The sequence below is a fragment of the Jaculus jaculus genome, chromosome 8, assembly GCF_020740685.1.
Source record: "Jaculus jaculus isolate mJacJac1 chromosome 8, mJacJac1.mat.Y.cur, whole genome shotgun sequence".
Classification (NCBI taxonomy): domain Eukaryota; kingdom Metazoa; phylum Chordata; class Mammalia; order Rodentia; family Dipodidae; genus Jaculus; species Jaculus jaculus.
The window spans coordinates 81,866,321-82,429,884 of NC_059109.1; the positions used below are offsets into that span (position 1 = coordinate 81,866,321).

Sequence of the window (563,564 nt, forward strand, 5' to 3'; positions counted from 1 at the left end):
CTGAACGTTCCCTACCCAAAGTCAAGGACTCTGGCAAGCACTACTTTTAGTATCTCCTGTCTGTTGCTTCTTGTGCACGTTACGAAAATGTGTGTTTTCGCTGTCAGAAAGCTGGAAGAAGCCATTCTACATGTAGTTCAATGGGAGAAAGAGATACCACCAGTGAAGATACTCAGCAGTGGACACTGCAAGCCTTATAACTGGCCAGCCAGCCCAAATGAGCCAACGGGTGCAATAGTGGCACGTCTGTCATGGTGGAAACCAACTGCCCTCCAATTGGACTGGAGGCCCGCTCCATGGGGGGAAACACATTCCTGATGCTGAAAACTTAAAACAGGGGTAGTTATGAGCCCTAGGGGTGTAACATCTGCTGATGTCTGGAAAAATGTATATACTATGCTTATCAAACTGCCCAGTAAGCACTTCTCTTAATATTTATACCCTTATATTAATGCTACTCTCACTTTGGATAGAGAATCTTTTATAGTGCTGGAAAGAAGTGACTGGAGTACTGAGTAACATCTCCATCACACCTTCCAAGGCTCAGGGTCTAATGCAGAAGAGGTGGCGGAAAGAACGTAAGAGCCAAAGGAAGGGTAGGACTCCTCACAACGTGCTTCCTGCAGACATAAAATGGCCTGGATATCCATGACCTCATAGTGCCTGACACTACCTACACAAGACCATCATAAGAGAAGGAAAAGACCATGACATCAAAATAAAAAAGAGACTGATTGAGATGGGGAGGGGATATGATAGAGAATGGAATGTCAAAGGGGAAAGTGGGGGGAGGGAGGGTATTACCATGGGATATTTTTCATAATCATGGAAAATGTTAATAAAAATTGAGGAAAAAAAAAAAAGAGGGATGGAGAGATGGCTTAGCAGTCAAGGCACTTGCCTGTGAAGCCTAAGGACCCAGGTTTGACACCTCAGTACCCATGTAAAGCCAAATGCACAAGGTGGCACATGTGTTTAGAGTTCATTTGCAGTGGCACACCCATTCTCTCCTCTCTGCTTCTCTCTTTCTCTCTCAAATAAATAAATATTTTTAAAAAGTTTTTTTTTAAAAAAAGAAAGAAAGAAAATGTATGTTTTCAGCAATTGAGGGGTTTTAGCCATGGTCTCTTCACTCCAATTTAGTATAGATCTGGAAATCCTAACTAGTGCAATAAGGCAAGCAAAAATAGTAGGAAAAATTAAAATATATCCACTCCCATAAATTATAATAATATATACAGAAATCCTAATTTTTTTGTTCTGTTTTCTGAGGTAAGGTCTCATTCTAGCCCAGGCTGACCTGGAATTCACTATGTAGTCTCAGGGTGGCCTCAAACTCACAGTGATCTTCCTACCTCTGTCTCCCTAGTGCTGGGATTAAAGGCATGCACCACCACGACCAGCTTCTAATTAAAAGAAAAAAATAGTTTTAAGGGGCTGGGGATGGGGAGATCGCTTAGCAGGTAAAAGTGCTTGCTTGCAAAGCCTGCCGGCCCATGGCTCAATTACCCAGCTGCTCACATAAGCCAAATGGGCTTTCATTTGCAACAGCAAGAGATTGGTGTGCCCAGACACACATACATGCACACACATAGGTGCAATTAAATAATAAATTTTTTAAATATTCTTGTTTATTTATTTGCAAGCAAAGACAGAGAGAAAGGGCACACCAGGTCCTCTTGCCACTATAAATGAATTCCAGATACATATACCACTTTGTGCACCTTACTTTATGTGGGTACTGGGGACTCAATCTCAGGCCATCATGCTTTGTAAGCAAGTGCCTTTAACCCCTGAGCAATCTCTTCAGTCCCAATAGTACATTTTTTAAATTTTTTTGTTTTATTTATTTGAGAGCGACAGACAGAGAATGAGGCCGGTAGAGAGAGACCAATAGACAGAGAGAATGGGCGTGCCAGGGCCTCCAGCCACTGCAAACAAACTCCAGATGTGTGTGACCCCTTGTGCATCTGGCTAACATGAGTCCTGGGGAACTGAGCCTTGAACCGGGGTCCTTAGGCTTCACAGGCAAGCGCTTAACTGCTAAGCCATCTCTCCAGCCCCGCAATAGTAAAGCTTTTAAATTAGAAGTTTAGAAGCTGGGTATGGTGGTGCATGCCTTTAATCTCAGCACTTGGGAGGCAGAGGCAGGAGGACTGCCATGAGCTTGAGGCTACCCTGAAACTACATAGTTAATTCCATGTCAGCCTGGGCCAGAGTGAGACCCTACCTCAAAAAACAAACAAAAAAAAGTTTCGAATATCACCAGATTTAAGGTTATTATTTAAAAAATCATATTTCAATATCCAGCAATATGCAACTAAAAAAATGAAATTTAAAAAATATCTAAGGGGTTTGAAGAGATGACTTAGTGGTTAACACACTTGCCTGTGAAGCCTAAGGACCAAGGTTCAATTCTCCAGTATCCATGTAAGCCAGATGCCTAAGGTGGTGCATGTGTCTGGATTTCATTTGCAGTAACTAGAGGCTCTGGTGGCCCATCCCCCTTTTCTCTATCAAATATATAAATAAATAAATAAAATATTTTTTAAAATAATACTAGAATTGGGCATGATGGCTCACGCCCTTAATCCTAGCACTCAGGAGGCAGAGGTAGGAGGATTGCTATGAGTTCAAGGCCAGCCTGAAACTACATAGTGAATTTCAGTTCAAACACACACACACACACACACACACACACAAACCTGGGACTGGAGAGATGGCTTAGCTGTTAAGGCACTTGCCTGCAAAGCCAAAGGAACCAGGTTAGGTTCCCCAGGACCCACATAAGCCAGATGCACAAGTTGGCACATGCGTCTGGAGTTCGTTTGCAGGGGCTGAAAGCCCTGGCACCATTCTGTCTTTCTCTATTGGCCTTTCTCCCTCTCTCTAAAACAAATTTTAAAAAGTTTTTTTAAAAAAACTGCATTTGTTAGGTCTGCATAAAAATAATGCAGATTAGATGACTAACATTAAAATTTTTATTTTCAGTTATTTATTTATTAGAGAGAGAGAAAAAATATATACAGAGACAGAATGGGCATGCCAGGGCCTCCAGCCACTGCAAACAAACTCCAGAGCACGTGCCACCTTGTGTATCTGGCTTACATGGGTCCTAAGGAATCAAATGTAGATTCTTTGGCTTTGCAGGCAAGCACCTTAACTGCTAAGCCATCTCTCCAGTCCTAACTTTTGTGGGGGTTTTTTCTCTCACAGTTTTTATTTTTTTATTTTATTTATTTATTTTGGCAGTGCTGCAGATCAAACCTAGGGTCTTAGGCAGGCTAGTCAAGCACTCTACCACTGAGTTACATCTTCAGTGTTCTCACAGTTACAGGGGCTGAAAGTCAAAAGATCAGTGGCAACAGAAAGATGGGGGTTTAGTTCAGTGATTGAGCACATGCTTAGCATGAGTGAGCCCCTGAGTTCCAGCCCAGCACTAACAATAACAATAAAAATTGTAATAACATTGTCACTGCCAGATGTGGTGGCTCACGCCTTTAATCCCAGCACTCAGGAGGCAGAGGTAGGAGAATTGCTGTGAGTTCAAGGCCATTCTGAGACTACAGAGTGAATTCCAGGTCAGCCTGGGCTACAGCGAGACCCTACCTCAAAAAAATTTGGTTTCTCCTGGGACTTCTCTCCTTGGCTTACAAGTGACCACCTTCCCATGTACTTAACATAGCAGAGAAAGATCTGGTCTCACTCTCACTTTCTCTTTTCTTCTAAGGACACCTGTTGTAGTAGATCAAGGCCAGTAAGACATCATTTAGTCTTTATTACCTTAGCTGAATCTCCAAAGTCACATTCTGGAGTACTGGAAGTCAGGGCTTTAACATGTAAATCTGTGGGGGTGGGGACACAATTCAGCCTGCAACAGTGTCACTTACCTACACTCAAAATGAAAAAAGAAAAAAAAGATTGAAATACAAGTCCAACAAAACATACTCAAGATCTGTAGTTAAAAACTTCAAAATGCTAATGGGATTGAAGAAGACCAAATAGTGCTGGAGAGGTGTCTCCATGGTTTGAGACTCTTTAAAAGTTTTTAAAATATTTTTTATTTATTTGAGAGAAAGAGACAGAGAGAGAATGGGCGCACCAGGGCCTCCAGACACTGCAAACAAATTCCAGATGGATGTGCCCCCTTCTGCATCTGGCTTATGTGGGTCCTGGGATCCTCTGGCTTTGCAGGCAAATGCCTTAACCGCTAAGCCATCTCTCCAGCCCATCTCTCCAACCCAATGGTTTAAGACTCTTGCTTGCAAAACCTGACAGCCCAGCTTTGATTCCCCAGTACCCACATAAAGCCAGATGCATAAAGTAGTGTGTGCATCCAGAGTTTGTTTGCAGCAGCTAGAGGTCCTTGCATGCCAATCAGAAGACACGGTATAGTTAAAACTTAAAGTTCCTAATTTACTTAATGCAATTCCAATCAAAATCCTAGCAAGATTTTTTTGTAGATAGATCAAGTTAATCTAAAACACATATAGTGGTATAAAGAGATGGCTCAGCAGTTAAGCTTGTTGCAAAATCTGATGGCCAGGGTTCAATTCCTCAGTACCCACATAAAAGCCAGTTGCACAAAATAGTGCATGCCTCTGGAGTATGTTTGCATCAGCTAGAGGTCCAGGCATACCTATCACCAAATTCCCACTCCTTGCAAATAAATAAATACAGTATTAAAATGTATATGGAAAGGAGAGAGACGAGAAGCCAAAACAATTGTTTTAATTATATATATTTTTTTATTTATTTGAGAGCGACAGACAGAGAGAGGAAGAGGCAGAGAAACAGAGAGAAGGGGCGTGCCAGGGCCTCCAGCCACTGCAAATGAACTCCAGACGCGTGCGCCCCCTTGTGCATCTTGTGCTAATGTGGGACCTGGGGAACCGAGCCTCGAACTGGGGTCCTTAGGCTTCACAGGCAAGCGCTTAACCGCTAAGCCATCTCTCCAGCCCGCCAAAACAATTTTTAAGAACAAAGGCAGTGAATTGACACTACTAAGTTTTTGTGGTTTTCTTGAGTTTTGTAGCATTAGCAGATGCACAAAGTGTTGTGTGTGTCTGGAGTTCATTTACAGTGGCAAGTGGTCCTGCTGTGCCTATGGTCAGTTTATTTGTCTGTCTCTCTCATGTCTGCACATAAACAATTAAACAACAACAAAAAAAAGGGTTTGGGGCAGAAGAAATGGCTTAGCAGTTAAGGTGCCTGCCTGCAAAGCCTAAGAACCCTTGTTCAAATTTTCAGGTCCCACATAGTCAGACACAAAAGTGACACAAGAGTGCAATGTCGCACATGTGCACAAGGGTTCACACACATCTGGAGTTCAGTCGCAGCTGCTGAAAGGCTCTGGTGTGCCCATTCTCTCTCTTTCTCTCTGCCTCTTTTGTCTCTCTCTCAAAAATTGAGTTTAAAAAAAAAAGAAGAAGAGGCCGGGCGTGGTGGCGCACGCCTTTAATCCCAGCACTCGAGAGGCAGAGGTAGGGGAATTGCCATGAGCTCAAGGTCACCCTGAGACTCCATAGTGAATTCCAGGTCAGCCTGGGCTAGAGTGAGAACCTACTTAAAAAAAAAAAAAAAGACAAAAAAACAAGTTTAGCAGTTAAAGGCACTTGCTTACAAAGCCTGATGACCTAGGTTTGATTCCTCAGTACCCACGTAGCCAGATGCACAAAGTGACACATGTGTCTGGAGTTCAGTTGCAGTGGTGTAATGGTGTGTCCATTCTCTCTCTCCTTTCAAACAAGTAATCAATTAAAAATAAAAATAAAGAGAGGCTGGAGAGATGGCTTAGCAGTTAAGGCACTTGCCTACAAAGCCTAAGGATTCATCTTTTAACTCTCCAGATCCCACATAAGCCAAATGCACCAGGTGACACAAGCATGCAAGGTCGCACACGTGCACAAGATGCGTCTGGAATTTGATTTCAGTGGATGGAGGCCCTTCCATGCCAATTCTCTCTCTCACTCTTTCTTTCTAACATAATTTTTTTTTAAGTTTTATAATGTGGTAAAGTATGTATAAGATTTACCACGTAGGGCTGGAGAGATGGCTTAGTGGTTAAGGTGCTTGCATGCAATGCCTAAGAACCCAGGTTCAACTCTCCAGGTCCCACTTAAGCCAGATGCATGAGGTGACGCAAGTGGGGCAAGGTTGCCCATGTGCACAAAATGGCACATGCATCTGGAGTTCTATTACAATGGCTAGAGGCCCTGGCACATCAATTCTCATTCTCTCCCTCTGATAAAAAGTAAAATTAAGCCGGGTGTGGTGGCACACGCCTTTACTCCCAGCACTCAGGAAGCAGAGATAAGAGGATCACCATGAGTTCAAGGCCACCCTGAGACTACAGAGTGAATTCCAGGTCAGCCTGGACTAGAGTGAAACTCTACCTTGAAAAACAAAGCAAAACAAAATGAAATTAAATTAGAATTTAAAAAAAAAAAAAGCCGAGCATGTTGGCACGCTCCTTTAATCCCAGCAGTCGGGAGGCAGAGGTAGAAGGATCATTGTGAGTTCAAGGTGACCCAGGTCAGCCTGGGATAGTGAGGCCATAGCTTGACAAAAAAAAGATTTACCATTTAGCCATTTAGACATAGAATTCAAAGGTACATTTACAATATTTTGTATCCTATCAGTATTATCTTTTACCATCCCAAATAGAAACTCTGAATCCATTAAATGCTAGCTCCTAACTTTCCTTCCTTTCCTCCTGGAAAGAAAAAAAATTGTTTGTTTCTATGAATTTGCCTATTCTAGGTACCTCAAACAAGTAGAATTCTATTGTACTTTCTTTCTTTCTTTTTTTTTTTTCCTGAGGCAAGGTCTCACTCTAGCTCAGGCTGACCTGGAATTCACTATGTAGTCTCAGGGTGGCCTCGAACTCACAGTGATCCTCTTACTTCTGCCTCTCAAATGCTGGAGTTAAAGGCATGTGCCACCATGCCCATCTCTATTGTACTTTCTGTCTCTATTCTAGGTGCCTCAAACAAGTAGAATAATATAAATCTCCTTTTGTATATGTCTTTTTTCACTTACCTTAATGTTTTCAGTTCATCTTTATTGTATCTTGTGTCAGAATTTCATGCCTTTTTGTGGCTCAGAAGTATTCTGTTGTTTGTATATATCCATATTTTATTTATTTATTCACTTGTTGATGGACTTGAGGATTCTTCACATTTTTACTATTGAGAATAATGCCTCTGTGGACATTGTATGCAAGTAGCTGAGTCTCTATTCTTAGTTCTTTGGGTCTATTCTGAGAAGTGGAATTAGTGGGTCATATAGAGAAAATCTATATTTACTATTTTAAGGAATCACTGTTTTCCATAGCTGCTGCAACATTTTACACTTCTTCCAGTAATGAACAAGGGTCAGAGTTCTCCATATCAACACTACATTTTGCATTCAGTTTTTGCTCTATGGTTTCTTAATCTCATTGTAGCCCAGGCTGGTCTTACACTTGCTATGTAGAAGGTAATCTTTAATTTCTAATTCTCCTCTCCCTTCCTCCCAAGTGCTAGGATTACAGGTGTGCCTCACACTGGCTTCATGCAGTGCTGGGGATTGAACCAGGGCTTTTGACATGCTAGGTAAGCACTATACCAACTGAGCTCCATCCCCAGCCCTCTGTTCAGTGTTATCAACAGCCATCCTAGTGGGTGTGAAGTGGTATCTCATTGTGGTTTTAATTTGAATTTCCCTAATCACTACAATCTTTATATACTTATTGGCCATTTGTATATTTACTTTGCAGGAATAGCTTCCCAAGTCTTTTGCCTAGGCTATTTGGCTTTTTTGCTATTGCTGAGTCATGGGGATTTTTAATATATTCTGAATATTTAAATTTGTGTAAACATTTTCTAAAAACATTTCTGTAGGTTTTCCTTTCACTCTCTTAGTAGTAATCTTTGAGGGGCTGGAGGGATAGATCAGTCAATAAAGTACTTGCCTCACAAGCATGAAGACCTGGGCTCAATACTCAGTGCCCATGTAAAATGCTAAGCATGTTGGCACATGCACACCTGTAATCCCAGAACTGGGGATTTAGCATAATCACAATAGTAAGTCGTCCATCTCCCCCATCCCTGCCTCCGCCCCCCCGCTCCCCCCCCCCCCCGGCCCTAAGTCCCTAGCCATAGGCTTTTGGCCAGATTTACAGTACCAGACATGAAATCTTTTCTGCATAGTGGACCTCAAATCCAATCAGAGTGTAAGCCTGGCAGATTGGTTATAGAATACAGTGTCCACAGCTGGGTAGGTCTGTCAGTGCCTTTTCTCCCTCAGCATAGCATTTTCTGGTATGAAGAAAAGTACCTAGCAGGGAAGAAGTTTCCAGCTCAGTTTAGCTTAGTTTCTCTATGTCCTGCCACTGAAATGTATGCTGTCTTCAGCAATAGGGACTTACCATCTAGTTTTGATGGGCAACCAACAGTAGTGGCAACAGCTCATGTTGTTTTAGGAACCCCTGTAGCCTCCCTCACTGTAACAGTTAACTTCTTCTTGATGGGAAAAATCAACTGACCAGAAGCAGTCCATAGGAAGGGTTTATTTCAAGCTTGATTTTTTTTTTTTTTTTGGTTTTTTTTGAGGTAGGGTCTCACTCTGATCCAGGCTGACCTGGAATTAACTCTGTAGTCTCAGGGTGGCCTTTAACTCATGGCGATCCTCCTACCTCTGCCTCCCGAGTGCTGGGATTAAAGGCGTGCGCCACCACGCCCGGCATTCAAGCTTGATATTTTGAAGGGAAGCTTCTTCGTCAACTGGTTCACACCTTCACACATCAACAGCCAAGAGAGAATAGCAAGAGCAAGCTAGCTCTCATCATCCAGTGGGCCACACTAACCAATGGAGGCTTACCCCCAGCAACACACCTCCTCCAGCAAGGCTCCACAGGTTCTGCTAGCAGAGGACTAATTAGAAAGTTTAGTCGCAAACAACTGAGGCTATGAGGATATTTTACATTCAAACCACCACAATGACCAACAACCCATTGGGAGGATTTTCATCCCTGGCACTAGAATTTACAACAAGCTATGGCTTCTGGGAGCAGCTTTATCCACCTGCATAAAGAACCTTCATCCAAACACTTCTGGAGGCCCTGATGTGCCCATTCTATCTGCCTGCATCTCTCTCTCTCTCTCTCAATAAGTAAATAAATAAAATATTTTTTAAATTTATATTTCAGCCAGGCATGGTGGCACACGCCTTTAATCCCAGCACTTGGGAGGCAGAGGTAGGAGGATCACCATGTGTTAGAGGCTAGCCTGAGACTACATAGTGAATTCCAGGTCAGCCTAAGCTAGAGTGAGAGTCTACCTCAAAAACCCTACCCCAAAGAATTATATTTTAACTGGCTTACTAAATGGATTTCCATTGGCTTATTCATATATCCTTAGTTTTGATTCATCCTCCCATATCCCCTTTTCTCCTTCACCCCCTTCATTCCTACTTAAACCTTTCCTTCCCATTATTAACCCCCTCTTGGGGGGGGGGGCGGCCTCAAACTCATGGTGATCCACCTACCTCTGCCTCCAAGTGCTGGAATTAAAGGCATGTGCCACCATGCCAGGCAACCTTACTTTTTGAGACAGTCTTTCACTGAATCTGGATCTCACCAATTCAGCTAGACTAGCAATCCAGCAAACCTCAGGAACCCTATTGTCTCTGCTTCCCAACACTGAAATTAAGTGTTCACTGCTTTGCCTGGCTTTTTTAGATGGGTGCTGAGATTCAAACTCAGGTCCTAATGCATGTATAAGCATTTTATCGACTGAGCCATTTCCCCAGTCTCTAATGCACCCCTTCTTACTTTAGAGTTAGTTTTACATCTAGAGTTAATTCTTTCAGCTGAAACTAAGATCTGTTATAAGACTGGGGAGATGGCTCAGCAGTTAAAGACACTTGCAAAGCCTGATGGCCTGGGTTTGATTCTCCAGTCGAGCCAGATGCACAGAGTGATGCATGCATCTGGAGTTCACTTGCAGTAACAAGATCCTTGGCATGCCCATGCTCATTCTCTCTTTTTCTCTCTCAAATAAATACATTTAAAAAAAAAAAAAAAACTTGGGCTGGAAAGATGGCTTAGCGGTTAAGCGCTTGCCTGTGAAGCCTAAGGAACCCGGTTGGAGGCTCAATTCCCCAGGACCCACGTTAGCCAGATGCACAAGGGGGCGCACGCATCTGGAGTTCGTTTGCTGTGGCTGGAGGCCCTGGCACGCCCATTCTCTCTCTCTCTTTCTCTCTCTGCCTATATCTCTCAAATGAATAAATAAAAATAAAAAATAAACAAAAAAAAGAAAAAAAGAAAAAATAAAAAAATAAAAAACTTATATCCAGGCAAGTCAAAATGGAATCAAAAGTGCCATGTGTGGTAGCGCACCCATTAATCTCAGCACTTGGGAGGCAGAGGTAGGTGAATTGCCATGAGTTTGAGGCCATTCTGAAACTACATAGTGAGTTCCACGTTAACCTGGGCTAGAGCAAGACCCTACCTTGAAGAAAAAAAACAACAACAAAAAACAGAACCTGAAATCATAGCACACAGACTAGGGGCTGGAGAGATGACTCAGAAGTTGAGGCGCTTGCCTACAAAGCTTAATGATCCAAGGTTTGATTCCCCAGTACCCAGTAAAGTAAGATGCACAAAGTGGCACAGGCAACTGGAGTTTGTTTGCAGTGGCTACAGGCCCTGACATGCCCATTCTTTCTCTCTCTTTCTCTCTCTCACACAGACTAAATTCAAGAACATAATGGAGAAACAAACAACTTTAAAGTATGATATTAGTAGTCAGGATAATAGTCACCTTTGGGTAATCATGGAAGAGTGCACAATGGTGGGCTCTGGGCTACTGGTACTATTATTTTTTTTTAACCTGGGTTGTGGTTACCTGACAGTTTATAGAGATGTGCACTTACATGCAATTTTCCTGATGTACACTAAACTTAGATGAATACTTTTTAAAAAATGACACTATAAGGAGTTATAAATGGGGAGAAAGGGTACAGGACAATGTCACTAAATTTCTCATGATGACTTAGTATTGAGATACAGACACCGCAACAAACAGCTCACTAGCCAAGCACTAGCGGACCTTACATGATAGATGGCTACAGGATGTCTTCATGCCATATTTTGCCTATTAGCATTTATCTGATTCCTGCCCTTGCAAACTCTACTGTGAATTTTAGGAGGGCCAGAAGCATCTACATTTTATATATTCCGCTGACAGCTAAGTTAGATTTTGCCAGCAGACTTCATAGGCTAGAAATTAGAAAATGGAAGAAATTGTTGTTTCTGGTCTATCCATAGCAGGTAATTATAGTGGTCACCAGGCAGTTACAACCACAGGTGGTTGTGGTCTTCAACAATGACATAAGCAAAGACAGGCTGGAGACAGGCATGGTGGCTTTTAATCCCAGCACTCGAGAAGCAGAGGTAGGAGGATTGCTGAGTTTAAGGCCACTCTGCTGGAATTCCAGGTCAGCCTGGGCTACAGTGAAACACTACCTCGAAAAAAAAGAAAAAAAAAATAAAACAGGCTTATGAACACCAAAGCCAAGGGTGTTATCAGCTTGCTGCTTTCTAGGTATAATTCACTTCTCCCTTTTTCTCATTCTGCTCTTCTAACACCTTCATATCCAACTTCTAAGCCCCAAATTTCTGCTGTTTGAAATACCTTGGCAAGGTATTTTGATTTTTGGCAAGACACAAACTAACACAATGCCTCCTTCAGTAGGAAAGAAATTGATCAAAGTCTGTCATGTCATGTGATGGAGTAAATGTAAATGCTCTCAAGTACCTTCAGTCCCCCGACATACTCCACCTAGCCTGCCATCATCTGAACTCCTAGAAACATTACATCCTGCAGACCTGCAGTTCCTACCTGTGTGACCACCTGTTCCCAGATCAACTGCCCTCTACCTTAAAATGCCTCACAGTGTATTAAATTATGCCAGCACAACTGGGAGCCCCAGGAGTCTGGGTGTGGGTACTACTGACCTCGGCCTCCCTGCATGCTTGGTACTGAGCAGATGCTTACAGAATGGATTGGTACCTGTAGCATAAGTTCATAAATAGAAATGAGGTGCTCTGCCGAGCCCTGGCTTCAAGGGTTCAGGTGAGATCATCTGCACACCATGTCCAGAGGCCAACAGTGTGTGCAAGTATTGTAGAATAGGAACTCAGAGGCAGTCTAGGACACAGAAACAACCAGAATCTCAGGTGCAGGGTAGCTTTAATAAGCCAGAGCACCTCTTCTTCCACCTTTCCCCTTCCTCCCCACTTAGTTCTAGACAGGTCCAGCCTGCCCAAGGATCTGGCTTTCTTCGGCTGGAGGTGTTAACTCTTCTGTCCCCGCAGCCGCTCCAGCTTCCTCCAAAGGTCCAGGGGCACCTTGGCCCCCACTGCCAATAACTCTCTCAGTCTCTGTTTAGGAGTCTTGGTGAGCAGGAAATTGCAGGGGAAAGGGCCTTCTTCAAAGGTGACCCGGCAGTTTCGTGTAGCTGTATGGTAGCCCTCAGCACTGGCCGTCACCACATAGTCCCCTGGAGTCAGCAGCCGCCAATAATCCCCACCCCATGCTGAGAGGAGTGAAGGGCCAGGTCAGGACCCAATGCTTCTGTCAGACAATCTAAAGCCCCCAGCCCCTCTTTTAGCACCCCCAAGCCAGTCTCTGCCAGATACCTGTTGTAACATCATGGTTGATCCCGTCCACGGCAATGACAGCATCAGCAATCCCAAGCTCTGTGTCTTTGTCCTGTACAACTCCTGCAATGCCCATACGCACCTGTGTGGGAAGATTTGGGGGTTTTGTTGTTGTTTGCTTATTTGCTTGCTTACTTTGAGGCAAGATCTCAATACACAGCCCAGGCTGGTCTTGAGTTTGTGATCCACCCACTTCCACTTCCCAAGTGTTGGGATTACAAGGGTGGGCCATCTCATTCTGTGGGCAAGTGTTACCAAAATCCTGAGGTGAAGGTAGAAGTTTAATTTTGAGACCAGCCTGACCTCAACTGCAAGACCTTGCCTCAAAAATAAAAAAGAGTAAGGGAGAGGGATCAGCAGTTAAAGGCGCTTGCTTACAAAGTCTGCCAACCCAGGTTGGACTCTCCAGTACCCACAGAAAGCCAGATGAACAAAGTGGCACTTGCATCTGGAGTCTGCAGTGCCAAGAGGCCCTGTCATACCCAAATAAAACAAAAATACCAAATAATAATAATAAGACCTCTTCTATGCGTGACCTTTACTTTCTAGCTCTATTCCCTTGCAAACCTGGTTAAATGTCAACTGTGTTCCTAGGTGACAGATTTTCTGGTAAAATTATCTCCTGATTATTAACTTATTTATATCTGGTCTGGTAGGAAGGCATAGCTTTGGGCTTCCCCAAGGGTGGTGTAGTGTTATTGGGTTTGCCTTTCATAGAATCCATGATTGCTACCTGCCATTCCTAGGGATTCAAGTCCCTGTGTGATATGAAATTTCTGAGCCAAGGCAGTTCTCACACCTGCCTAATGTCTTTGATGAGAAGAGCATTCCCGATGACGGTCTGGAGCAGTTAGTTCTGCAGGCCGCCTTCAGCTGTTCTGGGACCTGGTTCCACTGACAGAATTTGACATCACCCTACCAGCAAACTGCACCTCCTGTACTAGATCTTCAAGTCTGATGCCAAGCATGGCCTCATGGAAATCTAGTGCCAGTTGAACCTTAAAAGACCTGAGGGGGGCTGGAGAGATGGCTTAGCGATTAAGCACTTGCCTGTGAAGCCTAAGGACCCCGGTTCGAGGCTCGGTTCCCCAGGTCCCACGTTAGCCAGATGCACAAAGGGGCGCACACATCTGGAGTTTGTTTGTAGAGGCTGGAAGCCCTGGCGCGCCCATTCTCTCTCTCTCCCTCTATCTGCCTTTCTCTCTGTGTCTGTCTCTCTCAAATAAATAAATAAATAAAAATTAAAAAAAAAAAAAAGACCTGAGGGTACCAGCAGCCTAAGTGCAGAGCACACTGGCCAGAAGTAACTGAAGTAGGCTGGGGACTGGGAGTTCAGATCCCACCTGCTCCAAGTAGGTGAGGAGGGCATCTTTATTGTTCTCCCACTCCTGGGGCAGCTCACTCTCGTGAGGGAACTTGTCGCAGGATAGCTCCACAGTGACCTCAAAGCAGTTGGTGTGCAGATAGCTGAAGTCATTCATGCCTGGGGGTATCATAGACACTGGAGTCTAGGTGACCAGGATGGGGGTCCCCACCCTCCTGGTCCTCTTCCCTGAGAGACGCTCAGGATAGAAATTAATGAGTACTGTTTATGAAAACTGTTCTACTACAGGGCAGGAGGTTAAGGGACAAGACTAATTCCACCCTTAGGACATACTCCCAGGGACTGTGTGCCAGTCAGCCCCGTTGATGATGTTGCCATGCAAGGAGAAGTCCTGGCTATGGCAAGGTCGGCGATCTGTGTCTTGCATAACCCGATTACTGCCAGCATAGACAGTGCTGAGCCAGCGAAATACAGCATCATCTGGTGTAGGAGTGAGTTCATGGGCAGCCCATGGAGTCCGAGTCATGTCAAATGGGTAGGATACCACCAGTTCACCCCCATGGAGGTTGGCACTCAGTACAAAGGGAATACGCTTCATCCATTCAATCACTGCCCGTGTTTCAGGAGCCACCTGGCCAGAGATAGGTAAGGATAGATGGGACACAGGCAAGAGGCCCCTGGGTGGCCCTCTACAACTGCCTTCAATACTCACAGTGGCATTGGGCAGAGTATAGTAAGTAGGGAGTGGCAGGTGATGGTTGGGGACAGTGTGGGGCACAAGCCCATCATCCTCTGCATCCCACAGTGGTGTGTTGAGGTCAGCAAAATTGTGGTTAAGGTCAATGCCCTGCTGGTTCCAGCGACCCTCTGCCCAGCCCACCAGCTCTGAACCCTAGAAAAGAGCTTTGTTCAAGCCAAGCAGGTTTGAGTACCATGGCAGAAGGAGCAGGGTAGCACTCATACCATGGCCTACCCGCTCATAAGCAGTCTCATAGCCATCAGGATTCATGGAGGGCAACAGATGAAGGCGCATCTCAGTAAGCAGCCGGGTCACCCGTGGGTTCCCTCGCAGGAACTCGTGACATAAGAACTGCATCAGGAACAGAAGTAGCTCCCGCCCTAGGGCCTCATTCCCATGCATGCCGGCCACATAGCGGACCTCAGGCTCCCCTGGAAATACATGGGGGCTTATGACAGGTTCACCCCTGACCGCCTTGTGCACCCCTGTCCCCATGCCACGGGCCAGTACCTAGCTCATGCTCCCCAGGCTGGTCTGACATTTCCATCACATACAGTTTCAGGCCCTGGTGGCTCTTCCCGATGCTGTAGACGCGGGTGATGTTGGGACACTGCTCATTCACCTGCTTCATCAGCTGGGGAGCAGAGAGGAACATGGGACTTACGAGCTCAGTCAGACCACATATGGCCATGGAAGGCTTAGAAAGTCAGTGGTGGCTCACATGGGTGGGGGCCAACATGGCATGGTATAGGAAAAAAGCATCAGAACCAGAAGCAGGAAGGGACATAACAGGGAGACGCCATGATAAGGGGACTGAAGCAGAGCTTAGGGACTCAATGGGAGAGAGGTAGGACATGGGGGCAGGGGACACGTGCAGTCATAGCAGGTTTTATCCTGGTGGAAGGGGATAGGAAGGTCTGCCTTCCTGATTCACAAGTGTTATACTGACCTTCCTCATAGCCTTATAATTGTGATGCCGGAAGTCCAGAGGGTCAGAGGATCCCACTATGTGAGCCTTCGGGAGCAGGTCATTAGGATCTGCTGGAAGGTATTCTAGGTAAAAGGCGGGCTCAAAGTGGAAGACGCCCCTGCAGCCAGATCCTACCCTTCCAGTTTTTGCCCAATTGCCCACCTGAGACTGGGCAGGCCAGGATCTCTGCCCGGAGGCAAGAGGCACCTTTCTCGAGCCAGGTCTGAGGCAGCAGACGAATGAAGCGAGCCACCTGAGGCTCCGGCAGGAGGTTCAACACTGGGGTCTCTGGGTCTGAATTGGCAGGAAATACCTGGGGATGTGGAGTCCCTTGCTGGGGCCGTTCAAACCCAAGAGTGGCCGACAATCCAGAAAAGGAGCTTAAGCTCCTATACTCCTGAGCTAAAACTCCCTGGTGGGCTCAGCTGAGACATGTACTCTGCATCAAACACAGACTTCCTACCCACAGCCCCTGCCAATGGGCAGCCCTAGGCAGCTGTGTTTCCTGGCATTGGTCATAGCTCATTCAACCAACATATGTCCATATGACCCAGGAATAGCCAAGATCCTATTCTGTAGCCCAGTATGAAAGTATGAGATGGGAAAGCCCGAAGCCATGAAAAGGTAAGAAGTGATGCAAACCAGAGGCCCATGGCCAAAAGGAGTGTCCCAGAGAGAAGCTGCAGCATAAGGCGGACCCCACCCTGTGGTGAGGTTACTTAGCATATCCCAAAGCCAGCCTGCGCTGAGGATGTGGCTTGGTGATAAAGCACTTGGCCTGGGAATGTGTAAAGCCCAGGTTGGATCCTTAGCATGCAAAACACAACTTTCACCCGGGAACCTAATGGGCATCTGTTCGTTATTCTAAAGTAAGCGCCAGCCTGGCCAAGCACCCCACAGTGGGCTCAGTGCCCCACTCCCAGCATAGAGGGTCCCAGCTACTATGTGACCACTCACCGCATCCATTCCATTGCTTTGATTCCTACTCCTCCACCAGGTCCAACTGTCATTGCTGAACTGGACCTTGTATGAGGTGACCCAGTCATACCTGGCCAGAGAGACAAAGAGAAATAATGTATGCCCCCAAGTCCCACCACAGTCCTCTGGTCCTCTGGTGTCCATCTACCCTTGGCTTCCTGGCTAGGTGCTAGCTTGCCTCACCTCCAGACAGAGTTCCGGCCTTGTGTGACAATGCCTGAGAAACGGACAGGGATCTTAGCGTCCACCTCAAGCCACGGCTCAGTATCCTGCTGCTCAGCACACCAGGCCCCATCATACAAATCACCATCTTCCAAGCCTGACTGTGGGCACAGGGCGTGGTGAGTGGGGTCATGATGAGGGGAAGGCTGGGTCTTGGGAAGTGGGGGGGGGGGGGAAGAAGGTGCCAATGATGCCCTACCCTACCACTTAGACCTGGGCTGTGAGCCAGGGATGCTGACCTGGATGTTGAGCCGCCCTCGGTGTGGTCCAAGGCCGAAGGACTGGCTGCTGGATGCCTTGAGCTGACTATCTGAAACGCGTAGGGATTCCAGGCCCAAAGGGGGACAGCCTGGATCAGGGAGAGAGCAGTGAGACAGGACTAGAGAGTGGGTAGTCAGGGCAGGTCAGCAGCAGAGCTTAAGCTGGCTCATATACTGTGCAGGCAGGGCCATGGCTAAGCCCATGGGGCCAGGAGCAATGTTGGTAACTGCCTTAGGAGCTGCAAGCCCAGGCAGGACACCTGGAAAGGTAATACCTAATTCTTGTTTCTCAGCAAGATTGAGGGTCCCTGCTGAGCTGGTGCTGGTCATCATAGGCCCGGCAGTCACCAGGGGACCAGGGCGCACTAGCTTCTTTCGCTTCTTCACAATGACCTTTTTCTTCTTGATGACTCGAATCCGGACATGCTGTTCAGAAGTTCCTAGGGCCCAGGGAGGCACAGCACCAGGGAAGGAAGAATGTCATGGAACCTCACATGAAAAGATTAGCCAGCCCAGGAAGGCATACAAGCCCATGGCCTCAGCAGGGCATTCATGGCCTATAGTCTGACCCCACGTGCCCACCTGGCCACCCTTGGTACTTCCTTCTTCCTGACAAAGGACCTCACCTCTGACCCAATGAAGAGCTATACTCACACACTAGAAACTAGTTGCTTCAAAGAGCTGAGTTTTTGTTGTTGTTGTTTGTTTTAATTTTGATTTTAGTTTTTTTACCTCCAGACCTCACACAAGCTCTTTCCTTCTCCAGACGTCTGCCATCTTGTATTCTGCACCTTTATCCCCCACCACCATCCACACCACCCCTCCAAAACCATCCTTAGTTCCAAAGTCCCTGTGCTGCCCCCATTGTTGGATCTGCCCTCTCACCTGTCTATAACCTATGCTTGCCTGTCTGTGGCACTTTCCTGGACCTAGCCAGCCTGCGGGCGCTTGAAGCTCAAGGCCTCCCGCAGGGTAAACTGGGAAGCCAGGCAGCCTGCCTGTACCCCTCCAAGAGATAGTGTCTTCTCCCTCCACAACTTCTGCTCTCTTTTTTGCCTTTAAACTCCCCTACACATCCGTACGCTGCACCTTTTAGTGACTTTGCACTTCTTTCTCCCCTCCTCCAAGCTCTGGCCTCAGTTTCTTCATCTGTGAGGCTAGAGGCACTAAGATTTCACTGGCGCCTGTCCCAGGACTGCTGACTAGGTCTAACTAGAATGGGGCTGCTGACTCAGCAGCCATGGCACAGGACAGTGTGTGTGTGTGTGTGTGTGTGTGTGTTTTGCAGAGAGGCATGTGTGTGCTGAGGAGGGGGTGCATTCTGAGGGGTTCATGTGAGCTGGGAAGGCGGAGTGTGAGTGTTGAGGAAGGGCCCTCATAGACAGAATAGTGGGTAGTGTGCGTGGTTTCGGGGGCAGAAATGGGCAGTGGGGCCACCGACTTGCCCAACAGCGGGCTGAGGGTCCCGGAGCTCACCGTTCGCCTTCGCGGGCATCTGGACAAGGCTGCTACGTGGGGCCTGAGTCGAGCCAGGGGCCTCAGTGGTCGCTGGTGGCATGGAGCCCAGTACTGAAGTGCTGGGCGCCCCCAGACCCAGGATGAAGGCAGGCACGAAGGCGGCCAGGGCGAGCAGGAGACCCCACATGGCAGACGGAGAGGCAGGGGCCAAGCAGCCGGAGCGGCGGGTGGGTTCGCCTCTTCCTGCTGGTGGCTGCCGAGCCCCCCGCCCCTTCCTGCCCGTTCGGCCGTCGCCCCACGCCCCTCGGCAGCCTCTGGCCCGCCCACAGCCCGCTGCCTGGCCCGAACCCTCCAAAGAGAGGGGCGTCCAGCGCAGCGCGAGCGGCGCGGACCCCAAATGCTGCGGGCGGGGCCTGGCGCACCGACTCGGCCCTGGGGCTTCGACCTTCTGGGCGGTCCAGCGCCGCCCTTTACGGTCGGCAAAGCCAGCCCAGGTGCCTTTTAGCCGTGAGTGCCGGTCCCGCTGCGGGCACCTACCGTGCTCCAAGCAGGATGCCAGGTGCTTTGCACATGGTCAGCATTTCAATGAAACCTCGTTTTACAAACTGGTAAACTGAGGCTCGGAGAGGCTCATTGACGTGGCCAAGGTAGCAGAACTTTTGAGGCGAAAACTACATCCTGAGAGAGAAATCCATCCAGGGCCACAGGCGCCCGAGCAGGCGAGCGGGACCGAAGGGGAGAGAGGAAACCGAGTGGGGGGCCGGGAGCGGGAGGAAGGGCTGGTGCCGCAGTAATCCTGAAAGGACGACCCAAGAGGCCCCAACAGAGGCGGTGCTTCCTCTCCATCAGCACCACTACCCTGTTCCCGCCTCTCTTTTCCTCCCCTTCCCTATTCCTTCGCTCCCAGGGCTGCCACGTTCCGGCGTTACATAACGGGAGCAGCCCGAGCCGATACCCGGGAGGTGGGGCCAGATGCGGCAGGACGCGTGCGGGCCCCGCCGCTGCAGCTCCCCGGGTCCCCCGCCCCCGGCCCCCGGGAATTCGCCCTGCGTTTCTGTGGAACTGCCTCCCACCACAGATTCCTGAGGGCAGAAGCCTTTCCAACTTCCCCAGTCCTCCTTTGAATCTCCTACATCTTAACAGGCATCCCAAAAGGAGGAAAACCACTCAGTGTGCACCTTTGCTTGGTGCTTTGCCTTCGCAGCCATCCCCACAGGTGGCCCTGGAGTCTTTTGGAGTGCTTCAGGACCTGAGCGCACGCGCGCGCGTGCGTGTGTTTGTGCTTGTATGTGTGTGTGTCACAGTCTATATAAACAATTCGAATCACCTCAAGTCACCATTCTGTCTGGAGAATACCCCCACCCAGGGCTCCTGGAACTGAGGCTCGCCCCTGGCAGAGAGCACCCCATGGGCATAGCTGCTCCAAGCATCTTTTGACCTCCAGGTGTGATTCGGATAGAGGGCTGGAGAGTTCTGAGGGGGAAGAACCCACACCCCACACCGTACCCATTCACGACTAGGTCCCTTCTTGGAGGCTCCACCTAGATAGCACTGCCTGGTCGAGGACAGAAACAGAGAGAGAGAAAAATCATGGGAGCCTGCTGGCGGGTTGGCGTGCTCCCTAGATCATGGCCAAGGGCTGCAGACATGCTTGGGTGGTGAAAAGCCACCATCTGAACAGGTAGCAAGGGCTGCTGGGCCTCCACCAAAGCCGAATCTGGTCCTCATTTCCCCATCCAAGTTTTCCAGAGAGATGTAAAAGGAAAGAAGGAAGACAGAACACAAAGATAGTTTGGCCTCCTTCCAAAGCCTTCCCCATTACACAGCCAAGGCGGTCAAGTTTCTCCTGCTTGCGTCCTCAACAGACTGACTTACATGTGCCTACCATGACCAAGTACTTTCCCACCCCATGTACCTCTGCAGTTCTCCTGGCTCCTCTCCCTCATCACACTAGAATTCTTTTTTGTTGTTGTTGTTTTCTCAATTTTTATTAACACTTTCTATGATTATAAAAAAATATCCCATGGTAATACCCTTCCTCCCCCTCCCCTACTTTCCCCTTTGAAATTCCATTCTCTATCATATCCCCTCCCCATCTCAATCAGTCTTTCTTTTATTTTGATGTCATGATCTTTTCCTCCTCTTATGATGGTCTTGTATAGGTAGTGTCAGGCACTATGAGGTCATGGATATCTAGACCATTTTATGTCCGGAGGGAGCACGTTGTAAGGAGTCCTAACCTTCCTTTGGCTCTTACATTCTTCCTGCCACCTCTTCCACATTAGACCCTGAGCCTTGGAAGTGTGATCCAGATGTTACTCAGTACTCCAGTCACTTCTTTCCAGCACTATGATACCTTCTGAGTCATCCCAAAGTCACTGCCATCTGAAAAGATAAGATTCTCTACCCAAAGTGAACAGTAGCATTAATACAAAGGTATAAATATTAAGAGAAGTGATTACTGGGCAGTTTGATAAGCACATTATATACATTTTTCCAGACATCAGCAGATGTTACACCCCTAGGGCTCAGGGATGTATTCCCCCCCATGGAGCGGGCCTCCAGTGCAATTAGTAAGCAACTGGTTTCCACCATGACAGATGTGCCACTATTGCACCCATTGGCTCATTTGGCCTGGCTGGCCAATTATAAAGCTTGCAGTGTCCATTGTTGAGTATCTTTACTGGTGGTATCTCTTTCTCCCATTGAACTTCATGTAGAATGGTTTCTTCCAGCTTTCTGTCAGCTGGTCTTCATGGAGGAGGTTATCAGCTCAGTTCCAGCAGGATTTCTCCGTGGCCTTGCAGCCCAAGTATATGGAGTCTTCAGCAATAGGGTCTTACCATCTATTCCTGGTGGGAAATCAAGGGCCTCGGCAATGGCCTATAATGTTTTGAGGGCATCAGGGACCTCTCTGGCCAAAACTCACTGGAGGTATCCCATCCCTGGCACTGAAAAATTTTCTAACAATGATCTATGGCTCCTGATGTTCCATTGTCTGAAACCAGAGGATTCCATATGATTTATTTGCATCTTCTTAAATTTTGAATAGCCCTCCCTCCACATTTCCTTTACTCAATCTCTTCCCCTGACCTCACTTTGGGCATTTTCACCCCCCGTTAATCTATTCTTCTACTTACATATATACAATACCAACCTATTAAGTACCTTCCTCCCTTCCTTTCTCTTCCCTTTATATCTCCTTTTTGACTTACTGGCCTCTGCTACTGAGTTTTTCCTTCTCAAACAGAAGCCCAATCATCTGCAGCTAGGATCCACATATAAGGGAGAACATGTGGCACTTGGCTTTCTGGGCCTGGGTTACCTCACTTTGTATAATCCTTTCCAGATCCATCCATTTTTCTGCAAATTTCATAACTTCATTTATCTTTACCGCTGAGTAGAACTCCATTGTATAAATGTGCCACATCTTCCTTATCCAGTCATCAGTTGAGGGACATCTAGGCTGGTTCTATTTCCCAGCTATTATGCATTGAGCGGCAATAAACATGGTTGAGCACGTACTTCTAAGGAAATTGGATGAGTCCTTAAGATATATGCCTAGGACTGCTATAGCTGGGTCATATGGTAGATCAATTTTTAGCTGTCTTAGGAACCTCCACACTAACTTCCACAATGGCTGGACCAAATTGCATTCCCACCAACAGTGTAGAAAGGTTCCTCTTTTTACATATCCCCATCAGCATTTATGATCATTTGCTAGAAATCAAAGATGATCTGACTTCTTATCTCTTGCCTAGTCCCCTAAACCTGTTTTTCCACAAACAGCCAGGACCCCTCCAGGGGGTGGGGTTCTTTCTAGGATTTATTTTGTTGTTGTTGTTTTTCAAGGTAGGGTCTTGCATTAGCCCAGGCTGACCTGGAATTCACTATGCAGTCTCAGGGTGGCCTCAAACTTGTGGCAATTCTCCTACCTCTGCCTCCTGAGTGCTGGGACTAAAGGCATGCTCCACCATGCCAGGCTTCTCTTCTTTTTAAAATTTTCCTTTACTTGAGAGACAAATAGGTGTGTGTGGGGTGATAGGCACACCAGGACCTCTAGCCACTGCAAACAAACTCCAGATGCATGCACCCCCTGTGCAGCTGTCTTATGTGGGCCCTGGGGAGTCGAATCTGTGTCCCTTGGCTTTATAGGCAAGCATTTCTCCAGCCCTTTCTTTCTTTTTAAATGAGAGAGAGTTGGTGTGCCAGGGCCTTCAGCCACTGCAATCTAACTCCAGATGCGTGCGCTACCTTCTGTGCATGTGTGTCACCTTGTGTGTCTGGCTTAGGTGGGCTCTGGAGAGTCGAACATGGGTCCTCAGGCTTCATAGGCAAGCACCTTAACTGCTAAGCCATCTCTCTAGCCCTTCTTACTTTTTTTTCCATGTTTTCTGTAGGCCTTCCACGTGAGATCTCTAGCCACATGAGTGCCTTTCCTCGGCTCTGTACTTCCATCAATAAATATAATAATTTAATAATTATACTTCTCAGTCTGTTTTATTCAATTCTTTGATTAAAATTAGAAACGAACCTAGGGTTTAGGGTTCAAGGACTTCCCTGGACCCTGAGCACCCTGTTACAATATGTTAATGTTTACCACCTGTGGTGGTTTGATTGAGGTGTCCCCACAAACTTAGATGTTCTGAATGCTAGGTTCCCAGCTGATGGAGATTTGGGAATTAATGTCTCCTGGAGGCAGTGTATTACTGGGGTGGGCTTATGGGTATTATAGTCAGTGTCCCTTTGCCAGTGTTTGGCACACTCTCCTGTTCCTGTTGTCCACCTGATGTTGGCCAGGAAGTGATGTCCACCCTCTGTTCATGCCATCGTTAACCCCTGCCATCATGGAGCTTCCCCTTGATTTTCAGAAATTGTTAGGAGATATTAACTGGATTAGGCCTTATTTAAAACTTACTACTCATGAATTAAAACTTTTATATAATATACTACAGGGGGATTCTAATCCTTCTTCTTTTTGTTCTCTTACACCTGAAGCTTCTAAAGCATTAATTACAGTACAAAAGGCGATAGAAAAACAATTTATCGCTTATATTGACTATAGTAAAGAGTTGTGGTTACTTGTATTTCCTACCCCGTATACTCCCAATAGGATTGTTGCAGCAAGGAGCTCCTATATTATGGGTGCATCTTGCATCTTCTCCTCCAAGAACTGTCACTCCTTATTATGACAAGGTTGCTAAAGTAGTGATGGAAGGAAGGGCTGAGTCTATTAAATCTTTTGGAATAGAACCACAGGTTATCTGTCAGCCTGATAATTCAAAACAGGTTTCTTGGCTTTTTGCTTTTTCAGATACTTGGGCATTATCCATGGCAGGTTTTGCAGGAAGTATTGATGATCATTTCCCTAAACATAAATTAATTCAGTTCTTCATGCAACATCAAGTCATTTTTAATTGCAATACACAATTTTCTCCTATCAAGGATGCTATGTTGGCTTTTACAGATGGATCTTCTTCTGGCCTAGCTGCTTATTCTTTAAATGGACAAACATATACTTTTAATACTCCTTATAAGTCTGTACAGTTTGTAAAACTGGCAGCCTTTAAAGCTTTATTGCAACATACTGCTACTATATCTGTTAATATTTACACTGATAGCCAATATATTGTTCACTCAGTTCCTTATTTAGAAACCTGTAGTAGAATAAGTCCTTCTACTGTTTACAATTTGTTTGCACAGGTTCAACTTTTGATTCTCCAGTGCTCAGCACCTTTCTATGTAGGACACCTTTGTGCTCATTCTGGCCTCCTCAGACCCTTAACTCTGGGAAATGCTATTACAGACGAGGCTACTAGAATTTTTTTCTGTGGAAGAAGTTATTAATGCTCATAAGCTTCATCATCTTAATGCTAATACTCTACATCTTAAATATAAAATTACATGTGAACAAGCACAACAGATTGTTAAAAACTGTCAACAGTGTCTCACATTTTTACCTGTGCCACATCATGGTGTCAATCCACGAGGTTTGGCTCCTGGCCATTTATGGCAAATGGATATAACTCATGTTCCTGAGTTTGGAAAAATGAAATTTGTACATGTTTCTATTGACACTTATTCTGGTTTCATTTGTGCTTCTGCTCAAATGGGAGAAGCTGCTAAACATGTTATTGTTCATTGTCTTCACTCTTAATATTTTAGGAGTACCTAAACAACTGAAAACAGATAATGGCCCAGGATATACAAGTGCAAGATTTAAGCATTTTTGTTCTTTTAATATTGAGCATGTTACTGGAATTCCTTATAACCCCCAAGGGCAAGGTATCATTGAATGAGCAAATGGAACATTAAAAATCTGGTTACAAAAAACTAAAAAGGGGGAAATGACACAGGGATCAGTAAAAAAAAAATGGTTAAATCATACTTTATTTATTTAAAATTTTTTACTTTTGGATGCAAAAGGGTTTTCTGCCACTGACCGCTTTTGGCATGCACAAACCAAGACTAATTATGCTAAAGTAATGTGGAAAGATCCATTGACTAACAAATGGAGTGGACCCGACCCTGTAGTAATATGGGGATGAGGATCTGTTTGTATTTTTTCACAGAAAGAAAATGGAGACAGATGGTTGCCAGAACACTTGGTCCGGTATGCAGGCCACGAGCTCAAACAAGAGGACACTGCTGATCCTGATAATATTGAGTCATTTACATCTCGCTTACAGTGACCTCTACTGGACCTATTTTCCTGACCCTCCTATATTACACCTGGTGACCTGGGAGAAAAAAGAAATCATAGTTCTAGTCAATAACACTTGGTTGCTAGGCACGCCATCTAGTAAAAATATAAAATTACATCAAGTAATTATGAGTTCATATTCAGGGCATGGTCTAGGCATTCCACTATGCTTTTCTAAGACCAGCATAGTGGGATGTTTTGAAATAAAGGAAAGAAACATTACTGTAAAGCATGTACAAGAGCACGTACAAGGTACGAAGAAGATAAAGCAGGTTCAAACGAATAGAATTTCTATTTGGCTTCCCTATGGAAATCAAGTTACAGGGGATAGTCCACCAGAGGACTTTATTCCCTGTGAAGGAAATACACCTTGGTTCAATAACTCTATACATTGCAGCAAATGTGTAGGGAAAAATATGTATCAGGTATAATGTTTCTGGATCTACCAGATATGTTAAGGATTGGTCAGGATCATCAGGTTCTATAGGGAGTAAAACTGAATGGGTTAATGACTGGGTTACTGGATTGTCCTCAGGATTGTGGTGGTCAGACAATGGACATCAGCAAACTTACGTGTGGAAAATTGCTGCTGCTATGGGAGGTATCAAGGTTACATCTGCCAGCAATAATTCAAATAGTCTTCCGAAGGGAACTGTTATGGCCTGTGTTACACCACCTTATGCCCTGATGTTAGGAAATGTAAAAATTACTTGGTATCATGGGTCTGAAGGAATGTTTAATGTTACCTGTGATAATTGTAGTCTATCCAATTGTGTTTCTCATAATTCTGAAACTGTAATGATTGTCAAATAACCTGCATTTGTTATGATTCCTGTTAATCTTTCAAAGCCTTGGTATTCTGACAAGGGTATTCAAATTCTAGAGGAGGTTAAAAATAGTAGACAAAAGAGAGTTGTAGGTTTAATTATTGCTGGGATTGTTGTATTTATTACATTATTAGTTTCTATTACTACTTTGCTGTTACTCTTACACAAGAAGTTCATACTGCACACTTTGTTAATAATCTAGCTAAAAACGTTTCTGTTGCTTTAGGAACTCAAGTAGCCATAGATAAGAAGTAGAAGAAAAAATAGATGCTTTGTTTGATGTAGTGACTTATTTAGGAGAGCAAATTCAAGGTATGAAGATTAGAGCTCGATTGGAATGCCATGCAGATTACCAATGGATCTGCATCACCTCTAAAACTTACAACGCTAGTTATGAAGATTAGGTAAAAGTCAAAATGCATTTAGAAGGAATTTGGCACCATGATAACATTTCGTTAGATTTGGTTAATTTACATTCAGAAACTCTAGCTATATAGAACAGTCATCTTGATTTTGACGCCACTAAGGCTGCTGATGATTTACTTGCTATAATTAAGTCTGTGTTGCCTGGTTGGGACTTTCTAAGTTCCTGGATAGGCAGCTTTGAAGCTGTGGGAGTTTGCCTTCTGCTTCTCTTATGCCTATTGCCTATTTTCTTCAAGTGTCTAATGAAGTCTATTGTGAATGTTCGCGCAGAGGTCTGAGGTATGCATTATAGAACACGTCCTTGACTCCCCTCATTTAGGAGCTGCATAGGATTCAGATCTATGCATATCAACTCACAATAAAGTGATTATGATATGGGCACCAACATGGGTGCGAGGCAAAGCACCACAAGGGAAGGTCACTTTCTGACCACTTCTGGATTCCCTGAGAGTAAAACCTGACTTGCATGGAGGTTGGTACCACACCTATTATGACCATATAGGCCCTGCCTCCCCTCCCCAAAAGGTACCAAGGGCCAAGATTGTGGGACGAAAAAATGACAGCCCACGGGAGGAGTCAGGTCACTACTCCCCCAGTTGGTTAAAAGCCCACCACTGAATAGTGGGTCTCTCCCTCTTTAGTATAAAAAGAAGGGAGGAGATGTTGGGAGCCGCAGCTGCTCTTTTGACCTTGAGAGCTAAGGGTGTTCTCTTATTGCTTACAAAGGAGATCTTGTGATCTGCAGCTGCTCTTTGACCTTGGGAGCTAAGGGTGATCTCTAATCTCCTAATCCTAACCATTGTTTAGTATACAGCCTAGATAGAGTAAGCACCTGATCCTAAGCATTGTTTAGCATGCAGCCTAGGCGGAGTGGGCACCTGATAGAGGGATTAACCTGGATTAACCCTGGTGAAACTGACCTTAGGCATGTATGCATTGTCAAAAAAGTTCTATCTTCTACATATAAGTGATGTTTGCCTGAATAAAGCCGAGCCTTGATCAGAACTTGTCTTGGCTCCATTCCTTGTGTTCTTGTCTCAGGTTCATTCCTACTCCCTCCTTCGAGGCCCATTTCGATCTTTGTGCTGCATGCCAACACAGAGTTTGATGTTTGCCCTGTTTTAAATCTTGTATTGGGGGGCTGGAAAGATGGCTTAGCGATTGAGGCATTTGCCTGCAAAGTCAAAGGATTTCGATTCTCCAGGACTCATGTAAGCCAGATGCTCAAGGGGATGCATGCATCTGGAGTTTGTTTTTAGTGGCTGGAGGCCCTGGCATGCCCATTCTCTCCCTTTCTCCCTCTTTCTTTCAAATAAATAAATAAGATATATATTTTTTTAAATCTTGTATTGGCTGGGTGTGGTGGTGCACGCCTTTAACCATAGCACTTGGGTATTATAGACAGTGTCCCCTTCCCAGTGTTTGACATACTCTTCTGTTTCTATTGTCCCCCTGATGTTGGCCAAGGGTGATGTCCATCCTCTGCTCATGCCATTGTTTTCCCCTGCCATCATGGAGCTTTCCCTCGACTCTGTAAGCCAAAATAAACCTTTTTTCTCCACAAACTGCTCTTGGTCAAGTGATTTCTGCCAGCAATGCTAACCTGACTCCAACACTACCTGTGATGGTAAATCTTTGTCATTTTGATAGGATTTATAATCACCATGGAGACAAATTTCTAAGCATGTCCAGGAGGCATTTCTAGAGTAGGTAGGAGGACCCATCATAACTATGGATAGTGTTAGGTCAGGATGGGCTCCTAAGATGGAGTCACTAAGGACAGCAGAAGAGTGACAGAGTCATAATGAAGTGGATTTTAAACAGTCCTCAAGCAACTGCCCAGCCATTATCCCTTCCTTGCCACACCTGGTCACTGTTCTTGTCTCACACCCTGGCTACCTTAGATACCCTAAAGGAACCTTTTTTTTTTTCCCGAGGCAGGGTCTCACTCTAGCTAAGCCTGACCTGGAATTCACTATGTCTCAGGGTGGCTATATGGTGATCCTCCTCCTCCCAAGTGCTGGGATTAAAGGTGTGTGTCACTATGCCCCAGAAAAAGGAACCTTTTTAAATTCAATTTAACAAAGGAGTTCTTTTCCCTTCCACACCTTCCCCCAACTGAAAAAGCCCTGTAAGCCCACAACCTAAAAACTCAGGTTGGCAGTGCTCCCTCTTGAGAGTCAGCCCTGGCAGCTCATGCTTTTCCTGAATAAAAGTTTTCATGTTTGCCTCAGAGTGGTTTGCATGGTCTTGGTCACTCCCAAACCTTACAGGGATAGGGTCTTGGACTGAATAAAATGGAGAAAGAAGAGTTGGGTAGATGGTTTAGCGGTTACAGGGTTTGACTACAAATCCTAATGACCTGGGTTTAATTCCCTAGTATCCACATAAAGTCAGATGCACAAAGCAGCACATATGTATCTGGAGTTTGTTGCAGTGGCTAGAGGCCCTGGCATACCATCTCTCTCTCCCTCTCTCTCCTCTTTCTCTCTCGTTCTGCTTGCAAATAGTTTTTAAAAAAAATTAAGAAAGGAGAAAGAAAGCTAAGCAGCTTTCATTATTCTCTTCTTCCTGGCTGTAGACACAATGTGACCAATGAAGGACTCAGGAACTAGATGGATGCCAAGACAGGCTTCAGAGTCCTCAGTAGGCCTAACTTTCTGTTTCCTGGCAAGATCTAAGTTTTTTTTTATTTTCTGGTAAGAGTGGGTTTAACACTGGAAACTGATTATGCCATAGATTCCTATAGTCATAGATAAGTTCAATCCCCCTAGCCCCAGACCAACTTTGCCTGCTAAAATCCTAAGCCAACCAGAGGAGTACATTGTTTAAATCAACCAATCATGTACCCATCCCCTTCTTCTATGTTCAAATCCCTATAAAAACCCTATCCTCTCACTACTCAGGGCTCTTGTATGGATCCACTGCATTGGTGAAGTCAAGAGACCAAGCTTAAGCCAGAAATAAAACTCCTTGCCCTTGCATACGTGTTTGGTTCTCCTTGGTGGTCACTGGGGGTGCCGAGAACTGGGTATAACATTTGGGGGCTCATCCGGGATCTCCTCAGAGACTGTTGAGGGGCACCAACATATGGAGCTCAGGTTGCCGGCTGGTAAATGTGCTTCTGTGTTGTGCTTCTGTGCTTCTGTTTTGTTTTTCCTGAAAACCTGTCCTTTGTTCTTTTGTTCATTAGAAAACTGTGGTTGGGGCGGACATGCCCCAGGAGGCCACTTTTGTTCAACTGGTGGGTCCTGGGTGCCTCAGGCCTGCCCAGAGGGGATTTTATCCCCCATCTGTAGAGACAATGCGGATCGCTACTGTGGAATGGTGAGATGCCGAGGTCTCACATTCAGTTTTGTAGTAGCTGGCCACTCTGTTGTATAGCAGGACCTGGGTGACCCAGGCCCACCTGGAGGGGATTTCATTCCCCTATCTGTAGAGACAATGTGAGAAGACATTGTCTCAGTTTCGGTTTTGTAGTTGCTGGCCAGCTGAACTTTTTTGCTGTCTCTTTCCTTTTCTTTGTTGGAATTACTTTTTGTGCGCTTGGACAGATGGGACAGACACAGACTACCCCGCTTTCTTTACTGACAGACCACTTTCAGGATGTTAAAATTAGGGCCCCTCAGAGTCACAGTATTCCCTCTTCGGGTTACGGGGCCCCCAGACCAAGATGGTAATCAACTTGGGATGATTGTCAACAATTGCTACAGATTCTCTTTACTACAGAGGAAAGAGAAAAGCCAGACTGAAGCCCAGAAATTGGTTCCGGGCACTGATGGGAATCCCACCAATAATCAGACTATCACTGATATGTTCTCCCCTTTGACTAGAGCAGACTGGGATCTCAACACAGCAGCAGGTAAGGAGAGAGCTGCTCAACTTTCTCCTGGGAGTGTCTTTCTCTCTTCACACGCTCACTCATCCCTTGTTGCCTGGATGCCTTTGGGGTGAACTGCGGCAGCCCCCTGAGCAAAAAAACAAAACCCACAGCTGGTGCCTGAACATGGACCTTATGAGATGGAGAGGGTGGGTGAGTGCTCTCCCAGAGGGACTGGGAGACATTGGCCCATGCGGCCTTGCCTCCATGTTTTGAGGGCTGGCAGGTTTCTCTTTCTTCTCCTATATTTTCGGTTCATGCCATCATGCAGGACCAGACGTGACGAACTGGCAACTGATGTCTCTTAGCTGAGGTCACTCTTAAGTACTGACTGAAGGCCAGCCATCCTCTGCTTGGACCCTGACAGCCCATTGGGTGTTGGCAAAAGCCCTCTATTTATTTCTCTCTGACACACACAAAAAACAGGTAACACATCAACCTCTTAAAAGCCTGTAGGGCAGGTTGCCGGCCTCTTAAACTTGTGGACAGGCTCATGCCCAGAGCTTTGGGAAATTTCCGGGGTGCTTTGCAGCCCTTGGGAATGTTGCCTTCTGGTCTTGGTGTCCTTATCTTTCTCTGTCATGGGTAACATTGCCTCCCGCCAAAATATAGATAGATAGATAGATAGATAGATAGATAGATAGATAGATAGATAGATAGATATCTCAGATCCATGGACTAAGAGCTCTTCTGAAAGTTAAGGGAATTAGCTCTCCCAGAGGGAGGCAGGCTCCTTTTGGGAAAAAGCCCCCCAGGTCATTTCTGGATCTCTGGGCATCTTCGTGGATGCACATAGTTTATCTGTCTAGGAAATGAAAAGCTCAGGAAGGAAATTTCCCCTCACTCCCTTTAAGCACTAAAATTACAAACCAGCTTTGCAAGTGCTCCAAAGCGGCTTGGGTCAGAGTCAGGTGGCAGACAAACAATGGTGCCTCTGCCCATGCAGGTGCCATGTCTCTGCCTCCTCTCCCAGTGGCCCCCGAGCGGGCCCATTCCTTCTTCAGTGGCCTCCCAGTGGGCCACCTTCTTCAGAGGCCTCCTGGCAGTTCTGGAGGCCCACCCCTCCCCCCTCTTCCCCCTCAGGTAGTCAGAATCCTTGGCCTCCCAGCAGTCTTCTTGGCCATTACCTCCATGTGTACTAGACTGGACCCCTGGAGAGTGCCAGGAATAAGGCAGGGCTGATGTAAGGTGTATACAAGCCCCGCACAACTGCATCAGCACACCAAAAAGCAGCAAGCAAGAAAAAAAAAAGTGTCAACTTTGTTACTTTTGTTATCATAAATATAATTACTGAGTTTATGTTCTAGGTCAACTTCAAATTTCATAGAGGATTATTAAAAACAACAGAATTCTCTCTAAAGTGGTAACTTATAATTTGTCAGGTATTTAAAAAAATTGTAATGGGGCTGGAGAGATGGCTTAGCAGTTAAGTGCTTGCCTGTGAAGCCTAAGAACCCCAGTTCAAGGCTCCATTCCCCAGGACCCACATTAGCCAGATGCATAAGGGGGCACACACAACTGGAGTTCATTTGCAGTGGCTGGAAGCCCTGGTGCACCCATTCTCTCTATCTGCCTCATAAATTAAAAAAAATTGTAATGTACTTAAAGGAGGAGGCAACTGACCTGACTTCTAGGCCAGCCTGCTTCAAGGTAGCAACAATATTTGCCTTAGTTTAGTGTCTTATTGGTATTAATGACATAAAATTGTCTTTAGACTACTCACTTGTTAGTGAGTAATAGGATTAATTAATTAATTTGGTGTAGGTTTTCATAATAGCCTTATAAGAAAGGTGGTTAATAATGAGATGAGATGAATTGATTGAAGGAACTGGGAAGGAATTTTTCAATGTTGGGACATAGAATGCTCATTAAAAATGCTTTTTGAGAGCCGGGCATGGTGGCGCACGCCTTTAATCCCAGCACTCGGGAGGCAGAGGTAGGAGGATCACCGTGAGTTCGAGGCCACCCTGAGACTCCATAGTGAATTCCAGGTCAGCCTGGGCTAGAGTGAGACCCTACCTCGAAAAACCAAAAAAAAAAAAAAAAAAAAGCTTTTTGAGTGGTACTTAGATGAGAATATTAAAGTATGTGGATAAAGATTTGCATAAGTAGGAAAGAATTTTCAGGCTAAACCTAAATGCCATGCCTAAAATTAGAGATTTTTCAACTATTTACAGACTCTTAAGGATATTCTAAAAGCTTTATATAGGGACACAGTCTTAATCTAAATTCATCTTATATTAGATACAGGTGATGCCTATGCTAGGTGGGTCACAAAGTCATAAGTACAGATGTAATTGGAGTTTTAACCAGGTTAAACATAGACAAGAGTCTATCACCTTGTGTTTTCCAAATGGATAAATTTGCCATGTAAAAACAAACAACTTCAGAATAGGATAAGGAATGTCAGGATGCTTATCTCTCTGCTCTGTAATTTCATTTTTGTACTTGCTTTCCAACCTATGCTACTTAAATTCATGGAAAGCTGGACTCTGAAAAAAATGGATGGAACCCCTTTATCTCAGACTCCATACAAGTTTAAACCATGTGTCCCCCAGACACTGACTAGAGACAAAATGGCCAATTGTCTCTGACAAGAAAAAAGGAGTACAGCATATAATTGTGGTTCTCTTTAGTTCTTCTCTTTTGAACACCTAAAATCACATCTGTTAGATAAATTTCTCACTAGACAAAATGTTAAATAGGTAAACTGAGTCAAGGTATTTGATCAGGTTACAACTCCTTACATAAGACAAGCATCAGACTTACCTACTAATGTGTATATCAGGGGAAGGGCCCCATCATTGAAACACTTAATTGGATTAAATCTAATGTTTACCTGATGCCAAGTTTTAATCAGTGTAAAAACTGAGTCTTATGATAAGGTCTCACTCATTAACAGGTCACTGATATTAATTTGTTATGATTTAAGGGTTATAAAACTGGCTTTAAGACTCTCTCAGTAAAGTAAATTAGGCTCCTCTTTTCATCAAGGTTTTAACTATTCTTAACATAAAGGCTCACATAGAAATGGTTAATTTCCAAAGGTGAAGTACTCATACCTAAAGACATTGTGACTTTATAGATAGCTTCTGTCTTATTTATGCTAATTCTATTGAATGGTCATAACTAGGTTTAATCACTTAGGTTTAAAAGTGATTTAATTTCAATAATGATAACTTTCATTTTCCTGGGATATGTTGGGATAGCTTGCTTAAGCTCTATCAAATTTAAGTCATGGATAAAACATAAAATTGTTTTATGTTAATGAAAATTTCTGTGGTACATAAAATCAATAGCTATTAAGTTTAAGCCAAAATCATTGGTTGCCAAACAATGTTTTTTTCTTTCAAAAAGATTTATCAAGGGTTATATTAGCATTTAGCTAGCTGTTGTTTTTTTTTTAAAGACCAGATTCTGCTATATTGTATGTAAGTCCAGTGCTTATAACAAAATTAACTCTTTTAAGACATATTTCCTACTTTAGGGCATAACCTCATGCTCAAACAATGGTCCTCATCTGAGAGAGAGAGATAAAAAAATTTCAAGCTCTGTGGTTCTGTTTCCAATGTTCTCTGGGTAATTTGTACCAACACAGGTATCTGAATTAATCAAAGATGTTTTCAAACACAGGTGCTAAGACTTTATACTGAGTTAGTCTGTAAATCAATTGGTACTGTTTTCAAGACTGGTATCAGGTTCTGCCTATATTTATAAATATTAGATATTTAAAATATGAGATGGGCCTACTTTCTATACCTAGAGGTATAAGGCTTATGCTGCCATAGTACAACTCAAATTTTAAAGATAGGACAAACTGATTTTTAGAAGCCCTTGTGCCATTCTTTAACTAAATCTATTTCAGTTATCAAATGCGCTCTATGTGTACATACATCCAGGCTGGTGTAACTTCCTTTATGTTAATTACCTGTGTAGAAGCCAAAGCCAATTGGAATCATCAGAGCAAGAGGCACCAATATTTTGGCCTGTGCTCCCAGGTCATGAGACCACTGGAGATGATGGGACACTTCTACACTGGCCCCCTAGTAAGTCACCTGTCTTCCTGAGCAGGGAGGATATGGAGACCCAAACAAAATTGGTGTATAGTCTGAAACAGGAGAGTCACAATTGAGGAGCAATGAGTCCTTCTGACTTCCCAAAGAAGGGAAAACTACTTGGCCAGCATGGCCCTGACTCATCATAACAGACAAAGGACACCAGTAAGCTATGGGGCTACTCCTGTGTCCCTAAAGTCTCTTTGGGGAGCCATTAGTGACCTCCAAAATTAATCCTTAGTTAAATGTGGCTATCTGCATGGTCTTAAATACTCAGAGAGAAATGTATAACCTAAGATACAAAATACCTTACATATATGAATGGCCTATTAAGTAACACAAGAGCTTTCCAAGACGGGAAACAAAAATTAAGACATTTTTTCACCATAGTTTTAATTCTATAATAAAGAAAAACAAATAGAGATGTTCAAAGGGTTATTTTCAAATCTAAAATATGTAAATATGTAAAGTATGTAAAATATGTAAATAATCCGGGAGACCCTGGAACCCTACTGGAAGGGACCTTACCATCTTCATCCTGACCACACCTACCACTGTGAAAACGGATGTAATTGCCACTTGGATTCATCACACCCACCCACATCCAACTGGCAGATCCACTGGCTGAACCTGAGGACTCTCTGCCACAATAGAAATTACTCACTTAGAGAAAAATGTAGATTCCTTAGCTGAGGTTGTATTACAGAATAGATGGGGATTGGATTTATTATTCCTCCAGCAAGGGGGACTATATGTGGCCTTAAGGATAGATTGTTGTTTTTATATCAACCATTCAGGTATAATTAGAGACTCAATAGGACTTTGCATTATTAATTAGATTGGTTGCTTTTGTTAGGAAACGCATTAATACAGTACAGCTTGTGGTTTTAAGATCACAGTATATACCATTAGACTCCACTTACTAATTCAACTGGGATCCAAGATTGGCTCCTCATGGTACAAAGAGAGGGGGGAACGAAGGACTCAGGAACCAGATGGATGCCATGACAGGCTTCAGAGTCCTCAGAAGGCCTAAGTTTCTGTTTCCAAGCAAGAACCAAGTTTTTTTATTTTCTGGTAAGGGTGGGTTTAATACTGGAAACTGATTATGCCATACATTCCTGTAGTCATAGAAAAGTTCAATTCCCCTAGCCTCAGCCCACCAACTTTGCCCGCCAAAATCCTAAGCCAACCACAGGAGTACACTGTTTAAATCAACCAATCATGTACTCATCCCCTTCTTCTATGTTCAAATCCCCATAAAAACCCTACCCTCCCAATATTCAGGGCTCTTGTATGGGTCTACTGAGTTGGTGAAGTCAAGAGACCGAGTTTAAGCCTGAAATAAAGCTCCTTGCTCTTGCATACATGTTTGGTTCTCCTTGGTGGGCACTGGGGGTGCTGAGAACTGGGCATAACAACCAGCTGCTTCATGCTCCTACTGCCACACCCTACCTGCCTCGATAACTGTAACCTCAAACTGTGAGACAAAACCCTATCTTCCTTAACTTGCTTCTAGTCAGGTCACAGCAGTGAGAAAGTAACTAATACACTACCACCAGTAGCAGGTAGTCAGTACCCCTCCAGAAGAGCCCTGTACCTAACTGTTCATAACTGCACCTTAGGGTCAACTTGATCAGATCAGGACTCAAGTAAGAGTTACACCCCTGGGTGGGTCTGTGAAGGATTAATTAGAGAGGAAGATGTCCCAAGGGGCAGTCCTTCGAGTAGCAGCCTACATATAGGAGGTTCTAGGAAAAGGCAGTGCCTTTTGCCTGGCTGTTCTTGCTACTTGCTTGTGTGTGTATCTACCTTATAACTACTATTTTTCATACTCATCAAAGCTCAGACTCTAGCCTGCCTCATGGACTGAACAACTACTGGGTTCTTCAGCCTGCAGACAGCCATTGTCATATGAGCCCGTTTAAGTAAAACTAAGTCCATCTAGTAAGCTCTTTATATGTTCCTTCCATCCGTTCTGTTCCTTAAAGAACCTGACAAAAGATTTTGAGTACTCTATCTAAAATCTGTAATATTTACACAATGTTCTGAGTTGGATTGATGCTGTAGCAGACAGTCTCAGGTTGCTGAGATGACCCTCCAGACCAGACACAGTTATGGAGGAAGGGAATTGATTTGCTTACAGACCCAAGGGAAGTTCCATAATGGGGAAAGAAGTTGGTCCCATCATACAGGACTAAGCAGAGAGAGAGACCAACAAGACACCACAAGCAAGCAAGCACATTTAGGAACTCCAGGCATACCTCCTTCACTTTGCATATGTTTAGACTGAAATTCCAATCCACCCCCACACTTTAGGGCTAGACCCTAGGATCCACCCACAGTGACAGCTCCTTCAGCCAGGTGGCTGCAGATGTAAATTACAATCTTTAATAAACTCCTGAGTATATTGGGGGGGGGGTCATCCATTCAAACTACCACAGATGCTATCACTGGAGATTATGCTTTCAGCCACATAACACTCTGTATTCACAAAACATAAAAAAATCGATAATCATCCTGTGAGGAATTCTGATCTCCTGATCTCTGCAGAACGAACCAGTACTAATTTATTTTGTGATTAAGTCATCTTTTCCAAATACCACACAATATAATTTTCAAGGCAAATTACATTCAAATTTGCAATAGAAAACTCTTCTCTATGCCTCTCCATTCCCAAATCAACACTTTTAATTTCCCTTTGCATTTAATTCTATGCCTTTATTGCTATTTCTTGATTTTTATTATTTTCTTCCAAATGTTCATTAACAACCTCCATATTATAAAAAATACCCCATGTAATACCCTCCCTTCCCCCACTTTCCCCTTTGAAACTCCATTCTCCATCACACCCCCTCCCCATCTCAGTCTCTCTTAATTTTGATATCATCATCTTTTCCTCCTCTTATGATGGTCTTGAACAGGTAGTGTCAGACACTGTGAGGCCATAGATATCCAGGCCATTTTGTGTCTGGAGGGAACATGTTGTATGGGGTCCTACCCTTCCTTTGGCTCTTACATTCTTTTCGCCACCTCTTCAGCATTAGACCCTGAGCCTTGGAAGGTGTGATAGAGATATTGCAGTACTGAGACTGTGGTCATTTCTTTCCATCACCATGACTGAGTTGTCCAAGGTCACTGTCATCTGAAAAGAGAAAATTCTCTACCAAAAGTGGGAGTAGCATTAATATAAGGGTATGAACATTAAGAGAAGTACTTACTGGGCAGTTTGATAAGCATAGTATATACAATTAGCCAGATAGCAGCAGACGTTACACCCCTAGGGCTCATTACTACACCTGTTTTAAGTTTTCAGTATCAGGGATGTATTCCCTCCCATAGAGCGGGCCTCCAGTGCAATTAGAGGACAGTTAGTTTCCCCCATAACAGATGTGCCACTATTGTACCCATTGGCTCATTTGGCCTGGCTGGCCAAATATAAGGCTTGTAGTGTCCACTGTTGAGTATCTTCACTGGTGTTATCCCTTTCTCCCATTGAACTGCATGCAAAATGGCTTCTTCCAGCTTTCTGTCAACTGGTCTACATGGAGGAGGTTATCAACTCAGTTCCAGCAGGATTTCTCAGTGGCCTTGCAGCCCAAGTATATGGAGTCTTCAGCAATAGGGTCTTACCATCTATTCCTGGTGGGAAACCAAGGGCCTCAGCAATGGCCTATGATGTTTTGGGGGCATCAGGGACGTCCCTGGCCAACAACTCACTGGAAGGTATCCCATTGCTGCCATTGAAAATTTTCTAGCAACAATCTATGGCTCCTGAGTGTTCCATTGTCCAAAAAAGTAGGATTCCATATGATTTTTTTATATCCTCTTAGATTTTATTAGCCCTCCCTCCACCTTTCCTTTATTCAATCTCTTCCCCTCACCTCACTTTGGGCCTTTTCACCTCCATTATTCTATTTTTCTACTTACATACATACAATACCATCCTATTAAGAACCCCCCTCCCTTCCTTTATCTTCCCTTTATATCTCTTTTTTAGCTTACTGGCCTCTGCTGCTGAGTTTTTTCCTTCTCACACAGAAGCTCAGTCATTTGTAGCTAGGATCCACATATGACAGAGAACATGTGATGCTTGACTTTCTGGGCCTGGGTTACCTCACTTAGTATAATCCTTTCCAGATCCATCCATTTTCCTGTGAATTTCATAACTTCATTTTTCTTTACTGCTGAGTAGAACCCCATTGTATAAATGTGCCACATCTTCATTATCCATTCATTAATTGAGGGACATCTAGGCTGGTTCCATTTCCCAGCTATTATGAATTGAGTGGCAATAAACATGGTAGAGCATGTTCTTCTAAGGAAATGAGATGAGTCCTTAGGATATATGCCTAGGAGTGCTATAGCTGGGTCATATGGTAGATCAATTTTTAGCTGTCTTAGGAACCTCCACACTGATTTCCACAATGGTTGAACCAGATTGCATTCCTACCAACAGTGCAGAAGGGTTCCTCTTTTCCACATCCTTGCCAGCATTTATGGTCATTTGTTTTCCTGATGGTAGCCAATCTGATAGCAGTGAGATGGAATCTCAATATAGTTTTCATCTGCATTTCCCTGATGACTAGGGATGTAGAACAATTTTTTAGATGTTTATACGCCATCGTATTTCTTCTTTTGAGAACTCTCTATTTAGTTCCATAGCCCATTTTTTAATTGGCGTGTTTGATTTCTTATTATTTAATTTTTTGAGTTCTTTGTATATCCTACATATTAATCCTCTATCAGATGTATAGCTGGCAAAGATTTTTTCCCATTCTGTAGGTTACCTCTTTGCTTTATTCACAGTGTTCTTTGCCATACAAAATCTTTGTAATTTCATGAAAACCAAAAAGCCAAAACAAAACAAAACAAAACAAAAAACCCTAAAGTACCAGGTATGACTTCCCTTCTATGCAGCAAGCCTCAAATCCAGTCAGAAAACTGTTGGTTATTCCCACAATACTCATGCCACTATTGTACCAGTCGGTACACTTTGCTTGGCAGGTTGGTTGTGGAGCATACATGGTCCTCAGCAGGGTAACTGTTCATGACTTCTTCTCAGTAGCCTGCATAACACCTTCTGGCACTGTGAAAGGTACCCAACAAAGAGGAAGCTTCAGTTACAGCTTGATTTCTCTGTGTCCTCAATAGAAGCATGAAGGTATCTCACCACAGGGACTTACCATCTAGTTTGGGTAGGTAACCAAGAGCAATAGAAATAGTCCATATTGTTTCTAGTAGTCTCTGTAGCCTCCCTGACCAACAACTCATAGGGAGATAATTCACCACTGGCACTAAGATTTTTAATTAACAGCCTATGGCTTCTGGGATCAGTTTAAGCTACTCATATAGGATACTTTCATTTAAACTCTTCCCCCCCCCCCAATATAGTGTCTCAGTCTAGCCCAGGCTAATCTAGAATACACTATGTAGTCTCAGGGTGGCCTTGAACTCATGGCGATTTTCCTACCTCTGCCTCCCAAGTGCTAGGATTAAACTCATATGGCACCATGCCCCACTTTAAAATTTTATTTATTTATTAGAGAGGGGTAGGAAGAGAATGGGCACACCAGGGCCTCAAGTCATTGCAAACGAACTCTAGACACATGTGCCATCTTGTGCAGCTTGCTTACATGGGTATTGGAGAATCGAACCTGCATCCCTAGGCTTCTCAGGAAAATGCTTTAGCCACTAAGCAATCTCTCCAGTCCCTGTTTTATTTTATTTCTGTTTTAGTTATCTCACTCTAGCCCAAGGCTGATATAGAACTCTGCAGTCCCAGAGTACTGGCTGGCCTTAAATTCATTGTGATCCTCCTACTTCTGCCTCCTGAGTGATGGGATTAAAGGCATGTGCTCCAGCTTTGATGTTTAGGTTTTGAGTTCTTTGTTCTAGATATTAATCATCTGCCAGATGTACAAATAGCAAAGATTTTCTCCCATTCTCTAGGCTTCTCTTCATTTAAATGGCAGTTTCCTTTGCTGTATGAAAGCTTTTAATTTCACAAGGACTCATTTATCGATTGTTAGCCTTATTTCCTGAGTGATCAGAATCTTATTCAGAAACTTTATTTTATTTTATTTTTTTGGTTTTGCGAGGTAGGGTCTCACTGTACTTCAGACTGACCTGGAATTTACTATGTAGTCTCATAGTGGCCTGAAACTCAAGGCAATCCTCCTACCTCTGTCTCCCAAGTACTGGGATTAAAGGCATATGCCTGGCTATTCAGAAATTCTTTACCTATGTCTATACGTCTTTAAAAATTTTATATATTTATTTGAGGGGGGAGAAAGAGATACAGAGAGAGAATGAGTATGAGTGCACCAAGGAGTCCTACCACTGCAAATGAACTCCAGATGCATACACCCCTTTGTGCATCTGGCTTTATGTAGGAAATGGGGAGTTGAACCTGGGCAATCAGGCTTTGCAAGCAAGTGCCTTTAACTGCTGAGCTATCTCTCCAGCCCTTGGTCAGCTTTTCTATTCCATTGGTCCACATGACTATTTTTGCACTAGTACCATTTTTGTGGGGTTTTTAAATTTTATTTTTATTTATTTGAGAGAGAAAGAGAGGGAGGCAGATATAAATATAGAGAATGGTGCACCAGGGCCTCTAGTTATTGCAAACAAACTCTAGACGCATGTGCCATCTTGCTTATGTGGATACTGGGGATTTGAACCTGGGTCTTTAGGCTTCGCAGGCAAGTGACTTAACTGCTAAGCTATCTCACCAGCCCTTTTAGTTTGTTTCTGTTTTTGCTTTTCACAGTAGGGTCTCAGTGTAGCCCAGGCTGACCTGGAATTTACTATGTAGTCTCAGGGTGGCCTTGAACTCATAGCGATTCTCCTACCTCTGCTTCCTGAGTGCTGGGATTAAAGGTGTGTGCCATCACAGCTGGCTTAGACCACTTTCTTTAATTGACTATTTTTGTACATCTATATAATGTATTTTGAGTGCCAGAATTTTTTTCCAGACTGACCTGGAATTCACTATGTAGTCTCAGAGTGGCCTTGAACTCATGATGCTGCTACCTCACTCAAAAAAGAGGGCAGTTGATTTCTCCCATAACAGACATGCACTATTGCACCTGTTGGCTCATTTGGCCTGGCTGGCCAAATATAAGGCTTGCAGTGTCCACTGTTGAGTATTTTCACTGGTGATTTCTGTCTTTCCCATTGAACTGCATGCAGCGTGGCTTTCCCCAGCTTTCTGTCAGCTGGTCTACATGGAGGAGTTTTTCAGCTCTGCTCCAGCAGGATTTCTCTGTGACCTTGCAGCCCAGGTATGTGGAGTCTTCACTGCTGAGTTAATTCTTTACCACACAAAACCTACTGCCATCGCTGTAGCTCTCTACTGAGGTCCCCTTTACCAACAGTGCTCCTACCTCCACTGCTGTGTTTGCTGCTCATAGGTCATAGCAGTCTATTCTGTTCTCCAGATAAATGTCCTCAGCTGATAGGTGATGCCTTACCCTGAAGGCTACAATTCTCCAGCTGCCACTTCTTTCTTCCCTTTCCTCCATAAAAAAATTACTGCCAATGGCTGACTGATGCAGGGGTACCAGATATGATCAACGCTTTACCACAATTCATCTTCCAGAGCTATGTGCAGGGCTACACTGAGGCTAGATTCCAGTCAAGACCACAATCCTTGTTTAGCTCTTTGCCCTTCTCTGTCCTACTTCCTCTCCCTCACCTCTGTGGAGTTTCCTTCTGAAAGCAATACCCCCTCCCCAAGGAAGCCATGTATACAAGGACTCATACTCTGCTTTTAGGAATCATTACACATCATTAGGCACAAAGCTGGGACATAGGAATCACTTAACAAATCACTACTAAATGAAAAACAAATAAACCAATGAAGTCACAAATAGAAGAACAGAACTAAATATAAGAATAGAACTCCTCTACAAGTACATGCAGGCTGGAAGTGGTGCATGCCTTTGAATCCAGCACTTAGGAGGCAGAGGTAAGAAGATCACCGTGAGTTTAAGGCCAGCCTGGAAAGATAGAGTGAGTTCAGGTCAACTTGGGCTAGAGTGACACCCTATCTCAAAACAAAACAAAACAAAACAAAACAAAACAAAACAAAACAAAACAAAACAAAACAAAACAAAACAAGAAGCAGCAGCAGCAGCAGGGCGTGGTGGCGCACACCTTTAATCCCAACACTTGGGAGGCAGAGGTAAGAGGATTGCCATGAGTTCGAGGCCACCCTGAGACTACATAGTAAATCCCACGTCAGTCTGAATTAGAGTGAGACCTTACTTCAGTGAAGGTGCTTGCCTGCCAAGCCAAAGGACCCAACCCAGGTTCAATTCCCCAGGATCCACATAAGCCAGATGCACAAGGTGGTACATGCATCTGGAGTTTGTTTTCAGTGGCTAGAGGGCCTGGCATGGCCATTCTCTCTCTCTTTCTGCTTCTTTCTCTCTCTCAAATAAATAAATAAAGTTTAAAAAATACAAGCAGAACACCTTAATGAATCTTAAGGAATATTAGTCATCTCCCAAACTCTTGTAATATGTAGTTGTATCATCTTGGTAGAACCATCAAGACATAACCAGTTCTGTATATTCAGGAATGTAATCTTATGGCTGCTTCCAGAAGTGATCTGGCTCATGGAACTGGTAATCTTAAACCTTAATGCTAATTTACTCAGTTACAAAGACAAGTGGGCAAGGCATGGTGGCTCAGGCCTTTAATCCTAGCACTCTGGAGGTTGAAGTAGGAGGATTGCTGTGAGTTCAAGGCCAGCCTATGGTTATAAAGTGAGCTCCAGGTGAGCCTGGGATAGCTGAGACCCTACCTAGAAAAAAAAAAAAAATAAATAAATAAAGACAACTGGGACTTTAAAAAAGTTAAGATCCTCTACTATAAGCTATCCCCTTATAGACATATCTATAACAAAAACCCAGTTGTTGAGTCAACAAAAGCCAGAGGCAAGAACAATCAGTGAGTAAATCCAAGGGCCAGTGGCCTTGACTCTGTGGTTTTGCAAGCCCATAAATATTAAAGATGCCAAAGCCACTGGGCCTGAATCTGTGGTCATAGCCTGACAAAGGTAGGGTTTCACTCTAGCCCAGGCTGACCTGGAATTCACTATGGAGTCTCAGAGTGGCCTTGAACTCATGGTGATTCTCCTACCTCTGCCTCTGTTGGGATTAAAGATGTGCACCACCGCCGGGTGTGGTGGCGCACGCCTTTAATCCCAGCACTTGGGAGGCAGAGGTAGGAGGATCGCTGTGAGTTCGAGGCCACCCTGAGACTCCATAGTGAATTCCAGGTCAGCCTGGGCTAGAGTGAAACCCTACCTTGAAAAACCAAAAAAAAAAAAAAAAAAAAAAAAAAAAAAGATGTGCACCACCATGCCTGGCTTGTCTCAAAGTCACCAAGTTCCTGGAAGTTCCTGGCAGAGCCTATTTCTATATCCCATAACTGCAGTTCTTATCCCTAACACCCTCCTTGAAAGGTCCCACAGGCATTACCCCCACTCTCAGGGGAATAAATTGGATACAGGGATTGAATGACGGGAATTTGCAGGAAGAAGAAAGCAGAACTTCCTCTCTTAGACGGCTGCCCAGGTGGTGATGGCAGCACAGAACCTCATGGGAGGACCCTTGGGTGGAGAATTACAAGTTTTAGTTCTCAGAAAACAACAATATACTAGCTAAGCCTTATGTAAGCCACTAACAAACCAGGTAGAGACCCCTCCCCTTAATCCAAGGCCCTACCTTGCAATAGCTATGCCTCAGATGTCCAAATCCAGAATGGATGACCAAAGTGGGAGGAAGTGATGAGGGTATGTGGAGCAAGGGGGAGACCCATAATGAGCCAAGTTCCCTTTCTCTGAGCTCACCCCTGAATGTATTCCAGGCTCCTCCTCTTCTTCAGTCCTGTTTCTTAGCACTAGCTCTTGTCCACCCCTACCTCCTCCCATGATCCAGCTCTGCCCATCCAGACCAAAAGTGCTTAGAGATCCAACCTTATGCCCTCCCAGGGGCCTGGATTCAGTGGAGAGATCAAGTAGGTGCACTACTCATGTGCATCCATCCCTTTGGGACCCCAGCCAGGCCCAACTCCTGGACATTGTCCTAGGGTTGGGAGCACTAGGGCTGATAATTCAAGCAGTCTTTTCTTTCTTTCTTTTTTTGGTTTGTTTTTCAAGTTAGTATCTTACTCTAGCCCAGGCTGATCTGGAATTCACTCTGAAGTCTCAGGGTGGCCTCAAACTCATGATGATCTTCCTACCTCTGCCTCCTGAGTGCTGGGATTATAGACCAGTGCTCAAGCAGTCTTTTCTATGGCTATCCCAGCCCTACTGCTTCTCCTGCTGGTTAGCTTCTTCACCTTTGACCTGCTCCACAGGTAAATGGCAGTGTCCTGTCAAGGAGGGTATTGTAAGTAGAAGGGCAAGTGACCAATTTCCTTGAGCTGTCACCCTCTCTTCCCACAGGCCATAGGTCCCACCATACCACTTCTCTCAGTGAGCCAGATTCAGGGGCTGGTGAAGGCCCAGGACAGCAAGAAGCTTCACTTTTCCCACTAGGGTGGTCCCAGGACTACTCTACTTCCAAAAGACACGGCTCCTGCTACTTCTGGGCCTGGGGCTGCTCCTGGGAACCTAGGCATGCTTTCTGCCTCCATCCTTGGGCCTAAGGACCTTCCTGAAATACTGAGTGCCTTCCAACAGCACACTGGCCATCCTGCTTCCCTGGGTCTCTTCTCCATCCTGAGCTGGAGGGGTGGGAGTAGAATACCCATTTATTCTCAGCTTGAACCTCAGAGACATCTGGTTCCATAATGCAGACACTGTAATTGAGCTGGGTCTGAAGCTTGAGGCAACAAGAGAAGACAAGTAGAATGGTGGATGCAGCAACCAACTCCAGAGCCTGCAGGTTGAAGGCAGTCATTCAAATCTCCTATGTGGATCTAGAGAATTAGAGAAAACCTGTGGGCTGGGGCTGTAGCTAAATGGTACAGCACTTGCCTGGCATACTTGAGACCCTAGATTCAATTCTCGTCACACACACACCAAAAAAGCTTAATGGAGAATAGAGAAAGACAAGGCTGGAATCAGCCATCAGGGAGGGACAAGGAAGCTGATGGCTTCCTACAAGCATGCATCTGCAGAGCTTGCTAAGCGCCCCCCCCCCAGGAGGAGCCATGGAAAGGGACTCTGGTGAGCCTTACACTTGACAGTGGCTCCCTCTCTTGGCTAGACCCCACCCCGGGCCGGGTCATAATGGGGCTGCTTTGGGGATAGTGGGGTGAGTGAGAGTGGAGGCTCGGATCTGGCTGCCAGGCCAGCCTGGGTGCAGCAGGAAGCATCATGACTTAGGTGTCTCTGCCCAAAGGTAAGTCTTAGGCCCCAGATCAAAGCCCCACCCTGTCCATGTTCATGTCCTCCCACTCCTGCACCCCCACCCGCCCAGAGGAACTGGGCATCTCTGAGGCAGCTCTTGCAGCTAGCCTGGCCCTGTCCACAGGTGCACCAGCCGTGATGCAGCAGCCACGAGTGGAGACAGATAGCATCGGGGCCGGCGAGGGGCCCCAGCGGGCAGTGCCCTGGTCAGCCTGGGTCACCAGGCAGGACTTGGTGCACTGGTGGACATACCACATTCCCCGGAGCTGGACCCAGTGGTGGATCACGTCAGGCTGGCGGCAGCCACTACAGCGTATGCTGTGGGGTCTGGAGGGGATACTCTACCTGCTACTGGCACTAATGCTGTGTCACGCACTCTTCACCACCGGCTCTCACCTGCTGAGCTCCTTGTGGCCTGTGGTGACTGTGGTGTGGAGCCACCTGCTGCCAGCTATCCTGCTGTTAGTGGTCAGTGCCCTGCCTGCTCTGCTCTTCATCGCCTCCTTCCTGCTGCTCTTCTCCATGGTACTGAGCCTCGTGGGCCTCCTCACCTCCATGGCTCATCCAGGCCATCCTCAGAATGTGGACCAATAGAAGGGCAACCCCATCCCACTGCTTGTGTCTGTTGAGTCCTAGCCAAGGACCCCAACCCTTTGGAGAGGGAAGCCAGTGGAACCCTCAACAGGTCCCAGACCCTTAGTCACAAACACAAATTGGGAACTCTAGGCACCTACCTTAAACCTATGCTGGTGTAAGGGGCCAGAGGCTTTGAAAAAAGGAACAGATGGCTTAGCCAGGAGCAGAACTTAACCAAACCACTGAATCTATATGGATGTGGTAACACCATTGGGGCTCCCTTGGCAACTGTCAGCATCTTTTTGCCACAGCTTCTCAGTATTCTTACCTTTAGCCTTGCTGAGAACTTACACCCTCATTCCATTTCCAGGAGGATCACCAGCTCTAGAACGGGTCCCCACTGACAGAAAGCTAGGCTGGACAATCCTGGAGACTTCATCTCACTCACCACCCCAAAATGGGACAATCAGGGTAGTGAGTTTCACTTCTCTCTCTTTTTCTCTCCCTCCTTTCCCCTCCTCCGTGTTGCAGATTAAACCCAAGGCTTCATACATGCTAAGCATACACTTCAGCCTATGCTACCCTCCCCCTCAGTCCCTAGTTATTCTTTTTTTCTTAATTAAATTTTTTGTTTATTTATTTGAGAGCGACAGACACACAGAGAGAAAGAGAGAGAGAATGGGCATGCCAGGGCCTCCAGCCACTGCAAACAAACTCCAGATGCTGCGCCCCTTTGTGCATCTGGCTAATGTAGGTCCTGGGGAATTGAGCCTTGAACCGGGGTCCTTAGGCTTCACAGGCACACGCTTAACCACTAAGCCATCTCTCCAGCCCTTCCTACTTATTCTTTAACGGATTTCAAGTATATTGTGGAAAAGCAAGTTCCCTTTCAGCCACTCAAGGTGTGGCTTTGGTCAATTCATTCTTTTGAGTGTCAGTGTTAAGTGGGTCTCAACTCTTTCACAAGGTTGCTATAAAGGCAATATGATCTGTATTTACAAAGTACTTGGTAAAGCCAAAGACCAGTTAAGATGCTTTGAGCTCCAACAATATTCTATATTCTCAAAATGTCTTCTGATCAGAAGCCAGACAAAAAGAGCAAGAAGGCTAGACACCTTTAATCCCAGTACTCAGGAGGCCGAGGTAGGAGGATTGCTTTGAGTCCAAGGCCACCCTGAGACTACATAGTGAATTCCAGGTAAGCCTGAGCTAGAGAGAGACCCTACCTTGAAAAAAAGGTGTTTTTTGTTTTTTTGTTTTTGTTTTTTTTTAAGGCAAACAGAGGATGGATGGTGTGGACAAGATGTAAAAGGTCATGTTTCACGAAACCTGAAACTGAGAAGATGAGGAACTATACTAGTTGTGACATGTTTAGGGCTGGGACTTGGTGTGTAGGGAAAACATAGCTCAGGATTGCCCAAATTGATCAAACTTCTTACATCCCAGGTTGCTCTGGAAGGTGGCATCCCTGATGCTTGAGTCTGGCCATTCACACAACAGCTGACTCCACACGAAATATTGGGTATTGGTTACAAGTGAAGGGATAGATATGATGAGTAATTTTCCAGGCCAGTATCAGCCCACTGGTCCCCCATCCACTCGCTGATGTTTCCCAGTCCCTCACTCCAACTTTATACCTACAATCCTTGCTTCTGATGGTCTAGACCACAGACTCTTCTTCTCCCACTTGGATCATCCAACCCTGGGGGGCCAGGCCCTAGAATCATAGTTCATTTTGGCTAAACTTTTTGCTTTAATTTTGTGATCTTGTCACCCTACATGTCATTGATTAGATACATTCAGCTTCACTGTTTAAAGCCCAGTTCTTCCTGCCTGTTTCTTTGTAGTTCTCTCTGAATTGTGTCCTAGTATAGAGAACAAGGAAGGACATGGAGGTGGTTACCATGATATACTTAGTGGGATTGAGTTTGAATCCCTAGGTTTACTTCCACAGTCTTGGAAGAGATTGCTAAATCTGTTCTTTTGTTGTTTTGTCAAGGTAGGGTCTTTAGCCCATGCTGGCCTTGAACTCACAGCAATTCTCCTATCTCAGCCTCCCAAGTGCTGGGATTAAAGGCGTGTGTCACCACACCCAGTCCTTTCCTTTTTTTTTCTTTGTGTATGTGGTGTGCATGTATGTGTGGGTGCTTGTGTATGTGTGAATGCATATAGAAGCCAGAGGCTGATAGCAAGCGTCTTCCTTGATTCTTCTCCACCTGACCCAGGGCTTGCCAGCTTGCCCTGGGATCTCCCATTACCACATCCTAAGTACTGAGATAACATGCCAACCTGGCATTTAATTGGGTGTTGGGGATCTGAATTTAAGTCCTTATGCTTGTATGGAAAGTGTTTTATCCACTGAGTATCTCCCAGACTCCTGCCATGTTTTAAGATAGGGTCTCATTTATTCTGGGCTGACCTCGAATATGTACAGGATGCCCTTGAACTTTAGATCCTCCTATTTCCACCTCCCAAGCTCTGGGATTACAGGTGTGTATCACTACATGTGGTTTGTTTGGTTCTGGAGATCAAACCCAGGGCTTCATGCATGCTAGGCAAGCACTGTACCAGCTGAGCTTCATCACCAGTCCTGCTAAGCTAACCCTTTCTGAACTTCATTTTCCTATGGGGTTAGACAAAGAGAAAGATGCATGCCATGGGACCCTGGTGTGCAGACCAAGTGCCTGGACTATCTCTTTGTGCCCCACTTATACCTAGGCTGTGACTATATTGTCAGCCTCAGTATAGCACTTGCCAGTGGCAAGGCCAGGCTGTTGGAGTCCCAGTTCATCCTAACAAGCTACTAAAAGGAAAGCTCTATGGGATTGAGGAAATAAACAACCTAACTGAAGATCCTATGGTGCCTGTCAGAGATAAGCCTAGGTCTAGGGAGGTAATGAGTCAAGCCAATTAAGATGTGCCATGGGCTGGGTGAGGTGGCACACACCTTTAATCCCAGCATTCAGGAGGCAGAGGTAGGAGGATTGCCATGAGTTTGAGGTCACCCTGAGATTACCCAGTGAATTCCAGGTCAGCTGGGGCTAAAGTGAGACCCTACATTGGAAAATAACAAAAGACAAAACAAAATAAAACAAAACAAAATGTGCCATGGGCTGACACCGCAAGGGTGTCTGCAGTAGGAAGAGACCGGAACACCCTGCCCGGATACTTCACTGACTTGGTCACACATTTCTGGACAGGGACACCACTCTGGAGACCTGGGCCCATTTAGTTAAGGAACAGGAGGTTTGGGCATTTTGGCTAAGATCTTATGCACAGGATGACAGGGGACAGGTACAGACAGTAACAAAAGAGAAGGCTTTTCTCCCCACATAAATATATGCTTTTCACCCTCTAACCCTGCTGGTATGAGGTAGGGTGGTACCGCCCACCTGGGAAGCAGATGGGCAGCACCCACCAAGTGAGAGATACACATATCCTATGACCCAGCAACTCAAAATGAGTTCTCAGTGGTCCACGGAGACGTCTTCTTCAAGATAGGGTTCCAGAACCAGCAGTATAGGCAGGCATAGCCCAGGAAGCAGTTAGAAATAGAGACTCTTGAGGGCTGGGGAGTGTAGCTTAGTTAGCAGAATGAGTGCTTAGCATGCATGAAGCCCCGGGTTTGATTCCTAGCATCACATAAACCAGGCACTGTGGTAAATGCCTAAAATCCCAATACTTAAGTTCAAAAACATTCTCAACTACATAGTGAGTTCCAGACCAGCCTGGCTAGATGAGACCCTGCCTCAACCTTTTTCCATCCTCAAAAAACAAAACCAACCAACCAACCAACCAGGTTCTCAGGCCTTACCCTGGATCTGTTGAGTCAGGGCCTGCATTTTAACAAAATTTCCAGGTGGTAATTGTGCATAATCATGTTTGAGAAATACTGTATAGGGAATATGTTTTAAGATATCACTGCACTGTTGCTTATCAGAGTGTGGAGATGAGAAGTGCACAGCATGGGGGGAGCACTTAGGGAGAGGAGGCAGCAGTTAGAAGGGACAAAAGCTACTTGGATCAGTCTTAAAATCTTAGAATGCGAAAGAGAAAGAATACAATTCCTTTTGTACAAACTTAAAATGTATGTCAACCAAACAATTGTTTCTCAAGATAACAAAAGATAAACAGAATGGCATGGACAACTAGGGGCAGGCCAATGGGAATGACAGATCTTGAAGAAAAGAAAGACGATACCAGCGTAACTTCTGAAATTCCTTTTAACATCCATGTAAACTTAAAAGGCTTAAAGATTGTAACCCTATGAAGAATGGACACACACGAGTTCTAAGATTTTCCAGATGTGGGGCAAGAAGAGACAGCTGTCCCATTCCTCCGGTGACCTGGGCTGCTGCATGGGTGTGCCTGCCTTCCCTACCTCACCTTAGTGCCTTACCTAATGGGACTGGAGTGAAACGCTAAGAAACCAGCAGTCTTTTGTCCTAGTCAGAAAAACAGGACAGGCAGGGAGGGCTTAAAAAACAGAGGAGGTGCCTGCTGCGAGTAGCCTTGATTCTAAGAGCGGATCCACATCAAACCCACTTATCCTGGCACTTTGGAGTAGGGTGTTGGTGTGTGTGGGGGTGCGCCCAATAGGACTTGCTTTCGCCCCAAGGGACAAAGAGCAGGCAGTTTGGATGTGGAAGGGCTCCGAAGGCCACTGTATGGGGAGCATTACTTTGCGAGGTGGCACTTGTGGAGATGGGGCATCCCTCTGGCTGAGGGGAACGAGTAGGAAAGGTATCTACCTCTAGGAGGAAGCGGGTCAGCACAGGGTAATTTACAGGGCCAGCGGGGAGAGGGCTCTCCCGAGACTCCGCCACCCGGAAGGAGGGAGGGCTTCCGGGAGAGGGAGGCGGCCTGCGGGAGGAAGCCCTGGAATGGGGCGGGGGAGCGGAACCTCCGCGCAGCCGTGGATGTGCGTGGGGGGGGGGGGGGAATTACAAGGTTGGTTGAAATTTGGAGGCACTAGAAGTACCTTGTATGGTTGAGGCTGGGGGTTAGAGCATGGCGGGCCAGAGAAACCCAAGGTAGGAGAGCACAGCTCATGAGAATGCTGGAAAGGTCAAAATAACCTACTGGAGGTCTTTGACTCCTGGCCCACCTCTGGTCTGGTATTACCCCATTCCTCCTGAAGGAAAGAACTATGTAGTGAGGGTCTTTCAGGATCTGGACACCACCTTTTTGTTTTTCGAGGTAGTGTATCGCTCTAGCCCAGGCTGACCTGGAATTCACTCACTGAGACCCTCCTACCTCTGTCTCCCAAGTGCTGGTATTAAAGGCGTGTGCCACCACGCACAGCCACAACCAACTTTTTAACCTTATTTTTTATTTATGGGGGAATGGGCACACCAGGGCCTCTTGACACTGAAAATGAACTCCAGATGCATGCACCACCACGCCAGTACCTTGTGGGGCTTGCTGGTCAGCCAGTCTGAACACAAAACCAGCAGCTCTGGGTTAAGTGAGACTCCATCCGACAGAAACAAGTGGAGGAACATTCCCCTCTGATCACTGAATCTGCACACCCCCCCCCCCACACACACACATACACAAAGATGTTTTTTTCTGTTGAGCTTATTTCTGTTTAATTTTGGAATACAACCTTTTGCTTCCTTACCTTTCAAGTATTTTCCAGTTTTAAAATAAAAAAAAAAAAACTTGAGGCTGGTGATGTAGCCCAGTAGTAGAGTTCCTGCCTAGCTAGCATGTGTGAAGTCAGGGGTTTGGCCTCCAGCACTGAAATAATAATAAATTTGGGGCTGAGGAGATGACTCAGTGGTTGAACATGCTTGCTTGCAAAACCCTGGCCTCGGTTAAATTCCTCAGTACCCACTTAAAGCTGGATGCAATGTGGCACATGCATCTTTGATTCCCAATGCTTAATGGAAGTCAAGAGAATCTGAAGCCCACGGACCAGCTAGCCTGATGTTCCTTTGCAGTCTGGCAATTCATTGCAGAGGCCGGAGATCCTGTATCACAGAAGGTGGAGCACAGACACCTCAAAGTTGTCTTCTGACCTCCACACAGAGTGCCATAGCACACACACAAATAAAACAATATAGTTTAAAATTACCAATTTGTGAAAGTTATGCTGTTTTCACCATATTTCCTGACCTGTCTTCTTATGACTAACCTCAAAACAATGGGAAATTCACCCATGTTAGCGTGTGTGTCTCAACAATTCCCTGTGGCACTGTGGGATTGTAGTGGGTTCAGGGCCAGTATGTGGCTACAGAGTAAAGTTCCAGGTCAGTCTGGATTAGAGTGAGACCCTACACTGAAAAAAACAAAATTAAGTCATTCCCATAGGCAGATGATACTCTCATTATATTTTTAAATTTGCATTTCTCTAATGGCCCCAAATGTTGAATGGCTGTAATATCTCTTTTAATAGTTTCATTTGATATGTCATTACTTTGGCTATTATTTGACTATCCTAGGCTAACCTGGAATTCACTATGTAGTCTCAGAATGGACTTGAACTCATGGTGATCCTCCTACCTCTGTCTCCCCAGTGCTGGGATTAAAGGTGTGCACCACCGTGCCCGGCTCTTGTATTTTACTTAAAAATATTTATTTATTGGAGAGAGGCAGATAGGATGGGTGCATGAGGGCCTCCAGCCACTGCAAACAAACTCCAAACTCCAGATGCATGCACCACCTTGTGCCACTGGCTTATGTGGGTCTTGGGGGACCAAATTGGGGTCCTCAGGCTTTGCAGGCAAGCATCTTGACCACCAAGTCATCTCTCTAGGTCTTATTTTTATTTATTCATTTGCTTTTTTTTTTTTTTTTTTTTGGCTTTGGTTTCTCAAGGTAGGGTCTCACTGTAACCCAGGCTGATCTGGAAGTCACTATGGAGTCTCCAGAGAGGCCTTGAACTCACAGCGCTCTCCCTACCTCTGCCTTCTAAGTGCTGGGATTAAAGGCTTGCACAACCATGCCTGATCTTGTTTTTTATTATTTTAAGAAATATTTTATATTTTTGAGACTGAAGACAGAGAGAGAGAAAGAGGCATAGAGAATGGGCATGCCAAGGCTTCCAGCCACTGCAAACAAACTTCAGACACATGCACCACTTTGTGCAACTGGTTTACATGGGGCCTGGGGAATCAAACCTGTGTCCTCTGGCTTCACAGTCCCATTTTTAAAAAATATTTTCTTTTTATTTATTTATTTACAATCAGAGAGAGAGAAGAGAGACAGAGAGAATGGGCACGCCAGGGCCTCCAGCCGCAGCAAACCAACTCCAGACACATGTGCCCCTTGTGCATCTGGCTTATGTGGGTCCTGGAGAATCTAACCTGGGTCCTTTAACTTCACAGGCAAACACCTTAACTGCTAAGCCATTTCTCAAGCCCTCACAGCCCCATTTTTTTTTTTAAAAAAATATTTAGTTGCAAGAGACAGAGAAAGAAAGGGTGTGCCAGGGAACCCAGTACATCTGGCTTTACATGGGTACTGGGGAACTGAACTCAGATTGTTAGATTTTGTAGGCAAGCACTTTAACCACTGAGTCATTTCTTGAGCCCCCTTATTTTTATTTTTAAAAAACATGTGGATGAGAGAGATGGCTCAGTGATTAAGGCACTTGCCTGTGAAGCCTAAGGATTCATGTTTGACTCTTCAGATCCTATGAAAGCCAAATGTACAAGGCAACACAAACATGCAAGGTCTCATATGCATATAAGGAGGCACACATATCTGGAATTCAATTGCAGTGGCTGGAGGCCCTGGCATGTTAATTCTCTCTCTCTTACACACAAAGAAAGAAGCCAAACTTTTGGGCTTGTCTGAAAAAACAAATAAACAAACAAACCTTTTTTTTATTTGCCAACAGAGAGATAAAGAGAGTGGGCACAACAGGTGAGAGTATGGGCCAACAGGCTTTGCAAGCAAATGATTTAGGATGTTTTTTTAAAGCAGCATTTTTAAAAAATTATTTATTTATTTATTTATTTGAGAGTGACAGACACAGAGAGAAGGACAGATAGAGGGAGAGAGAGAGAATGGGCGCGCCAGGGCTTCCAGCCTCTGCAAACAAACTCCAGACGCGTGCGCCCCCTTGTGCATCTGGCTAACGTGGGACCTGGGGAACCGAGCCTCTAACCAGGGTCCTTAGGCTTCACAGGCAAGCGTTTAACTGCTAAGCCATCTCTCCAGCCCTAGGCTGTTTTTTAAATGTTAAAAATTGCTTTACTGGTTTTCAAAAGGAAATAAGTTGTTCAGTTTGAAGGGGATAAAGATGGTATTTCCTTTTCCTAGAAACTGCATAAGCAAAAGTGAAAATGAGAAACAAATACAAAATACCATGTCTTATGAAATCAGGAAGGATGAAACACCAAACAAATTGAGTGGACTGGCTGGGAAAAAAAAAAAGCTCTATAAATTGAGATTACTAGACAATGTGAAATGTGTGTATCTGTCTACCAAGAGTAGAATAAAAATATTTGTCCATGATAGCCAAACTCTAGAAACAACTCAAATGTCAATAAACTGTTTTCTTTACATCTAATGGGTTATAATATACTAGTAAAACATAACAAACTACTAACAGATACAACAGCATGCAAACGCCTTAACTTCAAAGGCCATCTCTAGCCCTGGGGTTCTTTTTTTCTCAGGAATACAAAAGTGGCATATACAGAAACATGAAAGTGGTTTAATGAAAGAAACAAAAATGTTAACTCATTGTATAAACACAATTAGTCCTTATAATAGATGCAGAAAAGCAGTTTTGTCATTTGACATCATGGTCAAAACTTAATAAACTAAGTATGGAAAGGAATGTTTTTAATAGGATGGTAAATCATCAAAAATCTACAGTTGGGCTGGAGAGATGGTTTAGTGGGTAAGTTGCTTGCCTGCAAAGCCCAAGGACCCAGGTTCTATTCCCCAGGACTCACGTAAGCCAAATGCACAAGGTGGCGCATGTGTCTGAAGTTGGTTTACAGTGGCTAGAGGCCATGGTGTACCCATTCTTTCTTTCTCTATCTGCCTCTCTCTCTTCCCCTCTCTTAATTAGTTTAATTAAATATTTTTAAAAAATCTATAGTAGGCTGGGTGTCGTGATGCACACCTTTATTCCAGCACTATGGAGGAAGAGGCTGTAAGTGCGAGGCCAGACTGGGACTACAGAACTAGTTCCAAGTCAGCCTGGGCTAGTGTGAGGTTCTACCTCAAAAAACACAAAATTCTACAGTAGCTGGGCATAGTAGTACATGGCTGAGGTAGGAGGATCACTGTGAGTTGAAGACTACCCTAGACCTACAGAGTAGATGCTGGTCAGCCTGGGCTAGAGAGATCCTACCTCAAAAAAAAAAAAAAAAAAAAGTCTACAGTAATTTAAAAAAATGCTCAATTTCAGAAATTAGAAGTATTTCCTTTTAGTAAAGGTGACTAAAACCAGAAATTCCCATGTCCATTGTCCTGGAATCCTAGCTTACATGAGAATTATATAGGAAAAATCTGATTTCTGTGGCCACTTATAACAAAATATTTTATTTTTATTTACTTATTTGACAGAGAAAGAGTGGGGGGAGGGAGAGAGAGAGAGAGGAGAGAGAGAGAATGGGCACACTAGGGCCTCTAGCCACTGCAGATGAACTCCAGCCACGTGTGCCCCCTTGTGCATCTGGCTAACAAGGGTGCTGGGGAATTGAACCTGGGTCCTTTGGCTTTGTAGGCAAATGCCTTAATCACTAAGCCATCCCTCCAGCCCTGTGGCCACTTTTGATTTAGAGCTCCTTAACTTTTAAGTGTTATAAATATTTTACAAGGACACAGTATCACACATAAACTTTAAAACTGGAATGATTTTTATATCCTATTCATCAGGCTGAATGAGAAAGCCAGATTAAAGGCACCTACTGAATTTTAGAAAGTTTAATTGATTTGTAGTAACAGAAATTAGATCAGTATCAATGGTTTCTTGAGGACTATAGCAGGAAGATACCAGGAAGCTGTGGTGAGGGACACAAGGGAGAAATTATAAAGGAGAAGTTTGGCTATTTTGATTGTGATGATGGTTTCACAGATATATAAACATACTGTGTATTTTATTTTTAGTTATTTGAAAGAGAGGGGGGAGGGAAGGAGAGAATGGGCACACCAGGGCTTCTAGCCACTGCAGACAAACTCCAGACATATGCACTACCACATGCATCTCTGGAGAATTGAACCTGAAGTCACAGGCTTTTCAGGCAAGTGCCTTAACCCTTAAGCCATCTCTCCAGCCCTAAGTCTTCATTTTAAATATGTCATGTAGCTGGGCATGGAGGCACACACCTAATTTAATCCCAACACTTTGGAGGCAGAGGTAGGAGGATCATCTTGAGTTCTAGGCCACCTTGAGACTACATAGTAAATTCCAGGTCAGCCCAGGCTAGCATGAAACCCTATCTCAAAAAACCAAAAAAAGAAGTATGTCAACCACATCTTAGCAAAAATTCCCACCCCCTTTGTGATCAGAAAGAGTTCTACTGGGCTGGAGGGATGGCATAGTGGTTAAGGCATTTGCCTGCAAAGCCAAAGAACCCAGGTTGCATTCTCAGAACCCACGTTAGCCAGATGCACAAGGGGGCATACGAGTTTGGAGTTCGGAGTTCATTTGCAGTGGCTGGAAACCTTGGTGCACCCATTCTCTCTCTCTCCCTCTTTCTCTGTCAAATAAATAAAAATAAAATATTTAAAAATGAAACAGAACTATTATATTTTCACTATTTCATGTCTAGATGTACTCCAATATCAAACTGAATACAGTCTATATAAGGAATTGGATAAAGTAATAGATGGCAAGTTATTTACTCTTTTTTTTCATTTTCTTCTAACCTTCTTTTGCATAGGTGAGGTTTCTATCTTGGCATACGGGAGAATGTCAGTTTTTTTAGTCCTCAGACTAACCCAGAGGCACATGTTAACATTTCTGTACATTTCTTTTCTTTTAATATTTTTATTTATTTACATGTGTAGGTCTGTGAGGGGGAGGCATGTCAGGATCTCTTGCCACTACAAATGAATTCTGGCTGCATGTGCCACTTTTTGTTCCTAGCCTTACATGGGTACTGGGAATTCAAACTCAGCCCATCAGGCTTTGTAAGCACATGCCTTTACCTGCTGAGTCATCTCTGCAACCCCCTGTACATTTCATTTTTTAAAAAAATATTTTAGTCGAGCGTGGTGGCGCACGCCTTTAATCCCAGCACTCAGGAGGCAGAGGGTAGGAGGATCATGGTGAGTTCTAAGCCACCCTGAGACTACATAGTTAATTCCAGGTCAGCCTGGACCTGAGTGAGACCCTACCTCAAAATGCCAAAAAAAATTATTTATATACACACACACACATATACATATTGATATACATACATACACACACACACAAGCATTATTTTAAAGGGAACAGTAAGGGAGGGAGGGGGTACTTAATAGGATGGTATTGTATATATGTAAGTAGAGGAACAGACTAATGGAGGTGAAAAGACCTAAGTGAGGTCAGGGGAAAAGATAGAGTAAAGGAAAGGTACAGGGAGGGCTAATCAAAATCTAAGAGGATATAAATAAGTCATATGGAAACCTACTTTTTTGGACAGTGGAACACTCAGAAGCCATTGACTATTACTAGAAAATTTTCATTGCCAGAGATGGGATACCTTCCAGTGAATTGTTGGCCAGGGAGGTTCCTGATAACCCCAAAACATTACAGGTGATTGCCAAGGCCCTTGGTTTCCCACCAGGAATAGATGGTAAGACCCTATTGCTAAAGAGTCCACATACTTAGGCTGCAAAGTCACTGATAAATCCTGCCAGAGCTGAGCTGAAAACTTCCTCCATGTAGAGCAGCTGACAGCTGGAAAAAGCTATCTGCATATGCAGTTCAATGGGAGAGAAATCACCAGTGAAGATACTCAAGAGTGGACACTGCAAGCTTTATATTTGGCCAGCTAGGCCAAATGAGCCAACAGGTGCAATAGTGACCTGTCTGTTATGGGGGAAACCAATTGCTCTCTAATTGGACTAGAGGCCCACTCCATGGGAGAGAATACATCCCTGATACTGAAAACCTACAACAGGAGTAGTCATGAGCCCTAGGAGTGTAACTTCTGCTGGTGTCTGGCTAAATGTATATACTATGCTCACCAAACTTCCTAGTAAGCACTTTTTTTTTGTTTATGAGGTTAGGTCTCACTGTACCCCAGGCTGACCTGGAATTCACTCTGTATTCTCAGGGTGGCCTCAAACTAACAGAGATCCTCCTACCTCTGCCTCCCAAGTGCTGGGATTAAAGGCATGTGCCACCACACCCAACTTCAGTAAGCACTTCTCTTAATGTTCATACCCATATGTTAATGCTACTCTTACTTTTGGTTAGAGAAGCTTCTCTTTTCAGATGGCAGTGGCCTCGGGATGACTCAGAAGGCACCATGGTGCTGGGAAGAAGTGACAGAGGAGTGCTCAGCACTGAAATATCTCTATCACATCTTCCAAAGCTCAGGGTCCATTGTGGAAGAGGTGAAAGAAAGAATATAAGAGCCAAAGGAAGGGTAGAACTCCTTACAACGTGCTCCTTCAGACACAAAATGGCCTGGATATCCATGTCCTCACACTGCCTGACACTACCTACACAAGACCATCATAATAGGAAGAAAAGATCATAATATCAAAATAAGACAGAGACTGATTGAGAGGGGGAGGGGATATGATGGAGAGTGGAGTTTCAAAGGGGAAAGTGGGGAGAGGGAGGGAATTACCATGGGATATTGTTTCCAACTATAAAAGTTGTCAATAAAAAATTAAATTAATTAAAAAATTTACTTAGTTGCAAGCAGAGAGGGAAACAAAGAATAAGCACTGGCCAAACATTGCACTTATGATTCTCTTGCCTCTCTCTATATTGCTGGACTTACAAGAATACACTACCACAGTTTTATTCAGTGCTGGGTATCAAACTCAGGGTTCATGCATGCTAGGTAAACACTCTTTCAAATGAGCTATATCCCCAGTCCTAAGTTACCCAGATTTGCTGGGAAACTTCCAGTTCACATTAAATGTTTTGTTTTGGGGAGGATGGGATGAAAAATTAATACTAATTTTTCTTAAAACAAATTCTCATCCTGGAAAATAGAGGCTGGTATCCCAATTGAAGTACACATACACTTTCTATTCTTTTAGGAACACCTTTATATGGCAAAGGAATAGACACTGAATGTATTCTTTTCAAGTCTGAGTTCTGTTCTGCTTTACTAGATAGTCGTGGGTTTTACACTTGGCAACATAAGACTTTCACCATTGCTGCACCCCAAAGTCCAGGAGATAATTAAAATGCAATTGATGGCTTGTGTTTAAGTCTCCTGTTTTCCAGGTAGGACAATAAAATCTGTAACTTGGGAGTCCAAATTTGAAGCTATTTTGTATTGCATGACAACCAAAAGTAAAATAATTTATCTCTTTGTTTTAGGATAACTTTTAAAAGTAAAAAAAAAAAAAAACAAAAAACAACAAACCCTAATAACCTGTTTTATGAAATTTTAAAGGGATATAAGAAAATTAAGGACCAAAGGGTTGATATTACAGATTTTGAAACCTCAATGGAAACCACCAGAGGAACAGTGCTTGGATATTGAGCTCATTCATTAAACCATCTCAAGGTTGTCTATAGAATGCATCACAAATGGGGATTCTCACTTTCAGAATTCAAGAAACAAGCAGAAAACCCTGGAAAGGTTCTGAAGGGAAGGTAAAAGAATACTTGGAGAGAATGCCCAGTGAAGTGGGTAACTCATACTGCTTTTTCCTGCAAATCAGTTTAGGTACAATTTTATCCAGTGTCACTGCGAAGTCCCAGAATCACAGATATAAAAATATCTGGATACAGCTGGAGAGATGGCTTAGTGGTTAAGCGCTTGCCTGTGAAGCCTAAGGACCCTGGTTCAGTTCGAAGCTTGATTCTCCAGGACCCACGTTAGCCAGATGCACAAGGGGCGCACGCGTCTGGGGTTCGTTTGCAGTGGCTGGAAGCCCTGGTGCGCCCATTCTCAATCTCTCTCTCTCTGTCACTCTCAAATAAATAAATAAAAATGAACAAAAAATATCTGGATACACCTGCCAAAGCTCAGGGACTATTGTGGAAGAGAGGGGTGGGAAGAGCCACAAGGCAGGCCCCCCCCCCCCCCCCCCCCCGCAAGAGACAGAGGCCCTACTGAGGAGGGCAATCAGGGAAATGGGAACTCAGGGAAGGAACATACTATAGCCTATGTTAAAAATTAATTCATTAGTTAAAAATTGTCTGGCTAGAGCAAAGGGGTGTGAGAAGGAAAACACATAAAGAAGTGATAAGAGATTGAGCAAATTGGATGCAACTGAACAGGGCTGCTAGATGGGGGGTGATAATGGAAAAAATCTTTGCAAAGGAAATGTGGTGGCACACACCTTTAATCCCAGCACTTGGGAGGCAGAGGTAGGAGGATCACTGTGAGTTCAAGGACAGCCTGAGACAACATAGTGAATTCCAAGTCAGCCTGGACTAGAGTGAGAGACTACCTCGAGAAACCAAAATAATAATAGTAATAATAAACTCTCTCATCTCTGTAAAAACAAGAGAGCTTTTTCATCTTTGTTTCCTTCCACTTTTGTTTATACCAAAGGAAGTCAAGCATGTTTGTCTCAGGTACTGTGCCTTCAGTGTCTTGGTTCCTCTGAACCTTCCTTTCATTTGCATTGAGAATAACACCTTGTTAGCCATGGTGAATACTTTTTAGTCTGCTCATTTCCTTTTGAATGCAAAATTGTCCTTTTCCAAGGTTTCATTGACAAGAATTGAAAATTAATGCAACAACCCTATCATGCTTTCCATCTACTCTACATTACCTTTTCTGCTCCCGTTTCACAATGCTCCATCCTCCCCTGCCACATTTCACAGCAGAGATCCTGTACCTGCTTTTCTTTACTTCACATCCTGTTTGTCAGTCTCTGCCACCGCCCCTGCCCTGCACCCACCTTGGATTTCTTCATCATCTCCTTCGCTTCCCACCATTAGAGGTGATAGCATTGCTTTGTTCCCACTGCACATTATATCAAGTCAATAAGAGGACTGTAACTGTTTTCCACTTCCATTTGGGAGCTTCTTACTTGGTTCCACCAACTTATTGTCTTCTGTGTGCCAAGAATTATACATAACAAGGTGTGTGTGTACCTCAAGGAATAGATGAATACTGAACATACATACAACTATACAATTGGGAGGGATAATTGGTCAGTTCCAAAATTCCATATAAAATACAATTTCAAAGCCAGGTGTGGTTGCGCACACCTTTAATCCCAGCACTCAGGAGGCAGAGGTAGGAAGATTGCTGTGAGTTCAAGGCCACTCTGAGACTCCATAGTGAATTCCAGGTCAGCTTGGGCTAGAGTGAGACCCTACCTTGAAAAACCAAAAAATAAAAATAAAAAAAAATTAAAAAAAATACAATTTCAACTCAGCCATTGATTTTTCCTGTCTCAAAGGGCTGCTAACAATAGGTGACCCCTTAGGGATCTTTATAAAGTAGATGTGTTCTCATAAAGGTAGAAATGAGTCTTAGCAGAGTGCATTCAATGATTAGTAAGTAGTGCTGGCCAATGGCCCAAGATTGGAGACAGCTCAGAGACAACTTCTCCAACTCTTAAGACTGTCATTTGGGAGACTCATTCTCTTAAACAGGAACATGTCACTCTGTCCTTCCATGCCTTTATTAATGACAGCATTGGACAAGAACACCCTAGTCCAGTACCCTAGGGTGCCAAACAGGCCTTGCAGGGCTATTGGCACCTCAAGCTCCAGCCCAAGATCCAGTCTACCCAGGCCATGTCCCTGAATGGGCATGTCCCCGTCTAGCCAGTTTGTATGTGTGGATCAGTCTGTCTGAGTGTCTGAGCCGCTGCCTACTGGGTTTTCCCATCCTTGGTACATGGTAGGGGCTGCTGGAAACACAGCGTGGCATGCCCCGGTGGATCACTGAGCCCTGGTGCTGACCACTGGAGGCAGGGCCAAGGACTGAAGGTGGCAGAGGGCCAGGCACAAAGTTCACTCCAAGGTCATATCCTACAAAAGAACCAGTCATTATCAGAGTGGGTTTCTGACCAGGATCTTGCTCCTCCAGTGTGAGTTCCTCAGGGCTTTTGTTTCCCCATCTGCAATATGAGGACTCCACTTCCCCTACCACCAGACTAGGACACTGTGACAATTAGCAAGTGGATTAATGAATTTATAGATGCTATTCTAAGATGGACTATTACGACTAAACCCAAAACAGAGTACCCAACAGAGTACTCAGCTCACTTAAGCACAAGAGACTGAATGGGGAGATGTGCAAGGCGAGGCTGGAGAGGTATGTGTGAGGCTACAGAGGTACCTACCTAAGTTGGGTGGCATTGAGAAGTCCTCCATTGCTTTACAATTGAAGAATTCATGGGGTAGGAAGGAATGAACTGGGAAAAAAGGGGCATCCTGGGGCAGGGGTGGGAACAAAGGAGGTGGTTGGGGTTGAGGAAGTGGGTAGGGAAGAGACATAGGAAGAGGCCAAGGGGAGGGTGGAGGCAAGGTCAGCTGCTCCCTGAAGTCTGGGGGCTGCCTACAGCTTCCCTGGAATGGATGCTCCAGCTCTGGCCAGTCCTTAATCCACGGGTCTAGGAATGGGATGATTGTTTAGGTAAGTGGGGGACATTAAGCTGCTCTAAACTCTGGCTATCTACACTTCTGGAACTCTACTCCATACTCCCAGAAAATAAGGCTAACAAGCTGGAGGTGTACCTTGTGCCCAGCTTCCCTCATTGCCTTTCATTTCAGGTGAGGACAAGGTATATACTTTTTTCTTGCCTCTCACATCTGCCTGTGTTCTGGTCTCATGCTCTCCCCTCCTGAGCCTATTTCCTCTGTTTGCTCAGTTCCTTCCTCTCTCCAATTCCTCCTCCGAGATCAACAGATAAGTCCTTCCTCCCATTATCCCTTTTCCTTCTAAACTATCACAAAGAACATTTTGCCCTGTTTTCATCCTCACAACTGCTGCTCATTGCCTCTTTTTTTTTTTTTTTAATTTATTCATTTATGAGAGAGAGAAAGGGGAGGAAGAGAATGTGCACGTTAGGGCCTCTAGCAACTGCAAACAAACTCCAGATGCATGTGCCACCATGTGCATCTGGAGAATCAAACCAGGGTCCTTTGGCTCTGCAGGCATGCGCCTTAACCACTAAACCATCTCTCCAGCCCCCCGTTGCCTCTTTTGACCACACATCATGCCTTCAACACTTTCCCTACTAAATATAACTGCTCACTGATGAATTTTAACAAGGTCCTTTCTTTCAAACAGTCATATGATATTACTGACTGAACCTTGTTTTCCCTGAAAGTACCTCTCTATCCTCATTTCCTTGCTTCCCCACCATCCTCTTTGCTGTCAATCCAAAGAATGTGTTGTTCTGCTGTCTCCTGCATGGTTCACACACATGCTGTTCACTTCCACCTCTGATGGGTAATGCTGACTCCAAATCTCCGTTTCCACAGTACCTCAAACAGATTTGCCTTAGTCAAACTCACTAGCTCATCCTTCTACCTGAAATCAAATGTTCCTTTTGAAGACTTTAATTTTCAGTCTGTTTTTTTTCAGGGGAGGCATTTGAGTTAAATTCTTGCCCAGGCTGACCTGGAATGAATTCACCATGTAGTCTCATGGTGGACTCAAACTCATGGCAATCCTGCTACCTCTGCCTCCTGAGAGCTGGGATTAAAGACATGAGCCACCACATTGGGCAATTTTCATACTCTTTAATTGCTTTTAGTAACTACAAACTAGCCTCACAACCTTTACTATGTCCTTTTCTTTATTGGGGACTCATTCTATCATCACAAAACCCCCAAGAAAATGAAGTGAACACAAAACTCAAATCCTAACCTATCACCTTGATGTTCCAACTCCTAGGTAACAGATCCTAGCAGTCTGGCTCTATGACATTCCTGGCCTCTCTGTGCCCCCACCTCCAATGCAGCAACAAATAGCTTCTAGCATGACTCATGCTTACAATTCAACAAACACTATCTATCCTCTTGGTACTATGTACAGAGCACCTGTGATAGACATTGGGCTGAGGAGAAGATGAGCTGTCACAAGCAAGGCAGGACACTGGTCTTTGGGCCAAGATGCAGGAGAGAAGCAGATGTGAAAATTGCCATGATGCCCTTTTGTGAGCAAGGACTGGGAGACTAGCAAGGAAATGATCTGTAGCACAGACCATCTCAGCTGAGATGTGATGACAGCCTGTCTACACCAGTAACCAGAATGGGGCCAGAAGAGAGCTATACTAACTGTGACCAGTGAAACTGAGACCTTGAAGCTGAGCTGAGAAAGCTATGGGACACTGTCTATAAGACCTATCACCATGAGACTGACCTTCAGAGACCCTACAATTTACATTATGTCTCTCTTAACCAACCTGCCAGCTGACTTTGAATCCTTCTTATCCCCCAGCAGGTAAGCTTTCTTGCCTTTGCCAGGCTGCCTATAACACTCTTCCTCCATTTCTGTCTTCCCAATTCCCAACCAAGTATTCCCATTTCTTTCCTTTTCCTCTGTTGGACATACACCCCTGCTTGTGAGCTCATTCAAGTACCTGAGGGGACTACATAGCTAGACTGTAAAGAGCTAGTACTTGGACTAAAATGTTGTTCCTGTGATCTAACCATCCCGGGGAAGTGAGGAAGGAACACTCACAACCCACAATTCTTCAAGGGATTCTCACTCTGCATTCCTGCACTTTGAGGACACTATGGCATCACTATCCACCCTCCCCCCCAACCCCCCCGTGGCAAAGCTTACCAGGGAGATAATCATGCTTGGGCAGCTCTACACCCCAGGCATCAGCCACATGGGCCAGGAGCAGCTGTGAGAGGTGGCGATGTGCATGCTGGTCCCAATGGACACCATCTCGATGACGGTGATGTACTGCATGCCGGAAATGGAAGTGGAGATCTAGGACATCAAAGTAGTGGTCCCCAGCCAGTGTAGCACTGTAGAAGTTCCCTTCAACCACGTCCTGCTGCAGAGAGCCTGCCAGGGGCTGCAGCTAATTGACAAAGTGGAACCTCTAAGAGGGTCCCCTATCTACTAGCCATCCATCCATCCCTTATCTAGAGGGGTTCCAGTCACTTACCTCTGGCAGGAGAAAACCCCCAGTGACACGTTTTCCCAGGGGCATTGCCATGTTCCACACCAGTAGGCAAGAGTCTGGTAACACCTGGTCCATGCGCACAAATACTCGTTCTAGGTTCTCTCGGTAGGTCTCCATCGAGTAGCGGCCATACCTGTCAGGTAACACATAGGTAGGCAAGGAACAGGAGTGGAGCCATATCTCCACCTCCAACCAGCATTTCCCTTTACCCCTGCTGAACCTGGAAAGATCCCAGAGGCAGGAGTTGACGATCACTAGGTCTGGGGCAGGTCCATACGTCAGCTCTTCCAGGATGTCCTCAAGATACTCCGAGTAGACACGAGTGAGGAAATAGAAGCGCACAAGGTGGTGGCCAGAACTGGAGCAGAACTGGCGGACCTCTCGGTACTGTGTCCCGTTGTGCAGCTCACCCAGCTGGCCCCCAGCCACCAGTCGGTCCTGTTCAAAGCTCAGCTCCCCCTGCCCACCCACCCCAACCCCGCTGGTCAGACCCATGCCAGTGAGGGTCCTTTCCAGGCCAGGATCTGTACCCACCCATGACTGCTGGTATTCTCTCACCTTGGTTTTCAACTGGGCAGCTGTAAGCAGCGAGTTTTTCTGGAGGAGAAGCACCAGATCTTTATACACAGCTCTCTGGACTGCAGGGAAACAGAGATCCCAAGGTTGAGGCAGTCCTTGCCCTTTTCAGCTCTTCCCAAGTCCAGACCTCAAGCTACCCAGGGCTGGACTGCCCAACACCAGTCCTATGGAATGCTGACTTAGAAGCAGAAAGAAAGACAAAAGCCCTGGCACCACCTTTTGTTCTTTGTAGGTGTGTTCCTCTCCTCCAACTTAGTACCCAGCACCACCAGGCATAATTAACTTGGCCAAGTCACGCTGGGGACATCCAACAAAACCCACTGCTTCCTTTAAGGAAATTAAGCAGGGTTGTGAGGGATACAGAAGATGCTAGGCAAGCATGGGCCAAAAAGCACACGTGACATCTGCCAGGACTTTCATTTGTGGAAAGTGTGTGTAGAATAAAAAGGGTAAAATGAAAAGGTAAGTCCAATGGACTAAGGAGTAGATATAAAAAGGATGGTACGAACTATAAGTGTCTGAGAAGCAAAAACAAACAGACAAACAAAAAAGCAGGGTCACATTTGGGTTTGCTACGAACTATAAGTGTCTGAGAAGCAAAAACAAACAGACAAATAAAAAGGATGAGATGGAGATACAGGATGTAGACAGGAAAGACTGCAGTGTGGGGATGGACAGCTTCAATCTAGAGGGGGCACTTACTGGAGTCCCCCAAGATGACCACAAACTTGTTATGCAGCAGTTGCTGAACTTCTGAGGCCTGGAAGTAGGCCATGGCGTTTCGCGGTGGGCGGTGTGGCACCTCGTTTTTCAGGCAGAAGACCATGATGCCACTAAAAACGGCAGGCTGCAGGGAGAGGCCACTAAACTGCTAGAGGACTGGAAATAGCGTAAGTCAAACCCAGGGCCGCTCTAGGGCGCGACCAGCACAGGCCCCTCTCAGGCTGTTCACAGTTAGAGGGAGGAAGCAGGGACCGCATAGCAGAACCCATGGCGACACAGTTCTCAGTCACACTTGCATGGGAAGTACAAGGTTACCTGGCCCACAAGCCTCTGGACACGATGGCGCTTAGCCCGTGGCATCGCCTTTGAGCTCCGCCACGTGCCAGCCGCTTCCCTGCGCATGCGCGCGCGCCCATTCGCGCCAATTACCAAGTTCGGTGCTCCAGGGATCCGCCCGTGTGCAGGGCAGGCCGGCTCACCGCGCGCCTAGCCCGCAGCAGGCTGCTGGTCAGGCGTCATACTCCCGCGCCGCCGGAGAGCAGGAGGTTGAGCAATTTCCCGCCCGGCAGAGCCTCTGGGCCCGGGCTAGCTGTTGCTGGGCAGCTTGACGCCGGGCATTCTCCATGCGTGCCTCGCATTGGCCTCCAGCGCGCCTCGGCCCTCGGCGCCAGAGGCGGCTACACTCTTAGCTCCCACTTCCGGTTACTCATGGCCCGCCCAGGGCGATCCCCAACGCCGGCGGGGACAAGCCAGCGTCAAGGTGGGCCCCCAAGGGAGTAGGGGACGAGTCTACCCGGGCTGACTCAGAGCCCGGGTGCAGGCGGAGGCGGGCGGGAACGACGACGACCAAGTGCCGTTGCCCACAGTGAAGATGGCCGCCGAGGCGGTCTCTCACGTGATCTAGACGGGCGGAAGCGGAAGTGCCGGCCTGGAGCCAGCGCTGGGCGGGTGACGGCTCAGCTTTGCCTAGCCACTGCTTGCCCCAGACATGGACTGCTACACTGCAAATTGGAACCCGCTCGGGGACTCTGCCTTTTACCGGTGAGCCATCCCGCCACTGCCCAGCTTACCTTTCTCCCTTCAGCAAGTTTCCCGACGGCCCCAGCGTCGCTCTACCTCGTCCCTAGGGGTGCTGGCGCCCGCCAGGCGCGGCTTTCCTCGAGCGGCGAGCCAGCCTTTGCCCTGCTCCAGGAGAGGAAACTGAGGCGAGCGCAGGAGCCACCCCCAAATCGAGGTCTGTCGGCCTCCGGAAGGATGCGCAAATCACGTTGAGGGAGGCCGCTCGCAGCGACAGCGAGTGCCCAGTTTCCTGCCGGAAAGTGTTGCCTGAAATCAAACGTTAGGGGCTCCCCGAGGGGGCGGGATCGCCATAGCAGGCGGGGTAATAGTACTGATCAAAGCTGGGAGAAGGGGGCGAATCGCCAGGCAGTCTTGGGCAGAATGAGTCAGAACCCTGGAGTAGGGGCAACCTTCTCCTGGGAGTTGAACCATGGATCTTTCTGAAGTCTGAACCAATCCCATAGTTATCCTGATTAGCATTTCCCAATAGCGTTCCTTCTTTCTAAGGTGAGCTCAAGTACAAACTGCATGCGAAACATTCCTCTATAGGTTAGCTCTTACCGTCTCTTCCCCAGTGGGCTCTACTTGAACCTCAGCCACTCTCCTACCCAAGTCATGTGTTCCAGCTGCACAGAATTATACCCTTATGGTGTGAAATTTCGTTACTTTTTATGTTTGTACTAGCCTGCAGTTCATTCTGTGGGAACCTCACTTATTGATTTAGAGCAAAGCCTCATGTAGCCAGGTTTGCCTCGAACTCCTAATTCTCCTGCCTCTACCTTCTAAGTGCTGAGATTGCAGGTATGGGCCCAGTTTATGCTGGGGTTTGAGCCTAGGGGCTTCATGCATAATGGGAAGGACTCTACTACTAAAATTATGCTTAGAAGGAAAGAGATTATTTTAGTACTGTAGTTGTGTTTTGATTTGCTTTTTAAATAAACATTTTAAAAATTGTGGTTAAATATACATAAAATTTGTTATCTTAGCCATTTTTGAAGTACCATTTAATAACTTTAAGTGTGTTTATGGTGTTGTGCAACCGCTTTTCAAAATTGTTCATGTGGCCTAGAGAGATGGCTTAGTGCTTAAGGCATTTGACTGCAAAGCTTAAAGACCCAGGTTCAATTCCCCCAGTATCCATGTAAGCCAGATGTACAAAGTGGCACATGCATCTGGAGTTCATTTGCAGTAGTTAAAGGCCCTAGTGCACCCATTCTTTCTCTCTCCCTCTCTCTCAAATAAATAAATAAAAATAAAAATGTATTGTTGGGCTGGAGTAATGGCCTAGCAGTTAAGGCGCTTGCCTGTCAAGGTGAAGGACCCAGGTTCAGGCCCCAAGACCCATGTGAACCCAGATGCACAAGGTTGTGCATACATCTGGAGTTTGTTTGCAGAGGCTAGAGGCCCTGGTGTGCCTTCTCTCTCTTTCTCATAATTAATTAATTAAAAAGTAAATTGTTCTTGTAACAAAACTGAAATCTTGTATCCATTAGATAAACATCTCCACATTTCTGTGTTTGGGTAATGTAGGAACCTCTTAAATGAAACTGTAACATTTGTGTGTGTGTGTGTGGGGGGGGGGTTGTATTTAACTTAGTGTCCTCAAAATTCATTCCTGTTATATCATTGTCATAATTTTCTTCTTTTTTAAGTTGAATGATATTCCTTTGGGTGTGCATATGCTACATTTTGCATAGCCATTCTTCTACCAGTGGAACTTGTGTTGCTGTTTGCCCCTGGCCATAGAAAATAATGCTGCCATAAATGCAAATGTAAAAGTGTCTTTTCACTTAGTGATAGAGTGCATGCTTAGTATGTGGTGAGAGGCTCTGATCCCTCACACACACACCAAACAAACAAAAACTCTCCTTCAGATTCTACTTCCCTTTTCAATTCTTTTGGGTATATCCCCAGTAATAGAATTACTGAGTTATATTGCAGTTATTTACATTTCTCCTATACCATGTTCCTACCAACACCATCCAAGAATCCTTGAGTAGTATTAAGTTTTGAGACAGATTGGAGGCCAGGAGTTTCTGGAATAACAAATTAGGGCCTGGGTATTTAGGGATTATTCCTTAAGGTTATACCTGACGTATTTCTCCCATACCCCATCCTGTTGCACACCGAGGCTCCTCACAGCATGATGGACAGTTCTCCAGCAGTTCACCTGCATAGCCATGGGGATTTCATTATTGATTCTTGCAGGTTCTGGAATTGAGACAATCGAAACTACTAGGTTTAGTAGTTTCCTGGCATTAGAATTCAAGTTCTTTTTATTGCTGCTGCTTCTGAGATGTTCATTTCTGAGACCTGGGAATGAAGGAGAAAGATAAATAGCTAGCCTTCTCCACTGAGGATATGGCCTGTCTTCATGAAGTCTTAAGAGGTTGCCTTTTGTTCTACCCATGAGGCACAGCTTGAGTCCCTGTGGCGGAGAGCTTCTTTACCTCAAAAGCTTTTGGGATGTGATCTTACTCCCTGAGGCTTACTCCTGTAAGCCCTACAATGTTCTTTTATGCTTGGCTCTTCTTCCTTGTCTGTGTCATTGCTCACTTCTCAGACTACATTGCTCACTGATTGGAAGTTTTGGCCCAGTGGTCTCCTATGTATCATAGTTCTTGCAGCTGTCTAGGGTGACTTAAGTGCTACTTGGCTTCACAGTTCTATGACTTCTACTCAAGTGATTTTGTTTGCCTCAGCCATACCTTTCCTGGGTTTCACTCCATCCAGAACTGTTCTACCAATGAAGAGTTACATTCAGACAGCTATGAACCCGTCTCAGCCCATGTAGAGCCCCCTTTTGTAGACATTTCTTTCCCTGTTCATCTACAAGAGACAGCTCATGTCATTTCAGTTTTGTATTGCAGTTATTTATTTATTTTTTTTGTTATAGTGAAAAAGGTGTATTTAGAATTAACTAGCTGGATCCGTTTAGATGATCCCATTAAAAAAAATTTTTTTTGTTATTTTTATTTGTTTATTTGAGAGCGACAGATAGAGAAAGAGGCAGAGAGGGAGAGAATGGGCGCGCCAGGGCTTCCAGCCACTGCAAATGAACTCCAGACGCATGCACCCCCATGTGCATCTGACTAACGTGGGTCCTGGGGAATTGAGCCTCAAACCGGGGTCCTTAGGTGTCACAGGCAAGCACTTAACCGCTAAGCCATCTCTCCAGCCCAGATGATCCCAATTTTGTTGGCAACATCCAAAGTATTATAATTGTGAGCCAGCTGAACGTAGGACTTCTTCTTTCCATCAAGCCTGATCAGGGTCGTGATCTCGGCCACATCAATGTCATAGAGTTTCCTCACAGCCTGTTTGATCTGGTGCTTGTTAGCCTTAACGTCCACAGTGAACACTAGTGTGTTGTCTTCTGTCTTCTTCATGGCCAACTTGGTGGTTGGGGGAACTTGATGATGGCATAGTGGTCAAGCTTGTTTCTCATGGGGTGCTCTTCTGAGGGTATTTAGGCTGCCTCTGGAGGCACAGTGTCTTGGGTCGCTGCAAGGTGGGTGATGTGCGTATCTTCTTTTTTGTGGCTGTGGACCTCTTTCAGCATGGCCTTCTTGGCTTTCAGAGCCTTTGCTTTGGCTTCAGCTTTGGGAGGGGCAGGAGTTTCCTTCTTCACTATTGGCGCCATCTTGGCGAAAAAGGTATATTGCAGTTATTATATTATTATACTTGTCTCTTCTCTATGACCTTATTCCTTTGTTCTGTGGTTGCACCTGGCTGATTTAGAACCAGCCCCCTGTAGATCTTTCACAATCTCTGTATCTCTACCAAGACTACAAAGTGCTGCCATGAGGATCATATAGTGAACAGGTTGAGGATAACCTCAGTTCTATGCTCACAATGTTAGCTGGGCTCCCATGATCCTGTTTTATGGAATAACTCATCATAAGAGGTCAACTTATGAAAGGTCACATAATGAAGCAATTGTGAATAACTGCTGTGGAAATACTGAAAATTGAAGTCTTTTTGTCCTTTGTTCCCAACAGCTAATTTTACTTTGTGCTTCTTAGAAAACTGAAGGTCATTATATGGAAAGACCTACGTTTCCACTGACCAAACCTGCTTTTTCCTGACTCATTGAGAAGTTGTACCTCTGTGCAGCCATGTCCTTGTCACCCTTCCTCCTCAGACACCATATGCCACTCTCCCCCGTCCCCCTGCCTCCACACACAAAAAAGTCTGTTTCTTCAGGACCCCTGGAGATGCTGGCCGAATTTAAGCTCTTAGGCCAAGTCTACTCCATAATACCAGGGGTGGAGCTTGGAATTCAATCTGGAGAACACTGGTCTACATTACCTTTTGCCTTCCCCGTCCCAAAGTGCTGTCAGATTTCAAGCATGCTCAGATCCCACACCTGTAATCCTAACACCTTTAATCCTTGCTAGGCTGAGAACATGTTTGAGAGTTCAAAGCCAGCCTGGGCTACACAATGAGACCCTTTTTCAAAAATTAATCAATCAGTAGTAAATAACCTGTTCAGTAGGTCCTTGTCTGATCTTCTCCCCTGCCCTGATCTGTGCTTGCTACTCTTTCTTCTCATTGATTCCTTACTTTGGTCTGATCGGTGATATCCTTCATTGGAGTGAACACACCTCAGCCCTTATCTGAGCTTGACTCCGTGGTGTATTGGTCAGAGTTGATCCTTAGCCTCTGAGAAGCAGGAAGTTACTCTCTTGAACATAGATGGCTTTTATATGAGCCATAGTTCATGGACTTGCCACCAGGTGGGAGTAGCTGTGTGAGCAGGAGAACTGCAGCATACAGTAGAGGAGTTACAGGAAGGTGGGTACCAATCAGGCCAAGCCTTTCTTGTAGGCTCATGACTACTGTAGAACACTAGTAGGAGTCCTTAAACCCTCTCTGCCTATAGACTGCAGTTGCTGGAAAGTAGCCCTAGAGCATCCATCTACTAGAGCATGCTTTGAAGGGCAAATTTGGAGCAGAGGCAATAAATTGGGAACTGACAGTCTGTGCTTTTGCTCAGATTTCACATTGTAGCCTTCTATACACTTTTGAACTACTTTATTTTTATTTTTTGTTAGTGTTTTTTAGAAGATTCTTACTTTATTCCACGCTAACCTAGAACTCACTCTGTAATTCACGCTGACGTAAAACTCATAGTGATCCTCTTCCCTCAGCCTCCCAAGTGATGGCATTATAGTGTGAGCCACCATGCCCAGCTTAAAGTCCTTTACAACAGTAAAACACGTGCATATTTCTTCTTAACAAAATACTTCTGTTCTTATAAAGGAGCAGGGCTCTTTCCCAAAATGAGAAGACATACAATGTTAAGTCATTATATCCACCACTGTATTAATTACAATTCAAATTGAGTCACTGTCATATTGAATATTTTATTATCTAAAAAGTTGTACAGTTAGCTGGGCATGGTGGCACATGCCTTATTTAATCCCAGCACTCAGGAGGCAGAAGTAGGATGATTGCTGTGAGTTGAAGGACACCCTGAGACTACATAGTGAATTCCAGGTCAGCCTGGGCTAGAGCGAGACTCTACCTTGAAAACAAACAAACAAGTTGTAAAGTTGCTATCTCCAGTAATTTGTGCATTTAATTAAAAAGAAGCAAAGAAGATAAAGGCTACATACATGTGTAGAGAAGATATGGACAGTGACCTCAGTCATTTCTATAATTGATTGTGCTGTCATAGCTGATACTTGCAGCTTCCATCTGGAACTGCATATCCCATATTTCCTTGCCTTTAATCAGAACTTCCTGTGCTGTGGTTCTTTACCTAGTGCAGTGACCCAAGCCTTCATTCCTCAACCATTCTGCTTTTCGTGAATACTGGAGTTTTTCACTGAACTGTACTGTTGGGGCTAAACATACTAAGAGGTACCCAGAGGATTCCCTGGATTTCAGCCAAGTCTGTCTTGCTTCCATATGTAGCAGCAACTCAGTTTCCTTTGAAAGCAGAATAACTTCAGCCAGTGGACTAACCCATTTCTTTTTTATTCCTTTGGACTCAGTAGCATAAGAGCCCAAGTTAGCTGACCCCCCCCCCCCCCCCCCCTTCTTACCATTCAGTTCAGTAAATCCATTGTTGTTTCTCCTGGTAGAAGTATCCACTCCTTGGAGACTCAGCTTTTCAAGCCAATAGTTCACAAAGTTCCTGGGATTAGAAGCAACATCCTAAGTGTAACAATGAGGGAACCATTCCCACATCAACCCTTTGATTCCAAGTCCATGCAGTCTGACTATGGAGGAGACAACACCATGTAATCATCACTGATTCAAAGTATAAGACAATGCTATCCTCAGGAGGGTGTGGGCTCACTTGGGAGGCAGAGGTAGGAGGATCACTGAGTTCAAGGCCATCTTGAGAATACATAGTGAATTCCAGGTCAGCCTGGACTAGAGTGAAACCCTACCTTGAGTAAAGAAAAAAAAAGGGGGGGGGGTTGTTGGTTCCTAGTTAGTGCTGTTACTGAGATGTCAGTCACTTAGATATTATGGTTTAGATGTGGAATATTACCCCAACAAACTATATATTGGGGGTTTGATTGCCAGTTGGGCTTTTGGGAAGCAGTTAGAGCATGAGGACTCTGACCTAATCAAGAGTTGTTTTTTTTTGGTTTATTTTTATTTACTTATTTGAGAGCGACAGACAAAGAGGCAGAGAGAGAGAGAGAGAGAGAGAGAGAGAGAGAGAGAGAGAGCGAGCGAGCACGCGCCAGGGCCTCCAGCCACTGCTGACGAATTCCAGATGCGTGCGTCCCCTTGTGCATCTGGCTAACGTGGGTCCTGGGGAATCAAGCTTCAAACCTGGGTCCTTAGACTTCACAGGCAAGCGCTTAACTGCTAAGCCATCTCTCCAGCCCAAGAGTTTTGTTTTGTGAAATCTTTTCTGAGGAGAAACTTATGAGCACTACTGTCCCAGTCAGGGCACCTGACAGACCAAAATTTGATTCAACCAGAGTTCACTCTGGTGAACTAATAAACTTATTGGGCTTCACTACAGAGCATGGGCTAGTGCTTGCTTACAGGAATGTGAAGAACATCCCTTCCTCCCAGCAACCCTAACGTCAAAAAGTCTTATCCTTGGGCTGGAGACATTGCTTAGTGGTTAAGTGCTTGCCTGTGAAGCTTAAGGACCCCGGTTCAAGGCTTGATTCCCCAGGACCCATGTAAGCCAGATGCACAAGGTGGCGCATGCATCTGGAGTTTGTTTGCAATGGCTGGAGGCCCTGGCATGCCCATTCTCTATCTTATCTGTCTCTTCATCTCTCTGTCACTCAAAAATAAATAAGTAAAAATTAAAAAAATTATTTTAAAGTCTTATCCTAGGACTGGAGAGATGGCTTAGCTGTTAAGGCATTTGCCTGTAAAACCCAAGGACCCAGGTTCAATTCCCCAGAACCCATGTAAGCCAGATGCACATGTTGTTGCATGTGTCTGGAGTTTTGTTTTCAGTGGGTAGAGGCCCTGGCATACCCATTCTGTCTCTCTCCTTCCTCTCTCCAATAAATAAAAATTTAAAGAGATTTAACAACTTTGAGTCCTAGGCTTGGTGACTATTCAGGCTTGAGTTTCATAGCATTTCAATTTTGCCATTTATATAGGAGAACTATTGGATGTGAAACAGCCCAGAATCGCAAATGTTACATGTGGATGATATATTAACTTTAAAAATAAATCTGTATTGTATTTGAAGACTGCTTGCCATAAATTTTAAATTTAAACCTATGTATTTCAGTTTGGTATTTCCAACAATAATTAATGTAAAATCTTTTTTTATATAATAGTGTAATCTCAGTTCAAAATTTTTAAAAAGTTTTTTTGTTCATTTTTTATTTGAGAGTGACAGAGAGAGAGAGGCAGATAGAGAGAGAGAGAGAATGGGCGCGCCAGGGCTTCCAGCCACTGCAAATGAACTCCAGACACGTGTGCCCCCTTGTGCATCTGGCTAACATGGGTCCTGGGGAATTGAGCCTTGAACCGGGGTCCTTAGGTTTCATAGGCAAGCGCTTAACTGCTAAGCCATCTCTCCAGCCCTCAGTTCAAAATTTTAAGTGAAGGCTTAAAACCCAAATGATTTCTATATATAGTAAATTGAACTGTAAAGGTTAAGAAAAATTTTAAAAGGTCTTAATCTAGCCTAGATCACTTCCCTACCACTGCTTAGATGGAGCTCTCTGACTGTCCTTTGATGGACCTTATATATACCGTCTTCCCTTGAGGCCCCAAAACCTCATGCATCATGGCATCATAGCACAGGGGTTACCTGCAATCTCAGGGGAGGGTCTGATGACCCTCCCTGTGCCTTTTCTTTTATGGGAAATGTCAAGAGACCTAATCTTGATTCTCTCATGGGTGCTCCCAGCTGCTCTGATAAAGATGACAACAGTTGTTTTTCTGGGAGAACAGCTCATGCAACAACCCATCCCTTCTTGTTCTTAAATTCTTCTCCCTAATGTACCGTGAGCCCTCAAGAGCTATTGGTTTAATTATAGGGGAGACTCCCCTTTTTTGAAAAAGCACTTTGGGGGCTGAAGAGATGTCTTAGTGGTTAAGGCACTTGCCTGCGAAGCCTAAGGACCCAGGTTCAACTCCCCAGAACCTATGTAAGCCAGATGCATATGGTGGCACATGCTTCTGGAGTTCATTTGCAGTGGCTAGGAGCCCTGGTGTGCCCATCTCTCTCTCTCTCTCTCTCTCTCTCTCTCTCTCTCTCTCCCCCTCCCTCTCTCTCTCTCTAAATAAAAAAATAAGTATATATTTTTTTGTTTTGTTTTTCGAGGCAGGGTCTCACTCTAGCTCGGGCTGACCTGGAATTCACTGTGTGGTCTCAGGTGGCCTTGAAGTCATGGCAATCCTCCTACCTCTGCCTCCCAAGTGCGGGGATTAAAGGCATGTGCCACTATGCCCAGCTAAAATATATATATATATATATATATTTTTTTTTTTTTTTTCCCTGAACTTTCCAAACTTTATTAAAGAAGAAAGCAATGGTGGTAAATCTCTAGAACATAGTCAATTTTCTGGGATTCCTCCCTTGAAAATGTGACATTTGATTTCCAAACACATGCCAGCAGTGTACATGGTTCTTAACAGTGCTTAGTAGGTAAGAAGTTGAAATTCTGACATGTTCATCTTCCAACTTTGCCCAGTCTGTGATCTGTCTTTGGATCAGCAATAATTGCCTGAACAGCTACTATGGCTTCATTAATTTTTGTCTGCAGCTCTCTGAGCTTATGCAGCAATCGCAGAATCTGAGCAGCTTCGTTAAGAACTGCATCTCCTGTGTCAAAACCAAGAATATGTTTGCCTAAAGCAACAGGTAAACCCTCTTTTGTTTGATTTGCTTTAGCAACTGCATCCTGTGTCAGACGCTCTTGAACCAAAATGCGAATTGCCTTAAGCATCACCAGATAATCATCGTGGCGCTGGATCTGAAGGAGGTTAGCCAAAGCCATTACACCAGCCTTAAAATCAGGATTATTTACATCCAAGTTGATCAATGGCTCTGCATTTTTAGCTGCATTGTCAGTATTTTTTGTATTATCAGGTACTAAGTCCTTGTATTTTTCAGCATTATCTCCATATTCAAGTCTAACAGCTAAACCAAGAAGCCAGTCAATTGCTTCTTGTCAATCCTGAATCTTGAAAGGACAGTTAACATCTTTGAGATACTTTTCAAAAAACTTGGGCCAGTCACTGCTGTGGATGTTTCTTAAATTACCTCTGTCTTCAATCTTGTAGTGTCTGATTTTCCGGTCTTCCAGCCAAACAATAAAGTTTCTAAATTCTGTTTCATCTTTGCAGTTGAAGCCGGTCGGGTTGTGGTAGAGCAGTCAGCTTGCGTCGGAACATGGTCCCCGCTTCTCGCTTGGGGACCCCAGGGCCTCCGTGGGGAGAGGAGAAGCGAGGTGGAGCGGGCAGCACGGGTACCGGCGACGCGGCGAGAGGGAGGGCTCTAAAATATTTTTTAAAAAGAAAGAACAAGCACTTGTCCCAGCACAAGCTGCATGGCATTGATGATGAGACCTGCAGATTGTTACTGTTTTTGAGGTGGAGCCAGTAATGGATTTTATTTTTATTTATTTATTTATTTTATCCTAGATTTTTTTAATTTAATTTTTATTAACATTTTCCATGATTATAAACAGTAATGGATTTTATGTCAGTTTATTTAGATTGTTTCTGCCACGGCTCCCAGCTATAGCCCTCTGGGATTCTTAGCCAACAGGACATTGGGGTATCAAGGCATACAGCTATTTAGCCTGTTCTGTAAGTATCCTAGCCTGCCAAAAAGCTTCTTGAGCCATTGTCTCCCAATGCCAAGTGGCACCTCTCCTTACCAAACTATATAGTTTTTTTTTTCAGTAACCTGGTATAGTATACCTACTACCCCAACTACAGTTCCCCCATACTTTTACTGCTGTGCCCAGCCCTCTCACCTGTGGGCATTGATCTGTCTTCATTCCTTCAGGTGCACTTGTATGTCTCTCAAGTATTTTTTCCAAATCTATAAAATATCACCACTATACCATTTATGTCATAAAACCTTTATTTAAAAATATTTTTATTTATTTGCAAGGAGAGAAAGAGGGAGAGAGAGAGAATGGGTGCACCAGGGCCTCTTGCCGCTGCAAACAAACTTCAGATGGTCATGCCATTTTGTGTATTTGACTTTATGTGGGTACTGGGGAATCATACTTGGACCATCAGGCTTTGTAAGGAAGTGCCTAACCTCTGTGCAATCTCTCCAGCCCCATAAAACCTTTTTTAGTTAGGATCTCTGAAGGCCCAAACATTGTTCATTCTAAGCAGGTGCCAATTAATGTCTGGAGTAGCAGCTAAGGGAATACTGAATAAAAATATTGAGCACGGTCAATACAGCATGCAAAGATTGCATTGCTTATATTAATTCTTTCCTCAAAAGAACAGTGTTAGGGACAACTGAATGTACAGGAGGCATTACTTTACCTAGCTCTCTATAATCCACAATCATTTTCCATGAGTCATATCTCTTCCTTATCCTGGGTCACTTCTCAGGGGCTGCCTTGCATCTCCCCACACCAAGGTGCTCAGTGTGGCCTTTTCAAGCTATTCTGCCCAACCCAGGACTAAGGTTGCACCCTTGCCTGCTGCTCAGTCTGGTTCTCCCCCAGGTCTGATAGATTTAGGACTGCCACTGCTATTGCCCCTCCACTGGCCACACCTGGCTGCTGTGAAGACCCCCACCAGGGTGAAAAATCTCCATCCCCAGTATACTTTTTTTTTTTTTTTTTTTTTTGAGGTAGGGTCTCACTCTAGCTCAGGCTGACCTGGAATTCACTATATAGTTTCAGGGTGGCCTCAAACTCATGGTGATCCTCCAGGCTCTGCCTTGCAAGTGCTGGGATTAAAAGTGTGCACCACCATGTTTGGCCCAGTGTACTTTTTTTTAATAGGAGAGAAATGTATTCAGCTCACTCGGGAGATACTTGACACTTTTTTTTTCTTTTTTTCTTTTTTAATTTTTATTAGTATTTTCCATGATTATAGAAAAAAATCCCATGTTAATTCCCTCCCTCCCCCCCCCCACTTTCTCCTTTGAAATTCCATTCTCCATCATATTACCTCCCCATCACAATCATTGTACTTAAATAAATATATACAATATCAACCTATTAAGTACCCTCCTCCCTTCCTTTCTCTTCCCTTTATGTCTCCTTTTTAACTTACTGGCCTCTGCTACTAAGTATTTTCATTCTCATGCAGAAGCCCAGTCATCTGTAGCTAGGATCCACATATGAGAGAGAACATGTGGCGCTTGGCTTTCTGGGCCTGTGTTACCTCACTTAATATAATCCTTTCCAGGTCCATCCATTTTTTGCAAATTTCATAACTTCATTTTTTGTTACCACTGAGTAGAACTCCATTGTATAAATGTGCCACATCTTCATTACCCACTCATCAGTTGAGGGATATCTAGGCTGGTTCCATTTCCCAGCTATTATAAATTGAGCAGTAATAAACATGGTTGAGCACATACTTCTAAGGAAATGAGATGAGTCCTTCGGATATATGCCTAGGAGTGCTATAGCTGGGTCGTATGGTAGGTCAATCTTTAGCTGTTTTAGGAACCTCAACACTGTTTTCCACAATGGCTGGACCAGATTGCATTCCCACTAGCAGTGTAGAAGGATTCCTTTTTTTCCACATCCCCGCCAACATTTATGATCATTTGTTTTCATGATGGTGGCCAATCTGACAGGAGTGAGATGGAATCTCAATGTAGTTTTAATCTGCATTTCCCTGATGACTAGTGACATAGAACATTTTTTTAGGTGCTTATATGCCATTCGTATTTCTTCCTTTGAGAATGCTCTATTTAGCTCCATAGCCCATTTTTTGATTGGCTTGTTTGATTCCTTATTATTTAACTTTTTCAGTTTTTTGTATATCCTAGATATTAATCCTCTATCAGATATATAGCTGGCAAAGATTTTTTCCCATTCTGTAGGTTGCCTCTTTGCTTTTTTCACTGTGTCCATTGCAGTGCAAAGTCTTTGTAATTTCATGAGGTCCCAGTGATTAATCTGTGGTTTTATTGCCTGAGCAATTGGGGTTGTATTCAGAAAGTCTTTGCCAAGACCAATATGTTGGAGGGTTTCCCCTACTTTGTCCTCTAGCAGTTTCAGAGTTTCAGGTCTGATGTTAAGGTCTTTAATCCATTTGGACTTAATTTTGTGCATGGCGAGAGAGAAGAATCTATTTTCATCCTTCTGCAGATATATATCCAGTTTTCAAAACACCATTTGCTGAAGAGACTGTCTTTTCTCCAATGAGTATTTTTGGCATTTTTATCGAATATCAGGTGGCTATAGCTACTTGGGCTTACATCTGGGTCCTCTATTCTGTTCCATTGATCTACATGTCTGTTTTTGTGCCAGTACCACGCTGTTTTTGTTACTATGGCTCTGTAGTATAGGTTAAAATCAGGTATGGTGATACTACCAGCCTTATTTTTGTTGCTCAGTATTATTTTAGATATTCGAGGTTTTTTATGATTCCCAATGAATTTTTGGATTGTTTTTTCTATTTCCATGAATAATGCTTTTGGAATTTTGATAGGAATTGCATTAAATGTGTAGATTGCTTTTGGTAAGATTGCCATTTTCACAATACTGATTCTTCCAATCCAGGAACAGGGGATGTTTCTCCACTTTCTAGTGTCTTCTGCAATTTCTCTCTCGAGTGCTTTAAAGTTCTCATTGTAGAGATTCTTTACTTCCTTGGTTAGGTTTATTCCAAGGTACTTTATTTTTTTTGATGCAATTGTGAATGGGAGCGATTCTCTGATTTCATCCTCTGTGTGTTTGTTGTTAGCATATATGAAGGCTACTGATTTCTGTGTATTTATTTTGTATCCTGCTACATTACTGTAGGTTTTGATCAGCTCTAACAGTTTGCTAGTAGAGTTTTTAGGATCCTTTATGTATACAATCATGTCATCTGCAAATAATGATAACTTGATTTCTTCCTTTCCAATTTGTATCCCTTTTATGTGTGTCTCTTACCTTATTGCTATGGCTAAGACTTCCAAAACTATATTAAATAAAAGTGGGGACAGTGGACACCCTTGTCTTGTTCCTGATTTTAGTGGAAAAGCTTCCAGTTTTTCCCCATTTAGTAATATGTTGGCTGTAGGCTTGTCATAAGTAGCTTTTATTATATTGAGATATGTTCTTTCTATTCCCAGTCTCTGTAGGACTTTTATCATGAAGAGATGTTGGATTTTGTCAAATGCTTTCTCTGCGTCCAATGAGATGATCATGTGATTTTTGACCTTCAACCCGTTTATATAATGTATTACATTTATAGATTTGTGTATATTGAACCATCCCTGCATCTCTGGGATAAAACCTACTTGGTCAGGGTGAATGATCTTTTTGATATACTCTTGTATTCTGTTTGCCAATATTTTGTTGAGAATTTTTGCATCAAGTTCATGAGGGAGATTGGTCTGTAATTTTCTTTTTTTGTTCTATCTTTGCCTGGTTTTGGTATCAGGGTGATGCTGGCCTCATAGGAGGAATTCTGTAGAATTCCTTGTCTATTCCCTGGAAAAGCTTAAGAAGCAATGGTATTAGCTCTTCCTTAAAGGTCTGGTAAAATTCAGCAGTGAATCCATCTGGACCTGGGCTTTTTTTAGTTGGGAGATTATTGATAACTGTTCGGATCTCCATGTTTGTTATAGGTCTATTTAAGTGATTAATCTCATTTTGATTTAATTTAGGTAGGTCATATAAATCAAGGAACGCATCCATTTCTTTCAGATTTTCATACTTTGTGGAATATATGCTTTTATAGTATGTCCCTATGATTTTTTGAATTTCTCTGGAATCTGTTGTGATGTTACCTTGTTCATCTCTGATTTTATTAATTTGTGTCTCTTCTCTCTTTCTTTTGGTCAGATTTGCTAAGGGTTTATCAATCTTGTTTATCCTTTCAAAGAACCAACTCTTTGTTTCATTAATTCTTTGGATTGTTTTTTTTGTTGTTGTTGTTGTTTCTATTTCATTAATATCTGCCCTAATCTTTATTATTTCTTCCCGCCTACTGATTTTTGGTTTGCCTTGTTTTTCTTTTTCCAAGGCTTTAAGGTGAAGCATTAGGTCATTTATTTGTGACCTTTCTAATTTCTTAATATAGGCACTTAAGGCTATAAATTTACCTCTTAGAACTGCCTTCATTGTGTCCCAAAGATTTTGATATGTTGTATTCCCATTATCGTTTGACTCTATGATTTTTTTGATTTCCTTCTTGATTTCTTCATTGACCCATTCATCATTTAGTAGTGTATTGTTTAGTTTCCATGATTTTGTGTATGCTCTATAGCCTTTCTTGCTACTGATTTGTAGTTTAATTCCATGTGGACAGATAGAGTTTAATTCCATGTGGTCAGATAGAATGCAAGGAATTATTTCAATTTTTCTGAATTTGTTAAGATTTGCTTTGTGTCCTAATATGTGGTGTATTTTAGAGAATGTTCCATGTGCTGCTGAAAAGAATGTATATTCTGCAGCCTTTGGATGAAATGTCCTGTATATATTTGTTAGGTCCATTCCTTCTATGACCTCATTTAGTCCAGATGCCTCTCTGTTTATTTTTTCCCGGGATGACCTGTCAATTGATGAGAGTGGGGCGTTAAAGTCACCCACCACTACTGGGTTTGATGTTATCTGTGACCTTAGTTCTAATAGTGTTTGTTTGATGAATTTGGGAGCCCCCATATTAGGTGCATATATGTTTAAGATTGTAATGTCCTCCTGTTGGAGTGTGCCCTTAATCAATATAAAGTGACCTTTATCTTGACTAACGTTGGACTGATGTCTACCTTGTCAGATACTAGTATAGCAACCCCTGCTTGTTTTCTAGGGCCATTTGGTTGAAACACCATCTTCCAACCTTTCACCCTAAGATAATGTCTATCCTTTGTAGAAAGGTGAGTTTCTTGGAGACAACAAATTGTAGGATCCTGCTTTTTAACCCAGTCTGAAAACCTATGTCTTTTGGTTGGGGCATTGAGGCCGTTGATATTAATTGATATTATTGAACGGTGTGTATTTATGTTTGCCTTTTTTTTTTTTTTTTTTTTTGTGTGTTTCCGGTTCTACCTGTGCTCTCTTGTGTTAACTAGTATTTGAGTATTGCTTGTTTTTTCTAGGTTCCTTATATGTGTGCTTTTCCTTTTCTTCAGCATGGAGGATTCTATCAGGTATTTTCTGTAGAGCTGGTTTTGTCTTCAAATACTCCTTTAACCTGCTTTTGTCATGGAATGTCCTTACTTCTCCATCTATTTGAATGGATAGCTTTGCAGGATAAAGTAACCTTGGTTGACAGTTGTTATCTTTCAGAACTTGGAATATATCACTCCAAGCCCTTCTGGCTTTAAAAGTTTGTGTTGAATAATCTACTGTAATCCTGATGGGCTTTCTTTTGTAGGTAACTTGATTTTTTCTCTCTAACTGCTTTCAATATTTTTTCTTTGGTGTGTGTGTTTGGAAGTTTGATTATAATATGGCGAGGAGAGTTTCTTTCCAGGTTTTGTCTGGCTGGGATTCTAAAGGCCTCCTGTATCTGCATTGGCACCTCTTTCCCAATTTGGGGGAAATTTTCTTCTATGATTTTGTTGAAGATGCCTACTATGCCTTTGGAGTGGAATTCTTCTCATTCTACTATGCCCTGAATTCTTATATTTGATCTTTTCATAGTGTCCCGAATATCTTGAAATTCCCACTCATACTTTTCTATAAGTTTGTCTTTCTCTTTGTTGGACTGTATTAGATCTGCCACCTGGTCTTCTATCTTAGATATTCTGTCCTCTCCTTCATCCATTCTACTGGTGAGATTTTCTACAGAGTTTTTTATTTCATTAACTGTGTTCTTCATTGCTAGTAATTCTGACTGGTTTTTCTTTATTATTTCTATTTCCTTTTATATGTCTTATATTGACCTCTTTATTTCATTAAACTGGTTTCTTGTGTCTTCTTTGATTCCTTTGATTTCCTCTTTGATTCCTTTGATTTCCTCTTTGACTTCTTTGAGCATATTTGTAATCATTCTTTTGAAATCTTTCTCAGGCATCTCACTGGAGGTCAATTCTGATGCATTAATACTTTTGGTGGATTTATATTGTCTTGACTTTTGGTATTTCTTGTGTTATGATGTACATATTTCCTTATTTATGTCTTGTATTGCCTTCTTTATTTCATTAGATTGGTGTCCTGCATCTTCTTGGATTCCTTTGATTTCGTCTTCAAGTTCCTCTTTGACTCCTTTGATTTGTTCTCTGACTTCTTTGAACATATTTACAATCATTCTTTTGATGAAATCTTTCTCAGACATTTCCTCTAACTCATTCTCACTGGAGGTCATTTTTGATGCATTAGTACTTTTAGGTGGATTTATATCGTCTTGCTTTTTAGTGTTTCTTGTGTTATAATGTATATATTTTTGCATCTTGGATTAAGTTAATGCTTGGATTTTCTAGCTAGCTGGGTGTTGTTAGCTGTATCAATTTATTTGATGTTATATATTTTCAGGGTAGGCTTAAGGTGTTAGATGTGGCTCTTAAGACTCTCAGAGTATCTACAAAGGTGCTCCTAGGGGTTGAGTTTCCCTGCTATGGGAGTATTCAAGTAGGTTGAGTGGAATAAAATACAGGTAGATTCTAAAAGTTAACTAAACACTGTACCCATTCAATCAAAAACAGCCCCAGGTATGTATGCCAGAGTAGTTATTATAACAACCAGATCCTCTATCAACATAGAGGTTAAGATTTCTGGTCTGTGAGGGATCCAAGTCAGCTTGTGACCAAGTGTGACCCTTCCCAGGTGCAATCCCAGTTACCTTGGATGATTTTGGTCTCAGTCAAGTTGCTGCCTGGTCGGCGGGCTGCTGGTCTGATTTCTGGAGTTGGGCACTGGCTTTTCCTGTGGGGCAAACCGAGCCTGGCAACTGTGGCCCTGCAGATCAGCACCCCCGCTGCTGGAACTGCTGCTGCTGAAACTGCTGCTGCTGGGCCCACTGCTGCTGCCACCTCTCCTTCTGCAGCTGCCACTTTTGGAGCCACTGCTGCTGCTGGGCCCACTGCTGCTGCCACCTCTCCTTCTGCAGCTGCCACTTTTGGAGCCACTGCTGCTGCTGAAGGTGCTGCTGCTGGGTCTGCCGCTGCTGCTGCTCCTGGGTCTGCTGCTGTTGGGGCCGCTGTTACCAGTGCGGGAGCGCTGATGTTGCTGCCGAACTCTGCTGCTTGTGTCCCGCTGATGGTCCAAGTTTGCGTGGCCAGTCCGGGACCGCTGCTCTGTTCGCTGGAGCTGGGCTCAGGTGGTGGGGGAGGGGAGGGAGCCGCAGCTGCTCTGGTTCTCTCGCTGTTCCACATGTTCTTCTACCTCGTGGTCTACTACTCCGTTGCTCACTGCCACTCTCCCTTCATGTTTCCTGAGTTGGGGAGAGCACTGGTGTGAGGGGAAGCTCCCGCACCTGGCTTTTCCTGCGGCTGAAGCCAAGCCTGGCTGCTTTCTGGTGCGCCGCCGCTGGTGCGGTTGGCAGAGCTGCCTGGGCTGCTTTTGCCTGCCTGAGCGGGCTCTGGATGCTCTGCGTCTCTTCTACTTCTCCGCTGCTTCTTCAATTTCCTATACACTTCACTTTTTAGTAAAAGTGTGTATTTTACTGGTTTTTTGTGGTCTCCCTCCCCCGCTGCTTTGGTGTGGTACCTACGCCGCCATCTTAACCGGAAGTCCTACGTGCCACTCTTTGAACAAGCTTAGTTAGTCCTTTTCACCATTTTATCATTTATCCATTCTAAGAACTGTTCTTAAGAGCTTTAAAGCCTCTAGAGGCTTACCATCACAGCATTTGGCTTCCTACCTCAGGAACCCTAGCCCAACACACATCTTGCCACATTTACTTTGAGTGACCCAGACAGTTCCACTTTTCCGTTTTCTGTGTCTTGATTTACCACTTTATGAACCAGGTTCACATACTAGTCTAAGTCACTGAGATCCTCTAGAGCCTTTCCTGCCTCATGGAAATTGTGTTCCACCACAAAGCTCAGCAAAACCACTGACACCCCAAATCAGTCCTGAGTTACATTCCTCTTTAACTCTTGGGTGGGGGGGCACAGTCCTATCTTGCTTGGTGAACTGTATATTGTTTCTACTTCATTTTCTCCCTCCTTGTTGTTAGATTTATTTTTCCATGAGCTCTAAGTTTTGGGATCCCAGGAGGAGCTACTTAGCACTGATCTAAGTTGTGTTGTTTCCCTTTTGGTTGTATTGTTTTCCTTCCTGGGGGCGGGGCATGGGGGGTACAAACAGAGTCTGCCTTTAATCTCAGCACTCAGGAGGCAGAGGTAGGATCACTGTGAACTCAAGGCTACCCTGAGACTACATAGTGAATTCCAAGTCAGCCTGGGCTAGAGTGAAACCCTACCTTGAAAAACAAAACAAACAAAAAGCAGCAAGCCAATATCTCTCTGTGGTGGTTTGAGTCAGGTATCCCCCATAAATTTAGGTGTTTTGAATGTTAGGTCTCCAGTTGATAGCAGTTTGGGAATTAAATCCTTCTGGAGGCAGTGTATTGTTGGGGGCAGCCTTATGGGTGTTATAACCAGCTTTCTCTTGCCAATGTTTGGCATACTCTTCTGTTGCTGTTGTCCATCTGATGTTCAGGAAGTGATATCTACTCTCTGTTCATGCTGTTGTTTTCCCTTGCCACCATGGACCTTTCCCTCCAGTCTGTAAGCCACAATAAACCCTTTTTTTTTCCTACCAGCTGCTCTTGGTTGGGTGTTTTCTGCCAGCAATGCGAACCTGACTGAAACACTATCTCATCCTACATTTTTTTTTCTCTTCCTGATAATTGAGAGGCTACTTAGAGGACAGCATCTACATGTCTTGTTCTCTTTGTACACATAATAGCTGCCAATACTCCGGTACCTTATGTGTTACCATCCTCAGGGACTGCAGTGTGTGCTCTGGACCTTCAACTATTTTCAGGACATCTCTGATGTGGACCCCACTTGTCAAGCAGGTATACCGTCCTATTCCAACTAGGGAAGATTGCCACCCTAGGATTCCTCCTATGAACAGTTCACCTCCAAACAACCTAATCTTAGTTACATGTATCACTCCCCACAGCAGGGCCCAATAAGCAAGTGGCACTTCACCACTCTTCATGTGGGCAGGAATGGCCATACCAGGCGCTCTCTCCTGGATCAGTTCAGTTTTAATTGCACATTCAGCCAACCAAAGTAAGTGACATGCAATTGCTCCTCCCAAACTTATCTTAGGTTTGTTTTTTTCAGTTATTTGTCAGGTATTTGGGTTCCTGTTCAGGTGCCAAGTATTGTGTAAACTCTTTTTCTAGAGAAAAGCTGATAAACTCTTGTCCTCTGGACAAGACACCTGTGACAGACTGAAGTCTGATTCTACAAGAGTTCACCCTGGTGAACCATTGAATTTATTGGACTTCCTTACAGGGTGTGGTCAAGGGGTTACTTATAGGAGCGTGGAGACCCAAGGCAGCTGTAACATCGAGAAGTCTCATCCTTGCATGGATGCTGACCTTCCCATTGCTGCTTAGATGGAGCTCTCTGTTCCTTGATTACCTTCTATATACTCTGCCTCCCCTGGAGGCCCCAAAATCTCATGTATCATGGCATACAGCTGGCACAGGGGGTGTCTGAAAGCTCAGGTGAGGGTCTACGACCCTCCCCATACTCTTTCTTCTATGGAGAAATGTCAACAGGCTCAATCTTGAAAGTCTCTCATGAGTGGTCCCAGCTGCTTCTGATAAAGATGTTAATAGTTGTTTTTTTCTCAGGGGACCATGTCACACAACAGTTTCATCCATTGATGAATTCAGAATGTGAATAGGTTATTGGAAGATGGTGGAAATGTAGAAGATGTAGTCTAGTTTACGAAACAGGTAACTGGAAGCATGCTCTAGAAAGATATACTTTATTCCCTTTGTTACTATTTCTTCCAGTTTCTTGGTTGCCATAAGGTGAGCAGCCACTGCCACCATGATGTTAAACTTGGCTTCAGGGCCAAAGCAACAGATCTAGCTGGCTTTGCCCTGATGCCTCTGATCCTGAAAACCAAAATAAATCTGCTCTTTTAAGCTGTTTCTTTCAGGTATTTGTCACAGTAATGAAAAATCTGATTAACACATTAGGCCAGCTACTTGTGGGTCATGGTGTATATGGTTAGACCATTTGTTCTGTGGCCCTATTGTACTGCTTCACTTTCTTTGCTGTGAAATGAAGATTAAATGTAGTACTTTTAGAATTATGTGAATTCATATATTGTGAGTACTAACAAATGTACTATGGGAAAGGTAAATTCACCCAGAATATTTATCTTTTCCAGTAAGGATAAACTTTGCTATTGGGGACCTATATTAAATATTCAGTATGATTAGCTAGGTCATCCTTGGTTATTACAGGGGCTGTTTTTTCACTTTTTTTTTTTTTTTTCAAGGTAGGGTCTCACTCTAGCCCAGGCTGACCTGGAATTCACTATGGAGTCTCAGGGCGGCCTCAAACTCACGGCGATCCTCCTACCTCTGCCTCCCGAGTGCGAGTGCTAGGGAGTAAAGGTGTGCGCCACCACGCCTGGCTTTTTTTTTTTTTTTTTTTTTTTAAGTAGGGTCTCTCTAGCCCAAGCTGACCTGGAACTCACACTCTAGTCCAGACTGGCCTCAAACACAGGGAGATCCTCCTACCTCAGCCTTCCTTTGGTGATGGGATTAAAGGTATGAGCCACCACACCAGCTATATCACAGACTTTTTTAAGCTGAGGTAAGATAAGAAGGCTTAAGAGATGAGAAGGTTGGCTACTTTCACCAGTAAGAAAGAGTTAGAGTGACTTAGAATTCTAAAGTTGTCAGTTTCATCTGGATCTAACCACATACCCCTATTTGGGTTTCAGAATTCCATTGTTTTCTGATCATATCTTAACTTTCACGTGAGAAATGGCATGCTGGTAAATTCAACTGTTGTAATTCAGCAACCCATCCAGCTAAAATTTATTTTCAGCAATAGCAATTGTACAGCTACAAGAATGAATAGATTATTTTAGAGCTATTATAGAAGCTTCCTGCTTCTCAGGTCATAATTTAGTTGGCAATCCAGGGTGTGTATATTTAGTGGTGGAGGTGGAGAGCCAGGTGTGGTGGCTCATGTCTGTAAGTCCAGCATTCAGAGACTAAGGTAGGAGAATTACCATGAGTTTGAGGCCATCTTAGGCTACAGAGTGAGTTCCAGTCTCAGCCTGGGCTAGAGAGAAACTCTGTCTCACGAGAGTCAAGGTGCAGGTAGGAGACCTACACTGTCCATAAGGCTGACCTGGAGCTCATTCTGTAGTTCCAGGCTGGCCTTGCACTCACAGCGATCCGCCTACCTCTGCCTTCCGAGTGTCGGGAGTAAAGGCATGTGCCACCATGCCTAGCAAGTATTTTTTGTTTGTATGTTTTTGGTGATACTAGAGATTGAACCAAGGGCCTTGTGCATGCCAAGCAAGCACTGTGCCACTGAGTTACATCCTCAAGTCTTTTTATATGTAGCTATTAAATATTTTTCACATAAAATACTACAATAGAGCTCTAGACTGTTTTCTTTTAAAAATTAAAACCTTTTGCCGGGTGTGGTGGTGCACCCCTTTAATTAATCCCAGCACTCGGGAGGCAGAGGTAGGCGGATTGCCGTGAGTTCGAGGCCACCCTGAGACTCCATAGTGAATTCCAGGTCAGCCTGGGCTAGAGTGAGACCCTACCTCAAAAAAACAAAAAAAAACAAAAACAAAAAAAAGTTAAAACCTTGTAGTCTTTTAAAGCAAACTATCCCATTTTCCGTGTATCATATGTATTTTTCTGTTTTCTTTTTTTGTGTGTGCGTTTAGTATGTGTAGTGAGTAGTGTTTGTATGTGTGTGTACACCCCTTGCATATGTATGTGCAGTAGGTCAGAGAACTCTGGATGTCCTCTACTATCTCTCGTCCATGTGTTTCTTTGAGATGAAGTCTCACTGAACCAGACCTGCTGTTTTCGGTTGGACTGGCTCACCAGCAAGCCCTAGTGAACCTGCTCCCACAAGGACTGAGGTTACAGGTGTGCCTGGCTACACTTAGCTGGGTTCTGGGAAATTGAACTCAGAGTAAATCAGGCCCTCATGCTTGCATGGCAAGCTCTTACTGGCTGAGCCATCTTCCCTAGCCCCCCCCCCTTTTCCTGTTTGATAGTTTACTACTTTTATTTTTGGTGATGTGTGTGTACACAGTCAATGTATGTAAATATTTATGCAGATACACATACCCATAGAGGCCAGGGGAAGATGTTGGCTATTCTATTTTTTAAAAATTTATTTATTTATTTATTTATTTGTTTTGTTTTTTCGAGGTAGGGTCTCACAATAGCCCAGGCTGACCTGGAATTCACTATGGAGTCTCAGGGTAGCCTCAAACTCACGGCGATCCTCCTACCTCTGCCTCCTAAGTGCTGGGATTAAAGGCATGCACCACCATGCCCGGCTATTTTTTAAAAAATTTATTTAATAGAGACAGAAAGAGGGAGAGAGAGAATGAATGGGCACACCAGGGTCTCTAGCCACTGCAAACAAACCCCAGACACATGTGCCACTATGGGCATCTGGCTTATGTGGGACCTTGAGAATAGAATCTGGGTCCTTAGGCTTCACAGGCAAGCGCCTTAACCACCAAGCCATTTCTCCAGTCCTCTTCTACTTTTTGATATCCCTAAGATAGTCTTTCACTGAATTGGAGCTATTCTTTCTAGGTTAGACTGGCTGGCCAGGGAGCCTGTGTGATTTTCCTGTTTCTACCAGACCTCAGCACTGGGATAACAGGCATGAATAGCCATGCCTGGCTTTTTATATGGATGATAGGGATCAAATTCTGATCTTTTTACTTATGTAGCAAGAGCTCTTACCCATTGAACATTCTCCCTAACCTCCCTCCATTTTTTTAGTGGTGGTGGTGTGCGTGTGTGTGTATGTTTGTGTGTGTGTGTGTGGATACTTGTGTAAGTCAGAGGACAACTTTTCTTTTTTTAAAATATTTTATTTATTTGCAAGGAGAGAGAGAGGGAGAGAGAATGAGAATGGGTGTGACAGGGCCTCTGGTTGCTGTAAACAAACTCCAGATGCTTGCACCACCTTGTGCATCTGGCTTTATGTGGGCGCTGGAGATTTGAACTTGTGTCCTTAGGCTTTGCAGGCAAGCATCTTAACCATTGAGCCATCTCTCCAGCTCCAGAGGGTGACTTTTCTACTCCATCATTTGACCCACTCAGCTATGACTACTGCTCAGAGGACAACTTTTTATTTATTTATTTATTTATTTATTTATTTATTTATTTATTTGAGAGCGACAGACACAGAGAGAAAGACAGATAGAGGGGGAGAGAGAGAATGGGCGCGCCAGGGCTTCCAGCCTCTGCAAACAAACTCCAGACGCTTGCGCCCCCTTGTGCATCTGGCTAACATGGGACCTAAGGAATCGAGCCTCGAACCAGGGTCCTTAGGCTTCACAGGCAAGCGCTTAACTGCTAAGCCATCTGTCCAGCCCTCAGAGGACAACTTTTAAAAAAATATTTTATTGACTTGTTTTTCAAGAAGGAAGGGAGGTAAGGTGGGGGGGATATGAATGGATGCATCAGGGCCTCCAGCCTCTGCAAATGAACTCCAAATGCATGCGCCACTCTGCATCTGGCTTTACGTGGGTACTGGGGAATTCAACTGGGTCCTTAGGCTTTGCAGGCAAGCACCTTAACCACTGAAGGACAACTTTTTGAGTACTGCCCCTATAGGGGCTGAAGAGATGGCTTAGCACTTAAAGGCACTTGCTTGCTTCAGTATTGGTCCTTTGCTTTCCATTAAATTTTGGACAAGGTTTCTTTCTTTTTTTTTTTTTTTTTTGTCGTTTTTCAAGGTAGAGTCTCACTCTAGCTCAGGCTGACCTGGAATTAACTATGTAGTCTCAGGGTGACCTCGAACTCACGGCAATCCTCCTACCTCTGCCTCTCGAGTGCTGGGATTAAAGGCGTGTGCCACCACACCCGGCTTTGGACAAGGTTTCTTGTTCACAATGCTGTGTTCAGGCAAGCTGGTCTGCTTTGGAAGATTGTCCTGACTCTGCCTCCCATTTCTCAGCCTACCACCTCCTCTGACTGTTATGTGGAGGTCTGGGGATTCCAACTCAGATGTAGCAAAGCAAGTCCTTTATCCACTGAGCCACCTCCCCACCTTTTTGGTGTTTTTTTTTGTTTATTTTGTTTTTTTTAATGTATACAAGTAATGCTGGGTATGGTGTTATGTCCCCATAATCCTAGTGCTCAGGAAGCAGAGAATGCTAGCCAGATTAGTTCCGGATTCAAAGAGAAGGTCTTTCTCAGTAAATACAGTGGAGTGCGATTGAGGAAGACATATGAAGTAGATCTTTGGCCTCCACATGCACACGCACCACACACATATACACATAGAAAAAATGAATGTTTCCTGTTTGGGGCAGAGGTTGGGGTAGAGACATTCTCACTATGTAGTTTGGCCTAGAACTCACTATATAGACCAAGCTGACCTCAAACATGCAGCAACCCTCTTGCCTCTGCCTCCAAAGTGTTGGAACTATAGGCATGTGTCACCACACACAAGTAAAAGTTTCTTAATGTTAATTGTTTCAGTAAATAACCAGCAGCCTGGCATGGTGGGTCACACTTATAATCCTAGCACTCAAGAGGCTGAGGTAGGATGATCACAGAATTTGAGGCCAGCCTATATAGAGTAAGTTATAGGTCGGTCTGGGCCAGAGTGAGACCTTAACCTCAAAAACAAAAATAAACAAGGAGTGCTGGGGAGATGTGTCAGTGGTTAAAGGTACTTGCTTGCAAGGCCTCCCAGTCTGGTCTCAATTCCCCAGTACCCATGTAAAGCTAGATGTACAAAGTGGCATATCATCTTAAGTTCATTTGCAGGGTCAAGAGGCTCTTCTTCCTTCCCTTCTCCTCCTTCCCCTTCCCTCTCTGTCTCTCTAGTTCTCTGTCCCTCCCCCTCCTTGGATCATATCTAGGGCCTGATACATGGTAGACACGTGTTCTACCACTGAACCTCATTCCCAACCCCCAAAGCTATATTTAGATGAGTTTTGCTATAGATTGACTTTTCTGACCCTTCTATTGAATGATTTATAGATTACACTGCCTGTTTTGGTTTTTTTTTTTTTTTTTTTTAAAGGTAGGTTCTCACTCTAGCCAAGGCTGACCTGGAATTCACTATGTAGTCTCAAGCTGGCCTCAAGCTCAAAGTGATCCTCCTACCTCTGCCTCCTGAATGCTGCGATTAAAGGCGTGTGCCACCATACTTGGCTCACCCTTTTTTTTTAAAAAAAAACAATCAAATAAAGGAGAAATACTAGAAAATGCTAAAATTCCTATAAAAAATTAAAGATGCAGCAAAAATACTCAACAATTTAAAAAAATTACAGTTGTGTAGGTTTTTAATTAATTGAACTAGGTCTATATTCTCAAAATCCAAAGTTTAAATTTATTCACTACATTAAATTCTTTGCTAATAGATAATCACAGCTTGCTTCCTTTTTATTTATTTATTTATTTTTACACAGGTTATAGTCTTACATGCCCTCTCCCCTGTTTCCATTTCCATTAGGACCCTCTTCAGTGGGAAATTAGAATTTTAGTCAGTCTTTGGAGGAGGGTTGTGCCTCAGGGTATTTTTTAATATATGTGTTTATTGGCAAATAGAAAGACTATACAGAAAAGAGAAACAGACAGACAGAATGGGCATACCAGGACCTCTAGCCACTGCAAGCAAATTCCAGAAGTGTGTGCCGCTTTGTGCATCTGGCTTACATGGGTACTGGGGCATTGAACCTGAGTCCTTAGGTGTCACAGGCAAGCAGTTTAACTGCTAAGCCATCTCTCCATCCCCGTCAGGATGTTTCTATCCACCCCGTAGCTCTTGTAAAATTCTCGCCCCCCTATAGTGGCAGTTTTGTTCTTTCTCCAAAGCTTCTGTGTTTTCCTTCCTTTCCCCTTCTCTCCCTCCCTCTTCCCTCCCTCCATTCCTTTTGCCCTCTCCCTCCTTCCTTCTTTCCTTCTGGTTTTGAGACAGGGTATCACTATAGAGTTCAGGCTGATGCAGAACTGATTATGTAGACCAGGCTACTTTTGAACTTGCAACAATCCTCCTGCCACAGCCTCCCAAGATGTGGGATTAGAGGTCTGAGGCACTATGCCCAACCTTTTTGGTGCGCATATATTTGTGTGTTCATAGGTGTCCAGGTGTGCCTGTGTGCATGTGGAGGCCAGAGGACAATCTTGGGTGTCTTTCCTTAGGAATGCCGTCCACCTTTTACTGAGATAGGGTATTGCTGGCCTAGAGCTCACCAAGTAGGCCAGACAGGGTGGCTACTGAGCCATAGGAATCTTCCTGTCTCTGCCTCCCTAGTACTAGGAAGATGCTTCTATGTCCAGCTTTTTTATTTTTATTTATTAATTTATTTTTATTATTTTTTTATTTATTACATGGGTTCCAGAGCTGAAACTCAGGTCCTTATGCTTGCAAGGCATATGCTTTACCAAGTGAACCTCAGCCTTTATTTTAGCTGGAACACTAAGAATGAAAGATGAAAGGTGGTAGTGGGCATCTTCTTGGTAATTGGGAAGCCACTGAGGTAATGACTAAGCCAAAATGCTGTCCTTCTTAGATACTGTCTTTTTTTAGTGGTGGAAGGGGGCCGGGTAGGGGTCTTGCTTTGACCCAGGTTGGCCTGGAATTCACTCTGTAGTCTCAGGCTAGCCTTGAACTCACGGCAATCCTCCTACCTTTGCCTCCCAAGTGTTGGAATTAAAGTCGTGCATCACCATGCCCAGAAGATACTGTATTTATTTATTTGAGAAAGGCGGGGGGGGCGGGGGGGAGGAAGAGAGAAAGAGAGAATGGGTGCACCAGGGCCTCTAGCCACTGCAAATGAACTCCAGACTCATGCACCACCTTGTGCATCTGGCTTACATGGATCCTTTGACTTTACACTTTAACTTTAACTGCTTAGCCATCTCTCCAGCCCAGACACTGTCTTTTGATACCCTGAAATAGTGCCTACTCTTTCTGTGTTCCTTCTCTTGCCTCCTTTCCCCCAAGTACCTCCAAGCATCTAATGATGGCATGCTTCAAGCTCCAACTCCACCTTTTTTTTTTCCCCCTTTTTGGTGAGGGTAGGTAGGGTCTCACTTTAGCTCAGGCTGACCTAGAATTCACTATGTAGTCTCAGGGTGGCCTAGAACTCACAGCGATCCTCCTACCTCTGCTTCTCGAGTGTGCGCCACCACGTGGCCAACTCCACCCTTTGATGCAGCACACACTTTAGTGTTCTACACATGCCTTGGATTGTAGTCATCTCATGCCTGTTTGTGATTTTATTAGCTCCTAAAAGCCAAGCATTAACAAATTGACATCCCAGGACCTTCTCTCTAATCCTGTCTCAATGGAGGACAGCTCTTGTATATTTTTCAGGCACTACTAACTCAGAACCTCTAAAACTGGTTTCATCACTAAGCATAGTTTGACCTCTAAGTGTAAAGCTTGCAACGTGATTCATTGTTAAAACCAAAAGCAGGGCTGGAGAGATGGCTCAATGGTTAAGGCACTTGCCTGCAAAGCCTAACAACCCAGGTTTGATTGCCCCAGTACCCAAGTACAGTCATTACACCAAGTGGCCCATGCATCTATAGTTCATTTGCAGCAGTTAGAGGCCCTGGTGAGCCCATTCTCACTCTGTCTCTCCTTCCCCCAGTCCCCGCCGGGCATGGTGGCACACACCTTTAATTCTAGCACTCGGTAGGCAAAGGTAGATAGATCACTGTGAGTTTAAGGCCAGCCTGAATTCCAGGTCAGCATGAGCTAGAGTGAGACCCTACCTTCGAAAACCAAAAAAAAAAAAAAAAAAAAAAAAAAAAACCACAGAAGTAGAAGAAAGGCTTCCTACAGGGTCTTGTTTCCTGCTATCACCTGTTGAGCCAGCATGTTTGTTTTAGTTTTTTGAGGTAGGGCTCACTCTGGCCAGACTGACCTGGGATTCACTATGTAGTCTCAGGGTGGCCTTAAACTCACGGCGATCCTCCTACCTCTGCCTCCTGAGTGCTGGGATTAAAGGTGTTCACCCCACACCCGGCTTGAGCCAGCATCTTACCCTAGCACTATCTCAGTTTGTATATTGGATATTGGCCACACAGCCTGCCTATCTCAGGACCTATGCCAAAACTGCATTCTTCTTTGCTAACACCCTTTGCCTCTCCACCTGTAGTCCCCAGACCTTTGTGTGGTCAGTTTCTAGTTGTCATATCCCTCTTTACCTCAAGTGTGTATGGTAGGACTGGACTGCTGTACAGAGGATGAAGGGAGGCTGCAGGTATTCCTCTGGGGATTACTCTGCCTGGATGCTGAGTCATAGGATGCTAATTCTGCTCATCTCTGTGAACAGGAAATATGAACTGTACAGCATGGACTGGGATCTGAAGGATGAACTCAGGGATTGCCTAGTGGCTGCTGCACCCTATGGTGGTCCCATTGGTATGTTGCCCTTCTAGTACTACATGCTGTGGGAGCCTGCGATGAAATCAGGGTTCTTGAGTATTGGGGAATTGCCATCCAATTGTTCTCTTCCAGCTCATTTTTCTGAGATACTTTTTAAGTTTGGTTTTTATGGGGTCTGCTTCTCATGGTGTGGGCCTGAGAGCCTAGGACAGAAATCTGTTCTCAAACTGCAGCTCTGTTGAGGAATCCCTGGAGAAAAGAGAAAGCTGCCAGCATGCGGCCTGTGCTTGAGATCTACTCTGCTTCAGGCATACCTCTGGCCAGCCTACTGGTGAGCACTGCGACTGTGTTTTGGGCAGGGTTTCCTGACTCCAAAGATAGTTGCAGGAACCTTTCCTCTGCAGTGGAAGAGTGGGCCTGTGGTGTCCCTAGGATGGTCAGCCGAGGAAGAGCTGCTGTGCGTGCAGGAAGATGGTGCAGTACTGGTTTATGGACTTCATGGTGACTTCCGGAGACACTTCAGCATGGGCAATGTAGGGACCACCACAGTGGGTGGGGAGGAAGGATGAAACCTGTTAACCTGAATATTACTTAACCCACAGTTCCTTTTGCCAGGAGGTGCTCCAGAATCGGGTTCTAGATGCCCAGATTTTCCATACAGAATTTGGTTCTGGAGTGGCTATCCTCACAGGGGCCCATCGCTTTACCCTGAGTGCCAATGTGGGTGACCTCAAACTCCGCCGGATGCCAGAGGTGCCAGGTGAGTCCTGACACCCTTTAGAGAGCCATTCAGTACCACAGCTGTGCCTCCAGACTGGGACCAGCAGAGGCAGAAGCTGTGGGCTCTGGTCCTCTTGAGATTATCTTCTCTGTCACAGGTCTGCAGAGTGCACCCTCATGTTGGACCACATTGTGCCATGACCGAGTAACACACATTCTTCTGGCTGTGGGTCCTGAGCTTTACCTCCTGGACCATGCAACCTGCTCCACAGTGGTGAGCTCCTGACTGGGAATGAAGTTAGGGGCAAGCAGTGGGAAGACACTGAGAAAAGTCAGTCTCTCTGGTTTCCTCCCTGGCCTATCCCAGACGCCCCCTGGTCTAGCCCCAGGAGTGAGCAGCTTCCTACAGATGGCTGTTTCCTTCACCTACCGACACCTGGCACTCTTCACAGACACAGGTTACATCTGGATGGGGCCAGCCTCACTCAAGGTGTGATACTGGGACAGCAGAAGATATTAGGGGAAGATGTGTTGGGGTAGGGTCAGAGCTCTTCAACCAGTTGGATGACTGCTAGAGCAGGGCCATGACATTTGTACCCTTTCAGGAGAAGCTGTGTGAGTTCAACTGCAACATCCGGGCACCCCCAAAGCAAATGGTCTGGTGAGGATAGGGGAGTTCTTCAGGGATGGGGGTAGTATATAGACTTGCTTCCTGGGACACCTTGATTCTTCCTGTCTAATGACACACTTTGTAAGCCATTTGACTGCCCTCAGGAACTGGCAGTGCAGGGGTGAGAGGGAAGCAGCTGGGTCAGCATATGGCCAGAGGGACATAAGTGTGTGCAGGACTATCCCAAGGCAGAGGGATGGAAGCAGTGAGACATGGTTGTGTGCTTGCTTTCCTGTAAGTATCCCAGGTATGTGTTTGGTGTTGCCTAAAGGTGCAGCCGTCCTCGCAGCAAGGAGAGAGCTGTAGTGGTGGCCTGGGAGAAGCGGCTGATGGTGGTGGGTGATGCACCTGAGAGCATTCAGTATCCTTGAAGGGTTGTCCATATGGAGTTAGAGAAGAAAGGGAATGGGGTGGAGCACCTTCCCTGCCTCATCTTTCTGTGCTCTTAGAATCCTTGACTAAGTACAGGTTTGTGCTGGATGAGGACTCATACCTGGTGCCTGAGCTTGACGGGGTCCGCATCTTTTCTCGCAGCACCCACGAATTTCTGCATGAGGTCCCAGGTGAGAGCCCCACAAAGGTACCTTGTTACCAGGGCAAGTGCTTTTTGTTCCATACTACCACACTGTCTTGGGCCAATGGCCCGAAGCAGGATCTGGGTGTTGAGGTAAGGCTGAGGGTTTTCTTGTCACCTCCACCTCTGCCATCAACTCTCTCCCCCAGTGGCCAGTGAGGAGATCTTCAAAATTGCCTCAATGGCTCCAGGAGCACTGCTTTTGGAGGCCCAGAAAGAGTATGAGGTAAATCCTTCTGAGGCCCCTAGATGCTGTCCTTCCCCATCTCTTGACTGGGTAAGCCCCCTGCCCTTTCTTGAGCACCTATGGAGACAGCCAAGTGCTTCTGTTAGGATAGAGCTTGGGCTGGGGAGGACTGGCTCATGTGAACTGATGGGAAAAGGCAAGATATCTACGCTACCCCAGGCTCCAGTCAATGCTACTGTTAGGAGGTATCAAGCCTCCCCCACCCAAGCAATGTGGGCAACTCAAGTGAATGAAGTAGACTGGGAGCCTGTACAACTCTTTCAAAGCAGCCTATTTGAACAATAGTCCAGAGGGATTAGGGGTCAGAGTGGGCTTGATGCTCCATCTTTGGGCCCCTCCCCACAGAAAGAAAGCCAAAAAGCGGATGAGTACCTGCGCGAGATCCAGGAGCTGGGACAGTTGACCCAGGCTGTGCAACAATGCATTGAGGCTGCAGGACACGAGCATCGGCCAGACATGCAAAAGAGTCTGCTCAGGGTTGTTGGCCTATTGAGGGTTCTTGGGGCAGGTGTACTGGGAATGGAGTGGGCAGTATAGCAAGGAGAGTTCTGTTGCCTTCTGCCTTTCTTTTCAGGCGGCCTCCTTCGGAAAGTGTTTCCTTGATAGATTTCCACCTGACAGCTTCGTACACATGTGTCAGGACCTCCGTGTGCTCAATGCTGTTCGGGACTATCACATCGGGATCCCTCTCACCTACAGCCAGTATCCTCATGCATGCTGGGAGGATGTACAGATAGACATGGTGGGGAAAGGGCTGGATATAAGGGCTAAAGGTCTTTGGCAAGCAGGGCTTACACCCACTGGATCCTTAACCAGAAAAATACAGGTATAAGCAGCTTACCATCCAGGTGCTGCTAGACAGGTACAGAAGCCCTGGGGTGTTATAGGAGGACTGGGGTGGGCAACCATTGCAACGTTGTATGAGGCCTCACAGGCTTTACTCCTAGCATACCTGTTTAAGATTTGGGAGGCCTAAGACACAAGCTGGGGCCTTCTGCCTCAACTCACCCCTTGTCCCCCTAAATCCTTTGTCTGCCAGGCTTGTTTTGCGGAGGCTTTACCCCTTGGCCATCCAGATATGCGAGTACCTGCGTCTTCCTGAAGTGCGGGGTGTCAGCAGGATCCTAGCCCACTGGGCCTGCTATAAGGCAAGGGTTTGTGGTGAGGTCTGGGGCATGGAAGTAACTTCAGACCATGAAGTGTAGGAAATACAGAACATAGAAATGAAGGGTGGGTTCTCATGGAAGTCCTGTAGGGAAAAGGAAGGGTGGATTCCCATTGAGGTCCTATGGGGGTTGGAGCAGTGAGGTATGACATTCAGGCTTGTATGACACACTAATACATACACCTTGTAGGTGCAGCAGAAAGATGTGTCAGATGAGGATGTAGCACGAGCCATTAATCAGAAGCTGGGGGACACACCTGGGGTCTCATATTCTGACATTGCTGCGCGGGCCTATGGCTGTGGCCGCACAGAATTGGCCATCAAGGTATGAGCACACAGCCCTTACCAGGTACTCTATTGTATCAAAGGCCCCATGCCATTTCTTCTCTTTCCTTCCTTTCCTCTTCATAGCTGCTGGAATATGAGCCACGATCAGGGGAACAGGTGCCGCTTCTCCTAAAGATGAAGAGGAGCAAACTAGCACTGAGCAAGGCCATTGAGAGTGGGGACACAGATTTGGGTAAGCAGGTTTGGGTGAAGGTTAGGTGGCACTGTGGGATGATAAGGTAAGTACAGCCCTAGGCTGAGAAGAGCCAAGCTAGAGGTCCTACCTCCCTTACCATTTCACAGTGTTCACAGTATTGCTACACCTCAAGAACGAACTGAACCGGGGGGACTTTTTCATGACCCTCCGGAACCAGCCCATGGCCCTGAGTTTGTACCGACAGGTGTGTGTGAGGGAAAAGGAGGGTGGGAACCTCCTGAGCCTTTGAGTTGTCCTTGCTGATTGATTCTCTGCCCATGACCCAGTTCTGTAAGCATCAAGAGCTAGAGACGCTGAAGGACCTTTACAATCAGGATGACAATCACCAGGAGTTGGGCAGTTTCCACATCCGAGCCAGCTATGCTGCAGAAGAGGTCTGAAGTCCACAGGGAGGGTGAAGCCTGGGGGTGGGAGCTATCTGCATCCTTCTCCAGGAACCTCTGCATTTGTCTTCACTATTGAGGGAGAGTCAGAACATGTGAGGCCTGGATGGGGGCTGGTCTCAGAGAAGTTAGTTGTTGTTCTAGGACACCAGAGCACTGTCCTTCGTAGATAAGGTTGATCCTGGGCACAGAGATGGGGAGAAAATTCACCTTGGGGGGAGGGTGGTGTGTTGTGAGCTTCCTTGATAGATTTCCACCTGACAGAAGTTGTGTGCACTCCCTTACCTTTGTAGCGTATTGAGGGGCGTGTAGCAGCTCTACAGACAGCAGCTGATGCTTTCTACAAGGCCAAGAATGAATTTGCAGCGAAGGTTTGACTGTCCTTTTCTTTCTCCCTTCTCTTTTGGCCTGTGCATGCGTGCATGTGTGTGTGCTTGTTCATATGTGTATGGACATATGATTCAGTACTTGCTTGCAAAGCCTGCCAGCCTGGATTCAAATCTTGCTACCCATGTAAAGCTGGATGGGCATTCTTTTGAAGTAGCAAGGGACACTGGTACCCATATGCATGTGTGCACACACACACACGTGTGCAAATAAATAATTTTTTTAAAAATTGGGCTGGAAAGATGGCTTAGCAGGACCGCACTTGCCTGCAAAGCCTAAGGACCAAGGTTTGATTCCCCAGTACCTACATAAGCCAGATGCACAAGATGGTGCACATGTCTAGTTTGCAGTCACTAGAGACCCTGGCACACCCATTCTCTCTCTGTCTATCTCTCTCAAATAAATTTTTTTGTTTTGTTTTGATTTGGTTTTTTGAGGTAGGGTTTCACTATAGGCCAGGCTGACCTGGAATTCACTATGGAGTCTCAGGGTGGCCTCGAACTCATATGGCAATCCTTCTACTTATGCTTCCCGAGTGCTGGGATTAAAGGCATGCGCCACCATGCCCGGCAAATAAAAAAAAAAAATTAAGATTGCTTGCTTATGTGTGTGGACATATGTTTGTGCAGCTGTCTGTATAATGTAGAGGCCAGAGGTTGATTTTTGGAGTCTTCCTCAATTGCTTTCCACTTTATTTATTGAAGCAAGATCTTGCACTTGAACCCAGAGCTCTCCATTTCAGGTAGTCTAGCTAGCCAACTTGCCCTGGGGATCCCTTCTCTCTGCCTCCTAAGAGATGGTATTACAGGCAGGTTGCCATGCCCACACATTGTTTATGTGGGTGCTTGGGATCTGAATGCCAGTCATCACACTTATGTGGCAATCATTTTATACATTGAGCCATCTCCCCAGCCCTTGGCCACTCTTTTCTGAGAGTATCCTGTCTTTTCCTGGTGGTCATCCCTCCTTGTCTGCCATCCCACCCTTGCCTTTTCCTGGTCCTCAGGCTACAGAGGATCAAATGAGGCTCCTACGACTGCAGCGGCGCCTAGAAGATGAGCTGGGGGGCCAGTTCCTAGATCTGTCTCTGCATGACACTGTTACCACCCTCATCCTTGGAGGCCACAACAAGCGTGCAGAGCAGTTGGCACGTGACTTTCGCATCCCTGACAAGAGGTAGGTGAAAGTGTGGGCTGTGTGGTCCTAGGACCACTTGCCTATAAGGCTGTAGCACCTCTGAGCCAGCTTCCCTGCAGGCTCTGGTGGCTGAAGCTGACATCCCTGGCAAATTTGGAAGATTGGGAAGAGCTGGAGAAGTTTTCCAAGAGCAAGAAATCACCTATTGGCTATCTGGTGAGACAAGGATTCTCCCTCAGCCCCCTGCTAATGAGGCTAGTCCTGGGCAGGGGTCTGGGGAGACTGGCCCATCCATACACTTGTTCTACTGTCCATGTTCTTAGTCCGTGCTTTCGGTACCCCTGTGAATATGGCAGAGACCCTGCATGTGTTAGGTACCCTGGAGGATGGGCTTAAGTCTGCCTGTAGATTCTAGGTGGTAGGAGAATGAGTTGCTTTCTCGAGGGAGGGCCACGGGGCCACTGTGTGCCTGAGGGAAAGTTCTGCTGAGTGCGGGGCAGAGAGGGTGCATCTGTGAGGCAGTGGAGCATATTGAGGGTGCGTGTTAACTGTGGCAGGTGCTCCAGAGGTTTGGAGGGCAGTTTTCATAATGGCAGCCATGAGTGAAAACACAGGACCTGAGAGGGCAGGGGTCAACAATACTGCTTTGGTGGTGGTGAAGCATAAAAATTGGTTTCAAGGCTGTAACAGATCTTTGGTTTGGGTTGCTTCTGCTCTAAGAACATTGAGATCACAACTATGTGCACAGGTGGGGAGGGGTCTGTACATATTGACTAGGTTATGAAATACATATGGACAAGGTACTCATTGGACTTCTACTACTGAGAGCATTCTATGTCTTCTCTCTCTTCTCCTTTTGTTCTCCTGTGAAGCCTTTTGTGGAGATCTGTGTGAAACAACACAACAAATATGAGGCCAAGAAGTATACTTCCCGTGTGGCTCCTGAGCAAAAAGTCAAGGCATTGCTGCTTGTTGGGTACGTCAAGTGAGATCCCTGTGTATGTGAGGCAACTGAGCCAGTGCACTGATAAGAGGTGGGGTTGGCTGGGCGTGGTGGCGCACTCCTTTAATCACAGCACTCGGGAGGTAGAGGTAGGAGGATCACTGTGAGTTCGAGGCCACCCTGAGACTCCGTAGTAAATTCAAGGCCAGACTGGGCTAGAGTGAAACCTACCTTGAAAAACAAAAAAAGGAGGTGGGGTTGGTGTCCTTGGGCATCTCAGACACTATCTTCCCTCCTGGTCAAATCACAGGGATGTGGCTCAGGCTGCAGACGTGGCTATTGAGCACCGGAATGAAGCTGAGCTGAGTCTTGTATTGTCCCACTGTACCGGAGCCACAGATGGGGCCACAGCTGATAAGATTCAAAGAGCCAGAGCACAAGCCCAGAAGAAGTGAAGAATCCTCATGTTAAGAGTGTTCTTCTAGAACCAGGACTTGGCAGAAAGCCTAGCTCCTACCACTGAGCAAAGCTGAGAAACTGTGGGGTTAGGGAAGCAGGGGTATCTGGTTGTAAATAAAATTAGAACACCTTAGAATGCTTGTTATATGCAGTCCAACCCCAGAGAAGTAAGCTCAAGGTGGAAACAGCTTGACACTGCAGCAGAGCACTATGGATTTGTGTTGGGCTGGAGGTAGAAGATTATCAAGGGGGCCTGTCTGCCTTCACATCACCATGGTTACTTCCTCAGGAGGTCTCTCACAGCCTCTAGAAAGTTACAGGGAGAGACAGCACAAAGCTTAAGCACTGATCCAACAAAAACCAGCATTACATACACATACACACCTGCATGCAGGCCTGACCATGCTTTAAAATGGGAGAGAAACTAGGCATTGTGGCACACACTTGTAATCCCAACACTTGGGAGGCATAGTTTAAGAGCAGCCTGGGCTGCATAGTGAGTTCTAGGCCAGCTAGGGCTACATAGCAATACCCTGCCTCAAGAAGAAAAGGCATGTTATTTATTTTTATCTGAGAGAGACAGACAAATGGACACTCTAGGTTGGATCAGGTGCATTTTTTTCTTTATTCCCATCTGATTTATTAATATAACTCATATGGTAAAACAATACTACTCTGCTTTCTTATCATGCAGGCCTAGAATGTAGACAGGCTACAACAGGGATGCTTTGTGTCTGGTCTTGATAGCTGGGGGCTGAAGTCATCTAGAGACTTGCTCATGCATGTGTCTGATTGGAACTGGTTGTTGACCAGGATCTTAGGGTTATGGACCACCACATGAACACCACAACATGGTACATGGTGTCCAAGGACGAACATCCCCAATGGTAGCCAGGTAGATCTTTGCTGCTTTTCTTAACCTAGCATTGCAAGTCCTGTGGGGTCACACCAGCCACATTCTGCTGTTAAGACAGTCTCAACAAAACTACCTCAGGGCTGGATAGAAGGCTCAGCAGTTAAGGCACTTACCTGCGAAGCCAGAGGATCCAGGTTCATTTACCCAGGATCCACATAAGCCAGATGCTTATGTGGTGGTGCATGCATCTAGAGTTCGTTTGCAGTGGCAACTCTCGCTGTCTCGCTCGTTTGCTCTGCCTCTTTCTCTCAAATAAAATGAATTTAAAAATTAAAAAAAAAAAAGAATTAAAAAAATTTTTTTTTTTTTTTCTGATTAAGGCTCAGGTTTATTCAGGCAGACACAAGCTTATATACAGAAGATAATGCCCTCGTGCCCAGGGCCATGTGGTAACTCCCCTCTATTAGGTGCTTATGCCTTATGTTAAATGATGCCTGGTGTTATTTCATCTGGGCTGCCTTCTCACCTAAGCTGTAGGATAAGAGATTAAAGACCACCTGCAGCTCCCCTGTGGCTCCCGACATCTCCCCCTTCTTTATTTATTAAAAGAAGTGACTGTGCCTGTCTTAGGTTGTCAGGGGCAGAAGGACATCCTTAGCTCCCAAGGTCAAAGAGCAGCTGCGGCTCCCAACATTTCCTTCCTTCTTTTGTACAAAAGAGGGGTGTTCAAAGGAGAAAGTGGGGGGGAGGGAGGGAATTAACATGGGATTTTTTATAATCATGGAAAATGCTAATAAAAATTAAAAAAAAAAAAAAAGAGGGGGAGACCCGCTATTCAGCGGTGGGCTTTTACCAACTGAGGGAGTATTGACCTGACTTCTTCCGTGGGCTGTCATTTTTTCATCCCACAGTCTTGGCCTTGGTACCTTTTGGGGAGGGGAGGCAGGGCCTAAAAAACCTGCCTTACCAATTTCAAGATGAAATAGTCTCACTAGTTGATACAACTATACAGGTTCTAGAAAGATTATGGCCAGTTTTTAAGAATCACAACTGACTCAGCCTATCAGCATGACACCTCCAAAGAAAGGAAAGACCCTCCAATACTGGGCATTTCCATCCCCACCCCCCCATCTTGACCCCACACTTCTTCAGCCCTGGTATCTCTCATGTCCTTTGCAAAGGTTTCCTTGTGTTTCTTCCGCTGCTCGCTGCCGCTCTCCCCTCACGTTTCCTGAGTTGCGGAGAGCGCGGTGTGAGGGGAAAATCCCGCACCTGGCTTTTCCTGCGGCTGGAGCCGAGTCTGGTGGCTTTCTGGTGCGCCGCGGCCGCGGCGGTTGGTGGAGCTGCTGGAGCCGCTTTTCCCGCCTGTGCGGGCTCTGGATGCTCTGGAACTCTTCTACTTCTCCGCTGCCACTTCAATTTCCTATACACCTCACTTTTTAGTAAAAGTGTGTATTTTGCTGAGTTTTTTTGGTCTTTTTTCCCCCCTAGGCTGCTTTGGCGTGGTACCTACGCCGCCATCTTAACCGGAAGTCTTCCTTGTGTTTCTTATTCTCAGTGAGAATAGGAGAGGAAATTGACCCAGTGGGTTTTATTATTTGTTTTGTTGTTTTTGTTTTTTTCAAGGTAGGATCTCACTGTAGCCCAGGCTGACCTGGAATTCACTAGGAATTCACTATGTAGTCTCAGGGTGGTCTCAAACTCATGGAGATCCTCCTACCTCTGTCTCCTGAGTGCTGGGATTAAAGGCTTGAGACCAGTGCTTTTAAAATGTACATAGGTTTACATACTCAAATTAACACACCACTTAACTCCTCATGTAGAATAAAATGGTAAATACTGTACACATGAAATTGTAGAAAATTTTGGTGGCACATGCCTTTGATCCCAGCATTTGGGAGGTAGAGGTAGGAGGACTGCCATGAGTTTGACGCCACCCTGATGGCTACATAGTGAATTCCAGGTCAGCCTGGGCTAGAGTGAGACCCTACCTTGAAAAACACAAAACTACCTCAAAAAAAAAGAAAGAAAGAAAAAAAGAAAGAAATTAATTTTAGAAGTGTGAGAAATAACAATGGTAGCTAAACCCAGAGATTACAATTTAATGAAAAATATATGCATGTGGACAAGCACATCGTTCATGGAAATAGTTATTTGAAAAATAAAGGTGGGTTGGTGATGTAGCTCTGTGGTTAGAGCACTTGCATAGTTTTCCTGAAGCCCAGGTTGGAGGTTCCAGTGCTGCAAAAAACAAAACAGTTATTCACTTTTTTAAAGCGAATCACTAGTCCCTCCCAATATCTTATTTTGAACATTTGTGGGTTTTTTTGTTTGTTTTTGTTTTTCTGAGGTAGGGTCTCACTCTAGCTCAAGCTGACCTGGAGTTCAGTCTTAGAGTGGTCTTGAGCTCATGGAGATCCTCCTCCTGCCACTGCCTCCTGAGTGCTGGGATTAAAGGCATACACCCCACACCCATCTTGAAAACTTGTGTTTTGTTGTTTTGAGGCAGAGTCTTACTTAAGCCCATGCTGACCTGGAACTCACTTGGTAGCCCATGCTGGTCTTGAACTCATAATGATCCTCTGACCTCAGCCTCCTGAATAATTAATACAAAAACTTTTAAACATGCACCCAAATTGAAAGAATTTTTACAGGGAACGTCTGTATACTACTTGGATTGTGTCACTGATATTTTTCTGTTTCTTACACACATATTCATTAATAAATTCACCTAGTTTTAGTGCATCTCAAAGTAAGTCACATGCTGGATGTGGTGATGCACACCTGTAATCTCAGCACTGAAGGCTCAAAAAAAAAAAAAGTTTCTGACATCAATATACCTGCCCCTAAATCAATATTCCTGCTCCTAAATACTTCAGAACACATTTAGTTAACTATATAGAGCTATTTGCAGTGCTTTTCCTCTTTTTCAGACAAAATCTATGTACAATGAAATGTAAAGACCTTAATGTGCATTTGCTTACTTTTGATCAATGTATATACATTTATAAATAAGAAAACAGGTTTAGCTGTAGTAGTAGAGTACTTGCCCAGTTTATGTGAGGCCTCAGGTTTGACTCTAGCACTAACTAAAAAATAAGTAAAGATCACAAGTAGGACTTTTATTTTCTTCCAAATTACTAGGCTGAAATTAGTGTAAAATGTCCTCTACCTTGAGCAATTGTATAAGCAGACCTATGCCTGTGATGTTTCATAGGGCCAAGTGTTACATAATGGCAAGGGTTAGGATTCAGGCTAGGATCAATCTGGAAAATTTTCTCCTAGTTTAAGATGTTAGTGGTAGCTGTAAAGTGAGTTGTGGCAGATTGCTACAAAGCTCAGAGCAAAGAGGCTGCCAGGCTTGCCTTAGATCCAGACTTCCAGCAAATGACTCTTTAGAGATAACAGTGGTCTTGACAGGGTATTAGCTCTCATTTATTTCATCTTAGTGCCTTACTTTATTCCATCATTGTTCATCTCCCTTTCCGTCGAAAGCTCCTGGGAGCAGAGGCTGCCTCTGTCTTATTCCTTCCAGTGCCCAGCGCATGATCCACACTCAGTAAGAATTGCTGAGAACAACTTGTTTCATTTACCAAACCGTGGAAAGAAGGGAACAGGACTCCTTTAATCCCACCCTCCAGTCCTGCTAGTCCAGTCCTTTGCTCATGAACCCTGACTGCACCTGTGGGATAACAGACAAGTTCTTACCTATAGGTGTGCTGCATGGGCTAGGACTAATGTAGGATGTGGCAGGAGGCTCTCATTTCAGTTCTCTTTCTTCCACGGTGATGGCAATGGTTTCTGGACACGCTGGGAGTCAAGTAGGATGGGAAGCTAAACAAGTTTCCCCATGGAAGCAGCTAAGGATAGAACTCCAGGAAGAGTCCTGTAGAAAGTGCATGCAGTTGCTTCCTGGAGTCTCTAGCATGGGTCACCCAACACCCTACCTCTCCTTGGTGTGAAGTTTTGTGTCACTCCTGTACACGCTGCATGTGCTCAGATCTCATGGGAAAAAAAGGAATTTGTATTTTCTGCATATGGTTACTTGTCAAGTTGTATGTGTCTGTCATTCTCAGCACAGCCCTGGGAGGTTCTGGGAAGGGTAAGAAGGTGCTCAGATTACCTAGCACATGGCAAGTCTGGAAATCCAGAGCTATCTAATTACTATACCCAACTGTTTTTTCAAAGTGTGATCAGATCTGGTATAGTTCCTTCACAAGGCCTCAGAGGCAACCACTTACTTTAACATTTAATTTTGTTACCAAATATTAAGTAGTATACTGCTCAGCGTGGTGGTGCACGCCTTTAATCCCAGCACTCGGAAGACAGGTAGGAGGATTGTTGTGAGTTCAAGGCTACCCTGGACTACATAGTGATTTCCAGGTCAGCCTGGGCTAGAGTGAGACCCTACCTCAACCCCCCCCCTCAAAATATATAATGTATGTGGTATAATAAACCCTTTTCATTAATGTAAATTTAAACCAAAAGTAATAACAGAAACGGGGCATAGTGGTACACGTCTTTAATCTCAGCACTTGGGAGGCAGATGTAGGAGGATTGCCATGAGTTTGAGGCCACACTGAGACGACATAGTGAGTTTCAGGTTAGCCTGGTCTAGAATGAAACCCTACCTCGAAGAAAGAAAAAACAAAACAAAATAACAGGGTAGGTTAACTGTAGATGGTGTAAAATTCAGCTGGTGGGGTTTACTCCAAGGCCTTGGGGCAACTCTCTTAGCTAATCAAGGATCTCCCTCACTCATGGTATTTTTGGAGAGGAGGGAGTGGTACCAGGGATTCATCCTACAGCCTTGCATATGCTAGGCAGACACCATTGAGCTATATCCCAAGCCCTTAACAGTATTTTTAAAAAGGGCTTTTTAATACAGTGAGTTCCAGTGCAAGGCCAGAATTTTCATTTGGTTCCTTTTCCTCTTAGTTTGCGGTTTCAGTTTGGAGTTTGCACTTCCCAGAAAACCTGCCCCCATTGGCTGGAGCCTGCACTTAAGAGCTGAGGAGGAATCTTTTGTGGTGTCTTAGGTTGGCCATTTCATTGGCCCCTCTGGGTTGGGCCTGCTAAGTGGGACCCAGAGTCGACTCAAGGAGGGATTCTCTACCGGGGAGGTCTTGAGGGAGGCGCACTGCCACCCGCATTTGCAGACCGTGGCGCTGGCTCGTATGCTCCTAACCTCACAGGTACTGGAGCAGTTATGTGCATTGGATTCGAACTCGGCGCCCCAGGTCTAGCAGCACCCAGGGTGCTCCACCTGGGAAGGTGCTGCCACCAGGCGCGCGGACAGATGGCTTTTGGGCGCCGCGAGGGACGCAGTGGCCACACATCTGGGAACCGAGCCTCCGCCACCCGGACTGTAGCAGAGCACCTGGCTCTGTGCTTCCAGCGGGCTCGGGCGAGGCAGAGCCAGCGTGCGCATCTGAAGAGCCGGGCTACTTCCCTGGGGCTCGCGGGTGCTCCCTGGATAAAAATGGCACCCTCGGAGCCAGAACCGCTGTCGGGCACGTTCTTCTTTCTCCCTGCAACTAGATGTGTTGTCCTTTAAATACTTCACAGCAGTGTGTGGAGGGGCGGGGATTAGCAAAGGGATCCACTTTGTGGTGAAAAGACGGCATCAGTGCCTCAAGGCCTCCTACTCGGTAGATAACGCTGTGCCTTGTGCCTCGTCTCAGTCTCCCCATCTGTAAACTGGGAAGAAGGCCCACGTCCAGGGGCTGGTACTGTCCAGAAGATGCCAGTGACCACTGCTCTGAGCTCAGGCTTCCGAGAGGACTGGGAGCGTCCCCAGCCGAAACAGATCGATGCTCGGAACTGCAGTCCCCGCGGCCCGCTAGCCAGGCCGAGCTGCCGGGCGCGCAAGGGCGGGGCCCCAGCGGCCGGAGACGCCCGTTCGGCGTCAGCGAACCAGTGCGGGGCTCTGAACCGCCAATGAGGACGCGCCTTACAGCCGAGGCAGCGCGAGAGCCAGCGAGCGAGAGCGAGGCTGCGGCGAGGAGGCGCTGACAGGGACGCGCGCGCGCTCCAGCCCCGACCCCGGCCCAAGCCGCCATCGCCGCCGCCCGCCCACTCGTCCCTCGGCAGCATCCCCTCGCCATGGAGGCGAGGCCACCGCCGTCGCCGCGGAGCTTCGAGCCGCGGACCGGACGGCGGCCCTGAGGGCGAGTGGCTGGCCGAGACGCCGCCACGGAGTGAGGTGGAGCTACCGCCCGCGTCCCCAGCGGTGCCGCCCAGCGCCGGACTCGGTGAGTGTCCGCCGCCGCCGGGCGGGGGGTGGGCTCCGGAAGGCGGGGCTGCCCCGCCGCGTAAGGAGGGGTCCTCGGATCCGGCTTTTCCGGGGGGGGTGTCTCCCCAGGGTTTACACATCCTGGTGCGGTGGACCTGGGGGAGGGGGTCCCCGGAAACCTGCGGGACCGGGACGCGCTGGAGCCTTGCGGGCGTGCCCTCCCGGGGCTCAGACCCAGAGCTGCCTTCGTTCATTCTGAAAGAAGAAACTTGAACCGCGAGCGTGGCGTCTGCTCCAGCCCATTTAGTGCGAGGAAAGAAAACTCCACGCAAACGAAAATTTGCTCTTGCAGTGAACAATTGCCCCCCCCACCCCCCCGTTTAAAGCCCCTCCCGTCCCTACTTTCAGGCTGTCCATTCTCAACTGTTGAGGATGCTTTAGAAGGGAAATAGATTAGAGATGCCCATAATTAACGAGACACTTGGGAACGCACATCCTTATCCCTTTTGCTTTCAGTAAATTAAAATACTTTTTTTTTGTGGGAAAGAATATTAATTCCTAACTGTATTTCTTAAAAATAAAAACAGCGCAAGAGCCTAGTGAGTTGAGGTTTGTGTTGTTGCTGCTGTCAGTCTTGATTTTTGGTGGTGGTTTTGAAGCAAGGTCTCCCTGTAGCCCAGGCTGGCCTCCTCCTACCTCATCTTTCTGAGTGTAGAAATTAAACGTGCATCACCATGTTGGGCTAGTGATTTTTGTATGACAGGAAAAAAGGAATGTTCCAAACCTTCCTAGATAGGATAGTACCAGCAGAAACCTTTGGTCAGGATAGTGATCCCTGTTAGCAACGAGTCACATTTCCCTGGAGATGGCATCACTTGCCACCTGCTAGCTATTGAGGCAGCTGGATTCCCAGAAGATGGTGGGTGAGCAGAGAGGAATGATGGGAAAGGAGGAGCATTTTTGTGCCTGGACCCTCTTTTCAAATTAGATCCCATACTGTTACTTGCTTACTTAAAAACAAACTTGCTTAGGCTGGGGTTGTGGCTCTCTGCTTCCCTGGCCCTGGTTTGATCCCCAGCACTACATAAACCAGGCATGGAGGTGCAAAATTCAGGGTCACCCATGGCTACATAATGAGTTTTAGGCCACCTACACCAGACCCTGTCTCAAAAACCAACAAAATCCTTTGCTTACTTTCCTTCTGTCATGGGATGAATGAAGCACCAAATGCCCTATCAGATCACACAAGGCATCTGACAACCTAAAAAAAAAATACTACTTATTGATAACTTCCATAAATACAGACAATATACCATGATCATAATCCTCTCTCACCACTCCCACTCCCAATCCCTTCTTTCCAACTAGTCTTGCTTTTGACAGCGTTTCAGCCACTTTTTATGGGTAGTCCAAGCCACTGCAAACGAACTCCAGAATGCATGCGCCACCTTGTGTATCTGGCTTACATGGGTCCTGGGGAATCGAGTGTCAAACCAGGGCCTTAGGCTTCACAGGCAAGCGCTTAACTGCTGAGCCATCTCTCCAGCCTATATATATTATTACTGTGTTCTCTTTTGTCCTTTACTTGCCTTGAGGACAGGGGCTATGTCTTGTGTAATTTTTCCCTGGTAGGAGAATTATTCCTACTTATCCTGTTCTCAAGAAAAAAAGTTAATATTATTTATTTATTTGTGAGCAGAGACAGGAGAGAGAGAGAGAAAATGAGAATGTGTGTGTCAGGGCCTGTAGCCTCTGCAAACGAACTCCAGATGCTTACACCACCTTGTGTATCTAGCTTATGTGAGTACTGGGGAATCAAACCTGGGTCCATAGACTTTGCAGGCAAGTACCTTAACTACAGAGCCATCTCTCTAGCCTCTCAAGAAAAATCTTCACAGATGTTTCCTAAAGGCCTCCTTGGAGTGCATGCTCAATACTTTGAGTACTCTGCTACCCCTCCTCTCCATGTACATCACATTCCACTCTCATAAATAGTCAGCAAGCCGAAATGGACAGGTTGTGTCCCACTGACTTCTGGTCTGTTTGTCCGTGAAATGCAAAAGTCCTTTAGTCATTTTCCACCACTGTCTACTCTTAGTGGCTTGACAGATAGTCAGTGTAAGCCATTGCAGAATCCAAGAGGCTGTTTACTGGGTGCCTTTTAGTCATAGATTTAGTTTGTGGGTGAAATACAGAACCAGAAAGGCTCTCACTCTAGCCCAGCTCATCTGGAGTTCACTATATGTAGTCTCAGGATGGCCTCCAACTCACGGCAATCCTCCTACCTCTGCTTCCCAAGTTCTGGGATTAAAGGCGTGCACCACCACACCTGGATCCTGTGCCATCTATTTGCCAAACAAAGCTCTTGTGGTACAAAATGAAAGTGAGAAAGTCACAGACCAATGCAGGACTGGTGGGTCTAAACAACGACAGCTACAGTAATGATTGATGTCTTTTATTTGCCTGTGACAAGCCATGTAATACATGCCTGATATGAATTCTCTTACTTAATCTTTTCAGCAGTCATATTCAGGCTTATTGCTACTCTGTAGGTTGGAAATTGAGGCTGCACACAGAACACGGATAAGGGAATAGTCAGTATTTGAGCCCTAGTAGTCTGTCTGGATCCTTGGCATGAATGGTCTGGGAAAGCTTTCCTGATAGGGAAGCCTTTGAGTTCTGAAGGTGGCAAAGGCTTTTGTGGGCAATGGGCTGTATGTGTAAGATAGAGGGTTGTAATGCAAGCAGTTGGAGGAAAGACTGGCTGTCTTAAGGAAATGAGAGGTTAAACATGTTGGATTGGGTAGACTTCTGTCTACCAAAGAGTGGGAGATGAGGTTACGGTCATCTTGAAAGGCTGTATGTGCTTATGTTAGTGTGTGAGTTTGAGCAGTGCAGACCCCTGAAGAAGGTCAGGGTCTTGCACTGATGGTATTGGAAAGGTCCTTTGGAGCCATTATGAGGCCATAGGCTGTGCAGTTGAGTAGGCAGTGGCTCAAACCCACCCTCTTAGAAGCAGAGGAAGGTTCATTGTTGTCTTCTTTATTATTATTATTTTAAAAATATTTTTAATTTATTATTTACTCATTCTCATTCTCCCCTCCCCTCCCTTCCCTTCCCCTCCCTTCCCTTCCCTTCCCCTCCCCTCCCCTCCCTCCCTCCCTCTCTCTCTCTCTCTTCTCTCCCTGCAGATAAAAATATAAAAATGGTAGCTGGAGGGAAGACTTAGCGGTTAAGGTGTTTGCCTGCAAAGCCAAAGGACCCTGGTTCAATTCCCCAGGACCCATGTTAGCCAGATGCACAGGGGGCCACACACGTCTGGAGTTCATTTGCAGTGGCTGGAGGCCCTGGCACACCTATTCTTTCTCACTCTCGCCCTTCCTCTGTCAAATAAATAAAAACAAAATATTTTTAAAAATCATTTAAAAAATATGTAAATAGCTGAGCATGGTGATGCACACCTTTAATCCCAGCACTTGGGTGGCTGAGGTACAAGGATTGTTGAGTTCAAGGACAACCTTAGATAAATTCCAGGTCGGCCTGGCTTAGAGCAAGACCCTATCTCAAAAAAAAAACAAAACCCAACTAACTAACTAAATAAATAAAATGAGCACTTTTGGGAAACCATTTCCCATTAATACAGAGTTGTTTACTCTTTGTATTAATATTTCTTCTGCATGGTGAAATAAGTTGTTTTACTTGTGTGTAGGACTATTATGTATTTATAGATAGTCTTCATGTTAAACATTTTGTTTCTAGATTTTTCTCTTATACAATACAGTGAATATCCTCTGATATACATTGTTATATGCTCATGTATACAATTATCTGACTAGTTTAAGAAATAGAAATGCTGGGTGAAAGGACTTTTACATATTTTTAATTTTTAGATAGATGTCCAAATTGCCACTTCTTTGAGGTAGTTGTACCAGTTTATCCTCTCTTTCAAAGTGTGTCACTCAGTAGATGTAAATCAGAATATCCAGCTGGATCACCTGGGATGCTTTCTCAGTTGTCATATGCCTGCTTTTCTCTCACCCTCCTCCAACCTGTTGTGTTTTACAGAGGATTAGAATGACTTGTGCAAGAAAATTAGTGTGGGATGATGATGGTTTATTTTTTGCAGTTCTGATATTTTTATTTGTATTTGGCCAGTACCTTTCATGAAAGCACTTAGCATCAGTTTATTAACAGTGTTGCATTATTTTTTCCTCATCTTCATATAGAAAGTCATAAATACAAAGTTGGCTAAATATAGAATTTTGTCACTTAGCCTTTTTATTTTTTTTTAAATTTTATTTATTTATTTATTTATTTATTTGAGAGCGACAGACACAGAGAGAAAGACAGATAGAGGGAGAGAGAGAGAATGGGCGCACCAGGGCTTCCAGCCTCTGCAAACAAACTCCAGACGCATGGTGCCCCCTTGTGCATCTGGATAACGTGGGACCTGGGGAACCGAGCCTTGAACCGGGGTCCTTAGGCTTCACAGGCAAGCACTTAACCGCTAAGCCATCTCTCCAGCCCCACTTAGCCTTTTTAAATTTGTATGTGCATGTGTATGTACTTGTGGAGGCCAGAGGACAACCACAGGTGTTCATTAGAAGTGCTGTCACCATTGAGATAGGGTCTGTTTTTTTTTCCCCCAGGGGTAGGGAGGGGTCTTTTTGAAGCAGGGTCTCCCTCTAGCCCAGGCTAACCTGAAACTCATTCTCATACTTACATAGGTGGATCCTCCAGTGCACGTCACCACACCCAGTATTGAGATAGGGTTAGGGTCTCTAATCAGCTAAAGCTTGCCATTAGATTAGACTGGCTGGCCAGGGTGCCTCAGGGATTATAAATGTATGCCACTGGAATTATAAGTGTATGCCACCATGTCCAGCATTTTTCCATAGGTTTTGGGGATTAAATTCAGGTCCTCATGCTTGTGAGACAAGCACTGACTGAGCTGTCTCTCTAACCCTTGTCTTTTTACTCTTAGCGTAATAGCTCATAAGAGTTTTAAATTTCAAAGATGAAGAAAAATAATTTTAGTCTGAGTGCAACTAAAAGCTAATAGAATAACGCTAGTAATAAAACTCAGTAGCAAACTGACAACCCAATTTTAAAGTCTTATCTATTAAACAGAGAAGCCACTAAATGTAAAAGTCTATTTATTATTATTAAATTTTTTTCGAGGTAGGATATTGGTCTAGTCCAGGCTGACCTTGATTTCACTACGCAGTCTCAGGCTGGCTTTGAACTTGCAGCAATCCTCTTATTTCAGTCTTCTGAGATTAAAGGTGTGCCCTACAACACCTGGCATAAAAGTATATTTAAGTCTTTTGAATTTATATCTAATACATGTGATTGTACTGTCAGTGATTTTTATGATTGTAATTAGCATATACAAAATATAGTTTTTGAATGTCATAAAAATACTTTCTATTTACTATTTGTCTTTGTTTAAAAATCACAGCACAGGCTGGGCGTGATGGTGCATGCCTTTAATCCCAGCACTCAGTAGGCAGAGGTAAAGAGGATCACTGTGAGTTTGAGGCCCCCTGAAACTATATAGTGAATTCTAGGTCAGCTTGGGCTAGAGCCAGACCCTACCTCAGCAAAAAAAAAAAAAAAAAAAAAAATCACAACACATTGGTTGGAGAAATGGCTCAGTGGTTAAGCTGTTTGCTTGCAGAGCCTACCAACCCGAGTTTGATTCCCCAGTACCTACATAAAGCCAGATGCACAAAGTGGCTTCATGCATCTGAAGTCTGTTTGCAGTGGCTGGAGGCCCTGGCATGCCCATTCTCTCTGTCTTCCATATCTCTCTCTGCTTGCAAATAAATATTTTAAAAACAGGCTGGAGAAATGGCTTATTGATGAAGGCATTTGACTGCAAAGCCAAAAGACCTCAGTTCGATTCCTTAGGACCCATGTAAGCCAGATGCACAAGGTGGTGCATGCATCTGGAGTTCCCTTTGCAGTGGCTGGAGGCCCTGTTGCACCCATTTTCTCTTTCTCCCTAGCTCCCTCAAATAAATAAAATTTTAAAAAGATTTAGAAAACAAAAAATAAAATCACAGCACAATATTCCATTCATCAACAGCTACAGTATGTGCAGTTTGTATTCTTTCTTCTTTTTCCCTTTATATAATTACAAATAGTACTTTTATATAATATTTTATTGAATCTTTATTTCTCAAGTCAGTTCATCCTAATAATGTAATTACTAATTTAAATGAAATTTAATGATACCTTGAGCTACTAGGTTTAATTAATTTATATTTTGTTTGTTTTTGAGGTTAAGGTCTCACTGTAGCCCAGGTTGGCTCATTCTGTAGTCCCAGGCTAGCCTTGAACTCACAGTGCTCTGCTTACTTTTGCCTCCGAGTGCTGGGACATTGTGCAAGTTTGAAATAGGATTTTGGTATGAAATCTAAGACTAGATCCTATTCTGTTGAATATAGCAGGCATTGTGCCAGGAGCAAGGGGATACCCTAGAGTAATATGGATTGATGTCTATCCTCATGGTATTTGTGGGTTAGTAGACATTAATTACCTCTTGGTAATTACAGATGTAAATGATGTCATCAAAGTAGAAAATTTGAGTGTCTTGAGAGTGCCAGAGTAGTTTAGCAATTAAACAACATTTGCAAAGGCCCTGAGCTGGGAAGGGCTTTGGTAGCTCAGGGCAGCATTTCTGTAACTTGAATGTGCACATGAACCATCTGGGAATCTTTTAAAAATGCCAGGTCCTGATTCAGTAGATCTGTAGTGGGACTTGGGATTCTGCATTACTCACTACCTCCTTGGTGAGGTGATGCTGCTGGTTGGTGGATCACACTTATGACAAGGCCTACTTGAGAACTTGGTGAGGAACTGAAGCTGGCCCACCATGATGAACAGGAAATGGCAGGTGGATTGCTGTGGCATCAGAGCCATAGTTCTCTGCCCTGTTGCACTCTAGATTCACCTCTAAAAAAATATGGCATGCAGATGCCCTGCACCAAGCATGTTTCTTTAGCTTGGAGAGGACCCGAATTTGTATTTTAATTCCCCAGGTGATTCTAATGCGAAGTCAGGGTTGAGACACACTGGGCTGGAGAGTTGCAGAGGCCAGGGTTGAGGGTGCATGAATGGATTCTAGATGTTTTTGTTTGTTTTATATTTTGAGGTAGGTCTTGCTGTAGCCCAGGTTGACCTGGAATTCAAAGCAATCTTCCTACGTGCTGGGATTAAAGGTGTGAGCCACCACACCCAGCTGGATTTTCATTCTTTTTAAATATTTTATTTACTTGAGAGAGAGAGAATGGACCATAAAAATATTTTTTTCAAAAATAATAACTTTATCTGGATGTGGTGGCATACACCTTTAATCCTAGCACTTGGGAGGCAGAGGTGGGAGGATCACCGTGAGTTCAAGGCCACACTGAAACTACATAGTTAATTCCAGGTCATCCTGGGCCAGAGTGAGACCCTATCTCAAGAAACTAAAAAAAAAAAAAAAAACACTTCGGGTATGTAGTGTTAATGTGTTAGGTACAAAATGGTGGATGTCCTGAAGGAAGAGAGTTCTGAAGTGAGTAGAAACATACTCATCTACTCAGTGGATTGTAACATATTATTGGTAGCTTATACTAACATCCAGTTTCATTAAGCTAACTTTACAAAATGAACCTGTAGGGAAACCAGTGATTGATAATAGAGGTACAGGCAAACAAAGTAGCAGTGCTGACACTTGTCTTATGAACTTTTCTTTTTTAAAAAAATTATATTTATTCATTAGAGAGAGAAAGAGAAAGGCAGGTAGAATGGGCACACCAGGGCCTCTAGCCTCTGCAAATGAACTCCAGATCCATGTGCCTCCATGTGCATATGCTTTGTGTGGGTACTGGGGAATTGAACTTGGGTCATTAGGCTTTGCAGGCAAGCACCTTAACCGCTAAGACATTTCTCTAGCCCTGTCTTATGAACTCTTAATGAGTTACTAGATATTGTAAATCAGCTGTCATTTAAATGGAAAGTAACCAGGCATGGTAACACATGCCTTTAATTCCAGCACTCAAAAAGCAGAGGTAAGAGGTTCACTTTGTGTTCAAGGCCAGTCTGAGACTATGTAGTTAATTCCAGGTCAGCCTGGGCTAGAGCAAGACCCTACCTCAAAAAACTAAAAAAAGAAAAAAAAAATACTAAAATAGGCTGTTGCTAGTAATAAAAAATTTGAAAAGTACACATGTGGAATGTGATGAGAACTCCCTATTTTACCTGTTGTCCAGTCTTGAGACTTGAACCCAGGACTTTGTAAATCCTAGGCAACCACTATTATTAAGCCATACTCCAAACCCCTCGTGCCTTTTTTCAGTGGTGTTCAAAGTTACAGGTTGCTCAATCAAATGTAGTAGTTTTACTTACCTTAATTATTAAAATTTATATTTGTGGTTTCTGGTTTTTATTAAAGTCAGATAGCATTTGGCAGATTCTTTTCAGTCTCCAGACCTATTTTATAATAATAATAATTATTATTATATTATAATTATTGTTATTACTGGCTTTTCAAGGTAGGGTCTTACTGTAGCCCATACCGACTTGGAATTCACTATGCAGTCTCAGGGTGGCCTTGAACTCATGTTGATCCTCCTACCTCTGCCTCCCTAGTGCTGGGATTGAAGGTGAGCACCACCATGCCTGGCTTGTTCATTCTGTCTCAAATAAATAAGTTTAAAAATTATTCAGGGTGTTTGGAGGATTATAGATAAGACAAGAATTGCCATATATTGATAAAACTATGTAAAATTTGGGGATTTGTTTAGAAGTTTGTATTGTGTTCTTACTGTTGTGTGCATTTCAGAATTGCTGTAGTACAAATTAAAAAAGAAAATACTGGGCTGGAGAGATGGCTCAGTGGTTAAGGCACTTGCTTGCAAAGTCTGATGGCCCAGGTTCAATTCCCCAGTACCCACGTAAAGCCAAATGTACCTTCATTTTTTGGTTTATTGAGGTCGTGTCTTGCTCTAACCCAGGCTCACCTAGAATTCACTATGTAGTCTCAGGTTGGCCTTGAACTCATTGTGATCCTCCTACTTCTGGAGTGATGGAATTAAAGGCATTGAGTACCATGCCCAGCTCTACGTTCCATTTCACAGTATTAGGGCTGAGAACATAGGAGCTTGCTACTGCCACCAGCTTGCTAAATTTCTATATTAAATTTTTCTGTGGTACTGGGAGTCATTTGGGGGGGGGGTGTGGGGGTAAGGTCTCACTGTGTAGCCCAAGTTGGCCTTGAACTCAGTGTCCTCTTGTAATAGCCTTTTGAGTTCTGGGAACATAGATGTGAACCACCATATCCAGCTATCTTTTTATTTTTTTAGTTTTTGCTAGCCAGATTTAAAGCAAATGTTTGTATTATTGAGTGGCGAAAAATAGCACAGCTAAAAAACAAAAATAGCACAGTTAATAAGCCTAGCCATTGTGCTCTTACCATCTGGACCCATGTGTATTTTTTTCTATTAAAACAAAATATTGCTGGGTACACTTTAATCCCAGCAGTGGTAAGAGGATCACAGTGAGTTTGAAGCCACCCTGAGACTACAAACAAACAAAAAAAGTAATTGCCCCCCCCCACACACATAACCTTCCCTATAAAACAAGGCACAGGTTTATACATGTATGTGTACACATACATTATTTTATTATGTTTTTTTTTCCTTTTTTTGGTTTTTCAAGGTAAGGTAAGGTAGCCCAGGCTGACCTAGAATTCACTATGTAGTCTCAGGGTGGCCTCAAACTCATGGAGATCTTTCTATTTCTGCCTCCCGAGTGCTGGGATTAAAGGCATGCGCCACCATGCCCAGCTTACTAGTTTATTATGTATACCAAAGATATATAAAGTCATTTCACTACTATTACTGAAATAAAATTAGAACAAAACTCATTTTTAAAATATTTTGGTATTTGGGTTTGGGGGAGATGGCTAAGCAGTTAAATGTGCTTTTTTGCAAAGACTGTCAGCCTGTGTTCGATTTTCTAATGTCCACATGAAGCCAGATGCACAAAGTGGTACATGTGTCTGGAATTCATTTGCAATAGCAAAAGGTCCTGGCACACCCTCTTCTCTTTCTCTCATAAATAAATAAAAATACTTAAAAAATATTTTGTTATGGGGCTGGAGAGATGGCTTAGTGGTTAAGCACTTGCCTGAGAAGCCTGTGGACCCCGGTTCAAGGCTCAATTCCCCAGGACCCACGTTAGCCAGATGCACAAGGGGGTGCACACATCTGGAGTTTGTTTGCAGTGGCTGGAGGCCCTGGCATGCCCATTCTCTCTCTCTATCTGCCTTTCTCTCTTTGTCTGTTGCACTCAAATAAATAAAAATAAACAAAAATTTAAAAAATATTTTGTTAGCCGGGCATGGTAGCGCATGCCTTTAATCCCAGTACTTGGGAGGCAGAGGTGGGAGGATTGCCATGAGTTCGAGGCCACCCTGAGACTCCATAGTGAATTCCAGGTCAGCCTGGGCTAGAGTGAGACCCTACCTCGAAAAACCCAAAAAAAAAAAAAAAATTGTTATGATTTACAAGATAAAACATTTCTCATTATAGTTGAAAATCTTTTCTTTCCTATTGTGTGTGTTCAGGGAAGTTCGGATTGAATCCAGGGCTTTGTATATACTAGGCAAGCATTCTACCATTGAGAGCATTTACATTCCTATCATCCCAAAATTTTTATTTTTAATTTTTTTGTTTATTTTTATTTATTTGTTTGAGAGCGACAGAGAGAGAAAGAGGCAGAGAGAGACAGAGAGAGAATGGGCACGCCAGGGCCTCCAGCCACTGCAAACAAACTCCAGACGTGTGCACACCCCCTTGTGCATCTGGCTAATGTGGGTCCTGGGGAATAGAGCCTTGAACTGGGGTCCTCAGGCTTCTCAGGCAAGCGTTTAACCACTAAGCCATCTCTCCAGCCCATCCCAAAACTTTTAAATTTATTATTATTGTAGATACACAATCCAAAAGATTATTTCTGTAGAGAATGAACTAAGTGGAACATAGAATTACATGATTGCTAGAATGAATCTGGCTGATGGTGATGGTATTCTGGATTGGTTTAGGGTGGGGAAGTACATAGACATGATTTAAGCAGAATAAATATAATATTAGTGAAATTCTAGATTTTTATCTTTTTGGAAGAGATGATTATTGGTAAATAGAGCTTTGGTGTATAGGAAGAAATTAAAATCTGTCTGTTGTGAATTATGTAGTTTTCAGACTGAAGAGCAGCTTCATATAACATCATAAATGCATCAGTACTACCCATTCATTAAGAGAATGCCTTTCACTAACGTACGTACATGTTTTAACACTTATTAGAGTGGCAGTGTGAGGTAGTTCCAAGGCTTGTGGTATCCTTTTAAAAGGAGTTGATCTTAGCCAGGTGTGATCTTCATAGCTTTAATCCTAGCACTCTGGGAGGCTGAAGTAGGAGGATCAGTGGCCAGCCTGACAAGTGAAACCCTGCTTCAAATAAGAAAAGGAACTTACTTTTACCTAAATACTTCTGTCTTCTAGTTCTTTTTGTGTTTCAGTGATGTAAATACTTCTCCCATTTTTCAGGGAGTGAGACCTGTCCTTAATTCATTGCTTCTGCCCATGCTTATATTTGCCTTCCCCTGTTCTCTTTTCCTGCCTGGACCTGCTTATTGTTGATAGGGCCTGAGTTCACATTGGTGAAGTGGTGCTTCTCTTTTTCCACAAATCTGGGTGTTAGGCTTCCCAAGTTCTGGTAGCAATTATGTTCTCTTTACTAGGACAAAACACACAACTAGAAGGAAAGGGTTTATTTTCACCTTATAGTTTTGTGGGGAAGTTTCATCATGCCAAGAAAGTGATGGCAGGAGCAGCCAGCCAGGTGTGTCACATTTCTATAGCAGCATAGAGGAAGTAGCGGGAGCCGAATGTGGCAAGAAGCACCCCAGTGCCTGTCCCAGTGACACACCTCTTCCAGAAGGCTTTAATCTCTCAAAGCCAGGGATTAAGTATAAGGTTTAACCACAAAGCACATGAGGCTATGGGGACATCTTACATAGAAACTGCCTCCATCTTCAAGTCTTAAAAACCTTTAAAGATGAGAAGCAGAAGCAGCCCAGGGAGATTAGATGTGGCCCAGTATCTTGCTTCTAAGTTTGTGGGGGTCATGAAAGGCCATTTTTGTCCCCACAATTCATGCTCAGTGCTACAGTGCTGATGGCAAAGGGTCTGAACCTCTCGACAGAAATTGTTAGTAGTGAGTTGACAAGAGTAGAGGAATATTCAAAACAAAACAAAACAAGCCAGGCGTGATGGCGCACACCTTTTATCCCAGCACTAGGGAGCAGAGGTAGGAGGATTGCCATGAGTTCGAGGCCACCCTGACACTACATAGTGAATCCCAGGTTAGCCTGGGCTAGAGTAAGACCCTATCTCAAAAAAAAAAAAAAAAACCACCAAAAATAACACATGGTTTTGACATGGCTTTTAGTTAGTGCTTATACTTTATGTGCAGATTTATGTGTCTATTTAAATTATTAATATTTGTGTGTTTATATACAGTAAAAGATAATTTCCTCCCAGCCTCCAGCTTTCCTTTTCAATAGAATCCATAGGTACTGTGAATAATAGTTGTAAAAATTTCCAGAAATATTGTATACTAATACCATATAAGAATTACTTACATTCAGGAAACAGCAAAGGTTTGAGAGTTTTATTTAAAAAAATTGAAGGCTGGAGAGGTGGCTCAGTTAAGGTGCTTTCCTGCAAAGCTGAAGGACCCAGGTTCAATTCCCCAGTACCCATGTAAAGTCAGATGCACAGATGGTGCATGTATCTAGAGTTCATTTGCCATGGCTAGAGGCCCTAGTGCACCTATATTCTCTTCTCAGATAAATAAATAAGTAAATATATATAATATATTTAAAAAGAGTTAAGCATTGGAACAAATTACTCGGCTTTATTTTATTTTCCTGGCCTTTTTACTTTCTCTCTCAAAAAATTAGCCGGGCGTGGTGGCGCACGCCTTTAATCCCAGCACTCGGGAGGCAGAGGTAGGAGGATCGCTGAGAGTTCAAGCCCACCCTGAGACTACAGAGTGAATTTCAGGTCAGCCTGAGCCACAGTGAGACCCTACCTTGAAAAACCAAAAAAAAAAAATAAAAAATAAAAAAATAAATAAATAATTTTGTTTTAAAGACATCCAAAGCTGGGCATGGTGTGTCATGTCTATAATTGCAGCACTCTGGAGGCTAAGGCCAGGAGAATTGCCATGGGTTCAAGGCTTGATTGGGCTACAAAGTGAAACCTTGTCTTGTAAAACCCAGCTGGACATAGTGGTTTATGATTTTAATCTTAGTAGTCAGGAGTCTAAGATAGGAGATTGCCATGGGCTCTAAGCCAGCCTGGGCTACTGATTAAGTTCCAGGTCAGCCTGGGCTGGTGTGAGATGCTGCTTGCAAGTACAAAAAAAAAAAAAAGACAACCATTAACTTTTTTTTTTAATTAAAAATTTTTATTAACATTTTCCATGATTATAAAATATATCCCATGGTAATTCCCTCCCTCCCCACCATTAACTGTTTTGAATCATGATTTGAAGCCAAGTCTAGTGATAGGGGTCTGCAGTCCTAGCTACTCAGGAGGCTAAGGCAGGATGATTCAAAGATCAAGGACTGCCTGGAGTAGAGTGAGTTCAAAGCCAACCTTGGTTAAATCTCAATGAGACCTCATTTGAAAATAAAAAGTAAAAAGAGGGCTGAAATAGCTGATCATGATGGCTCATGCCTTTAATTCCAGCAGAGGTAGGAGGATCACTGTGAGTTTGAGGTCACCCTGAGACTCCATAGTGAATTCCAGGTCAGCCTGGGCTGGAGAGTGAGACCCTACTTCGAAAAACCAACCAACCAAACAAACAAACAAAAACAAAAAACAAACCAAGAGTTAGAATCTTTGAAATTATGAATATAATTGGTAATTAAATTCAAAAATTCAAGTCTAACTTCTTTTGGAAATGAAAGGAGTCTAAAGACAACACTCTCATAGGTGCCTGCTTTATCTCGGTCTACCTGGAGCACCTGCAGACAACATCAGAGGATTATCAAAAAAGTTTAGGCATGAGACCCTGTCTTACTACCCTCCCCACCTACACACATACACACTGTTTGACTGCTTTAACTCACAAATTAATGAATAGACCAGGTCTTATCCTTCCCTTCAATTGGTAGATCATGTTTTAAGTGAGTTTGATCTGATAAGAATAAAAAAGTTTAGGAATTTACTTACTTAGCATGGAGACACACATTTGTAATCCCAGTACTTGGGAGACTGAGGCAGGAAGAGAATTGTGTCACAAGTTCAAGGCCAACCTAGACTACATAGCAAGAACTAAGCCATCCAGGGTTGCTTAGCAATATCCTACAACAACAAGCCTATCTAATTTTGTTGTGGTGTTATTGCTGTTTTGATTTTTGAGACAAGATCTCACTGTAGCTTCTGGCTTCTACATGGGTTTTGGGGATCTGAACTTGGGTATCCAGAGCTACAGGCAAGTGCTTTATCCAATCTCTCAGTCCCTCTCTCTAGTTTCTTAAGGGAGTTTGATTTCAGACCTCTTTTTTTTTTAATCTGATTAAGGAAGTTCTTCATTCTTGTATTTGAATTTTAAAATGAATATATTTTTACTCATATCCCATGCATTCTCTATGTCTATTAATATTCCTATTATTTTTCTTTAAATTGCCATTACTGATCTGGGGAGATGACTCAATGGGTAAAGTGCTTTATGTGCATGTATGAAGATCTGAGTTCAGACACCCTCTGCCCACATAAGATATTGGGTGTGGTGATCCACACCTGTATCCTAAGTGTTAGGGAGGCAGAGGCAGGGAATTCCTGACACTTACTGGGTAGCTAGTTTAGCAATTGATGAGCTCTTTGTTCAGTGAGAGAACATCTCCAAAAGAAGAAGGTAGCAAGCAGTTGAGGAAGCTACCCAGCAGCAACCTGGTCTCCATACATGTGCACACACATATACATTCAACTTCATACACTCACACACAAGTCAGCATACAAGTGAACATACATATACATAAAATCCTACTTTATTATTATTTTTCTTTACTGCAGTGGTGGGAAGTTTGTTATGTATGACATCTTTTAAGAAGAAAGCAAAACAGATAGTGGGGTTCTGTGGGTAGAGATTATAATTTGATTATTTATTTTTGCATGTCCTCAAAAACATAAGGATGTTGTCCTGCCTGTCTGCACCATCGTGTCTTCCTGAGTCAGCAACCTCATACCAGACTCAGCAGTCACCCCCACCTGCTCTGCCCATCCGGACCTATCATTAGGTCAGCACTGAAGCTGGCAGCCTCCCATCTGCCGGCTTTTGATACACTGTCACCTAGCCAAGTGAGGATCACCTCAGTTATCCCACCTATCAGTCAGCGCTGATTTTCTCCACCACTGAATTTTACATGACACCTAGCTGAGCAGCTAAGCTGAGGCAGCATGAAGCACCAGTCTAAACAATAACTTCTTACAGGTACACCAGAAACTTCATCAAAGATAGGAGCCCACTTGCAGAGCCACTTATAGGTATCAAGCCAGGGCCAGAATGAGAGTCAAGGTCAGATCTAGAGTAGGAGACAGACATAGACTCTTGTTCAGAATAGTCTTTAGACATAGAGAAGAGAAAAAGGAGACAACCTGCCATAAAGGAACTCCCAGTGGTAAAACAACTTTCTTGGAAAATAACACAGGAGACACAAACACAATCAAGTAATCAGTAGCCATATCCCTGGATAGTGACTGTTGTTACAGATGATATCCTACTCTCAAGTGGAGTAGGAACCATTTGTAAAGTTTGGTATGCTGAGCAATATCTAACAGGAAAACGCCTCAAACCTGCTGTGACCAAGTGTCTCTTAAATGCTCACTGAAAGAAGAAATGTGACATTTAAAATAATTTTTAAAAAATGGCTGGAGAGATGGCTTAGTAGTTAAGGCACTTTCCTGTGAAAGCCAAAGACCCAGGTTTGATTCCCTAGTACTCATGTAAGCCAGATGCACAAGGTGGCACATGCATCTGGAGTTTGTTTGCGGTGGCTAGAGGCCCTGACACACCTTTTCTCTCCTTCTCCCCCCTTTTCTCAAATAAGTAAATAAATATTTTAAAAATCAACCAGTGATTTAACTTCTGATGCACACATTCTAGTACAAAAACACAAGTAACATGAGAAACTAGCAAATCAAGTAAAAAGTTCTGTAGAAACCTCACTAATAGAAGCAACTATAGGGAAGACAAAATACCAGGTGTTGAAGACAAAGTAGAAATTGGTATACACAGTTAAGGACAATGATAATTTTTTTAAAATGTATAAGCAAGACATGTGAGATCTTTGAAATACTATAAAAAGACCAAGTCTATTAATTGTGGGTATAGGAGAAGAAATCCATACTAAATAGAAAAGAATTTCAATAAAGTTGAGGAAAATTTCCCAAATACAGAGAAAGAGATACCTATTCAGGTACAACAGGTATGCAGTTCACCAAATGAATAGAATCAGAAAGGAAACACCCTATGTCATATCATTCTTAAAAGACTGAATATACAAACTAAAGGAAGTTTATTGAATGCTGCAAGAGAGAAACAAGTCACATATAAAGGCAGGCCCATCAGAATAATAGCTGACTTCTTTAAAATTTTTTTAAATTGCTATTTTAGAGAGAGAGAGAGAGAATAGGTGCACCAGGGCCTCAGCCATTGTAATCGAACTTCAGATGCTTGCATCATCTAGTGGGCATGTGTGACCTTGTGTTTGTCTCACCTTTATACATCTGACTTACGTGGGATCTGTGGAGTTAAACATGGGTCCTTGGGCTTCACAGGCAAGCGCTTTAACTGCTAAACCATCTCTCCAGCTCAATAGCTGACTTCTTAACAAACTTTAAAAATCTACAAGGGTGTTCAGTGATGTATTTTTAAGTTCTGAAAAAACCAAAGCCTCCAAATAGATTACAGTACCCAACAAAACTATCTTGTCATGATTGATGGAGAAAGAAAAACATTCTATGATAAAATTAGGCTAAAGGGATTGAATAGAGAATACTGAAAGGAATTTTTTAGACTGAAGAGAATGATAAACATACCTAAAGGCTACAAGAAGAAAAAAGTGATGCAATAACAGGATCTAAGCAAATGAGATAAAGACCAGACAATACAAAATCAACAGAATGATAGGAGTTTATACACACTTCAATAATAACACTAGCCCGGCATGGTGGAACATGCCTTTAATCCCAGTATTTAAAAAGCTGAGGTACACTGTAAGTTTGAGGACAGCCTGGAGCTTACAGAGTGAGTTCCAGGTCACCCTGGGCTAGAATAAGACCCTATCTTGAAAAAATGATGGTGCTGATCCTTCAAAGGACACAGACTAACAGTTTAAAGAACAAAATCTGTTGGGCAGGATAGATGGCTTAGCAGTTAAGACACTTGCTTGTGAAGACTAAGGACCCAGATTTAATTCCCCTAGGACCCACTTAAGCCAGATGCACAAGGCCGAATATGTGTCTGGAGTTCATTTTCAATGGCTGACACCTTTGGCACACCCATTCTCTCCCTCTCCCTCTCTCTGCCTCTTGTCTCTCCCTCTCACTCGGCATAAAATAATTATTTTTAAAAGTCTCCATCGGGGATTTAGCCCAGTGGCAGAGTGCTTGCCTAGCAAGTTCAAGGTCCTAGGTTCAGTCTATTAAACCAGATTTAAATGACAACAACAACAACAACAACAAAAATAGATCATCTATTTGCTGCCACCAGGAACACACTAAGGTAGTACCTTAGGGTGAAAGAATAGAGAAAGGTATTCCAAGCCAATAAAATTAGGAAACAGGTAAGCATCACTATCATATCTGACAAAGTAGATCAATACACAAAGATTCAAAAAAGGGTATTTCATTCTGATTAAAGGGTCAATCCACCAAAAGACATTACAATTCTAAACATGTATGCATCAGAAGCAGGTACAATCAGTTTCATAAAATAAGTTCTACTAGATGTTAAGTCACATATTAACCTCAACACAGTAATAGTGGGGCAGTCTACTACACCACTGTCACTAATAGGTACGTCATCCTGACCAAAGAAAAAAAGAAAAGAAAGCAAAGAACAGAAACATCACAGTTAAATGATATCACAAGTCAAATGAATCTAGCAGATACCTATAGAACATTCTTTCCAAAACCTGTAGAGGATGCATTCTTCTCAGGAAACTTTTTCTACAAAAGATGATATATTAGGATACAAAGCAAGTTCAACACATGCAGAAAAGTTGAAATATCTTCTTATATTTTATCTGACCACAATGTAGTAAAGCTAGAAATAAATACCAAGGGAAACCATAGGAAATATGCAAAATCATGGAGATTAAGCAAGAGATTATTGCACACTGAATGGGTCACTAAAGAAAGAAAGAAGAGGGCTGTAGAGATGGCTTAGCGGTTAAGCGCTTGCCGTGAAGCCTAAGGACCCTGGTTCAAGGCTCGATTCCCCACGACCCACGTTAGCCAGATGCACAAGGGGGTGCACGCGTCTGGAGTTGGTTTGCAGTGGCTTCTAAGCCCTGGTGTGCCCATTCTCTCCCTTCCCCTCTCTCCCCCCCCCCCCCTGTCGCTCTCAAATAAATAAACAAAAAAAAATTAAAAAAAAGAAAGAAAGAAAGAAGAAAAGAAGAAATTCTGACCAGGAGAGATGGCTTAGCAGTTCAGGCACTTGCATGCAAAGCCTAACAACTCAGGTTTGATTCCCCAGTACCCATGCATGGCCAGATGCACAAAGTGGTGCATGCATCTGGAGTTCATTTGCAGTGGCTAGAAGCCCTGACATGCCCACACACACACACACACATTTTCTCTGTGTGTGTGTCTGTCTCTCTGCTTACAAATTAATTAATAAAATATTTTTAAATAAGAAATTTCCAGAATTGAATGAAAATAAAAATACAACATACCAAAAACATGGGAATACAATGAAACCGTTTTAGGAGGGAAGTTCATAGCTATAATTGCTTACATTAAAAATTAAATCTCAGGCTGTGCGTGGTGGCACACATCTTTAATTCTATCACTCTGGGAAGCAGAGGTAGGAGGGATTGCCCTGAGTTCAAGGCCGTCCTGAGACTACATAGTGAATCCAGGTCAGACTGAGCTAGAGTGAGACCCTATCTCAAAAAACCAAAAACAATTTAAAAAAATTAAACATCCCTGGGCATGGTGGTACACACCTTTAATCCCAGCACCTGGGAGGCAGAGGTAGGAGGATCTCTGTGAGTTTGAGGCCACCCTGACACTACATAGTGAATTCCAGGTCAACCCAGGCTAGAGTGAGACCCGACCCCCCCAAAAAATATTAAAAATTTAATCTTGGGCTAGGGAGATAGCTTAGCAGTTAAGGTGCTTGCCTGCGAAACCTAAGGACTCATGTTCTACTCTCCAGGTCTCATGTAAGCCAGGTACATAAAATGACACAAGCAAACAAGGTAGAGTTTAGTTACAATAGCTGGAGGCGCTGCTGTGCCAATTCATTCCTTCCCTCCCTCTCTCTCTCTCTCTCCCCCTCCCTTTCTCTCTCTCTCTCAAAAAGGCCAGTTTGTTGGGCTTGCCTCAAAAAAAAAAAAAAAAAAAAATCTCGATGGGCTGGTGACACACACCTTTAATCCCAGCTCTCGGGAGGCAGAGGTAGGAGAATTGCCATTAGTTCTAGGTCAGCCTGAGACTATTTAGTGAATTTCAGGATAGCCTGGGCTAGTGCAAGACCCTACCTCAAAAAAAATTTAAATCTCATACTAGAGAGATAGTTCTGTGGTTAAAGTGCTTGCAAAGCCTAATGACCTGTGTTCAGTTCCCCAGTACCCATGTGAAGCCAGATGTATGAGGTAGCACATACAGCTGGAGTACAAGTGCAGTAGCTAGAGGCCCTGGTGTGCCCATTCTCATTCTCTTACTCTCTGTCTATCTTTCTCTCTGTTTGTAAGATAAATGAATTAAATATTTTTAAAAAGAATTAAATCTCAAATAAAAGCTTAGTGATGTACCATAGAGCCTTGGATAAACAAGAATAAGTGAAACCCAGAAGCAGTAAATGTAAAGAAATAGTTAAGGGCTAGAGAGATGGCTTAGTGGTTAAGGTGTTTGCCTGAGAAGTCAAAGGACCCAGGTTCATTCCCCCAGGACCCATGTAAGCCAGATGCACAAAGGCACATGCATCTGGAGTTCGTTTGCAGTCTGCCTGTCTCTCTTCTCTCTCTTTCTCTGTTTGCAAATAAATACTTTTTTTTTCAAAGTAGGGTCTTGCTGTAGCCCAGGCTGACCTAGAATTCACTCTGTAGTCTCAAGGTGGCCTCAAACTCACGGCGTTCTTCCTACCTCTACCTCCCGAGTGCTGGGGTTAAAGTTGTGTGCCACCACGCCCGGCTACAAATAAATTTTAAAAAATAGTTAAGATTAGGGAAGAAATTAATGAAATAGAAACAAACCAAAAAACAACCAAACCTACAAAGACTCAATGAAATGAAAAGTTGGTTCTTTGAAAAGGACAAAAACTAAGCCGGGTGTGGTGGCGCACACCTTTAATTCCAGCACTCGGGAGGCAGAGGATAGGAGGATTGTCATGGGTTCAAGGCCACCCTGAGACTACACAGTGAATTCCAGGTCGGCCTGAGCTAGAGTGAGATCCTACCTCGAAAAAAAACTCAAAAAAAAAAAAAAAAAAAAAAAAACAACAACAAAAAAGAAAAGGACAAAACTAACCACAAGAAAAAAGAAAAACTAACCATAAGAAACACCCAGTTTAATAAAATTAGAGTTAAAAAGTGAGATATTACCAAAGATACAAATGAAATTCAGAAAATCATAAGAGCATACCTTAAAAACTAATTCCAGGGCTGGAGAGATGGCTTAGCAGTTAAGCGCTTGCCTGTGAAGCCTAAGGACCCTGGTTCAAGGCTTAACTCCCCAGGACCCACGTTAGCCAGATGCACAAAGGGGTGCATGCGTCTGGAGTTCGTTTGCAGTGGCTGGAGGCCCTGGCGCGCCCATTCTCTCTCTCTCTCTCTGCCTCTTTCTCTCTATGCCTGTTGCTCTCAAATAAATAAATAAATAAAAATAAAAAGAATTAAAAAGAAACCTAATTCCATTAAATTGAAAACCATAAAAGATGAATTTTGTGATGTATATGTTGCATCAAAGTTAAAAGAGGTGGAAAACTTAAACAGAGCTTTAACAGATCAATAATGATAAAATAAATTCCAGTTAAAAAAGGAGCTAATACCAGTCTTCTAATTCTTCCACAGAATAGTAAAAGAAAGGTCACTTCCAAACTTTTTGTCAAGTTAATATTACTCTGATACCCAAACCAGAAAAGGAGTACCTAATCTTTCCGATGAACAGATATAAAAATTCTCAACAAAATCTTTGCAAACTGAACTCAAGAACACATCAGGCCAGGCATGGTGGCACACACCTTTAATCCCAGCACTTGGAATGCTGAGTTAGGATAATCACCATAAGTTTGACACCACTCTGAGACTGCATAGTGAAGTCCAGATCAGCCTGGGCTAAAGTGAGACCCTACCTCAAAAAGAAACAAAACAACAAAAAAAACCATATCAAAGATATCATTCACCACAGTCAAGTTGGCTTCATTCCAGAGATGCAGGGTGGTTCAACACACAGAAGTCAGTAAATATAATTCATCACATAAATGGATTCAAGGACAGAGATCACAGGATCTTTTGTTTTTTGTTTTTTATGGTAGCAATCCTCCTACCTCTGCCTCCTGAGTGCTGGGATTAAAGGCATGTGCCACCACGCCTGGCTCACAGGATCATTCATTTCAATAGATGCAAAAAAAAAAAAAAAAGCCTTTTGACAAAATCCAACCTACCTTCAAAATTATAGTCCTTGAGAAACTTGCAGTGAAATGAATGTAGCTTAATATAATAAAGGCTATGTATGGAAAACCTATAGCAGACATCATGCTAAGTGGACAAAAACTCAAAGCAATTCCTCTAAGATCAGAAAAAAAACAAAGGTGTCCACTCTGTACACTTTAGTATGGTACTTGAAGTTTTAGCTATGGCAACAAGAAAAAGGAAGCTGATAAAAGGAATACAAGTAGAAAAGGAAATCAAGTTATCCTTATTTGCAGATGGTAAAATTCTATATATAACAGTCCCTAAAGATTCCACCAAAAAAAAAAAAAAATCGTAGAACTGATGAGCACAGCAAGGTGGCTATATACAAAATTAGCATACAAAAATTAGAATCCTTCCCATATACCAATGACAAATGTTCTGAGAAAGAAATCAAGGAAACAGTCGCATTCCTAATAACTTCAAAATAATTATTTGGAATAAACCTAGTCAAGAAGGTGAAAGTATTCTACAGTGAAAACTTTAAAACACTAAAGAAAGAAATCAAGAAAGACACTAAGAAATGAAAAGACCTCCCATGCGCATGGCTTAGAAAAATTAATGTTGTGAGGGCTGGAGAAATGGCTCAGCGGTTAAGGTGCTTGCAAAGCCTAACAACCCTCATTCCATTCCTCAGTACCCACATAAAGCCAGATGCACCAAGTGGTGCCTATATCTGAAGTTCATTGGCAGCAGCTGGAGGCCCTGGCCATGTCCACTCTCTCTCTCTTAAATAAATAAAAATATTTTAAAAATTCACATTGTGGAAATGGATGCCCTTCCAAAAGCAACGTACAGATTCAATGCAGTTGCCATCAGATTCCAATGTCATTTTTCACAGAAATAGCAAAACAGTCTTAAATTCATATTGGAGCACAAAAGGCCCCAGAGAGCCAAAGCAATCTTGAGCAAAAAGAGCAACGTTAGACAGGTACCACCATCCTGGATTTCATGTTATGCTGTAGAGCCATAGCAAAACTAGACATGTAATTCAATAGAATTGAGGACCTAGATAAAATACCATGCAGCTATAGCCACCTGATTTTTTTATAAAGATGTCAAAATGCACATTGCAGAAAATACTGTCTCTTCAAGAAATGCCGATGGAAAAGTTAGATATATAAGTAGAAGAGTAAAACTCAGCTGGGCATGGTGGCACGTGCCTTTAATCCCAGAACTTGGAGGCAGAGGTAGGAGGATCACCATGAGTTCAAGGCCAACCTGAAGAATGCAGAGTGAATTCCAGGTCAGCTTGGGCTAGAGTGAGACCCTACTCAAAAATAAAAATAAAAATAATTTAAAAAAAAAGAGGAGTAAAACTCCACCCATATCGCCCACCCTGTAAAAACATCAACTCCAAGTGAATTAAAGACCTTAATGTAAGACCTGAAACTGCTAGAAAAAATATATGTGAAACATTGTAAGATAATCGACAGATTATAGGTCTCATGAAGTTGCAGTGCTTATGTATTGCAAAGTAAATAAGTGAAGAGACAGCTCATAGGATGGGAGAGAATCTTTGCCAGCTGTACCTAATGTAGACAAGTCTAAAAGCTAAACAACAAGGAAACCACCCAATCAAAAAAATGAGCTAAGTGGTCTGGCAAGGTGGCTCAGCAGTTAAGGCAAAGCCTAAAAACCTAAGTTTGATTCCCCAATATCCATAAAAAGCCAGATGCACAATGTGGCACATGCACCTGGAGTTCATCTGCAGTTGCTAGAGTCCCTGGCGCACCCATTCTCTGTTTCTCTCTTTCTCTTTCTGCTTGCAAATAAATAAGAATAAATATAGTTTAATAAAAAATGAGCTAAGTGCTGGGCGTGGTGGTGTACACCTTTAATCCCAGCACTTGAGAGGCAGAGGTAGGAGGATTGCCATGAGTTCGAGCCCACTCTGAGACTCCATAGTGAATTCCAGGTCAGCCTGGGCTAGAGTGAGACCCTACCTCAAAAAACCGAAAAGCAAAAACAAAAACAAAAACAAAACAAAAAAAAAGAGCTAAGGATCTGAACAGACTTCTCAGAAAAGGAAATATAAATTATTGTTCGTCAACATGACTAAAAATGAGTCAGTGTCAAATAAATTAAAGTATTTGTCATGGGCTAGAGAAGTGGCTTAGCAGTTATGGTTGCTTGCCTGTGAAGCCTAAGGACCCATGTTCTACTCCCCAGATCCCACGTAAGCCAGACGCACAAAATGACACAAGCCCGCAAAGTCGTGCATGAACATAAGATAGCACACACTTCTGGAGTTTGATTGGAGTGGCTGGAGGCCCTGGTGTGCCAATTCTCTATCTCTCCCTCCCCTCCCCATAAAAAAGTATTCATCATCCTTAGCCATTGAGAAAATGCAGCTTAAATTTACACTGAGATTCCATCTCACCCCAGTTAGAATGGCCATCCAAGAAAAGAAAACAACAAATGCTAGTGAGGATGTGGAGTAAAATGGATCCTTGCCAGGCATGCAGAGGTAGGATGATCACCATGAGTTTGAGGCCACCCTGAGACTCCATACCAGGTCAGTCTGGGCTAGAGTGAGACCCTACCTCAGAAAAAAAATAACAACAAAAGAAAAAAGGAATCCTTTATTCACTGCTTGTGGAAGTGTAAACTGGTGCAATCACTATGGAAATCAGTTTGGAGGCTTCTTTAAAAAAATATATATGTGTGTGTGTGTGTGTGTGTGTGTATATATGTGTGTGTATATATATATATATATATATATATACACACACACACACATACATATATATATATATATATACACACATACATACATACATATATATATATATCTGGGAACCTAGCATTCAGAACACATCAGTTTGTGGGTGACACCTGAATCAAACCACCACATTCCACCCTTGGCCCTCATAAACTGTTATATGACCATACGTGATGTAAAATGCAATATATATGTATATGTATATGTATATGTGTATGTATGTATGTATACACACACACATACATATACAACTATCGTATAACATATACAACTATCGTATAACCCAGCCACACCACATCTGGGTTTATACCCAAGTGAATTCATGTCTCCCAGAGATACTTGTATGCTCATATGCATTGCCATTCTATTCACAATAACAAGGAGATAAGGTCAGCTTAGATATCCATCAATGGGTGAATGGATAATTAAAATGTAGTACATGTATGTTCTAATCAGGTTTGCATTGCTATTAGAAAACTCCCAACCAAGAGCAGCTTGTAGTAGGAAAAGGTTTATTTTAGCTTGCAGCCTCCAGGAGAAGCTCCATGATGGCATAAGCAGAGGGTGGACATCACCTCCTGGCCAAGATCAGATGGATAACAGTAACAAGAGTGTGCCAGACACTGGTAAGAAGAAGCTGGCTGTAACACCCATAAGCCTGCCCCCAACAATACACCACCTCCAGGAAGCTCAAATTGCCATCAGCTGGGAACCTAGCATTCAGAACACATCAGTTTATAGGTGACACCTGAATCAAACCACCACATTCCACCCTTGGCCTTCATAAATTGGTATATAACCATACATGATGTAAAATGCAATGCATTCAGAACACATCAGTTTATGGGTGACACCTGAATCAAACCACCACATTCCACCGTTGGCCCTCATAAACTGGTATATAACCATATATGATGTAAAATGCAATGTATTCATCCAACTTTAAAAGTCCCCATATTTTTTTTTGCAAGGTAGGGTCTCACTTTAGCCCAGGCTGACCTGAAATTCCCTATGTAGTCTCAAGGTGGCCTTGAAATCATGGCAATCCTCTTGCCTCTGCCTCCCAAATGCTGGGATTAAAGGCATGTACCACCATGCCCGGCTAGTCTCCATAATTTTTTTAAAAAGATTTTTAAAATTTTCATTTATTTATTTGCAAGCAGAGAGAAAGAAGAGAGAGAGAATGGGCATGCCAGGGCCTCTAGCCACTGCAGACGAACTCCAGATGCATGAGCCCCTTGTGCATCTGGTTTATATGGCTCCTGGAGAATCAAACCTGGGTCCTTTGGCTTTGCAGGAAAATGCCTTAACCATTAAGCCATTTCTCTAGCCCCTCCCCATAATTTTTTTTACCAATCCCAGTGATGTTCTAATATCCCCAAAGTCCCATGTCTTTTAACTGAGCCATAATACCAAAAAACTAAAAGAACAATAAAAATCCCAAACCCATAATGGCATAGAATAAACATTTACATTGCAAAAGATGGCATTAAGCATAGCAAAGAAATAATATTCAGGGTTGGAGATATGGCTTAGCAGTTAAGCGATTGCCTATGAAGCCTAAGGACCCGGTTTGAGGCTTGATTCCCCAGTGTCCACATAAGCCAGGCGCACAGGGTGGTGCCTGTATCTGGAGTTTGTTTGCAGTGGCTGGAGGCCCTGGTGCACCCATTCTCTCTCTTTTTTTCTCTCTCCCTCTTTCTCTGTCACACTCAAATAAATAAATACTATTCAACCAATACAACATTTAAACAGAGCAAACATCAAACTCTGTAGCTCCAAGTCCAACAACTCTAGTCTCCAAGTCTGATAATTCTAGTCAGTGAAAAGTCTTTGTAGTTCCAGTTCTACCCTTCCAGCTAGGCTATTCACAGTTCCAGAAAACTTCATCTGGTGCCAGCAGCTATCCTTGGCAGCCATCCCATATTCTTGGCATCTCCATTGGGTCTCTACTGTAAACCATGGTTCATCCTCATGTTGCCATTGGGCTCCATGCAAGTAATTCAACAAGCCTACTTCACGTTGTTCATGGTCATTTCCAAAATGCAAAATCATATTGCAAATTCAGTGACCCTCTCTTCCTGCTTTTGTTATATTCCATAATACCAGGAAGCCAACTTGTTAATCCACAGGGGAATACAGAAGACTTTGAAGAACAGGACACTCCTTCAGCATTCAGGCCCCTTCAAAAGAGTCTGCATTCTTCCTGTTGTCCCAATGTAGATCAGCTGGCCCAATCTCAAAGGTGGTAATTTCTCATACAATTACAGCCAAATGGGCAGAAGTTTTGGCCCAAAGATTTTATTTATGTGTCATATCCTTCTGCCCACACCGGTCTATTTCTATGTAATGCAACTCTGCACAAGTTCTCAGAATATGGCCTAGCATCAAGCTTCTCACACAAACTGCTTCTAGCCCAATTCAGGCAAAGCTGTTTCTCACCCTTATAAGCCAAACCTCACAGACTGTAGTTCACCAACTGTACAATGCAAGGTAAAGATATCAAATCTAAATTCCTCTCAAAATACCAGCTTCAAAAGGCCAAAAGCCACACAGTCAGGTATCTAGTAGCAGTGATCCTACTTATCAGTACCAATTTTCCTGCTGTAGTCATGTTCACATTGCTGGCAGAAAACATCCAACCAAGAGAAAGAGGCAGATAGAAAGTGAGTGAGTCAATTTGGGCACTCCAGGGCTTCCTGCTACTGTAAATGAACTCCAGACACATTGGCTTCTTTGTACTTCATGCTTTATGTGGGTAATGGGTAATCAAACCTGGGCCATCAGGCTTTATAAGTAAGCCTCTTTAACTGTTGAGCCATCTTTCCAGCATTTGTTACATGTTTTTGATGTCATAGGAACTCTCTTAGCAGAACAGGCTCTTTACTTAACACTTTTGGATAGTGATGGGACTGTTAAAGACTTTTGAATTTGGACTGAATTCAGTTTACATTATGAGGCGGTCATGAACCTATAGGAACAAGGAGTGGAGGTTTATGACTTAAAAGTGATGTTTGGGTGTCAAGTTGACAAGAGGTGGGCTTGTGATGGCTTATATTGATTGCCAACTTGACAGAACTTTGAATCAGTCATCCAGGAAATGACTATCCAAGGGATATCCTTGACTGGGTTAAGTGAAGTGAAAACTCACCTGTCTGTGGGCATCGTATTCTATGGGCCTGATGAAAAAGAAAGCTAGCTGAGCTCTAGCATTCGTCACCCTTACTTCCTCTTGGGAGATTCAATGTGACCAGCTGCTGCAAGCTCCTCTCATACCTTCCCTGCCATGATGGATTGTAACGTCACACAGAAGCCATGATAAACTCTTCTGTTTTTCAATTGATTTTTGTCAGATATCTTGTCTCAGCAACAAGAAAGATAACTAGGGCTGGAGAGATGGCTTAGCGGTTAAGCGCTTGCCTGTGAAGCCTAAGGACCCCGGTTCGAGGCTCGGTTCCCCAGGTCCCACGTTAGCCAGATGCACAAGGGGGCACACGCGTCTGGAGTTCGTTTGCAGAGGCTGGAAGCCCTAGTGTGCCCATTCTCTCTCTCTTCCTCTATCTGTCTTTCTCTCTGTGTCTGTCTCTCTTAAATAAATAAAATAAAAAAAACGATAACTAATATAGAGAGTCAACTAAAATAAACAACATGTGAAAAAGCCTCATTGAAAATATTTTTATAATTTTTTTATATGCGAGAGAGAGAATCAGGCCTCCAGCCACTATAATCAAACTCCAGATGCGTATGCCACTTAGTGTGCATGTGCAACCTTATGTGCTTACGTCACCTTGTGCATCAGGCTTATATGGGGCCTGAAGAATTGAACCATGGGTCTTTAGGCTTTGCCCTGGAAATCTTTTATTTCTTTTTTTTTAATTAAAGAGAGAGAGAGAGAGAGAGAAGGAAAGAATACACAGGCAAATGAACTCCAAATATATGTTCCATTTGCTTTGGAATTTGAACTAGGGCCAACAGGTTTGCAAGCAAGTATATTTAACCACTGAAGCATCTCTTTAGGTCTCTTAAGGAAGTCTTTTACATAGTCAACTAATTTTGAACAGCGGTAAATACCCTCTGTAGGTAGATAAAACTGCTTCTAGAGGCCATGGGTTATGAAATGAATATCTTCAGTGTCCAGAGTGGCCCAACTTCCCTATGAATTGTCAGCCAGGAGGCTTCTGGGCCCCCCCACACCCCCCAGAAAAAAATATAAGGAAAAGCTGGGCATGATGGCACATGCCTTTGATCCTAGCATTTGGGAGGCAGAGGTAGGAGGATCATTATGAGTTTGAGGGCACCCTGAGACTACATAGTGAATTCTAGATCAGCTTGGGCTAGAGTGAAACCCTACTTTGAAAAACCAAATAATAATAATATATGGAATTGCCACTGTTGTTTGCCCACTGGAAGTAGGTAATAAGACCCTATTAGTGAAGATACTATATGCTCTGGTCCATCAGGGCATAGAGAAAGCAAGCTAGAAACAAGGTGCATGCTACCTCCCTGCTGGCTAGCCAGCATAATGCCAAACGTTTTTTTTCTTTTCAAATTTTTTTTAAATTTCATTTAAAAAATTTTTTTTAATTTAATTTAATCGTTTTCTTTTCAGCAAATACAGGCAGTTTGGTACCATTGTTTAGGCTTAAATCCATAATCTACTGCCTCCCAATGGACCCTCCTTGTTGACGTAAATGGGTTGTGCATTGTGGAGTTAGCCCACAGTTATTGGTACGATGATTGTGCATATCATGATCCAACATGTGACTCCGACATTCTTTCCGCCCTCTCTTCTGCAAAATTTCCCTGAGCCATGTTGGGTTCAGTTTTGGTCTGCTTCAGTGCTGAGGTGTTGGGGGCCTCTGAGGCTCTGGCTCTCTGATTTGGTAGGAGTTGATTTTTCTCTGTGTTGGTCGCCTTCCCCTTTGTGCTGGTATCCGGTTCATCAGGAAAACATCACCCTTGCTTGTTTCACCAATTTTCCTTAGTTTCAGTCGGGCCCCTTTTGAGGTATGTTGGGGCAGCTCTCTCCTTAGGATCTGCATCTATCTGAAAAAGAGAAGCAGATTCTCCAATGGAGAGTAAGTTAGCACCCGGAAAATTGAGATAACACTTACTTTTTTGATAGAGAGTTTAATAGGTGTAGGCCCTCTTGTAGCCCATGATTGATGGTAGCTTGATATTGGAGAGTGGGCTTATGTTTGGATATGGTTCTGACTTGTTTCCCAGCTCCAGCTATGGGTCTCGTACCACTGAGGGGATCAGTTAGCCAAATCAAGAGCAGTTGGTTCCCCACCATGGTTGTGTGCCACTATTGCGCTTGTGTGGGCATCACACCAGGTTATTTGTTGCTAATTAGGTTAGACCATGAGTTGCTTGGACAGATATTGGTCATTTCCCCCAGTTGCCCATGTAGCACCTTCTGGCACTAGACTGTCTGGGGACTGACTCTCTCCTGGCTTCCAGTCATGCCTTTCCATTTTACGTATCAGCTGCGTATGGAGTCTTTAGCAATAGAGTCTTACCACTGGCCTTTGGTGGGTCATCAAGTACTCTGACAGAAGTCTGTCATTGTTTTAGGAAACCTTGTAGGTTTCTCTGATCAAAAGCTCATTGTGGATAATAGCCCCATGCTGGTAGTGGGGGTTACAGGTCAGTGCCCACTAAGAAAATGAGGAAAAACAAGAGTTAGAGAGGAGGGAGGGAGGGGGAAAGGGAGGGAGGGAAGATGTAGCAGATTTAGGTTAGTCTTGATCCTACCCCTTCCACTGTCTTGTGGTTCAGGTGTTTCCTGTATCAAATTTTTTTTTTATTAACAACTTCCATGATTATAAAAAATATCCCATGGTAATATCCTCCCTCCCCCACTTTCCCCTTTGAAACTTCGTTCTCTATCATATCCCCTCCCATCTCAATCAGTCTCTCTTTTATTTTGATGTCATCATCTTTTCCTCCTCTTATGATGGTCTTGTGTAAGTAGTGTCCGGCACTGTGAGGTCATGGATATCCAGGCCATTTTGTGTCTGGGCACATTGTAAGGAGTCCTACCCTTCTTTTGGCTCTTACATTCTTTCTGCCACCTCTTCTGCAATAAACCCTGAGCCACCAAGTGCTTTTTGAGGTTGCTGGCAGACAATTATTATCAACAGTCTTTCCAAACGGTGGGCCCTATGTGCAACAAGACCAAGTCAGGCAAGATGTGCCCACGGATTGTAACTGGTAAATCTGTTATGAGGTTAGCCACAGGAGGGAATCTTCATCTGTTACTGTAAACCCAGTCTACAGCCCATGGCTAGGGATGTGGTAGGCCCTAATGGGGAAGCTACTGCTTACATTTTGCTAAGTGAACATGAAGTGCCCATTAATTTGCCTTCTAAATAGTTATGTTTATACACATAGATTATTGCTCCTTACAACTTTGGTTGGAGAAGCTTATTTTTGCAGTAGACAGCAATATCTGCAGAGACTCATAACTGGTTAAAGTGAACAAGAGATAGTAAAAAAAAATATTTTAGGGCTGGAGAGATGGTTTAGCTGCTAAGGTGCTTGTATACAAAGTTAAAGCACTCAGGTTTGAGTCCCTAGGAGCCACATAAACCAGATGCACAAGGTGGCACATGTATCTGAAGTTCGTTTGCAGCAGCTGGAAGCCCTGGTGCACCCATTCTTTTTATCTATGTATCATCTGCCTATCTATCTATCTATCTATCTATCTATCTATCTATCTATCTATCTCCCTCTCTTCCTCTCTCCCTCCCTCCCTCCCTCCCCCTTTTCCTCTCCGTCTCTCTCATATATTGAAAAAAAAGACAATAGACTGTTCAGCCATAAATCAGACATGTATATCATTCTGTATTTCCCTTGCCCCACCACCACAGTCTTAGGAAATATTTTGAAAAACAGGGTAAAAATAATGTAAGAACCAGAAAAGGTGAAAGAGTGTGGAATCCAGACTTCCGGGAATACTTGACTGTTGCACTTCTCAAATTACAGTATTTGTGATTGCCTTGACAACATCTGTACAAGATTGAGCCTATCAGCATCGAGAGGGAGGGACTCATGGGGGTCCCACCCCTCCCCAAGGATTTATACTTGACTAATTGTCTCTAGGGAGCAGGAGAAACATTTTGTTCAGTGGTATAACCACTGGTCAGATGCTCATGCTCTTGTATACAACCCTTCACCAATGCTTCTGCAAAGAAACCTAGTGTAACTTGCTGGGCCATCCTAAAGAAAAAATAGAGAGAGAGAGCTAGAGATATGGTTAGCTGTTAAGGTGCTTGCCTGCAAAGCCAAAGGACCCAGGTTCAATTTCCCAGAACCCACATAAGCCAGATGCATAAGGTGTTGCATGCATCTGGAGTTTGCAGTGTCTAGAGCCCCTGACACACCCATTCTCTCTTTCTGTGTCTGAACCCCCTCTTTCTTTGTCAAATAAATAAATGAAATGAAAATATTAATTTTTTTAATCTAGAGGCATTAGGAGAACTAATTAGGAAGAGGAAATAATAGATCAACAGGAATACAAGGATATTATGAGAAGATAATAGGAAGTGATTATGATTAAAATATACTATATACGTGAGTCAAAAGATTTAAATGAAACCTGCAATGTATAAGTAAGTTCTTTTTTTGAAACATTGAAATCTCTGTCTAGATATTTTTTATTTATTTGTGTATATGTATGTGAATGTGTGTGCCAAGGCCTCTTCTGCAAATGAATTTCAGATTGCCTGTGCCACTTTCTGCATCTGGCTTTAACTGGGTACTAGGGACTTGAACCTGTGCCAGCAGGCTTTGCAGGCAAGTGCCCTTAACCACTGGGCCATCTCTGCAGTCTAAAAAATAAAATTGAAAAGACATAGAGATAGACTATAGCATGTAAAGCCAGATAAACAAAGTAGCATGTGCGCCCATTCTGTTTCTCATTCATAAATAAATAAATTATTAAATAAATAAAATGTTTAATAAAACAAGTATATGTGAGCTTATGATTATTGACAGATATTATTTCATATTGATACTCCTTATTTCATTCTATCACAATTAGTTTCTTTGTCTCCCCTCTTTCTTTTTGTATCTCTTTTTTTCTGATACCAATAAATACACCTTTCATCATTTTTTTTTACTCTATCCCCCTGTGGTAGATTGAATGGATGTCCCCCAATAGATTCAGAAGTTTTATTTAAGCTTGTAAGTTGGTGTCACTGTGGATGAATCCTATGGTCCAGACCTAAGATGTGAGGGTGGATCTGGGTGGGTTTCATGGAGTGTGCTTGCTTATGGTGTTGGTAGAGTCTTCTGCCTATGAGGACCATCTCCTTGGTGCCACCCCATTAACTACCCCTGATGCCCCTTCAGATTCCATAAGCTACCCTTACATAGTCTTCACTTTGCATGATTAAAATCAAACACTTCCATTGCTGTTACTTGATTAAATAACATGCTTTTCCAGTGCTAATGAAATGCAAAATGTAATTCATTGATGCGAAATGTAGCTCATTTGGTCAAGTGCATGCCTAGCATGTGTGTAGCCTTAGGTTCCATTCCTAGCTCTGCATTAATCTATGCCTGTAATTCCAGCATTGGGTAGATAGATAGAGGCAGAAGTTCATGGTCATCCTTAACTACATAGCAAGTTTGAGACTCACCTGGGCTACATGAGACTTTGTCTAAAAGTCTCTCTCTCTCTCTCTCTCTCTCTCTCTCTCTCTCTCTCTCTCTCTGTGTGTGTGTGTGTGTGTGTGTGTGTGTGTGTGTGTGTAAGAGAAAGAGATGGAGATTGGTTGATTTGTGGTCAGGAACAGCTCCAAAGTTTTGGAAATTTATTCTCATCATATAATAGTTGATTAATGTCTCCTTAAACATCATTTAATTGGAACTAATCTAATTGTTTTAAAAGTTAGGAAAATATTGTCTGCACTGCTCTCAGTTAAACTTTACATACCTCTGCATTTCCCTCAGATTCCTTTTGAAATCACTGGTAGGTTGCAAAGGGAGGCTATGTCCAATGATGTATTTTTAGTTCTTTTGAACAGACGGGTTGCTATAGCCATTGTTACTGATGGCAGGAAATATATATATAGTTCCAGGAAAAGAGGTGGTATGAATCCTAGGTTAAGAAAACCTAGGAAATTTTATTCAAACTATTTGTATTGCCAGTTCTTAATTTAGGAATGTAAGTGAAGCCATGTGTGATTGCCCATGACTATTGTAATCCCAGCACTTGGGAGACAGAGGCGGGAGGATCATGAGTTCAAGACCATCCTTGGTTATATGGAAAGTTCAAGGCCTGCCTGGACTGTATCGGACTTTGTGAGGGAGGAAGGGAAGATGAAAGTGAGATATAATGTAGCTTATGTATTTCCATAAGTATATTACCTTTGCTTCCTAATTTGAGAGAATTCTTCATTTTGAAATTTCACAAAAAGTCTTTCCAGATCATATAAGGATGTGTATGGAGAAATCTGGTGTAGTATGCTATTGAATAACAAAGGTATTGAGGAGTATTAAACAATTTTCCAATTTAGATATTAATAAAATTCTTCTTTGTACCTCTTGTTATTCTTTTAGTATTATTTTCTTTTGAAGTTAATGGGATTCAACCTTGAACCTCATATGTGCTAGGCAAGTGCTGTACCATGGAACTAGATCCCCAGCCCCTATTGCTATTGTTACTCCTTTAAAGATTAAAGCCAGAATCTTAAATTACTCCCTATAAAACTAATTTGAGGTTTTTCACTAAGCACCACACAACTTTCCCCCCAACTTTGATTGGGATAGGACTTTTGCTGTGATTACCATGTACAGGGAACACATTGGACCAGCACTTACATTATTCTGAAGTTTTATCTTTTTTGCCTGTGCCCCTGCCCCCCTCTCTCTTGTTTCAAGGTAGGGTCTTACTCTAGCCCAAGAGAGGGGGAGAGAGAGAATGTGGGCACTCCAGGGCCTCTAGCCACTACAAACAAACTCCAGATGCATGTGGCACCTTGTGCTTTACATAGGTATTGGGGAATCAAACCTGGATCCTTAGGCTTTGCAGACAAGCCCCTTAACTGCTGAGCCATCTCTCTCTCTCTCTCTCTCTGAATATATTTATCTATTTATTTGTTTGTTTATTTATTTATTTGAGAGAGAGAGTGAGCAAGAGAATGGGTGCACCAGGGTTTCCAGCCACTGCAAACCAATTCCAGACGCATGCACCCCCTTGTGCATCTGGCTTATGTGGGTCCAGGAGAGTCAAACTGGGATCCTTTGGCTTTGCAGGCAAACGCCTTAACCACTGAGCCATCTCTCCAGCCCTTTTTTGTTTGTTTGTTTGTTTTCTTGAGGTAGGGTTTCACTGTAACCCAGGCTGACCTGAAATTCACTATGTAGTCTCAGGGTGGCCTCAAACTCATGACAATCCTTCTACCTCTGCCTCCCAAGTACTGGGATTAGAGGCGTATGCCACCATGCCCAGCTCATCTATCTCTTTATTAATTGAGGGAAGCCAAGGAATTGATTGCTAAGAATACTTCTTTCTTATGCTTTATTTTTGAGGCAAGCCCAACAGACTGCCCCCCCCCTTTTTAATGGGGGGAGGAGAATTGGCGCACCAGGGCTTTCAGCCACTGTAATTGAACTCCAGACATGTGTGCCACCTAGTGCACATATGTGACTTTGCATGCTTGCATCACCTTGCGTGTTTGGCTTATGTGGGACCTGGAGTGTCAAACATGGGTCCTCAGGCTTCACAGGCAAGCACCTTAACACTAAGCCATCTCTCTAGCCCTCTTATGCTTGTTTGGTGGTTTGGTGCAGTTATAGAAACCAGGCTAATAAGCTCATTCTTGGCAGCTTCCAGTCCTTTAAAGAGCATAAAATTTTAAAATAATAACTTTTGGGAAGGTTAATGTAAAATGATCACAGCTCTAGAGGGTGGTTGGAAATGTTGAATTCATTTAAACAAGTCAGTTAAATATTAACCAGTAACAAAACTAGTGATAAACTTCTATGCCTCAGTTTCCTCTTGTGCACAGTGGGGGATCATCAGCTTTATTTGGTTGTGGTGTGCTGTTATATAAAGCACCTAATTTATAGAGACCACTTAGCAAGTGTTGGCTGTCCCATTTATACATAGGAAATAGAATTATCAACAAGATTGCAAAAGCTGGAAAATATAGTCAAAGGTTTCTATTGGTATTTAAAGGCAGGAAGGTATGGTTGACATCTGTACTTTTTTTTTAATCAGGTTAACAAAGGTGGTAAGTTTAGGAAACTCATCCCTACCTTATTCATCATCCCTTATGAATAAGCCATCAGTTTTCCTGTCCCTTTTAAAGATTGTTAATGTTGGAACTGGGTACGGTAGCTCACATCTATATAATCCCAGCACATGGGAGGCTTTGAGTTTGAGTTTGAGACTAGGCTGGGCTCTAACAATCTCTACATCAGTCTCGTGAGATTTTAGGGACACTGCCTCAAGAAAGAAAGCTTTGAGGATACCCTGAGACTACATAGTAAATTCCAGGTCAGCCTGGGCTAGAGTGATACCCTACTTCAAAAAACCAAAAAATAAAAAAAAGGAGGGAGGGAGGGCAAGAATGAGGAAAAGCAAGAGAGGAGGGAAGGAAAGGGAGAGAAGGAGGCAGGGAAAAGCTTCAGTATTGGGGGGATTCTATAAGTTAGCCAAGGTGTTTGTCAGTTTAGTAAGTATTGATTGATTATTGCTTGCCTAGGTATTTAGATCACAAAGGAAAATAAAAAACATCTTCTGACCAGGTATTGTGTGGCATGTACCTGTTACCATCATCTGTAGACAGAGGCAGAAGAATCATGAGTTTGAGGCCAGCTAGGGTCATATAGTAAGACCCTTTATCAAAATAAACCAGTCTTGATGGCACATGCTTTTAATCCCAGTTCTCGGGAGGCAGAGGTAGGAGGAATAGGGGCAGATGAGTAATAGAGGAAGACATGATGTTTTGTTCTGACCTCTGCACATGTGCACATGGAGCACATCTATACACATACACCAAAATTTTTAAAAAATAAAAAACCAGAATACACCACCATATCTTTCTCCTTCAATACCTTCTTGTTATGGAGAGTGGGGAAGAGGTAAAGGTGACATGTTCTTAAAAACCTTAATTCTCTTTTTATTTATTGCTAAAACAGTATTGCTTGTAGCCTGTGTTGGCTTTGAACACAACATTCTCCTGTCTCCTGAGTGCTAGGATTACAGGCATATGTTACCATGTTTAGCATAAAGAAATATCTTTGTGAGATCACCCCAGTAATCTCTGCCCTTTTGTCACTAATCTGCTGATGGGGTCCTTTTGTTTTCCCAGCTGGAAATCGTGAAGTGGTGCAGTCAGTGTTTCTGATCACTTAGCATCAGCCAGCTTTATAGCATTACAAAATATTTGACAAACCTATGTTACAGAGCCATAGTAACAAAAACAGCATGGTACTGGCACAAAAACAGACATGTAGATCGATGGAACAGAATAGAGGACCCAGATGCAAGTCCGGGTAGCTATAGCCACCTGATATTCGATAAAAATGTCAAAAATACTCATTGGAGAAAAGACAGCCTCTTCAGCAAATGGTGCTGGGAAAACTGGATATGTATCTGTAGAAGGATGAAAATAGATCCTTCATCTCTCCATGCACAAGAATTAAGTCCAAATGGATTAAAGACCTTAACATCAGACCTGAAACTCTGAAACTGCTCGAGGAAAAAGTAGGGGAAACCCTTCAACATATTGGTCTTGTCAAAGACTTTCCACATATAACCCCAGTTGCTCAGGCAATAAAACCACAGATTAACCACTGGGACCTCATGAAATTACAGATTTTGTACAACAAAGGACACTGTGAATAAAGTAAAGAGGCAATCTGTAGAATGGGAAAAAATCTTTGCCAGCTATACATCTAATAGAGGATTAATATCTAGGATATACAAAGAACTCAAAAAATTAACAAGAAATCAAACAAGCCAATTAAAAATGGGCTATGGAACTAAATAAAGAATTCTCAAAAGAAGAAATATAGATGGCATATAAGCATCTAAAAAATGTTCTACTCCCTAGTCATCAGGGAAATGCAGATTAAAACTATGTTGAGATTCTATCTCCTTTCAGATTGGCTACCATCATGAAAACCAATGACCATAAATGCTGGCAAGGATGTGGAAAAAGAGGAACCCTTCTATACTGTCGGTGGGAATGCAATCTGGTCCACCCATTATGGAAGTCAGTGTGGAGGTTCCTAAGATAACTAAAAATAGATCTACCATAAACAACAAAAAAATTATTTTTAAAAAAAGAATAGCTGGGCGTGGTGGCACGTGCCTTTAATCCCAGCACTAGTGAGGCAGAGGTAGGAGGATCGCTGTGAGTTCAAGGCCACCCTGAGAATACAGAGTGGATTCCAAGTCAGCCTGAGCTATTGTGAGATCCTGCCTTGAAAAACCAAAAAAAAAAAAGAATAAAGAATCTTGGCTAAAAAATAGATAGCAAGTTGAGGAACATAAAGCTGTACTTTGCAGATACTTAAGGCAAGGTTAAGAGAGGAAGCAGAAAGAAAGTGCTCTACTGAGTAGAAAAAGGGTCAGGTGGCCAGGATAAGGCTGAGGAAGAATGAATTTGGAATAACAAAGCCCTCTCTACAGAGTGAATTTCACATTTATTGTTGGGATTTTTTTTTTTTTTTTTTTTTGAGGTAGGGTCTTGCTGTAGTCCTAGCTAACCTAGAATTCACTATGTAGTCTCAGGCTGGTCTTGAACTCACAATGATCCTCCTTCCAGGTCCTGGGATTAAAGGCATATGCCATCAAGCCCAGCTGTTGTTGGGATTCTTACCAGTAGCCCAGGGCTGTCATCTTTGGGTCACCATTTTAAATGCCAGTGCCTAGCAAAATGCCAGGAACTGAGGGAAGAAGACATGTTAAGTAAAATGATTTCAATGGATGAGTGACATGCTACTTTGTTTTGAGACTGGTATCTAGTCCATATAGTTTCAAACTCATGATCCCGCCTCAGCCTCCCAAGTGTGTACTACCATGCCCAGATGACACCTCTTTTTCTCAGACAGGCAGGATTCATTGAAGTTGGTGTTCTTGAAAGTAGGGGATGGAGACAAAGCAGTTTAGCTGACAGTAAGTAGGCTGATAGAGAGTTTAGGCAGAGCACAAAGGAAGTGGTAGCCTAATTGTGACCACATTCCCCAGAATTCATTGCAGAGCTATACATAACAAGCTTCACTCTTAAAGCCAGGAGGGGCAACAGTCATTTCCTCTAGAAATACACATTATAAGTCATATGACTGAGGATTTCAAAGTTCAGTGATTAGTGATAGAGCACTTCCTTTATAATTTTCTCTTCTGTTGGGAGCTAACACCCAAGGTGACAAGAAGTCACCAGTTCTTTTCTAGCATTCCTCTGGTGAGCAGAAGCTGAGATAACTATGTTGAGAGATGCACTACTTTTTCAAAGAAAATGTGATCAGGTTGTGCAGTGGGGAGTGTTCCTTCCCCTGTTGTCTTTATTTTGCATGGACTAAAACATCTTAATGACTTCTCCTTTTCTGCAAGCCTATGAGAAAACAAACTTCCATAGCTGTTTCCTAGAGGAGGGAGGGAAGAAACACTTGACAACTCTCTTAAGCGCTTCTGGTTTCCAAGGGCTGCATTTTCTCTTCTGTGGCTCTTATAGCCTTTTTCCTTCTTTGGTCTCAACCCTGTTCTCTCTGCCCTCTCTCTGTGTTACTCAGCCTTCCTGTCATGGCCAGTCTTGATTCGTTTAGGTTACTTTCTTTTCTTCTTCTGAGGTAGAGTCTTATTCTAGCGCAGGCTGATCTGGAACTCACTCTGTAGTTCCAGGCTGATCATGAACTCACAGTGATTCTCCTACCTTTGCCTCCTGAGTACTGGAATTAAAGGTATGCACCACCATACTTGACTCAGGTTGCTTTGTTTACCTGTCAAGTGGACCACTGCCTTGCCACTTTCACCACTTGTCTTGCCAATTTCACTGCTTCTTGGCCTTCTGGCTAAGACCTTCTTCAGGAATTCTGACTTCTTAGGTCTGTCTACCCTAGAGCTGTAACACTGGCTGCTATTAAGGGCTGAGTAATTACAACTTCTTAGACCTACATGTAGGGCTTAGGGTCCTGATACTCAAGGCCTGCATACATGTAAATTGTAACAAGAGAGGACACCATCTGTTGCTGTTACCATCTCCCTAATTCCATGGCTAGCTGTTACCAAACACCTAGAGAAACAAAAGCCACCAAAGACTTGAAAGCTTCCCCTTGTCTAGGTGGTAGTGATCGTAAAGTTGTCACCAAGGCTTATGACAGCAAAAATGTCTGGTACAAACTGTTTGGCACAGTGCTGGTTGCACCGTTTGAAGTCATGTAGGTTTGTATAGGTGTCCATGAAGTGCTGGTGTGAGGGTATTCCTGCTTTACTCATGTCTTAATAGCTCCAATTAGGAAGTGAGAGTGCCTCATTCCTACTCATGTTTGCTTATTGATGGGAAAAGGAACATTAGGAGTGTTCACAGTAAGAACTCAGAACTTCACTGGGCATGGTGGTGCACTCCTTTAATCCCAGCACTCGGGAGGCAGAGGTAGGAGGATCACAGTGAGTTCAAGGCCACCCTGAGACTACAGAGTGGATTCCAGGTCAGCCTGAGCTAGAGTGAGACCCTATCTCAAAAAACAAGAAACAAAACAAAACAAACAAAAAAAAAGAACTCAACTTACTAACTCAACAGTAAATTTAACAGTGTTTAAACCGTCTAGTACCCTAGGTGGAGACGAGTTCCCCTTATCATTCTCACCCATTTACATATGTAAAGACATATGTATTGCTGAGAACTATGAATATGATGGAATTTTACGACTGCTATATTACCTAGCAAGAGGAATTTTTTAATTAATCAAGCTATTTTTACTTTGAGATTATCAAAAGGAAGATCATGCAGACAGATCAGAGCAAATCGTATGAACCCTTTAAATATGGGTCCAGAGGTCTGAATCAGAAGTCAAGTAATTTGAAACGTGAGGAGGATTTGCCAAAAGGGAGATTTTTCCATTGCTGACGTTGAAGAAAGAGAAGGCTGCATAATAAGGATTATACCCTTCTAGGAACAGCAAATGACCTCAAGCCTAGAAGTAGCACAGAAACCTATAGCTACAAGGAAGTGATGTTTGCTGCAACCTTATGGTCTTAGAAGAGTATACCAAGACAGCGATGCCAACAGTCTGGAGAAACTCTGGGGTCTCTAGCCCAAGCTGACCTGGAATTTACCATGTAGTCTCAGGATGGCCTCAAACTCATGGTAATCCTTCTACCTCTGCCTCCCAAGTGCTGGGACTAAAGACACTTTAGTATATATTGTTATACCTGTAGTATTTACATTTAGATTTGATGTCCTCAAACTAATGTTTGTTTCCTGCATGAGGTTAAGAATAAAAGTTTGGGGCTGGGGAGATGTCTTAGTGGTTAAGGGCACTTGCTTACAAACTCTGCTGGCCCAGGGTTCACTTCCTCAGTGCCCATGTAAAGCCAGATGCACAAAGTGGTGCATGCATATCAAATTCATTTGCAGGGGTAAGAGGTTCCTGGCTCTCTCTCTCTCTAAATAAATAAATAAGTAAGAGAGAGAGAGAAAAAAAAAATGGGGGAGCCAGGGCCTCTTGCCACTGCAAATAAAGGAACTCCACATGAATGCACCACCTGTGCATCTGGCTTTACATGAGTACTGGGAAATCAAACCTGAGTTCTTAGGCTTTTCAAGCAAGCACCTTAACTGCTGAGCCATCTCTCCAGCCCAATTAAAACCTGGGTGTGGTGGCTCATGCTGTTAATCTAAGCACTTGGGAGGCAAAGGTATGAGGATCTCCATGAATTTGTGGCCATAGTGAATTACAGGTTAGTTTGGGCTACAGCAAGACCCTACCTCAAAAAACGAACAAACAAAAAACTAAAAAAAAAAAGAAAAGAAAAGGCACTGGAGAGATGGCTTAGTGGTTAGGGTATTTGCCTACAAAGCCAAAGGACCCAGGTTTTATTCCCCAGGACCCACGTAGGCCAGATGCACAAGGTGGTACATGCATCTGGAGTATGTTTGCAATGGCTGGAGGCCCTGGTGTACCCATTTTCTCTCTCTTTCTCAAATAAATAAACAAAAAAAATTTAAAGAATAAAAGTCAGGCATGTTGCACACACATTTAATCCCAGCACTCAGGAGTCATAGGTAGGAAGGGTGGCTGTAAGTTCAAGGCCACCATGAGAGTACATAGTGAATTTCAGGTCAGCTTGGGCTAGAGTGAAACCCTACCTTGAAAAAAATAAAAATAAAAGTTTGGCTGGGTATGGGAATGCACACCTTTAATCCTAGTACTTAAAAGGCAGGAGGATTGCTGTGACTTGAAGGCTAGCCTGGGCCACAGTTTGAGTTCTAGGTCAGCCTCAGCTAGAGTGAGACCCTACCTTGAAAAATCCTTACTCCTCTCCCCCTGCCCACTCTACTTGTCTGGCACTTTGTGGAGGAGAAGACTGTTCGGCCCTATTGCCTTTAAGCCTTTATAGAAAATCAGTTGAGGGGCTGGAGAGATGGCTTAGCGGTTAAGGTGTTTGCCTGCAAAGCTAAAGGACCCAGGTTCGATTCCCCAGAATCCACGTAAGCCAGATGCACAAGAGGCACGTGTGTCTAGAGTTCGTTTGCAGTGGCTAGAGGCCCTGGTGTGCCTATTCTCTCTCCTATCTGTTTGCAAATAAATAAATAAAATTTAATAAAAAAGAAAATCAGTTGATCATATGTGTATGGGCCCATTTATATATTCTAGTGTATCTCTCTCTCTCTCCCTCCCTCCCTCCCTCCCTCTCTCTCTCTCTCTCTCTCTCTCTCTCTCTCTCTCTGTGTGTGTGTGTGTGTGTGTGTGTGTGTGTGTGTGTGTGTGTCAGTGCCTCTTACCTCTGCATGCAAATGCCAGGCACTTGGGCCACTTTTTTTTTTTCTTTTGTTTTTTGAGGTAGGGTTGCATTCTAGCTCAGGCTGATATGGAATTTACTATGTAGTCTCAGGGTGGCCTTGAACTCTTGGCGATCCTCCTACCACTGCCTCCTGGGCACTGGGATTAAAGGCATCCACCATGCTCGGCATTTTTTTTTACATCTGGCTTATGTGGATAGCTTGGGAATTGATCCTAGGCCAGCAGGCTTTGCAAGCAAGTACCTTAACTACTGAGTCATCTTCCCAGCTCTTGGCTGCCGTTATATTCAAAGCATATTGTCTTATTTACTGTTAAGTAACCTCCAGCTTTCCTTTCTCAGAATGAATTGGCTAATCTAAGTTCTTTGCATTCACGTGAACATTTCATTTCATTTGTCAAGGTAGGGTCTTACTCTAGTCCAGGCTGACCTGGAACTCACTCTGTAGTTCCAGGCTGGCCTCAAACACACAACAATACTCCTACCTCTGCCTCCCACGTGTTGGGATTAAAAGTGTGTGCTACCACGCCTGGCCACATGAACATTTTAGAAACAGCTTATCAAGGCTAGGGAGATGGCTCAGATGGCTGTGCAAGCATGTGGACACCAAGTTGGTCCTTAATGGCCATGAGAAAATTCAGGTGTGGCTGGCTATACTGCTGTAGTTCCAGCACTGGGGACAAAAACAGGAAGATTACTGAGGTCTTCTGTCCAGCCATTCTAGCTGAAAGGCAGGAAGCTTTTGTTCAGTAAGAGACCTTATTTCAGAAAAATAAAGTGGATGACTGTTTTCTGCATGACTGTGTGATGGCTAAGTACTGTTGTCAACTTGATTAGAGTAGGAATCAAGAGACACTCTTCTTGGGCAGGTATGTGAGGTTGTTAATAGGAAAGGTTAACTAAGGGAGGAAGTCCTTCCTCCAAAATGATTGGCCTTTCCAATGATGGACTATATGTAAAGAGACTCTGAGAGAACACAGTCCCATTTTGCCTGGCTCTCCTCTCTTCTCACTTGTATGTAGCATCACTTCAACTGTCTTTCATGGGCATTAGAACTGTTTCATCAGCCTTCCAATGTTGACTGAAGCCCAGCAGCTCTCCTAGGAATCCTCCAGACCTTCAGTGCTTCTTCACGTCTTTTTCTTGCCTGGTTGCTAGGCCCTTAGAAGGCACTATTGAGTGGTAAAATATTGAATGGTAAAAACAGGTATCCTTATACTGTGTCTGATTTTTGAGGAGGAAAAGATAGGGCTGAGGAAATGGCTCATTTATAAATGCTTGCTACACAAACATGAGGACCTGGGTTTAGATCTCTAGCACACATGATGATGATGATGTCATGTGCCTGTAATCCCAGGAGCTAGAGAGGTGCACACAGGCAGACCTTCTGGCTAACTGGTCTAGCCAAATTGGTGAACTTTAGGTTCAGTGGGAGATTGTGACAAAGAAAGCCTGAAGTGGTAGCACATACCTTCAATCCCAGCACTCAGGAGGCAGAGGTAGGATGACCGTGAGTTCGAAGCCAGCCTGAGACTACCTGGAAAAACAAAATAAGAATTAAGTGGAAAGCAATTGAGGGAAAAAACTGATGTCAATCTCTGATCTTCACATGCATGCTCACACATGTGCACATATACATATGCACACACACTTGCACACACAAAAGAAAAAAAGGAGGGAAAGTTAATATTGCCATTAACTAGAATGTTAACTTTAAGCTTTTTATAGATATTTTCATGCTGACAAACTGTCTTGTCCTACAGTTGCTAATTTCTCAAAGGAACTTTTTTAGGTTATTTGGATACAGGGAATGAGGAGGAGTCAAAGTGACCTTGCCTTTGGATCTAGCTATTTATAAGTTTTATTGCTGTTTTGTGGATCAAGGCATCATTCTGTATTTCTCCATGTAACATTTTCAGTAGTTCTTCAGATATATTTCTTAGTTCAGTTGAGTCTTCTCTAGTATATCTAGAGAGAAAGGTTTATATTTCAGTGACGTATGTTTTATTTCTGGAGTTCTATTTGATCTACTTTCATTCATTCATTCATTTATAATTTTAGTTTTTTCTGGGGCTTCTACAAAAGTTAGCCCATCGATAGCTCTGGATTTTTCAAAATATTTTTTATTTACTTACTTGAGAGAAACAGAGAAAGAGAGTGAAACAGATAGAGAGGGAAAATGGGCATACCAAGGCATCCAGCCACTAAAAATGAACTCCAAACACTTGCACCACCTTGTACATCTGGTTTACATGGGTCTTGGGAATTGAACCTTAGTCCTTTGGCTTTGCAGGCAAGCACCATAACCACTAAGCCATCTCCAGCCCCGCTCTGTTTTTTTGTTGTTTGTTTTGTTTTGTTTTTTGCTTTTTCAAGGTAGGGTATCACTGTAGCCCGGAATTCACTTTGTATTCTCAAGATGGCCCCAAACACAGCAATCCTCCTACCTCTGCCTCCTGAGTACTGGGATTAAAGGAATATGCTACCCTACTCTGCTAGGTTTTGATGTACTTTCTGTTTGATGCTACTGGTAATTTCCCCTATCTTCATGAAAACTTAGCTAAGCTGTTCAGAGTATGTTAGCACTTACCCAGCATTTCTAGATGTTAATAGTCAAGCAGTTTTAATTCATTATCTAGTGCAGAGAAAAAGACATACAACATGTAAAAAAAAAATGTATAAGCTATGGCTTATTGCATGGGCTTAAATGTGGTATGTTTGTTTTTGTTAATGATGTTTCTGTTTGATCATGTTTGTTTGAGACAGTATTACTATATAGCCCAGGTTGACCTCAAACTTGTGATCTTCCTGCCTCAGAATTCCAAGTGTTGGGATTATAAATGGGTACCACCACACATGGCTAAGTATTATTAGATATTTGGTTATTTTAGTAGCTCATAAATTAGGAGAGAACATGTAATTCAAACTTTTTATAAGAAAAAAAAAGTATTGAAACTTCATGGAGATTCATAGATTGGTCTGGGACACTTAGCTACTAGATTGCACAGCTCAGACATGAAAGTAGGTTTTTGCCTGGTATAGGACTGAAAACCCTTGACACCTTAGTAGATATTTTATGGCTGGAACTTTTTTTTTCTATTGGGCTGTCCTGTGATTAGTAAGATGTTTAGTGCATCCAAGGCCTGTACTGCCTACAACTACCTTGCCTTCATTTGTGGCTATCAAAACTAATTTCAGACATTGGCAAGTATCACAGGATGGAGTAGCTAATGTTGCATGATATAGGTGGTATAGTACCACTTGTTTTTTCTGTGTTTTGAGTCAGTCTCTCTCTAGGCTAGGCTGGCTAAGAACCCACTGTGATCCTCCAATTCAACTTCCCAAGTACTGGTATTTAATGCATGAGCCATTACACCCTGCTAGTCCAGGATTTATTATTTTATTTCATTTTATATATTTTTAAAAATTTTTAAACATTTTTATTTATTTATTATTTACTTGAGTGAGAAAGAGGCAAATAGAAAGAAAATGGGTGTGCCAGGGCCTCCACCCTCTGGAAACAACCCACATACGTGTGCACCTTGTGCATCTGGCTTACATGAGTCCTTTGGCTTTGCAAGCAAGTGCCTTAAACACTAAGCCATCTCTCCAGCCCTTATTTTATATTTTTATTTATTTACAAGCCTGGGGGGATGATGGGTGCAACAGGGCCTCTTGCCACTGTAATCAAACTCCAGATGCATATACCACTTTGGGTACTGGGGAATTGAGCCTAGGCCACCAGGCTTTGCAAGCAAGTGTCTTTAACACTGAGTTATCTCTCCAGCCCTGATCCAGTCTTGCTGCCCACCCCCCGGGAAAGGCTTAATATCTCAGTGAATTTGGTTCCCATGAGTTCTTCAGTGGTTCAAGTGATTTAACCAGAGAAAGGGGTTTGTTTTATAGCTTCTGGAATTTTAAGCATATCTTTAATAAATGCCTCATAAAGCTACATGTCTCTCCCCAGGACAGTCCCTATTGTTTAAATTTTGTGTTTCTAACCAAGTAAAGGAGTTAATGAGTTCAAGGTCAGCCTGAGCCAAGGTGAGATTTTGCCTCACAAAAAAATCATACTTCTGAAGTTGTTCTCTCTGGTTACAGGTGACACAACTAACAATAAAAAATATTTATGGAATACCAGTGAGTGGTGATGGATGATGCAATTTTAATAACTAAGGTAAGAGAAATAAAACCAAAACTTTTAAGTTTGCCAGCCAATTAGTTTCTCGAAAATAAACCTAAAACTAGTTTCTTTCCCATTCCATTTTTTTTTTCTTTTTTTCGAGATAGGGTCTCACTTAGCTCAGGGTGACCTGGAATTCACTATGTAGCTTCAGGGTGGCCTCGAACTCGTAACAGTCTTCCTGCCTCTGCCTCCCAAGTGCTGAGATTAAAGGTGTGTGCCACCATACCCAAGTTACTCTTGTTTTAAGCTTAAGAAAACTGGCAGCACCTAATGATTCTATTCTTTTTTTTTTTTTTAAGGTTTATTTATTTATGTATTAGAGAGACAGAGAGAGAATGGGCATGCTAGGGCTTCCAGACACTGCAAACGAACTCCAGATACATGTGCCACCATGTGCATCTGGCTTGCATGGGACCTGAAGAATTGAACCTGGGTCCCTAGGATTCACAGGCCTTAACTGCTACGCCATCTCTCCAGCCCTAATTCTATTTTTATGTTTCCCTAGAGAAATGAAAACATATGTCTTCACAAAGGCGCACATATACATGTGCTTAATATTAATAGCTTAAAAAGAAAGTAGAATTGGGCTGGAGAGATGGCTTAGCGGTTAAAGCGTTTGCCTGCAATGCCAAAGGACCTCTGTTCAATTCCCAAGGACCCATGTAAGCCAGATACACAAGGTGGTGCATGGTCTGGAGTTCATTTGTAGTGGCTAGAGGCCCAGGTGCGCCCATTCTCTCCTTTTCTCTGTGTCTCTCTATCTGCCTGTCCCTCTCTCTCTCTCAAATAAATTTAAAAAGTAAATAATTTTTTTGTTTTGTTTTTTTCAAGGTAGGGTCTCACTCTAGCTCAGACTGACCTGGAATTCAGTATGTATATACACCACCTTCTGTCAGGACTGTCCCCCCTCCTCCACTATTGGTGGTTATATCTTATAGAATACTAGATAGAATAAGGGTTTCTATGGAGCTGGTACATGTTTTCTTAACTTATATGTACATTCCCCCACTTTCGACATTCTGTTCCTCCCCTAACCTGTCAGATAACTCCTCCTCTCCTCTTTCCTTATTTTTTCTCTCTCCTGGTTTTATGCCCATATTCCTATTGCTTACCACTTTTGCACTCATTTGCTCTCATCTCCAATTGATACCAGTTAGGAACCACAGATGAGTTTTAAATTTATTTTAATTAAAAAGCATAGCCGCGGCCTGGAGGGATGGCTTACCAGTTAAGGCATTCACCTGCAAAGTCAAAGGACCCAGGTTCAATTCCCCAGGACCCACATTAGCCAGATGCACAAGGTGGTGAATGCATCTGGAGTTCTTTTGCAGTGGCTGGAGGCCCTGATGCACTCTCTCTCTCTGTCTCTTTCCCCCCTCTTTCTCTCTGTCAAATAAATAAATAAACATAAAATATTTAAAATTAAGAAAAAAAAAAGAATAGCCGGGTGCGGTGGTGCATGCCTTTAATCCCAGCACTTGGGAGGCACAGGTAGGATTACCATGAGTTCAAGGCTACCCTGAGACTACATAGTGAATTCCAAGTCAGCCTGGGCTGGGCTAGAAGACCTTACCTTGAAAAACTAAAAATAAATAAATAAATAAAATTTAAAAAGCAGTGTAGTAGGGACTGGGAAGATTGCTCAATGGTTAAAGATACTTGCTTGCGAGCCTGCCTGACCAAGTTTGGTTCCCTAGCACCCAAGTAAAGCCAACAGCCTTTTTTTTTTTTTTTTTTTTTTTTTTGTGGGTTTTGGGAGGTTGTTTCCAGGTACAGTCTCACTCTAGCCCAGGCTGACCTAGAATTCACCATGTCGTCTTAGGGTAGCTTCGCATGCACAGCAATCTTCCTACCTCTGCCTCCCAAAGTGCTGGGATTAAAGGCGTGTAGCACCATAAGCGGCCTGAAACTTTTTTAAATGCCCAGGCCCATTTGCACGGTCACATCTTCTGATGACAGGGTTGGCATGAAAGGGCCAGTCACCCCTGTCCCTGGTATGCCCTCTGAGCCATGGTTGCAGTCCTTTAGTTGGGACTCTCAACTGGGTTTTTTTTTTGTTTTGTTTTTTGTTTTGCTTTGTTGTTTTTTTTTTTTTTGGCACTGGCACAGCTCCAAGTAAGTTGCTTTTTTTTTTTTTTTTTTTTAAAGTAAGGACTCCAGTCCAGGACTGAAGCCTGGTTTATTTCTCAGCAGTCCTTTATTTTATTTATTTATTTATTTTATTTGAGAGCGACAGACACAGAGAGAAAGACAGATAGAGGGAGAGAGAAAGAATGGGTGCGCCAGGGCTTCTAGCCTCTGCAAACGAACTCCAGACGCGTGCACCCCCTTGTGCATCTGGCTAATGTGGGACCTGGGGAGCTGAGCCTCGAACCGGGGTCCTTAGGCTTCACAGGCAAGTGCTTAACCGCTAAGCCATCTCTCCAGCCCTGCTTTTTTTTTTTTTAAATCTATAATTAAATTATTTACTTATGACCACATAGGAGCTGTGCCTAGCTTCCTAACCCTCTTGTTCTTTTTTTTTTTTATTTTTCGAGGTAAGGTCTCACTCTAGCCCAGGCTGACCTGGAATCTTGTTCTTTTTAAATATTCCTGATTTGGTAATCTGCTGAGAATAGTTGTGGAAATTGGTGAATAGTTCATTAGTTAGTTCATTTCAGAAATCTGGAATAAGACAAGGGTGTTCTGTCTCCATGCTGATACAACATAGTTCTTGAAGAAGTAAGATGAGGGCTGGAGAGATGGCTCAGCAAAGCAATTTAACACTTTCAGCAAAGTTACAAAATAATTTATGGATTCTAGCTCTTTTTTTTTTTTCCTGGAAAGTAGCTGCGCATGGTGGCACATGCCTTTAATCCCAACACTAGGGAGACAGAGGTAGAAGGATCATTGTGCATTCTAGGTCAGCATGGGCTAAAGTGAGACCCTACCTCAAACCCTCCCCCCCAAAAATAAATAAATTTAAAAAGTAAATAACATACCTTCAATCAAACATCATAGTTTAGTGTAGACTTCAACTGAACTGCTTAAACTGTGTATCACAAGCCCACATGCATTCATATTATTGAATATAGGATCATGAAAAATTAGCAACAATAAAAGCTTTTAAATGCTCAGAGTCCAAAAATTAATTCAAAATCAGACACATTATGACTCTGAGGTGTTTTTGCCAGTGTTCACCTGTGCTTTGTGTGACTTCATTGTACTGTTGGTTTGGAACAATGCCCTCATGCCACCTAATGCCAACAAATGCTACCTAGACCTCAGCTTAGATCATATACTGAGCATTGCAATATTTTTATTGTACATACAACATATTCTACTGCTATAGAGTCATAACGGTTTAATCATAGAAAACGAAGAGTTATATTTTCTTACCATCATTCCTTGTAAATATCAAATCAGTATATCTTTGGATTGTATTAACTTAGAATGCTTGTTTTTAAAATTGTTGTTTGGGCTGCAGAAGTGGCTCAGGGGTTAAGGCACTTGCCTGCAAAGCCTTGTGACCCAGGTTCACTTTCCCAGTACCCATGTAAAGCCACATACACAAAGTAGAGAATGCATCTGGAGTTTGTTTATGAAGGCTAGAGGCCCTGGTGTGCCCCTACCCCCTGTGTGTGTGTGTGTGTGTGTGTGTGTGTGTTGGCTTGAAAATTAAAAACAAACAAACAAACAAACAAGAAAAAGATAAATTTGCTCTCTGAGTTACAGATTTGTTTTACAATTTATTTATTTATTTATTTGAGAGAGAGACAGGCAGAAAGAAAGAAGGAATAGGCATGCCAGGGCCTCAGGCCACTGCAGATGAACTCCAGATGCATGCACCATCTTGTGCATGTGGCTTATGTGAGTCCTAGGGAACCGAACCTGGGTCATTTAGCTTTGCAGGCAAGCGCCTTAATTGCTAAGCGATCTCTCCAGCTCCAGATTTATTTTTGTTGTACTGCTTTTTTTGTTTTTGTTGAGCCAGGGTCTCACATGAGCCCAGGCTGCCCTAAAACTCTAGTCTTATAATATAGGCTGCCCTTGAACTCTCAGCACTGGGATTAAAGGAAAAAACAATCACACCCAGGTTGATTGGGGTTCTATTTTTTAACCATCTTTTTTCAAATATTTATTTATTTGAGATATTTGAGAAAAAGAGAATGAATGGGTGTGCCAGGGCCTCCAGATGCGAGCACCATCTTGTGCATCTGGCTTACACGGGTCCTGGGGAATCAAATCCGGATCCTTTGGCTTTGCTGGCAGATACCTTAACTGCTAAGCCATCTTTGGTTTTTCAAGGTAGGGTTTCACTCTGGTGCAAGCTGACCTGAAATTCACTATGTAGTCTCAGGGTGGCCTTGAACTCTTAGTGATCCTCCTTCTTCTGCCTCCCAAGTTTGGGGATTAAAGGGCCTGGCTCTAAAATATTTTTAAAATTTTATTTGCAAGGTAAGATAGAGAGAATGGGCATATCAAGCCACTGCAAACAAACTCTAGATACATGTGCCACTTTGTGCATCTGACTTTACATGGATACTGGGGAATTGGACCTGAGTCATTAGGCTTTGCAGACAAGCGCCTTAACCACTGAGCCATCGCTCCATCCCTTAAGTTTTATTTATTTCTTTGTTTTTAAAACTTATTATGGGGTGGGAATATGGCTCAGCAAGTAAGAACACTTTCCACAGCATGAGGGCCTGAGACCATAAGAGTTTAATTCCTCAGGGTCCATGTAAGCAGTTGTGCATAGCTACACATGTCTGTGACCCTAATCCTGTGGGAAGCAGAGACCAGAGAATCACTGAGGCTCACAAAAACCACAGCTGTGTTCAGAAATTCACTCTGTCTTGATGAAACATGGATGAGCAAAAGAAGGTGATCACTGGATGTTCTCTGGCCTCCGTGCACCTGTGCGCCCATCTTGACGTGCATATGTACATCTGTATACACACACGCACACACACACACAGAGAGAGAGAGAGAGAGAGAGGGAGGGAGGGAGGGAGAGAAATTAAGTTCATCTTAGTATTGGGACATAATTTTCACCAATTCCTATAATGACCCTAAACATATTTCTGTCATTTTCTACTATGTATTTGTACAAAGTGGCATTCTCAGTGTAGTGGTTTGAATCAGATATCCCCCTTAAACTCATGCATGTAGAATGCTTGATTCCCAGCTGTTGGCAATTTGGGAAGTGGAACTTTGCTGGAAGAGGTGTACTGCTGGTGGGTGGGCCTTGCTGATGGTAGTTCAGCACACTCTTGCGCTGCCATTTTCCACCTAATGTTGGCCAGGAGGTGATGTCCAGCTTCTGTTCATGCCACATTTCCCTTGCCATCATGAAGTCTTACCTAGGGTCTGTAAGCCAAAATAAACAATTTTCTTCCCATCAGTGGCTTTTGGTCAGTGCTTTGTGCCAGCAATGTGAAGGTAACTAACACTCAGCATTGACAACTATAAAAATCAAAATATCAGTCAACTCTGATAGGGTGCTGTGATTAAAGGCATGTACCAACACACCAGGTTTAAGTTAGTATTTTAATGAAAAACAGAGTGGTTGTATAAGAATAAAAATCTAAGCATGGCATGGTGGTGTGCATCTTTAATCCCAGCACTTGGGAGGCAGAGGCAGGAGGATCACTTGGGAGGCTAGCCTGAGTAGTGAATTCCAGGTCAGCCTGGGCTAGAGCAAGACCTTACCTCAACAAAACAAAAAAAAAAAAAAAAAAAAAAACTAGGGTAAAAGTCAGGGTCAGGTGTGGTAGTGCACACCTTTAATCCCAGCACTTGGGAATCAGGGGTAGGAAGATTGCTGTTAGTTCAAGGCCAGCTGAGACTACATAGTGAATTTAAGGACACCCTTGGCTAGAGTTATTAAACTCTACCTCTAAAAAACAAACAAGCAATCAAAAAACCCTTAAAATTCTAAATCAAGCTATTTATGAATTGGAGGCTACCTAAAAATATTTATATAGAGATGTATTTTAAGGAATTGGCTTGTGGTGGGAGATGACTGCAGGTTGAATAATCAGGAAAGAGTTGTAGTTGAATTCTCAAAGCAGTCTTCTTAAGAAGGACTTCTTTTAGCTGGGCGTAGTAGCGCGCACCTTTAATCCCAGCACTGGGGAAGCAGAAATAAGAAGATCACCATGAATTTGAGGCTACCCTGAGACTACACAGTGAATTTCAGATCAGCTTGAGCTAGCATGAGCCCCTACCTCAGGAAAAAAAAAAAAAAAAGCCTTCTTTTGTTCTGTTCAGTTGACTGGAGGAAAGTCATCTGCTTTACTTAAATACAATGTAAATCTCATCCAAGGCACCCTGACAGACTCATCCAGGATAGTGTTTAACCAAGTATCCAGACACTGTGGCCCTGTCAAGTTGGCACATAAAATTAACCATACCACTTTGCATACATCCAGAACACATTCTCTTTCTGCGAAAGAGGATGCAAAGTCCTTGGATGGTGTTTATCTTAGCACTATGTATTACAAGTTATCTAGCCAGTAGTTGCTCAACCTGGATAGGAATCATGGGTAGGTGAGGCGAAGCTCTTCCATTGCTAGCATTCTCAAGCCCTGGTACCCAAAGCTACGGACTAGACTAGCAGACCCAGAGGCTTACAGCTCCAGGTCTTGAGAGCTAGGGGCTTACTGGTCCAGACTTTAGAAAGCACACTCTTAAAGGCCCTGGCATGCCCATTCTCCCTCTCTCTCTCTCATTCTCTCTATATATCTAATAAATAAATATCTTAAAAAAAGAAAATGGGGGCTGGAGAGATGGCTTAGTGGTTAAGCGCCTGCCTGTGAAGCCTAAGGACCTGGGTTTGAGGCTCGATTCCCCAGGTCCCACGTTAGCCAGATGCACAAGGGGGCGCATGCGTCTGAAGTTTGTTTGCAGTGGCTGGAGGCCCTGGCGCGCCCATTCTCTCTCTCTCTCTCTCTCTCTCTCTCTCACTCACTCTTTTTTTCTCTCTCTCATTCTCAAATAAAAATAAAAATAAATGAATAAATATTTCCTTCAAGAAAAAAGCAATTAGAACAACAACTCATCATAATACTTAAGTAACACTATGTTTACATTATAATGTTTAAGATGAACAAGTAAGACAAGATTAGAAGAACCTATCTGTCCTGGGGCCCCGGGACGGGAGTTAAACATTATTAGAACTCTGTTAAGTTAACGATAGGCTTTTGTTTTAAGCATCTCTTTTAGTGCCTTTTTTCCCCTCAAATAAGATATTAGGGGTCAAAAAAAGATATTAGGGGTCAGAGTATTTTTAAAATATTTTTATTATTTATTTGAGAAAGAGGAAGGGAGACCGAGAAAGGGGCAGAGAGAGAATGGGCGCATCAAGGCCTCCAGCTGCTGCAAACGAACTCCAGATGCATGCACCATCTTGTGCATCTGGCTTACATGGGTCCTGGAGAGTTGAACCTGGATCCTTTGGCTTTGCAGCAAGTGCCTTAACCGCTAAGCCATCTCTCTAGTCTGGGGTCAGAGTATTTTGACTCCAAATTGACAGCTGTTAAAACCTTTCCTAGTTCCTCTGACTTTCTTGAGTGATAAAAGACCACCTAGCTAAGCACCTATCTAAACTCATACTAGCTTTGGCTCTTTTAAACACTCCACTGATGATTTGAGGAAGCTACACATCAACAACAGCTACTTGCTATTGCTGCTGCAGCCCAGCTCTGACTCTTGTAAACAGCCTCAACTGCTTGGCCAGACTTTTGTCATCACAAGTCTTGCTGATGACCCTGTACCCTTTTTCTCAGGACAGAGGGGGAGTATGACCCATGATGGCCCAATAGGCTGCCTATGATTGGTGCACACAGACTACTGGTACATTTGCATGAGAGACTGTGCTAATAACTGATTACTGCAAATGAAGGAATACTGTGATTGGTGCAGGTACCTTTGCCATGTCCTCTTTCTTTGCTATATATACAGGCTGTTCAGCTTATCTTAAGAGACAGCTAGGAAACACCCTACTGTGCTGATACTTGGTATTATAACACTAGGCCTAAAGACTTAATTTTCGAGGTCTTTTCTTGGGTATTTTTAAACATTGTCATCAGAAGAGACCAAAAAAAAAAAAAAAAATGGTGAAGGTAAGTGGCAGCAGCTTGAAAGTAAACACAGCTACTGTCCTAGTGGCTGTAGTGATAATGAAGCAGGGGCGATGAGAGCAACTGAGGAGCAGTAGAGAGCAGCTTAAGCAGAAACAAATGAGAACAGAACTAGCAGGGACAATCAAGTATCACAGACACCCTTGGCTTGAGTTTTATGCTAGTCACTGTCAAGGGCTGGTGATCCTAACACCTGAGACCTATATAAGAGCTCTAACAGTAGAAGGTGCCACCTACTGCTACTTCCTACTGCAGCCAGAAGCCAGCAATTACAAAAGATGTCAAGTGCCAGGGCCACTAGTGGTTAAAGTCTAAAGCAACAGCCTCCAATGTGAGTGCTTAAGAGCCCTCTAGCCACTGCAAACACAAAAGTGAAATAGGAAATAAAGGAAACACATGAGAACAAACTGTCAAATTTCTTTCTGTTTTGTAAGTTTTTACAGTTTCTCACCTGTAGTACTAATGAAGCACCTGTTGATTTAACAGGTGACAATAGATCAGATGGAAATGAGGTAAGATTTTTCCATGTTGTTCTTTTGTTTAAATAATAGCTGGGTCTGGTAGTTCACACCTGTAACCTCAGCAGACAGGAGGTTTGATGTAAGTTTTGAGGATAGCCTGGGCTGTATATAATGGGAGAACCTCTCTCAAAGAAAACCTAATTATAAAAACATAAAAACTGGGCATGGTAGCATATTGCCTTTAATCCCAGCACTCAGGAGGATCACTATGACTTTGAGGCCAGCCTGAGACTGCATAGTGAATTTCAGGTCAGCCTGGGCTAGAATGAGACCCTACCTTGAAAAAGAGAAGGAAGAAAAAAAAAAAATTAAAAAGGTCAGTGAATCAAAATGAATAAAAACCACATTGATTTTCATCTCCTGGATGACAAGAATTTTATTGACTAATCTGAAGTGTTTGGGGCAACATGTGAAACATCTGAGATGTGAGCTCCTCAAGCTGCTTTTTCCTTTGGCTCCAAAGCTTGCCACAAAATAATATTGGAACTTAATTGATCAAATAAATAAATGACTGTTTTCTTGTTTTCAAAGTAACTCAGGTTGTGAAATTTACCATTAATTTCTTTTTTTTTTTAAGATTTATTTACTTATTAGTGAGAGAGGGGGGGGGGAGGGAGGTTGGGAATGCCAGGGCCTCCAGTCACTGCAGATGAACTCCAGACATATGCAGCACCGCCACCATGTGCATCTGGTTCACCTGGGACCTGGAGAGTCGAACCTGGGTCCTTAGGTTTCGCAGGCATGTGCCTTAACTGCTAAGCCATCTCTCCAGCCCCCATTAATTTTCTTTTAATTTTTTATTTATATTTATTTATTTGACAGAGAAAGGAGAGGGGGGTCATGCCAGGGCCTTCAGCCACTGCAAACGAACTCCAGATGCATGTGCCCCCTTGTGCATCTGGCAAAAACGTGAGTCCTGAGGACTCGAACCTGGCCCTTTGGCTTTGCAGACAAATGCCTTAACCACTAAGCCATGCCTCCAGCCCCCCATTAATTTTCTTTATATCCATCCCAGAAAGATTTAGAAAGTATTTTCCCTCTTGATAATACTAGCAAAACTTACAGTATGACCGATTATAGAATGTAAATTTCTTCAGAGCTTCAACTATTTTCTGTCTTTGGCCAAAGACCCTATCCTTGAGCTCATTTCTGAGGGGGGAAAATTGAAACTTAATACTGTGTTATATTTCCTGTTTCTTAAATTTCTAATTATTGTGTAAGGTTTTATTTTTCTCAAAAGAGACTAATCTGGAATGAGAATGAATTCTCATCAGTTAAAGCAAAGCTTTAAGTAGGTCATCTGACTTTGCTTTTGTGCTCCACATTCACCCTGGTTATAAAAGGGCTTTTCATGAGTGTACTAGGCTCTCAGCACTGCTAGACTCTGCACAGGCATTGTGAAAGAATTAAACTGCCCACCCTCCCCCATGCTGGTCTCATAGACTCTTTCAGGAAATATTCACAGGCTATGTTTAGCTCAGCAGGAACTCTGCTAATGCTGAATCCATGGACTGCCCTTCTTCCAGAGATTCAGTATTGATTAGTGTCATAGCCACCAAATATAATATAATGTCTGCCAGTATATGATAGAGTGACCTGCAACCTAATTTTCTCCTAATTATTAAGCCAAAGTTTAAGATGTGTTTATAATAAAATTACTTATATGTAGAACTTACCTATTGATAATTTCTGTCAATTTGTTTGGATAGAAAGGATGAATGTGTCAAATGACCTAGATACATACTCAAAACTTTTTAAAAGAAGCTAGTCTACTCAAAGCATGGTGTTGCATATTTATAATCTCAGCACTCGAGAGGTAGAGGTAGGAAGATCAGGAGTACAGAGGCCAGACTGAGCCATACAGTAAAGACAGAAAAAGAGGCATTAGTGACAGAAGCATATAACTAGTACTGATAAGAGTTTCTGTTTCAATTGCAGGAGTAGAGGAACTAAGAAAGCATGGAATTGTAGAGGGATATTTGGAAGGCCACTTGTGGCACAGTTGAGGAGGAGTGAAGGGTTTATACCTATTGGCATTTGTGTTCTGCTGAGAATCCACACTGTAACAACTATAGAGTTAGCCGTGTTCATTTTTGAAGGGCATCATCAGTTACAACAGGTTTTAAGCAAGCTTGATGAAATTAGTTTCTAGGGGTCTGCTAGTTTATGTACTGCATTGTTTGCAGTGTTAAATATTTTCACATCTTCTGTGAAATCCCTTTGTATTCTCAATCATTTCTACCATCTACTTTCCTTTCCTATCAATACTAGACAGACTCTGATTCAACAGTTCAGCCATTCTTTTGCCAAAATTCAACCTCTACTTCTTTATAGTTTTGTTACATTAAGAAAAAAATCTGTTTTCTAAACTGCTAATGCTTAGGATTCTTTAGAATTTTAGAAAAAAATTGGTTCTCAAAGGCCAGGCGTGGTGGTGCACACCTTTAAACCCAGCATGTGGGAGGCAGAGGTAGGACGATTATCTTGAGTTCGAGGCCACCCTGAGACTACATAGTGAGTTCTAGGTCAGCATGGGCTAGAAACCCTACCTTGAAAAACCAAAAAATAAATATATAATATGTATTATATACACATTATATAAATATATATATTTCCTTCTCATCTGGTTCCTTCTTCTTAACATCTTCACATAGTTACATTTCTCTTTACCTAACCAGTTACCTTTCTTTTATTTTATTTTTTTTAATTTATTTGAGAGCGACAGACAAAGAGAGAAAGACAGAGGGAGAGAGAGAGAATGGGCACGCCAGGGCTTCCAGCCTCTGCAAACAAACTCCAGACGCGTGTGCCCCCTTGTGCATCTGGCTAACGTGGGACCTGGGGAAGCGAGCCTTGAACCGGGGTCCTTAGGCTTCACAGGCAAGTGCTTAACCGCTAAGCCATTTCTCCAGCCCCAGTTACCTTTCTTGAATGCAATTTAGTGGCTTTTTTTTTACTAGGGGATGAAGATTCGGTATTTAAGGAGTTGAGGTTTACAGGACAGTTGTAACACAATTGCCTGGAAGAAAACTAGGCTACAGTGAGACCTCATCTCAAGAGAAGCAAAACAAAACAAACAAAAAAACCTACACCTGTCCTAGTACTGGGGGGGGGGGGCAGAGGTAGGAAGATCATTGTGCATTCGAGCCCAGCCTGAGAGTACATAGTGACATGTCATGCCATGCAGAGACCAAAGGAGGAAGCACTGCAGTCAGTGAAGAAACAGGGAACAAGGTAAAGACAAGAGCCTTTATGGCAGTTTCAGTGGAAGGAATGGGCAAGGCAGAGTATAGTAAGGGAGCACAGAATTAGTTTAGATCATTTCAGTGGGGCATGTAAGAACTGTCCCCTGGTTGCCTGGTTCTTGGTCCTGAGGTGAACAAGGTGAGTGGATAGTGGCCCAATGAGGGATAATAAGAACTTGTTAATAGAGGTGGTCCCAAGAAGGGTTATAGACTACCTCTGGTAATTAGCTACTTTAGTCAAAGTACTATACAATACTTTTTTTTTGAGATAGCATCTTACTCTAGCCCAGGCTGACTTGGAATTCACTGTGTATTCTCAGGGTGGCTTCAAACTCACAGCAAGCCTCCTGAGTGCTGGAATTAAAGGCGTGTGCCACCGTGCCTGGCTCCCATACAACACCTTTTTAAACTTTACTTGTACAAAACTCCAGAAAACACAGTAACCTAAGGTGACAGAAAAAAAAAAAAAGGTTGCTTGGGGATGGTTGAGTGGACAGTAGTAATAAGAGAGATTACAAAGCAGCACGAGGAAACTTTGGGAAATAAGTATATTTACACTTTGTTGATTTGGGTGGTTTCACAGCTGTACATACAAGTCAGTGGTAAGATTTTATATATAGCTTCAAATGTGTACAGTTTATTGCATGTGCCTTCCTTCACCAATGACAGTATACATAATAAAAATATTAGCCAGGCATGGTGGTACACACCTTTAATCTGAGCACTTGGAAGGCAGAGGTAGGAGGATTACCATGAATTTGAGGCCACCCTGAGACTACATAGTGAATTCCAGGTCAACCTGGGCTAGAGCGAGACCCTGCCTCGAAAAATTGAAAACCAAAAACCAAAAAACATGATGGAAACATTTCTTCCACTGAAACTTCCATGTACCTTCCTTCTGGGAGTTGTGACTATCATCTCTTGACCAGTTGTTCTCACTACATCCAAATAATAATGATAATGAAACTTATGTTTAAAAACAATTCTTGGGCTGGAGAGATGGCATAACAATTAAGGCACTTGCCTGCAAAGCCTAAGGACCCAGATTCAATTCCCCAGTATCCTTGTAATCCAGATTCACAAAATGGCACATGCATCTGGAATTCGTTTGCTGGAGGCCCTTGTGTGCCTATTCTTTTTCTTTTCCTATTTGCCTCTCTCTCTTTCAAATAACTAAATTAATCAAAATAAAATATCTTTAAAAATCTTATAAAAACAATTCTTTGTCTTTTGTTTATCTGTTTAATTGTTGTTATACATTTAAGTTGTTTCCAGTTTTGAGCTATTACAGACAAAACTTCTGGGTTGGGGGATGCAGAGATGATTTAACATTTAAGGCACTGCAAAGCCAAAGGACCCAGATTCTATTCCCTAGGACCCACATAAGCCAGATGCATAAGATGATGCATTGGTCTGGAGTTCATTTGCAGTGGCTAGGGGCCCTGGCATGCCCATTTTTTTCTGCTCCCCCCCCCCCAAATAAATAAATTAAAAAAAAACTTATGGGTTGGGGGGATGGCCCAGTGGTTAAAGGCACTTGTGAGGCCTGCCAGCCTGAGTTCAGTTTCCCAGTACCCACATAAAGACAGATGCACAAAGTAGCATATGCATCTGGAGTTAACAGCAAGAGGCTCTGGTGTGCCCGTTTTCTGCACCCCCCCCCCATGATCACAAGTGAATCAATAAAATTGTTTTTAAGTCACAAAACTTCAGTGAACTTTAATGTACATATTTTTAAAAAAATGTATTTGTGAGCCAGGCATGGTGGTGCATACCTTTAATCCCAGCACTCAGGAGGCAGAGGGAGGAGGATCGCCACAACTTCAAGGCCACCTGGAGACCACATAGTGAATTCCAGGTCAACCTGGGCTAGAACAAGACCCAACCTCAAAAAAAAAAAAAAACTTTGTGCAGCTTTTGAGATGGCTCAACACTTAGACGCTTGCCTGCAAAGCCTAAGGACCTGAGTTCAATGCCCTAGTACCCACATAAAGCCAGATGCACAAACCGATGCATGTGTCTGGAGTTCACTTGTAGTGGCTAGAGGCCCTGACACACCCATTCTTTATCTGCTTCTTTGTCTCACTTGCAAATAAATAAATAAAATATTAAAAGAAAAAATTATGTCTGTATGTATGCATGCACATGCCACGCAAGAGCTGTTGCATATGAACTCCAGACACATATACCACTTTGCACCCAGCTTTGCATAAATGCTGAGGAATTGATTGGGTCTGGTAGGCTTTGCACACAAATACCCTAATCACAGGGCCATCTCCCCAGCCCCTAATGTGCAAAGTTTTTTTTTGTGTTGTTGTTGTTTGTTTGTTTTATTGTGCAAACTTTTTATTGAGCATATATTTCCTCTTATGGATATCCAACAAAGAATGAAATAACTGGATCATATGATAGGCATGTTTAGCTTTTGTATTTTATGTATATATGTATTTCCTTGGGAGGAAGGATTCTTGCTGTTGCAAATGAATGCCAGATAGATGTGCAACTTTTTATGTCTGGCTTTACATGGGTATTAGGGAATTGAACCCAGGCTGACAGGCTTTATGATTAAGTGCCTTTATTTTTTAATTAATTAATTGAATTGCAAGTATAGATACAAATAAGAGAGAAAAAGAGAATAGATCCACCAGGGCTTCTAGCCACTGCAAGCAAACTCCAAATACATGCCTCACTTTGTGCATCTGGCTTTATGTGGGTACTGGGAACCCCGTTGTTAGGCTTTGTAGGCAAGTACCTTTACCACTTAATCATCTCTTCTGCCCTTAGTTTCTGGGTTTTTAGTCTACTGTTACCTTAAATGTAACATTTTGACTTCTTGTTTTTCTCCTAGTCTATAAAATGATGACACTTTGTGGCTTTTATGGACTTTTTAGCACTCTGGTGTAAAGTTCCTACCACCTGCAATGATATATGTGTGTATGTATGTACACACACACACACATATCATACATATGTACATACAGTCTTAGCTAGACTGAATACTTGGTTACCATAGAGTGGGGAGACACAAATTTTCTGTGGAAAGGTTAAGTTTTGCCTTAAGTGATGATGGTAAGGTTGCCAACAGAGAGTGAAAGGGAGATTAGAAAGGAGATACAGAGCCATGTGTGGTGGCACATGCCTTTAATCCCAGCACTTGGGAGGCAGAGATAGGAGGATTTCTGTGAGTTCGAGGCCACCCTGAGACTCCATAGTAAGTTCCAGGTCAGCCTGGGCTAGAGTGAGACCCTACTGTGAAAAACCAAAAAAATCAAACAAAAAAGAAAGAAAGAGAAAGAGAGAGGGAGGGAGGGAGGGAGGGAGGGAGATACAGAGATATGTTATCCAACATTCTAAGCAGGAATCATTACATTTGAGCTTAGAAATGTTCCTCTGTGAAGTTTTCAGATACTGTCTCATATCCCATACTGTATAAAAGTCAGGGACCTTGGGGCCAGGCTTTGTGCTGCACACCTTTAATCCCAGAACTTGGAGGCAGAGGTAGGATGACTGACTTTGAAGCCAGCCTGAGACTACATACATACAGCTTGAGTCACTTTCAGGTCAATCTCAGCTGATGTGAAACCCTACCTCCAAAAAAAAAAAAGAAAAAGAAAAAGAAAGCCCCCATGTTCTTTACCAGTCCCAGTACTGTTCAGAAGTCCACAGCCTCATCTGGCCAGACATGGTGGCATATATTGTCTTTAATCCCAACATTCTGGGGACAGAAGTAGAAAGATTGCTATGAGTTTGAGGCTAGCTAGCCTGAGACTACTGAGTGAGTACCTGGTCAGTCTCAGCTAGAGTGAGACACTACTTCAAAATAAAACAAAAATACAGGGCTGGACAGATGGCTTAGTGATTAAGATGCTTGCCCGCAAAGTCTAAGGATCTGAGTTTGAGTCACCAGTGCCTACGCAAAGCCAGATGCATGAAGTGGCACATGCATCTGGAGTTCATTTGCAGTGGTTGGAGACCCTGGCATGCTGATTCTCTGTCTTCTTTCTATCTCTCTGCTTGGAAGTAAATAAATAAAAATACATTTTTTAAAAAAATGGATACAGGAATTTTGGGTTCCTTATGTGCCAATACACCAATAATTTATTATGTTCCCGGATCCTTGCCCTATGAATTCAAACAATGAAATCCATGGACCAGAGGATAAAGTTCAGAAAGACTTTATTATAGCTTAAAGCTTTAGGAGAACAAAGAGAAGGGGGTTTAATCCTAGAACATAAGAAAAAGAAGCAAGATGGAATTCTTGTCCAGGGAAGCAAGAGGGGCTTTGAGAACCCCCTCTTGAGATTCAGATCTGGGATTTTTGTTTGGACTGGCTGTGTTACTATAAACAAAGACCAGATTTTACAGCTTTGCCAGTAATCTTAGGTAAGATTCAGAGTTTTTGTCCTCTGGGAAGGGTGCAAGCTTAATCTAGAAATCTTTCTTTCCTGGAGGGTGTAACTTCCAGGTTTGTGCAAGCTTAGTGACATTTCCTGCTTTTAGTGAAGTAATAAGAAACCGCTCACTTTTCTGTTATTCTAACTGCCTAGCCAATTTCTGTCTCCTATCAGAACCAACCAACAAAAAACAAAGTCTCATCTGATACTCAAGAGAGTCAGTCAAGTGTGAGACCTACATCAGTGTGCAAGTTACATATTTCCAACATATAATGACACAGAATAAACAAGTGATAGAATGATTATATATTATAAAAGTTTGAGAGGCTGTATGCTTTAACAATCTGGCATTGAAGGCCTGGAGGAATCCTGAAGAGCCCTTGGTCTTTAGTATATGTTGGAAAACTGTTGAAACTGGGCTCTAGTGTGTCCATGAGGATGGCCAAAACAGGGTAGATGCATGCACCAGCAAGTAGCACAAGCAGCCAAGTAAAAGGCCCTGTGCTCTCTTGGTGCTTCTTCATATATATAGTATACCACTGGAAGAGCTGCTCATTGTGGAGGAAAGACTTCCCTCACAGACCTACTCAGGGGGTATGTCTCTCATTAGATTATGAATCTGATCAAGTCAGTATCAGAATTTAATCATCACATCTGTTCTCCTCTATTGTTCTTCTGTCTTACTTTCTTGAGACAGTGTCTCTCACTGAACCTGGATCTCATGCCATTTTTTTGGTTAGACTGGCTGACTAGTGAGTGCCCAGTGATACTCCTGTATCTGCCACACACGCACACACCTGCACGCCCCCTCCCTCCCTCCCTCCCTCCCTCCCTCCCTCCCTCCCTCCCTCCCTCCCTCCCTCCCTTCCTTCCTTCCTTCCTTCCTTCAGCACTGGGGTTTCAGGTGTGCATAGCCACGCCAGGCTTTTTGCAAGGGTGCTAAAAGCCAAAATCAGGGACTCATGCTTGCACAGCAAGTGTTCTTACCCATGGAGCCAGCTCCCCAACTCTCCTGTCCCCAGTTTTATTTTTATTTCTATATTTTATTGGTTTTTCGAGATAGGATCTTGCTCTAGCCCAGGCCTATCCCCCATTTTTATTTATTTATTTTTATTTTTTGGTTTTCGAGGTAGAATCTCACTCTAGTTCAGGCTGGCCTGGAATTCACTATGTAGTCTCAGGGTGGCCTCACACTCACAATGGTCCTCCTACCTCTGCCTCCCGAGGGCTGGGATTAAAGGGTGCGCCACCACGTCCGGCTATCCCCCATTTTTAAAATCAGATTGTATTTTGTTGTTGAGTTCTAAGTGCTCTTTCTATGGCCTAGATTTCAATACTTTATCAGATGATTAGCAAAGGGTGCTTTACATACATTTTCCTCCCATCCTTGGGTTGCCTATTCATTTACTTACAGTGTCATTTGATTTCCAAAAGTTACTAATTTTGATGAAACTCAACTTACCTGTATTTTTTTGCCTGTGCTTAAAAGTGTCATATCTAAAAGAAAATTTATTTATTTGACAGAAAGAGAGAGAGAGAGAGAGAGAATGGACATGCCAGGGCCTCCAGCTACTGCAGACGAGCTCCAGATGCATGCGCCCCCTTGTGCATCTGGCTAACATGGGTCCTGGGGAAAAGAACCTGGGTCCTTTGGCTTTACAGGCAAATCCCTTAACTGCTAAGCCAAAAAAATTTTAAAGTTCTGTGTCTGAGCTGGAGAGATAGCTCAACCATTAGGGTGATTGCCTGCAAAGCCTAAGGACTCAGGTTCATTCCCCAATACCCATGTAGAACCATATGCACAAGATGGCACGTGTGTCTGGAGTTCATTTGTAGTGGCTAAAGGCCCTGGCACGCCCATTCTCTCGCCCCCCCTTGCTTCTGTCTCTCATAAATAAAAAATTATTAATCCACAAAAATAATTTTTAAAGTGCCATATCCAAAATTCATTATCAAATCTAGTGTTATACAACTTTTGCCTTATGGTTTCTTAAAAGAGTTTTATAGTTTTAGACCTCACATTTACATCTGACTCATTTGAATTAATTTCCCAGCTTCATTCTGTTTCATGTGATTATCTAGTTTTCCAGCTACCTTTTTTTTGTGTGTATGTAAGGAGGGATGTGTTTATATGCCTGTTCATGTGTGGAGGTTAGAGAACAACTTTTGTGGTATCAGTCCATGCCTTCCACCTCATTTGAGATGGGCTCTCTTGTTCTTGTTGTTCACCAGTATTCCGGTTGACAAGCTTCTGAGAAATTCTCTTGTTTTCATCTACCATCTGCCCCCCAGTGTGCTAGGATTACAGAAGTTTACACAATATGGCTTTTACATGGGGCCTAGAGATATGAAGTCAGGTACTCAAGCTTGCTTGGCAAGCACTTTATCTACTGAGCTCTCTCTCCAACCTCTAGGTACCATTTCCTGGAAAAAAAAAATGACATTTTGAATACAATTGAGCTTTTGTCAAAAATTATTTGGAGCCAGGCATGGTGGCACATGCCTTTAATCCCAGCACTCGAGAGGCAGAAGTAGGTGGATTACTGTGGGTTCAAGGCTACTCTGAGACTACATAGTGAATTCCAAGTTAGCCTGGGCTAGAGTGAGACCCTTGAAAAACCAAAAATATACATATATATTTGGGCATATTTGTATAGGTTTATGTCTTGTTCTACATTTTTAAAGTACATTTTTAAGTAAGTTTGTTATAATTTTATTTAACAACCTAGGAAATTTACAGCCATCAACAGTTCCAGTACAAGTTTTTGTTTCTGTTTGGAGGTAGGGTCTCATTGTAGCCCTGGATGACCTGACACTCATTCTTTAGTCCCAGTTTAGCCTTAAGCTCATAGTGATCCTCCTACATCTGCCTCCCTAGCACTGGGATTAGCACCATCACGCCTAGTTTATACATATATACTTTTTGAATAGCACATGTGAAGGTATCGCTCTAAAATTAACCTCATTGGTTTCATTCTCAGCAAACTGACCTGACCCACTATAGTTGCTGGTGTCAGTGCATGTTCTATTTCTACAATGTATTTGTTCGTGACAATCGAAGATGTTAATTTCACATGCAGGGCATAAGGTCTATCACTGCCACCATAGGATTTCTTCTCTGTATCCAGTGTGTTCTTTAAAACAAACAAACAAAAGGGCTGGAGAGATGGCTTAGCAGTTAAGCGCTCACCTGTGAAGCCTATGGACCCCGGTTCGAGGCTCGGTTCCCCAGGTCCCACGTTAGCCAGATGCACAAGGGGGCGCATGCGTCTGGAGTTCGTTTGCAGAGGCTGGAAGCCCTGGCACACCCATTCTCTCTCTCTCCCTCTGTGTCTTTCTCTCTGTGTCTGTCGCTCTCAAGTAAATAAATAAAAAATAAATAAAAATGAAAATTAAAAAAAAAAACAAAACAAAAAACAAACCTTACAAGCAGAGAGAGAGAGAGAGAGAATAAGAATATAGGTACACCAGGGCCTTCTGTCACTGCAAACAAAACTCCAGATACATATGCCGATTTGTGCATCTGGCTTTATGTGTGGGTACTGGGGAATTGAACCCAGACCATCAGGTTTTGAAAGCAAGTGCCTTTAACCACTGAGAAATCTCCTCATCCATTATGGGTGTTTTACTTGTTTGTTTATTTTTTGTTTTTTGTTTTGTTTTTTCAAGGTAGGGTCTCACTATGTAGTCTCAGGGTGGCCTCAAACTCACAGCCATCCTACCTCTGCTTCCGGAGGACTGGGAAGCTCATCCATTATGTTTTTATAAAACTGTTCTTGATTTCACAGGAACTTGAGTAGGTTCTAGTCAGTCCCACATCTGTGTCCCCATACACCACCACACCCCCTATTCATGACTTTTCTTCCTAGCTGCCTACCCCTGTGAATTCTAGAGTGCTGGAAGGAATTATTTCTGCTGAGTCACCTAGTTCTACATTTTATTCCATTTTTGTCAGTCCTTTTGCTAATACCACACTGTCTTAATTATGATTGTTACAGGTAGACTTTAATATTGAGTAGGTAGATCCCTCTCACTTTTCTGTTTTATTCTAGTTTTTGGATTATCAAGGTAGGGTCTCGCTCTAGCCCAGGCTGACCTGGAATTCACTCGATAGTCTCAGGGTGGCTTTGAACTCACGGTGATCCTCCTACCTCTGCCTCCCAAGTGCTGGGATTAAAGACATGCACCACCACACCCAGCTTTATTTTTTATTTTGTATCAGTAACCTACATTATGTTTTGGGTTCCTATCTACTATTATACTAAAAGCAGTACAAATACTTTTTCATTGTTCTTTTGTCTTAATTAATCTGAAGTATAAATTTATTCCAAATTGTTATATGTTTGTTCATTGTAGTGATGTTGTCAGCACTGACAGGGAGATTCAGCCCAGCACTGATGCCTGAGGAGTCTGCTTAGGAACCTCCATTCAGGTAAAGCCTGATCCTTAACTACACCACCTAAAAAGAAGAAGAGAAGAGAGAAAGAAAGAAAGATTACCAAGTCAGAATGAAGCAGTCATTAAGCTTATTAAGTCTTGAGACAAAAAGACATATAGGAAAGCAATATAGTATACACCGTCAAGACATGGGTTTTGTAAAGTTTTTCAAGAGGGAGGGTATGTGTGTGTGCATGTGTGTGTGTATGTCATATATATATATGATTTTGTGTCTTTCTAAGTTATATTGTTCAAAGGATGTCACACCAGACTTAAAGATTGAAGGTTTTAAAATTAGGTAAAAAAAATAGAAAAGCTAGTTTACTTATTTTTCTTAAAGAATTTCCTTTTGTAAATGAAATTTTTTTAAATTTTTTTTTATTTATTTGAGAGTGACAGATACAGAGAGAAAGACAGATAGAGGGGGAGAGAGAGAATGGGCGCGCCAGGGCTTCCAGCCTCTGCAAACGAACTCCAGACGCGTGCGCCCTCTTGTGCATCTGGCTAACGTGGGACCTGGGGAACCGAGCCTCGAACCGGGGTCCTTAGGCTTCACAGGCAAGCGCTTAACCACTAAGCCATCTCTCCAGCCCTGTAAATGAAATTTTAAAGTGGTTTTCTGAAGTGCATTGTTTGGATTTCAGGATGAGAAAGAAGTGTTAAGAGCATTAATGTAAAAAAAAAAAAAAAAAAAAAAAAAAATTTTGGTGGGCTGGAGAGATGGCTTAGCGGTTAAGGCGCTTGCCTGCAAAGCCAAAGGACCCAGGTTCAATTCTCCACAACCCACATTAGCCAGATGCACAAGGGGGCGCACGCATCTGGAGTTCATTTGCAGTGTCTGGAGGCCCTGGCATGCCCATTCTCTCTCTCTCTCTCTGTCAAATAAATAAATAATAAAAATATTTTTTTTTAAAAGAAAGAACATTAAAAAAAGCCATTTTGGCCCTAAGTAAGCATAGTAAGCATAAGTTTGTTGTTATCCTCACTTGAGATGTATCTTGGAAAAGAGAATGTTGACTGTAGGCAATCTTGGCTTTATCAATTGTGTTGATGTTTCAGAATCTCAGCCAAATCTGGAGTAAGGGGCAAACTTTCCTAATGTCCTCTTGATTTTTTTCTCTCTCCTGTCTCAGTGTGACTAGCTTTCCTGCCTCTAGGCTCATCTCTGTTAAGGCCCCAAACTGAATTTTGGTAGATGTAACTGAACAGTGATAGAATTTTATCTTTGTTAGTGAGCTGCTGTCCATGACCTCTGCATTAATATTAATATTAATATTAGAGGGTCCTTCTCCCTCTGTGGTAGACTTACCTATAAAGAAAGTTGATTTCTGGTATTGGAGACCTTCCTCAGAAGCTCATCAGCAGTTGTTTAAGCCATTTTTTTGTTGTACTGTGTTTTACTCCACCCTCCCTTGGTTAAATGTATCAATTTCCTACTCATTAGCATCTACCTATTGGCTTTTGCTTGTAAGATATCTCCTGTCTGACTTGCTTTTTGTTGCATTTGTCACATATACAGCTGTCCTTGTCCCTTCCTTGGCTTTTTTTGCCTGACTTCCATGGCAACTACTCTGTTATTTCCTGTCTCCCATTCGGCTCCTTCTCTTGCCTCTCCCAGCAGGTACAGTATGTACTAGAATATTGCCCATTCTTTCCATTCAGAACTAAACTCATCACCTTCCCCACTGCATGTTTTCAATCTAGTTATCCTCTTACCTATAGCATTTTGATACACTTAGGTTGGACACATGGACCTTACCTATCCCCTCAAACTCTTCCCAGCCCTGCCTTCCTATGAATTTCTCTAGCTTTATTGGTTAGGTTATTTCCAAAGGCTTTAGTCAGTGATATTCCTTATCTCAAACCCCATCAGCTGAGCCTTAGTCTTACTATTAATTTTTCTAAAATCCAAATTGTGTGGGGACAACTTCCTTATAATAAAACCATTAGTGGACCAGGCGTGGTGGTGCACACCTTTAATCCCAGCACTCCAGAGGCAGAGGTAAGAGGATCACCGTGAGTTCAAGGCCACCCTGAGACTACATAGTGGAAGTCAGCCTGGGTTGGAGCGAGACCCTACCTTGGGGGAAAAAAAAATAGCATTGATGCCTACCAGTTGTGCTCACTGGTAAGTTAGAACTTTTTATTATGGGGGAAAAATACTAAAATAAACAAACAACAAACAAAAATATCACCTTGTTAGTGTGGCTCGTAGGACCTTTCCCCGAAAGCTGTGACGTGTAATGTTACACAAAGTGATGGGTATTTGCTTCTGCCTGGTTATGTGCATTATACTTTCCATCCATCCTCTCAGGTACCAGTCTGTTTCTGTCATTTTTCACATTCATTTACCAAATACTTCTCGAAGTCCTCTTTGATGCCTATAATAGAATTGTGCCCTCTGAGGATGAAATCTGAGCAGCTTAAAACCTTCACCTGCACAGGTCCTGTGGGCTGGATTGGCTGGAGTTGGAACGCCAGTGATTGAGCTTTCCTGAGTCATCACCAGTGCAGAGGTGACACTTTTGAGTAATGCATCTAAACAGATCACCCCTGCCTAATAATTCCTTTGGTATAAAAGTGCCCTGTCTTTGTTGCTAGTGGGACCAGACAGACAGGCCGTTTCCAAGTCTCTGTGCTTAAAAAACTGTCTGATCCAGGACTTTACCCCCTCCCTTCTAATGGGCAGGAGCTCTCTGTACTTTCCCCTCTGTCCTTCTTTCTCTCTTGTGTGTGTGTGTGTGTGTGTTGTTTTGTTTTTGAGGTAGGGTTTCACTCTAGCCCAGGCTGACCTGGAATGCACTAGGTAGTCTCAGGCTGGTGCCTGGAACTCACTCAAACTCTGGGATTAAAGGCATGTGCCACCATGCCCAGCCTCCTCTTTACTTCTCTTAATCTAACAAAGTCTCTCTAAACCTTACCCTCTGGTCTGGGCTACAGAGAGAGAAATTTTTAATTTTTTATTTTTTGAGGTAGGGTTTCATTCTAGCTCAGGCTGACCTGGAATTCATGTAGTCTCAGGGTGGCCTCAAACTCATGGTGGTCCTCCTACCTCTGCCTCCCAAGTGCCGGGATTAAAGGCACACACCACCATACCTGGCTTAAGAGAGATACTTTCTTAAAAATAAAAATGAGGGCTGGAGGGATGGCTTGTTGTAAAGGGATTTGGCTGCAAAGCCTAAGGACTCAGGTTCAATTCCCGAGTAACCACATAAGCCAGATGTACATGGTGGTACATGCATGTGTTCGTTTACAGTAGCTGGCTGCCGTGATACACCCATTCTTTCTATATATCTGCCTCTTTCTTCCTTCCTTTCTTTTTTTCAAAAATTTCTCTCTTTCTCCCTCTCTTAAATAAATAAAATATTTAAAAATAAAAATAATGAGCCAGGGACTAGAGAGATGGCTTAGTGGTTAAGGTATTGTCTGCAAAGCCTAAGGACCTATGTTCAACTCTTCAGGTCCTATGTAAGCCAGGCACACAAGGCATTGCCCATGTTTGGAGTTCATTTGCAGTGGCTGGAGGCCCTGACATGCCAATTTTCTGTCTCTCTTTCTCACTCTCACCCTCTCACATAAAAATATCCCCCCCCCCAAAAAAAAATGAGCCGGAATATGGCACATGCCTTTATTTCCAGCACTTGGGAGACTGAGGTAGGAGAATTGCTGTGAGTTCAAGGCCAACCTGACACGGATTCCAAATTAGCCTGGGCTAGAGCAAGATCCTACCTCAAAACCCAAAAATAAATAAATATATATAAAAATGAGCCTGCTGTGGTAATACACAACTTTATTTCAAGCACTTGGGTGGCAGAGGTAGGAGGATCTCTGAGTTCAAGCCCAGCCTGGGACTGTAGAGAGAGTTCCAGGTCATTCTGGGCTAGAGTGAAACCCTACCTCAAAAAACAAACAAGCAAAAAGCCGGGCATGGTGGCGTGCGCCTTTAATCCCAGCACTCGGGAGGCAGAGGTAGGAGGATCACCATGAGTTCGAGGCCACCCTGAGACTCCATAGTGAATTCCAGGTCAGCATGAGCTAGAGTGAGACCCTACCTCGAAAATCCAAAAAAAAAAAAGACAAGCAGACAAACTACCTAATGGGCGTGTGCAACCTTGCGCTTGACTCACCTTTGTGCATCTGGCTAACTTTTATAATTCAGGATCTCAGTGGTTTACTTGCTCCTCAGTGCAAGTTAGTAAAGTACCTATGTCTGATATGTCAATATCTGGGGAATCAGAAGGAAAGAACATGAGCTTTGGATTTTGAAAAGCTGTGAGTTTAAATACCAGTAATCATTTATTAGATATGTGACCTTGAAGAAATTCCTTAACTTCTGGAATAATAGTACCTAACTTTTGTGAGGATTAAATGGACTTCAGTACATAAAATGCCTATTACAGGTACCTGGAAAATAGCAGGTTTGAGGATTGTAGTTTTGCAAATTACATGAGGGGAAAAAGGAAAAGAGGAGAAATGGGAAAAAAAAAAAAGTAGAAGATGAAGAGGGAGGGGAAAGGAAGAAAAATGATAAAGTATAGTACCAAAATGCTTATGGAAGTTCCATTCACCTTACTTTCATGAGTATACATTTTTTCCACACATACAGGTTTTTGAGTCCATGTGGTTATCTAGTTTTGTATGTTACTTTTTCCTCTAAGCTTAAAAAATTCAGGGACTGGTGAGATGGCTTAGTGGTTAAGGTGCTTGCCTGCAAAGCCAAAGGACCCAGGTTTGATTCCTCAGTGCCCATGTAAAGCCAGATGCACAAGGTGGCCCACGCGTGTGGAGTTCATCTGCAGTGGCTAGAGGCCCTGACACCCATTCTCTCTCCCTCTCTCTCTCTCTCTCTCTCTCTCTCTCTCTCTCTCTCTCTCTCTGCCTCTTTCTCTCAGTTGCAAATAAATAAATAGAAATCAAATATTTTTAAAAATCAGGCTTGTTCTAGTTTCTTGTTTCTTTTCACTTTGTATTTTTTTACTCCCTCTCTCCAAGCATCTCTGGGATAAAGTCTATTTGGTCAGGATGAATGAGTTTTCTGAAATAGTCTTATATTCTGTTTCCCAATATCTTGTTGGGAATTTTTGCATCCATGTTCATGAGGGAGATTGAACTGTAATTTTGTTGTTGGTGGTGGTGGTGATGATCTATCTTTCTTTGGTTTTGGTATCAGGGTGATGCTGCCTTCATAGAAGGAATTTGTTTAATTCCTTCTTTTCTATTTTATGGAAAAGTTTGAGAAATATTGGTGTTAGTTCTTCCATGAAGGTCTGGTAAAATTCACCAGTGAATCCATCTGGGCTTGGACTTTTTTTAGTTGGGAGGTTTTTTTGTTTGTTTGTTTTGTTTTGTTTCTTTTGTAACTGCTTGGATCTCCATACTTGTCATAGGTCTATTTAAGTGGTTAATCTCAACTTGATTTAATTTTGGTAGGTCATATAAATCAAGGGAATCATCCAGTTCTTTCAGATTTTCAAACATAGTGGGGTATATGTTCTTATAATATATCCCTATGATTTTTAAATTTCTTTGGTATCTGTTATGATGCTGCCTTTTTCATCTCTTATTTTATTAATTTGTGTCTCTTCTCTCTTTTGATCAGATTTGCTAAGGGTTTATCAATCTTGCTTATCCTTTCAAAGAACAAACCTTTTTTTTTTTCATTGATTCTTTGCTGTTTGTTTGTTTCTATTCATTAGTTTCTGCCCTAGTCTTTACTAGTTCTTCCTGTCTACTGATTTTTGGTTTGCCTTGGTCCTTTTCCAAGGCCTTAAGGTGAAACATTAAGTTGTTTACTTGTGATCTTTCTAATTTCTTTTTTTTTTTTTTTAATTTTTATTAACATTTTCCATGATTATAAAATATATCCCATGGTAATTCCCTCCCTCCCCACCCCCACACTTTCCCGTTTGAAATTCCATTCTCAATCATATTACCTCCCCATTACAATCATTGTAATTACATATATACAATATCAACCTATTAAGTATCCTCTTCCCTTCCTTTCTCCACCCTTTATGTCTCCTTTTCAACTTACTGGCCTCTGCTACTAAGTATTTTCATTCTCACACAGAAGCCCAGTCATCTGTAGCTAGGATCCCCATATGAGGGAGAACATGTGGCGCTTGGCTTTCTGGGCCTGGGTTACCTGACTTAGTATAATACTTTCCAGGTCCATCCATTTTTCTGCAAATTTCATAACTTCATTTTTCTTTACCGCTGAGTAGAACTCCATTGTATAAATGTACCACATCTTCATTATCCACTCATCTGTTGAGGGACATCTAGGCTGGTTCCATTTCCCAGCTATTATAAATTGAGCAGCAATAAACATGGTTGAGCATGTACTTCTAAGGAAATGAGATGAGTCCTTTGGATATATGCCTAGGAGTGCTATAGCTGGGTCATATGGTAGATCAATCTCTAGCTGCTTTAGGAACCTCCACACTGTTTTCCACAATGGCTGGACCAGATTGCATTCCCACCAGCAGTGCAGAAGGGTTCCTTTTTTTCCACATCCCCGCCAACATTTATGATCATTTGTTTTCATGATGGTGGCCAATCTGACAGGAGTGAGATGGAATCTCAATGTAGTTTTAATCTGCATTTCCCTGATGACTAGTGACGTAGAACATTTTTTTAGGTGCTTATATGCCATTCGTATTTCTTCCTTTGAGAACTCTCTATTTAGCTCCTTAGCCCATTTTTTGATTGGCCTGTTTGATTCCTTATTAGTTAACTTTTTGAGTTCTTTGTATATCCTAGGTATTAATCCTTTATCAGATATATAGCTGGCGAAGATTTTTTCCCATTCTGTAGGTTGCCTCTTTGCTTTTTTCACTGTGTCCTTTGCGGTGCAAAATCTTTGTAATTTCATTAGGTCCCAGTGGTTAATCTGTGGTTTTATTGCCTGAGCAATTGGGGTTGTATTTAGAAAGTCTTTGCCAAGACCAATATGTTGGAGGGTTTCCCCTACTTTTTCCTCTAGCAGTTTCAAAGTTTCCGGTCTGATGTTAAGGTCTTTAATCCATTTGGACTTAATTCTTGTGCATGGCGAGAGAGAAGAATCTATTTTCATCCTTCTGCAGATATTTATCCAGTTTTCAAAACACCATTTGCTGAAGAGGCTGTCTCTTCTCCAATGAGTATTTTTGGCATTTTTATCGAATATCAGGTGGCTATAGCTACTTGGGCTTACATCTGGGTCCTCTATTCTGTTCCACTGATCTACATGTCTGTTTTTGTGCCAGTACCATGCTGTTTTTGTTACTATGGCTCTGTAGTATAGGTTAAAATCAGGTATGGTGATACCACCAGCCTCTTTTTTGTTGCTCAGTATTATTTTAGATATTCGAGGTTTTTTGTGATTCCAAATGAATTTTTGGATTGTTTTTTCTATTTCCATGAAGAAAGCCTTTGGAATTTTGATAGGGATTGCATTAAATGTGTAGATTGCTTTAGGTAAGATTGCCATTTTCACGATATTGATTCTTCCAAGCCAGGAACAAGGGATGTTTCTCCACTTTCTAGTGTCTTCTGCAATTTCTCGCTTGAGTGTCTTAAAGTTCTCATTGTATAGATTCTTTACTTCCTTAGTTAGGTTTATTCCAAGGTATTTTATTTTTTTTGATGCAATTGTGAATGGGAGTGATTCTCTGATTTCATCCTCTGTGTGTTTGTTGTTAGCATATATGAAGGCTACTGATTTCTGTGTATTTATTTTGTATCCTGCTACATTGCTGTAGGTTTTGATTAGCTCTAACAGCTTGCTAGTAGAGTCTTTAGGGTCCTTTATGTATAGAATCATGTCATCTGCAAATAGTGATAACTTGATTTCTTCCTTTCCAATTTGTATCCCTTTTATGTGTGTCTCTTGCCTTATTGCTATGGCTAAGACTTCCAAAACTATATTAAATAGAAGTGGAGACAGTGGACACCCTTGTCTTGTTCCTGATTTTAGTGGAAAAGCTTCCAGTTTTTCCCCATTTAGTAATATGTTGGCTGTAGGCTTGTCATAAATAGCCTTTATTATATTGAGATATGTTCCTTCTATTCCCAGTCTCTGTAGGACTTTTATCATGAAGGGATGTTGGATTTTGTCAAATGCTTTCTCTGCATCTAATGAGATGATCATGTGGTTTTTGTCCTTCAACCCATTTATGTAATGTATTACATTTATAGATTTGCGTATGTTGAACCATCCCTGCATCTCTGGGATAAAGCCTACTTGGTTAGGGTGAATGATCTTTTTGATATACTCTTGTATTCTGTTTGCCAATATTTTGTTGAGAATTTTTGCATCTATGTTCATGAGGGAGATTGGTCTGTAATTTTCTTTTTTTGTTCTATCTTTGCCTGGTTTTGGTATCAGGGTGATGCTGGCCTCATAGAAGGAGTTTGGTAGGATTCCTTCTTTTTCTATTTCCTGGAAAAGCTTAAGAAGCAATGGTGTTAGCTCTTCCTTAAAAGTCTGGTAAAATTCAGCAGTGAATCCATCCGGGCCTGGGCTTTTTTTAGTTGGGAGATTATTGATAACTGCTCGGATCTCCATGTTTGTTATAGGTCTATTTAAGTGATTAATCTCATTTTGATTTAATTTAGGTAGGTCATATAGATCAAGGAAATCATCCATTTCTTTCAGATTTTCATACTTTGTGGAGTATATGCTTTTATAGTATGTCCCTATAATTTTTTGAATTTCTCTGGAATCTGTTGTGATGTTACCTTGTTCATCTCTGATTTTATTAATTTGTGTCTCTTCTCTCTTTCTTTTGGTCAGATTTGCTAAGGGTTTATCAATCTTGTTTATCCTTTCAAAGAACCAACTCTTTGTTTCATTAATTCTTTGGATTGTTCTTTTTGTTTCTATTTCATTAATTTCTGCCCTAATCTTTATTATTTCTTCCCGTCTACTACTTTTTGGTTTGCCTTGTTCTTCTTTTTCCAAGGCTTTAAGGCGAAGCATTAGGTCGTTTACTTGCGACCTTTCTAATTTCTTAATATAGGCACTTAAGGCTATAAATTTACCTCTTAGAACTGCCTTCATTGTGTCCCAGAGATTTTGGTATGTTGTGTTCTCATTATCATTTGACTCTATAAATTTTTTGATTTCCTTTTTGATTTCTTCATTGACCCACTCATCATTTAGTAGTGTATTGTTTAGTTTCCATGATTTTGTGTATGCTCTGTAGCCTTTCTTGCTACTGATTTGTAGTTTAATTCCATTGTGGTCAGATAGAATGCAAGGAATTATTTCAATTTTCCTGAATTTGTTAAGATTTGCTTTGTGTCCTAATATATGGTCTATTTTAGAGAATGTTCCATGTGCTGCTGAAAAGAATGTATATTCTGCAGCCTTTGGATGAAATGTCCTGTATATATCTGTTAGGTCCATATCTTCTATGACCTCATTTAGTCCAGATGCCTCTCTGTTTATTCTTTCCCTGGATGACCTGTCAATTGATGAGAGTGGGGTGTTAAAGTCACCCACCACCACCGTGTTTGGTGTTATCTGTGACCTTAGTTCTAATAGTGTTTGTTTGACGAATTTGGGAGCCCCCATGTTAGGTGCATATATGTTTAGGATTGTAATGTCCTCCTGTTGGAGTGTGCCCTTAATCAATATAAAGTGACCTTCCTTATCTTTTTTGACTAACTTCGGACTAAAGTCCACCCTGTCTGATATTAGGATAGCAACCCCTGCTTGTTTTCTAGGCCCATTTGCTTGAAACACCGTCTTCCAACCTTTCACCCTAAGATAATGTCTATCCTTTGTAGAAAGGTGAGTTTCTTGAAGACAACAAATTGTAGGATCCTGCTTTTTAACCCAGTCTGCAAATCTATGTCTTTTCGTTGGGGCATTGAGACCGTTGATATTAAGAGATATTATTGAAAGGTGTGTATTTTTGTTTGCCATTTGTGTGTGTGTGTGTGTGTTACTTGTTCTACCTGTGCTCTCTTCTGTTAACTGGTATTTGAGTATGGCTGGTTTTTTCTAGGTTCCTTATATGTGTGCTTTTCCTTTTGTTCAGCATGGAGGATTCTATCAAGTATTTTCTGTAGAGCTGGTTTTGTCTTCAGATATTCCTTTAACCTGCTTTTGTCATGGAATGTCTTTATTTCTCCATCTATTTGGATGGATAACTTTGCAGGATAAAGTAACCTTGGTTGACAGTTGTTATCTTTCAGAACTTGGAATATATCACTCCAGGCCCTTCTGGCTTTAAAAGTTTGTGTTGAATAATCTGCTGTAATCCTGATGGGCTTGCTTTTGTAGGTAACTTGATTTTTCTCTCTAACTGCTTTCAATATTTTTTCTTTGGGTTGTGTGTTTGGAAGTTTGAGTATAATGTGGCGAGGAGAGTTTCTTTCTGGGTTTTGTCTGGCTGGGGTTCTAAAGGCTTCCTGTATCTGTATTGGCACCTCTTTCCCAATTTGGGGAAAATTTTCCTCTATGATTTTGTTGAAGATGCCTACTATGCCTCTGGAGTGGAATTCTTCTCCTTCTACTATGCCCTGAATTCTTATATTGGATCTTTTCATAGTGTCCCGAATATCTTGAAATTCCCACTCATACTTTTCTATAAGTTTGTCTTTCTCTTTGTTGGACTGCATTAGGTCTGCCACCTGATCTTCTAGCTTAGATATTCTGTCTTCTCCCTCATCCATCCTACTGGTGAGATTTTCTACAGAGTTTTTTATTTCATTAACTGTGTTCTTCATTGCTAGTAATTCTGACTGGTTTTTCTTTATTATTTCTATTTCTCTATTTATGTCTTGTATTGCCTTCTTTATTTCATTAAATTGGTGTCCTGCCTCTTCTTTGATTCCTTTGATTTCCTCTTTGATTTCTTCTTTGATTGTTTTCATGTGTTCTTTGACCTCTTTGAACATATTTATAATTATTCTTTTGAACTCTTTCTCAGGCATTTCCTCTAACTCTTTCTCACTGGAGGACATTTCTGATGCATTAATACTTTTAGGTGGATTTATATCGTCTTGCTTTTTAGTGTTTCTTGTGTTATAATGTATATATTTTTGCATCTTGGATTAAGTTAATGCTTGGATTTTCTAGCTAGCTGTGTATTCTTAGCTGTATCAATTGATTTGGTGTAATATATTTTCAGGGTAGGACCTTAAGGTATTAGGTGTGGCTCTGAAGACTTTCAGAGTATCTACAAAGATGTTCTTAGGGGTTGAGTTTCCCTGCTATAGGAGTATTCAAGCAGGCTGAGTGGAATAATATACTGGTAGATTCTAAAATTTAGCTAAACACTGTACCCATTCCATCAAAAACAGCCCCGAGTATGTATGCAAGAGTAGTTATTATAATGACCAGATCCTCTATCAACAAAGAGGTTTAGATTTCTGGTCTGTTGAGGTATCCAAGTCAGCTTGTGACCAAGTGAGACCCTTCCCTGGTGCAATCCCAGTTACCTTGGGTGATTGTGGTCTCAGTCAAGTTGCTGCCTGGGTCGTCGGGCTGCTGTTCTGATTTCTGGAGCTGGGCACTTGCTTTTCCTACGGGGCAAACTGAGCCGCTGCCGCCGCCTCTGCAGCTGTTGTAGGCGCCACCCCCGGAGTCCCCACCGCTGCTGAAGCTGCCGTTGCCGTGTCCACCGCTGCTGCTCACCCCGAAGCCGCTGCTGCGGGATCTGTCACCGCTGCCGCTCCTGGGTCCGCTGCTGCTGGGGCCACTGGTACCGGTGCTGGAGCCGCTGAAGTTGCTGCCAAATTCTGCTCCTGCTTGGGTCCCGCCGTCAGCCCAAGTTGGCGTGGCCGGGTCCCGGGCCGCTGCTGTGTTCGCTGGAGCTGGGTTCAGGCGGCAGGGGAGGGGAGGGAGCCGCGCTGTTCTGGTTGTATCGTTTCTCCACGTGTGCTTTTACTTCGCGGTCTGCTCCTCCCTCCGTTGCTCGCTGCCACTCTCCCCTCACGTTTCCCGAGTTGCGGAGAGCGCGGTGTGAGGGGAAAATCCCGCACCTGGCTTGTCCTGCGGCTGGAGCCGAGAGTCCGGCGGTTTTCTGCCGCTCCGCGGTTGCGGCGGGTAGCCGAGCGGCCCGGAGCCGCTGTTCCCGCCTGTGCAGGCTCTGGATGCTCTGCAACTCTTCTACTTCTCCGCTGCCGCCTCAACTTCCTATACACCTCACTTTTTAGTAAAAGTGTGTATTTTGCTGAGTTTTTTTTGGTCTTCCCCCCCCAGGCTGTTTTGGCGTGGTACCTACGCCGCCATCTTAACCGGAAGTTCCTTTCTAATTTCTTAATGTAGGCACTTTATTTTTTAGCTTTATGCTAAAATTTCTCTCTTAGGACTGCCTTCATGTGTCCCAAAGGCTTTGGTTTGTTTTGTTCTCATTATCATTTGATTCTTTTAATTTTTTCATTTCCTTCTTGATTTCTTTATTGACCTGTTCATCATTTAGTAGTGTATTGTTTAGTTTCTGTGATTTTGTGTATGCTCTATAGCTTTTCTTGTTGTTGATTTATACTTTAATCCTATTGTGATCAGAAACAGTGCAAGGAATTATTTCAGTTTTCCTGTATTTGTTAAGATTTGCTTTCTGTCCTAATGTATTTGAGAGAATGCTCTATGTGCTGCTGAAAAGAATGTGTATTCCACAGCATTTGGATGTAATGTTATATAGATACCTGTTAGATCTATTTGTTCTATAATCTCATTTAATCCAGATGCTTCTCTCTCTCTTTTTTGCTGTGATGACCTTTTAACTGATGAGAGTGGGGTGTTGAAGTCACCCACTACAATTGTGTTTGGTGTTATCTGTGACCTTAATTCTAATAGTGTTTGATGAAATTGGGAGCCCTCATGTTAGGTACATATATGTTTAGGATTGTAATGTTCTCCTGTTGGAGTGTGCCTTTAATCAATATAAAGTGACCTTCCTTATCTTCCTAACTAATGTTGGACTGAAGTCTACCTTGTCAGATATTAGGATAGTGACACCTGCTTGTTATCTAGGCCTATTTGTTTGAAACACTGTTTTCTATCCTTTCACCCTTACATAGTGTCCATCTTTTGTGGAAAGGTGAGTTTCTTGGAGGCAACAAATCAAAGGATCCTGCTTTTTAACACACACTACAAACCTGTGTCTTTTTGTTGGGGTATTGAGGCTTTTTGTATTAAGAATTATTATTGAAAGGTGTGTGTTTTTCTTGTTTTGTAGTTCTTCTGGTTTTACTTTGACTCTTTTGTTTTAATTAATATTTGAATATTAATTTTTTTCCAGGTTCCTTATGTGTGTGTTTTTCTTTTTCTTTAGCCTGGAGGATCCTTTCAAGTATTTTCTGTAGAGCTGGTTTATGTTCATATATTTCTTTAGTCTGTTTTTGTTGTGGAATGTCCTTATTCTTTATTTGGATGGATAGCTTTGCAGGCAAAAGTAATTTTGGTTGACAGTTGTTACCTTTCAGAACTTGGAATATATCATTCCAAGCCCTTCTGGCTTTTAAAATTTGTTAAGTAATCTGCTGTGGCTTTGGATAGCCCTTGTGATGGTTTGATTTAGGTATCCCCATAAACTTAGCTGTTCTGAATGCTAGGTTACCAGCTGATGGAGATTTGGGAACAAATGCCTCCAGGAGGCAGTGTATTGTTGGGGGCAGGTTTATGAGTGTTATAGCCAGTTTCCCCATGCCAGTGTTTGGCACACTCTCTTGTTCCTGTTGTCCACTTATGTGGGCCAGGGGGTGATGTCCACCCTCTGCTCATGCCATCATTTTCCCTGGCATCATGGAGCTTCCTCTTTGAGCCTATAAGTCAAAATAAACCTCTCTTTTCCCACAAGTTGCTCTTGGTTGGGTGATTTCTACCAGCAATGCGAACCTGATTGCAAAAGTAAAGTTGTACCGAGGAGTGGGATTGCTGCTAGACACCTGACTATATGGCTTTGGCCTTTTGGAGCTGATTTTCAAGAGGAATGTGGAAGGATTTGAGACCTTGGCCTAAGTGATGCCTTGCAGTGCTGTAAGTACAGCTTGATGGACTATTCTGGTCAGAGTCGAAAGGCCTGAATGCAGTAAGAACTATGGACTGTGAGGTTTGGCTTGCAAGGGTAAGAAAGAGCTTTGCTTGGCCTGGGCTAGCAGTTTGTGTGGGAAGCTTGTTGTTATGCCTGGGTCCTGAGAAGTACAAGGTTGCTTTGCATAGAAATGAACTGGTGTGAGCAGAGGAATATGGCACAGAAAGAAAAATCTGGGTCAACAGCTGCCCATTCAGCTGCAATTGAGAGATTACAACCTTTGAGATTGGGCCAGTTGCTCTGCGTTGGGGCAACAGGAAGAATGTGGACTCTTGAGGGCCCAAGTGCTCAAGGAGTGTCCTTTTCTTCAAAGTCTGCTTTATTCGTCAGGGGGAAGGGAGGGAATTACCATGGGATATTTTTTTTTTATAATCATGGAAAATGTAAATAAAAAATTAAAAATTTAAAAAATAAATAAAATGAAAAAAAAAGACATGTTGTGCCGGGCATAGTGGCGCATGCCTTTAATCCCAGCACTTGGGAGGAAGAGGTAGGAGGATCACCATGAGTTCAAGGCCACCCTGAGACTACATAATGAAGTCTAGGTCAGCCTGAGCTAGAGTGAGACCCTACCAAAAACAAACAAACAAATAAGTCATATTGTTATTAAATTGCTAACTATGGAGATAATATTCTTACTTTTTTACTGCCAAAAAGTAACCAACCAAATGACTTGGAATTCTTGTCATATAAGGATGGGTGAGCCAGAGACCAAGTGTTGGGCTCGTATGTTTCCCATGACCTGATGTTACCTGTAGTTTGTGTAACTTGTACAATAAAATCTTGTTTGTGGGATTCCATTTAAAAAAAAAAAGTCTGCTTTATTCCTCCCCCCTACATTAACAAATTGGCACCCTACCTGGTATTGTAGAGTATAAGAAATGCAGGAAAGAGGGTCATTGAGTTTGTAACACGGTCTTGTGTTTTGAAAATGGCCATGGGGAGTGTGAAGCAGGTTTGCTGGATGACTGCATGGAGACCCAGTGGAGCCATGAGGTTGAACTGTGAATTGCAGTAGAGACCCAGTGGAGCTGCCGAGACCACAAGATGGCTGCTAAAGAAAGCTGTTAACCCCAATGAAGTTTTCCAGGACTGTTAGTAGTCTAGCTGGAGGGGCGGAATTGGAACTCCAGAGACTTGTTGCTGGTTAGAATTATCGGGCTTGGAGATTTATCACTGGGTAGAGTTGTTGTACTTAAAGCTACAGAGCTTGATGTTTGCCCTGGTTGTTTTAAATCTTGTATTGACTGAATATTTCTTTGCTATGCCCAGTGCCATCTTTTGCAGGGTGAATGTTTATTCTGTGACATTATTGAGGGTTTTTTTTTTTTTTTTTTTTTTGGTATTATGGCTCACTTAAAAGATTTTGGACTATGGGGACATATGCACATCATTGGAATTGATAAAAACTATGGGGACTTTTAAAGTTGGGTGAATGCATTACATTTTTTATCATGTATGGTTATCAGTTTATGGGGGCCGGGGGCGGAATGCAGTGATTGGATTCAAGTGTCCCCTATAAACTTAGGTGTTCTGAATGCTAGGTTTCCAGCTGATGGAGGTTTGGGAAATAATGCCTCCTGGAGGAAGTGTATTGTTGGGTGGCAAGCTTATGGGTGTTATAGCCAGTCTCCCCTTGTGCCCTTGTTTGGCACACTCTCCTGTTGCTGTGGTCCACCTTATGTTGGCCAGGGACTGGTGTCCATCCTCCTGCCATCATGGAACTTCCCCCTTGAACCTGGAAGCCAAAATAAACCTTTTTTTCCCCCACAAGCTGCTCTTGGTTGGGTGATTTCTACCAGCAATGTGAACCTGACTGCAACAGCCCTTTACCCCAACCCCACCACTGTGTAATCCTTTCCTCTTGACTATTGCCCTCCTTTACTTTCATATCACACATGTTCTACCATCTCACCTCAAAACCTCTTTTCCTTCCCTCCACATTATCCCTTTTTATCTTTTGCAGACACATAGTGCAACTTAAACTTCCAGCTAAAAATTCAGAGCTGGGATCTGCATCTGAGAGAAATATGTGGCATTAGTCTTTCTGGGCCTGGGTTACCTCAATCAGCATATATTACTGTTCCATACATTTTCTTGTAAATTTTCATAATTTCATTTTTCTTTCTAAATGAATAAAATTTCATTATATATGTATGCCACATTTTCATTATCCACTAATCAGTTGATGGACATATAGGTTGATTCTGATTCCTAAATATTATCAATAGAACAGCAATGAGCATGGATGTGCAAGTATTTCTGTCATAGTTTTTTAGGTATATGTTTAGGGGGATGTAGCTGGGTCATATGGTAGTTCTATTTTTAGCATTTTGAGAACTTCATTGATTTTTCATAATGGCTTTGCCAATTTATGCTCCCCTCAGCAATGAATCTTCCCACATCCTCACCTGAATTTGTTGTCATTTGTTTTCTTGATTGTGGTGGTTTGATTTAGGTGTCCCCCATAAACATAGGTATTCTGAATGCTAGGTTCCCAGCTAATAGAGATTTGGGAATTAACATCTCCTAAAGGGAGTGTATTGTTGGGGGTGGGCTTTGGGTGTTATAGCCAGCTTCCCCTTTCCAGTGTTTGGCACATTCCCCTGTTGCTATTATCTACTTTATGTTGGCCAGGGGGTAATGTCCACCCTCTACTCATGCCATCATTTTCCCTGCCATCGTGGAGCTTCTTCTCAAGCCTGTAAGCCAAAATAAACCTTTTTCCCACAAGCTGTCTTGGTTGGGTGATTTCTACCAGCAGTGCGAACCTGACTGCTACATTGATGATAGCCATTCTGACTGGAATAAAAGATGGAAGCTGAAAATAGTTTTGATTTGTATTTCTTTGATGGCTAAGAATGTTTAACATTTTTGAAATATTTGTTAGCCATTTGTATTTCTTTCCACAACCCTTTTGTAAAACTTCTGATTTTTTTTTTAATTTAAAAAAACTTAACAGTGAGGTGTGATGGTGCATGTCTTTAGTCCCAGCACTTGGAAGCAGAGGTAGGAATATTGAGTATGAGTTCCAGGCCATCCTGAGCTAGAGTAAGAGTCTACCTTGAAACAAACAGCTTTAGACACATGATGAAATCTTGTATATACTTAAGTCTGGGCAAATTTCCTGGGAGAGTAAGAAACAGCCTGGCCCCAGTTGGTAACCAGGAGAATCAACTTAAGTCCATTGATCAAAATTCCAGGCATGGTGGTGCATGTCCTTAATCCCAGCACTGGGGAGGCAGAGGTAGGAGGATCACCATGAGTTCAAGGCCACCTTAAGACCACATAATAAATTCCATGTCAGCCTGGGCTAAAGTGAAACTCTACCTCAAAAAAAAAAAAAAATCTAATTTAAATGAAAAAAGCCATAAAAGTTAAAACATAATATATCACAAGCAGTGAGCAAAAGGAACTCACCAATGTTTCTGTAGTTGTGGTTTGATTCAGGTATCCCCCATAAACTTAGGTTCTGAATGCTAGGTTCCCATGGGAGATTTGGGAATTAATGCCTCTTGGTAGTAGTGTGTTGGGGGCAGGCTTATGGGTATTATAGCCAGCTTCCCCTTGCTGATGTTTGGCACACTCTCCTGATCCTGTTGTCCACGTGATATCCACCCCTTTGCTCATGCCATCATTTTCCCCTGCCAGTGTAGAGCTTCCCCTTGAGCCTGTAAGCCAAAATAAACCCCTTTTTACCCACAAGCTGCTCTTGGTTGGTTGATTTCTACTAGCAATTTAAACCTGACAGCAACAACTGACTGATTATATAAATTGGGATACTCTAGTTATAAACAAATCATAAGTTTGATTGCTCTGAAGAGTGTAAGTTCTTGGTGAATATTCATATTTATCCCATTTTAAATTCCCACATGTTTCTCAGTAGTTCATAGTAATACAACTCCTATCCTAGAAGTGAGCATATCTGCTATGCTTCTGCATCAGTCTTTGCCCTGTTATTCTAGACATGTTCACTATCATACTTGCCGCCTATTCCAAGATAACCAACAAGGTCTTCCCTTCTTAGTTTAGGACATCCAACTGTAAGGAAATGTCATCCTCCCCAAATAGGTCTTTCAGGGTTGTTTGAACTGTGTTGCATTCAGTCCAACTCCCTGTTCTTGAAACTCTTTTGGAAAAACCTAACCAAGCAGGTTGAAAACCGCTACAGTGAGAACTTTTTTTTTGGCTGACAACTTTCATAGTTGTAAACAATATCCCATGGTAATTCCCTCCCTCCCCCCATTTTCCCTTTTGAAGCCTCACTCTCCAACATATTACAGTGAGAACTTGAAAACACTTAATTTTTATTTTTTTAACTCATGAGAGAAAGAGAGAATATGATTGAGCACACCATGGCTTTATGCTATTGCAAACCAGCTTCAAACACATGTGCCACTTTTGGCAAGGGGCAATTGAACCCTGGGCCAGTAAGCTTTGCAAGAAGCATTTTAAGTACCTGAGTGATCTCTCTAACCCTGCAAATATTTTATTGAGAATATTTTTTATGAGCTTCAAGGTTTACTAAAGCCAGTAATAAATAAGGTCGACAACTAACTGATGTGATGGCAGGGGGCTGCTCAGGAAGATCTGGAGCCCTCCCTCCAAAGAAACATTCTTGTCATTGCTCCAATGTACAGACAAGATTTAACTGCAGAAAAATGCCATGAGAAGAACTTTCTCTGGGTATAATGTGTTTCTCAACTGCAGCTGCCCCAACATCCCAGTGGTTTTTGCTGGCAGCATAGGGTAACTTCAGTCTGCATCTACCCTCTTGCTTATTCTATTTTAATTTAATTAATTTATTTATTGGAGAGAAGGGGGGGTGGAAGAGGCAGATAGAGAGAAAGAGACAATGGATGTGCTAGGGCCTCCAGCTGCTGCAAATGAACTCCAGACATATGTGCCACCTTGTGCATCTGTCTTATGTGGGTCCTGGAGAATTGAACCTGGGTCCTGTGGCTTTGCAGGCAAGCACCTTAACCACTAAGCCATCTTCCCAGTCCTCTCTTGCTTGTCTTTATTGCTGAGTTTATTCTCTTCTGTCTAAGCCTCTCCTACTCATGCTTTATTATTATGGACTTTACAGTATGAACATAGTGGTCCTATTCCCATCAGGTTATACTCATATCTCCCCTCTCCCACCCCCATTTCATAGAGGACCCTTTTCAGGGGGTTGTTGGTATTCATTGTGGGGTCATAAGTGCACCAGTCCATTATGGGAGCAGGGGCGGGGCAGTGTCTCCAGACACACCTTCCCTCCCTGTGGCTCTTAACAATCTCTCTGCCCTCTCTTCTCAGTGTTCCCTGAGCTTTGTTAGGCCTATTATAAGTCTCCTTTAGTGTTGAGTTCTCTGCATCCTCTGAATTTCTGTTTTGGTGAGTTTTGAGTCTCCTTAATATCTACTCCTATCTCTCTAGGAGGTTGTCAGGATAGCAGTGAGAGCAGCATTCAAGTTTAAATCACCACTTCCTCTGTAGTGTTTCCTGGGCCCTGGTAGATGTGATAGACATGACTCATCTCATGCTAGGCTATCTTTATTTGTCATATTGATGGATCTTGTTCTCCCAGTATTTCCTGCCATCTGGGCCCTGGTCGACCAGCTGTACTTATTGCCCCTAACTAGAATGAGATCAGCTCTGGAACCCCTGCTGATGGTAGCAGCAAGGCTGGGAGGCAGGGACCCCTTCATGTTTTCTATTCTGATTCTCTGAAGCTGAGTATCTTCTTTGGATGGCTTCTGCTTCTTGGACACCTGGCTGGCCTCAGTGATCATGTCTCAAATTTCTGTAAGTAATCTGTAAGATTCCAGAACTGGTAGTGCCTACTTTGAGAGATGAGTATCGGCTCTACTGACCTGTTGAACTTTTTATGCATGAGAGTAATCTTCTGCCACATGGGCTGTACAATCCAGTAAGCATTTGCCAGATGGAATCTGACTTCAGCCTTGGCATTCATCTTGATAATGTTCTGCCCCCCAGCCACCACCACTACTACTGCTCAACACTGCTCCCCCAACCACCACTGCTGAACAATAGGATATCTTGAAGAGATCTAGAAGAATGTCATTACCGGATTGTTTTGCATCATCATGAGGGAGTCTCCAAATCACTTCTGTCAACCTTGAGAAACAAGACTGGGTAGGCCACTCTGTCCTTTCTGGGCCTGTAGGAAGCTCGTACATGAAACCATCTGCCTTGAACATAACTTGGTTTATCAGCCTAGAGGGTTTATGTCAAATTGAGCTACTTATCCCAGTACCTGTCATCAGCAGTGCCCTCCAACCTTAAATCCTGAGGGCCATAAGACACAGCACAAACACTACCTCCTTTAGTTGTATTTTTGTTTTTTATTTTTAATTTTATTTACTAGAGAGAGAGAGACTAAGAGAAAGGGGAAGGGAGGAAGAGAATGGTTGTGCCAAAGCCTTCAGCCAGTGTAAACAAAATCCAGGCACATGTGCCACATTGTACATCTGGTTTATGTGAGTCCTAGGGAATGGAACCAGGGTCCTTTGGCTATCTCTCCAGACCAGCCTTCTTTAGTTTTTAAGTTTCACTGGTGGTAGCCCCTTCAGGGCAGCTACCAGGCCAATGCAGCCTAATTTCCTATTGAGAATTTTTGCATCTGTTCATCAGGGAGATTGATCTATTATTTTCTTTTTGTTTTTGTTGTATCTTTATCTAGTTTTGTTGTCAGTCATACTGGTTTTGTAAAAGAATTTGAAAGAATTCCTTCCCATTCTATTTTGGGGGATCATTTAAAAAGCATTGGTTTTATTTCCCGCCTCCCTTACCAGGTAGGGTCTTGGTGTATGTAGCCCAGGCCGACCTGGAATTCGCTTATGTAATCTCAGGGTGGCCTTAAGACTGCTTTCATTGGATCCCATAGATTTTGGTGTATTGTGTTTTCATTTTCATTCTGTGAATTTTTTATTTCTTTCTTGATTTCTTCAATTAGCCAATCATCATTCAAAAGTGTGGTGTTAAGTTATCCAGTGTTTGTTGAGACTTTGGGTCCTTCTGTGTGATATATTTTAGAGAAAGTTCCATGGCCTGCTGAAAAAAATGTATATATTCTGTAGTTCTTGGATAGAATGTTCTATAAATGCCAATTAGGTGTATTTGATCTGTTGTATCATTTAACTCCACTTTTTGTTTTTGCTTCTGTGTAGTAAGCATGTTATATTTTATGTGCAGATGCCTATAAACCCATGCACATGCATGCCAGAGAACAGAGGGTGCTCTCTGTTCCTCCTCTGCATGTTTCCTTGAGTTGTGTCTGTCTTTGAATCTAGAGCTGCTGTTTTCTGTCAGACAGTCTGAAAAGAGATCCCCAGTAATTTTCTACTCCCTAAAGGACTGAATACAGACATGTATCATGCCCAACATTTTTTTAAATATAAGTACTAGAGGTAAAACTTGGTGAATCAAGCCCTCATGCCTGTATAGCTGAGCCATCTTACTCACTGAGGCATCTTTCTGGCCTTCTCTGTTTATTTTTTGTCTGAATAATCTATTTGTTGATAAGGATGGGGTATTGAAGTCACCCACTATTACTATGTAGGGGTTAATCTCTGACTTTACTAGTATTTGTTTTATGAAACTAGGTGCCACCTGTGTTGGGTGTCTATATGTTTATGATATCCTTTTGATGTATTGTTCTCTTAATCAGCATGAAGTGACATTTTTGTTTATTTTTATTTATGTATTTGAGAATGAAAGAAGCGGGGATAGGGGAGGATGGGCGCACCAGGGCCTCTAGCCACTGCAAAGGAACTCCGGATGCATGTGCCACCTTGTGCATCTGGTTTAAGTGGGGTCCTGGGGAATCAAGACTCAAACCGGGGTCCTTAGGCTTCACGGGGAAGTGTTTAACCTCTAAGCCATCACTCCAGCCCCTGAAATGACATTCTTTTTTAAAAAATTTTTTTTCTTTATTTTTCTTTATTTATTTTAAAGACTGACAGACAAAGAGAGAAAGAGCCAGAGAGAGAGAGGGAATGGGTGTGCCAGGGCCTCTAGCCACTGCAAATGAACTCCAGACACATGCACCCTCTTGTGCATCTGGCTAATGTGGATCCTGGGGAGTCGAGCCTTGAACCTAGGTCCTTAGGCTTCACAGGCAAGTGCTTAACTGCTAAGCCATCTCTCCAGCCCTGAAATGACATTCTTTATATCTTCTGATTATTTTTTATTTGAAGTCTAGTTTTTCAGCTATTGTAATAAAAAAAACTACTAATTTTCTGATTCCATTTGTTTGGAATCCCCTTTTCCATTCTCCATTGTGAGTGAGGTGTATTTCTTGGAGGCAGCAAAAAGATGGATCTTGTAGTTTTTTTTTAAATTAATTTTATTTTTTATTAACAACTTCCGTGATTGTAAACAATATCCCATGGTCTCTTGCCCCACTTTCCCCTTTGGAACTCTATCCTCCATCTTATCCCCTCCCCCTCTCAATCAGTCTCTTTTATTTTGATGTCATGATATTTTACCTCCTAATATGATGGTCTTGTGTAAGTAGTGTCAGGCACTGTGATGTCATGGATATCCAGGCCATTTTGTGTTTGGAAGAACACGTTGTAAGGAGTCCTACCCTTCATTTGGCTCTTACATTCTTTCCGCCACCTCTTCCACATCAAAGTTCTCTATCAAAAGTGAGAGTAACATTAATATATGGGTGTGAACATTAAGAGAAGTGCTTACTGGGCAGTTTGATGAGCATAGTATTTACATTTAGCCAGACACCAGCAGACGTTACACCCGTAGGGCTCATGACTACCCCTATTGTAACAGGTTATCCTGTTTTCTAAAACAATCTGCTAGTCTTTATCTTTTGGGTGGGGAAATAGTGTTGTTATTGGACAGTGTATATTAATTCCTGTTGTTTTATTGATTTTGTAGTGTTTTCTTAGTCCTCATTTAGCATTATTCATTTTTTACCTTTAGCCTTTTGGATAAGTTTATCCTTATCTTTAGTCCAAAATATTCTTTCAATTTATTTTTTATTTGTTTGGGAGAGAGAGAGAGGAGAGGGAGAGAGCCAGGTCTTCCCGCACTGCAAATGAACTCCAGGTACATGCACCATTTTGTGCATCTGGCCTTATTGTGGGTACAGGGGAATTGAACCTAGGCTGTCAGACCCCTTAGATGGACTGCCCTGTTTATGTCCAGACTGAGTCATATGAAAATGGGACTAGCAGCCAGTTGTTTTCCAGCTGTTTCTCTAGTGCCTGGATTATTGTAGGTTATAGAATATTTAAACTTCACCAGGCATGGTGATACACACCTTTAATCCCAGCACTTAGGAGATAGAGAAAGGAGGATTGCTATGAGTTCATCCTGGGCTAAAGTATGACCCTACCTCAAAAAAAAAAAAAGAAAAGAATTATTTAAACTTTGAAGCTTTAAGGACTTCTTAGCTCTCACAAATAGAGATGCAATATAGCGCTGGACTTTTTTAGGGGTTTTGGTGTGACTAAAAAGTGTGACTAGTGCTGAGAACCACTGCTTTATAAGACATGCAAACTTGCTTTTGTTTGTATAAAGACACAATTAGTAGCTTGACCTCTGGGGTCACCAATATATCAGGCTCCCAAAAGATTATGTGCTGCCCAGAAAACCTTTTGTATTTTGAGTCACTTGGACATACTTAGGATAACATAAGACTTCATCTAACCTGACTTCCTATTTTCTAGGCCAGCATGGATTCCTGGTTCATCTTTGTTCTTCTTGGCGGTGCTCTAATACATGCTAATGCCAACAACACTACCACAGGTAAATTGTCATCTGAGAAAGTGGGTATTTGTCATAGAATTTTTATTTCATATACAATGACCCAAACTCAAAGACTTGGGTATTTTCTTTAATACTATTATTAAAGAAAAGAATATTAAATTTGTATTTTTGAAGTTTTACTTAAAACTGATGATAAACTGTCTTTAGAAATTGCTAAATTATATTAAATGTTCAGCTTTGTTCTATATACTGTATTCTGTCTTAAATCTGTCAGAGAGGTTGTATGTAAAAAGAAAAAAAGAAAGTGTTAATACTTATGACTCCACATAGTTATTCAGAAGAACTAAACAAAAACTATTTTCTTCATGCCATACATAGTGTTCTTTTGGAAGAAGTAGATAGGGTCTAGTATGAAGGGGTGTGCATGTATTTGTGTGACTGTGTGTCTGTCTGTCTGGTCTTTGCTTGGTGTTCAGATCTGTGAGACATTTATTAACCCTTACTGCTTTATGTCTTAACTTTTGAGTTTCATGTTCATCATGTGATGTTTCCTTATTTTTTGGTGTTCATAGTTTCACCTTCTTTAGGACTTACAAGACTAATTAAAGCATCATCAACAACAGAATCAATTAAAGAAGAGAATAAAACTTCAAGTCCAACCTCTTCAGTAACTTCTCTTTCTGAGTCACCAACATTCAGCCCAAATCTAATTCTGGGACCCACCTATGTAGCCACTGTTAATTCTTCCCACTCTGACAATGGGACCAGGCTAGCAGCAAGCACTGATTCTGCAGGCACTATTTCACCAAATGGGACATGGCTTCCAGAAAACCCATTTACAGATGCCAGAACAGAACCCTGGGAGAAGAATTCCAGCACTGCTGCAACCACTCCAGAAACTTTTGCTCCTGCAGGTACCAGGTCTTTTTTCTTTGAGGTTACCCTTTACTTATCTTTGTGTATGTTTTATAGCCATAAATTCCTGAAATAAGTAGATCTGCCCAAGCAAAATAATGAAACATAAACATAACTATAAAGAATTCTTAAGCATATATGGTTAGGCATGGTGGCACATGCCTTTAATCCCATCACTTGGGAGGCAGAGGTAGGAGGATTGCCATGAGTTGAAGGCCACCCTGAGACTACTTAGTGAATTCCAGGTTAGCCTGGGCTAGAGAAAGACCCTATCTCGAAATAAAACAAAAGGGAGAGAGAGGGAGAGATATGTGGCTAATGTAGTATTTTCTAGAGCATATCCTCCTTCTAGGTTAGATTCTGGTAAGATTGGGCAAACTAATGTGTTAAAGTATGGTGGTACACACCTTTAATCCAAGCACTCAGGAGGCAGAGGTGGTAGGATCGCCATAAGTTTGAAGCCACCCTGAGACTACATAGTGAGTTCATAGTGAGACTCTACCTCAAAAAACTAAGAAAAAGAAAAGATGGAAAATAAATACACAGAAAGGATGGAAAATAGAGCTAGAGAGATGTCTCGGCCATTAAGGCGCTTGCCTGCAAGATGGAACATGTAAAAAAAAAAAAAAAGATATTTCTTAGCTGGGTGTGGTGGCGCACGCCTTTAATCTCAGCACTTGGGAAGCAGTGGTAGGTGGATCGCCCTGAGTTCAAGGCCACCCTGAGACTCCATAGTGAATTCCAGGTCAGCCTGGACCAGTGTGAAACCCTACCTTGAAAAACTAAAAAAAGAAAAAGAAAAAGAAGATATTTCTTGTCTTTCTCTGATATTTAGTTCCCAGAGAGGAGAGGTAATTGTTGACCTGAAAATAGGGAGTCATAAAGTTTTATATCATTGTGACTATGTCCAAGTGACTCAAAATACAAGACTAGATAAAGATGAAAAAATAGAGAGACTTTGTAATAGGATTAGCCTTAAGAAAGAAGGGGACCATGGCAATCTTGAGGAGGGTGAAAATGGATGATGTCCCATAATACATACAGAGCAGCAGACTGGTGTCCAGGGTTAGAGTGAGAAAGAAGGCCTCAGGGGAACTGTTGATATTCAGGGCTAATTTTAGGATCTCAGCCCCAGTCTTTGTCTCCTTGAATCTGAGTCACTAGATTGAAGCAGAGGTGGCTCAGGGTCTGAGACTGGGAAGAGGGGTGTAGGATAAGTTTCTGACTTAGTACACAACATTAGGAGGTCCCTCAAAGAGTTTCTGTGTGGAATAAAAAGGAATAATTGTTTTCCTGGTTGTCACATAATGAAATTCCTTTTCTGGCAAAATCATTTCTCTCTTCTGAGATCCCAGCTGTGTGCTTTCCCTCAGATAGATTCTTATTTGGCTAATGGCAGCATTCAGAAAGTACTTGCCACATTAAGTCTCATATGTTTACTACAGATAGCATCTTTCAGGCACAGACCTGAAAACTGCTTTGCTTTAGTCTCATTTTTCTGCAATAAAGACTATGTAGTACCAGTCGCAGTGGAGCATACCTTTAATCCCAGCATTTGGAAGGCAGTAGGAGGAGGATCACTATGAGTTTGAGGCCATCCTGACACTACAGAGTGAGTTCAAGGTCATCCTGGGTGAAAGTGAGACCCTACCTCAAAAAACTAAAGATTAAAAAAAAAAAAACAGCCAGGCAAAGTGGCGCACGCCTTTAATCCCAGCACTTGGGAGGCAGAGGTAGGAGGATCGCTGTGAGTTCGAGGCCACCCTGAGACTCCATAGTGAATTCCAGGTCAAATTCAGTGGTAGAGCACTTGCCTAGTATACAAAAGACCCCCAGAACAAGAAAAGGAAAAAAAAAAAAAAGAACCCAAGTGCATAGTAAGGGCTAGGGGCCCCTCCCACCTGGGCCTGGGCCTGGGCCTGGACCTGGGCCTGAGCCAAGCCAGCCCAGGCCCAGCCGAGGAAAAATCTCACCCAGACCCGGAAGCTCCCAAGTGATCTTGCATAGGTATTTATAACATTTTAGTGGAGGTGAGCAGCCACCTGAGGGCCAGCTGGTTGTCTCAAGAAGAGGTCAGCCCTAGTACCAAGTTCTGGGGGTTGAACTTGACCAACCACAATGTTTTCTATGAAAGACTTCCCTCCCATGAGGGGTCATGGTTGTTTGTGGAAAAACGGGTCTGTAAGGAACTAAACAAGAGATAAAACGTCAGGTCATCTTTGACTTCCAGCAAGTGCAAACTTTTCTGCACTTTTTACCTCCCCTGAGTCACCCTAACTCTAACCCCCTCACTGTTTTTATTCAAGATCTATAAAACATAAAACAGTTTTAAACCCTACATCCTACTCATCTCCATTCTTATGTCCCATCATAATGTTTGCTTAAATCACTATTTGATATATATGTATATATCAAATACATACATATGTACTCATACACACTTAATACATACATACATGTATACATTCTTTTTCAATTGCTGAAGATCAAACACAGGCTAAACACATTCTAGGCAATAACTCTTTTATATATGTGATTTTTTTTTAATTTGAGGGAGATAGAGGCAGATAAGAGAATGGGCACGGCAGGGCCTCCAGCCACTGCAGACCAAACTCCAAACTCATGTGCCACCTTGTGCATCTGGCTTACATGGATACTGAGGAATTGAACCTGGGTCCTTAGGCTTTGCAGGCAAGTGCGTTAACTGCTATGCCATCTCTCCAGCCTGCTAGGCAGTAACTCTGAACACTAAGCTATATCCCCAGCCTTCTGGTTTTATATTATATTGACTATGAAATAACTGTTCACTGCCAACTGTATTTTTCTGGTACAGTTTATTTCCACATTTAATTACCTTATTTTTTTTTAGTGTTTTTGTTTGTTTTGCTTTGCTTGGTTTTGTTTTGTTTTTCAAGGCATTCTAGCCCATGCTGTCCTAGAATTAACTATGTAGTCTCAGGGTGGCCTCAATCCCATGGCAATCCTCCTACCTTCCCCTTCTGTTGCAGCCAGCTTCACATTGCTTTCAGAAATCACGCAATCAAGAGCAGCTTGGGGGTGGTGTTATTTTGGCTTACAGATTCAAGGGGAAGCCCCATGATGGTAGGGGGAAATGGTGGCATGAGCAGAAAGTGGACATCACTTGTTGGCCAACATTAGGTAAACAACAGTAGAAGGAGAGTATGCCAAACACTGGCAAGAGGAAGCTGACTATAACACCCATAAGCCTGCCCCCAACAATACACTGCCTCTAAGAGGCTTCAATTCCCAGATTGCCACCAGCTGGGGACCTAAGCATTCAGAACACATAAGTTTATGGGGAACATCTGAATTAAACCACCACACCTTCTGAGTTGTTGGGATTAAAGGCGAGCACTACCATTATACCCTTCAGTATACCTTTTTTAATTTTTAATTTATTTATTTGCATGGGGAGAGAGAATGGGCACTCCAGAGCCCCTAGCCTCTCAAATTCCAGATGTATGTACTACATTGTACATCTGGCTTTACATGGGTACTGGGGAATCAAACCCTGCTCGTTAGGCTTTGTAGGCAAGCGCCTTAACTGCTGGGCTATCTCCCCAACCCCCATAGTTGTAAGTTGGAAAGTCTGTTGTTTCTTTCTCTGTTTTAACCTGAAGAGATGCCTCTTAGCCCTCCATTGTCTTATTCCGGCCTAAGCTTCTTTATAGCTTGGCTTCTACACAGGTTCCAGCCTGCGATTTTCCTTCTCTATCATTCTGGGAATTGGTTTTATTCTTTCCAGACTTCTAAGTTGTTATCTTTCTTGTTTTTTCATCAGTTAATAGACTACGTCCTCTGGTAGCTTGAGAGGTCCATGAAAGGAAAATTGGATAAAAATTAATGTTGAAAATTATCTTTTTAGGGGATAGAGAGAGGGCTCAGCAGTTAATGATTCTTGCTTTCAAAGAAGCATTGATAGTCCAGGTTTGATTCCTAAGTACCCACATAAAGCCATGTATACATAGCAATGGGATACCCTGGTACATCCATACTTTATCTGTCTCCTGTTTCTCAAATACATAAATTATTTTCAAAACTGTGTATCGATTTTTTTTTTTTTATAAGGTAGGGTCTGGCTCTAGCCCAGGCGGACCTGGAATTCACTATGTAGTCTCAAGGTGGTCTCGAAATCACAGCAGTCCTCCTACCTCTGCCTTCCAAGTGCTGGGATTAAAGGCATGCTCCACCACACCCAGCTATTATATAAAATTTGAGGAAATAAGTTTTTCCAGAATTTTTGAAATATTGTCCCTGACTCCTAATTATCTAGCTTGAAGGATTCAGCTGCTATCCAACCCTAATTCTTGGTATGCTTTTAGAATCTTCTTTTTTTGGGCGGGGGAAGAATTTCAAGATAGGGTCTCACACTAGCTCAGACTGACATGGAATTCACTGTGTAGTCTCAGGGTGGCCTCGAACTCACAGCAATCCTCCTACCTTTGCCTCCCTAGTGCTGGGATTAAAGGCATACACCACTGCGCCCTGCTGCTTTTAGAATCTTATCTATCATTTGATGCTCTGAAATTTCAGAGATGTGGATCAATTGCATTCATTATGATAGGTACTTGATAGGCCTTTTGGAGCTGAGGTTCTTCTAATCTGAAATGTTTGTTCTGCTTGAACCTATTCACTTCACTCCTCCATTTTCTCTCTACTCCTTTCCTAAAACTTCTATTATCTTAAGTATTGGACATTATGCAGACTTGGTGTTTAATCTTAATTTCCATTTCCTATTGACTCTTATTTTTTAATATATTTTATTTATTTATTTATTTGAGGGAGAGAGAGAGTGAATGGGCACATCAGGGCCTCCAGCCACTGCAAACGAACTCCAGATGCAGCCTCCCCCCCCCCCCCCGTGCATATGGCTTATGTGGGTTCTGGATAATCGAACCAGGATCCTTTGGCTTTGCAGGCAAATGCCTTAACTGCTAAGCTGGCTCTCCAGCCCCATTGACTCTTATTTATTTTGAGTTTCTTTTTTAAATATTTTATTTATTTATTTATTTATTTATTTATTTATTTATTTGAGAGAGAGAGAGAGAAAGAGGCAAAGAAGAGAGAGAATGGACCCATCAGGGCCTCTGGCCACTGCAAAAGAACTCCAGATACATGTGCCACCCTTTGAATTGGCTTACATGGGTACTAGGGAGTCAAATGTGAGTCCTTGGACTTCACAATGCCTTAACCGCAAAGCCATCTCTCCAGTACCCCCCCTCCTCTTTTAAGCAGGGTCTCACTCTAACCCATAGCTGATCTGAAACTTAGCCTATAGCCCAAACTAGACTCAAACTCAAAGTGATCCTCTTACTGCAGCCTGGCAAGTGATGGAATTAAAGGTGTGTGCCACCATACCTGGCTCTTCCCCTTCCTCCCCCCCTCCCCCCAAGGTAAGGTCTTGATCTAGACCAGGCTGACCTGGAATTCACTATGTAGTCTTAGGGTGACCTTGAACTCATAGTGATCTCCTACCTCAGCCTCTTGAGTGCTAGGATTAAAGGCGTGCACCACCATGGGTGGTTATTTCTTCTCTCTTTTCTTTCTTCCCTCCCTCTCTCTCTCTCTCTCTCTCTCTCTCTCTCTTTCTTTCTTTCTTTCTTTCTTTCTTTCTTTCTTTCTTTCTTTCTTTCTTTCTTCCTTCTCTCTCTCTTTCTTTGTTTTTTGTATCAAGGTAGTATCTTGCTGTAGCCCAGGCTGATCTCCAATTCACTATGTAGTCTCAGGGAGGCCTCAAACTCAAGGTGATCCTCTCACCTTGAGACCAGATTTCATTACATAGCCCAAGCTTGCACTGAACTCATGAAGATGAACTTCCTGCCCCAGTCTCTCCAGTGCAGGGATTCTAATTGTGCACCACACCTGGCTTTTTTTTAGAAAAATAAGCAAAAGTGCTTTATATAATCCTCCATTCTTCCATTTGTAATGTCCATAATATGTTGTGTTCATTTCTGCATATTGCTTTGTTTCTCTTTCAATTAGTTTATCATACCTTTTCTACACATACTATACTTTTTGTGGTTATGCAGATCAAATCTAGGACCTTGTGCTTGCTAGGCAAACGTTCTATCACTGAGCTTCGTGGGCTATATTTCAGTGAAGAACTACTTGATTGTATTAATATACCTTAATATGTTTATCTTTTTATTACTTTTTATTACTCACAGCGATCCTCCTACCTCTGCCTCCCGAGTGCTGGGATTAAAGGCTTGTACTACCACGCCTGGCTCAAGTTGGTCCATCTTTAATGATGGTAATCTCTTTAACAATTTTAGTTTAAGTTACCTAAAACCAGTCTCTGTTCCTGTAACTTTAAACTTAACATTCCTTATCTTTTTCAACTTTATGTTTTTAATATCTTTTCTATTCTGTACTTCCACAAAGCACACCAATTTACTATTAAATTCAACTTTGCTCAAATTCTTAGGGTATGAACAGAATGTAGCCAAGCCTTTCCACCAATAGCCCAGTTCCAACAAAGTTCCTTACTTCTTCTTTGAAATTTCATAAGCAAGCCTTCACAGACCACAATTCTCTCTGCATTTAGCATTTTCATAATCACCAAATTACCCCATCAAGCTCTACTTACAGGAATTTTTTTATTCTTGTTGGCGGAGGTGGGGGGGACAGGATTGAGATAGAGTCTGGCTCTGGTTCAGTCTGACCTGAAATTCACTATGTAGGCTCAGGATAGCTTTGAACTCCCAGCAATCCTTCCTACCTCTGCCTCCCAAGTGTTGGGATTAAAGGCGTGCAACACCACGCCCAACTAGCTTCTCTTAACTACTTTCTTTGGATTTTCAAGGTAGGGTCTCACTGTAGCCCAAGCTGACCTGGAATTCACTATGTAGTCTCAGGGTGGCCTTGAACTCACAGCAATCCTCCTACCTCTGCCTCCCAAGTGCTGGGATTTAAGATGTGTGCTACCATACCCAGCAACAAACTCTGCTTACAGAAGTATAAGCCTTCTCTAGTCCAAACTACCAAATTTTTCAAACTTCCTCCTGTAAACCTGTTCCAAAAGGCCAAAAACCAAACAATCAGATTCATTGCAGCAACAATCCCACTTCTCAATATCAATTTTTGTAGCAGTAACCTCTTGCTAGGACAAAACAATTCCCTAAAAGTAGTGGATGGGAGAAAATTTTATTTCAGGCTTACCGTTTCAAGATGAAGCTTCATGGTAGAGAAAGCTGGCTCACTGCATCATATATTCACAGCAGAGGAGAAAGCATTCTCTCCACAGGGTTTTCTTCTTCTTCTTCTTCTTCTTCTTCATTTATATATGAAAGAGAGAGAATGGGTATACCAGGACCTTTAGCCACTGCAAACTCCAGACACATGTGCCACCTTCTGCATTTGGCTTACATGGATATTGAGGAATTGAACCTGGGTCCTTTGGCTTTGCAGGCAAATGCCTTAACTGCCAAGCCATCTCTCCAGCCCATCTCCACAGGTTTTTGTAAACAGTATTTTCCCTATTAGTGTATACATTTTGAGTATATGTTTTTGTAAAAAAAAAAAAAAGAAGAAGAATTATATATTTGAGAGAGAAAATAAAAAGCAAAGAGAGAAAATGGGCATACCATGACCTCTAGCCACTGTAAACAAACTCTAGACATATGCACCTCTTTGTACATCTGGCTTTACCTGGGTATGGGGGAGTCGAATCCAGGTCCTTAGGCTTTGTAGGCAAACATGTTAACCACTCAGCCATCTATCCAGTAAATTTTATTACACATTATTTACATTTATCCTCTTGTATTTTAAGAGTCCAAAACATATAAAGGCCCTTAGTAACTTATATTTTATTTTTTCTCTCTTTCTTTCTTTCTTTTCTTTTTTTGTTGGTTGTTTTTTTGGGGCGGGTGTATTTCAAGGTAAGGTGTTGCTGTAGCCCAAGCTGACCTGGTATTCACTATGTAGTCTCAAGCTGTCCTTGAACTGACAGCAATCCTCTCCCAAGTGCTAGGCCACCACACCCAGCTAGTAGCTTATTTCTATTTTTCCTTGCATTCTTTTTTTTTTTTTTTCCTTCTTTTTGGTTTTTTGAGGTAGGGTCTCACTCTAGTTCAGGCTGACCTGGAATTCACTATGTAGTCTCAGGGTGGCCTTGAACTCATGGTGATCCTTCTACTTCTGCCTCCCAGAGTGCATGTACCACCATGCCTGGCCACATATTATAAATGAATATTGATACAGTATTATTAATGTTTTTCTAAGATTCTATACTTACACAAAGCAGCAGGAGATCAAGAAGAAGGTGACCACTGACTAAAGTTAATGATCTGGTAATTTTTAATTTCCCAGTTTCTGAAGGATTCTGGCTGAATACTGAATGTGGAGAAAAGTATATTCCTGGAGCTTTTTTGTTAGGTTGTTTTTACCTTACATTGAATAGTATTAAGTTTTACCTTATATTGAATGTTTTACTTTAACCTGAGTGAGTGTTTCTATTTTTCACTTATTACACAGGTAATTCTGACTCAGAGGACAGAAGAGGTGAGACACTCACCTTTTATCTGTTGTCCCTTGTACAAAATACACTCACTATTCATCTGTATTCCTGTGTTCACAGTGTGTGGTATGTCTGTGGCTGTGTTGCTTGTTTACTTTCCCTTAAATTATTTCCATATTAAATTCATAGAAAAGGGAATAAAATGACTTTCAATATGTTTTTTGGTATGAATTACATATTCTAACAGACTTGATGTATTTTAACAAATAGTAAAATAAAATGATAAAAGTATTTTTTTATTGCATCACCTTTTTACTATTTAACCCTTTGGTGATATATTAGTGCATAATTTGTATATATTAGTTAATTTCTGGTTTTTAATCTGCTGTTACCTTTAACATAACATTTTGATTTCTTGTTTTTCTGCTAGTCTATAAAATAGTGGTAATTTTTTTTTTATTTTTATGGACTTTTTAGCACTTTGGTATAAAGTTCTTACCACCTGTGATTTTATATATATATATCATACATGCATACATACAGTCTTAGCTGGACTCTGAATCCTTGGTCACCATATAGTGGGAGGACAAAGTTTTCTGTGGAAAGGTTAAGTTTTGCCTGTAATGATAGTAAGGCTGTCAACAGAGAGTGATAGGGTGATTAGAAAGGAGATATAGAGATATGTCATCAACATTCTAAGCAGGAATCACATTTGAGCTTAGAAATGTTCCTCTGTGAGGTTTTCTCATTGCGATTTTTTTTTCAAGACTAGGTCTCATATAACGTAACGTAGGCTAGCTCTCAACTTGCCTTCCCACCTCCCCTAGTGATGACTTGTAATGGGGGAATTGGGGTTCTGGGGTGCTTCCTTGTACCCTAGCCCCTGAGTTCATATCTGTAAACTAACCAAAGAATTGGCAATTTCAGATTTTAAAGAATTATTTTAATTTTTTTAAATTGTTTTGTTTTTGTTTTTCGAGGTAGGGTCTCACTCGAGCCCAGGTTGACCTGGAATTCACTATGGAGTCTTAGGGTGGCCTTGAACTCACAGCAATCCTCCTACCTCTGCCTCCCTAATGCTGGGATTAAAGGCATGCACCACCACGCCCAGCAAGAATGATTTTTTTTAATTAATTAATTTAAAGAGAAAGAGAGAAAAAAAGGGCGCACCAGGGTCTCCCACCACTGGAAACGAACTCCAAGCACGTGCGCCTCCTTGTGTATCTGGCTAATGTGGGTCCTGGGGAATCGAGCCTCCAACCGGGGTCCTTAGGCTTCACAGGCAAGCACTTAACCACTAAGCCATCTCTCCAGCCCTAAAGGAATGATTTTTAAAATACCACATTTTAAGCCAGGCATGGTGGCGCATGCCTTTAATCTCAGTACTCGGGAGGCAGAGGTAGGAGGATTGCCGTGAGTTCGAGGCCACCCTGAGACTCCATAGTGAATTTCATGTCAGCCTCAGAGACCCTACCTCGAAAAACCAAAAAAAACAAAAAACAAAAAAAACACATTTTATTCAAATTTACAAAGGAGTGGGGAAAGGGGGAGGCTGGGAGGTATGGGGAGATCAAGGGGGGAGAAGAGAAGTATACCCCATGAATCCCAAAAGGCCATGTGGGTCACATGTAGTTCAGGAGTTCATGTGATCAGATATGGATCTTAGAAAAAAATATGAGAGGGAATCTTTAAAATAACATGTGCTTTCAAGAAGGACCAAAAGGGCTGGAGAGATGGCTTAGCGGTTAAGCGCTTGCCTGTGAAGCCTAAGGACCCCGGTTCGAGACTCGGTACCCCAGGTCCCACGTTAGCCAGATGCACAAGGGGGCGCATGCGTCTGGAGTTCGTTTGCAGAGGCTGGAAGCCCTGGCTCGCCCATTCTCTCTCCCTCTATCTGTCTTTCTCTCTGTGTCTGTCGCTCTCAAACAAATAAATAAAAATTTAAAAAAAAAAAAAAGAAGGACCAAAAGTGAGGATAGTAATAAAAGAAAATAGGTGTCTCTTCCCGCCTGGCAGCCATGCCGGGTTAGGAAAGAGCTCTTACCCATCAGAAGACCGGAAGAACGTTGCTACCTGCTCCAGTAAGAGGAAAAAATGGGCCTCTCTCTGTGGATCCAGGGGGATATAGGATTTGTGTCATCCCACCTGGGCACACCTACACTAGGTATCCCAGCCAATAGTCCTGGGCTTAGGGGAGAACCTGTACCTGGACAGGGTGCCTACTTGAGAGAAATCTAATTGAGTGGGATGGATAAACACTAAATCCCAGGATTGGCACAGGTGGGGCAAGCTGAGATAGGTGTGGCATCCTAAGACCCCTCCCTTTAAAGGCCACCCTGATCTTGCTTAATTAATCTGTCTATTCTGGCACCCCCCACATTTCCTCCACTCATGAGAAGACACTCTAACTGTTGTTAGAGAAAAAGAGGCGATGACGTCAGATCATGGTCTACCTTTTGTTGAATGGGACACAGAGGTGTGGCAGTTAGAGTGTTTCCCAGAGAGGGGAACTATTCTTTTTTTTTTTTTTTTTTAAATTTTTATTTATTTATTTGAGAGCGATAGACACAGAGAGAAAGACAGAGAGAGGGAGAGAGAGAGAATGGGCGTGCCAGGGCTTCCAGCCTCTGCAAATGAACTCCAGACACGTGAGCCCCCTTGTGCATCTGGCTAACATGGGACCTGGGGAACCAAGCCTTGAACCGGGGTCCTTAGGCTTCACAGGCAAGCGCTTAACCGCTAAGCCATCTCTCCAGCCCGAGGGGAACTATTCTAAAGACCCAAGGGAGAAACCTATCAGTCAGATGCCACATTGTTTAGTAACATATGTATTGAGCCTATCTCAGAGGTGGAGATGTCTAGCATTGTGAAGTAGGGGGAGTAGGTAGTCCCATCAGAAAAGGCAAGTGTTGTACTCTCAACAGGCATTCAAGTGGGCCTGTGTAAAAGGAGCCATCAGGGTGTAAGCGAGCAGAGATAAAGTCAAAACAGCAGTTGAGTATATAAGGGCCAAAGATTAACAAAATAAGTATGAAGATTATGATGGGTATGATTTTTTTTCCACCATGAAAAACTTGAGACCTACTTTTAAAACTGTTTACTGAATGGCACTGTAGCATCTGACATGGTGTGGATCTATTTATGTAGATCTTATAAAGTAGAGGAAACATTAGCAGAATGTAGACATAGCATTTAACCTTGATAGTGGCACATGTATCACCTGGGGCTGTAGTGAGTATGTCTAGAGCCATGTGGTTTTATATGTTAGTTTTTATTTTTTATTATTTTTTTAATCATTTGAGCCTCAGAATTAAGGAGAGAAATCCCCTTATTTGTGTCACTTAAAGTCTTTTGGGTATACTTTGTGATAGTTTATATGTGTCAAATGACACCTTTTAATCTAATAGATGGAAGACTGAGACTAAGTGATCATACCATTGAAAAACATTTTTGGTTTATCTATGTTTTAAAATCTTTAAATTGGCTGGGCACTCTAAGTTGGGTTTGTTTGGTTGGTTGGTTGGTTGGTTGGTTTTTCGAGGTAGGGTCTCACTCTAGCTCAGGCTGACCTGGAATTCACTACGTAGTCTCACGGTGGCCTTGAACTCACAGTGATCCTCCTACCTCTGCCTCTCGAGTGCTGCGAGCGCTCTAAGGTTTTTATTTGTCACCCTTGTATCCAAGGAAACCCCAGGGTATATCTTTCAATGCACCCTGGAGGTAGCCAGGGCCAAAGGTTAATACCACAGAACCATTGGGTGTCTTTTGGGGTTGTCCAGTGTATATTTGGCCTCAGTGTCCATTCAGTAGTAAAACGTTTTGTTTTGTTTTTTTACTTTATTTATTTATTTGAGAAAGAGGCAGAGAGAGAGAAAGAGAATGGGTTTGCCAGGGCCTCCAGCCACTGCAAACGACCTCCAGACGCACGCATCCCCTTGTGCATATGGCTTATGTGGGTACTGGGGAATCCAGCTGAGGTCCTTTGGCTTTGCAGGCAAATGCCTTAACTGCTAAGCCATCCCTCCAGCCCCAGTAGTAAACCATTTTGACAGTTGGAGGGTAATAATATTTTGGCATAAGTCTAAAGGAACCCATCCTAGAGAAATCAAACATTATTTGGAATATTTTGAAAGGGCATGAGTTTTTTGTTCTCAGCATAAGGGTGTCTTTTGGTTTAAACAACCTTTAGTTGTAGTCATCCACATATATGTATCCCAGGTTTGAAAATAACCATCTTGATATCTAGGATTTTTTAAAATAAAGTTTGAGTTGTCAGAGAGGGGACCAACATCTTTTTAGGATTTTGTCACTTTTCTTTTGAAAAGTTTTTTTTTATGTCCCTGTTCATTCCTGGTAGAATTGATGGCCCATTGACAGACATCTCATCTAGTAACCTGGGCTAGGGTAGGAAAACTAGCTCTCTCCTGGTTAATATAATTGTAACTGATTTTAATCATCTCCTTTGAGAAGAGATATCCACTATGGACGTCCAGGTGTTGGAAGTGGGCAAGAGCCCACAAACCCAGTAGTCAATTTGATTACTATCTTGTATATATTTTTGGGCCCATATAAGGAATGAATTTTTATCCTGAGTATAGGCAGGTAGAATGAAAAGGCTGAACAAAATCATGGACAGAAAGTGAGGCATGTTTCGTGATGAAAGAATGAGCAAACCTTATCTGTTGGTGTTGTGTTTTATGTCTTGAGGCACCCTTTTATGTTTGGTTATATTTTTTTCTCTAAGTGTTTAAGACCAAGCCCAAACTGCAATTTACGATATATTTGGGGGTGTCAGTAATGGCTCTCCAAAGGAGAGCTTAGGGATCCAAGAGTAGCTTTTCTAGTAGCGGTGTTGTCTCTTAAGATGAGTCAGGGCCGTGCTGACCAGGAAGGTGTTTGTTTTGTTTTGTTTTGCTTTGTTTTCTATTTTGTTTTGGGAGGGAAGCCAAGGAGAGATGATGATGATGATTATTTAGTTTTTTTTTTATTTGAGAGAGAGAGAGAGAGAGGCAGAGAGAGAATGGGCATACCAGGGCCTCCAGCCACTGCAAACAAATTCCAGACACATGCACCCCCTTGTACATTTGGCTTACATGGGTCCTGGGGAATCGAACTGAGGTCCTTTAACTCTTCAGGCAAATGCCTTAACCCCTAAGCCATCTATTCAGTCCGAGACTTTTTTTAATTGTTTTAACTGTCTACCAGTTTTCTTCTGTTTTTGGGTTTCCATATCTTTTCTGATCAGGAAGATAGTTGACTCACCAGAGGGCTAGTGTTAGAGGTGTCCCATCATCTCTATTGGTCTTGTGGCTTGGGAGCATATGCCAAAATATTGGCCATTTTTGGCCCCAATGATTCCAATTGGCTTTGACTTCTACATAGGTTATTAATATACTTAGAAAAAGAAGTTACACCACTTACAGGAGTAGAAACTTATTTCAGTTCTGAGCCAGCTGATGTCTAAAAAGCAGTTTGAGGTCTTTTATTTGTTTACAAGTGAAGGTGTTAGTTTCTGTCTTGGGTTCCTGTGGAGTCTTCTAGAAGGTATGTCACCTTTTGACCCTGGTGTGATGAATCCAAAAGTCCATGTCGGTCACTTTGACAGCCATGGGTGTTGATAGAATGACTGGATAAGGGCCCTCCTAGGTGGGTTCTAAGGAGGGGCCCTCCTTAAATGTCTTTATCAAGACTAAGTTTCCTGGACAAAATGAAAATGAAAGTGTCCTGATATCATCCTGTTTAGGGTTAGTCTGTCTTAGCTTTGAGAGGATTTGTTGCAACTTAGCTAAGTCTGTGATATAAGAGCTGGGTGGTCTCAGGGTCATGTAACAGGCCTCTGAAAACGAAGGGTCTGTCATATAATGTCTCAAAAGGAGTTAATCCCAATTGTTCTGGAATGTTCCTTAACCACACTAAGGCCAGTGGCAATAGTTTGGTCCAGGAGTTCTGGGCTTTCTGTATTAGTTTGGTTAGGTTTTTTTTGTTTTGTTTTGTTTTGTTTTTGTTTTTGTTTTTTAAGTCATTAATCTTTTGTACCTTTCCAGAGGATTGAGGATGTTAGGTACAATGCAGACTAAATTGTATCCCCAGGACCTGAGAGACCCTTCAGTGACTTCTGTATTAAAAGCTGACCCATTGTCACTTTATGTTTTTGAGTATTCTAAACCTTGGAATAATTTTACCCAAAAGGGTCTTTACTACCTCTTGTGTTCTTTCTGTCCATTTGGGGAAAGTCTTGATCCATCCAGTAAAGGTATCAACCCATACCAGCAACAAGTGGGTTTGGGACCCCCTGGCAAGTGGGTAAAGGTTGTCTGTCTTCCTCTGGGTATTTTCCTCACCTTTGATTTCCAGGGGGAGGTAGATAATTATTACAAGGGTTTGTCTTTTGACATTTTTTAACTACCTAAGCCATTGTATCAGTTATTTTCCTTTTTACAAACTTTTTTTGGTTAGTTGAATCAAGTTTTCTTTCCCCAAATGATATATATGATGAAGAGAATTTAAGACTTTTTATTAAGCCAGATGTGGTAGCATATACCTTTAATCTTAATCCCAGCACTCAGGAGGCAGAGGTAGGAGGATCGCTGTGAGTTTGAGGCCACCCTAAGACTCCATAGTGAATTCCAGGTCAGCCTGGACCACAGTGAAATGCTACCTAAAAAAAAAAGAAGACTTTATTATAAGGACTGAGGCAACATAAGTGGTTATCAGAGGCAACCCACCATGCACAAAGGATGACCAAACTGTAGTCATCCTCCTGTGTTTCAGTGGCTTTCTTTGAGGTGTACTGTAGCCTTTCAGGTGGGAGGAGGCAATCCTCCCCCAGAAGAGGAAACATTCTTTCTGTCTCTAGAGCTGCAGTTTTAGCTGCAGAATCCAAGTGACTTTCTAAAAATATTAGGTAATCTCTCTTTTTGATATCCACGGCAGTGTGAGACTGTCACCTCCCTAGGGAGCAGGACTGTTTCTAAAAGGTTTAGAATTTTTTTTAGCATGTTTAGCTGGAGTTCCTGAAGCAATTAACAAACTTCTTTTCTTCCAAGTAGTAGCGTGAGCATGTAGTATTAAGTATACTTGGAGTCTGTATAGATACTTACTCATTTTTCTGTGTTAACATTTAGTGCTTTGGTTACAGCTATTAGCTCTGTTCATTGGGCACTTGTATTAGCTGGAAATGACCCAGATTTGAGAATCTCATGTTCTGTCACCATTGTATATCCTGTCCTTTTAGTTCCATCCTAAACAAAAGAACTCCCATCTGTAAACAGCTAGAGATCGGGATTTTTTTTTTTAAGGGCTGATCCTTAAGGTCTGGTCTGGCAGCATAGGTTTCTAATAAGTCCTCTTTACATAAGTGCTCAAGTTCTTTTTCTTCTGGAAGGTAACTGGCAAAGTTGAGGAAAGAGCAAACCTTAAGGGTGATTTTAGGTCCCTCTGTCATGAGGGCTTGATATTTTACCATTTGACTATCTAACAACTACATGTGTCCCTTTGAATTAAGAATGTTCTTGCCAGGTGTGGTGGTGCATGCCTTTAATCCCAGCATTCAGGAGGCAGAGGTAGGAGGATCTCTGTGAGTCCAAGGCCACCCTGAGACTACATAGTGAATTCCAGGTCAGCCTGAGCTATAGTGAAACCCTACCTCGAAAAACCAAAAAAAAAAAAAAAAAAAAAGCCAGGTGTAGTGACACACACCTTTAATCCCAGCACTCAAGAAGCAGAGGTAGGAGTATTGCTATGAGTTCAAGGCCACCTTGAGACTAGGTAGTGAATTTCAGATCTGCCTGGGCTAGAGTGAGATCCAACCTCAGTGGGCAGGGGGAGGGAACGGGGAAAGACTGTTCTCAATGTCATGGGGAGTATGTACAGTAAGAGGCCTTCCCAAGGTTAGTTTATGTGTCTTGGGGATCAGGAGTCTTACTATTGTAATTTTCCTTAAGCATCCAGGCCATCCCTTAGCTACTGAGTCTAGCTCTTTGTTGAGATATCCTACAGGTTGGGGGGTTGGTAACCTTAGTTGAGTTAAGATACCCAGAGCTATACCTTTTCTGTCTGTCACATAAAGAGAGAACCAAGGCTGGGCATGGTGGCACATGCCTTTAATCCCAGCACTTGGGAGGCAGAGGTAGGAGGATAGCCGTGAGTTCAAGGCTACCCTGAGACGACCAAGTGAATTCCAGGTCAGCCTAAGCTAGACCGAGACCCTACCTTGAAGAAAAACAAAAGAGATAGAGAACTGAGATTGGGTAGGTAGTTCCAAAGCAGGGACCTAAGTCCTTCAGTTGTTAAAAGGAGTGGCGTGCCTCAGGTCCGCATGTTAGAGGAGTTGATAGATACTTCTGTGTTTTTTAAGAAGTCGGTACAAAGGTCTTACCAGTTTTGCAAAACCCAGAATCCAAATCTTGTAGAAGCCTGTAACTCCCAGGAAAGCCCTCAGTTGCTTTACTTTGTTGTTGTTTATTTTATTTATTTATTTGAGAGTGACAGAGAGAAAGAGGCAAAGAGAGAGAATGGGCGTGCCAGGGCCTCCAGCCACTGCAAACATGCAGACAAACTCCAGATGCATGCTCCCCCTTGTGCATCTGGCTAACATGGGTCCTGGGGAATCGAGCCTTGAACCAGCCTCCTTAGGCTTCACAGGCAAGTGCTTAACCGCTAAGCCATCTCTCCAGCCCAGTTGCTTTACATTTTGAGGGAGGGGGTAGACTAAAATAGGTTAGACCTATGCAGAACTTAAACTGTGTTTTTTCCTTCTAATATCATTCCTAAATAAGTAACCTTAGAGTGGCATAATTAAACTTTTTTCCTTGAGGCTTGTATCCTTATTTAGCCAGAAAGTTGAGAAAGGCCTCAGTTTCTCATGAGACCAATTTTTTTTCGAGGTAGGGTCTCACTCTGGCCCAGGCTGACCTGAAATTCATTGTGTAATGTCAGGGTGGCCTCGAACTCATGGCGATCCTCCTACCTCTGCCTCCCAAGTGCTGGGATTAACGGCGTGCACCACCTCACTTGGCCTTGTGAGACCAACATTTTAGAGGTCTCACAAAGCAAAAGATCAACTACATACTATAATAGGGTAATCTTAGGATTTTTCCGATTTAAGAGATCCTGTGTCAAAGTCAAGCCAAACAGAGATGGAGGCTGGCTCTAAAGCCTTGAAATAAAACTGTCCAAGGAACTTGTCTTGTTTTACGAGTTGGATATTCAAAGGCAAATAGAGCCTGGGTATCTGGATGTAGAGGGACACAGAAAAACATCCTTCAGGTCCAAGACTGAATGATGAATAATCCCAGAAGGAATTTGGGTTAAGAATGTATAGGGATTGGGTACCACAGGATGAAGGGGTACCACTGTATTATTAATTGGAGTTCTGAACTAGCCTCCATTTATTAGGGCCCTTTTGTACCCCAAGCATAGGAGAATTATATGGACTTTTATTTTAGGAGTTCCTTTTGTAAGACTACAATTATGGGTTTAAGTCCCTCAGTTGTTTCTGGTTTCAGGGGATACTGTTTTGGTGAGGAAAATAAGTGGGATCCTTAAGATGTATTTGGACAGGATTGGCAGTGACAGCTCAACCTATAGTTTCACCATCTGTCCAAACTGATGGATCTGCATTTTCCTCCTCTAGCAAAGGAAGACATAGGTTTTTCCCTGGAGGTAAAATAATTTTTACCTGAGATTTAGAAAGGACATCTCTGCCCAGCAAAGGAGTTGGTGTCTTTGGGACTATAAGGAAGTAATGATGGAAAGGAGTCTCCCTAGGAAGAGGCCAAAGGCTCTATAAAGAACCTCTTTGGAATTTGACCTGAGATAACCCAAAAGGCAGCTGTCTGGTTAGGCATAGCCCCAGGACAAAATCAAGCTCTGAAAAACGTGCACCTGAGTCAGTGAGAAGGTTTACAGTATACCTTTCACCTGTGTAACTACCCAGGGCTCCTCAAGGTGAAGTGGAATCACAGGAGCTTGGATGGAAAGCCCTAGGCCCTGTCAATAATCTGCTGAGGGTGATAGCCTTAGATTTTTTTGATTTAGAGGACATAGGCATTTCCAGTGGTCCTCTTGACATTTAGGACAGGGTCCTGGTGGGAGCCTGCCATAACATTTTTTGGGACAGCGTTTACAAAAGTGTATACCCTCTGTCTACAGAGAAAGCAGGCTCTAGGGATGTCTTTAGAAGGAGCCCTTTTTATTTTATTTTTTTTTTTTACCAAACACATTCACACTTATTTTGTAGCAAATGGCAAAGACCCAGTTTACCAGTTTTTTTAAACCTAAGCATAACATTACATATTTAAACAATTGTCAGAATGTACAAAGTTGCCAGCATTCATGCACAACTACAAACATCCTTAAGTTATACTAAACCAGAAATGTATTACCATTAAAGCACTAATATCTTTCATTACTAAATGCTGAGAAAAAACACTGAAGTTATTTCTGTGGAAAGTCATCCTAGTAATGTTAACTTCACAGCAGGTTGACACTACTTGGCTAACATTTCAGGCACAGTGGAAAACAGGTCTATACTGTGTGATAGTACAGTCTCATCCTACAGTACTCATCACAGGTTCACCCTAGATTATGTTTAATAAAAAGGTAAAGTGCATACAGAGAATGAAACAGTTTTGAAGACCAAAACCAAAATGGTCCTATCGTGTGGTCCCAACAATAAAAGAAAAAGTCTGTGACAAATAGGAGCTCTGATGAGCTGTTTATAAATATTTTAGATTAGGTAGAGTTATACTGAAAGTCAAGTTCATTTGAAATCTTCAAAAATAAATTGTTCCTGTTAATCCTCAAATGGTGTTTATTATTGTTTAACGTTTCTGTTAAATGCATATGTTAGAGTTGTTATCCAAGCATAGCAGCTGCTCCTAACCACTTATGTTAAGGACTTTAACTGGCCATCTTCTAGAAGGAGCCCTTTTTTGATCAACCTTCAATATCGCTATGATTTCTTTTTTTTTTTTGTTTTTTGTTTTTTTGTTTTTTCAAGGTAGGGTCTGGTCTGGTCTAGTTCAGGCTGACCTGGGATTCACTATGTAGTCTCAGGGTGTCCTTGAACTCACAGTGATCCTCCTACTTCTGCCTCCCAAATGGTGGGATTAAAGGCCGGCCACTATGATTTCTTGATGACGTTTACTTTTGTTGTTTGTTGGTTTCTATTCCCCTTTTTCCCCCTCTCAGCTTCCAGTTATAATAAATAGAAGTTCCAGCCTGGAGCAACTGATCTCTTATCTGGTTTAGCTACCAATTTTTATAACTTCTTATAAATATCAGGTGTTGACTTAAAGTTAAAAATTTATCTTTAAGAAAAACGTCCTCCTCCAAGGTATCTTGGAGTTACATTAGTATGTTTTTTAATAGCCTCCTTAAGTCTCTGGAGAAAAGCAATGGCAATTTTTATTCTCCCTGTATTATAGTTGACAATAAATTATACTTTAAAAGCTTTATCTTAGCTCTACGAATACCCTTTAATATACAACATGTAAAATGCCAATGCCTCCACACCCCTGTTTCTCTTCCCTATCCCACTGGGGATTATGGGTGGGTACTGCTACTGCCCCTGTAAGAATCATGGTGTTGTCAGCGTCAGGAGTTCCAGCGTGGGCTGTATAGTATTTGTTCCCCACTGCTACTGTCTGAGCTTATAGCTTGTCTTTTAACAGAAGTTAAGGTTTGATCTAATACTAAAATAATATCTCTCCAACTCATTTTATATGGTTTAGCGAATTGTTGGGAGACCTTATAAAGTCGTCAGAGTAACTGACCAATTTCTGTTGTATCTGTTTCATCTTATTTACAGAAAAAGGTTGGTAAACATAAGAGATCCTGAATTCCCATGGGACCTAGGATATAGCCGGGAGGAGGGCAGTGGGTGTCTTCCTTATTAATATCTTTGGTTAATATTGGGGTGTCCTATAGTTAGACAATTCTGGGTTTGGAGAGCAGGGTTCAGGAGATGTTCATGAGGGAAGTTTTGTATAGGATACTGTAGGAGGCTCAGAGGCCTCAGGAGGAACTTTAAGGTTAGTAGTTATAGGAGATGTTTCTAGGTTTGGTCCTTCACCAGGCTTTGGAGTCCCTGCAAGAGGCTCAGGGGCCTCTTTAGGGAGCTCAAGGATTACCCTAGAAAGTCTGGGGGGTCTCCCTGGAAAACTATATGGTTTCTTTAGGAGATATGGGGTCAGCATTTATTGGGGTTAGAGAGACATGGGCTATTATTGGATGATCAGTAGTAGCTGGGGTGATCAGACCCAGCTGGTAGTTAGCAGCCCACTCAGGATGGTCACATAGGGGTAGGAATTTTGCTGGAGCCATACCATCCCTAATCTTTGTTAGGTGAGGGTTTGATCTCTGAGGGAGGAGCTGTTTCCTCCCAGGTCAGGTGAGTAAAGGCCTAAGAATTACCATACTAGAAGGTGTTTATTCCAACATTACAAATCTAGTCTAAGGGGTAGAAACAATTCTTACATAAATAAGAGGTATCTTCCTTTGGGAGTTAGGGCCAAAAGGAGAAACTTCTGAAATCTTTACAATGATGAGTTAAATGATGATTTTACCAGAATAAGTCTTTACAAGTATTACTTAAGTCTTTCAGTGAAGATGGCAGCGTAGGAACCATGCCAAAGCAGCCTAGGGAGAAAAAAAGCCAAAAAAAAAAAAAAAAAACCCAGCAAAATACACTCTTCTACTAAAGAGTGAGGTGTGGGGCTGGAGAGATGGCTTAGAAGTTAAGCACTTGCCTGTGAAGCCTGAGGACCCTGGTTTGAGGCTCAAATCCCCAGGACCCACGTTAGCCAGATGCACAAGGGAGTACATGCATCTGGAGTTCGTTTGCAGTGGCTGGAGGCCCTGGCACACCCATTCTCTCTCTCTATCTACCTCTTTCTTTCTCTCTCTGTTGCTCCCAAATAAATAAATAAAAATAAACAACAAAAAAAAACTTTTTTTAAAAATTTTATTTATTTATTTATTTGAGAGTGACAGACAGAGAGAGAGGAGAGAGAGAGAGAATGGGCGCGCCAGGGCTTCCAGCCTCTGCAAACGAACTCCAGACGCGTGCGCCCCCTTGTGCATCTGGCTAACGTGGGACCTGGGGAACCGAGCCTCGAACCGGGGTCCTTAGGCTTCACAGGCAAGCGCTTAACCGCTAAGCCATCTCTCCAGCCCAAAAAAAAAAACTTTTTTAAAGTGAGGTGTAGGCTAGAGGAATGGCTTAGCAATTAAGACATTTGCCTGCAAAGCCAAAGGATCCAGGCTCGATTCCCCAGGACCCACGTTAGCAAGATAGACAAAGGGATGCACGCATCTGGAGTTGTTTGCAGTGAGTGGCTAGAGGCTCTGGCACGCCCCTTCTCTCTCTTTCCCTCTTTCTCTGTCAAATAAGTTAATTAATTTAAAAAGTGAGGTGGCTGGTCGTGGTGGCATATGCCTTTAATCCCAGCACTCAGGAGGGAGAGGTAGGAGGATCACCATGAGTTCAAGGTCAGCCTGGACCAGAGTGAGACCCTACCTCAAAAAGCCAAAAAGAGGGCTGGAGAGATGGCTTAGCGGTTAAGCGCTTGACTGTGAAGCCTAAGGACCCCGGTTCAAGGCTCGGTTCCCCAGGTCCCACGTTAGCCAGATGCACAAGGGGGCGCACGCGTCTGGAGTTCGTTTGCAGAGGCTGGAAGCCCTGGCGCGCCCATTCTCTCTCTCCCTCTATCTGTCTTTCTCTCTGTGTCTGTCGCTCTCAAATAAATAATAAATAAATAAATTAATTAATTAAAAAGCCAAAAAGAAAAGAAAAAGTGAGGTACATAAGAAATTATCAACTGCAGCAAAGAAGTCTAGAACATCTAGAGACCACAGAAGCAGGCAGAAGCAGCTCCAACTGTATTAAATCTGCCACTTGGTTTTCTAGTTTAGATATTCTCCCCTTCATCCATTCTACTGGTGAGATTTCTACAGACTTTTGTTTTCTTTTTTTGTTTTTGTTTTTCAAAATAGGATCTCACTCTAGCCAAGGCTGACCTGGAATTCACTATGTAGTCTCAGGGTGGCCTCAAACTCACAGAGATCCACCTACCTCTGCCTCCCGAGTGCTGGGATTAAAGGCGTGCACCAACATGCCTGGCTTCTACGGAGCTTTTTATTTCACTGGCTGTGTTCTTTATTGCTAGTATTTCTGACTGGTTTTTCTTTATTAAATGAGGTCATAGAACAAATGGACCTAACAGATATATATAGGCCATTTCACCCAAATGCTGCAGAATACACTTTCTTTTCAGCAGTGCATGGAACGTTCTCTAAAATAGACCACATATTAGGACACAAAGCAAACTTTAACAAATACAGGAAAATTGAAATAACTCCTTGCACTCTATCTGATCACAATGGGATCAAATTGCAAATCAATAGCAAGAACAGCTATAGAGCATACACAAAATCTGAAAACTAAACAATCCTCATTGCTCGGGTGGCTGAAGCCTACCTGGACTACAGAGCAGAGTAAGTTCAGAGTCTGCCTAGACAATTTAATGAGGCCCTCTCTCAAAAAAAAAAAAAAAAAAAAGAGAGAGAGAGAGAGAGAGAGAAAGTAAAAGAGGAAGTGGAATAACTATGGTAGAGTGCCTGCCTACCATGTATGAGCCTTAGATACAAGCTCTAGTGTCAAAGGGGAAAAAAAGTAGGCTAGATTTGGTCTAGATTTGGTTGGTTGGTTGATTGGCTTTTTTCAAGGTAGGGTCTCACTATCTTTCTGCTAGCCCATTCTGTATGCCAAGGCTGCTTAGTCTTCTGTTTTGTTTTGTTTTCTGGTTATTGGTTTTGGTGTTTTCAAGGTAGGGTCTCACTCTAGCCCAAACTGACCTTGAATTCACAGTAGTCTCAGACTGGCCTTGAATTCACAGATATCCTCCTACCTCTGCCTCTCAAGTGTTGGGATTAAAGCTACCACTTCTGGCTCTGGTCTTTGCTTTTTATATCAAGCATTGTGTAGTGGTACCTCTTTTAAATTGTCTATTGTTGCTTCCATTTCATAAATCATTCTAAGAGATTGTCATGCACTGTTGTTATTATAGTAAGTATTTTACCTTCCAGGTCTATGGAATCCTAAAGTTTCATGCTTAAGAAATGTCAGGTCTCACTATTGTAAACTCCCCCTTTAGACCAGATTCACCTAGCTCTCGTGTCTCTGCCTCCTAAGTACTGAGATTATAGGCTTGTGCCACATTCCCCAATTGGAAATGTTTTATCTTTAGACCTCATGCTGAAATGAAAATTTAGCTAGATAAATTATTGTAGGTTATAATTTCTAAGAATTTTGTAGACAGTACATCATTGACTTTAATGAGCTATCATAAGTCAATCTGATTTTTTTGCTTCTATGTGAACCTTTTTCTTCCATCATATTTTTTAAGAATGACTTTGAAACAAAAAGAAATGACCGATAATTGGTTAATTCATGGATTCCAATCCCAAATTTTCATTTTGTGAGGATATGTTCAGGTAAAGATTATTTTCTCAGACTACATGGTTCCTTGTGGCATTATGCTTATTAAGCATTCTTGTATTTGTCCTCCTTTCCTAGTTTATTTTTAGGAGATCCTTTGAAGCAAATACTAGGTCTATCCACTTCATGTCCTCTCAATTTTCATAATCTTTTTATTGTTTTGTGTTCTGGCAGTATCTGATTTGTTAGTTTGGCTTTCAGTAATGTCTGTTTCTTAAGACTTTCATTTGGAAACATGGTCCCTCATCAAATTGGTTTTTGTTTTTGTGGGTGTTTTGTTAATATTTTTATTTTTATTTATTTGAGAGAGGGAAAGAGGGGGAGAGAGAGAGAGAATGGGCACACCAGGGCCTCCAGCCACTGCAAACAAACTCTCAGATGCATGCGCCATCTTGTGCATCTGGCTTACGTGGGCCCTGGGAAATTGAACCGAGGTCCTTTGGCTTTGCAGGCAAATGCCTTAACCCAACCCCACTCCCCCCCATTTTTTTTTAAAGAATTCTTCAATTGCCAAGTATGGTGGCGCACGCCTTTAACCCCAGCACTCAGGAGGCAGAGGTAGGAGGATCATGTTGAGTTTGAGGCTACCCTGAGACTGCATAGTAAATTACAGGTCAACCTGGGCTACAGCGAGACCCTACCTTAAAAAAACAAAAAATAGACTTTTTCAATACTCAGATTGCTCCTTTTGTGTATATTACATTTTTTAAATTTGTTCACTTTCTTGCAGTACCTCTGTCTCCCATGGCTTCCATTGTTATCGTTAGGATTTGTGATTGGCTGTGATTGAGATTTGCCCTGGAGCATTGAGTGGCCTGAAATCTGCTCCCAGTCTATGTTCTTTCCAGGACAGTTCTAACAGGGACAAACAGGGACTTACCAGAAGTTCAACTGATGGTTTAGGAAATTGGAACAGGACACAGTTATTTTCTAAATTACATTTTTGTTTTCCTCTTCTCCATCCCTATAGCTGTCTAAAGTTACCTTGGGTACCTCCCATGTTTATTTCTTCCATGCTCAACCAGGAAACCTGTGAACCTATTATACCTAATAATAATGTGAAACATGTAAGCTTGCTCTTGATGCCAATTCAAACTGAACCAGAAAAGGTGCTTATGAGGTGATCAGGAAAATTTAATAATGGGTTTTTTTGTTGTTGTTGTTTTTGGTTTTTCGAGGTAGGGTCTCACTCTGGCTCAGGCTGACCTGGAATTCACTATGTAGTCTCAGAGACTCACAGAGGTCCTCCTACCTCTGCCTCCCAAGTGCTGGGATTAAAGGCACGCACCACCACGCCTGGCTAATAATGTATTTTTTTATTTCAGTTATTTTCAAGGAGAGGGAGAGAAAATGGGTGTGCCAAGGCCTCTAGCCACTGCACACAAATTCCATCCAGATGCATATACCACTTTGTGCATCTGGCTTGACGTGGTACTGGGGTGTTGAACCCGGGTTGTTAGGTTTTGCAGGCAAATGCCATATCTGTTGAGCCATCTTCCCCAGTCCAATAATGCATTTTTTGAAATAGGGTCTTACTATATATCCCTTTCTGGCCTGGAGCAAGCCATATAAAGTAGGCTGGTGTTGAGCCTGCAATGCCTCCTGAGTCCTGGGGTTACAGGCATGAGCCACCACATCTGGTTTGAGTCAGAAAAACTTAAACAGTACCTATGTATTAGATGACACTAAGAAATTAGTGTTACTCTTTTAATGGAATAATAGTATTTGATTATGTTAAGATGTATCAGTCTAGGCTGGAGAGATGGCTTAGCAGTTAAAGATGTATCAGTTTTATAGAGGAACAGAATCAATAGAACGAATATATAGTGAAAGGGAAATTTGCTGGATTAGCTTGCAAGGTATTGACTGGGCAGTCATAACTGTTCACAAGATGGAAAGTCAGTAAACCTGGTAGCTGCTCAGTCCATGAAGCTGGTTGCAGGCTGGAGGGTTGAAGAACATAGTAACTGCTCAGTCTACTAGAGTTCAAAAAGAGGTCAGACCCAACATTGCAAATATGGGAATTTCTACATATCATTTGTAGTTACAGACATCTGATCAGACAATTAGATAGAATACAGGAAATAGTGCCAGGGACACAGCTCAAAAGAAGTTCCACAGTTGGAGAGCAGTTGAAGAAGAACAGCTGGCAAAAGAGACAGATGGAATAGCCAAGATATAGAAAGCAAATCAGAAGGCTGCTTTGTTGTAGAAAGTGAGAAAAATGCTTCAAGAAGGAGGGAATAGTCATCCAGTATGAATGTTCATTTTAAGATGAAAGCCACATACTGCAATGTTTGAAAATTACCATCAACAGAGAAAAATGTAATATCTGGCTGGTTATGTTATAATGATACAAACCTGTAATCGCAGCATTTGGGAGGCTAAGATAGGATTATGAGGTCTTGTTCAGCTTGAGAAATACACTAGTTAAAGCTCTCTTCAATTATTACTCCTTTTCTCTGCATGTATATCTATATAACAATTCTTACAAAGCCAGGCATAGTGGTGCATACCCCGGCATTTGGGAGGCAGAGGTAGGAGGGTCACTGTGAGTCAGAAGCCAGCCTGGGACTACAGAGTGGGTTCCAGGCCAGCCTGAGAGTTGCAGTCAGGTTCACATTGCTGGCAGAAATCATCTGACCAAGAACAGCTTGTGGGGGAAAAAAAGGTTTATTTTGGCTTATGGACTCAAGGGGAAGCTCCATGATGGCAGGGGAAACAATGGCATGAGCAGAGGATGGACATCACCTCCTGGCCAACATCAGGTGGGCAATAAGAGCAGGAGAGTGTATCAAGCACTGGCAAGGGGAAACTGGTTATAATACCCATAAGCCCGCCCCCAACAATACACTGCCTCCAGGAGATGTTAATTTCCAAATCTCCATCAACTGGGAACTAGCATTCAGAACACCTAAGTTTATGGGGGACAACTGAATCAAACCACCACACTGGGCTAGAGTGAGACCCTACCTCATAACAAACAAGCAAGCAAATAAAATCAATACTGATAAAAATGAATGGTTGTCCCCTTCGCTCCTCTTTCTTCCTTTCACTCCATAGGTAGGCTTTCTTACCCATACTCAACTGAAACCATCTGCAAAGCTCAATCAGTAGCTGCATCTTGCCAAACTCAGTTTCATTTTTCTCTTCAGCATTCTTAATCAGTATTTGATTTGATCATGCCTTCCTTGAAAAAACTGCTCTTGACCACTTTCTGCAAAATTACTTCCTACCTAATGGCTGCTCTTTGTAAGTCAGTTTGTCAGATCATACAAATTCAGCTAGACCTCTTCTCTGTTCATACCTTCCAATTGGGCTGGAGAGATGGCTTAGTGGTTGAGGCACTTGCCTGCGAAGCCTAAGGACCCATGTTCTACTCTCCAGATCCCACATAAGCCCACTAGGTGGCGCAGGTGTCTGGAGTTCCATTGCAGTGGCTGAGGCCCTGGCATGCCAGTTCTCTCTCTAAAAATATAAAAAATAGCAGGGCATGGCACCGCATGCCTTTAATCCCAGCACTTGAGAGGCAGAGGTAGGAGGACCTCTGTGAGTTCAAGTCCACCCTGAGACTACATAGTACATTCCAGGTCACCCTGGGCCAGAGTGAGACCCTACCTCAAAAAACAAACTATATATAGATTAAAAATTAACCTTCTGGAGGCTGGAGAGATGGCTTAGCTGTTAAGTCATTTGTCTGCAAAGCCAAAGGACTCCAGTTCGATTCCCCAGGACCCATGTAAGCCAGATGTGCAAGGGGGTGCATGCATCTGGAGTTTGTTTGCAGTGGCTAGAGGCCCTGGCACGCCCATTCTCTCTCTCCCTCTCTCTGCCTCTTTCTCCCTCTCTCTCTCTCTCAAATAAATAAATTAAATTAAGTTTAAAAAAATACATTTTTAAAAGTTAACCTTCTGATTGCATAGTGCTTCTCTCTCTCGAAAAATATAAAGTTAAAAATTTAAAAACTTCTGATTGCATAGTGCTTGCTATTCACATCACATTTATAACTAAAGCCACACTTCTTACTTCTGCTCCCTTCTCCAGCTGTATCTTACTCCATACTGGCCTTTGTACTATGTCTTGAACTTGTCAGGTTCATATGGCTCTTAGTGTGTTATTCCCTGTGTCTTTACATTTCACACCTACCATTCAAGCTCTTCACCCAGATCTTGCCTTAGAGCTTTGCTCAGATACAACCTCAGAGAGAGAGAGACTTCCTCAAACCATGGCACTGTGGCCTCCCTGTCCATCACTTTTTGTCCCCTTTATCTTGTTTTGATTTATTTTCCTCCAAATTTTTTGTACCTATCTGAAATTAACTGTGGACCATGTCCTCCTCACCTACACAGCTTTTTCTCCCTGGTCTATCTGAGTCTTTTCTACTTCCCATGTCTCAAATACTGACTGGTATATAGTTGCTGTTTTAGAAATATATTTTGAATAAATTCTAGTAAGAGGTTGAATCACATAAGAATGTGACTGTTTCCATTGGATTTGCCCGATTTTAGTGTCCTTGCTGAACAGTTTTATTGGCGCACTAAGAGTAGGAATCAGAACAAATAGGTTATAGAGGACTTAAGCTAAGGACATTGAAAAAAGGAACAAGTATAGTGAGAAGTTAGTTGGTGTCCTGGGCTGAGGAGGTAAGTAAGTCAAGAAGGTAAGTTGGATCTCAGGAAATGGCTCAGTGAGTAAAGAGCACCTACCACTCAAGCATGATGGCCTGAAATGCCCTGAGTTCACTTTGCCATCACCCACATAAACAGTTCGGTGTGGCTATGCACATCTGTAACCTCAGTCTTGTGGGGAGCTGAAATCAGAGAATTGTTGGGGCTCACTGGTCAGCTAGTCTGCCTGAAAAGTGGCAGCTCTAGGTTCTTTGAGAGAGACTGTGATAGAGGAAGACACACACAACAATAATGGACATAGTCCAGCGCCACATGATAGGATTTATATGGGAAACATCTCCTCCCAAATGGCAAAGATAAATTCAAGTTGGTTGTATAGTTTGTGATGTGGTATCCTGACCTTATCAGTTGCATGAAAAGTAGGATGAGGTACTGAGCTAGGCCTTGTGGAATGGAGGGAAGACTTTAGGAATCCCAAGCCAGATTTTGTTGGGTTCTGGATAAATACAACTGAGGTTCCAGGATGTGGGAAGAGGTAGAAGGGAGCAGGGAGTATCCAGCATTTTTTTAAAAAATATTTTATTTATTCTTTTGCAAACAGAGAGAGCAAGTAAGAAAGATACCAGGGTCTATAGCCACTGTAAACGAACTCCAGACGCATGTGCCACTTTGTACATCTGGCTTTATGTGGGTACTAGAGAATCAAACTCTGGCTGTCAGGCTTTGGAAACAAGTTCCTTTAATGATTGAGAGATCTCTCCAGCCCTCTAGCAGTTTTTGACAGAGTGTGCCTATCAATCTAATAGTCTTTTTGTTTTAATTAAGAACCATTGTCCCTAGCCAGGAGTGGCGACACACGCCTTTAATCCCAGCACTGGTGAGGTAGAGGTCAGAGGATTGCCATGAGTTCAAGGCCACCCTGAGACTACATAGTGAGTTCCAGGTCAGTCTAAACTAGAGTGAGACTCTACATTTAAAAAAAAGAAAAAATGGGCTGGAGAGATGGCTTAGCGGTTAAGCGCTTGCCTGTGAAGCCTAAGGACCCCAGTTCGAGGCTCGGTTCCCCAGGTCCCACGTTAGCCAGATGCACAAGGGGGCGCACGCGTCTGGAGTTCGTTTGCAGAGGCTGGAAGCCCTGGCGCGCCCATTCTCTCTCTCTCCCTCTATCTGTCTTTCTCTCTGTGTCTGTCGCTCTCAAATAAATAAATAAAAATTTAAAAAAAGAAAAAAAAGAACCATTGTCCCCATGCTACGATGAAATCACTTGGGTTTGGGTTTATGGTAGGACTTTTTTTTTCCTCCCTCTCCCATTTTTCTGTAGATGGAGCCCATTGAGGCTGGAGGAGAAAGTACAGTGTTGACCCTACGTTCTCAGCTTCCGTCACAATTGGATCTTTTAGCCTCTTAAGATTTCAGTGCTTTGTATGTTAAGCTTTTGGCTCAAAGAGTATAGCAATGAATGGATCTGTTTTCAAAAAGCTTTTATTGCAATGCAAGGTATCAGAATAAATGAACGTCTGGTATGCTTGAAGTGATGTGAACCATACCTCACCCCCTGACCCAGTTGCCCTGAGGTAGCAAGAGGAGGTCCTCTTTTTTGATGTGATTGCTCTTTTGCACTCTTTTCCACTTTCACTCTCTCGTTCTCTTGCTGTCTCTTATATGTACATATTATTCACATCCTTCCATGTATAGAAGCATTGAGTGAGCCCTTCTCCCTCTCATAAGTATGTTTCTTTCAGCTTCCAACTTGAGCCCTCCATTGCACAACACAGTAATGACCTGTTCTTTTCTCTTGGTTTCAGATGAGACTCCAATTATCGCAGTGATGGTGGCCCTGTCCTCTCTGCTAGTGATTGTGTTTATTATCATAGTTCTTTACATGTTAAGGTGCGTAAGCTAATGTTTCTTCATCTCTTAGATTATTTTAATATCACTGTATCTCAGCAAGCCCACATAGTCCAGATGACAGTAGGCTAAGGACAATGAATAAGATGCAGTGACTCATGATAATGCTAAGATTAAATACCACTCAGAAATTTTCTACATAGTTCCAAATAGGCTTCTTAAGTCCTAGTCTCTCCTCTTTGCTTTACCTATCCAAGCCCAGTCTCCCAGTTCCCAGTTCAGCTTGAAGTCCAGAGTAGTGGTTTAGAGGTAGAAGGAAAAAACTATGTTTTGTTAGTGAGTCATGTTTCAATACCTTTAACTCTAGTCCTGTTGAAGCAACACACTAAAAGGGACTACATACACAACAAAACCCTATTGTTATTTCTAGTTTAGGTTTTGTCCCACAACCCTTCCAGGACCCTGGTGTACTGGGCTGACCTTCCAGAAGCCTATAGGCATTATCCCCTCAAATGATGAGCAGAAGCAAGGAATGAAGGTGGTTCTGTTCTCTTCCTGCTGAAGCTACTGCCCTGATTGCCTAAAATTAACTGCCTTATCTTTGGCTTAACCTCCTCGGTTGTGGAAAAATTAAGGAAGGGGAACCTTTTTTGCCCCCTCAGTTTGTCATGTGTCTTCATCAGATCTGTGCTTATTAAGTCTGGAACTTCCATCCATGGCTTCCAGCTGCACTGATGAACTATCAGGATTTTGTTGTGGTGGTTTTTTTTTTTATTTTTTATTTTTGGTTTTTTGAAGTAGGGTCTCACTCTAGTCTCAGGGTAGCCTCAAACTCATGACAATCTTCCTATCGCTGCCTCTCACATGTTGAGATTAAAGGTGTGCATCACTAGCCCAGCCAGGACTTTTGTTTCATAATGATCTTGTCTCCTCCCTTTGTATTCCCCTATCCTTCATCCATTTAGTATGGCTATGCTCTCAGGTGAGTTCTAGAACTGGAACTGGTTGTTACAGAAAAGCCATACAAGCTAGAGTACACCCATGGTGCTTCCAGAGGGTACCACAAATAAGCAAGTGTCCTGAATTAACAGAACTGCCTGATTATGTGACAAACTGCCTGATTATGTGACAAAGGAGATTTAGAAAGGATGAATTGATAACAGGAATACAAGGCCAAAGATAGGTCTCTGCTGTCTGTATACCTAGTTTCAGCTGGCACACCCTGGTGCTCTAGTGGTTAGGATTCAATGCTCTCTATACCTAGTTTTTCATTGCAAGCATTTTCTCATCAGATTTAAGAAATACAAGCAAGCTGGGAGCCATTCCAATTCTTTCCGCTTATCAAATGGCCGCACTGAGGATGTAGGTAAGGCGTGGGGAAACCTCGGGGAAAAAAAAAACAAGAAATTAGGATTTCCCACATTAAAAAAAGGGGGGCTATTCCTTACATCTCCAAAAAAGACTGTATACTCAGGGCACCTGACTGATCTCCCCCTTTGTACACTGCAGAGCCCCAAAGCGTTCCACTTCTGGCCAGGTCCCCAAGCACCAACAGAAAGTACCCACCCCTGCCTGTGGACAAACTGGAAGAGGAGATTAACCGAAGAATGGCTGATGACAATAAGCTCTTCAGAGAGGAATTCAACGTGAGTTCTTGATGAGGCTGTCGTGTCAGTAAAGAGGAAGGGAGACCTAAGATCTGGCCTTTGGGTCATGAGGTTTCTAATGGCTAATAGATGAGAAATTTTTTATCAAGTTTACCTCACTCCCTTCCTGTGTGATCATGAATAAGAACATTAAAAAAAACAATGGCTCCACCTACCTCATCTTTCAACAATCCATTAATTTAACATCATCACATCTATTTTTGTTGGGGGGGGGTATTTTGCCTTAAAGTCTCAAGAGAAAACTCCATGATGGCAGGGGCAAACAATGGCATAAGCAGAGGGTGGACATGACTTCCTGGCCAACATCAGGTGGATAATAACAACAGGAGAGTTTGCCAAACACTGGCAAGAGGAACATAGCTATAATACCCATAAACCCACCCCCAACAATACACAACTTCCAGGAAGCATTAATTCCCAAATCTCCATCAGCTAGGAACCTAGCATTCAGAACACCTAAGTCTATGGGGGACACATGAATCAAACCACTGCATTCTGCCTCTGGCCCCCATAAACTAATAATCATACTTGATGTGAAATGAAATGCATTCATCCAACTTTAAATGTCCCCATAGTGTTTTATCAGTCTCAATGATCTTCAAACATACCCATAGTCCAATGTCTTTTAACTAAGCCACAATACCAAAAATAAAAATAATAATAATGGTACAGGATAAATATTCACATTGCAAAAGATAGCACTGGGCATAGCAAAGAAATATTTAACCAGTACAAGATTTAAACAGGACAATCATGAAACTGTAGCTCCAAGTCCAACAACTCTAGTCAGTACAGAAGCTCCAAGTCTGATAATTCTAACCAGATGATAGAGTTCCAATTCTTCCCCTCCAGCTAGGCTACTTATAGTCCCAAGAAACTTCATCCGGTGCCAACAGCCCTCCTTGGCTGCCATCTCATAGTCCTGGTATCTTCTCTGGGTCTCCAACTACAACCCACAGTTCATCCTCATGGCTCCATCAGGTCTTCATGCAGGTAATCTAACAAGCCTGCTTCACACTACCCATGGCCATTTCCAAGAAACAAAACCATGTTGAAAATTCAGTGACCCTCTCTTTCCTGCATTTGTTATATTCCATAATACTGGGTGGCCTGCCCATTTGTTAATCCAGGGGGGAATAAAGCCAACTTTGAAGAACAAGATACTCCTTCAGCATTCAGACCCCTTCAAAAGACTTTCTTCCTGTTGTTCAAATGCAGATCAGCTGGCCCAATCTCAGTGGTTGTAATCTCTGAAACAATTACAGCTGAACAGGTAGAAGTTTTGGCCAAAAGATTTCATTTCTGTGCCATATCCCTTTGCTTACACCAGTCCATTTCTATGCAATGCAGTCCTGCACGGGTTCTCAGGACAAGGGCATAACAGCAAGCCTCTCACACAAATTGCTTGTAGCCCAGTCCCTACAAAGTTCTTTCTCACCCTCATAAGCCAAACCACAGTACCTAGTTCTTACTGCATTCAGGTCTTTCAACTCTGACCCACACTGCACTTACAGCATTGCAAGGTGTCTCTTAGGCCAAGATTTCAAAACCTTCCACATTCCTTCCTCAAAAATCACCTCCAGGGCTGGAGAGATGCTTAGCAGTTAAGGCACTTGCCTGCAAAGTCAAAGGACCCAGGTTCAACACCCACATAAGCCAGATGCACAAAGGGGTGTATGCATGTGGAGCTCATTTGCAGTGGCTGGAGGCCCTGGCGTACCCATTCTCTCTCTCACTACCTGCCTATTAATGTATCTCTCTCTCTCAAATAAAAAATTAAAAATAAGGTATTTTAAAATTTAAAAACCAAATCAGCTCCAAATGACCAAAAGCCACATGGTCAGGTGTCTAGCAGCAATGATCCCACTTCTCAGTACCAGTTTTACTGTTGCAGTCAGGTTCAGTTTGCTGGCAGAAAACACCAAATAGCTTGTGGAGGAAAGGGTTATAGACTCAAGAGAAAGTTCCATGATGACAGGGGAAAACAGTGGCATGAGCAGAGAGTGAACATCGCCTCCTGGCCAACATTAAATGGACAGTGGCAACAGGAGAGTGTGCCCTATCGTCATATGTGTTAACTTTGATACCTACAAGCATCTAAAGTGTGCCAGGTAAAAAAGGAAAGGAGAGGAAATAAGACCAGCTAGGGATATAGTGCACAACTTCCTTGAAGAAGCAAGGTCAGTGAAGAAATTCCAGGTACTAGAAATAGCAGGAGCAAATTCTCAGACCTAAAGGAAAGGCATATTCCAAAAATTAAAGGACTATGTGGGACCAAGGAGCAGGGAGTAATAGGCAAAACAGAATGCTAAGCCAGACCAGTGATGGCAGAGATTGTCATGAGAGAAGTAGAAATGCATGAAGGAGCCAGATTTGTACTTCAGAGAGATGATTCTGGTTACTGTATGGAGAATAGCCCAAAAGATCCCCGAATAGTTGCAGGGAATACTCTTAGGGGCTACAGAAATTGTTAAGACCAGAAGAGCTGGTAGATTTACCTGAAATACTAAGGATTAAAGAAAATGGAGTTGGGGACAGAGAGGAGTAGTTCCACAATTGACCGGTTCATCAACTGGGGAGGGCATTACCAAACTGTTGGCCTCCTTCACCCTTTTCCAGTGTGTCATGTACCAGCTTTGTCTCATCAATGGGCTTCTTCCTTATACCAAAATGGCTGCCTCCATTCTAGGCATGTAGTGGAAAAGGATGACAGTTAAGGTGTTGTTTCTTGGTTTGGGACTTGTGTTTGTTGTTGTTGTTTTGTTTTTATTTTATTTTATTTTATTTTATTTAGGTGTTTTTTGTTTGTTTGTTTGTTTGTTTTTTGGTTTTTCAAGGTAGGGTCTCACTCTAGCCCAGGCTGACCTGGAATTCACTATGTAGTCTCAGGGTGGCCTCAAACTCACAGCAATCCTCCTATCTCAGCCTTCCGAGTGCTGGAATTAAAGGTATGCACTACCACACCTGGTCTGTTAAGCTTTTAGAGATTTTCCTTGTCACATGTTTCTTCTTAAACCAGTCAAGAGCAAGGAAAAAATAGGGTCACTACAGTTGATTGAGGCCAATCCAGATTATTTCTGAATCTAGGCAGACAGCCCCACACAGTGGGAATATGGGAAGCAAAAGATAAAGATGGGTATATCACTACTCATATCTACTCCTCAACCAGAGATCTTAGGGTCAGATTTGAATCACTAGAAAATCAGTAGCTTCAATACAGAGAATAGATAGAAGGGAAGAAAGACTTGAAGCCTGAGGCAAGAGTTAACAGAGTAGCTTAGACTTTGGGTATATAATACGCATTGTTGTTTGAAGATACTAACTGCATCCTACAAGACAGTTTCCCTACCTCTGTGTATGTGGTAGGCATTGTAATCTGTAATACCAATGCTTCTGGGTAATGAAGTATGTGATCCTATTGGCATACTTTTCTGTGAATTGAGTTCTTGTTTAGAGGTAATATTTCCAGAGATCCCATGATAAAGCATTCGTTCCACTAAATCCCTGAGGAAGGTGGTATTCCTAGAGGTGTGAAAGATACATTGAGATTAATATTATGATGATAGCCACTGGCTGTGTGCCATGGCCTTCATGTCCATGAGCTTACCAGGTCAGACCTGGAGTAGCCTGGTTTGTCCCCTTATCATTGAGCTTTTCATTATGATTCTCCTGTTCAGCCTTACTGTGGACATTGGAGTTCCACTGAAACTGCCAGAACCAATTTTGTCCTTGACTAGATTAGCTAGAGAATTTTCTGTTTTCAGATCACTCAATACATAGATCAAGGAAGGATACCAGCATGTGTATGCTTTCTTTAAAATCCAAAGTGGCCCAGCAGTACTTGATGATAGGGCAAGTAGCAGACACTTGTATGTTCTGTATGTTGAAGAAGGTACCCTGATATGCTGCAGGCCTTTGACCTTGAGAAAATTTAGCTTATGTAACAAGTCCATGTGGTTTCATTTTTATGTCTAGCATGTATATATCTAAGGTACATAACTTCTAGCCCTTCGCTTGGTATCATGAGCATGGTTTCCAGAGTAATGCCCTGTGAAACAGAATCTTGCTGAACTGAATCATAGCAAGATGGGTCAGGATTATTTATCACTGAGACAGCTCTACTCATGAGAGAGGGAAAGAGCTTCAAGAACATCTACTTACCCCATGATTAGGGTAATTAAAGGTGGTCCAGGCTATGTCAGGAAGATTCCAGGTGATCAGGGCTCTGTGTTAGGAAAGCAGCTGTGCAGCTCCAACTTTAACCAATTAGCTTCCTGGGTTCTAAAACAGCTGGGATTACAAGCATGCACCATCACCCCAGCTTCCATGGACTGTTGGAGACCATCAGTCTTTGTTGTTAGACTGTTTGGTGTTTCTTCCTCTTCTCCACCCCACCCATTGGGATAACATCTTATTATGTTTCCCAGACTGCATCCTACTCCTGGTTTCACAAAGTCCTCCTGCCTTAGCCTCTCAGGTAGTCTGTACTAGAGTGGTGTTCTGCTACACCTGGATTCCCTGACAACTTTCAAGTGTTTTGTATGTAGCACTTAAGATCTCTCTTTATCTGGGGATTTAACCTTTGGTAAAGAGAGATCCCTACTCCAGGAGCTTGCTTTTGCTCTTTCTGTAACAATCTTTATCCAGTGAATTAGGGAATTAGTGTGGGCATTCTGCTGCTTTATAAGTATCTACTAATGTAATGCCAATTCTTCCAAAACTTCTTCCTTCATCTGCCTACAAAGGTTCTATCGTAAGTAACATATAGTGCTATTGTGAATTCCCAGATATTAGTTAACTCAAGACCAAAAACCAGTAGTCCATAAAGGATGTATTTCTCTTTATATAGTGCACAGTTACTACAGGAAACTTGATGCAAATTCTTAAAAGAGAAGATGTGAAGAGAGAGTCATGGTGTGTGAGTGTTGATGTACTCAGGCAGAGTTCTTCCTCATAGGTATCAGACCTCTGCCTTACTAAAGGGATAAAATGGCCAAGCTTATGTATTAGATAGGAAAGGGCTCCTTCTCCCTTTAGTAGGACCCCTGAACTAAGCTGATCCCATTTCCATATCATTCTGAAAGATTCCAGTGTGTTCCTAACCATTCCATACCCTGCACCAAGGGCCATGCTATAGATCCCACTGGGTATATAGTGATAGTATCAGTAGAAAAGTTGAGCCTCATAAGGCTCATGTAACACTCTGATCTCCTTTGCTTGTTCTTGGCTTAAAAAATAAGAAGCTAGGGCTAGAGGGATTCCTTAGAAGTTTAAGGCGCTGACCTGAAAAGCCAAAGGACCAAGGTTCAATTCCCCAGGGCCCACATAAGCCAGATACACAAGGTGGCACATGCTTCTGGAGTTCATTTGCAGCAGCTGAAGGCCCTGGCATGCCCTTTCTCTCTGTGTGTGTGCCTCCCTCCCTCTCTATCTCCCTCTCTCTCAATTCCAGGTCAGCCTGAGCTAGAGTGAGAGCCTACCTCGAAAAAATAATCCAGGCATGATGGTGCACACCTTTAATGCCAGCACTTAGGAGGCAGAGGTAGGAGGATCACAGTGAATTCCAGGTTAGCCTGGGCTAGAGTGAAACCCTATCTCAGAAAACCATAAATAAAACAAAGAAGTAGTAGTTACCAGGTATGCTGGCACATGCCTTTAGTCCTAGGACTCAGGAGGCTGAGGTGGTAGGATCACTGAGAGTTCAAGGCCAGCTTGGACTACAGAGTGAGTTATGGGGTCAGCCTGTACTAGAGTGAGACCCTCTCTTGGCGGGGAGGGGGCTATCCATTATTTTGAATGTGTCAGATTTAAAAAATTTTAAAGATGAATATTAAGGATGGGCAGGAGACTGGAGAGATGGCTTAGCATATAAGGAGTTTGCCTGCAAAGCCACAGGGCCCAGGCTTGATTCCCCAGGACCCACTTAAGCGAGATGCACAAGGGGGTACACATGTCTGGAGTTCATTTGCAGCAGCTAGAGGCCCTGGCACACACATTTGCGTTTGCTCTCTCTCTCTTTCTCCCTCTCTCTCTCTCTTGCTTGCTCAAATAAAAAATAAAATATTTGGGGTTGGATAGATGGCTCAGCAGTTAAGACATTTGTCAGTAAAGCGAAAGGACCCAGGTTTGATTCCCCAGGACCCACATAAGGCAAATGAACAAGGTAGTACATGCATCTGCAATTTGTTTAGAGACTGGGCTTAGCAATTAAGGCACATGCCTGTGAAGCCTGAGGACCCAGGTTCGATTCTCCAGGTTCCACGTAAGCCAGATGCACATGGTGGCACATGTGTCTGGAGTTTGTTTTCAGTGGCTAGAGGCCCTGGCACACCCATTATCTCTCTCTCTCTCTCTCTCTTATCTGTCTCAAGTAAATAAATAAATATCTTTTAAAAATAAAATAAATTTTGGGGGGTTGGAGAGATGGCTTAGCAGTTAAACACTTGCCTGTGAAGCCTAAGGACCCCGGTTTGAGGCTCAATTCCCCAGATGCACAAGGGGGCGCACGCGTCTGGAGTTCCTTTGCAGTGGCTGGAAGCCCTGGCATGCTCATTCATTCCCTCTCTCTCTCTTCCTTTCCCTCTCCTCCTCCTCCTCCTCTCTGTCTGTCACTCTCAAATAAATAAAAATAAAATAATTTTTTAATTAAAAATCAAGTATGGGCAGAAGTAGAGGATTTACTTAGGGTCATTTAAATTGGTATAGAATAGGAAGAATGATTTGGCAGTGTCAATCAAAATTTAGCCAAGGGAGCTAGGTATGGTGCATACACCTTTAATCCCAGCACTCTGGAGGCAGAGGTAGGAGAATCCCCATGAGTTTGAGGCCATTCTGAGACTACATAGTGAATTCCATGTCATCTTGGACTAGAGTGAGACCCTACCAAAGAAAAAAAAAAAAAAAGATACATGGGGAAAAAGGGGGGGCACTGAAGAGATGGTTTAGCGTTTAAGGCACTTGCCTGCAAAGCTAAAAAAATAAATTGCCATAATACATGTGGAATGAAAGTTCTCCCTCTTTTTTTTTTTTTTTAAAGAATACATTATTTATTTGAGAGAAAAAATGGGGGGAGAGAGAATGGGCACACCAAGGCTTTCAGGCCCTACAAACAAATTCAAGACACTTTGCTCCCTTGTACATGTGGCTAACGTGGGTCCTTTGGCTTTGCAGGCAAACGCCTTAACCATGAAGCCATCCCTCCAGCCTGTGTTTTCCCTCTTTTAAACTGTTCCAGGAAAAATTTGTGGTCAGGCGTGTTACCACTGTTCAGGAAAGAAACTGGCTCACACAGTGAAAACTAGTTGAAAGAACAATGGGCATAGGACTGGACAACTCTTTTTAGATATTTGAGAAGTTGAAAAGAGACTATAGCATTTCTGTGACTCCCCACCATGACTGGAAATTCCAGGCTGTAGCTTTCATCTTAGAGTTACTAACTGAATGCCTTATTTGCTAGCATTTGTCTTAGGTGGAAGTATTGAATTGTTCATAGAAACACTTCAGAAAGGGAATGGAGGGATGACTTAGTGATTAAGGCACTTGCCTGCAAAGCCAAAGGACCCAGGTTTGATTCCCCAGGACCCACGTAAGCCAGATGCACAAAGTGACACATGTATCTGGAGGTTCTCTGCAGTGGCTGGAGGCCTTAGCACACCCATTCTCTCTCTCTCATTTTTTTCTTTTAAATTAAGGAAAAAAAGAAACATTTCAGAAAGCCTCTAACTCATTTCACTAAACCATGCTCAAGGTATAAAAAGAAAAAAGTAGTCTGGTAAGGTGGTTCATGCCTTTAATACCAGCCCTCAGAAGTCTGAGGAGAGGAGGAATGCCATGAGTTTGAGGCCAGCCTGGGGCTACTGAGTGAGTTCCAGGTCAGCCTGGGCTAGAGTAAAGTCTTACCTCAAAAAAAAAAAAAAAAAAAAGGCAAAAATAGTTAGAAAGAAAGGCTGGGCATGGTGACACATGCCTATGCCTTTAATGCCAGCACTGAGGAGGCAGAGGTAGGAAGATCACTGTGAGTTCAAGGCCAGCCTGGGCTAGAGTGAGACCCTACCTCAAAAAATAAATTAATAAAAGATGAAAGGAGGAAAAGAAGGAAAGAAGTAGAACCATGAGATAACCAGAATCTGTGCATGTTAAGCCTGACCAGCCTGGGACTACAGAATATGTTCCAGGTCAGCTGGTCTAGAGCAAGACCCTACCTCAAAAAAAAAAAAAAAAAAAAAAGCCAGACGTGGTGGCACATGCCTTTAATCCCAGCACCCAGGAGGCAGAGGTAAGAGAATCACTGTTAAGTTTGAGGCCACCCTGCGACGACATAGTAAATTCCAGGTCAGCCTGGACTAAAATGAGACCCTACCTTGAAAAAAAGAAGAGCCAAAAATCCTGTAGAAATTAGTAAGAATTGTGACAAGAAGAGGCTGGGGTATTCAATTTTGCTGTATTTTATAAGAGGCAAAGAGAAAGCACCAGCTCTTATGTTAGTTTATACTACTTTAGATCAAGGAAAACACAAATAAGATGCTCTAAGAGCTACCTTGGAAGGTATTAAATTTTCCAGCATTACAGAATGTTTAGGTACTAGTGATTATTAGGTGAGATTATTTGAAAGGGAATTTATATGTAAAAGTGAGTGAGATTCAGTATGTTTAGGAGGTCCCCAGCAAGAAGCAAGAAAAGAAATGAAAAATGTAAAGATTGTAAAGCCAGAGATAAAATGTGCATCTTTTTCTAGGAGAATATTATCTTTAAAAAAATCAGGCTCAGAAAATAAATTATCAGATACGAAATCACCATAAACAAAATCTGATAATATTTTAATATGCCATGCACAATAGTATCCAAAATATAAGATAGTACCTAAGAATAAATGAAAAAAATATTTACAAAATGTTCAGAGATGCCAGGCAGGGTGGCGCATGCCTTTAATCCCTATACTCAGGAGGTAGAGATAGGTGGATCACTGTGAGTTTGAGGCAACCCTGAGACTACATAGTGAATTCTAGGTCAGCCTGGGATACAGGGCAAGACCCTATGTCGAAAAACAAAACAAAACAAAAATCTTCAGAGAAAATTATAAAAACATTAGAGGACATTAAAAGAAAATAGATGAAGAAACAGAATCAATGGATTTCTAGGAGGCTCACTACTGTAAAGATGTCAGTGCTCCTCAAACTGATTGATAACATAGATTCAATGCAATTCCAATAAAAATCCCAACAGGTGTTTTTGTGGAACTTGACAAGCTGATTCTAAAATTTATATGGAGGAGAAAAGATCCAAGAATAGCCAAGACATTCCTGAAGAAGAACAAGGTGAGGAGAACTGCTTTACCAGCTATAATGAGTTATTATGAAAGTTAGTAATTGAGACAGTGATATATTGGCTATATATTGGGTAGACAGATTGACCAGCAGAATAAAATAGCCCAAGAGGCAATCTCATGTATAAATGGAAGCCTATTTATCACAGAAATGCTATTGTCCTTTTGGTTGTGGAAAGAATGGCCTTTACAATAAATAGTGCTTGGACAATTGGAAAACACTATGAGAGTAAATAAAATGGAGTATTTGTCTCATTGTAGACACAAACATCTATTCCATCTGGTTTAAATACTCAATTTTAAGGAGGGACCTATAGAATATAAATATAATAATATAGGAAAATTAAAAAGGAGGCTAGAGGGCTGGACAGATGGCTTAGTGGTTAAGTGCTTGCCTGTGAAGCCTGAGGACCTGAGTTCGAGGCTCAACTCCCCAGAACCCACGTTAGCCAGATGCACAAGTGGGTGTACACGTCTGGAGTTCGTTTGCAGTGGCTAGAGGCCCTGGTGTGCCCATTCTCTCTATCTGCCTCTTTGTCTCTCTGTGTGTCGCTCTCAAATATATAAAAATAAATTAAAAGAGGGGGGACTAGAGAGATGGCTCAGCAATTAAGGCACTTGTCTGTGAAGCCTAAGGAACCAGGTTTGATTCCCTAGGATCCTTGTAAACCAGATGTACAAGGTGGTATATGCATCTGGAGTTCATTTGCAGTGGCTGGAGGCACTAGCATGCTCATTCTCTCCCTCTTCCCCTCCCTCCCCTCTCTCTCTGCCTTTCTCTCAAATAAACTATTTAAAATATATATACATATGACAATCTACTTACAACCTCACAGTAGAAAAGGATTTAAGCCTTAAAGTGTTGATGAAGGGAAAGACTGAATTTGACTACAAAGCCTGATGGCCTGGGTTCAGTTACTCCAGTACCCAAGTAATACCAGATGCACAAACTGACACATGTGTCTATTGCAGTGGCAGGAGGCCCTGGACTCACCCATACTTCCTCTGTCTGCTTCTTTCTTTCTTAAATAAATTTTTTAAAAAACATTAAAATTTTTAAAAATAACAGAAACAATCCAGTGCAACAGTGAAGAAACTGCTAGACCTAGGTACTTTGTAGAAGAGGAAACCCTTCTGACCAGTAAAATGTAAAAAGATGATGAACAACATTAGTTCTTGGAGAAATGTCAGTTTCAAGTCTGACAGTAGCAAATGTAAATGAAGACACATCACGGGAACCTAATGTGAATATAAGTTGGCACAACTACATTGGGAAATAATTTGACATTTTTTAACAAAGTTAAACATGCTCATATCCAAAATTTTTGCACATGTTCATGAAAGACATAAATTCATGCTCAGAACAGACCTGTAAACAACCTAGATATTCATCGTCATAGAACAGAAAGAACTCAGACATCAGACATCACTTACACAAAATAATTTGAATGAGTCTTAAGAAAATAAAATCAGGAGCTGGCATGGTGGCACACACCTTTAATCTCAGCAATTAGGAGGCAGAGGTAGGAGGACTGCTATGAGTTCGAGGCCACCCTGAGACTACATAGTGAATTTCAGGTCAGCCTGGGCTAGAATGAGACTCTACCTAGAAAAACGCCAAAAAAATAATAAAGTCAGGCTGGGCATGGTGATCCATGCCTATAATCGTAGCACTCAGGAGGCAGATATAGGAGGATTCCTGTGAGTATAAGGCCAGCCTGGGACTACAGAATGAATTCCAGGTCAGCCTGGGCTAGAGTGAGACCCTACCTTGGGTCAAGGGGGTGAACATAATGTCATGCAAATAAAAGCAAGTTAACACTCCCCCCCCCCCCCCAGGCACAGTCTCACTGTAGCCCAGGGTGACCTAGATCTCACTCTGTAGTTTCAGGCTGGTCTTCAACTCATGGCAAACCTCCTACCACTGCCTCCCAAGTGCTGGGATGAAAGATGTACACCACCACACTGCCATGTTACCACTTTATTATGATTCCATTTTCATCCCAAAATAGACTAAGCAATAATAATGCAATAGGGGCTAGAAAGATGGCTCATAGGTTAAAGGTGCTTGCTTGTAAAGCATGCCAACCAGGGTTCATTTCCCCAGTACCCATATAAAGCCAGATGCACAAAGTGATGTATGCATCTGGAGTCCATTAGCAGTGGCAAGAGAACCTGGGTAGCCCATCTCTTCCCCCCCTTCTCCCTCCCTCCCTCTTCAAATAAATAATAAATTATAGCAAGGTAGTAATAAACAAAATATCAAGTTTACCTGTGAAAGGTGATCACAGAGATTGGGCCAGGCATGATGGTGCATGCCTTTAATCCCAGCATGGAGTAGAAGTACCCTGCAACCTAGGCTAAGTAATTTATCATTTTAAAAAACATGTCAGCTGGGTATGGTGGTGCATGCCTTTAATCTTAGCACTTGGAAGGCAGAGATGGGAGGATCGCTGTGAGTTCAAGGCCAGCCGGAGACGACATAGTGAATTCCAGATCAGCCTGGGCTAGAGCAAGACTCTATCTTGTGGGGGGAGGGGCAGAGAGAGAGAAAGAGAGAGAGAGAGAGTATACAAAAGGAATAAAGGAACCCAAGGATGATAGATACTTAGAAAACAATTGTAACTGACTTGGTTTTTGTTTACTTGTTTTGGTTTTTCAAGGTAGACTCTGACTCTAGCTCAGACTGACCTCGAATTCACTATGTAGTCTTAGGGTGGCCTCCAACTCACAGGGGTCCTCCTATCTCTGCCTCCCAAGTGCTGAGATTAAAGGCATGTGCCACCATACCCAGCTGACATGTTTTTAAAAATGATAAATTACTTAGCCTAGGTTGCAGGGTAAGGTTTGAGTGACAGCTTAAATAGTCTTTGATGCCACCTAGTGTTTCTAGAGAATTGAACATATTCTAGGCTTCTAGTTCTGCTACTCCTGTCTTAAACTCTGTTAGCTGTTTGTTATTGTTTCTTTTGGGGGGGGGTTGTTTGGTTTGGTTTGGTTTTTTGAGGTAGGGTCTTGCTGTATTCCAGGCTGATCTAGAATTCACTATGTAGTCTCAGGGTGGCCTTGAACTCACACCAATCCCTATACCTCTGCCTCCCAAGTTCTGGGACTAAAGGTGTGCACTCCCCCCTCCCCATCTAGGTCTCACTGTTGCCCAGGCTGACCTGGAACTCAATCTTTAGTACCAGGCTAGCCTCAAACTCACATCCTGAGTGCTATGTTTTCCTCTTAATTTAATTCCATGTTGTTTGTTAAACATTGGTTCCTGTTTCTTCTAAACTTTCCTCTTAGGAGCCTTGGCCCCACTTGAAGAGTTAATTTTTCTTTATCCTGACAGGGCAGTGCTGATAGGACTATGAAGTAGTGATCTGTACCCTTCCTTATACTTCCCTATGAAAGATTGTTTTCTCTTTTTTTTTTTTCAGTTGTTTTGAATTTAATTTTTTTTCACACTTTTTTTTTTTTTTTTTTTTTTTTTTGGTTTTTCAAAGTAAGGGTCTCACTCTAGCCCAGGCTGACCTGGAATTCACTATGGAGTCTCAGGGTGGCCTCGAACTCAACGTCAGTCCTCCTACCTGTGCCACCCAAGAGCTAGGATTAAAGGTGTGTGCCAACACACCCAGCTTAAATTTTATTTTTTATTGATAGCTTCCATAATTATAGACAGTAAACCATGGTAATTCTCTCCCCCCCCCCATTTTCCCTTTGCAACTCTACTCTCCATTATTCTCCTTCCCCCTCTCAATCAGTCTCTCTTTAATTTTCATGTCATCATTTTTTCCTCCTATTATGATAGTCATATGTAGGTAGTGTCAGGCACTGTGAGGTCATGGATATCGAGGCCATTTTGTGTCTGGAGGAACATGTTGTAATTCTTTCCGCCGCCTCTTCCACAGTGGACCCTGAGCCTTGAATGGTGTGATAGAGACGTTTCAGTGCTGAGCACTCCTCTGTCACTTCATCTCAGCACTGTGGTGCTGTAATCAGAAGGCAGATGTGTGCACCACCTTGTGTGCATGTGAGATTTTGTGTATGCATCACCTTGTGCATCTCGAGTATGTGGAATCAAGGGAGTCAAACATGGATCCTTAGGCTTCACTGGCAAGTGCCTAAACTGCTAAGCCATCTCTCCAGCCCTACAATCCTTTTTTTAATGCCAGGTCAAAAAAGAAATCTGTATTCCAAGGGCAATGGGACATCTGACTAACTCACAGGTTTCTCTCTCAAGCCTTTAGAACCCTGCCTCCCCCCAAGATTCTTCATTGCCATATTTCCATGACCCCAATCAGAAGTAGATTAAGACTGATATCATTGCCCTCTTCCCTCTAACAGCAGTTAAGAGTGTCTTCTCAAGAGAGGGAGTCAGGTAGCTTTGTTAGGTAGTTTAGGGTGACTGGACCACCGAAAATAAAAAGTGGAAATAAGCCAGGTGTGATGATGCATGACTTTAATCCCAGCACTCAGGAGGCAGAGATAGGAGGCTCGCTGTGGGTTTGAGGCCACCCTGAGGTTACATTGTGAATTCCAGATCAGTCTGGACTAGAGTGAGACCCTACCTTGAAAAAAAAAAAAAAGTAGAAATGTCCTTAAGTTTGCCCTTGTAATCTCCACTTTACTAGATAACAGAGAAGGGTCTCTCCTCTCCTTATGTGAAAGGAATTACCTAACTATGTTTTTCCATAAACAATTTGAGCTTCTCCCTGGGAGGAAGTTCCCATTTCCTAGTATCGAAATCTGATCATGGCAATGTGGTCAGTTAAGTTTAGCCCCAAAATTTGGTGTCATGGCTGGTCCCTTACTAAGCCTCCTGAGTCCACACCAGTCACCTGAGCTAAAGTTAAAGCCCACCACAATAAGGTTATAATTGATCCTTACTAAGTGGGCAAGCCTTCTTTATTTATTTATTTGACTGAGATAGTGAGAGAGAGAAATGGGTGTGCCAGTGCCTCTAGCCACTTAAAATGAACTCCAGACGCATGCACCTCCTTGTCCATCTGGGGAATCGAACCTGGGTCCTTTGACTTTGCAGGCAAGTGCCTTAACCACCAGCCATCCCTCCAGCCCAAACCTTCTGTTTTAGATTGGTACCTCCTTAATTTCTAGTTCCCTGCCCCAGTAAATGCCCCCCCATCTCAGCCCTACTGGGGTGATATGGGTAGATGGAACTCTTTCCCCTACTTCCATGTATACTTCCTAGCCCCTCCTAGTAAAAGCTCTCTGTACTTTTCTTTTTCAATGATTAAATGTAATAATGATTTTTTAAAATTTATCCCTTTTTATTTTTATTTTTATAATATTTTTGTTTATTTTATTTATTTGAGAGTGACAGAGAAAGAGGCAGAGAGCAAGAGAGAGAATGGGTGTGCCAGGGTCTCCAGCCACTGCAGACAAACTCCAGTCGCATGTGCCCCCTTGTGCATCTGGCTAACGTGGGTCCTGGGGAATCAAGCCTCGAACCGGGGTCCTTAGGCTTCACAGGCAAGCGCTTAACCGCTAAGTCATCTCTCCAGCCCTTATTTTTATTTTTGTTTGTTTTTTTGTGTTTTGAGGTAGGGTTTTACTCTAGTCCAAGCTGACCTGGAATTCACAATGTAATCACAGGGTGCCCTTGAACTCATGTTGATCCTCCTACCTCTGCCTCCCAAGTGCTGAGATTAAAGGTGTGCGCCAGCCACCACACCCAGCTTTTTTTGGATTTTTGAGGTAGGGTCTCACTTTAACCCAGGCTAACCTAGAATTCATGATGTAGTCTCAGGGTGGCCTCGAACTCATGGCAATTCTCCTACCTCTGCCTCCCCATACCCAGCTCTAAAAAAGTTCATCCTTTACATAACAATGCCCTTAATCTAAATTTTCTGATACCTTAATAGAATTCTAGGCCACTTATTAATTTTAACCACCATCCAAGTTTATTATGGTATGTAATTATATGTTTACTTGCATTATTAGTTTAATGTCTTCCCACAAGTCTGTATTGTACATGGGGGCAAGAACTGGGTATATGTTTTACTTACCACTGTTGCTATTACCAAGCATAATTGCTATATAGTATGTATATTTTAAAAGAATGAATGAAAAGTAATACACAAACTACAATGTACTTAACTGTTCCTCTGATGCCGAATACTCAGGTTTTCTCAGTTTGGGACATTCTAAATGAGTTAACACAGACATTTTTGTTTTCTTAGAGTAGATTCTAAGAAGTGGAGTTGTTGGGCTGGTGAGATGGCTTAGCGGTTAAGCGCTTGCCTGTGAAGCCTAAGGACCCCGGTTCAAGGCTCGGTTCCCCAGGTCCCACGTTAGCCAGATGCACAAGGGGGCGCACGCGTCTGGAGTTCGTTTGCAGAGGCTGGAAGCCCTGGCGCGCCCATTCTCTCTCTCTCCCTCTATCTGTCTTTCTCTCTGTGTCTGTCTCTCTCAAATAAATAAATAAAAAAAAATTTGAAAAAAAAAAAAGAAGTGGAGTTGTTAAGTTTGTCCAGACAGAGTCTCATTTTAGCTTGGCTAACCTTGAACTTACTCTGAAACCCCAGGCTAGCTTCAAACTCACAGCTTTCTTCTATGTCTGGCTATTTTTTTACAACTCATGAAACATTACTTATCAGAAAGATTGTCCTAATTGGGATGCTAAACTAGTTACTGTTTTGCTTTCTTAGTTTTGAATATATGGAATATATAAGAGGAGACTAGCTCAAATAAAATTTAGCACCTCACTTTCATAAAATTGATATTTTGAATGCCAATTTATCTTATTAATTTTTCTTTCTTTTTTTTTTTCTTTTTGGTTTCTCAAGGTAGGATCTTACTCTGGCTCAGGCTGACCTGGAATTCACTAGTCTCAGGGTGGCCTCAATCTGACGGCAATCCTCCTACCTCTGGCTCCCGAATGCTGGGATTAAAGGCATGTGCCACCATGCCCAGCTTTCTTATTAATTTCTTATGTGGCAGGTATTACTATCTCAGTGTTGAAGATAAGGAAATACAGGCTTTCAAAGTTAACAGATTTGCTTAAATTCATACAACCAGGCTTCTGATGTCATGACACATTATGCTTGCCTACATTACTTCTTATGCTAGCCAAGTTGCATTTTTTCTAAAACCGTTATGTATTCAATGTCACCTCTTCTAGCTACTCTGCTTCCCAATTATGTCTGTGTGAATGTCTGGTACTATGTACCAGTCCTTGCTTCCTTGCCATATAATGTTAAAGGCTGGATACCATCCCTATCTGACAGACTGTCTAAGGGCCTAAAGAGAGCCTAAATTAGCTTCTATCAAGAGTGGTTCACTCAGAGTTACATCTCATAGTTGCATGGTGGTTAATGAGATGGAACTTAATTTTGGGGGTTCAAACATAAACCCCAAGCTGGGCGTGGTAGTGCATGCCTTTAATCACAGCACTCGGGATGCAGAGGTAGTTGGGTCACCGTGTGTTTGAGGCGACACTGAGACTACATAGTGAATTCCAGGTCAGCTTGGATCAGGTGAGACCCTACCTCAAAATGCAACAAATAAACAAAAACACAAACCCCAAACCCGAGCTTGTGTCAGCTTTACCAAAGAACTGACACAAAGAAAGAGTAAGAAGGATTATTTTAGTAAAGTATTACATTTTATTCCATCAAGTCCAGAAACTAAAAGGTGAGGAGTGGGTACATCCACATGATCTAAGGACCAATATGAAAGTCCACAGAACTAGGAAAAAAACCATGAAAAAAAAAAATAAAAGAGGCTTTAAAAATAAGTCAATTTAAAAAAAAAGTCAATAAAGGGCTGGAGAGATGGTCTAGCAGTTAAGGCACTTGCCTGCAAAGCTCAAGGACCCAGGTTCGATTCCCCAGAACCCACGTAAACCAGATACACAATGGGGTGCACACGTCTGGAGTTTGTTTGCAGTGGCTGGAGGCCCTGGCATGCCCATTATCTCTCTCTCCCTGCCTATTTCTGTATCTCTCAGAGAAATAAAAATAAAGTATTTTTTAAAAAATAAGTCAACAAGCCAGGTGTGATGGAGTATGTCTTTATTAATCCCACCACTTGGGAGGCTGAGGTAGGAGGACCACTGTGGGTTCAAGGCCACCCTGAGACTATGTAGTTAATTCCAGGTCAGCCTGGACCAGAGTGGGCCTACCTAGAAAAGAAAAAAAAAAAAAGTAAGTCAACAACACATCATTCCTTCCCACATTAACAGCAGTCAAGCTGTCAGGGTGGGAAGGACAAAATCTTACTGGTGGAAACCTTGAGTGCTGGGAGATGAACAGCAAAGGAGCTTAAAAAAAAGGGGGGGGAACCTCATGAGCAGCCAGGTTTTTTATCCTGGGTCCAGGGCTGAATCCAGAAGTCAGCACACCTGGGTGCAGTATCCAGAAGGGGCCAGCCCGAACTCTGCGCAGAACTGAGTAATTCCAGCTCTGAAGCAGCTGCTGTAGGCAGCAGGGTGAATGTGATGTTAAGCAGCCACCATTTGTTATGTCTATTTGGTGAGCAGAATTAAGATTCATATTTCTTCTATGGGCCTTCCTGTCTGACTGCCTCTCTCCAGTGCTACCTATCTCCCTCTAAGTGAGCTGTTTTTCATGATAGCCCCCTTTCAATTTACAGGACTAGTCTATTTTGGCCCAGCATTATACCAGACCCTACCAAAATGCTCATATAAAGAACATTAAGGCCGGGTGTGGTGATGCAGTCCTTTAATCTCCCAGCACTTGGGAGGCAGAGGTAGGAGGATCGCTATGAGTTCAAGGCCACCCTGAGACTACACAGTGAATTCCAGGTCAGCCTGGGCTAGAGTGAGACCCTACTTCAGGAAAAAAAAAAAAAAAAAAAGCATTCTTCCCTTTGGGGAAGTTCTTGAGGATTTAGCAGCTATTTAGGAAAAGGTAGATTCTCTATGTTGGGCCACAGATATTCAACTGGATCTGTCCTCTATTCCCTGTCTTCTCAGAAAAACACAGAACTAACTTGTTGCCCAGCCAGAGTTTGGTGAAGCGGATTTCATGTTTGAGGTTTATCCCTATTAATAACTCCCCTAATTTCTCTTAACCTTTCAGGCTCTTCCTGCTTGTCCTATACAGGCCACCTGTGAGGCTGCCTCCAAAGAGGAAAATAAGGAAAAAAATCGATACGTAAACATCTTGCCTTGTGAGTATTTACTGATTTTCTTGGGATGCGATATGAAACTATATTTCTGGCTAGATTTTCTGAGGATGGAAAGAATCTTGCATCTGGTCATAGGAAGGCAATTAAAAGAACAGGGTCAGGGCTTGGTGGGTGCTGAAAGAGCTTTTATGGCGCCCCAAATAACCCCACAAAGTCAGTTGGAGTGGTGTAACACAGTTTTTGTTGGAGGCCAAGAAGACAGACCAGGTAGGAAGGAGGTTGTGTGGTTTTGTTTTACAGTGCTTATTGAAAGATACTGAGATGCAGAATTCTCTGTAACTCTTTCCCAAAATTAAATCACTGCTGATCAGTTATTTAACAAGTATTTTTCTAGGCCAATAGTGTCTAGAATTTTTTTTTCATATTTATGCTTTATATTGGCTTTAAAAAAAGTCACGCTTTTAAATTTTTTATAGCTTGGGGTACTTATATGTAATTTGTCCATAAATCAGCATATATCAGATATTGCTGTGCAGATTATATGGTGAGACTAAAAAAAGACACTTAAATGTTATTTGTGTATGTATATTCACAGATGTAGTCTTTCCTTTTTTCTTTTCCTTTTTCTTTGTTTTTTGTTGTTGTTTTGTTTTGGTGGTGTCTCCATCTAGCCCAGGCTGACCTGGAATTCACTATGTAGTCTCAGCACTGGCCTCAAACTCAACAGCAATCCTTCTACCTCTGCCTCCCAAGTGCTGGGATTAAAGGCATGCGCTACTACATATGGCCTTTAAAAATATAATGGAGGGCTGGAGAGATGGCTTAGTGGTTAAGCGCTTACCTGTGAAGCCTAAGGACCCCGGTTCGAGGCTCGATTCCCCAGGACCCACATTAGCCAGATGCAGAAAGGGGCACAGGCGTCTCTCTCTTTCTCTCTCTCTCTCTGCCTCTTTCTCTGTTGCTTTCAAATGAATAAATAAAAAATATATATATAATGGAATATTATTTTTTCTTTTAACTATTTTTTAAATTGTATGTATTTATTTGAGGGGGGAGACAGAGAGAATAGGTATACCAGGGCCTCTAGCCACTGCAAATGAACTCCAGATGTATGTGTTACCTTGTGCATTTGACTTTACATGGGTATTGGAAAATCGAACATGGGTCCTATGGCTTTGCAGGCAAGCACCTCAACTGCTGAGTTCAGCCCAACTTTTTTTGGGGGGGTCTTTCAAGATAGGTTTTCTCTACACCAAACTGACCCAGAATTTACTATGTAGTTTCAGGGTGGTCTTGAACTCACAGTGATCCTCCTCCTGTGCCTCCTGAGTGCTGGCCACCACTCCTGGCCAAACAATTTGCTTTTAACATAAATTATCAGTTCATCTTTCAAGGAATACATTCTTTTTTATTGACGGTTTAGTATTCCATATTATAAATATACATAGATATATAATGTCCTAATAAGAGTTGAGGTATTTGCAAATTTGGGATATTAATAATAGCATTGGAAGGCTGGGTATGGTGGCACACACTTACAATCTTAGCACATAGGAGGCTGGGGCCAGAGGATTGTCACAAATTCAAAGGCAGCCTGGGCTACCTTAAAATTTCCTCGCTAGAAAGAATGTAAGAGTCAAAGGAAGGGTAGGACTCCTTACAACATGCTCCCTCCAGATATAAAATGGCCTGGATATCCATGACCTCATAGTGCCTGACACTACCTACACAACACCATAAGAGGAGGAAAAGAGACTGATTGAGATGGGGAAGGGGTATAATGGAGAATGGAATTTCAAAGGGGCAAGTGGGGTGAGGGAGGGTATCACCATGAGGCATTTTTTTATAATCATGGAAGTTGTTAATAAAAAAATTTTTTTTTAATTTCCCCGCTAGCCTATACTACAAAGTTGTACTTTGTCTCAGAAACCTGAAGAATTGCACTGGAGTGACATCTTTATACATACACATCTAGTGCACACAGGCATAGATAACTCAGCTAGCCTGGTTACATCAGAAACAGTAAGAAACAAGATTTGATTTACTGAGGGCTGGAGAGATGGCGTAGCGGTTAAGCGCTTGCCTGTGAAGCCTAAGGACCCCGGTTCGAGGCTCGGTTCCCCAGGTCCCACGTTAGCCAGATGCACAAGGGGGCGCACGTGTCTGGAGTTCGTTTGCAGAGGCTGGAAGCCCTGGCGCGCCCATTCTCTCTCTCTCCCTCTATCTGTCTTTCTCTCTGTGTCTGTTGCTCTCAAATAAATAAATTAAAAAAAAAAAAAAGATTTGATTTACTGAAATAATAGTTCCTTGTTGCTTTGTTTTTTTTTTGTTTGTTTGTTTGTTTTAGATGACCACTCTAGAGTCCACCTGTCACCTGTTGAAGGGGTTCCAGATTCTGATTACATCAATGCTTCATTCATCAATGTAAGGAATTCATTCTTTCCTTTGTTATCCCCATGAAGAGCTGTAGGCTACCTTCTGTTGCTCCTTTCCAACTGTGTTAGGAGGGAGGAATATTGCCATCACAAGTTTTCTCTAATAAGTCTCTCCTTTCTTAAAATATTTTTTACTTACTTATTTGAGAGAGAGCATGGGATTACCAGGTCTTCTTGCTGCTGCAAATGAATTCCAAATGCATGTGCTACCTTGTGTATTTGGCTTCACTTGGGTTACAAAGGTTACAGGCCAGCAGGCTTTGTGAACAAGCACCTTTAATTGCTGAGCCATCCCCCCAACACATAAGTCTCTTAAGTGACTAAAGGTTTTTTGTTGTTGTTATTGTTGTTTTCAAGTAAGGTCTCACTCTAGCACAGATTAACCTGGAATTCACTGTAGAGTCCCAGGCTGCCCTTGAACTCACTGTAATCCTCCTACCTCTGTCTCTCTCATTCAAATGCTGGGATTAAAGGCATATCCCACCACACCCATCTTAAGTGACTAAGTCTTTTTTTTTTTCTTTAAGATCATTTCAGTAGTTTAAAATACATTCTTTTGTTTATACTTTCATCATTCCCAAAGGTTTCCCATGCATAAACTGAATCTAGATGTATATTTCTATGTGAATTAATGGACCCTCTTTTTTTAAATTTATTTATTTATTCATTTATTTGAGAGTGACAGACACAGAGAGAAAGACAGATAGAGGGAGAGAGAGGGAATGGGCGCGCCGGGGCTTCCAGCCTCTGCAAACGAACTCCAGACGCGTGCGCCCCCTTGTGCATCTGGGTAACGTGGGACCAGGGGAACCGAGCCTCAAACCGGGGTCCTTAGGCTTCACAGGCAAGCGCTTAACCGCTAAGCCATCTCTCCAGCCCTGGACCCTCTTTTTTAAAGTATTTATTTGAAAGAGAGAAGGAGGGAGGGAGAGAGGGAGGGACGGAGAGGATCGGCACACCAGGGCCTTTAGTCATGCAAGCAAACTCCATTCGCATGTGCCACCTTGTACATCTGGTCTACATGGATTCAGGGGGATCAAACCTGAGGCCTTAGGCTTCACAGGCAGTCACCTTAACTGCTAAGCTATCTCTCCAGCCCTGAAACCTTTTTTGAGCTTTTTCAAATGCTGCAAACAAAAATAAGCTTTGTTCTCAACAGTAAAAATAAAGGAGAACAGGACATGACAACCTGACACCAAGTAAATCTGGTTAGTCATGTCTTCATGAGCCAAAGCCTGAGGATGGGAAGCAGTCCCAGATACTATGAAAGGCAGTCCTGCAAAATGGAGTCTGTACTTCGAGGAACACAAAGATTATCTAGATGAAACAAATCCATCATCACAGTTGGCAAGTAAACTTGCAGCCTTGTCTTAGGAGGAAGAACCTCCTCACTTACCTTTAGATTTCTAAGGGCATGTAAGGCCTTTCAAAGTGTGTCTTTTACTGGTAGGATATAGCTTACTCCTACAATTATCTGGGATTATTCAGCCTTCAGAATACTTTAGGGCTGGCTTTCTACTTTTTTGCGGCAAGCCCAACAGACTGGCCTTTTTTTCTTTTTTTTTAATGAAAGAGGGAGAATTGGTGTGCCAGGGCCTCTAGCCACTGTAATCAAACTCCAGACACCTGTACCACCTTGCACTCTTGTATCACCTGAAGAGTCCAACATGGGTCCTTAGGTTTCACAGGCAAGCACCTTAACCACTAAGCCATCTCTCAGGCCCCAACATTTCTTTTAAGCTTTTCATGGTCCACATTTACAATGAGAATGTCATTGACTTTTTATGAAGCAGAAATGTGATGTGCTTAACATGTTCTTAAGAGCTTACCAGGTTTTTGTTTTTGTTTTTTTGGGTTGTTTGTTTGTTTGTTTTTATTTACTTGAGAGCAACACACAGAGAGAGAAAGGCAGATAGGTAGCCAATGGGCGTGCCAGGGCCTCCAGCCACTACAAATGAACTCCAGACTCATGCGCCCCTTGTGCATCTGACTAGCATGTGTCCTGGAGAATCAAGCCTCAAACCAGGGTCCTTAGGCTTCACAGGCAAGCCATCTTTCCAGCCCTTTTTTTGTGTTTTCTTTTTTGTTGTTGTTTGTTTGAGTGGTTGGTTTTTTGTGGTAGGGTTTCACTCTAGCTCAGGCTGACCTGACATTCACTGTGTCTCAGGGTGGCCTTGAACCTCAAGGGCAATACTCCTACTTCCACCTGAGTGCTGGGATTAAAGACGTGTGCTACCAGGCCCAGAAAGAGCTTACCAGTTTAAATTATAATTGTCCTTTACAACTTAAGCAGAATTCAACATCCTCAATTAAGGTTGTCTTAGTTTTCATCCTTTAATGATTGAAAACATTTGCTGAAACTTAACTTCCTATTCATTGCTGATTGTAAATGCTTTCTCTTTATGTGTTGGGAAGCACCTTTTCTTTGCTCTTGTTTGGACTAGAATCAGAAATGACTTCTTAGATTTAGGTCCCTTCTTTTCTTTTTGGTTTGGTTTTTGTTTGGGTTTTTTTATTTTTATTTTATTTTATTTTAATTTAATTTTTTGAGGAAGGGTCTCAAGCCAGCTGCTGACCTGGAACTCACTCTGTAGTCCCAGGCTGGCCTCAAACTCACAGTGATCTTCCACCTCTGTCTCTCCAAGTGCTGGGATTAAAAGTGTGCCCTACATGTCTGGCTACATGGTCACCTTGGTGTGACCTGGAATCCTAACAAGGAAGCCTTCTCCATTGTCCATCTTACTGTCTTCAGAGTGCTTAAAGAGATTGATTCGCAGTCCTTAAGTCAGGTTGATACAGGATTTGGGGGTTCCAGGTGAGTCCCCAAACTTACGAGCCCCAACTTTGGGCCCTTATCATATTAACACAAAACTGACAAAAAATGAACTCCAAGGCGGGCATGGTGGTGCACATCTTTAATCCCAGCACTAGGGAGGCAGAGTTAGGAGGATTGCTGTGAGTTCAAGGCCACCCTGAGACTCCATAGTGAATTCCAGGTCAGCCCGGGCTAGAGTGAGACCCTACCTTGAAAAACAAAAAATTAAAAAATAAATAAACTCCAGCAGGCTAAATTATGAAATACTGTTTATTTAAAGATAAATCATAATTCATGAGGTTTATTTAGGGGAATTGGTATCTAGGAAATGGCTGAAACAGACACACACACTGACGATGAAACGTAGAAGCCCCTTCAAATAACAGACCAGAGAGGATTAAGAAATAATGAAGGACAGCTGGGTGTGGAGTTGGACACCTTTAATCCCAGCACTCAGGAGGCAGAGGTTAAGAGGATTGTCATGAGATCAAGGCCATCCTGAGACTGCATAGTGAATTCTACCAAAGTGAGACCTCGAAGTTAGGAAGAAAGAAGAAAGAAAAGAGAAGAGTGAAGGACTTAGAGATCAAAGAAAACTCTCACATATATGATCAAAGTGAGAGGGTACCCTTAAAGCATGACACAGACAGAAAGCAAGAAAAACAGGGGCTGGAGAGATGGCTTAGCAGTTAAGGCATTTGCCTGTGAAACCTAAGAACCCTGGTTTGATTCTTCAGGACCCACATAAGCCAGATGCACAAGGGAGCGCATGTGTTTACAGTTCGTTTGCAGTGGCTAGAGGCTCTAGCGCGCCAGCTCCCACCCTCCCTCCCTTCCTCTCTCGCTGTTTCAAATAAATTAATTTTTAAAAAGAATAAGAAAAACACCCACTCATGGTACTATTCTCCCTTCCCAGCCTGGGAAGGAGAGACAGACTCACGTGGATGTTCAGGTCAGGTATCATAGGGCAGAAAGAAGAGAAGACAGCAAATCTGGTGAGAAGAGGGAGAGGTTGGGCCATGTGGGTTACCTCCTTTATAAGGTTCAGACATCCAATCAGAATGAGTCTTGTCATCAAGCTCAGGTGCGTAAGCAGAGACCTGGTTGGCTTGTGGACTCAAGCTGACTTGGGGAAGCCAAGATCTGATTGGCTTGTGGGTTCAGAGGCTGCGCCAGGGAGAATGAGCCCAAGAAGAGTGGGAAGTCCTTGCTGGGCATGTCACTGGCAGTCATCTTGGAGAGACAGTTTCTGACCCAAGTTTTAGTTTTGCCAAGATGGATGAATGGTATCTCTTTGTTCCCCCATTGGGCTTCTGTCCCTAACGAACTTCCTCAAAGAAGCTATCTCCTATGTCTCCTTCAAGATGACTTTTCACTTTTCTGGCACTCTGGACACTGCATTTAAACAATGAGTTTGAGGTGAAGTAGAACTAGGACAATAAAGAGTGAAAAAGAAAGTCACTGCCACTTGTTAGTTTTCCAGATGCTCTTTATCGGTGGAGTGAGATACCCAGGCCTCTTTGCTTCTTGTTTCCCACTGACTATAATGAAGAAGCTCATTGGCAAACACTGACTATTTCTAGGAAGTTTTTTTCACTTCAATAAAATAAACCTCTGTTCTTCCCAGTTTGGGCCCAGCTCCATTCCTGGAAGGAACCACTTTGCTTCTGTTCCCAACAAACAAAAATAAAGCATCAGTAGCATGGTCTTGCCTAGGAGTTGGCCTTTGGGTACTCAAATGTCAGTATTTGCTAATTATGCACTTTAAGAAGACTACCTAGACCATTTCAGTTTCCTAATCTTTGATTCCTATCTCCAAAGCTATTTCTGGAATGGAACTCTTAATTATCTAGATGTTTTCTTAAGGGAAGCTTTGTTAAATGATTGGGAATCATACTAGAGAATTGCATTCCAGCCAATTTGTAGTTCTCACTTTTTCTTCATCCCATTCCTCTCACCCCAGGGCTACCAAGAAAAGAACAAGTTCATTGCTGCACAAGGTAATGACAACTTTTTTATTCCTAGCCTCAACTATAATCCCATAAGCTTGCAGGTTTTTTGTTTTGGGGTTTTTTTCCCCCCAAATACTAAATGAACTAGTTTTCTTTTGTTTTTTGTTTTGGTGGGGTTTTTTGTTTGTTTGTTTTGTTGTTGTTGTTTTGGTTTTTTGAGGTAGAGTCTCGCTCTAGTTGAGACTGAGGGTGGCCTGGAATTCATTATGTAGTCTCACTGTGGCCTGAAACTCATGGCAGTCCTCCTACCTCTGCCTCCCGAGTGCTGGGATTAAAGGTGTGCGCCACCACGCCTGGCTCTTATTTTGTTTTTTTGAGGTAGGGTCTTGCTCTAACCAGGCTGTCCTTGAACTCACTATGATCCTCCTACTTCTGCCTCCAGAGTGATATTAAGGGCTAGAAAGATGGCTCTGTGGTTAAGGCACTTGCCTGTGAAGCCTAAGGACCTAGGTTCAATTCCCCAGTATCTATGTAAAGCCAGATGCAAGATGTGGCCCATGAGTCTGGAGTTTGTTTGCTGTGGCTAGAGGCCCTGGCATGCCCATTCTCTCTCTATTCTACATCTGCCTCTTTCTCTCTCAAATAAACTTTTTTTTTTTTTTTTAAGAAAGAGTGGGAATAAAAGCATGTGCCATCACACCTGGCAAGTTGCTTTTATTTTTGTCTTGTTTTGTTTTGGGTTTTGGTAGAGTCTTATTCTGGCTTAGTGGTCAAAATGTGCTTGTTTGCAAAGCCTGCCAGCCAAGGTTCAATTCTCCAATACCCATGTAAAGACAGCATAAGGTGGTATATGCATCTGGAGTTCATTTGAACAGAAGGAGGCCCTGACATGCCCATTTTCTCTCTCTCTCTCTCTCTCTCTCACACACACACACACACATACACACGCGCGCGCACGCGCGCGCAAAATAAAACATAATTCTTTTTAGCTGGATGTGATGACACACATCTTTAATCCAAGCACTCAGGAGGCAGAGGAGGAGGATTGCTGTGAATTTGAAACCAGCCTGGGACTACAAAGTGAGTGCCAGATCAGTCTGGACTAAAATGAGACCCCAACTTGAAGGAGAAAAAAAGAAAAAATACTTGTTTTTAAAACCTCATTAAAAAGAAAAAAAGCTTGGGCTGGAGAGATGGCTTAGTGGTTAAGTGCTTGCCTGTGAAGCCTAAGGACCCCAGTTCGAGGCTCGCTTCCCCAGGACCCACGTTAGCCAGATGCACAAAGGGGCGCATGCGTCTGGAGTTCGTTTGCAGAGGCTGGAAGCCCTGGCACGCCCATTCTCTCTCTCTCCCTCTATCTGTCTTTCTCTCTGTCTGTCGCGCTCCAATAGAAAATTTAAAAAAAAATTAAATATATTAAAAAGAAAAAAAGCTTGAAGCCGGGCATGGTGGTGCACGCCTTTAATCCTAGCACTCGGGAGGCAGAGGTAGGAGGATTGCTGTGATTTCAAGGCCACCCTGAGACTCCATAGTGAATTCCAGGTCAGTCTGGGTTAGAGTGAGACCCTACCTCGGAAAAGAAAGAAAGAAAGAAAGAAAGGAGGGAGGGAGGGAGGGAGGGAGGGAGGGAGGGAGGGAGGGAGGGAGGGAGGGAGGAAAGAAAGAGGGAGGAAGGGAGGGAGGAAGGGAGGAAGGAAAGAAAGAGGGAGGAAGGGAGGGAGGAAGGGAGGGAGGAAGGAAGGAAGGAAGGAAGGAAGGAAGGAAGGAAGGAAGGAAATCTTGAAAGCCTGGCATTGTAGTACATACCTTTACTCTCGACACTTGGGAGGCAGAGGATCACTTGAGTTCTAGGCCAGCCTGGGCTACAATGAGACCCTACCTTGAAAACAATAAACTAAAATAAAATTTAATTCCTTGAGCATATTACTTATATTTTAAGGCTCAATAGCCACATGCTGCTAGAGGCTATCATTTTAGTGCCAATAAGAAAATTTCTACCATCTGTGGGACAGTACTGTCCTAGAGATAAAATGATAAAACTAAAATAGAAATGTGATAAAATGAATTGGTCTAGGAATCCCTCTGACCCTTGTGCCTGCAGTCTTTTACAGGTCCTGGCCATTGCCTAACTAGGTCCTGCTTTCTCTTCCTTTTCAACAGTTCATCTCCATCCTCCAACAACCAACTCAGATACCATCTGCTCATGAACCACGCAGCTTCTCCTCCTCTTCATTTGCCCTCTTGTTGACACTAAAATATTCTTTGAATTAAGATCAATGCCTTCTGTCCTGAAGCCTCTTCACAGTGCCTGTACTCCTTGAAATTCCATTATTTCCTGACATTTGATTCTCTTGATTTTTCTAAATTTTATTTCTAGCTTTTGTTCTTTCTGCCTCCCTATGGGCTAGAGATGTACCTCAGTGGTAGAGTACTTACCTCCCATATATGACCCTGGGGTTACAACCCCAGTACTACCATAAATAAATAAATTTTTTTTTTTTTTTTGAGATAGGGTTTCACTCTAGTCCTGGCTGACCTGGAACTTACTATGTAGTCTCAGTATGGCCTCAAACTCACACTGATCCTCCTACCTCTGTCTCCCAAGTGCTGGGATTAAAGGTGTGCACCACCACACCTAGCTAAATAAATTAAAGATGTTTCTGTGTCATATAAAGTTTAACCTACCCTCCCCCTAATTTGTGGATGATCACGTCTTGAAACACCTTGTCTGTCTTTCCTGGCCCCCATCTCTTCTCAGTTCTCCTTTCCATCTGTGTCCTGGTCTCCTTCCCATGTTTTTGTTTGTTTTTTTGAGGGGGGGACGTTTTGAGGTAGGATGTTGCTCTAGGCTGATCTGGAATTCACTGTGTAGTCAGGGTGGCCTCAAACTCACAGCCATCTTCCTACCTTAGCCACCCAAGTCCTAGGATTAAAGACATGTGCCACCATGCCAGGCCTCTGTGTGTATGTGTGTGTGTGTGTGTGTGTGTGTGTGTGTGTGTGTGTGTGTTTAATGAGAGAGAGAGAGAATGGGTGTGCCAGGACCTCTAGCCACTGCAAACAAACTCCAGACACATGTGCCACCATGTGCATCTTGGCTTACATGAGTACTGTAGAATAGAACCTGGGTCCTTAGGCTTCACAGGCAAGTGCCTTAACTGCTAACTCATCTCTCCAGCCCTCCCATGCTTTTGATTCTGTGTAGATGATCCCCAGCATTCTTTATTTGACACCTCTTTTCTTCCTCTCTCTGTTCCCTTTGAGAGATCTATAACATCTCTGTTTAGCTGCTATTTCTCTTGAGCTCCTGAGCTATGTTTTTAGGCCATTTTTTTTTTTTTTTTTTTTTTTTGCACCACTACGTGGATACTCCAAAACTATTTAGATTCAGTGTAAGAAACTAAGAGATAAGTTTTGGGCTGAAGAGATGGCTTAGTAGTGAAGCACTTGCTTGCAAAGCCTAAGGACCCAGTTTTGATTCCCCAATACCCACATAACCAGGTGCTCAAGGTAGTGCATATGTCTGGAGTTTGCAGTGACTAGAGGCTCTGACATGCCCATTCTTTTTCTCTGGCTGCTTCTTTCTTTCTCTCTCTCTCTCTAATAAATAAAATGTTTTTGTAGCAGTTAAGGTGCTTACCTGCAAAGCCAAAGGACCCAGGTTTGATTCCCCAGGACACACATAAAGCCAGATGCACAAGGTGGCGCATGTGTCTGGAGTTCGTTTGCAGTGGTTGGAGGCCTTGATGTGCTCATTTTTTCTCTCTCTCTCTCTCTCTCAATCCCTCCCTCCCTCTTTCTCTCTCTTTGAAATAAATAAAAATAAATATTTTTTAAAAACATACAAGTTTTACTCAACTTGAAAATTACTTTTGTTGTTGGTTTGAAATAAGGTCTTATATAGCCCAGGCTAGCTTCCTATTTAGCTGAGGATGACCTTGAACTCCTGATCCTCCTGCCTTCACCTCCAAGATACTAAGAGTATAAACATATGCTACCACACCTGGCTCAGAACTACTTTTTTCCTTTATTTTCTGGTTCATGAAGATTTAGATACACCTACTCAGCAAGCCAGATTCTGTATCATCCAGATCTCCTGTCGTTCCTTTCTCAAGATCACTCTTCTCTGCTGCCCTCCTCCCATCTTTCCTGTCAGCTCTGTGCAGACACCTTCTTGAATTGTGTAGGGCTCCCCTTGAATTCATGGCAGTCCTCTGATTTCAACCTCCCCAGGGATGGCATTACATTGGCCTTTCTCGTGAATTCAGGCTCTCATGAAAATTCTAAAAGCATTTGCCATTCTCTGTTGGACAAGACTTACTTAGCCAGTCCTCATCTCTTTTGTATTCTGATACGTTACCTGTACCTTTCCAATCTTATTTCCTTTTATGTAATATTTTATTTTTTAATAGTGTTTATTTAATGGACTTGGGTAAAGTCCTTTATACATTAGTAATCTCTTCACAGTACTTATATAATGATGGTCTGGTAATTATCAAAAGAAAAAAACTTTAAAGATGAATCAATAAATTATAACAAAATCCACACAATTTCCCCCACTCCCAAAAGCTAACAGTTTTTGAATTATATTTATACTGAAACCTAATGCATTAAAAAAGCTGTTTCTCCAGCCACCCCACAGGTATGCAGCAAGAGTAATCAATTCTTTTCGTCTACCCCCCAAAAAAAATCCGTCCACTGTTCTTTAGCTTTTTAAATATAAATTGGAAGGCTGTTAATAAGCTTTGTAAAAAGGCAAATATTGTTCTGTCACAGGAATGACATATAACCAATCAATAAAAGCACTGACGAAACATTAAGTTACCATAAGCACTGGTTGTTGTTTCAAATTAGGACCTTGATCCCATCATCTTACATTCATAGTAATACTGAGGTAGTTAGAATACTGAAAACTGGACTCCAGGTTGCTGGGTCTGTTTGTGAATGTGAAAGATACATTATTTTTTGAACCTCCTTTGACTCCAATAATTCAAGTTTTATTAAGGTTAGGAATTACTAAAATCCAATTAGCAGCCTTTTTAAAGAAGATATTTTATAACATTTATCTTTATTTATTTTTTAGAGAGAGAGAATGGGCATACCAGGGCTTCCAGCCATTGCAAATGAACTCCAGATGCATGTGCCACCATGTGCATCTGGCTTATATGGGACTTGGAGGATTGAACTTAGGTCCTTAGGCTTCACAGGCATGTGCCTTAACTACTAAGCCTTCTCTCCAGCCCTATGTAGTATTTTATTTGTTTATGAGAGTGTGCACCAGAACCTCTTGCCACTTCAAATGAACTCCAGACCTATACACTGCTTCATGCATCTGGCTTTACAGGGGTACTGGGGATTACAGCCAGCAGAGTACAAGCAAGTTCTTTTAACCACTAAGCCACATCCTCAGCCCCTCCAGTCTCATTTTATGCCACTTCCTGCACTGGCTTTCATTAATTTATCTTTCCTTTCTTGTTAGCCCGTCTGCACTCTGTCCTTCTTAACATCCATGTACTCCCAGGACATTGTCCTAACTGTCCAGCAGTGAAACACTTTCCATGGGCTTTAAATCTTCCTGGCACGCATCCATTTCTTACTGTTTTTGCCTGCCTGCCTTTTTCCCTTTCCTTTCCTTCTGTCCCTCCCTCTCTTTCTTCCTGTTAATACGGAACCTTCCTTGAATTTCTAGGTTATTCTTCCTCAGGGGCCATGTTGATTTTCTCTTTTTCCCACTTTAGTTAGTATACATGCAGCTGACATGAGCATTGTTTTTAAGAGTGTTTTCTTGTGACTGATGGCTATAGCTTGGTGATATAGCACTTGCCTAACATGCATGAAGTTCTAGGTTAAGTCCACAGTACTGCAAAGACTTTTTTCATAAAGACCTCAATACTTTTAAAAACACCACTGAAGTAAGATAATAATTGTCACTTCCATTGTTATGAGTATACAGATATTACAAGTGAAACATATAGCACTGTGTGGTATTTCATTCAGCTTTTTTCAAGAGTTTAATAACCTCACTTTTCTAGTCTTTTTTGTTGTTGTTTGTTTTTGTTTTTTGTTTTTTAGCTCAGGCTGACCTGGAATTCACAATGTAGTCTCAGGGTGGCCTTGAACTCATGGTGATCCTCCTACCTCTGCCTCCCAAATGTTGGGATTAAAAAAAGGTGTGTGCCGATACACCTGGCTTTTTGTTGTGGTTGTTGTTTTGTTTTGTTCTGTTTTGGTTTTGGTTTTTCAAGGTAGGGTGTCTCTCTAGCCCAGGCTGACCTGGAATTCACTCTGTATTCTCAGGGTGGCCTCGAACTCACAGTAATCCCCTCCTATCTCTGCCTCCCTAGTGCTGGAATTAAAGGCATGTGCCACCATGCCTGGCTTTTACTTTATTTTTATTTATTTGTTAGAGAGAGGGAAAGAGAGAATGGGCACACCAGGGCCTCCAGCCACTGCAAACGAACTCCAGATGCATGTGAGCCCTCGTGCATATGGCTTATGTGGGTCCTGGGGAATCCAAGGTCCTTTGGCTTTGCAGGCAAACGCCTTAACTGCTAAGCCATCTCTCCAACCCCTGAGGTTTAATTTTTTTTTTTAATTTGCTGACCCTGAAATCCTTTGGGATTCTTCTAGAATCTTCTTTTATTACTCTAATTATTTTTATTTATTTGTTTGTTTGTTTTGTTTTGTTTTTCAGGGTAAGGTCTCACTGTAGCCCAGGTTAACCTAGAATTCACTATGTAGTCTCAGGCTGACCTTGAACTCATAGCAATCCTCCTACCTCTGCCTCCCAAGTGCTGGGATTAATGGTGTGTGCCACCATAGCCAGCTTTTATTTGTTTATTTGACTGAGAGAGAGTTCAAGAGGGGGACAGAGAGAGAATAGGTATGCCAGGGCCTCCAGCCACTGCAAACGAACTCCAGACGGATGCGCTACCTTGTGCATCTGGTTCACGTGGGTACTAGGGAATTGAACCTGGATCCTTTGGCTTTGCAGGCAAGTGGCTTAACTGCTAAGCCATGTCTCTAGTCCCCTCTAGAATCCTCAGTCTTCAATCCATGGTGGATCTAGTGCCCCCTAGCCTTCTCTTAACTATATCCTGGAAATTCCCTTAGCCTCTCTACTCTTAGATTCCATTTCTTTCTCTCTTTCTATGCTGCCTCCTTCTTATTTAAAATCTTTTTTTAAGATTTATTTTTATTTATTTATTTGAGACACAGAGAGAGAATGGGTGCACCAGGGCCTCTAGCCACTGCAAACGAACTCCAGATGCATGTGCATCTGGTTTATATGGATCCTGGGGAATAGAACCTGGGTCCTTTGGCTTTGCAGACAAGCGCCTTAACCACTAAGCCATCTCTCCAGCCCTAAAATTTTTTTATGACTTCCTGAGGCTATATGAAGAGTAAATTTAAATTCCAGCCTGAAAGCTGGGTGTGGTAGCACACACCTTTAATCCCAGCACTTGGGAGACAGAGGTAGGAGGATTGCCGTGAGTTTGAGGCCTCCCTGAGACTCCATAGTGAATTCCAGGTAGCCTGAGCTAGAGTGAGACCCTACCTCAGGAAAAAAAAAAAAAAAAAAAAAAAACAGAAGAAGAAAAAATTACAGCCTGACACTTGCATACAAAGTATCAGATCCAGGTTCACTTTCTCATTGCCCACATAAAGCCAGATGGCCAAGTGACACATGCATCTGGAATTTGTTTGCAGTGGTAAGAGGCCCTGAAACATCCATGTATGTTTACTCTCTCTCAAATTAATTAAAAATAATAAATTCACTACCTACACAAGACCATCATAAGAAGAGGAAAAGAGGGCTGGAGAGATGGCTTAGCGGATAAGCGTTTGCCTGTGAAGCCTAAGGACCCCAGTTCGAGGCTCGGTTTCCCAGGTCCCACGTTAGCCAGATGCACAAGGGGGCGCACGCGTCTGGAGTTCGTTTGCAGAGGCTGGAAGCCCTGGCGTGCCCATTCTCTTTCTCTCCCTCTATCTGTCTTTCTCTCTGTGTCTGTCGCTCTCAAACAAAGAAAGAAAGAAAGAAAGAAAGAAAGAAAGAAAGAAAGAAAGAAAGAAAGAAAGAAAGAAAGAAAGAAAGAAAGAAAGAAAGAAAGAAAAAGAAAGAAGGAAGGAAGGAAGGAAGGAAAGAAAGAGAGAGAGAGAGAGAGAGGAGGAAAAGATCATGATATCAAAATAAAAGAGACTGATTGAGATGGGGAAGGGATATGATGGAGAATGGAATTTCAAAGGGGAAACGGGGGGGGGGGGTTGGGAATTACCATGGGATATTTTTTATAATCATGGAAAATGTTAGTAAAAATTGAGAAAATAAATAAATAAATAAAAGAAAATGATAAGAGATAAAGAGCTGATAAAATTTCAGCCTGAGAAAGTCACCCAACCTTTATTTGTCTTTTTCTTGGTTTTGTTTCTAGTTTTCAAGGTAGGATATCACTCTAGCCCAAGCTGACCTGGAACTCACTCTGTAATCCCGGGCTGGCCTGGAACTCAAGCAGTCCTCCTACCTCTGCTTCCCAAATGCTGGGATTAAAGGCCACCACACCAAGTTTAGCCTTTCTTATTTTGTTTTATTTTTCTTCATTTTTTTTATAATTTCATACATGTACATACTATATTTTAAGTAGATATACTCCCCAATTGCCCTGTCTTATCCCCCTCTCACTCCAGCTGAATACCTTCTTCCCACTACTTACCAGTAGCTACACCACTAAAGAGAATGACTCCCCCTCCCCAGCATTTAGCTCCTTAGGAAAGGATAGGACCCTCATGAGCCTGTCCTCCAGCCATGGAGGAATGTTGATTGGTCCTGGCTTATACAGTCTTGTGCAGGTAATCACAGCTGTTCTTGAGTACAGTAGCCATGTTATGTCCAAAAGACAATTCCATAGGATTCCTCTTGATCCTATAGCTCTTACATTTGACATTCTTTCTGTCCTCTTTTTATTTTATTTATCTTTTTAAATTTATTTTATTTTATTTTTGTTTTTTGAGGTAGGGTCTTTCTGTAGCCCAGGCTGACCTGAAATTCACTATGTAGTCTCAGGGTGGCCTCCAGCTTACAACTGTCCTCCTACCTCTACCACCTGAGTCCTGGGATTAAAGGCATACACCACCACACCTGGCTCTTTGTTTGTTTGTTATTGTTTCTGACCTCTTCTTTAATGTTCCCTAGGCCCTGCAAGTGGTGATATGCTATCTCAATTAGCACTGAGCACCCAGTAGTCACTTATTCTCAGCACTTCAACATCATTCAAACTTTTTGATGCTGATGATACCCAACTCCGAGTGTGATAGGAAGGAGTAAATTCCATATCTAGCACTTGGCTTATTGCCTGGATCATACTGTAGATATTCAGGAAGCAAATTCTAATCCTTGACTATACTATCCATGGAAGACCATTTTGTTCTGTCTTAATTTGGCAGCCTCCTGACCACAGTCCTATTGAAGTTTCTGCATTGGTAGATACATGGGAAACAGTCATTTATTAGGTAGGTAGATGGATAGATAAGTTGGATATTCATCTGGGGACAGACTTAGAAAAGTCAGGAATGGGTATTCAATTTCCTAGCCTCTTTATTCCCCTTAATGTGTATTCTGATCTTTGCTTTTGGCTACCTTAGGACCAAAAGAAGAAACAGTGAATGATTTCTGGAGAATGATCTGGGAACAAAACACAGCTACCATCGTCATGGTGACCAACCTAAAGGAAAGAAAGGAGGTGAAATGAAAACTTAGATACCAGTCTAGATTTAAATGTAGTCAGCAGGGGGACTGCTCTGCTGTAGCTCAAAGTTTGAGCCTGTCTGTCTGCTTTTTGTGGTTGCTGTCAGTAACATCATCCAGACATATGCAGGCTAATATGTTTTCCAGAGTTTTCTATGGCCTGGAAGTCTCAGATGAATCTCAGGGCATTTCAGGTATGTTTCTGTGTCTGGTAGTTAAACAACATACTTTGATTCCAAAATAACTAGAAAGGAATACTTTGGCATCTCTAGTCCCTCATTCCCTTGGCTTCCTGGCCTTTGCTATATCTTCAAGTTGGTAAAGGCAGCTGTATGAGCTAGCAGCCAAATAAAGATGTGCCAACAGGAATACAAGGCAATCTGAGGCTTTCGCCTGATCCTTCAGGCAGCTTCTAACTGTTCCTCTTTTGTGTGTATGTGTGTGGCTGCCAAGTCTATTTCTGGTCTGGCCAGCTCTGTCACTGGGCCACAGCCAGTGCCAATCCTCAGTCTTGAATCAAGCCCCAGAGATGACTGTCCATTCAGAACAGTATTTCTCAAGGATGGCATGGTGCTCGGCATCACCTTGATCACCATCCTGGATGTATTAAGAGATAACATAATCATGGATTTTAGGTTAGTTTACTCTAACCAGATCTCTGGCTCTTAGAAGCTTGTCCACAACCCAGTAAACAGAGAGGTCCTTAGGTTAATGTCAGGTCTATAGTCTGCAATAGTGTACTGTGGTAGCTCTGTCACAACAGGTTCCTGGCCCCAGGGGCTTCAGCCAGGTTTGCTCCCAGAACCTGGCATGGGAGATTATATAATTGCAGATTTTGTAGGTAAAATAGTTTCAGATTTGCCTAGAACTGAGGGATGTGGGGGCAGTGGAGAGATGAAATATAGGGCTGAGGATACATATAGTCAGAGATTGGAAGCTGAAGATTTTGATAATAAGAAGCTAGAATAAACAATAAGTCTTTAGCTTGCTTAGGTGAGAAAAGGCCAAAGGGCTTTCTGGAGACTTTATTACAAGTTTTGTGATTCCTTTCAGGCCCTTTGCATCTGTCAGGGGCAATACTGGGTGAGGAGATGCATATCTGTTTGTTTGTTTGTTTGTTTAGTGTAAGTGCGCCCAGTACTGGCCAGACCAAGGCTGCTGGACCTATGGGAATATTCGTGTGTCTGTGGAAGATGTGACTGTTCTGGTGGACTACACCGTACGAAAGTTCTGCATTCAGCAGGTACGATCTTCTACCTACTTTAGTTTAGGATCTGCTGACCACTAAGAGGGTAGGAACAGGCTAGGTAGGCTACCTTCTTACTTAGAATGGTCAGGAATTGTAGTTATATGAGCTAGATTCTGAAATCAGATATCTGACCCACAGGAATCTCTCTGTCACAACTAAACAGTGTTGTTGTTGTTGCTTTTAGTAATAGTAGTAGTAGTAGTAGTAGTAAGCAGTGTTTTTAATGTCTGGGAAGAAAAATACCTATCCAGTGGCATTTGATCATCTTTGATGTGACCAGACCACTTGGAGAGAAAGCTTCAGAAGTTTTAGCAGCTTCTGGGTGCTGTGTTAATCTCTCTCTGCTCCTCCAAAAGCTCCTAATAATAACAAGGATGTAGAGGGCCTGTTGTGGCCCTCCTGAGCAACTCTGAAGGCCTGAACCAAGGACACCTATAGTGAAGGGTGGGGGTAACTGCTTGGGAAGAAGACTTACGAAGATTCAGGAGGAGTCATGCAGTTTAGCTCTAGCTCTGCTATTTACTAGTTCTGAGACTTTAAGCAGGTCATTTAAGTTCTTTGAGTTTCATCTTTCTGTATAGGCCAAGAATAATAGTGATAGCTGCGCTGTGTGGAGATGATTCTCTGTCCATAATCCAAACCTCTCTGGGAACCATCTTATTTCTCAGTCATCACTGACAGCCACTACTGTACCCTCCCTGTGCTTGTGCTGCCTTCCCCGGGTATCAGAGCAAACACACAGGATTTCCTCACTTCACAGGTTGGGGATATGACCAACAGGAAACCGCAGCGCCTCATCACACAGTTCCACTTTACCAGCTGGCCAGACTTTGGGGTGCCTTTCACCCCAATTGGCATGCTCAAGTTCCTCAAGAAGGTGAAGGCCTGTAACCCTCAATACGCAGGGGCCATCGTGGTCCACTGCAGGTCAGTGTGGCTTGACCCTCCACCTCCTACATTCTTTCCCTTTGGCCAAAGCAAGTAAGCAACACAAAGACCCAAGGAGCTTGACAAAGAACAAATGCATAGCTGGAAACCCAGGCCAGCAGCAGCCAGAGATGCCCCAAGTGTGGAGTATGACTTGAAGAAACAGAAGTTAAACGGCTCAATTCTAGTTCCAAAATACCTGGGAAGGAAGACTTGAGCCATATCTTACCTATAGGAGCAGTATATGTAAGCAGTATTTGCAAATATACTAGGACTTGTTCACTAAATCCCATTATATTTAGGATATACTCTGAATAATATGGGCTAAGTTCTACTTTACTATTATATTTGTTGGAGTTAATAATATAGCTTTCATCTCAGGAGGGCAGTCCTCCAAGGTTGGGAGTGAGGAGACCCTGCTGTGAAGCCAGGAGACAGGGTCAAATTCTGGCTATATATTCTTGCACCTTCAGATGCTTGTAAATGCCTGGCCTTGATAATTATAGGTCAGGTACTCCTAGCATGTGGGGGTTGTTAGCGTCAGGATAGCATCAGCTCTCCCTCCAATGGAAATTAGAATTTAGAGGCTTGGAGAAAGAGCCGAGCCTATGATACACTTCCTGTCTGCTCCCACAGTATGCTTGCTATCCCAATAACCCCCTGCTCTCTGGCTACAGTGCAGGTGTAGGGCGCACTGGTACATTTGTTGTCATTGATGCCATGCTGGACATGATGCATTCTGAGCGGAAAGTGGATGTCTATGGCTTTGTGAGTCGGATTCGGGCCCAGCGCTGCCAGATGGTACAAACAGATGTGAGTGATCTGTGGGTGAGGCAAGGGGAGAGCAAAACATCTGCCTGCCTTAAGGTCTCCCAGATTGTTGTAAATGATCATAATATAATACGATGAACTGATGTTAAAAAGTAAATTTTTTTTTTAAAGTAAATATTTAGCTAGGCGTGGTGGTGCATGCTTTTAATCCCAGCACTCGGGAGGCAGTGGTAGGAGGATTGCCATGAGGTTGAGACCACCCTGAGACTACATCATGAATTCCAGGTTATCCTGGACTAGAGTGAGACCCTACCTCGAAAACCCAAAAGAAAAAAAAGTAGATATTTAGCCGGATATGATGGCACACATCTTTAATCCCAGCATTCAGGAGGCAGAGGTAGGTGGATCACAGAGTTCAAGGTCATCCGAAATACATAGTGAATTCTAGGTCAGCCTGGGCTAGAGATGGAGACCATACCTTGAAAAAACAATAGATATTTAAAGAAACTGAGTGTAGAGGAGATTGTGGCCTTGTGGCTAGGGAAGGCAGGAAGTTACCTGTTTTTTCCACTGGACTTTATAAATAAAAGAGCAGTCCCTGAGAAAAATAATTGGCCCACAAGATGGACTCTGTGGTCACAGGATAGCACTGGAATTGAGGCTGGCTGGAAGCCAGGCTATCACAAGTTTCATACATCTCTAATTTCTGATAGCCCTTCAGATTACAGGATCTACTAAATTAGGATCCTGCATCCTAAGCCAAGCATCCCCAAAGGAGTGCATTTCAAGTTCTCTTTCACTAAGTTGGAACAGCATGAGTGAATCATTTCCCAGGAAAAATGGACAGAATAAAGAGAGTGGAAGAGATGAGCTAGTACCATAGGGACCATGTGGTACACTGCTGAAAACTCTGCCATCCACATTTCAGATGCAATATGTTTTCATATACCAAGCCCTTCTGGAGCATTATCTCTATGGGGATACAGAACTGGAAGTCACCTCTCTAGAAACCCACCTGCAGAAAATTTACAACAAAATCCCAGGGACCAGCAACAATGGATTAGAAGAGGAGTTTAAGGTGAGTTGGGGCTGGGCCACCTCCAGATGGAAGTATCCAGATAATATGGGGAAGTTGATCTGGGTAAATGCTGACTGTACATTTACCAACTGGTAGTAGTTGAATCCCTATGTTAGGTATACTAGAATTAAGAAGATGAGTCTTGCTTGGTATGGTGACACATGTCTTCAGTCCCAACACTTGGGAGGCAGAGGTATAAAGATCACTGTGAATTCAAGGCAGCCTGGAACCACAGAGTGAGTTATTAGTCAGCATGGGCTAGATTTGAGACCTTACCTCAAAAAATAAAAATAAAAAATAAAAAGAAGGTAGGCCATTACTCCTATCATTCTCAACCCATTTTTGCATGTTAGGATCACTTGAATTTTGCTTAAGGAAAAAGAAAAGTAGGGAACAGTATTTTTTGTTTGTTTGTTTTTTTGAGGTAGGGTCTCACTCTAGCCCAGGCTTAACCTGGAATTTACTATGTAGTCTCAGGGTGGCCTCAAACACAACAGTCCTCCTACCTCTGCCTCCTGAGTGCTGGGATTAAAGGCGTGTTTCACCACACCCGGCAGAAACAGTATTTTCTTAATGTATGTTGGGATGGTGCAAATGTGTGTGTGGTTACTTGAGCATGTAGAGGCCAGAGGACAACCTTAGGAATGCTGTCTACATTATTTTGAGATAGAGTCTCTTAATTGACCTGGAGCTCACCAGTTAGGCTAGACTGGCTGCCTAGCAAGCCCCAGGAATCTGTTTTATCACTTTCTCAGCGCCAATATTACAAACACTTGCCACCAAACCTGGCATTTTTACATGGGTCCTAGGGATCAAACTCAGATGCTTGTGCTTATAAAGCAAGCACTCTGCCAACTAAGCTATCTCCCAAGCCAAAGTAGTGTTTTAGGCCTCTCAGCCCTCCTAGGTTATTATAATATACAGCAAGAGTAAAGTTTTTCTGTTAGGGTCAGGTAATAATTTTAGGCTTCGTAGGCTCTTTTCCAATTACTTAATACTGCCATTGTAATACAAAAGCAATCATAGACATTTAACCAAATGAGCTGGGTCATTATTTTCAAGAAGTGTCAAGATTTGCTCTGTGAACCTTAGGTTGCTAACTACTGCTGTATGCCATTAAACAGTGGCTCCCAATTCTTAAGGCCTGTGTCAGGATTCAGTGATAGAGTGAATGTTTAGCCTGATACCACTGGTTTGGGTTCAGCCCCCAGTACCCCCAAAAAATAAATAAAATCAATAAATAAAATTGTATTTTATACTCTGATCAGTAAGAAGTGCTCCTAAGCCTGATTAGGGCATAGGCAGAAAGTTTGTAAGCTCAAGGTCAACCTGGGCTACAAAATGAGCTGAAGGACAGCCTGGGTAACTTAGCTCTATCTCAGAATAAATTTTAAAAATGCACCGGTGATAGAGCCCAGTGATGAGTACTTGCCTGGTATGTGTGAGGCCCTTAGTTCAGTCCCCAGAACTGAAAAGGAAGAAAAAAAACAAAAACTCCCAGAAGTAAGAGATTGTGTGTTAAGAACTCTTCTTCTGAACGCAGTTCTTGCTGCACTGTAATGCATGTGTGACTCTGGGACCCTGTCAGGACGCAGGTCTGATTCATTGGTTTAAGTTCAGCATGATACTGTGGATTCCTAACACAATGAAGCCTGTGCTACTGATGTGTGGTCTACTTTGAACAGCAGGAATCAAACAACCTCCAAGGCTAGAAATATAGCTGAATCAACAAAGCATTTGCTTCTCAAGCATAAGGGCTTAAGTTCGACCATGAATGCCAGTGCCATTCAGCACTGAGGAGATGGAGACAGTTGGATCCCTGGAGCTCACTGGCCAGTGACTTCCAGGCCAATGAGAGACCCTATCTCAAAAAGAGGACAGCATCAGGCTGTCCAGCCTCTGGTGCCAAACCCGGCCTCTGCCAGCCTACACTGCCAGCTGCCACTGGGGGCCTCCCTCTACCTGCCAGGCCAGAGTGAAGGTGCCATGTTCCCAGCTTATTGCCAAAGAGGGGTCACAGGGTACACTGTTTCTGCCAGGCCAGCCCTCACTAGGGGAGACCCCACTTCTTCTGCATTCCTTTCCTGGGCCCTCAGCCCACTGGCCGGGGGGGCCTGCCCCTCAGTTCCCTCAATAAAAACCTGTGGAAAGTTAAAAAAAAAAAAAAAAAGCGGACAGCATACTTGAGGAATGACACTGAGTTGTCATGTGGTCTCTGCATGCACAAAAACAAATGCAACCTCAGGCCTGAGAATACACACTTGAATATTTTTCTTAAGAGTATTAAGACCACATCTAGGGTGAAACAGAATAGTACAGCAGAGTGGGTGGCAGGTGGGCACATAAAATTCAAGGGTCCACAGAAGCCATTTTCTCTTGACTTATAATTAAGCTTAAAGACAGAGGAAACAATGTTGCAACAATAACGTGTAAAAATGGAGGTAAAGGTCCTGATGGGTCTTGCAGCCTGGGTCCCTGGAGGTGCAGGCCCAATGACAGACAGAGTCTTTTCAGGTTCAATACCAGAATCAGTATGTCTCTTTACTTACTCATTCAGAAGTTAACATCCATCAAAATCCAGAATGACAAGATGCGTACTGGAAACCTTCCAGCCAACATGAAGAAGAACCGGGTTTTACAGATCATTCCATGTAAGAGCCCTCTCCTTACCCAAAAGCCTCAGTTTCCAATTCCTTCTACCCCTTCCACTTCTGGGGTAGTAATGATTGGGTTGGAAATGAGAATCATAGCATTGTCTCTATCTATTGCTCCAAGTTCTTGAATGGCTTGAGGAAATAAAATAATGTAAAAGCCTAAAGAACGTACATACCTGCCTATGTGGATTATTGAGGATGATGACTCCATTGTCTTCTTGCAGATGAATTCAATAGAGTGATCATTCCAGTTAAGCGAGGTGAGGAGAACACAGACTACGTGAATGCATCCTTCATTGATGTAAGTGGTGGGTGTGCCCCCGGACCTGTCCCTTGGGTCTTATAGTGCCTTCCTCCCATACCTATTTAGGAGAAACATCTTTGAGTCAGTCAGTAGCTACTGAATTCATACCCAGCCAATCTGAGCACTAAGGTCTGGCAAGCCCCAGAGAGCAAAATGTAGAGGAAATATACTACACACCAATGCAGTTTCTAAGCAAGAGTCTTTAACCACTGAGGCATCTCTCTAGCCCCCATTGCATTTTCTAAATGGGAAGGTCACAACATAGTCACAGCCAAGAAAGAAGCTGATCTTTCCTATACTTGGTCTCATCGTAGCTCCAACTTCCATTTCCCTTCCCTGGGATTTGATCCTTAGCCAAGGGTGGGCAGGGAGCTACCTGAGTTGGGTGTGTCTCCAAGCATTTTTTATCATTTCCTAGGGACTTGTCTGACTGCCTCCCAAATAAGTCTATCTTTTCCACTCACCAGTCTCTAACTATAATAATACCTCTGATTGTATGTAGGGCTACCGGCAGAAGGATTCTTACATTGCCAGCCAGGGCCCACTTCTTCACACAATTGAGGACTTCTGGCGAATGATCTGGGAGTGGAAATCCTGTTCTATCGTTATGCTAACAGAACTGGAGGAGAGAGGCCAGGTGAGCTCAAAGAGATACCCCGGCTGTGGGAAGACAAAGCATCATGAAAAAGTTCCTTTCTTTAACTGACATTGTTCAGGCATATCGCACAGCTAGCTGGTTGTCATAGCAGTCTTAAGCTTCTCAAGGGGAGTGGCCTAGTATCTGTTTGATTCCAGACTGTTCCCATCATTTAGTTTTTCTCCTGCATCTAACTCCTCTTTGCCTATACCCTCCCCACCCATCTCACAGGCAGGGCAGGGCAGAGCCAGTAAGAAGAGAAGTTATATAGCCAAACCAGGCTTCTGAAGTGGAACTACCTGAGTGTCCATAAGATGAAGTCAGCTCTCTGCTAACTATACAAAAGGAAGCAATAGAATTTGACAAATATAAAATAAAGAAAAGGGGGCTGGAGACCCAGGCATGGTGGCACATGCCTTTAATCCCAGTATTTAGGAGGCAGAGGTAGGAGGATTGCTGTGAATCCAAGGTCAGCCTGGGCTAAGGTGAGACCCTGCCTTGAAAAAACGAAGTTCCCACTTAGGAACTTCTAGCTATGGATGAGTTTTTCCCCTCAGCTGGGCCTGGGCCTGGGTCCTGGCCCAGCCAGTTTGAGCCAAAGGGCAGGCCCCCCAGCCCTTACTCTCCACATGGGTTCTTTACCCCCTGCAGCTCCCATATGGCAGGAGCTCCTTGAACTTTCTTTATTCTCTTTTCTTTCCATGGTTTTTCCAGGCCTTCCATGTGGAATCTAGCCACATGGGTGCCTTCCCTTGGCTCTGTACTTCCCCCAATAAATATAATAATTATCCTTCTCAGTCTTTTTTTTAAATTAAATTCTTTAATGAAAATTATAAACAAATCTAGGGTTTGAGGGTTCAAGGACTTTCCTGGACCCCAAATACCCTATTACAATCTCAGGAATGACAAATAGTGTCATAAAAATTGACAACCTAACAAGATACTGACCTCTCCTCCTCTTACCTATTAAAATAAAAACCTCACACAAAAGGCCCATGAGACAAGGTCAAATAACTTCTCCCAAGTACTACAACTTCCCTCTCAGGGCTTTGATTCTTCTCTCACATACATGCTTTTGTCAGCTGACTTTTCCTCTTCTCCAGAGCTTCTTAGAACAAGTGCAGCCTCAATTCACTTGGCAAGTCATGTTTCGTTCACTTATACAACTTCCATTCTTTCCCTAAATTCTACACAACATTCTAGTCAGATTTTAAGCCATGTGTTCCTAACATCATGCCTGGGGCTGGGGAAATGGCTTAGCAGTTACAGCATTTGCCTGTGAAGCCTAAGGACCCCGGTTCAATTCCCCAGGGCCCACGTAAGCCAGATGCACAAGGGGGCACATGTGTCTTGAGTTCATTTTCAGTGGCATGCCCATTCTCTCTTTCTATCTGCTTCTACCCCCCCATAAACAAATAAATAAAATACATTTTTAAAAAAAGAATGGCAGAAATTTTATGTTCATTGTTTCCTGTGATGTCACTGTAATGACTGGGGAAAGTGGTTCCTAATTAGGTTTATAAAGACTATTTCCTCAAGCTTTCACTTTGATTCTGTGTTTTTGCCATTCGTTGATAAAGAAGAGAAAATAGAAGTTGGCTCAAACTTATAGCCATCCTCCTCCCTCTGCCTCCCAAATTCTGGTATTAAAGACATGTGACACCATGCCAGGCTCCTATCTCTCAAATTCTGTTTTGTTTTGTTTTTTTGAGGTAGGGTCTCACTCTAAACCAGGCTGACCTGGAATTCACTATATAGTCTCAGGGTGGCCTCAAACTCATGGCTATTGCAGGAATTAAAGGTGTGTGTCACCACACCCGGATCATATAATTAATTGTTTTACTGATAATTTCGTACATGTATATTATGTACTTAGATCATAATCCCTCCCATTGTCTTCTCTTGTCTCCCCTTTCTCATCCCTCTTCCACAGAACCTCTTCTTCCTAACTAGTCCTCTTCTACTTTGCATTTATTTTTTAATCATATTTATTTATTTATTTATTTTATTTAATTTATTTGAGGGAGAGACAAAGAGAATGAATGGACACACCAGGGCCTCCAACCACTGCAAACGAACTCCAGACGCATGCACCACTTTGTGAGTCTGGCCTACAAGGGTACTGGGGAATAAAACCTGGGTTCTTAGGCTTCCCAGACAAGCACCTTAACTGCTAAGCCATCTCTCCAGCCTGGTTTTTGGTTTTTTGAGGTAGGGTCTCGCTGTAGTCCAGGCTGGCCCGCAATTCACTATGTAGTCTCAGGGTAGCCTCAAACTCAGGGTAATCCTACTTCAGCCTCCTGAGTACTAGGATTAAAAATGTGTACTACCATGCACAACCTTTGATGTGTTTTGTTTTTTTGATTTTTTTAAATTTATTTGTAAGCAGAGAAAGAGAAAGAGAGAATAGGCTAGCCACTCCCAGTGAACTCCAGATGCATATACCACTGTGCATCTGGCTCTACATGGGTACTGAGGAATTGAGCCCAGGTTATTAGGCTTTGCAAGCAAGCACCTTAACCACTGAGCCATCTCTGCAGCCCTTTGATTTTTTTTTTTTAATTTTATTTATTTGAGAGCAACAGAGAGAGAGAGAGAGAGAGAATGGGCACGCCAGGGCTTCCAGCCACTGCAAACGAACTCCAGACATGTGCTCCCCCTTGTGCATCTGGCTAACGTGGGTCCTGGGGAATTGAGCCTCGAACCGGGGTCCTTAGGCTTCACAGGCAAGTGCTTAACCGCTAAGCCATCTCTCCAGCCCGCCTTTGATGTATTTTTAACCCTTCTTCATTTTCCACAATGGAATATTGATGATTCCAATGTTGCACAGGTCTTGCTCAGCTGCTGCAAGGTAGTAATGCAGCAGCTACTTGAGGCTTGGAAGTTAGTTTCCAAAGCTCTGCTCCCTCCTCTTTTTCTTAAACCTGAGCAGGCTTTCTGAGGGGGATGAAGCAAGAAGAGAAAAGAGTCTCTATTGCCAGTTCAGAGGTGTTTCACAGGCTTCAATTTTAGAAATAAAAAGTCCTCAGTTCAATTAAAAAATTGCTGATCCCAGGCATGGTGGCATATGCCTTTAATCCCAGTACTCAGGAGGCAGAGGTAGGTGGATCACTGTGAGTTCAAGGCCACCCTGAGACTACATAGTGAATTCCAGGTCAGCCTGGGCTAGAGAGTGAGACCCTACCTCAAAACAACAACAACAATAAAATTATTGTTGTCTGGAGGTTCAGACTATAAAAAGATGTCAGGGACTCTAAATCAGATCTGCTCAACAAAGGAAATCTATACCCTACTATTTTTTTCCTGTTTTTTGTTTGTTTGTTTGTTTGTTTGTTTGTTTGTTGTGAATCATTTGGTCTCTCCAGCGCATTCTCAATGTCAGGGGGACTCCCTTTCATTCCACTCTGTTCCTAAAAATCCTATCAGTAAATAGGTAGCACATTATTATGCCATTATTATGGAGTTCGTATGCAGTGTATATATCTGGAGTTCGTTTGCAATGGCTAAGAGGCCCTGGTGTGCCCATTCTCTTTTTCTCCCTCCCTCTCTGTCTCAAATAAACAAAATGGAAGACTGAAAGGAAATAAATTTATTTAAATGAGAGAGAGCTAGAGAGAAAGAGGCAAATAGAGAGAGACAGAGAATGGGTGTTCCAGGGCCTCTAGAAACAAGCACATTATTACGATTGGTAGAATAATCCTGGAGAAGCCAGCATGGCTTAATAAGAAAGTGACTTTTGAACTACAGTAAAGACTTGGGACTTTATAAGATTAATAAGCCTTTAACAAATCGGTGTTTAAAAAATAATAACCACCCTGGTAGCCTGGCCTAGTGGCTTGTGCCTGTATCAAAGCATTTGAATTGGCGTGGTGGTGCATGCTTTTAATTCGGGCACTTTGGAGGCTGAAGTAGGAGGATCACTGTGAGTTCAAGGCCAGCCTAGTGAACTACAGGTCAGCCTGGGCTAGAGCTAGCCCCTACCTAAAAAAAAAAAAAAAAAAAAAAAAAAATGTTACATGAGGCTGAGTGTAGGGGAAGAGTATAAGACAGGATCTCTTGTAAAACAGGTAATAGCCAAGGGTAGCCTTGCATTCCTGATCCTCCTGCCTTTTCCTCCCAAGTGCTGGGCTTTCAGGCATGTGTCATCATACCCAGCTGATTTTATTCTTTTTTTATTTTTCTTTTCATTTATTTTATTTTTTAAAATTCTTTTTATTTTTATTTATTTGAGTGTGACAAAGAAAGAAAGAGACAGATAGAGAAAGAGAGAGAGAGAATGGGTGTTCCAGGGTCTCCAGCCGGTGCAGATGAGCTCCAGATACATGTGCCACCTTGTGCATCTGGCTTACGTGGGTCCTGAGGAATCAAGCCTCGAACCAGGGTTCTTAGACTTCACAGGCAAGGACTTAATTGCTCATCCATCTCTCCGGCCCATTTTATTTATTTTTTAAAATGCTTTCTTTATTTTTAAATGGAAGTCTGAGGGATGGAGAGATAGCTGGGCGGTTAAGCCACTTGCCTGGGAAGCCTAAGGACCCAGGTTTAATTCTTCAGGTCCCACATAAGCCAGATGCACAAGGCAGTGTGTATATCTGGAGTTCGTTTGCAGTGGCTAGAGGCCCTGGTGTGCCCATTCTCTTTTTCTCCCTCCCTCTCTGTCTCAAATAAACAAAATGGAAGACTGAAAGGAAACAAATTTATTTAAATGGGAGAGCTAGAGAGAAAGAGGCAAATAGAGAGAGACAGAGAATGGGTGTTCCAGGGCCTCTAGAAACAAACTCCAGATGCATGCACCACCTTGTGTTCACATGGGAACTGGGGAATCAAACCTGGGTCCTTGGGCTTTGCAGGCAAGCTCCTTAACCTCTAAGCCAGCTCTCTGGCCCTGGTTTTATTTTTCAATTCCAGTAAGTCATTTAACTCAGTAGTCCAGACTTACATGTATTTATAATCAGCTGACATCCTACCTAGGATTTCATTAACCATCAATTCCTAGACTGATGAAATGGGAAGTTCGGAGTCAGAAGTTCATTCATCTGATGTGAAGTAGTATGGTAACCCTCCAGAATGAAGTGTGTGATAAGAAAAGGTGCCTGTGTTGAGAAAACTCAGGCTGCCTGTGGGTAGTACTGCTCTACCACAAATAGTATTCTAGCCCCTGACCTCTCCTATTTATTTGTTCCTTTAGGAGAAGTGTGCCCAGTACTGGCCATCTGATGGCATGGTATCCTATGGAGACATCACAGTAGAACTGAAGAAGGAAGAGGAATGCGAGAGCTACACTGTCCGAGACCTCCTGGTCACCAACACCAGGGTAAGATGGGTGGTGAGCAGAACTTCTGCAGGAAAGGCAGGGCTTCCACTGCCTCCCTGATCCCTCTTCTTCTAAAGGAGAACAAGAGTCGGCAAATTCGACAATTCCATTTCCACGGCTGGCCTGAAGTGGGCATCCCCAGTGACGGGAAGGGCATGATCAGCATCATCGCAGCAGTGCAGAAGCAGCAGCAGCAGTCAGGGAACCATCCCATCACTGTGCACTGCAGGTACTGCTTGGCTCCACACCTCACATCAGGCAAAGAAAACAATCAGAGGCAGATGAGGGTAAAGGGGGGTGATGGTGAGTGTTTTGAGGAAAGTTAGAGGAGAATATTGGTGAACACAAAGCAATTGAGTTTGGTGGGTAAGACAGAATTGAGTAATCCAAGAGGACCTTTGAGTTTGACTTTGACACATTAAGTGCTAGGGAACCAGTAATGTGAAGATTGAGCAGGGAGTGTGTGGGTCCTGTGATTGGATTCAGGAAAGTAGCAAAGACCAGTGTTGGAGAGACCAGCTGGGAAATGTAGAGAATGTGAGCCTGGACTTTTTGTTTTGGTTTGGGTTTTTGTTGTTGTTATTCTGTTTAGTTTTCCCTTTGGTTTTTGAAGGAAGGATCTTACTCTAGCCCAGGTTGACTTAAAACTCTATAGCTCCAGGCTGGCCTCAAAAGCAGTCCTTCTACCTCTGCCTCCCAAGTGCTGGGATTAAAGGTGTGTGCCATCATGCCCAGCTGCGCCTGACCTTCTTAAAGCATAGGAAAAGACCAAAGGGAAAAAAAAATTGTTTTGGTTTTTAAAGGTAGGGTTTCACTGTAGTCCAGGCTGACCTGGAATTCACTATGTAGTCTCAGGGTGGCCTCAAACTCACTGCGATCCTCCTATACCTCTGGCCTCCCGAGTGCTGGGATTAAAGGCATGCGCCACCATGCCCAGCTCAAAGGAGATTATTTTGAAAATAGTTTGAAGGCTGGGGAAATGGTTCAGCAGTTAAGGTGCTTGCCTGCACAACCTAACAACCCGGGTTCAGTTCCCCAGTACCCACATAAAGCCAAATGCATAAAGAGGCTCATGTGTCCAGAGTTTGTAGCAGCAGGAGGCCCTGGCATGCCTATACTCACTCAAAAATAAATAAAATTTTAGGCCGGGCGTGGTGATGCACACCTTTAATCCCAGCACTTGGGAAGCAGAGGTAGGAAGATCTCCATGAGTTCAAGGCCGTCCTGAGACTACATAGTGAATTCCAGGTCAGCCTGAGCTAGAGTGAAACCCTAAAAAACCCAAAAAATTAAAAAATGAAAAATAAAAATTTTTATGAAAGGACTGGAGAGATGTCTCCATGGTTAAAGGCACTTGCATGCAAAGCCTGATGCCCTAGGTTCAAATTCCCGGTACCCATGTAAAAGACAGATGCACCAAGTGGCACATGTGTGTAGAGTTCATTTGCCATAGTGGGAGGCCTTGGTACACCTATACTCATTCTCTCTGTGCCTGCCTCTTTCTCTCAGTCTGTTGAAAAGAAAGTGGGGAAGAGGGAGGGAAGGAGAGAAAGAAAATGGTTTGAGATAAAATTAACAAGACTGAGAAGATAGAGGAAAAGCTGGGAGTGGTGGCGCACACCTTTAATCCCAGCACTAAGGAGGCAGACGTAGGAGAGTTCAAGGTTAGCCTGAGCTAGCGTGAGACCCTACCTCAGAAAACCAAAAATAAATAAATAAATAAAGGAAAAGAGAATATTCAGGGATGCCTCCCAGGTTTGAGCCTAAGTTAATGATAATAGTTGTGACCATTATAAGAAAGATGGTAAGGAGGTCTGTTTGAAGAGAGGGGATTTTTTTTTTTTTGAGATTATATTTTCAAGAAAACATAAAATATTAGGCTGAGGATATGGTAGAGTACTTGCCTTATCATATACAAGGTGCTGGGCTCAATCTCTAGTACTCCTGTGAAGGAAAAAAGGAGGGCTGGGATGGCTTAGCGGTTAAGGCATTTGCCTGCAAAGCCAAAGGATCAAGGTTCAACTCCCCAGGACCCATAGAAGCCAGATGCACAAGGGGCACATGTGTCTGAAGTTTGATTGCAGTGGCTGGAGGCCCTGATGTGCCCGTTCTCCTTCTATCTCAAATAAGTAAATAATATATTTTTTAAGAAAAGGAAAGATGTTTACCTTGAGTTTTCTTTAATAGTAGAGTTTCTTAGAAGGTTTTTCCATGTACTTGCTTTCTAGTTTGTCTCTTCCCATCCTTTCTCAAACCTATTCCAGTTATACCACACACATTCCTATGTTGTCACACACTATTGCAGCTACCCTCTAAGTGCTACCTATATGTAACCTTTATATTGCTAATGCCAGTGTCACTCCTGGATTTCTCATACTTGCCTTCCACAGCACTGGATAGTCACTTACTCATCTCTCTGTAGCATGCTCAATGATTTCTCTCCTGGTTTTTGTCCTAATGGGCCATGTCCTGTTCTGATTCCACCAAATTGGATTTCATGCCTGGCCTTTGAAGCTCCGGTCAACAGGCAATGCCTCTAGGTAGCTCACCTAAATTCTTCTGGCCTTAATACTAATTCCTAAGTCTGGTCACTCATCCTAAACTCCACGTTTACATATCTGACACTTACAGATTCAGTACTCAGGTCTGTCTTCTCAAGCCTTGCCCAGATCAGTTTGTAGCATTTCCATCACCTATTCAACTCTTATGAGAATGAAACTATTCTGTTCTCCCTTTTTCTCACATATCTGATCTGTCAGCAAATTGTGTAGTTTCAGAGTGGCTTGAACTCACAGCAACCCTCCTGTAGAGGTTGGGATTAAAGATGTGTGCCACCAGGCCCAGCTATGAAAAGTCTTTTAAAAGGAAGTCAGACTACACCTAGAATCCCAACAAGGTCCCAGAGTGACCTGAAGGTTTCCTGCAAGACTGAGCATCTGGGTGCACTATGGGACTGGCATTTTCCCAAGACTTTGATCTCATTCTCACTACTGTCTTCCCCCACAACATTTAGCACCCTTATCCCCTAAGAGACTTACTCTGACACAGCCATAGTGAAGCACTGTCACCTGGTATCTGCTCACACAACACCATTTCAGAGTCTTCCTGCCGGAGCCTGCCAGATAAAATGGTTTGAGCCTGATGGGGAGTGAGGATTAAAGAAAGACAGGAGAAAGAATGAAAGCAAGGACTGAAGCACTGTTTATTTCTCAGCAGTCCTTTTTATATCTTCTAGTAAACAGTTTGCCCATGGACAAAAGTTCCATGAACTTCACACAAGTTTCTATCAAAAAAAAACTCTTTTCTGTTACAGAGTTTTTGCACTTCAGTCACTTCTCAGTACAAAAGATTATCCCAAGGTTGGGAAACAAACAAATCCTTTGATCCCAGCAATACAAGCATAACTCTTAAGGAACACTGAATATACATAATCTTGCGTACATGTAGGTGCTAAAGTCTTGCTGACAAACAGCCCAGAGCTATGGATTCAAGGCCAGCCAAATGGCTCCCGACAGTTCCCCCTTTTTTATTTTTTATTAACCAGGCCCTTCTGGGCCTCGGTGCAGAAAGACTGCCTGTCTTAGGTTGTCCTCTACGATATTCCATCATTCATGCCCTGTCTTAGGTTGACCTAACTGGAGAGAATCTTACCCATCTTTGACTACCAGCCTCTGCAGGGGCTTTAAGATAATGTCTCAGGAAGCCAGGGCCAGGTCCATAGCTGTATTCCATGTACTTCTGCACAGATACCCATAATGGATCTCAAAAGGCACTTAACAAGTATGGGCAGCAGACACAGAATGAACAAAAGACAAATACCTGTAGCAGCAAAGCTGCCTATCCAAGAAGTGAGAGAATTCCATCCAGGCAAGGCAGACTTAAAAGCAGATATTAAGTCATCAGCAGCTTTAGCTGCATCAAAAGTAAGATGATTATTTTTCAAGGACAAAATCTCTGAATGCAACTGAATCAGATCCAAAGAAATATTATCATTATGCCAAATACCTCTTAAATGCATCTTTATCTTTTCCCAATGCTGTTTACTGTCATTATATTTTTTAGGAGTAACACAAATCCATTGAAAATCTACATGACACTCCAAACGAGTTCTAACTTTCATCCCTAGTATCTCTTCACCCAAATACATAACCATATCATACAGAGCATCTATTTTTTTCTTCCAGTTTTCTATCTATATCTACTTGAGTTTCTAGAGAAATAGAAACATTTCTGGATAATTCATTAACAAAATGTGCAGTTTGAACTTCTTGTGACAGCTGCAGTAGTAGCAGTAGCTAACAATGTAACAAAAGCTAAGATGCCTACAGTTAACAATTCTATCACTCTTTTTGGTCTACTTAAAGTATTCTTTACTTTCTGTAACATTTATATTCCCTTGTCAGAATACCAAGACCTCATTACATTAACAGAAATCATAACAAATGCTGGTTGTTTAAAAATCATAACTCTATCAGAGGATGATTCTGAAACACAATTAGACAAAGTACAATTATTACATGTAACATAGAACATTTCCTCAGTCCATGTAATATTTATGTCTCCCATTAACATAGCATAGGGTAGAGTAACATAAGCCATGACCCTTCCCTTTGGGAGGGAAGAACTGTCACTCCTGGGGGAGGTGACGCTCACTCCTCCCATGGCCGCAGCAACTTTCCATAGGTAAATCTGTTGGAAGCCCTTATTAGACCACCAAAGTCCAGCAGAGAGTCTACCAGTCCAGTCATTGTCCCATTTACCACTCCCTTCTGCTCCAGGATTTCCTGACCAGTCCTTAACATGCCTTTCAGTTCCAGATATGTTACACATGATGTAAGCAGTCCCTCATACAAGACTATAATTTCTCTGTCTTCCCAAGTTGCTGGGTATAAGATGGGTGGGTCAGGAACATAAGCCCAATACAGCTCACTGTGGATCATCGGGAGTTGAATCCACATCATCAGGAGCAGAGGCATCATTCTTCTGATGTTTAATCCCTGTGAACCGGACCGACCTCTCTGGCAGGCACCTGGCATTGTCAGTGTCCTGTGGGAAAACACAAACATGCCCTCACCCCCATATTAATACCGGGTCGGGGCCATGCCATTGTCCATCAATGGGGTCCTTCCATCTAACCTGAGCATAAGTGTCCAGTGTTCTAGGATGCCATAATCTGTCTGCAGCAGAATGACTGGATGCATCCACATTTTAAAAATTTTAAAGAGTAGATGATTTAAAGCATTCTGTGGTGACCAAGGATATAACTCCCCCTTTTTTATTTTTTGTAATTGATTCTTTAAAGCTCCATGAGCATGTTCAACAATTCCTTGTCCCTGAGGGTTATAAAGTATGCCTGTTTTATGAACAATTAATAATTGGGCACAAAAGCGCTGAAAAGATTGACTAGTGTAACCTGTACCATTATCTGTCTTTATAATTAATGGTATACCTGCTACAGCAAAACGTTTGTTGCAATGTGCTATGACATGTCTAGTAGCTTCCCCAGTCTGTGCTATAGCCGTCAGAAGTCCTGAGTAAGTATCAATGGATACATGAACATATTTTAATTTTCCAACTTCAGGAATATGAGTTACATCCATCTTCCACAGATGATTTGGTTTTAGTCCTCTAGGGTTTATTCCATATGGAGGAATTGAGTGATATTCAGGACAGGTATTACATTGTCGCACAATTTGCCTAGCAGCTTCTCTAGTAATTTGAAACTGTTTTCTTAAACTTTGACTATTTTGATGATGTAAATTATGAGATCTTTGAGCTAACTCCAATTGAGATATGCCTATGATCTGTGTGGCTTTATCTGCCATACCATTTCCCAATGCTAAAGGACCTGGCAAGCCTGAATAAGCTCATATGTGACCTACAAAACAAGGATGAGAGCAAGCATGCATGCATCTTTGTATTTGACTAAACAAATCTTGCACTTGAGTATTAGCAGTTTCAATATAAGACATGGTCTCAAGCACCTGTAAAGCTCTAGTAATATGTTGACTATCAGTATACAAATTAAATGGAGTTGCAGCTAAAACATTAAATACTGTAGCTACAGCTCTAAGTTCCACTACTTGAGCTGATGCTGGGGGAGTAGAAAATGAATAAGACTGTTCTTGAATAACATATGCTACTGTGCCATTAGAGGATCCATCTGTAAACACAACTAAAGCATCTACAACAGGCTCTGCCCTGACTGTGCGGGGGGGGGGGGGGGGAATAAAAGAATGAGAATTTGCAAATTGCAACAATTTGTCTTCAGGGTAATGATTATCTATAACACCAGGATAATGTACAAAAGCAATAGCCCAAGAATCCACATTTTGAAATAGCCAATCTACTTGTTGCTTTGTAAAAGGAACCCCTATAATAGCCAGTTCCTTCCCAAAATATTTTCTAGACTTTACTCGAGCCATTTGAATTAAACAAGCTATTGCTTCATAATAAGGAGTCAACACTCTAGCAGGATAAACAGGTAAATGTAGCCATAATAGAGGTCCTTCTTGCCATAAAACTGCAGTTGGAGTACGTTCAGTGGCCAGAACATATGCAGCCCATCCCTGAGAATAATCTATATATTGAATTTGTTGTTTTTCAATAGCTTGTTCTACTAAGGCTAACCTTACGTCCCTATTAACTGACGTATAGACTTTGGATTTGGATCACCTTTTTAAAATGTCAAAGAGAGGCTTCAGTACTAATTTTTAAATGAGATCTAAACCAATTAATATCTCCCAAAAGCTTTTGAAAATCATTTTAGGTTTGTAACCCATCTTTCCTGAATTGAATTTTTGTGGGAATATGGTTTTGGGATATAATCTGTGTCCTAAATATGAATATGGTGGCTCAGTTTGAACCTTATTTGGAGCTATAATTAATCCTTGCTCTTTTAAGGCCCCCTGAAAATGCGAGTAAGCTGTTAATAATAATCCCTCTTGTTTGAACGCCAGGAGAATATCATCCATATAATGAATAATATATACCTGAGGATAGGTCTGTCTAGTCTTTGTCACAGCTTGAGCCACAAACTTTTGACACAAGGTAGGCTGTTAGCCATACCCTGGGGCAACACTTTCCAATGATATCTTTTGGTAGGTTCCTTAAAATTGGTAGACAGCACACTAAAGACAACTCTTTTACAATCTTGAAGAGCAAGAGGAATAGTATAAAAACAATCTCTTAAATCCAATATAATTTGATAAGTATCTTTAAGAATAGCAGAAGGCGTGCGTAGGCAATCCCGGTTGCGAAACTCCTATCAATTCCATTGTTTTATATAACCTCCATGTTCCAGACTTCTTTTTTATAACGAAAATTGTAGAATTCCAAGGTGAATTTGAAGGGGCAACATGACCGCTTTCAAGCTATTCCTGTACTAACTGTTCTGCGGCCTGAATTTTCTCAGCAGTAAGAGGCCATTGATCCACCCACACAGGGTCCCCACTCTTCCAAGTTATGGGATCTGCATGAGGTACAGGTTGTCCAATGACCCCCTCTAAAAATACCACAAGCCTGCCCTTGGAGGCCTAGGTACTGGTGATATGGGCTCTAGCCGCCCTTGTCCATTCTTGACCAAACCTTGAGCCAGCAAGAGCCCCTGATTTAACATTTGATTGGAAACTGTATCACTAGGACTATAAAGATAAATTCCCATGCAGCTCATGACATCCCTTCCCCACAGGTTCGCAGGTAAACCTGGAACAATATATGGCTGAAAAGTTCCTTTATGCCCTTCTTCATCCCTCCATTGTAACAAATCACTGCTGTGTTCTGGGCTTTGAGTCTGTCCTATTCCCTGCAACTGAGTCACAGAGAACTGTTTAGGCCAGTTAGGAGGCCACTGATCAGCTATAAGCACTGAAACATCAGCTCCTGTGTCTAATAAACCCTGGAACTTTCTGCCATTAATATACAAAGTTGGGCTGGAGAGATGGCTTAGCGGTTAAGCACTTGCCTGTGAAGCCTAAGGACCCCGGTTCGAGGCTCGGTTCCCCAGGTCCCACGTTAGCCAGATCCACAAGGGGGCGCACGCATCTGGAGTTCGTTTGCAGAGGCTGGAAGCCCTGGCGCGCCCATTCTCTCTCTCTCCCTCTATCTGTCTTTCTCTGTGTGTCTGTCACTCTCAAATAAATAAATAAATAATTTAAAATATATATATATATATATATATACACAAAGTTAATTTTGGTCTGTGTGATCCAATGGCCTGGACCCAGTAAGCATCTGAAGAACCAAAACCTGCATCACCTCTTTTGTTCCTTTTACTAGCATTTTTAGTTTGCAGTTGGGGGAGTAATATTAATTGTGCTAATCATTGTCCCTTATTAATTACTGATATTCCTCCAGGGGAATGGGTCATAACTTTAATTTCCCCCTCATAATCAGAATCGATCACCCCAGGTGCTACTAAAATTCCTTTCATGGTAGAGCTACTTTTCCCTAACAGTAACCCAACAGATCCTTTAGGTGATGGCCCATAAACACCTGTTGGTAAGGCCTGCATTCCCATTTCTGGGGTTAATACTGTATAGGTGGTTGAACTGAGGTCCAGTCCTGTGCGGCCTGGGGTTGCTCTGCAGAGGTACTGAATGGGTTGTTTTGCTGGGGGGTAAAGTTCTGTAGTGCTCCATAACATTGTTGTGGGGCCTGGCCCCTCCTCCATTTCCCTGCGGGAGAAGATTCCCCATATAATCATATTTAGATTTACATTCCTTGGCCCAGTGTTTGCCCCTTTTACATTTTGGACACAACCCTGGTTCCTTACTAGGTGAATCATTCTTTTGCTTCTGAGGACATTATCTCACCTGATGTCCCATTTTACCACATCCAAAACAACTTCCTGGGGGAGCATTAACTTTTCTCTTATTACCTTTTTGTTGCTGAAAAAGAACCCCCTTTACTGACTTCCCTTGAAGGGCAGCAACCAAAGCTAACGATGGACCTATGTCAGAACATAGACTAATGTAATCAGTTATGTTCCCCTTTCTCCTAAATGGCCTCAAGGCAGCTTGACAAGCAGAGTTAGCATTCTCATAGGCTAATAATTTTACAAGTGCATATCCTGCTTCAGAATCTCCAACTAGTTTCCTAGCAGCCTGTAATAATCTATCCACAAAGTTTTGATATAATTCCTCAGGTCCTTGCCTAATTTTTGACAAATCTTCAGTCCCCCTCCCAATGGATGGAAGCTTATGCCAAGCCTTTTTAGCTTATGCATTAACCTGAGCATAAACACCTGCATCAAACTGCAATTGATTCTCAAGTTCCCAATATGGTCCTCTCCTGCCAGCATATCAAAAGTAATAGGTACCTCCTGAGCCTTATTTACCTCAGCAGTGGCCTGACAGTTTTCCATATATTCTGTTTTCCACAATAAATAGTCTCCTCTGAACAAATATGCCTTTGCTACTTGTTTCCAGTCCCCTGAAGGGAGTCTGTCATAGCAAGTGTGAAAGGAGCTGTAGGGCCATATTGCACACAAGCTGCTTTTAATTCCTTCACCTGCTTAAAAGGTATAGGGTTATGAGATCTTATTCTATTCCCTTGACTGTCATTTTGTTAAGAAACAGGATATACATCAAATCCCTGCATATCTTCTCCTCTTTGCGACACTCCTGCAAGAGTGGCTTGCAGGGCTGAGACAGAAGGCTGAATCAAAGATAAAGGATGACGCTCACCCGCAGGTTTTGACACTACCGCAATAGCAGGAGGTTTCCTTACAACAAGAGGATTGGGAGTGGCTGTATTTCCTGGAGTACACTTTCCCTGACATTGCTGTACTTGTAAAGACAGTGATTTAACCATACTCTGCAAACGTTGCATCTCCTCTAAATATTTTTCTTTCTGTTCATCCTCAGCTTTAGTAAAAGTTATAAAAGGTGGAAAGTCTTCCTCTTGGTGACCTTCTGTCACCTCCTCCTCTAATTCTGCTTCCTGATCGGAATCTAAATGATCAAGACAACATTCTTCTTCTCTAAATAAAAGCTTAAATCCAGACTCTGGTTCCTCAGGTGAAGCGGAAGGCTTAGTTTCATTTTCTAAGTCCACGCTGGGAAGCAGTCCTTTGTGTTTAACTGTACTTGATTTAACTTTATCTCTTTCATGTCTAGGATCTAAACTATTTCTAGCTGAAGCCCACAAGCTAAAGGTTTCCATTGGTACTTTACCTGGCCCGTGGGTATCATAATAATCTTGAAGCTTAGTCCCTACCCTTTGCCAGGTTTTTAAATCAACAGTTTCTCCTTCTGGGAACCAAGGACAGACTTTTTCTGTAAATTGCAAAAAATTACTGAATTGTTGCTGACTAACTTTGGCTCCCCGAGCACGCAACATATTTTTCAGCATATGAACAGAAAGCATACGACTATTACTTTGTCCCATTTTTACTTATATTACTCACCACTCCTTTTTGCTTTTCCAGAGCGCTCCTTTTTTCTTTTTCTGAGCGCTGTTTTTCAATCCACTGGTGTCCTTCACTTTGGATCCCTGTATTCAGGCCCCACATTCAGGTGCCACTTGCCGGAGGCTGCCTGCCAGCTGAAAGGTTTTAAGCCTGATGGGAAGTGAGGATTAAAGAAAGACAGGAGAAAGAATGAAAGCAAGGATTCCAGTCCAGGACTGAAGCAAGGACTGAAGCACTGTTTATTTCTCAGCAGTCCTTTTTATATCTTCTAGTAAACAGTTTGCCCATGGACAAAAGTTCCATGAGCTTCGCACAAGTTTCTATCAAAAAAACTCCCTTCTGTTACCGAGTTTTTGCATTTCAGTCACTTCTCAGTACAAAAGATTATCCCAAGGTTGGGAAACAAACAAATCCTTTGATCCCAGCAACACAAGCATAACTCTTAAGGAACACTGAATATACATACTCTTGCATACATGTAGGTGCTAAAGTCTTGCTGCCAAACAGCCCAGAGCTATGGATTCAAGGCCAGCCAAATGGCTCCCGACATCTTCCTGAGCACCTTACATGGAGCTCTGCTTCTCCTCCTCTTACTGCATACCTTATTGTGTGGGAGGACCACAGTGTTCCACAGTCCCTGCCATAGTAGAGTAGGTATTCAGTATCTGAATGATCTGAAGGTATCTGATGAAAGGATAAACTGATAACATTGGACAGGGGGATTATGTCTCCTAAGAAAGGATATGAAATGCGTGAGAATTCAGCCTGGGGTCAAGGCAACACAGTCATTGTAAGTGGATAGCATAAAGTAGAACTGATGGAATGTGTGGAAGTTGTCCCCATGGTCACATCGGCAAGTCTCTCAGTGGACACAGAAGAGGCAGCAGGGGCTCTGTTGCCTCTCCAGAGCTGTGCTCTCACAGGCTGGCTTCTCCAGGTTGGCAGGGCAAAGTTGAGCATGGATTGGTCTCCTGCCCCACCAACCTTCCCCTAGCAGCTTCATGGATCATTCACCTTCTTAGCAGCCCCAGAGCACATCAGCTCAGGACTACAGCAGGTGTGCTAAGTGTATCTGTTCTGTTTCAGTGCTGGGGCAGGACGGACGGGGACCTTCTGTGCCCTGAGCACAGTCCTGGAGCGGGTGAAAGCAGAGGGAATTTTAGATGTCTTCCAGACGGTCAAAAGCCTGCGGCTACAGAGGCCACACATGGTCCAGACACTGGTATGTTGCCCGTGTCTTTTGTTCATACCACTGTAGCATCCACAGCCCTTCCCCATTAAGAGGAGACACTCCCCCCCCCTCAGAAAACTGACCGTCAGACCCACCCTTCCCCAAGGTATTCCAAAGACACAGAAAGTGCCTTGGAAGGCAGGATAGCAGTGAGAGAATAGCCTGTCACCTGAGAGGATATGACAGGTTAGAAGGGAGTACCTGGATGTCCCACAGCGTTTGTCTTCACCTTGGGGTGTGGTGGGGAAGAAGGGGCAGGAATACCTATCTTTGTTCTGTTTGGTCTCCCTAACCACAGGTCTGATTCTTGACAGTCTAGCTATCCAGAAAGGTCTTCCTCAATACCATGGAGCTAGAAATGTTTAAAGAGAAAAGTAAATTTTAGGCTACTTGGAAGGATATGAAGCTTTGCAAGCCACAGGGTTCATCCCAGCCAGGCAGCCAAAGCAAAGTGAGGCCATAACCCAGATGCCTTGAGTGTCAGCCTGGCATTCATATCTGACCCTACAGCACCTAGGACTGTTGTCATCAGTCTGGTCAGCTCAGTTTATAGAAGATCTATTAAAATGAGCCCAGAGCCAGGCGTGGTGGTACACACCTTTAATACCAGCACTAGGGAGGCAGAGGTAGGAGGATTGCTGTTATTTCGAGGCCACTCTGAGACTACATAATGAATTCCAGGTCAGCCTGTACTAGAGTGAAACCCTACCTCGGGGGGGGGGGGGGGGGGGGGAAAAAAAAAAAGCCCAGAGGACAGAGTTGCCAGAACTCTGGACAGGCAGGTCAGAGCTCAGATAGAAGTCCACAAGCATTTATTGCCTTTCAGTGTTCCATTTGAAAAGCATGGTTCTCTTAGGAACTGGGGTTCATTAGTACTTTTGTAACCTTAGTTTCTCTGCCTCTGTTTCTTCAGGAACAGTATGAATTCTGCTACAAGGTGGTGCAGGAGTACATTGATGCGTTCTCAGACTATGCCAACTTCAAGTAGTAGGTGACAAGGCCCACAGACAAGAGAATTGCCTTTAATATTTTGTAATATTCTGTTTTGTTAATATGCCCAAAATTGTATATATATATATCTTATAACTGTTTTAGAAATTGGTACATAGGCTACTATTACCTGTTAGGTGGAGATTTGGTATGTAAATGTGTTAGCACTGATAGTCCTTTTTCCATTGGGGAATTAAATAGTGTGATGTACAGATTGATATCGTGAACTCCTCAGCCTAGAGATTGGGCTGGATTATTTGCTTTAAACATCTTTTCCTAAAGAAGAATAACTCAACACCCATTCCAGGTAGCTTATGACCAAGGGAAAATAAGCACAAAGTTCTCAGAGCTCTTGAGGAAATGGTTGTCTCACTGTCCCCATACTGGCATTGGTCTCCTCCCTGAACTGTAAATATATCTCCCCTCTCCAGCCCACCTCATACATCCTAGCAGTCTCCCTCCCACCATGGGGAATAATGAGACCAGAGCGATATCTCTGGCACCACACTAGGGATTATCAGGTAATAAAAATTTTGACTCCCAAGGAAATGTCTCTCCCTTTGTCTGAGTTGGGGCAGCCAGACAGAACTGGGCTCTTCTGCCCCTGCTGTTGGCTGCTGTCAGTTCCTGCTCCTCTCTTCCATCATGGTACAGTTATCCAGCCTTGTTCCCTAGAGCTGATAACCAGAGTCTCACTGACTTCCTTGCCATGTATTTTACTCCAAAGCTATCTGGATTGTTATTCTGTCCAGAACAAGTCTACATGCTTACATTGATTGTGTTAAAGAGCTTTCATTTCATGTTTTCTTGTTTTCAGGATGATGTGGGGGAGGGGGCCTTATTTTGTTGTTGTTGCCCTGTTTTGTTTTTTTCTTTTTTTGCAAGCAGAGAAAGACAGAGACAAAGAATGGGCACACCAGGGCCTCTAGCCACTGCTCCACATGCATGTGCCCCTTTTGTGTATCAGGCCGTATGTGGATACTGGGGAATCAAACTCGGATAGTTAGGTTTTTTTGTTGGTTTTGTGGTTTTTGGTTTTTGTTTGGTTGGTAGGTTGGTTGATTTTCTGAGGTAGGGTCTCACTCTAGCTCAGGCTGACTTGGAATTCACTATGTAGTCTCAGGCTGGCCTCGAACTCACAGCACTTCTCCTACCTCTGCCTCCCCAGTACTAGGATTAAAGGCATGCGCCACCACACTCAGCTTGGGTAGTTCGATTTTGAAGGCAAGCACCTTAACCACTGAGACATCTCTCCAACCCATGTTTGTTTGTTTTTGAGACATGAATAAAGCTCAGGCTTACCCAGTACTCACTGTGGACTAGGCTGTAGACTCAGGGCAATTCTTCTGCCTCTGGAATTATAATTAGTGTGCCCCATCACACTTGCCCATTGTTAACCAGGATTTTGGTTTGGAAATGTTGCACATCTAGAAGCCAGGACACTATGAGGCTTAACTCCAACTTGGTTTCAAGCATAACATGTATAACTTTTAGGTCTTCTTAAATTTTTTTACAAGCCAAAATGTAAGACTCTTTAGTACATCAAAAACACAACCTGGCCAGGTGTGGTGGCGCACACCTTTATTCCCAGCACTCGGGAGGTAGAGGTAGGAGGATTGCTGTGAGTTTGAGGCCACCCTGAGATTACATAGTAAATTCCAGGTCAGCCTGGGCTAGAGTGAGACCCTACCTCAGAAAAAAAAATAAAACACAACCTGATGCCAGGCATGGTTGCACATGCCTTTAATCCCAGCATTTGGGAGGCAGAGGTGGTAGGATTGCCATGATTTTGAAGCCACCCTGAGACTACATAGTGAATTTCAGGTCAGCATGAGCTACAGTGAAACCCTACCTTGAAAAACAAAAAACAAAAATTTGGGCTGGAGAGATGGTTTAGTGGTTAAGCGCTTGCCTGTGAAGCCTAAGGACCCTGGTTCGAGGCTCGGTTCCCCAGGTCCCACGTTAGCCAGATGCACAAGGGGCTGCACGCGTCTGGAGTTCGTTTGCAGAGGCTGGAGGCCCTGGCGCGCCCATACTCTCTCTCTCTCTCTCTCCCTCTGTCTGTCTTTCTCTCTGTGTCTGTCGCTCTCAAATAAATAAATAAATAAATAATTTTAAAAAAATTTATACACACACACACAAAAAAAAGAAAGGCAATACATTAGTGTGTTTGTATCTGCATGTAGGTGTGATTGGGGGCAGGGCATGCATGTACCACAGTGTACACATGGAGTTCTGAGGGAACTCCTGCTTGAAACAGGGTCCCCTTCTTTTGTTTTTGCCACTTTGCTTTGCATCCACATCTTGCTGGTCCACAAGCTTCTGAATTCTCCTGGTTTCACCTCCTATTGCCAGAAGCTCACTGGTATCACACGCACCTGTGCCCCTTTGCAGCTGGCATTATGTGGTTGCTGGAGAATCAAAATCAGGTCAGCAAGTTTACAAGCAAGTGCCTTTATCCACTGAACCATCTCTCCAGCCACTTTTTCTTTCTTTTGAGATAGGATTTCATGTAGCCCAGGCTGGCCTCAAACTCAATATATAGTTGAGGAAAACTTTGAACTTTTGATCTTTCTGCTTCCACCTCCCTAGTGCTGAGATTATAGACATATATAACCATTCCCAGTTTTATGCAGTGATGGGATTCAAACCCAGGGCTTCATGCATGCTGGTCAAGTCTACCAGCTTTACTATAGCCCCAACCCAAACTTTTGTGTCTCAAATAAAGAAGATGGATTTGTAAATCCAGCTCAGTGATAGAGCACTTGTCTAACATGTGTAAGGCCCTGGCTTTAATTCCTAGCACTGTGGGGCGGAGGACTTTAAATAACGTGGGTGTTCATTTATTTTTCTTCCATTTTTATGGGGAGGGGGTCAACGTAGAACCTCACTCTAAAGACCTGGAACTCACTCTATAATCCCAGGCTGACCTCAAATTCATGGGATTAAAGGCGTACCACCACACCCAACTTTATTTTTCATATAAATGTCCAGAGGTCCAGCATCCTTCTAAACCAGAAGTCTTCAAGATATAACTCTCATCCTCATAATGGGAGCTGGGTCACTACTCCTAATCTGAAATAGGGAAGAGCACAGAGAGCAAGCAACCTCATTTTTTTTTAATATTTTATTTATTTATTTATTTACTTAAGAGAAAGGAAGAGAGAATGAGTGTGTGAGGGCCTCCAGCCACTGCAAACAAACTCCAGATGCATGCACCACCTTGTACATCTGGCTTACATGGGTCTTGGGGAATCAAACCAGGGTCCTTTGGCTTTGCAGGCCAATGTCTTAACCACTAAGCCATCTTCTCTAGCCCGAGCAACTTCATTTTTTAAAACATGAAGTAAAATTACACTTTCCATTTCCACTCACACCAGTTGGCTATAACTTGGTCCTGTGACTACCAGGAGTATTGGGAAGGAAGGCCTTTACTTAGGGTGATTGGAGGTTGTGTCTCCATACTACCTCCCAGCTTCATAAGTGACCCATCACTGGTGCAGGAGGTTGCCATGCAGGCAGCCCTAGTGAGTTGGAAAGACCCTCTCTCTCTGAGACTTCAATAGGTACCACCAGCCTGGGCCACAGGAGTACACTAAGCTAAGGTAAGTGCTATTGGACTTCTTGGAGGGGGGACTTAAGCTAGACCCAGGGGATGCTGAAAATGTAGGTGAGTAGAAAGGAAAGATCAGTTGACGTTACTAAGGGCCTTCAAGTACAGACAGTGGCTGTGAAGAGGAAGCCCAGTTGTGCATCACATACTCAGCACGTCTGTGTGGAAGAAGAGTACAGAAGGGAGACCAAAAGCCCACAGGAGGCTTCAAAGCTACTACAGACCACAATTGGAAACTTCAAGATGGCAGTGCAAGCTCCAAGAGGCAGTTAAATCCAAACTCGGTAGTTCCTCTGTGGAGGCTCATGCTTTTAATGCCAGCATGTAGGAGGATCACCATGAGTTCAAGGCCACCCTGAGACTTCATAGTGAATTCCAGGGCAGCCTGGGCTAGAGTGAGACCCTACCTCAAAAAAAAAAAAAAAAAAGAGAGAGAGAGAGAGAGAGAGAAAAGACTTGGTAAGTTAAGCAAAGACAGAATCAAGTACTTTCAACGAGGTGTGCCCTGTTTGGAGAAGACTATGAGTCTGTGCAAGCTACAACCTTGGCTCCTCTGTGTGACCAAGTTCAAAATATGCAGAAAAATAGCTGTCAGATCTGGGAGTCCCTCATTGAACATCCAGTGAAGATAATAATCTCCCTGTGCTGCTTTCCCGCCAGCCAGCAAGCTACTCACCTATTGCCAGTGTTTTGTTTTGTTTTGTTTTGTTGTTTTTGTTACAAGGAGAGAGATTGGGCACGCCAAGGCCTCCTGCTACTGCAAATGAACTCTAGACACATGCACCACTTTGTGCATCTGGTTTTACGTGGGTACTAGGGAATCAAACATAGGCTATTAGGCTTTGAAAGCCAACACCTTAACCATTGAGCCATCTCCAGTCCCACAGTGTTACAGTTTTTGTTGTTGTTGTTGCTGTTTGTTTGTTTGATTTTTTTGCTCTTTTGAGGTAGGGTCTCACTCTAGTTTGAGTTCACTATGTAGCCTCAGGGTGACCTCAGGTTCAAAGCAATCCTCCTACCTCTGCCTCCCAAGTGCTGGGATTAAAGGCGTACACCACCACACCTGCCCCACTGTTAGTTTGTTTGTTTTTGAAGTAGGGTCTCACTCTAGCCCAGGCTGACCTGGAATTCACTCTGTATTCTCAGGGTGGCCTTGAACTCCCAGTGATCCTCTGACCTCTGGATTAAAGGCATACACCAACTCACCTGGCCCAGTGTTAGTTTTGAACAGGGCAAACTAATATAGCCTGGCCCGGTTTCTGGTATAGTTTAAGTGATTTGGTCAGTAGCTGGGCATGTATTTTAAAGGTTACCTAATTGCTTTTGTTTTGTTTGTTAGTTTTTTGTGAGACAATATCTCCCATAGCCAGGTTGGCCTTGAACTCAGTATATGACCAAAGTTGTCCTTGAACCTCCTCTTCCCATATACTGGTATTACAGGCGTGTACCAACATACCTGACTACCTAATTGCTAAGCAGATGTTTTCTAGCAAAAATCACTTCATTTCTTTCTACCCATAAGACCTTATCCCTTCACCCTGCCCTCTTACTCCTTTTTTTTTTTCTTTAATTGCTTTTGGGGGGCTGGAGAGTTCTATTAGCAGTTAAGGCACTTGCCTGCAAAGACTAAGGATGCACGTTTGACTCTCCAGTCCCTGATAGGCCAGACGCACAAGCTGACACAAGCACAAGGTCACACATGCTCACTAGGTGGTGCACATATCTGGAGTTCAATTGCAGTGGCTGGAGACCCTGGCATGCCAATTCTATTGCTCGCATTAAAAAAAATGCTTTAATCCTTTTTTAAATTTTATTTATTTGAGAGAGAGAAAATGAACATACCAGGGCTTTCAACCACTGTAAATGAACTCCAGATGTATGTGCCACCTTGTGTGTCTGGCTCACATGGATCTTGGGGAATCAAACCTGGGTCCTTTGGCTTCGTAGGCAAATGCCTTAACAGTTAAGCCATCTCTCCAGCCCCTCCTACTCCTTTTTTATTCATGGCTTACACAACCCCCAGATAACTCTTGAAGGTACAGAGGAAAATGTGCCTGGTCTCACAGAACGTAGTTGTGTGGGAAGGACAAGGGCCAGCTAATTCAGTGCTCACCCTAAAGCAAATCAGCTGTGATCTCTGAAGGTCAGAGTGAAGGTAAGCATTTCCCCCGAAGGGAAGAGTGACAGCCAGTGCCCAGCACACACCCAGAATCCTGCTTCTCAAGAGACCTCATTGCATTGAGTCAGTTTCCTTTGTCACCATGACCCTCCAAATATTCAGGCTGTCATTAAATAAGGGGCATGCATTTTCCCCAGACCTAAGTTCTTTCTCCTTTATGAAGCAAAAAATGTGTCTTCTTCCTCATTCCCACACATGCCTTATCATCAGGTCTTGCCCACATTCTCTGGGTGCTGAGTTCCAAGGGTCCATTGCTTCTTTTTTTAAAAAAAATATTTTATTTTTAATTTTTTTTTAAATTTATTTATTTGAGAGCGACAGACACAGAGAGAAAGACAGATAGAGGGAGAGAGAGAGAATGGGCGCGCCAGGGCTTCCAGCCTCTGCAAACGAACTCCAGACGCGTGCGCCCCCTTGTGCATCTGGCTAACGTGGGACCTGGGGAACCGATCCTCGAACCGGGGTCGTTAAGCTTCACAGGCAAGCGCTTAACCGCTAAGCCATCTCTCCAGCCCGGTCCATTGCTTCTTGTCCACTAGCTCCCAACATGTCCCAGTGTTATTCTCCTCACAGCAGGGCACTTAGGACTCAGCCCTTACCTCTCCTGAATCTTCTACTGCCCCACCCCACCATTTCCTGTTGAATGACTCACCAGTGGTCCAGAGGCACCTCTCTTCCCCTATTCCCTAAGTTTACCGTGGCCCTTTGGACTCCACCTTAGTATCTCCATGGTCCTGTGTGTTCATTCCGCCGTAATGTCTCACAAGCAGTGGCAACTCATCTATAAGCCCTTCTCCCTTTGCTGGAGCTTCCTACTATGCCATTCCACTTCCAGATTCTAGCTAACTAATGTTCATCATTGGCCCAAAGCTACTGCTCAGGGTTTTGTGCCCACCTGTCTCCAGTAACACCTAAGTCACCTCTAAGTTTAGCTCTGCATCCTCAGCTGGCCACTCAAGCTGCAATTTTTGTGTCCTTAGAACCTGGCACTAGCTGAAGTTCCATGGTAAACAAATGGCTTTCTGTTCTGCTCAGAGGAACACGAGGGTGAATTCAAGTTAGTAGTCTGGAAAGCTATGTTACTAGAAGGGGGGGTCAGAGCTTTCCCTAGAAAGCTGTACTCCTTTCCTTTTCAAATACACTGAAGATTTTTTAAAAATACTTATTGTTTGCAAGGAGAGAGAGAGAGAATGGGTGTGCTAGGGCCTCTAGCCACTGCAAATGAACTGCAGGTGCATGTGCTACCTTGTACATCTAGCTTTACTTGAGTACTGGGGAATCAAACCCAGGTCCTTAGGCTATGCTGACAAGTGTCTTAACAGCTGAGCCATCTCTGCAGCTCCATGGAGGTTTTGAAACATTCTGTAAACACAAATCAGAATATAACTAGTTGATTCAACTCAGAGAGTTATTTTGACTAAACCACAAAACAAATGTTTTCTCACGAATCACCCAGTTGAAGTCTGTAGTTCCTAAAATAATGTAATTGAACATACAGTTCCCCACATTCATTTTCAGTCCCTGCTAATTAATGTCAACTTGGACAGTCACAGTTATGGCCATCTTAAAGTCTATGCACCCAACACTGACAGTGCCTATTATGTCCTCATCACTGTCCTTGGATTTGATACATTTGTTTGCCCAGTGACTTGGTCATCACAATGCCAGACCTGGCCCTGACCTCACATTTGCTGTTCAGCTCAAGTACAGAGATTGGCAATTAACCCTGTAAATGCTCTGTGAGCCCCTAGAGGCTAATGGCTGGAAGTGGGAAGCTAAATTCCTGACACAGACCCAGGACGGCTGTATCTAGACCCACAAATGGTCATGGGTTGAGCATAAGATGAGGAGGGACTAGAACCTGAGATGAAATTATTCCCTACTGACAGTCCCAGGAAGGCTGCAGGATCCCACTGCTGGGCCCCTACATGGATGTGCTTAGAAGGAAAAGAGGTCACCCCTAGGTAGGCACTGCCCACCCCAAGTACACCTCCATCTCACCCAGCCCTGGTTCCAGATGTGTGGGAGCCCTTGTAGAGGATGATCTCCCTCCAACCTCTGTATGGGCTTTAGGCTCCTCATTCTTTTTTTTTTAATATTTTTTAAGTTTTTTATTTATTTATTTGAGAGCGACATACACAGAGAGAAAGACAGAGGGAGAGAGAGAGAATGGGTGTGCCAGGGCCTCCAGCTTCTGCAAACGAACTCCAGACGCGTGCGCCCCCTTGTGCATCTGGCTAACGTGGGACCTGGGGAACCGAGCCTGGAACCGGGGTCCTTAGGCTTCACAGGCAATCGCTTAACTGCTAAACCATCTCTCCAGCCCTAGGCTCCTCATTCTTAAGCCCCTACTTTTTTTTCCCACTAAGCAAAGCCCTGAACTAGGTATGAGTAAAGGAGCCCCCAAACATTGTCCTTCTCCAGGACAGTTTCCTTTGAGTGTCAGGAAAGGCTTTGCAGACCTCAGGGGCAGGAGTTTGAGTGTTTAGCTAGGGAACTAGTAATGTGGGACCAGGAGTTGGAATTATGGAAACTGTGGAAGTCATAAATGAGATTAAGTAAGCATATGTGCTGGAGAGATGGCTTAGCAGTTATGCGCTTGCCTGTGAAGCCTAAGGACCCCGGTTAGAGGCTCTATTCCCTAGGACCCACGTTAGTCAGATGCACAAGGGGGCGCACGCGTCTGGAGTTCGTTTGCAGTGACTGGAGGCCCTGGTGTGCATGCGCGCCCGTGCCTCTCTCCCTTCCCCTCCCTCTCTCCCCCCCCCCCTTTCTCTCTGTGTCTGTTGCTCTCTAAACAAACAAACAAAAAAAAAGCATATATTTAAGGGATATAAGTAGGATTGAGGCAAGTTTCACAAAAATTGAGGCTGTCCTACGTTTTGTAACTTCATCACAATGCCCAGGTCAAGAGGCAAAACTGGCACTCGTGTTTTTCAAACCTTGCAAAGGCATTGTTAGATTTAAGAAGAAAAAAAAAGTGGGGGGATGGGAGAGATGGCATAGTGGTTAAGGCACTTTCCTGCAAACCCTGAGGACCCAGGTTCCATTCCCTACTACTCACATAAGCCAGATGAACAAGGTGGCACATGTGTCTGGAATTCATTTGTAGTGGCTAAAGGTCCTGGTGTAACCATTCTCTCTCTATTTTCCTCTTTCTCTCTCAAATACATAAATATATTTTTTGTTTTTTATATTTTTTGAGGTAGGTCTCTCTGTAGCCCAAGTTGACCTGGAATTTACTATGTACTCTCAGGCTAACCTCAAACTCACAGCAATCCTCCCTGAGATTAAAGGTGTGTGACACCACACCCAGCTCATACTACATAGCAAATACATAATACATAGCCCCCCAGCTGACGCCTTGCCTCCCACCCCACCCTCAAGACACAGCCCTAGAAGTGCAGGCCTAGTGGTCCCTCTGCAGGAAACAGCATCTGGAGCTTTTGGCATAGAAATTACTGGTTCAAGCCATGATGGGCCTCCAGCACTTGGCTTATGGTCAGCAGTGGCCAGTATGGCTGGGAGTTGATACCATTGGGATGTCCCTGGCCCCTGTAGATATTTATCTAAATATGCCTTCCACTAGGCATAATTACACTTAAAAGCTTTATAGATAAGAGAGTGGCAGCTGTGGGACCACCAGGTTTGACTGTCAAGCTTTTATTTCTCAATACTAGGCAGCGTATCCTAGTTGAGTGGGAAAAGGATAGGGGTGTTTGTGGGCTCAAGATCAGATGGTGATTGACATTCACTCATAACTCTCAGGACTGAAGAACTACCCTAGACCCCCAAGGACAGGTGTGAGGAATAGGTTGGTTGCTAATTTGAAAATATAACATTTAGAGCTGGGTGTGGTCGTACACACCTTTAATACTAGCAAACTGGGTTAGAGTGAAAACCTACCTCAAAAAACATACTGTGTGTGTGTGTGTGTGTGTGTGTGTGTGTGTGTACATTTAAATGAGGACCAGGTGTGGTGGCCTTTAATCCCAGCACTTGGGAGGCAAAGGTAAGAGGACCACTGTGAGTTCAGGGCCATCCTGGGTTACAGTGAAGCCCTACCTCGAAAAGAAACAAATTTAAGTAAATAAAATGAACCTAAAGAGTAGGACTAAAGGAGGTACTAAAAAGTACTAAAGTAGGAAGCTAAGCTACTACAAAGTAGAACTGTTGCAGAAATTCTGTGGAAAGATCAATGCCAGCCGGGCGTGGTGGTAATCCCAGCACTTGGGAGGTAGAGGTAGGAGGATTGCCGTGAGTTCGAGGCCACCCTGAGACTCCATAGTGAATTCCAGGTAAGCCTGGGCTAGAGTAAGACCCTACCTCGAAAAACCAAAAAAAAAAAAAAGATCAATGCCAATATGAGTGAAAGTAGAAGAGTTCATTTATCCAGGGGCCAAAGAGCTTGAGATAGCTCTCCAAAAAACCTTTGGCCCCCAGCTAGAATTTACTTCCATTTTATAGTTGTCATAGCCAGGCGTAGGGGTAAGTGAACAAACAAGACATAGCAACTTGCATATCATTTATGTAGTCAATGAACTCCATTTTACTTTGTTTTAACCTAGTCTTTCCTTCTTATGGTCCTTCTGGGCCCTTTCTGGACAGTCCCCCTCCCCCCCCCCCCCCGTAGGGTTTCACTCTACTCCAGGCTGACTTGAAATTCACTATGTAGTCTCGGGGTAGCCTTGAACTCACGGCGATCCTCTTCCTTCTGCCTCCCAAGTGCTAGAAGTAAAGGCTGGCTCGCTGGGATTTTTCCATCTGCTGACAAAGATAAATTTAGCTCCTCAGCAATTAACTTTTACAGTAACTCATGGAATCAAGTACAACTTTTAGCTTCTTCTCTATCACAAACCCTGTCTCCTAAATTACGTGGCTAGCTCCGGATTTTATGCATTAGACTTTTTTTTTGTTTTTTGTTCTCTCCCCCACGCTGTAGCCCAGGCTGACCTGGAATTCACTATGCATTCTCAGGGTGGCCTCGAACTCACGGCGATCCTCCTACTTCAGCTTCCAAGCGCTGGGATTAAAAGCGTGAGCCATACATTTATTCCATTTACTTTCTTTTTTTTTAAATTTAATTTTTATTAACATTTTCCATGATTTCCCATGGCAATACCCTCCCTCCCCCCCCAAACACTTTCCCCTTTGACATTCCATTCCTTTTACTTTCTTTAAAATTCTTTTTAGCTATAATAAAGATTGCATACATAAAAGCGTGCGCCACCACGCGGGGCTTCAGACTTGTTTTGAGGGGGCAGGATGGTCGACCAAGTGCAAAGGAATTGCAGATAGACCAGAACGTCCACCGCTCTTCAATAAAATGTGGGAGGTTAGCAAGGGCATTGCCTCGAATTTTCTCAATCGTTCCCTACTCCCACTTCCGTTGAGACCCCCCCACAAGTGAACCAGGCCTGGTTTCGGAGCTGAAAGGGATGACAGAGACACCTACAGACAGCGCCCGACCGGCGGCGTTTGACCAAGGGGCAGCCGTGGTTCCGAGGAGCCGCTGCGCGCGAACTCCTACGCTGAGGGAGGAGCGGGTCTGGAGAACTACAGGTTCCGTGGTACCCCGCGGCCGCTTCCGGGCCAGGCCGCGTCGCCTGGAGCCGGGAGCCGGGAGCCGGCCGGGGAGCAAGAGCGGTTATGCAGCGCGCGCTGACCCCTCTCGGCGCGCGGTCGGCGTGCCGGCCCCTTGCCCTGCTGCTGCTGCCGCCCGTGCGCGGCCGCAAGACCCGCCACGACCCGCCCGCCAAGTCCAAGGTCGGGCGCGTGAAGATGCCGCCCGCGGTGGACCCTGCGGAGTTGTTCGTGCTGACCGAGCGGTACCGGCAGTACCGCCAGACCGTGCGCGCTCTCAGGTGTGTGTGACCGAGGGGCAGTGTTGCGGTGGGCCAGCGGGACGGCGGGCGGGAAGGGTGCCCACTCGAGCGTCCTCGCCCAGGCTGGAGTTCACGCTCGAGGTGCAGAGGAAGGCTTACGAGGCCAGAGCCGGGGTCGAGGCCGAGCGCAAGGCGCAGGCGGAAGTCGCCGAGCACCGGGAGATGATGGCCTGGAACCATGCGGAGAACCGGCGGCTGCAAGAGCTGCGGTGCGTGGGGCGCGAGGCGGGGTGGGCCGTTCGGGGCTGCTTCTGAGAAGCCGGGTCCCGTTCACCCTCGGGCTCTGGCCCCGCGCAGGATCGCGAGGCTGCGGCAGGAGGCTCAGGAGCGGGAGCTGTGGCAGGCGGAGGAGCAGGCCCGCCGGACGCGCGAGGAGCAGGCTCGGGTCCAGCAGAAGGAGCAGGAAGTGCTGCTGCTGCAGGTGGGCCGAGGCGGTTGGAATTGTGGGCGTCGGATATCAGGGAGGGGAGAAGGGCACAGGCTGCACACCTTGGTCTACCTAAGGACCACGATATTCACAAGGAAAGCTAGTTTGACCTTGCAGGTGATGGTCTTGGAAAGTTTGCATAGGCAAGGCAAGTGAAACTTGAAAGCAGTAAAGAGAAAGGCTGAAGCCGGGAGTGGTGGCGCGTGCCTTTAATCCCAGCACTCAGGAGGCAGAGGTAAAATAATCACTTGTGAGTTCGGGGCCACCCTGAGACTACATAGTGAATTCCAGGTCATCCTGGGCTAGAGCGAAACCCTACCTCAAATAAAAAAATAGTAAAGCTGAGACAGTGGATAAAGTTTTAATTAAAGCAATAGAAGAAGTAATTTGAGAGAGATTAAGAGGGGACCAAGTACTATTGAAAGACCTCTCATCAGAAAGTTGTCACAGTTGGTACTTGGGATTCTGGATGAAGGATCTGTGGATGATTGTGTAAGGAAGAGGAATATGATGGGGTCACCTGATCCTATTCTACTGGAGGTCAGTGAGACACTCCAGGCCCTGAATTTCCTTCGCATTAGAGAATTGGAGCCTCTTGCGGAGTGGGTTAGAGACCAGCAGGCTGTGGGGACTGCTAGCTTGTGTGAGGTTCCCATGCAGCTGGCCTTTTCTCTTCCCATAGGAGGAGGCAAAGAAGTTCATCACCCGGGAGAACCTGGAAGCACGGATAGAATCAGCATTGGACACTCCGAAGGACTACAACTGGGCCATCACCAGATCAGGGCAGGTGGTCAGGCCTCAGCAGAAAGGCTCCTAGTGGCCCAGTAAGGACATGCCTGCCTTGTTTTGGGGGAGTAGTAATACTGGCCTGATTGGAAGAATAGTTGGTGCTTCCTAGGAGGAAGGCCTAGCTTTTTCCAGAGTGGCCCCCACATTCAGACCCACCTTTTTCTGCCCCACATACAACTTAGGACAGCATCAGACCCTAGGGAATTTCCATCTCATGGAGAATTGGACTGAGCTACATATGGCCTGCTGCCTCATAAATAAAGTTTTACTGGAACTCAGCCTTGCCTGTTTGCATAAATGTTTATATAAACATTTTACAGTACTGCAGTGACAGAAGTAATTGCAGAAGAGGACAAATGACAGAGGTAGGAGAATCACTGTAAGGATCGCTGCAAGGAAATGAATGGGCCCAGTCACCAGGCTCCAGGAAGGATGCCACCCAGCTAACACCTTGTCTGCAGCTTGTGAGACCCTGCCCAGATTCTACCTTCCCCCAGACTTCAGCGCACACCCTAAGACGATGACAATAAGCTCTGCCTTTCCTTCCACAGCACTTAACTAATCTATGAGAGTTTTTTTCTGTTGGGAATTGATCCCTAGGTCTTGTGAAAGCTAAACACATCACTGAGCCATATCCCCAAACCTCCTTTTTTGTTGTTGTATTTGTTTGTTTTTTAAGGTAGGGTCTTGCTGCTATAGCCAAGGCTAACCTGAATTCACTGTAGTCACAGGCTATCCTCCAGGTCACAAGTGATCATTTTACCTCACCCTCCTAAGTGCTGAGATTAAAGGTCTGCCCCATTCCTTAAACATGTTTATTGCTATTAGGATATAGTTTATCTTTGCTTCCTAGCTTTTAATTACTATAACAAAATCCCTAAGAAAACTTATAAAGACAAAAGTTTTAGTTTTGTTTTTTTTGTTTTTTTTAAATGAAAGACAACTGGGGTCTTTCTAGCTGGTTCCTTAATTCGACATCCCTCTGCTTCTTTGCTGGTAGTTTATTGTTCTCTCCTTACCGCCTGGGTGTTCTTGGATGCATTTGGGGATGAAAAGCTATACTCCTCAAGTGGAATGTCACTCTCTTGGTGATGCCAGCCCTTAGTTGGTTACTGGTTCCAGGTGTTTCTTAACCCCTGGTAAACACCTCCTAACACGATGCTCTCTGTATCGAGAGCTGGATACATTCTCCTTCCCAGGTAACAGGAGGTGCAGTCTTTGTCCTGGTTTGGAATCTCTGCAGTGAATAGTAATGACTCTAATATTTGGACTCAGTTTGTGGGACACTCCTGAGACAGTTCTCAAGGAACATGAGCATAGATTGCAGAGAAAACAGGAGAACCAAGATCCATCAACATGACAAGAAAAAGATAGCTGACTGCCTATCATAAGATGTGCCACGTCTACCATATCTGCTGGGACCCAAGAGAAATTGCATAGAAGCAGTGACACAAGTATTGCTCCCCCTGCTGGTCAGCCAGCTCCAGGGGAAAGGTGACAGACACTGCGGTCTATCAAAACACATCAAATTAAAAACTCAGGAGGCTATAGAGAATTCAACACTAAACCAGACTGCAAAAACACCCCCTAGGAATCAGGGATTATTGTAGAAGAGGGGGGCAAGAAGATTACAAAAGCCACAGGGTGGGTAGAAAGAGCCTGAGGCACAACACCCCCCCCCCCAACTAAATGAGACTACCAACAGTGAACACCAAGAAACCCACTGAGGAGAACCTTCAGGGAAAAGGGGATGGGAAAAGGGGATGGGGAGAGGGAATATCAGTCTATAACATTTGGAAAAAAATAAACTGGGTGTGGTGCCACACACCTTTAATCCCAGCACTTGGGAGGCAGAGGTAGGAGGATTGCTGTGAATTCAAGGCCACTGTGAGACTACATAGTAAATTCCAGGTCAGCCTGGGCTAGAGTGAAACCCTACCTCAAAAAAAACAAAAATAAGTAAGTAGCCCACAGCCGTGCATGATGGCCCACACTTGTAATCCCAGCATTAAGTAGGCTGAAGTAGAAGGATCACAATGACTTCAAGGCCAGCCTGGGCTACAGAGTACATTCCAGATCAACCTGGACTAGAATGAGACCATGTCTCAAACAAACAAAAGGTGCTAAAGAGACTGCTTAGCAATTAAGGAATTTGCCTGCAAAGCCAAAGGATCCAGGTTTGATTCCCTAGTACTCACATAAGCCAGATGCTCAAGGTAGCACACACATCTGGAGTTTGTTTGCAGCTAGAGGCCCTAGTGTGCCCATTCTTTCTCCCACTCTTTCAAATAGATAAGTAAATAATATATATATTTTTTTCCTTTTCTTTTATCTTTTTTCTCAATTTTTATTAACATTTTCCATGATTATAAAAAATATCCATGGCAATACCCTCCCCCCCCCACATTTCCCCTTTGAAATTCCATTCTCCATCATATCCCCTCCCCAACTCAATCATTCTACTTACATATATACAATACCAACCTATTAAGTACCCTTCTTCCTTCCTTTCTCTTCCCTTTATATCTCCTTTTTAACTTACTGGCCTCTGCTACTGAGTTTTTTTGCCTCTTACACAGAAGCCCAATCATCCATAGCTAGGAAACACATATGAGGGAGAACATGTGGCGCTTGGCTTTCTGGGCCTGGGTTACCTCAATAGTATAATCCTTTCCAGATCCGTCCATTTTTATGCAAATTTCATAACTTCATTTTTCTTTAGCGCTGAGTAGAACTCCACTGTATAAATGTGTCATCTTCATTATCCACTCATCAGTTGAGGGACATCTATGCTGGTTCCATTTCCCAGCTATTATAAATTGAGCACAATAAACATGGTTGATAAGCACATACTTCTAAGGAAATGAGATGAATCTTTAGGATATATGCCTAGGAGTGCTATAGCTGGGTCATATGGTAGATCAATCTCTAGCTGTTTTAGGAACCTCCACACTGATTTCCACAATGGCTGGACCAGATTACATTCCCACCAACAGTGTAGAAGGGTTCCTCTTTTTCCATATCCCCACCAACATTTATGATCATTTGTTTTCATGATGGTAGCCAATCTGACAGGAGTGAGATGGAATCTCAATGTAGTTTTAATCTTCATTTCCCTGATGACTAGTGACGTAGAACATTTTTTTAAGATGCTTATATGCCATTCGTATTTCTTCCTTTGAGAATTCACTATTTAGCTCCATAGCCCATTTTTTGATTGGCTTATTTGATTCCTTATTAGTTAACTTTTTAAGTTCTTTGTATATCCTAGATATTAATCCTCTATCAGATATATAGCTGACGAAAATTTTTTCCCATTCTGTAGGTTGTCTCTTTGCTTTGTTCAGTGTCCTTTGCAGTGCAAAATCTTTGTAATTTCATGAGGTCCCAGTGATTAACCTGTGGTTTTATTGCCTAAGCAATTGGGGTTGTATTCAGAAAGTCTTTGCCAAGACCAATATGTTGAAGGGTTTCCCCTACTTTTTTCGTCTAGAAGTGTTAGTTTCCAGTCTGATGTTAAGGTCTTTAATCCATTTGGACTTAATTCTTGTGCATGGAGAGATAGAAGGATTTATTTTCATCCTTCTACAGATGCATATCCAGTTTTCCCAACACCATTTGCTGAAGAGGCTGTCTTTTCTCCAATGAGTATTTTTGACATTTTTATCGAATATCAGGTGGCTATAGCTACCTGGACTTACACCTGGGTCCGCTATTCTGTTCCATTGATCTACATGTCTGCTTTTACGCCAGTACCACACTGCTTTTGTTACTATAGCTCTGTAGCATAGGTTAAAATCAGGTATGGTGATACCACCAGCCTTATTTTTGTTGCTCAGTATTATTTTAAATATTTGAGATTTTTTGTGATTCCAAATGAATTTTTGGATTGGTTTTTCTACTTCCATGAAGAATGCCTTTGGAATTTTGATGGGCATTGCATTAAATGTATAGATTGCTTTTGGTAAGATTGCCATTTTCACAATATTGATTCTTCCAATCCAGGAACAAGGGATGTTTTTCCACTTCCTAGTGTCTTCTGCAATTTCTCGCTTGAGTATTTTAAAGTTCTCATTGTAGAGATTCTTTATTTCCTTGGCTAGGTTTATTCCAAGGTACTTTATTTATTTGTTTATTTTGATGCAATTGTGAATGGGAGTGATTCTCTGATTTCATCCTCTGTGTGTTTGTTGTTAGCATATATGAAGGCTACTGATTTCTGTGTATTTATTTTGTATCCTGCTATGTGGCTGTAGGTGTTTATCAGCTCTAACAGTTTGCTAGTAGAGTCTTTTTTTTTTTTTTTTTTTTTTTTGGTTTTTCGAGGTAGGGTCTCACTCTGGTCCAGGCTGACCTGGAATTAACTCTGTAGTCTCAGGGTGGCCTTGAACTCATGGCGATCCTCCTATCTCTGCCTCCCGAGAGCTGGGATTAAAGGCGTGCGCCACCATGCCCGGCTGCTAGTAGAGTCTTTAGGGTCCTTTATGTATAGAATCATGTCATCTGCAAATAATGATAACTTGATCTCTTCCTTTCCAATTTGTATCCCTTTTATGTGTGTCTCTTGCCTTATTGCTATAGCTAAGGCTTCCAGAATTATATTAAATAAAAGTGACGACAGTGGACATCCTTGTCTTCTTCCTGATTTTAGTGGAAAAGCTTCCAGTTTTTCCCCATTTAGTAATATGTTGGCTGTAGGCTTGTCATAAATAGCCTTTATTTTACTGAGATATGTTCCTTCTATTCCCAGTTCTGTAGGACTTTTATCATGAAGGGATGTTGGATTTTGTCAAACACTTTCTCTACATTTAATGAGATGATCATGTGATTTTTGTCCTTCAATCCATTTATATAATGTATTACTTTTATTGATTTTCATGTATTGAACCATCCCTGCATCTCTGGGATAAAGCCTACTTGGTCAGGGAGAATGATCTTTCTGATATATTCTTGTATTATGTTTGCCAATATTTTGTTGAGAATTTTTGCTTCTATATTGATGAGGGAGATTGGTCTGTAATTTTCTTTTTCTGTTCTATCTTTGTCTGGTTTTGGTGTCAGGGTGATGCTGGCCTCATAGGAGTTTGGTAGAATTCCTTCTTTTTCTATTTCATGGAAAAGCTTAAGAAGCAATGGTGTTAGCACTTCCTTGAAGGTCTGGTAAAATTCAGCAGTGAATCCATCTGGGCCTGGGCTTTTTCTAGTTGGGAGATTATTGATAACTGTTTGGATCTCCATGCTTGTTATAGGTCTATTTAAGTGATTAATCTCATCTTGATTTAATATAGGTAGGTCATATAAATCAAGGAACGCATCCATTTCTTTCAGATTTTCATACTTTGTGGAGTATATGCTTTTATAGTATGTCCCTATGATTTTTTGAATTCCTCTGGCATCTGTTGTGATGTTACCTTTTTCATCTCTAATTTTATTAATTTGTGTCTCTCCTCTCTTTCTTTTGGTCAGATTTGCTAAGGGTTTATCAATCTTGTTTATCCTTTCAAAGAACCAACTCTTTGTTTCATTAATTCTTTGGATTGTTTTTTATTGGTTTTTGTTTGTTTGTTTGTTTGTTTCTATTCCATTAATTTCTTCCCTAATCTTTATTATTTCTTCCCATCTACTGATTTTTGGTTTGCCTTGTTCTTCTTTTTCCAAGGCTTTAGTATGAAGCATTAGCTTGTTTACTTGCGACTTTCTAATTTCTTAATATAGGCACTTAAGGCTATAAACTTACCTCTTAGAACTGCCTTCATTGTGTCCCAGAGATTTTGGTATGTTGTGTTATCATTATCGTTTGACTCTGTAAATTTTTTGATTTCCTTCTTGATTTCTTCATTGACCTATTCATCATTTAGTAGTGTATTGTTTAGTTTCCATGATTTTGTGTCTGCTGTATAGCCTTTCTTGCTATTGATTTGTAGTTTTATTCCACTGTGGTCAGATAGAATGCAAGGAATTATTTCAATTTTCCTGTATTTGCTAAGATTTTTTTTTATTTTTATTAACATTTTCCATGATTATAAAATATATCCCATGGTAATTCCCTCCTTTCCCACCCCCACACTTTCCCATTTGAAATTCCATTCTCCATCATATTACCTCCCCATTACAATCATTGTAATTACATATACACAATATCAACCTATTAAGTATCCTCCTCCCTTCCTTTCTCTACCCTTTATGTCTCCTTTTTACCTTACTGGCCTCTGCTACTAAGTATTTTCATTCTCATGTAGAAGCCCAGTCATCTGTTAAGATTTGCTTTGTGTCCTAATATATGGTCTATTTTAGAAAATGTTCCATGTGCTTCTGAAAAAAATGTATATTTTTAGCATTTGGATGAAATGTCCTGTATATATGTTAGGTCCATTCTTTCTATGACCTCATTTAGTCCAGATGCCTCTTTGTTTATTTTTTCCCGGGATGACCTGTCAATTGATGAGAGTGGGGTGTTGAAGTCACCCACTACCACTGTGTTTGCTGTTATCTGTGAACTTACTTCTAATAGTGTTTGATGAATTTGGGTGCCCCCATGTTAGGTGCATATATATTTAGGATTGTAATGTCCTCCTGTTGGAGTGTGCCCTTAATCAATATAAAGTGACCTTCCTTATCTTTCTTGACCAACATTGGACTGAAGTCTACCTTGTCAGATATTAGGATAGCAACCCCTGCTTGTTTTCTAGGCCCATTTGCTTGAAACACCATTTTCCAACCTTTCACCCTAAGATAATGTCCATCCTTTGTAGAAAGGTGAGTTTCTTGGAGACAACAAATTGTAGGATCCTGCTTTTTAACCCTGACTGCAAACCTATGTCTTTTGGTTGGGGCATTGAGGCCATTGATATCAAGTGATATTGTTGAAAGATGTGTATTTATATTTGCCTTTTTGTGTGTGTGGTTCCAGTTCTACCTTTGCTCTCTTGTGTTAATTATATTTGAGTATTGCTTGTTTTTTTCCAAGTTCTTTATATGTGTGCTTTTCCTTCTCTTCGGCATGGAGGATTCTTTCAATTATTTTCTGTACAGCTGGTATTGTCTTCAAATACTCCCTTAGCCTGCTTTGGTCATGAAATGTCCTTATTTCTCCGTCTATTTGAATGGATAGCTTTGCAGGATAAAGTAACCTTGGTTGACAGTTGTTATCTTTCATAATTTATATCACTCCAAGCCCTTCTGGATTTTAAAGTTGTGTTGAGTAATCTGCTGTAATCCTGATAGGCTTGCCTTTGTAGGTAACTTGATTTTTCTCTCTGACTGCTTTCAATATTTTTTTCCTTTGGATTGTGTGTTTGGTAGTTTGATTATAATATGGTGAGGAGAGGTTCTTTCCAGATTTAGTCTGGCTGGTGTTCTAAAGGCTTCCTGTATCTGCATTGGCACCTCTTTCCCAATTTGGGGGAAGTTTTGTTCTATGATTTTGTTGAGGATCCCTACTATGCTTTTGGAGTGAGATTCTTCTCCTTCTATTATGCCCTGAATTCTTATGTTTGATCTTTTCATATTGTCCTGAATATCTTGAAATTCCCATTCATACTTTGCTATGAGTTTGTCTTTCTCTTTGTTGGACTGTATTAGATCTGCCACCTGGTCTTCTAGCTTAGATATTCTGTCCTCTCCTTCATCCATTCTACTGGTGAGATTTTCTACAGAGTTTTTTATTTCATTAACTGTGTTCTTCATTGCTAGTAATTCTGACTGGTTTTTCTTTATTATTTCTATTTCCTTACTTGTATCTTGTATTGCCTTTGTTATTTCATTAAATTGGTGTCCTGCATCTTCTTTGATTCCTTTGATTTCCTCTCTGATTTCCTCTTTGATTCCTTTGATTTCTTCTTTGACTTCTTTGAACATATTTACAATTATTCTTTTGAAATCTTTCTCAGACATTTCCTCCAATTTGTTCTCAGTAGAGGTCATCTCTGATGCATTAATACTTTTTGGTGGATTTATATTGTCTTGATTTTTGGTGTTTCTTGTGTTATAATGTATATATTTTTTCATCTTGGATTAAGTCAATGCTTGGATTTTGTAGCTAGATGGGATTCTTAGCTGTATCAATTGATCTGATGTTATATATCTTCAGCGTAGTAGATTAAGATGCTAGGTGTGGCTCTTAACACTCTCAGAGTATCTAGAAAAGTGTTCCTAGGGGTTCAATTTGCCTGCTATGGGAGTATTCAAGTAAGCTGAGCGGAATAAAATGCAGGTAGATTCTAAAATTTAACTAAACACTATACACATTCAAGCAACAACAGCACCGAGTATTTATGTAAGAGTAGGTGTTATAACAACCAGATCATCTATCAACAAAGAGGTTAAGATTTCTGGTCTGTTGAGGGATCCAAGTCAGCTTGTGACCAAGTGAGACACTTCCATGGTGCAATCCCAGTTACCTTTTTGGATGATTTTGGTCTCAGTAAAGTAGGCTGGCTGGGTCACTGGACTGCTGTTCTGTTTTCTGGAGCTGGGCACTGGCTTTTCCTGTGGGGTAAACTGAGCCTGGCAACTGTGGCCCTGCAGATGGGCACCCCCACTGCTGGAACCACTGCTGCTGCTGCTGAAGCTGCCACTGCTCGGTCAGCTGCTGCTGCTGCCACTGCCACTGGTGAAGCCGCTGGTTCTGGGTCCGCCGCTGCTGCTGCTATAGTCGCTGCTGCTGGAGCTGTTGCCACCGCTGCTAGAGCCACTGTTGCTGGAGCCGGGCCGCCACTGCCAGAGCTGCTTTGGCCTGCCTGTATGGGCTCTGGATGCTCTGGGACTCTCCTACTTCTCTGCTGCCATTTTAATTTCTCATACACCTCACTTTTTAGTAAAAGTGTGTATTTTGCTGGGTTTTCTTTGGCTTTTTCTCCCCTAGGCTGCTTTGGCATGGTTCCTATGCCGTCATCTTAACCGGAAGATATATATTTTTTTAATTATTTTTTTGTTTGTTTATTTGAGAGCAAGAGGGAGAGAGAGAGACAGGGAATGGGTGCACCAGGGCCTCCAGCCACTGCAAATGAACTCCAGACACGTGTGCCCCCTGTGCATCTGGCTAACGTGGGTCCTGGGGAACCAAGCCTTGAACCAGGGTCCTTAGGCTTCACAGGCAAGTGCTTAACTGCTAAGCCATCTCTCCAGCCCCAATAATACACACACACACACACACACACATACACATATCTTTAAAAAAGGAACTGGCATGCTAGGGCTTCAGCCACTGTATTTGAACTGCAGACATGTGCACCACCCTGTGTGCATGTGTGAATTTGCATGCTGGTGCATCTGGCTTACATAGGACCTAGAGAGTCAAACATGGGTCCTTAGTCTTCTTAGATAAGTGCCTTAACTGTTAAGCCATCTCTCCAGCCTACTATTTTTTGTTTGTTTGTTTTGAGGCAGTATCTCACATATCCCAGAATAGCTTCATGAGAACATACTGAGATTAGCCTTGAATCCCTGATCCTCCTGCCTCCACTTCCAGAGTGCTTAGATTACAGGTATGCACCATCACAGTCAGAAAAAAAAGTTTATTTTGGGGGCTGGAGAGATGGCTTAGCGGTTAAGGCGTTTGCCTGCAAAGCCAAAGATCTTGGTTCAATTCCCCAGGACCCACATAAGCTAGATGCACAAGGAGGTGCATGCATCTGAAGTTTGTTTGCAGTGTCTGGAGGCCCTGGTGTACCCATTTTCTCTCTCTCCCTCCCTCCCTCAAATAAATAAATTTTTAAAGTTTATTTTGGATTCTAGTTTCAGAATGGGCAGAAGTCCCTTGTCTGTTGGCCCTGTTGCTTACATTCTGATGAGGCAGCACATCATGGCAGGCACACATGGAGAACAAAACCCCTCACTTCATGGCCAGAAAGCAAAAGGCAGGGACTGGAGATAGGGCTTAGCCATTAAGGCACTTTCCTGTGAAGCCTAAGGACCCATGTTTAACTCGCCAGATCCCATGTAAGCCATATGCACAAGGTGATGCAAGTGCACAGGGTCACACAAGGCAGTGCACATCTAGAATTTGATTGCAGTAGCTGGAGGCTCTAGCACACCAATTCTCATGCACATGTGTGCACACTCTCAGAAAAAAAAAAAAAAAAAAAAAAAGGTGAGAAGGACCAGGGTCTCACTATCCCCTTCAAGGCTACAGGAGTCACCTCATGCTGGGACAAAACACCTAAATAGAAGTAGCTGCTGGAAGAAAAGGGTTTATTTCCAGTTTTTAGGTGAAGTTTAATCAAGGCAAGTAAAATCTAGCAGCAGTAGATAGATGAGTGTCACATCTCTTCAGCAGGCAGCAAAGAGTAAGCTCCATGGCAAGTAGGGCTGGACTATGAAAGTCCAAGGTCCACCCCCAGTGACACCTCCTCCAGCAAGGCTCCACCCCAAAAAGGCTCCACCAGCTGGACTGTGAGGCACAGCCACAAACACATAAGGCTATGGGGACATTTTGCATTCAAACCACCACAAAGGGTATGCCTCCACCCCCTGCTCCCATGTCTTGAAGATCTCCCCATCTGTCAATACACCATCCTGGAAGCCAGTTCTTTACTTCATGGACCTTTAGGTTACAGTCAAGATCCAAACTAAAACAGAAACCACTGGAACATGTTTATTTCACATCTCCCCTTTTCCACTAGCATATAAACCCCATGAAACTAGAGCCAGGCATGGTGGCACACGCCTTTAATCCCAGCACTTGGGAGGCAGAGGTAGGAGGATCTCTGTGAGTTCAAGGCCAGCCTGAGGCTACATAGTGAATTCCAGGTCAGCCTGGACCAGAGTGTGACCCTACCTCGAAAAGCCAAAAAAAAAAAAAAGGAAGGAATTTTTCCCAGATGCTGGGCATTGACCTCAGAGCCTCATGTATGCTACCTTCTACATGCTAGTAAGTGTTCCACCACTGAGCTGCAGCCCCATTTGGAGGGCCAGGACTTTGTAAGCTCTGTTCCCTGGTGTTTCTAAGCATCTTCAGATGAAGAGTTGGTGACATAAGAAAGCATGAAGCTCATGGAAAATGTTAATAAAAATTAAATTAAAAAAAGAAAGCATAAGGCCACATGGGGGAGTTATGTTCACATTATGCTATGGTAATTTATATGCATAGTTAGCTTGGAAGGAAGTCAGTGCCCACAGAGTGGGCGAGAGGCCTCTCTGGGGTCAGGCCCTTAGCCTTCTATACCAAGCATGCCAATGAGCTAATCTGGGTGAGAAATGAACTGATTTGTAATCCACATCAGCCTGACCACCTTCTCAGTGCTGGACAGCTCACACCAGTGACTCACGATCCCTGACTCTGGGTTAGATGGTCTCTGGGACATGCTCGGCCCCCTTGGCTTCAGCACCCTTCTTGAGAAGGGTGAGCAAAAGGACAACAGAACCTGGAGGCTTGTCCTGTTTTCTTCTGGGGACAGAGGCTGCACTGAGGTCTCTGTGACATGCTGCAGGTTGATTCCCCGGGAAGGAGCCTAGAGTTTAGCAAACAGGACTTACTACACCAAACCCTGAGACCAACCTCCATGAAGAGAAGAGGAAGAGAAGAGGGAAGAAGAGGTGGGGTAGGGAGGGAAAAGGAGAGGGGAGAGGTTATGGAACAAAGGGAGACCTGTCCCTCACCTGACTCAAACACTCCAAAGCTGAAGTGCTCTGTCAGAGGTGTCTGAGCCAAAATGAACCAACCATTAGATGTGGCACCTGGGTCAGGTGGCTGTCTGCAGCTGATGCCCCCTGTTGAACACACTCCAGGAAGAGTGGCAAGTGCATTCTGAAACAGAATGTTGCAGTCACCTTCTCATTGCTGGACAAACTTCCAACCTGAAGCAGCTCATGGGAGGAAAGGGTTTATTTCAGGCTTACAGGTTTCAGGGGACACTTCATCAATGATGGAAAAGGCTGGCTCACTTCAGCATCCACACAGAGAGAAATGAAAGAACACCAACAAGCACCAACAGCCATAGCTCAAACTGCTTTCAACACACCTAGTAGGTCTAGATTAAAAAAAAAAAAAAAAAAAAAAGATACAAGGCTGGAGAGAAGTTACCCCAAACTATAAAGCAGAGGTAAGCAGAAGAGTTGCCCCAGACCAAGAAATAGTGCTAGGCTCTCCTCCAACACCCAGGGTGAGGGGGGAGCTAGATTCACATGTATCCAAGCAGAGGTGAGAGGGAATCCAGACAATATCAAAATGTAACATTTCCATACCTTAGTATAAATATGTTCTCTTGTAATGCCTCTCTCTTTCTCTCTCTCCTTGCAAATAAATAAATACAATATTGGTTGGGGGGGGGATTTTTTTGTTTTTTCGAGGTAGGGTCTCACTCTAGCTCAGGCTGACCTGGAATTCACTATGTCATCTCAGGCTGGCCTCAAACTCATGGCAAGCCTCCTATCTCTGCCTCCCAAGTGCTGGGATTAAAGGCGTGCACCACCACACCTGGCTTGGTTTTTTTCAATGTAGGGTCTCTAGGCCAGGCTGACCTTAAACTCATGATCCTCCTACCTCTCTCTCTCTGGGATTAAAGGTGTGCACCATCATGACCAGCCTGAGTTTTTGTTTGTTTGTTTTGTTTTGTTTTAATTTATCATTTTTATTTTTAAATTTTTATTAACATTTTCCATGATTACAAAAAAATATCCCATGGCAATTCCCTCCCCCCCCCCCACTTTCTCCTTTGAAATTCCATTCTCCGTCATATTACCTTCCCATCACAATCTGTTTTGTTTTTTAAAAAGATGATTGGGGAGCTGGGGAGATGGATCAGTGGTTAAATTGCTTGCCTGCAAAGGCTAAGGACCCAGGATCAGTTCCCCAGTACCCACATAAAGTCAGATACACAGAGTGGTGCATGCATTTGCAGTGGCTGGAGGCCCTGGTGCACCCATTCTGTTTCTCTGTCTTTCTCTGCTCGCAAATAATACATTTTTAAAAAATTAAGGGCTGGAGACATGGCTTAGCAGTTAAGCACTTGCCTGTGAAGCCTAAGGACCCTGGTTCGAGGCTCGATTCCCTAGGACTCACGTTAGCCAGATGCACAAGGGGGCGCATACATCTGGAGTTTGTTTGCAGTGGCTGGAAGCCCTGGCATGCCCATTCTTTCTCTCTCTGCCTCTTTCTCTCTCTGTCTGTCGCTCTCAAATAAATAAATAAAAATAAATAAATAAATAAAAAGAAGTCAAGCATGGTGGTGCACACCTTTAACCCTAGCAATTGGGAGGCAGAAGTTGGAGGATCACTGTGAGTTCGAGGTCAGCCTGAGACTACATAAAGGTGTTTGCTTGCAAAGCCTGCCATCTTGGGTTCTATTCCTTAACACCTACATAAAACCAGAGCCAAAAATGGCACAAATACTTAGCATTCATTTGTAGCAGCAAGAGACCCTGGTGGGTACAGGCACAAATATGCACGTGAGCGTGCGCGCACACACACAGACACGCATGCAAATAAGTAAATAAAAGCTTGGATGTGCATGGTGGCACACACCTTTAATCCAAGCACTCAGGAGGCAGATGTAGGAGGATGACTGTGAGTTCAGAGCCACCCTGAAACTGTATAGTGAATTCCAGGTCACCCTGGGCTAGAGGAAGACCGTACCTGGAAAAAAATAATTTAAAAAAAAAATTAGAAAGGTGCTGGAGAGATGGTTCAGTGTTTAAGGTGCTTGCCTGCAAAACCTAATGACATGGGCTGGATTCCCCAATAACCACATAGAGCCAGATGCACAAAGCGGTGCATGCATCTGAAGTTCATGTTCAGCAGCTGGAGGCCCTGGTACATTCTCTTCTGTCTTATCTCTCTCTCTCTCTCTGCTTGCAAAGAAATAAACAATATCTTGTTTGTTTGGTTTGTTTGTTTTACAAGGCAGGGTCTCATTCTAGTTCAGGCTGACCTGGAATTCACTATGGAGTCTCAGGGTGGCCTCGAACTCTCGGTGATCCTCCTAATTCTGCCTCCCGGGTGCTGGGATTAAAGGCATGCTCCTCCACACCCGGTTGTCTTCTTTTTTTATTTTTATTTTTTAATTTTTATTTAGCCGGGCGTGGTGGTACATGCCTTTAATCCCAGCACTCGGGAGGCAGAAGCAGGAGGATCGCCGAGAGATCGAGGCCACTTTAGACTCCATAGTGAATTCCAGGTCAGCCTGAGCTAGAGTGAGACCTTACCTCGGGAAAAAAAAAAAAAAAAGATGATCTTTCCGTATCCAAGTTTCTATAAGGGCCCCACATCCACTTTTTTCATCTTGCCCCACTCTGAAGTATTGAAAGTTTGGAAAAATAGCTCTCAGTTGGGTTGCAGCCTCTACTCTCAAGCTGCTCCCTTCCTGGGACACTGACCATCTCTGCTCCAGACCATTAGCCAATGCGGTGACCTTGACCCTAGCCTAGACCCTGCAAATGAAAGGGCTCAGTGGTAAACATGCATGGCTTGACCCACAGAGACCTGCTGTGACTAGTCATGCAATTGCCCTCTTAGCTAGTGCTCCACCAGCGCAGTGCCCAGGCATAAAAGGGCTGGGCCGGAGAGACCTGCTGCACGCCGTGGACCCAGATCGCCCACACCATGGCCAGCCCCAGTCTCGCCTGCTGCCTGCTCGGCCTACTGGCTCTGACCTCAGCCTGCTACATCCAAAACTGCCCCCTGGGTGGCAAGAGGGCTGCGCTGGACCTCGATGCACGCAAGGTGAGCGCCCCATCTCCTTGCGGCTGCTTTCAAGGCCATGCAGAGTGAACCCTCGGCTCCTTTCCTTGCCCACGCCAGGGAAGCCAGGGAATTTGCTAGGGTTAGGTTCCCGCCATCCTGGACAGCACGTGAAGCCCAGACTGCCGCCCCAACTCCACTGCACCCAGGTCCTGCCTCTCTCCCAAGCGTGGGCCCACAGCGTCTCTGGACCACGGGCCCCCATCAAACCCTTTCCCACTGACCCGCCGGTCCCCGCAGTGCCTCCCCTGCGGCCCCGGCGGCAAGGGTCGCTGCTTCGGGCCCAGGATTTGCTGCGGGGACGAGCTGGGCTGCTTCGTGGGCACGGCTGAGGCGCTGCGCTGCCAGGAGGAGAACTACCTGCCCTCCCCGTGCCAGTCGGGCCAGAAGCCCTGCGGGAACGGGGGCCGCTGCGCCGCCGCGGGCATCTGCTGCAGCCCGGGTGAGTGGGCCGGGCCGGCGGAACGACCCCCGGGGCGAGATCCCGCTGGCCTCCCGCCCGCAGCCGCTGACTCGCTCATCTTGCAGATGGCTGTCGCATGGACCCCGCCTGCGACCCTGAGGCCGCCTTTTCCGAGCGCTGACCCACCATGGCTGCGGACGCCCTCGGAGCCCACCCTTCTCTCCAAAGCCAACACCAGAAGGAATAAAAAATAAAATAAAATAAAATAAAATAAAATAAAATAAAAGATTTTTTCCCCCTTCACCTCGACTGGCGTCTAAGTGTCTGAAATGGGAAGGACGGAGGACGTGGGGCGAGGGGCCTGGCCTCTGCGGGCGGATCCCAGAGGGCTGCGTGGGACTGAAGGTGGGGTCCAGGATGCCACCATCCTGTAGGGGCCGGAGAAGGAGGGGTCTCCAGGGCGGCTCCAGTTTCCCACTCCCAGCCAGGGGCGGACTGGCGGGAAGGACAGGCCTGCCACAGGCAGTTTAAGAGCCCCATTCCAGCCGGGCGTGGTGGCGCACGCCTTTAATCCCAGCGCTCGGGAGGCAGAGGTAGGAGGATCGCCTGATGCCGAGACTACATTCCAGGTCAGCCTGAGCTAGAGTGAGACCCTACCTCGAAAAAAAGAAAAAGAAAAAAAAAAAGAAGAAGAAGAGGAAGGAGGAGGAGGAAAGAAAGAAAGAGAGAGACAGAGAGGGAGAAAGAAAGAAAGAAAGAAAGAAAGAAAGAAAGAAAGAAAGAAAGAAAGAAAGAAAGAAAGAAAGAAAGAAAGAAAGAAAGAGGAGGGAGGGAAGGAAGGAAGGAAGAGAGCACCATTACAAAAGTCTAAGCCAGGGTGGGCGTTGTAGGCAGAGACAGGGCTTGGCAGGGTAGTCCCACGGACTTTTGGAGGAGGCGTCAGCCACACCTTAGAAGTTGAGGGAGCAGCAATCTTGTTTCTTGGGGAAGGGAGGCCTGTGGCAGGGCCACCATGTTTCCAAGGAGCTGGACTCTTGGCCTCTAAGGAGCCTTCGTGAGCTGGAGAGGCTGAGCACCAGCGGGCCTCTTCCCGGCTGTCGCCAGTGTCTAAGCCTAGGCTTTGCTCCGGCCTGTGCAGTAGCAGAACCTGTCAGACCTGAGGGCAAGCAGAGAACCCATCTGTCCACGCTGCTCGCCTGTCGCTGTATCAAAAGCCCTCCCCCACCATGCTTCCTTCATTCGTGGGCAGCAATGGCAGAAGACCCAGGCCTTCACGCCACGCCAACACACAGGTCATCCATTATCTGCTAAAAATACAGTATGCCGCGTTAGACGTGGAGTACCTGCCTCACAGGGGCCAGGCTCTGGTTCCATTCCCACCATAGCAAGTATGCAAACAAGAAACAAACACACCTTTTCTATGATCCTCTCACTCGGAGAAAGAAATTAAGCCAGCTGCCTCTCCCCCACCCCCACCAGCCACATGTGGGGCACACACACACACACACACACACACACACACACAGACACTCACACTCTATAAGAACTGTAAGATTGATTTATTATTTTTCTGTTTCTGGGGACTGACTTTTCTTTTTCTTTTTCTTTTTCCTTGAGGGGGCGGTTTCAAGGTAGGGTCTCACTCTAGTCCAGGCTGACCTGGAATTCACCATGTAGTCTCTGGCTGTTCTCAGACAGCTGAAGATTTTCTTTATTGGTTTAGCTGTTAATTAATTAGCACTTAATTTACCTGCGAAGCCAAAGGACCGGGGTTAGATTCCCCAGGACCCACGTAAGCCAAATGCACAAGGGGCCGCATGTGTCTGGAGTTTGTTTGCAGTGCCTGGAGGCCCTGGTTCACCCATTCTCTCTCTCAACCTCAATCTCTCTCTCTCTCAAATAAAATATTTTTTTTAAAAACTAATTTTTCCAGGATTGGTGGCACACACCTTTAATCCCAGCACCCCTGAGGCAGAGGTAGGAGGGATTGCTGTGAGTTCAAGGCCAGCCTGAGACTACATAGTGGATGAATTCCAGGTTAGCCTGGGCTAGCATGAGAAAACCCTACATCAGGAAGAAAAAAAAAAACACAAACTAATCTATGGTGCGAGAGACCTTGGATGAGGCAGTGACCAAAAGAAATGTTGGGGGATTTCTTGAGATGCAAGTCAGTCATACTATTTTTGGTTTGGGGGCTAGTAAGACAGGTGTGATCAGTTTCATGAAATTCAAATGTATACATGTGATTTATTTACTTTTGTATATACATATAAAGAAAGCTGGCCTTTAATCCCAGCACTAATTCCCAGCCAACCTGAGACTACCTAGTGAATTCCAGGTCAGCCTGGGCTAGAGCAAGACCCCACCTCAATAAAGGGGAGGGGGGCTGGAGAAATAGCATAGCGGTTAAGGCACTTGTCTGCAAAGTCTAAGGACCCATGTTCGACTGGCCAGACGCACAAGGTGACACAAGCACAAGGTTGTACATGCGTACAAGGTGATGCACACGTCTGGAGTTCCATTGCAGTGGCAGTGGCTGGCATGCCAGTTTTCTGTCTCTCTCTCTCTCTCAAAAAAAAAAAAAAAAAAAAGAAAGAAAGAAAAAGCAAGCAAGCAAGCAAGCACTGCAGTTGTTGCCCCTCCATAGGATTTAAAATGTCATGTTGTGGGAAGACATGGAAGTATCAGGGTTTTTATTTAGTTTTTGTTTAAGCCTGTTGAAAGAAAAGCTACACTAGGGTCCATGGCTCACACCTTTAACCCCAGCACTCAGGAGGCTGAGGTAGAATCAAGGTGAGTTTGAGACTAGCCTGGACTACAAAGTGAGTTTCAGGTCAACCAGGGCTAGAGTGAGACCCTGTCTTAGTGAGTGACCACTTCCTCCTGATGAGAGGAACAAAGTCCACTGGCCCTGGATGGAAAGTCAAGTACCCAAACATAAGATTATGGTCCTCTCCCTTAAATTAATTCAGTGGACCCTGTCAATCACCTCATAAGAAAAACACCTCTCACCTAAAGACTGTGAGAGGAAGCCAGGCACATGCCTTTAATCCCAGCACTCAGAAGGCAGAGATAGGAGGATCGCTGTGAGTTCAAGGCCACCCTGAGACAACATAGTGAATTCTGGGTCAGCCTGGGCTAAAGTGAGACTCTGGCTCAAAAAGAAATATGTGCTTATTTATCTGAGAAAGAGAGGGGGCAGATAGAGAGAGAGAATGGGCACACGAGGGATTCTAACCACTGCAAACAAACTTCAGAGGCATGTGCCACCTGGTGCATCTGGCTTATGTGGGTCATGGGGAATCAGACCTGGGCCCTTTGGCTTTGCAGGCAAGTGCCTTAACCGCTAAGTCATTTCTCCAGCCCAACAACTTTTTTTTTTTTTTAATTTGAGAAAGCATGAGAGAGAGAAGAGGCAGAGAGAGAGAGAGAGAATGGGCATAACACAGCCTCCAGCCACTGCAAACTGAAGAACTCCAGATGCATATGCCACCTTGTACATCTGCCTTTACATGAATACTAGGGAATTGAATCCAGGTCCTTAGACTTTGCAAGCAAGTACCTTATCCACTGAGCCCTACTTTCAACTTTTTATTTTTATTATTTTTTTAATTTTTTATTGACTACTTTCATAATTGTAAACAATATCTCATGGTAATTCCCTCCCTTCGCCCACTTTCCCCTTTGAACCTCAACTCTCCATCATATACCCTCCCCCTCTCAATCAGTCTCTCTTTTATTTTTTATTTTCAATTTTTTTATTAACAACTTCCATGATTGTAAACAATATCCTATGGTAATGTCCTCCCTCCCCCTACTTTCCACTTTGAAACTTCATTCTCCATTATATCCCCTACCCCCCTCAATCAGTCTCTCTTTTATTTTGATATCATCATCTTTTCCTCCTATTATGACTGTCTTGTGTACGTAGTGTCAGGCACTGTGAGGTCATGGATATCCAGGCCATTTTGTGTCAGGAGGAGCACGTTGTAAGAAGTCCTACCCTTCCTTTGGCTCTTACATTCTTTCCACCACCTCTTCTTCAATAGACCCTGAGCCTTGGAAGGTGTGATAAGATATTGCAGTGCTGAGCACTCCGGTCACTTCTTTCCAGTACCATGAAGCCTTCGGAGTCATCCCAAGCTCACTGCCATCTGAAAGAGAAGGTTCTCTACCAAAAGTGAGAGTAGCATTAATATAAGGGTATGAACATTAAGAGAAGTGCTTACTGGGCAGTTTGATAAGCATAGTACATACATTTAGCCAGACAGCAGCAGATGTTACATCCCTAGGACTCATGACTATCCTGGTTTTAACTTTTCATTATCAGGAATGTATTCCCTCCCATGGAGTGGGCCTCTAGTCAAATTAGAGGGCAGTTGGTTTCCACCATGACAGACATGACACTATTGCACCTGTTGGCTCATTTGGCCTGGCTGGCCAAATATAAGGCTTGCAGTGTGCAATGTGGAGTATCTTCACTGGTGAAATCACTCTCTCTCGCATTGAACTGCATACAGAATGGCTTCTTCCACCTTTCTGTCAGCTAGTCTACATGGAGGAGGTTATCAGCTCAGTTCCAGCAGGATTTCTTGGTGGCCTTGCAGCCCAAGTATGTGGACTCTCTTTTATTTTGATGTCATGATCTTTTCCTCCTATTATGACAGTCTTGTATAGATAGTGTCAGGCACTATGAGGTCAGGACATCCGAGGCCATTTTGTGTCTGGAGGAGCAGGTTGTAAGGAGTCCTACCTTTCCTTTGGCTATTACATTTTCAGCCACCTCTTCCACAGTGGACCCTGATATAGTAAAGTTCACATTGCCGGTAGAAATCACCCAAGAGCAGCTTGTGGGAAAAATAAAAGATTTATTTTGGCTTACATGTTTGAGGGGGAAGCTTCATGGTGGCATGGAAAAATGATGACATGAGCAAAAGGTGGACATCACCCCCTGGCCAACATAAGGTGGACCATAGCAACAGGAGAGTGTGCCAAACACTATCAAGGGGAAACTGGCTATAACACTCATAAGCCCGCCCCCCACAATACACCACCTACAGGAGGCTTTAATTTCTAATTGCCATCATCTGAGGAACCTAACATCCAGAATACCTAAGTTTATGGGGGACCCCTGAATCAAACCACCACATCTGCCCCTGGCCCCCATAAACCACTATCCATACATGATTTAAAACATAATGCATTCAGTCCAACTTAAAACACCCCATAGTTTTTATCAATTCCAATGATGTTCAAACATCCCCATAATCCAAGGACTTTTAACTGAGCCATAATACCACAAAAATCCCCCCAAAATCCATAATGGCACAGAATAAACACTCACACTGCAAAAGATGGCATTGGGCACAACAAAGAAATATTCAATCAATACAAGATTTAAAACAACCGGGGCAAACATCAAACTCTGTAGCTTCAAGTCCAACAACTCTAGTCAGTAACAAGTCAATAATCCTAACCAGCAACAAATCTGTGGCATTTCAGTTCCATCCCTCCAGCTAGGCTACTCACAGTCCTGGAAAATTTCATTGGGCCAGCAGCTTTCCTTAGCAGCCATCTCATAGTTCTGGCATCTCCACTGGGTCTCCACTGCAATCCACAGTTCATCCTCATGGCCCCATGGGGTCTCCACGCAGGTAACCAGCAAACCTGCTTCACACTGCCCATGGCCATTTCCAAAACACAAGACCATGGTGCAAACTCAATGACCCTCTCTTTCCTGCATTTTTTATATACCATACAATACCAGGTAGGGTGTCAATTTGTTAACCCAGGGGAGAATAAAGCAGACTTTGAAGAACAGGACATTCCTTGAACATTCAGGACCCTTCAAAAGAGTCTACATTTTTCCTGTTGTACCAGTGCAGGTAAACTGGCCCAATCTCACATCTTGTAATCTCTCAATTTCAGCTGAATGGGCAGCAAGCAGTTCACCCAAAGACAGCGTGTGTGTGTGTGTATGTGTGTGTGTGTGTGTGTGTGTGTGTGCACGCTCGCGTGCGCGCGCGCATGCGCCATATCCTTCTGCCCACACCAGTTCATTTCTATGCAAAACAACCCTGCACAACTTTTCAGGACATGGGCATAACAGCAAGCTTCTCATACAAACTGCTAGCCCAGTCCAAGCAAAGCTCTTTCTTACCAACATAAGCCAAACCTCATAGTCCATATAGTTCTTACTGCATTCAGGTCTTTCAACTCTGACCAGAATAGTCCATCAAACTGTACTTAGCATCTCTTAGGCCAAGGTTTCAAGTCCTTCCACATTCCTGTTGAAAGTCAGCTCCAAAAGGCCAAAGCCACACAGTCAGGTGTGTAGCAGCAATCCCACTTCTGTACCCCTTTACTGTTATAGTCAGGTTCGCATTGCTGGTAGAAATCACCCAACCAAGAGCAGCTTGTGGGAAAAAAAGAGGTTTATTTTGGCATACAGGCTCGAGGGGGAAGCTGCATGGTGGCAGGGAAAAAATGATGATATGAGCAGAGGGTGGACATCACCCCCTGGCCAACATAAGGTGGACCATAGCAACAGGAGGGTGTGCCAAACATTGGCATGGGGAAACTGGCTATAACACCCATAAGCCCGCCCCCCAACAATATACCACCTCCAGGAGGCTTTAATTTCCAATTGCCATCAGCTGGGGAACCTAACATCCAGAACACCTAAGTTTATGGGGGACACCTGAATCAAACCACCACAGGCCCTGAGCCTTGGAAGGTGTAATAGAAATATTTCAGTGCTGAGCACCCCTCTGTCACTTCTTCTCAGTACTATGGTGCCTTCTGAGTCATCCCAAGGTCCCTGCCATCTGAAAAGAGAAGCTTCTCTAACCAAAAGTGTGAGTAGCATTAATATGTGGGTATGAACATTAAGAGAAGTAATTACTGGGCACTTTGGTGAGCATAGTATATACATTTAGCCAGACACCAGCAGACTTCACACCCCTAGGGCTCATGACTACCCCTGTTGTAGGTTTTCAGTATCAGGTATGTATTCCCTTCCATGGATTGGGCTGCCAGACAAATTAGAGGGTGTTTGGTTTCCCCCATAACAGACATGCTACTATTGCACCCGTTGACTCCTTTGGCCTAGCTGGCCAAATATAAGGCTTGCAGTGTCTACTGTTGAATATCTTCACTGTTGATTTCTCTCTCCCCCATTGAACTGAATGCAGAATGGCTTCTTCCAGCTTTCTGTCAGCTGGTCTACATGGAGGAGGTTATCAGCTCAGTTCCAGAAAGATTTCTCAGTGGCCTTGCAGCCCAAGTATGTGGAGTCTTTAGCAGTAGGGTCTTACCATATATTCCTGGTGGGAAACCGAGGGCCTCAGCAATGGCCTATAATGTTTTGGAGGCATCAGGGACCTCCCTGGCCAACAACTCACTGGAAGGTATCCCATCCCTGGCACCGAAAATTTTCTAGTAATAATCTATGGCTCCTGGGTGTTCCATTGTCCAAAAATGTAGGTTTCATAGATTTTGATTAGCCCTCCCTCCACCTTTCCTTTACTCAGTTTCTTCCCCTGACCTCATTTAGGCCTTTTCACCCCCATTAATCTGTTCTTCTACTTACATATATACAATACCATCCTATTAAGTCCCCCTCCCTCCCTTACTATTCCCTTTAAAATAAATATTTGGTTTTTTAAAAAAGAAATGTACAGGGGGTTGCAGAGATGACCCAGCAGGTAAAGGCATGTGCTTACAAAGCCTGATGGCCTGATTTTGAATCCCCAGTACCCATGTAAGGCCAGGAACAAAAAGTAGCACATGCAGCTGGAATTCATTTGTAGTGGCAAGAGATAGGGTATCACTCTAGCCCAGGCTGACCTAGAATGCACTATGTAGTCTCAGGGTGACCTCAAATTCATGGCAATCCTCCTACCTCTGCCTCCCAAGTGCTGGGATTAAAGGCGTACACCACTATCTTCATCTGGGGCTGAGTGAGTTTAAAAAAAAAAAAAAGGTCTTTGCTTACTAATTCTTCATCTCGGGAGTCAGGAGGTAGATTTGAATGTTTAAAGAAGCCTATAGCCAGGTACAGTGGTGCACACCTTTAATTCCAGCACTCAGGAGGCAGAGGTAGGAGGATTGCTGAGGGTTCCAGGCCACCCTGAGACTACAGAGTAAATTCCAGGTCAGCCTGGGCTAGAGTGATACCTTACCTTGAAAAACCAAAAAGAAGAAGGAGAAGAAGAAGAAGAGGAGGAGGAGAAGGAGGAGGAGGAAGAAGAAGAAGAAGAAGGAAGAAGAAGGAGAAGAAGCAGCCTATAGCCTTTCACTGAGTGCAGTGGGGTGGTTTTCTAGCTTTTGGATGATTAATGGAAATTTGGAACACTTAAGAGGCTTGCTACAAGTTCTACATAAACATTCTGTTGTAGTTCCCTTTGCATTGCTGGGACAGAACACCTAACCAAAAGTAGCTGGTGGGAGGCAAGAGTTTATTTTGGATTGCAGTCTTAAGAGGAAGCTTCATATTAGCAGGGAAAGATGGTAGATCAGAGACTGAACATCACTTCCTGCCACAACAGATAGAAAATAGCAACTAGACAGTGAGCTGAGCTCTGGCAAGGGGGAAGGTGGACTATCATAACACCCCAAAGCCTGCCCCCCACTCCCGCCCAGTAACACACCTCCTCCAGTAAGCCCCACCTCCCAAATAGCCACCCACTGGGGACCAATCATTTAAAACATGGCTTTATGGGGGACATCAGAGCCAAACCACTACACTTCCTAGGACACATCTTTAAAAATGTCCCTCTTCTGTTTCCTCTGCTCATATATCCATCCAAGGTTCACCAGTGGAATAGCTTCTTATCCCATGGGGAAAATGAGAGCAGGGAATTCCTGTAGGTGGAGGCTGAGCAGTCTCATTGGCTTGCTTCCTAGGAGTGAAGGTTGAGCTTGGGTGGGTTTCATTTACATCAGGCTCTTGTTCTTGTTCCCATGACATAAAGCAGAAAGATGTCATCTCCTTTTTTTTTTTTTTTTTTTTTTTTGTTTTCCAGGTAAGGTCTCACTCTAGTCCAGGCTGACCTGGAATTCACTATGTAGACTCAGGGTGGCCTCGAACTCACAGCGATCCTCCTATTTCTACCTTCCAAGTGCTGAGATTAAAGGAATGTGCTACCACGCCCAACCTCATCTCCATATTTTATAACTGCCTATGGATATTATCCTTCTTGGCAGTTGTTGAAGTCCAGTTGATGAGTCCCTCAGCCAGTTGTGGTGGCATGCCACTAGGAAATGGCTGGAGAGGAGGAACAGGAGGATCAGAAGCTTGAGGTCGGCCTGGGCTACACACAGCCTGGCACAGTGATGCACACATTTAGCCCAGCACTCCTACTTGGGAGGCTGACACAGGACAGCCATGAGTTGGAGGCCAACCTGGAACTATAGAGTGAGATCTAAGTCAGCCTGGGCTAGAGTGAGACCCTGCCTCTGGGGGTAAAATGGGGAGCCCCTCAGAGCAAGTCAGAAAAGCTACTGTTTTACACAATATATAAAGCAACTTGGAGCAGGTCACAGCCTGGTTTCAATACTGTCTTCCAGGAAGTTGATGAGGCCCTTAGGGGCCCATAGAAGCACACAGGAGACTCATCTCCATATTAAAGTAACCTCACCGGGCCTATCAAGTTGGGGTACATCTCTTGATACGGCTTGTCCCAACAAATTAGAAGTGTCCAAATCTCTGAGGCAGCACCACACAGGTGAGCTGGGAGGAGGGCTATGGCATTAACAGACTCAAAATAAAGTACAAGAGATCTAAAGCTGGAGAGATGTCTCAGCAGTTAAGGCGCTTGCCTGCAAAGCCTAAGGATCTGGATTTGATTCCCCAGTACCTACAGAAAGCCAGAAGTACAGGTGGTGCATGTGTCTGGAGTTTGTTTGCAGTAGCTGGAGAACATGGTGCACCCATTTTCTCCCTGTCTCTCACTCTGTCATAAATAAATAAAGGCTGGAGAGATGGCTTAGCGGTTAAGGCACTTGCCTGCAAAGCCAAAGGACCCCAGTTTGATTCCCCAAGATCCACGTAAGCCAGATGTACAAGGTAGCACATGCATCTGGAGTTCATTTGCAGTGGCTGAAGGCCCTGGCATGCCCATTCTTTCTCTATCTGCCTCTTTTGCTCTTCAAATAAATAAAATACATGTTTTAATAAAATAATTAATTTTTTAATATGTTAAAAAAAAGGAGATCTATCACAGTAAACCACTGGGTACCTTCAGGAAGGATTATAAGGATTGGGGACCACAGGGTGTAAGGAGACCACTAATTCATTAATTAGGCATATTCTTGTTTTTTATATATATTTTATTTTTATTTATTTATTTGAGAGAGATACAGAAATAGGAAGGGAGAGAAAGAGAGAGAATGGGCACATCAGGGCCTCCAGCCGCCACAAAAAACTCCAGACATGTGCACCCCTTGTGCATCTGGCTGAGTCCTAGGGAGTCAAACCTGGGTCCTTTGGCTTTGCAGGCAGATGCCTTAACCACTAAGCTATGTCTCCAGCCCTGTTTTTTTTTCCCCCCTTGGTTTTTCAAGATAGGTTCTCACTCTAGTCCAGGCTAACCTGGAATTCAGTATGTAGTCTCAGGATGGCCTCAAATTCACAGTGATCCTCCTACCTCTGCCTCCCAAGTGCTGGAATTAAAGGCATGTGTCACCACGCCCTGCTTAGCCTCAGGTTTTAAAGAGTATTACTTTTTTTTCTATTTTTAAAATATTTTATTTATTGTTTATTTTTATTTTTATTTATTTATTTATTTGAGGTTAGGTCTTGCTCTAGCCCATGCTAATGTGGAATTAACTAAGTAGTCTCAGGGTGACCTCGAACAGACAGCAATCCTCAAGTGCTTCCCAAGTGCTGGGGTTAAAGGCATGCACCACCATGCCTGGCCTAAAATATTTTATTTATTTATGAGAGGGAAAGGGTGCAATAGGGCCTCTAGCCACTGTAAATGAACTCCAGAAGCATGTGTCACCATATTCATCTGCCTTACGTAGGTACTGGGAAGCAAACCTGGGTCCTTAGGCTTTGCAGACAAGTGCCTTAACCACTAAACCATCTCTCCAGACTAAAGTATTACTTTTGCTGTGGAAAACTGGGGGGTCCTTAAGATGTATTTTAACTCTATTTGGCCTTGTGCTGCCCATACCTTACAGTGTACTGCCATCTCCTGGAAAGGGAGGCACTAACATGATTGAGGGGAGAACAAAATCCGAGAATATACTGGAGTCATCTCATCCAAAAAGTGGATTTTCAGGCACAATTAAGAATGAATGGAGCTGGGCGTGGTGGAGCACACACTCGGGAGGCAGATGTAGGAGGATCGCTGTGAGTTCAAGGCTGCCCTGAGACTACATAGTGAATTTCAGGTCAGCCTGGGCTACAGTGAGACCCTCCCTTGAAAAAAAAAAAAAAAGAATGAAGGGAAGGGGCTCAGTGGTTAAAGACACTTTAAAAAATAAAATCTTGGGCTGGAAAGATGGCTTAGTGGTTAAGGTGATTGCCTGCAAAAGCAAAAGATATCCCGGTTCGACTCTCCAGGACCCACATAAGCCAGATGCATAAGGTGGCTCACACATCTGGAATTTGTTTGCAGTGGCTAGAGACCCTGGTGCACCCATTCTTTCTCTCTCTCTCTCGCTCTCTCTGTCTGTCTCTGTCTGCCTTTCTCTCTCAAATAAGTAGATGAAAAATGAATAAAATATTTAAAAAAATAAAGTCTTGGGCTGGGGAGATGGCTTAACAGTTAAGCACTTGCCTGCAAAAACCCAGGTTTGATTCCTCAGTACCCATGTTAACCAGATGCACAAGGTGGTACATGCATCTGGAATTCAAGTTCATTTGTAATGGCTGGAGGCACTGGTGTGACCCCCTCTGCTTCTCTCTCTCTCTCTCTCTTAAATAAATAAATATTAAAGTCTTGGCTGGGCATGGTGCACACCTTTAATCCCAACACTCGGGAGGTAGAGGTAGGAGGATCACCATGAATTCAAAGCTACCCTGAGACTACATGGTAAATTCTAGGTCAGCTTGGGCTAGAGCAAGACCTTATCTCAAAAAAGAACAAAAAATAAATAAATAAACCAGGCATGGTGGTACACATCTTTAATCCCGGCACTCAGGATGCAGAGGTAGGAGGATTGCCATGAATTGGAGGCTACCCTGAGACTACAAGGTGAATTCCAGGTCAGCCTGAGCTAGAGTGAGACCCTACCTTGAAAAACAAAACAAAAATAAATAAATAAATAAATTACCTGCAGTGCATGGTGGCACACACCTTTAATCTCAGCATTCGGGAGGCAGATGTAGGAGGATCACCATGAGTTTGAGGCTACCCTGAGAATACAGAGTGAAATTCCAGGTCAGCCTGGGCTAGAGTGAGAACCTACCTCGAGAAACCAAAGAAAAAAATTTTTTAATAAAAATAAACTAATCAAAGTCTTGGTCTAGAAAGATGATTTAGCGGTTATAGGTGTTTGCATACAAAGCCTAACAACCTGAGTTTGATTCCCCAGTACCCACATAAGGCCAATGCACAAAGTAGCACATGTATCTGGAATTCATTTGCAACAGCTAGAGGCCCTGGCATGCCCATTCTATTTTCTTCTCTTCTTCTCTCCTCCCCTCCCCTCCCCTCCCCTCCCCTCCCCTTCCTTTCTCTTCCCTCTCCTTCCCTTCTCTCCTCTTTTTTCTCTCTCCCCTCTCTCTCTCTCTCCTCTTCTCTCTCTCTCCTCCTCCTCTTCTCTCTCTCCCTCTCTCTCTCTCTCTCCCCCTTTGCTTGCAAATAAATAAATAGAAGAATTTAGAGCTGGAGGGATGGTTTAGCAATTAAGTCATTTGCCTGCAAAGCTAAAGGATCCAGGTTCAACTATCCAGGACCACATAAGCCAGATGCACAAGGGAGCACATACATCTGGAGTTCCTTTGCAGTGGCTGGAGGCCCATGCTTGCTCTCTCTCTCCCTCTGTCTCTCTCTCTCTCCTTCTCCAAATAAATAAATAAAATAAAATATATTAAAATAATAAGGAGCTAAGCATGGTGGCACATGCTTTTAGTTCCAGCACTTGGGAGGCAGAGGTAAGAGGATCTCTCTGAGTTCGAGGCCAGCCTGAGACTACATAGTGAGTTCCAGGTTAGCCTGACCTTGTTGCGCCCCTCCCGCCAGCAGGAAGAACAACAACAACAGGATTCTTCTCAAGCACACTTTATTGGGAGCTCCAAACTGAAAGAGAGAAGGACCCCGACCCTACGGAGCGCCAAGCTTATATACTTGTGGTCATGTAGATGTGAAACATTGTCTGATTGGCTTAAGTCTCATCAGACGACTTTGCATCACCCAATCGGGATAGGTGAGCAGCCATGTTAGGATAACGTCATATGCTCATGTGCAAATGATTAGGATACAAAAGCAGTAAACAAGCTGACGCAGCAAAGCCTGACGAAGCCAGCGCGGCTCCCCACAGTTCCCCCTTATAAAAATTGTTTTGAACCTCAGGATACCCGATCCAGGACCAGCCCTCATGATGGCCAGTCCGATCGAGGGTAGAGCCCAAGACCAAAAGCCTGCTTAAGCACCTTCCCGAGTGCAATGGGAAAAATCCCTTCGGGGTGCAAAGGCTGCTCATGCAGGGATGTAAGCCTTCCAAGGTGCAATGACAACAAGGTCACTTGGTGTGCAAAGGCCTTACAGTAGGCAGGGTGGAACTAACCATGGGATGTAAGCCTTCCAAGGTGCAATGACAACAAGGTCACTTGGTGTGCAAAGGCCTTACAGTAGGCAGGGTGGAACTAACCATCTCGCAGGCTCGCCAGCCACACTTGTGGAGATGCTCCTTGATCCAAAGCCATAAGTGCCTGAACAATCTTTACGTTATCCTGATGACGTTGTCGTCTGATTCGACAGATAAGCCAGAGACAGAACACCATACCACACAGAAGGGCTGCTCCGAACATAGCCACCCCCACCCTTTCCTTAAAGAAAGAAAATGCAGAAGATAGATAGGACTGAACTGGCATAGGGACAGGCCATGTTCTGGCCACAGCCCAAAATTGCATCTTAATTCCCTTTATCATCATCGGCAGGAGCAGGCTCAGGATCATCAGTAGTAGTAAGAAGGTTGTCATTCCTTGTCTTCTCATGACGTACAATTCAAGTCAACCGCTCTGGCACCCAGATAGGATCAGCTTGGCCCTGTGGAAAAACACAAACAGCTCCCCTGGATCTGGCTATAACTGGATCCGGGCCTTTCCAGACATTTTCAAGTACATCCTTCCATTTTACATCTTCATAACAAGAAGGGGTTTGGGTCATATGGCGATCAGCTGCCGTTAGACCCGCAGCATCAATCGTCAGAAAATTCAAAGTAAAAAGTACTAGAGATAATTTATTCTTGGGGGTGTGGCCTTGGCCTATTCCCCCTTTTTGTTTTTGTAAGCATTCTTTAATAGAACGATGGGCTCGTTCAACAATGCCTTGCCCTTGCAGGTTATAAGGAAGGCCAGTGGTATGAGCGACACCCACAGCATCACAAAACTGGCGAAAACCTTTTGCAGTATAAGCAGGTCCATTGTCTGTCTTCAACGCCCGGGGCTTACCCCAAGCTGCCCAGGCCTCTAAACAATGAGTAATAATATGCTGAGTACGTTCACCAACAAAAGGAGAAGCATAAATAATTCCTGAACAGGTATTGATAGACACATGTACATATTGCAACTTGCCAAAAGATGGGATATGCGTAACATCCATTTGCCAAATCTCTCCCGGACGCAGTCCCCGGGGATTAATGCCAATATGAGGAGAGTGCAAGAAAGGGGCACAGGCAGGACAGTAGACAATTATATCACGTGCCATGGCCCGAGATATATTAAATTTTTTACGCAGCATTGCAGAGGACACATGATACAATTGGTGGAAATCCCGAGCCTTAGACAAGTTATCCAAGGACAGAAGAAAAAAAACCCACGTGGCTTTATCAGCAAAATCATTGCCAACAGCCATGGGACCAGAAAGCATAGAATGAGCTCTAATATGTTGAATAAAAAATGGATTGGTTCGAGACCAAATTAAACGTTGCAGTTTAGATAAATATACAGCAACAGGACTAGAATCTTTAATGAGGCCTGCTACTTCTAGATTTTTAATAGCATTAACTACATACTGAGAATCAGAAATGAGATTAAAAGATTCACTGAAAAGTTCAAACACATGACATACAATTTAGCATTCCACTATTTGAGGAGTATTTGGTTCAAATTATACAGTAACTGGTTGTTGTCCCTGAATTACATAGGCTCCAAGGCCTGTCTTAGAGCCATCAGTATAGATATCTAAAGCATCAGCAATAGGTGACTGTGAGGTAATCTTAGGGAACACAATGGGGTGTAGCGAGACAAAATGTAATAAAGGATCTTTGGGTAGATGATTATCCAATTTTCCAGAGAAGGAACACATCAATATGGCCCAATCATCAGTAGTAGCAGCTAAAATATGTACCTGTTCAGAGTTATAAAGGGTAATCAAAGAATCAGGTGCCACACCAAAGTGCATCAAAGATGACTTTATACCTTGAAGAGCAAGGGTGGCTACCATAGTAGGATAATGCTCTATGCATTTTTTAGGAGAAGAATGAGAATGTATCCAAAGCAAGGGACCTTGTTGCCATAAGACTCCTGTAGGAGTTTCTGGCGTAGCAAGAATGCACAATAAAATAGGTTGTCCTGGGACTATTCTGCATAACTGTGCAGACTGTAACGCTTGCTCTACTTTAAAAATAGCTACTCATGCAGCTGGAGTTAAAGCTCTAAATGAAGAAATATGTGAATCACCTTACAATATTTGAAATAGGGATCTCAGCTCATGGGTAGGAAACTTTAGATATGGTCTGATCCAATTTATATCCCCTAACAACTTTTGAAAATCATTCAACGTCCTCAATGCATCTATTCTAATTTGTAATTTTTGAGGTCTAATAATATGTTTAGTAATTGTTGCTCCGAGGAAATTACCTACCTGTCCTTTCTGTACCTTTTCACTAGCTATATGTAAACCATAGACTTCAAGATCCTTCTTGAGAGATAGAAAAGCTTTTGACAAAATATTCTCTACAGGAGCCACTAAAAGGATATCGTCTATATAGTGGCAAATCCTCAATTTTGGGAATCTCTTTCTAGTAGGTGCTATTGCTAGGCTTACATAATGTTGGCAGATAGTAGGACTATTGGCCATCCCTTGCGGGAGAACTCTCCATTGAAATCGTTGATCAGAGCTGGGCGCACGCCTTTAATCCCAGCACTCGGGAGGCAGAGGTAGGAGGATCACCAAGAGTTCAAGGCCATCCTGAGACTACATAGTGAATTCCAGGTCAGCCTGAGCCAGAGTGAGACCCTACCTCGAAAAACCAAAAAAAAAAAAAAAAAAAAAGAAATCGTTGATCAGGTTCCTCATGATTGATAGCTGGTAAAGGTGAATCGTTTACAATCTTCCAAAGCCAAAGGAATGGAGAAGAAACAGTCTTTTATGTTAATAATAATAAGAGGCCAGCCATTCGGCAAGCTAGATAACAAAGGGAGACCTCGCTGAATCGGACCCATAATTTGCATTTGTGCATTTACAGCTCGGAGATCATGAAGTAGCCGCCATTTTCCAGACTTCTTTTTAATAACAAAAATAGGAGTATTCCAAGGAGAGTGAGAGGCTTCTAAGTGACCTAATGACAATTGCTCTTGTATTAGTTCTTTTGCTGCTAGGAGTTTTTCTAAGGACAGGGGCCACTGAGGTACCCAAACTGGTTCAGCCGTTTTCCAAGGAATGGGAATTGCCTCCTCAGTGGCCCCTAGGAAAAACCCAACCCTCGCGTGCCTGAATTACCTGAGGCCACAAGAGGATCTACCTGCCCCTGTAATTTTTTACCTAGTCCTCTACCTGGTATATGACCCATCATTTTCATAATAGATTGACTCTGAGGAGAATACTCATTAGTTAATTTTAAAATCATTTGTGCCAAAATATCCCTTCCCCATAATGTAATAGGAATATCTACTATATAAGGAATAACTTTCCCCTTTTGTCCCTCAGAGGTAGACCATGTAAGTTCCCGAGAACTAATAGCTGGAGTTTGAGCATACCCCAAACCTTGCAAGGTTTGTGAAGATGATTGTTTGGGCCAGTTCTTGGGCCAATACTTAGTTGCAATAATACTGCGGTCAGCTCCCGTGTCCAGCAATCCCTGAAAATGTATCCCCTCAATAATAAGTTGTAGAATTGGTCTCTCATCTAATTCCATGGATAAGTATGTCAAATCAACTCCTATAGAGCCGAGTCCTTTGTTCCCTCTAATTTTCTCACCAGAAGGGAACCACTTATGGAGGCTAGGAATAAGCAGTAACTGAGCTATCCTGTCCCCAGGTGAAATGGCAATAATTCCTTTCTGGGATGAACAAAGCACTTTTATTGTGCCTGTATAGTCAGAATCTATGACTCCTGGGGTAATAGTCAATCCTCTTAATTCTGAGGAAGATCTACCAAGCAGTAAACCTACAGTATTAGGGGGCAACGGACCTTGAAAATCTTACTCCACAGGTTGCACTCCCATCTGTGGTGTTAATACGAGTCTGTTGGTGGCACAGATGTCCAATCCTGCGGAACCTGGAGTGGCTCTTCTGATTGTGCCGGAGGACGGAGAGATGGATTCTGAAGTGCCCCATATATTTGAGGGCCCTGAGGTCAGGGGCCCCTGACCCCGTTTTTTGTATTAGCTGTTGACTGATTAATTGGTCGTCCATTGATATCTTTGACAGAGCGACACTCATTCGCCCAATGTTTTCCCTTTTTACACTTAGGACATAAGCCAGGCAAACGCACCTGACCCTGCACTCTAGAATTATTTTGAGGGCATTGTTTTCTAAAATGTCCAGTCTTCCCACATTTAAAGCATGAAGAAGTTCCTCTGTGCCCCCTAGTGGCAGCCAAGACTGCTACAGCAAGCCCTGCATTAGATAGTGGACCGCCAACTTCTCTGCAGGCTTTCATCCAAGCCTGAAGTCCTTTTCCCTTCCAGGGCGTAATTGCCCTCCTACAGTCTTTAGTGCATTGCTCATAAATTAGTTGTTCCACAAGTGGCATGGCTTGGTCAGCATCACCAAAAATACGACCAGCTGCTTCCATCATGCGAGCTACAAAGTCTGAAAATGGTTCAGTAGCTCCCTGAATAATTTTAGTAAGGTTGCCTGATACTTCCCCTTTATTTGGCAATGCCCTCCAGGCTCTAAGAGCGATGTTATTTATTTGTGTATAAACTTCAAGAGGAAAGGCAATCTGATTATTAAGCCATTGTCCTTGTCCCATAAGCATATCAAAATTCCATACAGGCTGACCATTTGCTGCATTAGTTCTGGCTTGACTTTGGGCAGCATCAGTGTATAAAGATTTCCAGTCTAAATATTGTCCTAGGCTTAGACAAGTCCCAGAGACTCCAAACCAATCTGCTGGGGTCAAAGCTCTATTGGCAAGACGTTCTAACAACGCCATAGTAAAAGAAGCATTTATCCCATAAGTTCTAGCGGCTTCTGCAAGATCCTTGAGCTCCTTATACCCTATAGGTTCATGGTATCTAACATGTGTATCATGAGTCTCAAAAACTGGATAAGCACTAGCCAGCTTTCTCCAAGTATCTGGTTTTATCAAACTACATCCGGATGAAGCACACGCCCCGGGCGGAAGTAGACCATCTTGTTGTTTACACCTCTTGCTCGTAGAGGCATAAGCTGGCGGAGGAGCAAAGACACCATCTTTTCTGGGTCTAGAACATTCCCAACCACACTCGGCCTCTACTTCCTCAAAATTCTGTTCTTCCTCTGGAGTTAATTCTTCTCCCTCAGATTCACCAGAACTCTCTATATATAAATTTACAAGTTCCGTCAAATCTGGATATAGCTTCGGACCTGAATTGCGTTTCACTTTTATTCTGTGCACTTTTATTCTGTTCTGTCTGAAACCTAGGTTCTCTTTTTATTTTAACCTTTTTTTGTTTTCCCCTTTTATTTTCTTCAGACTCTGACATGCTATCTTGATGATGTGCTAATATGCTTGACCTTCCCTGATCACCTCTTCACAACGTTTGTTCTCCCTACCTAGCGGCTCCAAAAAGGTGGAATGGTGGTGTCCCATTCTACAACCTTATATACGTTTGAGACGATCAACTAACTTATGTATATCAGATTTACAGATCAGTTACAAGCCAAAACTTAGCATATAGCACATCCAGGGGAACTTACCGGTACCGCCGCTCCATGTGTTGAGTTCTGAATCCTCCCTCGGAAGTATCCTCAGGGGGCCTCTCAATTGGCCATTTGTTGACAAGTCCTGGGTTTCGGCACCACTTGTTGCGCCCCTCCCGCCAACAGGAAGAACAACAACAACAGGATTCTTCTCAAGCACACTTTATTGGGAGCTCCAAGCTGAAAGAGAGAAGGACCCCGACCCTACGGAGCGCCAAGCTTATATACTTGTGGTCATGTGGATGTGAAACGTTGTCTGATTGGCTTAAGTCTCATCAGCCGACTTTGCATCATCCAATCAGGATAGGTGAGCAGCCATGTTAGGATAACGTCATATGCTCATGTGCAAACGATTAGGATACAAAAGCAGTAAACAAGCTGACGCAGCAAAGCCTGACGAAGCCAGCGCGGCTCCCCACATGACCTAGAGTGAGACCCTACCTCGAAAAACAAAAAGAAACAAAAAAAGAGCAGGAATAGATAACTTCACTAGTAAATTCTTTTTCAATTTTTTTTTGGGGGGGGAGAGCTGGGTGAAGAAGGATTTGGAAGTATGGTCATGCTGTAGCCTAGGCTGACCAGGATTTCACTGTGTAGACTCAGGCTGGCCTTGAACTCACAACTATCCTTCCTCCTCCCTTGGCCTCCTGAGTGCTGGTATTAAAGACATACACCACCATGCCTGGGTAAATTCTTTTTTAAAAATATATTTACAAAAAAAAGAAAAAATATATTTAATTTATTTATTTGAGGGAGAGAGACCGAGAGAATGGGAGCTCCAGGGCCTCCAGCCACTACAAACGAACTCCAGGTGCATGCGACCCCTTGTGCATCTGGTTTACATGGGTCCTGGAGAGCTGAACAGGGATCCTTTGGCTTTGCAGGCAAATGCCTTAACTGCTAAGCAATCTCTCCAGCCCTCTAGTTATTTATTTTAAAGATGAGCAGGGGCTGGAGAGATGCCTGCAAAGCCCAATAATCTGGGTTCATTCCCCAGAACCCATGTAAAAACCAGATACACAATGTGGCAAAATGCATCTGGAGTTTATTTGCAGTGGCAAGAGGCCCTGTTGTGCCCATTCTCACTTTCTTTTTCTCTCCTCTCTCTGCTTGCAAATAAATAAATAGAAATTTAAAGATTAGGGCTGGAGAGTTGGCTTTAGCAGTTAAGGCATTTGCTTGTGAGGTTCTATTCCCCAGGACCCACATAAGCCAGATGCACATGGTGGCACATGCATCTGAAGTTCATTTGCAATGGCTAGAGGCCCTGGCAGGCCCATATTCTCCCTCCTCCCCCCACCCACCCACCGTTGTCTTGCTGTCTCTCTTAAATAAAAATTAAAAAGCTGAGCATGGTGGCACACACCTTTAATCCCAGCACTGGGGGGGGGGGAGGAGCAGAGGTAGGAGGATCGCTGAGAGTTCGAGGCCACCCTGAAACTAACTACATAGTAAATTCCAGGTCAGCCTGAGCTAGAGTGAGACCCTACCTTGAAAAACAATAAACCGGGTTGGAGAGATGGCTTAGTGGTTAAGGTGCTTGCCTGCAAAGCCAAAGTACTCAGGTTTGACTCCCCAGGTCCCACATAAGCCAGATACACAAGGGTTGGCACTCATCTGGAGTTCATTTGCAGTGGATGGAGGCCCTGGTGTGCCCATGCGCTCGCTCCCTCCCTCCACCTGCCTATTTCTGTATCTCTCGCTCTCAAATAAATAAATAAAAAGAAAAAACAGGGGGTTGGAGAAATGGCCTAGCAGTTAAGGCGCTTGCCTGCAAAGCCAAAGGACCCAGGTTTGATTCCCCAGGACCCACGAAAAGCCAGATGCACAAGGTGGCGTAGGCACCTAGAGTCTATTTGCAGCAGCTGGAGGTCCTGGTGAGCCCATTCTCTTTCTGTCTATCTGCTTCTCTCTCTCTCTCTCACTGTCTCTCAAATAAATAAATAAATAAATAAATAAAATTGTTTTAAATTTTTTAAAATAAAAAACAATAAACAAACAAAAAAACTAAAAAGCTCTTGGCAGTCTGTTCATCACTTGTGAACCTCCAGGTTGTGGTGAGCTTCCTCTTGCCTTGGCCCAGTTAGAACTCCCTGACCTCTACTTCCACATGGGCTCTTCACCCTTCCCTGCCCTGCACATGGCAGGAGATCTTTTTACTTTCTTTTTAAAAAAACATTTTATTCATTTGTTTATTTATTTATTTGTTTGTGTGTGTGAGAGAGAGAGAGGCAGATAGAGCGTAAGTGGATGTGCCAGGGCCTCCAGCCATTGCAAATGAACTCCAAAGGCACACACCTCCTTGCAAATCTGGTTCCTTAGGCATTGCAGGCAAGTGCCTTACTGCTAAGCCATCTCTCCAGCCCTCTTGTACTTTCTTTTCTTTCCTCTGTACTTGCTTTTTTCTAAATTTTATTTTATTTATTTGAGAGTGACAGACAAAGAGGCAGAGAGAGGGAGAGAGAGAATGGGCACACCAGGGCCTCCTGCCACTGCAAACGAACTCCAGATGCCACTATTGTACCCATTGGCTCATTTGGCCTGGCTGGCCGATTATAAGGCTTGCAGTGTCCACTGTTGAGTATTTCCACTGGTGGTATCTCTCTGCCATTGAACTTCATGTAGAATGGGACTCCACATACTTGGGCTGCAAGGCCACTAAGAAATCCTGCTGGAACTGAGCTGATAATCTCCTCCATGGAGACCAGCTGACAGAAAGCTGGAAGAAGCCATTCTGCATGCAGAATGGAAACCTACAACAGGGGTAATCATGAGCCCTAGGGGTGTAACATCTGCTGCTGTCTGGAAAAATGTATATACTATGCTTGTCAAATTGCCCAGTATGCACTTCTCTTAATGTTCATACCCTTATATTAATGCTACTCTCACTTTTGGTAGAGAACCTTCTCTTTTCAGATGGCAATGAGCTTGGGATGACTCCGAAGGCATCATGGTGCTGGAAAGAAGTGACCGGAGTGCTCAGTACTGCAGTATCTCTATCACACCTTCCAAGGCTCAGGGTCTATTGAAGAAGAGGTGGCAGAAAGAATGTAAGAGCCAAGGGAAGGTAGGACTTCTTACCACATGCTCCTCCAGACGCAAAATGGCCTGGATATCCATGACCTCACAGTGCCTGACACTACCTGCACAAGACCATCATAATAGGAGGAAAAGATGATGATTAAAATAAAAGAGAGACAGATTGATATGAGGAGGGGAATATGAAGGTGAATGGAGTTTCAAAGGGGAAAGTGGGGGGAGGGAGGGTATTACCATGGGATATTTTTCATAACCATGGAAGTTGTTAATAAAATAATTTTTGAAAAGAAAAAATAATAAATTAATTAATTCCAGGTGTGGTGGCACACGCCTTTAACTCCAGCACTTGGGAGGCAGAGGTAGGAAGATCGCCATAAGTTCAAGACCACCCTGAGAGTACATAGTGAATTCCATGTCAGCCTGAGCTAGAGTGAAACCCTACCTTGAAAAAAGAAAAAAAAAAAAAATAAGAAAATAGAGATAAATGGTGAAGAACTCAGAGATCCAAAAAAGATCATATACTTGTAACAAAGTTGAAAAGCAGCCCAAAGCAAAACACTGTAGGAGGCAAGCAGGAAACTATCCAGGCACAAGGATATGCCCCTTCCACCTCTTCCCCCCCTTTCCCCCCTTCCAGTTTCCAGAGAGACAGACTTACACCCTGGTGTTCATGTGAAACCACAGGTGGTAAGGAGAGCTTACACAGGCTAGGCTCCTTTATACAGAGCAGGCATCCAATAAGGATGAGCCTTGTTATCAGACTCAGGGGTGTAAGGAGACACCTGATTGGTTCATGAACTCAAGAGCTGACTCAAGGGGCCAGGGAGCCTAGGTGTGCTGAGCTGGGGAAGAAGCAGAAGTCCCTGCTAGGGAGTGTTGCTTGCAGCCACCTTGGATGAGCCAGGATCAGATACAAGTTCTAGTCCGGACAGAGAAGGCTGGGTGATGTGTCTTGTTCTCTTTGGGCCTCTGCCCCTTTCTCACTGCTGTCTTGCTTCTGTTTCTCCTTCAAAGATCACCTGAAACCTTCCCAATATCTGGCTTAACTTACTTTAAATCCACAGTGGTCCTGAATGTCCCTTAGGAACTTCCCAAAGAGGAAAAGCACCCATAGTGGGCGGTTAAGGGTGAAGGGGCTTATGGAGTTTACTGGATTTAGGTTTGGGGCTGGGTCCAAGGTAAGGAGGCCATGAAGGGGTTAGTTCAGCTTGTCCTTGGAACTCTTTCCCTGGGGTTTCTCAATTTATGGCTTCCTGTAGGCCTTTGTAAAAGGGCTGTGTACAAATTCAACAGAGATTAGGTTAATCTCGCAGGCAGAGAAGACCTGTATATAAAGGATTTCTATTTGACCCCCCTAAAAAATTTAAGTTGTAGGAGGATCTTCAAATTTATACTTCACTCTGGCACCAGGCCTCTCGTCCTGTAGTCTGTACTGTGGTCATGCTTTGGACAGAAGAAGGCTAATCTTCTTTTTCAAGATGCTTGGTCGGGGATACTCTTAACCAAAAAAGTTGTGACTATAGGAAGGATCTGCTCTTCCAGTAGGGAGAAAAGGTAGTTAGACAGGAGTTAGTCATGGTAACCTGTACTTTTTTTTTTTGACAGAGTGGGGGGGAGGGAGAGAATGGGCACACTAGGGCCTTCAGCCCAAACAAACTCCAGACCCATGTGCCCCCTTGTGCAGCTGGCTAACATGGGTCTTGGGGAGTCGAACCTGGGTCCTTCGGCTTTGCAAGCAAATGCCTTAACCGCTAAGCCATCCCTCCAGCTATCACCTGAACTCTTGTATGAGACCCTAGATTAAGAAAAAATTGCCTTTCCTCCATCTGAGTGACTAAAAGGGGAGTAGAGGCTACAGAAAGGCACTCAGGAAGGTAATAGTGATACCTGTAGGGCCCGATCCCAGCAGGAGCAAGTCATTTCCCAATGGGGCAATAGTTAAGTCAAGCCTCTTTTACCCTTGGAGATCTCTCCCCACTGCAAGAACAAGCAAAAGAAATGAGGGGGGGGGGGAGTGAGAGGAGGGCCCTTTCCTGGCTGGTAAAGTCCGGAGGCTAATGAGAAGAGAGGGGGATTCCTTTGGGAGAGTGAGTGATGGAGCTTCCCGGCAAACAGCACCGGGCCTAAAATTCTAGGGTGGGGTTGGAGGCAGGGAAATAGGAATGAAGGAGGTAATGGGAACGTGGTGCAGAGAAGGTTCTATGTGGATATTTCATGGTGCTGGGGAGGAGACTTCCTTGTGAGGATAAAACCCAGAAGAGTTCTGAAAAGGCAGCCACAGAGACAGAGAACAAGACGGAAAGGGGGCAGAGGCGGACCAGAGTTAGGTGTGTTCCTGAGGTTGGTGGGGACCGAAGGGTATGGAAACGTTAACCCTTAGGAGGTAATGCTGGAGCCTGACGTACTTGAAGAAATCCAATAGGTGGCGCTCAAGAAGCAATAACGAGTAAAAATCACTAAAACGCAAAAAAAAACAAAAAAAAAAAAAAACAACAAAAACGTTGGTAGGCTGAGACCTCCAAGAGGCCAGGGAAAGAAGGACCAGTTGTGGGTGGAGGTGGAAGCAAACTGCTAAACAAAGTGGTGGGGAAGAGCAGATGTCCTGGAGAGGCCATTTAAAGGTAACAAGTGAAGGTAAAGCGAGACTTGTCCTTGAGCCTGTAGGGGAGAATCTGATTCTTTCCTCTCGGTCCCCGCAGCCTGCTTGCTAGAAGCCAGGAGCTTAAAGGGAGAATCTGCTTTTCCCTTATCTCTTTCTTTACTAGAAGAGAAAATTAAGAAACGACATCACTCGGGCTGCAGCGATGGCTTAGCGGTTAAGGCATTTGCTTGCAAAGCCAAAGGACCCAGGTTCGATTCATGTTAGCCAGATGCACAAGGGGGCACACGGGTCTGGAGTTCGTTTGCAGTGGCTGGAAGCCCTGGCGCGCCCATTTTCTCTCTCTCCTCTCTCTCTATCTGCCTCTTTCTCTCTCTCTCTCTCTCTCTCTCACTCTCCAATAAATAAAAACGAACGACAACAAAAATACTTTTAAAAAAAGAAAGAAAGAACTGAGATGACTCCCTTTCCTGGAAACCTGGCAGCACCAGTTCCCCTGAGGTGGGTGCTGCCCTCACGCAGCTCTCACCAGTAAACTCCCATAAAAGACCCCAGCGTGGGTCTCTAGGAGAGCTTCCCCATTGCAGTAGTTCAGGCCTTTGTCCTTCTCTTAAGCGCTATAAATCCTGTATCTGTAAGTTCGATAGTAAAGTCTTTCTGGGGCTGGAGAGATGGCTTAGCAGTTAAAGGCATTTGTTTGCAAAGACTGATGGCCTGGGTTAGATTCCCCGGTACCCACATAAACCCAGATGCACAAAGAAGCACTTGCATCTGGAACTCACTTGCAATGGCAAGAGGCCTAGTGTGCCTGTTCTCTTTTTTTGCTTCTGCTTGTAAATAAGTAAAAATATTAAAATTTTAAAAAATTGGTTTTGGTTTTTCAAGGTAGGGTTTCACTGTAGTCCAGGCTAACCTGGTATTCACTATGTAGTCTCAGGGTGGCCTCCAACTCATGGCGATCCTCCTACCTCTGCCTCCTGAGTGCTGCAATTAAAGATGTGTGCCCTCACACCAAACTAGAGATGTAATTTGCCACTGAACCTTTCTGTCTCCCCCATACACACACACACACACACACACACACACACACACACACACACCATCCCTTACAAAGACACTTAATGGCGACTGTCCCTTGAGAAGCCTATGCTTGTCCTATCTGGTGTCTGGTGTGCTTGCTTTCCTCCCCTCCCTCCCCCTTTCTCTCAGCACTTTTCTCTTTCTATCTTCTTTCTAAATTTAGAAAGATTTTATTGAGCCAGGCGTGGTGGCACATGCCTTTAATCCCAGCACTCGGGAGGCAGAGGTAGGAGGATCATAATGAGTTCAAGGCCACCCTGAGATTACATAGTGAAGTACAGGTTAGCTTGGGCTAAAGTGAGACCCCACCTTGGGAAAAAAAACAAAAAGGAAGGAAGAAAGAAAGATTTTATTGCAGAGTTTAAGAGAAAGAAAGAACAGTCCCCAGAAATGGGAGAACTCTTTCTGCTTTCTCCTTTTTTTTTTTTTTTTTTTTTGAGGTAGGATTTCACTGTAACCTAGGCTGACCTGGAATTCACTATGTAGTCTCAGGGTGGCCTTGAACCCAAGGTGACCCTCCTATCTCAGCCTCCCGAATGCTGGGATTAAAGGTGTGAGCCACCACACCCGGCTTTTTTTTTTTTTTTTAAAGATTTTATTTGTTTATATGAGAGCGAGAGAGAAAATGAGCACACCAGGGCCTCTAGCCACTGCAAACAAACTCAAGAATTTTAGATGCATCTCCTACCTTGTGCATCTGGTCATCTCTCCAGCTCTTTTTCTGCTTTTTTGTTTGTTTGTTTGTTTAGTTGGTTCTGTTTTGTTTTTGAGGCAGGGTCTTACTGTAGCTCAGCCTAGCCAGGAATTTACTCTGTAGTCCCAGGCCTTGAGCTCACAACGATCATCCTTCCTTTGCTTCCCAAATGCTAGGATTAAAGGAGTGCACCACCATGCTCTGCTCTCTGCTTTTATGTATTTATTTTTAATATTTTTTAATTAAGCTTTTTTTTTTAAGGTAAGGTCTCACTCTGGTCCAGGTTGACCTGGAATTAACTATGTAATCTCAGGGTGCCTTTAAACTCATTATGATCCTCCTACCTCTGCCTCCCGAGTGCTGGGATTAAAGGCGTGCGCCACCACGACCAGCAATCATTTTTTAAACTTTTATTTTTTATTTATTAGAAAGTGAGAGAGAATGGGCACCTGTAGCCTCTAGTTTACTGTGGTTTCTAGGGAGTTGAACCTGGGTCCTTAGACTTCACAAGCAAGTGCCTTAACCACTAAGTCATCGCTCCAGCTCTTTCTGCTTTTAATAAATCCAACTTTGCTTCACAATTGGCTTGCGCTAAAATTCATTTCTTCTTCAAATCCAGAAATCCTAGTTATGCCTGGTTGGAGGTCACTGAGGAAACCATTTCAGGCAGCTGTCAGGTAGTGTGGCACTGTGTTCGTAATGAGGGGAAGAGGGGCAAAGAAAGGACAGAGACCAAGTACTGGTGACAGCTTTGCTCTGATGTTGCGTTTGCCAAAGTAAGGCAGTGTTTTTATCTGGGAATCAGTGTGAAGGTGCGCATCAGATCTGTTGTCAGTTTCTCTGTGGTCTCATAGTCTCTATCAATGGTTGAGGTCGAGAGTTATGGGCATGACCCAGCAGTTATTGTCTTGTCTTCTCTCCCTTCCCTTTCCCCCTTATCTCCCTCTCTGTAAGTAGTGAAGATCAAACCCAGGACCCTATGCATGCCCACGAGGTCAGCACTCTGCCACTGAGCCACTCAGCCTGTGTTGCAGTTTTCCGACGGAGGGAGGTTGTGGTGGTGTGATGCTGTGTCTGTAGGGGTTCGCAGCTGGGTTCTGGTGAGGGCTATCTCGCACGGTGGTTGACAGGACACCTAATGGTGGGGGCACGCACCTGGAGAGATGGTAGGTGGCCTGTCTGCCGCATCTAGGCTAATGTCCCTGCCCACTCGTCCATCAAAGCAGTCTTGGATGAAAGGGATATTGCTGCACCCAGAATCCAGAGTCTGGGGTGACTCAAAGCTGCGTGTGCTGCCTCCTAGGATAAATTTTGGTAGGAAAATGGTCATCCTTTGACTTGTCTGGCCTCTCTCTCTCTCTCTCTCTCTCTCTCTCTCTCACTCTCAAGGCCTCTGTGTCTGTATTCTTCTGCTGCCTATCTGGGCCCTCTCGGCCTTTATTTTTGTTCCCACCAGAGAGTCGCCCAACCTGCCCAACCTCCAGGGCCACCTTGGACGTGAGGCTCCGACTTTGGGGTCGTCTTTGTCCTGAGTTTTATGTAGGTCTCTGGTGGTCCACAGATAGCTTCCCCTCCAGGTTCTGCCCCTTCTCTGGGGGGGGGGGGGAGCTGCCCACGACTTCGGGTGCAGGGAGCCGCCAGGGCCCGGTAGGGGTTTCGCGCACCCCGCCCTCCTCTCCCTCCCCGCGTTGACGGAGACGCAGACACTGGGGTGCTCTTTCAAAGGTTTATTTGCCGTGCTGGCGGGGCGGGGCTCAGTAGGGCCCGGGCTGGGGCTCGCGCGCGCCCGCCAGCTGCACCAGCCGCAGCAGCAGCGCCCCGGTGGGCCCGGCCAGCGTGCCGTTGCTCCGCTCTCCGACGCGGCCCGGGCGGCGGCCGCCCTCGCGGCACTCGGGCTCCGTCTCGCAGCTCTCTGCGGGCGGGAAGGAGCGGGTCAGCGCGGGCGCCCGGGGCCGGGGCAGCTCCGCCGAGGCGAAGCCCTGGCCGCCCGGGCCCTCCCCGCCGCCCGCCCTCCCGCGCACCGTCGCTGCAGCAGATGCCCGCGGCGGCGCAGCGGCCGCCGCTCCCGCACGCCTTCTGGCCCGACTGGCAGGGAGACAGCAGGTAGTTCTCCTCCTGGCAGCGCAGCGCCTCGGCCGTGCCCACGAAGCAGCCCAGCTCGTCCCCGCAGCAGATCCTGGGCCCGAAGCAGCGACCCTTGCCGTCGGGGCCGCAGGGGAGGCACTGCGGGGACGGGCGGGTCAGTGGGAGAGAAGCCCAGCGGGGCGGTGGGGCAGCCCGCGAGGGGTCCGCAGTCCTGCGGGGCTTGCAGGAGCTCAGGTGCTGTGGAGGCGGCGGAGATATCTACAAAACCCTTTAGCTATTAGTTGACCGAGGAGCAGCTCTTACTAATACGGTCAACATCCTCACCTCCAGTTGGCAGGTGGGTCCTTGGGCTCCAGCACTAAGGACACGTTCGTCTTGGTTCTGAGACATCCACAGTGTGCACCACTCTCAGCAGTCTTCAGATGGTCCTTGTGAATATCCCAGCCCAGCTGCCCGCCCATCCCACCCCATTGCACAGGGCAAGCACACTTAGGGCACTACTCCCATTTCCCGGCTCTAGTTTTGCCCTCACTTTTAAGTTGTAAGGCCTCACCTGGGCCCCTTCTTCCTGCCCACCCACCATGGCTACCAGGTGGGTGGTAGCGACCTGATCCCAGGGAGACACCTGGTGCACTAGACCTCCAAAGGAGCCCTGCAGAGGGACGGGAGGCTTTGGCAATAGCCTACCTATACACTCTGGCTTGTTTAACAGTTGAAAACTGAACTACCTGTGGCCTGGCAGAATTGAGCATATAGGAAGGGAATCAGAGTGCTATGCAGCTTAAGAAAATCAGCTAAGAACCTCACACAGCTTCCTCACACTGTGCTTGGAAGCCACACCCTGTTCAGGCATGTTCAGAGGAATAGCCATCTTCTGGGGATGGGGGAATTTACACTTGTGGCTAGAAGAAGGGTTAGATGCAGAAAGCCTGGGATTCAGGCTAGAGCAGAATTTTATATACTCCAGCCAGTCTTAATTGAGAAGACCCCATGGGTGTACAGGAGATCTCACCGCCCAGCTCTCCCTTCTTCAGCCCAGTTATGGGAGGCATCTCTCACTTTCTAGCATCCCCTGCTCCACGGGGATCTTGTTTTTCAATGCCTGTGCCTCTTGCACTTCATCCTCTTGTGCACACCCTGAGGGCCCATCTGCCTCACTGAGCTTCCTTTCGGGCACCTCCCTTAAATGCTCCCTTCTCCCACCACTACCCTCTCTCCCAGAACTTGCCTCATGGTGCCAGTCCCATGCCCTGCCTACTCCCAGCAGCCCTGAGATGGACTCCAGTGGTACCTGTCTCAGCTCCAAGTCCGACATGGCCCTCTTGCCACCCCTCGGGCAATTCTGGAAGTAGCAGGCAGAGGTGAAAGCCAGCAGGCCAAGGAAGCAGGCGGGCAGCATGGTATCGGGCATCTTGGCTCACACAGGTGGGCACTGCGTGCAGCGCTGCTCTGCTGGCTCTGTGCTGCTGCCTCGGAGGGCTGCCTATTTATGTCTGCAGGTGTTCCCCAGGAGGCGACAACGTGGCTGCCACCCCCTTCCCCAGTGGCTCCCCAGGAGCCCATAGCCGCCAGGTCTCAAGCTGTCAGCAGTGATTCAGGCGTCTGGGGACACACGTGGGCCTGTCTGTGCAGAGGATGGGGGGATAGGCCAGCAGGCTGTCATTGGTCACAGTGTGACTAGATCTGCTGCAAGAAACTGTAGTGCTGTGTACTCAGGGACATGAACCAAACTGACATCCACCTGAAGACTATCTGAGCATTCTGGCTGCTCTTACCAGACAGGGGGCCAGTGGGCCCCATCTACCTTCACAGACCCTTTAGAGGAGGCAAGAAAGGCCAAAGGGCTGGAGCGTTTAGAGCAGGGTAGCCCAGGCCCAGAAATGATGGGGCAAGGGGCAAGCTTGTTAGTCCCAGGATAGAATGAATGAACAGCATCCACAGGGGACGGGGATCACAGAGGAGCAAGGAAAGGAAATTCCTACCATGGAGTTAAGGACTGAACACACAATTAGGGGACTGTCCCATAGGGGGCATGATGAACTTCAGGAGGAAGATCCCACTCCATGTGCACAGGGTACTGGGACTTGGGCCCTGAGATCATGGGCCTTGGGGATAGCTTCTGGCTGATCTCCCATGCCTCCTTCCTACCGAGGACATAGATTGGGGAGCTACTATTAGAATGAGAACTTCAGGCCTGGTAAAGTCCAAAGATTTTGAGGAAGGGTTGGGTGTCACAGGCCTGTGGTTCTAGCTACCTGGGAAGTTAAAGCGGGACCAATTTTATTCTTATGTCAAGGCCTCACTCTAGTCCAGGCTGGCCTGGGACTCACTCAGTAGCCCAAGCTGGCATCAGTCTCATGGTGATCCTCTTGTCTCAGCCTCTGAATGCTGGGATTAAAGCCAGGTGCCACCACATTGGCTAAACAGAACTGAAAGTTCAAGGCTAGCCTAGGCTATAGAGTAAATACAAGAATAGCCTGAACAACTTAGATACCATCTTAACATAAAATATTACAAGAAACCGGGGATAGTGGCACACTCCTTAGTCCCAGCACTCAGGAGGCTGAAGTAGGAAGATCTCTGTGAGTTCAAGGCTAGCATGGGGCTACAGAGTGAGTTCCTGGTCAACTTGAGCTACAGTGAGACCCTGCCAGAAAGAAAGAAACAAAGGAAAGAAAGAAAAAGAGGGTTGGAGGGCTTAGTGGCACATGTCTTTAATCCCAGCACTCAGGAGGCAGAGGTAAGAGGATCACCATGAGTTCAAGGCCACCCTGAGACTACATAATGAATTCTAGGTCAGACTGAGCTAAAGTGAGACCCTATCTTGAAAAACCAAAAAAAAAAAAAAAAAAAGAAAGAAAGAAAGAGGTTTATTGGGGCTGGAGAAATGGCATAGTGTTTACAAAGCCTGACAGCCTGAGTTCAATTCTCACATGAAAGCCAGATACACAAAGTGGCACATGTGTCTGGGGTCCATTTGCAGAGACAGGATGCTCTGGTGTGCCCATACTGACTCTCTCTTTCGCAGATGAATAAATAAAAAAGTGAATGAATTAAAAGAGGACAGAGCATAAACCAGGCATGGTGGTGCACGCCTTTAATCCCAGCACTCAGGAGGCAGAGGTAGGAGGATCACTGTGAGTTCGAGGCCACCCTGAGACTCCATAGTGAATTCCAGGTCAGCCTGGGCCAGAGTGAGACCCTACCTCGAAAAACCAAATAAATAAATAAATAAATAAATAAATAAATAAATAAATAAATAAATAAAAGAGGACAGAGGGCTAGGGAGATAGCTCAGTGATAGCATATGTGAAGCCTTTAGGGTTGAGTCCCCAGAACTGCTAAAAAAAAAAAAAAAAAAGCCCTCTGAACCCACAGCTAGACATCTCAGGCCTAGGGTAGGAACGCAAGTGGGCTGTGGGTCTGGGGGAGGAAAGGGGATGAAACATAGTCAAATAGATTCACTCTGAGAAAGCAGATTAAAATTTTTAATTAATTAATTTATTTGAGAGAGAAAGAGAGAGAGAAGGAGGCAGATAGATAGAATGGGTGCACCAGGGTCTCTAGCCATTGCAAACAGATTCACGTGCCACCTTGTGCATCTGGCTTATGTGGGTACTTCAGAATCAAACCTGGGTTTTTAGGCTTTGCAGGCAAGTCCCTTGACCACTAAGCCATGAGAAAGCAGATTTTGATTCCTGACCTCAATCTGTGAGTTTGTTGGCTTATTTTTAAAGGTATGGTCTAATGTAGCCCAGAATGATCTTGAACTCACTATGTAACAGAGGCTGGGCTTGAGCTCCTGAGTTTCCTGCCTCCTCTTCCCAAGTGCTAGGACTACAGACTGGCACCCCTAAGCCCAGCTTCAGGCTGTGAGTCTTAATAGAGCTGCACCGTCCTTTCCCTGGCTGGCACCCATGCCTCCTACACTGTGCAGCCTCCAATTGTCCCAGCTCCCACAGGCTCTTGGCTGTCTCTCCAGGGTGCTGCCAGGGGGTTCAAGAGGACATAGTGGCTGCCTTCCACCAAATGTACTGGGATCTGGTGGTCAAGGAGAGCTTCCAAGAATGATTTATTAGAGGTTTGAGGACCCTTTAAGAGGAGCCATCATATCTGGGATGCTGAGCCCAGTGGCATCGTGACTTGGAGCTTCCTGATTTGGGCAGGTCACCACATCTCCATGCTCCCCTTCCTCCAGTGTAAAATAGAGAAAGGCATTGTAGAGGGCTAATGTGAGCACTAAGTTGTTTAATCTGCAAACACTTTGTCAAGTTGATCGTGGCAGTGTAACCAGCATACCAGATGGAGCTTATGGCAAAGATAGCAATTGAACCTTTTTTTAAGAATATATTTTATTTGACTAAGAGAGAGAAAGAGGCAGAAAGTATGGGCATGCCAGGGCCTCCTGTCACTGCATACAAACTTCAGACATGTGCCACTTTGTGCATCTGGCTTCATATGTGTACTGTCAAACCCAGGCCATCAGGCTAAGTAAGCAAGCACCTTTAACCAATGAACCATTTCTCCAGCCCCTCCTCACTTTTTTTTTTTTTTTTTTTTTTAAAGCTGGGTCTTGGGCTGGAGAGATGGCTTAGCGGTTAAGCGCTTGCCTGTGAAGCCTAAGGACCCTGGTTCGAGGCTCGGTTCCCCAGGTCCCACGTTAGCCAGATGCACAAGGGGGCGCACGTGTCTGGAGTTCGTTTGCAGAGGCTGGAAGCCCTGGCGCGCCCATTCTCTCTCTCTCCCTCTATCTGTCTTTCTCTCTGTCTGTCGCTCTCAAATAAATAAAATAAAAAATTTAAAAAAAAAAAAAGCTGGGTCTCACTGTGGCTCAGGCTGGCCTCCCTAGTGCTGGGATTCAAGGTTTGTGTTACCCCACCTGGCTTAGGAACTGAATATTTAAAATTGCACTTTTTTTTTTTTTCAGAGAGTTGGCAATCTGTGAAGACAGTGGATTAACTTCCTAAAAATCTGTTTTTTCAAAGAAAAAAATTCAGTTGTGGGACATAAACAATTTAAACAGAAGTTAATTTAGCAAAGCAAAACACTCCAAAGAGAGATTACAGTGGGTGCCATAAGCAGCCCAGTGGGTTCTGTGTTGTGGACGTCAAAGAAGTTCATATATTTATGAGGCAGGTGGCATATTCATGCAATAGAGTATGCACAGCATTACTCTTTTAGGGTATTTCTTGCCATGCTTCTTTGAGAAAAACCTACAGAAGAGGAGGGAGTTGTTAGACCCATTGTATATGTGATACTGTAATGACATCAGGTCGTTTGAGGGTGCAGACACATTGTTAGTGCACATGTGTGGGGAAAATGCCCTGGTGCTGTAGTGTATTGTAGGGAAAATAGCAGTTTCAGCTTCAGGGATGCTCAAATGAACAGGGCCTTCTAACCATTAGTTGACAGCTACCAGGATGCAGCTGCAGTTTTCCTGGGTCCCTCATAGTTAACTCATTACTTACCTGGTATCAGCATTGTATTATCAATGTCCTTTCTTAGAGCTGAAGGTAATTTATTTAGTTATTTATGAGAAAGAAATAGGTGGAGAGAGAGAGAGGGAGGGAGAGAGAATGGGCACACCAGGGCCTCCAGCTGCTATAATGAACTCCAGACATGTGCACTCCCTTGTACATCCACTTACGTGGGTCCTGGGGAATCAAACCTGGGTCCTTTGGCTTCTCAGGCAAGTACCTTAACTGCTTAGCCATCTCTCCAGCCCTGACGAAGATTTTTTTTTTTTTTTTGAGAGAGAACAGTTAGGCTAGGGGGGACCTTTTTTTTTTTGGTTTTTCGAGGTAGGGTCTCACTCTGGCTCAGGCCGACCTGGAATTCACTATGTAGTCTCAGGGTGGCCTTGAACTCACAGCGATCCTCCTACCTCTGCCTCCCGAGTGCTGGGATTAAAGGTGTGCGCCACCACGCCCGGCGGGGGGACCTTTTTATTCACTTGTTGATGTAAAAAAGGATTGATGGGAAACTGGTGACCTGCTCAGTGGTGAGGCCTGCTGTGTGCCTTGTCCCTCACTTCACCCTCTCTTTACTCTAGGTTACTCTGAGTTACCAGACTGAATGAGAGGTACAAGCTCTGGGACAGAACAGGACTTTCTTGTCTCAACCAGCCATGTCTACAGGGCCATCATTTCCAAGACCTTGACCCTTTGAAGACCATATAGTCTATATCTGTGCAGAGGGCCCACCTGACCTGTCCCTACTTTCTCGGCACCTTCACTAGTCACAGAAAGTCTCCTTACGATGCTGACTAATATTTCAAGTTCATCACCTAGCATGTCATGTGGATACCCTTGTAAGTCCCTCCTCCTAAAGACTTTCCTATTCTGTCTTTATATCTCCTACTTAGCTGGTGATTTTGTTTCAAGCATCATTTAAAAAGGTCATCATTTGAAGCTGGACGTGGTGGCACACACTTTTATTTATTTATTTATTTTATTTTATTTTATTTTCCAAGGTAGGGTCTTGTTCTAGCCCAGGCTGGCCTGGAATTCACTATGTAGTCTCAGGGTGGCCTTGAACTCATAGAGATACTCCTACCTTTGCCTCCTGAGTGCTGGGATTAAAGGCATGTGCCACCATGCCTAGTTCATACACTTTTAATCCCAGCACTCAGCAGGCAGAGATAGGAGGATCACTGTGAGTTTGAGGCCACCTTGAGACTACAAGGTGAACTCCAGGCCAGCCTGGGCTAGAGCGAGACTCTACCTTGAAAAACCAATTAAAAAAAAATTTTAGCCAAAGGAAGCGTAGGACCCTATAATATGCTCCTTCAACACAAAATGGCCTGGATATCCATGACCTCACAGTGCCTGACACTACCTACACAAGACCATCATAAGAGGAGGAAAAGATCATGACATCAAAATAAAAGAGAAACTGATTGAGATGGGGAGGGCATATGATGGAGAATAGAGTTTCAAAGGGGAAAGTGGGGGGTGGGTAGGGAGAGTATTACCATGGGACATTTTTTATAATCATGGTAGTTGTCAATAAAAATTTGAAAAAAATAAAAAATAAATAAAAGAGAGACTGGGGGGGGAGGGGATAGTATGAAGAGTAGAGTTGCAAAGGGGCAGGTGGAGGAAGGGAGGAAATTACCATGGGTTATTGTCTACAATTATGGAAGTTGTCAATAAAAATTTTTAAAATATTTATTTATTTGAGAGAGACAAAGATGAGGAGAGAGAAAGAATGAGCACATCAGGGCCTCCAGCCACTGTAAATGAACTCCAGATACATAATTTTTTTTTTTTTTGAGGTAGATCTCACTCTATTATTAGCTGGGCATGGTGGTGCACGCCTTTAATCCCAGCACTCACGAGGCAGAAGTAGGAGGATCGCAGTGAGTTTGAGGCCACCCTGAGACTCCATAGTGAATCCTGGGTCAGTCTGGACTACAGCGAGACTCTACCTTGAAAAACAAAAATAAATAAATAAATAAAAATAAAAAAGGTTTTCAAATGTAGAAGTTGACTTTTTTTTTTTCCAAAGGGAGGAGAGGTAGAGAGCATCTCACTCCATAGTCTAAGAAGGCCCAAAACTCACTGTGCAGCCATATGTTTATTTCTAACTGTGTTGGTTTGGTGCTAACAATGTATATATAAGTTTTTGCTTTTGGAGGTCCTAATAGTGTTATCTGAGGATGTTAGCCTATAAGCCCACAAGTGCTGTGCACACTGTGAGCTAGTAAACAAATGCAAGCATCAGCTGTAGCAACCCAAGACTGGGTCCTGAATTGAACTGAAGATGAAGTGGAGGTCTTGAATAAGGATGGGAAACTTATGAAAGTACTGAGCCTTGGGCAGGTAGGCATAGAACAGGATGCAGATCTAAGTGAAGCCAGGGCTGCAGAGATGGCTTAGCGGTTAAGGCACTTGCCTGCTAAACCTAAGGATCCATGTTCAACTCTCCAGATCCCACATAAGCCAGATGCACAAAGGTGAAGCAAGCGCAAGGTCACACATGCCCACTAGGTAGCAAAAGCGTCTTGTGTAATGGCAAACACCTTTAATCCCAGCATGCAAGAGGTAGGAAGATCACCATGAGTTTGAGGCCACCCTGAGACTACATAGTGAATTCCAAGTCACCCTGAGCTAGAGTGAGACTGTACCTAAAAAAAAAGAAAGAAAGAAAAAAAAGAGTAAGTGAAGAGGGAAAAAAGCTTTGACTCTTCCTCTAGGAGCACTCCAACCCTCAAAGCACACATGGGGGCAGGTTGAAGATCAGTTCCTTACCCCACAATACATACAATGCACATAGCTAAAAATAAGCATAAATTAAAAAGCACACTTTAGATAGATTAAATAGCTAAATAATATCAGGCTGGAGAGTTGGCTTAGTGGTGAAGGTGCATGCCTGCAAAGCCTATTGACCCAGGTTCAATTCTCCAGGCCCCACATAAGCCAGATGCACTTGGTGGCACATGCATCTGGAGCTCCTTTGCAGTGGCTGGAGGTCCTGGCATACTCATTCTTCCCTCCCTCCCTCCCTCCCTCCCTCCCTCCCTCCCTCCCTCCCTCCCTCCCTCCCTCCCTCGCTATCTCTCTCTTTCTGTCTATCTCTGATAAATAAATAAAAATAAAAAATCACCATGAGTTCAAGGCCACTCTGAGACTACATAGTGAATTCCAGGTCAGACTGAACTAGAGTGAAACTCTACCTCGAAAAACCAAACCAAAAAAAAAAAAAACAAGAAGAGAAAGAAAGAAAGAAAAAAGAATTTCCGAGAGTGTGCCAGGTAGCCAGGAGACAATTCGGGATTTCAGGGCAGCCCTGAGAGGGACCGCTGCCCGAAGCTTGGCATCTTTGATGAGCTCCCTTGCACCGTGATTTGCTATATTCTGACAGAAGCAGAAACTCCGCAGCTTCCACCACCGTGCTCTACACTTGCTGATCTAATGATACTCCAACCTGATTTAAAATAATGCCAGAAGGGAGAGTTGGGGGAAGGATCATTCTTTTTATTTTATATTTTTTAATATTTATATATTTTTATTTTGTATTTATATATATATTTTTTTAAGGTAGGGTCTAACTCTAGCCCAGGCTGACCTGGAATTCACTGGCCTCAAACTCAGCCTTCTGAGTGCTTTACCTGACACAATCACAGAAGTTCTAATCTACTTTGTAGAATCCAGAAAGAAATGTCTAGTGGAAACAGATGAATAATATGTTTCTTTTTTGTTTGTTTGTTTCTTTTTATTTTATTTATTTACTTCAGAGAGACAGACAGAGAAAGAGGCAGAGAGAGAGAATGGGTGCACCAGGGCCTCCCTCTAGCCACTGCAAAAGAACTCCAGATGTATGAGCCACCTTATACATTCAGGTTAACTGGGTACTGGGGAATTGAGCTTCACACTGGAGTCCTTACGCTTCACAGGCAAGTGCTTAATTGCCAAGCCATCTCTTCAACTTTTTTTTTTTGTTTTTTTAAGGTAGTGTATCACTCTAGCCCAGGCTGACCTGGAATTCACTATGTAGTCTCACTCAGGGTGGCCTTGAACTTACAGCGATCCTCCTACCTCTGCCTCCTGAGTGCAGGGATTAAAGGCATGCACCACCACACCCGGCTTAAAAATTTGTTTTTAATTAATTAAATTAATTTATTTATTTGAGAGAGACAGAGAGAGAAAGAGGCAGAGAGAGAGAGAATGGGGAATAATAATTTCTAAGTAACACTGGCATAAGGTTTCCTGGAGACAGGAAAGATGGAATTCTGTTTATGATTTTAGAAACAATTTCAGTGGATTGGTAGAAGTAGCTTTCTTCCTTGCAATATCACCCTGAGTTTCTTTGTAGGCATAACTCCTTCTTCTTAGCTTTATTTTGTTTCTAGGAACTTCAGTTCACAGCATCTTTCCACAATGTTTGAATTTACTGAATAATAATAAGTTCATGTACTAGGCATGGTGGCGTACACCTTTAATCCCAGTACTCGGGAGGCAGAGGTAGGAGGATCGCTGTGAGTTCAAGGCCACCCTGAGACAACATAGTGAATTCCAGGTTAGCCTGGGCTAGAGTGAAACCTTACCTCAAAAAATCAAAAAATGAAAAAATAACTAAATTCATAAGCTATCAGTTTCATTGGCTGCAATTTGCCGAACTGTTCTGATTTTCCCTGATAGTCGATAGAGGCAAACATGGGTTCTTTTTGCTTGCTTATAACTTAACTTTTCTTTTTAAAAAACATTTTTATTTATTTATTTTTATTATTTTAAAATATTTTATTTATTTATTTGAGAGGGAGACAGGAAGAGGCAGTGAGAAAGAATGGGCACACCAGGACCTCCAACCACTGCAAATGAACTCCAGACATATGTGTTCCCTTGTGCATGTGGCTTATGTGGGTCCTGGGGAATCAAACTGGGGTCCTTAGGCTTTGCAGGCAAATGCCTTAACCACTAAGCCAATTCTCCAGCCTGATTTTTTTTAGCTATTTAATCCATCTAAAGTGTGCTTTTTAATTTATGCTTAGTTTTAGTTATAAAGCTACCCAGCCAATCTACATGTAATTGCTAAAATCAGAAACAGAATTCCATCATTCTTGTCTTCAGGAAGCCTTAACAATGCCATCGGTGCCTAGAGATGTAGTATTCACCTGTTTCCCCACATTTCTGCCTAACAGACAATGTTCCTTTTGTCAGTATGTCCCCAAGTCTCAGCAATGGGCCTAAAGCTGGGTCTTCGGTAAGTGACTGAGTTGGTGTGTTGACAAGTTCCATGACTCTCTCCTCTGTGTGTCTCATCTACTAAGGGGCAATCACTACCACAGAGGCAGTTGTACTCTTTCCTTCCCTTTTCTGCTAGGGAAGGTTTGGCTCTTCTGGTCCCACAGACCTCAAAGCCAAAGGACCAAGGTTTTATTCCCCAGGACCCAGATTCACAAGGTAGCACACACATCTGGAGTTTGTTTGCAGTGGCTAGAGGCCCTGGCATGCTCATTCTCTCTCCCGATCTCTCAAATAAATAAATAAATAAAAATAAAATAGTTTTAAAAAACACAGGCTGGGTATGGTGGTCCACACCTTTAATTCCAGCACTTGGGAGGCAGAGGTAGGAAGATCACTATGAGTTTGAGGTTACCCTGAAACTACAAAGTGAATTCCAGGTCAGCCTGGGCTAGAGTGAGACCTTGCCTTGAAAAACAAAACCCAAAAAACAAACAAAAAAAAAAAAATGAGAGAGTAAAAAGAGAAAGATTAAATAGGGCTGGAGAAATGGCTTAGCAGTTAAAGTGCTTGCCTGTGAAGCCTGAGGACCCAGGTTCAAGTCCCCAGATCCCACATAAGCCTGCTGCACATCATGCACATGTCTGGAGTTTGTTTGCGGTGACTACAGGTCCTGGCACACCCATTCTCTCCCTCTGATAAATAAAAATACTATTTTTTTTTAAAGAAAGAAAGATAGAGAAGACATAGAGTTCACCTCTGGCTTGGGGAAATGTGCCAGAAAACTGTGAAGTAATAACTTAAAATAATCATGATGGCATGAAGTCAGGAAAAAAGACTAAGCATTGAGGAGATCAAGAAGAGAAGATGGGGCTGGAGAGATGGCTTAGCGGTTAAGCGCTTGCCTGTGAAGCCTAAGGACCCCGGTTCAAGGCTCAGTTCCCCAGGTCCCACGTTAGCCAGATGCACAAGGGGGTGCACACGTCTGGAGTTCGTTTGCAGAGGCTGGAAGCCCTGGTGCGCCCATTCTCTCTCTCTCCCTCTATCTGCCTTTCTCTCTGTGTCTGTTGCTCTCAAATAAGTAAATTAAAAAAAAAAAAAAAGAGAAGATGAAGGAGCAGCTGGAAAACTTTTTAAGAAGAGGTCGCAGCTCTCTCATCTCCCAACGGCTGGGCAGCTAGATGAGGCCATGCTTGTCCCACCCCCCCCATCCCCATGTACTGTTGAAGGAAGTGCTGAGGGCTTAGACCACTTAGCTCATTTCCATCATTTCCTTATAGGTCACCTCCCCGAGGCCATCAAATGCCGAAGCGTGTGCACTAGCATCTCATTTTCCCCTTTCTCATGCTCCCCTTCCCCTCCTTGGTCCCAGGGGCAGAGCTCCCCTCCCTGTCTGAGATCATCCTGTGGGTGAGAAGGAGGAAGGTAGGTGAAAGGGGTTCTCTCTGGAGGCTCCCAGCTTGTGAGACAGGCTAATTACAGGCTTCCTAATTAATGAGCTATGGGGTTGCATTTAATCAGCTGAGTCAGAGCTGATGTCTGGGCCCTGGGCTCAAGGGGAGGGGAGCAGGAGTTGGGAGGGACCTGGGAGATGGAAGCCAGTTTGGACTGCTCTCTTCCTCATCTGAGTTTTTAACTTTTTGTTTTGTTTTGTTTTTCGAGGTAGGGTCTTATTTTAACCCAGGCTGACCTGGAACTCATTGTGTACTCTCAGGATGGCCTTGAACTCACAGCTGTTCTACCTCTGCCTCCCAAGTGTTGGGGTTAAAGGTGCATGCTATAATGCCCGAAATCATCTTATTAATTTTTATTATATTTATTTGAGAGAGAGGTAGACAGAGAGAGAGGAAGAGAATGGGTGCACCAGGGCCTCCTGCCACTGCAAATGAACTCCAGACGCATGCGCCAACTTGTATATCTATGCATCCAGCTTACATGGGTCCTGGGGATTTGGTCTGAGATCCTTTGGCTTTGTAGGCAAACGCCTTAACTATTAAGCCATCTCTCCAGCTTCTTATTATTATTTTGGTTTTTCAAGGTAGGATTTCAATGCAACCCATGCTGACCTTAAATTCACTATATAGTCTTAGGAAGACCTTGAACTCAGGGCAATCCTCCTACCTCTGAGCGCCGAGATTAAAGGCATGTGCCACCATGTCCGGCCTCCCATCTCATTTTTTGTTCCTCCCTTTTCAATCCATATTCTCTCACTCAGGTTGTGAGCAGTCCCAAATCCACTCTTCTTACTCCTTACTTCTTTCTGGAACTTTTCCCCAGTCTGTCTGCCCTTCATGCCTTCACACTGCACTAGGACAGCACAGGGCTCACTGGGTAACAACTGAAACACACACACTTTCCCACTCAGTTTCTCGGCCAGACTGCTCTCTTTTGGCCAGACCCATCACAAACCTGGAATCTCCACTCATGGCAAGTCCAGTGCAGCAGGATCCTGTCACTTATCAGTAGATGTACACATTCACATGAGGCCAATTCTACTGAGCCCTTGTTTGGGAAAGCATCTTTTATTTTGGGGTCTAAAGGTATAATGGTGAAGTTTATAAAGCTATGCTGCACAGGTGGATCACGTTGGGATGCTCTACCCAGATTCCGCTGGGCTTCTGGCTTTTTGTTGAGACAAGATCTCTCTTTATAGCCCAGGCACGCCTCAAACTCAGGAGAGTTGGGATTACAGGCATGAGCCAACACATTAAGCTTTTATTTACTTTCAGTCACACAACGGCTAAAAGCTACTGGACTGGACTGGACTGGGCTGTACCGGACAGTGCAGTTTTAGCAAATTCCCAGCCGGCCTCCTTCCCCTTCTCAACCAGAACCCAAGGGAGATGCTGCACGTGCGACAAGGTTGGAAGCCAGGTGAAGGGACAGCAGGCCTGTTGGGGAGCTGAAAGCAGATGGGGTAAGCAGCTGTGGGCCACAGAACACCCATGGGAGCTCTGTAGGAGGGGGCCAGCCCACAGCAGCCCCACCCCTGTCCCAGCGGCCATCACAATGGCATTCAGGCCAGCATCACAATGCCACTGGCGGTGGGAGGCTGATCTCTTTGTCTGAAGACCTAGTTACAGCAACTCAAGCGTCAGCAGACCCCATTTCCTGGGGGATGGAAAGGCTGCCAGCAGTTGAATGGCCTCAAGCTGGAGCCCTACAGGAGGAAGCGGGACAGGTGTGGGACTAGGCGAGCCTGCCCAGCCCCAGAGTCTCTGGGCTGCAAGGCCCAGCCACTCTTCTTCAGGCGCCCGGATTCTCTGAGCACTGAGCATCTGCTTGTCTTCTTCCTGGCCCTCTGGTTCTACTTTTACTTCCTCCATGACTAATTATGACAGGGCTTTCCCTCTACCTACTAAGGCGCGTGACAGCAGCTGGCATGGCCTGGCTCCCGTGAGTGGGGGGAGTGACCAAGGACTGGAGCTTTGGCACCATAGGGCAGCTGGCCACGTCTCACCTGGGCACCTAGAGAATAAAGATCTGGAAACCAGCACCTCCAGCCTTCCTGCCTCATCAAGTTGTTTCGCCTCCTACCTCAGAAGGCCCTGCTCCTGCACACCCCCACAGACTTGGAGCCTCCACTGAGGACATGGCAACAGAAGGGAGAGATGAGTCTCACACACCCCATGACAAGCAAGGGGCAGAACATCTCTGGAGGGCAGTAAGACTGCGGGGCAGTAAGTCCTGTCAGAAGAGTTGAACTCTGCATATTCACTGGGAAGCTGCTTTGTGCCTGGTTGGGGGAGGGATGGGGGGGCGGGGGAGTGCCTGAAAAGAAATAAACTGCCCCTAAGGGCTAAGTAGCATCACATTTCATTTGTGTATGTGTATGTGTGTGCAAGAGACTGAGGGAGTCTGAGACTTGCTGTGTAGCCTAAGTTGGCCTGGAAGCGATCTCCTCCTTCTGCCTCCCAAGTTTAGGATTTACAGGTGTGCACCACCAGACTTGGCACTCATTTGTTTGTGAGGAGAGTAAGACGGAATCCAGTGGTGCTTATCATGGTTCCCAACAAGGGTGGAGAACAGAGCACTGTGGGGGCAGTCTTTTAAAAACATGTGGAAGCCGGGCGTGGTGGCGCACGCCGTTAATCCCAGCACTCGGGAGGCAGAGGTAGGAGGATCGCCATGAGTTCAAGGCCACCCTGAGACTACAGAGTTAATTCCAGGTCAGCCTGGACCAGAGTGAGACCCTACCTCGAAAAACCAAAAAAAAAAAAAACCAAAAAAAAAAAAAAAACATGTGGGAAGGGGGAAAACAAAGCTTTGGGAGTGGCTCCTCCCACCCCAGGGGCTCCTACACCTAGTTTTCCAAGAGCTTCCTGGGCAGCATCTCTACCCCAGCTGCCCAGGGAAGGCAGCACTGGGCACCCTGACAGTGCTGGTCCAGTACCCAGCAATCAGCACTCAGGTAGAGAAGTAGGAAGCTCCCGGTGGCTAAGACAGTTTCAGGGTAGGACTCCGCCCACCCAAACTGGGTGGAGCAGCAAGGAGGATGTTCAAGAGCCACCAGCCAGGTCATCCACACACAGTAGATTCTGATACCTCACAAAAGCAAAGTACCAGTGTTACTGGAGAGGAACTAACCTCCTTCTAGGGGTCATCTTTGTAACTAAATCCCCTGAGAACTCCAAAAACAAAAATATAAATTCAACTGAAGGTCTAATTTCTCAAATGTGGACTGAGCATCCTAAAGGGATGGGGTGCCCGTGGCTCAGTGGCTGGGCCACAGGGCCTGTGACTGGTCTTGGTACAGGAGCATGTCAAGTCCCTTCTTCACCACCATGCTGGGAAAGGAATGGGGCAGTGTTTCTGCACTGACCTTTTAGTGACTAGAAACTATTCAATAAGGTAAATGGAGTTGTAGGAACATTTAGTTCCTTTAGGACTCCATAAAGCTTAATTTTGGACAAAACAAATAAATGCAGCCTATATACTAGTATTTTTCCTGCAATGTACCACAGGTGTCCACTACCCCCCAGGGCAGCTCCAGAAGCAACTGGGCACAAGTTGGCACATGACTATTTGTCCTCCCTGTGGCACAAACACACATGCAAATCCATGTACTTGGACAGATCGAAAATTCAGTTTTCTCTTTTTAGGCAGTAGATAGGACACACATACACACATTCTCTTTTTTTCTTTTTCTTTTTTATTTTTTTTTGAGGTAGGGTCTCACTCTGGTCCAGGCTGACCTGGAATTAACTATGTAGTATCAGGGTGGTCTCGAACTCATGGCGATCCTCCTTCCTCTGCCTACTGAGTGCTGGGATTAAAGGCATGTGCCAACATGCCTAGCTGAGGACACACTCTTGACTGGTTGCAGTAACTGCCCACACTGCCCTCTGTGACAATTATATTAGTGTGATGAAATGCAGCTGGGGGACAGAAGCATGACCAGACAGACGCACTTCAAAAAGGAAGCCCACAGTGGATGTCAGTTATCAGTTTATTAAGGATCCAAGTGTCAGCCAGTGGAGGCAGGAGAGCTGTCATGTGCTCAGCCCCCACCATCGTCCACTTCTGGGTGACCCTGAGGCAGGAAAGGCTCTGTGTGAGCTCCCAAGCCACAGTCCATGGAGTACTGCTCACAAAGCCCTGCTTACAAGAGTTTATGTGCAGGCAACTTGGGAGCCCTTGACAGGGGCTGGCTTGGTGGGTCCTGGGCTCTGGCAAGAACAGGGACAACTCTCCCAGTGCTTCCAGCCCTGCCTATGGCTTTTTTTTTTTTTTTTTTTTTTAAATCTTGCTGCTGCTTAACCGGCAATGCAGTTCCTGTGTTACACTGTGATGTGCTAAAGCCCCAGAAACAGAGGATGGGGGACCTCCACTCCTCCCAGCGGTGGGGCTTATCCAATTGAGGCTGGTCACTCAGAAGTGGACCCGCAGCACATCCTGGCTGGAGACTGGCTGCTGGCAGGCTCTGCACGTCATGGGCAGGAAACGTTGCTTCTCACTCAGGCAGGGTCGGCACAGGAGATGGCCACAGGGCAGCTGGTACACTGGGTCCTTTCTTAAGTAGGGAGAAAACGGTGTTTTGCAGGAGGTACACTCTGGGCCAGGAGTAGACCCGGGCTGCTCTGCTGGATCAGAACAAGCCAGGGTTAATCTAGGCTGCTCCTCAGTCCAGGTTTTGTCCCTCCATAGCCTGCCCCTCACTAACTGACAGGAGAGGGAGCAGAAGCTGGGAATCGGGCAAGCCTCCCCTGTGTCACCTTTATTAATCTTGGTACTTCATTACTGTTTGAGAAAAGCTAGACTCTGAGGGCAGGGGACAAGATCAGGCACCTTCCCCTGGCTTCTTAAGCAAGGTGCATCTTCCCCTGCCAAAGGCAGATCAAGGCACAAGCTTTCTCTGACAATATAAACCAAGAACGGCATGCTAGACGCAGACTGTCCCCTTCCTGTGCCTTGGAGTACTTCACATGTCACCGGATCACATGCCTGTGTCCTCCCCAAGGTCTGGAAGCCTCCATGGGTAAGGATCACATCTGAGCTTTTTGGTCCGTTCCTAGAGCCTAGCAAACAGCCTCACACAGCCCAGGAACAGCGAGTACTCAAATAGGTCTGACACCTATACGAAAGCACTGGCTACAAGATATGCAACTCTACCCCGAGCACTAAAATTCAAAGAAGTCTGCTCTGCCCCAGCATCCTGAGGGAAGAAAGACAGGCTTGGCTTTAAGTGTGTGTGCATGTATGTGTGTGTTCCAAGGTAGGGTCTCAATCTAGCCCAGGCTGTCCTAGAACTCTGTAGTCTCAGGCTGTCCTCGAACTCAGAGCCATCCTCCTAAGAGCTGAGATTAAAAATGTGCACCACTGCTGGGCGTGGTAGCACACGCCTTTAATCCCAGCACTCGGGAGGCAGAGGTAGGAGGATCATCGTGAGTTCGAGGTCACCCTGAGCTAGAGTGAGACCCGACCTCGAAAAACCAAAACCAACAAAAAAAAAAAAAAAAAAAAAAAAGGTGCACTATCATACACAGCCAAATGTATTTTCTTTAAGTCAAACACGAGGTAACAAAATGCAGAATGTCTCTCATACATACTGGCCAAGAATCACACAATCTGTTAAAATATCTCTTTCCTTACTGGTGATTCTCTAAAATAAGGGAAGGGAGAAGGCAGGAAGAAAGGAAGGAAGGAAGAAGAGATACTGCTATTTATCAATATCCTTGCTGATCCATGCATGAAACATGGGAATTCACTATCCATTAGTCTCTTTGTTTGATTTCTAGGTTAAGTCTTACTATGTTGTCCACAGTGGCCTTGAACTCACTATGTAGGAATGCTTCTGCCTCAGTCTCCCAAGTGGTAGAATTATAGGCTTGCACCTCCATACCCTGCTACCAGTTTTTTTTTCCATTTCTTTTTTTTTTTTTTTTAATTAGTTTTCTATTGTGCAAGTACAAGCAGTTTGGTACCATTATTAGGCTCATCCATGACCTACCCCTTCCCCATTGGCCCCTCCTTCCAGTTTTTTTTTTGATTGAATTTTTATTTTATCTATTTAGTTATGATCAAGAGAGAGAAGAGGCAGAGAGAGAGACAGAGAGGCATGGACCTTTAGCCACTGCAAATGAACTTCAGATGTATGTGTTGCCTTGTGCATCTGGCTTAAAAGGGTCCTAGGGAATTGAACCTGGGTCCTTTGGCTTTGTAGGCAAGCACCTGAACTGCTAAGCCATTCTTCCAGCCCCTGTGTTTTCTTTTTTCCTTGAGGTAGGGTCTCACTCTAGCTCAGGCTGATCTGGAATTCATTATGTAGTCTCAGGGTGGCCTCAAACTCACAGCGATTCTCCTACCTCTGCCTACTGAGTGCTGGGATTAAAGGTGTGCGCCACATGATGGGCACTGTTTTTTAATTTGAGATAGGATCTTGCTATATAGCCTCAAACTTGCAAAACAGCCAAATATGACCCTGAACTAATGATTCTCTTACCTGCACATCACAAGTGCTAAGATTACACCCAATTTATGCTGTGCTAAGAATCAACCCCAGAAGCCGGGCATGGTGGTCCATGCCTTTAATCCCAGCACTCAGGAGGCAGAGGTAGGAGGGTTGCTGTGAGTTGGAGGCTACCCTGAGACTACATAGTGAATTCCAGGTTAGCCTGAGCTAGAGTGAGACCCTACCTCGAAAACAAAACAAAACAAACAAACAACAACAACAACAACAACAAAAAGAATCAACCCCAGGACCTTATGCATGTTAATGGCCAAAGCACTCTACCCAACTAAGCTATATTCCCAGCCCACCGAGTCTTAAAAAGAAACCCACACTTAAGGAATGGGAAGACGGCTTGGGTTAAAGGTGCTTACTTAAAAAGCCTGCTGGTCCAGTTCAATTACCGAGCCACCCAAGCTGGATGCAAAAAGCTGTCTGACATTCATTTGAGAGTGTGTGCATGTGCACACACGCACACACACATACACCACACATATACAAAACACCCCAAACCACACCTGGCACATCATAGAAGCAGACAAAAGCCTAAGTGTCTTCCTCCAAAAGGAAGGATCTCAGATATCTCATGCTTCAAGGGCAATTTCAGAGCCAAAAAATAAAGATCATTAAAGGGAAAAAGAAACAGACAAAGAAAGAAAGAAATCCCAGCACTTGGGAGGCAAAGGTAGGGGAATTGCCGTGAGTTCAAGGCTACCCTGAGACTCCACAGTGAATTCCAGGTCAGCTTGGCCTATAGTGAGGCCCTACCTCGAAGAAAAAAAAGAGAGAGAGAGAGAGACAGAGAAAGAGAAAGGAAGGAAGGAAGAAAGAGGGAGGGAAAAGAAAAACAGGGCGTGGTGTCTTTAAATGAGAACAAGGGAGACAAGGTCATTAGAGGCAATGGCATGTAACGGGAGGACTTTAAAGGACTTTAAGAAGAGGAACACCACTAGGTATAGTTTCACACGTGTTTAATTCCAACAGAGAGAGGAGGTTCACTGTGAATTCAAGACCAGCCTAAGACTACATAGCAGTGTTTTGTTTTGTTTTGGTATTTTCGAGGTAGGGTCTCATTTATCCCAGGCTGACCTCAAACTCATAGTGGTCCTTCTATCTCTGCCTCCCGAGTGCTTGGGAAATTGAGATAAGAGGATCATCCTGAGTTTAAGGGCAGCCTGAGCTCAGAATGAGTTCTAGGTCAGCCTAAGTTGTGAGGCCCTATTTCAAAAAGCAAAAACAAAACAAAAAAGATACAAAACAGTCAAGTGTGTTAGTACACCCCTGTAATTCTACCACTTAAAGAACTCAAAAGTTCAGTGTTAGCCAGACATGGGGCACACACCTTTAACCCCAGCGCTCAGGAGGCAGAGGAAGGAGGACCACTGTGAGTTTGAGGCCACCCCAAGACTACATAGTGAATTCCAGGTCAGCCTGAGCTAGAGTAAGACCCTATCTCGGAAAAAAAAAAAAAAAGTTCAATGTTAGTTTGAGCTACACAGTGAATTCCAAACCAGACCAGCCTAGACTACACAGCAAGAACTGTCTCAAAATATCCAGAACAAGTTGGGATGGTGGAACATACTTTTAATACCAGCATTCAGGAGGCACAGGTAAGAGGATTGCTGTGAGTTCGAGGCCAGCCTGAGAATACATAGTAAATTCTAGGTTAGCCTGGGCTAGAGTGAGACCCTACCTTGAGAAACCAAACAAACCAAAAACCTACAGTAAAGGATAGTCAGGCCAGAGACCACAGAATGACAGGGTTGACTGAGGGTCTTTGTGTGAAGAGTCACATCCTCATTTCCTCTTGGAGAAGGAAAGGGAATAGCCTTCTCCCTAAGATGAAGATTCGAGTGAGGAAGGAGCTGGCCAAGCAGGCCAATAGTGCCCCAAGGGATCAAAAGCCCAGCATCTGGGTAGAGAGACTGCTTAGTGGCTAAGGCACTTGCCTGTAGAGCCTAATGACCCAAGTTTGATTTCCTAGTACCCACGTAAAACGAGAAGCACAAAGTGGTGCATGCATCTGGAGTTCATTTGTAGCAGCTAGGGGCCCAGGCTCGCCCATTCTCATCTCTCTGCTGTGCATGGTGTCACACACCTTTAATTGCAGCACTCGGGAGGCAAAGGTAGGAGGACCACTGAGTTTGAAGCCACCTGGGACTACATAACAAACAACAACAAAACCCCCCACAGTACCCTACATAGACCAATTATTCAAGAGATGGTGGTCCCAGGTTACCTGTGCTGGTGCCTGGATTCTTGGAAGTGCTATTCCCTCTTGTGCCCAATGGCTGGAGCTGTCCCCTAGTGAGCTGTGCTGTGAAGGAGGGCAAGGAGCCAAGGGTGGAAGTCAAGGCAATTTCCAAGCTTTGTGACAGCTTCTGCTCATGGGACAATGGACCTGCTGAGATACACAGACCACAACATTCCAGAGGGTTAGCAAAGGAGAAGTAGCCGCCCTTTCAACTTCAGGCTCCTTCCTGTGTCGTTGGCACAGCATGGGTGTCGGAGTCCTGGAAAGCCTGACAATTTCTTCCCACCCCTCCAGCCTGCAAGGCTCTGGGTTCTCTTCTGGATAAAGGGTTTGGGCAGGAGGGAGCTACCTTGGGGCTCTGCCGCAGAACTGCACTTGCCTTTTCTTCTCCTTCCTTTTTTTTTTTTTTTGGTGGGGGGAGGGGTTTGCTTTTCGAGGTAGGGCTGCACTATAGCTCAGGCTGACCTGGAAACTCACTATGTAGTCTCAGGCTGGCCTCAAACTCACAGCGATCCTCCTACCTCTGCCTCCCAAGTGCTGGGATTAAAGGCATGTGGACGCCCAGCTTTAATTTTTATTATTTATTTGAGAGGCAGAGAGGGAGAGGGGAAATGGGTGCACCAGGGCCTCCAGCCACTACAAATGAACTCCAGACGCATGCACTACCTTGTACATCTGGCTTATGTGTGTCCTGGGGGGAGTTGAACCTAGGTTCTTTGGCTTTGCAGGCAAGTGCCTTTACCACTAAGCCAGCCCTCCTTCCCTTCTTTTTGGCACTTCTGGGTATCCAGCCAGGACCTTGCACTTTGTAGACTATACTCCAAGGCCCCTGATGCTAAATGATGGAAGCTCTGAGTCCTTACCCTACCCTCATCATATCTCTCCAGGAGAACTAATCTCTTTCCCTACCTCTTCTCCTGGGGACCCACTACCATGTAGGGCATTACCTGCCCTTTGCAGGTGTTGGGCCCTCTTTCACAGGCAACTAAAGCAGTGTGGCCTAACCTTAGCTGCTTACTCTTTGTCAGGCTATACTTAAGTGGTTAACACAAAGCCAAGCTATAGGGTAAGAGTAGTAGCAAAAAGGGTAGAGAGGGCTGGGGATGTAGCCAAGCTGAAAGAGTGCTTGCTTAGCATGCACAAAGCCTGGCATCACATAAAAGTGGGCATGGTGGCACATACCAGTAATCTTAGCACTGGGGAGATAAAGGCAGGAAGATCAAAGTTCAAGGTCATCCTCAACTACATAGTTTGATGCTAGAGCATGGGCTACATGAGACTGTTGAAAAACCAACAAATGCTATGCATGATGGCTCATGCCTTTAATCCCAGTATTTAGGAGGCAGAAGTAAGAGGATCACCATGAGTTCAGGGCCAGCCTGGGACTACAGGTCAGCCTGGGTTATAGTGAGGCCCTACCTTGGAAGAAAAAAAAAAAAAACAGGGATGGGGAGATGAGTTAGTGGTTAAAGACACTTGCTTGCAAAACCTGACAGTCCCATCAGCCTGGGCTAGAGTGAACCCCTACCTTGAAAAAACAAACAAATCAACAATAGCAGCAAAGACACAGCCAGGTATGGTGGCTCATTCCTTAACATAATCTTAGTACCTGGAAGGCTAAGATAGAAGGATCACCATGAGTTTGAAGCCAGCCTGAGCTAGAGTGAAATCTTCTCAAGAAGAAAAAATGTGGGGCTGGAGAGATGACTTAGAGGTTAAATGTTTGCTTGTGAAGCCTAAAGACCCTGGTTCAAGGCTCGATTCCCCAGTACCCATATAAGCCAGATGCACAAGGTGGTACATGAATCTGGAGTTCTTCTGCAGTGGCTGGAGGCCCTGGTGTACCCATTCTCTCTCTCTCTCTCTGCCTCTTTCTCTGTGGCTCTCAAATAAATTAATTAATTAAATAAATAGGTAGGCTGTAAAGAAGAACTCAAGGACATGACGGGTAGCAGAATTTGCAAGACTGCCTTGAAGAGGGGAGTACAATAATTTGTCTAGTTCATGGGACCCAGCACATCAGCTTAGTACATATGGCCCTTGTGTCACCAAGTTTGGCAAGACCAACACTATCAAGACTATGTAAGAGTCATAAGAACCTTTCTTCTCTTCTTCTTAAAAAAAAAAAAACAAAAAAAAAACTTTATTTATTTATTTGACAGAAAGATGCAAATGGAGTGAGAAAAAGAATGGACATACCAGGGCCTCTAACCATTGCAAACAAACTCCAGATGCATGCACCATCTTGTGCCTATGGCTTTACATGGGTACAGGGGAACTGAACTTGGGTTCTTAAGCTTTGCAAGCAAGCACCTTAACCACTGAGCAATCTCTCCAGTACTCCCTCCATTGTGTTTTGTTTTTTCGAGGTAGGGTCTCTCCCTAGCTCAGGATGACCTAGAATTCACTCTATATTCTCAGGGTGGCCTTGAACTCATGGCAATCCTCCTACCTCTGCCTCTCAAGTGCTGAAATTAAAGATATGCACCACCACATCTAGCTTCCCCCCCTTTTTGATGTAGAGTCTCACTCTAGCCCAGGGTGACCTGGAATTCACTATGTAGTCTGAGGCTGGCCTCAAACTCATGGTGATCCTCCTACTTCAGCCTCCCAAGTACTGGGATTAAAAGCGTGTGCCACCACACCTGACAGGGAGAGAGAGAATGGGCCTATCAGGGCTTATAGCCTTGGCAAATAAACTCCAGATACATGCACTATTTTGTGCACCTGACTTTATGTGGGTCCTGGGGAACTGACCTCAAGTTGTTAGGCTTTGCAGGCAAGCACTTTAATTGCTGAGCCATCTCTCCAGCCCTTCTACTTTTTTGTTTTTGTTTTTCAAGGTAGGGTTTCACTCTAGCCCAAGCTAACCTGGAATTTACTATGTACCTCAGCGTGGCCTCAAACTCACGGTGATCCTCCTACCTCTGCCTCCCGAGTGCTGGGATTAAAGGCATGCACCACCACGCCCAGCTTCCTTCTTTCTTTTTTTTTTTTCTTTTAGTTTTTCGAGGTAGGGTCTTACTCTAGCCCAGGCTGACCTGGAATTCATTATGGAGTCTCCTGGGTGTGCCACCACGCCCAGCTTTTTTCTTTAAACAGTGTGTACACTTGTCTCAAACCCATGTTGACTCTCCTGCCTGTGCCTTCTGAGTGCTGCTGAGATTACAGGTATGTGTCACTAAGCTTGATTCAAATAGTTTTCTATGCCCAGCATGCATGCGCACGCGCACACACACACAACTTTATTTCTCTATTTGAGAGACAGAGAGCGAGAGAGAAAGAGGCAGATAGAGAATGGGCACACCAAGGCCTCTAGCCACAGCAAATAAATTCCAGAAGCATGTGCCATCTTGTGCATCTGATTTACGTGGGTATTGGAGAATCGAACCTGGATCCTTAGGCTTGGCAGTGTCTTAAAAGTGTCTTAACCAGTATACTATCTCTTGAATAAACTTATATTTTTTCAATTCCTCTTTTTCTCCTGTATTTGCAAGAAATAAATATATTGCCTGGTGTGGTGGGACACATCTTTAATCCCAGCACTCAGAAGGCCAAGGTAGGAGGATTCATGAGTTTGAGGCCAACCTGGGACTACACAGTGAGTTCCAGGTCTGCCTGGGTTACAGCGAGAACCTACCTTGGAAAACCTAAAAAGAGTAATATATTAGTTATCAGCCTTATTTGGAACTCCTAAGTGATAACGGATTTTGAAATAGCCAGACCCTCAGAGTATCAACATAAATGCAGGGTTCAGCAAATCAAAGACTCTCAAAACTAAGTGGAAGAGGGCTAGGGAGGTGGTTAAAGCAGTTAAAAGGCGTTTGCAAGAGCCAGGCCTGGTGGCGCACGCCTTTAATCCCAGCACTCGGGAGATAAGAGGAGCACTGTGACTACCTAGTGAATTCCAGGTTAGCCTGGACTAGAGTGAGTCTCTACCTAAAAAAAAAAAAAAAAAAAAAAGGACTTGCTTGCAAAGCTGCTGGCTTGGGTTCAATTTCCCAGTACCCATGTAAAGCCAGACACAAAAAGTGGTACATGCATCTGGAGTACATGTACACATGCACACAAATAAATGTTTTTTTTTTCTTTGTTTGTTTTGTTTTTTTTGAAGACGGGTCTTTCTCTAGTCCAGGCTGACCTAGAATTCAATATCTAGTCTCAAATTGGCCTTGAATTCAGTGGCTCTCCTACCTCTGCCTCCTGAGTGCTGGGATTAAAAGCATGTGCTACCATGTCTGCCTGACATAAACAAAGTTTTTCAAAGAGCAGGGAGTGAGTGGGGAGAAAAGCCAAGCTTAAGCACATTCAGCTGCACAAGTTGCCAGGTAAGCCAGAGCAAGAGGAAGCAGCAATGCCGGTTCCAGTAAATGCCCCAGGGAAAAAGAAAGAAACCCAGATGCTTCAATTTCATACTCAAGAACAAACACTGAAATTCACATAAGGAACCACAAAATAGGTTCCAGAAGAAAGATCTGGCCCAGGCTGACTTGGAACTCACTATGGAGTCTCAGGGTGGCCTCAAACTCACAACACTCCTCCTACCTCTGCCTCCCAGTGCTGGGATTAAAGGTGTGAAACACCACGCCCAGCAGAAGTAGTCTATTTTGAGGGACTTGTATCTCTCTTCTCTGAAGATCTGACTAGTGGAGTAAGACAACAAAAAGTGTTGAGCTGGCCACGGTACATGAAGGAAATTCAAAACAGGCACACTGGCTAGTAGGATGAATCCTGGATGGAGGCTCCTACCTATAATCCCAGCTGAGACAGGATTACAAATTTAAGGCCAACTACAGCTACATAGTGAGTTTCAGGCTATCCTGGGCTACAGAGTGAGTCCCTGCTTCAAAGAAAGAAAGGAAGGGGGCTGGATTTGACTTAGTGGTTAAGGCACTTGCCTGTGAAACCCAAAGACTCATGTTCAACTCTTCAGGTCCCACATAAACCAGGTGCACAAGAGTGAAAGGTTGCGCATGTGCACAAGATGGCACACACATCTGGAGTCTGATTACAGTGGCTGGAGGCCCTAGCTCAATTCTCTCTCTCTGTCTAAAAGAAATATTAAAAAAGGGGCTGGAAAGCCAGGAGTGGTGGTGCATACCTTTAATCTTAGCACTTGGGAGGCAGAGGTAGGAGGTTCACTGTGAGTTTTAGGCCAGCCTGAGACTACAGAGTGAATTCCAGGCCAGCCTGGGCTAGAGTAAAACCCTACCTTGAAAAACAAAAAGCAGAAGGGAGGAGGGTACTTAATAGGTTGATATTGTATATATGTAAGTACAATGATTGAGATGGGGAGGTAATATGATGGAGAATGGAATTTCAAAGGGGAAAGTGGGGGGGGGAAAGGGAGGGAATTACCATGGGATATTTTTTTTTATAATCATGAAAATGCTAATAAAAGTTAAAAAAAAAAAAGCAGGAAAAAAAACGGGGGGAGGGACTGGAGATATGGCTTAGAGGTTAAGACACTTGCCTGTGAAGCCTAAGTACCCAGGTTTGATTCCCCAGTACCCATAAAAAGCCAGATATACAAAGTGGCACATGTGTCTAGAGTTATTTGCAGTGGCTACAGGCCCTGGTGTGCCATTCTCTCTCCCACTCAAATAAATTTAAAATTTTTTTTTTTTTTTTTTTTAAAGAAAGGGGATGCTGTCTCTGTAGCTCCGGCTCAGTTAAAGTACTTGCTTGTATCTGACAGACTGGGTCAATTCCCCAGTACCCATGTAAAGCCAGATGCACAAAGTGGCACATGCATCTGGAGTTTGTTTGCAGTGGCAGAAGGCCCTGGTGTGCCCATTCTCATTCTCTGTCCCTTTTTGAAAATAAATAAAAATATTTAAAGAAAAAAAAAAGGGATAGAGGGAGGAAGGAAGAGAGAGAGGGAAAGCTGGGACAGGGAAGAGCACCCACCACGCCAGAGGGGTCTCCAGATTACCTGTGGGCTGAGGGCAAAGCTGCGAGGCCCTGCAACAACAATGAGAAACAGCATGGCCATTGGGCTTGACAAACCCAAGCTAGCAAAATATAAGTCCAAGGACAGGAATGGACTGGAGAGATGGCTTAGCAGTTAAGGCACTTGCCTGTGAAGCCAAAGGACCTAGGTTTGACTCCCTAGAACCCACATTAAATTAGATGTACATAGTGGTACATATGTCTGAAGTTCACTTGTAGTGACTAGAGGCCCAGGTGAGTTCTCTCTCTCTCTCTCTCATAAATAAATAAATAAAGGACAGGGATGACACAGGGCTGGACACAGATAGTCACCTGCTGAACCGTCCGTGTGCATCAAGGTGAGCTCACTGGGAGCTTTCATTTTCTTTGCACTGTGCTCTGAGGTAATGGGCGAGACCAGAGGACTTGTGGTAGAGCAAGAAGCATTCACAGCAAGACTGCTGTCTGGGGTAAGTTCAGCCTGATCGATCTTCCTTTTCCTCAAGGGCAAGGCAATGATAGAAGGGGTCACCGCTGATGCAGTTTGTGTTCTCCCAAGCAGGCAGCAGCCAGAGACAGAGTGCTGGAGCAGAAAACGGTCAATTCGGGCCTTCAGGGAGGGGTGTGGAAGTGGCTGGGACTGCGGAGTAAAGGCTACTCCAGTAAAAGGATCACTGGGCACTCGGCCCCAAGTAGCTTCACTCTGGTTACACTTCTCCAGTGTGGTCTGGTCAATGACCTTGCCTGAGGGCAGCAACATGGGGCAAGGCATGATTTCCAAGGTGATGGGATCTAGGAACTCCTCTGGGACATCCTGCAGCACTGGAACCAACTCCTGTGAGCTACAGGAGGGGTTCTGGCCTCCACAATGAACTCTAGGGTCACAGTTACTCTCCATGGGTAGAACCATATCTTGAGGCAGGCTCTCTGAGGCTACCAACAAGACACTGTTTATCACCTCCTGAGAGCAGGTCTTAGCCGGCTGACCCCACACCTCTAACTGCTTGATGCAAGCGATGCCACTGCCTGTCACATGGGTGATACCGATCTTGAGGTGGGTCACATGGCAGAGAGAAAGAGTCCCTTTATTCCAGAGCTCCTGGACCACAACAGTAGGGGAGGGGTGTGTGACTTCCATTGGGCTAAAAGGTGGCCTAGCCTTGAAGCCCCTGTGGCTGAACGTCACTTGGCTTTGACTTTTCAGTAAGACTTTGCCTACCAAGGTGAACACTTCTTTATTTGGGACAGATGGTTCTGCAGGGCCTGGGGTCTGGCATTCCTGGGAATTCCATGAGGCTCTGTTAGATAAGGAAGATGTGTATATTTCTAAGCCAGTGGCATTCTGGCCTCCTCGAGCTGTGAGGTCTATGTTAATCCTACAGAGTTCCACATTAAAGGGAAAGGAAACTGTCACATAGACTGGTGGCCTAACAAAATACTCAGTCCTAAAGCCACGGCTTCTCTTTATAAGGTCTTCAGAGATGAGATTTTCTACTTCATAACCATCAGCTGACACCTAGATTTAATGACAAAAAAAGATCCAAATGAAGACAACTGTTTTTTATGAACTTGTTACTTCTAAAAAGACTGTTTAAAAACAGATTTAAAAAAACAAACAACAAAACCCTTTTTAGATTTCATTTCATTTATTTTTCTTTCTTCCTTTTGTTTTTTTTTTTTTAGAGGTAGGGTGTCGCTCTAGCCCAGGCTGACCTGCAATTCACTCTGTAGTCTCAGGGTGGCCTTGAACAGTGATCTTCCTACCTCTGCCTCCCCAGTGCTGGGATCAAAGGTGTGCTCCACCATGCCTGGCCCTTAGATTTCATTTCTGTTAAACTGAATTGTCACAGGGTTTTATTTTATTTTAATTGTAATTATTATTTATTTATTTGAAAATTACAGAGAGAGAGAGAGAATGGGGGCACCAGGGCCTCAGCCACTGCAAACAAGTTCCAGATACATGTGCCACCTTGTGTATTTGGCTTAGGTGGGTCCTAAAGAATCAAGCCTCAAACTGGGGTCCTTAGGCTTCACAGGCAAGTGTTTAACTGCTAAGCCATTACTCCAGACCTGTTGCAGAGTTTTTGAAGGTACTCAAGGCTGAAGGTAAATGTCCCCAAGCATGGCCCACTCTTAATCATATTAGCAACAGGCCAGGAGTGGTGGAGCACACCTTTAATCACAGCATTCGGAAGGCACAGAGGTAGGAGGATCGCCATAAGTTTGAAGTCAACCTGAGACTACATAGTGAATCCCAGGTCAGCATGGGCATGAAACCCTACCTTGGAAAATCAAATAAATAAATAAATAAAACAAATATTAGCAGCAAGCCAGGCATGGTGGTATACACCTGTAATCTCAGGCACAGTTGGAGGATCAGAAGTTCAAGGTCATCCTTGGCTACATAATAAGTAGCAAAACAGCCTGGGTTAGATCCTGTCCAAAAAAACAAAACAAACAAACAAAAAAAAAAAAAAGCAAGCAAAATGATAAAGCAAAGAAGAAAATAATTCTGTGTGTGTGTTTAGGTGTATTAATGTGTGTGTGGGCACATGTGTGTGCATGCATGCATATGTGCATCTGGAGGCCAGAGATTGATGCCAAGTGCCTTCCTCAATTGCTTTCCATTTCCATTCTTTGAGACAGAGTCTCTCACTGAACATAGAGCTCACTGATTTGTTTAGACTAGCTAGCTAGTCAGTGAGCCCCAGAGAATCTCTGTCTCCACCTTCTCAGTCCAGGATTATAGGCACATGTCATGATGTCTAGCACTGTACATGGGTTCCAGGTATTCAAACTCAGGTCCCCACATTTGCACAGCAAACTCTTGACCCACTGAACTACCTCCTCAACCCCAGTCTACTTTTCCTATTATTTAAGGTACAAGTGAAATTGATTATAGAAGAGAGAAAAGAACAGTCAAGAAGACCCTACACAAAAAGTCACTCCCCACCTTGTAATGTGTTCTACAGCTCTAGAGATGAGTGTGCCCCATAGTTATCTAAATGTTACCTTGTGTAATCTAAGGGGAAAATACAGCAAGCCTAAGGAAGAAAGGCCACATACACAGACAGGAAATAGGAAAAGCATGAAAATATATTATATACTTACATGTATATATTGTTAGGTTTACCTTGTTGCAGTGAATTCTTGGTCTGAATTGTGGGAGACAAAGATTTATTACCATCTTTGTTGCTAAAATGATAGCTTCCAAGCATCAGAAATAGCCTTAAATAAAAAGTTAAAACTCTGTATTAGCCAGGCACACTAAAATTCAGTTTTAAACTTTCAGAAATTGATTCTAAGAGAAGAGACTTATGGTAAAACTTTGCTTATGTCCAACACATAATGCTGGGAAAAATTAGTCACTGAAAAGTTATAAAGGTACCTTTTTTTTTTGTTTTTGTTCTTTCAAGGTAGGGTCTTGCAGTAGCCCAGGCTGACCTGGAATTCGCTATGTAGTCTCAGGGTGGCCTCGAACTCATAGCAATCCACCTACTACTGTATCCTGAATGCTGGGATTAAAGTTGTACACCACTATGCCCGGCTAAGGTACCTGCTTTTTAAAAAATGTTTGTTTATTTGAGAAGGAGGGGATGGGAGGATGGGTTTACAAGGGACTGCTACCACTGCAAACTAACTCCAGAAGCCTGTGCCATTTTGTACACTGGCTTTATGTGGGTACTAGGGAATAGAACCCAGGTCACTATGCTTTGCAAGCAAGTGTCTTTAACTACTGAAGCATCTCTCCAGTCCTGTTTCTGATTTTTTTATTTTTTCAAGGTAGGGTCTCTCTCTAGCTCAGGCTGACCTGGAATTCACAATGTAGTCACAGGCTCAGGCATGGCGTTCCCCCTACCTCTGCCTCCCAAGTGCTGGAATTAAAGGCGTGAGCCACCATGCCTGGCTTGTTTCTGCTTTCTTATTTAGGTTATGAGAATTCCTTTTTGATAAATCACAACTATGTTGGCCTCTAACAAATACATGGAATATTAACGACATGAGTGTGTGTGTATGTGTGTGTATATATATAAATAGCTGACATTTACCTAATGTTGTCAGGCTTTATACTAAACATGAAATATGTATAATTTACCTCAATCCTTATGAGAAACAAAAGGGGTATTAATATTCTTTCTTTATTTTTATTTATTTATTTATTTTGTTTTTTAAAGTAGGGTCTCACTCCCAGCCCAGGTTGACCTGGAATTTACTATATAGTCTCAGAGTAGCCTTAAGCTCATGGCAATCCTCCTACCTCTGCCTATCAAGTGTTGAGATTAAAGGTGTGTGCCACCCACCCGACTCCTTATTTATTTAAGAACGAGAGAAAGGATGGCTGCACCAGGGCCTCAAGCCACTGCAAAAAAAACTCCAGACACACATGATGGCCACTTGGTGCATCTGTCTTATGTGGATTCTGGGGAACTGAAACTGGGTCATTAGGCAAGCACCTTAACCACTAAGCTATCTCTCCAGCCCAAGATTTTTCTTTTTTCTATTTTTCTCAATTTTTATTAACATTTTCCATGATTTTAAAAAGTATCCCATGGTAAAACCCTCCCTCCCCACCCCTACTTTCCCCTTTGAAATTCCATTCTCCATCATAACCTTTTCCCATCTCAATCAGTTTCTCTTTTATTTTGATGTCATGGTCTTTTCCTCCTCTTATAATGGTCTTGTGTAGGTAGTGTCAGGCACTATGAGGTCATGGATATCCAGGCCATTTTGTCTGGAGAGCATGTTGTACCCTTCCTTTGGCTCTTACAATCTTTCGGCCACCTCTTCCGCATTAGACCCTGAGCCTTAGAAGGTGTAATCGAGATGTTACTCAGTACTCCAGTCACTTCTTTCCAGCACTATGATACCTTCTGAGTCATCCCAAAGTCACTGCCATCTGAAAAGAGAAGATTCTCTACCCAAAGTACGGGTAGTGTTAATATAAGGGTGTAAATATTAAGAGAAGTGCTTACTGGGCAGTTTGATAAGCACAGAATATACATTTTTTTCAGGCATCAGCAGATGTTACACCCCTAGGGCTCATGACTGCCTCTGTTTTAAGCTTTCAGTATCAGGAATGTGTTTCCCTTCATGGAGCGGGCCTCCAGTCCAATTGGAGGGCAGCTGGTTTCCACCAGGACAGACATGCCACTATTGCACCCATTGGCTCATTTGGCCTGGCTGGCCAATTACAAGGCTTGCAGTGTCCACTGATGAGTACCTTCATTGGCGGTATCTTTCTCCCATTGAACTACATGTAGAATGGCTTCTTCCAGCTTTCTGTCAGCTGGTCTACATAGAGGAGATTATCAGCTCAGTTCCAGTAGGATTTTTCAGTGACCTTGCAGCCCAAGTATGTGGAGTCTTCAGCAATAGGGTCTTACCATCTATTCCTGGTGGGAAACCAAGGGCCTTGGCAATGGCCTATAATGTTTTGGGGACATCAGGGACCTCCCTGGCCAACAACTCACTAGAGGTATCCCATCCCTGGCACTGAAAAATTTCTAACAATGATCTATGGCTCCTGAGTGTTCCATTGTCCAAAACCGGAGGATTCCATATGATTTAGCATCCTCTTAGATTTTGATTAGCCCTCCCTCCACCTTTCCTTTACTCAATCTCTTCCCCTGACCTCACTTTGGGCCTTTTCACCCCCATTAATCTATTCTTCTACTTACATATATATAATACCAACCTACTAAGTACCCTCCTCCCTTCCTTTCTCTTCCCTTTGTATCTCCTTTTTAACTTACTGGCCTCTGCTACTGAGTTTTTTCCTTCTCACACAGAAGCACAATCATCTGTAGCTAGGATCCACATATGATTGACAACATGTGGCGCTTGGCTTTCTGGGCCAGGGTTACCTCACTTAGTATAATCCTTTCCAGATCCATCCATTTTCCTGCAAATTTCATAACTTCATTTTTCTTTACCGCTGAGTAGAACTCCATTGTATAAATGTGCCACATCTTCCTTATCCACTCATCAGTTGAGGGACATCTAGGCTGGTTCCATTTCCCAACTATTATGAATTGAGCAGCAATAAACATGGTTGAGTACGTACTTCTAAGGAAATGGGATGAGTCCTTAGGATACATGCCTAGGAGTGCTATAGCTGGGTCATATGGTATATTAATCTTTAGCTGTTTTAGGAACCTCCACACTGATTTCCACAATGGCTGGACCAGACTGCATTCCCACCAACAGTGTAGAAGGGTTCCTCTTTTTCCACATCCCCACCAGCATTTATGATCCTTTGTTTTCATGATGGCAGCCAATCTGACAGGAGTGAGATGGAATCTCAATGTAGTTTTAATCTACATTTCCCTGATCCAAGGTTTTTCGTAGAAAACAGTTTGGGCTCTTATGGTGAGTGTGCTAGTTTGTATAGAAGGCCCCCAACATATTCAGCGTTTTATGCCAGTTTATTTGCAATTCTAGTCTAAAGATATGCAAAAAGCCTGGAGTTTCTGAAGTGTGCTTGTTTGTAGTGTGGCTTTCGAGTTTTTTTGCCTTGTGGCTTCTCTTTCTGCTTGAAACTCTAAGCTTCAGTAAATATTCCTTCCTCTATAATTGTGTTTGGTTTGGAAGTTCATCTCACTGACCTGAGGCTGTCTTCTACAGAAATTGGTACCAGGAGTGGGGTGAAATGAATCTGATCATGTGCATGGACTTGGCACTTGCAACTGAAGATATCTTCTGGAGCAGTAAGACAAGTATTATGGACTATTCTGATAAGAGTTTGAGAATGCTAAGTGCAGGCAGAACCGAACTTGGAGGCTTAGCTTACGAACTAAGGACAAGGAAAGACTGCAAAGGACTTTGTTGGAACTAGGCTACTAACTTAAGAGCTGACTACATTCTGCTGCCCAGGCCCAGAGAGTTTGATCAAGGTTCAATTGGTAATGGACTGATGATGAGCTTTGCTAAAGATACTGAACTGAGAGATTTAAGATTTTAAGTTGTAAAACTTCAAACAAGTTAAAATGACAGGCACTCAGGGATGGGATGCCTCCAGTGAGTTGTTGGCCAGGAAGGTCCCAGATGCCCCCAAAACATTATAGGCCATTGCCAAGGCCCTTGGTTTCCCACCAGGAATTGATGGTAAGACCCTATTGCTGAAGACTACACATACTTGGGCTTCAAGGCCACTGAGAAATCCTGCTGGAACTGAGCTGATAACCTCCTCCATGTAGACCAGCTGACAGAAAGCTGGAAGAAGCCATTCTACATGTAGTTCAATGGGAGAAAGAGATACCACCAGTGAAGATACTCAACAATAGACACTACAAGCCTTATAATTGGCCAGCCTGGCCAAATGAACCGATGGGTGCAATAGTGGCACATCTGTCATGGTGGAAACCAACTGCCCTCCAATTGGACTGGAGGCCCGCTCCATGGGAGGGAATACATCCCTGATACTGAAAACTTAAAACAGGGTAGTCATGAGCCCTAGGGGTGTAACATCAACTGATGTCTGGAAAAATGTATATACTATGCTTATCAAACTGCCCAGTTAGCACTTCTCTTAATATTCATACCCTTATATTAACGCTACTCTCACTTTGGGTAGAGAATCTTCTCTTTTCAGATGGCAGTGACCTTGGGATGACTCAGAAGGTATCATAGTGCTGGAAAGAAGTGACTGGAGTACTGAGTAACATCTAGATCACACCTTCCAAGGTTCAGGGTCTAATGCGGAAGAGGTGGAAGAAAGAATGTAAGAGCCAAAGGAAGGGTAGGACTCCTTACAACATGCTCCCTCTAGACAAAATGGCCTGGATATCCATGACCTCATAGTGCTTGACACTACCTACACAAGACTATCATAAGAGGAGGAAAAGATCATGACATCAAAATAAAAGAGAAACTGATTGAGATGGGGAGGGGATATGATGGAGAATGGAATTTCAAAGGGGAAAGTCGGAGGGGGGAGGGTATTACCATGGGATTTTTTTTTATAATCATGGAAAATGTTAATAAAAATTGAGAAAAAGCTGGGCGTGATGGCGCATGCCTTTAATCCCAGTACTCGGGAGGCAGAGGTAGGAGGATCGCCTTGAGTTTGAGGCCAACCTGAGACTACATAGGTAATTCAGGTCAGCCTGGGCTAGAGTGAGACCCTATCTTGAAAAACCAAGAAAAAAAAGTTTGAGAAAAAAAATAATGAATAAATAAATAAATAAAATGACAGGCAATGAGACTGGTCTAGGTTACTGAAGCTGCTATTGCCAAATGCATTAGCAATCTTAAGGAAGATGGCCCAACTGCTTTACACTAAACAATGGAGAGGATGCCTGAGGGAAGACTACGATAGAAATGCAAACTCTTTTGGAAAGAGTTAACTGGAGAAGGAACCTGCTCTTCAAGGTAATGATTTATTTCTTCCCTGAATTAAGAATATGGCTGTGTCCTGTACACCTGGTGTTGGTTTCAGAAGCATGAGAAATGCATGGAGTGGTCATGAAACATACATGGTTTCAGGAACTGCTGCTGAGATGTGGAATAAGGCAGGGCATGATGACCCTGATAGGATGACAAAGCTATTGGAAGATGGACTGTGGTTTGCATGGAGACCCAAAGATGTGTTGGATATACCAGGACTGTGTAAGGGCTACCTTGGAGGCTTTTAGCTAGGGATAGAAGTTTTCCCTGGCTACTCAGCCAAGTTGGAGGGGCAGAACTGGAAAATCCAGAGACTGTCATTCACTGGTTACGACGGAACTTGAACTGTAGAAGTTTGATGTTTGTTTGATGGTTGAGTGTGCATTTTTCTAGTCTCTCCTTGCTATGCCTCACAGCAGTTCAAAATATTTACTCTGTACCTTTATATCTTGAAAGTACTTAACTTGTTTGATTTTACAGGACTCACAGTTAAGAGACCATCTTAAATCTCAGATGGGACTTGAGACTAGAACTATTTTAAGTTGGTAAAGACTGTGGAGGCCTTTGAAATTGGACTGAATACAATTTACAATGTGAAATGGTTATCAATCTATTGGAGGATGGAATGAGGTAGTGTGAATAAATGGCCCTCCAACAAATTAAGTGTTTTATGCTAGTGGATTTGCAATTCCAGTCTAAAGATATGCAAAGTGCCTAGAGTTTCTTTAGTGTGTTTGTGGTGTCCCTTTTGGGTGTTTTTGCCTTGTGCCTTCTCTCTCTGTTTGGATCTGTAAGCTTCAATAAATATCTTTCCCTCTACAACTGTGCTTGGTTTGGAAGTTCATCTCAGCAACCTTAAGCTGTCTACTACAGTGGGCATGGCACCAGTCCAAGCCCAGCTCAGCTCAGAGGCCTTGAGTGACATGGTCCTGGGACAACCTGGCTAGCAGCTCATTCTGGGAAATCTGTGATACCACCACCAATGAAGGATCCAACTTTGAAAGTGTTGAATTTGGATGAAGAGTATCAAGACCTGAGTAACACAAAGCAGGCTCTTAAAGTGAAAAATCCAGGAAGTGAACATGGGGAAAATTCAGAAAAAAAATAGTGACATTAATAGTGAACAGACTATGACGGAAACATTAGAAGAGCCAAAGGATAGAAGAATATACCAACACTTATCAAAAACACTGACTAAAGCTGGGCGTGCTGGTGCACGCCTTTAATCCCAGCGCTCAGGAGGCACAGGTAGGAGAATCGCTGTGAGGTCAAGGCCACCCTGAGACTAGAGTGAGTTTCAGGTCAGCCTGGGCTAGAGTGAGACCCTACCTCGAAAAACCAAAAAAAAAAAAAACAAAAAAAAAAAAACCCAAAAAAACATTGACTAGAAGCCAGTTTTGGTGGTGTACACCATTAATCCCAGCACTGATGGGCAGAGGTAGGATTGTCATGAGTTTGAAGCCTGAGACTAGTAAGTAAATTCCACATCAGCCCGGGCTAGAGGGAGAATCAGACCTGGGCCACCAGGCTTTATAAGCAAGCACCTTAAACAGCTGAGTCACCTCTCCAGCCCCTAGAGTTTAACTCTCTATCAGATATACAGCTAACAACAATTTTCTCCCTTTCTGTAGACTGCCTCTTTCCTCGATTAAAAATTTTCTTTGTTGATAGCTGGACATGGTGGCACATGCCTTTAATCCCAGCACTTGGGAGGCAGAGGTAGGAGGATTGCCGTGAGACTCCATAATGAATTCCAGGTCAGCCTGGGCTAGAGTGAAACCCTACCTCGAAAAACCACACACACACACACACACACACACACACACACACACACACATACACACAAATTCTTTGTTGTAAAAAGCCTTTTAAGGGCTAGAGAGATGGGTTAGCAGTTAAAACGCTTACCTGCAAAGCCAAAGGACATTGATTCAACTCCCCAGGACCCACATAAGCCAGATGCACAAGGTGGCACATGTATCTGGAGTTCATTTTCAGTGGCTGGAGGACCTGGAACACCCATTCTCTCTCTCAAATAAGTAAATAAAATAAAATAAGTTAAAAAAAAAAAAAGCTTTATGGTGCATACCTTTAATCACAGCACTTGGGAGGCAGAGATAGGAGGATCACTGTGAGTTTTACACCTGAGACTACATAGTGCATCCCAGGTCAGCCTGGAGTAGAGAAGATCCTATTTCAGATAATCAAAAAAGAAAAAGAAAAATAGGCTGGAGAGATGGTTTTGCAGTTAAAGCGCTTGCCTGAGAAGCCTAAGGACCTAGGTTTGATTCACCAGAATGCATGTAAGCCAGACAAATGGTGGTACATGTGTCTGGAGTTCACCTGCAGTGATTAAAGGCCCTGGTATGCCCATTCTCTCACTCTCCCTTTCCCTCCCAAATAATAAATAATATTTATTTTAAATTCTTTTTTCTTTAAATGTTCTATTATAGAAAGAGGAAGATAGTGACGCAGAGAGAGAGAGAATATGTGTGTCAGGGCCTCCAGCCACTGCAAAGGAACTCTTAGACACACGTACCACCATGTGCATCTGGTTTACAAGGGTACTGGGGAATTGAACCTAGGTCCTTAAACTTCGCAGACAAGCACCTTGACTGCTAAGCCATCTCTCTAGCCACATATACATATATATATACAGGAAAGAAAAATGCTGGGTATGGTGCTGCACACCTTTAATCCCAGCACTCAGGAGGCTGAGGTAGGAGGATTACTGTGAGTTCTAGCTCAGTCTGAAACTAATTCCAGGTCAGCCTGGGCTAAAGCAAGATCCTACCTTGAACGCCCTCCAGCCCCCTGGCCAAAAAAAATTAATTAATTAAAGTAAGGCTGGGGAGATGGCTCAGTCAGTAAAATACTTGCCATGAAAGCACGAGGACCTGAGTGTGGATCTCCAGAACCCACACAAATTCTGAGCGTGGCAGCATGCCTCTATAATTTGTGTGGGAAGACAGAGAGACAGGTGGATCCTCAGGGCTTGCTGGCTAGCTAGACTAGCAGTATCAATGAGTTCTGGGTTCACTAGGATAGTAAGAATGTCTCAATAAATAACTTAGGGAGGAATAGATGAATACACCTGACGTTGATTTTGTTTTTTGTTTTCGAGATATAGTTTCATTCTAGCCCTGGCTGACCTGGAATTCACTTTGTAGTCTCAACTGGCTTCCAATTCATGGTGATCCTCATACCTCTGCCTCCTGAGTGCTTGGATTAAAGGCATGTGCCACCACACCCGGCCTTTTTTTTTTTTTTCAAGGCAGGGTTTCACTCTAGCCCAGGCTGACCTAGAATTCACTAAGTAGTCTCAGGGTAGCCTCAAACTCACAGCAATCCTTCTACCTCTGCCTCCCAAGTGCTGGGATTAAAGGCGTGTACCGCCATGCCCGGCTTTTTTCTTCAGTATTTTATTTTTTGGTTTTTCAAGGTAGGGTCTCGCTCTACCTCAGGCTGACCTAGAATTCACTATGTCATCTCAGGGTGACCGCAAACTCACTGCAATTCTACATCTGCCTCATAAGTGTTGGGATAAATGTGTGCATACCACACTCAACCCAATATTTTATTTATTTCAAAGCAAGAAAGAGAAAGAGGTAGATATATATTGAGAACAGGCATGCCAGGGTCTCTAGCCACTGCAAACAAACTCCAGACATATGTGCCACCTTATGCATCTGGTTTGCATGGGTACTGGGGAATTGAACCTGGGTCCTTAGGTTTCACAGGCAAGTACCTTAACTACTAAGCCATCTCTCTAGCCCTGATGTTGAATTCTTGCCTCCACACACATGTACCTGCACACACATGTGCCCACATACATAACAAAAAAAGGAAAAAAGGATGGGGGAGAATGGGCACACAGCAGGGCCTCTAGCCACTGCAAAGGAACTGCAGGTGCACGTGACACCTTGTGTGGCTTTATGTGGGTACTGGAGAATCGAATCTGGACCCTTTGGCTTTACTGGCAAATGCCTCACCTGCTAAGCCATCTCTCTAGCCCCAAAGTATGTTTTTTTTAAAAAAATTTATTTATTAGAGAGATAGACAGGTAGAGAGAGAGAGCAAGAATGGGCACACCAGGGTCTCCAGCTGCTGTAAATGAACTCCAGAGTCATGCACCCCCTTGTGCATCTGGCTTATATGAGTCCTGGGGAATTGAACCTGAGTCCTTTGGCTTTGCAGGCAAGTGCCTTAATTGGTAAGCTATCTCTCCAACCCCAAAGTATGTTTTATTTTATTAAACATAATTTATTTATTTATTTGAAAGAAAGAAGTAGAAAGAGAGAGAGAGAGAGAGAGAGAGAGGAGAGAAAGAGAGAGGGAGGGAGAGAATGGGTGCACAAGAGCCTTCAGCCACTGCAAAGGAACTCCAGACACGTGTCCCCTTGTGCATCTGGCTTACATGGGCCCTGGAGAACTGAACCAGGATCCTTTGGCTTTGCAGGCAAACGCCTTAACCACTAAGTCATTTCTCCAGCTCTGTGGTTTTTGTTTGTTTTTTTTTTTTACAAATGCCAAACAGGAGGCTGGAGAGGTTGCTCAGTGGTTAAAGGCACTTACTTTGCAAAGCTTGACAACCTGGGTTTGATCCCCCAGTACCCATATAAATCTAGATGCAAAAAGTGGTACATGCATCTAGAACACAGTGGTAGGAGACTCTGGCATGCTCATACTCACTCTTTCTTTTTCAAGTATGTAAAGAAATATTTTTTAAGCTGGGCATGGAGGCACACACCTTTAATCCCAGCACTCAGGAGGCAGAGGTAGAAGGATTGCTGACAGTTTGAGGCTTCCCTGAGACTACATAGTAAATTCCAGGTCAGCCTGAGCTAGAGTGAGACCCTACCTTGAAAAACCAAATAAATAAATAAATAATATTAAAAATATTTATTTATTTGAGAGAGAGAGAGGCAGACAGAGAGAATGGATGTGACAGGGCCTTTAGCCACTGTAAATGAACTCCAGACGCATGTGCCCCCTTTTACATCTGGCTTAAGTGGGTGCTGGGGAATTGAACTGGGGTTCCTAGCCTCCCGAGTGCTGGGATTAAAGGTGTGCACCACCACGCCCAGCTCAGTAATAGTTTTTAAAAGTGTCAAAAATAGCCAGGCATGGTGGCACATGCCTTTAATCCCACCAATTGGGAGGCAAAGGTAGGAGGATCACTGTTTGAGGCCACCCAGAGACTACACAGTCAATTCCAGGTCAGCCTAGGCTAAAGCAAGACCTTACCTCAAAAAACAAAACAGTCGGGCGTGGTGGCGCATGCCTTTAATCTCAGCACATGGGACTCAGAGGTAGGAGGATCACCATGAGTTTGAGGCCACCCTGAAACTACAGAGTGAATTCCAGGTCAGCCTGGGCTTGAGTGAAACCCTACCTTAAAAAACCAAACAACAACAACAAAAACCAAGGGCTGAAGAGACGGCTTAGCAGTTAAGCTCTTGCCTGTGAATCCTAAGGACCCCCGTTTGAGGCTTGATTCCCCAGAACCCACGTAAGCCAGATGCACAAGGGGGTGCACGGGCCTGGAGTTCGTTTGCAACGGCTGGAGGTCCTCTTGTGCCCATTCTCTCCCTCTCTCTCTGCCTCTTTCTCTGTCACTCTCAAATAAATAAAAATAAACAAACAAAAAACAAAACAAAACAAAAAGTGCAAAACATAATGGCACATTCCCATAATGCTAGTACTTGCAAGTCTGAGGCAGAAGGATTGAGAATTCAAGGGCAGTGGGCTAGCGAGGCTCTGTCTCCAAAAAGAAAGGGAGAGGAAGCTGGAGGTGGAACTCTGTGGCAGAACACCTGCTTCATAGGCAGAAGGCTCTGGGTTTGATCCCCAGCACCTCCAAAATAAACAAGAACCCCCATTTAGGGTATATATACAATATGCAACGCCGTAGACAGGCAAATTGAGATTGCTTTCCCTTTGTGTGCTTAAAGTTGGGGTAAATCATTAAACTCTTGGACTGGATTCCTGAGGTCTCAAGATGTAGCACAGAGAACTGAGCTTCTACATCTGTGTGAGACACAAGCAGAGGACTGAGCTTCTACATCTGTGTGGGACACAGGCAGGGACCTGGGTTAAAGCAAACCTAAGCTGTCTGACACGAAGTCTCCAGGCTATGGAGGGGTCACAGCAGCCTGAAATGCTGCTAGTATCTCTGCACGGACTGGCAGGGGAGCTGCTCCCCCCATTCTCGGGGGTTGTAGTGAGCCTGGACACCTGGACAAAAATCTCGGCCTGAGATCAGCAGGAAGTAAGGCCATTCTCTCTCCAAGCAGGGATACCTGGACATTCAGATGTAAAGACTTAGGCTTTGCCCATAACCCTGTGGCCTTTGACCAGTTGCCTAGGAAACTCCTTATATGGCATCAGCAAGCACCTTTGCACAGCCCCTCCCCCTGCCATTGCCTACTGCTGGAAAGAATGTGCCCATATGCTAATTAGTTATCAACAAGCAACCTTGTGTATCCAATCCCCTTAGGACCCTCTTCCCACCCTCAATTGCTTATAAACCCATTTTCCTGACAATAAACCAAGCTGTTCACTGAAACTGTCTCCCGGGAGTGATTCTTTCTCTTCTCATGGCACAACCTTGGTCTCCACAGATGCCTGGGATGCCTGGGAGGAGGGGACTGTGGGCAGCCCTGAAGGACGCAGGAACCCACACATCTATGCTCTGGGTTCTTCTTGCAGCTGACAGCCTCATAGGTCTGAGTATACAGGTAGAAACAAATCTTTCTCCCTTGCCTTGCTAAGGAAGAGGAAGAGAAGAGAAGGAAAAGTACAAGGGGGATCCAAAAGTGGAGTGATCAGCTATTCTAGTCTTCGCAGGACTGAGGAACTTTCCAGAACATAGGACTTTCAGTGCTGAGATTGACAAACTGAGATGAGTTGGTTATCCTCGCTAAAATGATTCTCTGAAGCTTAAGGCAAACTTTCTGTTATTGAGGTTCAACACCTGGGAGCAGCAAAGTATGGAGGGATCTGGAAGGGAGTAAGGTGACCATGACATGCTCTGATGAGCACTTGAGTACTCATCTTGGGCCTACAAAGAAGTTGGCATAGCTGACTTACACCATCTGATTTTGAGTCTACTAAAAATGTAATGGAATGGAAAGTAATTCTGGAAGATACATATGTTTTAAGGACTAGGCTCAAATAGGTTTTGAAGGGGGGAGCATAAAAAAGAACAGAAATTACCTGTCAAATAGAGAGAAAAGCATTTAACCTCAGAGTAGGTGGAATACTAATGGAATGAGCAATTTTATAAATTGGGCCACTTCAGCCTTTAAAGACACATGATATGAGCTGGGATGATGGCTCAGTGGATAAAGCTCTTGCCACATAATCATAAAGACCAGAGTTCAGATCCTACACACCCTACATAAAGGATACAAAGGTCTCGTAGCCTACCTGTAATCCTAGCACGGAGGAAGCAGACAAGATCCCCAGGGCAAGCTGGATAGTGAAATTAGCAGTATTGGGAGAAATCCTCTTTTCATAAAATAAACGTGAAAAAAATGCCTTAAGCTCTATCCCCCCCCCACATGTGTGCCCACACATATATGAGCATACATACATACACATACAAAACAAATGAATTTTAAAAGATACATGAGAGCTGGACGTGGTAGCGCACGCCTTAATCCCAGCACTTGGGAAGCAGAGGTAGGAGGATCGCCGTGAGTTTGAGGCCACTCTGAGACTACATACTTAATTCCAGGTCAGCATGGACTAGAGTGAGACCCTACCAAAAAAAAAAAAAAAAAAAAAAAAAAAGATACATGGGAAGAAAGGGGGGGGGGGATAGATGGCTTAGCGTTTAAGGCGCTTACCTGCAAAGCTAAAGGACTTTGGTTCGATTCCCCAGGACCCATGTAAGCCAGATGTACAAGGTGGCACAGTAACTGGAAGCCCTGGTGCACCCATTCTCTCTCTCTCGCTCTCTTGCTTTGCCTCTTTCCCTCTTTTAAATAAATAAATAAAAATAATTTAAAAAAAAGATAAGCTGGGCATGGTAGTACACACCTTTAATTCCAGTATTTGGGAGGCAGAGGTAGGAAGACTGTCATGAATTTGAGGCCACCCTGAGACTACATAGTGAATTTCAGGTCAGCCTGAACTATACTGAGACTCTACCTTGAAAAACAAAACAAAAAGATACATGAACTGGGCATGGTGGTGCACAACACCTTCAATCCCAGCACTTGGGAGGCAGAGGTAGGAGGATCACTGTGAGTTTGAGGCCACTCTGAGACTACACAGTGAATTCCAGGTCAGGCTGGGCTAGAGCAAGACCTCAAAAAGAAAGAAAACATACGCACATGAGGTTGGGTATGGCAGCGCACACATTTAATGCCAGCACTTGGGAGGCTGAGGTATAGGATCACTCTGAGTTTGAGGGCCTGCCTGGGATGGAGTCCTAGTCAGACTGGGTTAGAATGAGACCTTGCTTCAACACCTCCTCCCCACCCCCAAATACAGGATATGCCTTAAATTTTCAAGTTGACTTATGTGTCCACCCATGAAAAAAGAGTGATGTGTACATTTTTTTTTTTTTTTTTTGAGGTAGGGTCTCATTCTAGCTCAGGCTGACCTGGAATTCGCTACGTATTCTCAATGGCCTTGAACTTACAGCAAACCTCCTACCTCTGCCTCCCAAGTGCTGGGATTAAAGGCGTGTGCCACTACACTCAGATCCACATGTGTATTTTCAGAGCCAGTTAATATAAAAGACAGAAGGAAAGGTAGGACTCCTTACAACGTGCTCCCCCAGACACAAATTGGCCTGGATATCCATGAACTCACAGTGCCTAACAGTATTTACACAAGACCATCATAATAGGAGGAAAAGATCATGATATCAAAATAAGAGACTGAGGGGGGAGGGGATATGATGGAGAATGGAGTTTCAAAGGGGAAAATGGGGAAAGGGAGGGCATTACCATGGGATATTTTTTATAATTATGGAGGTTGTTAATAAAAATTCAAAAAAAATAGAAAATAAATAAAAATGCAGGGCAAGCATGGTGGCATATGCCTTTAATCCCAGTGCTCAGGAGGCAAAGATAGGAGGGTCACCATGAGTTCCAGGTTAGTCTGGACTACAGTGAGTCCCTACCTTGAAAGAAACCAAAATAGGACTACAGAGTTGGCTCAGCAGTTAAGGTGCATGCCTCTGAAGCCTAAGGACCTGGTTTAAATTCTCCAGGTCTCACGTAATCCAAATGCACATGGTGGTGCATGCATCTGGGGTTTGTTTGCAGTGGCTAGAGGCCCTGGTGCACCCTCTCTCACTCTCTCTTCCTCTAATAAACAAACAAACAAACAAACAAACAAACAAACAAACAAATAAATATCTTCTGGTTGTGGTGGCACACACCTTTAATCCCAGCACTTGGAAGGCAGAGAGGTAGGAGGATCGCCATAAGTTCAATGCCATTCTGAGACTACATAGTGAATTCCAGGTCAGCCTGGGCTAGAGTAAGACCCTACATAGAAAAACCAAGTAAGTAAATTTTTTTTTAAAAAAAAGAAGAAAGAAAATAGCCGACATGGTGTTGCACACCTTTAATCCCAGCACTTGGGCAGCAGAGGTAGGAGGATTGCAGTGAGTTTGAGGCCAGCCTGGGACTACATACTGAATCATACTGATCAGTCTGGGGTAGAGTGAAAGCCTGCCTCAAGAAAGCAAAAAACAAAATAAATAAATAAAAAATAAGTAAACAGGGCCAGAGAGATGGCTTAGCTGTTAAGGCTCTTGCCTACAAAACCTAAGGTCAGATTCCCCAGTACTCACATAAACCAGATGCATATGGTGGCACATGCATATGGAGTTCGTTTGCAGTAGCTAGAAGCTTTGGCATGCCCATCCCCTCTATCTGCCTCTTTCTTTGTGTCTCTTATTCAAATAAATAAATAAAATATTTTAAAAATAAGTAAACAAGCTTGGCATGGTGGCGCACACCTTTAATCCCAGCACTCAGGAGGCAGAGGTCAGAGGATCGCTATGAGTTTGAAGCCACCCTAAGACTACAGAGTGAATTCCAGGTCAGTTTGGGCTGGAGGGAGACCTTACTTCAAAAAACCAAAAGTAGGGGCTGGAGAGATGGCTGAATGGTTAAGCCCTTGCCTGTGAAGCCTAAGGCTTAATTCCCCAGAACTCACATTAGCCAGATGCACAAGGGGGCACATGCGTTTGGAGTTCGTTTGCAGTGGCTGGAGGCCATGGCACGCCCATTCTCTCTGCCTCTTTCTCCATCTGTCTGTCTCTCAAATAAATAAATAAATAAAAATAAACAAAATTTAAAAAAAAATCAAAAAACCAAATAGGAGTTCCGGTTAAGATGGGGGCATAGGAACCACACCAAAGCAGCCTAGAGAAGAAAAAGCCAAAAATAAAAACTCAGCAAAATACGCTCTTCTACAAAAAAAAGTGAGGTGTATAAGAAATTACCAATGGCAAGAGGTAGGAGGATCTCTGTGAGTTCAAGGCCACCCTGAGAATAGTGAATTCCAGGTCAGCCTGAGCTAGAGTGAGACCCTACCTCAAAAAAAAAAAAAAAAAGAGGGCTGGAGAGATGGCTTAGCAGTTAAGGCGTTTGCCTGCAAAGCCAAAGGGTCCCAGTTTGATTCTCCAGGAGCCACGTAAGCCAGATGCACAAGGGGGCACATGCATCTGGTGTTCATTTGCAGTGGCTGGAGGCCCTGACGTGCCCATCCCCTCCTCTCTTTCTTTCTCTCTCTCAAATAAATAAATTATATATTTTTTGGAAAAAAAAAAAGAAATTACCAATGGTAGCAGACAAGTAGGAGAGATCCAGAGCCGACATAGGCAGGCAGAAATGGCTCCAGTGGCTGCGCCAGGTCTGCTGGGCCACAGCTGCAAGGCTTGGCTTGAGCCACAGGAAAAGCCAGGTGAAGGGATTCTCCACTCACACCAGAGCTCTTCGCAAACTCAAGAAACATGCAGAACCTCAGCGAACAATGGAGGATCAGATCATGAGGTAGAGGATCACATAGACAGAAGAACTACAGCCACCATCCACAGCCTTCCCTCCCCCACTGCCAGAGCAAGTGCTAGCAAGCACCAGAGACCAGCCGAAGGGAGATCACAGCACCCAGCAGTGGTGACCAGAACAGCGATCCAACAACCCAGGCAGCCTACTTGAACCCACAGTGCACCAAAGAAGGACCGAAGCAAGAGCGCAGCATAACTGAGACAAAAATCATCCCAAAAGGTAACAGGGATTACACCAGGTCAGTACCCGCCTAATAAACCTGGTATATAGGCCTGAACTGGAAGTGCTAATTAATATCAGGATAAATTATATGTTAAATCTGATGGATGGTCAGATTTGCCATTCTTTTTTAAAAATTTTTTTTGATTCATTTTCATTTATTTATTTTAGAGCAATAGACAGAGAGAGAAAGAGGCTGAGAGACAGAGAGAAAGAGAGAGAGAGAGAAAGAGAGAGAGAGAGAAAATGGGTGCGCCAGGGCTTGCAGCCACTACAAACGAACTACAGACGCATGCACCTCCTTGTGCATCTGGATAACGCAGGTCCTGGGGAATCGAGCCTCAAACTTGGGTCCTTAGGCTTCACAGGCAAGCGCTTTACCGCTAAGCCATCTCTCCAGCCCAGATTTGCCATTCTTAAATAAGCTATATTTTGGGCTTGTTATTTATTTATTTATTTTTTAATTTAAAACTTTAATTTTAATAAATTTTAAATTCATTACATTGTCCTATTTGTTATACATATTTATAATATTATGAATAAAAAGCTAAAGAACTTAAAAACAAGGAGGCTGTACATATGCTTCTTGGGCTAAACTCCATCAATTATAACAAATATCAATCTAAAAACAAATTCCGAAAGGAAAATCTTAGTAATTAATTTTAATATTATTGATAAAAATTACTTATTTATAAACCAACTTTAAATTTTTCTAGTATTTTTCACACAATTGTTTTTAATGACTTTTCCTAATCCATGTCTCAAAATTTTAAAAGGTTCCAGAGATTTAAACCAGCTTACAAATTGTTTCCCAAATACCTAAGTATATGACTGCTTTTAATTTTCCTAGTGAGAAAAATATAATTCAATAAAAACGTTCAGTTGAGCAGGATATATTATAAAAGGCTTTTTAAATTTATGTATTATTTCATATTCTTTTAAAATTTGCTACATAGTCACAAAATGACAAGTATTTGCGTCTAACCTTGTATCAATCATTATGTATAAATGACACAAAGTAATTTTATATATGCCCACTATTCATCTGAAAACAAAGTACAGATTATACTTCTAACTCCTCAGAAACTGGTACACATTATACAATACCTATAAACACGTGTAATACAATTAGACAGGCTCTAGAACAATGGAACAAATAGTAAGGAAACTAAAACCAGAATAGAAATGAAATACATAGCAGGGATGCTTTTTGATTGATCTTTGCCTTCCTTTGGTCTCAACAGCCTTATTTTAAAAAAAAGAAATTAAGTGCTGCTTTAAAAGTTTTCTTTGTTTATTCATATATCTTCTTCTCTTTAAAGTTCTCTGAATGTTTATCTCTCTCATCTATCAGTCTTTTTAGATGCAATGCCATATTTTTCAAGAGTGGCTCTATATCTTCCTGAGACATCTGTCACCTCCATCCATTGCAGATCAAACACATTTTCCTGATTATGGGTTATCTCTTGAATATGTGCAGCAACTGATGCTTTTGTATCCAAATCTAAACCTTGAATTCTTTCAATAAATTCTTCCTTTTTCTGACACTGTACTGCACAACCCAGTAAAAGTAACAGCAACTTTTTAATTTCTTCGGTGCCTTGTTCAGAAAAGGGATTTTTGCCAATGATTAAGACATTTGGCAATGACATCAAAATCAACTGCTGCAATGTTTTCTGGTAAGAAAATTTTATCTGTTTCACCAAAATGGACAGATTGCGAATTCTAAGTGAAGCAGCGTTGTTGACTTTTTTATTTACTCTCTGACTCTCCGATTTAGGATTAATTTGGTGCATAACCTGGTTCAAGAATACTCCATCCACCAAAACCAAATATTCATCCAGGTTGGTCGCATTTCCTGCAGCCAGAGGACCAAACGTTTTAACCCAAGTGACCAACGGGCTAGTCATAAACTGCTCCAGAAGGGGAGTGAAAATCTCATTCTCCATTTTACAGATTGTGTATTTGAAAGGAAGGGAATAAAGAGGAACTACCACAAAAATATATAGGATGTATATAAATATCCTAGAGTATAAACTAAGTCACGAAATGCAGAAGCGCGAAGCAGTCAGCGAAAGCCCATGTCGGCAGGGGAGGACAATCGCAAGGCGGGGCGGGGGCGAGCCCTCCCGGCCGAGAGGGCCCCGGGGGTGGCCAGCCGCCTCGCGCTCGCCGGCGCTGGCAAGGTCTGTGGCGGGCGAAGAGGGGAGGAAAACCGGCATCTGGAGGCGGCGGCGGCGGGCGAGGGGCCGGAGCAGCGAGACAAAAAGCCCTTCCGGGTAGCCGGCCCCTCGAGGAAGCCGACCCACAGGACCGCCGCGGACCAGGCCAGCCCAACGTGGCTCAGCGAAAGCGGGCACAGGGCGACCCCAGCCACCTCGCCGCCTGGCCCGCCCGCGCGCCCTTAGCGCTGCCCGAGCCCAGCAGGGCTGCCCCTTCCCTCCCAGCCGACCCCATCCCTCTGCTACCCCTTCCCGGCCAGCCGGGCTCTAGGCGGCCGCCTCCCGCCCGCCCTCTGGAGGAGTAGCAGTAACGGCCTGAGAGCCTCAGTGCCGCAGCACACACCGCCATCCAACCAGCCTGCCCGTGGGCGTCAAAAGGGCTTGTTGGGCTGGAGAGATGCCTTAGCGATTAAGCGCTTGCCTGTGAAGCCTAAGGACCCCGGTTCGAGGCTCGGTTCCCCAGGTCCCACGTTAGCCAGATGCACAAGGGGGCGCACGCGTCTGGAGTTCGTTTGCAGAGGCTGGAAGCCCTGGCGCGCCCATTCTCTCTCTCTCCCTCTATCTGTCTTTCTCTCTGTGTCGCTCTCAAATAAATAAATAAAAAATGACCAAAAAATAAAAGGGCTTGTTATTTATTGCTTTTTGATTTATACCGATTTTGTTTCCTCTTCTGTTGTACATTAGGGAACGGTCTCACTTGGTCACAAGCTGACTTGGAACCCTCAACAGACCAGAAATCTTAACCTCCTTGTTAACAGGATTAAAGGTGTGGGGCACCATACACCCTAAGGGACAATTAGGGGATCTGGTTAATACCTACTCTTGCATAAATACTGTGTGCTGTTTTTCACTGAAAGTGTACATTGTTAGCTGGGCGTGGTGGCGCACGCCTTTAATCCCAAGCACTTGTGAGGCAGAGGTAGGAGGATCGCCATGAGTTCGAGGCCACCCTGAGACTACAGAGTTAATTCCAGGTCAGCCTGGACCAGAGTGAGACCCTTCCTCGAAAAACAAAAAAAAAAAAAAAAGTGTACATTGTTTAGTTAAATTTTAGAATCTGCCAGTATTTTGTTCCACTGCAAAACCAACACCTAGGGTCACTTTTGTAGATACTCTTGAGAGTCTTGAGAGCCACATCTAGCACCTTAAGCTCCTACCCTGAAGATATGTAACATCAGATTGATTGATGCATTTCATAATACCCACCTAACTGGAAAATCCAATCATTAAATAAGCCAAGATGCAAATATATATATATTATAACACAAGAAAAAACAAAAATCAAGACAACATAAATCCACCAAAAAGTATTAATGCATCAGAAATGACCTCTAGTGAGAATGAGTTAGAGGAAATGCCTGAGAAATATTTCAAAAGAATGATTATAAATATGTTCAAAGAGGTCAAAGAAGAAATCAAAAGAGTGAAAGAATAAATCAAAGGAATCAAAGAAAACACAGGACAGCAATTTAATGAAACAAAGAGGTCAGTACTAGACATAAATAAGGAAAAGGAAATAAAGAAAATCCAGTTAGAATTACTAGCAATGAAAAACACAGTTAATGAAATAAAAAACTCTGTAGAAAATCTCACCAGTAGAATGGATGAAGGAGAGGACAGAATATCTAAGCTAGAATACAAGGTGGCAGATCTAATACAGTCCAACAAAGAGAAAGACAAACTTACAGAAAAGTATGAGTGGGAATTTCAAGATAGTTGGGACACTATGAAAAGATCAAACATCAGAATTCAGGGCATAATAGAAGAAGAATTTCACTCCAAAGGCATAGTAGGCATCTTCAACAAAATCATAGAAGAAAACTTCCCCCAAATTGGGAAAGGTGCCAATGCAGATACAGGAAGCCTTTAGAACACCAGCCAGACAAAACCTGGAAAGAACCTCTCCTCGTCATATTATTTTTATTTTTATTTATTTTTATTATTTATTTATTTATTTTTAAAAATTTTTATTAACATTTTCTATGATCCTCCTCATATTATAATCAAACTACCAAACATACAAACCAAAGAAAAAATATTGCAAGCAGTCAGAGAGAAAAATCAAGTTACCTACAAAGGCATGCCTATCAGGATGACAGCAGATTACTCAACACAAACTTTAAAAGCCAGAAGGGCGTGGAGTGACATATTCCAAGTTCTGAAAGATAACAACTGTCAACCAAGGTTACTTTATCCTGCAAAGCTATCCATTCAAATAGACAGAAAACTAAGGACAGTCCACAACAAAAGAAGGCTAAAATAATAATAATATTTGAAGAGAAAACCAGCTCTACAGAAAATACTTGAAAGAGTCCTCCATGCTGAAGAGAAAAAAAAGCACGCATATAAGGAACCTGGAAAAAAAAAACAAAAATAATAAGTAAACAGACTGGAGAGATGGCTCAGCACTTAAGGCACTTGTCTGCCAAGCCTAAAGACCCAAGTTCAATTCCCCAGTACCTACTTAAAGACAGATGTACAAAGTGGCACATTCATCTGGAGTTTGTGTGCAGTGGCTAGAGGCCCTGGTGCACCCATTCTCTACCTACCTTTGTCTCTCAAGTAATTTAAAAAATTTTTAAAAATATTTTATGTTTATTTGACAAAGAAAGAGAATGGATACACCAGGCCTCCAGCCACTGTAAACAAACTCCAGATGTGTGCACCCCCTTGTGCATCTGGCTAACATGGGTCCTGGGGAATTGAACCTGAATCCTTTGGCTTTGCTGAACCTGAATCCTTTGGCTTTGCAGGCAAACACCTTAACCTCTAAGCCATCCCTCCAGCGACCCCTCCCCCCGCAAAAATTTTTAAGAAATAAATATGAAAGCCAAAGTCACTCATGTCTAGTCCATGGGATGAAGTGGGGGAGGGGGAAGCAGAATTACTGGGGCTCATTGATCTAAAAAAGCAGCTCATTTGAGCGAGAACCCCATCTCAACGAAGCAATGTGGATGAAAAACACAAAAGGTCATCCTGAAGTTCTCTGCCTTCTACATGCATATGCACATGCACGCATGCACACACACATGCATAAACCACACCACACACAAAAGAGAAAAGAAACTCTAAGAGCAAAACAGGGCCTAAGAGCTAGGGAGATTGCTCAGGGGCTAAATGCATTTGTTTACAACACCTGCTGGCCCTGGGGTTGGTCCCCAAGCACAGATACACACACACACACACACACACACACACACACACACACACACACACACACAAAGCTGGGTGTGGTGCGGCAAGCCTTTAATCTCAGTACTTGAGAGACAGAGGTAGGAGGATCACCGTGAGTTCGAGGCCACCCTGAGACTACATAGTTAATTCCAGGACAGCCTGGGCCAGAGTGAGACCCTATCTCGAAAAGACAAAAAAAAAAAAAAAAAAAAAAAAAATCGTGCCACATGAACTAGCATTCATTTGCAGAGCAGCAAGACCCTGACATATTCATATACACAATAAATAAAATTTAAAAACCACCAGGCATGGTGGCATGTGCCTTTAATCTCAGCACTTAGGAGGCAGAAATTGGAGGATCGCCATGAGTTCAAGGCCACCCTGAGACTCCATAGTTAACTCCAGTTCAATCTATGCTAGAGAGAAACCCTACCTTGAAAAACAAAACAATAAAAATTTTAAAACTATTTTGTTTATTTGCAACCAGAGAAAGAACATGTCAGGGCCCCTTGTCATTGAAAATGAACTCCAGGGACTGGGGCTCAGCCTGACCCATCCAACATGCCCTGGGACGTGTGCCCAAAGCTCGTGCAGAATCCTTGGGGACAAGACAGACCTTCACAGTAGCTGCTAGACGGTTGCCAAACTCTCCCTCATGGGGCCTGTGGGAAAGAAGCCCTTGTCAGGAATGCACCAGTGTGAGGTGTGTGCAAGGTCTGGGAGACACTGAGCAAGAATCTCCTCAGGCTCCTGGGAGGCCTGCAACCTCTGCTGAGGTGATATGAACAAGCCCTCGCCCCATCAGGGAGGTTAGTGAATGGAAAGAACTCTTGACATAGTGTGAACCAGAGATGAGGCAGGAGAATGGCGCCAATGTGAGTAGGGGGTGACAGTACTCCCTGACAGGGCCTGTGTTGGGGACTCAGTCCCCCAAGATGAGGCTCTCTGTTTCTAGCCCGAGCGAGCAAGATTCTTGGGAATCAGCCTGGGGGAAGATAAAATTGTTCCTACAATATATAATAATCTCCTGCAATTTTTGCCTTTCACCCTATCTTTAAAAAAAAACAAAACACATAGTTTAAGTTCTGAAAAAAAAAAAGAATGAACTCCAGATCTATGTGCCATTTTGTGCATCTGGATTTAGGTGGGTACTAGGGAATTGAACCTAGGCTTTCAGGCTTTGCAACCAAGCACCTTTAACTGCTAAGCCACCTCTTCAGCCCTATTGTGATTTCTTTAAAGCTGGGAATGGTGGCATATGCCTTTAAATCCCAGTACTCAGGAGGCAGAGGTAGGAGGATCACTGTGAGTTTGAGACCAGCCTGAGACTACACCGTGTATTCCAGGTCAGCATGGGCTTAAGGCTCTACCTTGAAAACCAAAAACAAAAAAAAAAATTTTTTTTTTAATTTTATTTATTTATTTATTTGAGAGCGACAGACACAGAGAGAAAGACAGATAGAGGAAGAGAGAGAGAATGGGCGCGCCAGGGCTTCCAGCCACTGCAAACAAACTCCAGACGCATGCGCCCCCTTGTGCATCTGGTTAACGTGGGACCTGGGGAACCGAGCCTTGAACCGGGGTCCTTAGGCTTCACAGGCAAGTGCTTAACCGCTAAGCCATCTCTCCAGCCCAACAAAAAAATTTTTAATAGACTCAAATGGGTAATTTTTCTTTTCAACCTTTTATTTTTATTTATTTGAGAGGCAGAGAGAAAGGATGTACCAGGGTCTCTAGCCACTGCAAATGAACTCCGGATGTATGTGACAACTTGTGCATCTGGCTTTATGTGGGTACTAGGGAATCGAACCTCGGTCCTTACCCTTTGCAGTCAAGTGCTTTAACTGCTGAGCCATCTCTGCAATCCCCGTTTTTCTTTTTCTTTTCAAAAATTATTTATTTGATTGAGAGGAAAGTGCTAGGGCCTCTTGTCACAGCAAACAAACTTCAGATGCATGCACCACTTTGTGCTGAAACTGGCTTTTTGTGGGTACTGGGGAATTGAACCTGGGCTGGCAGGTTTTGCAAACAAGCAGATTTATCCACTGAGTTGCCTACTCAGCCCCAGTTTGTTTTTTTTTTTTTTTTAATTTCATTTATTTGAGAAAATGAGAGGGAAAGGGGGAGAGAGAGAGAGAGAGAGAGAGAGAGAGAGAGAGAGAGAGAGAGAGAATGAATATGGGCCTCCAGCCACTGCAAATGAACTATCGACATATGTGCCCCCTTGTGCATATGACTTATGTGGGTCCTGGGGAATCAAACTGAGATCCTTTGGCTTTTCAGGGAAATGCCTTAACCACTAAGCCATCTCTCCAGCCCAGCCCATTTTTCTTTGAAAGGACTCACTGTCAAGATCTAAAATTTATTCAGCACCTTAGTAGCATTATGTGTGGGATTCTAGGTAAAGTGACCAGATCCTGACCTTGTCCCTTTCCTTCAGGACCTTATTCCACGTGCTCTTTCTTACCTCTCTCTTGAATTCTCTACTCACTTCTAGCTATGACACTCCAATCTTCAACACAAACTTATCCAAATCTCTTTTGCAACTCCAGCCCCCAAAATAGTTATCTTGGTGCTATGTCTCCAGGGTTGCCAGACTTAATTCACTTAAATCTGAATTTCATATAAATATTACATTGTTTTAGGCACAAGAATGCCCTAGCTGGGTGTGGTGGCTCAGGTCTTTAATTCCAGCATTCATGAGGTGGGGTAGGAAGATGAAGGATCACTGTGAGTTCCAGGCCAGCCTGGGCTAGAGATCCACCCTAAGGGAAGTGGGTGCAGAAAATGAGCTCTAGACACTGGGCTTGGTGGTGCATGCCTTTAACTCCAGCATTTAGGAGGCAGATGTAGGAGGATCGCCATGAGTTGAGGCCACTCTGAGACTACATAGCGAATTCCAGGTCAACCTGGGCTAGAGTAAAAAAAAAAATCTGAAAACTCAAAATAGCTAGCTATGACTTAAAGACTAGTTAACAGAAAAAGAAAAATGCAATAGGCTTTCTGGACCAAAAATGGTTGTAAAGATGCTTTATTTTGAGTGAAATGTACAAACTAGCAGCCACTTGCTACTGGCACAGGTTATAAATAATTCACAGTAACATATGCCAATCTGCCAGACTTGAATGCAACTACATTACTCACATATGGTATTATCAAACTTTGACTCTGGCTTTTATAATCATTCTCAGTATCCTTTATCTGAAATGCTTAGAATTGACCAGAAGTTTTCAGATATGAGGCTATTTCAGGTTTGGGAATATCTGCACACTACCATTTGACTATCCCTAATCTGTAACCACAAATGCTCCAAAATCCCAAATTTTATGGGTGTCATGTTTATGCTCAAGGTTTCAAATTTTGGAGAATTTCTGAAATTGATTTTCTTTCTTTTGTTTTTAATTTTTAAATTTTATTTATTTATTTGGTTTTTCGGTCTCACTCTAGACCAGGCTGAACTGAATTCACTATGTCGTCTCAGGGTGGCCTCAAACTCACAGCGATCCTCCTACCTCTGCCTCCCGAGTGCTGGGATTAAAGGCGTGCGCCACTACTAATAGCTTCAAATTTTTATATTTTTAATTATTTTTATTTTTGAGAGAGAGAATGGGTCTGCCAGGACCTTCAGCCTGCTGCAAACAAACTCCAGGTGCTTGCGCCACCTTGTGGTGCAATCAAGACATTGTGCTATTGTGCAGCTGGCTACATGGAACCTGGAGATTTGAACTTTGCAGGTGCTTTGCAGGCAAGCGCCTTAACCATTAAACTATCTTCAATCCCTGAGTTTGATTTTTCTAATTAGGGATGCTCAGCCTGTAGATGGCATGAGGTACACCTACAGCTTTTATGAGTACAAGTGCCTAGGAAGGCCCTTCAGAAAACAGGGGTGAACACCTTCTCATGAAGGTATGCCAGCTTCTCTAACCGAGTTCGCTTCAGTAGTGGGAGCCATTCCCAGTGGAATAACTCTACCACGTGGTACCCAACCCTAACCAGCTGCCGCCTCTTCATACTGTGCAGTCCGAGCAGATCCCTGGAACCATAGCAATATTGGTTCTTGTTTGTCAACTGAATAGCTAGCTTAACCACTGGGGCTTGCCCATGGTCTACAGTACACAGGCCAGCCATCGATATATTCCCTAATCTATCTGTCACATTGCAAGGGGAACCATCCAGAAGTGTGGCTGCGTTCTTTCCTAATTCAATGGACAGCTGGCCAGTCTCTGACTCAATTTTCCCCTGGAAATACCTTCTTGCTTTCCCTTTCAGCAACTGATTCATCAAATCATCTGTAAGGCTGACTCCCACATTCTTAAGCCTTAATTTAGCTACATCTTCAGTAGGTGTTACTTCACTGTTAAATGGTAATGGCTTCATGTTGGCATCAAGCTGTACCTCTAAGTCAGAAGATCGGGTATGAGGCAAAATCATATGATGCTTGATGTACTGGGGGCCACCCAACATGGTCTCAAGTAAATAAAGAGCTTCCAGGAATTCAGGCTTTGAAGTCATATCTTTCCTTGCTAAATTCCACAGCCTTGTAGATACCTCTTGCTGAAGGTGAGAGCTAAGACGATTGCCTCTGTAATCTGGACACTCAATGTCAACTGTACCATCAAGAGTATACAGTTCCTTACTGAGTTCAAACTTACTTCTCTCCTGAGCCAATCTGACAAACCCAGGACTCAGTGCAACATTGATGAGCTCAGTTGGAAAGTACTCAGAAAACGCCAAGCCTAGCAGGCAGGTCAGCAGGTGTTCAGGGTACTGGTTGAATTCAGGCATCTTTCTGTGAATCTCATTTATCAGGCTGGAATAAAATTCTTCTGTGTTGGGTGGCTTATAATTGAGAGTTCCAAATGACCACAGAATTTTGGCGACATCTTTACTTCGACAGTGAGCTACTCTAGGAGGCAAAGAGGCAGCTACTGCATTCATTACTCTTTCATCCAAGAAGCGTAAGGCTGAGCAGGTAAGAGTCAGGTGCATGACACCCTGAACCCCCAGGGAAGGAATTCGCTGAGGAGCAATCTCTCCAAACTGTTTCATGAAATTTACATGATCCACATGAGTGAAACGGAACATTTTAAGAATGTGGACTAAGGCATGATTACTCAAATGCTGCATGTCAGCACAAGCCACATCACCAATTTTCCGCATGACAAATTCAGAGAGACTGCTACTTGACTTAAAGAACCCCAAACAGATTGTACCAACTTCCTCCAAATTGATCGAATCTATATACTTGAGGATTAGTGACTCTAGTTTTTGCATTAGATCCTGTGGTACCTGACGACTTTCGCCTATAATATAAATCAAGTGAATCAGTTGAGACAAAGATAGATCTTTCCAGTGCAAATTAAGATAACTAAAAAAAATTTTTAAAAATCGTGGCACTTTGTGGCCTAAGTTCCGCCAAAGATCAGCCACCAAGAGAAGCTGATCCCGACTCATCTCCCACACCTGATGGCAAAATCTGCTTTCATACACATGCAGCATTGGATGGGAGGAAGGGATTCCTAAATCAACAAAGGCTTTCAAAATCCTAATCAGATCTGGGACATGAAAAAGCTGTATGTTTTTCACACTCAGTTGGCAGAGCAAAGCAAAGCTGGCACTGGACAGTAAAACTGGATGCTGCTCTGAAGGCAAAGAGCTCAGTTTACAGAAATAATCAGAAATAACTTCAGGCTGGAGATTATTTTGATAAACTGTGACTTTGTGCAAAATTAGTTTACCTTCTGAAACAGACAGAGTCTGACAAGTTTCACATCTGTTATAGCTGTGAAGCTGGTACTCTGGCCTTAGCTGTAAGAAAACTCGGGTACCTGCAAAGGAATCAAACACTTCTACATCCTCTTCATTGACACTGACAGCACTGAGTGAACCTGGAAGCAATGTGCTGGACTTAGCAGAAGAAGCTTTGCTGAATTCCAAATCCCCAAGGGCACTGCTGCTTGTGATGACTCTCTGAGCAAAGATGGTACTGAAGTTCTTAACGTTTCTGGCAGGATGGCTGGAGCTACTGTGCTCAAGAGGGTCCTGTCCTCCAATCCATCTGCTCTTTCCCATATTCCAATATGCAACACTTTGGGTTGTACTGTAGACAAAAGAGCTGCAAAATGTTTGATATTTTAAAGGTTTTAATAGCTTGAGAGTAGCTGCCATTCTGGTGTCAGTACTGATCTTTTGGTGGTCAGAGCACAGTCCTCACAGGTCTGCCCAGGCAAGTTCTTATTTTTATGGAGCTTGATTAGAGCTGGATAGGTGTTCCACAAAAATTGCCTGGAAATCTTCGGCATAACACAAGGGCCACGGACCATAAGTGACTGGGCCACAATTGGTGCCAGATACTGAAAAAGGGTAGATGAAGAGTAAGTAACTTCTACCTATCACAATACCAAAATTTATACATTAAAAAAGAATAATAAAGCCAGGCATGGTGGTTCATACCTGTAATCCCAGCACTAGGGAGGCTGAGGTAAGAGGACTGCTGCGAGTTTGAAGCTAGCCTGGACTACAGAGTAAATTCTAGGTTATTCAGGGCTACATTGAGACTCTGCCTCAAACAGGAACAGAAGGAAAAGGGGGGGAAGAGACGAGGGGAGGGGAGAAAGAGCTCCAGGTCAACCTGGGCTAGAGTGAGATCCTGACTCAAGGAAACAAAACAGGCCAGGTGTGGGGGCACATGCCTTTGCAGAAGTAGGAGGATCACAGTGAATTCGAAACCACCCTGAGACTACATAGTGAATTCCAGGTCAGCCTAGGTTATACAGTGAAACCCTACCTCAAAAAAAAAGGCGGGGGGGCTGGAGTGATAGCTTAGCAGTTAAGGCATTTGCCTGCAAAGCCAAAGGACCCAGGTTTGACTCCGCAGGACCTATATCAGCCAGCTGCACATGGGGATGCTTGCATCTGGAGTTCATTTGCAGTGGCTGGAGGTCCTGGCATGCCCACTCTCTCTCCCCCTCTCCCCTCTTTCTCCGTCAAATAAATAAATAATATATATATTAAAAAAAAAAACAGGCCAGACATGGTGGCACATGCCTTTAATACCAGCATGAAGCAGAGGTAGGAGGATTGCTGTTGAGTTCAAGGGCACCCGAGACTCCGGTCGATTCCCTAGGACCCACATAAGCCTCTGCACAAGGGGGCAAATGCATCTGGAGTTTGTTTGCAGTGGCTGGAGGCCCTGGCATGCCCACTCTCTCTCAAATAAATAAATTAGTTAATTAAAAAATGAAAAAGTCAGGTGTGGTAGCATACACCTTTAATCCCAGGAGGCAGAAATAGGAGGATCGCTGTGAGTTTGAGGCCACCCTGAGACTACACAGTGAATTCCAGGTCAGCCTGGGCTAGAGTAAGACCCCACCTCAAAAAAAAAGGGCAGGAAATATAGCTTAGTGGTTAGGGCACTTGCCTGTGAAGCCTAAGGGCCCAGGTTTGATTTCACGCTGCTCACATAAATCAGGTGCACAAGATAGCACATGTGTCTGGAGTTCATTTGCAGTGGCTAGAGACTCTGGCACACCCATTCATTCTCTCTCTGCTCACAAATAAATAAATAAATAAAATTTTAAAAAGAAATACACTACTGTCCATACAAGTAAGTTCAACATTTGCAAAATGTTCAAACACAGCCAGCAGGTGTCAAGGACAAACTGGGTGCTTTGCATAAAGGTATACAAAAATCTCAAACCCTGGGCTGGAGAGATGGCTTAGCGGTTAAGCGCTTGTCTGTGAAGCCTAAGGACTCTGGTTCGAGGCTTGATTCTCCAGGACCCACGTTAGCCAGATGCACAAGAGGGCACACACGTCTGGAGTTCATTTGCAGTGGCTGGAAGCCCTGGCGTGCCCATTCTCTCTCTCACTCTCTCTCTGCCTCTTTCTCTCTCTGTCACTCTCAAATAAATAAATAAAAAATGAACAAAAAAATTAAAAAAAAAATCTCAAACCCAGAGAACCACTAGGTAGTTCCTAGACTGCTGCTTAATCCAAATTTACTTCCTTGTAGCAGGGAAGCACAGACAGAAAAGATGACAGTTGTTGCTTGCTAATATTTAATAGGAATAAAGAAGGCAGAAAGCTTAAGGAAAAGTGAGCAATGCATTTTTTAAAATATATTTTTTATTTTTTTAAAGCTAACAGGGCTTCATTTTTAAAATATTTTATTTATTCAAATGAGAGAGAGAGAGCTCAGAAAGAGGAAGAGGCAGATACAGAAAAAGAGAATGGGCGTGCAAACGAATTCCAGAAGCATGTGCCCCCTTGTGCATCTGGCTTATGTGGGTCCTGGGGAATCAAACCAAGGTCCTTTGGCTTCACAGGCAAATGTCTTAACCACTAAGCAATTTCCTCAGCCCTTAAAAAATATTTTTATTTTATGTATTTATTTGAGAGAGAGAGGGAGAAGAGAAGAGAGAGAATGGACACACCAGGGCATCTAGCCACTGAAAACTCACTCCAGATGCATGTGCCACTTTGTGCACCTGGCTTACATGGGTCCTGAGAAATTGAAGCTGGGTCCTATGGCTTTGTAGGCAAGTGCCTTAACTGCTAAGCCATCTCTCCAACTCGTATTCTGTCTTTCTATACAACATACAGAAGTCACACCTGACATTTTTTTCCTCAATTTTTATTAACATTTTCCATGATTATAAAAAGTACCCCATGGTAATACCCTCTCCACCCTCCCCCTTTCCCCTTTGAAATTCCATTCTCCATCATATCCCCTCCCCATCTCAGTCAGTCTCTCTTTTATTTTGATGTCATGGTCTTTTCTTCCTCTTATGATGGTCTTGTGTAACACCTGACATTTTAGAAAAGCTGCTATGCTACCAAACGGATAAAGTGGGACTTGGTATAAGCTTTATCGTATGCATAAACTTGTGTGCATGTGTCACCTTGTGCGGCCAGCATACATGGGTTATGGGGAGTTGAACCCAGGTCCTTAGGCTTCACAGGCAGGTGGCTTAATTGCTAAGCCATCTCCCAGCCCTATATTTTTATTTATTTGAGAAAGTATGGGCATGCAGGGCCTCCTGCCACTGCAAACAAACTCCAGACCAATGTGCCATTTTGTGCATTTGGCTTTACATGGAAATTTCTCTAGCCCCAATACTTTTTTTTTCTTTTCTTTTCTTTTCATTTATTGAGGGTGTCTCGCTCTAGCCCAGGCTGACCTGAAATTCACTATGTAGTCTCTGGGTGACCTCAAACTCACAGCAATCCTCCTACCTTGGCTTGGATTAAAGGCATGCACCACAGCACCAAGCCCTAGAACATTCTGGGGACGGGGAGAGGGCGGGTCAGGCCACCTCATATATCATGGGTCCTGGGGAATCAAAGAAGGGTTCTTTGGTTTTGTTGTTCATTTATTTATTTATTTATTTGACAGTGACAGACACAGGGAGAAAGACAGATAGAGGGAGAGAGAGAGAATGGGCGCGCCAGGGCTTCCAGCCACTGCAAACAAACTCCAGATGCGAGCACCCCCTTGTGCATCTGGCTAACGTGGGACCTGGGAACCGAGCCTTGAACCGGGGTCCTTAGGTTTCACAGGCAAGCGCTTAAGCACTAAGCCATCTCTCCAGCCCTGCTTTTGTTTTTTTGAGGTAGGGTCTCACTCTAGCTCACACTGACCTGGAATTCACTATTACTCTCAGGGTGGCCTTGAACTCATGGTGATCCTCCTACCTCTGCCTCCCAAATGCTAGGATTAAAGGCATGTGCCACCACACACAGCTTTTTTTTTTTTTTTTTTTTTTGAAGTAGGGTCTCATTCTAGTCCAGGCTGACCTAGGATTTACTCTCTACTCTCAGGGTGGCCTTGAACTCACAATGATCCTCCTACCTCTGCCTCCTGAGTACTGAGATTAAAGGCATGTATCACCACACCAGCTTAGATTAAGTAGTTTTTCTTTGGGGGGGCAGAGGTTTCAAGGTAGTGGTTCACTCTCTAACCCAGGTTGACTTGGAATTTACTCTGTAGTCTCAGGGTGGCCTTGAACCCATGGTGATCCTATTTCTGCCTCCTGAGTGTCAAGATTAAAGGCATGCACCACCACACCCAGTTTAGATTTTCTTTTCATTCCACATTCCCCCCCCACCGCAAGGTAGGGTTTCACTCTAGCCCAGGCTGACTAGGAATTTACTCTGTAGTCTCAGGGCAGCCTAGCACTCATGGTGATCCTCCTACCTCTGCCTCCCAAGTGCTGGGATTAAAGGTGTGCACCACTATGCTTGGCTTTAGATTGAGTTTTAAGATGGAACTAATAAAAACTTTACAGCCTCCTTTTTTATCGTGTGTGTGTGTGTGTGTGTGTGTGTGTACATATTTCATGTGTGTACATGTGCCCGAGGTTGACACTGGGAGTTTTCCCCTACTGCTCTACACTTTTTTGGTTTTTTTCAAGATAGGGTCTCACTGTAGCCTAGGTTGACCTGACACTCACTATGCAGTCCCAGACTGACCTCCAATTCAGTGATCCTCCTACCTCTGCCTACCAGATGCTGGGATTAAAGGCATGTATCACCATGCCCAGCTCACTTCATATTTTTGAGACAAGATCTCTCATTCTTTCATTGAACCTAGAGCTTACCTATTTGGCTAGAATGGCTAGCTAGCAAGCCCATGGGATCCACCTGTCTCCACCTCCCTAGTGCATAGGTGCTGGGGATCCAAATTCAAGTCCTCAGGCTTGTGCAATAAGCACTTAAACAATGGAGCCATCTCCATGGTGGATCATGCCTATAACCCCAGGTACTCAGGTAGCTGAGGAAGGAGGCTCCCAAGTTCAAGGCCTACCTGGGCAACTTAGTGAGTTCATCTCAAAATTAAAAAAAAAATTAAAAAAAAACAAACCAGGCATGGTGGTGCATGCCTTATAATCCCAGCACCTGGAAGGCAGAGGTAGGTGGATTGCTGTGAGTTTGAGGCCACCCTGAGACTACATAGTGAATTCCAGGTCAGCCTGGGCTAGAGCGAGACTCTACCCCTAAAAAAAAAAAAATCAATCCCAGCACTCAGGAGGCAGAGGTAGGAGGATCACCATGAGTTCAAGGCCACCCAGAGACTACATAGTGAATTCCAGGTCAGCCTGGGCTAGAGTGAGACCCTACCTTGAAAAACAAAAACAAAAGAAAATAAGCTTAAAGGGCCTATGGATGTAGCTCAGTACTACAATATTGCCTATACAAGGCCCTGAGTTCAAGCCCCAGTGTGCAAGGAAGGAAGAAAAGGAAGGAGGGAAGAAAGGAGAGAGGGAGGGTACTCTGATTAGGAAGATTATTCAGTGGTCAAATGTACTTGCTTGCAAAGCCTGCCCACCTAGGTTCGATTCCCTGATAACCATATAAAACCAGATAGATACACAAAGTGGCACATATGCCTGGAGTTCATTCGCAATGGCAAGAGGCTCTGACACACCCATACACTCTCTCTCCTTGCTATAAAAAAAAAAGGGCTTGAGAGGTGGCTTAGAGGTAAAGGTGTTTGCCTCATGTTCTACTCTCCAGGTCCCACATAAGCCAGATGCACAGTGACACAAGCACGCAAGGTCACACACATGTGCACAAGGGGTCAACCTGTCTGGAGTTCAACTGTGGTGACTGGAGGCCCTGGTGTGCCAATTCTCATTCTTTCTCTCTGTCACACTTAAGAAGAAGAAGAAGAAGAAGAAGAAGGAAGAAGGGAGAAGGAGAAGGAGAAGGAGAAGGAGAAGGAGAAGGAGAAGGAGAAGGGAGAAGAAGAAGGAAGAAGGAAGAAGAAGAAGAAGGAAGAAGAAGGAGGAGGAGGAAGAGAAGAAGGAAAAGAAACAAAGAAAGAAAAGAAAAAGGCCAGTCTGTTGGGCTTGCATTAAAAGAAAGAAAAGGAAAAAAGACACCAGGTATAGTGGCACATGCATTTAATCCCAGCATTCAGGAGGCTGAAGTAGGAAGATCACTGCAAGTCTGAGGTCAGCCTAGGCTAGAGTGAGTTCCAGGTCAGCTTGAGCTTAAGTGAGGTCCTGTTTTAAAAACAAATAGGAAAAAAAAATAGGGCTGGAGAAATGGCTTAGAGGTTAAGGCACTTACCTGAAAAGCAAAATGATTCCAGGTTCAATTCCCTAGGACCAATATAAGCCAGATGCACAAGATGGTGCATGTGTTTGGAGTTCGTTTGCAGCTGCTGGAGGCCCTAGTGCACCTACTCTCTCTCTCTCCATCTGACTCTCTCTCAAATAAATAAATATTTTTTTTTTAAATTTATTTATTTGAGAGTGACAGACACAGAGAGAAAGTCAGATAGAGGGAGAGAGAGAGAATGGGCGCGCCAGGGCTTCCAGCCTCTGCAAACGAACTCCAGATGCGTGCGCCCCCTTGTGCAGCTGGCTAACATGGGACCTGGGGAACCGAGCCTCGAACCGGGGTCCTTAGGCTTCACAGGCAAGCGCTTAACCGCTAAGCCATCTCTCCAGCCCAAATAATTTTTTTTAAAAAAGAGCTATATGAAAGGAGCTGTTCTAAAACTTCTTTGAGTCATGTTTATAATATGAAACTTAAAAAAATAAACTTATAAATGCCAAAAGGAAACAGATCAATAGTTGAAAATGCTTCTGGGGAACATAAGTAGGAGAAAAGTAAAGGAATTAGCACTTAGTGTTCTAAGCTCTAGTGAACTTTTTTTTTTTTGTTTGTTTTTCGAGGTAGGGTCTCACTCTGGCTCAGGCTGACCTGGAACTCTCAGAGATCCTCCTACCTCTGCCTCCCGAGTGCTGGGATTAAAGGTGTGCACCACCACGCCCGGCTGGTGAACTTTTTTTAAAGAATTTTTTTTTTTTTATTTGCAAGCAGAGAGAGAAAGAGGAAAAAAAAAAAAAAAAGAGAGAGAGAGAGAGAGGGAGAGAAAATGGGCACACCAGGGCCTCCAGCCACTGCAAACAAACTCCAGACGCATGTGGCCCTTGTGCGTCTGGCTTATATGGGTCCTGGGGAATTGAACCAAGGTCCTTTAGCTTCGCAGGCAAGCGCCTTAACCATTAAGCTATCTCTCCAGTCCTCTATTAAACTTTTTGACTGTAAATCACAAACTAGTAATGTCAACAGAGATGACATTTATAAAATTCATTTGTGGCCAGGTGTGGTGGCGCATGCCTTTAATCCCAGGTCCAGGTCAGCTTGGACTAGAGTGAAACCCTACCTCAAAAACCCAAAAGACAAAAAAAACTCATTTGTGTGTGGCACAGGCTTATAATCTCAGCATTTGGAAGAGGGAAGCAAGAGGATCACATTTTTTTGTTTGTTTGTTTTGTTTTGTTTTTTGAGGTAGGGTCTGGCTGTAGCCCAGGCTGACCTGGAATTTACTATGCAGTCTCAGGTGGCCTCAAACTCATAGTGATCCTCCTACCTCTGCCTCCCAAGTGCTGTTAAAAGCAAGCACCACCAAGTCCAGCACAACTTTAAAAAAAAATATTTATTTATTTGTGTGTGTGTGTTTGTGAAAGAGAGAGAGAGAAAGGGAGGGAGGGAGGGAGAGAATGGGCTTGGCAGGGCCTCCAGTAGCTGCAAATGAACTCCAGATGGATCCACCACATTGTACATCTGGCTTTACATGGGTACTGAGGAATCAAACTTAGGTTATTTGGCTTTTCAGGAAAGAGCCTTTTACCACTAAGCCATCCCTCCAGCCCCACAACTTTTTTTTTTTTTTTTTTTAAGTATTTACCTATTTGAGAGAGAAAGAGAGCAAGAGTCTCAGGGTGGCCTCAAACTCATGGCAATCCTCCTACCTCTGCCTCCTGAGTGCTGGGATTAAAGATGTGTGCCAACATTTATACAATGGAGTTCTACTCAGCAGTAAAGAAAAATGAAGTTATGAAATTTGCAGAAAAATGGATGGACCTGGAAAGGATTATACTGAGGTAACCCAGGCCCAGAAAGCCAAGTGCCACATGTTCTCTCTCTATATGTGAATCCTAGCTACAGATGATTGGGCTTCTGCGTGAGAATGAAAATACTTAGTAGCAAAGGCCAGTAAGTTAAAAAGGAGACATAAAGGGAAGAGAAAGGAAGGGAGGAGGGTACTTAATAGGTTGGTATTGTATATATGTAAGTACAATGATTGTGATGGGGAGGTAATATGATGGAGAATGGAATTTCAAAGGGGAAAATGGGGGGGGGGAATTACCATGGGATTTTTTTTTATAACCATGGAAAATGCTAATAAAAATTAAAAAAAAAAAAGATGTATGCCAAACTAAGAGAAAGCTGGAAGAAGTCATTCTGCATGCAGTTCAATGGAAGAAAGAGAAAATCACCAGTGAAGATACTCAACAGCAAACCCTGCAAGCCTTACATTTTGCCAGCCAGGCCAAATGAGCCAATGGGTGCAATAGTGGCATGTCTGTCACGGTGGAAACCAACTGCCCTCTAATTGGACTAGAGGCCCACCGCATGGAAGGGAATACATCCCTGATACTGAAAACTTAAAACAGGGGTAGTCATGAGCCCTAGGGGTGTAACATCTGCTGCTGTCTGGCTAAATGTATATACTATGCTTATCAAACTGACCAGTAAGCACTTCTCTTAATGTTCATACCCTTATATTAATGCTACTCTCACTTTTGGTAGACAACCTTCCCTTTTCAAATGACAGTGACCTTGGGATGACTCAGAAGGCATCATGGTGCTGGAATGAAGTGACCAGAGTGCTCAGCACTGTAATATCTCTATCACACCTTCCAAGGCTCAGGGTCTAATGCAGAAGAGGTGGTGGAAAGAATGTAAGAGCCAAAGGAAGGATAGGACTCCTTACAATGTGCTTCCCCAAGACATAATATGGCCTGGATATCCATGACCTCACAGTACCTGACAGTACTACATTACACCATCATAATAGGAGGAAAAGATCATGACATCAAAATAAGACAGACTGATTGAGAGGGGGTGGGGGATATGATGGAGAATGGAGTTTCAAAGCAGAAAGTGCTCTCTCTCTCTCTCCCCCCCCCCTTTCTCTCTCTGTCTGTCACTCTCAAATAAATAAATAAATGAAGAAGATGTGCTACAGAGATGGTTTAGTGGTTGAGCATTTGCCTGTGAAGCCTAAGAACCCCAGTTCAAGGCTTGATTCCCCAGGACCCACGTTAGCCAGATGCACAAGGGGGTGCATCTGGAGTTCATTTGCAGTGGCTGGAGGTGCTGGCACACCCATTCTCTCCCCCCCCCCTTTCTCTCTCTGTCACTCTCAAATAAATAAAAATAAAAGGGGAAGGTGGGGGGAGGGAGAGTATTACCATGGGATACTTTTTATAATCATGGAAGTTGTTAATTAAAAGAAAATTTTTTGAGGAAAAATAGATGTGTGCCACCATGCCCAGCTTGGTCTTGTTTTGAGCCAGTCTCTTTTTACTAATTCCAGAGTTTTTGGGTTTGTGGGTCTCTACTCCCCTGCAGGATTGAGGTTACAGGTACATGTGGCTAACCCAGCTGTTTAAATGGGATTTAAACTCTGGCAGTCTCAGGCCCCCTCAGGCCCTCAACCTTGCACAGAAACCCCACTTACCTGCTGAGCCATCTCTCCAGCCCAGTCATGATTGTAAGATCATACTCTGGAACATATAAAATGCAAGGCTAGCCTGGGCTACATAAGAACTTGTCCCAAAAGGCTGACGACAATAAAGAAGAGGGAGTTGGGAGAGGAGAAGGGAGGGAAAAAGTGAAAAAGACATTAGGAGGAAGGGTATTACAAAGGAGAGGAACTAAGGATGTGCTTCTCAAGCAGATAGAGCAAATATACCTGAGAGGGCTAACTACTTCTTACTCAAGGTCTCCCCAGAAGATCCTTAAGAAAGCTGGAAAGAGAACACTATTAAGTGTTAACTCTGATGTCACTGCACAAAGCTCCTTTCCTAGTTTAAATGCCCCAAATATATCCTCCTCTCCATCTCTTTAGGAGTCCTAATGAATCACAGTGGAATTTTGTAACCCAGACATATCCAAAAGGCACTACTCAACTACCTTAAGTAATATAATATCATAGAAGCCAAGAATCTTAACCTTCCCACCTTCCAAGTACATATCTGAGCAAGGCCAAATAGCTTCATTTTAAACAATAGTCAAGGGCTAGAGAGATGGCTTATTGGTTAAGGCACTTGCCTACAAAGCCAAAGGACCCAGCTTCAACTCCCCAATACACATGTTAAGCCAGATACACAAGGTAGCACGTTTGTCTGGAGTTCATTTGCAGCAGCTAGAGGCCCTGGTGCGACCATTCTACCTTTCTCAAATAAATAAATGACAAAATAAGGGCTAGAGAGATGGCTTAGCAGTTAAGGCACTTGCCTGGGAAGCCTAAGGACCCAGGTTCAATTCCTCAGTACCCATGTAAGCCAGATGCACAAGGTGGTGCATGTATCTGGAGTTTGTTTGCAGTGGCTGGAGGCCCTGGCGTGCCCATTCTCTCTATATGCCTCTTCCTCTCAAATACTCTTCCTCTGTCTCTCTCAAATAAATAATTAAACAAATAAAACTATAATGCAGAAGTTAGAAAAGGGGAGCCAGAAGAAAGAAGTCATGGGCTGGAGAGATGGCTTACTGGTTAAGGTGCATTGCTGTGAAGCCTAAGGACCCAGGTACGACTCTCCAGTTCCCATGTAAACTAGATGCATACGGTGGCACATGCATCTGGAGTTCGTCTGCAGTGGCTAGAGACACCTGTGTGCCCATTCTCTCTCTAATAAATAAATGGAAATGAAATATTTAAAAAAGAGGGCTGGAGAGATGGCTTAGCGGTTAAGCGCTTGCCTGTGAAGCCTAAGGACCCCGGTTCGAGGCTCGGTTCCCCAGGTCCCACGTTAGCCAGATGCACAAGGGGGCGCACGCGTCTGGAGTTCGTTTGCAGAGGCTGGAAGCCCTGGCGCGCCCATTCTCTCTCTCTCCCTCTACCTGTCTTTCTCTCTGTGTCTGTCACTCTCAAATAAATAAATAAATAAATAATTTAAAAAAAAAAGAGAAGGAAGTCATGCTAACTATAGATTAAGTACACAACACCTGCTGCCATATATACAAGTTACAATTTCACACTATCCTTTTTTTTTTCTTCCACTTTTTGCAGTGCTGGGAATCAAAAACCCAGGACTTCATACATGGTAGACTTGACTATATAGCCTTGCCTCTACTTTTTCTAGAGGCTAATGCCTCCTGCCTACAAAGCTTTAAAGTCCCATTGAGGATTCAGAGGATGATAGTAAGGACCCCGTAGCTGGGTGGGTTTTTTGTGTTTGTTTTTCGAGGTAGGGTCATACTCTAGCCCAGGCTGACCTGGAATTCACTATGTAGTCTCTGCTTCCCGAGTGCTGGGATTAAAGGCATATGCTACCATGCCCAGCTAGCTGGGTGGTTTTTGTTCATTTGTTTGGCTTTTTTTTTGTTTTCCTCCTACCTCAGCCTCCTTCCTAAGTGCTAGGACTGCAGGTGTGAGCCACCTCACCAGGCTTTTTTTTTTTTTTGAGACAGGGTCTCATGTAGTCCAGGCTATCCTTGAACTCCTAATCCTCCTGCCTCTGCCTCCTGTGCTGAGATTACAGGCATGCACCACCATGCCTAGTTTCCTTTTCCTTATTCTAGTTGCATTTCCTTCCATTCTAAGACTGCTATTCCTTTATCAAAATGTAAAAAAGGTACGGGGAAATAAGAACCCAAAAAGCCTTAGCAATGATCTTGTCAGAGCCACTAATTTTTGTTTGAGACAGGGTTTCACTTATGTAGCCAAGGTTAGTTTGGAAGTTGTAACTCTCCTGCCTCCACCTCCCAAGTGCTGTTATAATAGGTGTGAACCAACACACTGGGCTGGTGCTACTGCTTTTAAAGATTCCTGAAATGCTTTAGAAACTGTCTCCAGGGCTGGGCATGATGGTGCACACCTTTAATCTCAGTACTAGGGGTCATCGTGAGTTTGAGGCCAGCCTGAGACTACACAGTGAATTTAACGTCAGCCTGGGCTACAGCAAGACCCTGGGGGGGGGGGGACCTCTCCAGGGGCTGGGGTTTGACCTCATTGGTTAAAGGTGCTTGTTTGCCAAGCCTACCAGTCCAGGTTCAATTCCCCAGTACTCACATAAAGCCAGAAGCATGACGTGATGCATACATCTGGAGTTCATTTTTCAGTGGAGCAAGAGGTCCTGGCATGCCCATACACATACACACACACTCTCTCTCGGTAAATGAATATATATATTTTTTAAAAAGAGAATATTTCTCCATATAATAGGGCCCATCTAAAAGGAACTATTGGCATAAATGACAAAGTCCAGACAACTAAAGAAAGGTATGCAGTCCCATACTTCCAAATAAACAACTTCCATAAAAATCAGCACAAACACTTGATTTACCTGTTTTTCCAGTTTTCAATGTTACACGGTAAACTTCAGAATTATTTTATATCAAAGTTGACTTATTTACATGAATGGCAAGGCCTTACTGGGGACCAGAAAAAAATAAACCATTAGACATCGAAGAGAAAAACCACACTGACAGGGCTGGAGAGATGGCTCAGTGGTTAAAGGCACTTGCTTACAAAGCCTGCCTGGGGTTCAGTTGCCCAGTACCCACGAAATGCTAGATGCACAAAGTGGTGCATGTGCCTGCAGTTCCTTTGCAGTGGCAGAAGGCCCCGGCAAGCCCATGCTCATTCTCTTCTGTCTGCCTCTTTCTCTCTCAAATAAACAAATAAGCTGGGCACAGTGGTGCACACCCTTAATCCCAGCACTCGGGAGGCAGAGGTAGGAGGATCGCAGTGAGTTCAAGGCCACCCTGAGACTACATAGTGAATTCCAGGTCAGCCTGGGCTATAGTGAGACTCTATCTCGAAAAAACAAAAAAACAAATAAGGTCAGCTTGAGCTACAATGAAAGCCTACCTCGAAAAAACAAACAAACAAAAACCCACACTGACAAAAGCACATCAGTCCTGGACCACAGCAAGAGGCCTCCCTTTCTTAGTAGTATGATGCAGTACAGTCTTCAGATTTTATTTTGGTCTCCTGAACAGAAACCAGGGCTTGCAGGGGCAATTCAGCGATGTGAAGCATAGAGCCTAGCTCTGGAAAGGTGCTGTTCTCACCACTTAGTTTTTGTGCAACGTGCAGAAAACATGGTCTGAACTCAAAACACCCAGTCATCACTGACGCTAAAGCTATGAGCTCTACAGGCCAAAGCAAGGCCCAAGGGCCTACAGGGAGTGAGCAGAATGTACCTGGTCTTAAGGTCTCCTGCTCAGAGTTCAGTGGGTCAGAACAAACTGTGTCAAAATTTACAAAGAATCTGGGTGTGGTGGCTCACGCCTTTAATCCCAGCACTCGGGAGGCAGAGGTAGGAGGATGGCCGTGAGTTTGAGGCCACCTTGACACTACGTAGTGAGTTCCAGGTCAGCCTGGGCTAGAGAGAATCCCTAGCTCGAAAAACAAAAAAGCAATTTTTTTTTTTTTAACACAGTAAAAGAGCAGTTACTCCCTATCCTTGGAGAGAAAAGGGAGGGAGGCAACGCCTACCTTGAGTTAGGCTTGCGCGATCAGAAACTGTCTGCAAAATGACAGAAAGTTATATGTGCGTCCTGATATTCTCACAGAAGACTCAGCCCAAGTACTAAGCCAAAAGTTTCTCCAAAGTACGACGTGCTGTAAGCTAAAAGGAAACACTGACTCTCAGATCCCACCCCAGCCGGGACACTGGAACCTCTGCTTCACCGGAAGGGGAGGGGTCAGTACTGAGCCACACAAGTCCGGAGTGCGGGCGGTGACCGAGGTTCTCCCAGAGCACGTCCTTCCCAGTGGCGCCGAGCCCAGCCTGTAAGCACCTGGCCCGCAGGCTCCTGGAGGACCGGAAGGCGGCGAAGAGCGTAGGGAGCGGCCGCCGTGACTTCCCCCGGGGCCGGCGACACTCACCTGAGCCCGACGCAGGCGGCACCGCGACAGCACACAGGAGATCGCGCCAGCAGCGGCGACAGGCTTGCTTTTGCAGAGCAACCAGCTCTACGGAGCTACTTCCGGTCAACGGCCCGCTACATCCGCTTGCTGCGCCAATGACGGGTGCGGCAGAGGCTCAAAAGACTTTCAGCGTTTTCTAAGACCCTTTTCCATAGGATGATATTAATGAAGTAGGCTAAGAGAGCCTAAGACCTGCAGAGGGAAAATACTACCCTGGATGGATAGCTCTGGAAGTAATTGAGCAACCTACACACAGGTTCGAATCCCAAGCCTAATTTATCATCTGTACAACTCATGAGAGTAATAATGCATTTGTAACACAGATGTAAAGTGCTGTTGGTAGAGGAGTTAGCAATGGAAAGGTAAGAAATGGTCCACGAGGAACTACAACAGGAGGCCAGAGTTGTAATGGATGTCTTCCACCTCCATTGCTAGGGGTCTCACATCTGGGTAGGCTTGAACACTGATCTAAGGAAGAGATTCTGTCAAGCCTCTAACTAGTGAAGAATAGAGATAGAAATTGGATAGGCAGTGCTGGGCGTAGTGGTGCATGCCTTTAATCCCAGCACTTGGGAGGCCAAGATAGGAGGATTGCTATGAGTTTGAGGCCAACTGGAGCTACAGAGTTCCAGATCAGCCTGGGCAAGAGTGAGACCCTACCTTGAAAGAACAACAAAAAAGATACATATATATATATATCAGCAGTTTAGGGTAACAGGTCCCCAAAATCAACAGCTATTTCCTTAACTAAATGTGGAAAATGTTACAAGCCTGTAAGAAGAACCTGGATTTTTCCTTATTTTTCTTTCCTGGAAAGATTTCTGGAGGACTAAGCTTACACCCTTCCTAGAGAACTAAGATTTCTGGGAATATTGCCCCTTTTTCCGGAATCCTGCCTAGAAACTTCCCAAACTTGATCTTCTTTCCATAAAAGCTCCCAGAGTCACCTGCTAAATTCTCCTCCTTCCTGGAGATTCCTTCTTGTCCCACAGGAGTCCCCTTCTTTGAAGCTCTAGTAAACTCCTTCCTAAATTTTCACCCTCCTATGGTTGGTGAATTTCATTTGTCAAATTCATGAGAAGAACCTGAAAAGGCCCCTGACTCAGTTGAAACTCTATGACTCTGTGTCCAGTGTCCCAGCTCCTGAGTTACTGCCCCACCTGAGAGCCAAGATAAGGGCTTGGACACTCTCAAGGGCACCCCAAAATTCCCATATCACTAGGGGAACCTAGTCCCAGACTTATCAGTAGCTTATCAAGGTCTTCAACCTTCTCAATACCATCCATTCTACAGGCTGTGAAGGAGACCAAAGAAGTCATGCTCCCTCCAGGCTGTCAGGTTGGGGAGGCAAAAGCAATGTAGCACGACCATGCACTAAGAAGGCAGAGGTAAGACCACTGTAAATTCAAGGACAGCCTGAGACAACAGAGTGAGTCATCCTGGGCTCGAGTGACAGCCTACCTCGAAAAACCAAGGGGAAAAAAATACCTGAGGCTGTAAGGAGGGTGCAGCCCAGCATCCCAATTTCTATGGAGGGCAATTTACCTGGGTAAACATTTGGTACCCCAGACTTCTAATACTAAGAAGGGTTCTCTCATCAGGCCAGACCACATATCATTTTTATTTTTTATTTGTTAATTTGACAGACCGAGAGAGAATGGGCACACCAGGGCCTCCAGACGCTTGCACTCCCTTATGCATCTGGCTTATGTGGGTCCTGGGGAATCAAACCTGGGTTCTTTGGCTTTGCAGGCAAATGCCTTAACCGCTAAGCAATCCCTACAGCCCCAGACCAAAGATTATTTTTAGTTGCTGATTACAAGTCTGTCTCTGCCAGGAGAACCCAAAGATGAGAGCCCATTCCAAGGGGATAAACCATGATCTGCCATACTTGAAGTGGGAGGAGCTTATGACTCAGTTGTAGCCAAAAAGACTTAAAGAGTGATGGCCAGGTTCTGAGAAAGGGGTTCTGGTTTTGTCTGTCTTTTGAAGCAAGGTCTCATTCTAGCCTAGGCTAGCCTCAAACTCACAGCAATCTTCCTACCTCAGTTTCCTAAATACTTAGATTAAAGGCATCAGCCACCATATCTGGCAGGAATGCTTTTTATTTCATGATAAGGTGGTGCAAATTAGTCCCATTACAGATCTGTGGCAGTCACTTTGTGACAAGGAGGAAACAAGCTAGGATTGGAAAGTGGGATGATGAAAAATCTGAATCCACAAAGAACCAACACTTGGGACACCCACATCCAGGCTTCTTCTCAGGTGAGGAAAAATAAACCACTCTCAGGGTATAAACCCAGGTGTGATGCTTACAGCAAACTCCATTCTTTCTTCTTTTTTTAACAAGCAGAGAGAAAATGAATATAGGTGCACCAGGATCTAGTGCCACTACAAATGAAATCCAGACACATGTACCACTTTGTGTATCTAGCACTACATGGGTATTGGAGAATCAAACCCAGGCCATGAGACTTTGGAAATAAGTGCCTTTAACCACTAAGCAATCTCTTCAGCTCCCAAAGTACATTCTTGATTATAGGGCTTTGTGTATAAGACAGAAGGGATTACCATAAAGGACAGCTCATTACTATATGCTTGGGTCCTTTTTGCCATTAATTGCACACCTATTCTACAATTCTTTGCCTTTTGCTCTTAAACTTATCTTCTTATTGCTGTGAAATGCTTTAAGTGAGGGCAGGCTGAATCTGGCTGCCTGCACAATCAGCCTTCTGGCCTGCAGCCAAGTGCCCAGATTCTGAGCTGGAGCCAGCTTGAACTCTGTTAACAGGCTGAGCCAAGAGAAAGCACCATTGGGCAGAAAGGTGGAACCTCAATTCCTCTTGAGCAATGTGGAGTATAGGCTTTGGGCCAACTTCCTGGCATGGCCCAATGAGCACCCCTGGTCTGATGCCTCTGGGATATGTTTATTCCAGATTTGCCCTTCCCACCAAATCTTACCTCCCACATCTACAGACACAAGCAAGCCACAAAATGCCATCCAAGAGGCCTTCTTCATTTTATTTCTTTGAGAAAAGAAAATGAAGTCTTTCCATCACATATGGTAGATATATATATATACATATATATTTATATATAATTTATTTTGTGATTGGACATCTCAAAGCTGAGTCTGTTCATATATTTTCTCTTTCTACTAATGCCTTCTCCCAGTCCCTGTGGCCCAGGCCCAGGTTCTGGGGCAGATGCAGTGAGGGGTTAGTGGATGGGCAGTGGTTACCAGGGTGGCCTCTCACCCAGCTCAGAAACCTGGTGAGGACTACCCAAGTGGGGCTGTGCAGAGGGCTGGAGGCCATGAAAGGGCACTCCTGGTTTTGTAGGGGATGCACAGCTCATTAAACAGTCACCAGTCAAGGGAGGAGGCTGGTAGGTATATAGGGACTTGCTCACAGTAGTTGCAAGCTCTCTCCATTCTGCCCAAAATTCAATCTTGGGTGTGGAAGAGAGCAAAAGAGAAACACAATGACTGAGGGCCAAACCTCCTCTGATTGTTATTGCTGGTGAATTGAAATTTACTTTCTGAGAAGGAAAATTAAAGTTTCCCTTCCTATTTTAGGGAGATAGACTCTGATAGTGACCCCAGTGAAGGAAGAGTATTAACTGTCCCAACCAATACTGATGGTCACACCAAGTCTCCCTGGGCAAACACTGAGCCAAGCGTGGCAAGCAACCAAAGGGTCAGTGGTCATCACAGAGCAGCCTTGTTCTTCAAGGAGATCACAGCCAACTCTCCCTGGCCTGGAAAAACAAGGGCCTCAGGCTCAGACTTGGGCCAGTGGAGCTGGGAAGTGGGCAGAGATCAAGCAGAACTTTTAATAGAAGAAAAGATGAAACTTTGAGAAAAAGGCAGCTTGGGAAGATGGTGTGAGCATGAAGCTGGGGAGAAGACTGAGGGAAAGCATGGGAAGACACTCATCTGACCTCAGAAACTGGACAAAATGAGTGCCTGAGAGACAATAGCACTTAATAGCTGGAGTTAAGAGCTGAACAATGACCTTGGTTTTGGGGTCAGCCAAGCAGTGGGGGCTGTTGCCCTGTAGAATTCTGGCTATAAGGGTGAGAGTGCAGCTGAGAAGCTTCTAGGTGACCCGTCCCAACAATAGGAAGGCAGATGTCCCCTTGGTGCTGAGCTTCCAGCCTCAGCTCTCCCCTTCCTCAACCACACAGAGGGACACTTGCTCAGAACAAAACCAGGCTCTGAGGCCTGAGCCCAAGACATCTGGCTGGGAAGGGGTTAGGCAGGTAACCCCCTCAACCTTACAGACAAGCTATCTGCACCCACTTGTCCTGCCAATCTGCCTGGGGAGGAAGGACACCAAATGAAGGAGAGAGACAAGGAACCCAGGGTCTGACAGGATCCCTAGATCCATACAGACCCCACCAGGCTGTGTGACCTAGGAGAGCTGACAGCAGCAACAGACACAGGGAGTCGACAACAGCAACCTAAAGCCCCGAAGAGGCAGGGCTGGGGCACCTCCTGGCGCTACAAGTCTGCTGCCTCCATCTCCAACAAGAGGCTTCCCAGAAAGGGGATGTTCCCTACTGCCTAGGCCCTCATCTCCCCAACGCATCATGCATTCTACCTTCCCCCTTGCTTTCTCCTTGGCAGGAAGGACTGGCGTCTACCCATAAGGGCAGTGCTGGAGCTGGTAGGACATGAGGTGTGGGGCGAGCCTGGTCACAGCTGCTTTGAGAACCTCTTTGGTCTGGGGATATGTGGCACATGGAGAGGGGAAATGGACAGAAAGGAATACTGAGGACTTGGACCTTCAGACAGGGCATTTGTCAGAAGGGTGTGTACCCAGGTGGAAGGTCAGATTTCTGTGGATTCAATGCGCTCAAGGCGGGAGGGGGTCCAGGCCTTCTTCTCCTCACCATGCTGGGGGGTAGGTGTGCTGGCACCCCCAGCCACCCCACGCTCCCGCAGTCGCCGCTCCAGCTGCTGGTTGCGCTGGTACATCTCTACATAACTCAGCTGCAGCTGCTTCTGGTACTCAATGACCTTCTCCTTCTCCTCTAGCCACACACGACGCTCCTCTGCAAAGCTGGCACCTTGGCGCTCCCTTGCCCGCCGCTCAGCGGCCAGCTCAGCCTGCAGCCGCCCCACCTCCCGACGCAGGGCTCGTGTCCCACTCTCTCCCCCAGCATCCACATCCGCATCCACAGAAACCAGGGAGGCGGCAGCTGCCACCCCGGCCTGACGGCGCATCTTGGCCTCATCACTCTCACAGGTGGCTAGCTCCTGGGGCTCAGCCAAGTCCACAGGGGTCAGCACAGGCTTGAGGCAAGCAGTGGGCAGCTCGCCCTCACTCAGCTCCAGGCTGGCCTGCTTGCTGCCGAAGGAGTCCCTCAAGCTGAGCAGCTGCTCCTCCTTCTCCCGGAGCGAGGCCCGCCCTTCCCGCAGCTGTGAGCGCAGCCCCACGATCTCACTCAGCTTCTGCGACACGTCGGCCTGCGAGTCCTTCAGCTGCTGCTTCAGGAGGGAAATCTCACCGGCCTTCTGGCACACCTGGGCGGGGACGGGTGGGAGCAGAAGCCAGGGTAAAGTAAAGGCTGAGCCCAGATGATCGAGGCTAACCTCAACCCAGCTCCCAGATCTACTGCCAGAGGCATCAAGCTTGCTCCACAAGGGACTCTGCTTGACTCAGGACTGACGTGGCTCATCTCATACAACCCAGCGACAATCAAGCTAAAAGGTCTTGGTATCCCTCCTCGTTTCACACACACTCCACACACTTCATCCTGGTAGGCTGCAGCTCTAGGGTTCTAAAGAGGGACAGAAGGAAAAGGAGCCAGAGAGGGAAGGGGAAGGCCTAAGCCACTAGCCCGCACCTCCCACTTGGTTTCCTCCATGCGGGGCAGGAAGTCGGCCTGCTCCTTCTGGCAGGCGGCCACCTTGTCCTCTAATTCTTCCCGCTGCTGCATCAGCCGGGCTGCCTCCTCCTGCAGTTGCTTCTTGTCTTGCTGCAGTCGCAGCACCTGCAGCTGTAGTCCCTGCTGGGCACGCTGGGCACGGCGGGCCACCTGCTGCAGCTTCCCGCTGCAGCCCTGCCGAAGCTCAGCTAGCTCGCGCTCCCAGGCCTTCTGCCGCTCCTCCAGCACCTGGGCCACCGCCGCCTCGCTCTGCTCCAGGCTTCTCCGCAAAGCCGCCACCTCCTGCTCCTTCTCCCATAGCCGCTCCCCCAGCTCCTGGATCAGTGTACTAGGTGAAGGTGGTGAGCAGGCTGCAAATGGCAGACCCCCACTTCCTCCCTCCCCAGATCCCAGGTGGCCGGACCGCCCCATGGATGATGATGACCCGCTCTTACTGGAAGCACGCCCACTGTCAGAGGTCCCTAGATCCTGGTAGCCTGACCCCCCACCGCTGCTGCCACTGCCATAGCTGGCGGTGCCAATGCGGTTGATATGGCTAGTGGAAGCACTAAGGGGTGCCAGGTGCTGGCTGTAACTGGAGCTATAGGTGGGCAGGCTTGTGAGTGAGTTCCGGCCTGAGTCTGAGAGGCCACCCCCACTCCCACCCGCTGGTGTCATGGTCCGAGATTTGTCCAGTCCACCCTTGAGGCCAGCAGGGCCCTGTCGCCCCTCAGGGGTCCCATTGGTCTGTGGAGGACACAAGTTCTGCATGGAATGGAAGTTCTTAGGTACAACAGGCTTGAAGGCTGATGGCCGAACTAGTGGTTCCGAGCACTGCATAAAAGTAAAAAATGGGGAGTAGGCATCAGAGTGAGACTTTTGCCTGGGCCCCCTCCTCTTCCCTCTAGGACTTGTTCACACACTTCCTCTCATCCCTATTGGATATCCACCATGAGGATCTCCATCTGGGACTCTGCCTTATGTCTCCCACAAGCCAAGTCTCTCTACCCTGGATTCACCATTAGACTTAGCCTCCGGCACCCAGTTCACACCTCCCCACCACATTTCCATTCTGCCCCCTATGATCCATCCCCAAGAAGGCCCACCTCACCCTCCTCTCTGAGCCACCTCCCACCTTAGAACAAGGCTATGAGGCTCTCAGTCCATGGAACTAACCTGATCTAGCTTGCCAGAGGTGGCCAGGAGCTTGGGTGGGTGGCTGGGCTCCCGATATTGTGGTGGAGCCTTGTCACTGCCCCCACTGCTGCTGCTGCCACCACTGCTAACCACCACATTGCCACAGACATCTGTGTGGTCGCTGCTCCGCAGTTCACCATTGAGGTAGAGGGAGTTGGCAAGAACCTTGTCCTCTGAGGGGTAGCGGCCAGGCCTCTCCCTGCTGGCCCCACTACCACTGCCTCGGGAACCAGGAAAACTTCCCTGGCTGCTCCCACCCCCTGTGCGGGTGCCCACGCTCTTCATAGGGAACTCCTGAGCATGGGCCACCCCACTGCCCATGGCCAGGCGGGGGTCTGGAGGCCCAAGCTCAGAAGGCCGTGGGGCAAAGGCCAGGAGGGGATCCCTTCCTGGGTCAGCACGCACAGGTAGCGTCTCCAGCTTCGCCATGACTAAGCCAGGAGGGCACTGCAGGCACAGGTAGGAAGGCAGAGAAGTCAGAACCCACCCTACCTACTTCCAGCCAGATCAGTCCTAGCCCCCCTTTGTCCTTTCAGTGTCCCCTACAATGGATGTGAGTTCCCAGACATCCAAGGTGAAGGGCTAAGACTGGGAGTGGTAGCTTGGTAGTGGAGGCTGCCTGTTGTCCCAGAGGATACGCACAGAGTCTCAGCCGGGTTCAGTTCTGTACTCCACTCCTTGACCCGACCCCCCTCCCACACACAAGCCCCTGAGACTCAAAGTGATCCTCTCAATTCTTTGCTGAAACTCCCTAAATTTACCATGGGTCATGGCCCCATATTCCAGCCTCACGGGCTGGGAAGATAGGAGTACTAGGGGACAGTAGTCCTTAAATCCAACAGGGAACTTCAAGTTAAGTAACCTATAGTGTTACAATCAAGGGCAGAAGTGGAAGCTCACTATCAGCTCTCCTTGCCTTTCCAAGAGGGTGGGGGGACCGACGGGTCTTCAAGCCAGGGATCCTCTGAGGCCAGGTCTGCAGGGGCCAAGCAGCTCACTCTCACAGTCACAGTTGGGGTTCAGCTCGAACCAGCTGGGTGGCTCTGGACAGGCTGTCAGAGCCATCATGAACTAGTTTTCTGCTCTCTGAAATGAGAGAAATGAAAACCTACCTAGCTGGTCTGCCACACACCAAGCACCCCAGGCTGCCAGCTAGGCTAGGAAACCTGGGTCCTGGAGTGGGGTGGGGTGGGGTGAGGGGAGCTACTGGGGCAGCACCAGGGTTGCAGGAGGTTCCAGCAGTGGATATGAAGACAGACAACAAGGTTCTGGCTGCAGAGGGTGACCAAGGAGCCCTTCAAGAGGTCTTCCTAACTCAGCCTCACCAGGGTCTAGCCCAACCTAACAATGCCCTGGGTGGCAATCCCCAGGGTGGTGGAAGCCCTGGTCAGAGATGCAGCAAGGCTCTGGCAGAGACTCACTCCTGGTCAGTTTCCCACAGGTGGATGGGGGAAGAGGGGGCCCCTAACCCTAGCAGAGACCTGCCTAACCAGCTAGGAATGCAGGGCCACCAGGAAGACTTCCTGGATACCCCCCCACTCCCTCCCCAGTCCTTCCCTGTGGACTTTGACCCTGCTCAGTTGACTGTGAAGTCCTCAGAGCTAGCTCCGTGGTTTTTGCTCTCCCGCCTCCAAAACTGGCCCACAGAAGGGGAGGCGCTCAGGTTACCTGTGCTCAGAGAGGCCCCACTTGCTTCCTGGTTCTTTTGTCGTAAGTCAGCACCTAGGAACACCTGTCAGGGAGAGATCTTCATAATCCAAATGGACAAGGGCACCAGGCATTGCTAGCCACTGGCTAGATGATTAAATATATGTTCAAGTAATGTGTGTGTGGGGGAGGGTGGGCTGAGGTAGCCCTTAGGCCTTTAACTCCTAGTCCAGCCAGAAAACAGACTGGAGGTCCTATTGAGATTAATGGGTCAAGGCTGGAGAGATGGCCTAGCAGTTAAGCCTAAGGAACCCGGTTCGAGGCTTGATTCCCCAGGACCCACGTAAACCAGATGCACAAGGTGGCACATGCATCTGGAGTTCATTTGCAGTGGCTGGAGGCTCTGGCACACCCATTCTCTCCCAGCCTTTCTCTCTCTCTGTCTGTCGCTCTGAAATAAATAAATATAACTAAACAAAAATAATAAATAAGGGCTGGAGAGATGGCTTAGCGGTTAAGCGCTTGCCTGTGAAGCCTAAGGACCCCGGTTCAAGGCTCGGTTCCCCAGGTCCCACGTTAGCCAGATGCACAAGGGGGCGCACGTGTCTGGAGTTCGTTTGCAGAGGCTGGAAGCCCTGGCGCGCCCATTCTCTCTCTCTCTCCCTCTATCTGTCTTTCTCTCTGTGTCTATCGCTCTCAAATAAGTTTAAAAAAAATAAAAATAAAAAATTTTAAAAAGATGAAAAAAAAAGAAAAAAATAAATAAATAAGATTAAGGGTCAGAGTAGCATCCCTTTGAGTGCTCTGCACTACTGGGATGCTTCTATCCAGTTCTAATGCTGCATCCTTCCTCTCAGTCCCCAGACCAGGAGAGGATAACAACACACTTGCTCTTCAATGTTTTGTGGACACACCATGAATTATGGCACTACGTTGGGTTCACTATCAAGCAGGTTCACTTCCACTGTAGAGTTCTGTTGTCTCTCTACCTCTGTTCCCATAGGTGGGAAGAACAGCAGACATGCAGTTGTCACACTCCTCCCTTTGGACAGCCTGTGCCACATGCACACTGGTTCTAGTCCAGGGCACAAGAGGCATATGGGGCACAACAAAAGTGCAGAATGGCCAAGTGAGAGAGATCTCCCTAAATGTTGTGTCCTCAGCCTCTCTGACCTTACCCTAGCCACTGTTCTGGCTCTACTCCCACACATTCCAGCCTACTACACCTTAACCTTGAAACCCCTCCCACCCTAAACATGGCCACCTTCTTTCATCATCACCCAGTGCGTGTAGGGAGCCGCCAGCACAGACAGGATGGAGGTCGAATGGCCCGAGGTTTGGAAGCAGTGTGAAAGGCCTGGCCAGAGTTATGGAACTAGCAAACTCACATGAAGCTACGGTTCAGGTGGAGGGGACATGAGAGGAGATTAGTACATCAATGTGGGTGTGATATCCTTAACAGGACAAGGGGAAACTGCATGGAGAAACTAGAATATTAAAGATACCTCTTAGTGGGTGGAGAAACTGGGATTGTCAACATCCAAGGGTGGTGTAGGTGGCTTCAACATCCAGCTAGGGTAGCAAAGCCCCAGAAGTCTGGGAGACAGTGCGGGAGCAGGAAAATCTGGACCCTGGGAGTCAAAACAGGGAGTTGTAAGAATGTGGGGGCTAATCAAGCCTGGTAACACAGGCATATAACCACAGTTACTTGGAAGGCTGAGGCAAAAGGGTTGCAAGTTTAAAGACAGTCTGGGCAACTTAGTGAGACTTTGTCTCAAATTTAAAAATGGGACTGGAAAGAGGGCTTAGCAGTTAATGTAGGAGTATCATTGTGAGTGTGAGGTCACCCTGAGACTACATAATGAGTTCCAGGACAACCTGGGCTAGAGCGAGACCCTACCTTGAAAAAGAGAGAGAGAGAGGGAGAGAGAGATTGATTTGAGATCCTGGGATCTAAGGGCATTTTAAAAATTATTATTATTATTTTCCTTATTTTGTTTTTTTTGAGGTAGAATCTCACTCTGGCACAGGCTGACCTGGAATTCACTATATAGTCTCAGGCTGGCCTTGAACTCACAGCAATCCCCCTACCTCTGCCTCCTGAGTGCTGGGATTAAAGTTGTGTGTCACCACACCTGGCAAAAAAATTATTTATTTATGCATATATTTAGGAAAGAGAGACAAAGAGAATGGGCACATCAGGGCCCCCAGCCACTGCAAACAAACTCCAGACACGAGGGCCACCATATGCATCTGGCTTACATGGTTTCTGGGGAATTGAACCTGGGTCCTTAGGCTTTGCAGGCAAGTGCCTTAACTGCTAAGCCATCTCTCCACTCCTTATGGGCATTTAAAAAAATATTTATTTGGGCTGAAGAGATGGCTTAGCAGTTAAGCACTTGCCTGTGAAGCCTAAGGACCTCGGTTCAAAGCTCAATTCCCCAGTACCCACGTAAACCAGATGCACAAGGTGGGACATGTGCCTGGAGTTCATTTGCAGTGGCTGGAGGCCCTGATGCACCCATTCTTTCTTTCTCTCTCTCTGCCTCTTTCTGTGTCTGTCTGTCTGTCACTCTCAAATAAATAAATAAATAAAAATAAACAAAAAATATTTATTTGCTGGTCATGGTAGCACACGCCTTTAATCCCAGCACTCTGGAGGCAGAGGTAGGAGGATTGGCTGTGAATTCGAGGCCACCCTGAGATTACATAGTGAATTCCAGGTCAGCCTGGGCTACAACAAGACCCTACATCAAAAAAAAAAAATATATATATATATATATATGTACACATATACATATGTATATATATTTGATTTAAAAAATTTAAATTATTTACTTGAGAGAGACGTGAGTATGGATATACCAGAGCTACTTGCCACTACAAACTCCAGACACATGGGCCACTTTGTGCATCTGGGTTTACATGGGTACTAGGGAATCAAACCTGGGCCTTCAAACCAGAACTTTTAACTGCTGAACCACCTTCCTAGTCCCTAAAAGCTTTTTTTTTTTTTTTTCGAGCTAGGGCCTCACTCTAGCCCAGTCTAACCTGGAATTCACTATGTAGTCTCAGGGTAGCCTTGAACTCACAGCAATTCTCCTGCCTCTGCCTCCGCAGTGCTGGGATTAAAGGTGTGCACCACCACATCTGGCCCTAAAAGCTTTTTTAATTTTAAAATTACTCATGGAAGTCAGGTATGGTGGCACACACCTGTAATCCCATCACTAGGGAGGGTACTAGCAGGAGAATCAGGAGTTCGAGGCCAGGTTCAATTCCCCAGAGCCCATGTAAATCAAATGCAGGCATCTGGAGTTCATTTGCAGTGAGTGGTTAGAGGCCCTAGTGCACTCATTCTCTCACTCTTGCTTCCTCTTTCTCTCCCCAACCCCCCAGGTAGGTTCTCACTCAAGCCCAGGCTGATCTGAAATTCACTATGTAGTTTCAGGGTGGCCTCAAACTCATGGTGATCCTCCTATCTCTGCCTCCCTAGTGCTGGGATTAAAGGTATGTGCCACCAAGCCTGGCTCACTCACTTGCTTAGTCTCTCTCTCTTTCATAAATAAATAGAAATTTTAAAAAAATTACTTGTTTGTTTTATTGAGGTAGTGTCTTGCTCTAGCCCAAGCTGATTTGGAATTCATTATGTACTCTCAGGGTGGCCTCAAATTCACAGCAATCCTACTACCTAGCCTCCTGAGTGCTGGGATTAAAGACATGCACCACTATGCCCAGCAAATATAAATAAATAAATACACACACACACACACACACACACACATTTGGTTTTTTTCTTTTTAATTATTTTGTTCATTTTTATTTATTTATTTGAGTGTGACAGAGAGAGAAAGAGACAGAGAGAAAGAGAGAATGGGCGCGCCAGGGCTTCCAGCCTCTGTAAACGAACTCCAGACACGTGCACCCCCTTGTGCATCTGGCTAACGTAGGACCTGGGGAACCGAGCCTCGAACCGGGGTCCTTAGGCTTCACAGGCAAGCGCTTAACCGCTAAGCCATCTCTCCAGCCCTTTTTCTCAATTTTTGTTAACATTTTCCATGATTATAAAAAATATCCCATAAAAAATATCCCATGGTGGGCTGGAGAGATGGCTTAGCAGTTAAGGCGCTTGCCTGAAAAGCCCAAACACTCAGGTTCGATTCTCCAGGTCCCACGTAAGCCAGATGCACATGGTGTCACGTGCATCTGGAGTTCATTTGTAGTGGCTAGAGGCCCTGGAGCGCCCATTCTCACTCATTCTTTCTCTGTTGCTCTCTCTCTCCCTCTTTCTATGTCTAATAATAAGTTAAAATAAAATCTTTTAAAAAACAAACAAATTAAAAATAAAGACAGAGCCAAGCGTGATGGCTTACATCTTTAACTCCAGCATGTGGAGAGGCTAAAGTAGGAGAATCACCATAGTTCAGTGCCAGCCTGGGCTAGAAAGAGTAAGATCCTGCCTTGACAAAAAAAAAAAAGAACTAAGGATATAGCTCAGTGGTAGAGCACAAGCAAGACCCTAGATTCAACCACTAGTACAAAAAAAAAGGCCAGGCATGATGACACACACCTTTAATCCCAGCACTTGGGAGGCAGAGGTAGGAGAATCACTGAGAGTTGGAGACCAACCTGGAACTACAGAGTGAGTTCCAGGTCAGTCTGGGCTTCAGGGAGACTCTACCCAGAAAAACCAAACCAAAGGAAAAAAAAAAAAAGGAGTGGCTAGGGAGATGGCTCAGCAATTAAGGGTGCCTGCAAAGCCAAGCCTGACAGCCCAAGTTCAATTCACCACTACCAACATAAAGCCAGGTGCACAAAGTGGTCCATGTGTTTGGAGTTCATGTGCAGTAACAGGAGGTCTGGACACGCCCATCTCTCTCTGTGCCTGCCTCTTTCTCAAAATTTTTTAAAAGGAGTAGGAGAAGCGGGGCGTGGTGGCGCACGCCTTTAATCCCAGCACTCGGGAGGCAGAGGTAGGAGGAGCACTGTGAGTTCAAAGCCTCCCTAAGACTACATACTGAAGTCCAGGTTAGCCTGGGCTAGAACGAAATCCTACCTTGAAAAAAAAAAAAAAAAAGAGGCCAGAAACATGATGACACACAGCTTTAATCCAGGTACTCATACTAGGGAGTCTGATGTAGGAGACTTCTTGAAAGTTCAAGGCCAGCTTGGGGCTACAGAATGAGTTCCAGGCAGAAACCTACCTCAAAAAATGGGGCGGCCGGGTGTGGTGGTGCACTCCTTTAATCCCAGCACTCAGGAGGCAGAGGTAGGAGGATCACCGTTTGAGGCCACCCTGAGAATACAGAGTGAATTCCAGGTCAGCCTGGACTAGAGTGAGACCCTACCTCGGGAAAAAAAACAAAAACAAAAGCAAAACTGGGGTTGGACTCTTCCCCATAACTGATGGCTACTCCCACAATGCACAACCCACAATCCCCATGGGGATAACTGGCATCCTCAACAAGGAGCATCCCTTCGGAGGGGGGATCAGGGATGAGGGTAAGGATGGTACCAACATGTGCTGTTTACACACTGAGTATTTACATAACTAAAAAAATAACTGGGGCTAGAGAAATGGCTCAGTAGTTAGGCACGTACCTGCCAATCCCAAGGACCCTGGTCTGATTCCCCAGTACCCAGGTATAGCCAGATGCCTAAGGTGTCACATGCATCTGTTCTTGCAGTGGCGAGAGGCCCCGGGGAGCCCATTCTAGATACCTGCCTCTGTCTCTCTTACATACATAAATAAATAAATGCAACAACAATAACAACAACAAAAGATTTTTAATTTAAAGAGATTTGGGTGGCCAGGTGTGACAGTGCCTCTAATCCCTAGCACTTGGGAGACAGAGATAGGAGGATCACCATGAGTTCAAGGCCACCCTGAGATTACATAGCACATTCCAGGTCAGCTTTGCTACAGTGAGACCCAACCTCGGGGGGGAAAAAAAAAAAAGAGGGGGGGGGGATTTTGGAACTAAGGGTATTTTAATAATTTTTTTTTACTCTATTTATTTATGAAAGAAAGAGAATGGATGCACCAGGGCCTCTAGCCAGTACAAACAAACTCCAGATGCTTGTGCCACCATGTGCATTGGCTTACATGGGTTCTGGGAATCAAACCTCAGTCCTTAGGCTTCATAGCACCTTAACACATTAAGCCATTAAGGGCATTTAAATATATATGTGTATATATATATATGTATGTATGTATGTATGTATGTATATATTTAAGAGAGTATGGACACACCAGAGCTAGAGCCACTTGCCACTACAAACTCCCAACACATGGGCCACTTGGTGCATCAGGCTTTACATGGGTGCTAAGGAATCGAAACTGGGCTTTCAAGCAAAAGCCTTTAACCACTGAACCACCTCCCCAGCCTCTAAAAGCTTTTTGTTTTGTTTTGTTTTCTGTTTTTGTTTTTTCGAGGTAGGGTCTTGCTCTAGCCCAGGCTGACCTGGAATTGACTATGTAGTCTCAGGATGGCCTTAAACTCCTGGTGATCTCTCTACTTCTGCATCTGAAGTGCTGGAATTAAAGGCGTGCACCACCACACCCGGCTCAAAAGCTTTTTTAATCTTAAAATTACCCAGGGAAGTCAGGTATGGTGGCACACACCTGTAATCCCATCACTAAGGAGTTAGAAGCAGGAGAATCAAGCGTTCAAGGCTTGCGCCAGCTACAAAGTAAACTGGAGGCCAGTCTGGGCTACATGAAACCAAGTCACACAAACAAAACAAGAGATTTTCCAGCTCTGAGCTCTGGAATCCCTTCCTCCCAGGAGTCTGTTCTCTCTGCTTGCTTGCTTTTCTTTCTTTTTCCTTCCCCCCCCCACCTCTGCTTTGCTTTCCTTTCCTCCTACTTCAAAATAAACTTTATTCTTTAATTAATTTATTATTTTTTTTCTTGAGGTAGAGTCTCACTCTAGCCCAGGTTGACCTGTAATTCACTATGTAGTCTCAGAGACTATGTAGTCTCAGGGTGGTCTTGAACTCAAGGCGCTTCTCCTACCTATGCCTCCTGAGTGCTGGGATTAAAGGTGTGTGCCACCACACCTGGCTAACACACACACATTTTCTCTCTCTCTCTCTCTCTCTCACACACACACACACATACACACAAATGGTAGGAAACTCAAGTGTGCTGCTATGCTGGAGGCAGGCACCACTAGTGAGATATAAAAAAATGTAGGCAAGCCGGGTGTGGTGGCGCACACCTTTAATCCCAGCACTCGGGAGGCAGAGGTAGGAGGATCGCTGTGAGTTCAAGGCCACCCTGAGACTACGTAGTGAATTCCAGGTCAGCCTGAGCTAGAGTGAGACCCTACCTTGAAAAACCACAAAAATAAATAAATAAATAAATGTAGGCAGGGCTGGAGAGATGGCTACGTGGTTAAGGTGCTTGCCTGCAAAACCTAAGTACTCCGTTTCTATTCCTCAGTATCCACTGAAAGACAGATGTACAAGGTGTTTCATTCATTTGGAGTTCATTTGCATTGGCTAGAGGCCCTGGCACACCCACTGCCTCTCTCAAATAAATAATTTTTTAAAGTAGGCAAAACTGGACATGGTGTTGCACACCTTTCTTTAATCCCAGCACTTGGGAGGCAGAGGTAGCAGGACTGCCGTAAATTGGAGGCTAGTCAGAGACTACATAGTGAATTGCAGCTAGAATGAGACCCTACTTTAAAAAAAGGGGAGACAGGCGTGGTGGCTCACGCCTTTAATCCTAGCACTTGGGAGGCAGAGATAAGAGGATCACTGTGAGTTTGAGGCCACCCTGAGACTACATAGTGAGTTCCAGATCAGCGTGGTCCAGAGAGAGAGACCCTACCTTGAAAAACAAAAAAAAAGGGGGCAGGGGCTGGAGAGATGGCTCAGCAGTTAAAGCACTTGCCTGCAAAGCCTAATGGGTTCAATTCCCCAGTACCCACATAAAGCCAGATGCACAAAGTGGCACATGCATCTGGAGTTTGTAGCAGCTGGAGGTCATGACACACCTATTTTCTCTCTCTCTCTCTGCTTGCAAATAAATAATAATATTTTTTTAAAAGGGGGGATGGGGCATGGGATGTAACATGCCTTTAATCCCAGCACTCAGGAGAAGGCTGAAGAGGAAGATCACCATGAGTTACAGGACAGCCTGGACTAGAGTGAGACACTGCCCAGGGAGGCGAGGTGGGGGTAGATGTAGGCAAGGCAGGATAGCAAGGTTACTGCACTAGAGGCCTAGGTGGAAAAAAAACCACCAGAAGCGATTATGTTGTGAGTGACAGGGGATGACATTTGGGAAGATGCACCATCATTGCTCAGATCCAGAAAAGAGTGAGACCAGAGCTGAAAGGGGCCCACTCTCCCTAGAATGTGTGGTCTCTTGCCAAATTCAGCTGCCCAGTCCTGGACATTGCCCTGAGTCTACCTCTTCTGTGATCAACAGTGGGGAACCCTTGGCTGTCAGCCCACAGGCACTCTCCATAGAGCTTCTTATCATAATTCTAACCTGTCAAGGTCAGCCCTGGTAAGCGTTCCCTGCCCTTTGCCTCTCCCAATCTTAGGCTGCTGCAGCTTCTTTCCTCAAAAGCCTGGTAGGGGCTGGGAGGACCAGGGGGTACATTTCCAAGCTTCCTCTCTGGGTCAGGTTTTGGACTAGCCCAGGTAACAAGTATATACTAACTTTACAGCACTGCTCAGGGATGACAGCCTGTTGACTGACTCTGCCTTCATTTCTATGCCATCAGCCCTCAGTGCCTATGACATTACACAGTACTAGTGGTCAAAAAGAGGCCAAAAGCAGTCTTTCCCTGTGTCCCTGCCAAAGCTAGGAGTCCATTGTATCTCATAAAGATCTCAGCAGTCCCTGACCCCAGCAAGCACTCTTGTCAGGGTCTCTTAACTAGCCTTTATTCTCCTGTATCTCCCCACCCCCCAACCAACTGCTGCCAGGGAACCGTTTTTAAAGGGCAAAGCTACTTTTGCTCCTTCTCTGGCCAAATCCTTCCATGAGTAGGGTCAAGTGCAGTAGTTTTGACAGCATCAGCCCCAAATGCAATCTCAGCTCAACTGATTAGGACAGGAACCTCATATTGGTTATGCCACTCCAAATCCTCACACCTACCTTGCAGGAATTAAAAAAAAAATGTATTATAGATAAAATGCCTGGAATTCCTCTTGGCCCCCAGGACCTAGCAGTAGGGTCCCTTTCCTGATGACCATCGTATTTCATCCCTATCCCTGAGTTCTCTACACACACCTTTTCTCAGCTCTCTGTCTATCCTATGTCCTGTTGGAAAAGGACCAAATGCTACCTCTCAGGACAACATCTTTGATACGTGGGGGGAAGGGAGGTGGAATACTTAGATCTGAACACTCCAAGGAGATTTCACTAGGATTCTCTAAGGCTGGCCTGTGAGGCCCCAGGGCACAGATGATGCCCGAAGAATTTCCCAGCTCTGGCATGAAGAATATGCGAGGCAAAATGCATGTGGGCATACTGGTCGTGAGCAATGCAAATCAGGAAGGGCTACCAGGGAGAACTGAGGGAGGAAGAGATTCAGGGGCACTTTAGGGCTTTGGGGGTGCAGCTGCAGCGATCTCCAGAACTTCTTGGTTGGGCTGTGCGTGGGGATATTCATCTGCCCTCGGAGGTGTGGGCACCTGCAGGGGGAAGGGGCTCACCCCTAGATCCTGGCGCTGGTGAATCCCGCGTTTCAGGGCCGAGGGGGCCAACAGCGCACTACCTACTCCCACCCCAGCACACACGCGCGCGTACACGAGCCTCTGCTGTGTGGGGGGCGTCGCCATTCACCAGCAGATCGAGACCCCCGTCACCAGCCGTCGGAAACGGTGCCAGGGGGCGTCTCTGCAGTGGGAGAAATTCTGCCCGCACCTCCGCGGGCTCCCCACCAACACGCGTGGCCCCGGGGGGCGGGGTGCGGAGGAAAGAGGTGACATAATCCCGGCCGCTACCTCCCTGCAGGCCGGGTGAAACATCCATGACATCATCGTCCTCATCCCCCGCCCCCCCACCCCAGCACGGGACGCGCCCCCTCCCCAGCTCGGGTCCGGCCCGGAGCGCCGCGCCAAGCCGCGGCCACGGTGCCCGGTGCGAGCTCGGGAGGGCGTCTCGGGGGCCTGGCTTACTCACTCACTCTCTGCCTCGCGGAGCGGCGCAGGGTCCCACTCCGACGCCGGCTGGCCGCGGGCTCGCCGGCGCTGCCCGAAGCCCGCCCCGCTGGGCGCCCGGCGCGGGCCCAGTTCCGCTCTCCGCCCCTCCCGCTCGGCCGGCCCGCCCACCAGCGGCTGCGGCAAACGCGGCCCGCCCGCGGCCCCGCCCTCGCCCGCCGCCAATCCCGGCCCGGCGGACGCGGCGCCGTAACCCCTTAGTCGCTGCGCGCCCGCTGGCTCTCGCGCACCCCCGGTGCTCCCGGAGGAGGACCCGTTACCACCCTCCGAACCTTGGACCCAGCCCTAGCTTCTCCCTGGACCCCGCATCTCTGACGGGGGACAGGCCCCTCAGGCGAGGGGAAGGAGGGTCCCAACTCGGAGCCGGCTTCCTCTCCCGCCGCGGCTCCGGGACGCAGCCTCCCAGCCCGAGCCTAAGAATTCGAAGCAAGGTGCGGACCCGTTCTGCCTTCGCCCGAGGGAAGACTTGGCATACCCAGCCAATCTGTAACTTGCCTCTGCCGAAGGCTCCCGGACAGGGAGGTATGAGGAACATCCCAGTAGGGTTCGAACGCTTTCACCTTGTGCCCCCTACAAGCGCCCACACACATTTGCATCCCAAACAGAACTAGGGGTGTGAGGATTTCAACTCGGATCCAGAGCGCCACCTTGGCACGCGCGTGGCACTTTCAAAGCTAGGATTGCTACACAGCCAGGGAAGACTGAAAGATGTAGTCAGCACTGAGCTATGGCCTTAGCCTACATTAGGGTGGGCAAATAAGATACGTCCAGGTTTTGTTTTTTTTTTTTCGAGGAAGTGTCTCACTCTAGTCCAGGCTGACCTGGAATTCACGATGTAGTCTCAGGGTGGCCTCGAACTCACAGCGATCCTTCTACCTCTCTCTGCCTCCCGAGTGCTGGGATTAAAGGCGTGCGCCACCACGCCCGGCTCACTTGGAGTTTTTGACATTAGCGAAGGGCTGGTGGTGTAAAAGACTGCTCTAAAAAAATAATAACTTAGTGCCTCCATTCTAGCTGACATTTAACTCATGATATTCCTGTTGTAGTAACTGATGACTGGCCTTCTTTTATCCTGGAAATGAATGTATATATTTGTTGTTTCCTTATTTACTTATTTTAGTTTTTCGAGATAGGGTTTCACTCTGGTCCAGGCTGACCTGGAATTCACCATGTAGTCTCAAGGTGGCCTCAAACTCACTGCAATCCTCCTACCTCTATCTCCCGAGTGCTGGGATTAAAAGGATGCACCACCACATCCGGTTTATTTTGCTGTTTTATGAAATAGGGTACCATGTACACCCAGCTAGCCTCAAACTTGCTATGTAGCAGAGGATGAGCTTGAATTTCTGATTTTCTTGCTTCCACCTCCCTAGAAGGTGCTGGGATAACAGGTTTGTGTCAATGTGGTGCTGAGGATTGAACTCAGGATTCCTGTGTGCTAGGTGAGCACTCTACATCCTCAGCAGCTTTTTCCTACCTTGCTTCCTTATTTCCTTTTCTTTTTTTTTAATTTTCTTTTTTTAGCAGGGCACTCTGGCCCAGGATGGCCTGGAACTCAATCTGTAGTTCCTGGCTGGCCTCTAACTCACAATGATCCTCCCACCTCAACCTCTTACATTCTGGGATTAAAGGCGTGTGCCACCAAACCAGACCAGGCCACAGTTTAAACTTTTTTTTTTTTGCTAGGTGTGGTGGCACACACATTTAATCCCAGCACTTGGAGACTGGGCAGGGAGACAGAGGTAGGAGGATCACCATAAATTCAAGGCTACTAGAAGCTACATAGTGAATTCCAGGTCAGCCTGGGCTAGACTGAGGCCCTTCCTCAAAAAACTGGGAAAAAAAAAAAAAAAAGTCACCTGGGTGTGATGCATGATGGGACATGCCTTTAATCCTAGCAATTGGGAATCCGAGGTAGGAGGATCACTGAGTTCAAGGCCAGCCTGAGCTATAGAGCTAATTCCAGGTCAACCTGTACTAGAGTGACCCTACCTTGGAAAAAAAATTTTTTTTAATTCATTTATTTACTTGAGAAAGAGGAAGACAGACAGAGACAAAGTGTGAATATGGGCTGGCCAAAGCTTCCTGCCACTGCAAACAAAATCAAGTCACATGTGCCCCATGTATCTGGCTGTTAGTGGGTACTGTGGAATTGAGCACAGGCCATCAGGCTTTTCAAGGAAGCTCCTTTGACCACTGAGCCATAACCCCAGTCCATTTTTTCATACTTTTATTTTTATTTACTTATTTGATAGAGAAAAGAGGAGAGAATGGGCACGCCAGAGCTCCAGCCACTGCAAAGGAGGAACTCCAGACATATGTGCCCCTTTATGCATCTGGCTTATGTGGGTCCTGGGGAATTGAACCTGGGTCCTTTGGCTTTGTAGACAAATGCCTTAACTGCTAAGCCATCCCTCCAGCCCAGTCTTTTCATACTTTTATAGTTATTTCATTAACCTCTGAGCCATGTCTCTAGCCCTTAGGTTTGTTGTTGTTTGAGGTAGGATCTCACTCTAGCCCAGGCTGACCTGGAATTCACTATGTAGTCTTAGGGTGGACTTGAACGCATACCAATCCTCCTACCTCTGCCTCCTAAATACTGGATTAAAGGGATGTGCTACCATGCTGGCATTCAGACTTTAGTTTTTCTTTTCTTTTCTCTTTTTTTTTTTTGAGGCAGGGTCTCAAACAGGCTATCCTTGCACTCACTCTGCAGCTCAGGCTGGCCTGGAATTCACAGCCAGATCCTTCTATCCCTGCCTCCCAAGTGCCGGGATTAAAGGCATGCACCACCACCCCTGGAAGCCTTTAGTTTTTGTTTCTTGTTAATCTCTATAATTTCTATAGTCCCATTATTTTCTCTAGTGATTTTGAAGGCAGAAAGCCTATATTTGATGGCCTTTAAATCAATTTCTATTCACAAATTATTAGCCAATGGCAGATCTTTTGGTGTTTTTTGTTTTGTTTTTTTTTTTTTGAGCTAGAGCTCAAGCTGACCTAGAATTCACTACGTAGTGTCAGGGTGGCCTTGAACTCACAGGGATCCTCCTACCTCTGCCTCCCAAGGGCTGGAATTAAAGGAATATGCCACCACGCCCAGCTTGTAAAACATTTTTATAGGTTGGAACTTTCTGTTGATCACTGTCCTTGAACTTGACAGCTGAGTGTGATGGGACATACCTTTAATAGAAGCACTAGGAGGCTGAGATAGAAGGATTGCCATGAGTTTGAGGCTATCCTAGGCTACATAGTGAATCCCAGCTCAGCCTGTGCTGGAGAGACCCTGCTTCAAAAAGGGGGGTGGCTGGAGAGATAACTTAAGAGGTTAAGGTGCCTGCCTGTGAAGCCTAAGGACCCAGGTTCGCTTCCTCAGTACCATATAAGCCAGATGAACAAGGCAGCACAAGCATCTGGAGTTCGTTTGCAGTGGTTAAAAGGCCATGGCATGCCTATTCATTATCTGTCTCTCTAAATAAATAAAATTATTTATTTATTTTTGGTTTTCCGAGGTAGGGTCTCACTCTAGCCCAGGCTGACATGGAATTCACTATGTAGAGTCAGGGTAGCCTCGAACTCACAGCAGCCCTCCTACCTCTGCTGGGACTAAAGGTGTGTGCCACCACGCCCGACTAAATGAATTTTTTTTTTTTTTTTTTGGTTTTTCGAGGTAGGGTCTCACTCTGGTCCAGGCTGACCTGGAATTAACTCTGTAGTCTCAGGGTGGCCTTGAACTCATGGCGATCCTCCTACCTCTGCCTCCCGAGTGCTGGGATTAAAGGCGTGCGCCACCACGCCCGGAATAAATTTTTTAAAAAGAAAAAATTTGGCAGTGATCCTGCCTCTGCTTTCAGGTTGAGATGACAGAGCTATACCACTTTGCCCAGAAAAGAAATCAAGAAGCTGAGCCTATAGGTAAGTAGCTCCTGCCTGTAATCCCTGCACTCAGAAAAGACTGAGGCAGAGCTAGCTTTGGCAGCACATATACTAAAACTGGAATGATACAGAGAAGATTATTATGGCCTCTGTGCAAGGATGACATACAAATTTGTGAAGCATTCCAATATATATGTGTGTGTGTGTGTGTGTGTGTGTGTGTGTGTGTGTGTGTATATATACATATATATGTGTATATATATATATATACACATACATACATATACATACATATACATACACACATATATACATATACATATACATATACATATACATATACATATACATATACATATACATATACATATACATATATATATATAATTGTTTTTCAAGGTACGGTTTCACTCTAGTCCAGGCTGACCTGGAATTCACTGTGTAATCTCAGGGTGCCTGGAACTCATGGCAGAGATCCTTCTACCTCTGCCTCCTGAGTGCTGGGATTAAAGGTGTGCACCACCACACCTGGCTCATATTATTATTGCATGTTTTGTTTTTGAGGTAGGGTCTCACTTTGGCCCAAGCTAATCTGGAATTAACTATGTTGTCTCAGGGTGCCCTTGAACTCACAGCAATCCTCCTACCACTGCTTCCCAAGTGCTGGGATTAAAGGCGTGCACCACCACACTCAGCTCTGGCTCCTATTACTTAAAAAAAAAAAAAAAAATACAAAGACTGAAAGCCAGGCAGAGGTAGGAGGATCGTCAGGAATTCAAGGCCACCCTGAGATGACATAGTGAATTCCAGGTCAGCCTGGGCTAGCGTGAGACCCTACCTCAAAAATAAAATAAAATAAAAAATAAAATAAAATAAAATAAGGGCTGAAGAGATGGCTTAGCGGTTAAGCACTTGCCTGTGAAGCCTAAGGATCCCGGTTCGAGGCTCAATTCCCCAGGACCCACGTTAGCCAGATGCACAAGGGGGCGCATGCGTCTGGAGTTCATTTGCAGAGGCTGGAAGCCCTGGCGCGCCCATTCTCTCTCTCTGTCTGCCTCTTTCTCTCTGTATGTCCCTTGCTTTCAAATAAATAAAATAAACAAATAACAAAAAAAAGAGTCCAAGCTGGCCTGGAGAGATGGTTCAGCAGTTAAGGCATTTGCCTGCAAGGCCTAATGACCTGGGTTTCATTCCTCAGTACCTACATAAAGCCAGATGCACAAAGTGGCACATGCATCTGTAGTTTGCAGCAGCTAGAGGTCCTGGAGTGCCCATACACATTTTCTCTGTCTCTCAATCTCAAATACATAAAAATAAAAAAGCTAAAAAGAAACCACTCACTCTGGGCTTGAGAACTTACTCATAAAGCTTGATGTCCCTGGTTCAATTCCTGTGTCCATGTAAAGCCAGATGTATGCATCTGGAGTTCATTTGCAATTACAGAGGCCCTAATGTGCCATATTTCCTCTCTCTCACTCACTCTCAAATAAGTTTAAAGATTTTATTTATTTACTTATTTGAGACAGAGAGAGGGATGGGAGAGAGAAAAGGAAAGAATGGGCACGCCAGGGCCTCTAGCTACTGAAAACAAACTCTAGACATATGTGCATCGCCTTAACCGCTAAGCCATCTCTCCAGTCCCAATAAATACTTAAAAAAAAAAAAATAAAAGAAGCCAGGCATAATAGCTCACGCCTTTAATCCCCGCACTCAGGAGGCAGAAATGGGAGGGTCGCCATGAGTTTATGGCCACATAGTAGTGAATTTAAGGTCAGCCTGGGATACAGTGAGACCCTACCTTGAAAAGAGGAAAAAGCTGAGTGTGATGGCACATGCCTTTAACCCCAGCACTCCGGAGGCAGAGGTAGGAGGATCGCCATGAGTTCAAGGCCAGAGGTCAGCCTGGGACAGAGTGAGATCCTATCTTGAAAAAATGAAAAGAAAAAAAAAAAAGAAGAAGAAGAAGAAAAGAAGGAAGATTACCCACAGTCAACTGGGCATGGTGGTGCATGCCTTTAATCTCAGCACTCATGAGGCAGAATTAATTGCTGTGAGTTCAAGGCCAATCTGAGACTACATAGTGAATTCCAGGTCAGGCTAGGCTAGAGAGCTGGAGAGATGGCTTAGTGGTGCTTACCTGTGAAGCCTACAGACCCAGGTTTGATTCCCCAGAACTCATGTAAACCAGATGTATGAGGTGGTATAGGCATCTGGAGTTCATTTATAGTGGCTGGAGGCTCTCATGCACCCATTCTCTCTATCTGCCTCACATCCACTTCAGGATGTAAGGGGAATCTCATCCTTTCTACTACAAAGCCTTCCCCATAGTCCCTGGTTGCTGAATTTTTATTTTATCTTATTTTTTTTTGTTTGTTTTTTCAAGGTAGGGTTTCGCTCTAGCCCAGGCTGACCTAGAATTCACTATGCAGTTTCAGGGTGGCCTTGAATTCACGGTGATCCTCCTACCTCTGCCTCCCGAGTACTGGGATTAAAGGCATGAGCTACCACGCTCAGCTGTTATTTGGATTTTTGAGGTAGTGTCTCGCTGTAGCCTAGGCTGACCTGGAATTTACTATGTAGTCTCAGGGTGGCCTCAAACTCACAGTGATCCTCCTACCTCTGCCTCGTTAGTGCTGGGATTAAAGGTGTGAGCCACTATACCTGGCTGGGATGATTTTTAAAGCAGGTTTCACTCTAGTCCAAGCCGACCTGGAACTTACTCTATAGCCAAAGGCTGGCCTAGAACTCAAGGCAATCTTCCTACCTCAGCCTCCCAGGATTAAAGGCCTGCACCACCTCACCTGGCAGTCCCCAATTGTTTACTCCATTCACAGGTATAATTCCCCTGTGGCCTGCCTGGCTTGTGGTGTCCTCGGGGGAGAAGATTTCAGTTAAGGGATAAATGCTGTCTAGTGCCAGGTCCTGTTTGGCAGCTCCCATATCTTTAGGGTAAGGAATCCCTTCCCCTCACCAATGGAATGGAAAAATACACAATCAGAGCAAAAAGTAAGCCAACCCAGGGATGGTGACACATGCCTTTAATCTCAGCACTCAGGAGGCAGAGGCAGGAAGACTGCAGTGAATTTGAGGCCACCCTAAGACTACATACTGAATTCCAGGTCAGCCTGGACTAAAGCAATATTCTACCTTGAAACCCCTACCCCCCCCCCAAAAAAAAAAAGCCAGGTGTGGTGGCAGATGACTCTCAGCACTCAGGAGGCAAAACCCAAAAAGAAATAAAGTAAAAAGACTGATGCTTCATGTTGAAGCTATAGAAAAAACAGAAACTGGGAATGCACTGGGAGTGCCTTCTGTGGGGCTCCCACAGGATCCAAGATGGTGGAGGGCAGGGCCTCATGAAGCCTGATTAAGATGGCCAATCTACTGGTCTTGTCAGGTGCCTGGAGCATGCAATTGTGGGTGACCTTGGCCTCAGGCTTTCTGCTTTTCTGAAACCTTCCCCTTCATACCTTTGGGCTGATACAGAGCAAAATTTTCCCTTTCTACGTTTTTGGTTTTTCGAGGTAGGGTCTCACTCTAGCACAAGGGATGTGGAATTCACTATAGTCTCAGGGTGGGCTTGACCTCATGCTGATCCTCCTACCTCTGCCTCCCAAGTGCTAGGAGTAAAGGCGTGCACTCACCTTCCCACCATGCCCAGCTTCCCTTCTAATTTTATACCTCCATGGGCTGTAGCTTCATCACCCTCTGTATCTTGACCCCACAGCATAGCTGGATTCACCTTACATTCTAGGAGGTCAGCCAACTCTGCCTACTGCTATTCAACCTTATGCTGGCCACTATCAATGCGCTTTGGCTGGAACCTTGCTCCATAGCCACCATGTGGGCCCTGAAGACTGTGAAGAAAGAGGGAGGCCTGGGTGGACAGGTGCCTGGCAGCCACCAGGGCCTCAAACCCTACCACCAGCTATGGGAAAGGACCCCAAGCACAGTGTTCTCCACTGGAACTTCTGCTATCATAATCTGTCTACTCTCTGCAACCCTGGCTATCTGCTAAAATAATGGGTTCTGCCTCAACAGCCTTGCCCTGGGTATCAAGAAATGATGCTTTGAAAGTGACTGAGCACGGGCTGGAGAGATTGCTTAGCGGTTAAGCGCTTGCCTGTGAAGCCTAAGGACCCCGGTTTGAGGCTCGATTCCCCAGGACCCACGTTAGCCAGATGCACAAGGGGGCGCACACGTCTGGAGTTCGTTTGCAGTGGCTGGAAGCACTGGCGCGCCCATTCTCTCTCTCTTTCTCTCTGCCTCTTTCTCTCTCTCTGTCACTCTCAAATAAATAAATAAAAATGAACAAAAAAAAAAAAAAAGAAATGATGCTTTGAAGATTAAAAAAAAAAAAGGAGAGCAGGAGAGAGATAGAGAAACTGGTATAAAGTCTTGGTTTTTGCAGTGTTAGGGACTAAGCCCTTATTCTGGTACATGCAAGGCAAATTTTCTACTAGTGAGCTAATTTCAGTCCAGATTGTTTTATACCTAAGTTTTACTCCAATCTGTAAGATTAATCTACATCATAGGAAAAAATGAAAAGCTTCCTTCTTAATTTTTTTTAACAGAGGAATCATCTGTCTTACCTTTCATTTTATAGGTTCCATGTGGATTTCTTTCTTTTTTTTTAAATTTTTTTTGTTGTTCATTTTTATTTACTTGAGAGCGACAGAGAGAGAAAGAGGCAGAGAGAGAATGGGCGCGACAGGGTCTCCAGCCACTGCAAACGAATTCCAGATGCGTGCGCCCCCTTGTGCATCTGGCTAATGTGGGTCCTGGGGAATTGAGCCTTGAACCGGGGTCCTCAGGCTTCACAGGCAAGCGCTTAACGGCTAAGCCATCTCTCCAGCCCTCTTTCTTTTTTTTTAATATTTATTTTCAAGGTAGGTCTTGCTCTAGCTTAGGCTGACCTAGAATTCACTATATAGTCTCAGGCTGGCCTTGAACTCACAGTGATCCTCCTACCTCTGCTTCCAGAGTATGGGGATTGAAGACATTTGCCACCACACCTGGCATTTATTTTTATTTATTCATTTTAAAGAGAGAGAGAAAGGAAAAGGAAGAAGGGGCATGCTAGGGCCTGTAGCTGCTGGAAATGAATTCCAGACACATGTGCCACCTTGTGCATCTGGTTTACGTGGGTACTGGAGAATCAAACTTGGGTCCTTTGGCTTTGCAGGCAAGCACCTTAACTGTTAAGCCATCTCTCCAGTGCACCCCCCCAACCAAAAAAAAAAAAAAAGTCAGGTGTGGTAGTGCACAACTTTAATCCCAGCACTCAGGAAGCAGAGTTAAGAGGACTGGGGAGAGTTCAAGGCCACCCTGAGACTACACAATGAATTCCAGGTCAGCCTGAGCTAGAATGAGACCCTATCTCGGGGGGGGGGGGGAGAGCTGGAGGGATGTCTTAGCGCATTAAGGTGTTTATCTGCAAAGCCAAAGGAGCCTGGTTAGATTCCCTAGGACCTGCATTAGCCAGATCACAAGGGGCGCATGTGTCTGGAGTTTGTTTGCAATGGCTGGCATGCACATTCTCTCTCTCTCCTTCTTTCTCTGTCAAATAAATAAAATAAATAATAAAAAATATTTAAAAAACCAAAACAGCAACAACAAAAGACAGGGGGTGCTGGAAAGATGGCTTAGTGGTTAAGGCACTTGCCTACAAAGCCAAAGGACTCATCCTTTATCTGCCTCTCACTCAAAATAAATTTTAAAAATGCTTTAATATATTAAAAACTGACACAGGGAGGGCTGGGAAGACAGCTTAGTGGCTAAAGGTGTTTGCTTGCTTGCTTGCAAAGTCTGGCAGTTTAGGTTCGATCTCCCACTTTTCATGTAAACTCAGATGCACATGGGCCTGGGGTTCACTTACACAGGCAAGAAGCCCTGGCACACTAATTCTCTTTCTGCTTGCAAATAAATAAATGGGTTGGGCTAGAGAGATGGCTGAGCAGTTAAGGCGCTTGCTTGCAAAGTATGACCACCCAGGTTGCATTCCCTAGTACCCATATAATGCCAGATGCACCAAGTGGCACATGTATCTGGAGTCCATTTGCAACAGCAAGGGGCCCTGGTGCACACATCCTCTCTCCCTCATTGCAAATAAAGGACTCCAACTCGAGGCTTGATTCCCCAGGAACCACGTAAGCCAGATGCACAAGGGGGCACATGTGTCTGGAGTTCGTTGGCAGTGGCTGGAGGCCCTGGCACACCCATTTTCTCTCTGTCTGTTGCTCTTAAAATTTAAAAAATTAAAAAAAAAACTGACATGGAGAGTCAGGCATGGTGGATCATTTCTTTAATCTCAGCACTGGGAGACAGAGGTAGGAGGATTGCCGTGAATTTGAGACTCCATAGTAAATCCAGGTCAGCCTTGAAAAATCAAAAAATAAAAAATAAATAAAAACTGACATGGGGAAGCATGGTGGCTCATGCATTTAATTCTAGCACTCCGGGAGACTGAGGTAGGAGGATCACAGTAAGTTTGTGGCCAGACAAAACAAAAATTAAAAACAAAAAAAAAATGCAAGGCAGAAGGAAAAAGTGATGTGACTCTGGGAAAGATGTGATATAACTGGTTTGCAAATGAGAAGGGTCAAAGGAAGGTAAGAAATGAGTGGTCTCTGGAAACTCATAATCTCCTAAAAGGAACTGAGCCTGCCCTGATTTTAGCCCAGAAAGATCTATGGTGGTTTTCTAAGCTACCAAACTGTAAGATGATAAACCTGTGTTGGGCTGGGGATGCAGCTCAGCTGGTAGGATGCTAGCCTAGCATACATAAAGCTGTGGGTCCATGCCAAGCACCACATAAAACAAGGTATGCTGGGGCTGGAGAGATGGCTTAGCAGTTAAGCACTTGCCTGTGAAACCTAAGGACCCCAGTTCGAGGCTCAATTGCCCAGGACCACGTTAGCCAAATGCACAAAGGGGCACACACATCTGGAGTTCATTTGCAGGGGCTAGAGGCCCTGGCACACCCATTCTCTATTTTTCTATCTGCTTCTTTCTGTCTGCCGCTCTCAAATAATAAAAATAACCAAAAAATAAAAAAACTAGGTATGCTGGCACATGCCTGTAAACCCAGCAACTACAGAGGTGGTGTCAGCAGGATCAGTTCAAGGATTTAAAACATAATTTTATTTTGTTTTTCAAAGTAGGATCTCACTTTAGCCCAGGCTTACCTGGAATTCACTATGTAGTTTCAGGGAGACCATGAACTCTAGGAATTCTTCTACTTCTTTTTTTTAAAATAATTTTTGTCCATTATTTATTTATTTACTTGAGAGCGACAGACACAGAGAGACAGATAGAGGGAGAGAGAGACTGGGCGTTCCAGGGCCTCCAGCCACTGCAAACGAACTCCAGACATGTGCACCCCCTTGTGCATCTGGCTAACGTGGGACCTGGGGAACCAAGCCTCGAACTGGGGTCCTTAGGCTTCACAGGCAAGCGCTTAACTGCTAAGCCATCTCTCCAGCCCTCTTCTACTTCTTAAAAAAAAAATTATTAGCCAGGTGTGGTGGTGCACACCTTTAATCCCAGCACTTGGGAGGCAGAGATAGGAAGAATGCCATGAGTTCAAGGCCACCCTAAGGCTACATAGTGAATTCCAGGTCAGCCTGAGCAAGATCCTACCTCAGAAAAAAAAAAGTTTGAGAAACAGGCAGAGAGAGAATTGGTGGGCCAGGGTCTCTAGCCACTGCAAATGAACTCCAGATACATGCCCCACCTTGTGCATCTGGCATACATGGGTCCTAGGGATTCAAACCTGGCTTTGCAGGCAAGTTTGTTAACTGCTAAGCCATCTCTCCAGCCCAGATCCTCTTACTTCTGCCTCCTGAGTGCTGGGTTTAAAGGCATGTGCAACCACACCTAGCTGAAATTTGTTTTTGTGTGTATTTAAATATTTTATTTGTTTGAGAGAAAGAAATACAGAGAGAGCAAGAATAGGTGCACCAGGACCTCCAGCCACTGCAAATGAACTCCAGATGTGTGTGCCCCCTTGTGCATCTGGCTTACATGGACCCTGGGGAATTGAACCTGGGTCCTTTGGCTTTGTAGGCAAGTGCCTAAACCTCTAAGTGATCTCTCTAGCCCTGAAATTTGTTTTTTGAAGCTGGGTCTCACTCTAGCCCAGGCTGACCTGGAATTCACTCTGTAGCCCAGGTCTTGAACTCACAGAAATCCTCTTACTTGGTTTTTCGAGTGCTATGTTCAAGGTTATCCTCAGCTATATAATGGAGTTAAAAATTTTTTTTATTATTTGTGTATTTGTGTGCATGCATATGCCCGGGTCTCTTGCTGCTGCAAACAAATGTCCATCTGCCTTTATGTGGCTGGGGAATTGAACCTGGGTCAGCAAGCTTTGCAAGCAAGTACATTTAGTCACTGAGCCATCTCTCCAGACCAGCTCAAGGTTTTTATGATTACTGTAAATAGATATGGTGATGAATTAGTGAAATTTTTATTACCTGCCCAATGGGAAGTATGGCTAGAGAAGCTGATGGAGTAATGTTTGTGGGATACAATGGTTATAGTTTTAAGAAAGTGGACTGGAGAGATGGCTTAGCACATAAGGCACTTGCCTATGAAGGCTAAGGAGCCATGTTCCACTTTCCAGATCCCACATTCAAGTCTCCAGATCCCATGTTAGCCACACACACAAAGGTGAGGCAAGTGCAAGGTTGCACATGCCCACTAGGTGGCAAAAGCATCTGGAGTTTCATTCCAGTGGCTGAGGCCCTGGCATGCCAGTTCTTTCTCTCTCTGAAATAAACATGTTCCTCGGGCTGGAGAGATGGCTTAGCAGTTAAGGTGCTTGTCTGAGAAGCCTAAAAACCCAGGTTTGATTCCCCAGTACCCACATAAGCCAGATACACAGATGGAAAATATGTCTGGAGTTTGTTTGCAGTGGCTAGATGTCCTGGAGTGCCCATTCTATCTCCATCTGCCTCTTTCTCCCTCAAATAAAAATTTTTTTAAAACTCCTCTACCCCAGCTTACTAAACATAGCCCAGGGCTAGGGAGATGACTCAGTGGGTAAAGACACTGCTTGCAAAGCTGGTGTGCCCAAGTTTAATTCCCTAGTACTCACATAAAGCCAGATGCAGTGGCAAGAGACCCTGGTGTACTATTCTCTTTTCTTGCAAATAAATAAAAAAAAAAAAAAACAGCGCAGAGCTGGGCGTAGTGGTTTACACCGTTAATCCAGGCAGACTGCCATGTGTACCAGGCCACCCTGTGATTACATAGCAATTTCCAGGTCAAACTGAGCTAGACATCCTAACTCAAAAAAATAAAACAAAAAAAAAACGCCCAGGGCTGAAGAGGGGGCTCAGTAGTTAAGGTGTTTGCCTGCAAAGCCTAATGACCTGAGTTTGATTCCCCAGTATCCATGTAAAGCCAGAAGCACAAAGTGGTACATGCATCTGCAGTTTGTTTGCAGTGCCTGGTGCACCCATTATGCATGTCTCTCCTCTCTGTTTGCAAATAATATTAAAAAATATAGCAAATATAGCCAGGCGTAAGATGCACAAGGGGGCACACACATCTGGAGTTCATTTGCAGTGGCTGGAAGCCCTGGTGTGCCCATTTCTCTCTCTCTGCCTCTTTCTCTCTCTGTCCCTCTCAAATAAATAAATAAAATAAACAAAAATAAATTTTATAAAAAAATATATATAGACAGGCGTGGCGGCTCACGCCTTCAATTCTAGCACTCAGGAGACAGAGGTAGAAGGATTGCCGCTGAGTTTGAGACCACCCTGAGACTACAGAGTGAATTGCACAAAATGACCTGGATATCTATGACCTTATAGTGCCTGACACTACTGACACAGGAACATCATAATAGGAGGAAAAGATCATGACATCGAAATAAAAGAGAAAAAGCCAGGTGTGGTGGCGCATGCCTTTAATCCCAGCACTTGGGAGGCAGAGGCAGGAGGATCACTGTGAGTTCAAGGCAACCCTGAGACTTCATAGTGAATTCCAGGTCAGCCTGAACTAGAGTAAGACCCTACCTCGGAAAACCAAAATAAATAAATAAATAAATACAATAAAAGAGAGACTGATTGAGAGGAGGGGGGGATATGATGGAGAATGGAGTTTCAAAGGGGAAAGTGGAGGGAGGGAGGGCATTACCATGGGATATTGTTTATAATCATGGAATATGTTAAAAAAAAAAACCAGCCCAAATCACTATTTAATATTCCCTTCCCTTCCCACCTGTTTTATTTGCCTTTCTTCTTCCACCCAATATTATACATTCCCTACAGTTCTGTTCATTTTCTGCTCCAGCTGCCCACTCAGCTTGGAAGACCTGTCCTTGTTAATCACTGATCTCTTCCATACATTCCAGCATCTGGCCATGTACTTGTTAACTGGGTGGTCAGTTAACTAGGTTAAGACCACTCTACATAGATCCCTTTATGTGGACCATGTTTTGCTTCCTGCATTACTCTGGGTGCTTAGCATCATGTTTTGTACTTAGCAGGCTTTCCATAGATATTTTTAAAACAACACTCTGGCTGTGCTTGAATCATCTAATGTTACAAAGATCCAACATCTCTCTTGGGTAAGTTTCATTGTGGTAGCCTGGTGCGGGGGGAGGGGGAAAGTCACTAAGTTGTCAGATGAGATGAGCAAGTACTGGTGGTTTCACACCAGTTTTGTTAGTCCCTCTTCTGAGACTTAATATAAGCTATGAATATACATGGTCATCAAGGGCTCACTGTGCTTAACTTTATTTTTTTGAGGACAGGGCCTCATGGGGCTAGGGAGATAGCTCAGTTGGTAAAATGCTTACCTCAAAAGCATGAGAACATGAATTGAATACCCAGCATCCGTGTACAAATGCCAGGCATGGCAGCACCTGCATTGTAATCCAAGTGCTGGGGAGGTGAGACAGGATTCCTGGAGTTCACTGACCAGCCAATCTAGCCTAAATGGTGAGCTCCAAGCCAATGAGACTCTGTCTCAAAAAAAAAAAAAAAAAAAAAAGGGAAGGACTGCTATTTTTTGCTTAAATGCTGTTGTTAAAGTGGCCTTGAAAAGATTTTTTTTTCATCTTTTTTTGGAGACAGGGTCTCATTCTAGCCTAGGCTGATGTGGAACTCACTCTATAGTCCTAGTCTGGCCTCAAACTCAGTAATCCTCCATGCCCAGCCCCCTTACACTCCCCCCCCCCCCCGAGGTAGAGTTTTGCTCTAGCCAGGTTGACCTGGAATTCAATTTGTAGTTCTAGGGTGGCCTCGAATTCATGGCTATCCTCCTACCTCAGCCTCCTGAGTGCTGGGATTAAAGGCGTTCACCACCATGCATGGCTCCCTTAAACTTTTTTTTTTTTTTGCTATTTTTTAAATTAATTAATTTATTTATTTGAGAGTGACAGACACAGAGAGAAAGACAGAGGGAGAGAGAGAATGGGCGCGCCAGGGCTTCCAGCCTCTGCAAACGAACTCCAGACGCGTGCGCCCCCTTGTGCATCTGGCTAACGTGGGACCTGGGGAACCGAGCCTCGAACCGGGATTCTTAGGCTTCATAGGCAAGCGTTTAACCGCTAAGCCATCTCTCCAGCCCTCCCTTAAACTTTTCATTAGGGAATATTTTTGGGTTTTTCTTTAGGGGCAGAGTATTGCTCTTGCCCAGGCTGGCCTTGGCTGATGGTATGTGCCTATAATGCCAGCACTGGAAGGAAGAGACAGTGGACCCCTGGGGCTTATTAGCTAGTCTACCCAAATCAGTGAACTCCAGGTCCAGCTACAAAGGCACTGTCTCTAAAAACAAAGTCATTACTTTGATGGTGCATGCCTTTAATCCCAGCACTCGGGAGGCAGAGTGAGTTCGAGGCCACCCTGAGACTACAGAGTGAATTTCAGGTCAGCCTGGGCTAGAGTGAGACCCTACCTTGAAAAACAAAAACAAACAAACAAAAAAAGAAACACAAAAAAGAACACAAAAGTCTTAAGTTCTTGGTTCTAATTATCTCCCATTAGTCATGTCAATATTGTCAGCCACCTGATAAGACTTACCCTGGTCCTTCCAAGGTAAATAGAAACTATACCCCATAATTAATTTAAAAAAAAGACAAAAAACTATACCCCAGAAAGGAATAAAAAGTAAAACAGCTAATTTGATGGCACTAATGTGTCTAGTTATAGTATTACATGACAGACAGATCAATAATACAGTCATAATCCTATGTGTGAACAGGGCACAGTTGCACAAGCTTGTAAGCCTGGTACTTGGGAGGCAGAAGCAGGTAGGATCACAAGTTTAAGAACAGTCTAGGGCTGGAGAGGTGGTTTAGCAGTTAAGTGCTTGCCTAAGGACCCTGTGAAGCCTAAGGACCCTGGTTCGAGGCTCGATTTCCCAGGACCCACGTTAGACAGATGCACAAGGGGGCGCATGCGTCTAGAGTTCATTTGCAGTGGCTGGTGGCCCTGACACGCCCATTCTCTCTCTCTCTCTCTGCCTCTTTCTGTCTGTCGCTCTCAAATAAAAAAACAAAAAAGTTTTAAAAATTAAAAAAAAAGAACAGTCTAGTTGCTGTACATGATGGCACACACCTTTATTTATTTATTTTGGAGGTAGGGTCTCTCTCTAGCCCAGGCTGACGTGGAATTCACTATGCAGTCTCAGGGTGGCCTCGAATTCATGATGATCCTCCTACCTCTGCCTCCTGAGTGCTGAGGTAGGGGAATCACTGTGAATTTGAGGCCAGTCTGGCATGCAGAGTGAGTTCTAGGTCAGCCTGGGCTAGAGTGACACCCTATCTCAAAAAAAAAAAAAAAAAAAAAAAGTTTAGAAAATTCTAAGTTGTTTATCCTGTTTTAGTTATGAAAAGCAGTTTGTACGCAGTTAGCAAAATGTTTATTTACTATCTAGTACATTAACAGACTGAGTGCTAAATAAGGCATAAAGGGGGCTGGAGAGATAGGTTAGCCGTTAAGGCATTTGCCTGCAAAGCCAAAGGATCCATGTTCGATTCTCCAGGACTCACATAAGCCAGGTGCACAAGGTAGTGCACAAGGTTCATTTGCAGTGGCTAGAGGCCCTGGCACACCCATTCTTGCTCTCTCTCTCCCTCTCAAATAAACAAAAACAAGTAAATATAAAAAAGTAAAAACATATAATATAAAAAAAGTTTAAAAACAAGGCATAAAGTGTCATGGGCTTTTCCCTCTATAACAAGCTGCTAGGATCAAAAATTGTAGAAGAACTGCAAAGTTTCTGTGGCTGTGTGTTTAACTCTCAAACTTACAGAATACAGTAAAGCCAAAAAAAAAAAAAAAAAAAAAAAAAAGAGAGAGAATTGTAGAAGAGGGCTGGAGAGAGGGATCAGAGGATAAAGTGAGGACCACAGTTCATATCCCTACTCCTCATGTAAACACCTGTAGGTGTAGTGGCTCACTTATAATCCCAGCATTCAAGAGGCAGAAGCAAGTGAGAGACCCTGTTCAGTCAGTAAACACAGTGATTGAGGCAATCATCCAGTGTCAACCTTTGACCTCCACACACATGCACACAAGTGCATGGGCATACCTGCACTCAACATACAGTCACAGGTATAATAACCACATGCATGCACACACAAAGAATCATACAAGGTTGGGAGGGAGATATCTGTAATTCTAACACTTGGGATGCTAAGGCTAGAGCACCCTGAGTTTGAAGCCAGTCTGGACTACATATCAAGTTTCAGGCCAGCCAACACTACATAGTGAGACTCTACCTCAGAACTTTTTTTTTTTTTTCTTTTTCTTATTTGGCTTTCTGAGACAGGGTTGCACTGTAGCCCAGGCTGACCTGGAATTTACTCTGTAATCTCAAGGTGGCTTTAAACTCAGGGCAATCCTACCTTGGCCTCCCAAGTGCTGAGATTAAAGGCATGTGCCATCATGCCTGGCTTCAGATTTTTGTTGTTGTTGGTTTTTCAAGGTGGGGTCTCATTCTAACTCAGGCTGACCTGGAATTCACTATGGAGGGTGGCCTCAAACTCATGGCGATCCTCTTACCTTTGCCTCCTGAGTCTGCACTTACACACACATACACACACACACACACACACACGATAAAAAAACATGCCTAGCTGGGTATGGTTCATGTTTATAATTTAAACACTGGGAAGAATGAAACAGGAGGCCAGGCGTGGTGGCACACGCCTTTAATCACAGCACTCAGGAGGCAGAGGTAGGAGGATCGCCTGAGTTCAAGGCCACTCTGGGACTCCATAGTGAATTCCAGGTCAGCCTGGGCTAGAGTGAGACCCTACCTCGAAAAACCAAAACACTGGGCTATAGAGATGGCTCAGTGGTTAAGGTGCTTGCTTGCAAAGCCTAATGACCTGGGTTCAACTCCCCGGTACCCACATAACTAGATGCATAGTGGTGCATACGCCTGGAGGCTCTGGTAAGCCCATCCTTTCTCTGTGTCTTTCTTCTCTCTGCTTGCAAATAAAAAACAAACAAAAATGTGGCTCACTCTCAGTACAACAGGAGATTCACCACACGAACAGCTCACAGGATCCAGATACTGACCCTTCAGAAAACATTAGTCTTCTATCTCACACCCACTTCTAAGCATATGGTCCTCATATCCTCCAGTGGGTGAAACCACCCACATGATTTACAAAAAAAAAATTTTTTTGGTCAAAGATTCAGGGCTGAATTCGTGTGACTTGTCAGAACAATGTGCTTCCACTGCATAATTCTATCAATCTCCGGTGGCCCCTTTTTTTCTCTACCTGTCCCACAAGCAGCTATCCAGTTTCTCTCTTCCCCTGACCATCTCCTTCCCTTCCTTTCAAAGGCTGCTGCTTCCCAGGACTCTATCCTTGGAACTTTCTGTTCTCTCTAGGACTCTTGGCTCTGCTTAAGATTCTTGAGACTGTCTGACTCTTCCTTCCCCAATAAGGGAGATATGGCATGAGAGATTTCCCATGTTTATTCTGTAGGAGGTTGGGCAGAGAAAGCTCATCTAGGCCTTGGGGACCAGGCTTGTGGGCCACAAAAGAACATAGTATGTGAAACAGTTTTATTGTTTTTTTTTTAATGAATGAATGAATGACCTTCCTTGCCTCTCAGATATATCCTGAAGCCTAGATTTCACCTGTTGATCAGAGATCCCAGGCCAAGCCTTCTGCTACACCAAGTTACAAAAAGCTCAGCAGGGTTTATAGGCCTTTAATCCACAACTTCCTAACCAAATTCCATCCTGCTCCAGTATGGCAAGGAGAGATGATGATGTATGTAGGCCACACCAGCCTTACAAACACCTTACAAGAGGGAAGGGCTGGGGTCAAGCTGGGGCCTGGGCAGATGGGTCCCGGCCCCAAGCGATGAGGGAGTTGCTGGCCTGAGCAAGCTCAGTGATGGACACCCGGCCCCTCTGTCGGATGAAATTGGCCACTGCAGCCAGTTCCTCTGGGGTTATGTAGATGAACTTGCCCCGGTCGTCAATCACACCTGTGGGGACATGCAGTTTGTGGGGTTGAACCCTCTTGGGCCCTCCCCACCTGTCTGAAGAATATCCACCCATCCCTTCACAATTGACCCTTGAGGCCTCCTACTGTTACCAATCTTCCCTTCTCATCTGTACGCAGCAGCCAGGCCCAGGCCTCTGTATGTCTTCCTTGTAACCAAGTCACATTACTGCGTGTCCCTTGTTGCCTATCCCTCTCCCACCTATTGGCCATACTGCCTTTACAAGTCCCTGCAGCCAGCCCCCTGTGGCTAGACATTCCCCAGACCCCAGCATTGGTGGCCATTCCCTCACCTGTTAGAGTCCCCTCAGCCAGCAGGTCCTGGATGCGGTTTATCGTGTCCTATGATAAAAACAATTCTCAGAGCAGAGACAGGTAACTGTGGTCTTCGTGAAAAAAAATATTTGTAACCTCCCTCCTACTAGTCAGATCTCTCCCTCTCATGCTTGTCCCCTGTATATGTGACTCTGTGCTTCTCCTTGCAGACACTCTGGGGAGAAGGGGTCCTTCTTGTTTTGTTTTGTTTTGAGGTAGGGTCTTGCTCTAGTCAAAGTAGATCTGGAATTCATTATGGACTCTCAAGCTGGCCTTGAACTCAGCAATCCTCCTACCTCTGCCTCCCAAATGCTGGGCTTAAAAGGCATGCACCACCACACCCAGCCAGAAGGGGTTCTTGTTCCTCTCTTCCAGAAGGGAATAATAGAGATGTTTGGTCACAAAACACCCTGTTTGCAAGATAGTCAACGTAATATGATTAGGGCTGCTTAGGTTATAGGTTGACAGATGGGTTGGGATTTCCTTTTTATCCTCTGCTTATTCTTTTTATCTAGTAGAAATGCAGAAATCCTGGGATGTCATGGGATTCCCACACTTTACTCACTCTTGGAGGGGCATCAGAACTTTCTATCTTTAGGGCAAACACTGCTTACTCCCTGCTAGTCACATAGACCCTGTAGCCATATTCCACACAACAATCCACCTTCTGGGTCTTACCTGAGTCCTCAGGCCCACTTGAGAAGCCAGCTCTTCCAAAAGCACAACCTTGGACTGCTAGAAAGGGAATAAAAAAGAGAGAAGCTGAGCTCAGGCAAGTCTTTCCCAGCATGGGTAACCTTGGAGGTCTACGTTCTTTTCTCATCTTCAGCCACTGCAAATGAACTCTAGACACAGGTGCCACCTTGTGCATCTGGCTTACGTGGGTCCTGGGGAATCAAACCTGGGACCCTAGGGTTTGCATGTCTTAACCACTAAGCCATCTCTCCATCCCCTAAAATTCATGCTTCCTTTTCCTTTTTCTTTTCCTTTCTTCATTCAACATAGGGTCTTGCTCTAGTCCCAAGCCCAAAGCTGACCTGGAATTCACTATGTAACTTCAGGGTGGCTTCAAATTCAACCATCTTCCTACCTCCACCTCCCAAGTGCTAGGATTAAAGGTATGTACTACTAGACACAGCTAAAATGATATTTTTAAAGTTTATATTTTATTTTTATTTATTAGAGACAGAGAAAGAGAGAGAGAGAGAGAACAGGCATTCCAGTGCCTTTAGCCACTGCAAATGAACTCCACACAACATGTGCCATGATGTGCATTTGGCTTATGTGGGACCTAGAGAATCCACCCTGGTTCCTTAGGCTTTGCTGCCAAGCACCCTAACCACTAAAACCATCTCTCCAACCCTAAAATGCTTTTGTTTGTTTGTATCTTTTGTTTTTTGTTTTATGAGGTAGGGTCTCATTCTAGCTCAGGCTGACCTGGAATTCACTATGTAGTCTCAGGGTGGCCTCAAACTCATGGCAATACTCCTACCTTTGCCTCCCAAGTGCTGGCATTAAAGGTGGGTGCCAAGGACTCCATACAACATGCTCCCTCCAGACACAAAATGGCCTGGATATCCATGGCCTCACAGTGCCTGACACTACGGGCATAAGACCATCATAAGAGGAGGAAAAGTAAGAGAGAGACTGATTGAGATGGGAAGGGGGTATGATGGAGAGTGGAGTTTCAAAGGGTATTACCATGGGGTATTTTTTATAATCATGGAAGTTTTTTAAAAAAAAAAGCTCACATGTACTAATAAATAATTTAACTTTTTAAAAAAAAGGTATGTGCCAAAACGCCCGGCTTAAAATGCTATTTTTTTAAAAATACTGTCACACAGAAAGCTGGAAGAAGCCATTCTACATGTAGTTCAATGGGAGAAAGAGATACCACCAGTGAAGATACTCAACAGTGGACACTGCAAGCCTTATAATTGGCCAGCCAGCCCAAATGAGCCAACGGGTGCAATAGTGGCACGTCTGTCATGGTGGAAACCAACTGCCCTCCAATTGGACTGGGGGCCTGCTCCATGGGGGGGGAAATACATCCCTGATACTGAAAACTTAAAACAGGGGTAGTCATGAGCCATAGGGGTATAACATCTACTGATGTCTGGATAAGTATATATACTATGCTTATCGAACTGCCCAGTAAGCACTTCTCTTAATATTTATACTGTTTTGTCTCCTCAGTTTTTAAAAAATTTTTATTAGCATTTTCCATGATTATAAAAAATATCCCATGGTAACACCCCCCCCCCCACTTTCCCCTTTATAATTCCATTCTCCATCATATCCCCTCCCCATCTCAATCAGTCTCTTTTATTTTGATGTCATGATCTTTTCCTCCTCTTATGATAGTCTTGTGTAGGTAGTGTCAGGCACAGTGAGTTCATGGATATTCAGGCCATTTTGTGTCTGGAGGAGCATGTTATAAGGAGTCCTACCCTTCCGTTGGCTCTTACATTCTTTCTGCCACCTCTTCTGCATTAGACCCTGAGCTTTGGAAGGTGTGATCGAGATGTTACTCAGTACTCCAGTCACTTCCTTCCAGCACTATACCTTCTGAGTCATCCCAAGGTCACTGCCGTCTGAAAAGAGAAGATTCTCTACCCAAAGTGAGAGTAGCATTAATATAAGAGTATAAATATTGAGAAGTGCTTACTGGGCAGTTTGATAAGCATAGTATATATACTTATCCAGGCATCAGCAGATGTTACACCCCCAGGGGTCATGACTACCCCTGTTTTAAGTTTTCAGTATCAGGGATGTATTTCCCCCCACCCCCAATGGAGTGGGCCTCCAGTCCAATTGGAAGGCAGTTGGGTTTCCACCATGACAGATTTGTCACTATTGCACCTGTTGGCTCATTTGGTCTGGCTGGCCAATTACAAGGCTTGCAGTATCCACTGTTGAGTATCTTCACTGGTGGTATCTCCTTCTCCCATTGAACTACATGTAGAATGGCTTCTTCCAGCTTTCTGTCAGCAATATTTATACCCTTATATTAAGGCTACTTTCACTTTGGGTAGAGAATCTTCTCTTTTCAGATGGTAGTGACCTTGGGATGACTCAGAAGGTATCATAGTGCTGGAAAGAAGTGACTGGAGTACTTAGTAACATCTCGATCACACCTTCCAAAGCTCAGGGTCTAATGCAGAAGAGGTGGCAGAAAGAATGTAAGAGCCAACGGAAGGGTAGGACTCCTTACAACATGCTCCTCCAGACACAAAATGGCCTGTATATCCATGACCTCACTGTGCCTGACACTACCTACACAAGACCATCATAAGAGGAGGAAAAGATCATGACATCAAAATAAAAGAGAGACTGATAGAGATGGGGAGGGGATATAATGGAGAATGGAATTTCAAAGGGGAAAGTGGGGAGGGAGGGCATTATCATGGGATATATTTTTAAAATTTTTTATTAGCATTTTCCATGATTATAGGAAAACCATGGGATATTTTTTATAATTATGGAAAATATTAATAAAAATTGAAAAAAAAATACTGTCACAGGAGCTGGAAAGATAGCTTAGTGGTAAAGGGACTTGCCAGCAAAGCCAAAGGACCCTGGTTCAATTCCTCAGTACCCACATGAAGCTGGATGCACAAGGTGACACATGCATCTGGAGTTTGTTTGCAGTGGCTAGAGGCCCTCTATCTGCCTCTCTCTCAAATAAATAAATTATTTAAAAATAAAATAAATAAAAACTGTCACCTGGGCTGGAGAAATGGCTTAGTGGTTAAGGTCCTTGCCTGGGAAACCTAAGGACCCAGGTTCAATTCCCTAGTACCCATGTAAGCCAGATGCAAATGGTGGTACCTGTGTCTGTGTCTGGAGTTTGTTGCAGTAGCTAGAGGACCTGCAGTACCCGTATTCATGCTCATTCTCTCTCTCCTCTCTGCCTCTTCCTCTCATGGAAAAAAAAAAAAAATCCTAAGCCAGGTGTGCTGCACACACCTTTAATCCCAGCACTCAGGAGGAGGCAGAGGTGGTAGGATGGCTGAGTTCCAGGCCACCCTGAGACTACACAGTAAATTCCAGGTTAGCCTGGGCTAGGGCAAGACCTTACCTCAAAAAACTGCCAGGCATGGTGGCACACGCCTTTAATCCCAGCACTGGAGAGGCAGAGGTAGGAGGATTGCCATGAGTTCAAGGCCTCCTTGAGACTTCATAGTGAATTCCAGGTCAGCCTGAGCTAGAGTGAGACCCTACTTCGAAAAACAAACAAACAAACAAACAAAAGAAAAATCAAACCAAAAAACCTGTCACCTAAGCCAAGTGCAATGGTACATGCCTAAAATCTCAGCATATGGAAGGTAGAGGCAGGAGGATCAGGAGCTTAACACCATTCTTTTCCTTTTTTGGTTTGTTTTTCAAGGTAGGGTTTTGCTCTAGTCCAGGCTGACCTGGAATTAATTCACTATGTAGTGTCAGGATGGCCTTGAATTTACCGTGATCCTCCTACCTCTGCCTCCCAAGTGCTAGGATTAAAGGCATGCACCACCATGCCCTGCTTTTTTTTTTTTTTTTAATTTTATTTATTTGAGAGAGAAAAAGAGGTGAGGGAGGAGAGAGAATGGGCACATTAGGGCCTCCAGCTACTGCAAACAAACTCTACATGCATGCACCCCCCTTGTGCATCTGGCTTATGTGGGTCCTGGAGAATCAAACCGGTATCCTTTGGCTTTGCAGGCAAATGCCTTAACCACTAAGCCATCTCTCCATCCCCCACTTCTTTTTTTTTTTTTTTTTTTTTAATTTTTTATTATTTGCAAGCAGGGAGAGGAAGTGCGATTGAGAATGAGAGGGAAGGAGGGAGGGAGGAAGGGAAGAATAATATGGACATTCAAGGATCTCTTGCTACTGTAAATGAACTCCAGATACATGCACTACTTTGTGCATCTGGCTTCATGTAGGTACTGGGGATTTGAACCTGGGCTAGGTTTAATTCCCATGTAAAGCCAGATCCAGGAAGCGGCACATGTAATGCATCTGGAGTCTGTTTGCAGTTGCTAGAGGCCGTGATGTGCCCATCCTTTTTCTGTATGTCTGTACCTCTGTGGTTGCAAATATATAAAATTTTAAAAATAAAATATTAAAACAATTTTAAAAAGTAAAAACAAAACACCTGTCGACTTGCATTTGCTGAGGACCTGCCAGTATGCTACATCTCTTCTCCTTAAGCTAACAGCCCATTGTTGAGCCAGAAGTACACAGAATAGGAGAGGCTGGTAGTTTGAATATGGCAGTATAAATGTATGTCCCATAAACTCAGGTGTTATATTAAAATTGTGTTTGTAATATCAGGTCCTAGCAGGCAGATTCCTGCTTGGGGTGGGGGGTGGGTCAGTGGGGGAGAACCAGCCCAAAGGTGTGGAAAGAGCAGTTTGAGCTCTAGAGATTAGAGCTTGCTGTTTGTTGGTGTTTGGTTGTTGCAGTTGTTTCTCTGTGCTGGTACGTAGAGAACTAAGCAGCTTCTTCCACCACTGAAGTAGTTTCCCCTGCTCTTTGCAAGCTGAAATAACTCCTTCCTCCCATAAACTGTGTGTGGTTAGATTCCCAACCCAGCAATGTGGATGGAGCTGACTGCAACAGACAGAAAAAATTCCCTAGCAAGCGAGTCTGTCACTGAGCCAGTAGAGGTTCATTCCTGCCTTGCCTTTGTTTCCTACCATCTCAGCCAAGATCCTCCACACCACCAACATGCCCATACTTCTTTTCAACCATCCTCTTCATACTGTCTAAGGTACTGAGCCCACCCTTAAAATAACTTTTGGTAAGCGGGGAGTGGTGGCACCACCTTTAATCCCAGCACTTGCAAGGAAGAGGTAGGCAGATCACCAAGAGTTTGAGGCCACCCTGAGATTACATAGTGAATTCCAGGTCAGCCTGGGCTAGAGCGAGACCCTACCTCATAAAACCAAAACCAAAAAAAAAAAAAAAAAAAAAAAACTTTTGCTAACAATCAGTGCTTTCCATGTGCAGCTCTGTGTCATGTTTCACATGGTGCTCTCACATCCTCAGCAGAAACTAGTTCTCAGGGGTTTAGCCAACAATCCACAGTTAGGTCTACAGATGCATCTGCCCCTGCCTCCCCCTCATATAGCACATGACTTGAGCGAAGGTCGTCCTTTGCAATTCTGTGAATCTTTCACAACAAATGAACTGGGGGAGGAATGACATCGTGACATCTCCCTGGCTACAGATGGTATGTTGACTTAAATTGCCAAACTGTATGTGCAGGTGGGAAAACAGTCCAAATACAGTTGGGGACTGGAAAGATGGCTCAGTAGTTAAGGCACTTGCTTGCAAAACCTGACAACCTGGGGTTCGGTTCCCCAGTACCCATATAAAGCCAAATGCACAGGGTAACATGTGCATCAGGGGTTCATTTGCAGCAGCTAGAGGCACTGGCATGCCCATTCTCTCTCTCTGCTTGTAAATAAGGAAAATAAAATACATTATTTTTTTAAAGGCTAGGCATAGTGGTGCACACCTTTAATCCCAGCACTTGGGAGGCAGAGGTAAAAAAGGATTGTGGCAAGTTCAAAGCCACCCTGAGACTACATAGTGAATTCTAGGTCAGCCTGGATCAGAGTGAGGCCCAACCTTGAAAAACAAAACAGTAACATCAACAATAACAAAAACAAAGCAGTTGGGAGGGCTGGGGAAATGGCTTGGTGGTTAAAGGCACTTTGCTGCAAAGTCTGATGGCTTGGGTTCAATTTTGTAGTACCCATGTCAAAGCAGATACACAGAGTGGTGCATGTATCTGGAGTTGGTTTGCAGCCACAAGAGGCCTTGACATACCCATTCTCTCTCTCAAATAAATACATTTTTAAAAATGCATTGGAGCACGGAGTGGTTAAGTACAAGGTGATCTGGCCAGTTGGCCTCTATCTACGAACAGGGATCAGGGCACCGGGTTCTTCATGACAGCTTGAAGCAGGACCATAAAGTCACTCCTGGTGCTTTCCAGAGAACTGGTCTGAGGTGCTGCTGGGGCCAAGTGTTTGAAAAGATGGACAAACCTAGCCATGGCTGGAAGTAGAATGGATAGACAGGAACAAACTATTCCTACATCTCATATTAACTAGACTGTGCATAAACCTTCCTCCAGGACTGAAATCCTACATCCCAAGGGCTCAATCTCTTGTGGCTGGAATTAATTTCAGAAGCCATCCTTTTCTCTTTTTAAAATAGTTTTTTTGGGCTGGAGGGATGGCTTAGCAGTTAAGGCATTTGCCTGCAAAGCCAAAGGACACAGGTTTGACTCCCCAAGACCCACGTAAGCCAGATGCACAAGGTGGCGCATGTGTCTAGAGTTTATTTGCAGTGGCTGGAGGCCCTGGCGTGCCCATTCTCTCTCTCTCTTCCTCTTTCTCTCTGTCAAATTCCCACCAGGAATAGATAAGACACTACTGCTGAAGATTCCACGTACTTGGGCTGCAAGGCCACTGATAAATCCTGCTGGAACTGAGCTGATAAACTCCACCATGTAGACCAACTGACAGAAAGCTGGAAAAAGCTATGCTGCATGCAATTCAATAGGAGAGAGAGAAATCATCAGTGGAGATACTCAACAGTGGACACTGTAAGCCTTAAATTTGGCCAACCAGGCCAAATGAGCCAATGGGTGCAATAGTGGCATGTCTATTTTGGGGGAAAACAACCACTCTTTAATTGGACTGGAGGCCTGCTCCATGGGAGGGAATATATCCTGATACTGAAAACCTACAACAGGGGTAGTCATGAGCCCTCGGAGTATAACATTTGCTGGTGTCTGGCTAAATCTATATACTATGCTCACCAAACTGCCCAATAAGCACTTTTCTTAATGTTCATACCTATATATTAATGCTACTCTCACTTTTGGTTAGAGAAGCTTCTCTTCTCAGATGGTGGTGACCTTGGGATGACTGAGAAGGCACCATGGTGCTGAGAAGAAGTGACAGAGGAGTGCTCAGCACTGTAATATTTCTATCACACCTTCCAAGGCTCAGGGTCTATTGCAGAAGATGTGGCGGAAAGTATGTAAGAGCCAAAGGAAGGGTAGCACTCCTTACAACATACTCTTCCAGACACAAAATGGCCTGTATATCCATGACCTCACAGCGCTGGACACTACCTACATAAGACCATCATAATAGGAGGAAAAGATCATGACATTGAAATAAAAGAGAAACTGATTGACAGAGGGAGGGGATATGATGGAGAGTGAAGTTTCAAAGGGGAAAGTGGGAAGAGGAAGGGAATTACCATTACCATAGGATATTGTTTACAATCATGGAAATCATGAAGGAAGAAAAAAGTAACACTGAGCTGGTTATGGTGGCACATACCTCTCATCCCAGCACTTGGGAGGCAGAGGTAAGAGGATTGCTGTGAGTTCGAGGCCACCCTGAGACTACATAGTGAATTTGAGGTCAGTCAGAACTAGTAAAAGAAAAATCAAAATAAAATAATAATAAAAAAGAAAGTCCTCCCCGCCCCAAGGTAGGATCTCACTCTAGTTCAGGCTGACCTGGAATTCACTATGTAGTCTCAGGGTGGCCTTGAATTCAAGGCAATCCTCCTAGAGAGTGAGGGTGTATTAGGGTCTCTTGCTGTTGCAAATGAACTCCAGATGCATGTGCCATTTTGTGCTTTGGGCATCTGGCTTTATGTGGGTACTGAGGAATCAAAACCAGACTAGAAGGCTTTGCAAACAAGGGTATTTAACTGCTGACTCATCTCCCCAGCCCCAGTTTTCCTTTTTGCAAGGTATCAGCTCTAAGAATCAGCAACCCTAGGCTGGAGAAACTTCTAAATTCCAATATTTGGAGAATACTAAGAATGAAACCTTCAAGAAGCTACCAAAATCAAGGGCCAGAATTGCCCTGGGGACTTTCCTGTGGCCTCTACACAAGACAGGGTGACAATGAAGCTGATTCCCTCCTCTATATCTATCTGATGCTTCCTGAAGGAGGCACTTCAGGACTTTGCTGTGGCCTCTACACAAGATAGGGTGACAATGAAGCTGATTCCCTCCTCTATATCTATCTGATGCTTCCGGAAGGAGGCACTTCAGGCCCAATTGCTGCTTACTGGGTAGGTAGAGACAGCAAATTCCAAACAGCACCTTGAGATACAGCTCAGTGGTAGTGTACTTGCCTAACCTGTATGAAGTGCTGAGTTCAATCCCTAGTATAGCAGAACAGGGGGTAAAAAAGCCAGGCATGGTTGCTCATACCTTTAATCCCAGCATTTAGGAGACTGAGGTAAGTGGATTGCTGTGAGTTTGAGGCCAGCCAGATGTACAAAGAAGTTCCAGGATAGCTTGGGCTATAGTGAGACTCTGCCAAAAAAACAACCAAAGCCAAACACCAAACAGTAATAGGACAAAAAAAAAAAAACAGTTAAGTGGACAGTGTGAAAAATACTGGCCAGGTCCAGTGTGCCTGGATAGAGAGTGGGTTCCATGAAAGGGGAATGCTCAGGTGAGGGATATAGCTTGGTTGGTAGAATGATTGCCTAGCATGCATGAGGCCCCTGGTTCAATCTTCAGCCCTGCATAAACCAAATATGCATGCCTGTAATCCCAGAACTTGGGAAGCAGAAGGCAGGAGAACCAGGAGTTCAAAACCAATCTGAACTACATATCAAAACCAATCTGAACTACATATCAAATTCTAGGGTAGCCTGGGCTGTGTGAGACCCTGTCTCAAAAATAAATAACTAGGAGCCAGGTGTGGTGGTAAACATCTTTAATCCCAGCACTTGGGATGCAGAGGTAGGAGGATCACCATAAATTCAAGGCTACCCTGAGACTACATAGGGAGTTCCAGGTCAGTCTGAACTAGAGTGAAACCCTACCTGGAAAAAACAAACAAACAAACAAAAAGTAACTAGGGCTGGAGAGATGATTTAGTGGTTAAGGAACTTGCCTGCAAAGCCTAACGAGCCTTGTTTGATTCTCCAGTACTCACATAAAGCCAGTTATACAAAGTGGCGCACGCATCTGGAGTTCATTTACAGCAGCCGGAGGCCCTGGTGTGCCCATTCTTCTCTATTTTTTTGTTTATTAAAATTTTTTTTTTTTGCTTTATTTGAAAGCAACAGAGAAAGAGGCAAAGAGAGAGGAGGCGTGCCAAGGCCTCCAGCCACTGCAAACAAACTCCAGACGCATGTGCCTCTTGTGCATCTGGCTAACGTGGGTCCTGGGGAACTGAACCTTGAACTGGGGTCCTTAGGCTTCACAGGCAAGCGCTCAAACCCCTAAGCCATCTCTCCAGCCCTTGTTTGTTTAGTTTTATTTATTCATTTGAGAGTGACAGACAGAGAAAGAGGCAGAGAACAGAGTGAGAGAGAGAGAGAGAGAGAATGGGCACATCAGGGCCTCCAGCCATTGCAAATGAACTCCAGACACATGCACCTCCTTATGCATCTGGCTTAGGTGGGTACTGGGGAATTGGGCCTCAAACCAGGAGCCTTAGGCTTCACAGGCAACTGCTTCACTGCTAAGCCATCTCTCCAGCCCCTTCTCTGTCTCTTTCTCTGCTTGCAAATTAAAAAAATTCAAAAAGAGCTAGAGAGAGTGGTTAATTGCCATGACTTTGAGGCTACCCTGAGACTACATAGTGAATTCCAGGTCAGCCTGGGCTAGAGTGAGACCCTATCTTAAAAAACCAAAACAAAAAAAAAAAAAAAGTTTGGGTTTACACTTGTAATCCCAGAACTCCAGAAGCAGAGACAGGAGGATGGCAAATTGAGGCAGAATAGGCCTAGCTCAAAAAAGAGGGAGAGAGCTGGAAGAGACTGCCTAATGGTTAAGGCACTTGCCTACAAACCCTAAGGACTTAGGTTCAATCCCCCAGTACCCACATAAGCCAGATGCACAAGGTGGCACATATATATGGAGTTCATTTGCAGTGGCTAATGGCCCTGATGTGTCCATTGGCTCTCTGCTAGTTCTCAAATAAATAAATAAGGGTATGGGAGGGAAGATAATTAAGGCCTAAGGTAATAGGACCTTCTGGAAGCTTCCAGCACTTATTCTTCTCTTAGGGACCCTGTGCCCCAGACCATAAGCCCAGCCTAGCTCCTCATTGCTGGTGGGAGACTTCTAAACCATGTTCTCTTTCAGCAGAGATGGGGGAGTATTATGCAAGCTCCAGCTTCTTGGCAGCCCCTAGTACCACCCCCAGCATCGCCCCCGCTCCCTCTGCACTCCTTCCCTCAGTTGCCTCTGCACCTCTAAGCTGCACTTGGAAACCTCTCCCTTCCTTGCATCCTTGCGGGAGAAAAGAAACTGCTTAACAGCCAAGCAAACCAGGATGCACTTATGCAATTCAAAGCATCATCAGGGCAGCCTGCAAGGTGGCTGTGGACAGAAGGGACACACTGCTGCCCCACCCTAGTTATAAAGGAAACACCATCCTGTTTCTCCTGGAAGATACAAGTTTCAAGTCAGGAGCACATGGCACAGGACATTTGTTTCAATTCTGTAGAGCCTCAGTGTGACAGAACTGACAGAAAACACACATGAATAGACTTGAAAACACAGTGACTCACTGAGCGTGGGGTCTGAAGAGCAAGGGAACTGTCAAACTAAGAATAAGGAAGCCATCAGAGGCTTGAACTTCCCACACAGACCCAGGTCCTTCTCCACCTTCTGGGTCTGAGGGGAAGGGATTCTCCTGGCCAGGACCCAGCAACTCAGCCTCTCTAGGCCCCATGCCCACTCCTGTGCAAGAAGAGTAAATTGCTTACAGCACATGCTCAGGCAGGCTTGCCCCACTTGGCTTTAAGGACACACACAAAACACACTCATACATGCACACATGTATACACACATGGCAGGGGAGAATTTCAGCACTCTTTGCAACTCTTACCTTAATGTAGTTGATGAATTCTGTGAGGAAGCTGTGGGACTAGATGGACAGAGAAGCCAGTGTGAGCCACAACTACTTATGCTCTTTGCTCACTGGAATGCTGCCTGCCAGTAGAACACCTGTGTTCCCACCCTACTATCTGCTTGTAGGAGCAACAGAGCCATCTAAGGTGAGTGTGGCGGTTTGATTCAGGTGTCCCCCATAAACTTAGAAGTTCTGAATGCTAGGTTCCCAGCTGATGGAGATTTGGGAATTAATGCCTCCTAGAGGGAGTGTATTGTTGGGGGCGGGCTTATGGGTATTAAAGCCAGTGTCCCCTTGCCAGTCTATGATACACTCCTCTGCTACTCATCTGATGTTGGCCAGGTGATGCCTACCCTCTGCTCATGCCATCATTTTCCCCTGTCATCATGGAGCTTCCCCTTGAGTCTGTAAGCCAAAATAAACCTTTTTCCCCCCACAAGCTGCCCTTGATTGGGTGACTTCTGCCAGCAATGCAAACCTGACTGCAACAGTGAGGGAAGACAGGACAACACTCCTCACTGAGGAAAAATCTCTGTTAATACTAACATCTACTCACCTCTTGGTGCCCACACAAGAGTGTCTGAGGTAGCTAGCCTTGGGCCTGATACACACTACCTTTTGGTGTAGGGGGTAGTGAGCCCACCTCTTCCTCAGTCATTGTCTCGCCCACACCTTCCTCTTCCACCACAAACGCCTCCTTCATTTTCAGGTATTCCTCGTGCTCCTTCCGGGCCTGCTCCTCCTGGGCCTTTCTTTCCTCCTCTTCCTGCGGAGCACAGGGGAATAAGAGGCAGGTTTCCCAGGTAGCTGCTTACCCATCTCTGCTTTGGTCCCTCCGCGTATAGGGCACATGGCTTAGCCTTATCTGAGGGTCACTGCCTCTTCAAGACTTTCATCTGTTGGCCCCCAGCTAAACAAAAGTCAGTAATCTGCTGGGCGTGGTGGCACATACCTTTAATTTCAGCACTCAGGAGGCAGAGGTAGGAGGACCACTGTGAGTTCAGGGCCACCCTGAGACTACAAAGTGAATTCCAGGCCAGCCTGGGCTAGAGAGAAACCCTACCTGGAAAAACAAAACAAACAAAAAAGTCTACATCCCTATCAACACCCAGACAAATGTCAACTCCTTCTGCCCTCTTTGCTCAGATAATTTCAGAAAAGTATATTGAAAACCTTGCTACAACCTCCCGCTCTCCCTACTTAGTCATGTCCAAATTCCATGAATAAATAGCACACTCCACTTCCTCACCACTCAAGTACCCAGCCAGCCCACTACAATCTTGCTTCTGTGTACCCAGTGTTCCATCAAAACTTCTGCTACTGGACTGGGCATGGTGCAGCATGCCTTTAATCCCAGCACTTGGGAGGCACAGGTGGGAGGATTAAGGATCACATTGAGTTCAAGGCCACCCTAGACTACCAAGTGAATTCCAGGTCAGCCTGGGCTAGAGTGAGACCTTACCTCAAAAAACAAAAAGCAAAACAAAACAAAACAAAAAGATAAACATTAAAGGCTGGGGAAATAGCTCAGTGGTTAAAGGTGCTTGCATGCAAAGCTGCTGGCCTAGGGTTTGATTCCACAGCACCCATTGTAAAGTAGTTGCAAAAAGTGGCATAAGCATCTAACATCTGTTTGCAAATTTGTTTTTTTCGAGGTAGGGTTTCTCTCTAGCTCAGGATGACCTGGAATTCATTATGTAGTCTCAGACTAGCCTTGCACTCACAGCGATCCTCCTACCTTGCCTCCCAAGTGCTGGGATCAAAGGTGTGTTCCACCATACCCGGCTGCTTTATTATTATTATTTTTTTTTTTTTGAGACAGGGTTTGGCTATATAGCCCAGGCTAACCTTAAACTCAAGATTCTCCTGTGTCAACTTCCCAAGTTCTGGGACTATGGGCATAAGCTGCAACACCCCAGCACTGTGGCCCATATTGTAGAATAGAGACATTGGGGAGTTATGGGGGGGGGGAATAAGACTTGCTTACCAAGGGTCAGAGGACAGGGTCTGGGGTCTCCCTCACCTTCTGTGCTTCCTCCAGCCGAAGCCTCTCTTCCTCCTTTTTCCATTCTGCTTCACGCTGAGACTCCAGGCGTTTACGTTCCTCTCGTTCGGCCTCCTCTGCCTGGGGAAAGAACTCCACATAGGGGCTGATCTCCTACACCTAGACAGCCAGGGAAAGCAATACCCATGGCATGACACAAACAAAGGCTGCAATAGATAAAACTGGCCATATAGCAAACATGACCTAGCATAAAAGGAGCTCTAGTGACAGAGTCCGCCACAAGAAACTGGGAAGGCTGGCCCTTCCCCACCTCCCACAGCTATGCCCCATTCCTCCTGCTTGCCTCACGCTGTGCTTTTCGAGCCTGTTTCTCCTCCAGCTTTCGTAGTTTCTTGGCTCCAATTTTCCCTGTCAGGTGAGTTTCCACTGGCTTCTCAACGTCATCTGCTTCCTCCTGGGCTGGATATGGTCAGAGAAAGACAGTTCAGGTCTTAAGTCAGAGGACATCTATCCCATCCCTTGTCATCCTCCCAATGGTGGGAAGGCTTCTATCTACCTCTACCCTCTAGAGATAGCTGCCATAAATGTACAGAGGTACAGGTCTCTATGCCAAATTTTCAAACTTATGGGTAAATGTATCCCAGCCTTTTTTTGTTTTGCTTTTTTTGTTGTTGTTTTGTTTTGTTTATGTTTTTCGAGGAAGTAAGGCTTCACTCTAGCCCAGGCTGACCTGGAATTTACTATGTATTCTCAGGGTGGCCTTGAACTCATGGCCATCTACCTACCTCTGCCTCCTGAGGGCTGGGAATAAAGGCATGCGCCACCACGCCAACTTTTTTTTTTTTTTTTTTAATGATTCAGCACGTGATGGATGCAAGCACATGAGAAAATTGGTCTGCCAGGGCCTCCAGCAATTGAACTCCAGACATGGGCACCACCTTGAGTACATGCACAACCTTGTGCATCTGGCTTACATGGAATCTGGGGTCCTTAAGCTTCACAGGCAAGTGCCTTAATTGCTAAGCCATCTCTCCAGTCCTGTATTGTTTTCTCGAGGTGGGGTCTCACTCTAGCCCAGGCTGACCTGGAATTCACTACGTAGTCTCATGGTGACCTTGAGCCCACAGTGATCCTCCTACCTCTGTCTCCCAAGTACTGAGATTAAAGGCATGCACCACCATGCCTGGCTCTTTAATTTTTTAAACTATTTTATTGATTTGAGAGAGTGACAGAATGGGCATGCCAATGCAAATGAACTCCTTGTGCATCTGGCACACATGGGTACTAAGGAACTGTGGTGGTTTGATTCAGGTGTCCCCCATAAACTTAGGTGTTCTGAATGCTAGGTTCCCAGCTGATGGATATTTGGGAATTAATGCCTCCTGGAGGGAATGTATTGTTGGGGGTGGGCTTAAGGGCTTTATAGCCAGGCTCCCCATGCCAGTGTTTGGCACACCCTCCTGTTGCTGTGGTCCATCTTCTGTTGGCCAGGGGGTGATGTCCACCCTCTGCCCATGCCATCGTTTTCCCCTGCCATCGTGGAGCTTCCCCTCGAGCCTGTAAGCCAAATAAATCTCTTTTTCCCAGAAGCTGCTCTTGGTTGGGTGATTTCTACCAGAACTGCGAACCGGACTGCAACAGGAACTGAACCTGGATCCTTAGACTTTACAGACAAGTGACTTAGCTGCTAAGCCATCTCTCTAGTCCTGTTTTGCTTTGTTTTTAAAGCATTAACTCTAGCCCAGGCTTACCTAGAACTAACTCTGTAGCCCCAGGTTGACCTCAAACTCACAGTGATTCTACCACCTCTGCTTCTGAGTGCTGAGATTAAAGGCATATGCCACCATGCTTGGTTTTATCTCAGTCTTAATTCCAACATCCTGCCTACTCTAGTAAGAAATTGCTGAGTGTTCTGAGCTCAACATCCTACCAGTATTCTCCTTCTGTCCCACCAAAGCCAGCCTAAGAAAATAACCCGGGGCTGGGTAGATAACAGTTCAGTAGTTAAAACTGTTTTTTTTTTTTTTCTTTTTCCAAAGCCTGCTGGCCTGGGTTCAATTCTCCAGTACCCATTAAAAAAACCAGATGCACATGTATGGTGTTTATTTATCATAGCAAGAGTCCCTGGTGTGCCTATACATACACACATGTATGCACACATGTATGCAAATAAATAAAAATTTTAAAAGGTTAAAAAAATACAAAGCATCCAGGCCTGGTGGCGCATGCCTTTGATCCCAGCAGTCAAGAGGCACAAGTAGGAGGATCACTGTGAGTTTGAGGCCACCCTGAGATGACACAGTGAATTCCAGGTCAACCTGGGCTAGAGTGAGATGGGGGGGGCAAGCTGAGCATGGTGCTGAACACCTTTAATCGAGTACTTGGGAGCCTGAGGTATGAGAATCACCATGAGTTTGAGGTCACCTTGAGACTACATAGTGAATTCCAGGTCAGTGTGAGCTCAAGTGAGAGCCTGCCTCAAAAAAAAAAAAAAAAAAAAAAAATCTCAGGACTATTCTAGAGCCAGCTGAAAATTAGACTTATGGTTACCTGATCAGTAAGAGTATCTGACTCTCCTAGGCATGGTGGAACATGCCTTTGATCCCAGCAAGGTACAAGGATCACTTTGAGTTCAGGCCAGGCTAGGACTACAAAGGGAGTTCCAGGTCACTCTGGGTGGACCCTACCTAAAAAAAAAAAAAAAGAGTATGTGACCCCCAAGTCTGAGACAGGAATGATGGCACAAGTCAGGGTCTCTTTTGTTGGTTTTCTGAGATAGTATCACTGTGTAACTGAAGCTGGCTTAGAATGTGCCATGCTCCTGACTCCATCTCTTTCTTGAGTGCTGGAATTACAAGTGTGCGCTGCCACATCTTTCAAAGAACTTATTTTTAAGCCAAAAAGTTAATCCCAATGAAAGAGGTGGTGGAAAGAATGCAAAAGCTAAAGGAAGGGTAGGGCCCCTTACAATGTGCTCCCCCCCAGACACAAAATGGCCTGGAAATCCATGACCTCACAGTGCCTAATGCTACCTATACAAGACCATCATAATAGGAGGAAAAGATCATGACATCAAAATGCAAGAGAGACTGATTGAGATGGGGAGGGGATATGATGGAGAATGGAGTTTCAAAGGGGAAAAAGTGTGTGGGGGGGTATTACCATGGGATTTTTAAAAAATATTTTTTAATTTTTTTCTTTTATTTGAGAGCAATAGAGAAAGAGGCAGATAGAGAGAGAGAGTGCGCGAATGGGCGCACCAGGGCCTCCAGCCACGGCAAACGAACTCCAGATGTGTGCACCCCCTTGTGCATCTGGCTAACATGGGTCCTGGGGAATTGAGCCTCGAACTGGGGTCCTTAGGCTTCACAGGCAAGCACTTAAATTACTAAACCATTTCTCCAGCCCACCATGGGATATTTTTTATAATCATGGAAGTTGTTAATAAAAATTTGAAAAAATAAAAATAAAAAAGTTAATCCCAACGGTTCAAGGCAAAAACCTCACATACCCCCAGTTTCTGAAAAATGCTCTGATACCCCTTCTTTAGACTCAAGACAGCCTTCAAGTGCTGGGGAAGAGTCATTCTTTTCCACAATCCTAAGGGCTTTGTCAGACTCTAGGATGAAGTATGAAGGTCTCTGCATCAACAGAAATGTCTCTATTCGGCCGGGCGTGGTGGCGCATGCCTTTAATTCCAGCACTCAGGAGGCAGAGGCAGGAGGATCACCGTGAGTGTGAGGCCACCCAGAGACTACATAGTGAATTCCAAGTCAGCCTGGGCCAGAGTGAGACCCTACCTCAAAAAACAAAGCAAAACCAAAAAAGAAATGTCTCTATTCACCATCATTTTTTTCTGGAGTTACATGTGACCCATTCCAGAAAGGGTGCTAGAATATATGGGATACACTAAGGAACTCTTTGGGTTAACCTGAAAACCCTTGCTCTCCTATTTAGACACTAAGGATCAAGATGAAGAAAAGCCCAGAACTGTTGATCCCCAGGGCCACAGGCCAGGCTCCAAGTTTCTACCCCTTACACTCTGGCTCCTAAATGTCTCTCCTACACTGTGGCTCCTTGGTCCTATCTAGTTTGGGGGACTCATTTGTGCCCCTCAATCCAGCCTTCTCCACCATCAGGCTGGCTCTCTCACCTGGAATAACAGCTGCTTCCTCATTTTCATCCACTTCTGCCCAGGCCACCCTCTGGGCTCGACGCTGGGCCTGTAGGCGAGTGCCTAGGTCCCTCCGGCGCCTGGGCCTGCCAGCTCTCTGCTCCTCAGACTGGGCAGCCAAGACTGGCTCTTCCTCATTGTGCAGCGGTTCTTGGCCAGCTTTAGGAAGGAAGGAACCATGATTTTGTCAAACAGCCTACCCTCCTGACAGACAAGGAACAGTATCCCGCAAGTTTCATCCTACCCTGTCAGCCTTCTTCCAGACCTTCAAGTTGACCCTCAAGGCCTTACAATTCACACCTTGGTCCAATGCAGAATGTGCCTTCCTTCCCTCCTGCTAGCGTTGATACTTTTCTCTCTCCACAACACCCACCATTCCAGGTGATCTGTTACATTACTCTCACCCTGAGGTCTCCAGACCTCACTGAATGCCACTGCAGGACTATATTTCATTCCTTTCGTTTTTAAAGACCTTTATTTATTGATTTGTTTATGAAAGAGATAGATGGGGGGTGGAATATATGGGTGCCCGGGGGCCTCTAGACACTGCAAATGAACTCCAGAAGCATGTGCCACCTTGTGCATCTGGCTTACGTGGGTCCTGGGGAATCGAACCTGAGTCCGTTGGCTTTGCAGGCCTTAGCTGCCAAGCCATTTCTCCAGCCCTAGGACAATGAATTCTTGTTTAACACTACCTGCTAAGGTTTTATATGGAACTCTATCAACCAGAGGGTACATTTCACCGGCAGATGTGTACTCCCTGGCCCCCAGGAAGACCTGTTGGCTTTCTGTCTTACCTCAGTTTGTCTCTTTTCTTCCCCTCGAGCACGCAAGTGCTCTGGAGTATTTGTGGGTTCAGGTAGCAGAGAGATACACATAAACCTTTGCTGACAACGAACAGGGGGAAGGGCTCATAGGTATATGATGTGTTCTTTGCTGAGCCAACGACATAGCCTTCTGATGCCGGAAGAGGGCAGGGCAAGGCTGTATATAGCATGGTGGTTCACTCGGCGGGTAGGGAGAGACACTCAGAGTTCCTGGCGCCACTTCCCGCTCGCTTCCCCCAACTACGTGTAGGCAGAACACACCGGAGGAGGGATGGGAAGCCGTGTGGCCGCTCCCATTAACACACAACTGGCAGCCCATTAGACAAAAAACAGTGTGGCCAGGACGAGAAGAGCAGGATGGGGAAAGCTCTCATTTAGGGTCAGAAAAAAGGTGTGTAGGGACTCTGCCACCTGGCTCCCAGGCTGAGCTCCAAGACCGCCACTCCGCCAGCCCGGGATCGCGCCCACGTACGCGTGCGCACAGCTAGACTCCTAACGGCACGCGCGGGCCGCACGCCTGCGCATGCGCCTCAGGCCTAGCGCGGTGGCCTACGCCGGCTCTGGAAGCCTGAGGAGCAGGACTCCAAGGCCCCGCGGAATCTCCTACCTGCTACCGCCCGACCTCGACGGCGGGTCAGGAAGAGAATAAGGCCGACAAGGAGAGCCGCCGCCGCTAAGTACAGTACGGGCGCCACCATGACAACAGCCTCCCAGCTCCACCCGCGAGGCCACCTCGAGGCCCCGCCCACTACCCACGCAACCCCTCCCACTCCCTCTCCCAGGCTCCGCCCTGCCCGGGCCCATCCCCAGCAGCCCGCCTCACCTAGAGTCGGGTTTGGTTTTCTATTTTGTGTTTTGAGGGTGAAGCTTTTTTTTTTAAAAAATTTTTCGAGGTAGGGTCTCACTCTAGCCCAGCCTGACTTGAAATTCATTATGTGGTATTGGGGTGGCCTCAAACTGTCAGTGATCCTGGTACCTTGGCCTCCAGAGTGCTGGGATTAAAGGCATGTGTCATTAAGCCAGGCTTTAAAAAAAATGTGTGTATATATATATCTATATATATATATATTTTTTTTTTCTTTTCTTATTGACAATTTCCATAATTGTAAACAATGTCACTTTTTTTTTGTTTTGTTTTTACTTATTTATTTGACAGAGAAAGGAGGGGAGAGATTGAGAATGGGCACCCCAGGGCCAACAGCCACTGCAAAGGAACTCCAGACACATGTGCCTCCTTGTGCATCTGGCTAACGTGGGTCCTGGGGAATCAAACCTGGGTCCTTTGGCTTTGCAGGCAAACACCATAACAGCTAAGCGATCTCTCCAGCCCCTAATATTTTCTTTTAGAGAGAGAGCCTTGGCATGCCAGGGCATCAGCCATTGAAGTTGAATTCCTGTAGCTTGTGCCACCTAGTGGGCATGTGTGACCTTGTGCTTGCCTCACCTTTGTACACCTGGATTATGTGGGATCTGAGGAGTCAAACACGCAGGCTTTGGAGGCAAGCACCTTAACCACTAAGACATCTCTCCAGCCCTGTTTGTTTATTTGAGAAAGACTGACAAGACTGGCTCACCAGAGCCTCCTGCCACTGTAAACAAACTCCAGATGCATGTGCCACTTTGTGCATCTGCCTTTATGTAGGTAGTGGGGAATCAAACCAAAGCCTAGGCTTTGCAAGCGAGTGCTTTTAACAACTGAGCCATCTTCCCAACCCTACCAAAATTATTTTGTAAAATATTTTTACATATTTATTTGTTTGTGAAAAGAGAGATGAGTGGCTGTGGGAATGCCAGGTGCTCCTACTATTGTATACAAACTCTAGATGCAAGCACCACTTCATGCATCTGGCTTTATGTGAGTCGTGGGGCATCAAACTAAGGCTGTCAAGATTTGTAACCAATCACTTTAGCCGCTGAGCCATCCCTCCAGTGTGCCCCCCACCATTATTTTTCTCTTTTGTTGTAATTTGGGGGGGTTGGTTTTTCGTTTTTTGATGTAGGGTCGCAATCTAGCCAAAGATGACCTGGTATTCACTATGTAGTCTGAGGGGATTCTTGGGATTATGGCAATCCTCCTACCTCTGCCTCCTGAGTGCTGGGATTAAAGGCACCACCATGCCCAGCTCTTTTTGTAACTTTTAAAAAAATATTTTATTTTTATTTATTTATTTGATAGAGACAGAGTCAGGCAGAGGGAGGGAGGGGGAGAGAGAGAGAGAGAGAGAAAGGGAGGGAGAGAGAATGGCCATGCCAGGGCATCCAGCCACTGCAAACAAACTCCAGATGCATACACTATCTTGTGCATCTGGCTTATGTGGGTCCTGGGGAATTGAACCTAGGTCCTTTGGCTTTGCAGGCAAGTGCCTTAACTGCCAAGCCATCTCTCCAGCCCTGTATTTTTTTTTTTTTTTACTTTTTATGTATTTTTTTATGAGAAAGAAAAAGAATTGGCATGCCAGGGCCTCCAGCCACTGCATTCGAACTCCAGACACACGTATCACCTTGGACAGCTAGCTTAAGTGAGACCTGGAGAGTAGAACATGGATTCTTAGACTTTGTAGGCAAAGGCCTTAACTACTAAGCCATCTCTCCAACCCTTCTACCCTTTTTGTGAGGTAGGGTCTCACTTTAGCCCAGACTGACCTGGAATTCTCTATGTAGTCTCAGGCTGGCCTGGAACTCACAGTCATTCTCCTACCTTAACCTCCCATCTGGGATTAAAAATGTGGGCCACCACACAGGGCTAGAGTAAATACTGAGTTGCGATCAGGTGAGGTCAGAACTCATCATGTTGCTTATAGCCATTTGGCTCTTGAGTTGGGTAGTAATAGATGGCATAAAACAACCTTTAATTTTCCCTTTTCCTACTAGTAAAGGCCTATGTATGTAAACCATCCTTTAGCATAGTGATTAACATGACATTACTGTAAAAACCATCACAAGCAAGATAATTGGAAACTTTTCTACAATTTAAATATTTTCTCTCCCTCGCCCCCACCCCCTGGCCCTGGGTAGAATTTCACTCTAGCCCAGGCTGACCTGGATTCACTATGTACTCTCAGGGTGGCCTTGAACTCATAGTGATTCTCCTACCTCTGCCTCCCAAGTGCTGAGATTAAAAACATGTGCCATTACACCAAGCTCCAATTTGAATATTTTATTTATTTATTTGCCGGCAGAGAGGGAGAAGAGAAAGAATGGGAGTGTCAGGGCCTCCAGCCTCTACAAATGAACTCCAGATGCATGTGTCACTGAGCATTTGCCTTTACTTGGGTACTGGGGAATTGAACCCAGGTTGTTAGGCTTTGCAGGTAATGCATTAACTACTGAGGCATCTCTCTAGTCCCATGTTCTATAATTTAGCACAAATCCTTTAGGTCTCAGCCCTCAAATCCCTAGTATTCTAAATTTGGCAATAAAATTACTCCTTGACTTCTGAATAATTATAACTTAAAATGCTTGTTAATATTGTAGGAAAGCTGGAGTTATTTTCACTTTGTTTTGTCAACATTTCAATTCTCACTGCCTATTTGGATAATGTTGTTTGATTCAGGTATCCCCCATAAACTTAGGTGTTCTGAATGCTAGGTCCCCAACTGATAGCAATCTGGGAATTAAAGCTTCTGGGAGGCAGTGTGTTGTTGGTATTATAGCCAATTTTCCCTGGCTGGAGAGATGGCGTAGCTGTTAAGGTACTTGCCTGCAAAGCCAAAGGACCCAGGTTCGACTCCCCAGGACCCATGTAAACCAGATGCACAAGGGAGTACATGCATCTGGAGTTCATTTGCAGTGGCTAGAGGCCCTGGCATGCCCATTCTTCCTCTATCCCTCTCTACCTGACTATTTCTGTATCTCTCTCACACACAAATAAATAAAAATAAAAATAAAATAAAGCTGGGCGTGGCTCAGAAGCTATTTTTTTAAAAAATACTTTTATTTATAAGCTGAAAGGTAAGGGTGGGACAGGATGGGCACGCCAGGGCCTCCAGCTGCTGCAAATGAACTCCAGGTGCATGTACCGCTCTGTGCATCTGGCTTTACGTGGGTACTGGGGAATTGAGCACTGGTCATTAGGTTTTGCAGGAAAGTGCCTTAACCACTGAGCAATCTCTCTAGCCCTCAGTGAACAAATTCTTAACTTATCCTACAAGCTTCACCTGTCTGTTCTTTTCTTGGGCAACATCCTGTTTCTTTCTTCTTTTTTTTCTCCAAATTTTTTATTAACAACTTCCATGATTATAAAAAATATCCCATGGTAATACCCTCCCTCCCCCCACTTTCCCCTTTGAAATTCCATTTTCCATCATATTCCCTCCTCATCTCAATCAGTCTCTCTTTTATTTTAATGTCATGATCTTTTCCTCCTCTTATGATGGTCTTATGTAGGTGGTATCAGGCATGGTGAGGTCATGGATATTCAGGTTATTTTCTCTCTGGGGGAGCATGTTGTATGGAGTCCTACCTTTCCTTTGGCTCTTACATTCTTTCTGCCATCTCTTCCACATTAGACCCTGAGCCTTGGAAGGTGTGATGGAGATATTACAGTACTGAGCACACCGGTCACTTCTTTCCAGTACCATGATGCCTTCTGAGCCATTCCAAGGTCACTGCCATCTGAAAAGAGAAGATTCTCTACCAAAAGTGAGAGTAGCATTAATAGAAGGGTATTAACATTAAGAGAAGTGCTTACTGGTCAGTTTGATAAGCATAGTTACATTTAGTTAGCAGCAGAAGTTACACCTCTGGGGCTCATGACTACCCCTATTTTAAGTTTTCATTATCAGGGATGTATTCCCTCACATGGAGCGGGCCTCCAAACCAGTTAGAGGGCAGTTGGTTTCCACCATGACAGACATGTCACTATTGCACCCGTTGGCTCATTTGGCCTGGCTGGCCAAATACAAGGCTTGCAGTGTCCACTGTTGAGTATCTTCACTGGTGATTTCTCTTTCTCCCATGAACTGCATGTAAAATGGCTTCTTCCAGCTGTCTGTCAGCTGGTGTACATGGAGGAGGTTATCAGCTTAGTTCCAACAAGATTTCTCAGTGGCTTTTCAGCCCAAGTATGTGGAGTCTTGGAAGCTTATTTATTTATTTATTTGGTTTTTCATGGTAGGGTCTTACTCTGGTCCAGGCTGACCTGAAATTCACTATGTAATCTCAGGATGGCCTCGAACTCTTGGCGATCCTCCTACCTCTGCCTCCTGAGTGCTGGGATTAAAGGTGTGTGCCACCATGCCTAGCCGGAAGCTATTTTTTAAATTATATTTTATTTATTTGAGAGAAAGAAAGAGGCAGAGAGAGAGAGTTGTGGGGGGAGAGAATGGATGTGCCAGGGCCTCCAGCTACTGCACATGAACTCCAGATGCATGCTCCCCCTTGTGCATCTGGCTTACATGGGTCCTGGAGACTAGAACCAGGATCCTTTGGCTTTGCAGGCAGACAATGCCTTAACTGCTAAGCCATCTCTCCTTCCTGGAAGCTTAAAAAAAAATTTTTTTTTTGAAATTTTGTCATAGGGTTAGACTTTGGCCAGGTGTTCACTTACAAGAGTAATAGTTGAATGATGATGTGAAATAGTCTGAAGTGGGGTGTAGGTTGCACCTGTAGACAAATGAAAAGGTGTGCAGACACTTTACTGTGGGACCTGTACAGGGAAACTCATGGTCGTGTGTGAAATTCCCCTAAAAGTGTCACTTGTAACTTGAGTAGCAGCATTGAGTTCCTTGTACTTGATGAGTGAATGTATTTGGTGTACTTTGGTTTCCATGTCTAAATAATGTCTCTAGTTTTCTCTTTAAAAATATTTTTAAACTTATTTTTATTTATTTATTTGACAGAAAGAAAGAGGGGGAGAGAGAATGGGTGCGCTAGGGCCTCCAGTCACTGCAAAGGAACTTCAGACAAGTGCGCCACCTTGTACATCTGGCTCACATGGGAGCTGGGGAATCGAATCTAGGTCCTTTGCCTTTGCAGGCAAACGCCTTAATCTTTAAGCCATCCCACCAGTCTACTAGTTTTCTCTTTTTAATGTATTTATAATTTGTACTGTCGATTGCGGCCATATTCTTGGATTGCAAGGGTTAGGTTATTGTCAATGTGTAATTTGTGTTCATTTATTTTTCGTTTGTTTTTGGTTTTTTGAGGTTGGGTCTTGCTCTAGCCCAGACAGATCTGGAAATCACTATGTAGTCGCAGGGTGGTCTTGAACTCACCGCAACCCTCCTACCTCAGCCTCCCAAGTGCTGGGATTAAAAGTGAGAGCCACCACCCCTGGCTTTTATGTGATATTTAGATGATACTGATAACTGTATACTTGACAGCCTATTAAAATATTTTTCTATATGGCTTTTAATCATGTAAAGTGAAACATTCATTCTGTTGCGTTTTACTACATACAGGTTCATGGTTGTAATAAAGATGCTGCTGAAATTGAAAAAAAAATTTTTTTGCATTGGGGTAAAAAAAAGACCCAGAGTTAGGAGCCGTTGTCTGGCAGAGTTCTCCAAGACAGCCCTGGGGGCTCCACAGAGCGTCAAGCGGGTTGCACTTCGCGCGTGGGAACTGTCTCTTCCGCTCCTGGCGCATCCCGGGGCGACTCAAACGCCCGTCTCAGGATGCGCGGGCCAATGCACATTGGCCAAGAAACCCAGCCACTCACTTCCGCCTCCAGCCGGAAGTGTCCTGCCACGCTAGGCAAAGAGCTTCCGGGTCCTGAAAGGTAACCTGTGCTCGCCATGGCCGCGCCTGTGGTGGGGAAGAGGATCGTGTTTGTCACCGGAAACGCCAAGAAGCTGGAGGAGGTGCCGGGCGGGTGTGGGCAAGTCGCGGGAGGCCGAGCCGGGCTGCACGAGGAGGACTGGCGTGGGAACCGGAGGGGGAGCGGAGAGCCCCGCCGCGGGGAAGGATGCAGTGATCGCCTGTGTGGAAAGAGCTGGGGTGCGGGAGGGGACAGCTAGAGTGTGGGAGCGGCCCGCGCGCCGGGGCCTCCAACCACTGCAAAGGAACTCCCGACGCGTGCACCCCCTTGTGCATCTGGCTAACGTGGGACCTGGGGAACCGAGCCTCGAACCGGGGTCCTTAGGCTTCACAGGCAAGCGCTTAACCGCTAAGCATCTCTCCAGCCCTTTTTGTTCTTTTTTTAAAAAAAAATTGCAAGCCGGGTGTGGTGGCTCACGCCTTTAATCCCAGCACTCGGGAGGCAGAGGTAGGAGGATCGCCGTGAGTTCGAGGCCGCCGTGAGACTACATAGTGGATTCCAGATCAGCCTGAGCTAGAGTGAAGCCCTACCTGGAAAAAACAATAACAAAAAAAATATTTTTTTTGCAAGGAGACGAGAGAGAGGAGAAAGGGCTTGCCAGGGGCTTCTGGTCACTGCACACGAACTCCAGATGCACGTACCTATTTGTGCATCTCTTTACTTTGTTACTGGGAATCGAACCCAAGCCGTCAGGCTTTGCAAGCAAGTGCCTTTAAACGCTGAATAATCTTCCCTGCCCTTGTTCTTTTTATTTTATTTTTACTTTTATTTTTTAAAATATTTATTTATTTTAAGAGAAAGAGAGACAGAGAAAGAGAGAGAGAATGGGCGTGCCAGGGCCTCTAGCCACTGCAAACGTACTCGAGATGCACGTGCCCCTTGTGCATCTGGCTTACTTGGGTACTGGGGAATTGAACCTGAGTCCTTTGGCTTTGCAGGCCAACGCTGCCTTAACCGCTAAGCCATCTCTCCAGCTCCTCTCCTTTTTTTTTTTTTTTTTTTTTGAGATAGGGGTTTGTGGGAGTCCAGATTGGTTACCAACTTTTTTTCCCCCCCTGTGCCAATACCAGGTACCATTGTTGGCTGCTCAGACTCTGATCTGGCCTGGATTTCCACCTTGACAGAGAAGTTAACACAGGGAGGCATCATAACCTTCCTTGATGCCTCACTGGGTCCCTCTGGGCCAGGCAGGTTTTTTAGGACGGTGGCAGGAGGGTATAGATTTTCTCATCATCAAAAAGACGTGAGGGTTTAAGTGTTCCACAGGCAGCAGGCATCACAGCCTGTGATGGGCTGAGCCCTTGGTATTCCTCTGTCCTTTCCTTGTCTCATTCCCCACTTCATCTTCTTTGGGGATAAGATAAAACTGTTTTCCTGTGAAGCCACCTAGGGAGGAAAGAAGTGGAGTAAGAGCTAGTGACAGGCTGTCAGTACCTGGCAGGAGTGGCCAGTGGCTCTCATTCTGGCTTCTGTGGCTAGTATTCAAGGACGCCTAAGTCACAGCCCAGGAGGAATCCCTTGGTTTGTGCTGTGAGTGACTGACCAGATCGTGATTCTATCCTAGGGTTATCATGGGGCATGGTGGACAGAGATGGCTGTTGGCAACAGGACCTTCAAGCAGACTTTTGCTCTGAGAGCCCTAGTGAGGTGACAGAAAAATTCTGCCCTTTCAGTGCTGTGCATAGGCAGCTCCTGATGCATGTGTGTAAAGGTCACAGTCAGCAAGGGCCTTGGATATGAACTCTTTTTAAAATTTTATTTATTTATTTATTTATTGAGGTGGGATCTCACTCTGGCCCAGGCTGACTTGGAATTCACTCTGTATTCTCAGGCTGGCCTCAAACTCACAGCTATTCTTCTACCTCTGCCTCCTGAGTGCTGGGATTAAAGGTGAGTGCCACAGTACCCACATAAGCCAGATGCACAAGGTGACACATCTGGAGTTTTTTTTGCAGCGGCTGGAGGCCCTGGTGCACCCATTCTCTCTCTGTGTCACTCTCAAATTAAAAAAAACAAAAAACAACAACAAAAAAAAAAAACAACTTAAGGCTGGAGAGATGGCTTAGTGGTTAAGGTGTTTGCCTGCAAAGCCAAAGGATCCTGGTTCGACTCTCCAGGACCAATCCATAAACCAGATGCACAAGGGCATGCATGCATCTGGAGTTCATTTGCAGTGGCTGGTGGCCCTAATGTGCCCATTCTCTCTCTCTCAAATAAATAAATAATATATTTTTTAAAAAGACAGCTTAACCATGGGATATATTTTGTAATCATGGAAAATGTTAATAAAAATTTAAAAAAAAAGACAGCTTAACAAAAACAAAACTTTTTTTTCATAGTATGGTTTCACAATAGTCCAGACTGTCCTGGAATTCACTATGTAGTTCAAGGTGGCCTTAAACTCACGGTGATCCTCCTACCTCTGCCTCCCGTGTGCTGGGATTAAAGGCATGCGCCACCACGCGTGGCAAAACAAAACTTTTTTATGTCAAAATTTTATATATGCTACAGATTTATACCACTGCCCCCCTGCTCCAAAAATATAAATAACCTACAAAAATGTATTTGAGTATGCATTTTAGCATGTCTGGCTTAGGCTAAATATGTGCGCTAGTTGGTAGTATGCTCTGGGTTTGATTGTTCCCCTCTGCATAAACTGGGACTGGTGGTGCATGACTGTAATTCTAGCACTCAGGAAATGGAGGCAGGAAGCACAAATTCAAGGTCATTTTCTGCTACCTGCAGAGTTGGAGACATGAGATTCTGTCCCCCCCCACCAAAAAAAAAAAAAAAAAAAAAGCTGGACATGGTGGTGCATGCCTTTAATCCCAGCACTCTGGGGGCAGAGGTAGGAGGATCATGGTGAGTTCAAGGCTAGCCCGAGACAACATAGTAAATCTCAGGTCAGCTTGGGTTACAGGGCAATCCAACCTCAGAAACAACAACAACAAAAAAGAATGCCATCCTGAATGGAGTCCCATGCAGCATGGTAGATGCCCTGAACTCATGGTCTTGCCACAGTAAAGGGCCTGAAGTATGGAAAGCATTTGCCTAGCATGTACAAGTTCCTAGATTCAACCTCCAATGCCATCACAACCTCAACAGTAGGAACAAAGAAAAGAAGGACTGGAGTACTTAGGCTCAGAAGATGACTAGAACTTGGCTTAGAGCAGGGAAGTCATGCAGCCCCCAGGTAGGGTCTCACTCTGTAGTCCCAGGTGGGCCTCAAACTTGTGATCCCCCTGTCTCAGCCTCCTAAATGCTGAGATCTGATTACAGGTGTGAGCCACCATACTTGTTAGCCTATGGACTCCAGAAAAATAGTTCCCGCTGTCCTCTTCCTCCTTCCTTTCCAAGAGAGGCTGTTAATATGTACTCTTGGCTGGTCTTGAATTCACAATTCTGTCTCAACAGGAAAGTAGTTAAATATTTAAAGTGAGCTGGGCACTGTGGTGCACACTTGTAAATCTAGCACTCTGGAGGCTGAAACAGGAGGAGCTTGAATTCTGAACCAGCTTGAGCTACATTGTAAGACCCTGTCTCACACACCAAGCTCGGGCAGACATGGTGACGCATGCCTTTAATCCTAGCACTTGAGAGGCAGATGTAGGAGGCTCTCCGTAAGTTTAAGGCCACCTTGAGACTACCTAGTGAATTCCAGGTCAGCCTGGGCTAGAGTAAGACCCTATCTCAGAAAAATAAATAGATAAATAAATAAAAAGGAGAAGAAAGGGCTGGAGAGATGGCTTAGCAGTTAAGCACTTGCCTGTGAAGCCTAAGGACCCCGGTTGGAGGCTCGATTCCCCAGGACCCACATTAGCCAGATGCACAAGGAGGCCCACGTGTCTGGAGTTTGTTTGCAGTGACTGAAGACCCTGGCATGCCCATTCGCTCTATCTGCCTCTTTCTCTCTGCCTGTCATTCTCAAATAATTAAATAAAAATAAACAAAACAAAAAAGCTGGGGTGGGAGATATAGCTTAGTGATAGGGCATTTGCTTTGCATGCATGGAGTCCTGGGTTCAGTTCTCAGTACCACAGAAGTACAAAGTAAAATAAGATTACAAAGGAAATCAACTATATTGAGGTATGGTTTTCATAGTATTAGCTATGCATGGTAGAATACATCTGTAAAGCACACGCTTAGGCTTGAGGCTAGCCTGGGCTACATAGCAAGACCCTGAATGAAAATTAGGACTGTTACCTGGATGTGATGATGCCTGCCTTTAATCCCAGCACTCAGGAGACAGTGGTAGGAGAATCGCTGTGAGTTTGGAGGTTATCCTGAAAATACAAAGTGATTTCCAGGTCAGCCTGGACTAGAGTAAGACCATACCTTGAAAACAAAAATAAAGAAATGAAAAGATAAAGAAGGAATATTTTAAATCTAGTTTTTTGTTTTTTTTTTAACTCCCCCGAGGTAGAGTCTCACTCTCTAGTCCACACTGACCTGGAATTCACTATGTAGTCTCAGGGTGACCTTGAACTCACAGCAATCCTCCTCAGCTAAATCTAGTTTAAAAAACTTTTAATGCATTAAAAGACTCTAGCAGTGTGTATGATTTCCTTAATTTTATAATGGCAAGGATTATAGTTTTCCCCCTTCTTTCCTCTATGAATATTGAGGTATATGCAACAATTATAGTGGGACATAAAATATCTGTTTATAAGAGTCTTATGTTCCACAGACTGAGCTAGCTAGGTGCCCTATGATTTCCCCCCCCCACACACACACAAGGTAGGGTTTCGTTGTAGCCCAGGCTGACCTGGAATTCACTATGTTGTCTCAGGTTGGCCTTGAACTCACTGTGGTCCTCCTACCTGTGCCTCCCAAGTGCTGGGATTAAAGGAGTGTACCACCACACCCTGTCCTGTGTATGATTTGTAAAAATTTAATTTGAGAGAGAGAATGGGTGCATCAGGGCCTCTAGCTACTGCAGACGAACTTCAGACGTATGTGCCACCTTGTGCATCTGGCTTACATTGGTCCTGGGGAATCGAACCTTTGGTCCTTTAGCTTTGCAGACAAACACTTTAGCTGCTAAGTCATCTCTCCAGTCCTCGCCTGTGATTTTAACTGGCTCAAAAGTTACTAGGAGCCAGGTGTGGTGACACACCCTTTAATCCCAGCACCCGTGAGGCAGAGGTAGGATCTTCATGAGTCCACCCTGAGACTACATAGTGAGTTCCAGGTCAACCTGGGATAGAGCAAGACCCTACCTTGAAAAATAAAGTCACTGGGAAGTTGGGCATGGTGATACATGCTTATAATTCAAGGACTTGGGTCAGAAGGATTGCCTTAAGTTCTAAGCTAGCCAGAGCTATATATAGCAACACCCTGTCACAAGAGGGAAAAAATAACTACAATTGTTAATATTTTATTTTTGTTAATATTTTGTTTTTGATTTGTTTTTCATAATGAAAAAGGTACTGACTGTACTTCAGTTAGGGGGTTAGTGACAATGAAGGATTTTCTTTTCTAGTTTACTCTGACTAGCCTTTAATAGAGAATTCCTGGCCTATGAGAATGGGTAGGTTTCTCAGAGCATTGGGAGAAAGGAAAAGAGTTGAGAGGAGGTGGTAGTACAAGCAGAGAATAGAAATAAGAGGGCGTGGGCCGGGCATGGTGGCGCACGCTTTTAATCTCAGCACTTGAGAGGCAGAGGTAGGAGGATCACCTGAGTTCGAGGCCAGCCTGAGACTTCATAGTGAATTCTAGGACAGCTTGAACTACAGTGGAAACCCTACTTCCAAAAAAAAAGAAGAGGAGATGGAAGAATGAGGAGGATATGGGATGGGAGAACCCTGAAAGTTGAGATGAGGCTAAGGGTCCCAACTCGATTATAGTTAGGGACTGGCAGGAGAGTTACCTAATGGGAAAGGTAGAGGACAGCTCATGTTGGAATGGGGTATTATTAACAAATGATGTGATAAATGTTCTTTTGTTTTGGAACAGGTCATTCAGATTCTAGGAGATAAGTTTCCATGCACTTTGGTGGCACAGAAAATTGACCGTATGTTTTGGTTTTGTTTTATTTGTAAAAGATGGTTCAGTTTCTCTGTCTTCTATGACCTGACTCTATGTGTGTGTGTCTGTTTCCTGATAAGTGCCGGAATACCAGGGAGAGCCGGATGAAATTTCCATACAGAAGTGTCAAGAAGCAGCTTCTCAGGTGCTTAACCTATGGTGTCCCCCATTCGGTTCTTGTGTGGGTTCCTGGGGCTTTGTCTGAACAGTCAGAGAATAATAGGGCACATTTTAATGTGACTTCGGGACTTACCAAAGCCCAGACAGACTGGTATCAGCTCATATTGGCTTTGGAACACTGCCTTTTTGTCCCAATTCACCCTTCTGATTCTTGCATACATACACTTCCCTTCTATACATCAAACTGCCTGGATTCCTAGCACTTTCATTCCTATATCCTTGAAATGCTTTGATGTCCCCTTCTCAAATGAAAATGAAGGGGGTTAAGCTGTGTGGCTCTTGATGGACCTTTAACTGCAGATCTCAAGTAGCTGTGGGCTAGGCTCCAGCCTCAGTAGCCTAGGAATTCAGGATCAGAATGGATCCTGACACAGGTCTTTGGGCTGAATGTCTTTGTGTTACAGGTACAGGGACCTGTGCTGGTAGAGGATACCTGTCTGTGCTTTAATGCCCTCGGAGGGCTCCCTGGCCCCTACATGTGAGTGTTCCCATTCCACCCCACCTCCACAGGGCCCCAGCCACAAAACCATCAGAATTTCAAAATGGTTAGTTACCTGATATTATGGGTCATTCACTCTCTTGGCATCAACACCAGTACTTCATTTGTCCCAAGGAAGTATTAAGAATACCGAAAAGACATGCCTTTCTTTTGTAAAGTGTGAGAAAGTGATTGTGTAAGTAGAGATGAGAAGTAGAAATGGAAACTCATTCCAGAGGTACATCCATAGGCAGATCAATTTTATGAAAGAGGAAATAGGAAAGTTAAGATCTGAAAATTGATTTCCGTAAAATTATCCAGTATCCTGGACCTCTGAGGTCTTTGTGGGCCTGGTGGCATAAACCTATAGTCCCAGCACTCAGAAAGTAGAGGCAGGAGGATCAGGAGTTTAAGGCTAGCCTGGGATATAAGACAAGCTATAGCAAAAAATAAAATAAAAATATGAATAAATAAATATATCTGGCTTGAGAAGCTGGAGAGATGACTTAGCAGTTAAGGCTTGCTTGTGAAGCCTAAGGACCCAGGTTCTATTCTCCAGATCCCACCTAAGCCAGATGCACAAGGTGTCACATGTGTCTGGGGTTTATGTGCAATGGCTAGAGGCCCAGGCGTGCCCATTCTCTCTCTCTTCCTTTCCCTCTGTTGCAAATAAAAATGAAGGAGTAAATAGTTTTAAAAACCTGGCTTGAGGGCTGGAGAGATGGCTTAGTGGTTAAGCGCTGGCCTACGAAGCCTAAGGACCCTAGTTCGAGGCTCGATTCCCCAGGACCCACGTTAGCCAGATGCACAAGGGGTTGCACACATCTGGAGTTCATTTGCAGTGGCTGGAAGCCCTGGTGCGCCCATTCTTTCTCTTTCTCTCTCCCTCCTTCTCTCTGTCTGTTGCTCTCAAATAACTAAATAAAAAATTTAAAAAAAAATCTGGCTTGAGCCAACCTCTTACTGATTCTGTAGTTTGTGGGGTACTGGTGATTTCCACTGTGCTTACAGGCACATGTGGCTGTGCCCAGCTATTCATATGGGTCTAGAGATTCATACTCTGGTAATCTCAGACCTAAGGTCCTTGTGCCTGTGCAAGAAGCAGTACTTAACTGCTGAGCCATCTCTCCAGTTTTTGTATTTTTTTTTTAATCTTAAAAAAAATTAATAGAGAATGGACATGTCAGAGCCTCCTGCCATTTGCAGAGGAATTCCAGATACATGTGTCACTTGTGCATCTGGCTTTGCATGGATACTGGGGATTTGAAGCCAGGTTTTGTAGGCAAGTGCCTTTAACTATTATGCCAGCTCTCCAGATCTGTTTTTGTTTGTTTGTTTGTTTTTCGAGGTAGGGTCTTGCGGAGCACCTTCCCGGTCAGGTAGGTAGTGCCTACCTGAGTCTTTTCAAAGCAGGAACTCGCAGAAAAAAAACTCGATTTATTACTCTGAGCAGTTGCCTATATCATGTTGGGGAGGAAGGCGGGGATTTTAGGAAGGGGGCAGAGGTAAGGGCCAATAGTAAACTGTATTGAAATGGTAATTACAATTACCAAGCGGAAGTGGCAGGCCAGAAGCCATTAGGCGTCTTGCTGAGTCCTAGCTGGCCAGAGACAGGTCGCCAAACTTTAGCTAGGCTCAGGGAGTTCCTCTAAGCCTCACGTATGGTCCTTTCAGAGCCCAGTAGGGTCTTACTCTGGTCCAGGCTGACCTGGAATTAACTATGTAGTCTCAGGGTGGCCTTGAACTCATGGTGATCCTTCTACCTCTGCCTCACAAGTGCTGGGATTAAAGGCGTGTGCCACCATGCCCTGTTTTTATTTTATTTTATTTTAAATATTTTTACTAGCTGGGTGTGGTGGTGCATGCCTTTAATCCCAGCACTCAGGAGGCAGAGGTAGGAGTATTGCTGTGAGTTCATGGCCATCTTGAGACTTCATAGTGAATTTTAGGTCAGCTTGGGCTACAGTGAGACCCTACCTCGGAAAGAAAAATAAATAAAATAAGATATATATATGAGGGAAAGATAGAGGGGAGAGGGAGAGAAGGGAAACACCAGGGCCTCTTGCAGCAAATGAACTCTAGATACATGTGCCACTTTGTACATCAGCCTGTATGTGGATACTAGGGAATCAAACCTGGGCAGTTAGGCTTTGAAAGCAGTTTTTTAAAATTTTTATTTATTTATTTGAGAGTGACAGATAGAGAAAGAGGCAGAGAGAAAGAGAGAATGGGCATGCCAGGACCTCCAGCCACTGCAAACGAACTCCAGATGCATGCGACCCTTGTGCATCTGGCTTATGTGGGTCCTGGGGAAACGAGCCTTGAAGCGGGGTCCTTTGGCTTCACAGGCAAGCACTTAACCATTAAGCCATCTCTCCAGCCCTGAAAGCAGTTGTTTTTTGTTTTTGTTTTTTCAAGGTAGAGTCTCACCGTAGCTCAGGCTGACCTGGAATTCACTATGTAGTCTTAGACTGGCCTCAAGCTCACAGCAGTCCTCCTAAATCTGCCTCCTGAGTGCTGGGATTAAAGATGTGCGCCACCACACCTGGCAACAAGTGCTTTTAACTGCTGAGCCATTTCTTCAGCACTGTTATTTTTATTTTGTTTTATTTTTAGTTTTTCAAGGTAGGGTCTTACTCTAGCTCAGGCTGACCTGGAATTCACTCTGTAGTCTCAGGGTGCCCTCGAACTCTTGGCGATCCTCCTACCCCCGCCTCCCAAGTGCTGGGATTAATGGCGTGTGCCACCACGCCTGATTTATGTTATATTTTTTTTGTGACAGTAAATCACTGTCACTCAGGTTGGCCTGGAATTTGCTATATAGTCTAGGCTGGCCTCAAACTGATGGCAATCCTCCTGCCTCAGCCTCTCCAATGCTGAGATTACCAAACGTAAGCCAGCAGGCCTGGCTGTTTCATAAGCAGTTTAAATTTGCATTTCCCTAGTTACCAGTGAAGTTTACACCTTCATTTGTACATTGAGTCTTTTGTGCATGTTCATTTCCATTTTTTTACTCATCCTCTCCTTTTCTCTTTCCCCTCCCTCTATCTCACCTCCCCCTTGTTCTCTATTGGTAAATTATACTTCCAGTCCTTGGGTTATTTCTGTCACTTTAAAAAAAAAATTTTGTTTTGGGGTGGGCATGGTGGTGCATGCCTTTAATCCCAGCACTCGGGAGGCAGAGGTAGGAGTATCGCCATGAGTTCGAGGCCACTTTGAGACTCCATAGTGAATTCCAGGTCAGCCTGGCTAGAGTGAGACCCTACCTCGAAAAACCAAAAAAAAAAAAAAAAAATTACTTTGGGCTGGAGGGATGGCTTAGCAGTTAAGGCGCTTGCCTGCAAAGCCAAAGGACACAGGTTCTATTCCCCAGGACCCATGTTAGCCAGATGCACTGGGGGTTGGTGGAGCACAGCATCTGGAGTTAAGTTGCTGGAAGTCCAATCTTTCCCTCTCTCTTTCTCTGTCAAATAAATCAATAAAAATTAAAAAAAATATTTTACTTATTATTTTATTTTTTGGTTTGTTTTTGACATATGGTCTTGCTCTAGCTCAGGCTGACCTGGAATTCACTCAGTGGTCTCAGGGTGGCATCAAACTCATGGGATTAAAAGCATGCACTACCACACCCGGCTGATTTAGTTATTTAAGAGAGAGTCAGATAGAGAAAGGGTGCTCCAGGGCCTCCAGCCACTGCAGCCAAACTACAGACACATGTACCACCTTGTGCATCTGGTTTATGTGGATCCTGGGGAATTGAACCTTGGTCCTTTGGCTTTGCCAGTAACTAACTTAACTGCTAAGCCATCTATACAGGCCTCTATCACTTTTTTTTAAGAGAAGGAACTAGGGCTGGAGAGATGGCTTAGCAGTTAAGCGCTTGCCTGTGAAGCCTTAGGAACCCGGTTTGAGGCTCAATTCCCCAGGAACCACGTTAGCCAGATGTACAAGGGAGTGCACGCATCTGGAATTCATCTGCAGTGGCTGGAGGCCCTGGCACATCCATTATCTCTCTCTCTCTGCCTCTTTCTCTGTCTGTCACTCTCAAATAAATAAATAAAACTAAACCATAAAAATTTAAAAAAAGAAGGAACTAATTTTTATTTATATATTTATTTGTTTTTTCTGGTAGGGTCTTGCTCTAGCCCAGGCTGACCTGGAATTAGCCTCAGGGTGGCCTCGAACTCACAGCGATCCTCTGCCTCCCAAGTGCTGGGATTAAACTTGTGGTGCGCTGGGATTAAAGTCATGTGCCACCACACCTGGCCCTTCTTTTTATTTTTATTTATTTATTTATTTACTTTTTTGTTTTGTTTTGAAGTAGGGTTTCACTCTAGCTCAGGCTGACCTGGAATTTACTATGTAATCTCAGGGTGGCCTTGAACTCAGGGTGATCTTTCTACCTCTGCTGTGCCACCACGTCCGACTCTCTTTATTTTTAAATCTTAGAGAGAGGGAGAGAATGGGCATGCTAGGGCCTCTAGCCACTGTTGACAAATTCCAAACACATGCACTTCTTTGTGCATCTGGCTTAGGTGGGTCTTGGAGAATCAAACCGGGATCCTTTGGCTTTACAGGCAAATGCTGTAATTGTTAAGCTGTCTGTCCAGTCCTTTCCCCTCCCCCCCCCCCCCCGCCGCTTTTTTTTTTTCATGATAGGGTCTCATTCTAGCCCAGGCTGACCTGGAACTCACAGAGATCCTCCTACCTCTGCCACCTGAGTGCTGGGATTAAAGGCGTGCGCCACCACGCCTGGCTCCCCCCCCACTTTTTTTTTTAATATTGGGCTGGAAAGGTGGCTTAGTGATTAAGGCACCTTCCTATGAAGCCGAAGGATCCAGGTTCAATTCCCCAGTACCCATGTAAGTCAGATGTACAAGGTGGCACATGTGTCTGGATTGGTTTGCAGTGGCTAGAGGCCCTACTAGTGTGTCCATTTTTCTCTCTCTGCCTCCCTCCCCCCCAAAAAAAACCAAATAAACAACAACAAAAAAAAGAACCATAAGTAAGCCAGGCGTGGTGGCACATGCCTTTAGTCCCAGAACTTGTGAGGCAGAGGTAGGAGGATTGCCATGAATTCAAGGCCACCCTGAGACTACATAGTGTGTTTCAGGTCAGCCTGGGCTAGATTAAGACCCTACCTTGAAAAACCAAAGAAAAGAAAATAAGAAAAGAAAATCAATTTATTCATTGAGAGAGAGAGAGAATGGGCATGCCCGGGCCTCCTGCAATTGCAAATGAATTCCAGACACCTGTACCAGTCTGTGGAATCTGGCTTTACCTAGATACTAGTGAATTGAACCCAGGCCTTTAGGCTTTCAAGCAAGTGCCTTTAACCACTGAGCCATTTGTCCAGTCCTTTTTCTGTCACTTTTATTGTTGTTGTTTTCCAAGGTAGGGTCTCTCTAGCCCAAGTTGACCTGGAATTCACTAGTGTCAGGGTGGCCTCAAACTCACAGCAATCCTCCTACTTCAGCCTCTCAAGTGCTGGGCTTAAAGGCGTGTGCCACTACCATCTAGCTCTTTATGTTTTCTTTTCTTTTTTTTAAAATTTTTATTAGCATTTTCCATGATTATAAAAAAATATCCCATGGTAATTCCCTCCCCCCCCCCCACTCTTTTATGTTTTCTTTTTGCTGATCCCTATGAGATGCAACCCAGAGAAGATGATAGAAGATCCATATGACCTGGTCCCTGACTCTCCTTTCTTCTCTTACAGAAAATGGTTTCTGGAAAAGTTAAAACCTGAAGGTATTGTTCCATTCTGTCTTTCCTTGGGTCTTTTGGGAGGTGAGAATCTGTGATAAGGATGCCCACTTTTAATCAAATGGCCTAGGACCAATCCCCATCATTGACTTCCTTCGTCACCTGTACTTCCATATCTATAACTTACTCCCCTGTCCTTCAGAAAGCAGAGAGATGGAGAGGAGTCAGAGTTGTGGATTTAAAGCACAAAAGGGTTGTAGTTAATTCTGAGTCTGAAGGGACTTAATCATAGTGATTGCCTGAGGTGCTTTGTGTCAGCCAAAACCTAGTCTGCCTCACAGGGTGGGGAGCTGTACCTCCTAGGCTAAACAATTCATATCCTGCCAACCCTTATATGTATGCCAAAATGTTCCCTGTTTAGGTGGTGCATACTTAAAATTCCAACACTCAAGAGGCTGAGGTAGGAGAATTCTGAGACTAGCCTGGGTTCTAGGCCATTTTGGGCTGCATAATAAAGCCCTCCCCTCCCACACACACATACTTTAGGCAGACATGGTGGTGCATACCTTTAGTCCCAGTACTTGGAAGGCAGAGGTAGGAGGATCCCCATGAGTTTGAGGCCACCCTGAGACTACATAGTGAATTCTAGGTCAGCCTGGGCTAGAGTAAGACCCTACCTCAAGAAAGCAAAACAAATAATAATAAATATTTTTGAGCTGAAGAGATGGCTTAGTGGTTAAGACACTTGCCTCTAAAGCTTAAGGACCCAGGTTTGATTCCTCAGAACCCACGTAAGCCAGATGCACAAGGTGTCACATGTGTCTGTAGTTCGTTTGCAGTGGTTAAAGGCCCTGGTGTCCCCATTCTCTCTCACATAAATATATATATTTTTTGGTTTTTCGAGGGGGGAACTAGGTCTGGTGGTTCATACTTGTCATCACTGAGGTAGCTGAGGTTTGTTTTTAAATTTCCTTTTGAGGTAGGGTCTGTGTATATGTAGTCTTGGGTTGAGATTAAAGGCGTGCACTACCATGCCTGGCTAAGAATACTTTTTTATAGTTGGTTTATTTATGTACTTAATCTTGAGGTCCAGACTGGCCTCAAACTTGCTGTATAGCTGAGGATAGCTATGAACTTCTGAACACATGGTACCGTTCTTTTAAACCAGAAATTCAGTGTGGACCCTGGTTGATTCCCAATGCATAGTGAACCAGTTGAAACTAGACATGGTGGCACATAACCTGAACTTGCAGCCTTTGGAAGGTGGAAACAGGAGAATCCCAAGTTCCAGGCCTGCCTGAGCCACATTGTGAGATTCTGTCTCCAAAACAAAAGAGAGAACTGCATTTGTCAGCAAGTACCTGTAATCCTAGCACTTGTGAGTTGGAGGCAGGAGGGTCAGAAGTTCAAGGTCATCTTTAGCTATGTAGCAAATTGGAACCTGAGCTACAGGAACAAAAAAGCCAATGAACAGAAAAGCTACAGCATATTATTTTTGCTTGTAACAGAAGGAAGCCAACACCTAGAGCTTGAATTTCAAGATGTCAACTCCCTCTTCAGGGATAGGGTGCTGCAACCCTCATGGCCTCCCACTACCACATGATTTCAGTTAGGGGAATTCTTCCACATCCCTGGACTTCTGGGGGTAAGGATAGGGGCTGGACAGAAGGGTTGTACTAAACCCTCACAAACTTATTTGCAGGTCTCTACAAGCTTTTGGCTGGCTTTGAAGACAAGTCAGCCTACGCACTCTGCACTTTTGCTCTCAGCACTGGGGATCCCAGTGAGCCAGTGCACCTGTTCAGGGGCAAGACATCCGTGAGTACCCACTGGGATGTGGTTCTCCTCAGGGCCACCAGAGGGCACAGCCACTTGAGCAATGGCCCATGTTTTTTTGGAGAATGTTGCATAAAGGGGCTAGCTAGAGTTACCAGGGCCTTGCTGTGAGGCAGTCCGAAGCACAATTAGAGTTGTCAATCCCTAATCCTGATTGACCCCAGCTTTATATGCCCTGATCTCTCTTGTAGACCTCGGTATAAAACAGATATGCCTGGTGGCACACACCTTTAATCCCAGCACTTGAGAGGTAGGGGGATTGCCATGACTTTAAGGCCACCCTGAGACTTCATAGTGAATTCCACGTCAGACTGGGCTATAGAAAGACCCTACCTCGCCGGGCGTGGTGGCGCGCGCCTTTAATCCCAGCACTTGGGAGGCAGAGGTAGGAGGATCGCTGTGAGTTCAAGGCCACCCTGAGAATTCCAGGTCAGCCTGGGCTAGAGTGAGACCCTACCTCGAAAAACCAAAAAAAAAAAGAAAGACCCTACCTCGACACCCCTCAAAAAAAAAGAACAGATATACAGTAAAATGTGATGGCTTGCACCTTCAATCCCAGCACTAGGGAGGCAGAGGTAGAAGGATTGCTATGAGTTGACACTAGCCTGGAACTGCAGAGTAAGTTCTAGGTCAGTCTGTGTGGGGGAAAAAAACAGATATGCAAATAGAGCAAATAAAAGGTGGTAATGTTTCCCAAATTTCACCTAAGGCCTGACTTCCTGTTCAAGTTTCTTTCTTTTCTTTTAAATTTTTTAAAAAATTATTGCGTGGGGAGGGGGAGGGTGTGAGGAGGCAGATAGAGAGAATGTGTGCACCAGGGCCTCCAGATGCTGCAAATGAACTCCAGACACATGTACCCCCTTATGCATCTGGCTTATGTGGGTCCTGAGGAATCGAACCTGGGTCCTTTGGCTTTGCAGGCAAATGCGTTAACCCCACTAAACCATCTCTCCAGCCCCTGTTCTGGTTTCTTTATTCCTCTGCCAATGCTGTAGTCTTACTATCTCTGTCTGTTTCTGTTTTTTTTTTTTTAATTTTATTTTTATTTTTAAACAGGGTCTCATGTAGCCCAGTCTGGCATTGAACTTACTCTGTAGCTGGGAAGGACTTTAAATTCCACTTTGCAAGTGCTAGGATTACAGGCCTTTGTCACTATGCTTAGCTGTACAATCTCTCTTGACTGTTGTTCTTTATTCTGTGTGTGTGTGTGTGTGTGTATAGACACATGGCAGTCCTCATCTTCCCTTTTTTGGGGGGGGGTTTATGGGGTAGGGTCTCTAGCTCAAGTTGACTGGAATTCACTATGTAGTCTCAGGGTGGCCTTGAATTCACTTAAAAATATTTCTATTGGAAGCCAGGTGTGGTGGCACACACCTTTAATCCCAGTACTCGAGAGGCAGAGGTAGGAGGATTGCCATGAGTTCAAGGCAACCCTGAGAATACAGAATGAATTCCAAGTCCACCTGGGATGGAATGAGACCTTACCTCAATAAGACCAAAATAATAGTAATAAATATTATTGAGGCTGGAGAGATGGCTTAGCAGTTAAGGTACTTGCCTGCAAAGACAGGGGACCCAGGTTTGATTCCCAAGAACCTACATAAGCACAATGTGGTGCACACATCTGGTGTTCATTTGCAGGGGTGATGTACTCATTCTCTCTGTCATCTTCTTTTTTTTCCTCTCTGTCTAATAAATAAAATAAAATAAATTTAAAATTTTAATTTATTTATTTGCAAGTAGAGAGAGAATACAGCATGCAAGTGCCTCTTTTTTTAAAATTTTTTGTTTTATTTTAATTTATTTGACAGCGACAGAGAGAAAGAGGCAGAGAGAGAATGGGTGCACCAGGGCCTCCAGCCACTGCAAATGAACTCCAGATGCAAGTGCCACCTTGTGCATCTGGCTTACGTGGATGTCCTTAGGCTTCATAGGCAACCACTAAGCCATCTCTCCAGCCTTTTTTTTTCCCCCCGAGGTAGGGTTTCACTCTGGTTCAAGCTGACCTGGAATTTACTATGTAGTTTCAGGCTGGCCTGGAATTTACAGCCATCCTCCTACCTCTGCCTCTCCAGTGCTGGGATTAAGGCGAGCACCACAATGCTCTCCTTGCCAGTGCCTCTTGCCACTGTAAACACACTATATAGGTGTGCATCTGGCCTTCCAGACTGGGGAATTGAACTTTGGGCCAGCAGGCATTGCAAGGAAGCGCCTCTAACCACTGAGATATCTCTTCAGCCCTTCAGTATTTTTATTTATTTATTTGGTAGCCAAGAAAGAGTGAAAGAAAATGGGCATGCCAAAGCCTCTTGCTGCTGCAAGCAAATTCCAACTGCATGTGTCATTTTGTGCATCTGGCTTTACTTGGGTACTGGGAAATTGAACCTGAGCCAGCAGGGCTTTGCAAGCAAGTGCTTTTAACTGTTGAGCCCTCTCCCTCTCTCCCCCATTTCATCCCAGTTTTGGCTGCCTTGTGTGCTTGTTGTTGATTATAAATAAATAATAAATCATTTGAAAAAGAACAGAATTTTCTTTGGTTCTCTTTGAATGGCATTTATCATTTATGTGTTTACTCCTCATCATTCACCACTGTGGGTTTTGTTTTGTTTTGTTTTGTTTTTTTGAGTTAGGGTCTTGCTGTATCCCAGCCTCACCTGGAATTCCCACTGTAGTCTTTATTCATTTATTTGACAGAAAGAAGCAGAGAGGGCTGGAGAGATGGCTTAATGGTTAAGCACTTGCCTGTGAAGTCTAGGGACTCTGGTTCGAGGCTCAATTCCCCAGGACCCATGTTAGCCAGATGCATAAGGGGGCACATGCATCTGGAGTTTGTTTGCAGTGGCCAGAGGCCCTGGTGTGCCCATTCTCTCTTTCCCTCTCTGCCTATTTCTCACTCTGTCTGTAGCTCCCAAATAAATAAATAAACAAAAAAAAAAAAAAAAAAAAAAGAAGCAGAGAGAGAAAGAGTGAGAGAGAAAGGGAATAGGTACATCAGGGCCTCTGGCCGCTGCAAACAAAATTCCAGACGCATGCATCACCTTGTGCGTCTGGCTTATGTGGGTCCTTTGGCTTTGCAGGTAAGCGCCTTAACTAAGCCATCTCTCCAGCCCAACTCTGTAGTCTTAGGGTACCTTGTGCTGGGATTAGAGGAATGCACCACCATACCCTGCCTCACCACTACTTTTTTGTTGTTTTGTTTTGTTTTCAAGGTAAGGTCTTGCTCTATGTCAGGCTGACCTGGAATTTGCTCTGTGTTTTCAGTTTGGCCTTGAACTCACGGCCATGATCCTTCTACCTCAGCCTCCTGAGTGCTGGAATTAAAGGCATGCTCCACCATGCCCGGCATGTTGTTTTGTTTTTTTTTTTTAATTTTTTATTTATTTATTTGAGAGAGACAGACACAGAGAGAAAGACAGGTAGAGGGAGAGAGAGAATGGGCGCGCCAGGGCTTCCAGCCTCTGCAAACGAACTCCAGACGCGTGCGCCCCCTTGTGCATCTGGCTAACGTGGGACCTGGGGAACCAAGCCTCGAACTGGGGTCCTTAGGCTTCACAGGCAAGCGCTTAAATGCTAAGCCATCTCTCCAGCCCCTGCATGTTGTTTTTAATTGTTATTTACTTATTTATTATTTATTTGTGTGTGTGTGTGTGTGTGTGTGTGTACGTGCACGCACCCACACAAATACAGGTCCATCAAAGCCTCTTAACCTGGGTTCATAGGTGTGTTGGCTTGTGCCAGTTTTTCCTTTCTTTATTTCCTTTCTCATTCTCTTCTTTTCCTTCTCTCTTCCTTCCTCTCCTTTCCTCCTTCTCACTACATAGCTCAGTATGGTCTTAAAGTCATGATCTTCTTGCCTTTACCTCCTAAATTTTGGGATGATGGGCATATACCACCACGTCCAGCTTCTTTCTCTCTCTCTCTTTTTTTTTATTGGTTTTTTGAGGTAGGGTTTCACTCTAGCTCAGGCTCACTATGTAGTCTCAGGGTGGCCTTGAATACATGGTGATCCTTCTACTTCTGCCTCCCGAGTGCTGTGATGAAAAAAGTATGTTCCACCATGCCCAGCTGTATCTTTTGTTTGTGTGTTTGTTTGAGAGAGAGAGAGAGAGAGAGAGAGAGAGAGAGAGAGAGAGAGAGAAGGAGGCAGGTGGAGATAGTGGGTGTGCTAGGGCCTCCAGACAATGCAAACAAATTCCAGATGCATGTGCTACCTTGTGTATCTGGCTTACATGGGTACTGGGGAATTGAACCTGGGTCCTTGGGCTTCACAAGTAACCCTTAACTGCTAAGCCATCTCTCCAGCCCATGCTCCTGTTTTTGAGCTGAATCTCTTGTTCATGTTTCTAGAACTATAAGCTTCACTCCTCTTTTGGACTGGGCTCACAGCACACATGGCATGGCTAGCTGTTTGATATGGGTTCTATAGATTTGAAGCCTGGCAGTCTCAGGGTCCCTAAGGCCCTCATGCTTGCACGTGAAACACACCCACCTGCTCTCTAGCTTCTTTGGAGATTTTGAGACAGGATCTTGTATGTGGTCCTGGCTGGCTTGGTACTCTCAGAAATCCTTCTATCTTCTATCTAGCAAGCCTCCTACTTAGTATTGGGATTCCACGCTTGCCTAGCTACCGTACTACACGTCATTGAGATACTCACTACAAACCTATAGTCATTATGGATCTCTTGAACTTCATTTTGAGTGAGTTAAGTCTACAAACTAACCAATTTCAAACAGGCCTCCTAGTGTATCTCCAGTAACACACACCTGTCTTTCTTTCCTATGGCAGGGCCAGATTGTGATGCCACGAGGAAGCCATGACTTTGGCTGGGACCCCTGCTTTCAGCCTGATGGGTGTGAGCAAACGTAAGGAGTTCCATTTCTTCTCCCTGGGGCAAGCCCTTGGCTAGGCACCTTGCCCATGTGCAGGCATGCAGATATGGGTGAGGCAGGATCTGTTCCAACTGAAGGCATTTCTGCTGGGGTGGACACAAGGAATCTGGGTGGCCTAGTCCATGGCAGGGCAGCACAAATGTTCTGGGCTCTGTCCCCAGCTCATAGGGCAGCTATGTGGCTAGTGGCTCCTTTTTCTGGCCTGGCCTTTCAAGATGTATAAATATAAATTTTATGGGGTGTGGGTTGGAAAAATGTTCACATTTTTACAGCCTTGTGCTGTCCCATGAAACTGTCATAGCAGAACATGTTCTTAGTATTTTGTGTTAGCCTTCCACCTTATTTACATTGTATACATCACCGTCATTGGAACCAGGCTTTCCAGGATGCATGAGGCCTCTTCCCCCTCTAGTAGCCACATAGGATGGAGAGCATTGTGAAGTGGCACTGTGTAAGAATGGTGACAGGTGGCCTATATTTGTGCTATCTGGTTGGGTGGTCATGGAGAACTTTAAATGTACCTAGACTGAGGAACTGAGTTCATTTACTTGTAATTAGCCACATGTGGTTAAATGGCTGATTATTGGACAGTAAGGTTCTTAAGTCTACAGGCAGGGTGTAGCTTCTCACCTCATCTTGTCCTAGCACCAAAGATGGGCCACCGGCTAGCTGCCAGTTTCCCCATCTCCCAGTGCATCAGAGGAGAGTGCTGTTTGATCTGTCAGGCTACAGTGCTTCCTGTCAACAGATGACAAAGCTGATCAAACACGCAGTTCATCCCTGTCCTCAGCTTCCGTGAAGGACCTGGACACACTAGAGCAAGTTCATCACTTTGAGCTCATTAATGAATTTTTCTTTCTTTTTTTTTTTTTTTTGCTTTTTGAGGTAGGGTCTCACTCTAGCCCAGGCTGACCTGGAATTCACTATGGAGTCGGAGGGTGGCCTTGAACTCATGGCAATCCTCCTACCTCTGCCTCCCGAGTGCTGGGATTAAAGATGTGTGCACACAGAGGAATTTAAAACTTCCCAAAGACCCCCAGGAGCTGATGGCTCCTTCCACCTTTCCTAACTATCTCATAGTGGCAGGCTGTCTGCCTGGGCTCTGATATGAGACACTTGAGGTCTATCTGCCCTTGCCTGTGATTCTGGATATGGTTCTACCTGCAGGATACACCCAAGCTTTGAGCCTTGGGCTCTAGGGTTGGCGGGGAGGAGGTGTGCACATCCTTCCATGACCTTGGATCCCTGTTCTCTGAGCTGTTACTGTTTGTTACCCACTAGGTATGCAGAGATGCCCAAAGCTGAGAAGAATGCCATTTCCCATCGCTTCCGGGCCCTGCTCAAGCTCAAGGAGTACTTGGGCAGTGTGACTCCTCCTGAGACTGGCAGTGGTCACTCAGACCAGGGATGTGGGGATGGCTAGCCTGGTAACCCCTCCTCCCCATCAGGCAAGCACCCCTGCAAGTATTTCTTGGGGTTTATCCTTGCTGGGGGTGCCTAAGAGGCCTCAGCAACCATGTCTGGAAGAACAATTGGCTCTGTTTAGAGAAACTCTGCACAAGTTGACACTAGCTTCTTCCCTTGGGGATTCAGGGATTGCTCTTAGAGCCTCTGGGTGTGGGCTCCTGAGAAGATCTTGGGTATTAACACAGCCTTGGCAGGGCTGAGAGTTATGGAAGAACCATGCAAGCAGCCTTTGATATGTTTATAATCCAGCAAATTAAAATTCTGGAAGGCCCTTGTTTCTAAAATAAATGAGGTATCTGTTTGGAGGCCTGAATCAGGCTGATGTCTCTTCAGTCCATTTAACAGGTATGGAAGCCTTCTCATGGGTTGGCCAAAATGACAGTGCTGTGTCAAGTGGGTCTGCATCTTGTCTACTTGAGTTCTCTAACCCTTGGTCATGGGTCATGGGTATCCTCTCCATACCCAACTCATGCTGTGTGCACCAAATGCTCCCCCCACCCAGGAGTCAAATGTAGGATGTTTTACTTTGTGCCTTTGTACTTTAGAGCAGATGGTTTATGACTATAATGCCAAATAAATTTTTTCTGGGTGGAAGAGGTTGATTTCTAGTTGACAGCTATATTCAGCCTTGTTGCTAGAGACCCCACAGAAGCCTTGGCTCAGCTGCTGCAGACTCTGTACTCCCCCTCCCCCCCATCATTCTGTGGAAAGGACCAGGCACCAGCCTTGCATTTCCTGCAGTGGTGAGGAAGGGTGTGTTCAAAAAAACAGGGCAGAAAGCATGTTGTGGCTTGGCATCTCCAAGCTGATTGGCTACTTTCTGTCTAAGTCCTGTGTTCCCGTGGCAGCTCTGGGGAGATTTGTTCCTCTAGACTTGACAAGGTGGCACCAGCACAGTGATCTTTCTTCTCCTGTGCCCTTTCACCTGCCTGCCCCAGCAGCCTTCTAGCCTCGGAGCCAGGCCAGGGTAGGAGGGAATCTGCCTTGGCTCAAGCATGGGGTGCTGGGGCCTGACTGTCCCTTGCCTATGATTCTGGATCTACCTATATATGCAGGGAATACTTAGGCTGAGGAAGGAACCCCCAAAATAATTGGATTACAGGCTGTGTGGGTGGGGTGAGTGGATATATGGGTACCCTGTTTGCTGCTGAGCTCCTTCCTGAATCCCTTTTTTCTTTAAATTTCATTTGAGGGAGAAAATATGGGCATCCAGGGCCTCCTGCCAATGCAAGCAAACCCCAGACACATGTACCACTTTGTACATCTGGCTTGGTGTGAGGGAACTGAACCTGGGCTGGCAAGCAGGCACCTTTAACCACTGAGCCATCTCAACTCAAATGTTACCCCCCCTCCCCCAAGGTAGGGTACTTTAGTCAAGGCTGACTTGAGATTCGCTATGTAGTTTCAGGCTGGCTTCAAACACAGCAATCCTCCATCCTCCTATCTCAGCCTCCCAAGTCCAGTGTTCGGCATGCACTACACCTGGCTAAGTCCCTCCCCTTTTTTTACTTTACCTATCCTCACAAACTGAAAAACATGCTTGCACCTACCTGCTCCACTCACACCAGCTCCCCCCCAGGTGGACCCTACCTCTATGTACAGAAGTACTCCTAATTACAGTACCTTTCAGCCTGCTGGCTTGCTACTCCTTCAAGTATAAGGTGGCCTATTGATTTGCATTTCTTTAATTACCAGGTTTTTTTTTCTTCTTCAGTATTAGCAGTCAAATCCAGGCTTTCTTCTGAGTTAAGAAAGTATTCTACTGCCTAACCCTATTGTGTATTATGTAGTTTTATGGTGCTGGGGATCAAATCTAGGGCCTTGTGTTTGCTAGCTAAGTATTCTGCCACCTAGCAGCATCCATAGCCATGTGTCTGTGTGTGTGTGTGTGTGTCTGTCTGTCTGTCTCTCTCTCTCTCTCTCTCTCTCTCTCTACTCTCTCTCTCTCTATATATGGATGTATATGTATATATAATGTATGCTTGTTTTGTTTGTTTGGCTTTTCAAGGTAGGGTCTTTGCTCTAGTCCAGGTTGACCTGGAACTCACTCTTTAATTTCAGGCTAGCCTTGAACTCCTAGCAATTCTCCTGCCTCCACTTTAGCAGTGGGATTACAGGCATTTACCATTGTAAATGGCTTTTTTTGTTTGTTTTATCAAGGCAGGGCCAGCCAAGGCTGACCTGGGATTCACAATGTAGTCTCAAGATGACCTTGAACTCATGGCAGTTCTCCTGCTTCTGCCTCCCCAGTGCTGGGATTAAAGGCATGCGCCACCATGCCTGGCTTATTTGTGTGTGTGTGAGAGAGAAGAGAAACAGAGAGGATGGGCACCCCAGGGCCTCTTGCCACTGCAAACAAACTCCAGGTGCAAAGTACCACTTTGCATCTGGCTGTATATGGGCACTGGGGACTTGAACCTGGGTCATTAGGCTTTGCAGGCAAATGCCTTAACCACTGATCCATCTCTCCAGCCCTGAGCTGGGTATTTCTGTCTGCCACTGCAACTGCTCCCAGGTACACATGGGCATTTCATGACCCTCGTAGCCATGTTCCCTGCTGCTAGTTGCCACTGTCATGGACTGTGGCCAAACAGTTCAGAAACAGCACCCTCTCATTTCTATCAATTAGAGTAATCCCTGCAGTGTACCACCTGCCATTCTTCTCTCCATTCTCACTGTTGCACCATCCCTGACCACACAGTACACAGTACATCTGCTCTCATGGCCCAACACACACCCTGCCCTATACTACCGCACAGCACCTGGCTAGCTCCAAGCTTTTCCCTGTGGGTCCTTCCTTACACATATTCTTCCCAGAACACTTTCCTTGCAGGGGACTGCCAACAGAGTAAGACAAAGTCCTGGATTACCTCCAGATCACTGTTGGGCTAGTACCCATGGTTGGAGGTGACAGCTCACAAATGGCACTCAAGAAACATGGGTCAGCTGGGCGTGGTGGTGCACACCTTTCATCCCAGCACTCAGGAGGCAGAGGTAGGAGGATCACTGTGAGTTCGAGACCACCCTGAGACTACATAGTGAATTGCAGGTCAGCCTGAGCTAGAGTGAGACCCTACCTTGAAAAACATGCATGCACGCACACATGTACATGCACACACATACCCCTTAAGTACTAATATAATATCTCAACAAACCCCTCTACCCCCATCTACACTTATTTAATCATTTATCAAACTAACTTGTCAAACCCCCAAAACAAGTGTTTAAATAAACTATAAATGTAGAGGCATCACTCAACCATACACTATACCCCCAAACTACTCCCATAACCCATGAAACATAAAAGAAGAATCAGGCTTAACACCCACCTATCTCTTTTAAGAATCAAGTAACTGTGAACTTTATCAGTACATTTTTTTACTACCAAGTTAATGTAGCTTAACTAAAAGCAAAGCACTGAAAATGCTTAGGTGAACTTCTAGTCCCACTAACATACAAAAGATTTGGTCCTGGCCTTTTTATTGGTTCATAGTAAACTTACGCATGTGAGCCTCCCCCCCTCCAAAAAAAACGGGTCTACCAAAAGCCACCATAGCACTGAAACATCTCTATCACATCTTCCAAGGCTCAGGGTCCATTGCAGAAGAGGTGGCAGAAAGAATGTAAGAGCCAAAGGAAGGGTAGGACTCCTTACAATGCACTGGATATCCATGACCTCACAGTGCCTGGCACTACATACACAAGACTATCATAATAGGTGGAAAAGATGACAACATCAAAAATAAAGGAGACTAGTGAAGAGAGTGAGGGGATATGATGAAATGTAGTGGATTTGTGTAGGGGAGGGGAAGGAAGTATCATGGTTTATTGTCTAAGTATGGAAGTTGTCAATAAAGAAAAAAAAAACATGGGTCGAGTTGGGTGTGGTGGTGCATGCCTTTAATCTCAACAGAGTTAGAAGGTAGATCACTGCCACCCTGAGACTACATAGTAAATTCCAGGTCAGCTTGGGCTAGAGCAAAACCCTACCTCGAAAAGCCAAAAACAGTACCAAAAAAAAAAAAAAAAAAAAGAAGAAGAAGAAGAAAGAGAAACATGGATCACTTTTACTGCCCGCCTCCCACCCCCACCCCAGAGCAGCCCTCCTCTCCAAGGCTGGGGTAGAATGGCAGGAATGGATGTTGCAAGTAGAAGCATAGAAACAGGGCCTTTATTTTCTGATGTGTACACAAGTGAATTCCTTACACAATCAAGGAAATGGTTTCGCTTCTGGGCAACAACTCTTTTATCAAAAGAAAATCCACTCTACTTAGTCCTACCCTGGTCAGTGTTTCTGACCCAAAGCTAAAGGGCAATGGGGAGAGATGGCCACAAACCACTGAATCCAGGGTGGTTAGTCCTGTGAGACAGCTTGGAGGACATAGCACAGACCCATGACCACAATGCCCACATCTTCCTATCTAGCCACAGGGCTGGCCTGAAAGGATGGGGAAGGTGGCAAGGGCCAGGGATGTGGGTCAAGCGTCAAGGCCTGTGTTCAGCATCCATGACATCTAAGTATTTGGCTTCGATGATTCGGGGTAGCAGGTTGTAGCTGCAGGTAGGAGGCAGAAGCAACAGCAGTGGATTGTCAGAAAGAAAAGGCAGCAGGCTCCCACAGAAGCCAGCCCAGCCACTCTTCCAGCCCTGGGGTGGGCCCTGCTGCCCCATGTCATACCGGATAGGAATCATGGCAATCATGATGAGGGGAAAGATCATCTTCATGTAGGGCAGGGAGCTCATGCCAAAGGCACAGAGCAACAGCAGCTGTAAGACCTGCAGGCCTGTGAAGTAGTGGATCTTTCTCTGGGGCACCCTCCGGACGTAGTGTGTTGGTGGGTATGATGTCTATGGGGAGGAGCAACCACACATGGGAACAGGGATGGCTGTGCCCCATCCCATGCTCCCTCCCTGGCCTCAGCACCTACCTGCTCCTTGAGCAGTAGGGCCACACGCGAGAAGAGCTGGTTGCCGTCCAGGGAGGTGAGAGCGATGTAGAGGAAGAGCCCATAGAGCACAGGCTTTGGGATCCACTGCAGTGGGAAGGGCAGCAGCAGCAGGGAGAGGCCTACCAGCACACTAGCACCCAGTGAGGTCAGCCTTGTCTCCTTCACATTCACAATTCTGTGGGAGCCAAGAGCAGGGCCCTGAGCCACATCCCTTCCTAGGTGACATGTGACCAAGACTTTAAGTCCACATGGCTCTTGTTGCAGGACTCGGGGCCACTGTGACACTCACGTCTCATAAATGTGCCCATTCTCCACACGTTCCTCCACTAAAGCCAGTGCCCTCACATGCAGAGGGGAGTGGGGATAGGCGGCATGGATCCAGGGCAGCCCAAACAGAGACAGCCCTGTGTTGATGATGGCCAGCAATAGGAGGTCCCAATGGTAGGCAGTGCCCTTCACCAGCCTGCACGTGAGCACACAGGGACGGAGCTGTTGGCCTTCAGAAGGCCAGGCATCCCCTGCCCCTGTTGAGACCCCAGCCCTCCATACCTGTTCTCTGGTGCATTGACCAGGGCAGCCACTAGGTTCTGCTCAATGAAGAAGAGCAAGGAGAGCAGGAAGCCAAGGCCCATGGCACTGCCAATGGCCTCCAGGGACAGAGAGTGTATCTGCGCCATCTCAAAGAGGTTCTCGCTGGGATTGTATCGGAATTTGCTCACTGCAATAAGGGACAGACTCCTGCTTGGCCACTAGTCCCCAGAGAGCAAGCCCATGCAGCCCACAACTCACCCTTGGTAGAGACCAACTCACTCTCAATGTCCTGGAAGCCACAGGAGCTGATGAGGGAGGAGGAGAGCACCGCAATGGGCAGGGCGCAGTCAGACAGGATTTCACGCACACGCGGGTGCAGGTAGGGGCTGGAGATGGTAGGTGTATCAGCATAGCCTCAGGGTTGCGTGGCCCTCCCCTCACCCTGACACCCCTCCTCATCTTCTGGAGTGTCTTGATATGTAGCCCTAGAACTTTGCTATGCAGCTGGCCTAGCTTAGCCTCAAACTTGAGATCCTCTTGCCTCTGCCTCCCGAGAGCTGTATCATAGGTGTCCGCTCACCTTTTCTTGAACTGGTAGAGGGTGTAGCCCAGCCAGAGTGTGCCCAGCATGATGAGGAGGCTGAGCACGGCAGTGGCCTGGCCCGAGTGAGTGGTGTTGGGGCTGCTGGCCGTGGCCAGCTCTATGGGGCTGGCCAGGAGGCTGGTGTTGAGGGCAGCGTGGAAGCTGGTGTTGGGGCTGGTACTGATGCTCAGCAGGCTCGCCAAGGATGAAGTCCTTTTTGTGTAGTGGTGACCATAATAGTACTTCCAGAAGACTGTGGACAAGCCAACCGGCTAAACCATTTGGGTTCCTAGCTTCTTTCTGGATATACGGTAGAGACCCCCCCACACACACACACAGGAAGGGGCAGAGACGCTAAAGGGAGGGGAGGTGGTCATAAGGGGAGGGCAAGGGGGTAAGGAATAAGGGAAAGCTTTGGCCTGTCAACCACAAACCTACCAACCTGCTGATCTACCTATTGTCTCCTCAGCCCTGCAACTGTCCCCTCCCCAGCATGCCCAGCCCAGGACCTCACCCCATCTCTAGTCCCGTCTGGGGCAGCCCTGACACCCACGTTCCTTTGTGTCAGCCACAGCTACTACAGCACCCTTGACCAGGTGAGAGAACCACCTTAGATTGACACCTTCTCTGCCCAAGGAGACCACAGCTGAGAGCCACCCATCCAGCTCAGCCCTCTGCAGCTGACCACCCCCACCCCTGAACTCACTTTTGACCATGCCCTTGACAGCATCCAGCACAAATGTGATAGAAATGAAGAGGGCAATGATCTCTTCTGTTGACCTGTGAGGAGGTGATTACCCCATAAGATTGTGTGTGTGTGGGGGGGGTAATGTTACTGGGGAGGAGGAAGGAAGACTTCCCTGTCTGTCTGCATGAATCTACTCCACATGAAAGAAGCCCAGGGCTCCACACTCTGCCCAGTGAGCCCACCTCAGCCCCTTGGAGAAAACCCTGTCTACCCTGGGGTTACAAGAGCTTGGCGTGAGAGCTGACCCAGATTCCCAGCCTCAAGGGTCCCTGCTGCTCAGGACCAGTCACCTCTTGAAGAGATTCATAACCAGGCTGAGGTTGAAGAAGGCATAAAGTGCAAGAAAGAAACTGTTCCACAGGCCCGTCCACGCATAGAAGGAGTTGAAATCCAGGTTGTAATCGTCACAGATGACACGGATCACTGCAAGCAGTGGGGGAAGGTGGGCAGTCAGGGTGGAACCGGAATCCAGGACCTTGGCTACCAGCTCCCACCTCAACCCCCACTGCACCCTGGATGTAGATGGCCAGGGGTGCGGTTGTCAGCAGTATCACCAGTGGCTGCCCGGAGAAAAGCGCGTACAAGAGGCCTCCGATGCTCTGCCCAGCTATGGTCTTCTGCACATCTGTGGAGGTGTAAAGGTCAGAAGGTCACCACAGTACATGATCCTGCCTGGCACATCCCTACGAACCCTCAGACTCTCACCGATGGCCCCATTTGTGTTCTCATCATTGAGAGACCCAAAAGCGATGGTGGGTAAGAGGCAGGCGAAGTAGAGGAACAGAGTGGTGGTGATGTATTTGCCTATAGCTTTGCCTTTCCCAATAATGCCTAGGAATGGAGGAAGAGACAGAACATTCACTGGGGGTGCAGGACATACACAGAAGGCCCCAGGGCCTTGAAAGGCCAAGCTCTGGTTGGGCCATAAGGCCACATACCATCTGTGAAGTCCAGTGGGTACACAGGGAACCTGCGCATGATGTCCTCCGAGATGCCTTTCCCAAAAGGGACAAAATCCTTCCACTTTGGGGGCTAGGGGAAAAGAAAGTGCTTGTTAGCCTGGGCTAGTCCATGTCCCCTCCCACTACGCCCATCTGAACTCTACCTGAGAGTGTCTGTGAGTATGGAGGGAGCTCATGCTATGTCCCTTTGCTCTTGGCACTGTCATGGTAAGCAGCTGTCTCTGATGCACCAAGGCCTCCTTGAATTCTTCCTCTGTGCGGGTCTTCAGGAGCTTCTGGCGGAAGGTGATGTCTGAGAACATGGTGGCAAATGTACGTGCTACCTCCGTTGCTGTCTTGGTGCTTTTCTGGAGATGGAGGATGGGACAGTCAGACCTGCAGTCCCTGGGAAAGCAAAGGAAGCTTGCCCTTGCCAAGCAAGGGGCAGATGCTCTCCTTGTGAGCCAGCAGTACGTTTAGGTCCCTAAAGCAGAGGCATTAATGTACCCTGACTGTTTCCACAGGTCTAATTCCATCCTCCCCCCCCGCCCCTCCCCCGTCTTCCTTTCTGTTTGAGACAAGATCTCACTCTGTAGCTCACACTATCCTCAAACTCATGGCAATCCTCCTACCCCAGTTTTCTGAGTGCTGGAACCTATCCATGAACCATGAACTCATGTCCAGCCTCAGCCGTGGCAGCCTACTCAATAACCAGCCCAAGTTCCCTTGTCTATACTCAAAGCAATAGCCCTGGGGCTTTTTGCATGATATGTACTAGGCCAGGCCATATTCCTGAGAAGCAGTACAGTGCTGGTTGGCCTGTCTCAAGGCACTAACAATGTAGCTCCTGGGTAGCTGGAGGCTATTGTTCCTTCCACTGTTCTGGACATTCTGCCAGCTGCCATTCCCCTCAACCCAGCACAGTAACACTACAGACAGCATGCCAATATGACTTTTGGCAGGGATATTCTTAACCCTGCTGCCTAGAAAAAGCCAGAGGAGGGCTGGAGAGATGGCTTAATGACTAAGGCACTTGCCTGCAAAGCCAAAGGACCCAGGTTTGATTCCCCAGAACCCACGTAGATGCACAAGATGGTTCATGTGTCTGGAGTTCATTTGCAGAGGCTGGAGGCCCTGACATGCCCATTCTCTTCTCCTCCCTCCCTCAAAATAAATAAAGATTTTTAAAAAGCCAAAGGAGGGAACTTCCATCAGAGGCAGAGGCAGAATTATTAAAAACACCAAGTAAAGCTGGGTGTAGTGTCAGATTTGTAATCCCAACACTTGGAAGGCAAAAGACTTGTTCAACAATACATAGATAGTTGAGTTTGGCCTGACCTATGAGACCCCGACTCAACAACTAAAGAGTTAATGGAGAGGGCTGGAGAGATGGCTCAGCGGTGAAGGCACTTGCCTGCAAAGCCTAAGGACCTAGGTTTGATTCTTTAGTACCCATGTAAGCCAGATGCACAAGATGGCACATGCCTTTGTTTGCAGTGGCTGGAGGTTCTGGCATATCCATTCTCTCTCTCTTTTAAGTAAATAAATAAATCATTTGCAGTGGCCAGAGGCTCTGGTGTACCCATTCTGTCTTCCCCTCTCTCTGCCTCTTTCTCTAATAAATAAATAACCCTCCATGTCTTTATTGCACCCTGGACTGGTTGGACTGGAAGCTAAGTGTGGGGCTGGAGAAAGAAAAAAAAAACTGACTTAATGGAGGGAGATTGAGATAAGATACTTGCCTGTAAAGCCTAATGACACAGGTTCAATTCCCCAGTACCCACATAGAGCCAGATGAAGAAAGTGGTACATGCATCTAGAGTTTGTTTGCAGCAGCTAAAGGCCCTGGCATTTCCATTGTCTGTCTCTCTCTCTTTGCAAAATAATAAAAAAAATTAAAAGTTAATGGAGCTGGACATGGTAGCACATGCCTTTAATTCCAGTACTCAGTAGGCAAAGGTAGGAGGATTGCTGTGAGTTCAAGGTCATCCTGAGACTACATAGTGAATTCCAGGTCAGCCTAGGTTAGAGTGAAACCCTACCTCAAAAAAGCAAACAAAAATATTGCTGAAGACTCCACATACTTAGGCTGCAAGGTCACTGAGAAATCCTACTGGAGCTAAGCTGAAAACTTCCTCCACATAGACTAGTTGACAGAAAGCTAGAAAAAAAACTATGTTGCACACAGTTCCATGGGAGAGAGAAATCACCAGTGGAGATAAACAACAGTGAACACTGCAAGTCTTAAATTGGGCCAGCCAAGACAAATGAGCCAATGGGTGCAATCGTGGCATGTCTGTTATAGGGGAAACCAACTGCTCTCTAACTGGACTGGGGCCTGCTCTATGGGAGGAAATACATGCCTAATACTGAAAACCTATAACAGGGGAGGTTATGAGCCCTAGGGGTGCAACGTCTGCTGCTGTCTGGCTAAATATACATACTATGCTCACCAAACTCTCCAGTAAGCATTTCTCTTAATGTTCATACCCACATATTAATACTACTCTCACTTGTGGTTAGAGAAGCTTCTTTCACATGGCAGGGACTAAAACATCTTTATCACACCTTCCAAGGGTCCATTGTGGAAGAGGTGGCAGAAAGAATGTAAGAGCCAAAGGAAGGGTAGGAATCCTTATAACATGCTCTTCCATACACAAAATGGCCTTGATATCCATGACCTCACAGTGCCTGGCACCACCTATATAGGACCCTCATAATAGGATGAAAAGATGATCACATCAAAACAGAAGAAACTAATTGAGAGGGGGAAGGAGTATGATGGAGAGTGGAGTTGCAAAGAGGAAAGTATGGAGGGGAGGGAATTACTATGGTTTATTATCTATAATTATGGAAGTTGTCAATTAAAAAATATAATGGAAGGGGCAGGGGTGTGGCTCAGTGGTAGAGCACTTGCCCAGCCCTGCATGTACATGAGGGCACTGGAATCCATCCCCAGCACTAAAGGAAGAAAAAAGAGGTAGCCAATGAAAGCATTTTAATTTTATGGGCCTTCTAAAGTTTTGGGAGGGAGCCTCACAATTTCCTACTCAGGATTTTTAAATCCTTGGAGAAATCCCAAACTGCACCTGTCTTAGTCCCCATAAAAGCAGGGAACCAGCTGGGCGTGGTGGCACATGCCTTTGGGAGGCAAAGGTAGGAGGATTGCCGTGAGTTCTAGGCCACCCTGAGACTCCATAGTGAATTCCAGGTCAGCCTGGGCTAGAGTGAGACCCTACCTCGAAAAAAAAAAAAAAGCAGGGAACCCCTGACAAGGTGATTTAATGGCCAGGAAGAGTTGGGGTGGGGGGCATCAAGCCAAAGAAAGGCCCCAATATTTGAATCATAGTAATTTTACTCTTTTCTTTTTGTGCTGGGATTGAATCTAGAGCTTTGTGCATGCTAAGCACATGTGGTGCTGCCAAGCTACAATCTGAGCCCCTTGGTCACACTGATTGTAAGAAGTATTTCTTGAGCTGAAGAGATGGCTCAGCAGTTAATGTGCTTGTCTGCAAAGCCTCAGGACCCAAGTTTGATTCCCCAGTACCCATGTAAATCAGATACACAACGTGGTGCATGCATGTGGAGTTTGTTTGCAGTGGCTAGAGGCCCTGGCACACCCATTCTCTCTCAAATCAATAAATACAATTAAAGAAGTATTTCTTTTAAGTTAGATCTTCTGGAAAAATTTGGATGCAACAGGGACTTAGCAAAGATTGTTCTGTTAATCAAGTAGACAGAAAGGACAAGGCAACCTTAGACCTTCCTCCATGGGGCACCTAAGACTCAAACTCACCATCTTGGGTGGGGCCAGCACCAGGATGACAAAACGAACCTCACAGGAGTTTTCCCCCCAGTTTTGTGGCCGAACCAGGCGACTGATGCACACGTGCCGCTTCTGTAGGGCCTTCATGGTACAGCTGGTTGGAGAAAGCACAAAGGACCATCGCCACCCTTGGAAGCTGGGACTCCTACCTCCCAGAACACCCAACTTTGACACCTGGTAGCCATCATTAGGGACAAACAAAAAGACCAAATGGGACAGTGTGTTTGACCAGCACCCACCCCTTCAGGGACACAATGAGACAACTAGCTCCAGGATAACAAATGAGAGGCCAGGTGTGGTGAGTATAGGTAGAATGGTAACTCACATGATACAGAGCCATGACTGTTGGTACTGTACCCCTCTCACAGTGGCAGTCACCCCTTGGATGGTATCTGACAGCAGGTGGACTGAGGAGAAGGTAGAAAGGTTAGCCGGCCCAACAATGCTCTCACCTGCCAAGGCAAGAAGATGGCCTTACCTTTCCCCTCCATGGGGGCTCCAGCATCTGTAAAGAGCTTAGCCATAAGCAGGTCCAGGTCACAGTTAGGTTCTGCATGGTTAGGGTCCTGGGCAAAGCGGTTTAGCATAGTTCTCAGCACATCATCCAGAGAGGTAGCTGTCTCGTTCAAGATGATGCTGGCCTGTGCCAGGAAGCCATCCAAGTCCCGGTGTGCACGGATCTCCTCCTTGAAGTTCTTTAATTTCAGGTACTGTGGAAACCCCAGATACAGAACCACACAGATCCCTGGGTAAGGCCACAGCCTCTGCTGAGGCCTCCCTCCATGAAGGCCTTTAGTAGTTCATACAAGAGGGTTGACCCAGGCTAGCTTGTATGAATGTCTGGAAGCATGTGGACACAAAGCATGGGGTTCTAAGGGAAGCAGCTCCCTAGCCTGAGACCCAGCACAGCCCTGCTGGAGAGGCCTTACCTTGCGGGAGGTATGTAGGAGCACACAGCCACCAGTTGCTGTTTCAATGTCTGGAGGAATGGAAGGAGACCTCAGCATGCTGCCACACCACCTCTGGGCTCTTTGGTAGAGCAAAGAGCAAATCCATGTCTTCGCAGGCCCCTGGCCTCCCTGCTAAAGCCCCCGTACCTGATTTGGATGGCTGCACTTCAAGGTTGACATTGACAAAAAAACGGATGCTCTCGCCAGACACAATGGAGGAGTTGACTGTGTCAAAGGCCTCATCCCCTAGGCTCTCTTCCCGAAATTCAGGGTTATCATCCATGTCACTCTTGAAGTATCCCAGAGATGTAGCTGTCACCAAGAGAGATCCAAGTGGGCCAGCTGTCAATGCTGTACAATAGAAGGAGTGGCTCCAAGCCCAAGGACTAGGCACCCCTGAGCTGTCCATGCTGGGTGTGCTCAGTGAATGGTGAGAGCCTGCTACTCCTACCCTGCCAGGAAAGGAGCAACAGTGCAGATAAAGTCATGTCTGTCATCTAGCAGGAGAATCCAAAGTTTGAGGCCAGCTTGGGTTATACAGTGAGATTCTGTCGCAAAACAAACAAAGCCAGTCATGCTGGCTCTGAAGCTAAGGCAATTGGATCACCATGAGTTCTAGGCTACATATGGGCTAGAAGAGTCTCAAATTATCAAAAAGTTAAAAAAAAAAAAAAAAGGAAAAAAAGAGGGAGGGCTAGAGAGATGGTTCCGTGGTTAAGGTGCTTGCCTGTAAAGCCAAAGGACCCAGGTTCATTTCCCCAGGGCCCATATAAGCCAGATGCACAAGGTGGTAAGTGGGTTTGGAGTTCCTTTACAGTGGCTGGAGGCCCTGTGGCACCCATTCTCTCTCTCTCAAATAGATAAAATATTTTAAAAAATAGACATAGGCTGGGCGTGGTGGCGCACACCTTTAATTCCAGCATTCAGGAGACAGAGGTAAGAGAATTGCCATGAGTTTGAGGCCACCCTGAGACTACATTGTGAATTCCAGGCCAGCCTAAATTAGAGTGACACCCTACCTCAGAAAACCAAAAAAATAAATAAAAGTAAAAATAGCAGCCGGGCATGGCGGCACATGCCTTTAATCCCAGCACTCGGAAGGCAGAGGTAGGAGGATTGCTGTAAGTTTGAGGTCACCCCTGAGACTACATAGTGAGTTCCAGGTCAGCTTGAGCTAGAGCAGGACTCTACCTTGGAAAACCAAAAAATAAATAAGTATATAAATAAATAAAGCCTCTTAGCCCTGCCATCCAGGGCTCCTAGGCTAGGGAACCCAAGGGAAGGAGAAGCAGCTGCAGATGACCTCCCCTCCCCCTTGCTTGAACAGAGATGAAGGTTCCTCTTCTCTGGAAGAGCAGCTGGGGCTGACTTAGCAACAAGGCTGAGCCTCAGTTCAGCCATTATTTTCTCAGGAAGCACATGAGCCTGAGAACAGTACCAGGAGTCCCTGTCTCCATCACGTCTCTCCCCAGGGTACAGCAGGACCACCATACCAGAGAATTCCTGAAGTGTGCCTGCCACCCTCCTAGGCCTTTTCATGTAATTAGATTTCCAGGTACCAGGCAAATGTTTGTTTCTCCCTTGCAGTTGGAGAAAGATCACAGCCTGAACCACTCTGTTAGCTCTTTTCTGGGCCACAGTGCCACAGGCCCCATCAGACTCCCCTCCCCATTTTCTTAGGCAGTCAGTTTCCGTAGGCATGGCTACTCCTGTCCTCAGCAGACGTTATCCCTCACTCCAGGGCCTTCTTTAGGAATGTTCACTTGAAACCTTTCTCCATGGGCCCTTCCCTTTCCTGGCCCATTCAGCACCTCTTTCAGGTCATCAACAGTCTTTCACTTATGTCTTTTCACTCCTAGAAAAGGGGTCCTTATAGTTCAGACCTAGCTAATGTGTGACAAACATCTGTACAGGGACAGGTCAGCAGCATGCCCACACCTGCCAGGTAGTGACTCACCCTGACTCACTTCCACTCACCAGTTTGCTCTGTATATCCCATGCCCTGTATTTCCTAATGTCCTGAACTCAGGACCTGATGACCCCCAACTCCAGGCCTGCACTGCATCCAGGGTTTAGAAAATAACTATTGTGTCAAAAAAAGGTTTCAGGCCACCCTGAGATTACATAGTGAATTCCAGATCAGCCTGGGGGGGGGGGGAAGCCTCAAAAAGAAAAAAAAAGTCTAGTCAGCCTAGGCTAGAGTGAGACCCTACCTTGAAAAAGCCAAAAACCAAAACAAAACAAAAGTCTTGCTGGGCGTGGTAGCACACACCTTTAACCCCAGCACTTGGGGGGCAGAGGTGGGAGGATTACTGAGAGTTGAGGCCAGCCTGAGACTACATAGTCTACCTGGCAAAAACAAACAGATGTCCTCCCTACTTTTGTTGCGAAGGTCATTACAGACTCTGCCTCGATTCCAGGTCTGCCTATTTAACCCTCTCCCCAACCCAACTGCCTTCTGTTACCACTCCTAGCACCCACTATTCCCCATCTCCAATGCTGCCCGCCACACTTGGGATTTGGATTCTACCTTGTTTGTTTGAACAAACAAGACTCTACCTCTTAGATTTTAGACCCCCTAGGTCTCTGCAGGGCTCTTGTGACACCATCCTACAGCAGGAACATAAAGCAAACCTGCCAACAATCAGTCTAACACACAGCCCTCATGCCCTGGGGGCTTGGATAAAAGCACATCACCAGTTCTGCCAGGCTCAATACTGACAGGTAGTATGGAGCCAGCTACAGGAAGACAGCTAGACCAGTCTGAGCATGCACAACAAACAAGAAGCCCAAATTAGTTTTGTGCCCCCCCCCCATCAAGGTAGATTCTCACTCTAGCCCAGGCTGACCTTCCTACCTCTGCCTCTCCTGCTTCGTGAGTGCTAGGATTAAAGGCCTGGCCCAGATTAGCTTTTCTTAAAGGGACAATTACAACTACTCTCCCAGGGTTTATGGGAATCCAAGGGATAAGAACAGGTACAACATGTGGCCTGAGGCTGGTCAGATAGTAAGGAACAGTGAGTGAGCCACCATAGAGAACAGCAGGTGATGCTGATAGCCTGAGGAGCTGCCTATGCTGGAGCCTCAACACCGGCAGGCATCTGCCACTGGCCAGCCTCATCAGCTGTCTAGGCAGCATGCCCCAGACTCCTAGAGGGCGGGATCTAAAGCACTCCTGCGCCAGGACTGGGCCACAAGTGGCCAGTGCTCTCTCTGGGCATGCAAGTGCATGAGCTGGGTCTGACCAAGGAGCTTTCTATATACGCACCTGGGAAGTACTCACTGGAATCCTCAAGGTATCCATTCTGTGACATGGTCAAAGGATAATTTTCTAAAAGGAAGCCATAGAACTGTCACCAGACCCACTGACCAGTAACAGTCTCTTGTGCCATCTTCAACCCACCCCACATTACAATTCCCTGCTGATTCCAGAGGAACACAGCCTGATCCACCCAGGGGAGAAAGGCAGGGGATAGCAGTAGTAAGGAGCTCCCACCCTCCGCTGAGCTTGGGTGGACCCGTTTAAGATATAAAGTTCCTGAGCCCATCTATTAGCGAGCGGCTGCTCACGTTTGCGGGGCGGGGGGGGGGGGGGGGAGTGTGGAAGCGGCCATTTCCAGTCCATTAATACAAGTTTGGCTGAATGAATCCAGTCAGAGCTGGAGGGAAGGAGACCTGAACCCAGCACCTGGGCCTGGCTGGATCCTTCTCTGAGTATGTCGTTTCTCTCCCTCTCAGATCTATCCCGGTACTGGGGGCCATAAACGTCCATAGCATGAACAGTTCTCCCTTCCCTCACGTGCCAAGGGTCATTCAGGAGCGACTCAGCAACGGCCTACACCCCAGGGTGCCACCCTATCCCAGCCCACCAAGGAGTCGCACCGCAGGCCCGCAAGGAAGAGGCCGGGGTGTGGGTGCGCGAAACCCTTGAAGGCTGCCCGTGCCCAGCCCCGATGGTCCCGGCTGTTTGTGCCGCGCTGGGCAGCGAGCGAGGAAGGAAGCGCGAGAGCGAAGCGCGTCCACTGGGGTGGGGGTAGGGTGTCCCCGTGCAGGATGTGCACGCGAGGTGCATTTGGGAGCTGCACCCCGAAGGGAGGGCACGGACGGTCGAAGTGACGTCCGAAGCTCGCAGTCGAGGGCATGGAAGAGCAGGGATGGGGAGCATCCTGCGGCCCGGGTAGGACAAACCTGGCTCTCATACGCAGAGACTCCGACGGTGGCAGGCTGGGCTCCGAAGACCTCTGCGCTGGAGGCGGTGGAGACCCCTTAGCTGCCCCCTGCCCACTCCTGAGCTCCCCGCCGCCACCAGCTACACCGCTGGTTCAAAGGCTGAGGGATCTCAATCCGGCCAGAGCTCAGCCAACCTGAGCGCCATCCCCAAGGCTGTGCCCCGACCTGTTCACGTCCTGCACACCATCGCTGGGGCTTTCTCGCACCCCAACCCTTGCCCAGGCCGACAAGCCCCCGAGCCTCTCCGGGTCTCCCCGACGGCTAGGCGCACACGCAGGGCACGCCGTGACCGCGGAGCCCAGGGAGACCTTGCCACCGCTTCCCGGCTTGGCGGGCAGCTTCCAGCATCCTCCGCCCAGCGGCCGTGCCCAAGGTCATGGCCTGGGCGCTCGGCCGCCCGACGACTGCACACACGCACGGGCGTCTCACCCAGTACTCGGAGCTGCGGGACCGGGTGCTTGGCGTCTCGGCGGGCTCCGGCGACACACCCCCGGGTCCCGAGCCGCGCCTGGGTCCTAATGCCGCTCCGAAGTGTGCCCGCGCGCGGAGGCCGCGGAGCCGGCCGCCCCGCGCCTCACCCGCCGCTGGTCCGTCCGTTCCCGCGAGCACCCGGCTTCTTGGGCTTCGCCGGCGCCCGCACCAATGTGGCGGGCTGCGGAGGGTCTGGTAACAACCCCGACGGGCCCGCAGCCCCGGAGCCCGGGTGTCCGCTTTAAATACACCACCGCCCCGCCCTCCAGTTTGGCAGTGGGGCTCGCCGGGCCACGCCCGTCGGCTGCCCGCCTCCTCCACTCACGCGCTGGCTCGGCGCTAACCTCGCCTCCTCCTCCCACCCCTGCTCTTCCTCCTCGAGGCCCTCTCCTCTTTCGCCGCCGCCTCCGGTGTTCCTCCTCACGTTGCAGTTCCTCTTGTATTCTCCTTTCTCCGCGTGTTTCCTCCTCCCTCCTCCTCCTCCTCCTCGCGCACCCTAACTAGGTGGCCGCGGCGCGCTTGCACCGTGCCTGCCTCTCCGCCAACGGCCCCTCCACCTGGTCATCTTCTAGGTCCCCAGTGGTAATGCGTGCGCTGCACGTGCGTGTAGGTAGGAAGGCGATAGGGTGAGCGCCGCGGCCCGTTGGAGAAATCTCTGACCTGATATCTCGGGTGGCGTCCCAGAAAGTGATTCCACAGATCTCTAGGCTTCAGATTGAACCAAGCAAAGTACTATTCCCTAACCCCGCCCACACACTGGCACCAGTACTGCCAGCAATAGCCCGGACTGGGATGATGGAGTCCAAGCCACTGTCACCCAGCCATGAAAGGAGGGAACCTGGGGTGGACGAAAGCCATGTGCATTTGGAGCAGTAGGGGAGGTTTATACACAGGCGTGAGGAAACCGAAAGGACCAAAGATATGGAATGCCCCTTTTGGTGATGGATGGCCCGGAACTTCCTTCCCTCACAGGGACACTACTTCTGGAGGCCTTTTGGAAGATTACTACTCGCTGCCCTGCTCCAAGCGGATTTGGACGACTGTCTGAGGGATAATAGCCACATAAGTCTCTCATTAGGTTGCGCAGGCCCTAGGAGTAGGGGCATCCGGTCACCATGCTCCACCCCATTCCTGGGACCGTCTAAGCATCTTCTAGCTGGAGCTCCAGCTCTGCACAGACTCCAGTATCACGTGGTTTCAAGGTGAAGGTTGAGGGAAGCTGAAGACCAGGCAGGCTAACACTGCCCAGGAGGCTGGATGTGGATGGGCAAGCATGGGAACAGGACCCTTCACCCAGCAGCCTTCCATCTGTGGACCTTGTTTTCAGCATTTGCCTTCCAACAGCTCCCCCAAACCTGGTCCTTTCACACTGCCCCCTTCCAGGAAACCTGTGGTGATTGGAGGAGCAAATCCCCAAACCCTTATAACTTCCCTCTTCACAAAGGGAAAAGTGGCCCTGAGCAAGGCCCTTCCGCATCTTTCTTCCTGACTGTCTCAGAGGGACTGCATTGACCCATTCCCACTTTATAAGAAACTTTCCTTCCGTCCACCCACCTGCCTCCTGTCCTGTGAGGGCAAAACACAGGTGCCTGATGTCTCCCCACCAGGAGCTTACATGGCCAGATAGGCTGAAGGGCCTAGACACAGGGAAGCACATCACTCACCTCTCATTCTTTCCCCTAGAGCCTCTAGCTTCACTGTTGTACACAAAGTGTCTAAAGCCTTTGCAAGTACAACCGTGCTTGCTTTGCTCCTTCACCCTTTATCTGCCATTAGAATGTGGCGTGAGAAGCAACTGTATAGCATCTCATTAAAAACCAGAGCAGAGGTGCTCGCTTCAGCAGCACATATACTAAAATTGGAACGATACAGAGAAGATTAGCATGGCCCCTGCGCAAGGATGACACGCAAATTCGTGAAGCGTTCCATATTTTTAAAAAAAAAAAAAAAAACAGAGCAGAGGGGCTGAAAAGATGGCTCAGTGGTTGAAGGCACTTGCTGGCAAAGCCTGCAGGCCCAGGGCTGATTCCTCAGTACACACATAAATAGCCAGATGCACAAACTGGCACATGCGTATGGAGTTCCTATGCAGTGGCAAGAGGCTCTGGCATGCCCATCGCCTCTCTCTGTTTCCTCTGTTCCCTCTCTCTCTGCTTGCTAATAACTAAAAATATTTTTAAAAATGAGCCGGGTATGGTGGCACACGCCTTTAATCCCAGCACTCAGGAGGCAGAGGTAGGAGGATCACTGTGAGTTCGAGGCCACCCTGAGACTACATAGTGAATTCCAGGTCAGCCTGGTCTAGAGTGAGACTCTATCTTGAAAAACCAAAAAACATAAAAAAATTAACCAAGCCGGACATGGTGGTGCATGCCTTTAATCCCAGCACTTGGGAAGTAAAGGTAGTAAGATTGCCATGGGTTTGAGGCTACCCTGAGATGACATAGTGAAATCCAGATCAGCCAGGGCTAGAGTGAAACCCTACCTTGAAAAAAAATGCCATGCATGGTGGCACAAGCTTTTAATCACAGAATTTGGGAGGCAGAGGTAGGAGGATCTCTGAGTTTTAGGCCATCCTGAGACTACATAGTGAATTCCAGGTCAGCCTGAGCTAGACTAAAACCTTACTTAAAAAAAAAAAAGTTAAAAAAAAATAACCAAACTAGGGTCTGCAGAGATAGCTCAGCAGTTAAGGCACTTGACTGCAAAACCTAACAACCCAGGTTTGATTCCCCAATACAAAATGCACAATGTTGTACATGCATTCGGAGTTCGTTTGCAGCAGCTAGAAGCCCTGGCACGCCCATTCTTCCCCCACCCCATCTGCCTCTCTCTCGGTCTCAAATAAATAAATAAAATAAACCAAAAAAAAGTTAAAAATAAAAATAATCAGGGCTGTAGAGAATGCTCAGTGGTTAAGGTGCTTGCCTGCCAAACCTAATGACCCAGAGTTCAATTCCCCAGTACTCATGTAAAGCCAGATGCACAAAGTGGCACATGCATCTGGAATTTATTTTCAGTGGCTGGAGGCCCTGGCACACCCATTTATATTATCATTCTCTTCCCATGCAAATAAATATTAAAAATAAAATTAAAAAAAAAGCAAACCAGGGTGTGGTAGCACATGCCTTTAATCCCAGAACTCGGAAGGCCAAGGTAGGAGGAGACTGCATAGTGAATTCCACTCAGCCTGGGTTAGGATGAGACCCTACCTGGAAAAACAAAACAAAACAAACAAAAACAATACAAGCCAGGATTAGTGCCACACATTTTTAATCCCAGCACTGGGGAGGCAGAGGTAGGAAGATCCCTGGAAGTTCAAGGCCAGCCTTGGATACAGAGTGAATTTCAGGTCAGCCTGGGCTAGAGCTAGACCCTACCTCAACATAAAAAAACAAATAAATAAATAAATGCTCTCTAGTATTTCCTACTATTTTTTGGTTTTTGAGGTAGGGTTTCACTCTAGTCCAAGCTAACCTGGAATTCACTATGTAATCTCAGGGTGGCCTTGAACTCACAGTGATCCTCCTACCTCTGCCTCCCTAGTGCTGGGATTAAAGGCATGCGCCACCACGCCCGGCTCCATCACTCACTTTTATCCTCACCATTCCAAAGAAACTGCTCTTCAAAATCACTGGTGCTTCAACTTTTTTGCTCCTACATAAGCAGTTAGGTTGGTGTGACTTCTCTGCCTACCACCTCCTCTCTGAGAGCTCACCTGGTATTTCTTTCCACCTGTGGCTGATGGACAAATTCCTTAACTGCTGTCACTGAGCTTCTGACTTCCACATGTGACAATTTATTTAGCTTGCGTCCCATATAGACCTCATTGGCTAATACACAAATCCAGTGAAATGCATGCAAAGTGGTGCTCCTGCATCTGGCATCCACACAGGTACTCTAGACCTGAGGATCACCTGACTTATTCACATTGAATCCAGGAGCAAGTGTTATTTAGACCTTCAACACAGCGTTTGAATCTGTCAACTTGCACATGTAGTGATCTACTGTCTGGCCTTCTGTTTTTTTTTTTTTTTTTTTTCTTTTTTCCTGAGGTAGAATTTTTCTCTAGCCCAGACTGACCCTGGAACTCATTATGTAATCTCAGGGTGGCCTTGAACTCACAACGATCCTCCTACCTGTGCATCCCAAGTGCTGGGATTAAAGGTGTGTGACACCATACCTGGCTGTCTGGCCTTCTCACTAATTCTCTGCAACCCCCATCCTTTTCTCTCAAAAGTCACTCTTCTCTTTCAGTGGTTTCTCGTCCACTTAGAAAAGAGATTCCAAAGTCCCTTGGTGGCCTGTGGAAGTTTGGCTGCTCTACAAGCTGGCTGTGGTCTCATCTTACACTTCCTGGTCCCAAGGTGTCACTCCATTTGCAGGGGTGCCTCTGGTCTTCTCAACCTGTGCCTGTCTGCCTCAAGGCCTCAGTAGCCTGTGTGCTTTTACCCCTGGCTGATTTTACCCTTCAAAGTGCAGGGCCCTTTCCTTGGTTGACTTTCTAAAGTTAAGTCCCTGTCTTCTTTCCTTGGCAGACCTTCGCAGTCTGGGAATGGGAACTGTACAGTTCATTCTTTCACTAACTGCCTAGTCCCATCTTTCTGGTTAGTTGTGTGCACCTTTGTCCTTTGAGAGTGTCACAGTGGAAGTGGTATATGCTTAAGAAGTTTTGAGCATTCTTAAGTGTTTTCCTGGAGCGTTCCAGGGCCATTTTAAGCCAGTGATTCTCCGAGATCTCTATCATTTCCATTCAGGTAGAGACTTGCCAGCCATGCCTAATAGGGAACCAAATAGCAGGTGCTCCCTATTTCTTCTGCTCCTTCCTCTCGCCAGATTCACCAGACTTCACTGAATCACTCCTACTTCCTATCTTCACCATCTCAGCTGTTCTGGACTGCCTTGGGCCCTTGGCAAGCATGGCTTCCTGCACCTTGAGACCAGCTGTTCTTCTTGAGCAAGCCCTTATTGGTGCTCCCACCACCTTACCCTGCACCCTCAGTCTGCAGCTAAGTACCCTCCTTGCTGTTCCCACACTGCCTTCTGTATGAGGACTTGCCATCTCTAATGGTTACTGTTTTGTTTTGTTTTGTTTTGAGGTAGGGTTTCACTCTAGTATAGGCTGACCTGGAATTCACTTTGTATTCTCAGGGTGGCCTTGAACTCATGGCAATCCTCCTACCTCTGCCATTCGATGACTGGGATTAAAGGCATGCGCCACCATGCCCAGCTTTCTAATGGTTACTTTTGTGGGGGCTCCATTCCTAGTGATGGAACCAGTTGAGTCAAGTCCCTAATACTCCCTGGTTGGCTCAACAACTATGCCAATTTCTTGCCCATCTCCAATTATTTTGTTGTTTAAGGCAGGGTCTGATTATGAAGCACAAGCTGACTTTGATTTTGTAATCCTGCCTCTGCCTTTGAATGCTGTGCTTACAGGTGTGAGTCACCACGACTGGTTTCATCTCTTTGTTTAGACTTTTCCCCCAGATGCCATTTATCTTTCCTTCAGTTTTTGCTTCTGATCCATGGGACTGTTCTTACTGATAATGCCTCTGTTTGTCTCTTGGTGGGGGGTGGAGATTTCCAGGTCCCACTGTCTAAACACACACACACACACACACACACACACACACACACACACACACACGGCTGGGGCTGGAGCTGGGTGTGCAGGTAGAGGTAGGAGGATCACCGTGAGTTCAAAGCCACCCTGAGGCTACATGACTACATAGTGCATTCCGGGGCCTGGGCTAGAGTGAGACCCTAACTCCAAAAACCTAAAGCAAACAAACAAAAAAGTATGTTGTTGGGAATGGAGCTCAGTTGTTGAGTGCTTGCTTAGCCTGAAAAAAGCCAGGGGTTTGATCCTCAGCACAACATAAATAAGGTATGGTAGTGCATCAGGAATGTAATCTGAGCAGGCAGAGGCAAGAGGATTGCAAACTCAAGGTTATTTTTAAAAATTATTTATTTATTTGAAAGAGAGAGAGAGAATGGACACATTAGAGCCTCCAGCCACTGCAAACAAACTCAAGATGCATGTGCCATCTTGTGTATCTGGCTTACATGGGTCCTGGGGAATTGAACTGGGGTCCTTAGGCTTCACAGGCAAACGTCTTAACTGCTAAGCCATCTCGCCAGCCCCAAGGTTATTTTTTAAAAAGTATTTAATTAATTTATTTGAGAGAGGGAGGCGGGAGGCGGGTAGGGAGAGAGAGGTGCACCAGGGCCTCCAGCCACTGCAAAGGAGCTCTAGATGCATGTGCCACCCTATGCATATGGTATACATGGATACTGGGGAATCAAACCTGTGTCCTTAGACTTTATGGACAAGCGCCTTAACCACTAAGCCATTTCTCCAGTCCTCGAGATCATTCTTGGCTGCACAGTGAGTTCAAGGCCATCTTGGGATACATGAAACCCTGTCTCAAAAGTGAACACCACTGCTGGGCGTGGTGGCGCACGCCTTTAATCCCAGTATTTGGGAGGCAGAGGTAGGAGGATTGCCATGAGTTCGAGGCCACCCTGAGACTCCATAGTGAATTCCAGGTCAGTCTGGGCTAGAGTGAGACCCTACCTGGAAAAACCAAAAAAAGAAAAAAAAAAGTGAACACCACCACCAATAAACAAACAAACAAATAGGCATGGAGTCTTTTTAGCTAGAAAATTCCATGAAAGTTTAGTTTCAAATTGAAGCAATTTTATCAAGCCATCTTCCCCTTTCCTGTTGTCCTCAGTTCTCTATTATTTGTATATCTATCCAAGCATGAAACTTCAGAGATGCAAACTTTCTTAAAAATGCAAAACCACAAAAAGAGAGGAATGAAAGTTAAACTCCTTTATTGATGTAAGAAAAGCAATAGCAACTGTAGGATAAAACTGACATCACTACACTGTTGGGTTAGTTCTTTTTTTCTTTTACCAATTTTTTCTTAGGTTTTGACTCTTGTGCAGTTTTTGTTTTAAGCTGATCTATTCAGCAATGCAGAATCCTGGATATAAAATAATTTGTGGACAAACAAATTAAATTTTCTTAAAATTTTAGAGAATGAAACAAAATTTTTGGAATTGTTTCAAAATGTTACGGTTTTTTCCACTTTGGCTTTTTCCACTTTACCCTCCAAGCCATCCCCGTTGGCTCTTGTCTAATTAATCATTTTGCCTTATCAACTGTTCCTTCAAAATGGCTCTTAAATTGGTCTGCATCTTACCTCCACCAAGCTGGAGCAGCAGCCCACTCCCCAAATTAATCTACATGACCTTTTCTTTTTGTAGAGGCAGGGTCTTACTCTAGCTGACCAGGAACTCACTGAAGCCTCAGGTTGGCCTCAATTTATAGAGTTCCTCCTGACTGCGTGGATTAAAGGCATGTGCTACCACACCCCAGCTGTGACCTTTCATTTAAGAAAAAAAAAAAATTCCCAAACCAGCTCCCATGGGTCACTGGTGCCTCTGGATACACAGAGAACCTATACAACCAAGTAGTAGTGACCCTTATTCAATTTGTAGGGTGGTGGTACTTTTAGTGGGTAGAATTCAAGTCCAAGCTGGCCTTGAATTTACTATGTGGCTAAAAATGACCTTGAGCCCCTGATCCTCCTGCCTCTACCTCCCAGCCTCTACTTCCCAAATGCTGGGATTGTAGCATGTGCCACCAAAGTCTGGTTTTCCTTTTTTTGTTTGGTTTTTCGAGGTAGGGTCCTCACTGTAGCCCAGGCTGACTTGGAATTCACTATGTAGTCTCAGGCTGGCCTCAAACTCACAGCCCCCAGCAATCCTATTTTAGCCTCCCAAGTGCTGGGATTAAAGGCATGTGCCATCATGTCCAGCTACCATTTTTCTTCAAGGTAGGGTCTCGTTCTAGTCCAGGCTGACCTGGAATTCACTATGAACTCTCAGGATGGTCTCTAACTCACAGAGATTCTCCTACCTCTGCCTCCCAAGTGCTGGGATTAAAGGCATGTGCCACAATGCCCAGCCAATTTTTTTTATTTTTATTTTTATTTTATTTTTTTTTTACACTAGCCCAGGTTGAACTGGAACTCACTATGTAGTCTTAGGGTGGTCTTGAACTCATGGTGATCCTCCTACCTCTGCCTCCCAAGTGCTAGGATTAAAGGCATGCACCACCATTCCCAGCTTTATTATTTTTTTAATTTATTTATTTATGGGTGTGTTTATATGTATTAGGTGTACTACTCTCTTGCTGCTGCAAACAGAAGGATCTGGGTTGATAAGGGTCTGGGGAATTGAAAGTGGACTGGTGTAAGCTTTAAAAATAAGTACCTTTAACCACTGAGCAACCCCCCTAGTCCTAGAATTTTTTTTTTTTACTGATTTGTGAGAGAGTAGTATTTGAGAGAGAGTAGTACTGGTGGACTAGGGCCTCCTGTACCTGCAAACAAACTCCAGATACATGTGCCACTGTATGCAACAAACTTGGACCATCATGCTTGTGGTGGTTTGATTCAGGTGTCCCCCATAAACTTAGGTGTTATGAATGCTAGCTCCCCAGCTGATGGAGATTTGGGAATTAATGCCTCCTGGAGGGAGTGTATTGTTGGGGGCGGGCTTATGGGCTTTATAGCCAGTTTCCCCATGCCAGTGTTTGGCACACCCTCCTGTTGCTGTGGTCCATCTTATGTTGGCCAGGGGGTGATGTCCCCCTTCTGCTCATGCCATCGTTTTCCCCTGCCATCGTGAAGCTTCCCCTCGAGCCTGTAAGCCAAAATAAATCTCTTTTTCCCAGAAGCTACTCTTATTGGGTGATTTCTACCAGCAAGGCGAACCGGACTGCAACAATGCTTTTCAAATGAGTGCCTTTAACAGCTGAACCATCTTCCCAACCCTAAAAAATGTCCTTTTTATTGACAACCTTGACACATATACACAATGCACCCCATCATAATCCCCTACCACCACTCTCCTTTCCCCTCTCCCTCATCCCCCTCTCAGGTCAGAAACCTCTAGGGCTTTTGGGACGCACCCTCCCTTTCTCTCTCACCTTCTGCCAATGTTTCACTCCCTAAGGGGCACAAAAACTCACTGTGCTCACTACTCTGAACTAAACAGTCACCTGTGACCTGAAACCTCCAGTCTTTCCAGTGTGATACCTGGGGACTTCTTCCTTTTCTTCTTTGACTCTCTCCCACCAGACTTTGGAACTCCAGACTAGAGGCTTCTCACCATGTGATCTGATGCATCCGCACCCTCATCAAATTATAACTTCAGAACAAGGTACCTCCACCCCAGACCTTAGAAACCCCAGGAGTTTTTGGTCCGTGGATGACTGGAGACTCCAGGAGCCTCCCATGTATCGTTCCACCAGACACCCCAAGCATGATGAGTGTGGGGACGCTTCCTCCTAATCCTTGGGTTTTGTTTGCCCTACCTAAACCTGGGAGACGTCCCTGGTGGTGGGATTGGCCACTCTTGTCCTTGTCCTCCAAAATGGGCTCTAAATTATCTGTTCCCAAAAACACTCCATTGATATGTCTCAAGGCTAATTTAAAGGAACTCAAACTTCCTGAGCTCCTGCCTGACAAATTACTCCAGCTGTCTGTTCAAATTTGGCCACATATTCCTTAGATAATGGCTACCACTGGCCTGAATTGGAACTTTTGATTTTAATATACATATTGATCTTGATAACTTCCTCAGAAAACATGGCATGTGGTCTGAGGTTCCAGGGATTCTTTGTCTTCAGTTCCCACCCTTCCCTTTTTACTTCTTGTTCTACCTATCAAATTATCTTCTTCTGTCACCAAAAACCCTTTAAAATCCTGCCCCCTCTAAAACTCTTCACACACAGTTCTGCCATCTGGCTGTGACTTGCCAGGGTCTCTCCCTCTCACTCTAAATTAAAGCCATCTCACTAAATCAAATACAAACTCTACCCTCTTAAAGAAACTCCTTCCTTGGGCTGGAGAGATGGCTTAGCGGTTAAGAAACTCCTTCCTTTACTGGACCTCTTTAACTTCTTCTACATATGACTATCTAATTTTTCTCTCCTTGCTAAAAGTTTAAAATCACTATTCAGCATCTAAGGTTATTTTCCCCCTTCTTTTCCCTTTCCCCCTTCTTTTCATTACAAGTTACCAAACAAAAAATGTCAATGGAAAATGGAATGTGAAAGGAATGGGATGATTCCTCTGTGCAATGTACCATGACCTCTCTGTAGCTCTTTGTTTCTAAATATCTTTGTGATTACATAGCATGTTTCTTGCCTCAATTCCTCCTATGTAACCTTATGTCTTCTTGTAACAGGCCCCATGCTTGTTTAATAGTATGTGATTCTGTGGTTTAACTCCCAATCCTATTTTCACTATAAACATCATGTGGTTATTTCCAATAAAAGCTGACATTCTGAACAGTTCAAGGCTGAATCTTAAGATCCTGAACTCTGGGATGCAGACCTGGTGAACCAACTTTCTTTCTTTTTGCCCAATAAAACTTTGCCTCACATTCCGTGGGTCAATGGTCTTACTTGTGTGACACCGGATCCCATAACATCTTGGGGGCTTATCTGGGGTCCACATTTCAAGACCATTACCCCCCCAACTCTGGGGCAACCAAATCAGGAAAGGACCCCTAGTCTCAGCCTGAGAACTATATCTCTGTCTGTCTGCATGTTCCTGGTTTTGGAGTTGGTAGCAAGCCATTGATGCCATTGATGGGGGATCTTTTGCCTAGGACTGCTGGTCCTCTTATTTAAGAAGAAGAGATAAGAAAGGTAAAAAACCTCCAGAGGTGTTTTTCCACTCTTCTTTTGGTTTTTCATTTTTTTCTGGTTTCCTGGTTTTGGGCGCTTTTCTGGTTTTGTGTTTTTCTTTTCTTTTTTCCCAAAAGGGAAGCTCGATGCAGCCTTAATTCCCTTGAAAAAGGGATCAAGGGACACTCTCTGGCTCTGTTCAGAGATTTCAAACAGAGGTCTGTTTCTGGTTCAGTTTCAGTTTGGCAGCCACGTGGCAGTGTCAGGAGATCCATTATTGCTAGCATGTTTGTGTTTGGTGTTGTGTGCATTTGTCTTGTCCTTGTCTTTGAAGATATGAGTCAAAATCATTCTGTTGAAAAATCTCCTTTAAAACTGGTTAAAAAGGGCTGGGGAGATGGCTTAGCAGTAAGCCTACGGACCCTGGTTCGAGGCTCGATTTGCCAGGACCCACATTAGCCAGATGCACAGGGGGGTGCCTGCATCTGGAGTTCATTTGCAGTGGCTGAAGGCACGCCCATTCTCTCTTTCTCTCTATCTGCCTCTTTCTCTGTCACTCTCAAATAAATAAATAAAAATAAACAAAAAAAATGAAAACAATGGTTAAAAAGCACTTTGAAGATCTTCAAAAAAAAAAAAAAAAAGAAAGAAAGAAACAGCAAAATGAGCTAGGCATATTATCCTAGCTACTTGGGAAGCTGAGACAAGAGGATCTCCAATTCAAGGTTCCAGTGTAATAGCCTGACTCCACATTTTAAACCATGTGATTTTTAAATTGCTTGATAAAAATAAGTAAATAATTTTGTTTTAATTTGAACTGTGACTGATAGTTCCTCTTTTGTTTGGGATTTAAACAAATATGACATTGTTTATAGAAACCTTTTGGTTTCTTTATTAATCCAAATAGTCTAACAGGTCTCTCCTGAAGATTTTGTTGGCACTGGTTTTTGTCTTTAAAAGTCAGATTTAACTAAAGCCTATAGTGAGCTAAAATTTTATGTAAACAAAGCCATATTTTGTTACATAATCTCATAAATATAATTACTGAGTTTATGTTCTAGGCCAACTTCAACTTACATAGAGGATTATTAAAAATAACTAAATTCTCTCTGAGATGGTGACTCATAATTTGCCAGGTATTTTAAAAGATTGGAATGTCCTGTTACTTAAGAGGTGGAGGCCACTGGCCTGAGTTCTAGGCCAGCCTGCCTCAAGATATATATAATAAAAATTTGCCTTAGTTACTTCTAATAAAAGCATTTCCAAATATGTTAGAGGTACTGATAAAGATTATACCCAAAATGGTTGTCATGTTTTGCCTGTATTCATAGAATATATATTTCATGGAATTTGTTAATAGGAGCTATCTCAAATCAATGGGCTATATAAAACCTGAAGGTATATATACTGATTTTATAAAGCAAGTCTGGTTGTCAGATAGAGATTTTTTGGTGACCTAAATACTAAGGAAGGCTTTTTCTTTACAAATTTCCAACAGTAAAATGGATAACTTGATGAAGCCAGACTATTTGTTTTTTTTTTTTTTTTTTTTTTTTTTGAGGTAGGGTCTTACTCTAGCCCAGACTGACCTGGGATTCACTATGTAGTCTCAGGGTGGCCTTGAACTTATGGTGATCGTCCTACCTCTGCCTCCTGAGTACTAGGACTAAAGGTGTGTGTCACCATGCCAGGCTACTTGTTTCTTTGTCAGTAGTAATTGGTGTAGTTTTTCTTAATAGTTTTATAAGAAATATGGTTAATTATGGGTTGAGATGAAATGATTGAAGGAACTGGGAAGGTATTTTTCAATTATGGACATAGAATGCTCATTAAAAATGGTTTTTGAGGGGCTGGGGAGGTGGATTAGCAGTTAAGCGCTTGCCTGTGAAACCTAAGGATCCTGGTTTGAGGCTTAATACCCCAGGACCCATCTAAGCCAGATGCACAAGGTGGCACATGCTTCTGGAGTTCACTTGCAGTGGCTGGAGGTCCTGGAGTGCCCATTCTCTATCTATCTGCCTCTTCCTCTCTCTGTCTGTTGCTCTCAAACAAACAAACAACAAAAAATTTTTAGAATATAGTGGTGTAGGAACCACGCTAAAGCAGCCAAAGGGAGAAAAAGCCAAAAACCCCCAAACAAACCCCCAAACCCAGCAAAATATACTCTTCTACTAAAAAGTGAGGTGTATAAGAAATTACCAATGGCAGCAGAGAAATAGGAGAGATCCAGAGCACCCAGAGCCCACGTAGGCAGGTAGAAGCGGCTCCAGCATAAGTGGCAGCAGCAGCAGCAGGTCCACAGGGCCACAGCTGCAAGGCTCGGCTTGAGCTGAAGGAAAAGCCAGGTGAGGGGATTTTCCAATCATACCAGAGCTCCTTGCAAACTCAAGAAACATGAAGGGAGGATAGCAGCAACCAACAGAGGATCAGATCATGAGGTACAGGATCACATGGATCAGCAGGAGAACTAGAGCCACCATCCAGGAGCCTCCCCTCCCTCACTGCCAGAGCAAGCACCAGCAAGCACCAGAAACCTGGGGAAGGGTGTTCACAGCACCCAGCACCAGCAACCAGAGCAGTGACACATCCAGCATACTTGAACCCACAGTGCACCAAAGAGGGACCCAAGCAGGAAAGCAGCACAACTGAGACCAAAATCATCCCAAAAGGTAACTGGGATTATACCAGCTCAGTACCCGCCAAATAAGCCTGGTATGTAGGCTTGAATAGGAAGTGCTAATTGCACCTTCAGTATCAGGATAAATTATATGTTAAATTTGTCTATACTTTGTTCCACTCAGCCTACTTGAATACTCTCATAGCAGGAAAACCCAACATCTAGGGTCACTTTTGTAGATACTCTGAGAGTCTTAAGAGCCACATCTAGCACCTTAAACTCCTACCCTGAAGATATATAACAACAGATTGATTGATACACCTAATAACGCTGCAGCTAACTAGAAAATCCAAGCATTAAATTAAACCAAGACGCATAAATATGTACATTATAACACAAGAAACACCAAAAATCAAGACAATATAAATCCACCAAAAAGTATTAATTTATCAGAAATGACCTCTAGTGAGAATGAGCTAGAGGAAATGCCTGAGAAATGCTTCAAAAGGATGATTGTAAATATGCTCAAAGAAGTCAAAGAGGAAATCAAAGGAATCAAAGAAGACATAGGAAACCAATTAAATGAAATAAAGATGTCAATACTAGACATAAACAAGGAAATAGAAATAATAAAGAAAAACCAGTCAAAATTACTAGCAATGAAGAACACAGTCAATGAAATTAAAACCTCTGTAGAAAATCTCACCAGTAGAATGGATGAAGGAGAGGACAGAATATCTAAGCTAGAAGACCAGGTGGCAGATCTAATACAGTCCAACAAAGAGAAAGACAAACTCATAGCAAAGTATGAATGGGAATTTCAAGATATTCAGGACACTATGAAAAGATCAAACATAAGAATTCAGGGTATAGTAGGAGAAGAATTTCACTCCAAAGGCATACTAGGCATCTTCAACAAAATCATAGAACAAAACTTCCCCCAAATTGGGAAAGAGGTGCCAATGCAGATACAGGAATCCTTTAGAACACCAACCAGACAAAACCTGGAAAGAACCTCTCCTCACCATATTATAAGTAAACTATTAAACATACAAACCAAAAAAATATATTGAAAGCAGTTAGAGAGAAAAATCAAATTACCTACAAAGGCAAGCCCATCAAGACCACAGCAGATGACTCAACACAAACTTTAAAAGCCAGAAAGGCTTGGAGTGATATATTCCAAGTTCTGAAAGATAACAACTATCAACCAAGGTTACTTTATTCTGCAAAACTATCCATTCAAATAGGTGGAGAAATAAGGACATTCCACAACAAAAGCAGGTTAAAGGAATATCTGAAGACAAAACCAGCTCTACAGAAAATACTTGAAGGAATTCTCCATGCTGAAGAGAAAGAAAAGCACACATATAAGGAACCTGGAAAAAACAAACTGTACTCAAATACAAGTTAATACAAGAGAGCAAAGGTAAAACCAGAAGAACTACAGAAAAAAAAAAAAAAAGGCAAAAATAAATACATACCACTGCCAGCTTCCCCTTGCCATTGTTGGGCACACTCTCCTGTTGCTATTGTCTACCTAATGTTGGCCAGGGGATGATGTCCACCCTCTGCTCAAGCCATTGTTTTCCCCTTCCATCATGGAACTTTCCTTGAGTTTATAAGCCAAAATAAACCCGTTTTTCCCCCAAGCTGCTTATGGTTGGGTGTTTCCTGTCAGCAAATGAAGGTGACTGCAACAGTTACTTTCTATAAGAGAGATGGCATTAATTTCCTGACCCTCTATAAGGTAATATAAATGATTAATCCTTTTTTTGGTAAAATCTTAGTGTCTTTTCAAGGGTGACCACCATCTGCTCCTAAAAGCCTTCTTAATGTCTTCTTACCACATTTATTATGAGGGCCATTCTCCCTACAAAGTCTTGACCTTTGTTTATTACAGTCAACTTCATTTTCTGCCTTCCTTTCTGTCTCTTAAACAACCTCCTCACTTATTCATTACAAATGCCATAAGTTCTTTCTGCCTGGACACATCCTCCATTCCCAGGGTTTACTGCCCATTTTCATGTTTCAGTTAATCCTATCTGCTAGGACAGGTCTCTCTTACCACACTAAGTTTTTATACTTCTGACCTCACTAAAATGACAGCATGAACTTCAGTGTACACTTATTCATCCTTTTGGGTTTTATTTTACCTGTTTATTTTCTACCTTTTCTTTAAAATGTATTCCTTGGGCTGGAGGGATGGCTTAGCAGTTAAGGCATTTGCCTGCAAATCCAAAGGACCCAGGTTCAATTCCTCAGGACCCACGTAATCCAGATGCACAAGGGGGCACATGCATCTGGAGTTCATTTGCAGTGGCTGGAAGCCCTGGCACACCCTTCTCTCTTTCTGTCTTGTTCCTCTTTCTCTGTCAAATAAATAAAATAAAATGTATTCCTCATGAAAAATATATTCTTTGTTGTGTAAAAAAAAGGGGGGGGGTGGGTGGAGAGATGACTAAGTGGTTAAGCACTTCCTTGTGAAGCCTACAGACACTGGTTTGAGGCTTGATTCCCCAGGACCCACATTAACCAGTTGCAAAAGAGGGCACATGCATCTGGAGTTCATTTGCAGTGGCTTGAAGCCCTGGCGCGCCCATTCTTTCTCTCTCTGCCTGCCTCTCTGTCTGTTGCTCTCAAATAAATAAATAAAAATAAACAGAAAATAAATAAAAATAAATAAATACACACCTTTCAATAATATTATTTATTTAATATCAACAGCCTAAATGCCTCAACCTAAAGACATAGGTTTGCAGACTAGGTTAAAAAGCAGGATCCTTGCCAGGCGTGGTGGTGCACGCCTTTAATCCCAGCACTCAGGAGGCAGAGGTAGGAGGATCGCCATGAGTTAAAGGCCACCCTGAGACTACAGAGTTAATTCCAGGACAGCCTGGACCAGAGTGAGACCCTACCTTGAAAAACCAAAAAAAAAAAAAAAAAAAAAAGAAGCAGGATCCTTCAATTTGTTGCCTCCAAGAAACTCACCTTTCTACAAAGGATGGACACTATCTTAGGGTGAAAGGGTGGAAAGTGGTGTTTCATGCAACTGGGCCTAGAAAACAAGCAGGAGTTGCTATCCTAATATCTGACAAGGTAGTCTTCAGTCCAACATTAGTTAGGAAAGATAAGGAAGGTCACTTTTTATTGATTAAAGGCACATACTCCAACAGGAGGACATTATAATCCTAAACATATATGTACCTAACATGGGGGCTTCCAATTTCTTCAAATAAACACTATTAGAACTAAGGTCACAGATAACACCAAACACAGTTGTAGTGGGTGACTTCAACACCCCACTCTCATCAATTGACAGGTCATCCCAGCAAAAAAATAAACAGAAAGGTATCTGGGTTAAATGAGATCATAGAACAAATAACCTAAGAGATATATGCAGGACATTTCATCCAAATGCTGCAGAATACACATTCTTTTCAGCAGCACATGGAACATTCTCTGAAATAGACCATATATTAGGATACAAAGCAAATCTTAACAAATACAGGAAAATTGAAATGATTCCTTGCATTCTATCTGACGACAATGGAATCAAACTATAAATCAATAGCAAGAAAAGCTATAGAGCATACACAAAATCATGGAAACTAAACAATACACTAGTAAATGATGAATGGGTCAATGAGGAAATCAAGAAGGAAATTCATAGACTCCAATGATAATGAGAACATAACATACCAAAACCTTTGGGACACAATGAAGGTAATGAGGGAAATTTATAGCTTTAAGTACCTATATTAAGAAATTAAGGGCTGGAAAGATTGCTTAGTGGTTAAGTGCTTGCCTGTGAAGCTGAAGGACCCTGGTTCAAGGCTCGATTCCCCAGGACCCACGTTAGGCAGATGCACAATGGGGCACACGCATCTGTAGTTTGTTAGCAATGGCTGAAGGTCCTGGCGTGGCCATTCTCTCTCTCTCTCTCTCTCTCTCTCTCTCTCTCTCTCTCTCTCTCTCTATCTCTATCTCTATCTCTATCTCTCTGCCTCTTACTCTGTCTGTCACTTTCAAAAAATAAATAAACACATATAAACAAACAACAACAAAAAAATTAGAAAGGGTTCAAGTAAATGATCTAATGTTTCACCTTAAAGATTTGGAAAAAGTAGAACAAGGCGAACCAAATATCAGGAGATGGAAGAAACAATAAAGATTAGGGCAGAAATTGATGATAGAAACAAATGAACAAACAAAAAAACAACTGAAAAAATCAATGAAACAAAGAGTTGGTTCTTTGAAAGGATAAACAAGATTGATAAACCCTTAGCAAATCTGACCAAAAGAAAGAGAGAAGAGACCCAGATTAATAAAATTAGAGATGAAAAAGGCAGCATCACAACAGATACCAGAGAAATTCAAAAAATCATAGGGACATACTATAAAAACATATATTCCACTAAGTATTAAAATGTGAAAGAAATGGATGATTTCCTTGATTTATATGACCTATCTAAATTAAATCAAGATGAGATTAATCACTTAAATAGACCTATAACAAGTATGGAGATCCAAGCAGTTATCAAAAATCTCCCACTGCTTCTTTTTCATAAAATAGAAAAGAAAGTAATCCTACCAAACTCCTTCTTTGAAGCCAGCATCACCCTGGTATCAAAACCAGGCCAAGCTGACAGAAAGCTGGAAGAAGCCATTTTGCATGCAGTTCAATGGGAGAAAGGGAAATCACCAGTGAAGATACTCAACAGTGGACACTGCAAGCATTATATCTGGCCAACGAGGCCAAATGAGCCAATGGGTGCAATAGCGGCATGTCTATCAGGGTGGAAACCAACTGCCCTCTAGTTGGACTGGAGGCCCGCTCCATGGGAGGGAATACATCCCTGATACTGAAAAGTTAAAACAAGAATAGTCATGAACCCTTGGGGTGTAACATCTGCTGTTGTCTGGCTAAATGTATATACTATGCTTATCAAACTGCCCAGTAAGCACTTCTGTTAATGTTCATACCCTTATATTAATGCTACTCTCACTTTTGGTAGAGAATCTTCTCTTTTCAGATGACAGTGACCTTGGGATGACTCAGATAGTATCATTGTGCTGGAAAGAAGTGACCACAGTGTTCAGTACTACAATATCTCTATCACACCTTCCAAGGCTCAGGGTCTAATGTGGAAGAGGTGGCGGAAAGAATGTAAGAGCCAAAGGAAGGGCAGGACTCCATACAACGTGCTCCTTCCAGACACAAAATGGCCTGGATATCCATGACCTCACAGTGCCTGATGCTACCTGCACAAGACCATCATAAGAGGAGGAAAAGATTATGACATCAAAATTAAAAGAGAGACTGATAGAGATGGGGAAGGGGTATGATGGAGAGTGGAGTTTCAAAGGGGTAAGTGGGGGGAGGGAGGGTATCACCATGGGGTATTTTTTATAATCATGGAAGTTGTTAAAAAAATAAAAAATTAAAAACAAACAAACAAACAAATAAATAAAAATTTAAAGTAAAAAAAAAAGAGAGACTGATTGAGAGGGGAGGGGATACGATGGAGAATGGAGTTTCAAAGGGGAAAGTGAAGCAAAAAAGAAAGGGCTGGAGAGATGGCTTAGCAGTTAAGTGCTTGCATGTGAAGCCTAAGGACCCCAGTTCGAGGCTCGATTCCCCAGCACCCACGTTACCCAGATGCACAAGTGGGTGCACACATCTGGAATTTGTCTGCAGTGGCTGGAGGCCCTGGCGTGCCCATTCTCTCTTTATCTGCCTCTTTCTCTCTCTGTCACTTTCAAATAAACAAAAATTTAAAAAATATTTAAAAAAGAAGAAAAAAGCCGGGCGTGGTGGTGCACGCCTTTAATCCCAGCACTCGGGAGGCACAGGTAGGGGGATTGCCGTGAGTTTGAGGCCACCCTGAGACTCCATAGTGAATTCCAGGTCAGCCTGGGCTAGAGTGAGATCCTACCTCGAAAAAAAAAAAAGTTGAGCGGAGTAGAGGGGGAGGTTTTTACCATGGACTATTTTTTTATAATCATGGAAGTTGTTAATAAAAATCTGGGGGCTGGAGAGATGGCTTAGTGGTTAAGCGCTTTCCTGTGAAACCTAAGGACCCTGGTTGGAGGTTCAGTTCCCCAGGACCCACGTTAGCCAGATGCACAAGGGGGCACACGCGTGTGAGTTCGTTTGCAGTGGCTGCAGACCCTGGCGTGCCCATTCTCTCTCTCTCTCTCTCTAACTGCCTCTTTCTCTCCCTGTCACTCTCAAATAAATAAATAAAAATACACAAAATATTTTTAAAAAATTGGAATAAAAAAATTTGGAATAAAAAACAGGCCAAGGTTCTTATTCTTTGCACCTTACCCCATTAGCCTCTTCTCTTCTTCCCCATGTGAGGAAGATTTTCCTGGTCTCTCATTCCCAGGGAGGGGGAGAACTTCTTTCCTGTTTTCCTTCTCCTTTTAATTCTAACTCTCTCTAAAATAAATCTGATACCTTTCCCTTGAGTCTGCAAAAAAAAAAAAACAAAAAAACAAAAAAACAAAAAAAAACAGGCCAAGATAGACCAAAAATAAGAAAGAAAATTACAGAGCAATGTCCCTCATGAACATAGATGCAAAAATTCTCAACAAAATATTGGCAAACAGAATGCAAGAATATATCTGAAAGATCATTCACCCTGACCAAGTCGGCTTTATTCCAGATATCCCAGATGCAAGGATGGTTAAACATCCACAAATCGATAAATGTAATACATTATATAAATGTACTGAGGGACAAATATCACATGATAATCTCATTAGATGCATAGAAAGCATTTGACAAAATCCAACATCCCTTCATGATAAAAGTCCTACAGAGACTAGGAATAGAAGGAACATATCTCAACATAATAAAGGGTATTTATGACCAGCCTACAGCCAACATATTACTAAATCCGGAAAAACTGGAAGCTTTTCCACTAAAAGCAGGAACAAGACAAGGGTGTCCACTGTCCCCTTTTATTTAATATAGTACTGGAAGTCTTAGCCATAGAAAATAAGGCAAGACAGTAAGCACTTCTCTTTTTTTTTCTTTTATTCAAAGTTTTTTTTTCAAATTTTATTTTTTCTCAATTTTTTTAAATGTTTATTTATTTTTTGACATTGGTAGAGAATCATTTTTTTTCTCAATTTTTATTAGCCTTTTCCATGATTATAAAAAATATCTCATGGTAATACCCTCCCTCCACGCTCCCCCCCACTTTCCCCTTTGAAATTCCATTCGCCATCATATCCCCTCCCCATCTCAATAAGTCTCTTTTGTTTTGATGTCATGATCTTTCTCTCCTCTTATGATGGTCTTGTGTAGGTAGTGTCAGGCATGGTGAGGTCAGGGATATTGAGGCTATTTTGTCTGGAGGGAGCATGTTGCAAGAAGTCCTACCCTTCCTATGGCTCTTACATTCTTTCTGCCACCTCTTCCGCATGAGACCCTGAGCCTTGGAAGGTGTGATTGAGATGTTACTTGGTACTCTAGTCACTTCTTTCCAGCACCATGATACCTTCTGAGTCATCCCAAGGTCACTGCCATCTGAAAAGAGAAGATTCTCTACCCATAGTACAGGTAGCATTAATATAAGGGTATGAAGGGGGCAGGGAGGTAATTACCATAGGATTTTTTTTATAATCATGTAAAATGCTAATAAAAATTAAAAAATATATATAAGGGTATGAATATTAAGAGAAGTGCTTACTGGGCAATTTGATAAACATAGTATATACAGTTATCCGGACATCAGCAGATGTTACACCCCTAGGTCTCATGACTACTCCTGTTTTAAGTTTTCAGTATCAGGGCTATATTCGCTCCCATGGAGTGAGCCTCAATTCCAACTGGAGGGCAGTTTGTTTCCACCATACCAGATTTTTGCACCTGTTGGCTCATTTGCCAATTATAAGGCTTGCAGTGTCCACTGTTGAGTATCTTCACTGGTGGTATCTCTTTCTCCCATTGAACTGCATGTAGAATGGCTTCTTCCAGCTTTCTGTCAGCTAGTCTACATGGAGGAGGTTATCAGCACAGTTCCAGCAGGATTTCTCAGTGGCCTTGAAGCCCAAGTATGTGTAGTCTTCAGCAAGAGGGTCTTACCATCAATTCCTGGTGGGAAGCCAAGGGCCTGGGCAATGGCTTATGTTTTTGGGGCATCGGGGACCTCCCTGGCCAACAACTCCCTGGATGGTATCCCATCCCTGGCACAGAAAATTTTCTAGCAACGATCTACGGCTCCTGAGTGTTCCATTGTCCATAACTGGAGGATTCCATATGATTTATTTATATCCTGTTAGATTTTGATTAGCCCTCCCTCCACCTTTCTTTACTCAATCTCCTCCTCTGACTTCACTTTGGGCCTTTTCCCTCCCGTTACTCTATTCTTCTACTTACGTATATACAATACCAACCTATTAAGTACCCTCCTCCCTTCCTTTCTCTTCCCTTTGTATCTCTTTTTTAGCTTACTGGCCTCTGCTAGTGGGTTTTTTCCTTCTCACACAGAAGTCCAATCATCTGTAGCTAGGATCCACGTATGAGAGAGAACATGCGGTACTTGGCTTTCTGGGCCTGGGTTACCTCACTTAGTATAATCCTTTCCAGATCCATCCATTTTTCTGCAAATTTCATAACTTCATTTTTTTTTACCGCTGAGTAGAACCCCATTGTATAAATGTGCCATATCTTTGTTATCTACACATCAGTTGAGGAACATCTAGGCTGGTTCCATTTCCCAGCTATTATAAATTGAGCAGCAAGGGCTGGAGAGATGGCTTAGCGGTTAAGCGCTTGCCTGTGAAGCCTAAGGACCCCGGTTCGAGGCTCGGTTCCCCAGGTCCCACGTTAGCCAGATGCACAAGGGGGCACACGCGTCTGGAGTTCGTTTGCGGTGGCTGGAAGCCCTGGCGCGGCCATTCTCTCTCTCTCTCTCTCTGTGTCTTTCTCTCTGTGTCTGTCACTCTCAAATAAATAAATAAAATTAAAATTAAATAAATAGAGCAGCAATAAACATGGTTGAGCACATACTTCTAAGGAAATGAGATGAATCCTTAGGATATATGCCTAGGAGTGCTATAGCTGGGTCATATGGTAGATCAATCTTTAGTTGTTTTAGGAACCTCCACACTGATTTCCACAATGGCTGGACCAGATTGAATTCCCACCGGCAGTGTAGAAGGGTTCCTCTTTTTCCACATCCCCGCCAGTATTTATTTGTTATCATGATGGTAGCCAATCTGACAGGAGTGAGATGGAATCTCAATGTAGTTTTAATCTGCATTTCCCTGATGATTAAGGATGTAGAACATTTTTTTAGATGCTTATACGCCATCTGTATTTCTTCCTTTGAGAACTCTCTATTAAGCTCCGTAGCCCATTTTTTGATTGGCCTGTTTGATTTCTTATTATTTAACTTTTTGAGTTCTTTGTATATCCTAGATATTAATCCTCTATCAGATATAGCACTTCTCTTAATATTCCTACCCTTATATTAATGCTAATCTCACTTTGGGTAGAGAATCTTCTCTTTTCAGATGGCAGTGACCTTGGGATGACTCATAAGGTATCATAGTGCTGGAAAGAAGTGACTGGAATACTGAGTAACATCTCAATCACACCTTCCAAGTCTCAGGGTCTCAGGCGGAAGAGGTGGCGGCAAGAATGTAAGAGCCAAAGGAAGGGTAGGACTCCTTACAATGTGCTCCCTCCAGACATAAAATGGCCTGGATATTCATGACCTCATAGTGCCTGACACTACCTACACAGGACTATCATAAGAGGAGGAAAAGATGATGACATCAAAATAAAAGAGAGACTGATTGAGATGGGGAGAGGGTATGATGGAGAATGGAATTTCAAAGGGGAAGCGGGGGAGGGTATTACCATGGGTTATTTTTTATAATCATGAAAAATGTTAATAAACATTGACAAGAAAAAATTTTAAAAAAGCAAAGCAAAGAAAAGAAGGCAAGAGACACACATAAAAAGGATACAAAGTGATAAAGTTATCATTATTAGTAGATGAAATGATGCTATACATAAGGGACCCTAAAGACTCTACTAGCAAACTGTTAGAGCTGCTAAAAACCTATATCTAGGTAGCAGGATAAAAAATAAACACACAGAAATCAAGACCCTTCCTATATGCTAACAACAAACACACATAGGATGAAATCAGAAAATCATTCCCATTTACAATTGCACCAAAAAATAAAGTACCTTGGAAGAAACCTAACCAAGGAAGTGAAGGACCTCTACAACAAAAACTTTAGAACACTCAAGTGAGAAATTGCAGAGACATTAGGAAATGGGAAGACATCCCTTGTTCTTGGATTGGAAGAATCAATGCTGTAAAAATGGCAATCTTACCAAAAGCAATCTACACATTTAATGCAATCCCCATCAAAATTCCAATGGCATTCTTCACGCAAATAGAAAAAACAATCCAAAAATTCATTTGGAAGCACAAAAGATCTTGAATATCTAAAACAATACTGAGCAACAAAAATAAGGCTGGTGGTGTCACCATACCTGATTTTAACCTATACTACAGAGCCACAGTAACAAAAGCAGCATGGTACTGGCACAAAAGCAGATATGTAGATCAATGGAACAGAACAGAGAACCCAGATGTAAGTCCGGGTAGCTATAGCCACCTTATATTTGATAAAAATGCCAAAAATACTCATTGGAGAAAAGATAGCCTCTTCAGCAAATGGTGCTGGGAAAACTGGATATGTATCTGTGGAAGGATGAAAATAGATTCTTCTCTCTCTCCTGCACAAGAATTAAGTCCAAATCAATTAAAGACCTTAATATCAGACCTGAAACTCTGAAACTGCTAGTGGAAAAAGTAGGGGAAACCCTCCAACATATTGGTCTTGGCAAAGACTTTCTGAATATAACCCCAGTTGCTTAAGCAATAAAACCACAGATTAACTGCTGGGACCTCAGGAAATTACAAAGATTTTGTACAACAAAGGACACTGTGAATAGAGCAGAGAGGCAACCTACAGAGTGGGATAAAATCTTTGCCAGCTATACATATGATAGAGGACATAGAAAGAACTCAAAAAATTTAGTTATAAGAAATCAAACAATCCAATTAAAAATGGGCTGTGGAACTAAATAGAGAGTTCTAAAAAGAAGAAATACAGATGGCATATGAGCATGTTCTACATCCCTAGTCATGAGGGAAATTCATATTAAAACTATGTTGAGATTTCATCTCACTCCTGTCAGATTGGATAACATCATGAAAACAAATGACCATAAATACTGGTGAGGATGTGGAAAAAAGGAACCCTTCTACACTCTTGGTGGGAATGCAATCTGGTCCAGCCACTGTGGAAATAAGTGTCAAGGTTCCTAACACTGCTAAAAATAGCTTTACCATGTGATCCAGCTATAGCACTCCTTGGCATATATCCTAAAGACTCATCTCATTTCCTTGGAGATACTTGCTCAACCATGTTTATTGCCACTCAATTCACCATAGCTGGGAAATGGAACCAGCCTAGATGACCCTCAACTGATGAGTGGATAATGAAGATATGGCACATTTAAACAGTGGAGTTCTACTCAGGGGTAAAGAAAAATGAAGTTATGAAATTTGCAGAAAAATGGATGGATCTGGAAAGGATTATACTAAGTGAGATAACCCAGGCCCAGAAAGACAAACATCGCATATTCTCTCTCATATGTGGATCCTAGCTACAGATGACTGGACTTCTGTGTAAGTAGGAAGAAAACTCAGTATCAAAGGCCAGTAAGCTAGAAAAGAGATATAAATGGAAGAGAAAGGAAGGGAGGGGGGTATTTAATAGGATGGCATTGCATATATGTAAGTAGAATAGATTAGTGGGGGTGAAAAGACCCAAGTGAGGTCAGGGGAAGAGATTGAGTTAAGGAAAGATGGAGGGAGGGCTAATCAAAATCTAAGAAGATATAAATAAATCATATGGAATCCTACTTTTTTGGACAATGGAACACTCAGGAACCGTAGATTGTTGCTAGAAAATTTTCAGTGCCAGGGATGGGATACCTTCCAGTGAGCTGTTGGCCAGGGAGGTTCCCGAGGCCCCCAAAACACTACAGGCCATTGCCAAAGCCCTTGGTTTCCCACCAGGAATTGATGGTAAGACCTTATTGCTGAAGACTCCACATACTTGGGCTACAAAGCCAGTGAGAAATCCTGTTTGAGCTGAGCTGAATGCCTCCTCCATGTAGACCAGCTGACAGAAAGCTGAAGGAAGCCATTCTGCATGCAGTTCAATGGGAGAAACAGAAATCCTAGTGAAGATACTCAACAGTGGACACTGCAAACCTTATATTTGGCCATCCAGGCCAAATGAGCCAACAGGTGCAATAGTGGCACATGTGTCATGGTGGAAACCAAATGCCCTCTAATTGGACTGGAAGCCCACTCTGTGGGAGGGAATACATCCCTGATACTGACAACCTACAACAGGGATAGTCATGAGTCCTAGGGGTGTAACATATGCTGCTGTCTGGCTAAATTTCTATACTATGCTGATCAAAGTGCACAGTAAGCACTTCTATTAATGTTCATGCCCATATATTAATGCTGCTCTCATTTTTGGTAGAGAACTTTCTCTTTTAAGATGGCAGTGACCTTGGAATGACTCAGAAGGCATCATGGTGTTGGGAAGATGTGACAGGTGTGCTCAGCACTGCAATATCTTGGCCACACCTTCCAAGGTTCAGTGTCCATTGCAGAAGAGGTAGCAGAAAGAATGTAAGAGCCAAAGGAATGGTAGGCCTCCTTACAACATGCTCCTCCAGACACAAAATGGCCTGGACATCCATGACCTCACAGTGCCTGACACTACCTACAGAAGACCATCATAATAGGAGGAAAAGATCACGACATCAAAATAAAAGAGAGACTGATTGGGGGGGAGATATATGATGGAGAATGGAGTTTCAAAGGGGAAGGTGAAGGAGGGAGAGCATTACCATGGGATATTGTTTACAATCATGGAAGTTGTTAATAAAAAATTAATAAATTTAAAAAAAAAAGAGTGGAGCCTAGGGGACTGCTGACCCAGGGAAATGGGAAGACAGACCATCAGAATCCAGACAGTCTTTTTATAATTAACTATAGGGACAAAAAGCCCACAGAAAGAGAAGTTAAAAAAAATTTAGCCCAGGCCCACTGGGGAGGTCCCCCCATCCCCTACTCTCTACATGGGTTCTTTATCCCATCCAGTTCCTCACATGGCAGGAGCCCCTTGAACTTTCTTGTCTCTTTCCATGCTTTTTTCCCCCAGATCCCTATCTGGTCACATGGACTCCTGAGTGACACATGGCCCACATGGGCTTTTGGGCTTCATGTGGTGCACTTCTTTTTTCTTCTCCCCACTTTATCTCCTTTTACCTCCCAGCCTTTCCCTTTCTCCACTCCTTTGTAAAATCTGAATAAAATGTGGCATTTTGAAAATCAAAACAAACAGACAAAAAAACCCTTAAATGTTCATTTTAAAAGTCTTATGCTAAGAAAGTTTTTGTTGGTACTCATGAGATGAACTGACTAAGGAAGATAAACTGGAGAGGAAACTTTAAATTTTGGTAAATATTTAATGAAAAAGATTGTTACAGAGCCGGCGCGGGGCTGCATGCCTTTAATCTCAGCACTCTGGAGGCAGAGGTAGGAGGATTACCATGAGTTCAAGGCCATCCTGAGACTACATAGTGAATTCCAGGTCAATCTGCACTACAGTGAGTTGAAAAAAAAAAAAAGAAGGTATGGGTAAAGTATGTAAATATGAAGGTATGAATAAAATATGTAGATGATGGTATGAGTAAGCTTAAACAGAAGGTTAAAGACAAAGTTGATTAAGTCTTAAAGTACTTGATCAGATTGCAGATTCCTTGAGATATATAGATAACTATTAACCTAGGGCTTATATCAGACTAACAAAGGATGGCCCTGGCTGGTAACAGGATGCTATGGTATTCAGGTGGTAAACTTAAAAACTTTAAACTCATTGATATTAATCTGGTCATGATAATGGTTGTGCAAGACTGGCTTTAAAATTCTTGGCCAAATTTGCTATGTTCCTCTATTGTCAACCTTTTATGGTTTAATAAGATTATTATATCTTAAAGTAAAACAGAAGCTGGGCATGGTGGTGCACGCCTTTAATCCCAGCACTTGGGAGGCAGAGGAAGGAGGATCACTGAGTTCGAGGCCACCCTGAGACTACATAGTGAATTCCAGGTCAGCCTGGGCCAGAGGGAGACCCTACCTGGAAAAACAAAAACAAAACAAAACTAAAAAAAACCACGCTGTAACCTCAAGATGGTTCCTGTCTTGTTCATGCTGTTTTACTGGGTGATTATCACTGAGACTTTTGTCTAAGTCTTATAAAAGGTGGTTTAGTCACTGTAACTTTGTTCCTAGGGAAACTGAGGAAACTCCTCCTGTCCTAGGAAAGCCTGCAAGATATACACAATGTTAATGTAGTTTGTCTAGGCTTTATATATTCTATCAGTTGCAAATATTGCCTTATGTTAAACTTTAAAAAATTATTCAATGATTAAAGGTAGTTGATGAAGAAATCACTTTATGTCTATCATAATGTTCTCTAATCTATGTTAAAATGAAACTAATTTAGCTGAACAATGACCAGGTATGGCTTTATTCTTTTTTTTTGTTTTTTTGAGGTAGGGTCTCACTGTAGCCCAGGTTGACCTGGAATTCACTATGTAGTCTCAGGTGGCCTCAAACTCACAGCCATCCTCCTACCTCTTGTCCTTCCTCTCCTCCCCCAGTGCTAGGATTAAAGGCAGGCGCCACCACACCCGGTATTGGCTTTACTCTTAAGCTATGTATACTCAGTCTCAGTCAAGGTTTTACTTAAGTAATTGTCTCATTTCTTATAGATATATTGGGACTTAAGACATGTTCCCTGCTCTATTCCAGTTTGTGGGTAACTGGTACCCACAGGCATCTAAACTAACCAAAGATGTTACTATATGCAAATACCAAAACTTTATGCTGTCTTACTTGACATGCTCTGCCTGTACTTATAACTATCACACATTTAAAGAACCAGCTGTGCCTACCTCCTAAAAAGCTGTTTCTCTTGCCTTAATTGTTTATATACTTTAAACAATTCTCTTGGGCTGGAGAGATGGCTTAGTGGTTAAGCGCTTGCCTGTGAAGCCTAAGGAACCCGGTTCAAGGCTCGGTTCCCCAGGTCCCACGTTAGCCAGATGCACAAGGGGGCGCACGCGTCTGGAGTTCGTTTGCAGAGGCTGGAAGCCCTGGCACACCCATTCTCTCTCCCTCCATCTGTCTTTCTCTCTGTGTCTGTCACTCTCAAATAAATAAATAAAAAATTAAAAAAAAAAAACAAAAAAAAAAACCAAAAAACCCCACAATTCTCTACAAGAAGGTGATAAATTTACTTATAATGTCATACTTCATATTATGATACAAGAAAAGTTAAAGGCCTCTGGCCCAAAGTTATGTCTTGTACTGCAATAAACTTTTATGCTAATTATGTCCCTTACTACATAGTCTTGTTTTGACACTGTGTCAAGACCATAGTTTGTATTATAGCTTCTGGTCAGTACTAAAGTTATCTTGTGTTTCTTCTTAACTCTACAACATAGCTATATATGTGTATGCATATATATATATCTGATAATTAACCATTTTTTCTGGCTTTAGAAGAGATTTCCCTAGACTCACACTGATGTAAAACTAGACTGATTCACTACCCCATCTCTGATGACAGTTCTGTAAGCTTTAGTTTCCCATAACAATATCAAAATTAACAAGATCAAAATATTTTAACTAGCTTTATTTATTTAAACTCTATCTGAATGTGACATAAAAATCAAAACTAAGTCTTTATTTTGTTACATAGGACACCTGTTTACAACAATAGGTTTTTTTTTTTTTTTTTTTTTTTTGAGGTAGGGTCTCACTCTAGCCCAGGCTGACCTGGAATTCACTATGTAGTCTCTGGTGATTGTGATAGTTAAGGTGTTGTCAATTTGATCTGTTTAGTAATCCACAGAAATCCCTTTTGGGTGGGTCCTTGAGGTTGCTTCCAGGAAGGATTCACTGAAGGAGGAAGTCCTTCCCCCAGAGTGAACCCTTCCCCCAGGGCACTCGGCCCTCTCAGAGGGGGACTTCATATAAGGAAGCTCTGGGTGCAAAGAGCCCCCTCCTTCTTCCCACTTGGCTTGCTGAGCTGCTTGCTGCCTTCCAGTGCGGACTGAAGACCAGTGTCAACTGAAGACCCGTGTGGACTGAAACCCAGCGGCTCCTCAGGAAGCCTCCAGGCTTTCCGGTGCCATCTGCACTGCCAGATCTGGACTTCTGAGGCATCTGGCCACGTGGACTGAGCAGCTACCAGGTTCCTTGATTCTTGGGCCTGCAACTGCTATTGGACTACTGTAAACTATTCCAATAAATTCCCCCCTCTTTTTTTTTTTTGAGGTAGGGTTTCACTCTAGCTCAGGCTGACCTGGAATTCACTCTGTATTCTCAGGGTGGCCTTGAACTCGTGACGATTCTCCTACCTCTGCCTCCCGAGTGCTGGGATTAAAGGTGTTCGCCACCATGCCCAGCAAATTCTCTTTTTAAAATAATTTGTTCTAGAAGTTTTGTTCCTCTAGAGAACCCTGAATAATACAGTGATCCTCCTACCTCTGCCTCCTGCGTGCTGGGATTAAAGGCAGAGTCATACTTTTATTTGCTATAAATTTATTCTAATAAAACTGGGTGCAATTATATAAAAATATAATTTCATTGTATTATATAACCAGAATAATTATATAAAACACAATTTAATTATGTTTATAAAATAAACAACTGATAATAACAAATTATCAAAACTAATCAGAGTTTTAGCCTTTCAGTCTAACATACTTTATTAGTTCTAAAGACTCTTTTTTGGTTTTTCAAGGTAGGGTCTCATTCTATTCCAGGCTAACCTGGAATTCACTATGTAGTCTCAGGGTAGCCTCAAACTCTTGGTGATCCTCCTACCTGCCTCCTGAGTGCTGGGATTAAAGGTGTGCACCACCATGCCTGGCTAAGATAAGACTTTTTGATCTTTGGACCAAGTAAGTAAAGACCACGAAACTTCTATATTAAAGACTTAACACAAAAAGAAACCTTTAAACCTAAATTTCAGAATTAGTTAATTTCTTAATCTCGGTCATATCTAAATTTAAAATAATTTAAGATATTTCAAATATTGCTCCAATACTAATCTCTTATACTTCCTGCCTTACCTAAACCAAATCTTTATATTTCCACAAATTCCAATTAACCTCCCATCCAAGTTAACAACTCCTTCTTCCTTACCCAACTATTATGTTATTATTTTTCTACCTTAAATATAATGTTCATGTCACATGGAGGAAAACTCATACATGGATAATGACCAGATAATAATGGCTAACAGATTTGACATGATCTAAATGTTTCTTTCCTAATGGCTCTGATAACTGTCACTCTCCTGAAGAGCTGCCTCCTTGCCTGTTCATAAGATCAATGTGTGATAAGAGTCCATTATATACACAAACTGCAAGATAAAGTTTAACAAATAGAAAACTAAAAGCTGAAACTTCTGAAAGCCACACCTGGGTGATGAAGACTTCAGTGATGGACTACAATGACTGTGGAGAGGTAAATGTTACCAACCCAGAGCCAATAATATTTTGGGCTATATTAGCCTTTTTAATGGCTAATAATATTATTTTTCTACATGTGATCTGACACCTCTCTGTGACCAACTAAAACATCTATTGTTATAAGAAATCTCACAGCTCTACTCCCTTCAAGTTAAACCTATCCTGTCACTGACCTGTAGTTTATTTCCTTGATTATGATAATGTACACCCTCTCTTTTAGTCCTTGTATATTCATATAGATGATTGATGCACTCTTCTTAGCTCAGATGGAGACAATCCTGGCTGAAGAAGCCTATTTTGAACAAGGACACAAACAGCTACAAGTTTATTATCTACTGCACCTGGTACAGTCTGTTTTTCTTAGGATCCTCCTTATAAGTTTGAACCCCAGCCTGACTCAGTGCTTCAGGCTTCATCCTGCGGGAAGGCTGCTGCCCCTTGCTATTTCTCTCAATAAATAAAAAATAAATCTGTAAAGATCAAGTCTGGTGTTCTTATTTTGCATTTCCTTACACCAGTGAACCGTTTCTTCTTTCCAACTAGTCCATTTATTTATTTTTCGAGGTAGGGTCTCACTTTAGTCCAGGCTGATCTGGAACCCACTCTCTAGTCTCAGGCTGGGCCTCAAATTCAGTGATTCTCCTTTCTGCAAACAAACACCAGACACTTGCACCACTTTTTTTACATGGTTGGCTTGGGAGTGCTGGGTTTAAAGGTATGTGCCACCATGCCTGGATCCCACCCCAGGATCTCACACTGACCTGGAATTCACTTTGTAGTTCCAGGCTGGCCTCATACGCAAGGCGACTCTCTTACCTCTGCCTCCCATGGGCTAGAACTAAAGCGTGTGCCACCATGCCTGGCTCCTCTATTTTTTAAAAAAATATTTTAGGCTGGGCGTGGTGGCACATGTCTTTAATACAAGCACTTGGGAGGCAGAGGTAGGATTGCTGAGTTTGAGGCCATCCTGAGACTACATAGTGAATTTCAGGTCAGCCTGGGCTAGAGTAAGACCCTACCTTGAAAAAAACAGTTATCTGGGCTTAGCAGTTAAGGTGCTTGCCTACGAAGCCTAAACTGTTCTAATTCTCCAGATTCCAAGTACAGCTATAAGCAACAGTGACACAAGCATGCAATGCCACGCAGGCCCACAAGGGGGAGTACACGCCTAGAATTCATTCACAACGGTTGAAAGGCCCTGGCACGCCCATTTTCTCTCTCTGAAAAAAAAAAAAATAGCGGGGACTGGTGGCACATGCCTTTAATCCCAGCACTCAGGAGGCAGAGGTAGGAAGATTGCCGTGAGTTTGAGGCCACCCTGAGATTACATAGTGAATTCCAGGTCAGCCTGGGCTATATATAGCGAGAACCTACCTTGAACGACCCGCCCCCAAAAAAATTATTGAAAGACTGAGGAGAAAGCAGCAGTTAGAGTGAGAGGGACAATGAGTGTGCCAGGGCCTCTAGCCACTGAAGTGAACTTGACACATGTGCTACCTGTGCATCTGACTGTACTTGGATAGAGGGGAAACAAACTTAGGTTCTTAGGCTTTGCAGGCAATCACCTTAACCACCAAGCAATTTCTCCAGCCCCATTTTTTTTTTTTTTTTGGTTTTTTTGAGGTAGGGTCTCAGTCTGGTCCAGGCTGACCTGGAATTAACTCTGTAGTCTCAGGGTGGCCTTAAACTCACAGCAATCCTCCTACCTCTGCCTCCTGAGTGCTGAGATTAAAGGCGTGTGCCACCACGCCCGGCTCCCCATTTTTAGTTTTGAATTTTTACTTATTTAGTTGAGAGAGAATGAGCATGCCAGGGACCTCCAGCCACTGTAAATGACCTCCAGATGCATGTGCCACCCTGTGCATCTGGCTTACAAGGGTACTAGGGAATCAAACATAGGTCCTTAGGCTTCACAGGAAAGTGCTTTAACCACTAAGCAATCTCTCCAGTCCCTATTTTATTTTTAAAAATGTTTCATTTGCCTTTAATCCCAGCACCTGAGAGGCAGAAGTAGAAGGATCACCCTGAGTTCAAGGGCAACCCTGAGACTACATGGTGAGTTCCAAGTCAGCCTGGGCTAGAATAAGACCCTATCTCAACACCTGCTTCCCCAAAAGGTTTCATTTATTTGAGAGAAAGAAAGAGGCAAAGAGAGAGAGAAAGAATGAGTGTGCCAGGGCCTCTATCCAGTACAAACAAACCAGACACTTGTGCCACCTTGTGCATGTGGCCTATAAGGGTACTGGGGAATTGAACCTGAGTTCTTAGGCTTTGCAGGCAAGCACCTTAACCACTAAACCATCTGTCTATCCCCCCCTTTTTTTTTTGAGGTAGGGTCTCACTTTAGCCCTGGCTGACCTGGAATTTACTATGTAGTCTCTCAGAGTGGTCTCCTATCTCCTATCTCTGCCTCCCACGTGCTGGGATTAAAGGCATGTGCCACCACATGTGGATAAAGTTTTAAAAATTAAAGCTTTTCTTTTCTTGGTCAAAAATTACCACCAGCCTGGGGAAATGGCTCAGTGATTAAAGGTGCTTGCCTGCAAAGCCTGAATTCAATTCCCCAGGACCCATGTAAAGCCAGATGTACAAAGTGCCACATGCATCTGGGGTTCCTTTGCAGCAGCATGAGACTCTAACTCGCCCATATGATCTTTATCTCAAATAAACAAAAATATTCATTGTAGAGAGTGAGACAGAGAAGAGATACAGAATTGGCATGCCAGGGCCTCAGCCACTGAAATCAAACTCCAGATGCTTGTGCCAACTAGTGGGCATGTGCAACCTTGCACTTGCCTCACCTTTGTGTGTCTGGCTAATGTGGTACCTAGAGAGTAGAACATGGGTCCTTAGGCTTCACAGGCAAGCACCACCATGAAGCCCTCTCTCCAGTCCAATTAAAAACATTTTTCTTTTAAATCACCACTAGGGCTGGAGAGATGACTTAGCATTTAAAGCAGTTGCCTGCAAAGCCAGGTTCGATTCCCCAGGACCCACGTAAACCAGATACACAAACAGGCACATGCATGTGGAGTTTGTTTGCAGCCACTGAAGGTTCTGGTGCGCTCACTCTCTCTCTTTGCCTCTTTCTCTCTCAAATATAAGAAATATCACCACTAATTCCCCCTAAAAAGCTGGGGGGAAAAAGGCTAGAACAAGAATCTACCTCAAAGAAAAGAAAGAAATATATATGCTTCCTATCATCTGATACTAAAAAGGATAGCAGAAAGTAATATTTAAGCTGGGTGTGGTGGCACACGCCTTTAATCCCAGTACTCAGGAGGCAGAGGTAGGAGGATTGTTGTGAGTTCAAGGCTACCCTGAGACTACATAGTGAATTCCAAATCAGCCTGAGCTAGAGTGAGACCTTACCTCGAAAAACAAGAAAACAAACAAAAAAGGTAGTATTTTGCTGAGTGCAGTGGCTCACACCTTAAATCCCCACACTGTAGAGGCTGAGGTATGAGGGTTGCTATAAACTGGAGGCAAGTCTGGGTTACAGAGCAAGTTCCAAGTCAGACTGGGCTAGAGTGAACCACTGCCTACAAGGGGGGGAAAATATATTTAAAAAAAATTTATTTATTAGAGACAGAGAAAGGGAGAGAGAAAAAAAAATGGGCACACCAGGACCTTCAGGCACTGCAAACATACTTCAGACGCTTGTGCCACCATGTGCATCTAGCTTACGTGGCACGTAGAAAATCGAACCTGGGTCCTTAGGCTTCTCAGGCATGTGCATTAACCGTTAAGCCATCTTTCCAAACCCCAAAGAGAAAATCTTTATGAAAATCAAACAGACATCTAGTTAAATAGAAAAACTCTGAAATGGCTTCATGGTCTGGGGAACAAGCCCTTTGACATTGCCTCCCTCCTTGGCAATTCTTTGAGGGGGTTGGAGGGTGTCTCCAAATTCTGGAGGTCTGATAAAAAGACAAGCACAGGAGCTTTGGCCTGCTGTCTGCAGGATGGGAGGCAAGGGGCTTGGGATTTGGAGAGGGAGATCCACCCCTTCTCCCATCTCTCAGACTCCTCCCATGTTTCCAAATCCTAGACCACCAATCCTCCCCACTGTTTGAGGAAGACTGCCTTCAGAGACTGTACTTTCTCTTTGGGCAGTTCCCAAAGTTCCCCTTGGGGCACTTTCCCTTGCCAAAGGCTCTTGTGGGTGTGACAGGAAGCAGGGTCTCTATGGACCAAGTGCCTGACCTTGATCAGAACCTTTTCCCTACAGGCCCTTCTCTGGTGCGTGTGTGGGGTGGGGGATGCTAAGCCACCTGCTGTTGACTCAGCTGCCAGTTCATACTAGTGCTCCAATACTCTGGCCAGCTTCCCTCTAAGTACTTATGGTCCTCCAGCCCTCTTCTAGATCTGAATACCCAGAGGGCGCTCTCAGTCAATAGTTCTGTCACACTTGTGCTAGATACTCAATGTTTGAGTTATCCCCCATTTATAAAGCTGGATGGAGGGCCCACCCTCTGTAGCTTATGAAAATAAATTGATGAAGCTAGGTATGGTGGTGCTCGCCTTTAATCCCGGCACTTGGGAGGCAGAAGTTGGTGGATTGCCATGAGTTCGAGGCCACCCTGAGACTACATCTTGAATTCCAGGCCAGCCTGGGCTAGAGTCAGATCCTACCTCGAAAAACCAAAAAGAAAAAAAAAAGTAATAATAAGTTGAGCAACCTGCAAAGGTACGATTCTGACTACAGCCTTACCAGGTGGTTGGAGGAAGGTGAGCTGGACAAGGTAACATACACCATTTGGGTGAAGATGCTATGGCAGGGAAACCAGGAGTTTGAGGCCAACCTGCACCACATAAGACCCTGTCTCAAAATAAAGAAAGCCAGGCTTAATGGCTCATGCTTATAATCTCAGCATTCAGAAGGTCAAGGTAGTAGGATCACCTTAAGTTTGAGGCCAGTCCAGGGTATGGCCCAGCCTGCTAGGAGAATTGCTGTGAGTTCAAAGCCAGCCTGAAACTACAGAGTGAGTTCTGGTCAGCCTGGGGGCAGAGTGAGATCTTTCCTTAAAAAAATAAATACAGGGGTTAGGATGATGGCTCAGTGGTTAAAAGCATTTGCTTGCAA

The 563,564-nt window shown here is 44.2% G+C and overlaps 16 protein-coding genes, 2 non-coding genes and 1 pseudogene across 45 annotated transcripts; 9 read left to right on the forward strand and 10 right to left on the reverse strand.

Annotated features, from left to right (window-relative positions):
* Positions 1-12,222: 12,222 nt before the first annotated feature.
* Positions 12,223-18,905, reverse strand: Cpxm1 (carboxypeptidase X, M14 family member 1). Of its 2 annotated transcripts, none has more exons than XM_004661465.3 (14): positions 18,679-18,905; positions 17,478-17,642; positions 17,182-17,291; positions 16,904-17,043; positions 16,700-16,790; positions 15,905-16,055; positions 15,722-15,810; positions 15,283-15,406; positions 15,007-15,203; positions 14,746-14,925; positions 14,367-14,664; positions 14,053-14,192; positions 12,689-12,791; positions 12,223-12,585 (listed from the first exon to the last, which is right to left on the reverse strand). In XM_004661465.3, the coding sequence occupies exons 1-14, from the start codon at positions 18,845-18,847 to the stop codon at positions 12,344-12,346; spliced, it is 2,199 nt and encodes a 732-aa protein (XP_004661522.1). In that variant the 5' UTR covers positions 18,848-18,905; the 3' UTR covers positions 12,223-12,343. The 2 variants fall into 2 exon arrangements, with proteins under 2 accessions (XP_004661522.1, XP_045013427.1); XM_045157492.1 differs by having other exon boundaries at positions 15,722-15,813.
* A 20,418-nt stretch (positions 18,906-39,323) lies between these two features.
* Positions 39,324-68,238, reverse strand: Pced1a (PC-esterase domain containing 1A). 6 transcript variants are annotated; one of them, XM_045157855.1, is made up of 8 exons: positions 68,068-68,238; positions 66,977-67,121; positions 66,254-66,333; positions 65,916-66,154; positions 65,678-65,828; positions 65,344-65,590; positions 62,891-63,160; positions 62,206-62,576 (listed from the first exon to the last, which is right to left on the reverse strand). In XM_045157855.1, the coding sequence occupies exons 2-8, from the start codon at positions 67,098-67,100 to the stop codon at positions 62,329-62,331; spliced, it is 1,359 nt and encodes a 452-aa protein (XP_045013790.1). In that variant the 5' UTR covers positions 67,101-67,121; positions 68,068-68,238; the 3' UTR covers positions 62,206-62,328. The 6 variants fall into 6 exon arrangements, with proteins under 6 accessions (XP_045013793.1, XP_045013790.1, XP_045013789.1 ...); XM_045157854.1 differs by having other exon boundaries at positions 66,977-67,153; XM_004661467.2 differs by lacking the exon at positions 68,068-68,238 and adding an exon at positions 67,427-67,871.
* Positions 39,710-45,182, forward strand: C8H20orf141 (chromosome 8 C20orf141 homolog). The gene is given in 4 exon segments (XM_045156014.1): positions 39,710-39,715; positions 44,834-44,932; positions 44,989-45,103; positions 45,106-45,182. Coding segments are annotated over 4 exon segments (297 nt in total).
* On the forward strand, positions 46,031-46,513 carry Tmem239 (transmembrane protein 239). Its single transcript, XM_004661466.3, has one exon. The coding sequence runs from the start codon at positions 46,058-46,060 to the stop codon at positions 46,511-46,513; it is 456 nt and encodes a 151-aa protein (XP_004661523.1). The 5' UTR covers positions 46,031-46,057.
* Positions 67,650-104,510, forward strand: Vps16 (VPS16 core subunit of CORVET and HOPS complexes). The gene is made up of 24 exons (XM_004661469.3): positions 67,650-68,038; positions 97,096-97,184; positions 97,382-97,479; positions 97,553-97,681; positions 97,764-97,908; positions 98,027-98,142; positions 98,236-98,358; positions 98,474-98,529; positions 98,810-98,899; positions 99,007-99,101; positions 99,262-99,338; positions 99,705-99,836; positions 99,934-100,061; positions 100,186-100,221; positions 100,399-100,507; positions 100,715-100,849; positions 100,936-101,044; positions 101,155-101,252; positions 101,335-101,442; positions 101,745-101,822; positions 102,845-103,014; positions 103,095-103,191; positions 103,848-103,951; positions 104,229-104,510. The coding sequence occupies exons 1-24, from the start codon at positions 67,986-67,988 to the stop codon at positions 104,371-104,373; spliced, it is 2,520 nt and encodes an 839-aa protein (XP_004661526.1). The 5' UTR covers positions 67,650-67,985; the 3' UTR covers positions 104,374-104,510.
* On the reverse strand, positions 77,061-77,902 carry LOC123462996 (annotated as a pseudogene).
* A 6,890-nt stretch (positions 104,511-111,400) lies between the features above and the next one.
* On the forward strand, positions 111,401-297,349 carry Ptpra (protein tyrosine phosphatase receptor type A). Of its 9 annotated transcripts, none has more exons than XM_045156284.1 (24): positions 111,427-111,487; positions 158,260-158,335; positions 178,984-179,059; positions 202,793-202,871; positions 203,420-203,746; positions 212,244-212,270; positions 234,162-234,246; positions 235,497-235,570; positions 235,714-235,850; positions 254,247-254,337; positions 256,643-256,719; positions 261,509-261,545; positions 271,137-271,234; positions 272,363-272,482; positions 273,249-273,415; positions 274,093-274,228; positions 275,115-275,264; positions 277,822-277,915; positions 278,143-278,219; positions 278,725-278,859; positions 284,048-284,173; positions 284,251-284,402; positions 295,671-295,806; positions 296,729-297,349. In XM_045156284.1, exons 4-24 carry the CDS (start codon positions 202,799-202,801, stop codon positions 296,801-296,803), a joined length of 2,394 nt encoding a protein of 797 aa, XP_045012219.1. In that variant the 5' UTR covers positions 111,427-111,487; positions 158,260-158,335; positions 178,984-179,059; positions 202,793-202,798; the 3' UTR covers positions 296,804-297,349. The 9 variants fall into 9 exon arrangements, with proteins under 9 accessions (XP_045012215.1, XP_045012214.1, XP_045012216.1 ...); XM_045156282.1 differs by having other exon boundaries at positions 111,428-111,487; positions 203,405-203,746; XM_045156280.1 differs by lacking the exon at positions 178,984-179,059 and having other exon boundaries at positions 111,401-111,487.
* Positions 297,350-308,246: 10,897 nt separating this feature from the next.
* Mrps26 (mitochondrial ribosomal protein S26) lies at positions 308,247-309,976 on the forward strand. Its single transcript, XM_004661433.2, has 4 exons — positions 308,247-308,461; positions 308,545-308,691; positions 308,780-308,903; positions 309,592-309,976. The coding sequence occupies exons 1-4, from the start codon at positions 308,247-308,249 to the stop codon at positions 309,724-309,726; spliced, it is 621 nt and encodes a 206-aa protein (XP_004661490.1). The 3' UTR covers positions 309,727-309,976.
* A 14,246-nt stretch (positions 309,977-324,222) lies between these two features.
* On the forward strand, positions 324,223-325,019 carry Oxt (oxytocin/neurophysin I prepropeptide). The gene is made up of 3 exons (XM_045157477.1): positions 324,223-324,357; positions 324,616-324,817; positions 324,904-325,019. Exons 1-3 carry the CDS (start codon positions 324,238-324,240, stop codon positions 324,957-324,959), a joined length of 378 nt encoding a protein of 125 aa, XP_045013412.1. The 5' UTR covers positions 324,223-324,237; the 3' UTR covers positions 324,960-325,019.
* Positions 325,020-353,250: 28,231 nt separating this feature from the next.
* Positions 353,251-355,029, reverse strand: LOC101606589 (arginine vasopressin). The gene is made up of 3 exons (XM_045157028.1): positions 354,873-355,029; positions 353,518-353,719; positions 353,251-353,408 (listed from the first exon to the last, which is right to left on the reverse strand). The coding sequence occupies exons 1-3, from the start codon at positions 354,990-354,992 to the stop codon at positions 353,251-353,253; spliced, it is 480 nt and encodes a 159-aa protein (XP_045012963.1). The 5' UTR covers positions 354,993-355,029.
* A 14,672-nt stretch (positions 355,030-369,701) lies between these two features.
* Ubox5 (U-box domain containing 5) lies at positions 369,702-425,474 on the reverse strand. Of its 5 annotated transcripts, none has more exons than XM_004661475.2 (5): positions 425,360-425,474; positions 383,533-383,627; positions 380,733-381,915; positions 374,454-374,615; positions 369,702-370,346 (listed from the first exon to the last, which is right to left on the reverse strand). In XM_004661475.2, exons 2-5 carry the CDS (start codon positions 383,584-383,586, stop codon positions 370,138-370,140), a joined length of 1,608 nt encoding a protein of 535 aa, XP_004661532.1. In that variant the 5' UTR covers positions 383,587-383,627; positions 425,360-425,474; the 3' UTR covers positions 369,702-370,137. The 5 variants fall into 5 exon arrangements, with proteins under 5 accessions (XP_004661532.1, XP_045012207.1, XP_045012205.1 ...); XM_045156272.1 differs by having other exon boundaries at positions 369,702-370,349; XM_045156270.1 differs by lacking the exon at positions 425,360-425,474 and adding an exon at positions 411,267-411,381 and having other exon boundaries at positions 369,702-370,349; positions 374,454-374,618.
* LOC123462874 (girdin-like) lies at positions 401,110-401,991 on the reverse strand. Its single transcript, XM_045157029.1, has one exon. The coding sequence runs from the start codon at positions 401,989-401,991 to the stop codon at positions 401,386-401,388; it is 606 nt and encodes a 201-aa protein (XP_045012964.1). The 3' UTR covers positions 401,110-401,385.
* Positions 409,127-425,474, reverse strand: Fastkd5 (FAST kinase domains 5). Of its 2 annotated transcripts, none has more exons than XM_045156268.1 (2): positions 425,360-425,474; positions 409,127-411,791 (listed from the first exon to the last, which is right to left on the reverse strand). In XM_045156268.1, the coding sequence occupies exon 2, from the start codon at positions 411,604-411,606 to the stop codon at positions 409,312-409,314; it is 2,295 nt and encodes a 764-aa protein (XP_045012203.1). In that variant the 5' UTR covers positions 411,607-411,791; positions 425,360-425,474; the 3' UTR covers positions 409,127-409,311. The 2 variants fall into 2 exon arrangements, with proteins under 2 accessions (XP_045012203.1, XP_004661492.1); XM_004661435.2 differs by lacking the exon at positions 425,360-425,474 and adding an exon at positions 424,967-425,211.
* A 2,927-nt stretch (positions 425,475-428,401) lies between these two features.
* On the reverse strand, positions 428,402-444,358 carry Lzts3 (leucine zipper tumor suppressor family member 3). Of its 6 annotated transcripts, none has more exons than XM_045156520.1 (7): positions 444,271-444,358; positions 435,625-435,750; positions 434,141-434,204; positions 433,389-433,558; positions 432,452-432,919; positions 431,255-432,109; positions 428,402-430,931 (listed from the first exon to the last, which is right to left on the reverse strand). In XM_045156520.1, exons 5-7 carry the CDS (start codon positions 432,899-432,901, stop codon positions 430,236-430,238), a joined length of 2,001 nt encoding a protein of 666 aa, XP_045012455.1. In that variant the 5' UTR covers positions 432,902-432,919; positions 433,389-433,558; positions 434,141-434,204; positions 435,625-435,750; positions 444,271-444,358; the 3' UTR covers positions 428,402-430,235. The 6 variants fall into 6 exon arrangements, with proteins under 6 accessions (XP_045012455.1, XP_045012459.1, XP_045012454.1 ...); XM_045156524.1 differs by having other exon boundaries at positions 434,141-434,194; positions 444,267-444,345; XM_045156519.1 differs by having other exon boundaries at positions 444,267-444,345.
* A 3,906-nt stretch (positions 444,359-448,264) lies between these two features.
* Positions 448,265-448,371, forward strand: LOC123463120. Its single transcript, XR_006638730.1, has one exon. It is a non-coding gene; the product is annotated as a U6 spliceosomal RNA (small nuclear RNA).
* A 14,979-nt stretch (positions 448,372-463,350) lies between these two features.
* On the reverse strand, positions 463,351-483,634 carry Ddrgk1 (DDRGK domain containing 1). The gene is made up of 9 exons (XM_004661477.2): positions 483,502-483,634; positions 482,047-482,226; positions 478,237-478,352; positions 477,912-478,013; positions 476,532-476,654; positions 475,865-475,903; positions 464,658-464,714; positions 463,958-464,006; positions 463,351-463,647 (listed from the first exon to the last, which is right to left on the reverse strand). The coding sequence occupies exons 1-9, from the start codon at positions 483,590-483,592 to the stop codon at positions 463,481-463,483; spliced, it is 924 nt and encodes a 307-aa protein (XP_004661534.2). The 5' UTR covers positions 483,593-483,634; the 3' UTR covers positions 463,351-463,480.
* Positions 483,635-489,570: 5,936 nt separating this feature from the next.
* Positions 489,571-510,551, forward strand: Itpa (inosine triphosphatase). 2 transcript variants are annotated; one of them, XM_004661437.2, is made up of 8 exons: positions 489,571-489,697; positions 495,610-495,667; positions 495,762-495,826; positions 496,266-496,339; positions 502,059-502,090; positions 503,748-503,863; positions 508,668-508,744; positions 510,053-510,551. In XM_004661437.2, exons 1-8 carry the CDS (start codon positions 489,632-489,634, stop codon positions 510,192-510,194), a joined length of 630 nt encoding a protein of 209 aa, XP_004661494.1. In that variant the 5' UTR covers positions 489,571-489,631; the 3' UTR covers positions 510,195-510,551. The 2 variants fall into 2 exon arrangements, with proteins under 2 accessions (XP_004661494.1, XP_045013751.1); XM_045157816.1 differs by lacking the exon at positions 489,571-489,697 and adding an exon at positions 491,218-491,301.
* Positions 510,552-514,387: 3,836 nt separating this feature from the next.
* Positions 514,388-527,483, reverse strand: Slc4a11 (solute carrier family 4 member 11). Of its 3 annotated transcripts, none has more exons than XM_045157612.1 (20): positions 527,426-527,483; positions 526,035-526,097; positions 522,914-523,078; positions 522,746-522,795; positions 522,295-522,526; positions 522,142-522,223; positions 521,787-521,910; positions 518,155-518,358; positions 517,988-518,081; positions 517,755-517,880; positions 517,561-517,674; positions 517,340-517,472; positions 517,008-517,081; positions 516,299-516,554; positions 515,998-516,104; positions 515,737-515,905; positions 515,477-515,650; positions 515,167-515,362; positions 514,917-515,086; positions 514,388-514,793 (listed from the first exon to the last, which is right to left on the reverse strand). In XM_045157612.1, exons 2-20 carry the CDS (start codon positions 526,078-526,080, stop codon positions 514,724-514,726), a joined length of 2,586 nt encoding a protein of 861 aa, XP_045013547.1. In that variant the 5' UTR covers positions 526,081-526,097; positions 527,426-527,483; the 3' UTR covers positions 514,388-514,723. The 3 variants fall into 3 exon arrangements, with proteins under 3 accessions (XP_045013547.1, XP_045013546.1, XP_045013548.1); XM_045157611.1 differs by lacking the exon at positions 527,426-527,483 and adding an exon at positions 526,955-527,313; XM_045157613.1 differs by lacking the exons at positions 517,755-517,880; positions 527,426-527,483 and adding an exon at positions 526,955-527,313.
* A 1,812-nt stretch (positions 527,484-529,295) lies between these two features.
* On the forward strand, positions 529,296-529,402 carry LOC123463036. The gene has a single exon (XR_006638648.1). It is a non-coding gene; the product is annotated as a U6 spliceosomal RNA (small nuclear RNA).
* The last annotated feature ends 34,162 nt before the right edge of the window (positions 529,403-563,564 follow it).

Excerpts from the sequence above, each read along its gene's own strand:
- Cpxm1 (XM_045157492.1), bottom strand. The coding sequence starts at position 18,847 with ATGTGGGGTCTCCTGCTCGCCCTGGCCGCCTTCGTGCCTGCCTTCATC. Across the intron at positions 15,407-15,721 it reads ATTATAAGGCTATGAGGAAG|CTGATGAAGCAGGTGAATGA; the intron begins GTCAGTATAACA and ends TCTGCTCCCCAG. Across the intron at positions 14,926-15,006 it reads ATGAGACTGCTTATGAGCGG|GGTTCAGAGCTGGTGGGCTG; the intron begins GTAGGCCATGGT and ends GCTCTTTTCTAG.
- Tmem239 (XM_004661466.3), top strand. The coding sequence starts at position 46,058 with ATGCAGCAGCCACGAGTGGAGACAGATAGCATCGGGGCCGGCGAGGGG.
- Pced1a (XM_045157855.1), bottom strand. The coding sequence starts at position 67,100 with ATGGTCTTCTGCCTGAAAAACGAGGTGCCACACCGCCCACCGCGAAAC. Across the intron at positions 66,334-66,976 it reads GGTCATCTTGGGGGACTCCA|TCCAGAGAGCTGTGTATAAA; the intron begins GTAAGTGCCCCC and ends GTTTCCCTGCAG. Across the intron at positions 65,829-65,915 it reads TGCCTCTGGGATCTTTCCAG|GTATGGCCGCTACTCGATGG; the intron begins GTTCAGCAGGGG and ends GTTACCTGACAG.
- Vps16 (XM_004661469.3), top strand. The coding sequence starts at position 67,986 with ATGGACTGCTACACTGCAAATTGGAACCCGCTCGGGGACTCTGCCTTT. Across the intron at positions 99,102-99,261 it reads ATTTCTGCATGAGGTCCCAG|TGGCCAGTGAGGAGATCTTC; the intron begins GTGAGAGCCCCA and ends TCTCTCCCCCAG. Across the intron at positions 100,222-100,398 it reads ATCCAGGTGCTGCTAGACAG|GCTTGTTTTGCGGAGGCTTT; the intron begins GTACAGAAGCCC and ends TTTGTCTGCCAG.
- Ptpra (XM_045156279.1), top strand. The coding sequence starts at position 158,309 with ATGGATGATGCAATTTTAATAACTAAG. Across the intron at positions 256,720-261,508 it reads TCAATGCTTCATTCATCAAT|GGCTACCAAGAAAAGAACAA; the intron begins GTAAGGAATTCA and ends CTCTCACCCCAG. Across the intron at positions 295,807-296,728 it reads CACACATGGTCCAGACACTG|GAACAGTATGAATTCTGCTA; the intron begins GTATGTTGCCCG and ends CTGTTTCTTCAG.
- Mrps26 (XM_004661433.2), top strand. The coding sequence starts at position 308,247 with ATGCAGCGCGCGCTGACCCCTCTCGGCGCGCGGTCGGCGTGCCGGCCC. Across the intron at positions 308,462-308,544 it reads CAGACCGTGCGCGCTCTCAG|GCTGGAGTTCACGCTCGAGG; the intron begins GTGTGTGTGACC and ends GTCCTCGCCCAG. Across the intron at positions 308,904-309,591 it reads AGGAAGTGCTGCTGCTGCAG|GAGGAGGCAAAGAAGTTCAT; the intron begins GTGGGCCGAGGC and ends CTCTTCCCATAG.
- Oxt (XM_045157477.1), top strand. The coding sequence starts at position 324,238 with ATGGCCAGCCCCAGTCTCGCCTGCTGCCTGCTCGGCCTACTGGCTCTG. Across the intron at positions 324,358-324,615 it reads TGGACCTCGATGCACGCAAG|TGCCTCCCCTGCGGCCCCGG; the intron begins GTGAGCGCCCCA and ends CGGTCCCCGCAG. Across the intron at positions 324,818-324,903 it reads GGGCATCTGCTGCAGCCCGG|ATGGCTGTCGCATGGACCCC; the intron begins GTGAGTGGGCCG and ends CTCATCTTGCAG.
- LOC101606589 (XM_045157028.1), bottom strand. The coding sequence starts at position 354,992 with ATGCCCGATACCATGCTGCCCGCCTGCTTCCTTGGCCTGCTGGCTTTC. Across the intron at positions 353,720-354,872 it reads CGGACTTGGAGCTGAGACAG|TGCCTCCCCTGCGGCCCCGA; the intron begins GTACCACTGGAG and ends CCGTCCCCGCAG. Across the intron at positions 353,409-353,517 it reads GGGCATCTGCTGCAGCGACG|AGAGCTGCGAGACGGAGCCC; the intron begins GTGCGCGGGAGG and ends TCCCGCCCGCAG.
- Ubox5 (XM_045156270.1), bottom strand. The coding sequence starts at position 383,586 with ATGGTAATAAATCTTTGTCTCCCACAATTCAGACCAAGAATTCACTGC. Across the intron at positions 381,916-383,532 it reads CAAGAATTCACTGCAACAAG|GTGTCAGCTGATGGTTATGA; the intron begins GTAAACCTAACA and ends CATTAAATCTAG. Across the intron at positions 374,619-380,732 it reads GCACACGGACGGTTCAGCAG|CAGGTCCATTGTCCCATGAG; the intron begins GTGACTATCTGT and ends TGTGTATCTCAG.
- LOC123462874 (XM_045157029.1), bottom strand. The coding sequence starts at position 401,991 with ATGGAGAATGAGATTTTCACTCCCCTTCTGGAGCAGTTTATGACTAGC.
- Fastkd5 (XM_045156268.1), bottom strand. The coding sequence starts at position 411,606 with ATGGCAGCTACTCTCAAGCTATTAAAACCTTTAAAATATCAAACATTT.
- Lzts3 (XM_045156520.1), bottom strand. The coding sequence starts at position 432,901 with ATGGCGAAGCTGGAGACGCTACCTGTGCGTGCTGACCCAGGAAGGGAT. Across the intron at positions 432,110-432,451 it reads CCTCTGGCAAGCTAGATCAG|TGCTCGGAACCACTAGTTCG; the intron begins GTTAGTTCCATG and ends ACTTTTATGCAG. Across the intron at positions 430,932-431,254 it reads TGGAGGAAACCAAGTGGGAG|GTGTGCCAGAAGGCCGGTGA; the intron begins GTGCGGGCTAGT and ends GTCCCCGCCCAG.
- Ddrgk1 (XM_004661477.2), bottom strand. The coding sequence starts at position 483,592 with ATGGTGGCGCCCGTACTGTACTTAGCGGCGGCGGCTCTCCTTGTCGGC. Across the intron at positions 478,014-478,236 it reads CTCGAAAAGCACAGCGTGAG|GCAGAGGAGGCCGAACGAGA; the intron begins GCAAGCAGGAGG and ends TTCTTTCCCCAG. Across the intron at positions 475,904-476,531 it reads AGACAATGACTGAGGAAGAG|TCCCACAGCTTCCTCACAGA; the intron begins GTGGGCTCACTA and ends CTGTCCATCTAG.
- Itpa (XM_045157816.1), top strand. The coding sequence starts at position 491,233 with ATGGTGGACAGAGATGGCTGTTGGCAACAGGACCTTCAAGCAGACTTT. Across the intron at positions 495,827-496,265 it reads GTCAAGAAGCAGCTTCTCAG|GTACAGGGACCTGTGCTGGT; the intron begins GTGCTTAACCTA and ends TTTGTGTTACAG. Across the intron at positions 502,091-503,747 it reads GGAAAAGTTAAAACCTGAAG|GTCTCTACAAGCTTTTGGCT; the intron begins GTATTGTTCCAT and ends ACTTATTTGCAG.
- Slc4a11 (XM_045157612.1), bottom strand. The coding sequence starts at position 526,080 with ATGTCACAGAATGGATACCTTGAGGATTCCAGTGAGTACTTCCCAG. Across the intron at positions 522,796-522,913 it reads AGTGCAGCCATCCAAATCAG|ACATTGAAACAGCAACTGGT; the intron begins GTACGGGGGCTT and ends CCATTCCTCCAG. Across the intron at positions 522,224-522,294 it reads AGCCCCCATGGAGGGGAAAG|TCCACCTGCTGTCAGATACC; the intron begins GTAAGGCCATCT and ends CCTTCTCCTCAG.